Source organism: Dasypus novemcinctus, chromosome 3 (assembly GCF_030445035.2).
Source record: "Dasypus novemcinctus isolate mDasNov1 chromosome 3, mDasNov1.1.hap2, whole genome shotgun sequence".
NCBI classification, from domain to species: Eukaryota; Metazoa; Chordata; class Mammalia; order Cingulata; family Dasypodidae; genus Dasypus; species Dasypus novemcinctus.
This window is the reverse complement of record NC_080675.1, coordinates 85271404-85848119: the sequence shown is the minus strand read 5'-3', so window position 1 is coordinate 85848119 and position 576716 is coordinate 85271404. Positions and strand designations below refer to the sequence as shown.

Here is a 576716-nt window from a genome sequence, read left to right as displayed (position 1 = left end):
TGGTAAAGAGATTATAGTCTCAGATCAGTTAACAGCCATTAGAAATTACTAACCAGGGGAACGATAGGGCATTTTAAAAATACCTCATCAGGATTCTATGTTGATTCGGGTTGTGGGGTAAGAGTGAGAGTGGGAAATTAGGAAAACAGTTTAGCAATCCCAATGAAGATGATGGGTTCAATAAAGGTGGTAGCAGCAAAGATGGTGAAAGGTGGACAGATTCACAATATATTGGAAATTGTGCTAAAACAATTTCTGGTGGATTAAATTGAGGGGCTCAGGAATCAAATACAAATATTAGGTTTTTCACTTGAGCAAATAGATCATGAAACAAGGAAGACAGGAGGAAAAACAAGTTGGAAGTTATCTAGAAATATACTTCAGACATGGTAAGATGGAGATGCCTTTTAACCACGCTAGTTGAGATGTGGAAAGTGTTTAGAAAATGCAGGTCTGGAGTTCACAGATAAAGAAGCCCAACAAAAGCTTGTCATTTAAAAGTCATCAATGGGGAAGTAGGTGTGGCTCAAGCAATTGAGCTCTTGCCTCCTAAAGAAGACGAGCAAGGCAACAGGCTGGCATGGTGAGCTGATGCAACAAGATGATACAACAAGAGGCACAAGGAGGAAAACATAATGAGGGCCACAGCAAAGCAGGGAGCAGTGGCTTAGGTGATTGGGCAATTCCGTACCACATGGGAGGTCCCTGGTTCAGTTCCTGGTGCCTCCTGAAAGGATGATGAGCACACAGTGAACAGGCAGCAAGTACAAACAATGAGGGGGTAGGGAGAAATAAATAAATTAAATCTTTTTCTTTTGAAAGTCATCAGTGTATAGATGATACTCTGTGTGTGGGGCCTTGGAGTAGTTTATTCATCCATTTATTTTAAAAAAATATTTACTGAGCATCTAATATGAACCAGGTACTATCGTAGGTTTTAGGAATATAATATTGGAAAAAAAATCAGAAAAAAATCTGGACCTAATGGAGCGAGATCTACAGAAGGAAAGAAGAGGATTCATGAGCAATCTTTGGGATCATCCCATCTTTGACCCATTTATATAGTATGTCCAAGTCCATTTCTCTGCATTTCAACTGACTTCCTTAATGGACAATTAAGTTTGCTAAAATAGAAAGGAGTATCTTAAACAGAGCTCTCTAGAGAAACAGAACTGACAAGATATGGGTCTATGAAATTGTGAAATAGTAAGAAATTTATTATAGGAATTGGCTAACATGACCCTGGGGATTGGCAGGTCCAAATTCCATAGGGCAGGCATGGTTGAAAACACCAATGAAGGTGACATTGAATTCTCCAGGACAAGTGGGCTGACTGCAGTTGAGATAGAAAGTTTTCTTTCCGATTAATGACTTTCTCAGTTCTCACTTTAAGGCCTCCAACTAATTGGCTGAGGAGATTACTCTCATTGCTGAAGCTAATCTCCTTTGTCGACTGTAGATGGACTCAGTCATAGATGCAATCACCTGAATAATGATTTAAATCCATCTACAATATAACCTTGAGGTAACAATCAGACCAGTCCATGCTTGACCAAACAACTGGACATCATAACCTAGCAAAGTTGTCACTAAAATTTAACCATCACAGAACACCCCTTCTCAACTTGACACCCATATAAATCTCATTAAAACACACATACTCAAAAGTAGAGACAATAACATAGCATACTTTCACCTAACATAATTCAACTACCATGTGTATAAACTGAAACACACAAACACTGTCCTTGGAAGTAGATGCAAGTCCTTAGGTGGCTTTAAAAGCTGTAAATTTAAAACTATGACCTAAAGTTAAGGTAATTTATGTTGTTTGAAAAGGAGGTACAAGAGAAAAGAAAACGAAGATATTTACTTTATAGATATATCAAATACATTCATAATAAAACAAAGAAAAAATAAAAATAACCATTACAGTACCCACTTCTGCAACTTGTCGCATGGACATAGCTTTTATTTATCACTATCTTCTTTTGCTACCAGTTCCATTTTCCCTTCACCCTAAGCAAGAACCACAGCTGGTAATGGTTCAAAGCTTGGTAAGGCAAAGCAACTATCCATATCTGAAAGTTCTGTGCCATTAGTAGTCCTGCCTAGGTTGGGTTGTAGTTTTCCAGTGACTTTAATCACAAGGAGGAGGAGTATTAAGAGACATCCTAAAGGATCTCGAGTATTCCAGACATACACATTGTGTAGTAACAGTTCTGATTTCCCTTATACTATCAGGATCACTCACCCAAGCCTGCATGGTATCTTCCTTCTTTGCCTGTGGATTCAGAGGCATGAAGAGACAAAACTGGCCAGGTTGCAGTCTTAACTTCCAGTTCAAAGGACACTTTTGTTGTATCTCCTTTTGGAAACACTACTCCCTTTGGAACTAGGCCCTCTAGACTATCAGATCTTAAATCGATGAGGGCAGGAATAAATTTTTTTTTCAGTGGGATCATTAAGGGTAGTAGTGATTGATGACACTTACATTTCCACCCCTCGATTCCTGGGCCTGTGAATCCTTGCTGTAAGAGCAACTGTATTGTAGACTGGCTGCTAATTTAAAGCATATACAGCCTCCTGGATAACTTTGCCCCAGCACACTGCAGAGTATTGCTGCCCAATTGGTGTTGTCATTGAGTCTTCAAAAGCCATTCCACAGTTCTCTCAATCCAGCTGTTTTGGGATGATGGTGAACATGGTAAGACCATTAATTCCATAAATACGGGCCCATTGGCACAATTCATTTGCTGTGAATCAAGGTTCCTTGATCAGAAGCAATGTTGTGTAGAATATCTACCCTGATGGTAGATAAGGCATTCTGTAAGTGAATGACTGGTAGTTTTAGAAGAAGCTTCCTGCAAGGAAGGAAAATATGCATTGTTCCAGGATGAACAAAACACTATTTTTCATGATGGAGGTGGTCCAATGTGACCAACCTGCTGCCAAGTACCAGGCTGATCACTTCAGGGAATGGTGTGCTATTGGGTACTGAAAATAAATCTCTAACACTGGCAGATTGGTCACTCAGCAGTGTTTGTAGCCAGGTGAGCCTTGGCAAGTGGAAATTCATGTTGTGGAACCCATGCATGATTTTAGTTCTCACCAACAGGGCCACTTTTTCATTGGCCCATTGGACAATGAAGGGGGCGGCTATGGAAAAAGGCTAGTTAATATCTACAAAATGTGTCATCTTATTCACTTGGTTATTAAAATCACCTTTTGGTGACCATTCATATGGGACACAAAAAAATATTAATGGTTTTCATTCATTCAAAAATACCAATCCAAATACCTCTCTTCCAGACCTCTTTGTCACCAATTTTGCAGTTGTGATCCTTTCAAGTCCCTACCATCAGGTAAACCTTTGGCCACAACCCTTAAGCAATATGCTAAAGCACCTCTGGCCATTTCTCCTTTCAAGCAAAATGAATAACCAGGTGCACTGATCAAAGTTCTGTTTCCTGGGAGAATTTACCTTCATATCTCTGAAAGGGGCTGTAGTGATGTAGCACCCACTTCTGTTTTTTTGTTTCTTCGTTTTTTGAATTTTATATTATGTTTTTTTTGTCTTTATTTATTTTTTTAATGTTACATTCAAGAAATATGAGGTGCCCATATACCCCCACCTCCCTCACCCCACTCCTCCCTCCATAACAACAACCTCCTTTTGGATGATACCTGTATATCATGAAGCACCATCTATAAACCAGGCTTGAGTTTTGTCTTCCTTAGTCAACAAATTGTAGGGAATTCCCCAAGAGTCTATAGCTGTGGGCTGGCAAAGAGAAGGTAATATGGCAGGAGTGGGAGCCATGGGCGTTTTAGCCACTTGTCCTGTAACTTACTTCTTCCTTAAGGGCCTGTTTGAGCCTGATCTCATGTTTACCATTTCTATTTGATGATGGAATGCTGTTGTACACGCCAAACTTTATGGTTCAGACAACACCTAGTTCATGATGGGCAACTCAGTTCCCAAGGGAATAGTGGCCCTTGGTTAATTCTTTGGTCTCAACTAAGGACCAGGAGCAGGAAAAAGCTATTTCTCAAATAGAGAGAAGTTACTGTAAGGATAGCAAGGCATTGTTCCAAAATCTTAAGGATCTGTGCTCTGATCCCCTACAGGCACTTGCCAGCAGCCCCAAACAACATCCCTATTTGCCATTGAAACATTTATCTGCTGGAACAGTTGGCCAAAGTGGCATAGCAGCTTGCACGACAACCTGAACCTCTTGCTGAACCTCCTTGATTTCCAGTCCCCATTCAAAACTAGCAGCATTTCAGGTCACTCAGTAAATGGGTTAGAGAGTTATAACCAAATGTAGAGCCTGTTGCTTCAAAATTTCAAAGAGGCCAATAAGGCATAGTGCTTCATTTTTAGTTGTAAAAGAGGCCAGATGTAACAGCTTATCCTTCAGTTTAGAAGGGGTTTCTCAACATACCCCACATGACTGGATACATAGATATTTCACTGAGGTTGATAACCCAAACATTTTTACTGGATTTATCTCCCACCGTCTGACACTCAAATGCTTTACCAATAAATCTAGAGTAGCTGCTACTTCTTGTCCACTAGGTCCAGTCAGCATAATGTTATCAATATAATGGACCACTATGGTGTTGTTTGGAAGGAAAAGGTGATGAAGCTCCCTCTGGACAATATTATGACATAGGGCTGGAGAGGTGATATACACTTGAGGTAGGAGAGTGAAGGGGTATTGTTGACCTTGCCAGCTGAAGCAACCTATTTCTAGTGGTTTTATTAACAGGTATTGTAGCAATTTGATATTGTTTATGAATTCCAAAAATAGAGATTGGATTGTTTTTGTAAACTGGTCTTTTTCTCTGGGTGTATTAGAGTGTATTGAATTCAGAGGTTTCACTTTTATTGATTAAATAATGATTAAAACTTTATTTAAAGGGGTCAGGGCTCACAGAGAAAATGGCATGGCACGAGAGTTAGCTGGAGTTTTAATGCTGAAGCTCCAGGAAGTAAATACACAGAGAAGCAGATATATGAGGAAAGAGAGAAGGCTCCATTGGACACAGCAGAGGCCCTGGGAAGAGAGACAAGCCATTCACCTAAGAGTTTACAGCTGATCCTGTGGAGAGAGCAGAGCAGCTGAGCCCAGAGAGAGATAAGCCCCAGGAAAGAGATGAGACTTATCCCAGTCTATAGCTGATATTGGAAGAAGCTGAGACCACTGCAGCTTAAGAGGAAGAGGAAGCCTGAAACCTTGCAGATATCACCAGTCATCTTGCTCTAACATGTGGCAACAGACTTTAGTAAGGAAGTAGCTTTGAGTTGAACTCTTTAGGGCCTTGTAACTATAAGTTTCTACCCCAACTAAATACCCTTTTTAAAAACCAACCAATTTCTGGTATTTTGCCTGGTATTTTACCTTTGACTGACTAATACAGTTATTAAGATCTGGCATTTGCCTGATCAATCGCTGATACCAGTGACAAAGGATGTGTTGATTTGCTCAAGTAATGATTACACATCTGGAACAACAGCTGAAATAGGAGTCACCGCCTTGTTAAGAATATGGTAATTCACTGTCATATTCCATGATCCGTCTGTTTTCTGCAGGGCAAATAGGAGGTTGAATCAGGATGTTGTAGGAATCATCACCCTGCACCTCCAAGTCCTTAATTGGCACTAATCTCTGCATCCCTCCAGAAATGCAGTATTGCTTTTGGTTTACTATTTTGATAGACAGAGGCAGTTCTAGTGGTTTCCACTTGGCTTTCCTAACATAATAGCCCTTACTCCACAAATCAGAGAACCAAAGTGGGGATCCTGACAGTTGCTTAATTGTCTATTTTAATTAGGCTCTCCTGAAGCTGGGAAATAATCACAGAATGATTTCAGGAGCCCACTGGAATCATTGGACCCATTGTGAGATAAACCTGAGCTAAAACTGCATTCACCACCAGACCTTCATAAGCCACTACTCTGGCTGGTGGACCACAATGATGTTTTGGGTCTCTTGGAGTTGATAGCAGTTCAGAATCGGTGTCCAGTAATCCCACAAATATCTACTAATGGCCTTTCTCCTGATGCACAATTATCCTTGTAAAAGGTCATTTATCCCTTTGGGGAAGACTGGGAAGAAAAATAGTTTTTGATAGTGTAGCAGGGTCCTTCCACAAAGGGGCCTGGCCTTCCCTTCATGCAAGGATTTCTGGGTCTGTAAGCTGTCTCAGATCTGGGAACTGATATGAAGGACCATTGCTCTGTTTTTGCTCTTCTTTTTTTGTCCACTTGACCTAGAACTCTTCTGATTATAGAAATTAAGTAACATTTAGTAGACTGCCCATCTATTTCGCTTCTAGATATCCCTTGATCAATTAGTTAACACCATAGATCTCTACAAGTCAGACTATTTAATTACTTCTCAGTAATGCCTACCTTGTTTTTGCAATTAAGTACTGACCCATGGCTCCTGCCAATCCAGCATCTAATCATCCCCATTGTATTTAAGAATCCAAATTCAGTTGCAGACATTCCCACAGTAATATCTGGCAAAGAGAAAAGACCAAAGAGCTTTTCAGGAATGATGGAACTTCTCTCATAAATTTATTACTCATGGTCCTGGTGAAATGTCTATCTTCTGGACATTCCTTGGATGGGTGAGCATGTCTTACTTAATAAATCCACTTTAACATTCCAAGCTCTTTAAGCAATATACAAAGGTAATTCTAGCATTTTGACTTCAGGTAATATTGGTCAGCTGTTGACCCTTTCTCCATCCAATCACCCAAATAAGTGGTTACAGCACTTTCTAACCCCCCAAATTAAAATATTGAATTCAGAATCTCTGCTTAATGGGCCCATATCCACAAATTCAGCCTGATCCAACTTTATGTTCCCTCCATCTTTATCTCACAACTTAATACACATTTCCACACATATTTCCCTGCTTTCTGTCTCTATTGTCTGGAAAAATCATGCAGTTCCTTTGGAGTATAATTCACTTCATGGGTCTTACTTTGTACCTCACTGTCTATGGCCTATTGGGATGTCAATCTTGTTTTAAGTTTAGAAACAAAGTCAGGTATTGGGGCGGGCCATGAGATGAATTAACAGTGTCTTGAAAGACAACTGTCTCAAGGCATTCCGTTAGAGTTTCATCTGTTGAAACAGGAGTAATCTCCTCAGATGTAAGTGTGAGAGCTGTTTTTTTAGGGGAGGAAAATTATAGGTTTATCAGGTGAAGTAGAGTCAATCTCTTCAGAGGAGGTGGAATGGTTGACTCCTCAGGTTTATCTGCAAAGATGGCACAGGAGGATCTAGGGTTTCAATGTCCCCATTGTCATCATGATCAGCTCACATATCCCCATTCCAATTTTCAGGATCCCATTCCTTCACAATTAAAACCCTCACTCTAACCACAGACACCCTGCAAGGTTGAGCATTCAATTTGCAGTGAAATTCATCCACAAACACATTGAATTTCTGTGTTTGGTTCCCAGAATTTCAAGTCTGTAGTTACAAGAAATAAGCGTTTCTTTCAGAGCACACTTAGAAATTTTTGTGTCCTTCATGTGGCACTTGATGTGGGAATTTTAAGCCCTTAACACATCTTTTGAATGACTTTGTACAGCATATTTAGGAACAACTAGTCAACATCTTCATACTGTTCAACATCTCAAAACTCTGCTAAGATATCAAATATAATGTTACCCAGTGATAGTATTCAATGATGATATTTTGCATACCTTCATTGTCAATTCACACCATGGACTATCAGTCCCTCTTGATCAATGGAAATAAAATCTGTTTCTTAAAACCATTTCTGATTCCAAAATCTGTTCTACTCAGGGTTCTCCAGAGAACAGAACTGTCAAGAGGGGTGTGTGTGTGTAAATATTAAGAGATTGTAATAGGAATTGGCTCATGTGACCATCAGGACTGGCGTGTCTGAATTCCATAGGACAGGTCACAATTTGGAAACTATGATGAAGGTGACATCAAGTTCCTTAGGAAAAGTGGGACTGGCTAAAGTAGGAATTGAAATTATTCTTTATGACTCCTGAAATCCTCTTATTTCACTTTTAGGCCTTCAACTGATTGGATAAGGAGACTTTTTCCATTGCTGAAGGCAATCTCCTATGTTGATTTTCCATGTAATAATCTGTAAATGCAATCAACTTGGTAATGATTTAAATCCATCTACAAATTGACCTAGTGCTTACTTGACCAAACAACTAGCTGCCATAACCTAGCCAAGTTGCCATATGAACTAAACCATCACGGGGGACAAGAGCATACCTGTTACTATTGAATAATGCCTCAAGGTCTCCTGGCTAATGTTACTGCCTGGATTGTATGAAGAAGGCTGCCTTGTAATCGTGATGGTGTTGGGAGAGATACAGTGTTGGCTAGTGATACAGTGCAACTAACACCCTACTTCCTGCAACCCACCTTCATCTCCTGGGCCCTCTTTCCCTAGTCTCCAAACCCCTGGATTCTCATGCTATCCTCTAGCTGTCCAAAGCCCTATATCATTTCATGGAAGTTTAAAGTCCACCAATAAAATATCCTATTCCCTAAATTCTTCCCTTACTTTAGATCTCATCACTGAAAGTTCCACACTTATATAGTCGATCTCAATATTTAAAGATTCTACATAAGTAAAATAATTTACACTTTGATGCCAAGAACTGAAAGGCTTAACTGTCTTCAGGAGTACTGATTCCTTAAAAGAAGAAAGAATGGCTGCACAAGAATCTTTAATTAGGAAAACTAAAAGGGAGAGATTTTTGAGCAGGAAGTTCTTTTAGCACATCTTTTATAACTATACATTTCCAACAGTATCTCGTTATGAGTAAAAAGTAGATGGAGCACATGTTCCTCTGTTGAGAAGATTATAGATCCAGAGTGTAATAAAGATGCCACAATAATTTATTCTATAAAAGAAGAACATATATTTTCCTCATTCTATACCAAAGTGAATTATATTCTTCCATATTATATTAATATGGAAAATCAAAAGAACCCTGGGACTGAGACAATGCTTAATACTATCATTTGTATATACAGTCCATATTTTCTTCTAACTCAGAATATTTTCTTTGGGGATTTCTGTGAAAATAAGTTCTGAAATAACTTGGTGACATTTTATTCTAGCATCATTTAACATCAAAGAAGAAAAAGATTTCCAGAAACAGAAAATAGAATAGATTCTTCAAACAAGAAAAGAGTGAATTACATATTAGATTACCAAGTGTTGATATCAGTGAATTTAAAAGCAAATATTAGATTCTTAATCCTCAAAACTAAAACAAAATAGAAAGAACTTACTACCCTTTGTTAATTGTAAAATAAACAGTTATCCAGGTGAGAGGGCATCTCCTCTTACTTTAGAGAATCTCAAATTATTAAACAACACTCATAACAACTAGACAGCCATAACTAGACAACCATAGCCGATACTAAAAAAAATGTTAGCTATTTTCAGGTTAACAAAGAAAAAGTTGTTTTACAAAAACACACATTAGTAAATGGAAGTTTTAAAAGAAAAAATTTGGAGACTTTATGAAACAAGTCTCCAGCAATCTTTTGAGTTTGCTGGGATAGCAACCAAAAAAAAAAAATGAGTGAAAAAGTAAGAAGTGGCAACAGTGAAATCCCTCCTATTATTTTGGAGTGTGCTGATCAATAAAATATGATAGACTAAAAATAGTTAACTAAACTCATATCTACAAGGTATTCTACATCCCCTAGCAATTTTGTGATGAATTTAACTCTTACAATGAACTTCTAATTCTCTTTCCATAATAATTCTTTAAAATAAAAGCATGGATAAAACAAAATTTTTAAAGGAACATTAGTATAGTCATTTCTGGAAATTCATATACTTAAATCTGCTCTAATATCTGGTGTTTCAGACTGAAGGCATTTCCTTCTTCCTCTCTTGCCTGAAATATGGTGGGAAAGAAAGATTTTAGTTTTGTTTATTTTTCTTGTAAATCTCATTATAGTATATTTAACAGTATACACAATATAGAGTTTAAAAACACAAAACTCTGATGTTTAAAAAAACTAAGAAATATATACATTCTGTAAGTAGCTCCTGATGTGATATTGGTGAAATACCTATCCATTCAGACTTTCAGCACTGCCAGGCTAATTGTTGTAAAGCTGCAAAACTCTATACTTAATGCAAGCATTGAAGACCACCCAGAGGTTCCTGCAGATGGGAGTGCAGCTGCTCACCCTCTTAGTAGGCTGAACTTCTAAGAGCACAAACACCTGAGTGCCAATATCTAGGTTGATTTCCATTCTTTTTACCTTTTTCGTCTGAAAGAATTCTAAATGAATGGCAATATTCCTTAAAGTGTTTTTCCCAATAGTTCATTGCTCACATTCAGCCACCCTATTCTCAGAGCAGTACAGAGCCATATGGGCTGAGGGAGCCAAGCCAAATCATTTCGGTTCGGCTAAAATTTGGTGGCCCCCAGGCTGATATATTAAGTGAAAAGAAGAACTCTACAATGCTCTAAGTGCTTGAAGGGCAGCAAAGCAAAGTAAGGTCTAGTATCTTGACATATGATGATTCTGACATGTTTGGATCATTGTTGATCCTATGAAGCTATACAAACTTTTAATGGCTGCAGACAGGGCTCATTTCAACAATTTACAATTTTTTTAAAAAAGCATAATTATAATATTTCCTTTGAGCTTTAGGAGTAATCTTTTCCCCATTTAAGATATGAGGAGCTCAAATTCAGGGACAGTATTCCCTATGTAGTAATGAGGATTTTCTTCCTAAGGTTTCATTAACCACTCTGAGCATAATCCCTGAAAGGGGCACAATGTTTAGTAGAATAGCTACAGAGTATGAGGAGGTATGAAGGTGATATAATAATTTACCTCTGCCCTTTAAAGGCAATTGGTAATACACCAGCAAGTCTTTCTTTCCACTAGCTGCTTTTACATATGGCCCAGAACATGCTTCCAGCACCAGTGTCTTTGAGAGAGGTGTGAAAAAGACTTCTGAGTCCAGGAGAGTGGGCTGTTCGAATCTTCCTTGAGACAAAAGGAAGAATTGGTTCCAGTGCCTTTTTCAATCCTAACAGCTTTCAGATGACACATTGGGAGTCATTTATACAGACTTACCCAAAGCTTTCCTCGCCAAGCCTTCCCACAGTCTACATGAGCCAATGCAGATCGTTTTATTTAAAAAGGTTATGTGTTATGCAAAACCCACACAACTAAGCTGTCTTGGATTTTTTTTCTGCCCCTAGTTGGAATTCTGTGGGGTTTCCTCGGTATTTTCCATCTTTAACTACAGAATAACTGATTTATTGTCACCCATAAAGCAATGTTCATTTTTGTAACCCACCTTCCAAAGGAAGTCTTCCTCAGCTTATCACTAAATCTTACTGTTTAGCAGTTACCACCCTTGCCAGAAGACAAGCAAACTCTATAAATTCAAATGTCAACACTCCCAGGAGTCTATTTTTCTACTGACAAGCAATCAGACCAATATACTGTGCAATGTATTCCCCGAAGTGTTACCTTTTTATTAATAGGAAAAACTTGGGGTTATCTTTGAATCACTCCCCTGACCTATGTATGGGTCAACTGTATTCAACCCAGCTATAGGTGGCTGCCTCAGCAGTGTGTTATCCTGGTAGTTTATCTTGGCATCCAGAAAGCCAACATATATTTTTAAAGATAAGTACACCACTCAATATGCCCTAACACCAAAATGCACAAGAAATTTCTGCAGCAATATGGTGGATAGGGGGAACTTATATCTAGACCAAATGTACCATCCCAGTGGAAAACCTTTGGAGGGTTCTATTGCCTCCTACATACAAATTAGAAAATGAAGTTTTATTCCTACTATTTGTTAATATAGCTACTGTTTTAATTTTGCAGAATGCCTTTCACTCTTTCATGGTTAAAAAGGGCTTATGTTCTATTATTTTTGGTCTTCTTCAAACTAGCTATTAGGTAAATATTTTTTGAAGAAATTGACATGTACAGTATTTTAGAAATGAGAGATATTTCCCTATCATGTACAGCCCTGATCTATTTCATGAACAGATTTCAGTGAAATAGTAAGAAGGGGACTCATAGACAAAGCTTTCACTGATAGGCATTTGATTACTCATCATCTTTAGCTTTAAGAGTTTCTCTGACCCATAATATCATTTTTATTCTTCCTTGATCAAGCCTATATATTTTATTGAAATAAATTCTTTAGCTCAAATAATCCCAGGTTTGATTACTGTTAGGAAATTTCAGGTTCAGCTGGTCATTAATTTGTAATCTTATGCTTCATATATTCAAATCTAGTTAAAATATAAGAACAGATGGCAAAACTAAGTCTTCATAAATATAAAGATTTTAAAACCATTAAAGAGAATGATATATATTTATAATTTTCTTTTATAAATTAAGAGTATAAATTTATATTTTAAATAGCGTAATTTAAATTTTATAGTAATATAAATTAAAATTTATTAGTAAATTAAAATAATATTAATTTATACATATATATTTCTATATGCATATTTGTCCTAGATTTTAAAAATACACTGCTATGAAAATATGTATACAAACTCAATTTCTAGATTTCATGTTTGAGTCTGTTGCTAAGGGCAATAAGCAATTTTTTCAAATCAATTTTTTATCATTTATTTGCTTGAAATGAATCCGACATGAAATTATACTTTAATAGTGGATTGCCAATGCAATTATAAGTTATTTTTCCCTAACCATATCTATTTTCGGTAGATGATTAGGGCCCCATGGGATCCAGAGACTACTCTGATCGAGAGCTGTTTGTTTTCTGCCTGCTGCAATTACATATTACACATACATCAATGATGAGTAGCCTCATGTGTTGAGATAAATATGTTATTATAAGTTCAAATGCTTAGATACTTTTTCGATGTTTATTTGAGCTGAGCAAAACATAGTGGTTTGAGTTCACAGGGGGCTTATGTAAACCTTTTGGGGGAGAATTTCAGCTCACAGGGGTTTGTAAGCAGATGGCATATGCAAGTAATCACACTTCTCTTTAGTGGGAGGAATGACATTCTCAGGGTAACAAAGTAAGAGGGAGGTGCCATGACAAGTCTGCTATCAGAGTCTCCACTGCGACTTTCCCAACAAGGCAGAAACATTACGTGTAAGTTTGAAGGATAATATGGAGTCAGAGCACAATGAAGCGCTTCTCTCAACACCTCTAGACTGGCTCGCCCCTCCCTGCTCCCTCTGGGAGAATCGAAACTAAGTTGAACCATCACATTGTTAAGAACTGAGGTGAGAGTTGCAGAAAATTGATGAGATTATGCAAAACCCTGATCTATCAACCACTCATCTTCACAGTGTCATCAGAAGAGCAACAGCCAAGAAACAATTGCAAAATGGAAATCAAAGAACCACATTTATATTAATTGTATCACCACTCAGTCCTACAATGTAGGGAAATCTGGAAAACTGGGCTGGAATACATATAAGAGCAGTCCCCTACCTCTGACCAGTACCATCCAAACCCCCATCTAAATCTTAGCAGGAATTTTCTGTCCAAAGTTGGAAGAACTCAAAGCAGTGACCAGTAACCTAATGTGAAGACAAAGAGGGAGATAGGAAAGCCCTAAACCTGTTTGGTGAATGCACAAACTTTGGATGAAGGGAAACAGGGAAGGGGCAAGAGAAAGGAAAAAAAGGAGACAGAAAAGAGAAGGAAAAAGGAGAGAAGGCAGGAAGGGGAAAGAAAGAGAAAGGAGGGAAGAAGAGAAAGAAAAGAGATAGGAAAGGGTCCATGTTTCTTAACCCTCAGTGGCCCTGCTCACTAGCAAACGTGTCCCTACCAAAGACCTACAGTCTGACAGAGAAAATAGCAATGTTTCCTCGCAGAGAGGGGAAATCATGGGAAAAAAATGGCCACATGGTTGGTCAGAGGAGACATTTTAATCCTCTTCCTCTATGAAATGTTGTGTTTGAAAATAACCAGAGATACCTAACCAGAGTTCAGGTTATCCAATCTAAAATGTGATACAACTAAAGATAGTTGTTTTCAGGAAAGAGCCTGGCACTCAAATGTGCCCTAGAAAGGGCCTGTGACTTTACCACTAGAAAACAGACCAAAGATGACTTTGTCATTCTGGTTAAACTAGAAATAAACTTACCTTAAAGGGCAGAGGAGACAATTGACAAGACTTCACATTCTTACCTTGCATGTTGGGTCACTATAAATGTTTATTTCAAAGGATATGCTTTTCAATCCGGATCAATATGGTCCTACCCAGAGTTAAACAGCAAACAGGTTACAAAGAAATAACCAAGCCACTGTGGATATTCGTAGAATTTTTTAGCTTAACCAGGCTCACTTCATATACAATGAAGCATCCCAAAGTATTAGCTAAATATAAAAAGATCTTTAAAAGTCCTTATGCTGTATCCTTTTTTCTAACTACCATTATTCCAAAATGTGAATATAAACCAATTCTAGTCTTTTACATCCAATTCTTACAAAGAAAGCAGCAGGTAAAACAAACGACAATGCTCCTCATAGTTTAAGTTCCATCACTTCCCTGGTTTCACTTTACCCAATTGATAATAAATCTTTTAAGTATGTATAACTTTGTTGATAAATAAAGGAAATAGGCTAAATCCTGAAAATTTGGGAGGGATCACCATTATACAACAGGCTGTTATTTTAGAAGTAGATAAATAAAAGGGTAATACAGATGCCAGTCATTTATGTCAACTACTTGCAATTTATGCCTAATAACCATTGTGCTTAATAATGTGTACATATCTTCAAATACAAAGGTTGTATATAATTAGAACACAAAACACCAGGCAGACATACATGCATTCATAGCACGTTGTCCATATAGCATGACCATATTAAGCTTAAGAAAGAAAGAACTTTGGCCTATGTTCACATGAGAGCATGAAATAAGTTTAGATAGATCCAATGATTTTGTAATGGAATAATCAATAAGACCTGGTAATCCGGAAAATGGGTAAGTAGAAAGAGATATCAAAGATGAGCTGAAGATTTTAAAATCACTTAGTGTTCAAATTTTATTCCATTAATAAAAAATAAAACAGTTGTTTATTCTTAATGACCAAAAACAGAAACAAGACATTCACAAGGAACAGTTTTTAACAGGAACAGATCACCTGGCGTCTGCAAAGTGAGGTTCACAAGAATCTAAGGGGATATTAAGGAACTCTTGGTTCATGATACCAAATGACAAGGGGGCAGCTAGAGAAGGACTCTTGATCAGGTGGTTCAGTGAGAGAAGATGTGACAACTTGAAGATAGATGTGCAACATTTAAACATCCCTTGGCAATTACAGAAATGCTTGGGGGAAGAAAACCAATAAAAGACTGGGATTCGTACAGTAAATTAGTGTGGGTTTTTGGACATTAGACTAATGTGCATATTCCATATTTATTTTTTCTATTACAAAAAACAGCACTTGGAACAGAAAAGAGGCTTAAGAGAAAAACTAATGAAATACAATAAAGCTTAGATTAATAATAATAAATAATAATAAAGTATAGATTTAGTTAATAGCAATGTGCCATACTATTGTAAAATATTAACAGAGGAATATGGCTGCAGGGTATACAGGAACTCTTTGTAGTATCTTTGCAAATTTCCTGTAAATCTAAAATGAAACATTTACTTAAAAACGAAAAAAGCACTCACTAATATATAAAAATTTCAAAATTTTGGCCTTAATAAATGATAGGTATTATTATTATATGCAATATACAAAAATTTAAGAGTTTAAGAAAGATGTTGATTTGATAAAAAAAAGTTTTAGGGAAGCAGCGGTGGCTCAATCAGTTGGGCTCCTACCAGATGGGAGGCCCTGGGTTCACGACCTGGGGCCTCCTTGTGAAGGCAGGCTTGCCTGCCAGCACCATGGAGTGCTGTCCAGTCTGCCAGCACCATGGAGAGCCGACTCAACAAGGTGACCCAACAAAGAGGGAGACAAGTAAAGACACAGAAGAGCGCACAGTGAATGGACACAGAGAGCAGACAACAAGCAAGCCACAAGGGAGGTGGGGAATAAATAAATAAATACAGACACAGAAGAATGCACAGCGAATGGACACAGAGAGCATCCAGCAAGAAAAAAGCCACAAAGGGAGGGGGATAAAAAAATGAACAAGGAATTAAAAAAAAAGAAAGAAAGTTTTAGAAATATTCATTTATTGACCATTTCATGGCTGATTTGGATAAAGACTAAGTTCTGTAGATTCTAGGAGACCATTTAAAAAACTTTACATCTCTCTGTCCATTGGCTTCCACATGTGTAAATGCTGAAGCTAATTGTATCTCTCCATAACGTTTTTGTGAGGAGTGAATGAGTTATTAAATATAAAGTTCTTAGAACAATACTTGTCATAAATAAAGAGTTCAAGAAGTATTACTTATTATTATCACTATTTTATCATTACATTATTATACTGAGCTTTGATGAAGAAGAAAATAAGGACACTATGAACAAAATGGGAAAACAGGAAATAAAAGCAATTTTGCAAGAGAAGTATCTAGTAGAGATTTTGCAGCATGAGATAAATAACTTTTCTGTAGAAGTGATTATTTAAATCATGAACTAGGTGAGAGCTCTGATACTGTAGAGAAAAAAAAGAAAGCCAATATCACGCTGTAGCAGTTTCATATGGTTATGAATTCCAAAAATATATGTTGGATTATGTTTGTGATCTGGTCTTTACCTAGGCATGATTGAGTTATGATTGGTGCTTTGAACAGGCCATGTCACCCCTTGGTGGGTGGAGACTCACAGATAAAAGGCATGGCAAAGACAGAGTTGAATGCTGGAGATTTGATGTTGGAGTTTGAGCCTGAAGTCTTAAGCTGGCACCCTGGGAAGTAAGCACACAGAGGAAAGAGATGCAAGCCCCAGGAAGAAAGGAACCTTGAACCCAGAGAGAAGCAAGACCTTGGAAGGGAGGAACCCAGGAAGCCTGAACCCTCGCAGATGTAGGCAGCCATCTTGTTCTCACATGTGAACTTTGGTGAGGGAAGTAACTTATGCTTTATGGCCTGGTATCTGTAAGCTCATACCCCAAATAAATACCCTTTATGAAAACCAAACAATTTCTGGTATTTTGCATCAGCACCCCCTTGGCTGACTAATACACGTGCCTTGAAAAATAACTCCAGTTTAAGGGTAGGAAAAGAAAGAAAAATTGAAGAAGGAAAAGATAAGAGATAGAAAGGAAGAAATGATCAGACTATCATAATCTCAGAAGGTGAAAGAATAAACATTAATAAAAAGGAAAGGGGAACAGCCATGTTGAATCCCTTAGAGAGATCAAATAAAATGAAGTCTAAAAAGCAAGAAGAGTCACTAGTGACTGGAAACAATTCAAAACAGTATAATGAAAAGTCAAAGAAGAAAATATTTTTCTTCATTATGCATATTATTTTTTATGTCTTCCACTCTTGGTATGTAAGCCCAAGGCAGGGACTTTTATTTCTAATTTGTTTATCGATGCATGCCAGTGCCTGACATAGTAGGTATTCGATTAATATACACTGAATCAATAAATAAAATAATTATTGAAGTAAACATGTTTAATATAATCTGCATGGTTATAACAGAATTGCTACATGACTACAAAAATGTGTGTTGCCAAAATTACTGTACAATATAAATTTGACTGCAAAAAAAATGCAACTAGGACTACATAACTGCAGACTGATAAAAGCAAAGTTTTTGTCCCCCCCCCACCTGCCCCCCCCCCCAAGGAAAAAAGAACTAACAACCACTTCCAAGTAAACCCAGAATTAATTACACATAGCCTTTGGCTAAAGGACTGGTTATCTTTTCTAGCACTTTCAAGACAATAATTATCCTACATATTCTTCTCACCTTTGCTACACACTGTTTTGTGATTTGTTTATGATAATAAAATAAAGCAGCCATGCTGCCCTTGCAAGAGTTATTGCCCTTTTCTTTTCCACTAAGATTGTTTTATAAGCAATACAATTTTGTTTACCCATTATAGTCCTAATTAAGTAATTTTGTACTATGAAAAAATCATACTGTAGAGTAAACTTCCATAAAAATTTGGAAGTAATTTTTTCATTATTTTAATTGAGAATCTTGAGGCAGTGGGAAATAAATGTGTATAAAGTCACATATTGTTTGAAGGTTATTATCAAAATTCTTCACGAAGATAATGAAACACAGGGTCAATTTTTAAAATATAGAAATAGCATGTAAAACTTCCAAACCACTAGGGAGAGAAAAGAAAAAAGGAGCAAAATGAGCATGATCTTTTCATAAAAGTTAAGAATTATGTAAACAGAAACAACAAAAAAGAATGCAAAATTGAGACCATAGAAATAAAAGGGTCAACTCAGACCAGCAGAATATCTCAGCCACATGTAGGATCATCTGTTAAAAACTGCTTTTTGACCTTGAATAAAAGGTGGAAATGGCAAAGTCAAATGAGTTTATATGGCTAAGAGTCTTCAAAAAAGAGTCAGGAGGTCATCAGAGGGGTCACCTTATGCCCTCCTCAGAAGGACCCCAGAAACGCCAAAGTGGATACAACCACAGGTACTGATTCTCCTGAGGGCTACAGAGACCCACAAGGATATGGTCTTGGCAGATAGCTCTGGAGCTCAATACCATGTCATTGGACCCTACTTTGGAATTTGTGTCCCTGAGAGTGATGGAGTTGGACTCAGATGTGACCTTTCTACACAGGCCTCTTCTGTCACTTTTAATGAACCTTTGGTTGGTGCTTGCATTGGTTTATACTCAGGAGACTTGAATCTCTGAACTGTCCATGTGCCAGCTGGGCACTGAGCCTCAGCAGACTTGCAACTCCTACTCTCTTGTTCGTTGGACTAACGCAGGTCAGCTAACAGGGAGGTGAAGATGATCAATCACCACACCAGGAAACTGAGAGTGCCTACAACTGCTAGCAGGAGAATTGCATCCATCATCCATGTGGAATCTAAGTCCCCTCTCAATATAAATGTGGAGTGGACATCACCACCCCAGGGCCCACAGAATGGAGGAATAAAATATGGATTAGAGTGGACTTACTGATACTCTACTATAAAACTTTTGTGACTAATAATAGAAGAAATTGTATCATTGATGGGGGAAAAGTGGCCACAGTACTTGCTGATGGCAGGGAGTGGGAAGAAGATATGTGAGGACAGGGCATTTTTGGGACTTTGGAGTTGTCCTAAATGACATTGCAAGGTCAGATGCTGATCATTATATATCCTGCCATAAATCACTGAATATATCGGGGGAGAGTGTGAACTACAGCGTAAACTATTATCCACGTGGGGCAGCAGTGCTCCAAAATGTGTTCGCTGAGTGCGATGAGTGTGCCACAATGATGGGGGAGGTTGTTGGTGTGGGAGGAGTGGGGTGGGGGGAGGGGGTTATATGGAACCTCATGTTTTTTTATAATGTAACCTTTTTCGTGATGTCTCTTCAAAAAAAATACAATTTACAAAAAAGAATGCAAAATTGAGACCATAGAAATAAGACATATCTAAGTTCATATAAATATGAATGGATTAAAAACCCCTTTTATAAAACCAAATGTTCCTATTGATAAAAGGAAATGGAAAGTCCATAAATGCTGTTTTCTGAGACATTTAAATTAAGATTACACAGAATAATTGAAAGTAAAGAGAAAGATAAAAATGTATCAGGCAAATAAAAATAAAAAGAAAGCTTGAAATTTAATGTATCAGTAAGTGTCCTGGCAGAATATTTAGTACATTCAAATTGGGTAATTTGAAGAGAGTTTACTAAAGAAATTATTCATAAAGAGTGTGCAGAGTATAGGGAAACCTGCACTAGTTATAGCAAGACATTGTTATCACCCCTTGGTCTTAGAGGACAAGGGAAGGGCTGTTATTGGAGCTCAGAAACTTAAAAGAAAAATCCAACTGAGCTGTAACCTTTGGTAAAAATCTATAGCCATATGGCAACCACACAAAGAAAGAGCATTCTTCTCCCTTAATGGTATAACCTATTATGCTCCCATTAGCCTATCAAACTAGAAACCAGAGAGAAAGGGCATTTATAAATCAGCACTCAGAGGCAGAGCAGGGTGAGGAAAAGTGGAGAGTAGATCTGGGGGACAAACTTAAAATTTCCAATAAAAATGATAATAAAAGAGAACGTAGAGGACAACCAACAAGATGGGAGCATAGGAAGGAGCTCCTAGAGTCAGTGTGCTATAGGGCAGTTAGTAATCACCCAGAACTATCTAAAGCATCTGTTTGGAGACTTCAGGACACCAGAAGAGCATCCTGTAACATCACTGAAAGAATGAAAGGAGAAGATGGCCCATATGCAGAGAAGATTTGTGAGTAGAGCACTCTACGCCATGGAGGCCAGTGCCCATCTTCTACTGGTGGCGCAAGTCACCTCAGGAACTATTCTGTGGCTGGAATTGGAAGCTCCAATACCCAAAAATAGGGGAGGAATAGATGGTTGGGCACCAACTTCAGCTACTGATTGTAAATTTGGCAGGCTAAAGTATAATCCTAAGAACAGCTAAAGTGTGAAACTGTCCAAGTGAGAAAGAGGTCACTAGCCACATTTTAACTCTTGCCCCCAGTATGAGAAGAAGCAGAGTGGACTAAAAATCATAGTGCTGGTAGGGACTGACTTCTTTCCATCCAGATCAGATTGCAACTGTAGCTAGACCCCAGCTCCACCTCTGACAGAGAGGAAGCTGAGGGGACCTGCACCAGCCTCTCTAGGAAAATATAGGCCATGCTGTGGATGTTTGTGATCATCCTACTCTGGTGGCCAAAGCTGCCTCAGGAGTTATTTTGTGGCTGGAGCTGGAAGCTCCGTTTCACAAAAACAGGGGCGGAAGAGATGTTTGGCCACTGACTTCAGTTACTGATTAGTAAGTTTGACTCTCTAAAGTATAACCCTAAAATCAGCTGAAGTTTGAGACTGTCCAAGTCAGAAAGAGGCCAGTAGCTGCCATTATGACTCCGCTCCTTCATGAGGGGAAGCTGGGAAGACTGAAAATCACAGTGAAGACAGGGACTGGCTTTTTAAATTCAGATTGGACTGCAGGCCTAGCCTAGGCTTCAGCCCCACCTCTGACAAGGAGGGAGCTGGCAGGACCTGCACCAGCCTCTCTGGGGAACTGCAGGTACATTCGACTGGCACAGACTGAATAGTTGAATGTCTACCAGTGCAAACACAGTCATTTTGGACCTGCATGGCATAGATTATTGCCTATACCTGCAGCACCATCCCTGTCCCAGGTAGAGGAAAAAGTGGCAAGAAGCTTCATCAGTCTGTCTGGTCAACTACAGTCTAGACCTGCACAATTTGGATTATTAAACATGGCTGTGGCTCTGTCCTACCCCTGACAAAGCAGAAAGGTGGCAGAAGGTTCAACAGTCCCTGGGGCAATGTGGGCAGCTTGAGCCTCCACAACTTATAGCACCAATTACATCCTTTACTCCTACTACACAACCAGCTAGGGAGAAAGGGCAAGAAGGCCCTAAACTAAAGAGGGAAACTGCACCCAGAACAAATACATCTAGTAAGTCAGATGCCAAGATGCCAACAAAAAATTACAGTCAATACTAAGAAACAGGAAGATATTACCTAGTTAAAGGAACAAGTTAAGTCTCCATATGACATAAAGGAGGAGAGACAACTAATCAGAGATGTTCAAACAAATCTCCTTCATAAATTCAATGAAATGGCTAAAGATATTAAGGATATTAAGAACACATTAGTGGGAAACGGACTTTGGCCCAGTTGTTAGGGCGTCCGTCTACCACATGGGAGGTCCGCGGTTCAAACCCTGGGCCTCCTTGACCCATGTGGAGCTGGCCATGTGCAGTGCTGATGCGCGCAAGGAGTGCCGTGCCATGCAAGGGTGTCCCCCGCGTGGGGGAGCCCCACGCGCAAGGAGTGCACCCATGAGGAGAGCCGCCCAGCGTGAAAAGAAAGTGCAGCCTGCCCAGGAATGGCGCCGCCCACACTTCCCATGCCGCTGACGACAACAGAAGTGGACAAAGAAACAAGACACAGCAAATAGACACCAAGAACAGACAACCAGGGGAGGGGGGGAAATTAAATAAATAAATAAATCTTTAAAAAAAAAAAAAAAAGGACACATTAGATGAGCACAAAGAAATTGAAAGTATATAAAGAAAAAGAGCAGATCTTACAGGAATGAAAGATGCAGAAAATGAAATTATAAAAACACTGGAATCATTAAACAGCAGATTTGAGGAGGCAGAAGAAAGGATTGGTGAACTTGAAGAAATGGTCTCCAAAAGTGAACATACAAAAGAACAGATGAAGAAAAGAATGAAAAAAATTGAACAAGATCTCAGAGAACTAAATAGCAAGAGAAGTGCAAACATATGTGTCATGGGTGTCCCAAAAGGAGAAGAGAGGGGGAAAGGGGCAGAAAGAATATCTGAAGAAATAATGATAGAAAATTTCCCAACCCTATTGAAGGATATAGATTTCCATGTCCAACATACTCCCATCCAAATAAATCCAAATAGACCAATTCCGAGACACATACTAATCAGAATGTCAAATGCCAAAGACAAAGAGAGAATTCTGAGGGCAGCAAGAGAAAAGCAATGCACAACATATAAGGGATACCCAATAAGATTAAGTGCTGATTTCTCATCAGAAACCATAGAGGCAAGAAGACAGTGGTAAGATATTAATATAGTTAAGATATTGCAAGAAAAAACTTTCAGCCAAGAATCTTATATCTAGTATGATTGTCTTTCAAAAATGAGGGCGAGTTTGGAATATTCATAGATAAACAGAAAATGTGAGACTTTGTAACCAAGAGACCAGCTTTGCAGGAAATATTAAAGGATGTGCTACAATCTGAAAAGAAAAGACAGAAGAGAGAGGCTTGAAAGAGAGTCTAGAAATGAAGATTATAACAGTTAAAATAACTAAAAGTCTCAAAAGAGTGGTGAAAATAAAATATGACACATAAAACTCAAAGGTCAAAATGAGTAAACTAAGAATTCCATTTACAGTAATAACATTGAACGTTATTGGATTAAACTCCCCAATCAAAAGAAATAGACTGGAAGAATGGATAAGAAAATATGAGCCACCTATATGCTGTCTGCCAGAGACTCACCTTAGACCCAAGGATACCAATAAATTGAAAGAGAAAGGCTGGAAAAAATATTCCATGTGTGCAATAACTGAAAAAAAAAATAGGAGTAGCTATGCTTTTATCAGAAGAAATGGACTTTAAATGGCACTAGTAATGTGCAATCTGAGGAAGAATTAAAAAAAAAACAAATTCCATTTACAACTTTGACTAAAAGAATCAAATATTTAGGAATAAACTTGTATTCAGAAAGCTACAATGCATTGTTAAGAGAAATTTTAAAAGACCTAAATAATTGGAAGAACATTCCATTCATGGATTGGAAGACTAAATAGCATTAAGATGTCAATTCTACCCAAATACATATACAGATTCAATGAAATCCTGATAAAAAACTCCACCACCATTTTTTAAATAAATAGAAAGCATGATTACCAAATTTATTTGGAAGGGTAAGGGGCCAGGAATAGGCAGAACATCTTAAAAACGAAAAGTGAAGTTGACTCTCACTTCCAGACTTTTAATCATATTACCTAGCTACATTGGTAGAAACAGCCTGGTACTGGCATAAAGACAGACACATAGGCCAATGGAACTCAACTGATGGATCAGGAACATCTATGGTCAATTTTTGACAAACCTGTCAAACAGCCCCAGCTCTGGCAGAACAGTCCATTCAACAAATGGTGCCAAGACAACTGGATAGCAATAGCTAAAAGAAAGAAAGAGGGCCCCTATCTCACATCATATACAAAAATTATCTCAAAATGGATCAAAAATCTAAATATAAAAGCAAGAACCATAAAGCTTCTAGAAGAAAATGTAGGGAAACATCTTCAAGACCTACTGGTAGGTGGTGCATTCTTAAAGGAGCAAAGTTGGATTGAGATGGACTACTGATGTTTAATCTATGTAGAAGTTTTAATTAACTTTACTGTAAAAGTGTGGAAATGTATAGAATTTATGTTAACACATTATAGTGAGTAACAGCTGGTTTATAAATGAGAATGTGGCTGGAAAGTGTAGTCTAGGGATGTAAATATCAATTGAAAGACAGCTAGAGAATAATCTAGGGACTGAATAACACAGTAAACCCAGAGGTGGATGAGAATTGTAGTTGATGGTACAGATGTAAGAGTATCCTTCTGTGAGCAAGAGGAGATGTGCATCACTATTGCAGGATGGTGGGAATGTGGAGAAGCATGGGAAAAATACAACTGGAGCAATCTATAACTGTGGTTAATAGCATTACTATAATATTCATGCATCTATGCCAAAGATGTACTGTGTTGATAATGGGGGAGTATGGAAAAAGTGTGCCAAATGCATGCTATGGACCATGGTTAGTGGTAACAGTCTGATGATATTATCTTATAATCTGTAACAAATGTTCCACCATGGTGTTGTGTGTTAATAGAGAGGTGTTGTATGGGAATTCTGCAAATGTGCACGATTGTTTCGTAAATTCACAACTTCTGTAATAAAAATACATTTAAAAAATAGTAATAGAATGGGTTAGGGGGAAACTACACCAAATGTAAGGTATGGACTATAGTTAGTAGTAAGCTTTTGATGATATTTTTTCATAATTTGTAGCAACTGTCTCACAAAAATGCAAGTGTTGGTGGTGAGTTGATGTATGGGACCCCAGTATGATGTTATGCATGTCTGCTTTATAATTTCACTCCTTTTACTATACACTTATTATTTATGTATGTTCATATATAAATGATATAAAAATAATAATTATAATAGGGTGGGTTAGGGGAAAATACACAAAATGTAAGACACTTTGGTTAGTAATACTATTTTGAGGATTCTCTTTCATCATTAATTAAAAATGTTTTACAACAATGCAAAGTATTGGAGGTAGGGTGAGGTATAAAAACCCTGTATGATGTTATATATGTTTGTTTCATAAGTTCACAACCATTATTATACACTTACTGTTTATGTATGTTTATGTATGTGTGATATTTTAATAATTTTTTTAATTGAAGAAAAAAAAGAGAAAGAATTCAAGTCAAAGTCATTAAATGAATAAAAGGTGTGAGAGGGATAATTTATAAATTTAAAAATTTCAAATACATATACCCAAGACCTTTTGTACATCAATAAATGCATCACTGAAATGTATAAAGCAAAAAACATCAGGAATATAAGAATGATATGATGAAACTCTGATTGTGGAAAGACATAATTTAGATTTTGACATAACCAGAAATGAATGAACAATTGATAAATGCACCTAGCAAATGCATACCAAGAGCTCTTTGTACCTGAGTAACATTTTTCCCCAAAGACTCAGGAAAACAGTAATCATCTGTAAGACATAAAATAAGCTGCAAAAATATACACGAGCTAGAACATTCTCATATCACAATTCAATAATAACTAGAATTTACTAAGCACTAATTTTTCATTTTCATTTAATTCACATACTGCTATAAAGAAAATATTGATATGATTCTCATTTCAGAAAAAAGGAAACTCTAAAAATAAAAGAAAAATGCTGTAGAGATAGTGAGGAAAATCAAGTATTAGTCATACATATTCTTACAGCATAATAAAGTGATAAAGATGGTGAGAAAAAAGAATCTAGCTCCATAAATGTTGTATGCATATATACATATATTTCATAATTTATATGTGAATTATATATTCAGATTATATATGCATATTTACAGAAAGACAAAACAGAAAAGAGACAATTATCTAATACCATCCGCCCCCCCTTAGGTGGCTTCCTATCTGTTTGCTCGTTGCTTTTGCTCAATGATTTTTTTTGACTTGTTGCTTGTGTTCGTTAGCTGCTCATTGTTTTTTGCTCGTTGTCTGTTTGTTTGCTTTTTTAGGAAGCACCTCCATATGGGAAGCAGGTGCTTAACTGCTTGAGCCACATCTGCTCCCTGCTCATTTGTTTTTGCTCCTTGTCTGCTGGTTGTTTTTGTTCATTGTCTGCTCGTTGTTTGTTTGTCTTCTTTAGGAGGTACTGGGAACTGAACCTGAGACCTCCTATGTGGGAGGCATGCACTCACCTGCTTGAGCTTCATCCACTCCCAATCATTTCATTTTAAAAGGGAATTTCCCTCAGTTAAACATTTACAAATTGAAATAGCTTTTTGGGTATGAGGCAAAATGAAAGGAGAAAGATACCTAAACCCATCTTCTAAAAATTTTCTGTTTCAAAGGTTGTTACCCCTGTTAACCACAAGTCTGAAGTTGCAAAAACCTAATGATAACCACAAAGGATTTTTTAATACTGTATTTTATTTACTTATTTTTAATACTGTATTTTAATTTTATTTATTTTTTAATGTTACATTAAAAAAATATACCCTCCATCCCCCTCACCCCACTCCTCCTATAAAAACATCCTCCTCCATCATCGTGGGACATTCATTGCACTTGGTGAATATATCTCTGAGCACTGCTGCACCACATGGTCAATGGTTCACATTATAGTTTACACTCTCCCCTAGTCCACCCAGTGGGCCATGGGAGGACATACAATGTACAGTAATTGTGCCTGCAGTACCACCCAGGACAACTCCAAGTCCTGAAATCGCCCCCACATCACATCTCTTCTTCCCACTCCCTACCCTCAGCAGCTACGTGGCCTTTCTCCACATCAATGCTACATTTACTTCCATTATTAATCACAATAGTTCCAGAATAGAATATCAGTAAGTCCACTCTAATCTATACTCTATCCCTCCATTCTGTGGACCCTGGATGGTTATGTCCACGCCACTCTATATCGAGAGGATGTTTTGATTCCACTTGGATGATGGATGCAATTCTCCTGCTTGCAGTTGTAGGCACTCTTGGCTCCCTGGTGTGGTGGTTGACCTTCTTCACCTCCCTGTTAGCTGGCAGGGGTAAGTCCAGTAAACCAGAGGGTAGGAGTTGCAAGTCTGTTGAGACTCAGGGCCTGGCTGTCACATGGACAGTCCAGAGATTCAGGTCCCCTGAGTATACACTAAACCCCAGCGCCAACCACAGGTCTGGTAAAAGTGACAGGAGAGGCTTGAGAACAAAGATCACATTCAGGAACACAAACTCCAAAGTAGGGCCAACTGACATGGCACTGAACTCCAAAGGATTTTAACTTTTAAACACAATGAAAATGGTCTCAAATGGAAATAAAAGTTAAGTTTCCTTCTATCCAATATCTGGGGTACTTTCTCTCCTGGGCAAACTCACCAATGCTTTGGATCATGGCTTTCTTGAGTTTTCCAGATAATGAAATTTTTTTCTTTGTTAGAAAAGTTATGGGTCAAAACAATCATTCATAAAATGTAGAATTCCTGCATACCACTCTATTACTAACACTTGCATTAGTGTGGTGCATTTGTTACAATTGATGAAAGTACATCTTGAAAATTATACTATTAACTATAGTCCATGGTTTAACTTAGGGTTTACTGTGTAGTATACTTCCATGGATTGTTCAAAATTTTTTATTCTGTTATCATATATACAATCTAACATTTCCCCTTTTAATCATATCAGGTATATATATTTGGGGGCTGTTAATTACATTCATAAGATTGTGCTACCATCACCACCCTCCATTTCCAAAACACTCTTCCATCATTCTGAATAGAAACCCAGTATATTTTAAGCCTTAAGTTCCTACTCCTTATCCCCACCCTGACCTCTTGTAACTTATATTCTAGATTCTAACTCTGTAGCTTTGGTTATTTTAATTGTTTCAACAATATTTGTCCTTCTGTGTCTGGCTTAGTTCACTCATCACGATGTCTTCCACGTTCATCCATTTTGTTACTTACATCAGGATTTCATTCCTTTTTATAGCTAAACAATATCCCATTACATGTATATAACACATTTTATTTGACCATGCATTGTTTGATGGACATTTGAGTTGTTTACATTTTTTGGCAAGTGAATAATGCTGCTGTGAACATCTGTTTGGATACTATTTTTAAATGTCATGTTTGGAAACAAATTACAGAACAATTTATGTTGAAAAAAGTTGTGTGTGTATTTGTGTATGTGTACATAGAAAGAAAAAATCTGAATCTGGAAGCAATCATACAAACTGTTAAAGAATAGTTACCTGAGGGACATATGCCAAAATTTATGAAGCCCTAAATTATGGAGTTGAAGAAAACTTCCAGGCTCATCTAGAACAATAGGCAAAGACCTCATCCATGGTCAGCCATCAGCCATCATAATTATGCTCATGTGAACAGAAGCCCAAGTGTACAAACACCTGCATTCAAGTCAAGGCAATCTATCTGAGGCAGTTTCATTGCAGAGATAAATTAAGTGGGAAATACCATTTAAAGTATCACTACACTGTCCAGCCATATTTCTTAGCTGAATTATTAGTGTCAATGCACAAAAAATGCCTCTGCAAAAATTTTGAAAATTTTGTTGCAACATTTTTGCCCTGTTCATACATGTGTGGCTCAGTCAGCAGTTCCAGTTGTTCAAATTCCCTGTGGTTCCCGAAGACACACAGCCCACTGAGTTGAGAGAGTTGTTATTTCTGAGTTCCTAAAGTTCACATAGCTGCCTAGAAAGTAATAGAGGTAAACAGACAAATTTTATTCACTTTGAATCTATTAATAAAAACAAAATTGGCTAGCTTCATAGGCTTCTTTTAAATTTTTACAGTTTTGCTATCTACGTAGCAATGTTGAAATGTAGTCTCACTCAGTAGACCTTAAATCCCTTGAGGATAGGGATCAAATTTTATTCATTCCTGTATCTCAATACTTAATATTTAACCTATGTCTGAAATAGGGAGATTGAACATCAATATTTTATAGGTGGATGGAAGGGTAAGTGGGTGGATGGGTGGTTGGGTGAGTCACATTCCCTTACAACTTTCAGCTTTATTTCATAAAAGAGAAATTTGTATATAGGATTTTTGCAGAAATGGTTAATATTTGGGCTTTGCTAAACTTTAGTCATTGTGCTGACTTTATTGCCTTGATGTAAGCTATATTAAGAAATAGTTTTTATTCTTTCTCCCAAAATTTTAATGCAAGTGATTAACAAGCAACCTCATTTATCAAAAATATGGTATTTTTCCACATTTCTGGCCTACTGTTTTTATTGGCTGTTGCAATTCGCCCTTTTCCTATTCATCAAAAAGATTTCTTCTCTATCTTTTCTATCAGGGGCCGTCAAATAACATTAGGATTTTATTTCAAAATGGGTTCTAAAATAGATTTTTTAAAAACTCCAGTAAGAACTGGAGCTAGCCTCAATATGTCTCTATTTGACCAATTTAAGACTGACAATCTCCATAAAGTGATAGAGAAAATTCTTCTCAAAAATCTGTCACTCTCAAGAAGCCATTACCCAAAACCTAAAATCATTTTTACTTTATTTCTGTATCATCAGCCCAGCTGCAGGTTAATCATCCTATGACAGCTGTTGCTCACTGAATTAAACCAAAATGACATTAGTGAGCAAAATTGAGCAAGCAACCCATATATACCCCAGAACTGAACAGATTATTTTCATTGTGTTCTCAAGCTCAGCAAAAAAGGAGAGATGATGGAGAAGTTGTTACATTAAAATTTTCACATAACAATTTCCACTTCTGGCTGTTTTCCTATTTTCTTTTGGTCAAATGGTTTTAAATTGCCATTAAAAATCAGTGAAGGAATAATAAGAATGAAAATCTGAATCTAAACTCAAATCTGTGAAATCAGGCTCACTGTCCACTGAATACGCCCTATACCTGTTACATTTTGCCACTGGAATGGGATAAGCATTGTAACTAAATGGATTATGCTGCATTTTACTAGAAACAAATTACTCAATACTACAATTTATGAGTTAAGATTTCCCGTAAGAAAATAGTGCAGGAAAAAAAGGATTATTTCATATCTTTGAAGGGTGTTTTATCACACTGTGCAATTGCATGCAATTTAACACCTAAACTGCTTAAAGTGCAAATGATATCAACTAGTCCACCCTAAGGGCCTGGTAATAGTCCTGCCGTTTATGCTGCTAGAGCTAGTTTTGTCAGCACTTCCATTATAGGCCTGGTCTTTCAGGATTTTTTTTCCCCACTCAACCATGAAAATTTGCTGTAGTTTCAACTTGGCATAGGGCGTTTTAGCTTAAGAGCTCCTATTTTTTCTCCCAGCTATTTTGTTCTAAAAGAAGTCAGCTGGCCATCTCTCTGGCTTATCAAGTAAAAAAAGAAAAAGAAGAATTTATGCTATAAATTAAAGAAAATAAGTTTCAAATTAATAATTAACTCACCAAGAGTGTTATTTAATCTCATTAGTGCTAATGTGGTGATGCTCCTACAGTCCCTTCTCCACAAAACCTCCTAATATAATTGGGGAATTATAGTCATACCTTTCCAAATAATTCCTGACTTGGAAAGTTTTCTTTGGTGCATATACACATGAACTACAGTGAAGAAATAAGAATAATAACTCTCAAAAGTTTATTATGGATAGGAGTAAAATGCATTATAATTACATCTAATTAGTTGTTTTCTTGGACCATAAAAACACAAAGAGAAGGAAGCACTTACAGAATTAGGCCATTGAAACCAGAGTGATCCAATGTAGACATTCCAATTTCTTTGAACTCTCTCATCCCCCCTATAAATTAAAACCATTCTTTCTGTTACCTTTCTGGAAAAATCCTTCCTACTCCTCACAAGAAATATTTTTTTCCTCCACAGTATCTAGTTTTCCTAAAGAAAAAAAATCAAAAATATAAATGGAGCTCTTTTTGGTTTTCTTGCAAACTAAATCCTACCTACAATTGCAGCTCAACTCTCCAGTTGCAGATGAACTGTCCTTCCTCTGAGGTGATGCTATCACCTCCATTAGAGTTATATATCTTCTCTCCTCATCTCTCCTCTGGGACTTTATTCCTTTGTTTATTCTTTTGCCTCTTTGTACTCCCAAACCTCTTTCTTTTCTGTTTTCGTCCCTGTAAACTCATAAAACAAACCATTTTGAAAAATAAATTATCCTTCAATTATGCAATCTTAAGGAAAATGTTTGCATTTCTTTCAAATGCTATACACATGTTTATACAGTTAATTGATCTGGAATTTTAATGTGTGTATGTACTGAAGTAGGGATCTAGGTTAATTTTCTACCAAATTGTTGCTGATTCTTCCCCAATCCTTTATTGAATAAGCCTTAATTTCCAGATTGACTTGACAGCTTGCTGACCTATTTACTCAGATCAATTCATATGCCTTTCAGCAAAGTTTTTGAGTTGTGTATTTCTATATACATATGCACACACAGCACATATATATGTATGTGCATGCATCTTACATCTTCATTACAAAATGTATTCCTATTTATTTTATATATTTGATGCTAGTGTGATCGGAATTTTTGCTTCCATTTTATTTTCCAGCTAATCATGACTTGTATGAAAAACAGCTTTCAGTTTTGTATATTTATTCTGTACTCCTCAACCTTACAGAACTTGTGTTAGTAGTCTCACTTGTTCTAAGTAAGTGCTCATTTCTTTCATAGCAACTGCAAAAATTAATATATTTTCTTCTCTTGACAGCCTTTCCACTTTTTGTGGCTTACTCTTATTGTGTTAGGGGGAATCTCCAGGAATGTTAAATAATGATAACAGTAGAAAGAATCCTATCTTGATACAGACTTGAGAAGGAATGTATTTAGTATGTCATTATTTAGTATGAATTCTGATATTTGATGTTTCTGATGAATGTTTTATAACAATTAGTTATATCTGTTATTCTTATTTTGCCCTTAAGGGATTTATCAGGAATGGATGAATTTTGTCAAGTGCTTTTTTGGTATCAATTTATATAATCATATGACTTTTTGTCATTAGATTAATAATAATAATACCTAATGCTTGTACAGTTATCACTATGTGCCAGGGATTATTAAGCGTTTCATATATATGAACTCATTAAGTAAGGCCTATCATTATCCCCAATTTAAAATGAGGAAGCTGATACATATAAAGCTGGTACAGACACAGCAGCATAATAAGGATTCACACCCAGCAGTCTAGGACCAGAGCATATACTCTGAGTGACAAAAGACTGCCTCTATCATGGTGATCTACTTTCTGGAATTTAGCAATTCTTGAATTCCTACAATAAAATGCCCTTGATCATTATGTATTTGTTTTAGAGTTTGGTAGATAAAAGTTAATGTCATTCTATCCTTCACCTAGTTTAAGTTTTATCTTTATACAGCTAGGCAAAGATTTGATTGTATTTGTTAAAAAATATAAAGTTAAATCACTAGAAAAATAGATTCCATAGATCTTCCAAATTTCTCCAGTAAAAGGAGGGGATTCAAAGAAACATCTCTATCAGTTTAGCAAAAGCAAGAAATAGGACAAAGAAAACAAGAATGTGGTAGTAACATAATAGTAGAGAAATATAAAGTAGTAGCAAAATCAAAAGGATAAAAAAGATGGTAGAATTTTAAAAAATCAATTATCAAGGTTAAATCTCTATTTTCAAAAACAAAGATTTTTTAATTAAGTTGAGGACAAAGCAAAATCAAGTTTTTATTCTGTATTTAAGAAAAAAAACATGGCTGGTTCACAAATAAAAAGGATGGCAAGTTATATTACTTATGCACCTTTATATTCACACTCTCAGTCTCATTTAGTCTGTTCCCACTGAAACTAAGGTAAAGATTTTTCCCTTTTTGGCTTTGATTACTAAAATGGCTTCATAAGTGGTCTCCACACATCTAAATTGACTATCCTCAATTAATCCCTCTACACTGTAACTTGAGTAAACTTTCTAATATAAATTCTGACTCAATCTCTCTCTTGCCCAAAGCTTCTTTTCCTTTATCCATTCCAAATTCCAATTCTCTAAATGAGTGTACAATATCACATCTTTGAGTTTTATTGCTCAGTTATAAATTCAATGAAGCAGAGATTGTGTCTGTTTTGTTCACAATGATATGCCTGAGCCTAACACAGTGCCTGTAACCTAATACGCTTTCAATAAATATTTGTTTAGTGAACAAATGAATGAACAAAGAAAAAAGGGATTTATAATAAATAAATTCAAATCCCTTTATTTAGGGTCCTATCCCCATCAGCTGCGGTCACCCCTCGGGCTGAAGTGTGGTTTGCTGGCCTGGCAGGGGAGCGGCCGCGGTAGGCCTAATTCCGCTGCCCCCATAATAGGGTGGTTGGTCGGGCCCACCGCCACCCCTGAAGGAAGCTCGGCATGGGCGCAGAGTGCCCTCGGGCCTCCCCTTCTCAGCAGCCATGCTTCCGCGGCCACCCCTCCTCCCAGATGGCGCCACCCGATGCCTTGTGGGGCGGCACCCTTCTTCTTCCTTCTCCCTGCGCAGGCGCAGGGCAGAAAATTCCAGTCTGCCCTTTTCCCCTCCCCCGACAGCAGCAACAGCCAGGTGTGGGCGGAAAAATCCAGCCCGCCCTTTTCCCCTCCCCCGACAGCAGCAACAGCCAGGTGTGGGCGGAAAAATACAGCCCGCCCTTTTCCCTTCCCCCAACAGCAGCAACAGCCAGGCGTGGGCGGGAAACTCAAGTCTGCCCTCCACCTCAGCAACAGCAGCCACCAATCCCTAAACCCTGCCCCTTCCCCCAGCAACAGCGACAGCCAATCCCTAACCACCACCCCTCCCCCGTCCAGTACCGCCCACTGACCTTTTGCCGGCAACCAGTCAGAACAGGGCGTGGCTTCGACCAATCAGCCTTCCCCAGCCCCTATAAAACTGTTGCCTCTCCCTCAGTAAAGTGGACTTGCGTGTTTACCTTGTCTCCGCGGTAGTTCTTCTGCCGTGCGCCCTCCAGTCCTGAGAGCCCCCGACAAGGGCCTGGCCTCCCTTGTCCCCAGTTCGTCGCCGGCTTCTCCGGGCGACCCCTTCGTCGCCGGCTTCTCCGGGCGACCCCTTCGTCGCCGGCTTCGCCGGGCGACCCCGTCAGCCGAACCGCACAACCCCTTGTGAGACCGATCCCTCGTCTGCTGCCGGACCGACCCCTCGTCCCAAGTGGGACTGACCCCTCGTCCCAAGCGGGACCGACCCCTCGTCCAGAGCTGGACCGACCCCTCGTCCGCAGCCAGACCCCACCTCTACCGACTGAGCAAGCCGCCGCAATCAGCCTGACCAATTCCTGCTCATTTTTCAAGATTTCTCTGAGAAGCCTTCCCCAACCTCTGAAGGAAAGCTGATTTTACCCTCCCTTGTCCATGTGCTACCTTTGTGTATAGCATTTATATCTATTATGGTACTCATCCTAATTATTTGTTTGCCTGCCTACCTTCTTTAATATACAAAGAGCTCCTTGAGAATAGGAAACCATCATATCATTTCTAAATCCTCAGTACTTCTATTCTTGCTCAATAACTATCTGAGGAATGAATAGATGACGGGTAAAAATCATTTGCATAACAGCCATATATTTTTACTAGAGAAATATAGGTTTACAGGAAAATCATGCAGAAAATAGAGTTCCCATATACACACTCTATAATTAACACCTTGCATTAGTGATGATATATCTGTTATAATTGATGAAAGACCACTTTTAAAAGTTATTAAAGATCAGTTAATCTTAAATGCATTACCTTGATTCAAAATAGTGTTTCTGTATTAATTCTGTATAATCATAAGAGTATATTATTATAATGCATGTAGTATGAGAAAAGACTGAACAAATAAGATGTTTGTATTGAACAAGGAATTGCTTGGTCTGGGCAAACTTATTAACAACTAGAAGCACTCTTGCTTAAAAGTTAGTAACCTATATTGCTCTACCTTATAGTTCATGATGTAATGAATCAAGTATTTATTTATTTTTAAAGGCTGTCATATAAATTGAGCTTACTTTTATTCAGGAACTCAAACTGTGAATGGAGTTGACAGAGATTTTATTCCATTTAGAAAGAATAGCTACCATAATTGAAACAAAGATGAAAGAGAAATGAGATAACAATGGGAATTATTTTTGGAGTACCTCTTAATATAAAAATATCTGTGCATTGTTCTAGGAAAGGGAGATAAGCAGTTAACCAAATAGACAAAAGTCCTGCCCTCGTGGGTCTTATATACTAGTTGAGAACACATTAAATAGATAATTGAAAGGGGTAAAATGTGCTTCAATAATCAATTGAAAAGAAATTATGGGCGGCGGACTTGGCCCAGTGGTTAGGGCGTCCGTCTACCACATGGGAGGTCCGCGGTTCAAATCCTGGGCCTCCCTGACCCGTGTGGAGCTGGCCCATGTGCAGTGCTGATGCGCGCAAGGAGTGCCCTGCCACGCAGGGGTGTCCCCCGCGTAGGGAAGCCCCACGCGCAAGGAGTGTGCCCCATAAGGAGAGCCGCCCAGTTGGTGTTGGGGTTTAAGATATATTTAGGGGATTTGAATCTCTGGACTGACAATGTGATAGCCAGGCCCTGAGCGTCAACAGACTCCAGCTCCTACAATCTGATTTATTGGACTCACCTCACTCAGCTAAGATGGAGTTGAAGAAGGACAACCACCACACCATGGAGCCTAGAGTGCCTACAACTGAAAGCAGGAGGATTGCATCCAGTATCCATGTGGAATCTGAGCCTCCTCCTGACATAGAGGTGCAACGGACACAACCAATCCAAGGCCCACAGAGAAAAGGTGGCATTGGAGTGGGAAAAGTGGACATGGTGGCTGATGGATATGGGGAATGGCAGGAAGAGATGAGATGTGGAGGCACCTTTGGGACTTGGAGTTGCCCTGGATGGTGCTTCAGGAGCAATCACCGGACATTGTAAATCCTCCCAGGGCCCACTGGATGGAATGTGGGAGAGTATGGGCCATGATGTGGACCATTGACCACGAGGTGCAGAGATGCCCAGAGATGTACTTGCCGGGCACAATGGATGTGTCATGAGGGAAGTGAGTGTTGCTGGGGGGGGAGTGATGGGGTGGGGGTGATGGGGTTGAATGGGACCTCATATATATATATATATTTTTTAATGTAACATTTTTACAAAATCAATTAAAAATAAAAATAAAAGAAAAGAAAAAAGAAAAAAAAAAAAAGAAAGCGCAGTCTGCCCAGGAATGGTGTTGCACACATGGATAGCTGACACAGCAAGATGACGCAACAAAAAGAAACACAGATTCCCGTGCCACTGACAACAGAAGTGACAAAGAAGCCACAGCAAACAGACCCAGAGAACAGACAACCGGGGTAGGGGGGAAGGGGAGAGAAATAAATAAATAAATAAATCTTTAAAAAAAAAAAGAAGAGAAATTATCAAATGCTTTTTATGTCTGAGATTTTCTACAATAAAAAAATAGGATAAGTTAAAGTTCCTGTTCACAAGGAACTCATGGTATAATAAATAATGTACACATAGATAGAAAATGAAAATAAAATACAAAAATACCCACAGGTTTCAAAAGTAAGACAGAGGAGGAAGACAGAGTATCAGTAATGCACCATCATTTATAGCTAAATATACTGGCTTCTGGCCTAAATCAGCTATAAATGTTCAATTTGAAATGGACCATTTAGAAAAATACTGAAGAAATTAAAATCATTAACATAAATGAGGTTGAAGGATAGATAACATAGATAACATGACAGGAAAACAATTGTAAAGGACTCTATTGACAATGATAAAAAAAACAGGATCCAATTGGTGTGGACAGTTAAACACAGAGTTGGTATGGATTTGGAATAAAAATTATTAAAATCAACAATATTTTCAAATTACAGAAAATAAATTTTATACCAAGCAATTCATATGTAAGGCATCAATACACAAAAATAGATCAAATTGAGACTATTATATCAAAAATATGAGTGTGGTATATGAAGCAATTCCTGTATTTGTAATGGGAAAATGCCATATCCTATTTGAATGCCAAATTTCTCATTTAAGAAGCTTATGGCAAAATATGATATAACAGCATTTTTGTAAAGGACTCCATGCACACTGGAAGAAATGCTGGGTGGACCTAAAAATGACTTCCTTTTATCATGTGGCCCATGATTTGTGTTCAGTTCTTTCCCTGCCCTTATCCTCTATTCAACATTTTACCTAATTATCCCAACCCTTCTCTTCTTTAGTCACTCAACTCAGTGACAACTGTTCCTCTTGTCTTTTGATAAGAAGTCACAGTTCAGCTTTCCGGGGCTCTGGAAATGAGTTAAAATCCCAGATGACTCACTCACAGAGACAACTAAGATCAGCCTATCCATCTTCACACACTCCTTCCCTGAACTGATTCAGCTATAGGAGAGATTGGTACACAGGGGTAGTGAGGGCAGGGGGAAAGTTTCTCAGCCTCAGTTTCTTTACCTGTAAAATGAGTCTCAGATGATAATCCTGATATTAGTTGACATCTGATCTGGTAGAGGAATGCTTTGTACCAGCTGTGCTAGTCCTATGCTAGATACCTGGAAAATTGACAGTTCTTCCCTTTGCATAATTCTTCTGCCAAGGCCTCCTAACAGTCTCAAGAGAGAGGGCCTTGTTTTAAAAGAAATTGACCATGAGAATTAGGATAATGAATGAAGCCTTCAGTCTCTCACCTCAGGGCCCATTGGTGATTCCACAAGGAAGGAGAACCTGACAGATGGAAACCTAAGCCCTATGTATACACTCTTTTCTAATTCAATAATTTTGCATTTTTCAGGCTAAGGAGTTATAAGCTGGAGTCAAAAGGCTGACCAGTGCCTTTGTATGATAATCTATTGCTTTCAATCATGAGATAGTTTAATATTGTAATTTACCTTGATTAATTGTGAGGTATGCCTCAAGTAACTTGTTGCTAATAATAAACTACCAAAGTTTGCAAATAATCACCTTTTAAAATAAATTATAGCAGACTATATTTTATAGCAGATCCAATCTATAATGTCACATTTACTGACTTAAATTTCCATCTTTTCTGGAATGAGAAAGATGAAATTATAGCAAGAACATGCAGAAAATTAAGCATGGGTTCTGCATAAACATCATCCCTTGTATCTGTTATAGGGAAGATAGAGTTGAGAACTAGTGCATTAAATGATTGATTCAATCCACAACCATTTATATGGGAATGTCTGTATGCTGAAGGGATAGAGTGGACTTAAGTGAAAGAGGGCCCTAGGATAGGAAAAAAAATGCTTTTATTATCTTACCTGCAAGAAGCAGCCTTGGAGGGAGGCCCAGGTATTTCTCTGTTCTATATATTAATTCATCGCTCAGCTCTTCTCAGCCAAATCGTCAGGTGCTGAGTCTCTCTCTGGCCATATTCCTTTTTCCTGGGTGGCAATGATGAGTCTTTTTCCTTGGTTTTCCATAGGACAGCACTTGTGGCAATAGAAGAAAAGAGAGTGCTGCCTTCTCCCCTAGGGCTGCCAACTCAGCCCCTTACCAGATTGTTAAGGCTGGGCTCCACATAAGGAGTGGGGTGTTTCTCAACCACAGCTACACATGAATACCACCTAGTGGGTTTTTTCAAAAATCCATGTCTGGGAGATCCTGACTCCATTAATTTATTCCCTATTAATCCTATGGTTCTCAAATTTAGCGTGTTTCAGAATCACCAGGATGACTTGTTAAAACACTAATTGGTAAGGCCCATCTCCAGAGTTTCTGATTCAGTAGTCTGGGGTGTGGCCTGAGAATTTGCCTTTACAAATGATGCTGATGCTGCTTTTCTAGAGCTTTTGAGGACCACCGTATTAAACAATACCACAAAAAGTACCAGATGATCAAAATTACCTTAAAAATCGTTAATAGTATGGCTTGCCAGAGTAGTCCCATGAACTTTTTGATTCAGAGCATTTGGCAAAGGATCAGGAAATATTTATTTTTATAATATCTTCAATGATTCTTTTCACCAGGCAAGTCTGGGAATCCAATGCCATAGTCTTCTGGCAGAAAATGCAGAAGGACAAAGGGGATGGTGTTACAGTTGTTTGCATGGTGCTGCTTTGTGCCAAGTTGCCATGTGTTACCCATCAGTTCCCAGGTGACAAGAGTCAGGAAAGACCTTGTTCCTCCACACTTTGCTCTCTCTGGCCTCTTCCTTGCCACGGCTTTCATTCACACCTGGGTCATCTCTATCTTGACCCAGTCGTGCCTGACCCTCTTGACTTCTCCAGCACCATTTCTCTTCTTCATTTTCCCAATATGTTTTCCTAATGATGGTTTTCCTTTTTTTTTTTTAATCACCACAACCACCATTTCCTCAACATATATTCTACTTAGATGAAAGATATATGGCTTCTATCCTTATTACTTCAGAAATTAAACTTGAGAAAAATTTTACTTATAGTTGAATATGTACCCTTGTAACGGGTACTCTTCTAAAACATTGACAGTGTTAAATTATTTGTATTTTCATGTTGCTTAAATATGCATAAACAGAAATTTAATTTAAACTCCTTATACTTTTAGCAATTATGACAATGAATCCATATAATTATAAATTAAGTGAAAATTGGAAAATTAATAAATTGCAAGTTAATGTAAATTTATACACTTGATAATGCATTTCTGAAATATTTAGTTCGTTTACTGACAACATAATGCAGCCTAATTTATGCTTCTATATATAATCATTTTCTCGATTTTGATACCAATAGTACTTAAGCCTAGTCATATAAGTAGTTGTAGCCATGCCCCAGTTTTAGAAAATATGGGAATAATATCAAGTCTTTAAATTCTAATTCAGGATAAAAAGACCTCATACTTAACCTAAACTCTCTGAGGGAGCAATCTTCAAATGTCAGTTTTAATTAGATGTCCTTTGAAAACTCTCTAAATCTGTCTTCTTCACTTAAAGATAAATATAGTAATGTTATATTGTTGAAATCTATGTTAAATGCATATGTAATCCAATTAGCCCTACAAGAGGAAATAGAAAAGTTCTTCATTTGGTAATACTCTTAGTGATTGATGCGAGCAAAGACAGAATCTGTACCATACAGCTCACAAAATGAATATGGTACATCCTGTTATTGCCCTGGTTCTTAGAATTTAGGGTGCCTGTGTGATGAATTGCCATGTTGTACTGTAACTCCCTCCAACATTTCTTACTAGCAACTATGAAACCACCACCAGTACAGCATGCCCTGAAGGAGATGACATTTGGCCCTCACATCCTAAAAAAATGATTAAAGTGCCATATGAGCATTGATCACATAGCAAGTGAGTATTCAATAACAGGGGTTATGCTTATACTATTTTCCAAGATTTTTTACTAAAACAAAAATTTTAATTTTTTTCGTGGTCAATGCATAGACCCCAAGGCTATGTATGTACCCTAGAACTACACAGAAGGCAGATTAAGAAAACTACTTTAGAATAATGGTTCTCATTAGAGTGGAGAAAAGAGTTGTTTGACCCACTAGGGCTGCAGAACAGAATAACTTGAAACTTTTTCAAACTACCCATGTTCCACCATGACATTCTGATAAAAAATATTGCTTTTGAAAATTTCCTACTGAGGCAATGTATTGTTGTATCTTTTGTTACAAGGGAAAAAGAAATTTAACAATCTTTATATTCAGAAATCACCAAAGATAGCCTTAATAGCAAAATAAGATTTCTTCCCTCTTGTTATCTGTCTCTGAGAATCAGGTGATGTTTACTGTCTATTTCTTGAAACTATTTTTCCCTATGATTCTTGAAAACTTATTTTATTACCTCAACTACTACCTACTTGACTGGTCTAATCTTTCATTTTCATGATTCCACTTCATCTACCTGATCCTTCGCTGTATGTGCCCTGCAAAGTTACCTTTCTTTTCTAGTTTTCATTTTTAAAAATCTTTTACACTTCCATGGAATACTCAGGAAATTGCTTTTCATCTTTCAAATTTTGGGGCAAAGCAGGAAAGATGACTGAGGATTAAGTAAATGACTAACACAAATATGAATTTAAATAATCCTACTTCTCAACAGTATAGCATGATTTTAAAAATGAGTCAATATTTGTCCTTTTGTGTCTCCTATTTTACTCAATGTAATATTCTCTAGGTTCATCTATGTTGTCATGTGCATCCCAATTTCATTTCTTCTAAAAGCTGGATAGTATTCCATGATATGTCTATATCACATTTTGTTTATCCATTCATCAGTTGATGGACACTTGGGCTGGTTCCATATTTTAACAATTGGGAATAATGCTGCTGTGAACATGGGTATGCAAATGTCAGTTCGTAACAGGACAAATATAAGAAAGTTCTCTCAAGAACAATAACAAATATAAAATACTAATATAGGATGTTAATAATTAATGGGTTGGGAGAAAAATGCATCAAATGTAAGATATGGCCTATAGTTAGTAGTAATATTTTGATGATGCTCTTTCATAGTTTGTAACAAATATTTCACAACAGTACATGGTGTTGGTTGTGGGATAATGTGTGGTAGCCTTGTATGATGATATACATGTTTGTTTTATAAATTCACAAGTTTTACTATCCACTTATTGTTTACAGATGGTAATGTATGAATGATATACTTCAATACAATTAAAAAAAAAATTGGTTAAGTCTTTCAAATGGCAGCCAAACATTGGAAAACAAATTAAATGTAATCATAAATTTCAGTCCACATCTACCTTAGCAGAGTGAAAAATAACATTTAGGGCAAATAGCTTAAAACAATCCTTTATAGAATGCAGGACCTGAGTAACTTAATTTAATAATTAAAATAGTTTAAAGAAATATTTTAAAAAAACAACCACAGTTGGGCAGAGAAAAGTATCTGGGAAAGGATTTCTAGTTTCAAAATATGTTCCTAATGAATAGAATTTAATATTTTGATCATAGCTTACAACTTCCCCAAATGATGGGATAAACAAGAAGGTTGTTTCCCAAGACCTTCTGATGTGATCAAGAGGTCTTTATATGGAATATGGATGGAAGAGAGAAAATATAAAAACAAAAACATAACGTTTCAGTTTTCTTAAAGGAACTTAGAAAAATATAGACCAGCTACATTTATATGGAGGAATTTAAGAAAGTGCCTTCACTTAGTTTCATAAGAGGCAACACGAGAAAGGGTCCTTGATACCTATATATGAATTTCATTTTGTGTTCTAATCTTGGATTTTACACAAACTGACTTCTCTGGATTTAGTTTCCTTATTAACAAAACGGAAGTGTTTAGGTTAGATCAGTTATAAGTATAAATCAGATCAGGCTGCAGTGATAATTTAATGCCTTAACACCAAATGTTTTTACCTGGCTCATGTCACATGTCTAATACGGTCTGCAAGGGTTCTGCTCAATATAGTCATGCAGTGACCAGATGATGGACATTTGCTATGTTGGAACACCACCATCTCAGTAGGAGGCTTGTAGCATCCCCATGGCAGAAGAAGCTATTGATGAAGGCAGCTCATAGCTTTTAATTACTGCAGCCAGAGAATGACAGATATCACTCCTACCATAGCCTATTGATCAGAGCTATTCCAATGGCCCAAACTAATTACAAGAGTGGTTAAGAAATGGAAAAAAGTACCTAGAATATTTTGTGATCACTTCTATATGCCATAATCTCAGATTTCTCAACAAGGGTCCCAATGCCTCTGGGTCTCTAATGATGAAGGCTGGCATTTACTGACTATTTTATATTTGTCAGGCAATTTGCATATGCCAAATTTACTATCCACAATAATCCACTTAAAGTAGGTAATAGCCCAATTTTATATACAAAAAACAGGTTTAGAAGACTATTTTCCTAAAAAGAATTGAAACCAGTGCTGCTAAATTCCAATAACTTCGCCCTTTCCTCCATGTCTCAGGGTCTTCATGAGTATAGTGTAATGAAAACAGCTTTCCAGAACTTGTGCTTTGGCTAAATTTAGGATTGCAGGTCATCTAAAATGTCACTTTTCTTTACTCTTGAGTGAAATGATATCAAACCATATCAAACCATCTTGAGTGAAATGATATCTAATGCTTATTAAAAACTCTGATAGCTCATTAGAGGTCTTTGATGGATATTAAAAAAAGAATTATTTCTTAATATACAAAATAATACAAACTATTGGGTTAACTGGGTAACCTAATGATACTGGGTGTTAATGGGATAGACTAGATGGTCATAAAGAGATTTACAGCTCTTGAATTTCCAGACTGTATAATATATATTATTGCTCCCATATTTGCAACTTCTTTTTTCTGCCATTTGGATATATAGATATCACATTAGCTCTCCTGATGTTTTGTTTACATGGCACTGACTCTGCAGTTATTGGGAAACCCCAGGTGATTGAATGAAATTTTCCCTTTGCATTTGAAGGTTTAACACTGATTAACACAAGTCATTAATTGAATTAATAATCACTGAAAATTTTCTCTTGCCCCACCACTTCTAAATTTATCCTCACTTAAAGAGATGCTTTCATTTATTCATTCAGCCATATGAGTAAATTCAATTCTTTCATTCAATGAATACCTACTATGTGTCCACAACTGGGGTTACAAAGATAAGCCAGAGGCCTCCACCTTAAACAGCTCAAGAGCCTAGGAGTAAAAATATTTTAATATTTGTTTCTGTTTCCCCTGAGCTGGGGTCCAACCTCTTTCTTTCTATCAACTTACTTTGTCTAATTTCCTAATAAAACTAAGCTTTTCATCATTTTATTAAGGCATTTGTGATGTATTATCTAAATGGCACCTGTTTTCAAAATACTTAGGAATACTTAGGAATATTAATTAGCTTGTTTTTCAGCACAAAAGATAAAATCATGTTTAAAAAATGCAATTACCTTTTATCAGTTGTAGTAATAAGAATTATTTTACATATTTGTCTTGCGTTAGTATACAAACAAATGTTAGAAACAAAAAATGAGTGAATTTTTTTATTGTTGCAATATTTTTAGGTTCTCCATATTTTGAAAAAAGAAGACTTATTGACATCTAAAATTTATATGTACATAAACTACTTCTCATTTGGAAATAAAGAACAGCCAATTCTCCAGTTTTCTACAACAGAATTAATATAAAAAATTTTTTTAGAAAATTTGTTTTCTCCCTTTCAATTTTTATTAATTAAATATCCTTAGTTTGCTTGTGAGAGTTGGAAATGCTTTTCAGTGTTTTCAAATATAGAAACAATATGTACTGAGCTAATCCATAAATGCCCTCTGGTGACAGTCTCAAAAAATGCAACTGCCTTTTCCATTATTTGCTTGATTTTATTTTTCTAAAATTATTTAGTATATACAGACTGTAACAACTCTGATAAGGAAAAACATCAGTTTATATTTTGTCTAATCAAATTAATTTATCTCTCTTTTTAATAACCTATGTGGTGCTTTGAGATTTAGGCAGAAAAAATTATGACAATACTATTCCATGGGCAGCATAATTATTGGAAAGCCCTAGAGTAGATTCCTCTTCCACCATCACCTAGCACCACTTGGTGTTCTTTGTGAGAGAATTCTAGAACTTGTGAAAAGATTTTTTTCAAGCTTTCCTTAAGAAATTCCAAGGGTCACAGAACAGCATTTCCCAATGTGTTAAAGATAATAAATATATTGAATTAACCTATACCATTCTTTCATAAATTGTTGGTAATATCTTGACCAGTTGTCATCTCATTTATATTCTATGGTCGTCTTTACAGTTCCTAGAAGCAAATGATATCCTTTGAATTTTTAAATGAAACAATTAAATATTAGAGCAATTAAGTGACTTGCCCAGAGTTAGACATGAGTGCATCTCTGTAAGACATCTGGCCCTTCCAGTGGGCTTAAAATTTACCTGGATTCAGATGGCAGCAAATGTTTTTCATGGGGTAAATGAAGTGTATTTCTTAAAATTTATTTCTTAAACCTTGTTTTAGGCCATGAATACCTAACTTTACTCTAGTTTTAAATCACAAAAAGAAGATTGAAATGTATTTTCTTTCCACAATTCCCTCTAGAAAAGCTTTCAATAAAGAAATAAATCATGAACTTTCTTCTCCAGGAGATAGTATGATATAGAACTTTGAAATTAGGCAGACATGTGTTTGGACAAGTTTATTTTTTTAAAATATCAGTTTCCTTTTCTGAAAAACTGGGGATAATAATAACCTGCCTCATAGGATTTTAGTGATATATATATATGAATGTATAAAGTTCCTTGCCTTTACTAGAGGTATACAATGATAGTCGTAATTATTAGAAAAAGTTTAAATTTGTGAGGTGGATACAAAAGAAAGCACAGTTTATGTTTATTCTATGACTATGGTGGCCACATATCAATACTACTTCCTTATCCTTCAAATTAAAAAATAATGTAATTATATGTGACATGCTTAATGTTCATAGCAGATGAGAATAATAAGCAAATTAAAAATAATGTATACCCGATAAAAGCATGTCTATTAACTCATTTATTTGAAATAAATTCTCTTGATATTAAAACCTGCCAATAAGTAACAAGGACCAACACATTTTTCCTGAGGCTGATATAATTTGAATTTATGATATCTTACCATCATCGACTGGGAGTGAGAGGATTGTAGGGAATGAAAAACAGTGATTTGTGATGGAACTCAGAAACACCTTGGACAAAGGAAGGTTAAAGTAGAAGCAAGGAAAAGGGACTTGCCATTCTTAACTGTAGGAGAGAAACCTTGGGAACAATGAAACACTGAATCTGCCACCATTTTTTGAAAAGGAGTGTGATTTTCTATTTGGGGAGCTCTTATAAATACTCATGTCCTTTAATTAAACAAATATGAATGGATTTCAAATCAGAGTACAGGACTTCATGTGAGAAAGTGATTGCCAGTTATGATATTTGCTAAAGTCCCCCATCCTAAGAGTTGGCTTGATGCTGGCCTTCCCCACAGCTCCCATACTCAATCTATTAACTTACGTATAAATTTTACTTTCTAAGTAAATTTTAAATCTTCCTAACCCTCTCCACCTTTACCATCACCATCTTAGTTGAAGACACTAACATCTTTCATTTGGTTTACAATAATAGCTTCCAAGTTTGTATACCTGAACCCACTGTTTCCCCCCCACCACCCATTACCTTTCCCTCCCCACCCCAAACATACCCTCTGAATTCTCTCTCCAAACCAAAACCAAGGCAATCTGTTAAAAACACAAATGTGATGAAATAATGCACCAATTTGGATCTTTCAACACCTTCCAATCATTCACAAGATAGTTCCCAATTCTAACATCGTCCAATTTCCTGTCTAACCACTCTCCCCAGAAAATTCTTGGCCACATTGGCCTTTGTGCAGTCCCCCAAATACACTGAATTCCTGCCTGTTTTAGGAACTTCCCATGCATTTTTTCCTCTACCACCTTATGCCCAACTATTGCCTACTTATCTTCTGATCCCTGCTCAGGTATCACTTCCACAGAGATCTTGCTATTCCCAGAACAGGTTTAGCTACTCTGTTATAATCTAGCATACTCCTTTTTTACTTCTTCCAAAGCCTTACCACAGTTTATATATAAGTGTTTCTTTGATAATGAGTTGGTAAGTACTGGCTATTGGTTTCACTAGACTGTAAGCTCCATGAGGCTATTTGCTTCACCACTACAATTCCAGGACTTTTAACAACACTTGGCACAGTTTATACTCAGCAATTATTTGTTGAATAAATTAATTGCTTGTTGTTCCTCTCTACTGAAGAAAAAACCTGTTTTTAATTTTACTTCTGGACAAATATGTGCACAGACAATGTTTTCATTCTGTCCTTCTCTTCTATCCTACCAATTCCAAACTGACCAGCTATGCTTGCTGTACAACTGAACTGTCTTAATCCAACGGTGCCACCTGTTGGCACTTCTCTGCGTCATATACTTCTCTCCATTCCCTTACCTCTTTTGAGGGGAATTAGGCCCCTGCTGCACACTTCCCATACCCATGCTTCTCCCCAATTTTATGTGCGTAATTAAACTTACCTTTATTCAATCTCTTCCTCACATATGCACACATATCCTCCCAAACTTCCTTTCTTTTTCTATTTCAATTTTTATTCAGTCATTCAGAAGAATTTCCTCCTGTTTTCCCTTTGCCCTCTTCCTCCTTCCATCCTCCTTCTTCCTCCTTTTATTCCTCTCAGCTTCTTCCTCTTCCTTTGTCTCCTTCACTATATTATTATTTCTCTAGAAAAATAGATTCTAAATCCAGAAAGCTACTTAACGCATTTGAGGTAATAGTATTTGTAAAACTGAACTTGCTTATACCTTTGACTTACAAAAATTAAGTGGTATATATTTGTCTCATTACCATCCTGATAAAGCCTAACTTGTAGAATTTTGATTGTAATACTATGTCATACATCTGTCTTCGTGATACACTTTCATAAATAACTTTAATAAATCTACATGAATGAATTACCCTGTAATTAGTTGTTGACTAATTGTACATATATGGTATTAAATTCAGTGAAAAGAATTCATTTCAGACTTATTAACAGGAAAATTAAATAGACAAATGAATAGTAAAAGGAAAAAGTCTTTTATAATTTTCAATGTAGATTATTTACTTCCTCATTCCAACCATACTCTACTCAATTTTTATAACTTAACTATCTAGAAATTATCTAAACCAGGAAAATATGTTGAATTCCCAGACATATTTAAATTTTAATCTTAAATGAATTATATAATCTTTCTGGATTCACCTCTAAAATGCAGTGAGTCAGATGGTAAATTGAGTGGAAATAGCCTTATGTAATCTGGATATTTTACAAGTATAATTGGTGAGCATTGATGATACAAAGGAATATGTATTAAGGAATTTTTAAATGTCAAAATTAATTTTATTAAAATGATTTGGTATGAGTACTTGGATACTCAAGCATGAGATATTATGTCATTCAGTATTTTTTGGAACTGCTAATACAATAATACAAAAATATTTTATAGGCAGTCAGTTCAATAAAGTGATTATGGCCAAAGTTTTTCTATATTTAATACATGGAAACTAAGAAGGGGATTTATACTTTGTCTAAGTTTATCCTATGGAGTTAATTATCAAATAATTTTTATAAATGTAATAAATCTTTTAACAAAAGAGGCAGAATCTCCTCTTGTGCTTAAAGACAAACTCACCTACCACAGAATTTCAATCCAAGTGGTCAAATGTTGAGGAAGCTCTACCTCAGTGCTACAGGGAATACAGATTTCAGGAAGAAAAAAATCTTCAACTTCCTGAGGCATGAGTGAACCAAGTGAGAAAATTGAAGTCTAATTCAAAAAGAAGGAAATGAAGAGGGAGAGTTGGTGGTTTTATGATTATTAATTTTGTACAAGTCAGAAACCCACCTTTCAATATCTTATGATTAACTCTTTAACGAGGCCATCAGTCCAGCCGTTCCTTATATGCCAAATTTGAAATGATTCTTGATTGAGTTGAGTAGTATCATCTTAATCCTTTAAAAATTTTTCCAATATGAGTGCTACAGCATAAAGAGTGTGAAAAATGTCCATAAAATATCACTGAGAATACTTAAACAAGTTTTCTAGAGTATGAGAGGTATTTATAGAAAATTTGCATTACCTTTTATTGACTAACAAATGAGAAAATGTCATCATCGTAAAAGTTCTGAAAATAAGATTTACACATTAACAATGGGGTGACCCAGTTCTGTGATGAGTTTGTGAAAATATTCTTTGGCTTTATCAAAATCAGGTGCAGTTGATAGAGATAAAGCTTTTGATAGAAATCTTTTCTTTATATGCGTAAGTATGTTTTCTATAGAATAATCCAAATATGATATTGCATACTTTACTTTTTTGCCCTCCACAAGAGTCTCTCTTCTTATGAAATATAAGATTATTTCTCTATCTTGGAGGGAAAAGCAAAACAAACCAACAAAAGCAAAATCTTTAGGGATTGGCTAGAACATAAGATCCCATACACAAAACAATATTCTAGGACTAGATCCTTTAAAATATCTTAATCACTGGAGCAGTTACGAATAAGAGTCAACAATTGCTTATGAATTAATTGATAAGAAAACATCAAATAACACTATAGTTAACTTTTAAAATATCATAACAGGTATATTATTTTGTGTCTTCTTCAATTAATTAGGGGATATTATTAATGTACTGGATAATAAAGAAGAAAAACTGAAGACAGATATCTGAATTTTTCTAGAAAATAACAAAACCAACATATTATCATTACACTGACATAATTGTCTTTATTATCATCATATATGTAAACCATTTTTTCTTTACTTGGATTATTTCAAGTTTATTATTTACATCTTATTACATATTTTATAGTAGGTAAATTAGAGCAATAAAAATTATATCTCTGGCTAAAATATCTTTTGAGGTCACTAACATGATTTAAATAATAAAACCTATTGAAATTGACATTCTTATTTTACAATCATTTTAATATAACTTTATGATGTTATAACTTTAAAATGTATGATGTGTTCAATTTTCACACTTTATGCAAAATATTGTATAAATGTGCTGCTATATTTAATTCAGAAATAATGAATATTCAGACCTTTACTCAAAATGAGTCATCTCCTGAGCAAATTGAGATTTTACCACATAGCTAATTTGAATTCACTTGACTCTTGACCAACTTTTTTGCTGAATTATATTTCCCTAAATAGTGGTTAAGATAAATATTAAAGAGGTATAAATGTGAAGGTCAAGTATCTTGGTCCCTCTCCCAATATTGGCTTTTTAAAAACTCTGTTCAAATCTTAAAATTCAAAAGGATTTGAGAGGTTATTAAATTATTCTCCCTTTCTCCTGCCCCCAACTCAGCAAATGCACATTGAATTAAACAGGACTGAAACATTACTCAATAAAAGATGAATTCTAAATGCTAAGCCAAAAATTGACTATCTACTGTTGAATTTTAAATGCTTGTTTTTTCAGCACTCTATATTCAAAATGTTCCAATAATATTATGTGTACCATAAATTTAGTAAGCATATGACTACAGGGTTGGTATAATTCAGGTATACTTGCCTATTTATGTTCATTCATTTGTTCAATAGATATTTACAGGCATTTATTGTTTGGTTTTAAATATATTTTAATGTTAGTTTTATTTTTTATAGATTCAATATATGCTACTTTAAACTTCTTACAATTAACATTTCTAAAAATAACTCCTTTACTTGATATATATTGACTGTACTTCATCTATATTGCAGTGATTACAATAAATATTGCTTATATATTAAGGATTGTATAAATTTTATAGTAGTATATATAAGCAGTTATGAAGCAACAGGATAATTCAATATTACCAGAGTTAATTTCCTTAGTCTCAAATATATTAACAAATAAATATAAATGTGTCTTTGAGCACCATTGGTCTTAACGAGGTTCATTCTCTTTTACTTATATACCTGTATGAAAATAAACACAACAATTGCTGCTAACAGAAGAATGATGGTTAACCTACGGTGTGTGTGTATATATATGTATATATTTATATATAGGTAAACATAATAAAATCATTTTTCCTCTGAATTTTAATTTTTATCTTTTTTTCATGGCCATGTAAGTCCAACAATAGTTTTCTTTACTCTTAAGATTAAGTATGGATTTTGGAAGTCATCATGAGAAAATAAGAGAATTCACGAGTGTGATATCAGACCTAAAATATATAGTTTTATTATCATGAGAAAATAATAACATAATAAGTAATTTAAAAAATCACATACATATCTATACATATGTATAGATGTATGTGTACATATACACATGCATTATATATGCGTGTATATTCTACAGTTTTGCTGACAGAGAAAGAGATCAACAAGATCTTTGTCTACATTGAAGGCTTTATTGTGGGGGTGCCTACAAAATTGTCAAAATCAAAAGAATGTGAATTATGAGCTGTTACCACAAGATAATTTTTTAATGTAGCCAAATTCATAGTAATATATATTATATTATTTATAGTATGTCTATTCAATGAATCTCATTATAAAGGTAACCATAATTTAGTGTACTTAAAACATAAATGTGGTGCCATTTAACTGCTGACAAACCAGTTTTATTGATAGAAATAGCTTGAGTTGAAAGAAGGCTCTTGAAAAGTTTACACTTTTATTTTTTCAAGTACCACAAACTAATAAGCAAAAACATATGAATTAGATAAAATACTTCATTAAGTTACTTTTATTGGGTGAGTCAATGTGATATGATTACATTTAAGAGACATTTAATTCCCTATCATATAAAATCACATTGATGTTTGGTTATATTTTTCTCTTCTGGTGATGTAGCCATTCAAAGTACTTTACTCATATCAAAGCAGAGATATTATGAAGTTAAAACTAAAGTCATTTTCATCAAAGCTAATCATAAATTTTATTTTCTTAAGTGTTTCCCAGAGTAATTGCATTGCAGGTCTGTAAAGGAGATGCTTAAAAGTACTCTCAGGTCTTGAGTTCTAATTTGAAAGAAGCCCATCAAACTTTGGATCATTGCTGTGACGATATTAGGAGAGCAAAAACAAAAAGCACCCACATTTGGTTGAGGAAGCTTTGGAGGAACCCATTGAACAGTGATATTTTAGGAAGGTATTTCTTAATGTTGAAGTATAATTCGCCATTCATTACTTAGATGGCCATTTCTATAATGGTTTGCACCCACTTGTATAACTTAAGTAAATGTATAAATGCTTGCTTTGAAATGACACAAAAAGTTGAATCACCACATAAACTGGCAAATGATAGTTGCTCTCTCTCCTGTACCCAGGTCCCTTTTTATTGGTTAAAGAAGGTAGGTGAACATCACAGATGCCAAATGTTTGTTGTTAAGAACGTGTGTTTACAGGTGTGGAATACCCTAAGGATGGGTAGAAATGATCTCCTGCTGCAGGTGCAGGCTTTAATAAACAGGAACTTGTCTTTCCTCTAATCACTTCTCTCCTTTATCATGCTTATGGATTATCTCAATTCACATTAAGTATCACTTGTGCATAAAGCATATACTGTGTACTATATTTATTTAGATACACATGTGACTAGCTCTTCTGTGAATAAAACCCAAAGTGCATTCACATGAGAAAAAGGAGTAGTTTAATTTAAATATTTTAGGGGTGCTAGAATACTAATAAACATCTGGAAGAACAGATAAAACTAGATAAATGTTTAGCCTTGTTATGAGTAACACACTAGCATACGATTAGGTTTATAATGGTTGTAATTTAACAAAACTGTTGTATGAAATATTTTGTTTAGCATTCATTAAAAACTGTTAATGCACTTGTGTTTTTCATGGACTAAATTTTTTGCAGCAGACGCACATTATTAGTATAATACAAATATGCTAAAAAGCAAACAGTTTGGTGTTAAAATGCTTTAAGTAAGATTGTGAAAAGAAATTTTACACCAATCTTTATCTTTTTTTCCTTTTTACAGGGAAAATTTTACCACAAATTCCATATTTTAATGATATTATACCAACTCTATTTTTTAAACTCATTTTGTCACTGTTTTGTAACAGAAACACTGTAAATATTATAGATGTGGTAAACTATTATACTTGTTTTCTTATAAATGAAATGATCTGTGCCAACACTGACAAAATGAATTAATGTGTTACTAAGGCAACAGCCACATTACATGCTTTCTCTTTCACAGTAGGCAGCAGAGCATATGGTTTTCTCTTAATGGAACGCTAGCTTCTCATTAACATACCAGTAGCAGTGTCAGAACTTACAAACCAGCATAACAGGGAGATGGAAAAACTTATAAATTAGACCCTTTCAGTACTATTGAGAAGGAAATGACTGATGTTCAAAGGTACAATATTTAGCTAATACTGTGCCCTTTTCTGCACCTTCTTTGCACAAAAAAAAAACTTTTTTCTTATAATAAATATAAATATAAATATTGAATTGCAAGTAATTTTTACCCTGCTTCTAAGAGTGATTGGCACCCTGATTTTGGTAACTCTTCTTAAAAATACTATTTCAGTGCCTTTTTGCTCACAGTATGATTTAAAGAGCTGTATTCTCGCCACATATTTCAGTACAGTGAAGCAGTATTTTCTATTCAAAGCTAAATTTCATATCTTCCTTAAAGAGGAAGTCCATCAGATAAATAAAAAATGAGGGTGAAAAGGAAACCACTTATTTTCTGGAGGCTAAAGATGACCATTCCAATAGCAGACATAGAGCCACCAAGAGGTTATGCTTGAAAGTGAAGCAAGAGAATTATTTTATTTAGTTCCCATTTCACTATGCATGGTTGAAACCATATTTAGCTGTGTCATAATAATTATGGTAATTTGAATTTTTCATCCAATCCTTTTCTTTATTTCATGTTCCTTCTCACTGAGAGTTCAGCTGTATTTGTAGAAAGAATACAACAATGTCATATCATAAGAGACACATTTAAAAATTTTACCCATCCATATCATAGATTGTGAAATTATATTTACATATGGATAAGCATAACATACCATATGATCTCACATTCCAGTAATCCCATGAACTGAAGTAGGTTTAATATTTATACTTTAGAATTTTCATAACTTTAACCTTTAATTAGATGGTTGAGTGTTATAAAATGGAAATATAAAGTCCTAGGAAAGTGGCCTATTTCTTCAAGTTTGCTGTAGAGTAATTGTCAAAAAGAAAGCAGATGTACAAATCCGCTGATAACCAAAAATCTGGATGGGGAGCAAAGATGATTCTTTCCAAAGACTTTCATACCAGAAGGACTCTCTAGTTCCATTCACTGAATGTCAAGTTTTACTCCTAGGAGTCTAATATTTTGCTAAGCTCTTTCTGCTTAGTAACTGGAGATGTATTCCTTAGATCTGCAGAACATGATGAATGACAAGAATATCTATTAAAAGAATAAGTTAGGAATATATAAATGATACAAATGCTATTTGAATCTTAACTATAAAATATGAACAATTATTCAAGTAAGTAATCAGTTAATATATGTAGCTTTTAAAAACTTTTTAGAGTTCAAAATTTTACTGAATTTTGATGATTACTAAAACTTTAGTATATTTGTGACTTTGTATATTTTCTACAAATGCCCAAAGATATGGGGCATAGAATCAATAGTATAATTACCTGTATGAAAAGGTATCTGAGGAACTTTGTTTCCAGAGGAGCCTCAACTTTATGTCATAGAAGGTGAACTGCAGTGCGAAGAGAAAGATACTAATTCCAATCACAGAATTTAAGATACCCTATTGTTGAAAGACCCTTTCTCTTTCCCATTCACCACAAGAAGTGACACTATGTTTATTTCATAACCATCTTTTCCATCTACCTCGAAATTTGCCATCATCCCCAACATGATGGCAAATGCTTTGTAAGCTGTTAATTACTATTGATTCAGGCACAATGTTCCTAATGCAAACTATTAATTTAAGGGTGTTTCATACTTTCTGAGTAGCAGCCAGATAACCATGTTGCACATTTAATTTGATTGTCAGTGGATCCAGAGTTTTCCACTGCATAAGTAAACTGTTCCTTTTTAAAAATCTTTCCATTGTATCAGAATCCAAGAGAACTACACCAAGTAGCTGGCTGCTTGGCATATCCTTCTCCTACATATATATACTTTCTCTGTAACCCTAACAGAGGCGTGTAAAAAGTCACTACCTCTCCGTGTGTTTTCCAACACCACGGAATCAGGAACGTCTCTGCATACAGGTGTTAAAAGAAGCTTCCACCTCACGTCTAGCATTAAAACTTCAACTGATGATTGTTATTCAGCTGAAGACAGTATCAGTGTAAAGTGTCACCGATCTGGTCACTCTCTCTGGGAGGCTGCCAGGGCTTCTGCCCTGGCCTCATGGCACCTGTGAAGGAAGCCAATTAAGATCACAAGATAGTGGTTGGTAATAATAAACTTCTAATGATGTTCCTGACTGAAAAGAGGTAATTAAAATGTGTATATGGGTGACCCCAGCTTCTGTCAGCTCAGTGTAGCTGTTATGCTGACAAGATCTATGTTTTGTTTTAGGAAATGGAGTTAGTATTGTCTAACAATAGAATAAGCTATGTATTATAATAATAAAGAAATGCCTTGGAAATGAGTACTAGTTTTAATTTTGTTGCAGTCTTCATAGAGTTCAGTTGGCTGCTGTCTTTGATTGGTCAACATTTTGTTGCTTTGGTTACCAATTCTGTAACTTCTCCCTCCACTTCATTCCATGCTCCCCTGTCCCCATAATACACTCCCACTCCCAAACCCCAACATGAGTTTTTTGGTTGTTGCATTTCACTAAGGCCAGGTCTTATCTTCTTCAGGTGCTTCTTGAAGTCAAAAACTGTGTTTTGAAAAGAAAGACAATTAATTACATAGCAAAGGAAGCCGGTCTTCTTATCACTAGATCTGGTCATGGACATAAGCGCTTCACACTTTTTCCACTCCCTAACCCTGCAGCCCAAAGCTTTCCTGTACACCTGCTCAGCTTGGCTCATCAATTTTCTGTGAGCCAGTTAAATTCCTTTAAGCCAGTCCACGAAGAGGTGGCGATAGCTCTCTGAGAAAAAGAAGAAAGAGAAAGAGAAACAGAATGCTGCTCCAGGCCCTTATCTTGATCACACTGTTTGTTTTCGCATTGATGTCTGTAATGAAACAAAGAGGATTTAATCGTGTTAAACAAAAGCCTGTTGGTACCCAGAGGAAACTCATTTAACTCTACTCCAAGTCTTAGAGTTTCAGGTTTCTTGTCTTCCTCTTTGCAGATCTACTAGGCTGAGTTTCTTACCTGGGGCTTAAAATTGTGAGGTGCGAAACTCTTCTTTTGTTTTGACAGGTGCTCTCTGCTAAACATCAGCCTAGCCTTGATGGTGATAATACACAGAAAGGAGAGAAGAAAAAACACAAAACTTCAGAGATGCTAATGACTGTAGTTACCCAACTTCTGCCTTTAATGCAATTTATTAGCATCCCTTTTTGGAGTTCTTTAGGGCAAAGTGGGAAAACAAATTGGGTTGACAGAAAGTAAGTGTGAAAAGAGTTCCTTAGGAGAAGACACAGGAACCATACCCATTTTGGAATTCCAAGGAGAAAGACAGGTGAAGAATACAGATCTAAAACCAATCCTTCTTAATCCAGTAGTTGGTTGGCAGGCCCAGCAGCTTGAAGTCTTATCTGGCCCAAGAATAGATTCATAGGTGGTCCCCATTGTCTTGACGTTTGGCAAGGAGTCCTCAGACTCAGCTCTCGGTTTGACTTGCTAGGCCCATAATTAAGAGGGAGGTGGAGCTCTGAACGGATAGCACCTCATTCTCATGCTAAGGAAATGGTCTCTGTGTAGACAGAAACTTTGAGACTCCTTTCATGGATATGAAACCACACTAGTTTGTTCCTTTGCTAAGCACTGCCTTGGGATTCTATAGGAACCTTTCATTTCAAGCACTAGCTTATTTTCACCAATCTCTACCTGAGGCCGCATGCCTCTCTCTGCCTCCCACCTTCTCCTGAAACATTTTTTCCTTGACATCACTCTCCTGAGGAGTGGGAACTTTCCCTTTGCCAGACACTGATGGATCTGCTGTGCTGACCAGACACTCTTGGGTAAGGGCAGTGGAACTGCATCTCCAAATAGTGAAAGAATATGGGAGTTTTGCATATTTCCCTAATGAAAGACATTACACTGTTCCAAAATGAAGGAATGGAAAAGCACCCTCTCATTTTGCCTTATAATACCCTTGTCTTTCTCCATCTTCATTTAGACATTGGGAATGAGAGTAGGGTATGGACTTCTCTCAGAAAATTCAGTACCTACAAAACATTCCCAGAAAATTATTAAGGAGGTAGAATGTATTAGAGGTTAAAAGTGGACCCAGGACACCTGAATGATTATTGGGAAAGCTGAAATTGTTTGTGCTGTAGATCCTCAACTTTAAAATGGGTAGGCAATGCACCAAGGTCATAGGATTGTCATAAGCATTTAATTAATTAATGTCAAACCCTTAGAAGAAGCCTTAAGTCATCATTTGTACTCAATAACTGCTAATCATTACTGTATGCAAACTGGATGGTCTTTTCAAGGCAGGATGCTAATTCACTGAGCTTTTCTCCCATCATGAATTTCATCTTCCAAGCATTAGCTTCACTTCTTCACCACAGCCTTGGTGGAAGCTGGCTTCTTTCTTCATGCAAGGGATTCTCCCTCCAGTAACCATCCTGTCTTCTCAGCAAGAGAAATCACCTTGGTTTCTCCCCACACACTCCTTTCCTCAAAATAAATAATTGAGCTTCCCAGTCTTTTTCTCCTCCCCTAAGTTTTAAAGGGGATGGAATTCTATGTTTCATTTCAGTCTTTTCCTTAAATAAGAACTATAAGGCAGAGAACATAATGAGAAGGCTATGGCTCTTTTTTCAGATTCCCGCTTTGCTTTAGTCCTTGGCTAAACCTTCTGGCACCCTAGCTGGAATCCAACCCTACACAACACTCCACGCCTTTCTTCTTCCTTTGCAGCCAGCAAGTAAGGAAAGTGGATTGCTCTGGAAGGTAGGCCTTTGAGACTGCCTCATACCTGGTCTTTCCATCTTAAAGAGAAGGTTGGTCTTGGATCCTTGGTTTTTACACCAAAGTTGGATTTTTAAATTACTTTTTCTGGCAAAGTTTAGTTTAAACTGGTATCTTTATAGAAGATAACAAGTATTTGTCAGGAGAAAGAGGCAGGTAAGAAAGCTGATTTTTTTTTAAAAAGGCTAATAAAAGATAACATTATCTCTAGTCAGAGACAAGAAAATGAAAAGCAAACTACAAATATGGTTGATTCTTTAAATCAAATACCTGGAATTAATCAAAAGGATAATAAAAAGAAGAAGAAAAAAAGAGTAGCAATCCTGACTCCTTCCAAACAGGGAATATGCTCATCCCTTGAACAATTCAAAACTGAAAAGCTTTGAAATAGTAATGGATATTGTGGCAAGTAGTTTCAGTTTAATAAGTAAGCTCTTCTCAATGAAACTGTAAAACAAAACAAAACAAAACAAAAAAACAAAACCTGACAACAAGAACAACAACAAAAAACAACTCTGGTGTCATCTCTGACAGTTGAAGCAACCAGAAAAATACTTATTTCTGAAAATTTCTTTGGGGGTGTTTGTGTGTCTGTGCTGGAAAATATATGGATAATTCCATTTTATTCTTTTCATTGTAATAGTATTACTTTTTATAATCAGATTTTTATGAAGATTTATAAGTAGTTTTCTTATAATACAGCAATGACTCAGGTTAGCTAAGTAGTCACGAAATAAAGAATAATAATGAAAAATTTTTTTTGCTCTTTCTTTCCCAAATAAGAATTTTCTGATCTGAAAAAAGAAAGACTTGCTTTGGTTTTCTTTTTCCTACTCTTCATATCCAGAGCTTGCCTAGCATGTACATTTGCGGAGGTCTGTTAAAACGTTCACCTATGGCACACAAATTATTTTGTTAGGCTGCCATCTGCTGGTGTCAAACAACAAGGATTTATTTTTCTTATAGATTAATGGTGCACTTCTATTAAAACTGCAGTAAAGACTTAGGAGTTATTTGGTTCAAATAACTTTTTCTCTTTTCTCATTTAGAATTGTTATAGAGCCTATTTTCAAATGGCTGTGTGAACCATTATTCTTAAACACTTCTATAAGTAATATAAAATGTAACTTTATTCTAACATAGGAAAATGAAGACATCAGGTATTGTTTTGATTTACTGGTTCCTGACCTACTTGGATTTAAGTTTCCTTTCCTAGTTTTTATTGCTCCCCTGTCTTTTTAAAAAGTTATATTAATGGTCCTCCTACCCACAAAGGCAATTCAGTTGCTATGTTTGTGACTGTATCCATTTTGGCACATAAAGTTTCAACTTATCACCCACTAAACCTGTGCTCTATGTCATAGTATAGGGTGCGTGCACAATCTGTTATCTCTCTATAAAGAAGCTTATCGGCATAGTCCTTATAATTTATGTTCAATATCTATGCTGTACCCAGGTTTTCCCCCAACTCATCCTGTACAAGAAAGAAGTGAGGAAAATCACACACACACCTTTTTAAATCTTTACCACTTACTAGCTGTGTGTCCTTGAGCAAGTTGCTTAACTTCCCTGTGCTTCTTCATCCTCAGTCATAAATTGCAGAAAATAATCATAACTACTTCAAAGGATTATAGTGAGTGTTAAATGAAATCATACGTACGATGTTCTTAGAGCAGTGCCTGTAACATAGTAAACACGCAAAAATTGTTAGCTGTTTTGGCATAGTTCTTATTTAAGCTTGTCAAAGTTATCAGTTAATATCAACTAGAGAATCAATTAGTGCTTTACGATAACTCTTGGAATCCTTAACTTCTCCCTGATTGAAACATTTGCTAAACCCTTTCCATATTTACATTTTGGGGAGGAGGGATATAAAATTATTATCCTTTTTTTCCCCCTTTCTTAGTGCTTGACTGGCTTGAAATCTCAGCTCCCTAGAAGCCTGTGTAAGTCCCTTCATGGTCTGACTTCTACTTACTTCTCCATCCACATTTTTCAATACTCTCATTTTCAAACTCCCGTCCCAGTCATAATGGACTTTTTTTCAGTTGTCTGGGTGAACCAGGCTTTACTCTCCAGAGCTTTCCGCATGCTACCGTCCACTCTACCTAGAGTAGCTTTTTCCTTCCTGCCTGCCTCCCTGGGTCACCTAACACTTTCTAACCTTGCAACTTAAGACACGGACCAAATCATGTCTTCATGGACCCCCACAGCACCCAGCATTCCAGCTACTGGACCCTGTATCCTTACATTTTGATAGTATGGAGGTTTGGAGGCTCTAGTTTATTCATGATTAAGCTCCGAGTATCTACAGCAGTGCCAGGCCCTCAGTGAGTGCTCGTTAAATACTTATTAAATAAGGGGCTGTACAAACGGGGTGCTTATGTTGGGGGAACTGAAAGAGAGACTTTTTCCTATTAAGTTAAATTCTTTCTTAAGAAGTAAACAAATAAATTCTGCCCCCTTATTTCAACTATGGCACAGCCAATATTGCTCTCACCCAATATCTTTTCATTCATATATTTGTAGCAACGAATACATGCAACAAAAATGGGTGTGCTTGAAATTTTTTGCATGCATTTAGGAGGCTATTTTCAATTTCTGTGTTGGTAAATCAAAATATAATCTTTATCTTCTTAATGATAATTCTCATGAAAATTTATATGTATTACAATTCCTTCAACAAATACGTGTTGTAAGCCTGCTATGGGCCAGGCACTCTTCTTGGCAATGAACAAAGCAAACAGAAATTCTTGACTTCATGAGCTTACTTAGCTCCAAGCTTTTGCTTAAGTTTCTCTGTATCTGTCTGAGAATAGAGCAATTAAAGTGCAGCATCCTGGGGCTTTTAACAAGGTGGGCAGTTACCGTGTCTACCAATAGAGGCAAAGGAAAGGAGACTCTACTCAAAATCTCTGGTTGGTGGTTGTATAAAGAAGACTGCTTGATTATATCTTCTTCAAGGGGATTCAGCCTTCTTCAAGGGGATTCAGCCAGCATGCAATGTCTCTTCAGAGAGGGAACGTAGGAAACCAGCACTGAGACCTCTCATTCCTTCCTTCTCCCTTCTCCTGCTGTTTCCTTTCATTGGCTGAAACCAATTGACAGATCAGGGCAGGAAGCCCAGGATCAGCACAAGCTCAGCCTCCTGGGGTGGAGTGGAGGGTCCAAGAGTGGCCGAGTGGATCTGAAGGGCGAATGGAAAATATCCAGCACCAATCCTGATCAAAAACTTTTTAATTATTTGTTTGTGTTTTCGTCTCTGGACCTTTTCTAAACACAGAATAAGAGGCAGCTTTTGTGCTGCATGGTGGGTGCTGCCCTTCGGAAAGTAGGGCTTATTTTTTACAAACGCATGCATTTTTCAGCAAATATTAATGTTAAGTAATTGTGAAGGCTTTTTTTTTTTGTATTAAAATGGGAGATTTAGAGCATCTAGTAGAAAAAACTTTTTCTGACTGTTCCTCTGAGGCTCATGTCAGAACTTTAAAAAAAAAAAAGATTTGAAATTCCTTGACTATAATAGAAGGACTAGTGACAATGCCAATAATTTTTATTCCTTCTGTGCTTCTCCTGCAGCTGTGGCAGAAGCAGTCATAGCTTTGTGTAGTAGCTCATGGTCTGAGTAGACGGCTATACAGGAAGGTTACATGCAAATATAAAGAAGGTTACTGAGGTCCCACGGTATCTTTGAGGAGACTAAGATTCCTTTTTCCCCATGGAAGTTCAAACTAAGTGTGTCTGAAACCCAAAGGCACAAAAAGCAAAGACATTGCATTAACCTTTGTATCATACCACCCATTTTTCTGTCATTTGTTATATCATTTCCTTTGAAAATACATTAGAATTTTTCTTGGCAAGGCCACTACACCTAAGATTTATACTTTCATAGGAATGGCTATTTTCAGTCATTTATTATTCAGATGGTCTACTTCTTATGAGGTAATAAGTTGTTTCAGAACCACTTATTAGGTTCCTTCTTCCTGAAACCTACTAGTCCCCAGTTGAAATATTATTTAATTAATCTAATGGCTTGGTACTTAGCCCTGACAACGTGCTCCATATTGTGGAGCTACCAACTGTATGTGTTCCTTCTTTATGGGAGTTAAAATAGAACTGAGAACAGTAAGAATATCTTATAAATATGATAGCTAACAGCATTGTCTTGTTCATTTTTTAATTGAATTCTCACAATAGTCTTTATAGAAAGGCCCTGTCTTCTTTGGAAAATAAGAAAACCAAGAACTTTAATAAGTCCCCCAAACAAATGAACTTATTAATTTAGAATCTATGATATGCCCCCATTGTCTGACAAATAAACAATGCTCATTAGAAGCTGTGAGTTCTAGTCCAGGGAGCCAGCAATGCATGGCTTTCTGTGATCCTCAGCTCCCTCTTCTGAGTAGTGGGGGTTTAAATTGAGTTCCCTTTTAAAGATACTCTTCTTTGGAATGCTATAGGCCTTTTATTTCTCAGAGTTTTGATATATCATACCTTTGCTTTTTAACTTTCTAGATTACAGTCTACTTGAGGGCCGAGCCTTCATTATCTGGCATAGTGCCTACAAAAGCAGAGTAAACAGTGTACTACTGTGTAGAGCCAAGTACTGTGCAGAGCTGTTTAAGTGTAACCAGGTTTCTACAATTATTTCAAAATATTTTGGAAATCTACTTTTAGCATACTAAGATACTATGTTTTCAGATGTTAACAATGTACAAAGATGCCGTGGAATATTTTGAATGTTGAGAAAACTCAGTCAGGGTTAGAAACTCCATTTGATTAGATTTCTAGAAAGAAGATTCAAATAGATTTATCCCAACTGGACAGAAGAACATGTTTACTTTAATATTTTAACTAGAATTTCATCAAGAAATCAGACACTTGGTTCATCTTTAACTAGTATGCTTTTTAAAGGTGACCCTGTGCAAGTGAATCTGGTCTGTCCACAAACAGAATCACATGGCAGAAAATGTAAGACTCTTAATGGAGTCTTTTATAAGTGTAATTAATGAGTAATAAATCTAGCAATATAATGACAACAGAGACCACATGGCATATTGGCACCAATTGTAGAAATGACCAAATCCAGGCAGCACACAAACTTGATGGTTTTATTCAAAGGCAGATTTATTAAGCCATCTCTAGTCCAAAGAAGAATCCTCCAGTTTCTTCCACTCTGTGAAACCCCCTCCTGTACTCCAACTTTCCCAGGTTGGGAATGACATCACATTATTACTCTTGTATAAACACACAACATTGTTTCTCTGAACGTGATTCTCTTTTAAAACAAAATAAAAGAGTAAATACACACTTTGGTGCTACCTTGACTGTATCAAGACAAACCAGGGAGATTCAACACCTATTTTATCCTTATACCTTCGACAGAGGGCACACTACCTTTGTTACACATAGTTTGATATTGTTTATGAATTCCAAAAAAAGATATCGGATTATGTGTGTGAACTGGTCTGTTCCTCTGGGCATGTTAGATTGTACTGGATTCAGAGGTTTCACTTGATTGAGTTGTGATGAGGGCTTTGATTGGGCCATGTCAGTGCAATGTTGATGAGCGGGGACTCACAGAGAAACTAAACAGCAGAGGAGTTAATTGGAATTTTCATGATAGAGCCTTGGGAAGTAAATGCAGAGAGAAGCAGATATGTGAAGAAAGAAAGAAGGCTTCATTAAATATGGCACAGGCCCTGGGAAGAGAAAAGAGCTGTTCACCTGAGAGTTTACAGCTGGCCTTGTGGAGAGCAGAGCAGCTGATCCCAGAAAGAAATGAGACCAGGTAGAGAGATGAGACTTATCCCAGACTACAGCCTGGTAGTACAGCTCGTTGTCTGCTCATTGTTTTCTCATTGTCTGCTTGTTGTTTTTTGCTCAGTGTCTACTTGTTGTTTGCTTGTCTTCTTTAGGAGTCTCCAGAAACTGAATCCAGGCCCTCCTGTGTGGGAGGCAGATGCTCAACTGTTTTAGCCATATATGTTCTCTATACTGTGATTTTGTTCTTTCCTGGGGCTTGAAAATGTTTATCATTGGTTTATTCCAGTCTTCTTCTAAAACGTGGCTTCAATTATGATACTATTGAAGTAAAGCAATAGTATCCTTTGAAAATGTTTTAGCCTTAATTCCAGACCCTTCTACACAAGTAGAATTAAGGATTCTCCTAGCATTTGGAGTGAGTGGTTCATTCTAGCAAGGCAAGAACTTGGCATCTGGAACTGAAAAGTCCTTCAAGTTCTACTTTTATAGACCATGATAAATTGAATGTTTTTCATTAGCAAAGTAATCAACATGTCAGATTAAACAGACACTGTTCTTCCAGCACTTCTGAGATTATCTATCACCCAGGGATTGTAAAATCCCTGTAAATCACTTATTCCAGAGAAATAATAAATTATTTTAAATGAGTATATTTTTATAAGCTTTAAAATTTTTAAGACCTCCCTCAAGCTCCTGAGAAAAGTCCTGCCTCATGAAATGTTCAGAGACCAATAATTATGAGTATTATCAGACCAAATGTTCCTCTCTCAAAGGCTCCCCATTTTAGCCAAGAACCCTTTAATGTCAAGTAACAAGAGAGACCCAATCAAGGTAACTCAAAATAAAAAATAAAAAGTATTCATGGTAGGGTATAATAGAAAATACAATAAAATTAGCAAAGACTGTCAAGAATCAAGGACAGAAGTTGTTATAGAGATGAGCCTCATGGGAGAACAAAGTCGATCTGAAGTTACTCTCTCCTTTTCTTTGCAAGCACATGGGATTCTCATCTCATTTGAGTATCTTTATCTCATTCTATCCTGGCTTTTCTGTTTCCCTCTGAGCATATGCATCAGACCTTGTACTAGAGATGATAGTGAAAAGGTGAGTAGGATATAGTTACTGCCTTTGAGCTTAGAGAGAGCTGAGGGGCACAGGCAGCTGAACACACTAGGACAACACAGCACCAGAGGTGTTGTGGTGCAGAATATGCAGGAGGGAGGGGAGACTAAAATGCAGGAATGTGCAGCTTTATCTAGGGATGTATGTTTTGGTAAGTTCCACAGAGGAGATGATCAAGTCTTAAAGATAAACTGGTACTATACGAGAGAAATTATAGAAGTGGCAAAATCCAGATCTTGGATGTCCCTATATGACATCCTCAGAAAAACTGAGGGGACTCCACGATTCCATTTGTATTTTAGAAAGGTCATTCCAGAAGAAGTGTGGGAAATGAGTTGGAGCCAGGCCAGCAGATAGGTTGGGAATCCCATGAGTTAGAGAACAGTAGTTTAGTGAGAGACAAGAAGGACCCAAACCCAGGCACTAACAAGAGGGAAAAAGGAGAAGATGAACAAAAAGAGTAGGAAGTAGGCTGAGCCTATTGCCTTTGATAACTGAAACCACAGAATTCTGGATAAGTTTAGAAGGTTGATCTGCCCCAGTCACAATCATCTGGTGATAGCACCTCATGCCTGGAAAGGGTGAGTGCTCTTCTTTGTCTTCCTAGATCCATATGAGCATCTATTCTACCTTGTACCATCATCATTTATGATTTTCAGTAGTATGATAAAGTTGTTCCCACACTTCATTAACAGTGCATCCTGCTTTTCTAATTCTCTCTGAGCATTTTACAGCTCCTTGTAGTTGTAGATTCTCTCAGTTCCTTGGTGTGGTATAGCTCCCCTCTCTCTTTCTCTGGCCACTCCATGAACGGGGTAGTCTTGAATTCTAGATTCCAATCTTCTAATATTCAGTCGTTTGCTGCCCATAATTTGGAAAGACTGTGAGAAAGCATTGTATGGGGAATCTGTAAATCCAGGATTGAGGGCCAGTTCTGCTGACATGTAGCTATGCTATATCAAGGAAACCTCACTTTCCCTCAGTTTTCATATTTTAAAAAAGTCTTGGATTAGATAATTTTAGAAGCCTTTATATTTTTAAAAGTGCTAAGACTCTAAGTCAAGAATTACCATGTGCATGGAATAGGGACCTGAATATGTTTATTGAGAAACTGTTTGGGGAAGTAGAATTTTGGAACCCAAAAGACCTGAAATCCAAGCCTGGCTCTTCTACTGTCTATCTTTTTTCTTCTTCTGATGTACCTTGAACTCTGGACCTCACATGTGGGAAGCCAGTGCTCAACCACTGAGCCACATCAGCTCCCTTGAGTTGTTTTCTCCCATTAGTTTTCTTCCTGTTTTTTTTCTTTTTCTTTTTTTTAAGAAGATGCTGGGGACGGAACCCAGGACCTCCTATATGGGAAGCAGAGGCTCAATTGCTTGAGCCACATCCTCATTCTACAGTCTATCTTTACTTCACTTCTCTGTGCTTCAGTTTCTTCATTTGTAAAATGAGGCTAACATCTATATTGCAGTTTCTTGTGAAGATTACATGAGGTAGGTCACAGAATATCTTCCAGCTCAGTATGTGGTATGTAAGAGACAGATAATCAATGGACCCTATTGCTATTATAACTTTGAATTAAATTCAGTAAAGAATATTTAAATAAATTCTGATGAGCATATTCATTCGTAATTCTGACGAGGCTACCAAAAGTGTGTTTTATCAGCTCTGAGTCTGTCACTCAGGGCTCAATTATTTTATAAATGATTAACTGCCACAACAATTTAGCAATTCTCCTTACTGTCTTGATAGCAGTAATAGAAGGTCTTGTTTGTTTAGACTTTAAATTTCCATAGTCTTGCTCAATATGCAATGAAACAACCACCTTAACATAAACTTAAATAATGTTTAAGGTAATAAAATTCAATCTTATGTCTCCTAAGGCCTTTTGGATATTAATTCACAGGAGTTTTGATTTAGGGTTTCTAAATGGCCACATATTTCTGTAGCATTGTAAGAGGTGATGCTATTTTCTGTAATTTTCTAAAATGAAGTGTTTGTTTTGTATTATTTATAATAGCCATCTGATGTGAAGTGAGACCAGAGAAAGAAAAATAAACTTAGGTACACTGTAATTTGTTTTGAATAGGAACATAGGATTTATTGAACACCTCAATTTGACTCGCTGCATATACAAATATCATTAGGAAACAATGAAAAATCAAACACACTGCTTTGTTGGGTAGCAATAGGGCAGCAGCATGGATAGTCAGGGAAGTATAATCCAACTCAAATGGCTTCTTCCTTCATTACCAAACTCTTCTGCTGAGTTCTTCAAAGGAGAGATTCTCACTCACTGAGTTAGGACACACAGTGGACAGTCTCAGGTAAGTTTTATCACAAATTATCTGTTGCCAATAATTACTGTGTGTGGAAATGATGCACTTTGTAAAAGAAGTTGGATCTATAATGTGAGTCTTATTCCCAATCTCCATGCTTTTCTTGGAAGAGAAACGGGCAATCTCCAAAGGAGAAGGAAACAGCACACAATGATATTTCTTCCATTGCTAGAATCACAATAATTCTACAGAAGAATACTAATAAGTCCACTCTAATCCATATTTTATTCCTCCATCCTGAGGATCCTGGATGGTGATGACCATTCCACATTTAAATTGAGAGAGGGCTTAGATCCCACATGGCTGATGGATGTGATTCTCCATGCTTTTCTTGGAAGAGATATGGGTGATCTCCAAAGGAGAAGGAAACAGCATTATTTAAAATTTATGTACAGATTTACATTAATATGAATGTGTGTGTGCATGCGAGTTGTAAAAAAAAATTGAAAGGACGTTCAAAATTTGAAAAGACAGTGGAATTGTGCTTAAAATGTACTTTTTTCTTTTTGTGCATCTGCACTTTCTAATTTTCCAACAATAAAAAAATATTCTTCTAGTGATAGAGGTTATTAGTGTTTGTCATATATCCATTTGCTCTTCTACATTTCCCAGCCCCCCCTACATCTCGATATAATCATGTGGCTTTCTCTCACTAATAGAACACTAGTCAAAATGATGTGTCACTTCCTGTTCTAGGCAACAAAGAGTAGATGTTATTTCTACTGTGTGCTCCCTTCCAGATGTGCTGTTAGAAACCCAGGATCTCTGGGTTCCTGCTTTGACAAGAGCCACACAGGAGCACCACCAGATTTGCATCAGCTGTGGCATGAGCAAAAAATAAACTTTCGTTGTGTGGTTAGCCACCTAGATATAAAGGATTTATTTCTTATTGCAGCAGGTCTAATACATTTATAATCCTGACTAATACATTTGCATGGTTTTTAATGTTTTCCTATGTTCACAAGGCCACTTGAGACAAACATTATTATTAACATATATATTTTTAAAAAATATTTGTTTATTTATTCCCTTCCTCCCCACTGCTGACTTTGCTGTGTCCATTCGCTGTGTGATCTTCTGTATTTCTCTTCACGTTTTCTAGTTTTTTTTTTTCTTCTCTAGGATTCATCAGGATTTGATCCTGGGGACTCTGATCTGGAGAGAGGTTCCCTGTCATCTGTACCACCTCAGTTCCTGGTTTCTGCTGTGCTTCATCTTGACTCCCCTTCGTCTCTCTTTTTGTTGCATCATCATCTTGCTGTGTAATTCACTTGCCCGGGCATAGGCTCACTGTGCAGGAATACGTTCTCTTTTTCTTTTTCTTGTTTTTTACAGGAAGCTCCAGGGATCAAATCTGGATCCTCTGATAGGGTAGGTGGAAGCCCTATCACTTGAGCCACATCTGCTTCCCTCATTATTTTATGCGTGGAAACTGGAACTTGGAAAGATTTATTAGCCTGCCTAGATAAGGAGTAGTCAAGCTGGAATTTAAACTTAGCTTTCATTTAAAAGCATATGTTATTTAAATAAACTATTTATTCTGTCATATATAATATGGTTTGCATGTGAATGGAGCTACTAGTTTAGCATCATATCTCCCCAGAATATGAACAAAAGTGATTCCTTTTATCCATTTTTATCCTTATGTATTTCAATGTATCCCTGCTATGACTATCATAGGAAAACCTCTTCATCCCGTGAGTTAAATAAATCTTCCTCCATAATCTTAGTTAAAGTTTTGAGAAGATACTATAACTTGTTTCCAAAATATAGTAGAAGACCCTCTATTCACTCAGAAATTTCTTTCCTCATGAGGTATTCCATTAAACTGATGTCAACTTGGAACAAATATGTGATAGAATCTGGTGTGTCTTGGGTACGTAATGATTCTGGAGATACTCAATCCTTTGCTAGGGACAGCTAACAAAAATAATATTTGCAAACCCATTATTTAGAATATGGATCTACCATCACCAGCATCATGTGAATTTGGGTTGGTGTTCTTGGAATAGAGAGAGATGACAATCGCCTCTAAGTTGTTTATCTCTTAGAGTCAACGTTATGTGTTTCCAAGAGTTGTGTACATGAGTCCCTACTACTGGTAAGCAAGTCCCTTTAGTTGAATGAGAGTAACTCTGCAGTCTTTCAACACTATCATGAAAGCTAAAAAGTAATCAAAAGGGTATCAAATTTTTAATTTAAAAATTAAGGAAATTTTGCCTGGCTCTTCAATTTGTTAAATTTTAATAACATCTACAGTATTGTGAGAACAAAATTCAGCTTAGGAGTGACTAGGCCTATGAACAATAGTTCAAAACCTAGTTTATTGCTTCAGGCTGCAGGGAATTAGTGACTTGGAATGGCAAAAATCTCTGTTCATGACTAAGAAAGAACAATAAAAGCAGGATGATGATATCTGTCTTTTAAGGCAAATGCTAGAATGTGTTGTAGATTTATAAATAGAGAGAAATCAAATCTCAAGTGAAAAGCAATTAGAAGATGAAACAAAAATATAATAAAACTTGCAGTTATTATCGTCCTACAAATAAACAAAACCCGTAAAAAATGTATATGAATTACATTAGATATCTGGCAGTGGCTACTGCACCTCTACAGATATCTTAAAAATTCATTTCTCCAGTACATTTGTTTCTTATAGACTGAATTAAAAAATGGAGACACTAGAGTTTAGCCAAAGCCCTCATGGATGCTTTGGTTTGAGTGTCACAGGAAGTTGTTATATATATATATATATATATATATATATATATATATATATATATATTTATATATATTTATTTATTTATTTATTTATTTTTCTGTTTATATATATATGAGTTTTCATTTCCTCTTTAAAATCTGTAGCAGAATGCAAAAACAATTACGCCAACATTTTCAAGATTAATAACCTTTTCTTATTTTTAATTAATATTTATTCTCTGTCAAAACAATTACTTTAGCAACATGTGTGGGAAAAATTTAAGAAAGATCTAGAAAAGGTTATCAAACAGACATATCAGTTCATAATAAATTTATCAGACTGTTATTCATCTTGGACATGGTCATTTTTTTGTCAAGATTATTCACGTTTATTCTAATATATTTTTGCTAGTAATATGAATTAAATATGTAAGAACATCTAGCTATTTTAACAGGAAAATCTTCGACAGACAGGATAGATGGAGTCATGCAAATTACTACCATGACCACAAGGTGGCAAAGTATACAAATCTACATCCTTTAGATGGGCTCTTCCAGAAGAAAATGTTTTTTTGTCTTTCAGTATGGGGGATGGGGTTGGGGAGGGTTTCTTTTATGATTACCAGTCTCTTAGCTAGAGAATAGCAAAATTATACTGATTTTTCAAAATTTGTTAATTACTCCAAATTCCTAGGTTCTTGAGATGAGTATATGTATCATGTTACTATTCTAATTTATGGTAAGTTTTTCTGGTTTAGAGCAGAATTGAATTTCTTATATCTTAAATGTATATTTTAAAGGCAAAATTATTGGGTCCCTCTTTCACAACATTTTAAATGCATTTGATGTGTATACATGAGTCAGTCGGAAAGTGGGTGTTATTGCTACACAAATTCAGAGCCATGATGTGATTATATGGTTAGTGCTAGTTATCACAAAATTACAGTTATTTATATTTCAAAAATTTTTGGTTTAGAGAAGCTAGATTATAAGACTTCTTAATATTGTTGTTCTCCAAAAATCCCTATGCACTGCCTTCTCTTTTCCTTGTAAGATACTTTTTAAAAGTTTGACCAGTTTTTTAGCGGCCTAATGTATACCAATGATGCTCAAATCTACATCTGAACCTCTTCTCTCCTGAGTCCTGGACCAGGAAATCTAAATTATATATCTGAATGTGCCATCTACGAATTATATTTAATACATTTAAAATTGAACTTATTATCTTCCTCCCCAAACTCCTATTCCTTTCATCTGATTTCTCTGTCTTAGAGAATGGTAATACAATGGACTGTGACATTCAAGTCAGAAACCTGGAACTGCTTAATATCTATTCTTTTCTTTCTCTGTACTCTTTATCATCTGAATTCTGCTCATTTCTTTGGTCTCCACCTCTGCCATTCTACCAAGCACTTCTCCCAAACTTAGAATATTCTCTCACCCTTCTGTGCCTTTGCCCATACGATTAATTGTTACCTAGCTGGTACTGCTGGGGTATAAACTGATATTAGTTTTCTAGAAAGCCATTCGGCAAAATGTATGAAGCAATCCAGAAAAGCCATCAGAGTTGGTTTGTACAAGTATTATTTATAATAGCAAAAAAAAACCCATAAAGACAAGTTTTTTAAAAAGCAATAAATACTAAAATTATGATAAAGCTCTAAAAATATGGAACACATATTTCAATATTTTCAAATAATTTTATAGTTTACAAAATGTAATAGAATATTAAGTAAAAAGATACAGCTAGAATAAAAGTATAAAATGTTACCTGTTTCCTCTCTCCTAAAGAAGAAACTCAGTTTAACTTTTCCCTCTAGATTCAACTCAATAGAATCCATTTACTCAGCATCATTAACATCACAACACTTAGTGTATCATATTATAATTGTCTTCTATTTTATTTAATTTCTTTTTCATACTATCACTGTTTCTAAATAGATAGTCTATGGGCCACTTTATCAGACTCACTTGGGATGGGATTTGTGTGTGTGTATGTATGTGTTAAGAAATTAAAATTCCAGACCTATTGAATCTAACCTCGATCTAGAGAATCTGACTCTGGCGGTGAAACACAGGAAACTGCATTTTAACCAGCTCTCCATTGTCAAGTTTGAGACCCACCTTTACTCTAAGTTGAGTTTATCCTCATTCTGCTCCCCTTCACTCACTCTTCACTGATTCCAAACTTTGACTCCATCACAAAATGACAGATCACCACATGAAAAACCTCTTGTAGCATTTCAGCTACACCTCAAAGTTAATTTCTCAGTTCTCATCTTCGTGCAGTTAACTTGGTGCATTAGTGAGAAAAGTCTTTGGATTTACATAGACGAAAGGCTATGGTTCTCAAAGGTGCAATTTCACCCCTCAGAGGACATTTGGTAATGCCTGGAGACATTTTTGATTGTCACAACTAGGTGGAAAAGTACTCCTGGCATTTAGTGGGTAGATGCCAGAGATACTGCTAAACATCTGACCATGGACATGACAGCCTCCACAGCAAATATTAAGATAAGAAATTTTGCTATGCCTCTGTCTAGCTTCATTAAGTGATCTTTATACCCACTGATACAGTATAGCTCCTTCACAGATTGTTGGGATTAGTTAACCCATGTGACGTAACTGACACACTAATGAGTACAGTGTGGTTTCTCCTGCCCCACCCTCCTTACCCCACTTCTCTAAATTCTATCCCTTCTTACTGCACCCCATACCATGCCTACACATCTCCTAAGTGACTATACCTTCTTTCTAGAATGATCACTCTAGAATGCACTTTAAGGGCCAGTCAAATGAAGCAGCCATGAAACAAGAACAGGGTTGAAACTTGGATATAAGATCCACTTACGTTGTGGGAACAGGAATGAGGAGAAAGTATCCTGCTAGGACAAGGCCACTGGAATGAAGCAGAAGAGGGCCTGCCTTGATCTCATCAGGACTACAGGAGTGACCATGTCAGGAGGATTGACACTGCATGGTTCCCTCGTGGCCATGAGGCAGGTGTCTAGAGCAAGTCTCACTTCAGAGAACACATAAAAGACATTTATAGAGATTCCATGAATGGGCTGAAAAGACTCTGGAGCCAGACCACTTGGATCATATCTTGGTTTGGCCACTGAACAGTGGCAAGTTCTTTTAATCTCTTTGCTATTCAGATTTTTCATGTATAAAATGGGGATGATAATAATAGAGCTTTTAGGAGGATTACATGCATTAATGCAAATAAAGCACTAACAGTAACTGGCACATAGTAAATATTCAATAAAAGGTGACTAATGTTATTGTTGGCTGGAAGACAGGACTGAGGTTCTGGTGATTTGGCTGGTGGCTAGTAAACCACCTACAACCTATGTGGTGATAGTTTTATTGATCACTGTTCCTTAGATTAATGTCCCATGCTGATGTTGTCTCAGGAAAATAATGAGGCAAATTACTATGCTAAGTTAGAAATCAGGCACCTTTGGTCTCAATAGGACACACCCTAGAGAAATTGTTTATAATTCAACAGAACAAATTTGTTTCATTTCAGTAATTGAACTGTTAAAGTACAACAATATCCTTAGAGAAAGGTCTTAAAAAGATTAGTCTCAAACTGAATGTTCTAGACAAAGCAAGATTTAATGTTCCAGCTTTAGTTCTTTAAATAGAAACTACCACACATTTTTCCCAAATGAATATTAATGAATATAATTAAAGGCATTTTATGATAGTCTACTGATTTACTCTGAGGGTGGCTGACAATTCTTTAGACCAAAACCTAACTTATATAAGTAGGTATGAAAAACCTTTTCTTCTAGTGTTAATTAACTTCTGATATAAAAGCTAATTAATTTGAGTTTGATTAGACAGTTAATAATTACAAATATTCTGATATAACTGTAATATTAAAGGTCAAGATTTAAGACTTTATATCCTTTACCTTCCACCCTCCCCCACCCTTAGCATATATCAAATTGTAGACTTCTTCTAGAACATGAAATCATATTAATCTATAAGAAATAAGTGAATTTAGGTAAGTTTTAATTCTTCAACTATGCACTTCCTCATTCAATTTTTAAATTTGCAAAATTGTATTTCATTCATTCAAATCTGACTAATTTGTGATCATTCAAAAGGGCTCAAGTCAAATGAATTTTGCATTATTGATGGTGAAAATAATTGCTAACCATATCAGCAATCATAAAAAAATAATATAAAGCATAACCATTAGGGAAAAAAAGAACTCATTTTCAAATCTACAAGGCACCATTCTCATTTCACTGGTATAATTCATTTAAAAGATTGTTAGCTTTGCTAAAATTATTCTATATACTAAAATATAATCAGATTTGTAAATATTTTTATTAATTCATACTTCTCCTAATCCCACCCAATTAGCAAGATTTTACCAGAATGTTTAATTTTTTCCTAATTCAGTTTTCTGAGCTGTAATGGGTTGAATTGTGGTTCCAGAAATGAAATGCCCATATGCTAATCCTTTGAACCTGTGACTGTGATCTTACTTGGAAAAAGTTTCTGCAGATACAGTTAAGGATCTAAATATAAGCTCATCCTGACTTAGAGTGGTCCCTAAATGCAATGACACTTATCCTAAGAAGTAGCAGGTAAGAGCTACAGAGGAGAAGGCTGTGTGAAGTCTGAGGCAGAGGCTGGAGTGATGCAGGTAAAAGACGAGGCATACCTGGAGCCATGAAAAGCTGGAAGAAGCAAAGAAGCATTCTTCTCTAGAGCCTCTGCAGGGAGTGGGCCCCACTGATACTTTGTTTCAGAGTTCTGGACTCTAGAACTGTGAGAGAAAACTTTCTGTTGTTTTACTGTCACAGTAAACAAAGCCTGAAACAAACGTGCTCCTGCCGGCTTTGGGGACACTCAGACAGGCAGAGTGTCCCAGGCAGAGCACACAACCTCAGCAAATCAACATCTCCTTGGCGGGCCCTATTTGGGAATATATGAACAGTTGTCTCCCCAATATAACATAGTTAACACTCATTTCTAATTACTCTGATGATGATTCTTCTACTCCTTTGATTCGAACCTATAATTTTCAATATACCTGTTAAATATATCTCTGAGAGTCTTAACGGTTCAGACTGTTCATATGCTGGTTGAGCCCTGAAACCAGGCAGGGCTGCAGCCAACTCCTACTCTCCAGTTCCTTGGGCTTGCCCTGGACAACTAACAAAATAATGATGAATGGATAAGTCTCTTCCCCAGAACAGGGAGTATCTACAGTGGCAAGCAAAACAGTTCCTACCATCTGCCCCACATTATCTAAGTCCCCTTGCAGCCTGAAGCAGTCAGAGCAGACATCATCCCAAATCCCTCAAGATTGAGGAAAAAACAAACATGAGGGAGTGTACTAACTGAGCAAAGCAGACTGATTGTCATTGTAGTTATTGTCTTGAGGGAAGTAACTTGTAACTTTGATATAAAGATAGTGGTTGCCAGGGATTCAGAAGGGAGGGGGAGGGATGACTAGGTGGAATACGGCGTTTTTGGGGCAGTGAAACTGTTCTGTATGATACTGTAAGAACAGATACCTGACATGATACATTTGCCAAAGTCTATAAAACTTTACAGCAAGAAGTGTAAACCATAATGAAAACTATAGACTTTTAGTAGCAATGCTTCAACACTGATTCATCAATTGTAACAAATGTACCACACTAATGTAAGATGTTATTAATAGGGGAAGCTGTGTGTGTGTGTGTGGGGGGGGGGTTATATGGGGATTACCTACACTTGCAGTGAAATTTTGCTGTAAATAAAAAACTTCTATAAAAATAAAGTTTGTTATACAAAATGTTAAAAATTTTTCTGTTGTTTTAAGTTACCAAACCTGAGGTAATTTGTTAAGGTAGCAGCCTAGGAAAACAATACATGAGCCATCTTTAAAAATGCGTTGAATAGAAGTAGTTCGGTTAAATTTCTTTGGAAGTTTGTTTTTTTCTTAAAGAACTGTTATAGATTTTACTCCTTTGGAAAGAATGTTTACAGTATAATGTTAACTGAATTGATTACAACATGTAAATTCAAAATGTTCATTTCCTGTTCATATATGGTGTTTATAGATGCTTAGATGATTGAATGTGGAGCAATATTTGATGTTTGTTTTCTAAGAGTGGTTTTTATCAGGATTTGGCTCTCTCTGTTTCAATGACGGTTGCATTTCTGAAATGGTTTTTGGAGAAATCAAGTTATATGGGGCCACTTCATCCTTTAATTGCACAATTGACTGCTGTAGCCAACACTAGCTGTTAGGACAGTGAAGGATTCTTCCTTGATAGGTCATTTTGGTTTGGAGGATAAAAGAATATACCAGAAAGATGCCTGGCTCCACTTCAGTCTTACCTCCCCTCCACATCATAGGACATGAGTTTTCAGGTGATGAGGGTGGGGGAGGGGAAAAGATAGGGTGGGAGAGAGCAGAAAGTCGCTGCCTAGAGAAAACAACAGGAATTGAGGTGTGAACTGCTAGATTGAAAGAGGAATGAAGCATGTTATGGAGCTAATAGGAACTTCCCATGATTGAACAGGCTAAAAGACTTTCAAAGATAACAAGGATTTCTAGTATTTCATTTCATTTTGTCTACTGTGATGTAACCCCATACCATTATCCCTGAACAGATAATACAGTCAACATTTATTGGATACTTACTGTGTACTAGACCCTTCACATGCATAATTTTCATTTTATCCTTGAAATGGGTCTATAAGGCAGGAATTACTATGAAGTCCAATTTTCAGTAAAGGCGGACAACACCCAGCTGCCTCATGGGACTAAATATCCAGGGGGAATTAAGGGCTATGTTCCACATTTTGGTAAATGTAGACTTGAGAAAAGACAAGAAAGACCCAAAGTTTTTTTGTTTGTTTGTTTTTGCACGCAGGAAGAGATGTTAGAGTAGGAGAAATAGCAGGCTTCTCTCGAAATTTCAGGAAATCTTGGGAGAAACACCATGTTTCCTACCTCATAAAAGGAAATCTATTCAAATTTTTATAGGCTAGAATGGCTCAAATAGACTGAAAGACTTGAATATATTCAGGCAACTGACAGTGGAGACTATAAACTGACGTGAATGGACAATATATAGAACTTGGTATATAACTAATGACTTAATTTTTCTTTTCTGTATTTTGTGACTATATCATGATAGTATTTTGGCTAGAACAAATCAGGACACTTACATGTTCCATTTTTCCAATTCTGCAAATACGTTTCTTTTTTCAATATTGAGATTCAAATCAATTAGGGCAAAAAATGAGAGTCTTGAATAAACTATTAGTTTCATTTAGGTAGGGATTTCTGATTAAATGTTGTAAAACTTCATCACAAAGAACATAATCTAATACTGTAGACAGTTCCTTTCTGTAAGAACACATTTAGAATCTGTTGCAAAGCAATATCTTAAAGTAAGATCTAACTCTGGATGCTTATGGAACTTCCAGAGTAGTTGATTGATTGTCAGGGTTAGCCAGACAACAATATTTATTTAACATGTGGTAACATTAGTAGAAATTAGCTGAGCTGATCAAATTAGAGGAATAAGAGCTGTTTGCCACTGACTGGGTTGAGCAGGAAGGCAAGTAGTAAACATGAGCTAGGATGCACTTGCCTCCACATCCTCTTTTCTATCATCATTCACTTTTATCTTGTGAGGGCTGAGAGTAGCATGTAATGGTGTTCTAAAAGGACCACCTGAAAAAACTGAAAAATCACAAGCTGGGGCTTTGCCTGGCTACAGTGGTGTTCTCCTGCCACCGCCGGGTTAGGGCTCTTTGTTATAGGACTCTTTTTAGGATCGTACCATTCAAGGCAAGAATCTGAAAGAAAAGAAAAAAGTATAAATACCAACTTTCAGGCAGTTTCAAAATTAGCTTTCTTGATCTTTCTCCAGGTCTTTGTCTCTTACAAGCAAACCAACCTTAGTATAACTCTAAACATACATTTTAAAATTGCTAAGACTCATTGAAAGAAGGAAAATATGCCAGGCATCCCATGTTCTCTTTGCCATTGCTTTTTGTTTGTTTGTTTGTTTTAATTAGAAGGTGAATTCTGTGGTTTAGTGCAGTGCTTCCCAAACTGGTTGTTTACAAATAGCTTTTTTTCCCCCAATTCATAATACATTTTAACATTTGTAAAGGTAGTAAAACAGAATTATTAGAAGGCTAAAATAAAAATAAGAGCAATAAAATACAAGCCCAGTTATTATTATTATTATTACTTTCAACAACATAAAATTACTCTATCAAACTGACATAAAAATTCCAAAATACTCTCAATTTCTTATTGCGTTGTGACTTTGGAACAATTCATAAATCAGCACCAGTCCACAGATTTCACTTTATGTTGCACTAGTTTAGTGCCTTTATAGTGTGCTAATCTTATGGATAAAAGAATGCTACTGATTTTTTAAATTAAAAAAAAATATTTTATTGCAGCAGGAGCTGATTCATACAGAAATCTCCTATACTCCACATTCCTTTCACTTAATTTTTGAGTTTAAAAATCTTGGGGGATGGGAAGTGGTTGTGGCTCGACCCATAGAGCATCTACCTACTATATGGAGGGTCCAGGGTTTGATGCCCAGGGCCTCCTGACCTGTGTGGTAAGCTGGCCAATGCGCAGTGCTGCTGCATGCAAGTAGTGCCATGCCACGCAGGGGTGTCCCCCACATAGGGTAGCCCCACATGCAAGGAGTGCACCCCGCAAGAAGAGTTGCTGCACGTGAAAAAAGCACAGCCCGCCCAGGAGTGGTGCCACACACACAGAGAGCTGATGCAGCAAGATGACGCAACAAAAGGAGACACAGTTTCCCGGTCCTGCATGACAAGAATGCAAGTGGACACAGAAGGAACACACAGCAAATGGACACAAAAAGCAGGCAACAGGAGGGGAAGGGGAGAGAAATAAATAAAATAAATCTTAAAAAAAAAAACCTTGGGGGAAAAGGAGAACTGTGGAAATAAATCCAGGTGACATATGCATATTTTTAAAGGATCGCTTAGGCTTTAATGTTTTAATTCGCAGAATCTTTTATCAGCCCTCTCAGGAGTAGTAATGTCACTTGTTTGCCAACTAAGCTTTGTTCTATTCTTAGGGCAAAAAACCTTAAACTTGTAGTTATAATAATTACACTCAGAGTTCTCCCATAGATGCATAATCCTATGTAAACTGAAACAAAACAAAAAAGCAAATAGAAATAGAGAACTGACTCTGGACCAGACCACCTGGATTCAAATTGTAAGACCACTAATTTTTAATTGTATAACTTTTGGCAAGTTAGTTAATATCTCTTTGCCTCAGTTCCCTTATCTGTAAAGAGAAAATATATAAAATATAACCTGGGGTTATAGCAAGGGCTAAATGAGATGCTTGAGTTTTTAGCACTGTAGTTACTTAATAAATCTTACATACTCTTTTTGTTTGGACATTTGTTTTAGGCTCTGGACTAAAACACACTCTCAAGATTGGTTTGATGACTAGCAGTCAAGAAATCTGAACATTGGTTTCTGGTTCTAATCAAGATGGAGTAAACACATTCCATTCTGTCGCTTCTACCAAATGCAACTAAAAACCCTAGACATAATGCATAGAGCAGCTGTCTGAAGACTCAGAAAAGTAAACGGTAGCAGGCAAATTGGGGATAGAAAGAGAACTTGAAGTATCACTACATCAGCAGTGTTCCACATTTTTCATCTCTTGTATCTCCTGGCATGGATTCAAAGGCACCCTGAAAGCTGGGACTGTGCACTCACTGTAAACAGAGAAGCCTTCTATTTCTGGACTGAGGAGCAGGAAAGAGGGTCTCTATGTGTCAGAGAGAGTGGGGCGAAATCCCCTGTTTGTTTTCTTTCTTGAACTCTCTGACCCCAGTCCTCAGGCAATCCTGAAACAATAGTGACAGCAATGGCAGTTACTGTCAGGCAGGCACCTAAAAACTCTAGAGAAGGAAACCCTTATTTTCATGACCAGAGGGACTGGGGCACAAAGAGTGTAGGGGGAGTGCCCTATTCTTTATTTCTCTTTATATATCCACTTGCCACATGGCTTTGGGGACAGATACAATCATAGGAAATATGAGGCAGAGTGGAGAAAATAGTCATGGATTTCTAGCCAGAGGACCAGAAAAGGAGTCTGCTCAGAGACAAATAGTGTCAGGGAGCACGCAGAGAGAAATGGTTCAAGAAGATAATCTCAGAGAGCTGTTTATAAGCTCTTGGGCTCAATCACAAGTTACCAGACTAGATATGATTCTAACCAGCATATCAAAGACCTTGAGAACTAAAATATAGAGCAGATGACTTTCCAGGTCCCAGACTACCACTGCATGGTGCACACACAAGCATTACAAAGGCTTTAAAAATTGAATGGGCTTTGGAACCAGAGGCCATAGAAGGTGAGCTGGAATTGTAAGGATCTGTGGCCTGAATCTAATAGAGCTGATTACTGCTAAATTCAACAAAGAAACCAAATTTTCAATATTCTCCATGGAATTTAAACAAGAGCCAGAGCCATAAACATAATATTCAAAATATCCAGGATAAAATCCCAAATTACTCAATATACAATGAAGCAGGGAATTCTCAATATCACACAAGTGAAATGACAATCAATAATTGCCAATCATAACATGGCATTATCAGATAAAAACTTTATAACATTCATTATAACTATATTCCAAGAAGTTACAGCAGATACTCTTGAAACAATGGAAAGGGAGAAATTCTAAGAAATAGAGGATATAAAAACAACTAAATGTATATTTTAGAGCAGAAAATTACAACAATAAAAAATCAAAACTCACTGAGTGGACTCAAGAGCAGAATTGAGATGCCAGTGGAAAAAAGTCAGAATATTTGAACATAGACTAATAGAAATGATCCAATCTGAAAAAAAAGAGGAAAAAAAAGGAACAGTTTCAGGAGTATATGGGACAATACCAAAAGATTTAGTGTTTATGCCATCAGTGTCCCAGTAGGATAATAAAGTATAGTTCAGAAAAAAAAGTTGAAAAAATAGTGATTGGAAACTTTGCAAATTTAACTAAAGACATGAATTTAGAGATTTATGAATTTCAGTGAACTCCAAATAGGATAAATGCAAAGACTCTATGCTAGAAACATCATAGTGAAACTGTTCAACACGAAAGACATCCAAAAAGTTTTAAAGTAGCCAGAGAAAAATGAAACTACATAAATGGAACAAATGTTTAAATGGTTGTAGATTCCTCATGAGACAGGCCAGGAAGCAATGGGACAACATTTTTAAAGTGCTGAAAGAAAAGAACTGTCAAAACAGAATTCTATCTCCAGTAAAAATATCTTTCAAGAATAGAGATAAAGTAAGGATATTCTTAGATATAGTAACACTAGAGAATTTATTGCCAGTGGAGATATTTTGAAAGAAATGTTAAAAGAAGTTTTTCAGATTGAAGAACAATGATATGGGATACTAGAGGGAAACTTGGAATGTCAGCAATGAAGAAAAATGAGAAGAATAGTAAATATAATAAAATAATTTAATGAATAAATCAATAAATAAAATAAAATAATGAAATTCTTTAAAATCAAAACAGTATGGTACAGGCATAAGAACAGACATATAGACCAACTGAATAGAATTGAGAGCTCCGAAAAGTCAGTTGGCTACCTTCACATTTGTGGGCAACTGATTTTGAACAAGGTTGCAAAGACCACTCAATTGGAAAAGAATTGACCCTTCAACAAATTGCGCTCGGGAAACTCAATCTTCATTTGTACCTACCTCACACCATTTACAAAAATGTACTCAAAATGGGTCAAATACCTAAAGATATGAGGTAAAACTATCAAACTCCTAGAAAGAAATATAGGAAAGCATCAACAGGACCTTGATTAGGCAATGGTTTCTTAGATTTTTACACCCCAAACCGCAAGCAAAAAAAGAAAACATAGATAAGTGGGATCTCATCAACATTAAAAAAGTTTGTTCCTCAAAGGGCTTTATCATGAAAATAAAATGAGCCTGTACAATGGAAGAAAATATTTGGAAAGCACATATCCAATTAACAACAAATTTTTGCCAATTAAAAAACGGACAAAAGACTGAATAGACATTTCTCTGAAGAAGATAAACAAATGGCCAAAAAGCACATGAAAAGATGTTGAATATCATAAGCCATCAGATACCATTTCATACCTATTAGAATGGCTACTATTGAAAAAACAAAGAAAGAAGTGTTGGAGAGGATGTGGAGAAATAGGAACACTCATTCATTGCTAGTGGCAATGTAAAATGGTGTAGCTGCTGTGAAAGATAGGTGGTTCCTCAGAAAGCTAAGTATAGAACTACCATGTGACCCAGCAATCCCACTGCTAGGTATATATACTCAAAAGAAATGAAAGCAGGGACTCAAACAGATGTTTGTATCCAATATTCATAGCAGCATTATTCACAATTGCCAAAAGATGGAAGCAACCCAAGTGTCCATTAAATCATGAATGGATAAATAAAATGTGGTACATATATACAATGGGATATTATTTAACCATAGAAAAGAATGAAATCCTGATACATGCAATAAAATGGAATATCCTGGAAGACTTAATGTTGAGTGAAATAAGCCAGAGACAAAAGGACAAATATTGTAGGAGCTCACTGATGTGAAACAATTAGAATAGCAAACTCATAGAGTTGGAATCTAGAATATAGGTTACCAGGTGACAGGGTGGGGTTAGGAAATGGGGTTAAGGCTTAAAATATACAGGGTTCCTATTTGGAATTATGGAAATATTTTGGTAATGGATTATGGTGATGGTAGCACAACATTGTGAATGCAGTTAACAACACTGAAATATATATCTGAATATGATTAAAAGGGGAAATGTCAGATTGTATATATGGTAATGGAATTAAAGTAATAAAGAAATCAGTGGAACTATACTACACAATTAACTGTAAATTAATCCATGGACTTTAATTTCACTAAAGAAAATATGCCAATGGAAAATGAACACATGAAGTTACTCAACATCATTAGCTACTAGGGAAATGCAAGATGAAAACCACAATGAGATATCACTACACTCCTATTAGAATCTGACTGTAGTTAAAAGGGAGAAATGCTATGTTGTATATATAGTAACAATAAAATTTTATAAAACAATCCATGGAACTATACCACATGAACAGTGAACCCTACTTCAAACCACTGACTACAGTTAATAGTACAATAATAAAAATGTGCTTTCATCAATTTTAACAAATATTCTACACCAATGCAAGGTCTTAATAATAGGGTGATAAATGGGAATCTTGCATTTCATGCATGATTGTTCTGTTAACCCACAACCTTTCTAATAAGGAATAGTAAAAAAAGAATTGTTCAATTTTTCAAAGTGATACACCAAGAGCTGATGAAAATATAGAGCAACTTGAACTCTCATACATTGCAGGTAGGAATTAAAAATGGTACAGTCACTCTGGAAAACAGTTTGGCAGATTCTTATAAAGTTAGCATATACTCATCATATGACTCAGCAATCCCATTCATTGGTATTTAACGCTGGGTAAGTTACAGCCACACTCAGGCCGTATTCCAGCCCTTGCCTACTTTCCCTATCCTTTTCCCCTCTTACTTGATTTTGCGAAGGTCTTCAGTATGTTTCCATTTCGTAAGTAACCACAAACATCTTGGGGACACATTTGATGTCAATTGTGAAAAAACCTGCTACCCCAAAATGGAATGCCCTAACCACACTTTGAACCTGAAACTTTGAACAGGCAGTTCCAGCTGCTTCCCAGGGAAGACATTCCACACACAGTTTGCTTGATGCAGGCTTTTTGCCCTCAGTAGTAAGGTCTCCCTCCCCCTGAGGGAGCCTCCTCCTCCTGAGGTGTTTAAAACCCACCACTCAGGCAGCACTCAGATGGGGACCAGCCACAATGGGACCTCTTCCCCTGCTCTTTTGGACTCTTTGTGCTGTGAAAATAATAAAAGTGGTCATTTGCTGAAAATCTCTGTTCTACCTGAGCCTGTTTACCCGAGTTATACTGTGTAGTGACTTACTCCACATTAACCTAGAGAAATGAAAACTCGTTTTCACATAGAAGCCTATATACAGATAGTTATAACAGCTCTTTTCATAATCATCCAAAATTAGAAACAATCCAATGTCCTTTAGTAGGTGAATGGATAAACAAACTGGATACATTCATATAACAGAATACTACTGAGAGATAAAAAGGAATGGACTATTCAGTCACACAACATGGACCTCAAAAGCATTTTGCTGAAAGAAGCCTCAAAAGGTTATATACTCTATGACTCCATTTAAATGAAATTCTGGAAAAGTCAAAATAGCAGGGATAGAGAACAGCAGGATTTGTCAGGAGTAAATATGGGAGAAAGTTAGACTACAAAAGACTAGAATTTGGAGGGATAGGATTGTTTTGCATCCTGAAGGCAGTGATGCTTATGCTAATCTATATGTGTTATGATGTATCCCAAAATCCAATTTTAATGCACATAAACCTGAAAATATAATAAAGGAATCTGAACACTATTACTTCATTTGTTGATAATTCAGTGTGCAACATTGGAAACAAACTGCAGCCATTTAATGCATCAATTTCCCTGGCTTATACAGCTAGGAAATTATTTTTATTGCTGTACTCAGAGGATTAATGAGATCATGTTTGTGAAATGTTTTGAGCTCCTTAAAAGGAAGTTGCTATGCAAATATAAAGTGTTGTTATCATTACTCAGGCACTATTTTTTTTTTCTTTTGCTTATTTGATGAAGTTTATGATCATCTTCATTTTTCACATTATTTTTAATGAATTGTAACAATAAAATGTGGTAGCCAAGATAAAAAATGAAAAAAATGAAGCACATGTGTTAATGAGGCTAAAACTTTGCAATTAGAATTTGAAACATCAGTCTGTCTAAAGATAATTGGCTCTAATGATTATTTCTCTGCATACATAAGATACAATTTTATGAAGCCCAAGTGTGCCTTATTCTGTACAATTTTGCCTACTGAACATACTTCAAGTTGCTATCTCTTCTAAGATGTTCTTAGCTTATCTGGGTGTGTCAAAAGAGGACATCAAATAGGAAGAAATTTATATCTGATAGTGAAAGAGTGCTCTGTCTTCAGAAGGAAGCAATGAGACCATAGTTAGTTTCATTTAGACTCTGCTTTTGTTAACCGTTTTTTTTTGGTCTTTTATTCCCTTTCAGGAAAATAGACCTGACTTAACAATAATATTTGATTTCCTGAACCCCAAACAAAAATTTCATAATCATTCTCTTGTCCCTTGGTTAAGTGCAAAATAAAGAATTCCACAAATCCCCTGGTTAAAAATTTTCATAACTTTCTACTATAAGGGGACAAAGTGTTAACACCTCTTCCTGGCTTTTGAAGCCTTTGATAATCTAGCTCTACTTAACCTGCATAATGATATTTCCTAGGTTTATCTTCATATTAACCCTCTACTTCATCAGCCCCTTCTTCTCTACATATGTCAGGTTCATTTTCTGCATCTTTACTAAAGTGATTCCTTCTGCTCCTCTGCCCCAATCAAGGCATGAGAATTCCTTTTAAAAATTCCCTTGTTATAGATTTTACATGAAGCCTGTATCAGGACAGACTATGGTATTTACCACCAACAATCCTATTCTTTGTGGAAACTAGTGTATTCTAATAATCAACCAATACTAAGCAACTATCTATCTTCATGTTTAGAGGCAAAATTATGAGGAGAAAATAAAAGTAATCCATTTGAATCTCCTTGACAACTGAGATCACCAAATATCCAAAGTTCAAGTAATGTTCAAGCCCAGTTGTCAGACCAAGCCAGGTCCAATATTTTAAAAGAAAAGATGCAGTGATTTTTAGACATATTAAAAAAAATAGCATAAGAAATGAAATCTCGCCTATTTCCTAGAGAAAACAGATCTTAATTTAAGATTTTACCATTTCACTCAAAGTACAGAAAAATCTGCAGCAAATGTTGCAGAGTATTTTGGTAACCCAGATTCATACCAAGAATTCATGTGTTTTCAATAGGTCCTGGACATAATCCACGACACAAAAGAGGTCCAGGAAAGGACATGATTGTTCCTTTTTCAAAATAGCATTTGCCCCAGAGAATTACAAAATATGAAGAAAGCTGACAAAAAGTGTGCATCATTGACTTCTTATTGATATTCAAATTAAACAGTGATTTTATTATTTGGCTTTCATAAAATCTATGAGTTGGAAGATAAGCTAAAACTCATCTTGTCTGGCTTCTTGTGTTGTTATAAAAATGAGAAAATGAACCTGAAAGAGGTGAAAATTATTTTTCTCAGCCCTGATATTCATATCTGTTGCCTAGGAATCCATGGCATCCATGGAATTTTCATTGAAATAACACTTTAATAATTCTTGGAACCCACAGCTTTTGTAACACTAAGGAATTCAAATTCATCTTGTAGAAAACTGGGAGTGGAGCCTTTGAAGATTTTAGTTGAATACAATGATGAAAGCAATTTTGGGGAAGCTAAGTCTGGCAGTGGTATAGTAGGTTGGTGGGAGGAGAGCATGGAGGCAAATATTCTACTTAGAAAAAGTTTACTTAGAAAAGATTGAGAGCTAGAGAAGTTGAGAGCTAGAAAAGTTTACAGTGCAGCTTAGTTGAGAGCTAGAAAAAGTTTACAGTGCAGCTTAGCTAGAGCTAGAAAAGAAGCATACAACAAATTGAGAGGTCTTTATTATGTTGAATTTGAAGTCATGGTGAGAACTTTAGATTCAAATATTCCAAAAATTCATGGAAGCATGAAGCTGAATGTAGAGTATTTGGAGTAGCCAACATGGATTTGGGATTGTTGTGGTGATATGAATGAAGATAAGTTTCACAAGGTAAAAACATGGTAGCTAAAGGAAAAAATAATGTAAGAGGTTTAGCATAGAAAGAAAAGATAGAATGGGAAGAATTTGCTAGAATGGGAAGCAAGATCCAAGTTTATTTGTTATATTTTTGTAGTGTTTTGTTAAGCTTGTTTCAAATGAAAGGGTAATTGTGGGTGAACACCAAACAGAGTACAGAGCAAGGATAATGGACGGTGGCAAGAAAGGAGGCAAGAAAGGATGAGTAGAAATATCAGGTAGAAAGGTTACTTACCCTTGGAAGTGAAAAAGAAAAATTCTTTCACTGAAACTGCAGGAAAAGTTCAGAGCAGAGAGAATGAGAAACAACTCAGCAACTCAAATGAGAGGAACAAGGGAGGAAAACAGCTCAAAGTTTTGAAGAAATAATGCAGTATACTTACCCCTGGAACCAAATGTTTACATGTAGAAAACCAACTTGGTAGTCTTTCCTGGAGCAGCCAAGCTTAACTTCAAGCATTTGAGAATTTACGTTGGCTACATCCACACACACTTGCGCAATACATTGCCATGTCAATAGGAAATATTTGTACCAACTTGGATATAGGGAATCATGTTCGGAAGCTCAAGAGCCTGAAAGAGGGAAGCATGGATTAAATGAGATTTTCAAATTAGGTGTTTAAGTTTCATAAGCGAATTAAAATTTAAGTGCCTCGTAGTTTAGTAGTGTGTCATGAGAAATCTGAAGAAATGAGAAAACTTGAAACTCTGAATATTTTATCTTAATTGATCCTTCTGTCCTTTTACTTATAATAGATTAAACTCATTTTAAGGGCATTTATTTAATGTCCTAAGGAAAGTCTTAAGGTGAATTTAATCATATTAATCTCTGGAGACCTCCAGAAGGCAAAGTGAGCAGCTCATCAAAACCTTTTCTCAAAAAGCAATGACAAAACTGACAAAATTGTCTAAAACAACCATTTCAGATCTCTAGAAATTGACCAAAAGCATACAACAAATTGAGAGGTCTTTATTATTATTTATTATTATTTTTAAAAAAATAAGCTTCAGTAACAACAGTGGAAGTTTCAGCCTTTTAGCCTGCTTCCATCCTCCCTCTCCCCTCAGGTCTCTGGCCCGGTAGTTTGACTGGGGTCGGGCAAGCTAGGAGGACTAGAAATCTCATTGCTGGAGGGAGTCATTCGATCCAGAGTGGAGCATGGAAAAGCCCATTCCCAGGGCTGTTACCAAAAATAATAATCTTGGAGTCACACAATCATGGTAGGCCAATATTGCAGCTATCCTGAAGTTGCAATACTTGTTGGGTGCAAGAGATAAGCAGATCAGTCAGAAATTTAACAGGCAAATACAAGGAACACTTCCACATATTCCTGGTGGCTGAAAGTCTCCATGTATGTACATGGCTGCATGCACATTCAAAAAAGACTGGAGAGAGCGTTAGCTACTAGTCTTCCCTGGCTGAATGTGATGCCTCACATGCACAGAACACAAAAGCTGGAGAAATTTATTAACTACTTGAGCCCAAGCCACACACAGATCTATTAGCAAAGGGTGGAAGGACCTTATTGGCTCAAGGTGCTTAAGTAAAATATCTGAGCTATAATCGTCTGCCATTAAATCATGCCATCCTAGAGGTGAACCCTAGGAAGCCAAACTTAAAAACAAAATAAAAATGAATTGAAAACAACAAAACAAAAAAACCCACAAATGAGCAGAGACATCAGCAGCTGCGTGCTGTGGAAGGGACAGTCTTTACATTTTAATAAACAAATAAACAGTAACAATAACTGCTGGGGAGATCATAATCCAAGTGTGCTACAATTTATTACTTAAAATGCTCAGTTTTCCACCAAAAATTATAAGACCTGAGGGAAAAAACCTCAGGAAAGTATGACCCACATAAAGGGGGAAAAAAGCAGCTAATAGAAGCTATCTCTGGGTGAAGAAGGAAGGGCCCAGATTCTGGATTTGGCAGTCAAAGAATTCAAAGCAACTATTATAAATATATTCAAAGAACTCAAGGAAATCATGGTAACAATGTTACATCAAGTTGAAAAAACAGGCATTAAAAATAACTATATTAAAAAAGAACCAAGTGAAAACTCTGTAGTTAAAAAAATAGAAAAGACAAAAAATTCATTAGGCTGGCAGAAGAAAAAAGCAAAGAACTGAAAGATAGGTCAATAGAGATTATCCAATATAAAGAAAAGAAGAATAAGAATGAAGAGAACCAAACAGAATCTCAGAGACATGTGGGAATCACCAAGCATACCAACTACTCCAGAACCCTCCCTAAACTCCAGCCTCATATCTACCTTGAGGAAATCTTGATCTTGGCATCCTACAGGAATTTTAAATTCAACATGTTAAGAAATGAGCTCACTTAGGCTCTAGCTTCTCTTGAATAATACTTCCACCAATCATCTAAGCTGTAAACCTAGGACCCATTCTAGATTCCACTTTCCTTTAAATTCCAAATTGATTCCATCTAGAAGCATCTCTTATATGTCCCTATTCACCTAATTGCCTACTTACTACAGCTGTAGTTCAGGACTTCATCATCTAGTATGTGTCATTATAATGGATTAGTTGTTCTTTTGTTATTTGAAAAAAATTTTTTTTCTAAAGAAGTTTTAGATTACAGAAATGTAGAGCAGGGTGCACCTGGGGCAGGCTTCTAGGGAGTGTGCATTTTGTCATAGAGTATTTTTATCAGTGGATGGAGACCCACATAATGAGTGTGAAGGACTTGGACTCCCTTCCTGGGGAGACCTGCTGTGTTCTCAAACAGAGGACGGGAGCCTCTCAAGAGCGTGGGGAAAAGGGGGAAGAGGGAGAGCATGTTGAGTAAATGGGAGACCCCTATATTCTGTATGTGACTTTATTGTGACCTAAAACACCTTGGAAGATAAGACACTGGGGGAATAAATGGAAGAAAATGTCACTGTACACAGACATCAGATCTTACAGTGATGAAAGGCAAAATATCAAAAATATTACTTTTAATATTTTTCTTTATTTGTAAGATCTCAATTACTTTATTTTTAGTTTTTAAAATATTTTCCACATTTTATTTCTTATGTTTAAAACTATCATTATTATTTCATTTTCTTATTGTTTTTGGCTATTTTATTGGCTTCATTCTTTTTAAACGTATTTTTTATTTTTTAAAAAGTTACTTAGATTACACAAAATGTTATACAAAAGAAATATAAGGGATTCCCATATGCCCCACTACCCATACCTCCCACCTTCCCCACATTAACAACCTCTTTCATTAGTGTGGTCATTCATTGCAGTTGATGAACACATTTGGAGCAATGAGACTAAGTATGGATTATAGTTTATATGGTAGTTTACACTCTCTCCCACTCAATTCTGTAGATTAGGGTAGGATATATAATGGCCTGTATCTGTCATTGCAATATCATTCAGGACAATTCCAAGTCCCGAAAATGTCCCTATATTACACCTCTTTTTCCCTCTCCCTGCCTTCAGCACCTCCAGTGCCCACTGTCGCCACATCAGTGATATTTCTTCCATTACTAGAATACCAATAGATCTATAGTAGAATACCAGTAAGTCCACTCTAGACCATATTCTATTCCCCAATCTCTAAGCTGAGTTTGGATTAGAGAGAGGACACATTTGAGCCTCAATTCCATATAGCTGATGGATGAGACTCTCTTGCTTGCAGTTGTAGACTCTCTCAGTTCCTTGGTATGGTGGCTGTCCATTCTCATCTCCTTGTTAGATGTCCTGGGTGAGTCCAATGAACTGGAGAGTAGGTGTTGCAATTCCACTGAGGCTCAGGGCCTAGCTGGCACATGGACAGCCCAGAGATTCAGTCAAGTCTCTTGGACCTACACCTACCAACTCCAGCACCAACTATAGGTTCAAAAAGAAGGGACAGAAGAGGCACGTGGAGAGAAGTCACGTCTGAGTCCAACTCTGTCACACTCGGGAAAACAAACTCTGAAGTAGGGCCCACTGGTGAGGCACCAAACTCCAGAGTTATCTGCAATGACTGTAGGACCTGGGTGTCTTCAGAGCCCTCAGGAGCCCCACTATTTGGGGTAGTACCTATTTTGGCAGTCTATGAGATCCTACCGAGATGTGCATAAGCATTACCTCTGGGATGACCTCTGGCTCACTTTGAAGTCTCTTAGCCATATAAATTTCTTTGTCTTTACCTTTTACCTCTTTTATTCAAGGTCTTTTCCCAGTTGCATTGCTCATTGGTGTTTGGTAACAATCCTTCAGTGCAGGGAGGCTCATCCCCAGGAATCATGTCCCACACTGTGGGGAAGGTAATACATTTATATGCTGAATTTGGCTTAGAAAGAGTTGGCTTCATTTTTGAAGAAGTTTTGGATCACATAAGGGTTACAACTATGGCAGGAGATCATTGGTGTGGGGTGTAAGTGATAGGGATACATGGGAGGAAGTTCATCTAGGCATACATTTAAGGCATATAAATGTGTTCAAGAGTTCATGGGGCATTGTCACAGTGGATGGAGATTTACACAAAACCCAAAAGAGTCATGAATTCTCATCCTGGGAGCTCTGCCACATTCTCTAATGGAATAGTAACAACCTCTGAAGTACAGGGGCAATGACTAGTGAAGGAGAATGGTCCTTTGATGGACCCTTGATATTGGTGACTATGCTTATGAGCCTTTGCTCTTGAAATTGAAACCTAGCCTAGTATTGTAGGGTGCCTAAGAGTTACCTACTGGCAGCCTCCTTGTTACTCAAATGTGTCCTCTCTCTAAGCCAAACTCAGCAAATAAACACAATAAATTTCCCCCAGTATGGGACATGACTCCCAGCGATGAGCCTCACTGGCACTGAGGGATTGCTACCAAGTACCAACAAGCAATGTAACTGGGAAAAAAAAAAAGACCTTGACCAAAAGGTGGAAAAGGTGAAAACAAATGAGTTTCTATGGCTAAGAGACTCAAAGTGAGTCAGGAGGTCATTTCAGAGGAAACACTTATGCACATCTCAGCAGGATCTCATTGACAGCCAAGTAGATACCATCCCAAATAACAGGGTTCCCGAGGGCTCTGGAGACATTCAGACACTATATCCAGGTAAAAGAGCTGAGGAGTTTGATCCATTGCCAGTGGGCCCCACTTTATGCTCCCCAGTATGACTGAGTTGGATTCAATTGTGGTTTCTCTACACATGGCTCCTCTGTCCTTCTATTTGAACTTACAATTAGTACTAAAGTTGGTAGGTGTATGTCCAAGAGACTTAAATCTTTGGGTTGTTCGTGTGCCAGCTGGGCCCTGAATCTCAATGGAGTTGCCACACCTACTCTCCAGTTCATTGGACTCACCTAGGACAACTAACGAGGAGGAGATGATGGATAACCAACATAGCAAATAACTGAGATTGTCTTCAAGTACAAGCAAGAGTCCCATCTATTGGCCAAATGGGATCAAGCCACTCTTAATTAAAGGTGAATGGCATCACCATCCCAGAATCCTCAGGAATGGGGAATGAATTACAGACTAAATTTTATAGTGTAAACTATAATCCATGCTTAGTGGCAATGCTCCAAACTGTGTTTATCAATTGCAATAAATGTATTAGACTTAATAAAAGATGTTGCTAATGTGGGAAAATATGGGAGGTGTAGTAAGTGGAGCATATGGGAATCCCCTATATATTCTCTGTAACATCTATGTAATCTAAGTATTTTTTAAAATAAAAAAATGAGAAGAAAAATAATGATATTCAAATAGTCAATAAATTTATAAAAGAATGCTCAACTTCATGAGTCATCAGGGAATAAAATTCAAAACCACAATAAAATATCACACACTTGCCCAAAGGGCTAAAATTTTAAAAAGACTAATAAAGTCAAGTGTTGATGAGACCGTGGAGAAACTTTATCATATATTGCTGGTGCAAGTGAAATTGATGCAACTACTATACAAAAGTTTGATATTTTCTGTAATAAGTAATATATTACACAGTATTTTGATGTAAGAAAAAAATATATAGGGGATTCCCATATGCCCCACTGCCTCCTCCTCTCACATTTTCCCCATTAATAACATCCTTAATTAATGTGGTACATTTGTTATAATTGATGAAAAGATACTGAAGCATTGCTACTAAGCATGGTCTATAATGTACATTAAGATTTACTGTTTTAGCTCTTCTTGACCTCCATCTCTCTGTTTTTAATCTAGCTGCTGCACTACTGGCAGAGTGAAATTGTTGATGTCGCTTGCCCTTGCTTAAAAAGCTTGAATGGTTCCCTGTAACTTACACAGAAGGAAGCCCCAAACACCTTAGAATAATACACATGGGCCTCTTGACCTAGCACTTTACTCATTGTCACCTGAAATACTTTTCCTATTTTCATGCTCCTGCAATAAAAACTTTTGTGAATGTAACAGTGATCTTCATGTCATTTAGGTTGTCCTCTCCTATTTTTTGTTTTGTATACACCTACTGTTTTTCAAGCTCTGCTCAAACATCACCTGTTGTCTCCCTCTCTCCTTTACTGAATTATTTGTTCTACGTCATCGCTAACCCCATAGCTTTATATATGACATAATAAGGTACCAACAATTTATTATGTTTATTTGGGCCTATTTAATAGACATTAAGCTCTTTGGGGGCAGGGAACATGTCTTATTCACATTTTAAAATATCTTAGAGTCTAGCAGAGCACTGGGTAGAACAGAAGTTCAATAAATTTTTGCTACAAGAATAACTGACTACTATGTGATTTTATAATGCAGAGTTATCAAGGAACCTATGCATCTTTTATAACATTTGGATATTACCATAGCTTTTCATTGAACAGTTCTTTTAGGATCCCTGAAAAAGGGAGAAAAGATATTGAGTATATTTTATATTGTTAGCTGATGAAAGGTAGGAATATATATATAAACAATTATAATTTAAATTATGAACCTTTTTAATTTATATTATGTACATATTAAGAAGGGAGGAATTTAAATGCTTTCACATCTCTCACCCCTTCTTGCAATTGCTTACTTACCCTCATATCATAGAAAAGGTGCCTGTTATATTTCTAGGACAGGCAAGAGTCACTGTCCCACTGGCAAGATGAATATATTCTACCTTGCCAATCTGATGTAATGTGCTAAGAGTTCTATGAACTGGGTCTGTGAGCTTGTGCATGCATATTTATTTGGGTACAGACACATGTTTAAACACATGTTTAAAATCCAATAAAAATATAAAAGTGACAAAATACTGGAAATACCAACTATTCTCCCCTATTCTTCCAAGTGGAAATATAGTCCGTGGTCTTAACATGTCCACTTGCTTCTTACATTTAAAAAGTAATACATAAAATTCATAGAAAGAATTTATTTCACTAGTCTCTTTAATATAGTCAAGTATTTCACAACACTTACAAAATTCATCCATGCATTTATTCCTATTTATTCTCAATATCTACCCTATCATTCATCTGGATATAAAGGAAAATGTGTCATATTACCCACTTCTTACATCCAAAGTAGGTAAGTCCAATTTTTGTGTTCTCTTTTTCTGGGGAAGTTCAGTGGCTTTCTCTTAAGGGATTATTTTCCATGGTTTATATGCCTTCTGTATTTTACCTCAGAATTTTCTTGTTTAGATAATATGTAATGAAACTAGGCTTATTATTCTAAAAAAAGGCTTAGCATCCAGTGACTAAATCAGGAAGTTACTGTGAGATTGCTATTTGCAATATTCTTACATTAAGTTTTCAGGTATCCTGTTTGGCTTTTGGTCATTTTCCCTTTGAAAGCCTTCTTTTCTTTTGCAATCTAGATGACATGGAAGGCACTTTGAAACATACTAAACTTTGAAACAGACTTTTTCAGCTTCAGAGTTGATATGGTCAAATTCTAGATCATGAGGTTTTTTCCTGCTTCATGAGTAGAAATTTCCTAATTGGCCTAAAAACAAAAGTGTGGACTTCAAATGAAAACAATTCAGAGTCAGATGGACGCATATTTTGACAAGAATATTTATTTGTTATTATTGAAAAATATACAAAGGAAAAAGGTTGCTTAGCTGCTGATTTTCCATAGTACAGCAGCTATCATAAGAAAAGGGGAACCATTAAACACGGCAGTTTACACTTGTAAGGCATTTAGATTTAAGAGCAGGAGGCTCTCCATTCCTACATGCATTTACTTGAGTTTCAGTATACTGAGGCACACCAGGAAGGCAAAGAATTTGAAACTATATGGTCAAACTCTTTCATGCATTTGTGTCCTAGGATTGGATATCCATTCTCCCCCCGATCAATAGCTTTTTCTACGTGAGATCTGGAGTTGTTCATAGAACACTGGTGAAAATATACTCTTCAAGAGTTGTTTATAATGACAATATGAATGGGACACACAGAATAGAATTATTTCATGGACAGGTTCTCTCTTTTACCCAAATGAGGCTCTAGTAAGAAAAACACTGATTTGCAAAGGCACAGTGGAGACAGGTTTAATGCATTAAATATAACATGAATCATTCACAATAACAAGTTTGGTGTTTCAGGGAACTTTTGTTAATACAACACAGTTGGTCACACGAAATACAAATGCTTCTGTTGATTTGTCTTGGCAATTCAGATACATCAACAGTGCTAACAGTTTAACAGCTTTGTTCTCATCTGACAGAAAATAATGGCAGTTCTGCAAGGCAAATGTTAAACCTGACCGTATGTATTTATTAATTCCACAGTGTTTTGACAGATTATAGGGGATGGAACTCAGAGGATGCTGACACGCTCACTGAGGGCTTTCATTTCTGTTTCTTCAGTCTCAGGACTGTCACTGTGGCTAGCACTCAGATTGATCAGGTGTGTGGGGTACTGCAGCCCCTGCTCGCCTGCATACTGCTCCCACCTCGAGTCATCGCTTTCGTGGGTGATATAGCGTTCCCCGATTTTGCATTCCAGCTCCCGTAAATCTAGCCAGGTCTGATAATCCTGTGGAAGAAATTTCAAAGTATTACCTCAGAGATCATTAAAACTCACCATGCTGTTTTGCATGCTTCTCACAATCTATGAGTTACCCTTTATTCTTCCATTCTAACAGTGACACATCTTTCATCAGCTCACTCTGTAGTGACAGTACTAGCACCAAAGCCATCCTATGTACCTAACCTTTGCAAATACATGTAAACATATGATACCATGGATCCAAGTGTAGGCAATTAATGCTTGGAGGCATTCAATTAGGAATGTTGGTATTCCTTTGAACTTTAATACCTAAAATTACCCTTCAGTATTTCAAGGTAACATAGGTATCATTTAACTCAACTTTAATTTGCATGTGAAAGTAGCAAATATTTAAGAGAATACAAAGACATGCATATTCTTCATATTTGTCATGTGTTTGTCCCATGACTAAAAGCCTAGGATTTAAAAATATAGCTTGCAAATGAGTACAACTGCATGACCAGATGGGCATCTTTTTGGACATTTATCAGGATTACACATACAGATGCTTTGAAATCTGGTCCTCTGAGTTCTTTTTTGACCCTTGTTTTTTGGTTTTATTTGTGTGTGGTTTTTTTCCTCTCCTGTCAAATATTCCTGATAGAGAAATTTAGGAAACTAATCTGTTATTACATCTTAAGAAGTTGCATGCATTTCGGCAAACACGTTGATATCAGTATCATTTACATTTAAAAAATATGATGAAGATTTTACATATAACACCCAAATCTTATAAATATCTAGAATCTCATCCAACAGAGAGAATACCCAATAATTGATTTTTACCTGTAGCCAAGGGTGACTCAAGGTCTTATCCACGCTGTAGCGCTTTCTCATTTTTACTTGCAACAAATTATTGATAAGATCAATGGCTGAAAAAAAATTTTATTATTGGTGAAAATAAATGACAAATCTGGAACATACACATAATTCATTTACAGTTTATGTCAAATTTGCCATTACACACATTTAACTGCAGCACAGTTGTAACAGGCACTAGAACCTGAAGAAAATTCCCCTTGAGAATTCTAAAACTGTGGACTTTACTGTTGGATCCTAAAAAGTGAAGTTAGGAATAACTGTGGAGGAAGGAGTGTTCAAATCTTTTGTAAGCATAACATGCATTTCTCTTGGTCTAGTTTTGAAACACTTTTGTTTAGGAATTTTGTTTAAATATACACCACTTTGCATGCCTGCACTTATAGCAAGATAAACTTATATTTGAGAGAAAGCATTTAATAATTGTATTATAAAATGTGTTAAAAGTTGAATGTACATAACAGACTTCATAATTTTAAATTAATTGAAAGATATCTGAACGCTATATTTCCAAGGGAAAAATAAAGCTTGACATGGACCATATCTCTTGATGAACCATTGGTCTAATAGGCAAAAACTGTTGTTTATTAAAATATTACTGTGCTTTTGCTTTTTAAAAATAACCAATGAGTTAGCATTATATCAGTCTCCATTGTTTTCCCAGGGGAAAAAGGCAAGAATTGTCTAATGAGAATTATTAGAGGAGGTCAGAAGCACAGTCCATTGAGCCCAGCAAGTGCCTGTGATGGAGATCCTAGTAGAGTAATTTGGGACGAGTGATGCTTTTAGTCATCTAGAAGATGGGCTCCCGCTGGACTTTGTCTCTATCATAGCATGTGTAAAACTGTATATTTAAAGTTGATCTCCCGTACTAAACTGGGCATCCCTTGAAGGTAGAGACCGTATCTTAATTGTTATGGATTTGCTGTGCCTGCTGGCATATGACCAACATTCGTGAAATATTTGCTAAATGAACAGATGCCTCATGGTCATCTATCCAGGATGTGAACAAAGTTATGTTTACCCGGCTAAGACTCTACCTTAATCAGAGTGCAAAATCTTAGTAAATCTTGTGTGTCCTTATGCAGCAGCCCTATTCACCTGAGGTTTAGGTTCCCTTCTCTGTACTCCGGCCCCTTACAGCTCTCCCACTAATATTACACACAACACTGCATGTGCAAGTGATCTGAGGGCTCAGAGTCATGTTCTAGCTCATTTGCAAAGCCCTGTCCAATGCTGCCCATGGTCACAGGGCCATGCCTGCCTGGCAAAGACTGTGGGTCTTTCCAAGATGATCTAAATGGCTCTCAGGTTTGTTGCTGGTTTCTTTTGTCAATCCAATAATCAATATTCTCATTTGTGGTTTATTATTTATTAAATGTACCACCTTAAACTTTCCAATCAGTCTTGTAATAAGTTCCTCTACTTCTTTCTTTTGTCTTAGCATTTTCTTCCTAAAAAAGAGCTTATCAAAATCTACCCACATAGTGGAAACAGCCACATCTTACCAGAGAGTACATTTCCCCTCTTAAACTATTTGGGTCATTATGTTTTCTGAGAGGTGGATCTTTCTAACCAAAATGTTAATCAAATAGATAACAAATAAAACAATGAGAATTAACCCCCCAGCTTCCCTAGCCACCATGTCCTAAATACAAGGTGGCTGTTCTAAACGCCATTTATTCTGTCTATGCAAACCTGTATGGACCTGAAAATACAGGCTGTCAAATGATACAAATGCCCCCCAGCGTGGGACATGACACCCGGGGATGAGCCTCCCTGGCAACGAGGGACCACTATCAACTACCAACTGATGATGCAACTGGAAAATGACCTTATACGGAAGGTTCAATGCGGATCAGCAGAATATCCATGTCTACATAAAATACCATGACTTTAAAATGCTGTTTGACCTAAAGTAAGGGGGAAATGGAAAGGAGAAATGAGTTTATATGGCTACGAGTTTCTAAAAAAGAGTCTGGAGGCTGGCAGAGGGTTTGCCCTCATGCACAACTGAGCAGAGTCAGAGAGACAGATAAAGCAGATACAACCCCCAGATATTGGTTCCTTTGAGGGCTAAAGAGACCCATGGGAGTTATGGTCATGGCCGATGGGGTTAACTACCAGGGCAGATGGCCCCTCTTTGGAAATGGTGTTTATGTGTGATGAATCTGGACTCAGATGGGATCTCCCTTCATAAGACTTTCATGCTAATGTGCTGGAGGTGCAGTTAATGTTGGGGTTTAAGATATATTTAGGGGATTTGAATCTCTGGACTGACAATGTGATAGCCAGATCCTGAGCCTCAACAGACTCCAGCACCTACAATCTGATTTATTGGACTTACCACACTCAGCTAAGATGGAGGTGAAGAAGGACAACCACCACACCATGGAGCCTAGAGTGATTACAACTGAAAATGGGAGGATTGCATCCAGCATCCAGGTGGAATCTGAGCCTCCTCTTGACATAAAGGTGCAATGGACACAACCAATCCAGTGTCCACATAGAAGAGGTGGCATTGGATTGGGAAAAGTGGACATAATGGACAAAGGGTATGGGGAAAGGCAGGAAGAGATGAGAGGTGGAGGCGTCTTCGGGACATGGAGCTGCCCTGGATGGTGCTTCAGAGGTAATCACCGGACATTGTAAATCCTCACAGGGCCTACATGATGGAATAGAGGAGAGTATGGGCCATGATGTGAACCAATGTATATGAGGTGCAGAGGTGCCCAAAGATGTACTTACCAAATCCAATGGATGTGTCATGATGATGGGAACGAGTGTTGTTGGGGGGGGGGGAGAGGGGGGGTGGGGGGGTGGGGTTGAATGGGACCTCACATATATATTTTTAATGTAATATTATTACAAAGTCAATAAAAAATAAAAAAATTAAAAAAAAAAAAAAAAATGATACAAATGTGACCTGGCACAAAGGCAGCCTCATTCAATCAGAATCCTTCCTGTTATCAGATAAAGAGAAGTGATTTCCAAAGTCTATGGGTAATCTAGAACTCTGTCTCTCTGATACTAGTATTCCAGGTATTTGTTTGCACTTAAGAGCTATGGAACCAAACACCTAAGAATTTTTTGTTTGTTTGTTTGTTTGAAGAGGTACTGGGGATTGAACCTGGGACCTTGTTCATGGGAGGCAGGTGCTCAACCACTGAGCTATATTCACTCCCCTAAGAATTTTTTGGCTGGAGAAATGAAATGGAACAGTACATGTTTAAATGTCTTCTATGGCTATATATATATATATATATATATATATATATATATACACTCTTGCCTTAGTTGAAATACCTGAGTATTTAGTACAATTTCAAATTCTAAGCATGTGTTCTCAGAGAGCCTTTGAAAGCACAGTTCTCCCAGTGAACTGCGTATTGGGCATGTGCTTTAAAACATCCATTCACATGATTTACTCACTGGTGAGTAAAGTGCACTTTCCATTCTTGCTGCTGTGAAGTCACACAGCAAAAATGGTGGACAAGGTGTGAAGGAGAGCTTATGTGCTACTGTAAGCGTGCCGCAGTATTACACTTCCCCAGACACTGCAGGGAATAAATACAGGTTATTAATTCACTCATTCTGCTTTGAATTCTATAATTAGGAAGGCAGGAGTACAGAAGCTCAACAAAAGGTTTGGTTTGTCCCCAAATGGACCCCAACGGTGAACCACACTGCCTAATGGGGAAGAAAATACTGCCAGAGGAGAAACTAGAAGTGTCTGAAGGGAATGGAATATGTGAAGATGAAAAAACTGTGCAGTAAAGGAAACATACAATGAAAGCCTGACGGTACCTATGGTATCTGAGTGACCTGAAGAGCCTCATTAAGGCCCTGACAAGTATCTCCAGGAGAAAACAGTTTAGAATACACAGAGATGATTCTTTGTATGTGTGTGTGTAAATTAAAAATATATGTGTGCATATGTACTTTTGTGAGTTTAGATTACACACACACACATACAATTAACTGTGATGAGCACATCCTTAAGAAAATCTGACCATAACAAAGAAGGGATCCATGAGCTCATATGACTACAATGGACCCAGGAATGGGACAAGAATCTCAGGCTGACAATAAAGTATACAGTTACAGAAATGGGAGACAGTTCAGAGCAAAATTCAGAGCATTCTGAAGACTTGATTTCAACCATCAAGTAATATTCCACAGCTGTTCTGGTTCTCAGAAATAGAGCCTTTGCAGCAGAACCAAGAAATAATTAATGTATAAATGCTGGGAACCTGAGATCACTGAGAAAAAAGGTTCATCTTTAGTGTTTGAGGGCACTATTTTGCTTGTCACTGCTTTTGGAACTCTAAACACATCGTTTTTACTGATCAAATCTGTTTCTTCGATCCAGCATTAACAGTACTATCCAATGTACCTTTCATTAAATCCTTTACCTCTTTTTTTTTAAGATTCTTTTTTTCTTTTACAATGTTCTTTTTTATGGCCAGGTCTAAATGGTTACAATACCCACGTGGTAAGAGTTCTTCGAGTATATGTATCAATCATTCATTTATCTGTTCATTTACCAACTCTTTCCTAAGTCATTGCTATTGGAAATAACAACTTTGGGGGGGAGGGGGGAGTTCATTATCAAGCCCAGGCCCTGAAAAGTTCCCAATTTAGTGGCAAAGACAAAACACTCACACGTACATACATATGTATGCATGTGCATGTGCACACACAGATATATTATGCAAAATGCACTGTTTTGAAATATTTCATTTAAAATTAATATCCTATTCAAAATAAAAACATTTTCTTTAGCACTTCTGAAATATAATTAGCCAGGATCCTAGTGTTATCTCTAGTGGTGGGAAATAGTTATTTCATATGTCAATCATGTTGCATGATACTAGTGACAGGAATTATTTTCTCCTATATTGAGCCCAAAGTTGTCTTTTTATGATTTACCCTCAATAATTCTAGTTATGTTCTTGATGCAATAGAGAACCTAACCTATTTTATATGACAGTTCTTTCAACTCTGTGAAGACAATGATAATAACTTTCCCTTAGGCAGTCCTTCAGTTGTCCTCCAGGCTCTTCTGTACAGAGCTTTATTTTAATGCTCAGTCAATTTTTTAAATGTTCCTGTCAAAATGCAATGTTCACTATTGGCCAGAATTTTTCTCATAATTAATTGCCAGTTTTATTTATGCACATGCAGATACTGTTTGTATATCCTAAGATTGGAGGTGTTTCTTTCCTCTTAAAAGTTTTTATATTTATATTCTTATTGTGCCATCACAACAACTCTATGAGAGTAGTTATCATTTTAAAATCCATTCTACGTAAAAGGAAAAACAGAAGCTTCAAAAGGTTATGGACCTTGGTCAAAATCAGACAGCTCCTCGCTAAAAGAGCTGAGGCCGAAACCTAGGGGCAGCAGCTCCAAAGCCTGCACTCTTACAATCTATGGCATGTAATGGCTGCATTATACCACTAACTCATTATTACAATAACAATGCCAAGAATTAACTAAAATCATGTTTTCTTACAGGCTATACATAAAGTTATTCTTAGCTTTGTTTCTACCACTCTTTTATATACTTAGATGCGGGGTTTTACATACGATATACATGTTACACAATGTACATATACATAATGTAAAGCCCTGCATCTAAGTATATATTATGCATATATATGTTATATATACACTATATATGTGTGTATATATAAAATATTTGTGATTTTAGCCAAACACTTGGTATTCAGATCCTATTCTAAATATGATGTGATTGCCTATCACAGTGGCTAATCCTCCTAGCTTTATGCCCCCTCCAAACATAGTAAGTTTGAATGCTATGTATTTATTTGACTTAGTCAGAACATGGTTTTTAGGACAGGCTTAATCACAGGGCTTGATGACTCTATCAGAGATCACCCTCTCAACTGCCATGCCTAGTACTTAGTCTTTGAGTGGGGCTGGTAAACCAGCAATGCTTCCTCCTCAAAGTACTCCCATCCTGCCCATATTTTATCACCTTTTCCATTGGCTGTAAGGATTGAAGCCCCCTTTCAATAAGAAGTGGAGTGGACATCACCATCCAGAATCCTCAGGACCTGGGGAATGAACTATGGACTGGAGTAGACTTACTGGTATAATAGACTTATTGTGATTCTAGCAATGGAAGAAATTACAACACTGATGTGGAAGCAGTGGCCACTGGAGGCTCTGAGGGCAGGGAGAGGAAAAAAACAGGTGTAATACGGGGGCTCTTTCAGGACTTGGGAATCATTCTGAATGACACTGCAACAACAGATATAGGCCATTTTATATCTTTCCATAACATGCAGAATTGTGTGGGAGAGAGTGTAAACTACAATGTGAACTATGGTCCATGCTCAGTGGCAATGCCCAAGGATGCGTTTATCAATTGCAATGAAAATGCCACACTAATGAAGAATGTTGTTTATGTGGGAGGGTGTGGGAGGTGTGGGGAGAGGGGCATGTGGGAATCCCTATATTTTCTGTGTAAAATTTGTGCTATCTAAGTATCTTTAAAAAAATTATTTATAAAAAAAAAGTTTAAAAAAGTGATATAAAAAACAACGAAGGCTACTGTGGGGGATTTTGTCAAATGTTTTGCTATAGTCAAGACACACACCAGTCCTTGGCATTACCTGTTCTACCAATCTTACAATCCTATTTAAAAAGAAAATGTGGTTATTTGGAATATTTCATTTTGAGTAAACTAATATTGACTAAAATTGAGTTTCAGTCATTTCCTTCTAAAGACCAGAATTTTTTTTTAAGTGTTTGCTAACTACTTATCCCATCATTCTTCATTTTGGAATTTTGACAAGGACCTACACTCAGCTTCCTGTTGATTGATTTCAGGAGCCATCCTTTCACCTTATAGGAATTCAGACAACTCCAGCCTGTCTCAAGTACCCTGGTATCTTTCTCTCTCTCTCATTTTCTATGATAAGTTACGCACAGTGGTGCTAAGAGCACATCTCTTAGCTTATTCAATATTCAATACATCCAATTTGAACATTTATGTCATTTTATGGCTGCCACTGAGTTCCCGCTTCTGATACATCCATGCCCAACCCTTTGATGCTATCTCACAGCATTCTGCCAGCAAAGACCACTGGGAAGGCGGAAGACAGTAGCAAAGGGGGCAGATGAGACTAATAAAACTGGGGCAGCCAAGCAGTCCCAGAAAAGAAACTAAGATCAGATAACAAGTTTAAACCATGTCTACATCTGGTTCCACATCTCAAAACTTGGAATTCTGATCTAGAGGTAATGTGGTAGGGCATGACTTTGGAAGTATGGAGGAGTGGGACACAATAGGAAAGACAGATGTAAAACCAGGCCACTCTGTGAATGCCTCTCAAAGACAAAGCAAGGCAAAAAGGGACCATGGTCTGGCTGGAAAACAAGCAGGCAAGAAGGGGACTGTGAGAGAATGAAAGTGAGGTGAATGGTGGCATACCGGTGAAGCAGCTGGTCAGGACGCTAGTACCCATTGTGGGAAGGGATGCAGGAGTGCAGAAACTCCAAGTAATCTGGAGCTCCATGAAGATCTGGAACTCATGATCTAGATTTCATAGGTATCTGGAGCTCTGGGAGGCATCTGAAGCCCCATGAGAAAGGGATATTTGAAGAGGTAAAGAATGCCTCATATCCCCTAACATAGACAGAGCAAAAAAAAAAAAAAGATTCTATCCAAATACCTGGACTTCATGGAGTGAAGATTATTGCAACATAGCTCTGGTATTTCAGCAACATAGCTTTGGTATTTCAACAATTTTGGGCAATGAGCACATATCGATATGGTTTTTTAAACAACTGGAGATAGGCTATGGTCAAAGCAGTGCAGGAAATGCAAATTTTCTACTCTCTCAGGTTATATGTTTTGTCCACATCCCCTCCTTTATTCCCTCCTTGAAGAAACTAGGCGCAAGATAGGCATTTGCTAATTCCACTTTCTCTTTGCAGTAAACGTGAAAACAACTTTTCCAAAGAAAAGTATGATTATTTTCCTACAACCTGCCCATTTATACAGGAATTTAGCTTTTCTAATATTCCAAGAGTTTTGTTCTCTTGTTCATCCTTAAGCTCAACTCCTCCTTCCATCCTGTAAATAAATAGTCTTAAAGAAGAGCTCTCTGAGCACTTCAGACAGCCACATCATGACAATGTTGGACATATTTCCTTTTTCCTTCTTATTGACTATTCTTAAACAATTGTAAGGTTCGATTTTTAAATTTTAAAGAATCTTTTATCTCTCATGAGCAAAGAGTTTTGTGCTTTCTAAAACACCACCAGACATGGGTTTTAACTAAAGGTTTCTATAATTAAAAAAAAAGAGAAAAGAAAATCTAATTTTTGAAGTCTAGTTCTCTTTTCTTTTTTCACTATAATAAAATTGTAGCTAACACAGTTAAATTTTCTCCTTCTTGTACAGCAATTTCTGTTGTTGCTCCATCAATCAAGAGACTAAAATGTCAAGAAAGTGGAGAGAACATTTTATCAAACATTTTCTTTTAGTAGAATGGGACTTCCAGCAGATGTTATGATAGCTGGAGCTCTGTGTAGCCTGTTTGTCAGGGGCAAAAGTATGCCTGAAGAAAGGAAAAATTTTTAAGTGATATATGCAGGTGCTAAATATATTGTAGTAATATGACAAGAAACATGCTACAAGTTAATTGTTATGGATTCCATTTTCTTTTAGTATCAGAATAAAGAAGTGTCTGGGACATCATGGAAACTGTACTGCAGTCATTCTTCATTTCCAGGCAAATACCAAGGGTATGGACAGAATGGGGGTCCAGAGTATGTAAAGAGTACATTTGCATGTGCCATTGCTGTGGCTTAACTGAAAGGCATCCAAAGCTTGGAAAGAATCTTACACAAAGAATGGGAATGGACATAATTGGATACTTAATAGGTCCTTCAGGTTCTGTGACTCAGTTGTCTTCCATTTCCCATCTTTGATTATTTCCTTTCAGTATTTCAGTACATTTCTGTCTCCCCCACTCCCACACTAAATTATAGCCCCCTTATAATCACACAGTTTGTGGTTCATTCATTTATGCACATAAGTTTCATAAATCCTTAAAATAAAATACATCATTCAATGCATTAGAATAGCTCGCTAAATAGAATTTGGTATATTGAAAACATTAATTAGAAATTTAAGTGGCCATTTTCTCAGCTCCAAGTTTTAATAGCCATATTGTATGCATATGACTTGTACATTTTCGCTAAAAATATTTCTGGGTGGTAGGCCATCATGACTCTACAAAATATAAAAAATCATAAGATCGGTGCCTTCTATTAGAAAATCAGAGTGATGCTGGGAATGATTTGCCATACAGATCAAGCTAATTTTACAAGTTTATTTTACAGAAGGGAAATTATCTGTGAAGCCTCAGCACCAGCCTCTTTTGACCAGGCACAGTATCGTTTATTTCTCTTTTTTTTAAATCCTGTCCTCTCCCCACTCTCAAATCCTCTAGGTACATATCTTCAGATTACAAACCAGATGAGAACCACCATTCTGGTGATGCAGCAGACCCCAGTCCATTTCTGGGTTCCTTGCCCTCAAGGGAGTTTGCTCCTTATTTTCCTTTGGATTCTGCCTCACAGCCTGCCACAGTGTAGCACTCAGCACTTCTCCCTTTGGCTTGATTCATGCTGATGGTAAGTTGTGTGTTTATTTTAAAAATCGTTTACAACCCTTCACATTCCAGCTCTCAACCCAGCATGTTGTTGCCCAGCAACACTAATCTGGATGCTCCTCTCGGAGCCTGGGACCAGAGGCTGCAGGCAGCAAACAAGGCCACTGGAAATCATCTCCCACGTTCCTGAGTCAATTACCAGGCTCCAGTGAAGTGCAAAATCTTTACAGACCCAAGTCAGTGTCTTTCCATTTCTAGTCCTTTCCACCTTATAAAGTTGTCCTATCAATGGTTACCTCTTTTTTATATATATTCAATTTTCTTTTCCCCTGATGTCTAGTAACATCTTTGAAAATCATGAATTATTTAAACATAACCATACAATAGCCTACAATCTGATATCCCATTGATTCAAAACTTAAAGTGGAAATCAAAATATTTGTCATTCTCATCATGTTCAGTGGGATTTTTTTTTTTTTTTCCATTTCACTCCATAATAAAATCCTTTGAAAGGCGGCTTTTTTGGTTTTTTGGTTGGTTGGCTGGTTGGTTGTTTTAAAAATATTGATACTCATATGGAAAGCCCAAGTGAACATGTTTAGGGGAGGTACCTCCAAGTATCAGTATTTTTATAAGTGCCCCAGGTTTTCCTAATCTGTACAGCCAGGGTTGAGAAGCCCTGTGCTAGGCAGGGCTTCTCAGACTTTGAATTGCAAATGAATCACCCAGGAATCTTAAACTCAAGTCTCCGATTCTGTCTGAGGTGAAGCCTAATGTTTTGTATTTGTAATGGCTCCCTGGTGATATACCAAGACTGCTGGTCCTCAGATCACATTTTGAGTAGTGAAGGGCGAGAGGAAGTGAGAACACGGAGGACTGGTAATAACTGGTTTAATATTGCCCAAATGGCCCCTGAATAGCTGCATATAAACAAAGAGAAAATATCTAAACGTAGAGAAAGGTATCTATCTTCAGCCCCTGCTTGTTCAGTATTCTATAATGAAAACAGACGTGGGTTTCATAATAACTTCTGCTCAGAAAATACTGAGAAAAAGAGCAAACAAGTTGGATTACAAATGAGTTCTAAAATAATTATAGGCTGGGGCGCAAGTCTATGCGGGTAAGATACTTTTTTTTTTAAGTACTGGGCCCAGGGATTGAACATAGGACCTCACATGCAGGAAGCTGGTGCTCGACTACTAAGCCACTTCAGCTCCCCGGAGCTGGGTTTTTCATTTGTTTGTTTGTTGTTTGTTTTTGTTTTCAGGAGGTACCAAGGATCAAAACTAGGATCCCCTACCCCTGAAATAAAAAATGTCTAAATACAGAATTGGAAAATTTGGCTTATCAACATGTATGAGAAAAAGCTGAGGGTTTTAAAACTCAATCTGAGCTTTTATGCCATGCTAAAAGAATTGTGTTACTTACAATGAGGGCAGGGTGGCTTCCTTTATTCTTAACCAGAGTGTTTGAACCGTTCTGAGTTTTGGTTTAAAAGGAGCATAGACACAGGAGAGTGTTTGGATTGCAGTGAATAGGAGGGTAAAAGAAAAGTTGATTGCCCTGGAGACATGATGGCTGCTTTCAAACCTGAGATGAGCCTTTATTTGGAAAAGAAATTAGACTTGTTCAACCAGTGAGAATAAACACAGAGACATTTTTCTCAGTATGTTAGGATGAAATGAAAAAGGAATGGATTTCCTCATGAGCTTGTATGTTTTCCATCATCGGAGCAATTCAAGAATATTCTGGATAACTGCTTAGTGGCTTGGAACTGTGGAGGGAATTCAAGCACCACATAGGAGTTAGATGAGCTATTTAACACGTGCATTTTGAAATAATTTGTGTTACTATTGTGGAACCAAGGAAACTTACAAAATATTAATTTTTTTGTTCCTCTAACATCTCTACATCTATTCAGATGTCATATTTCAACTCAACCATGATATACACTTGGAAGTGAAATTTAAATTTTATAATTGGGATATGTAGGATATATCTCCATTTGGGAGGGCAAATAAACAGCCAGTGTTTGAGCATTTGTATGACAGTGTTCTTACTAAAACTCCTTCTGAGAAGTTTCTCTCTAAAAGTGATCATTCGTTATAGAAAATCCCATTAGCTATATTTTAGTTGTTCTCAAAAAATGATCCCTTTACTAGTGGGGTATTTTTTTAGATATTATCTCATCTGGATGTTGAAATACCTATATACACACATTTAAAAACTCTCTTTACTAGTACATATTTTTAAAAAATCCTTGAATGTTTTCAAATTCCTTATTATTGAATAACATGCATGCTTTTAAAAACAAGACACAATTAACTCCAGAATTTCAAGTAGAAATTGTCTAAAAGACTAAACTCCAGTGGAAGTTCTAATCCACATAATTCATTTTAGTTCCTCAATCTTGACTGAATTTCCTGGCACCTAGGCAGCATTGCTAAGTAGATCACTGGCTAGTCCCCTTGCATACCCTCCGTGCTGTTATGTCTGACAGTGGTGTTAATATGTTGACAAATCAATCTATTCATTAATATTCAGCAGGCATGCTGGCTCTGCAAGCCTCATAAACTGCTACAAACACAGTTTAATGATTAAAATGACAATTGTTTATCTTTTGTTTCTCAAACCATTGGATTCCTGGGTCTCATCTACCCGAGGCTTATTTTCAATGGGGTTATTTTTTGTTTTGAACAATATGTAGTGAAAGAGGGACCTACAGCTGGTTCCTTTTCATGGAAAAGTGCTACTTCCAAGTTAAGTGGTTAGTGTTCTGGAACACTGTTGGATTTTGAAAACATACCATGTGGTAATGGCGATGGGCTTTCATTTAGCTTTGCTTTGTGTCTATACTGGCTGCGTTTTTCATCTCCAGTTTTGGGAGGTGGGAGGAGAACATGACTGTGACCAATTTTCTTTGAATTTAGCAAGTTGTTTATTTTTTAAAATAAATTTAGATGCTTTGGTAACGTCAGTGGTATATCCTATCCATTCTACGTTTTGTGATAGCAAATATATCACACTGTACTTAAATGTCGTCAGGGGACTGAGACCAACTGGAAGGATAAATTATAGCATGCTTATTAGAGGAAAGAAGAGGCAGAAATAATGCCATTGAGGCCTCAGAGTACCAAGTGGAAGAAACCTAAGTCACTGGTGCACTGTCATGATCTGATAATTAATATTTCCTTAAAAACAAGCTTAAGGATTAATGCAAGGGCATTTCCTTGTATGTTTCTTTTTATATGTCAAGGTTTTCTGTTTAATCTTAATTTGTGATGATACCAAGTAACCATGTGACTGAAGCTGAGCAGTAACAACACAGCAGGTGACTTGGGCCTAGATGCATCTACAGATTTCACCTGTGAACACAGAAATTGATCTTCTGTCTGCAGGGGTTGAGGGCTTGTTGTGAGACAATTTCTGCAACTGCCTCTGTGTTGATTGCTGCCTGCTTGCCTCCCTAATGCCATATAAGGGAATACCAAACTCAGAAGGAAAAAAATAGTCATTTCTCTGGTGATCTTCATGGTCCATTACCAAACTTCCCTAAATTTACCATACTTCTTTAATTGACACATCAATTCAATTTGATGATGGATGTGTACTGTTACTCTAACAAATGCTTTCCCAGTGCTGCAGGTTTGTCATCATTCCCTTAGTAAAATAACTTGCACTGAGGCAAATTATAGTTCACTTCAACTATACAGTCCACGTCACTTGGTTACTTGTGTCACTTTTCTTCTTACTCTAAAAATAAACTTGGTGGAAAACAAAAAGCTGTATAATAAAGTCATAGATAGAAAAGAAACATTTAAGAAGTGTTATGATTTTGAGCAGTTGAAGGAATGTAGGAAAAGAGGTTTTGTTTGACTTTCACACTTGAAAATTCTCTTTTGTGAGGTACCAGCTTAGAGATTTAAGATTGTATCTTCTCAATCTGTTCAGTCACACTGCAATGACCGCAGTTATAGAAAAGGAAATGTAATCCTATAGCTCCCCAGTCAATAATATTTATATACAAAATATTATACATATTGTTAGGTTAAATTTTTAGACAATTTTAGACCATGTGTGGGAGAATTAAAATTATCTAAAAATTGTGCTCCATTTATTCCTGGTTCTTTCACTTCATGTATTTTTATCCATTTTATTATTTTTTATGAAGATATATTATGGTAGAAAATGTACTTCAATCAGTAAGAAGAATTCAAAATGAAAAATAATAAAACCTCTCACCTCATTACTAGGCCCACTTTACAAAGATTACTTCTTTTAATTATTTTTTTTTCAATTCTGATAGCTTCATACTTCTAAATAATAAACCAGTATCCTTTATTTTTTTAAAGCTTTTTTTATTAAGATTTCTTTATTTCTTTATTTCTCCCCCCCTCCCCTGTTGTTTGTTCTCTGTGTCTATTTGCTGCATGTTCTTCTTTGTCTGCTTCTGTTGTTGTCAGTGGCACAGGAATCTGTGTTTCTTTTTGTTGTGTCATCTTGTTCTGTCAGCTCTCTGTGTGGGCGGCACCATTCCTGGTTAGGCTGCACTTTCTTTCACACTGGGCGGCTCTCCTTACGGGGCGCACTCCTTGCGTGTGGGCTCCCCTACGCGGGGGACACCCCTGCGTGGCAGGGCACTCCTTGTGCGCATCAGCACTGTGCATGGGCCAGCTCCTCACGGGTTAAGGAGGCCTGGAGTTTGAACCGTGGACCTCCCATGTGGTAGACCGACGCCCTAACCACTGGGCCAAGTCCGCTTCCGCTAGTACCCTTTATGCTTGATTCATTCACTTTATATCAGTGCTACTCAAAGTGTGGTCTGCAGATCATTGCCAATCCATGAATTGTTTCCTATTGGTCTATGATGGAATAAGTATAGAATGTGGGGGTAAATTTAGAAACATTTATAACTATTTGACATTTTTTTGACATTTTTAATGTATTTTACAAAGTATTGATCCATACGCTTGGAAATTAAAAAACAAAACAAACTTGACCTTTACCACAGACAGTTTGAGAAGAAACCCTTTAAAAAGTAATCATTGATTCCCTGCCACCAAGGAGGAGGATTTCATTTCAGTTTTCTCTCCTTCATTGTTTCTGTCCTCTCATAATTAATTTAGTTGTATTAAATTATTGCACTGGATACCTTTGTACTTTGAACAGTTAATGGAACACTGTAGGGGACATATATTGTTAGCAAATATATGTAACAATGGTTTAGAAGTGTTAGCTCTTATGATTAAATCATACCCTTAAACATATCCATTCACATAGGCAGAATCCTAGCGTGTACTCTGTGGTAGTCAGGGCTTTTACATCTCTCTTTACCTCTTCTCTGTTCTCTTTCTTTCTGGGGTGTCAGGAGTTTCAACATTTGCATTTTTGTGCAAAATTACAAGTAAGTCATCCATGTTTGGCCTAAAAGTTGTCTAAAATATAAAGTTAATAGACAAGATGTGGAATAACTTATATATAAAAGTATTAAATAAGAGAATGTTTTAATTCTGACACACCTGTGCATGCTATAAAGATCTTTTAATGTTTTTTTTTTCAGCCTAGGAAAAATAAAATGAACAAGATGTTTGAAAGATATTGGGGACATATGTGCCTCAATTTCCACACAGTTGCTAAAATTACAGAATCAATTATTGGTTACCTGCCAGAGCACCTGCTTAGTTTAGTGTTATGCTGTCCTCCTCCCAAACCAAGGCAAATCCATGGCTCACCCAAACCCACCTCTATAGATTCCTTGAATTCCTTTATGTCATTCATTTTTTTTACAACTCTGTGATGGAGGCAGGAATCATAACTCTGTCTTACAAATGAGGAATCAAAGCAAAGCTTCAGGAAGCTAAGTGGCAGCCAATGAGAATGGCAGATAAGAGGAGATACGAAACTGTTGACTGCTGCCTTTATTCTTGACTTCAGAATCAGAGGCCCCTAGAGTTTTATTTCTCTTTACCTGGACTCTTCATGGTTCTGTGGTTTAAATTACCTTGAGACTGACATAATGACATAATCTCAGCTGACATAATGACATAACTCAGAACTAACTTTTATATATATTCAAACATGCTGTTCACACACCAGCAGACAGAAAACTCATTTGCCATTGGAGCCTTGGTTAGCCAACAATATAACTCCTTTGTCTTGAAGGCAAGGCTGAGTTAGATAACAGTACTGAAGAGAGAGGTCAGGTAAGTTCTAAACTGATATGTGAATCATTCAGAAAAGTGAGAGTTCTTAACTTCCACCCTAGCAGGCCTCCATATCACTTAGTTTGAATAGCAGGAAATTTCCAGTGCTTTGACATATCTATAATCAAGGAAATGCATACATCCTTATCAAATGTAAATGCCTTTTTGCACTATCATCCTGTATAATTCTCTCTTTCCAATTACCATATCTCTTACTTTTCATTTTTTAGTGACTGGCCTAAGTTTCTTCTCCTCTAAATATGCTATTCTGACTGGTCAAGTCCACAGCGATTTCTCCTCTTCTGACCATGGAGACCCCAATTGTATACCTTGCTAACAATTAGAAGAAATAAATTACATTGCTTTTCAGAATTCATATAACCTATCTCCCCAACTAACTCAAGTTCCTTGAAGAATATTTTATGTTTCGTGTACTTTTGTATTACCTATGGTACATATACAATAGAGTTGTCCAACAAGTGTTTCTTGATCCACTGGCATCTATGCCTCTAATCTCTATTACCAGTGATAATTAAAATGTTCATAGTTTACAGTTTATTTATTTCTGGTATCTACATAGCAAGGCCAGAAAATTTCCATAATACTCTCTGATACCAGCCAGTGGATATTATTTCTTTCTCAACTCCAAGAAAATTTTAAAAATGTGGAGGTAAATTTCCCTATGTCCCCCACTTGGATGACAGAAAAATGTGTAGTTGGCTTCCAAGATATTCCATATTTGCAATCTGGTAAGAACATCAAGTTATGTTATTGGATTTCTAGATTAGAGGTTCAATGCATAAAAGTTAACTATATTTAGAGGTAATGTTTCCTAACAAAGGTATTGGCCACAAGGTTATAATGATATTAAAATTCCCTCTCTTCTGCCTCTAAGAAAAGAAAAATTATTACACTTGACTTTTTGCCCTTGTTTGAATTATCCTAAGTAATTATTCCTCTGGTATACATGATAATTCTTTTGTAGGTCAAGGATTCATTTAAGATATATCCATCCATCTATGATTTACAGCTAATTAGAGGATATTCAAGGTTGTTGCTAATGGTAACTCTAAGCCCCAATAATGGATAGTTTTTGCCATTTAGTATCAACAGTAGTAAGAACTTAATTTTCCTTAGGAAGCTTATACAGGCTCTTTTCCTATTTCTAGGCCACCACATGCAAGAAAAGGTGGCAAATAAGAGATGTTTATCTATGAATGTGTTAGTCTTTTTAAGTGGGGACAATCTGAACAAACTTAGAATTAAACATTGCCTGTAAACTAGAAGAGAAGGAGCACAGTGTAGTGATTAATGAATGTAGGCTCAAACCATTTGGGTATAAATTCTGGGACTGTTGCTTATTTAGCTTTGTGATTTTGACCATTGATGCTACCTCTTTTGCCTTAGTTTTATCATTTGAAATGTAGGCATAATAGTAAAATCTATCTAATGGCATTGTTGTGAGCATTAAATAAGCTTATTCAAGCAAAGCATGCTCATTTTACTGGTCAAGGAGTTCCTTTATGAAGCACTGACTAGGTCATTTTCTCTGCTCTGACTGCCCCACCATTTTTAAAAAATGCTCTCTTTTTCTTTTCAGAGCTTGGAAGATGTATTAAAAAGAATGCAACTACAAATAATGCAACACTGCTAAGATGAACTATCCTAAAGAAATCATCAGAGATACAAATAAAAATTACACATAAGAATGTTCTAATATTGTTGTATTATCATTACAACAATGTATAAATATTTACAGGTTCTAAGGAACTATACCAAAATATTATTAGTTAACTGTTTCCTTTTTTTTATTATTATTATTAAAGATTTATTTCTCTCCCCTTTCCCCCCTCACCCTCTGTTGTCTGCTCTCTGTGTCCATTCGCTGTGTGTTCTTCTGTGACTGCTTTTATCCTTATTAGCGGCACCGGGAATCTGTGTTTCTTTTTGTTGCATCATCTTGTTGTGTCAGCTCTCCGTGTGTGCGGTGCCATTCTTGGGCAGGCTGCACTTTCTTTTGCACTGGGTGGCTTTCCTTATGGGGTGCACTCCTTGTGCATGGGGCTCCCCTACGAGGGGGATACCCCTGCGTGGCACGGCACTCCTTGTGCACATCAGCACTGCGCATGCGCCAGCTCCACACGGGTGAAGGAGGCCCAGGGTTTGAACCGCGGACCTCCCATGTGGTAGGTGGACGCCCTATCCACTGGGCCAAGTCCACTTCCCAGTTAACTGTTTCTTTCAGGTTCTTTCATCTTCCATTTCCTCTGTATTATATGTGCATTTCACCAAAAGACATTTTCTCCATTTCTTCAACTTCTTAACCCACCTCAATCAAGCTGAGCCCCTATTCCACTGGGCACTTTACATTAAGATTTATTAGATTAATGATTTATAATTGAATTAGTAATAGAACACCTAAGGATTAAACCATTATAATTTTTGAATGGACAAAGTTACCTTCATGAGAGATTTCCTTCCAGGGATTTGGTGGATACATGAAAGCTGCATTCTGGATTTGGTCATGTATGTCTTCATCTTCATTAAATGGAAATGTGCCACTTAGGCTTACGTAGATGATGACCCCAACGGACCACATATCTAGAGAGCGATTATAGCCCTTGTTCCTTAGTACTTCAGGAGCAAGATAGGCTGGGGTGCCCACCACTGACCTCCGGAAAGACTTTTCTCCAATGATCCGGGCAAAACCGAAATCACAAAGTTTCACCTGTTGATAATAAGTTTGCAGAAATGGTAAGTTCATCAATTTTGTACTTATGTGTGTCTTAGCCAACTCCACCACAGACAGCTATACTACTTTTACAGAAAGTAGTAAGGATTTGTCATGGTAGAAGAGCTATTTTCCATGTTATGTACTTAAAGACAGTTGTTTATGTACTGATACAAAGAATAAGATTGTTACTCATAGAAAGATCATTTAGACATGTGACAATAGGTATACTGAGAAATGGGTATTATTGCTTTATAAAGAAGGGAAACGTTAAGCAAATCACTGAAGTAGAAGACTTAAAGGCTTATTATAATTAAAGGCTGAAGGGTAAGCACAGGGACACATTGTGCTATCCACAATAATCCTCAGAAATAACTCTGCATTGGCACCTACACAGGAGCCGAAGGAACTAGGCATGCAGGAGAGCCATCCTGGTCACGGCATTTCAGGATACATGGTTTCCCTCGGGAGAGATTCTGTTATATTCCAGCCTCTGAGTTGAGGAAAGGAAGAACATTTTTCCCATATTCCTGAGAGCAAAGCTGAAGTTTAATATTTTGCCCAGTATGAGAAGAATGGTAACAGATCTGGCACTTGTAAGTTTTTTCACTCTCAGGCCAATGCTTTAAATGCTGGCCTATGGCTCCTAGTTCTTTAGGATCTGTGCAAAACAGAAGCTGAAAAGCAGAAGGAGAAGGTATTGCTGTGTATTATTATATATTATATATTAACACAGGCTGACCTGAGGAGCCAGAATGACAAAGTAGCAGTCCCAAAAATGCAGTGAGGAAATGAATGAAAACAAAACAGGCAAAATATGAAACAAATAGAGATTTCGAGAAAAAAGAAAGGTGAGAGAATGCTGCATGAGAGCAAGGGATGCTGTCAGCTGACTTTTTGCTCAGGGATGTTTTTATACTTGCCTGAGGGAAGGGATCGGCTGATGCTAGCAACACGTTTTCTGGTTTGAGGTCACAGTGAACAATATTTTTAAAGTGAAGATGTCGCAAAGCAACAAGGATCTATAAAGAAGAAAACCAAAATAATTTTAATTCAGTCTAGTGGTTTGTTTCAAAGTGTTTTCTATCAGGACATAAAGTAAAAGGGCAAGTGAAAACCCACAATGAACAGCCAAAGCTTCTTTACACTCAAAACATTGTTTCTAAGAAAAGTTCAGTGGAAAAAGTAGCATATTATGATATTCATAACACAACCAAGACAGGTGTAGATAAAATAATATGATAATAGCTAACAGGGATACCCATTCTTAAATATTTTCAAAGAACCAGGACTTTACCACTGTCCATTTTAGCATTCCACGGATAGCGTTCGTGCATACATATTGCAAATTTGTTATGTTGGACCTAGATAACACAGATATAAACCAGGTAATACAGTAAGGCACTGAAAGCTTTTCTAGTGCAGTTTAAACTTGGAAGTAGGTACTAAACAACAAGGCTAGAAAACTGTAGTTAAACAGTGGTAACATTTGATATTAAATATTAAATCTTTTTTCCTGTCTCTAATTGATTTCTTACCTGAGTAATTAAAAACTTCGTTATGTGCTCTGGCAATCTGCCCTTTTCACTTGACAAGATCATCTCCAGCATGTCTCCATGGAGTTTTTCCATAACAACAAACACTCTTTCAGGCGTCTCAAACATACACTCCAAATTTACAACACCAGGGTGATGAAGGTTCTATTAAAGATAAATAAAGCACTTGAAGAAAATGATTTTTTTGATACTGTTTGGCAAGCTCACTGATTATACAAAACTGTTCAAGTTAAAGCTTTGGAGAAACCCACACTTAAGATTTTTTTAACACCTCTAAATTCCACATGTGCTGCCTTATATTTTTGAAATTCTAATGTCTCCAAAAAATACATCTTTACTTTCTATGCATAATGAAATTATCTTTCCCATGCTAAAAATCCAAGTTCTAGCACAGTGAATTGTTAATTAGATTTTAATTAGAATACCATATTGAGAAATCTGCAATTTCTTAGAATCATCTCCAATATTAAGCATGCTGTCCTAAATAGGCAGACAAGGCCATATCTACAAAATGGTAAACATTTACTATAGAAAAAAATAAATGTAGTGCTTCCTACAGCACTGATGAAGCAACTTAATCAAAACCTTGGCCCAGAAGAGCCCTCCTATTGGAAGCTAGAGGACTTTGTTAATGAAATTCTTTTACTTAGGGATAATGAACACCAGAAAAATAATGAAAAAATAATTATTGAGTTGCTGCTTTGTCCAGGACCCCATGCTAGGTGATACTCCTGCATGGCTCTACATGGTTCTCAAGAACCCAATAAATAATTCTGCAATACATGACTAGTGACTGGTAGGCTGCAATTAGCTTGACATGTTCATTGTCAATATGTCAAATAAAATTACTCAACCTTAGACTGTCCCTTGACTAATGCTTAAGACTTTCTCTGGGTCATCAACAAATCCTTTGATCATTTTATCTTTATTTTTTCCTGTGCACACCATAAAAATTTCCTAATAATTCAGAAACTATTCTATTTATATTTCTATGATAAGCTGAAAGAAAAATCATCATAAACACTACCAAAACAAAAAACAGGGACTAACTTAAATGTGCTAATAACTGAGCAGAGAAAAAAATTAAATGTTTTATTTTAGGAAAAAAAAATCCAGTGAGGAATAATATTGTATATAAAATGAAAATTTCACAAATTACTTAAAATTTGAAGTGGTTTACTATCCAAAAAGCTCACAGATGGATACTGGGTGGTAAGCAGCAGAAGGGGTAGTGGGTGAATAGACAGTGTTGCAGTTGTCCTATGTGCCACCCATTGCGAAGGAGAGCCTGGCAACGACTGAATACTGTGCCAGGCTACAGCAAGCAGTAGCTCCTATGACAATAACTTGCCTCTCAGCATCCTCTTACTTTGACTATTATGGAAGCTCCAGATTGTTAAGTGGGAACCTCTAATATTATTGCACATATCTGTTTTATATTCACCATGTAATACCAGTGATGACATTGCTCGTACAGTTGGATGTGAGAACATATCTCCTGCTAACCTAACCCTGTGCCCAAGGCTTTCTCAATTTTTGTTCTTTTATCCCCTTCCTGATAAAGAAGACATACCAATTGGGTAGACGACTAACCTCTGGGTGTCCAAGGGTCACGGCTGTTCTCTTTTGAATCAATGATTATAGCAGGCACTTCAAGGATGACATTAGAGTGTCCTGCCTATATTATGATTTTCGTGGGACTAGTCTACTATGAGATGCGTACCTTCCTCTTTAAGTATCTTCTTAACTGATTCTTTTTTCTACTTAATCTAACTTTGAGTACTCAAGCAGTGTCCTTGGAAGTTTGACTTCTTTAAATGGCCAAGGCTTCACTGTCTGGGTGGGGAGTAGGAACAATGAATAAGAGAGGAGCAGACCAACAGAGGTAGAGGGCAAGGCCAGGGGCTCTCCTGTTGTGGGCAGAGGAGAAACCAGAGGGTGAAGGAGGAACTAGAGGTTAAGGGAGAATGACCTCTGGGGTACAGGGAGGACAGGCATGGTGCTGGAGCTGTTCAGCCTGCTGTTTCTGCTGACCTCGTCTTAGGTGTTGAAGCTTGTGGGGGCAGGATGGTGGAAGGCGAGGGGAGTGAGCAGACTTCATGACCAGTAATGAAACTGGCTTTGGAACATGACAACTAGGAGGCTCTTCTACCAAATTATCCCAGATACATGTGGAGTATCAACTCTCATGTCTCTGGCTGAGTTCCTTTAAGCACATGAGTTCTTAAAGTTACTGCAATCTTTCACTCAATATATCCCTCTTTCCTTTCCCTACTCTAAAACATCATTGGAGGATTTCCTATTCAGAAGGTAGGAATTTAATATATGTTATCTAAGTGACATATGGGAAGGATTCAAGAGAGCATTCACTGCAACTATTTTGCACCATGCTAACGGAAGCTCTGAAGGACTCAAGAAATGTTGTTCAGTAACATCATCATAATAAGGATAAGGGAAAATGTTTGCTATCTTATCACAAAGGTATGTAGATCTTTCGAAGTAAATTCAATGACAGCATCAGACTAAGGTCAGATATACACAACTGGGAAAAATACTTTAGGATAGTTTAAACCCATATATCCATTGCACCCCTTGCACTTTTATGCAAACCTTTATGCTTTATAGGCTTGCTAAAGAAAACATTGGGTGGCATCTGAAATATCTTTCTGATAGCAAAAAGATTTTATTTTTTCTGCATAGCTGATAGGTTGACTTTTAAAAGTTTATTATGGATGGTTAAGATAAGACCATTATAGGTGCTTACTCATGAACTATATTTTTTTAAATTAAACCAAACAGTGAAAATTGTTCTTATATTTGATAGTAAGAAAAGAAAGCAAACCAGGATATAAATATTCGAACTCTCTATATTATATTTATGAAAAATCTTCCTTTGGTCCAGAGAATGTAATATTTGAAGATTTAAAATAGAAAAAAAATTTAAGCTATTTTTTTCTGTTGTCATGTATTATTCATATCAACCTTTTTAATATCTTAAGAACAACTCTAAGATAAAATTCAATCAAACTGGTCCAAGTGACTTGTTCACTTTCATTTTTTTATATAAAATAGGATATAATTTCCCAAACTTTTCCTCCTAATGTCCAAAGTAACTGAATTAATTTAAAAATGGTGCAAAGACTTCAAAATCAACTAGGGCATAGTAGTGTGCAGAAAACATTTTGCGAACTTTTCAGGCCTGTCTCAGGAATTCAGAAAATAAATTTCATGGCAGAGCAAGCCAAATCAGTGTACAGAAATCTTTGGCCATCTGCTTGTTGCATTTAAGTAATTTAATTTTCAGGAAATGAAACATTTGGTCAAGTACAGGAAATAATAGTGTCCATTCACACATAACAGATTGATGACATATCCATGGGGTGAATATAAGTAATTTTTTCAGAGTCTGGGAGAAAATATCATTTGGAGATATAGACAAAATTTTTCATGATCCATGTTTCCTAGAGAATTTGTATGTACTCAATGGAAAATAGTCACAAAAAGCAAAGGCCCTACAATATGGAGAAACACATAAATAACAATAAAGATTTAACTAACTTTAATTTTTACTTTATATATACATTCTAGTTATATTGTGTTTTTGGGGGATTCATGTTAAACAATATTTCATTTGTACTTCCTTTCTTTAATTCTAATCACTGTTGCTTTTATGGAAATCTAAAGTTGAAAAATTATTTCATATATTTATCTGTGATATGTTAAAGTTGTCATATTTTTCCTTCTTTTAATCCACTTTTAAGATCATTATACTCATCATATGAAAGATGGGAAAGAGAAGAATTAGGCTCAACATAGCTTTTTAACCACACAGCCATATTATGTGTTAACCACACAGCCATATTATGGCTACACTTGACTCCCTTTCTACCAAACCACTAAAATGCTCTGACTCATATCAAGACAGGAAAACATTAAACTTAAAAGTAATAAGCCCAGGATCTAAGATCCAAGTGTCATGAAGGGCAGTGAGGGTGGTTTTGAAAATCCTTCTATGATTATTGTACTCAGGACGAAAAATAAAGAATGAAAATGGGATGTGCAGAGTTACAGTAAGGATCACTCTACCCCACCATTGTGCTTAGAAACGGCCTTTCAGTGCACTGCTCTTTCTCTGTTTTTGATGTAGCCTGACCAGGTATGACTATGAGGAAAGCCTCAAGGCCTGGAGTATACAGTTGGGAACACGGACTTGGGAAACATACTGCCTGAGTCTGAATTCCAGCTCTGCCACTCTTGGCTTTGGGCAAGTTACTAAACTCTTTTAGGTGCCTCAGTTTCTCCATGTGGAAAATGGGATGATGATAATATGTCTATCTTGTCCCATATCTAGGACCTAATTATTATTTAATATATACAAAATACTTGGAATAATGCCTGGTTCATAGTAAGTGTGTTATTATTTTTATTGTCTTTGAGCAGATTTTCTATAATTTGAAAAAGATCTGGGCCAAATTTTCCTCTTTAGTCTGATGATTTTATAGAAAACACCATAAAATGAAACTTCTGCTTGCCTTTTACTTAACAGAGGCTACACGAGGTAAGTATGAACTGTCATATACTTGCACCTTCTACTCTGTCATCCCTCACTCTTCCCTTGCTGTGTTTTCAGACCTCAGTGATGGCAGAGATGCTTCTGCTCTTAGGTCAGTCAGTCAAGGACTGCATGTTAGACCACATCAAAGCTCTCCTGGTGAGAATGCAGAGTATTTAGTTATTGCATGTGACCATGTTCCCAAATCATGTACAGGTGGCAAAAAGTCTACAATTTAAATATGCTCACACTTCAGTTATTATTATTATTTTTAGGAGGCAACATATCTCGGTAAATTTCATTTGCAAAGTCTTAGAAATACATGTTGATATTAAATAAGACTAAATAAATCTAACATAAATTGTCAGAAGGAGAGACACACACAACATTATTTTAACAAGAGTAGTTATAACAACCCATCTTCCTGTGGATGGGTATCACTGACTAACATTCATATCTATGGGTCACAATCAAATTTAACCCATCAGACTTTAGGAACTCAGACATGCTCAGACATTCCTGGTGAGAGGTGTTTGCTCAAACCAACCATCAGAAATAGAATGTAATTAAATGTTTGTTATGGCACTAAATCAACACAGGTCAATTTGTTCAAATATTTGTGTAAGAAATAAGTTGAAGTATCCCTATCAACTGCTGATGACAATAAATATATCTTGCCCTGAGAGCAAGAAATGGAGTCAACTTTTAGGCAGCTAGCTTATAATGGAAAATTTAATATTACTACTTTTTGTCCCTCCTAAATTAGCTCTGAATCAACACAGTACTTTCCTGTACATCCTATTAAGTGAAATTGACTCACGGGGAAAACAAAAGGATCAATTCAATATTCTCTCAGCAAAAACTAACTTGAAGTCCAAAGCATAGTTACAGTATTCAGGAATATCCATAAACCTATCCAAACACCTTCTACTTATTCTTCACGTTCTTGATTCTGGGAGTGCTTCAATCTAGCTTTGGATTCCAGGGTTGTTGCAAATACATGATAAACATAATCAGTTCTCTTTTTTCCCTATAAAGAAGGGAGGGGAATATGCAGAAAACAGCATATACAAAAACCCTTTCATCATCTGTCATGTTTCCAGCCTTTCTTGACTTTTCACCAGGTAGAAAAATAGCATCAGGAATTCCTGTTAAGATCAGAAGTACAAATGGGAAATTTTAAAAATGAAATCAAGAAGTTCTTAGCCCATCTTCTGGGTCTCATACCCTGAGATTTCAATGGTGTCAATATATGATTAAAGTTGAATTTGATATTGTATTTCTTGGGGGAGGAGCAGCTGATTTTTAGAGAACTTTGGAAAGACCCTCACACAGCAAGGATCTTGTATGTATCTCAGTACCCACCTATCCCTACCTCCCATACAAGGCCTGAATTTCAAGTTGAATTTAGATGAAAGGATGTAATATTTGAGAACAAACAACAAAGACTACAAACAGAGAATTAATGACTGAAGGAGACCTTTAAAAAAAATCAGTTAGTAAACATTCCACCCATTAAGTATGATCCCTTCCTTCCATGCCATTACTGGGTTTGTGTTTTTTGGAAAGGCAAGAATAAAAAATACAGCTTATCATAATAAATACATTAGAGTGTGTAGATCAAGGTATGTTTATTGTATAACAAAAAAAAATTGAAAAAGTTCAGATATTTCATCTGCAAAGTCATAGAAATACATATTAATATTAAACTAGAACAAAATAAAGCTAACATATATCGTTAGAAGGACACACACAACATTATTTTAAGAGTAGTTATAAAAACCCAAAATTCCTTTTCCTAAGTGTACTCCCCATCCCCTTGTTCTGTTTGTTTCCTCATTTTTTGCATATTAAATGATATAAATTGCCAAATATTTTTTTTCTATTTGGCATCAAATACATATAAATGGAGAAATATCCAGAAAACTTTATTTCCTATAACTCTACCTTGTTGAAAACTTGAACCCGTAATCTAGTCTTGGTTCTAGACTTAAAGTGTAATTTTTAGCTTATCATGGCACTGTAGCCCAGCTTATCAGTTTAGATGTCAGCACTCCAGAAAACATAACATTCTATTGTAATGTTAAATGACCTGGTTAGATAATCCTTTTTATGCATTATATACTAGATAATGGGAACTGGAGTGAGTATATAAGTTCTACTGGACAAGGTCAGAATACTGAATACTATGTGCAAAAATGTCACATGGTAAGTTTTTTTCATCTGTAAAGGGTTCTGTGGTCAAATGTGTTTGTTTAATGGCATGTTCTTAAAGTTAAACAGGTTCTTAATTACGGCGGAATTTCTCAGAATCTTTGATAAGTAAAAGACTGTTTATTTCACTTCCAAGATGTGGATAACCTGGATATAGTACCCATTTCCCAAACTGTCTTATAATGAAATGCACGTTTTTTTATCCCTCATTTTCATAAAACACTTTATTATATCATTAACTTAGTCCCCCATTCCTGTGTAGCTGGCATGCAAGGCAGCACAATTTTAACCCATAATTAAGGAAATTGAAGTTGGAAAAGGTTTACCAAAAAATGGAAAAGTTTTGACTTAAAACCTGGCCTGTCACTATGACTAACTTCTAACTTAACACAATATTTATTTGACAATTTTTCTAAGTTAATTTACTTTTTCTTATAACAGATCCTTGGTTTATTATCTTATATACATACACACACACGCGCATAATCTATGGGTTTTTGTTTTTGAAACATTCAGAAGACAGATTACTTTTGAGCAACAAAACATGAAAATTTTTCAAGCAATAAAATACAAAGATGTGAAGAAATGAACATATTAGATGAAACAATAAAGTATCCTTCAGTACACACTAAAAGAGAAAATCCCCCAAATTTGCACAGTTTTCTCTAGAGAAAGAATTTGTTTCTTCAGGATTAAAAAGAATGCTTTCCATTCCTTTTTTAAAAACAAGTTTGCAAACATTTTCCTTGTCCCACCCACACTTAGCACTGTTAGTCCCATTTTCTATCATGATTATCTCTTCTCCACCTACTCCTGATGATCTTTATAGACAAAGAGAACAAAGCCATTAATCTAGAAGATATATTTTCTTAACCTTATTCCAAGAAGACAAATTACTATGTGTTTTGGACAAAAAGGGTTGAAGATAAGGAAGATTTTATCATTTTATTGGCCTGCCAGGCAATTCTATACCTCCTGTTTCTTTACCGGTGGCTGCATAATTTGTTCAACAACTATTTCCTGGGTGCCTACCAGTTGCCAGGCATTATGTTAGGTATGTTCAGCCCCATGCAAAGTTTTGAGTCAACCATGTTATTTGTTATGATGCTAAAATTATGTTTCTTGAGTTTCCCTATTTAGGGGATTCAACATCAAGATATCTGGTCTTCTAAACTGGTTCCTGCGAGCTAGACTTAAAACATATTGGTGGCAGTACTAATACGATCTAATACGTATGGAACCTTTACTTCATTCCAACCATTGCCAAGAGGAATCGTTTCTTATAACATCCCGATAAAGATTTTAGATAGAAGGTGAGGCTTGGAGAGCTAAGCAAGTTGCCCAAGCTCACAGAATTCTTAAATAACAAGTCTGAGACTGGAACGCAGGCAGGCTAGCTCCAGAACCAGGACCCAGAATCTTTGCTATACCTTGCCTTTGACTCAAATCTATTTAGAACGTGGGTCCTGCCTTTTAACCAGCAAGCTTCAGAGGACATGCTACTTCTGCCTACCACCCTTGGTCTCATGACCTATCTCAGCATGTTTTCTGGACCTCTGAGCTCTGCCTGTCATCAATCTTCCCACCACAGTGTCTCCTCTACTTAACTATGACATGCACTTGGATGATATGCCTTGAAAACTGGAATATCATATTTTCCTGACTGGTTGGACTCTATTTCTAAATGCACACACAACAACAATGTTGTTCTGTGTTACTAAATCTCTTCCCAATCTTGAAGTTTCACTACCTTATAAATTTGCACTATGACCTGTTCTCTGATTTCCTTTGAGCCCAATGTCCATTTTCCCCTCCTAGGGCTCAGCTTTTGCAACTAAATTATTTTTTAATGTCTGTCATTTTTTTTTAAACAAATCAATTTTACTGATTGATATTAATAAAGCATAGAACTCATCAAAAGTGTTCAATCAATGGAACTTAGTATTATCACAGTCATGCATTCATCGCTTCCATCATTATTAGAGCACTTTCATTATTTCAATAATAATATTAATAATAAACTAAATATACAAGCAAACAAATAAGAAATTCTTCATCTCTCAGTCTTTCTGTGTTTACCCTGCCATACATAGTTGCTATTTCTGGCTATTCTTGCACATTTATTTATTTATTTATTAAGCAGTTTTACTGAGATACATACCATACAATCTATCTAAAGTGTATAATCACAATATTGTGCATTCATCACCACAAAAAATTTTAGAGCAATTTCATTACTTCAAAAAGAAAAACGTCACTGCTTTGAGCAGCCCTTTCCCAGCCCTACATAACCACTAATTTAATTTCATTTTTATAAATTGATTTATATTTACATTTTATATAAATTGAATCATACAATATATAGTACTTTGTGTCTGATTTCTTTCACTTAGAATGATTTTTTTTCTGTCTGATATCAACATCTTGTAGCATTAACATGCATTTGTTCAGCTTCAAAGAAAAATGGTCTTATATATGTAATTTTATGTATTTACTATGCTATATAGTTCCATGTTACTTTTTCTTAGCTTTCCTTTTAATAATATACATTTCCCTTTACATCACTTTCATATCCACATAACAGTACTGTTGTTACCAACATTATGTTGGGCTTTCACCTTTTTATATTCATTTCCAAAGATTAAGACACATACTTTTTAACAATTCTGCACAAGTTAACCCTCACTTTCCATTCTCTAACCTCACTCTATTTTCTGACAATCCATATTCAAGTTATTAACTTCATGAGTTTACACAATATATTTAGTTCACAGTAGCACAATCATACAGTATTTGTCATTTTGTGCCTGGTTTGCTTCACTCAACATAATGTCCTTCTGGTTCATATGCTGTTATATGCTTTATGACTTCATTTTTTCTTCAAGCTGCATAATATTCTATTGTGTGAATACACCACAGTTTGTTTATCCATTCATAAGTTGATGGACACCTGGGTTGTTTCCAGCTTTCGGCAGTTGTAAATAACATCACTATGAACATTGATGTGCACATGTCTATTCATGTCACTGCTCTCCGTTCTTCTGGGTATATAGCCAGTAGTGGTATTGGGTCACGGGGCAAGTCTAAATTCAACTTCTTTAGGGCCTGCCAAACAGTTCTTCAAAGTGGCTGTACCATTCTACATTCCATCAACAGTGAATAAGTATTCCTATCTCTCCACATCCTATCCAACACTTGCAGTTTCCTGTCTTTTTAATAGTGGCCATTCTGATAGTGTGAGATGATAGCTCATTGTAGCTTTGATTTGCATTTCCCTAATTGCTAGTGATGTTGAACACATTTCATGTGTTCTTTTGCCACTTGCAGTTCTTCTTTGGAGAAATGTCTATCCAAGTCTTTTGCCCATTTTTAATCTGGTCGTTTTCTTTTTATTGTTGAGTTGTGCCATCTCTTTTTATAGATCATGGCTATTAAGTTAATTATAGGACATGTGATTTCCAAATATTTTCTCCTGTTGAGTGAGCTGCATTATTATATACCTTTTGACAAAGCCCTGTGGGGTGCAAAAGTATGTAATTTTTGAGGAGGTGCCATTTATGAATTTTTTTCTTTTGTTGCTTTTGCTTTGAGTGTAAGGTCCAAGAAACCACCACCTGCCACAAAGTCTTTAAGATGTTTCCCAACATTTTCTTCTAGTTGTACTATGGTCTTGGCTTTTATATTTAGGTCTTTGATCCATTTTCCTTTGATTCTTTTATTTATTTATTTATTTATTTATCTATTTATTATTTATTTATTTCTCTCCCCTTCCATTGGGCCAAGTATGCTTCCCTGCATCGATTCTTTATAGGGAGTGAGATAAGGGTCTTCTTTCATTCTTTTGGTTATGGATATCCAGTTCTCCCAGCACCATTTGTTGAAGAGACTGTTTTGTCCCATTAACATAGTCTCAGTAGGTTTGTCAAAAACCAGTTGTCCATAAAGGTGAGGGTTTTTTCTGGACTCATTTCTATTCCACAGATTGATTGGTCTATTTTTGTGCCAATATCATGCTGTTTTGACCACTGTAGCTTTGTAACATGTGTCAAGGTCAGGCAGTGAAATTCCTCCTATGTTGCTCTTCTTTTTTAGAATGCTTTTGGCTATTTGGGTGCATGTTCCCTTCCAAATGAATTTGGTAATTGCTTTTCTATTTCTGTAAAGCAGGATGTTAGATTTTTAATTGGTCTTGTATTGAATCTATGTATCAGGATTGACATCTTCACAGTATTTAGCCTTTCAATCCATGAACAAAGGAATGTCTTTCCATTTCATTAGATCTTCACTGATTTCTTTTAGCATTTTTTTGTAATTTTCTGCATACGGATCCTGCATTTCCTTGGTTAAATTGATTCCTAGGTATTTGAGTATTTTTGTTGCTATTGTAAAAGGAAGATTTTCCCTGATTTCCTTCTCTGATTGTTCAATACTAGTGTATAGAAATACTACTGACTTTTGCGTGTTGATCTGATATCCTGCCACTTTGTTAAGCTCATTCATTAGCTCGAGTAGCATTTTTGTAGACATTTCAGAATTTTCTAAATGTAAGATCAGGCCTCTGCAAATAGTGACAGTTTTACTCTTTTCCTATTTGGATGCCTTTTATTTTATTTTATTTTATTTTATTTTATTTTTCTCGTCTAATTGCTCTAGCTAGAACTTCTAGTACAATGTTGAGTAACAGTGGTGACATTGGCATGCTTGTCTTGTTCCCAGTCTTAGAGGGAAAGTATTCAACATTTCCCCATTGAGTACAATATTGGCTGTGGGTTTTTCATATATGACTTTTATCATATTGAGGAATTTTCCTTCTATTCCTATGTTTTGAATTGTTTTTATCAAGGAAGTATACTGGATTTTGTCAAATGCCTTTTCTGCATTGATTGAGATTATCATGTTTGCTTATTTTTCTCTTCAGTTTGTTAATGTGGTCCATTACACTAATTTATTTTCTTATGTTGAACCACCCTTGATACCAGGAATAAATCCCACTTGGCCATGAAATATAAGTCTTTTGATATGCTGTTAGATTCTATCTGCAGGTGTTTTGTTTAGAATTTTTGCATCTATTTTCATTGGAGAGATTGGTCGGTAATTTTCTTTTCTTGTATTGTCTTTATCTGGCTTTGGTCTTAGGGTGATAATGGTTTCCCTCCTTAAATTTTTTGGAAGAGTTTAAACAGGACTGGTGTTTATTCTTTTCAAAGTGCTTGGCAGAATTTACCTGTGAAGCCATCTGGTCCAGGACTTTTCTGTGTTGGAAGATTTTTGATGACTGATTCAATCTCTTTAAATGTGACTGGCTTGTTAAGTTCTTGTATTTCTTGTCGCATCAGCATAGTTTGTGCATTTCTAGGAATCTGTTCATTTCGTCCATGTTGTCTAGTTTGTTGGCATACAGTGTAATTATCCTCTTATGATCATGGGGTCAGTTATAACTTTTTTCCTTTCAATTCTGATTCTATTTACTTACATCTTCTCTTTTTTTCTTTGTTAGTCTAGGTAAATTTTTGTCAATTTTATTGATCTTCTCAAAGAACTAGCTTTTGGATTTTTAAATTTTCTCTCTCTTTTTTTGGTTCTCAATTTTATTTATTTCTGCTCTAATCATAATTATTTCTTTCCTTCTGCTTGGTTTGGGAAGGGTTTGCTGTTCTTTTTCTAATTTCCCAGTTGTTCAGTTAGATCTTTGATTTTGGTTCTTTCTTCTTTTTTAATATAAGTGTTTAGGGCTATAAATTTCCCTCTCAAGACTGGCTTGATGTCTTCCGTAAGTTTGGATAAGTTGTATTCTTGTTTTCATTAGTCTCACTATATTTACTAATTTCATTTGCAATTTCTTCTTTGATGCACTGGTTATTTAGGAGTGTGTTGTGCTGCCTTCACACATTTGAAAATTTACCTCTTTCCTGTCTATTATTGATTTCTAGTTTCATTCCATTATGATCTGAGAAGGTGCTCTGTGTAATTTCAGTCTTTTTATATTTATTGAGACCTGCTTTGTGACCTAACATGTGGTCTATCCTGGAGAAAGATCCATGGGCACTTGAGAAGAATGTATAATCTGCTGAGTTTGGGTGTAACATTCTGTATATGTCTGTGAGGTCTAGCTCATTTATCATATTGTTCAAGTTCTCTTTTCCTTTTTGATCTTATGTCTAGTTGTTTTATCTAATGACGTGTATGTTGAAGTCTCCAACAATGATTGTAGAGATGTCTATTTCTCACTTCATTTTGCCAGTTTGCCTCATGTATTTTGGGGCACCCTGGTAGGTGCATAGATATGATTATTATTTCTTCCCTTTTACTAATATATAAATGGGTTCTGTATCTCTTGTAACTTTTTTTGCATTTAAAGTCTGTTTTGTCCAATATTAGTATAGCTACTCTTACTCTTTTTTGGTTATTATTTGCATAGAGTATCTTTTTTCCAACTTTTTGCTTTCAGCTGGATCTAAGGTAAGTCTCTTGTAGGCAGCATATGGATAGCTCTTTTTTTTAATCCATTCTGTCAGCCTAAATCTTTTGATTGGAGACTTTAATCTAGTCACATTCAATGATATTACTGTAAATGTATTCTTGGCTTCCATCATATTATTCTTTGGTTTTCATATGTCATATCTTATTTTCATCTGTCTTTTTGCTCTTTTAGTTATCCTTTCTACTATTATTTCATCTATACTCTCCTCCAAGCCTCTCTTGTCTTTTTCTTTCAGGCACTAAGGCTTCCTTTAATACTTCCTGCAAAGGTGGATTCCTTTTTAAAAACTTTTAGTTTCTATATATTATTTTAAACTCCCCTTGATATTTGAAGGACAATTTTGCTTGACAATGAATTCTTGGCTGGTGTTTTTTTCTCTTTCAGTATTCTAATTGTATCATAATACTGTCTTCTCACCTCTATGGTTTCTGACAAGAAATCAGCATGAAGTCTTACTGGGCACCCCTTGTATATTATAGTTTGTTTCTCCTTTGCTCCTCTCAGAATTTTCTCTTTATCTTTGATGATTGACATTCTGAGTAGTACGTGTCTTGGAGTAGGTCTATGCGCATTTATTCTGATTAGGGTATGCTGTGCTTATTGGACATGTAAGTTCATTTCTTTTGTGAGAGCCTGGAAATTTTCATCTATTATTTCCTCAAATGCTCTTTCTGCCCCTTTTCCCTTCTCTTCTCCTTCTGGAGCTCCCATGACACTCATGTTGCTGTATTTCGTGTTATCATTCAACTCCCTGAGCCACTGCTCAATTTTTTTCACCCTTTTCTCTCTTTGCTCTTTTCTCCCTTCAATTTCAGCTGTTTTGTCTTCTGTATCATTTACCTTTCTCCTATCATTTCAAGTCTGCTGTTGTAAGACTCAAATATGGTTTTGATCTCACCTATCATGTTTTTCATTCCCATGAACCCTTTCACTTTTTACTCAGGTTTTCAAATTCTTTGTGTTCACTCAGTGTTTTCTTGATGTCCTTTCTCTTCAGCCATATTGTCTTTTAACTCATCAATTTGATATTGGAAATTTGTGTACATCTCATTGATTAGTTTTCTCAAATCCTGCATCTCTTTTGGGAATTTATTCCTTTTCTTGGGCCATTTTTTCCATTTTCTTAGTATGGCTTGTCATTTTTTGCTGATGTCTAGCCATCTGATTAGGGTGTTAAGTTTACTCATATGCTCTATTCTCTCTCTTTTGTAGGGTTTTAGTGGCTGGAGGCTGTGTGTTACTGCTGTTCTTTATTTCTTGGTTCAATCTGTTCTGGGTCTTTAGGGTTGCCCCTGTTAGTTGCTCAAATCTGGGCCCTGTACCCAGTAACAGGTTGCAGATCCCCTTCCTAGGGCCTTGTCATGAGAGGCTGTAAAGGCCAGAAAAGCATCTCTTATTTAACTTTTAATATCCTCATGTGCATTTCCTTGATCTGCAAGTAGGTGGTGATTTTTGGCACCCCTCTCAGTTCAATGCCCTATCAGAGTGTGTTTGCTGCAACATGGATGGATCAATGTGACAGAACTTCCTCTCTGAAGACCAAGAATTTCATAATTCAAACTTTCTCAGAGGCAGTTCTCCAACCTTTGCTGGCAGCCACCTTCCTTTTCCCAAGTAGGAAATAATTCCACTCCCCTCTGCATCCTCTGAGATTCAGGGCTCAACCAGCATCCTAATAGCTAGATGATTTAAGTCTATGGGACATATATTTAATGGGTATAGTGCTAATTATAGTAATGGGCAGAAGAATCATGTGTGGGAAAATTATAAATGAGTTTAACTCTGACACATTGGGGAAATAGGTTATCATTTATTACAGAAAGGGTGCCAATTTCCTGGGGTTTTCTGCCCTGCCTATAGTGTCTAGATGTCTCTAGACTCCTCAGGAGCATCCCAGCTTGAGGCACTATTTACCATGCCAGTCAGTGAGATCCTCCTGAGACGTGCATAAGCATAACCTATGGAATGACTTCCTTACTCACTTTGAAATCTTAGCCATAAAAACTCATTTGTATTTAATATTTCTTCCTTTTTTGTCTAGGTCTTTTTCTAAATGCATTGTTTGTTGGTGCTTGATAATAATCCCTTGGTGCCAGGAATCATGTCCCAGTCCAGGTTGTGGGACAGATGAGTTTATATGCTGAGTTTGGCTTAGAGAAAGGCCACATCTGAGCAACAAGGAGGCTTTCAGGAGGTAACAATATTTTACACAATGTATATTACTAGGTTAAGTTTCAGTTTCACAAGAACAAGCTTCATAAGTACAACCATCAATATCAAGGGCATCAGATAAACTTTCACAAGTAACTGTAATGCAAATATCATGTCAGGAGAATTTTTTATAATATTTTAGGACTTTTAGTCAGGAAATTTGAAAAATATAGACTTGTTTCTATTGTAGAAAATTATGTTAGGGGTACTAATAAAAAATTTCCAGTATAAAAACATGAAACAATGGGGTAGAATTCTGTTACAAAACTGGAATATAAAATTCAATTAAAAGAAAACCCAAATGTTGTGAAATGTACAATTATTCAAGAAGAATCTATTCATGTATTTTTTAAATGGTTGGAAGAGGTTACCAGATGTCTGTGGTTTTCAGACCCCAATAGATACATATAAAAGAGTGATATAACAGTTTTATTTTCAAATATCAATATTTTAATGCATTATAAAATTATCCCCTATATCTTTTAAAACTCTTTAAGCTTTTGATAAAATGACTATAGATGCAGTTTGAAAGCACACTAGCAGGTACAAAGTTTTCCAGAATTCTTTATGAGGGAAGTAAGGAATGAATGATTGAAGATCAGTCTCTTAAACTGATCTAGAGTTTTCTACTCATTTTTCAAAAAATATGTATTTTGTTGGAGGTGGTTCCTCAGCCTAGAAGGCCCTTCCATTATTTCTGTGGTTATCAAAATCCTTTGAATCCTTCAAGTTCTCAGCCATGCTTTAATTCTCTTTGAAGTTCTCCTTAGTTGCAAGTCCCTCGCCTCAATCAGAATCCATGGCTTCTTTCATGTTTCCATAGATAATGTGTCTTGTAGCTAATTGTATCTGACTGCCAAAATAGATTATAAACATCTTGAAGGGTATCATTTACTTTTATATGATCCAGAGGCCCAGTAAATGGCTTTGAATAAAGGAAGAAGTTGTTTTAGTTTGCCAAAGGGCTGTCAATGTAAAGTATAAGAAATGTGTTGGCTTTTATAAAGGATATTTATTTGGGGTAAAAGCTTACAGTTTCAAGGTCATGAAAAGTCCAACTTGAGGCACCAAAAGAGGTGCTTTCTCACCAAAGTAGGCTGCCACATGTTGAAGAAGTATGGTGGGTGATCTCTACCTGGTCTCTGCTTTCCCTTCCGAGCTTCCTCTCCCAAGCTCAGTTGCTCTGCTTACTTCCCAATTTCAGCTGCAAGCTGGCATAGGACTTGTCTCTTTCAGGTCCTCCTATATCAATCTCTGCTGTTTCGCTCTTTTCCCAAGTTCAGCTCTAAGCCATTAGGCATATAGCAGGGCTAGTCTCCTCTTGACCTGCTCTGTGGGCACAGTCTCTTGGGGGCTTCATGCTTCAGTAGTCCTCTCTCTCACATTGTAGAATCAAAAATATGCAGGCTTCCTGTTTTTTCCTGTCTGTCCATATGAGTTCATTTATATTAGACCCAGCAAGCGGGCAAGGACTCAACCTGAGTTGTGCCTCACTGAAGCAGTACAGTCAAAAGCCCTAAAGAAATCTTTTGCATAATCTAATCAAAGACTATCACACATAAAGGAATAGATTAGTTTACAAACATAATCTTTCTCTTTTTGGGATTCATAGAATAATCTCAAACTGCAACAGAAGTATTCAACAATACTGCTGAATTTTTAATATTTTTATTTATTAAAGCAAAAGGATCTTGCCTAATAAATTGGAAGAATGACCGCTAAACGGTCACAGTTATGTAAAGTATCTTGTGGAGAAAGACACTAAGATGAAGCATTTGGTTCTAAGTTGGCTGATTTGGGTTAAGAATAGCAGAGCAATGTTCTAAGGACAGAAATATGAAAATGAAGTGCCAGGGAAAAGTCAGAGCTCAAGAGATAAATTAAGGAATGGTCTATGAAGAGACAATAGATGACTCTCAAAATGGGTGACTTCATTCTGGGAATAAGTACCAAATTTGTATAAATCATTTAGATGAATGAAAGAGAAAGAAGTTCAGTAAGATAGTTGAAGAAACTAGCAGAGAAGAAGTAGGATCTGGAAAGTACAGAGGTAAAGTGAGGAGAGGGATAAAAAAAGAAGCCAATGATCAATGCATTTGAAGCTGGAGGTTATTCAGGTGGGATAAGAACAAAAAAAAACAGCCAGTGGGTGGTAGTTGAGCAAAGTTAGAAAACAAGGGTACTGCAAAAAGTGCATTATACATTTCCTTAAGAAAGACAGGGGATGCAGAAACCTAAGAGGAAAGAGAATAGAATATATGAATAAAAAATGGAAAAGGAGGCTTTAAACTAACCAGTCTTCAATCTTACAGGAAATCTAATAGCCTCCACCCCTGATTACATTAAAGGCTCAAGGCCATTGGTCCCTCTCCTTCTGCTCTGCTTGTCTATTCCCCACCCCCTACCCTTGCTGGTTGAGTCACCTGAGCAGACTGTACTTCCAGATGAGCCCTTATGGCACCCCTCTCTCTTTGGGACCTACAACAAAGTTCTAGCCATGAATGAGTTTTTTTACAAAAGTTATCTGAGGAGTGACATCAATATGGCAATGTAAGACAAACCCTGAAAAACCCTCCCCAGAGATTCAGCAAATTAAAGGACAAATCCCATTTGCTTATAACTCTGAAAGAATGTAGAAACTAGAGAAGGATTCCACAAGTACTGAATCAAAGAAAAATAAAAATATCAGGTAGGAACCTTTAGCCTCAGATCTACTGGTCTACTCCCTGTACCTTACTCGGCCCAGTGCTGGGGGAAAGCTGATCACACACCGTGGCCTGGATCCCACCCATCTCCCACTGGAACAGACTATAGAGCCCACAGCAGTGTGTTAGAATTTTATCCATATTTAGACACAACTACCCAAGTCCACAGAGATAGAAGGCAGAACACAAGCCTCTGAGGATTGCTTTATACCAAAGGACCCCAGGAAGAAAAAGGGGGAGAAAGAGAGAGAGATGGAGGGAGAGGGAGAGAGAGGGTGAGTTAAGAGGGGAGTGGGGGGGGGGAGGGAGAGAGAGAAAAAGAGAGAGAGAGAGAGAGAGAGAGAGAGAGACTACAGTAAAATCACAGCTGGAAAGTGTTGTGCTCACAGCAGTTTCTGTTGATTGGACCACTTAAATGCAAAACAGACTTTTCTAGAGTGATCCACTTTTCCAGATTTACCCAATCTGGCTCCCTGTGGCAGGATACCCTAATGGGGAAGAAACTGGAGGCAGAGAGGCCTCACAGAAAACAAAGAAAAGCTCAGGCTTTACAGGTGAATTCTACCAATCATTCCAAGAAGAATTAATACCAATCCTGATCAAACTCTTCCAAAAAATTGAAAAGGACGGAATGCTACCTAACTCATTCTATGAGGTCAACATCACCCCAAAATCAAAGCCAGATAAAGACACTACAAAAAAAGAAAATTACAGAATAATTTCTCTTATAAATATAGATGAAAAATCCCTCAACAAAATACTTGAAAATCTAATATAATAGCACATTAAAAAAATTATACACTATGATGAAGTGGGTTTTATCCCAGGTTTGCAGGGGTAGTTTAACATAAGAAAATAAATTAATATAATACACCATATTAGCAAAATGAAGGGAAAAAGACATGATCATGTTCATTTATACAGAAAATGCATTTGACAAAATCCAGCATCCTTCCTTAGTAAAAATACTTAGAAAAAAATAGGAATAGAATGAAACCTCCTCAACACGATAAGGACATGATAAAATCCACAGCTAACATCATATTCAATAGTGAAAGACTGAAAGCTTTCCGTCTAAAATCTGGAATAAGACAAGGATACTTACTGTTAATAAACAAGGTACTGGAAGTTTTAGCTGGAGCAATTCATTATGAAAAAGAAATAAAAGGCATTCAAATTGGAAAGGAAGAAATAAAAATTTCACTATTTGCAGATGACATGATCCTATATATAAAAAGTTCTGAACAATCTACAACAAAGCTACTAAAGCTAAAAAACAATGAAGCAAAGTTGGAGTGTATAAGATCAACATGCAAAAACTAACAGCATTTCTATATATTAGTAATGAGCAATCTAAGAAGGAAATCAAGAAAAAATTCCATTTACAATAACAACTAAAAGAATAAAAAATCTAGGGATACAGAAAAAGTCGAAGTAGATGAAACCCTAGGTACTGGTTCTCCTGAAGGCTATGGAGATCCACAGGGTATATAGTCATGGCAGATGGATTTGGAGCTCTGTGCCATGTCAGAGGCCCTACTTTGGAATTTGTGCTCCTTAGTGTGATGGAGTTGGACTCAGATGTGACCTTTCTACACATGCCTCTTCTGTCACTTTTACTGAACCTGTGGTTGGTGCTAGGGATGATCCATACTCAGGAGACTCGAATCTCTGGACTGCCCATGTGCCAGCTGGGCCCTGAGCCTCAGCAGAGTGGTGACTCCTACTCTCTGGTTCATTGGACTTATGCAGATCAGCTAACAGGGAGGTGAAGATGGTCAACCACCACAACAGGGAATCAAGAATGCCTACAACTGCAAGAAGAGGAATTGCATCCATCGTTCATGTGGAATCTAAGCTTCCTCTTGATCTAGAGGTGGAGAGGACATCACCATCCCAGGGTCCACAGAATGGAGGAATAAAATATGGACTAGAATAGACTGATATTCTACTATAAAACTATTGTGACTAGTAATAGAAGAAATTTTAACATCAAGGTGGAGAAAGTAGCCACAGTAGTTGTTGAGGGCAGGGAGAGGGTAGAAGAGATGTGATATGGGGGCATTCTTGGGATTTTGAGTTGTCCTTAATGATAGTGCAAGGTCAGATGCTGGACTTTTTATATCCTGCCATAATCCATTGAATGTACTGGGGGAGAGTGCAAACTACAGGATAAACTATTATCTGTGTAGTGCAGCAGAGCCCCAAAATGTGTTCACTGAGTGCGATGGGTATGCCACAGTGATGAGGGGGGTTGTTGGTGTGTGAAGAGTGGGGGTGGGGGGTGGGAGGTATACAGGAACCTCTTATATTTTTTAATGTAACATTTTTTGTGTGTGATGTATATATCTTCAAAAAAATACAATTTACAAAAATGATGTGGTGGGGGTAGGGAGTGGGTTATATGGGAACCTCTTATGTTTTTTGTTTTTTTATGTATTTTAATGTAACATTCCTTGTGATCTATTAACTTTAATAAAAAAAATCTAGGGATAAATTTATTCAAAGATGTAAAGGACTTTTTACAAAGAAAACATTGGTAAATCGGAGAAGACCTAAATAAATGGAAAGACATTCTGTGTTAATGGATTTGAAGACTAAATATTGTTAAGATGTGAATTCTCCCAAAATGCTGTACAGACTTAATGCAACCCCAATCAAAATTCCAACATCCTTCTTTACAGAAATGTAAAAGCCAATTATCAAATTTATATGAAAAGTAAGGGGCCTGAAATAGCCATAAGCATCTTGAAAAAGAAGAAGGAAGTTGGAAGACTAACACTTGACTTTAAAGCATACAAAACATTGCTAAATCGCAGAAGACCTAAATAAATGGAAAGACATTCTGTGTTCATGGATTTGAAGACTAAATATTGTTAAGATGTGAATTCTCCCAAAATCCTGTACAGACTTAATGCAACCCCAATCAAAATTCCAACATCCTTCTTTACAGAAATGTAAAAGCCAATTATCAAATTTATATGAAAGGTAAGGGGCATGAAATAGCCATGAGCATCTTGAAAAAGAAGGAAGTTGGAAGACTAACACTTGACTTTAAAGCATATTACAAAGCTACAGTGGTCAAAAGAGAATGATATTCACACAAGGACAGACATATTGACCAATGAAATTGAACTGAGAGTTCAGAAACAGAACCTCACATCCATGGCCAACTGATATTTGGCAAGGCTTCCAAGTTCACTCAATTGGGAAAAAATAATTTCTTCAACAAATGGTAATGGGAGAGTTGGATATCCAACTGCAAAAGAATGAAAGAGGACCCCCATCTCATACCATATGTAAAATTTAACTCAAAAGGGACCAAAGTCCTAAATGTAAGAACCAGGCTATAAAACTCCTAAATGGAAAGGTAGGGAAGCATCTTCAGGATCTTGCATTAGGCAATGGTTTCTTGGACTTTACACCCAGGGCACAAGCAATGAAAGAAAAAAAGAGATAAATGGGACCTCCTCAAAATGAAAAACTTTTGTGCATCAAAAGACTGGTCACAAAAGTAGAATGACAACCAATGGAATATTGAATTCCCATTCTGGGGAGCCCTGCTACATTTTCTCATAGAGTGGCAAGAATCCCTAGCCTATGTAGGCAGAAAACACTGTGATATCCTCTGCTTTACATTGTGGTCTAAAAGCACAAAAACTCCATCTTTAGAAATTCTGCATTCTTGAAAAGTCAAATGAAAATTGTTCAATAAAACTATGAATTAGAACATTATGAACAGTTTGTAAAATAAGGAAGAATTATGGCAGTTATATAAAAATGGGCATTTACTGATGGTCTAAATCATCTAGAATAGAGAGTTATATTGCCCACATTTAGCAAACAGTTGTTTAATTTTCCTTTAGTCTGCAGAAGCAGAGTTAATGGTGAAAAAGATTACATATACCACATAATAACTTTTACTAATACATTCTGGTTTTAAAAATGGAATATTATTAATGAGTGTATTTAAAGGCCATGCTCAATCTCAAAAGAAAGGCTTACAGTGAAAGATGAAGAGGACTTTACTAAATATCAAGATGATCCTATTCTCAGACTTACCTTACACATTTACCTGATATGTTGACAGTTATATATGTGATTCATATAATTATCCCAGCATAAAGGAGGAATGTTGATCAAGGCAAGGTCACTTATAATCTAAAACAAAATGTTCTCAGCATGTCAACTATGGGCACATGCTGAAACACTTCCAATTTCATGAGTATATCACAACCTACAATTAAATATATAGTAAAGAAAAATTGCTGCCTATTCCCAGGAAGGATACTACCTGGGTAACAGTTTGATGTTTGGCCTCTTTTTTTCAGTTACTTTAAAGTGTTCTTAAATACCTTTGTCTCAGATGTTTGGGTAAATTTTCTTTGTTTTGCAGAGATTAAGGAGGTGATCTTATCACACCAAATGAGAACTGAGGAAGTACCTGTAGAATTGCAACCTCATTCCGAAGCTGGCTTTCTTGTTTTGTTGGGAATCTTAATTTGTCAATGATTTTAATAGCTACATCTCTTCCCGTTTTACGATGTTTTCCTTTAAAATAAAAAAGGGAAACATTAGCACAATGTTATTAAATATCATCTATGTTAGAGAAAACCAAAATTGACAAAGACATTTATTGAAATTATAAAGATGTTTCACTGAATAAATTAACATTTCTGAAGAGCACTGGCTTACATCCATAAGGGTTTCATTTCTTAGTTCCATTATTCTAAGTCAAATATGTGGTTTAAAATTAGCCACAATTTAGAACACAAAATAATTGGGGCATTGAAAGCTATATGTATCAACATCCTGATGTTTTCTCATAAATAATTTATTTTTTAGAAACAAATAATTCCTGTATTAAGTTACTTAATACAGGAAATGATTGCCACCATCAAAAATGTACTCCTTAAGAAAGTATAATTTATTAATGTGTGTTATAGTTGAAAAGCTGAAGTATTGACTCTATCACTTACTAGCTGTGTGAATTTGAGCAAATCACTTATACTGAGATTTAATTTCTTCAAGTTATTGTAAGGAACAGATGAAATAAGATGTGTAATGTACATAAACGAAGTACCCAGATAACTATGATAGGCCCTTTATATGTGTTTCCTCCACTACCACATTGTCTTGCTATTGTTTCTCTACTTTCTCACCTCACTCTTTGCTCTTTGACTCACTGCAATATCTATTCCAAGTCAGCCATTTTACTGCAGTTGCTCTCATCAAGATTACATCTTCTTTTGTTTCTACTCTTCGGTCAATATAGTACTTGACTGCTCTTCTGTTCTCATCCCATGTGTGCTTAGTTTGACCTTTTCAGTTTTCCTTGGTGTGGCAGTTTGAGGTTACTTATGAATTCCAAAAAGAGAGATGATGTTTGCAAACACATCTATTCCTCTCGGTTTGATACCTTTTGATTGTATTAGATTCAGTTGAGATGTCTTTGATCAAATTATGTTAAGATTAGGGCTTTGATTTGATCACATCATTAGGGTGACTCAGAGTTGAGTTCCCACCCTGTTGGTGGGCTATATAAATGAACACTTAATCAAGAACACAGAAACAGATAAACAAGAAAAATATAGAAAGCTCCAAAGACACAGAAGAGGATCCTGTGGCCCCAGAAAGAGAGTTGAGCCACTTGCCTGATAGTTTACTGCTGACCTTGTGAAGAGACCAGAGTAGCTGAGCTCCAAAAGAAAATGAGCCCTGGGAAGAGAGGTGAACCCTATGCAAGCTACAGCTGAGATTGGAAGAAGTTAGATTCATGGAGTGTTAACAGGGAAGAGGAAGGCTGAACCCTTGCAGACCTTGCCCACCATCTTGCCTCAACATGAGGCAACATGAGAAAGTACCTCTTATGGTACCTTGAGTTGGACTCTTTACAACCTATAACTGTAAGCTTTTGCCCCAAATAAATACCCTTTATAAAAGTGAATGGATTTCTGGTACTTTGTATCAGCTCTCCTTTGGCTGACTAATACACTTGGGGAGGCTTCCTCCTATGTCTGCTCTTCCAGTGTTTGATGTTCCCAATTATCTGATGACTTCCTGGTCTCTCTAATCTCCTTTCTCACCATGGCCCCAACCCAATCCCCCACACTACATACAGTTGGTATATTTGCCATGCTCTATCCATCATGATTTTTATTTTTTGTATGCAATTATTACACTGTATAGCAAGAATGTGTCTAGGTCTTGGTCTCCCCTCTTATGCTGTTATACACTAGTAAATAGCACAATGGTTGCTAACTCATTAGTAAGTTTTCCATCAAAGATAATGATCATTAATTGTGATTATAAAGAATTCATTTTAAATTGTATAAAAGTGTGGGGCACTAGAATGATTCTATATTGCCCCAAAGTCATTTCAGCCTCTATCAGTTGTTTAAAAAAAAATCAGTTATATTTTAAAATGTGTTCTTTGTTTCCAACAAAAGTAGAATGCAAAAAAAAGAACATGAGAGTTTTATAACAATCAAGATTATTTTGCAAAATATAAAATAACTTAATTAGCTCTTAAATAAAAACACAATAACACATGATGGCAAGTAAAATTGGGTTTGGTAATGTGATTGATTATTTCAGAGTACTCCTATTTCATAAAAAAGATCATTTGTTAGTGAATATATTAAGGAACTGAAAGCAATGACAGATATCACTTATAGGGCAGGTAAACATTAATACTAAATGTTTTTTAAAGACTTGAAAAATGTGACTGATTGGGCTAGAATTTGAAACAACACAATTTAAAATAATAAATTCACCAAAGATCTTGACTTTAAGAAAACGAAATATTTAGTATTTCACTTCAAATTAAAACAAATTCCAACTTTAATGGAACAAAAATATTATTCAAATTATTAGAAAATAAATGAAAATTTTCCTTAATCACATGTATAAGTTCTATAGGGTTCTGATCAAATGTTTGAAAGAAAATGGAACTCATATGGTCATGAATTACAAGTTGTTTGCTTTCTCAGTATTTTGTATAAATGAACCAAAATGCTCCAGGACTATGCATAGAGATTGTCACAAGGAAGTAAAAGAAATTTTTCAGGAGTAGAAATTTTCTTTTTCAAAATGGAAATCGTAACCATTATGAAAGGAATTTTCAAAAAGGCAAAACACACAAAGAGATGTATGCAAATAGATCTTGACCTTGATATTTTTCTTGGAAATGTTACTTTTTGAAGTACAAATAGTTAAAAATTTAAAGCAAATGAAATTATTTAGTGAGAATTGACCTACCTCCATAAACAATTCCAAACTGCCCAGAACCGAGGACTTCATCTGGAAAGATCTGATATACTGTGCTGATGTCCTATGGATTCCAGTCCCATGAAAAACAAACATGAAGTGGAACAAAATATTAGTCTTCATAAATTATGATTTTATTTTATAAAATATATTTTTAATATTATTAAATATTTTAAGTATACAAAATAATTTAATATTAAATACTAGAAGAAATCTGCAATATGATTATAATATTCAAAGCATACTTATTAAATAATGCTATATTATAATGTGAAAACTTCTGACCCTAAGTGGCAGAGATTTTCTAATGTGCCATCAAATGTATCTCAACGGAGAAAAATGAAACTTAAAGCTCTACAATGACATCATTTACTATAAATATTCAAAAAGGGATTTGCTTATTAAGACGGCTATTTATAAATCTCAGGTTAAATAATCATGATTACTATTCTCATGTCTACGTTATTCTGAATTTCAACCACTTTACACTTTATGGCTAGAATGGTTATCCTGCTTTCCTTAATCAGTGACCCACATGCATATGAACTTAAACTGAAACAAGAGGTGGTGGTTAACCATGACTGAGCTGGAAACACTGCAAAAGGGTGAAAGTCCATTATGAATTCTTGTCCGCAATGTAGCTAAACTTTCATTTTCGTCATTTCTGGAGGTAACAAGTTCTAAACATCTATTCTTTTCTCTTTGAAATGAAAATTGCTGAATAAAGCAGTACGTTTTCATCTATGTTTTGCAGTCTGTGATCTGATGGCCATGTTCACAAAAATGTAACACATTACGTTTTGATTTTATACATTCCTATTCTATCCTATCCTGTTTTTTTGCCTATCTTCCATTCTTATATTCTTTGTCCTTTCAAAAAAAAAATGTCAAAAATCCTTCTACATTCAATCCTACCCTCACATATCCTTATCCACTTCTGTCTTTTCCTCTGCCTTTGACCTCCCCTCCTGGAGAAGCAACTACAAGGTGTCTCCAATCATTGATACCTTCAGAGTGTTCATGCAGTGAGTTCAATGTTATATGAAGACTATAAAATGGATCACATACCCATCCAATATGCTAGTTCAAGCTACTCCCTCTGATAAGTAATAGAGTCCTCTTTGGGCTTTCTCAAATAACTCAATGGCTGGACCCAGAATTTTCAGTAGACAGTAGTGGTCAAACATGTAAATGACTCCAAATAGCTATATGGAATTTCCCCCAAAGCCTACCAGGTAACGTCTATGTCCCATGGTCTTCTTAGGTGAAGCAAGATTTGCAAGAACATGCAGCTGTTTAGAAACCTTTGTGACTGACAACATGGAAATTCATCTAACCCTCACCATAAAGTTTACCTAATTCTCTTGAAATATTCTTTGGTTTAATGTTGACTTTATATTTATCTAGAACACATTGTAAAACTATACCAGCAATGAATACAGTTCTATGGAGTTTACACTTGAGAAAATAAACTTCGGTCAGTGGTAAGTAAGGCTGTAAACCGCTTTCTGTTGGTCACAGGTATTGTAGGCAAAATAGAATGAAAGGTCTGGGTCACAGAGATGTGATAGGAAAGGCCTGAATACTTTTTTGCTACTTGCTATAATGACAAAGTTTAACAAATGAAAACATGTGACAGAGTGTGTGAAAGTTTGAGATTATTTATGAATTCCAAGAAGAGAGATTATGTTCATAAACTGGTCTGTTCATCTGGGCATGATACTCTTTGACTGTATTAGATTCAGCTGAGATGTCTTTAAATTATGTTAAGATTTAACCACATCAGGGTGTAATATGGGTTGAGTTCCCGCCCCTTGGTAGGCTATGTAAATGGACACTCATTCAAGAAGATACACCGAAGACAGCACAGGAGGAAAGAGAGCACCGTTGACACAGAAAAGGAGAGATCTTGGTCATTTTGGTCCTGCCATGTGACAGTCTCAAGTAGCTAAAGGCCTGGGGAGAGCTGAGCCATTTGCCTGATAGTCTGCAGCTGAAGAGTCCAGAGCCCTGAGCAGCTGAGAAGGCCCAGAAAGAAATAAGCCCTCCAGCCGACAGCTGAGATTGGAAGAAGCTGAGCTCATGGAGCCTTAAGAAAAAGGGGAAGGCTGTACCCTAGCAAAGATCAGCAACCATCTTGCTCCAAAACATAGCAAGCAACTTTGGTGAGAAAATGCCTCTTATCGTGCCCTGAGCTGGACTCTTTAGTGTCTTGTAACTGTAAGCTTTTACCGCAAATAAATACCCTTTACAAAAGTCAACAGATTTCTGGTACTGTGCATCAGCACCCCTTTTGCTGACTAATACAGAATGTAAAATATTTCACAATATATCTGACTTCTAATTCTCAAAAACTGAGTGCAAAGGATGGAAATATATACAGGTGGCCAGGGGGTTATAATATGGACCCATAAAATCTGAATTATTAAGTTATCTTAGGGTGGTCTTGATATGTACATGTGACTGTAAGGTCATGCACAACTCCTTATATGACATTACTCTTAGATACCTAAGAAATGAGAACAGCTTCATGTTTGAACTACTTATGCTAATCAATGAATTTATTTTATTTTATTCAGTTTTGTTTAACACCAACCATACAATTCCAGATCAACCTGGGAAAACATGAGAAAAATCAGTGCTACATTGTAATTATCTATCTGAGAGGATTAATAGGTATTTGGTTCTGGGCTATAGTACAGTTTATGGAAGAGTCACTAAAAGAATCCATATAATGTAATGTGTCTAAAATCTTATGGAAGAAAATATCCAAATGGATCCTAAAAATGCAGAAATATTAAAATTTTAGATAAATATTTTATGATACTCTTATTTTCAAATAAAAGTAACATTATCCTAAGTTTATATTAAGTACATACTCACCACATTTTCTTGAATCTGGCAATTTGATACCGAAATACTCAGAGAAATTTCTCCTAGAAGAAACATACATACACACAGGAAGTCAGTGAGAGAGGTAATAGCAAAATAAGTCAACACATACCTACCAATCATGCCACTGAACCATTTTAAAATAAATCATAGCAACTGGGTTTTTTCTAAGTCAAATCTCTATTACAATATTACTTTCCTTTTAAAATTACAGATTCATTATATTCTTGGTTTTGAAAATATTTTATCAATTTAATATAATGTTAGACTGGGTTTCCAGCACTGACTCTGCCACTTCTTAGCTCTGATACGCAGGCAATTTAATCTCTCTAGGTTTTGGTTTCTTCACCTGGAAAATAGGCTAATCATTTAGGTCTACTTGTTGAGGTTGTTTTGGGATTAAAATAAAGAACTCATGCTTAGCACCAATGTAGACACAGTCTATTAATATCTGTGTCTACGTGGAGATAAATACATAAACACACAGTGAAGACCAACAAATAAAACACTAACGTAAAGAACAGAAGTTAATTCACTGACTTCATTATTTTGATAATTCTGAAATTTAGAATCTTACTTTTTTTTTTAACTGTCTAAAATTTATATTTTTCCTTCATTCTAAAGACTTGGTCCTGATTGCATTTCAGCAAAATCTATGCCATACTACTAATGAACAGATTTTCCCTAGGATAAATTTATCAAGAGTTACCGAGTACTCTGCACAGAGTACCGCATTAGGTGGTATGGGGGAAATATATTAATTCAGATTTGCAAATTAAAAGACTCTGATATTCCAGGTCAGGCTCAAGCTGGCTACATTAATTCTTTATGATTCAGAGAAATTATGATTGATATCTCAAGGATTCTGCTTTGGCACTAATTATACACAGATTTTACATGAATTTGTTAAAATTCTTAATATGAAATAAAGATAATAAAATAGAGTAATGTAAGGAGTGAAATTTCCTAGTATGTCCTAGTATGCTTGACAAGCAGCTTTTATTTAAAGAAGCTATTTCCCAAGTAAACGAAATCATTCCCAAGAAGGCTTTCTTCATTCTGTTCCCTGGAAAGACAGGACATAGATAGACTGTATCAGGGATAGGTAGACAAGTGTCATGCTATAGGTGAAAATGGGCAGACTCACTGTGCGAGTTCGTTCCTGAGCCCACAGACGGCCCCTTGGGGATGACGGGCATGAGGGCATGCTGGATCGCCATCTCCCACATTCTGGCCACGTCTGCACCAACTCCACTGGTGATGACACTATTATTTGGTGGTGGGCTGGAAGGATTGACCACATTTTCTCCCACGTAATACACTACATTTGCTGTAGTGATTTCAAAACAATGAGGATTGGCCCCATTAGGAGTCAAAGCTGAAGTTTTTGCTGGTTCCAGAGATAAAATTTCTGATAAAGGAATTTCCTATGGAAGAAAGAGTGTGCTAAATGCAGTTTATTAAAAACTTGTCAACCTTCAAAAAAAATTCATGCCAGGAACAGGCAAGAAATGACATTATGAATAACCACCATTTATTCAGAATGGCTTTATAAAACATATTACTACTCAGCAAAATAAAATAAACTTGACTATGTAAACTTACCATGTCATTTTTCTGGAAAAAAAACAAGTGATTTTCCCCTATATTCCCAAGACAAGAATAAATACGTTTAATAATAATGATTTTGAATTTCATAAAATCCAAGAATGGTAATGTAAATGGTAATTTTTCTGTGAGGTAGAATAACAGCACTTTTAAAGGCATTTGAGTATGCATGGCTATTTTTAATGATTCTTTAAGACACTGAAAATGAATCCTACAATTTAATTCTAAACATGTAACTATAATATAGCTAAGTGAATAGTCTTAGTGACAAATACAAGAGCAATTGCTTTACAAAGCAGTTGTTTTTTAAACTACTTGAAAAATTTTAAAAATGCCAATTGTCCTTCAGGAAGTATAGAGTTACTAAGAATTAACAACTTTTAAAATAAAAATTTTAATGAAAAATATTGAGGTTTCTTTCTTCTTTTAGATCTGTGTAAGTGGCTATAGATAATCAGATCAACTATCCCCAATTCTGCATTGCATTTGAAGGAAGAAAGGTTTACTGTTTTTGCTATGAATTATTTCAAATCCATTTTATTAAGTAACACATTATGCCACATCTATATTTAGTGTAGAAGGACACAACAAAAATTGCTGTCCATTTCTTCTCTAAAGGAAAATGCTCTGTATGGAAATTATCATGGAGAAATCATAAAATGCTTCTTAACCCCCACTGATGTGCTGCAAGGCCAAAGATGCAAGAAAATATGTAGAAACTGTCAGGAATTTACTGTTTGTTAATTTTTTGTGATTTCAAAATTTCTAGGTAAATCACACATTCCTGCTGAAAGTCTCAATTAAGCTCCCTCTCCCCATCCCATGAAGCCAGAAGTACTCCCCAGAAAAACATGAAATTTATAAGTGAATCACAAGGTTACAATCTGACAACCCAGAAATTTTTAAATTAAAGAAAAGAAAAAAATTATCTCTTGGAGCAAACACAGTAACAGTCATTACTGTTACTATGTATTCTGTGTTTTGTTTTTTTAAAGATACTTAGGTTACATAAATGACACATAGAAAATATAGGCGATTCCCATATGCCCCAATCCCTACCCCCTCACACTTCCCACATTAACAACATCCTTCATTAGTGTGGTACATTTATTACAATTGATGAACACATATTGGAGCACTGCCACTAATTGTACATTAAATTATAGTTTAAACTTTCCCCCACACAATTTTGTAAGTTATGATCAGATATATAATGGCTTGTATCTATCATTGCAATGTCATTCAGGACAACTCCAATGTCCCGAAAATGCCCCCATATTAAGTCTACTTTTCCACTTTCCTTCCTCTCAGAACCTCTGGTGGCCACTGCCTCCACATCAATGATACAAGTTTTTCCATTGCTAGAATAGCTATAAGTCTATAGTAGAATAACAGTAAGTCTACTGTAGTTCATCATTCATTTCCCAATCCTGAGGATCCTGGGATGTTGGTACCCACTCCGCCTCTGAGAGGGGGCTTAGATCCCGTGGGGCAGATGCATGGGACTATCTTGCTTGCAGTTGTAGACTCTCTGTTCCTTGGGATAGTCGTTGTCCATCATCATTTCCTGTTAGTTGTCCTGGGTGAATCCAATGAACTGGAGAGTAGGTATTGCAACCCTATTGAGATTCTGGGCCCAACTGGCACATGGAAAGCCCAAAGATTTAAACATCTTGGACATAAACCTATCAACTCTAGTGCTAACTACAGGTTCAAATATAAGGGGCAGAATGTGTACGGAAAACACAACTGAGCTCAACTCTCACACTGGGGAGCATAAATTCCAAAGTAGGGCCCACTGACAGGGCGCCAAACTCCTGAGCTGTTAGCCCTGCCTATAATGTCTGGATGTCTCCAGAACCCTCAGGAGCCCTGCTACTTGAGGCAGTATTTACTGTGGCAGTCAATAAGGTCCTGCTGAGATGTGCATAAGCGTAAACACATCTTAATGACCTCCTGACTCACTTTGAAGCTCTTAACCACATAAACTCATTTGTCTTTACCCTTTCCCCCTTTTGGTCAAGGTCTTTTTCCTATTCTTTGTTTCTGATACTCTACATTCTCACGAGAAAGCAAAACGGAGCATAAGATCCCAATCAAGAAAAAAGCCACCCTTACCTTGTAGTACCTGCTTCCTGTGTCATTTTGAAAGAGGGTAATGCATTTGCTATCCAATCTCCAATAGTGCCGTTTCCGCTGAAAGAGAATATTCAGGATCTTTTAAAACCTTAAAAAATATCCAAGACTAATATAATCGAAATGTTTTCCCAATGGAGGCATAGCATTTGATGGTGGGAAAAGCACAGGCTTTGAATCAAGCAGACCCATACTCAATTTCAGACTCTGGAAGTTGACTACTTAGCAAACATTCTGAGATAACTTTCCACATTACACCACAGAGTTATGAGTAATAAAGGAGATGATGTGGTAGCACCTAGTGCAGTTCCTGGCATTGAGTAAATGCACGGTAAAGAGGCGACACCATTTTAAAATTCATTTGAGTACCAGCTGAAGCTGGATTTGTAGTTTGTAATAAAATAAAAAGGTTTAACCAGAAATGTAGTGTCTACATATGCTCATTGTTTTAGAACCTAAGAAATGCCATGCTGACCTAGCCAGGTTTTCTGTCTTCCATTAGAGATAGAAGAATTTTTAATGTTACAACAGAGCCTGGGAATAATATGATTGATTGTAGAGTAAATTCCATGGCATCAACTAGGAAAGTCAGGGGAATATATCCAACAATTCTACCTTCTTGTAATCTCACTACAGATCTATCATTTTGATTTTGTGATTAGGTCCTTGTTCACTCTAAGTATGATTTTACATGATTTTTAAAGTGTGTGTGTGTTTTTCATCTTTTTAGACCCAAAGGTAAAATTATTATTGGTCCCTTCCACAATCACTCTTAGACCAGTTAAACAGATTAAATATACTTTAGGCACTTTGCACCATATCTGGGAAGCATTAAGTGGTGTTCAACTGAGTCCTACAATAAGACAAGTAACTCTCCAGCAGAGGTTGAGAATACAAATAGAGCAATTACGTCATAGGTGTCCAAAGAAATGATGGGGATATTATAAAAAGGAAGGGATGAGGGAAACGCTACCAGTGACTCAGAAATGATTAATTTAACTCTGAAACATGGATCACATTTTTTCTCTCACACAAATACACATTAGGAAAATCCGAAATATTGAGCAGACTCAGTAAATTGAAAAAATTAAAATGTATATGTGATCCTTTACCCAATAAAGTATAGAGTTCCTACAGTCCTCAACGGGTCAATTTATAAGTGAAATGATTTGTGGAATATATAATATTTACGTTGTTGCTTGCCTCCCTATAACGTAGTGTTTCATTTAAAATCCTGAATTGCAGAAGAGCATTGTGAAGCTGTAGCTTTCTTGACTGCAATAAACTGATAGGCAGGCACTCAAGTTCTTTGGAGATCATCTCAAGTAATAGATGTAAATGATTCTGTTTCCACAAAATTGCTTTCTGTATTTTTGTTCTAACTCAGTTGCTTGCTCAACTTCAGCTGAAACCCAGACACTTGTTACATGCTCCATCTGACTGGATCTCACGCTGTACTCAGGTATGCTCCAGGAAACCCAGATACCCCACAGTTCTCATGGAGCATTAGCAACACTGTCATTAAAGACAAGAGAAACTTGCTCACTGCGGATCTTACCAGCGTATCCTTGCTGGTGTAGTGGACCATCCAGCCTTCCTTCATCACAGTGCTGCTTTTCCTCTTGGTGTGTTTCACAGACTGCACAATTCTCATGAGTGGGATATTGTTGCTTGTTGATGGACTTGAAAAGTCAAAATATTTTAGAAGAGAAATGTTTTCTATACAGATCTTCTTTTCATGCATAAACCTTATTTGAGCTATTTCAAAGTGAAAGCCAAAAAATTCATATCCTATTTTTAGTGAAATGCATTGTTGGAGCATGAAGGTTCAGGACCCTGGTTACTCTGGAGTGATGGGCACTTGAAATGTACATTTCGGAAATCTGAGGCAGGAGAATAAGCACCTTACTTTGTGGTTGAACTATATGATGTTCAGTTTTCAGCTACATAACAGGTAGATTATTATTATGGTGTACTGAGGTCTTTGCACTCAGAATCACACATGAATGCTTATTTGCTTACTCATTACAGGAAAAATATTAATCATGTTCATATTATATAATCCAATGAGAATTTTAGTCTCTTTATATAGTTTCATAAAAACCAGAGTCTGTTGTTTAAACTGTCATTTAAATAACAATTGCTCATGGAATTATGCTGATCTTAAATCCTTTTTTCTTTCTCTTTCTTCTCTCTCTTTTCACACTCACCCCACAAAACCCTTAGTGATAACAAAATGCACATCTTCTAAAGACAGTTGGGGCATAAGACTAGTATTTTCCAGCATATTTAAAATGTTTATTATGCCAGGAAAAGGCATAATTTATTGTTAATGAATATGCCACTTGTAAAATGGACGTAAAGTTTCAATCTGCTTTATAATATAAATCAAAGGTTGGCAACCTTTTCCATAAATGGCTAGTGAATAAATACTTTAGGCTTTGTAGAGTACTTAACTCTGTCATTGTGGGGGAAAAGCAGCCACAGACAATATGAATGAGTGTGGCTACATTCCAAACACAACTTTATTACAAAACAGGTGGCAGGCTTGATTTGGCCTAGTGGCCACAGTTTGCCAACCCATGATATAAAAAATGGGAATCATCTAGTAATCAAAATGTATAAATAATTAAATCACAAATGTAAAATCACACATATTTCTGAAATGAAATCAAGAACAGTGAGGTGCAGACATAATGTGGTATTGCTAGGGGCCACCTATAAAATAGTACCTGCGATCTTTGTATTTTCATACAATGAACTTTGTATAAATATTAACTTAGCAGTAAACTTGTGGTTGACAAATATGAGTGTGCCTCATGTGTAAAAGCAAATGGGTCAATGCATGAGGCAAAGCTAGGAAAGGACGCAAACTATACTTTTCCATGGGAATCTAGACCTCTTAACACTAGTCTCTCTGACGGTGTACAACTCATTCATAAATAAACTGAACAGATACTTTGAATTTCTGTTATAATGGTAGAATGTCAAAGAGCTTTAGAAAGCTAATCGGATGTGGTGTTCCACTGTTTGCTTGAGGTCTGGCAGGGTCACCCTCACCTGATGGTTCTGTTGGAGTCCTCATGGTCCTGGTCTGGGTCCTGCATCTCTCCACTGTCATTCAGACATTCTGCCATCGCCATCTCAGCATCTTGGACCATTGCCTCTTCCATGTCATCGATGAGCCCACTGTTCCTTTCACTGTCATTGTCATCACTCCCTTCTTCCATGACCACATCAGACTCTGCCCCAGGGCTAAGCAATTCTAGAAAATTATTTTGCAGCCATGAAGATAAGCCTGGACTCCTAGAGCCAGGGCTTAAAATTAATTTAGGCAATGTGAGCAAATCCATTAGAAGCCCTAAAAAGTCACATGGAGAACAAATCTTTCCTTTCACTTTATTATTTGATTTTAGTTCAGAAGTTTCTGAATTTATGAGAGGATGAATATACAATTTTACAGGAAGATACGTGTTTTCTGTGCCCCTAAGCATAAGAACATGAAAAAGCATGGAAAGCTTTGGAAGGAAGTCAAGGGTAGGATAGGAGTAAAATGCAATTAGGCAAATTGATATCAGGTACATATGAGTAGGAAATGGGTCTGATTTTAGTAGCATACCTCTGGGGGGAAAATACATACATGAGAAGATGAGGGAAACCTTCTCATTAAAAAAAATAGATTCAGGGTCACTTATTCTTGCTATTGGAGTATTTTTTTTTAATTACAGATTTCAATATATTAAATTGGTCACATACCAGTAAGTTTTGAAGACCTAAGATATTCGATATTTGAAGTATATTGAACCCTGCCATTATACCTTTGATGCTAATGCAAGAAATCATGTACTAATGTAAAGTAATTTATTTTAAAGTTAGCCAATGAATCAATTAGTAACACTACACTGCTAAGCTTGGAAAATTCATATTTTACCAGATTTTTCTGACGGTATGTGAAAATGCAATTTCAAAGTAATCAACAATATCAAAAATTACACATTTCCACATGCTTATGGTTATCAAGTACACATTCACATACCCTGGCCCGAACAAAGTCAATATCATGTATTACAGAGGTGGGAAGAGTGCCAAGCTTTCAATTTCGTCAACTAATTCATTAATCTCCAAGACAGATACTAGTAAAGGAATGCTCTCCTGGAGTGCTCTCCCTTCTTCCAGGTACATATTTATGTTAGAGAGGAAAGTTGTAGAACAAAGACAATCACTTAATCTTCAGCTTTTTTAGCAACGAAATTGTTCACTGGTTCCTCTGTTTTTCTATAGTCATTATTCTTCCCAAATAAATAAAAAACCTGATACCAGATTGAAGTCAAAATCAGTCCACTATCTATGGAAAAAGTTAGACTGGTATACTGAAATCAAATACTTTGGGAGAGAACCATTATGAATATAATGTGAGAGAATATGTGAAGCTTTTTTTTTAAGGTTACAACAGTTTTCTTAGGAATCCTTCAAAGTTAACTTACACAGTAAGAGTTTTTATATAGGATATATATATTTTTTTAATTACCTGAATTAGAGTTGTTTTTATTGTTAAAGATGAAGATAAATAATCACAGATGATGGTGTCCAGTTGTTTGGTTATTAAGTAAGCACTGACCTGATTGTAACTGTGAAGGAATTTTGTAGATGGATTTACATCATTATTCAGTGACAGCATCTATGGCTGACAAAAGCCATGTCTAAAAGTGAGAACTGAGGATTTCAGATGTTAGAAAAATTTCTATGTCTTCTTGAGCCAGCCAGCTTCTGCTGGGGAATAAAACTTCACCTTTATCAGAGTGTCCAGCTTGTGTCCTGCTCTATAGAATTCAGACTAACCAATCACGATGGTCTTATGAGCCAATTCCTATAATAAATCTCTTAAAAAATATATATAATTTCCCCTGTCAGTTCTGTTTCTCTGGAGCAAGTGGAGGAAGGAAGGGGATGACTATTTCCTCACAGGCCAGTCTCTGTGATTCTTCCCTTAGCAAACGGAAGAAAACTCAACTTCTGTCTCAATGTGTAGATTGAGAAGTTTGGTGGAAAAGAGACTGAGAGCAAGAACTTGTGGACAGGACAACCAGGTCCATATTTCCAAAACAAATGAGGATAGGAGTATAAAATAAGAGAAATGGGAAAGAAATCTTGGATGTCCAAGCTTTCAGAACTAGCTATTCACAGTGTCAAGAAAGCCTCTTTGGTTTTTATCAGAACTAAAGTGAGTTGGACTGAGTACTTTTCTAAAGTAAAGCAGAACAAACTCAGGTCATAATTTACCTTGGGCTGGGTCACAAAATCCAAACATAAAAAAATGAAAAACCCACTAGGTCATAATTTTTACACTTTCTAACAGGGAAGAAGAATGGGCATGGCTTTTACATACCTCCATTAATGGTCACTTCACCCAGGCAGTTGTTTGGTACTTTTGGTGCACAGCGTTTATGACAGTTGAATCTGCAATCTAATCACAATGATTTCAAAACAAAGCAAAACAAAAAACAAAAACAAGAACTCATCAGAGGGAGAAGTTATGAAAAAAACAATAGTAACTTCTAGTAGATGACTGACTAAATAAAAGGATCAAAGTTTGGCTGGTAAACATTTGATGACAAGATCATTCTCTCTTACCTTTGCACTGCAGGCCCTGCCTGAAAAGCCCCTTGAGAAGCTTCTTGCAGTACTGGCACACTGTGGGCCGGGTGTAGGAGTGGATGACAAATGTGTGCGGCACTTTAACTTTAGACATCAAAATCTTATCGAGCTGAATTGGTCGTCCAATGTATGACTGAGAATTTGATCTTTTCTCTCGGCCAATAAATGACTCCGATGGTGACTTTTGCTATATGTTTGAAAAACAGTAAAGTATGATATGGATGTTAGAGTTTACTTGATCAACATTTTTAATTACTTTTTTATAAATTCCCCCCATCCCTGAGTTGACTCCCTTGTCCGTTTGCTCCTTGTTTTTAAGCTCATTGTTTGCCCTCATTTTCTGCCCATTGTTTTTACTCCTTGTCGGTTCATTGTCTGCTCCTTGTTTATTTTTTCTTTAGGAGGCATGAGAACTGAACCCGACACCTCCCATGGGGGAGGAGAGCGCTCAACTGCTTGAGCTACATCCACTCTCTAAATACTTGTTAAAATCTCATTTTGTTTTACTATTTTTATTAGTGGTTTGATTCTTAAATTTATGAGGAAAATAAACTAAAACTATCTTTCTATTAATCAATGTAATTAATTTCCCCTTATTTCTCATTTGAGTTATCTCAACTTGATAGTCTGATAAGAAAAGAATTTGAAACAAGAATATTTGCATTTGATTTCAAGTTTTTCAAAGATTTTTTAATTTAAAAATTAAAAATGGAATTTTGTGAAAAAAAAATAAATTTAATTAGTTTTAATACAAAAATATAAAGATAAAAGCAAACAAAAATGGTCCTTAATCCCACTACAGATATTACCTCACTGATAATTTCCAAAACATTACAAGTGCTTGGTTAGAAAATGCAGGTGGTTCAGAAAGACAGAAAATGAAAACTAAATCCTCCCTGTTTGTCCCACATAGTACTTCATCTGAAAAGTCCCTACAGTTAACTTCCTTTTAATTTTCTCAAGGAAAAAATAAATATGATTTAAAATCATTCTTCAAACTCATAACAGGAAAAGGTTAAAATTATACTACCATTTTCATATTTGAAAAGTTTAGCAACTGAGGATTATACAAGGCACACAAATACTGTTTTATTTGTATTTTTGGGGTTTTTTAAGGCAAATGATGCATGTTTTTTATTATAATTCAGTCCTGCCTGGGAGTGATCTCCATGGCTCTTGGGCTCACCCTCCTGGCTACTGAGCTGGCCTTCTGTCTCAGTTTGCCAAAGGGCTGCTGATGTAAAGTACCAGAAATGGGCTGGCTTTTTTTCCCTTTGTTCAAAGGTTATTATCAATAGTAGTTGGTATAAATGACACAGCTGTGCATTCATTACTTCAATCATTATTAGAGTGTTTTCTTTTTTTTTTCTTTTTTAAGCAAAGGCATATGGACTTTATTCATACATTTCTTCATGAGGTCATGAAAAGTATAGGAAGTTGACTTGACATATTTTTCTGTGGGCGTGGGGGTCTTACAAGAGTAGGGGCCAGCCATTACAGAGGAGAGAAGACAATTTGAAACCTGAATCCACTAGAAGGTGAGCCTTCCAAAGACAGGGATCCTGACTGTTTTATTCACTACTGTATATCTCATATCCAATAGATTGCCTGATAAATATGGGAACTTGGAAAAAATTGTATTTTTAATAAAACTGCTACATGTGGCACATCAACAAAATCAGCTTTTATCCTGTCAATCTACCCCTATTGCCAGAAACAACAGTTAACGTTAGAATGGTGACTTTTTCAATGCATTTATAAGCATTCAAACAAATATACAAGATCATAGATTCTTTTTCTTTATTTTATAAAATTGGGACCATTCTATATGTGCTGTACCTTGCTTTTATCCCTTAACAGACATTTTGGAGATGGTTCTGCTTTAATATATGTAGATCTAACTCATTCTTTTTAATTGCCCTATAGACATTTCTACTGAAAATATATATTAAATTGTAATTAATTATTTCCCATTAGTTGATATCGTGGTGTTTACAATTTTTGGCTATAACAAAACTATACTGTTTTTACTGCTCTTGCACACATTTCTTAGTACATGTGCCAGCATTATTTTTTATTTTTGTCTTTATTTTTTAATGTTACATTAAAAAAATATGAGGTCCCCATATACCCCCACCCCCCTCATCCCACTCCTTCCCTCAAAACAACCACCTCCTCCATCATCATGAGATATTCATTGCATTTGGTGAATACATCTCTGAGTACCGCTGTACCTCGTGGTCAATGGTCCACACCATAGCTCACACTCCCCCACAGTCCACCCAGTGGGCCATGGGAAGACATACAATGTCCAGTAACTGTCCCTGCAGCACCACCCAGGACAACTCCAACTCCCGAAAATGCCCCCACATCACATCTCTTCCTTCCACTCCCTACCCCCAGCAGCCACCATGGCCACTTTCTCCACACCAATGCCACATTTTCTTCGATTACTAATCACAATAGTTCATGAATAGAATATCAGTAAGTCCACTCTCATCCATACTCTATTCCTCCATCCTGTGGATCTTAGAATGGTTGTGTCCACTCCACATCTATATCAAGAGGGGGCTTAGGTTCCACATGGATGCTGGATGCAATTCTCCTGCTTTCACTTGTAGGCACTCTTGGCTCCCTGGTGTGACAGTTGACCTTCTTCACCTCCATGTTAGCTGAGTGGGGTAAGTCCAATAAACCAGAGTGTCGGAGTTGCAAGTCTGTTGGGGCTCAGGGCCTGGCTATCATATGGTCAGTCCAGAGATTCAGGTCCCCTGGGTATACATTAAACCCCAGCACCAACTACAGTTCCAGTAAAAGTAACAGGAGAGGCTTGTGGGCAAAGAGTACATCTGAGTCCAGCTCCATCACACAGAAATACAAACTCCAAAGTGGGGCCAGCTGACATGGCACTGAACTCCATCTGCCATGACCATAGAACCTGTGGGTCTCTGTGGCCCTCAGAAGAACAAATACCTGGTGTTGTATCTACTTTATCTGTCTTTGGGACTCTGCTCAGGTATGCATAAGGGCAACCCCTGTGATAACCTCCCGGCTCTTTTTGGAGACTCATAGCCATATAAACTCATTTGTTCTTTCCATTTCCCCCTTTTATTCAGGTCAAAAAGCATTTTTAACTCCTGGTATTATATGTGGACTGAGATATTCTGCTGGTCCGAGTTGACTCTTTTATTCAAGGTCATTTTCTAGTTACATCATCAGTTGGTACTTGGTAGTAATCCCTCGGTGCCAGGGAGGCTCATCCCCGGGAGTCATGTCCTACACTGGGAAGAAGGTAACACATTTACATGCTGAGTTTGGCTTCGAGACTGGCCACATTTGAGCAACACGGAGGCTCTCAGGAGGTAACTCTTAGGCACCCTGCAGCTCTAGGCCTTGTTCTTATTTCAGGTGCACAGGCTTATAAGCATAGTCATTAGTATCCAGGGCTCATTGTTGGATCTTCCTTCCTTTTTGGTCTTTGCTGTTGCACTTGGGGGGTTGTTGCTGTTCCTTTAGGGACTGTGATAGAGCTCCCCTGGCTAGGAACTCAGCACTCCCTCAGTTGTTGTTTTTGTTTGTAACCACTATGAAAATATCGAAACTTTTTTATGTGCCCTAGATATATGCCCTGGAGAACTCCCTGCCAACCATGTGTCCCCTGTCAATAACATCCCACCCCTATTCCTCCCCTGCCATTTTTGAACCTGTCTGTGATCCAAAACTTCTTCAAAAATGAAGCCCAATATATTGCCAGGGTCCATTAATAGTAAAATGGAATATAGTGATGAGTTTAAAGGTTAGATATAGAATACATATTCATTTAGAAAAATTAAGGTAAAAATAAATAGGGATATCAAAAAATTAAAAAATGCAAAAGCTTTGTTTTTGATGTTTTGCCTTCATCACTGCAATAAGTGTTGCCCTGTTTGCAAATTGGCAATGTAACTTCTTCTGTCTTTTCCTCAGTATCTACATCATTTCTTTTTCTTTTTTTTCACCCTAATTATTAAGCTTATCTTCTCAAAAGTTTTAGATCACAGTAATTCATATATACAATATACAGTACTCCCACATATCCAACATAAACCCCTTTTCCCTTCCACAGCAATAATCTTTTTACATGTTCATACTATATTTACTGAAACTGATGTACAGATATTGAGACAATAGCTTTCAAACAAGGTAACATTTGGGTTTACATGGTGGTTTATATTTTAGACTATGCAATTTTCTAAATTTTTAGTTATCTTATGTCTTACCTTATGATTTACATTTTAGCCTATCAGCCCCTATACATTTTTGGTGTAATTTAACATGTCTTATATCCATCCTTTTGTAATCTTGTGGGACACTTCTATTGCCCACACAGTTACATCGATTCCATCTATTCAATACCTCTTTGCCCCTCCCCTTAGGGCCCACAGTGACAGTCAATCTTCATTGCTTGAAGGGCCATGTTCAGAGATACTTGCAACAGTGTTGAGGGCTTGACATGCTCAACTGCCCTAATGCACTGGGAGCCACCATTTCTCTCGAGAGATACAATTCCCTCTATTTGAGAAGATCAGTCCTCCCCAGGATGTGGGTATACCTTCACTCTCATTTTATGGGTCTCTATCCAATGATATATCCCACAATGGCAAAATGAGCACTCACACACTCCCTAGGAGCCTCTCCTGCATTGGATTATCCCCTTTAAACATCTTAAACAGGTAACCTTCCTTATTATATTTTTGAAACAGTTTTCTCAGCATTATACTCTCAACCAAATACCTGACAATCTCCTATGTTCATATGTTCCCCCACCCTCCCCCCAATTTCTTGGGCAATATTACCCATCCTCCCATCCCTAGCTCCCCTCAAGCCTGCAAAGCCCCACCCAAAGTAACCCTATTCTCCCATTTTATCCCTTCCTTGTACAAATACTTACCTCCAGCTTATCACAGATTTCTCCCATGTAGGTGTCAGCTTACATCCTTCCTCTACCCCACAATTTCCTTTAGGCCTATCATCCAGTCTCTAGCTCTCTGAGGCAGCTAGGTTTACTTATTTTATATCATTGAGGTCATGGAGTATTTGTCCTTCAATGCCTGGGTTGCTTCACTCAACATAAGGTTCTCAAGATTCATCCATGTTATCACGTGTGTTTGTAGTGTATTCGTTCCTAAAGTTGAGTAGTATTCCATTGTATGTATATACCACATTTTATTTTTCCATTCATCTGTTGATGGGCATTTGGGTTGATTCCAACTTTTGGCAACAGTGAACAATGCTGCTATAAACATTGGTGTGCATATATCGGTTTGTTTTCTTGTTTTCAGTTCTACTGGGTATATACCCAGCAGTGGAATTGCTGGGTCATATGGCAAATCTATAGCTGGTTTTTGAGAAACTGCCAAACTGTCCTCCAGAATGGCTAGATCCTTCTGCATTCCCACCTTAGAGCATTTTCGTTATTTCAATGATAACAAACAAAAACAGACAAATAAACAAGAAAATCCTTCAACTCTCAGTCTCTCTATGCTTCCCTTGTTGTACATAGCTGCTATTTCTGGTTATTCCTGCACATTTATTTATTTATTTAAGCAGTATTATTGACATACATTCCCATACCAAACAATCTATCTAAAGTGTATAATCAATGGCTTTAGTAGAATCACAATGTTGTGCATTCATCACCACAAAAAATTTTAGAACAATTTCACTACTCCAAAAAGAAAAACTCCAAATCCCTTAACAGTCCATCCCCAGCCCTCCATAACCACTAATCTAATTTCATCTTTATAAATTGATTTATATTTATATTTTATATAAATGGAATCATACAATATGTAGTACTTCGTGTCTGGCTTCTTTCACTTGGCATGGTTTTTTTTTTAGTCTGCCATGAACATCTCGTATTAACGTACATTTGTTCAGCTCCAAAGAAAAACGGTCTTATATATGCAATATTACCCATGTTTGTATTTCACAGGTGGTTTTATTATGTTATACAGTTCCATGTTACATTTCTTAGCTTTCTTTTTAATAGTACACATGACCTTACTTTCCCTTTAAACCACTTTCATACACACATAACAACACTGCCAGTTGCAAACATGATATTGGGCTTTCACTATTTCTATTCATTTCCAAAGATTAACATACATCCTTTTTAACAGTTCTGCACAAGTTAACACTCAGCTCTCCCTTCTCTAATCTTATTTTATTTTCAGGTGAGTCATATTCAAGTTATTAACACCATGAGATTACACAATATATTTAGCTCACAGTAGCACAATCATACAGTAAAAAATACTGGTATTTTGGTTGTAATTACATTTCCATACACTCTTGCCTCTCACTTCAGAATTAAATTACTACAATAAATAGATTTTAAAAATAAATGAATTAAAATTAACTGTGTTTTCAATATTTTTGGACAATTTCATGCTATCCCTTGATACCTTAGACATATACTTGGGAATCATCAAAATAAAAGATGAATCAAATAGCTTTTTAATAGTTATTATTAGTCTCATTAAATTTCTACCCTGCAGTAGTCACTGCTAGATGCCTTACAAGATAGGTCTTGTTTTCCACATTTTATACTTGAGGCATCTAAGCTCATAAAGTTTAAATAAATTCCTTTAGGTCCAATGGGTCATAAATGGTGGCGCCAAAGCTTGAGCCTACATTTGTTTGCCTCCGGAGCCCCTGCTCTTGGTACTGAAACATTTTGTCTTTATATAATTTATTAACAAAAACTAACTGACAAACAAAAGCCAAACAAACATTAAGATGAATAAGCACCTACATTTACTTACATAGTAAATATAATCAACTGCTTTTTCTAATCTCACCAATACGTACTGACACCTTATCTAGTTAATTTCTGATTTGGGCCAATACTCAACAAGATGAGGAATAAATCAGATTCACATACAATTTCTACACATCTCATTTCTTATCTGCAAGGAAAGATTATGTCATTTATTACCAAATGGGGAAATTTTTAAAAATATATTTTTATTAGAGATTGGGAACTTACAAAACGTGTGGAATTCCCATACAACAACCCTCCACCAACACACTACATTGTTGTGGAACATTTTTTGCAGATTATGCGACAATATCATCAGACTACTACCATTAATTATGATCCATAGTGTACATTTGGTATATTATTTCCATACCACCCTATTATTAACAGAACATTTTTGGCATTGATGCAAGAATATTATAGTATTGTTGTTAACTATAGTCCATAGGTTACATTAATTGTATTTTCCCATGCTTCTCTACATTCTTACCACCTTGCAATAGTGATATACCTTTGTCCTAGTTCATAGAAGGACATTCTTTTATTTGAACTATTAGCCACAATTCTCATCCATGTCTGGGCTCACTATGTTATTCAGTCCCTAGATTATTCTTTAGCTTTCTTTCAAATCTCCAAATGGGGAAATTTTGATTTGCAGATTCACTAGCTATAGTAAAAAGAAATTTGAAGTGAGGTTCCACATAGGGATAATATATCTCCAGTTAAATTTACAGTGCCATAAAAGAAAACTATAAAAGATTATTCTGGAAAGGTTCAACTCTTGCAGAGAAGCCCAGGTTGCTTATAAAAAGCTAAACATTTGCCAAATCAAATTCATGAATATGTTGAATAAATTCTTTTAGTGGGATTCAGGAATAATTAAACCCAAGGGTTAGGTCCCTGTTCCAACTAAGAGGTCAGTTTTAAGCATAGATTAAAATGAAACTAATATTTTTCCCTAGTTGGAAAGTTTCAACACCCACAATAAAAGTCCTGATGTGACAGACTTAAAATGTTCTCAGATTTGGAAATTCCTATGAAAAGCTGGCCAGATCTCTCTTCAATTATTTCACATATCATAATTTATGATACCCAATTCTAGGTTGTTTTAACAGAACCAGTTTGGCATATGACCACTTAGTATACTGTAGAGGACTGAATTATGCACCCCAACAATGATATTTTCCTAATCTTAATCCATGTCCCTGTAAACCCATTTATAAATAGTATCTTTTGAAGAATGTCTTACCAATTAAGGAGTGGACTCATTTGTGAATAGAATCTTCTAAGATCCTATTTAGATATGGCCAAACTGAGTCAGGGTGAGCTTTAATCCACATGACCAGATGACTTACTGGAGCGGAAATTCAGAAGCAGCCAGAGGAGCCAGGAGTCAGTGGAAATCGGAGGAGCAGACACAAGGAGAGAGATTGCTGTGTGACTGTGTGACAGAAGGCAGAGAACCCCAAAGCGTGAGGCAGGCCAGCACTAGAACACTGCAGACTTCAGGGAGAAAACATGGCCCTGACGACACCTTGATTTGGGACTTCTGGCCTCTAAAATCGCGAGCCAATAAATTCTTGTTGTTTAAGCCTACCCACTGTTGGTTATTTGTCATAGCAGATTGGTAAATAAGACATATAACAAAGGGCAGATTCACTTAGGAAGCAAGAGGAAATCTGATGAACTGAATATTTTCTTCTCATCCAACAGGGTAACGCTGCAAACACTGCCATAAACTTTAACAACTAAGAGCTAGACTTATTCTTGGGAAGCCATTTCATTTATTATCCTCAGGGCAGGGATACATAAGGAATTCTTAAACATTACATGAGTTTAGGGGGAAAAAAGTTGAACATCACACTGTGGCTCACTAACTCCCTAATTTATAATGTTAGAAATTAAGCCTTAAAAGCGTTAATAAAGAGTAAGAGTGCCCTCCTATCATTCATAAGGTTTTAAAAATTAAAACCAGCTAGTAATAAGACCAGAAATACGTATTATCTTTTTTAATAGTCCCAAAGAATTATTCTGAATGTGGTCTATATTTCTAAAATGAAAATTAAAGTTTTAAAATCTTGAGAGGCAGAGCATATTCATGTTGACTTCTCAGGTGGAAACAGATTCATTGCTGAAAAGGAGGGTGAATTGTTTAATTTTACTAGATAAACACTGTGGGGGAAGGGAGAATGAAGAAGCTTTTTGAACTTTTATTTGCAGGGTATTTTCCACATCTCTGGGAGTGTACACACAGATATTTGCATGTGTTTTTCCCTGTCATGAGGCAAATCTAAGTTGCTAAAACAAAAAAAAAAAGACTGAGTCATTATCTGATGATTTTGTTAAGTGCTTCTGGGGTATTTATAATGCTTCAGTCAAAATGTGATACAGGGAAGTGGCTGTGGCTCAATCAGTTGGGCTCCCATCTACCATACGAAAGGCCCTCAGTTCGCGTCCCCGGGCCTCCTTGTGAAAGCAGGCTCGCCCGCATGCCGCAGAAAGCTGCTGGCCTGCAAGCGCTGTGGAGAGCCCACTCAGCAAGGTGACACAACAAAAAGGGAAACAAGTAAAAACACAGAAGAGCACACAATGAATGGACAGATAGCAAGCAAGTTGCAAGCAGGCGGGCGGGGGCGGGGATTTATACCAAAATAAACACAGACACAGAAGAATGCACAGCAAATGGACACAGAGAGCAGACAGCAAACAAGCTGCAAGGGGGGAGGGAATAAAAAATTAAAAAAGTAATAATACAAAGGCTCCACTGATATATAACAGATTCTTAAAACAAAACGAAACATAAAGCCCACTGCACTGTAATACATATTTATCAATGTTTATATAAATGCTTAAGATCACAATTTCTGTAATCTCATCCATCATTCCACCAAAAATATTTCTAATGATTCAAATGCAAACCAAAGCCTGTAGGGATTTTCAGACTCAGTGACACATTTGTTCATTAATAATTAATTTTCAGTTACTATTTTCAATTATTACATGATACCTTAACTGAAGGTATTTCATCATAAAGCATAATTAAAGGGTATTTCTTGCTTGTTTGATGTATCAAGCTACAGGGTGGGCAAAATTTGGAAATGGAAAAAGTTACAGGAAATAGATGTTGGATGTTAAGAAAACCTCAATATGAAGCTAATGTAATGATTCAAAAGTGTAATGCTGACTGAAAAAAACAGGCTTTCCTGCATATAACACATTATTATACAAAATAGAGAGATAAAATACTTTTTCATTAACTTACCTCATTTCATTTTTTATTATTTGTATATTTGTAAACTGTACTTTAAAGTTTTAAATAAGACCTTTCTTTAAAATTAACTCTACTAAGGAGAAAAATCTTTACCCATTAATACCAGTGAAGGGTTTACCAGTTTTACCAGAAGATGTCAAAGTTAATCCCAACTGTTGCCTGCTATTACATTTTAGCACCCTGTATTTAATGCCACTGGGCAATCTGCACAATGGTTGTGTTACTCTGGAATAGGGAGGATAGTTGAAGTGTTTTGCAAAGGGAACAGCTACATTTTGTTCCATTCTGCTTCATTATTATATTCAGAGCAAAACTGGCTCAAAACTCACAGAAAAGATTTTATATTCCCTTCTCTATAATTATGGTAAGCAAGTACTTATTAAAATTTACATATTTATATTAATCATTGTTCCTATGAATTGTCCTTTTCCTTGGTGCAGAAGTTTGGATCAAAATACAGGTGCAGAACTTTTGTGAGAACTGACATAACTGTAAAATATAGCATTTGAATAGATATATATAAATGATTTGATTTGGAAAATCATGGATGATGAAAAATATAAACGTCTCTTCTGTTCTCAGTGTAAGAAAGTATAATATCATGTATGGGAGAGAATATGAGAACTAAACAGAGGGGAAAACCAAATATCAAAGTCAGTAGGGTATTTTAGAGGTTGAAAAAGGTCTGGTTTTGTTAAGCATCTGCAGCATGCTTATACTAATAGTGTTTCATCTGAAATTACTGTCAGAGTTAGAACTGTATGTACTGAACACTTATTTATGAAGACAATGCATCCTGCTTTTCTAAAGATCCAATTTGTTTTATAACTTGGTATGCTAAATTGATGACTCAAAAAGTTTCGAACTTTCCCAAGACATGACTGCTTAGATTACATTATGGAAACTCAACTGCTAGCATGTCTTTTAAACATTTAACAGACTCTGAAACAATTTCCCTACAATGTATATTCTCCTTAGCAGTTTAAAATTCAAAACTAGAAACAAAAGGAAAAAGTTGCCTTAACTTGTGGTTTGTGTATTGCCACTTTTTTTTTTTTAAGATTTATTTTTCATTTATTTCTCTCCCTCCCTCTCCTTCCCCCCGAGTTGTCTGCTCTCTTTGTTCATTTGCTGTGTGTCCTTCTGTGACCGCTTACATCCTTATCAGCAGCACCGGGAATCTGTGTTTCTTTTTGTTGTGTCATCTTGTTGTGTCAGCTCTCCATTTGGGCGGCGCCATTCCTGGGCAAGTTGCACTTTCTTTCGCGCTGGGCAGCTCTCCTTACGGGTCGCACTCCTTGCACGTGGGGCTCCCCTATGCGGGGGACACACCTGCGTGGCCTGGCACTCCTTGCGCGCATCAGCACTGCACGTGGGCCAACTCCACACGGGTCAAGGAGGCCCGGGGTGTGAACCAAGGACCTCCCATGTGGTAGGCGGATGCCCTATCCACTGGGCCAAGCCCACTTCCCACATAAGTTTTCTTGAGACATAAAAGTTACTTTACAAAAAACATGATTGAAATGAAAACTTCATTAAAATATTTATGTTTCTAAACTAAAATTCATTCTGCAACCCTATATTGGGGCTGAATTTTGGGAGACTTGGACTCCCCCAGAAGAGAAACAGAATCTCTTTATGGCTCTATCTCACTCATTAGACAATAAGTTCCTAAAAGGAGGACAGTATCTTAATCATATTGTCCTTATGTTAATGGAAAGAAGTGACTGGTACATGACAAAAAACAAGCATTGACTGAACTCAACAGCAAGCATGTTTTCAAGATGTAAATGCATGGGAATAATGGATGAGACATTTCAATAAATACTGAAAATACAAACTTTAATATGCCTTTCCTTTTTTGAATGTTATACAGGAATGCTATTTCAAGAAAGTACAATTGGTAAGGAATGATTTTGCTGCAATGGCTCTCGCCTGCTTGCTCCTTACCCCGACTTGGCATATCTAACTTGAATACGAAATCGATACAGAACGAGAAGGGTAGCAAGCCAAATGCTTCTAGGCTTTTAACATAAATGGGCGACCTTCAGTGTTGGGGAGGCAGTAGGGGATGGTAGAGACTGTAGTAGTAAATTAGAAAAAAACAGGCTCATTGTAAAAGGGGTGGCTGCTGCTCATATAGTACTAATAGCTGCCATGTGAGTATGCAAGCTCAGTGTTGCCAGTCATTTTAGTTTCTCAAGAGAACTAGGAAATCCAGGTATTTTATGAAATAATTGAATTTCTAAGTGCTGACAATTCCAAACAAGTTAAAATATTGTGGCAGTCAACTTCTCTGGGGAGTCCAAGGGGAGCCTGAGAAATCTGGACTAGATAATGAGCGCAAACACTTTTATAACCTTTATTTTATTTGAAAACATTTTATAGCACTATATATGCATTAATCTACTAGTATTATGAACCCCATTTCACTGATATAGAAACTGAATCACGGAGAGGATAAATCCTTTGTGGCTGAACTATGAACTCAGATTTTCTTGACCCAGATGGTAATACTGATTCTCATCTCCTTACTCTCTCCCAGTTCTCACATTCCATAATATTATGCTAATATGGAAGGAAGATAGAAAGTATTTTCTTCCTCTCATTTAAGAGGGAAGAGTTCATTGTAGATGATGAGAACAATCAAATTATAGTATGTTTTACTACTTAGAACTGCATCTGAGCATGGGTATTTAATAGAACACAATGGCCATCTGAATAAATAGCTTCTATTGTATATTGGCCACTTACTTTCCTATGCAGGTGTTGGTATACTTAAAATACACTAGCACAAACACACTAGCACAAATGTGTTATACTTAAAATACACTAGCACAAATGAGATGCAACCAAACATTAATCCTTTAGTCCAGAATTTTTAAAGATCTAGCATTATGGACTATCATTCAAAGAAATGTTGTAGAATAAAACTGATTATGAAAGTCTTATCCTATTGCCATCAGTATGGATCTATCTACTTCAGTAAGTGTTTCTTGGGGCAAATCCTACCTGCAGGCCATATAAAGACCAATAAACAATGTCTCTGTGCTGGGGAGTTTACTTAAAATTGTGGACACAATGAACCTGTTCCTATCAACCTTTCTATTTACCATTCCCCTTTCTGCACAGGTAGTCCTCCTTATTCTTCACATCTCAGTTCATATGTCATCTTTTTCAAGAGGCTTCTCTGACCATCTAATTCATTGCCCACTGCCCCCCATCCAAATCCCTCTATCATACCATCCTGTCCCCTCCGGAACCATTACTGTAGTGTGCAATTGTCTTATTTACCTTCTTGTTTATTGGTTTTTATTGCTTCCCTTCAATAGAATGTTTCATTAGAAAAGGATCTTGACTATTTTGTTCACCATTATATACTAACTCCTAGGATACTGCCATGCATGGAATAAGCTAAATGCCCATATACATGGGGTTTGAATAAAAGATAAACCAGATCCATGGTGGAGGTGAGGGGTTATTCATAAAAATGGTTCCCTGAAGAAGGGGCATTTGATGCCTAGAAGTACGTTGATTACACTGAATACCATTAGTAGAGAAAATGTTGGTTTAGGACAACCTAGCCTTTCCAATCGTCAGACAGCCTATAGATTTCTGTTTTACCCCACATGGAAATTATTACCTAATCCCATGGATAGTTTTGGCCAGTAAAACATCACTGTGAATGTTCAGTCTGAGATGGACTTCTTTCTGAAGCAAAGAGAAACAATCATCCCTGTTCAATAACACTTAGATGAACATATTACCTCTCACAAGGGGAGGTGGGGATTTTCCAGCATGAAGCAGTTCTTTGGCAAGAGACAACTCTGAAGACCCCTGGAAAATGGAGTTCACATGGGAACTTGTGTTTCCATACCCTGTAATTCACTGAGTAGAGGGTATGGTATTTGGTGAGTTTCAAATTGCTCAGTGCTATTCTGTTATAATTCAGATTCTACATTCCTTGAACTACCTGCCAAGCATACCAGATAAATGAGTTTGGCTCCTCAGTTGGATACCCTAAATATATAGCATAAATAAAAGCTAATCAACTCCTTTTCATAGAAGTGAAAAAGATTGCTACAGGGCAGGGAAAAAAGTGTGCCCCCTGCTTAGGGGTGACGGATGCTGTGTTTTATGAGGAGAATCCATTTCTTAATGTTTGCAGCAATTTGTAAAGGCTTTCAAAGTAATAACATACAATCTCTTATTAAAAATACAAGGTGATCGAGATTTTGTGCATGCTAAAGTAGTCTTGGAAGCTACATTAACTCTTTTATATTGTTTTGCTTTTTAAAAATGAACAGAAATAAAGGGTAAAGGAACCTTACTATTTTTTTAAGTGATCCACCCTTTGCAGAGAAATCACCAGAATTTTTGCAAATTACATGCCATGTATTTTCAAAATGTCAGTTACCAACTTTCTACAAATCAGGATTCCTTGAGGAAAGGGCAGACATAATACAAGTCAAGATTATCTCTCTTTTTAGTTGAGCATTTCCACAGACAAAGCAAATTATTTGCAAGTCAATAACTTTTGTTTTGAGGCTTCAAGTACTGGACTAGATCATGTGGAAAAAATCAAGGACAGTGATTTTAGAGACATACATTCCCATAATATTTTACCTTGCCTGAATAGACAGGGGTCAGGCCTAGATTTATGAGCTCACTGGATAGCTAAATGAAATAATCTGGAAAGAGGTTTTCCCACTTATTATTGCCTTCGAGCCACTAAGGAGAAGCTGGAAAAGTATGCCGCAAATATAGTCCAAGGCTACAAAGGTCAGACCTTCTCCCTTCAAAAACGGTCCATGAACATAACTGGAAAGGATTTACAGTGTTTCATATAATTTTGGCCTTTAACAACTGTGGTGGTTTGAAGCAGTAGGTACTCCAGGAAAATATATTCCTAAATTTAATCCATTCCTATGGGTGTGAAACCACTGTAAGTCAGATCTTTTGATGGGGATACTTTAGTTAAGGTGTGGCCCACATCTTTCAGGATGGAACTTAACCCTATCACTGCAGTCCCTCATGAATGGAATGAATACAGAAAAAGAGAAAGCCATGGAAGCAAGAAGCTGAAATCAACAGAAACCTGAAATTAATGGAAGTGAAGGAAGACACCAGCAGATGTCACCATGTGCCTTGCCATGTGACAGAGGAGCCCAGGATCGCAGGTAGTTGGTCTTCAGGAAGAAAGCATCGCCTTGACAATACCTTGATTGGACATTTTCATAGCCTGAAACTCTAAGTGAATAAATTCTCATTGTTTAAGCTAAACCATGTCATGGTATCTACTTTCAGCAGCCTAGAAACTAAAATAACAGTCAATCAAATTCACATAAAAGAAGACTGAGAGAATATAAAGGATGCTTTCCCTTAACCTTCCAAAAATCAAAAATAAATAAAATAAAACCTTTGAGTTTTAAAAATATAGGAAATGGCTATCTCAATGATATTATATCTCTTGGTAATATTTTCAGTACATGGCTACAGATAAATAGAGACCACCAAAAACTGAGTTCTTTTGAGAAAGGGGTGTCTTTGTTCTTAACTTCTGGACATTGTTTCACCTTGAATTTCATTATATTTGCTAGCAAAATGGCAGTGATTTATCCCTTCCTGAGAAGGGAGGAAGGAATTAATTTGAACGTATTGAACCAAATCTTAGAAAACTATGTCTAATGGATCAAGTAAATTAATGTACCTAAACATTTCATAAAACACAGCTAAATATTTTAGAAGCTGAATTACTTCTAGATTTCCTGGAAGTCTAATTTATGGTATCATTTCCCAACTTCCAGTCTCCTCTCTTGCCTTCATTATTATTTCTTCTACACAAGATTTTGTTTCTTTTTTAAATATAGGCACATTCATAAGCTCTCAAACTGAACATGAGTAAACCTTTTTCTTGGTCAACAGATAGGAACACAGTAGTTATGAGTGGTCAGGAATTAGAGAGAGACTTAAATCTGGTCAGGCCCAGCATTACGCCAACCAACACAAAAGACCGCTAAGTATAATAAACACCTGGTTTTGGTATCAGCATATGACTCTCCCCCTGAACAATATTTTGTTTCTTATAGCTTAGCTTGTGGGGCGTGATATGGAGACTGTGGCGCCTTGCCTGAGGAGAAGGCAGGCCCTTCAGAGTCTTCATTAAAATCCAGATAGTGTCTGTGGGTCAAGCAGTTGAGCACCCACCTCCCACATGGGAGGTCCAGGGTTTGGTTCCCTGTGCCTACTTAAAAAACAAAAACAAACAACAAGCAAAACAAACGATAAAACCAACTCAGGGAAGCCAATGTGGCTTGGTGGTTGAGTGTTGGCTTCCCACATATGAGGTTCCAGGGCTCAATCCCCAGCCCCAGGTACCACAAAAGAAACAAACAAACAAACAAACAAACAAATTTTAAAAATCCGGTTTATGCAGTAAGTGCAAAAAGTGGTATATAATGGCCCCTGTTCCTCCACTGGGGTTCATGAAGAACTCTTTTGCTGTGTTCATATTATACATCAAATTATACATCTGCAAGTTTTTGTTCAGAGCATGAGTTACTAATTAACATACAATAAGCCAGAGACATCCACTGAAATCAGGTAAGAGTTGATTAATAGTGCTTTGAAAGCAGGCCTGACAATCTTACTAATTTTACTGAAGGGCTTTGTCTCCTCAAAGCTACCACTGCACATACTTTTCTGATTCTTTGGAGGCAGCTAAGTGCTGGGTAGAATATGCTTGGATATCTTTACTCATTGAAAGTATACACTGACCAGGTTTGAATTTAGAGAGCTAGTTTATACAAGCATCAAAAGAAATCATGCAATATCTGGCAAATGTAGTACATGAGTCTCATGGTGCATATTTAAATGGAAAAATGACTTTTTAATTCAGATGAATCACCAGGATTCCTGGAACTCCAAAACACAAAAGTAACAAAGTCTCTGGTTCTAGATAGACTTTTGCTACATTGGAAAATATTCATTTGGCCAGAAATATCATCATAGTTTCATTCGGGATTCGAATGGGGCTTTTTAAAAATGATTTACTCATTTGAAAAGAATCTCCTTTGAATATTATAAAGTGCATTAGGGTCATATCCAATTACAGACAGTTAATGCAATACTGGTATGTGTTCTCTTGTCTTCAAATTATTATTTTTTAAATGAGTGAAAACAATGAAAGAATTAATCATTTTGGGGGCGATTTTTAAGGAAAATATGTAACCAAGAGTTCCTTATAATACAATGCTTGTATTAATTAAATGTGAGTCAGGAAATCTTATTGAAAATAATAGTTCATGGCAAAAAAAAATGAGCAAACACATGGAAAATTTTTGGAATGAATGGTTTATTTCCTAATAATTTCTGTACGGCAGTCTGAATGTTAAGAATAACAAAAATACTAGCCTAGAAGCATTTAATTTCAACAGAAATAAATTTTCAGTAGAGTCCATTAATTTCTAAGCTATAATAATAGACATCTCCTTAAAGATGTTTAAAAACATCTTAAAATAACTTTGGTAAAGGGATTTAATTTTTAAAATTTTATGCAGCCTTTCAAAATTACTTTTTAAAAGAAGTGTCATCAATCATATCCCATGGTCATAAAGAGCACACAATGTCTTAAATTCTAAGTCATTTTCTACCTTGATTCATTTCCTTGTAACTCAAGAAAAGAGCATTCTTCTCACTATTTTGACAAGAATATTACACTTAATCTGCCAACATCGGTTTAGTTTTCAACAGTCTCTATATAGTAAAAGGGTGAGTTAAAATTTCTTTGCCATTTTAAAATATCAGTATGTGAAAATACATCAAAACATATAAAACTGAAAATATATTTCCTTCACAGATTAATAAAGAGGGTTAATGCCATGATATATAAAGACCCTATAGAAAAACAGACAAAAATATATAAACAGACAATTCATAGCAGGTAAAACATAAATGGCTAATAAGTATATGAAAAGTTGTTGATCTTTTCAATAGATAAATACATGGTTAGGTAGAGAAATTTATTTTTACCTATCAAATTAGCAAAAAACAGAAAATTTTAAAACGCTGAAAAGTCCTATTGTTGAAAAGGGTATGAAACACTGTCGTTGGAGTTATGTAAATTTTTACAACTTTTTAAGGAACTATTTGGCAGTGTCAACATGAAAAAAAAAATGCCTCTTTTCTTTAGTCCTTTTGTATTCTAAGAATATACCCTACCAACTTGTTCAACAAATGCTAATTAAGAATCTTCTAATACTTTTACAAACATGCAAAAAATATATATGAGGAAGCTCTTATTCCAGCATTGTTTTAAGAAAAAAAGGTAACAAACCAATCTAAGAGAGACTAAACAAATGAATATATATCACTGCAAAGGAATACTATATTTTTTTGTTTTCCTATTGTCTGTCAGCGCAAGCTCAAATAGGGCAGGAAATTGATCTATTCTTGTACATGTTTGCACTCTAGGACTATGAACCTGAAAGTGTAAATTGACAAGGACATGCTGACAGTGAAGCAATAACCAGGTTTCTAGAACCATTCTGCTACTTACACAATTGCCACTAAAATATTTCTCTTAAGAAAATTTGGTCAACTTTTATGCATCATTTATCTTCCCAGCCATTTATAAAGAGAAAAGCCAGTTACCTTTTTAGCAAACTAGATATATACAAAGTTCATGAAAAACAGCTTGTTCTGCTAATGCATCTTATATCTACCAAGAGCTATACTGTGAAGGCCTGGCTGTCTTTCATTTATGCAGCTTCCCAAGAAAATCAGACTTCTTTTCAGTGCCCCTTTATGCAATCTATTCCCGAAAGCAGGATGGGAGAAGGAAATGAAAAATGCTTCCTGTTCTTCTCTGGCTTCATTCCCAAAGCATAATTTGATGGGAAATATACTAATTCACATATAAAATTATGTCAAGACCACCTAATTAAATTATGAAACTTAAATTTACAAGAATATAATAAATTACATTTGCCTACTTTTCACCCTGGACGTTTCCCTTTTAGAACATGAAAATTCTTTCCAACAATAGGAATTTAATATTATTGAAATAGATTTCGTCATTTTAATATCTTAAGAATCAGAAATCTGGCCTGTCAGTTTTATTTAACCCAGAACACGTATTTTCATTAATGTCCTTTGGTAAAGCAACTTTAACAATAACACCTTAGAATGGACACTAATCTTAGTATTTGAAATTTATATTTTCACTAAGGAAAATAATATGTCAACTCTCAGTAGGCCAGAGATACAAATATAAGCAAAATTGATCATTAATAAGTCAACTGGTCAAAACAAATCATCCTAAGAACACTGTTGTATGTTCTCCTTTCTTTCACGCTTTATCCAAATGTGCCTTTTCCTCATTCAGGCTGTTAATTGCTTAGGAAAGCTAAAAGGCCAATAGTTGCTCTTATTTTTGGGGGTGGGGTGGGGGGGTGAAGCTGAATTGAAATGTTTGTGAAGGAAATTTGTGACTTTTCCATACCTAATTTATTTTTGGATAGTGAGCTTGTGATTTCCACCTGCACATCATCTTTACTTTACAATTAAGTAGATTGCAATAAAAATTATAAATAAAAGCTCCGTTCTTGAAAAAGAAATGAAATTCAGAAGCAAAACAAAGAGTTACGTTCATCCACAGGCAGCCCTAGTTTTGCACTGTTCCATGCCATCTGAAACCCATGCAATTTGGTGTCCTCATTTTGCATGGTTTTGTGGTACATGGGATCAGGACATGGTTCCAATATGCATGGATTCTAGTTACTATGGTACCCTGCAAAGTAAGGGCTTTCTGTATTTGGTTTTATTTTCAGTTTACTCAGTTTCATAGATGACACCAATGCTATGCAATCAAGTAATCTGAGGGTAAAATTTGATCCAACCAGTCTAAATCAATTACTCTAATGCCTGCATTGTTTTTGTTTCATTGGAGTCTGTGAAAATTACCCAATAACAACAAGCAACAAACAACAAAACCAAAATACTTGTGGGTTTTCCATTGCTTAAGGGGTTGAATTCTGAGTTACACTGAGGCCTGATTAATCTCAAAATCAATGCAGATAACTGTCTAATGTCAATCTAATATAATAACATTGGTTTGAAAAATACGGTGAAACACATTCCTAGTACCAGATACAGTTAGTACCTACCTCAAAGCCAGGACTCACAGGAGACTGAAATATGAAGTTGTAAGAGCAAAAGCAGGCAAAGATGCAGAATAAAGGGGGAAAGAGACAGGAAAACAGTGTTACTGGAGGAAAGCAATGCATATTACTCAATAATGTGTCATATAGATGTTTTCTCAAGAAAAAAGCAAAATGTTATACTAATCAGTCTTTGTGGCCACAGAAACATGAGTGGGAAACCACTTTTAAAATGTAAGTGGAACTCTAGATACTAAGTCAAGATTGCAAATATGCAGTTTCCAGTGTGAGCAAGAAAAGGTATAAAATTCAACTAACTCTATATCTTTTATGGTCTCAGTGATGAAAAATGGCTCTTTCACCTTGTTGAAAATGAATTATAGTCAGAATGAAGCATTTTTGATCTTTAAATGGGAGATTATATTTTCTTCACCATAATTCATCCTCTCAATAGGAAGAGAAAGAAAAAAGTCACAAAGTAATCTAGTATCATATAGTTGTTATCTGTTTGCAGGCAAGAATAAGCTGATAATCAGTATCAGGCAGTGGTTTAAAAAACTGAGAAGTCCACTTGTGTGTTAGAGTTTTAACAAGAGAAATATGCCTACAGTGCATTCTTTGCTCATTTTAGAGTACTTGTTGCATACCATTGTTTTCTGTCTGATTCAGTTCAAGGCTGAAATATATTTTTAAAGTAGAAAGGTTATTCTGATTTTTTTTTCAGGGGAAGAGTCAATGAAAACTAAGAAAAACCACGGTTAAGTAAACAATACACTTCTGGTAATTTATATTGAGTATGTTCTTTCCTCTCTTTTTTCCTTAAACTTTTGTGTGCTACTCCATTTGAAATCTAGAAACCAAATCAAAATTAAAATATAGTTGACTCACTGTCGTAACAAAAATGTACCACTATATTTTGAAATCAGTGAATTTTAGTGTTGAGTAATCTATTGCACATTGAAGAGAATCCTGTTTTCTGTTCTTTGCACCTCCCATATCCTAATTTGCAACCTGAAGCTAATCAGTTTGTCAGAGACATTTGGAAGTGGTGTAGATTTAGATTGACGTCTTACCAAGATTACCTCTTACCCAGTAATATATGCACTTAAACATTTTGAATTGACAGGAAGCATGTGTAAAACTCAGGGGCAAGAACTGTTCATTAGAATAGATCCAAACATTACTTTTCAGGAAAAATTTAATCCTGCTTGCAGGCAATCTTATGGGACATTTTCATGCAGCGCTGGCAAAGCTTTCTCTTTTGTGGACTAAATAAATGAGGTTTCTCAATTTCCAAAATAAGATGCTATCCTTGCCATCTACATATATATGATATTGGAGGAAGCTGATAGCTTTTCCTCCAAATAGCAGCTCTGAATATCTTTACTCTGGGCTTTCACCAGAATTCACAACTAAGCTGAGTGCTGTCCAACTTATGATATTTGAAGATGGATTCTGCAACACATGCTCATTCATTTATTCCTCTAAGCCACCATTTTCCAAAGTGTTTTTTTTTTCCCTATAAGATATACATTGGTTTTATGAGAAAAAGGGTTTCCATATTTGAGACAATGTAGAAATAATGATTTTATTACTACAAGATTTCTCAGGCTCTTACTATGCTTAATGATTATTATGATCTCTAATTCTTGGAGGGACAAGAATTTTTCAATCTTAGTTGATCATGAAAATATATTTTGGAGTCTATTTTGTGGGAACATTTTGAAGAAAATGGGTATGTTTCTGAACTGTATTCTATTCCATTAGTTTGATTTTATAGCTTAATTAATATAACTTTTTAGAGATATCTTCAATATTTTTGTTCCTTTATACTCCAAGAGGAATTTAACCTAAATGTTTTACTTATCTTTTATTTTTACTCTTTAATTAATTCTTACAATAGCCAAATGATGATGAGTCCTTGTAATAGCCATTTGAGAAAGGAGAGGTGAAAACGGGAAATTTTAAGCCTTCAACCATCAGCCTATTTCAGAATAATGCTTTTTATTTTAAATAATTCCCATAATTGCCACAATTTTTTATTCTGAGTGTTCTGAAAATCAAAATTTAACTTCCTTAAAGATACTTAAATCATATCAGAAATTATGTATTTTAGAGTTAATGGAAATATTTTTCTTGCAGAATTTGTCAATCACGTCACTATGAGAATATATCTTCATATATCCCAGTAGCACAAAGCAAAAATGACTTTCACATTTTCCTAAGAACAAATTTCAAGTTTTCTCCTGAAATAAATAATCAGTAGTGGATCAAATTACTCTAATAATCCTCAGAGAAGAATATCTTTTATCTATGACTTCCAAATTTTGACAATCTATATTTTGCAACAATAACATACTGTTGTGTGCTTTGTGGCCCTATGACCATGACGAAGCCTCACATATATTGCAATTTCACAAAACTCAGAAATAAAGACAAACTTCAAAGCCATTGGATATTAGAAGAAGCACTGGCCAATCTACAGCACAGGCCCTGAAGAAACAGTCATTAACACTCTGGCTGTACCTTTCCTCCCAGCTCACTTCTTGACTGTCACTGTTATCACAGCTTCCCAGAGATGGCTCATGTAAATGGGAAAACGCATAAACAGGAGACCATACCAGAAGAGGCTCATCAGGGACACTGGTTGAGAGCTCAGCAGACACTGTGCGGATGGTGCTGAGCCCAGTGAGGGAAACATTCGAGAGTCTTCTGCGCCTCACACCACTGCAATTGTTGGGGATTTTAAATGCACATCTTTTATGGTAATTCAGACCACATCCTGGAAATAGAAAATAAAAGTGTCTTTCATTAACCACAAATTAAATTTTGTGTTTTAAACTATGAATTTTAAAAAAATTACTACTTTCAAATTCATGAGGCCATTGGGAAATTAAAATTTTCTTCTGAGCTTACTGATTTTATTTTTCCAATTTGTAAATAAGCTGTGTTTCAAATCCTGATTTTATTGGATGAGCTCAGCAAACACCCTAGATACCCAGTTAACATAAACTTTCTTTGCTTTGAGAGAGTTAACAACAAAACTCCAAACAGATTATCTGAGCCATTTTTAGCTGTCACAAGTTCCAATGTAAATGAACATGCAAAGGCCATTTTCATCACATTGCAGTACAACATTTGGACTATGTTGATTTGAATCCTGGCTCCACAATGTGTAGACTACAGGGCCTTAGAAACATAACTTCACTTCAGCTTCTTTGCCTGTGAAATTGGGATAAAATAACCACACTGTAGAATTATTAAGAAAATATGTAAAATAGCTCACATTTTGGTTCCCACATTGTAGGTGGTCAATAATTGGAAGCATATTTTAGGTTTCAATATTTCTACTATTCTTGGTTCCTACATGTAGCTTGAGTCCGCTATCAAGAATTTTGACTTGTGTCACATACAAGGTCAGACAAATTTTCATAAAACTACATTTATGATCTAGAGTTTTCTCCAGACCACTCATTCCTGACCTCCCTTTTTTTAAACAAATCAATTTTATTGATACATATTAATAGAGCATGAATCCACCTAAAGTGTACAATCAATAGTATTTATTGTAAGCACATATTTGTGCATTCATCAATCATTCTTAGAGCACTTTCATTATTCCAATAATAATATAAGCAAACAAATAAAATTCATTTCCTCTAAATCTTTCTATGCTTCTCCTGTTGTACATAGCTGCTATTCTTTTCCTTCTCAATAGTATATTTGAATTTATATTTTAAAAAAACACTCTTATATAAACAACATCACCCATATTTGGGTTTATATGAGGTTTTACTATCTTATATAGTCACATTACAGTTTTTAGCTTTCTTTCTAGTAATAAAATGACATTAGACTTTCACTTTCAACCACTGTCATACCCATATAATAGCTCTGCTAATTGCAAACACCATGATATGCTTTCACCATTTCTATTCATTTCCAAAGATTTACAAACAACCTTATTTTTTACCAGTTCTGCCAATTAATTCTCAGCTTTGCATTCTCTACCCTCCGTCTATTTTCTGGTTACCTATATTCTATTCATTAATTCCATGAGTTTACACATTATATTTAGTTTATAATAGTGCAATCATACAGTATTTGTCCTTTTGTGTCTGGCTTGTTTCACTCAACATTATGTTCTCCAGGTTTATCCATATTGTCATACGCTTCAGGACTTCATTTCTTCTTACTGCTGCATAATATTCCATTGTGTATATACACCACAATTTGTTCATCCATTCATCAGTTGATGAACACCTGGGTTGTTTCTAACTTTTGGCAATTGTGAATAATGCCACTACGATGTGCAGATGTCTATTTGTGCCTCTGCTCTCAGTTCTTCTGGGTATATACCTAGTAATGGTATTGCTGGGTCACATGGCAAGTCTCTACTCAACTTCCTTAGGAACTGCCGAACAGTCCTCGACAGTGGCTGCACCATTCTACATTCCCATCAACAATGAATAAGTGTTCCTATCTCTCCACATCCTCTTCAACATTTACAGTTTTCCGACTTTTATTAGCGGCCAGTCTATAATAGGTGTGAAATATCTCATTGTAGTTTTGATTTGCACTTCCTAAATCACTAGTGATGCTGAACATTTTTTCATGTGTTTCTTCACCATTTGTATTTCTTCTTTGGATAGTTGTCCTTTTAAGTCTTTAGCTCATTTTTTAATTGGATAATTTGTCTTTTTATTCTTGAGTGCATGATCTCTTTATATATCATGGATATTAAACCCTTATCGGATATGTAATTGCCAAATATTTTTTCCCATTGAGTCAGCTGCCTTTCACCCTTCAACAAAGTCCTTTGAAGTGCAAAAGTGTTTAATTTTGAGGAGGTCCCATTTGTCTATTTTTTCTTGTGTTGCTTGTGCTTTGGGTGTAAGGCTTAAGAAACTACCTCTTACCACAAGATCCTGAAGACATTTTCCTACATTTTCTTCTAGGAATTTTATGGTTGTCATTTTTGTATTTAGGTCCTTGATGCAATTTGAGTTAATTTTTGTATAAGGTATGAGATAGGGGTCTTCTTTCTTTCTTTTGCATATGGATATCCATTTCTCCCAGCACCATTTGTTGAATAGACTTTTCTGGCCCAGTTTGGAGAGCTTCCAGCCTTGTCAAAAAGCACTTGACTATAAACATGAGAATCAATTTCTGAGTTCTTGATTCGATTCCATTGGTCAATGTGTCTGTCTTTGTGCCACTACCATGCTGTTTTTACCACTGTAGCTAAGTAATAAGCTTTAAAGTTCAGAAGTGAGAGTCCTTGAAGTTTGTTCTTTTTTAAGATCTTTTTGGTTCTTGGAGCCCCTTACTCTTCCTCATATATTTGATAATTAGTTTTTTTTATATCTGCAAAAAAGGCTGTTGGGATTTTTATTGGGATTGTGTTGAATCTGTAAATCAGTTTAGGCAGGACTGGCATCTTAATGATAGTCAGTCTTCCAATCCATGAACATGAAAAGTCTTTCCATTTATTTACGTCTTCTTCAGTTACTTTTAGCAATGTTTTGTAGTTTTCTGAATACAGGTCTTTTACGTCCTTGGTTAAGTTTATTCCTAAATATTTGATTGTTTTAGTTGCTATTATAAACGGAACTTTTAAAAAATTTCCTCTTCAGATTGAACATCAGTAGTGTATAGAAATGCTATTGACTTTTGCATATTAATCTTGTATCCTACCACTTCGCTGAACTCGTCTATTAGTTCTAGTAACTTCGTTGTGGCTTTTCAGGAGAGTCTAGACATAGAATCATAGCATCAGCAAATAGTGAAAGTTTCCCTTTTTCCTTTTCTATTTCAGTGCCTTTTATTTCTTTATCTAGCCTAATTGCTCTAACTAGAACTTCTAGTACAATATTGAATAGCAATAGTGACAGTGGGCATCCTTGTCTTGTTACTGATCTCACTGAGAAAGCTTTCAGTGTTTCACCATGGAGTACAATGTAGCTGTAGGTTTTTCATGCATGCACTTCACCATATTTAGAAAGCTTCTTTCTATTTCTATCTTTTGGAGTGATTTTATCAAGAAAAGGTGCTATATTTTATAAAATGCCTTTTCTGCATCAATCAAGAGGTTTATTCTCTAATTTATTAATGTAGTTTATTTTGAGGAGGGAAGAAACTCAAAAGTTGTGATTGGCTAATTTATACGTCATAGTATAAATGGTTTGCTACATTGCCTAAGAGCTCAAAGAACTCTATGCCCGCCAAGCCAAAGAATACAGGGTATGATTTGGTAATTATTCTCAGGATTATATTATGGTGCTCTATCAACTTGAATTGTGTAGTTCAAATTCTTTCCAGAGGAGATAATAAAACTATGGTATTGATGGAGAAACATGAATAAAGCTCCTGTCTGCCACTCAAAAGCTGTGTGACCATGGATAGTTCGATTAACCTCCTGAATGCCTACTGTTCTAAATTTTGGCATACTTTTAGTATAAATTTTTTTTTCCAATCTGGTGCCAAAATATTCAACACTAGAGGGAAACATGGAAAGATGCGAGTACTGGGTTTCTCATATAAGAGCATGTATATTGAGTACAGCAAATTTAAAGAACTAAAGAGAACAGAACCTACGCATCCAACAAATTCTTAGAAAACATGTCTGAGGGAAAGAAGGCACTATTGTAGACAGCAAAACAAAATCAGATAACTCAAGCATGGCTTTGACTTAGTTGGGGAAGAATACAACTTACCTTCACATTTAAGGCCTTGACGCACCAGCCCCCACAGCATTTCTCCACAGTGATCACAGAAAGCTGGAGCTCTGTACGAATGAACGAAGAGAGCATGGGGACGAATCTGGAAGTCCTCAAAGGTGGCAGAAGCTGTAAAAATAGTAATATTGAAAAGTAAGTTGAATGGATATCCTGATCTGTAGATAATCCGTATGCAAGCAGGGCCTATTTTAGTCATTAGACTCAAACTTTCCAAGCAAAGTTTTATAAGTGGTGGCATATCAACTCCCTCTTTATTCTCCTTTTCCCATAGGTAAAATGGGAAATAAAACTTTGAAAATAGCTGAACTGCTGAAAGAATGTGTGGATGAAGCAATCAGTCAACACACTTCAATATATTACTTTAAAATATTTTGCTTTTTCTCTCCCTTAAATGAACCTGAATAGTTTTCAAAAATATTAATGAAAAGAAAAAATTGATGAATTTAATTTTAATAGAGACCTAAAAATAGTATACTTGAATTATGACCATGAAGAGGTACATTAGAAGGGCAGGGTCCAATTGGAAGACAGATTCGGATTTTGAGGTGATGTCTGATAAATTCTTCATCAACATGCTAAATGGAGAGATTTTACACACAAGTTGGTGAATTCTAGTTCATTCTTTGGAATATACACTTAAAAGCAAATCATAACTATGCTGGAGGGTACTAAAAAGTACCTCCCTTGTTGCTTACACTATATGGCATTCATGTAGAGTACTAAGATCATTATGATTTTTATTATACTTTCCCCATGATATTTCACTAAATTATAAAAGTAGTTCAAGGTATTTTTTTCAAATAAAAAAACAGAAATGTCTAGAGAATTGAAAGTCAATGACTGCCCCTTTCCTGAAAATTCTTATGGATAGGGAGGGATGGATCTTTGGACCTATTCACACCCATAAAGCTGAAGGTGAGGCTGTACAGTGTTGAACAGAGAGCACTGACCTGGGAGTCAGAAAGTTGGGTGGAGCTTTGCTATTTATGTAACTGAGTGAAATCACATTTAATTATGATGAGCAGCAGTTTCTCATACATAAAAAAGGGAAGGTTTGACTGGTGATCAATTCTCCAGTGCCTTTAAAATTTAAGCATTCACTAATGATTCACAGATCCATGTGCACTGAGTTTCAATGGAAATTCTTATGAAAGTGTAGCCTTAAATATATCCTTCTATTCTGTCTCTTTCCCATTCTATTTATCTTTTCTTTTTTTTGTAAGATTTATTTATTTCTCTCCTCTTCCTTTCCTCTCCCCCTCCCCCATCTGCTCTGTGTCCATTCACTGTGTGTCTTCTGTGTGTGCTTGTATTCTTGTCAGCAGCACCAGGAATCTGTATCTCTTATTGTTGTGTCATCTTGCTGTGTCAGCTCTCTGTGTGTGCGGCACCACTCCTGGGCAGGCTGTGCTTTTTTTTTTTGGGTGTGGCGGCTCTCCTTGAGGGGTGCACTCCTTGTGTAGGGGGCTCCCCTACACAGGGGACACCCCTGTGTGGCATGGCACTCCTTGCGCTCATCAGCACTGCACATGGGTCAGCCTACCACATGGGTCAGGATGCCCTGGATTTGAACATGAACTTCCTATATGGTAGGCAGACATTCTATCAGTTGAGCCAAATCCGCTTCCCCTATTTATCTTCTTGTCTTACTTTCTTCAACATTCACTAATATTAGAATAGACCCATGTGCACCCAATTTCACAGGTTTTATTCAAAGGAAATTCTAGTGAAAATGTAGCTTTAAATATATATTTCTATTCTGTCTCTTTCCCATTTTTTTTTATCTTCTTGTCTTTCTTACTTCTACAAATATTCATTAAGCATCTTCAGTGTTGCCAGTGGCACAATGCCAAGTGTGATGGTCAATATTATGTGTCCACTTGGCTAGGTTATGTGTCCAGTTTGGTCAAACATTGGCCTAATTATCACATGGAAGTACTTAGTAGATGGAATTAATATCTACAATAAGTTGACTTCAAATAAAAGAGATTACCTTTCCTAATGTGGATGGGCTTCATCCAATTAGTTGGAAATCTTAAAAGCCAGAACTCAGAGCTCCAGGGAGTACAAAGAATTCTGCCTCAATACTATACCCTCCAATTCTTCCATAGTTTCCAGTCTAAGCAATTCATACTCATGGCTTCAACATCACTCTTAATGGGATTTCCAGTCTCCAGCCTGTCTATGGAATTCAGACTTGCCAGCTTTCACAAGTGCACAAGCCAGTTCCACAAATAAATATTTTAATATACATACACATATAAATAAATGTTTACACACACACACACACACACATATATATATATATATATATATCCTATTGATTCTGTTTCTCTGGAGTACCCTGACTGATACATCATGGAATAAAGATGTAAAGATGAGTAAGACACGTTCCTGCCCTCAAGGAGCCCACTGACTAGCAGAACAGACAGATGAAAATAAACAAAACGTCCCACAATAACTACAAAATAACTACTCTGATAGTTTAATGTGTCAACCTGGCTAGGCTATAGTACCCAATTATTTCATCATATATTAATGTTGGTGTTGTTATGGAGATATATGATAACATATACAAGCAGTTGACTTTTCAGTAAAGGAGATTACCTTGATAATGTTCATGACTTCATCCAATCAGTTGAAAGACCGGAAAAGCAAAAACTGAGATTCCCCAGGGAAGAAATTCTGGCACAATATTGTAGTGTTAAATCCTGACTGAATTTCCAATCTGCCAGCCTATCCTACAGATTTCAGCTTTGCTAGTCTCTACAACTACATGAACCAATTACTTGAAATAAATCATATATTAATTTCTGGAGAATCCTGCCTGATAAAACTAAGGCTCAAAGATATTAATATTATGCATTTGACCTAAGTTATATACATGGTAAAGGACAGAAATAGGACTATTACCCATAGGTGTTTTGGTACCAAATCCAGTGTCCTTTTCACTACATTAGCATACTTCTTTTATTCCCATGGTACAGGGCACACCTGTCTGCATTTTTCCTGGGGGGTGCCTTAAGCAGGCTATTGGTTATCAGCTCACTCTTTGAATTAAGTGCTTACCTTGTAACCAAAGTATGCAAGAAAGGTGTGACAGAATGAATGCTGAAAACATAAGTAATGCATCTCTGCTAGACAGGTGTCCAAAATTATAAAGAAGGCTCTGAGGTCAACACACATCTCAGGGCAAGTGATAATAAATAGAGCATGCAGGACAGTGAATCACTTCTAACAGAAAGAATACTATTGATGGTTTAAAGCACATATAACCAGATGATAACAGGAGATGAAGGATTTTTAAGGGGATGGTTTTTCCTTGAACCTTGAATAAAAGTACTTTATTCCAAATTAATATGATTTACTTTTGAAAATCACCTATTGACTTATTAAAGTTATGATTTTCACTTTACTAAAAAGTGTAGAGAGGTAATGAAAATAATAACAAGAATAAGAAAGATTAATTGAGCTCTTACTCTACACTGGACACTATGCTAAGAGATTTAAGTGTGGCAAGGAGCTGGCAAAAGAACTACAGTCAACTAACAATTTATTAGCACTTCCTAGATGGAGTTTTGACTAGTGTTAACATTCCATATAAAAGGATTTCAATTAAAATAAGTCTGGGAAATTGCATTTTATGGTCCCTTCTCCTAGAGTCACAATATTATGGTCAATGCTTCTTCCAAGTAAACCAATAAAAAGGGTGGTTTGGGGACAAACTGTCTATGGTGGTGGTTTGGTCAAAATGTGTCCAGTTTTGGGACTGCTCAATCCCCTAATCTGGTCTCTAATACTCATGTACAAGTTTCTTTTAAAAGACAGAAAAATAAAGAAAATACTTAATGTCAACCATTAAGTACTAGCTTCTTGTCAAGAAATAAAAATAAAAAGGCACCCTCAGGACCATACAACTATGACAATACTATGACAGCAATTAGATGAATAATTACTGTAGTTTGCAAAATAAGGCACACTAGAACTTGACAATACAAACACCAAGCTGCATTCAGACATTTAAAAAATTAATCAGGAAGAATATAAATAATTAAACTCAAGATTTTCAATGACCACATCCCCCCTCCCAAGTTACAGCAGGTTAGGTTGTTTTTTTCATTTTTTTGAAGGAGATTAACATTCATAAGCAGTTACACCCTTGACTTATGTTTAAATGCCATATTTTAAAGTTCAATTTTAATATTCTCCTGTTAATTTTAGAATAATTAAATACATTTTTAAAATAAAACCTACCAAGTGTGGTTAGGTTTTACATCTATTTAAAATCAAAGCACAACATCTATTCATTATGAATTTACCTGTTCTGCACCCTGGGGGAAATCAGCATTAGTTGAGAGTATGCATGCAGTCTCGCCTAATCACAAAATTGCACTTCAGAGATAATCACTTAGCACAGGAAAACAAAGTGAATGCTGTAATTCCATTCCATTTAAATTTTGGAATCAAAATGGACAGATAAGAATGGGAATATTAAAGTGTCTAGAGATTCCAAGAGAGGAACAATGTGCTATCTGTCACTCTGTCATAATCAATCAGCCGACCTAACTTAAAACCATATGACAGGGCTACAAACTAAACACAATGGGCCCCTTATCCTCTCTTTGATTTGCTCTATTCACAGTCTATTGTTATGCGTGAAGGAGAGAAGAAAATGACATGCTTTCCTTAGTCACTGAGCTTTTGAAACAGGTAATTGAGCCCAAACCCTGAGATAATCAGTAGTTCTTTTAAAGTTCATTATAAATTGTTGCACAAAATGGAGTAAACTGTTTGGTTGGCAGTACAGAATAAAGCTTCTGAAGCAAAATAAATAATTTCTGGAGGTCAAAACTATTTGCATAATAAAATAAAATAATGGCAGATTTTCCAAGTATTATAGTACTCTTTTCACTGGTAATTTTGGCAATATGGGGAGTAGGTTACTAATTCTTTCTGGCTATGGCATGCAGGGATGATATGTTAAGAAATGCTTAACATGTTGCAAGCATCATATCATCAGTTTTTCACAAGAAATTCATTATTCCCGTTTTACAGATAAGAAAATTGAGACTCAGAAATTAATTCTCTATACTCTGGCAATCCTGACACTAGAAGCATGCAAACTCTCTCAAACACTGTGACTCAAATTACCATAGTTCTTTGACCATTATAATACTGTGGATTATAAACTGCATCTTTATATTATATATCTCAATGAAAGGCAAATAACCCTGCAGAAAGGCTAAAACGAGGAAAAAGCTGAAGCTTTTAAGAAGCTAAAACAGAATTAAAGGCATTAAAGCTGTGTTTCATGTAGAGGCAGAGATAGGTATGAACCACTGGGAAAAAAGAGCTTAATGCTAATAGACAAAATTTTAAAAGTTAAATGATTCAATTACACTTTTGTTTCTATCTTTCTTAGAAAAGTGGATCACCTTCAAACGAAAAACAAACAGGAAGAGAAAAAATACTTGAGAAGGAACTGAAGTCTAGGATGGATGGACAAAGATTACCAAAGGGTTTTAAATTAGTTACTTTCAGTAGGCCCAAATGAAGCACATATGAAGCCTCAAAATTTTACTTTTAATCTTACAAAAACATTGACCTCAGTATTTTAACATATTCTTGTTGGTTTTAGTGAAATTATTTTAAAATCCTTTTGCAAGAATATAAAACATTCTGGTAAGAAAAGCTTAAAAAGAAAAGTAATGAAGAACATTAATCCTACTTGATATTCAATTATTCTATAAAACTATGATTATAAGCATGGTGGTTATGAAAGGAAAAAAAGGGGCCCACTAGAATAGAAGGGATAACCCAGAAATGCACCATATAAAGAAATTAAAATATGATAAAAGGTATATCATAAATCAATATGGAAAGGAAATATTATTTAACAAGTAACTAACAATTAGAAACAGCTATTTAGAGGAAAATGCAATTTAGTAGCTTTTTTCCTATCTTATTCTAAAATAATACCTAATGAATAAAAAGGTAAATAAACATACCAAACCAGAGAAAAACTAGAAGGAAACAGAAACAAATGCTTATCAAATTTCTGAAGGGAAGATGACTTTAGAAAGTAAGTAGAGTTCATGAAGCTTCAAAGTGATAGAATAAATCAAAATGGAAAAGATCTATTAGCATTATCACATAGCAGGCACTACTGGTTGGTAGGCCACAGAGCCATATTTAGCATAGTTGCAATAGATGTATTTACAATAATTATATATTCTAGCTCAGGGAAAACTAATGTTTAATGCTTACAGGTAGATAGAATATAATTACTAACACTCTCACTGAATGTTAGATACCAGGCATGCAGGTGGCAAGTCTTATGTTCTATTATGATAATTAGGAAAGCTAGCATGTATTCATTTCTTCTCAGACAGAGAGAAATCTATTTTATTTTTTATATATACCAGAAGCAGGTGACAGGAAAGGAGTTTTTGATGGCAGAGCTAAAATCCTGCTCAAGAAGCAACGTCGGGGGAAACGGACTTGTCCCAGTGGTTAGGGCGTCCGTCTACCACATGGAGGTCCGCGGTTGAAACCCCGGGCCTCCTTGACCGTGTGGAGCTGGCCCATGCGCAGTGCTGATGCACGCAAGAAGTGCCGTGCCATGCAGGGGTGTCCCCCGCGTAGGGGAGCCCCACGCGCAAGGAGTGCGCCCCGTAAGGAGAGCCGTTCAGCGCGAAAGAAAGTGCAGCCTGCCCAGGAATGGCGCCACCCACACTTCCTGTGCCGCTGACGACAACAGAAGGGGACAAAGAAACAAGATGCAGCAAATAGACACAAAGGACAGACAACGGGGGGGGGGGGGGGGGGGGGGGGGGGGGATGAATTAAATAAATAAATCTATAAATCTTTAAAAAAAAAAAAAGAAGCAACGTGGGATCCTCTCATGAACCCACTGAGTAACAGTTAACATGTGAGGGAACTTTTGTTTCCCTCCCAGGCAAGAGAGTTCTTTGGTTGCTTTAGAATACCTGCTTTAGAAGTAGCACTGCTACCTGGCAGGAAGAAACTGATAGATGAACTAGCTACAAAATGGAACACTGTGCCACTAAAGCAGGAGAGCTATAAAATGCAGTTATTGAATGCCTTCCATCTCCATACTGATAAGTCAGTCAAGAGCACATCTCTCAACACACTTTTTGTTCTAGCCATTACTACTCCATGTATCTCTGTCCTTCTTATAAAGCCTTTCCTTCTGTTTCGCATGCAGCTACTCCTCAGATAGCTAACTCCAACCCATCCCACAACTCAGCTCATTGTCTTCTGCTTCTAGGAAGCCTTCCCTAATATACCGCAACTGATTTAAACGGTGTTTTTCTCTTTTCCCATGATCTCCTGGGCACATTTCTATCATAAAATACTTCACTCTATACTGCCACGTCTATCATTTTTCCATTCACACCTCAGCTAGTACACTGCTGGAGGACAGACATCACACCTTCCTTTGAGTTTATATATATATATATATATATATATATATATATATGTAATGGATCAATTAATGTTATGGTTGAGTAAGCAAAGTAATACCTTTAAAACTCATACTGCTTGCCTGCAGTTCTAAGGTTCTATATTTAAGTCCTAATAATCTATAAATATACTATGTCAAGTTCAAAAGCAAAGTCCATCAGAATCATACCCTAGAAAATGTTTCAAAGAGTGCCTAGTGGACTCTCCAATGTTCCCCTACAGGATCTTTGTGCAACTACCAAAAACTCATAAGGCCAACTTACCCAAAGCTCCAGAAAACAGCTAAAGAGTTGCAGTACCTGGGTGAGTGATGAATCATGAAATACAGCTCTTCCTCAGTTGAGTGTGGAGTCCGCATGTGCTCCCATTATGGGTTCTTGGCCCTACTGCACAGGAAGCAGAGTAACCGCTATGTGCATACTGACCACCTGTAAATTTATTGTGTTGCAGCCTGAAAGACTAAATCAGGGAACTCTTCCCTGGCTTGCCCTGCAGGCACAAGCAGCTTGCAGAAAGCTAAAGTAGTAAGAAATAACGAAGACAAAGCAGCCTGGGTCAAAGGATTATCCACTTTAAGTCAGAGGGCTGGGAGTGGGGTGGGGGAGGTCCATGGCATATAGGGGCATTCAATTTCCTGTAAATGGGAAAATTCCTAACACCACAAGCTAGCAAAAGCCCAGGACTAGATGCCTCAGACTGATTTTCTGGATAGGAGGGTAAAATCTGAAGAAGGGCACCTGCCAATTTCAAAGTTGTTTATTGTTTGTTTGCTTGTTTTGTTTTGGGTTTTTTTTTTTTTCTGCAGTGATTTGTTTGTTTTTGTTAGCTCCTGGCACTTGAGGAAATCTCTGTTATGTCAGTGGCTGGTTACTATCTTAAGGAACAGATACCTCAGTGACTAAATTCCAAAAATAATATTATAAATGTTATATGCACAATGTGCAAGAAAATAATACAGAGAAACAGGAAGTGGTAGGTTATCCAAAGGAACAAGATAAAATCCCGAAAACATCAATGACAAAGACCAGATATTGGACATACAAATTCTTTAAAAGAATGATCCTTAAAAAAAAATGATCCTCACTCTGCTCAAAGGATACACAGAGCAAGTATTAAAGGATATCAGGAATCTAATGAATGAACAATATGAAAATCTCAACAAAGAGATTTAAATTTTAATAAAGAAACCGGACAGAAAAACTGGAGTTGAAGAACACAATAACTGAAATGAAAAATTCCCTAGAGGGTTTCAATTGAGGATTAAAGCTGGCAGAATAAAGAATCAGTGAACTCAAATGAAGACAACTGAAATGACTCAGGCTGAGGAGCAGAAAGAAAATAATAATAATTTAAAAACAAACAGAGACTAAGGGACCCATGGAACACCATCAAGGGTGCCAATATAATACATTATGGGAGTTCCAGTAAAAGAGATGGAAGAAGGGATAGAGGGAATAATCAATAATGACAGAACACTTCCCACATTCAACAAATGACATAAATATGCATATTCAAGAAGCCAAATGAACCGCAGGCAGGATAAACACAAAGAGAACTATAATAGTAAAACTACCAATGCCAAGTTCAAGGAAAAGTTCTGAAAGGTGCAAGACAAAAGACAAAAGTAATGTGTTATGTACATGGGAACCCCAGTTATATTAAGTGCCAACTTCTCATCATAAATCATGGAGGCAAGAAGCCAGTGGGACAAAATACTTAAAATGCTGAAAGCAAACAATTTCTAACCAAGAATTTTATATATGGCAATACCACTTTAAAAAATGAGGGACAGATTAAAACACTCCCAGATAAACAAAGGCTGAGGGAGATTTTTACTGCTAGACCTGCCCTACAAACAAAGATAAAGGGAGCCTTTCAGACAGTAGATCAAGGTGGCATAAGGAAATAAAAAACTTCTGGTACAGGCAACTACATGGGTAATTATAAATGTGAGTACTACTGTATTGTATTTTTTGGTATATAATTCCATTTTTTACTCCTTACAGCTTCAAAAATGTGACTGTATAAAAATATTTACCGAAAGAAATGAAAAGGGACTCAAAATGGTATGCAACCAAAAAGTGTAAATAAATAGGACAGTAGACATTAATGGAAGAACTAAGGGACAAAAAAGGTAAAAGACTTACAAAGACCAAATTGCAAAATGGCAGAAAAAAGTCCTGCCTTATCAGTAGCTACTTCAAATGCAAATGGATATTTTCCAGTCAAAAGGCAGAGAAAGGCAGAGAATGGCAGAACTGAATAGACATTTATCCAAAGAAGGTATACAAATAGCCAAAAAGCACAGGAGAAGATACTCAGTACCATTAGCCTTTAGGGAAATGTAAATCAAAATCACAGTTAAGATACCAAAAAGAAAAAGATTATGTTTGCAAAGTAATCTATTCCTCTGGGTATGATACCCTTTGATTGAATTAAATCCAGCTGGGGTGTCTTTGATATGAAATAATAAGTGTGGAGATGATGTGGAGAAATATGTACAATCATTCACTGTTGGTAGGGATGTAAAATGGTGCAGCTGCTATGGAAAACAGTTTGGAGTTTTCTCCGAAAGTTAAGTAAAGAATCCATATGACCTAGTCATTCTGCTTTGTGGCAGTTTGAGATTATATCATGACCCCCCAAAACAGAAAGATTATGTTTGTAAATTAATCTATTCCTCTAGGTGTAATACCCTTTGATTGCATTAAATTCAGTGGAAGTATATCTGATTAATTACTTGTTATGATAAGGGCTGTTGTTTGACTACATCAGTGCATGTCACTTAGGTCCAGTCCCCACCCCCTTGCTGAGACTGATAAAAATGGGACACTCACTGAGACACACAAGAGAGAGTGCTCTGTCATGTTTTGATCCTGCCATATGACAGAAAGAAGGCTCGAGTGGCTGGGATCCTAGGGAGAGATGAGCCAGTCACCTGATAGTTTGCAGCTGACCTGGGAAAGAGAACAGAACAGCTGAGAGTGATAATAGAAGGTCTGGAAAGAAACGAGCCCTATGCCAGGAGTGAGAGGACTGCAGGACGATGAGCATGAAGCCTCAAGAGGCTGGGCTCACAGAGCTCTGGAAAAGAGGAAGCTCGAAGGGAAAGTAGAGACCAGGCAGAGATCACCCAACAACTGATTTTGATAAGAAAGTAACCTTGAATTGGACCTTTTATGGCCTTGTAACTATAAGCTTTTATCCAAAATAAATACCTTCTAAATAAGCTATTTCTGGTACTTTGCATCAGAAGCCCTTTGGCAGACAAATACAAAATTCTAGGTTAATTGAAAGCAGGGATGCTAACACATATCTGCACACTGATGTTTACAGTAGCATTATTAACAGTTGCCAAAAGATGGAAACAACACAAGTGTCCATCAACAAATGAATGGATAAACAAAATGTCATATATACATATAATGGAATACCATACAGCTATAAAAAAGAATGAAGTTCTGATACATGTGGCAGCATGGATGAATCGTGCAGACTTCATGTTGAATGAAACAAGCCAGACACAAAAGGACACATAGTGTATGCTCTCACTAATATGAAAATAATTAGAATAAACAAAGTCATAGAGTCAGAAATTAGAATACGGGTTACCAGTTTTTGGAGGGAAGGGTAGGAAATGGGAAATTCATGCCTAATTTGTCCAATTTTGGTAATGGATGATAGTGATGGTAGCACAATATTGTGAATGTAAGTAACATCACTGAATTATATATTTGTGGCTAAAAGGGGAAATTTTAGGTTATATATATGTTACTAGAACAAACATTTTAAAATGACTGTATAAACATTTTACATAGGACTGTACAACAGAAAACAGTGAATCCTAACATAAACGACAGACTATATATAGTACACAATTATAATATGCCTTCATTAATTGTAACAAAGGTATCACACTATTTTAGTTTCTCAGCTGCTAAAACAAATGCCATACAATGCGTTTGCTTAAGAGCAGGAATTCCTGGTTTCGGAGGCTGGAAAGCTTGTTTCCTCCCGGGATCGGTAACTTTGGATAGCTGGCAATCTTTGGGGCTCTTTGGATCATCCATCACACGGCAACGCACATGGTAGCATCTACTTCTTTTTCTTCCAGGTTCCACTGAATTCCAGCTTCTCCCTTCTCCCATAGCTTCTCTTCTGTGGCCAATTTCCTTTGCTCCTAGGACTTCAGTCATATTGGATTAAAGACCATTCTCATTCAGTTTGGGCACACCTTAACTGATAACATTTTCAAAGGTTCTATTTATAAATGGGTTCAAACCCACAGGACCAGGGGCTGGGCCCTGAACATGCCTTTTGTGAGGAACGTGACTCAATCCCCAACACATACTCAACATACACTAATTCCAAGTGTTAATAATAGGGAAAATTGCATGTGCATATATATATATACATGGAAACTCTATCTTCTACATTTTTCAGTTAACCTACAACTTCTCTAATTAATACATATATATATATAATCTAAAAATGCTTTCCAGAGATGTCTTTTCTAATACCTTATTACATTAAAGACAGTCCTATATATGTGGTGATGAAAAGCATGGATGTGCTGTCGGCACTTACACCTGGGTCATGGCAAATGTGTGGCCTTGGGCAAGTTTCTTCACTTGAACCTCAATGTCCTTCTCTGTGTAACTGGCTTAGAGAAATTCACCTCACTGGGTTTTGGGGAGGGCATAGAGTGTTTAACAACAGTTCTGAGCATAAAAGATTAAAGAATAAGGCTTTGAAGTCAGAAAGACCTGGATTTGAATCCTGGTTATTAATAAAATTTATAATCATTATTGTTGCCATCATGATGGATACTAAGGGAGGGAAATACTGCTTTTAAGTCTATTACCAATAAGCAACACTTAGAAACTAAATGCTTTAAAACTATTATTTGTTCCCTCCACTACCTCAAAAAGAATATGTTTCTGATCTGAAGGAAATTGCTTTTTCTATTCACTGTTCTGGTTAACACTAATTAAATGGAGTTAAGTCCATAGAGCAGTGTCTAGTTTCTTCTCTAAAACGAATCAATTAACAGCTGGGAATTGCAGTGGGGAAAGGAGGGTCACCATATCCTGATGTGACTGAATGACAAATGCCACAGCTGGAAAGAGATTAGAGAGCATCTCAGGTCAAGAAAGAACATAAATGGTTGGCCCCATGTGTCCAACATAGAGGAAAAAGAAAATTAAGTAAAAATGTCATGAAGTCAAATTCTACTAATGAGTGCAGGCTCTGCAGGCATCCTGAGTAGACAGGAAGGAAAGGTCAAATCTGTTTCTTAGAAAGCTCTATCATGTACAGAAGACTTTGTACCTTTAAGAGGATAATGACCTAATTTACATGAGGATCACCACTATACAAATTGCCCTTTAGACTACTTACGGAAGACTGGTGGACAAAGGCTAGGTATTATATTATACTGAAATATTTTGACAGGCAGCAGGGATTTTCAGAAACAAATAGCATCACCCTTATCAAATACATTTGCACATAGAGACACCAGGCTGAGGTCCTATATGCTTTGCTTCAAGTTTCTTTAAGTCTCATTGTACTTTTCACAAAACAAATGCCCACTTTTGATTCAAGAACAAGACCCTGGAAAGCTTTGAAATCTCCTGGATGTTCCCACTACAGAAGAAGCAACAGGACAATGCAGGGCACCTGCTGTGTGCAGGAATCGTTCTGGTGGAAGTGCATGGGTACTGCAAGAAGGGTACTTGCTCCTGAGTGACCACAGTTCTTCATAAAGAACGAAGCTGACTGATTAAGATGATCCACTCTGGTTCATCAAAATAAAAGAGTTTTATTAATTGAAAATCTGAGTTTACGCTTTTTAGCCAGGTTTAGTGAAGTCTAATTTATATAAACAGAAAGTCACCTTTTGTGCTCAGAGTTTCAACACACATACAATCATGTAATCAACATCACAATTGAGATACAGAGCACGTTCATCAAACCCTTGAAAATTCTAGACAAAACACCTTACCCCCACCCTTTCCCTGGCAATCATTCATCTACTTCTCATCCTTTTTTCCAAAATGCCATATAAAGTTAGCATTTTGGGTTTAGCTTCTTGTAGCATAAAGCATTTGAGATTCCTCCATGTTGCTGTATGCATTGATGCTTCATTCATTTTTATGGCTGAGTATTAGTCCATTTTATGACTATACCACAGTTTATTGATGTAGTAAATAGCTGAACATTTTAGGGCATTAGGCCCATGAGTAATGCTGGGGGGTAAGGGTGTTGAGGGGATCTAGAGCAGAAATTCCCAGAGCACCAGGCTCCAAAGGTGAGGTAAAGCTGAAGAGAACTGTTTGTGATTTGTACTGCTCTTTCATAGCATGGGAAATTGACTGATGAAAACAATTTCCCTTTTATAGTACTGAGCAGAATATAACTTTTAGATTCAAGCAACATGGCTTCATTGCTGTTTCCACCTATTACTTGTTAGGATCTCTCTGTACTTTATTTTTCTCATCTTTGAAATGGGTATAATTACACTTAATTCAAAAAATATTTATAAGAATTATTTAAATGAGGAAACATTTAAAAACCATAGTATAGCACCTGGCATATTTTAGATATATTTTTTCAAATATGCATTTATAGATTTATAATAATCTAATATTTTTGTACCATGTATGAAAATTAACTCCAAATAGATCATATACCTAAACATAAAACTAAAACTATAAAAGGTCTAGAGAAAAACTTGGGAGAAAATCTTTATAAAATAGGACTAAGCAAAGATTTCTTTTAGATACATCATGAAAAGTATGATTCATTTTAAAAAGGGATAAATGAAACTTCATCAAAATGAAACATTTTTGGTCTTTCAAAGGCAAGGGCGTAAGTCACAATCTGGGAGAAAATATTTGCAAAACACATTTCTAATAAAGAACTTGCATCCAGAATATATATGGAACTTTCAACACTCAATATTTTAAAAATGAACAACTCAATTTAAAAAATGTGCAAAATATGCGGCAAGAGAGTTGAGCAAAGGAGATATATGGACGGTAAGTAAGTTCAGGAACCCTTGCTCATTGCAGGTACACTGGATGATCAGTTGGCTTTGGCAACCTAGTTTGGGATTTGTTTTTTGTTTTTGTTTTTTGGTAATGAAATTTATTTTTTAGAGCCGTTTTAGATTTACATTTACAGAAAAATTATACCAAAAGTATAGGATTTTCCCATATAATTCCCACGCTGACACACACATGTAGTTCCCCCTATTAACATCTTACATTAGTGTGGTACATTTGTTACAATTGATGAATCAATATTGAAGCACTGCTACTAACCAAGGTCTATAGTGTACATTATGGTTTACAATTTGGGCTATACGGTTTTATAGGCTTTGACAAATATATGTCATATGCACTCATTGCAGTATCATACAGAACAATTTCACTGCCCTAAAAATGCCCTGTGTTCCACCTATTTCATCCCTCCCTCTCCCTTCTGAACCCTTGGCAGACACTATCTTTATATCAATGTTACAAGTTACTCCATTAACACATGACAATAATTACAATAACAATAAATCTACTTTGGTCTATGCTTACACTCCTCCCTCGGAACTAATCACTGTTTATAATATTTTCAATTAAAAAACCTCATTTTGCATTTTAAGTATTTGACTTCCAAATTACTGCCTTTGGAAACCCTCATATTCTGGGGCTATCTTAGCTGTATTTATTTTAGGATCTTCTGTAATATACCATCTTTGCAACTGAAATCACAAACTTTGGTACTACTTAAGGGAATATTCTGGAAAACCAAAGTTATAGTTAAACAATTTTTAGAAAACTTCTGAAGTAATTACAGATTATGGTTTTTAAATCTAAAATAAGGCTATTCTGAGCAGTGTTTAATTCATTTTATAAAACAGCATTTTTAAATTATCAAAATGGTTTGTATGTGTATATTAAGTGAATTATTTTCAAACTTTGTTTATATATTCCTTTAGTATATATTTTATTCTCACATAGTACCATTCTAGCCATACCCAATTTCACCATATATTCTTATTTCACTCCTCTCTTTTAAAATCACAATGTCAGTTATTTTTAAAGGCAATATTGAGCCAGCTTTATCATCACATAATTTTTGAAAGAATTATACATTGATTCTAGGAAAATAACATAGAAAGTATGGGGCAGGGGAAGCAGATGTGGCTCAAGCAATTGGACTCCTGCCTACCACTTGGGAGGTCCTGGGTTTGGTTCCCAGTGCCTCCTGGAGAAGATGAGGAAGACAATGAACTGGTATGAAGGGCAGGCACAGTGAGCTGATGCAATAGGATGATGCAACAAGGAGACACAGAGAGGAAAGACAATGAGAGACACAACAAAGCAGGGAGCTGAGGTGACTAAAGCAATTGAGTGCCTCTTTCCCACATGGGAGCTCCCAGATTCAGTTCCCAGGGTCCCCTAAAGAGAAGACGAGCAGAAACAGAGAGCACACAGTGAATGGACACAGAGCACAGACAGCAAGCACAAAATAATGGGGAGTGGACGTGGCTCAAGAGGATGAGCACCTTCCTACCACATGGGAGTTCCTGGGTTTGGTCATCAGTGCCTCCTAAAAACAGAAACAAACAACAAGCAAACAAATGAAAAAACCAACTCAAACTAACTCAGAGGAGTTGATATGGCTCAGTGGTTGAGCAGTGGCTTCCCACATACCAGGTCCCATGTTCAATCCCTGGCCCTGTAAATCTCAAAAAAAAAAAAAAAGTATTGGGAAATTTTTAAAAGAAGACAGATGCAAATTTCTATCTAAATTTGAAGTTTTGTTTTATTTACATTTACTTATTTATTTTTGAGATAAGTGATTCTCAAACTTCTCAAACAGTGGTAATATTTTCCCAGTGGAATAAAAAGCCAGCATTTGGGGGTAGATGGAATAGTTTTCAAATTGCATATGCACCCATTGAGTCAGATATTGAGTTTTCTACACTTATTTACTAAACCCAAGTTTCATTTTTATTTTAAATCTTAATATTATTACACTTATTAAAAATAAGTTCGCATTTATTTTGCACTTACTTTTAGTCAGGTACTGCATGCAGTGCAATATATTATTTATTTCATTTAATCTAAAACACAAAATGAGGCTATATTATCCCCAATTGCTAGGTGAAGAAATTAAGGCTTTGAATGTGGACAAATTAGGACACAAATTATTATAATAATAGAGAAGTTCTGGAAAATAGCATAGATCAATTTGAACCAGACTTCTGTATGGATTTTCCAAGTAATCATATCAACTGCAAAAAAATAATCATATTGCCTTTTGCTTTCTGATACTTCTACTTCATTTCTTTTTTTCAACTTTTTATCTTGAAATATTTTCAAACTTATAGGACAGTTTCAAAAATAATATAAAACCCATACAGACATCTCCAATATATATCCCCACCTCACATAGCCAAATCAACCAATTTTAATATTTTACCACACCTAATTGCCACATTCTATCTATTTGGTCATCTATCTCTCTATCAATCCTTCTGTCTATCTATCTGTTCTTCTTTTGTGGTAGTCTTGCATTCATTAAGAATATCCTGAACAGTGTTATGTTGAATTCTAGTTAAGATAACTCTTTTGTTGTTAACCTTGATTGGAGTGTGTCCAGTATATTCTATTAATAGTTAAATACACAGCTGCTGACTTGAGGTGCTATTTTCTGGCGTGACAGATTATAAAATTGATTTAATTAGAATTTAACTTTTTAGTCGTGGAGTAACTTATTTGGTTATTTTGTATTATTTTCTTTTGTATTCTTGTGTTCTCACTATTTTTCCCAAAACTTTATTCAGGGTTTTTGTAACCAGGAAGCAAACATAATATATCATTAATTGCAAATGGACTCTGGAATCAGATATTCCTGGGTTTTATACCCAACTATACCACAGAGTAATTCCATAATTCCAGGCAAATTACTTAACTTCTCCACACCGTGGTAAAGTGCTTATCAAGTTGCCTACTGAACAGAAATTGTTCCAAAACATTAGCCATTCTATTATTGGACATGGTCTGCAGTTTTCTTTTCTTTCTTTTGGTGTCTTTTTCAGGTTTCAGTATTAGAATTCTGCTATACTTAGGTAATTTATTGGGGAAGATTTTCAATTGTTATGTGATCTAAAAGAGTCTAAATATTATGGATGTTTTTCTGTTTGTGTTTGACAGAAATTTCACCTAAAATTGATTGGACAAAATGCTCTTTTTTTTATTTTTGTTGAGTTGAGGGCTGGGGAATAAGCACATCTTACATAACTTTTACTTTATATCAAAGACTGTGTGAGTATTTAAAACCTCCTGTATTCCCACATGAATTAATCAGTAAAATAATTAGCAAATTATATAAATAGATAAATATACAAGTACTGTGTGACTGTCAGAGGGTGAAGCATACTTTCTAATAAATTCGTATCCTCCAAACCATAAAAATGGATGAACCTTTCTATTAAAATATATTTCAATACCTAACTGATTTTAATTGTATCTCTGATGAAAATAATGGATTTTAACATAAATATGCAAATTTAAACTAATAAACTGAATATTTGTGCCACAACATAATTAGCATATGTCTCGTATGATAATCCTAATTTAAAATCAGATATTTAAAATAATAAGCATTAAAATAAACATTAAAAAGAAAAGACAATTTGTATATTAAATTCTAGCTTTGCATAAACTGAAAGTTGCAGCCACCATTAAAAGTTATCTGTTAATCAGAAGGCCACATGGCAGGACAGAATACAACCATTTCCCGCGATTCTTTTTAGTAAATTTTCTAGATGATGAAAAAGAAAAGCAGTACAAAACTCAGAAATCAAGCCACGTACAACATATATCAAAAAAGCTGATGAAAATGAACCTAAAAATGGAAATTTAGGATGGGGGAAAATTTGATTTAATGATAAGCAGAGGATAGAGTAAACATGTACCATATGGTAATTTTTGCCTATCTTCTTGAAGTGTACTATAAACATAACATTAGCCCAAGGGATTCTGAGCAAAACATTCAAAAGGTGATTTTGCCTGTAGGATTACAACATTTGGTAGAGCTTTGAAGTTGTTTTGGAAAGTCATTGTTCTCAGCGCACAAAGATTGTATCTGACCTTCAAAACTTTTTGGCTCACTCCACATTTATAGTAACATTCTCAGGTTTATTCCACCACCAACAAAGTAGCAGGAGATTCAAGGTCAACCCTCTAGGATTTTATATTATCACTGAGAATACATGATAAATATACTAAGAATGAAAAACAACAATAACAGGTAAAATAGAGTAAAAGACAGTATATAACCAAACAACAGAATGTAGAATACAGGTCACAACTATCACACAAATTTGGAGATGCAAGGAGAAAGAAAAGTTTTGGATAAGTAGAAGGTAGGGTTTACAGAGAGGTTTACAACAAAAGGTAAAGTAAAGTATAAATCTTGGATTGTAGAAGAAATAGAATTTCTCAGACAGGAACACAGTGAGAATAAAGTTCATAAAAGGAAACAAATTTGGGAAGTTAGGGGTACTGAAGGAATTAGCATGATTTCAAGGAAAGGTTAGTATGGCAGACCTGCAGGAATGAGAAAGTTGGGTAGTTCATTTGGGATTCACTGGTGGCCAACTTTGACATTTCAAGTTGAAGAAATAGAATGCAATAGGACATAGTGTGGACTCAGTTTAAAAGAAGTATAATTTATTTTAGCAAAAAGTATCACACATGCAAAACAGCACATATAACATATATGTAAATTAAAGAATAATAGTTAATAGCCATTGTACTCTCTGTCCAACACAAGAGAAAGACATTATTGCTACATATGAAGCTGCCTTGTGAACCCTGCCCTGGCTAGTTAGATTGCGCAAAGAAGTAGCAGTGGTTTGGTGAAATTACTCAGGAGGTATTTAGGAGCATATAGCGGGAGACATGAAAAAAAACAGAGACAACTTCAAAGGCAATAAGCATCCTGAGGGCCTTAATCTCAGAAAGCAGCAGGGGAATACAGAAGAAAGGAAAAAGCCACACTACATTGTTAAGAAAGAATAGGAAGGCAGATATGACTCAATCTTGTTTGTTTTGCTTGTTTGTTTTTGGAGTTGATTTGGTTTGGCTTGTTTTTGCACAGATGAAACAAAATATTGGTGTCACTAACAGAAATAGGCAAGAGAGGAAAGTTTACAGTGAAACTCCATGTTTTAGACCCATAGTTGAGATAATGAGACATTTAAGTGCAAAAAACTGAGGTCAGAGAAGAAAATGCATAATGGAGCCAAGTAAAGGGCAGGGGCTCAAAAAGCAAGTTGCAAAAAATGCCTGTCAAAGAATTTGAGACTACATAAGCCTTTTGAGAAGTAACAAGTAGAGCAGAATTAATATTTGAGGCTGGGGGGCTAAGAAAAGAACTAAATGGAAGGACTGATAAGAAGTGGGAGGACAGGGTAGAGGAGAACCAGGAAGACTCTGCGTCACAAATGAGGAAAAAGGAATGCCTTTTGAGAAGAGTGAATTGTGTAGCCTGAGAAAACAACCCCATGTATTCTTAACATCAGGTCTATGGAAGATATCTGTGAAAGGAAGTAAAGGAACAGAGTACAGCCTGCTGAAATCTAAGAAAAAAAAGGTGAGAGAGAGCAAGAAAGAGGAAAGTAATTACATAGGCACATTCGTCACATAGAATGCCAAAGGACTTTCATATATTTAAACTTCTCTTAAACACAGCAATCAGGATTTTAGGGTAACAGAACTCCACGGAAGTGATGAATTTAGGCTTTAGAACAATGGTAACATTTCTAGGGTTGTAGCCACCAAATGATCATTGTGGCTGAGACAACCTATAAACTAGTCTTCTGGCACCTACAATAAGCCCAAAGCAGTTGGGCATCCCTGACCCTCCCTGGGTCTCCCTTCCACAAACTATGTCTAGAGTAGAAATTCTTGACCATGGCTGTGTATTAGGATCAACCTGAAGCTTTAAACCAATGGAAGGTACTTGGAACAGACCTCTAGATTTTCTGCTTTAATAATAAACTTAAATAGACCCATGCAGTGGTATATGGTAATCAAATTGTTGAACGCCAAAGATAAAGAGAGAATTCTGGAAGCTGCAAGAGAGAAGTCATGTGTCACATACAGGAGCCTCAATAAGATGAAGTACCACCTGTTCTGTCTACCTCACCTAGGTGTAAGTAAAGTACTTTGAAAACCAAAAAATAAATAAATAAATAAGATGAAGTACCAATTTTTCTATCAGAAACCATGGATCCAACAAGATAGTGGGAGGTCATATTTAGAGTACCTAAAGCAAAAAATTGTCAACCAAGAATTCTGTATCTGGCAAAACTGTCTTTCAAAAATGAGGGAGTTATCAATGGATAGTCCAACCCAAGCCCCCACCCTACTCCCCTCGAGTCCAATCCCATCTCTGTACCACTGTCAAAGCAGTGGCCTCCAGAAGTTCTGAGGTGAGGGAGAGGGAAGAACATGTGCAACACGGGGGCATTTTTGGGACACTGAAATTGTCCTGCCTGACATTGTAATGGCAGGACATTGTAAAGACCATTATCCATTTTATGTAGTAGCATACTTCTGGGGTATTCCTGTCAAAAATTCAAAAATCACAAGAAACATCAGGCAAGAGCAAATTAAGGGTGAAATGAAGCAACTAGCCTGTACTCTTTAAAAATGTCAAGGATATTAGAAAGGAAAGACTAAGGAATTCTCCCAGATTACAGAGTCTAAAAAGAAATGGTAATTAAATGCAACATGGGATCCTGGATTGGAACCTGGACCCTAAAAGGACTTCACTGGAACAAACGGCAAAATTTGAATGGGATTTATGGATTAGATGGTAATACTGGATCAGTGTCACATCTAGATTTTGATGGCTATACTGTGGTAATGAGAAGCATGTCCTTGTGTGTAGGAAATAAGCACTGAAATGTGTAGGAAATAATGGGACATTACCTACAACTCTTCTCAAATGGTCTAAGAAAATAACAATTAGGGAACTGGAGCGAAGGGAAATAAGACAGCTCTGTGTGCTATGTGTACTATTTCTGCTTTCTTATAACCTATAACTTTGAAATTATTTCAAAACAAGGGATATAATAATCTTCAGAAAATGAGATTAACTGAATCGTCTCTGTTGGCACAATGTAATCATTGTGGCCCTTAAACACAGAAGAGGGAAGCAGGAAAAGCCAAAATCAGAGTGATACAATGTGAGAAAGATCTCTCTGGCCATTGCTAGCTTTGGGGCTGGAAGAGGGGCGTAAGCCAAGGAATGCAGGCAGCATCCAGAAGCGAATTCTCCCCTAGAGCCTCTAGACAGGAACACAGCCCTGCCAGCATCTTGATTTTAGCCCAGTGGGACCCCTTTGGACTTCTGACCTCCTGAATTACAGGATAATAACTTAGACTTGTTTTAAGCCATTATGTTTATAGTGATTTGTTAACAGAAATAGAAAACTAGTACAGGGGAAGTGCTATTCTATATATATGTGCACTTAATTCTATGCCATTGTTTTAGGCCAAATTTCCTTTTGCAAATAATGTACCACTTTTTCTTATTTGCTGCCTCCTTTCATCTTTTCCTGCTTTGAAAATGGGGAGGCCACAACCAAACTGGCACAGAAACAAAACCAGGCCTTATTGGGAAATGTAATCTACTAAAAATGGGCTGAAATGCTCCAGCAGGAGTTTCTGGTACATATGTGGCTTTTCTATTTTGGGAAAGAAGAAAAAGGATTCTGAAACTTAAATTTGCCCATAGAGGAAGAACTGGTTGACCTAATGTAAGTGATATGAACCTTGAGAAAAAGTAGCCTTCCCATCATAGTTTTGATACCCAAATCTAAATTACTATTATGGAAATCAGGGTACAATGTATTCAGAAAACAATGCTTTATACCCAAGGCCTGAAACCGAAAGGAAAGAGTTCAAAGTTTAGAGGTCTCTATTGTCCTAATTGAAAATGATTACATTGAGAAGGAGGATGATATCCAACCTTATCCAGGGCCTCAGTCCCAGCAGTGCCATATATTTTCAAAGAATTCTCCAGGTAATTCTGGAGTACTTTTCCCATGGCAGACCACTGATTTGAAAAATTACCAGATGTCTGTGATGGCTTTAAAATTGTGCTCCCAACCCCTCTTTTAGGCTTGTCTGCATTTTCTGACTTTAACACCTAAAAAAATTCCCATTAAGAACTTGAAAGATAAGGTTACTAAATTACTGTTACTAGGCTTGAGGAATTAAGAAAATTGTTAAGGTACTCAGAGGTTGGAAAATGGCAAACATGGTAATTTTCAAAACAAAGAAAGTTGATTCGGCAAATTACAAGGTACTATAATGCCAAATCTTGGTAGATTCCAAAATAAATTATTAAATGAATTGCTTGTGAACTCTTAAAGCAACAATCACCAGGAGTTATGGAGTCACTCAAATCAAGGTTGTTCTATATTTTTAATAGGATTCTAGACTAGTCAGTCTGGACTACAGTGGAATAGCAATTCTTTTTTTTTTTAAGGAGGTACCTGGGATTGAACCTAGGACCTTGTACATAGGAAGCAAGCACTCAACCACTGAGCTACACCTGCTCCTTGAGAACAGCAATTCTTCAAATGTGTTTGTTTAAAATTTATTTCCAAAAGATATTAATAGGGTCTATGGTCAAATAAAAAAGCAGATTTATTTACAGGACTTCTCAGAGCCTTTACTTTGTATATATGCAGAATGATTAAAGAAGGAACACAGATATATGATACAGAATTTGTCCATGTCCTCCTTTTTCTCTTCTGACTGGCTTTTTAAACTTCCTTATAAATACCAATAGAAGACAGTTAAGAATTTTGGCATGTTTGTGAACTGTATTTCAAGAAGAGATGATTTTGAAACTGATTTGAGGTGGGTTGTTCATTTTTTACATATGATTTTATTAATGGTTGAGTGTATGATTTAGAAAATAAGTGATGAAAGTCTTGGGAATGAAATTTTATGTGAAACATTTTTCTTTAAACATTATAATAAAAATAACTTGTTATGAAAATAGATTAATAATCTAATTCTTTTATACACACAAAAAAATGGGGAGCTCAATGCATTTTAAAAAATATCCAAGCCTTAATTAGATACTGCCTTAATTTTTCCTACAGTAAAACTTTAAGTTCTATTGTGTTACTTTAAAGTCTGCTTTCTGACCTTCATATCTTTTCATGAAAATGGGACTATGCAGTGATTTACAAAGCTCAAGATGGAAAAGAAAATGATAGAAAGTAGACACTAGTATCCTGGAAAGTTTACTCTGCTTCTGAGTAATCACAAGTTAATTTTATTTATATGTGTCCACAACAGAACTGAATAATGTTGTCACACTGGGTGAAGAAACAGGGGAATAAGCTGTCCATGTCACTTCTGAAGAATGTCTGCATGGGACCAACCCAGCCCTTCCTCATGTTATCAGTTAATGTGCATTTGAAAACTCATCATGAAGGGTGTTATTCATTACATTCTGACCAATATGAACCAGGCAGAGATTTCTATTATACTGAAATTATTAGAAGGGCACTTAGAAATGTTAAGTAATTATACACTTGGATACCTTTAAATAAAATAAGAAAAAATATATCATCTGAGAAATGCTTCCCTTTTGCCACAATTGCATTATCCTGTGTGTAATAACCAACACCTGCCCTCAAGGATCATAGTTTGATTCTGCACTTTTGACTCAAATATGCAACATGGCACAATTTGTATTCAAGAATTCACATACTTAATGATGGAATGCTTTTAAGAAGGATCAGTGCAAGCCAATAACACTAAGAGTATGCTGAGAAAATGAGCAGTTAAGCTTTCAAAATTACTGAGTGTGGATGTAATTCACAATTATATTACCAACGACATTTTCTGTAGCAAATGCTACACTGAACCTAAAGATAATGAACAAATGGAAAGTGAGAAGTAGCAAAATGGTCATGGATGATTACACATAATTTGCTATCCACTGAATTATAAAGTATGTGTGTGTGAGTATTCATGTAATTAAGGACTTAGGTATGTAATTTGACTTATAGTTCTCTATTCTCTTATTGGAAATGTGACTGTCTTTTACCTCAGAATATTAACAGTGTTTGGTGGTTTATTTAGCATCAGTGAGGTGAGGATACTGAATTATGTACACAGGAGGAGAGAAGATACAAATTGGAAAATGTTCCTTTAATATTCATCTAAAAGAAGGCTTTTTCCAGATCCTCCCCATTCCTGAAAGGATAAATTGGGTTAAGGGTCTTATTAAAATAACTACTTCTCTTTGTAACTTTCAAATATTTGAAAAATTAGCTTGAACCCTTCATATAACTAGTACAACTAATCCTGAAATAACACTTTTATCAATATTGTTCCCTTATTTGAAACTGAATGGCTTTGTGTTTCCCACTGTATTATTCATTCAAGAAACATTTGATGAACAGCAATTACATGGAAAACAAAATTCTAGGAAGCAGGTGGGAAAGGAGGTGGAGTGGGTATGCTAAGAGAAAAAAAGTAAGATATGATTTGGGTATGCATGGAGCTTATGGTCTAGTAGAAGACATAAAATGCTTTTAAATCCATTAATGGGTAGACTGTGACAAATACTGTAAGAAAGGGTTGGGGCAAGGAGAACTTCATGTAGTACTTGGGATTTCAGCTGGGTCTTGAAGGGTAAGAATGTGAAACTTAAAAGGCAAAGGTAGAAGAAAGTAGGCATTCTAGGCAGAAAGAAATGTCCAGAATCAGAAAAGTAAAGGGCAGTTCAAGGAATGACGCATATTCAGTTTCTCTGGATGATGGAATACCCCAAAAGGGGAAGTGCATAAATGTGCCAGCTGGAAGGTGAGCCAGGACTTGTGTACAGAAGCTTGGCTGCCTCCTGAAGGCAACCATGCTTATCAGATAGTGAATGGGGAGGCATTCGAGCAGGGGTTCTTAATCTTTTTTGTTCTATGGATCCATTTTCCAGCCCAATGAAATGAATACTACTGTACTTTATTTATTGTATACAATCATAAGTGAAGGAAATACTACATTTCAGTTAGAGGTCAGAGAAAATAAAGATAATAAGTTGATTTTTAAAAATTCAAGCTCACGGAACCCCTGGTCCAAGGACCTCTGGTTAAGAACCCCTGCATTAGAGATTCTGAGAAGAGCTGGTGCCAGATCATGGCCAGGTTTTTGAAAGATTAACAGGGTTCATTATGCAGGATTGACTACAGAAAGGCCAGGATATAATTAGGAGGAGTTATGGGGTGAAAGTGAGTTGCAGCAATGGAAACAAAAGGGAAAATAAAAGTGAGCTATAGGCTTGACTACTACTGATAAAAATGAAAAGTGACTGAGAAGAGACTCAAAGTTGACACTGAGCCCTTACAATTGACTAGAAACCAGTTGGTACCATTAATGAAGAGAATGAAGACAAATTGCCAGCAAGAGGTGTGAGTTGTGCAGGTGGATTGATGAGTTCTGTTCTGAATAGGCTGTGCTGGAGGATCAGTGGGCGATCCACGTGAAAATGTCCAGCAGAGAGTAATGAAATGTGATTTAGCACAGAGATTAGGGGAAAGACTGCATTTGGAGAAGTTATCCACGGGCAGTTCCTTAAGACACTGGAAAGAAAAGATCAACAAGAGGAAGAGTAAATAAGCCAAGTGGAAATCTTTTGAGGGATGGAGAGTTGCAGAAAGAGAGGAGTTAACAGTGAGAAGCAGAGATGATATCCAAGCAGAAGGGAGAGTGAGGGCTATGATGTGGACCATTGACCATGAGGTGCAGCGGTGCTTAGAGATGTATTCATGAAATGCAATGAATGTCTCAAGATAATGGAGGAGATTGTTGCTATGGGGGGAGGAGTGTGGTGAGGGGGTGGGGGGTATATAGGGACCTCATATTTTTTTAATGTAACATTAAAAAATAAATAAAGATACAAAAAAATAAAAACAATACCAAATACTGAAAAGATAACTATCAAGTAGAATATGGGCTATGAAATTATAATAACCAACAGTTTTATCTTATCGGACACTATGTTAAACACTTTATATGCCCATCTCATTTAATCCTCACCCTGAAGCTAGTGAAGTGGATTCTATTATCATCACCAATTAAAAGATGATAAAACGAAGGCTTCTGGAATTTAAGTAAGTCCAAGGACACAATGCTAGTTAGTACGAGGCAGAGCAGTGATGTTCATTCAGGGCTATCTGACCCCAATAACCATGTTCTCACAATTAACAAATCCCTTGTGTCCACTTATCCCTTTGCCTTGGGGATTCCTTAACTGAAATGGCCCTCATGCTTTTCAACATGAGCCCTCAGAGCCCAGTTCAAGAACCATCATTTCCAGACAGTCTCCCTTGACTCTCTTTTGAACATTCACAGCATTTAGTCTTCAAGACATAGGTGACCATTTAGTTTTATATAATGTCTTTTATAATGCACCAAAGATTTATCACATTTTATTTTATTTTTTCTGTACCCTGCACAGCAACTTGCTGTGAATGAGTGGCATGGTCTAGGCAGTGAGGAAATGTTTATTAGTTAGCCCATGTCTCCAGACTAGAAAAGAAATCAGAATTGAACAAGGGGATAAGTAGGCAGAAATGTTCCCAATTATATATTTACCAAGACAATTCTAAAAGAACAGGGGGTCATTCTTCAGCCTGCTAAAATGCAAGCCCTGCATGGAGGATGCTTAGAAGGAAAGACACTGCTCACTGGGTGGGGCTAGAGCCGGCTATTCTGCATTGAAAGTTATGAAAATATACTTGGCTTTTCATGCAATTATCACATCCCTAAGACAGCAAATTATGACACACAATCTTTCCAGCGGACTATCAGTTTAAATTTATTTTTTTGTCTTTATTTATTTTTTTAATGTTACATTCAAAAAATATGAGGTCCCCATATACCCCCTACCCCTCTCACCCCACTCCTCCCCCCATAACAACAACCTCCTCCATCATCATGAGACATGCATTGCATTTGGTGAATACATCTCTGAGCACCACTGCACCTCATGGTCAATGGTCCACATCATAGCCCACACTCTCCCACAGTCCACCCAGTGGGCCATGGGAGGACATACAATGTCCAGTAACTGTCCCTGCAGCACCACCCAGGACAACTCCAAGTCCCGAAAACACCCCCACATCACATCTTCGGCCTTCAATTCTTTCATTCCTGAATTCTGAAACAAGTTATTTTCCCCTTTACAGGACGTATTATACAAAAAATAGTCTTCAAACAAACTTTACATTTCTGGGCAAAAAAAAAATTGTCCTTCTTTGGAGCAAGGTTTAGACAAACTCCAAAATATACGTCCCTCTGACTCTCTGGCTGACATCCATCCGGGAGCATAAAAGACCAACATGATTTTCTGCCATTTCCCACTCAAACTGCAAAAGAGCAGACCCCTCAGCAGAAACTTGATTGCCCTAGCGATTAGGGACACTTATTTGTATACAAACTTCTAATTTGATGACTGTAAGAATGTAGGGCTTTCTCCTGCTTCAAGTGCTTGTTTTCAGCTTGTTTAAATATGCTACACAATCTTCTTACAAATGTATTTGAGAAAGCAAATGCCAAACTAAATGCATTTAAAAGCACTGTTCCTATCATCTTCTGCAGTGGAAGTTTTCTCTAATAGAAGTGATATGATAGTACACCCAAACATGGAAAAGTTTCATTTCAGGGATAAAAGACCAGAGTAATGAAGCTCTTTATATCTGGTCTTTCTTCACATACTTCAAGTTTATATTATTTAATCTTTCTGTAAATTATCATTGTCTTCTCTTTCTGAAATATTACGTTGAATATAATATTCTTATACAAACATATTTCATCTGACCTCTAAGACAAAAAAGTAAAGTGCTCCTTTAATTCATGGGAAAATTAAGCTGATGCAGAGAATTCTGTTAAGGCAAGGGAGCTTTTTACTCAATTTTCACTTCACCTTGTTCAAGACACTTTTAGTGAACTGAAAAAAAATATGTATGGTGTAAATTCCTTATCCTTTGATATACATTGTGACATATTTTCCAGTAAAAGTGATAAACCATTGGAGGAAAATAGTTTCCTTTGTGGATCATTAGTATTTTAGAAAGATGAACAATGATAACTCAGAGAATGGGCACAAGATATATTTTATCTTCATCATAATGTCTGCATGTGTTAACAGTCTTTTTTATGTGGTACTGGACCAGCTAACTATAATTCAAGTTCAGATGTTGATGCTTAAGGAAAAAAAACACTTCTATTTTGGACTGTATAGCTCTCATCAGCATTTAGTTTTAGAAATAGAAAATTTTTAACTGAGAATTTCTAACAGTAAGATTCTCATTTTGATGATGACAGCTGATTTGTGGAAAATGTTTATTTCTACTTTAAAGCCTGCAAAGATACACATAAGATAACCTCCTATAGTAACAGTATTATAAGAGGAGAAAACACTTGATGCAGTTTTGGATTTGGTTTGCACAACTCTTACAAAGCTCTCCCAGGGCTTCCTCCTTTAATAGTTTTTGTAAAATGGGATACAGGGCTCTTGTCCCATGATAGCTTAAAACCTTGGCCCTTCATCCTTCTCATTTTAATTTGAATCCTTTTGGGTTCTTCCTTGTTTGAAATGAGAGTTTGTTCCACAATTGAGCTGGTGATGCACTTGCCCGATGTGTCTGACTTTGACTAGTTGGACTCCCAAGCACCAGGATTCTCATACGAGGTCTCTGGGTGGGGCATTTAAGGCAATGACTAAAGGAAACAGGATCATCTGGGAAAGGGGTGGGGAGCTTGGTGCTGTCGCTCTACATTCTGGCATGTTACTCACTTAACCTTGTTAGCCAACTGTGACACTAGGTTTCTTCAACCTTCTTCCCCACACTCAGGGTGCTGCTGTTTGTACCCAGTTCTAATGACCCAACCATTTTCCTATTGTCTGTCCTGGTAGCTCTATCTAAATAACCCCCTTTAGGTTTGGTACCCCATCTTGCTTTTGCCAGTTTTCCTCCCAGAGGTTCAACCCAAACACTCTGCACCAGGGCCCCTGCTATTGGCTGATAGATGTTCTAAACCTCTAAAGAAAGCCTGTTTGTGGATTTTTGGTCCAGGACTCTGCCTGTATTTCATATAACTAGAGCAGCCAATTCACAGCCGTGTGACTAACCTTAATCAAATTAATAAACTTCTCTGTGCCTCATTTTTTCCTTCTGTAAAATGTGAACAATAATCACAATACTTACCAAATAGAATTGTTTTGATGATTACTAGTAATGAAATTAAGATAGTACTTGGCACTCAAGTACTTAAGGAAATCTATTATCATCATTCTCATTCTATCTGAGGTTGGACAGTACTGGTGCTGAACATTGCAAAGAACTTATTACAACCTGTTAACAAAATCCTTTGCATAATCCAGTTTTGTTGTCAGAGCCTCCTTCTGCCTAGTTTCTAAAGGTTGGTTGGTCTTTCATTTCCCCCGGCCTGCCCTTAACCTCTCCCTCCCCAGCCCAGGTTCTCTGGCTGTCAACCTGAGTTCTCATGTGGCAAACGTCATGATAGTAGTTCAGCTATCAATACTCTGTATGTATTTCTTGAGGCTTGGTCTCATCAACAACATATTTCTTTTTATAATATGGACTTAATTTTTAAAAAAATTATCAGAACAGAAAACTTCTTGCTGGTTCTTAAAAAGCATGTTTTAGTCACTTTTGATGATACTATCAAGAGAAATAACAGGCTTGAAATTATTTGACCAGCTGTATTAAAGCCCAGTGGAAAGCAGAGATCTTCAGATTTTTGTTGAGGAGGTGAAACTAGTTGAAATTAGGAAAGAAAGGTGAAAGTTGATTAATTAATTAAATATGTACTTACCTCTTCAAAACAGCTCTCCAGGTAGGTACCAACAGAAGCTCAGAAAGTTTCACTAATTTTCTCAAGGTCAACAGGGAGCCCCTGCTTGCCTAAGACTCTGGCATAGATTGTTTCAGGGACAGTCAAGGCTCTGCCAGGAGGAAAAGGGTCTGTAATGGTGTAGAGTCCTTGCTTGGGGTGGAGAAGCTGTCTTTAGTTACATACTACTTAGTGCTCCATAAATATCTATATGCTAGAATTTTCCTGGTTAAATATGGATTCACATTTTATTTGTCTTCTTATCATCTCCACTGATGCATAGTAACTGCCTAAGGGTCTAATGTTAGAAACAACCAATGCTGGCACAATTTACCCATGGCTAGTGCTTAATATCTTCCACTGGAACTAGTGGAGGAACACATAAATGTGCATTTGTGTATCAGTTCAATGTCTTTAAAACCATTCCATAACCATGATCTGATTTCATTTGCCCAATACCTATTTTAGTTTTTTTTTTTTTTTTTCTTTCTGCTGTACCATAGAATTAGTGGCTTGAAACAATATACACCTATCATCTTACAGTTCTGGAAGTCAGAGGTCCAAAATGGATCTCACTGGACTAAAATCAAGGTATCAGCAGACTATGCTCCTCTCTAGAGACTCTAGGAGAGAATCTGTTCTCTTGCCATTCCTGCCCATACAGGCTGCCTGCATACCTTGACTCTTGGCCCATTCCCCTATCTTCAAAGCCAGCAACATCAGCACATCTCCTTCTCATGCTGCCACGTCTCTTGCTGCCACTTCTTCTCTCTTTTGATTCCCTCTTTCACTTTTAAAGACCTTTCTTCTTCCAGTGGGCCAACCCAAATAACCTAGGATCATCTCCCTATTTTAAAGTCAACTAATTAGCAATTCTATTTCCATCTGCAACCTCAATTCCCTGTGCCATGTAAACTAACATATTCACAGGTTCTGGGGCTTATACATAGACATCTTTGGGGATTTCTTATTCTGCCTATCAGACAACCTTATGAGCTAAATGGGGGAAGACGTTTCTCATGATATGGATTAGGAAAATGGAAATGAGGTCAATTAATTCATTTGCCCAAGGCATAGTTTTGGTAGTGGCAAAGCTAGGAGTAAAACCTAGTTATACTGATGTCCAGTTTGCTGGACAGGTACTCCCACCACAAAATCATTTTTCCCTAGACATTTATACAGGCCCCTTCTCTTTATACTTCCTAGATGGAATCATTCCCTCCTGTGGTTTAATTACCCTCTCTAACCTTAAACTCAAGTCTATCCATAGCTGCAATACTTGTCATGAGCTTTAGAATCTGTATTACCAGCTGCCTATTCCAGAGATCATATGTTCAGTTAATAGGAAACTCCAAGGTAGTATATTAAAAAACAAACTCATCCACTTCCCTCAAAACCTATCCTTCCTAATGTTCTTAATTCTGTCAAATTGCCCACACTCAAAACATGGATGCTACCCTTCTTTCCTCTTTTCTTTCCCCAAAACTCTGATAACTGACTCCACCCACACCTCTCATAATCTTTCTACTTTTCTCCAATATTGTTGTCACTGAAACTATCATGCTTTCCTTGGATTTGTTTCAGCCTCTCTTTATTGTGCTAATCTTGCCTCCTTTTCCAAACTATTCTCAACACTGCAGCAAGAGTTAAACCATTGCTCATATGAATAATGGTATGGCCTTCCATAATCCTCAAATCTGCTTATCTGTTTAACCTAACTTGCCTAACCGTGGACTCCGCACTCCAGCTTCAATGAAAATGTCTTTATTTTGTGATGCGTGCATCAATTTCATGCTTCTGGCCTTTGTGTACCTGATTCCCTCAGAATATTCTCTGTTCCAGCCTCTCCTCTGACTAAATCCTATACATCCTTCGCCTTTTAACTTAACTTCACTTGACTTCTCTTTTCCTTCAATCTGGAGAGATACATTCCCCATGGATTTGTTTTACTGAATTAAAACTGTTTGTGACTTGTTTGCCCTCCCTTTGGCTCTAAGTTCCATAAAAGCAGCTGCATGGTTCTCTTGATCACATTTCATTCTCATGCTTAGCACAGAATAGATATTCAATATACCTTTGTGGAGTAAATCAATGGCATGTTTAATTGCTTTAGGGCCCAACTCTTCTCACCATAATTCTTTTGGAGTCTTCGACAAATCTAGTCTTCCTTATTCTTCCCAGTCCCTAAATTCCACAGCCAATCATGCAGGCCATGAGGCCAGTTTCTACCGCTGATAGGTATTCTGACTTGTCAATGATTAATACAAGTTTTGGGAGCTGATAAAAGGAGGTTCATCCCTCCCCACTCTCGACCTTAGTGAAGAAGCAGTCTTCCTCCAGAGCTTTTGAGGACATGCACATAAAATTATCGGTAGGTAATATGCCAGAACAAGTAGCATATCAAACTTTCATGGAGGCATATAAATGCAAAATTTTAAATGTGAAACTTAACACCACACAGTGAAACTTTGTGTACAACTTGAATCTTCCTATGATGGTATTGTTTGCTTGAGAGCATTACTTCACATAAGTTAACCTCTTTAAAATAATTTGGGTGAGCTATTTTTGGAAAGTAAAATCTCTTCAAATGGAATTCAAAACAGCCCCATTCATTTTTAAAATTCTGCTCAAATGAAAATATAGAGAGTTCCAGTAACCTTTAGTCAAAGTGTACCTCTTGGATGATTTAATATCTGCCTTTAAATCTCTCTGGTTCACAGTTAAATACAAAATTAAATGTCCCTAGAGCTTCAGATTGCCTTAGCACTTGATCTTATTTGTATTTTGAGGGTAAGAGCACACTGTGACTTCTGTACTGGAATGTTATCTAAGAGAACCTCATGGAATGACTATTCCTGAGGGTGCCTTAGGGAAAGGACTGCTTTTATTTAGAGGGTGAGGACAAACAATGGCAAAATGTGGTGGCCACTGGAAAAGGAACTTAAACATATTTGGTAAGGGGGCAATACGAATATTTTACTTCTGTAATTGAAGTTTCCTTTAAATGTAAGTTACATAATCAATTCCTTTAAATTATGCTTTCAAAGAGAGGTTTTTAAATAAGGATAACAGGGGCCTGATGTAACAGTTATTCATTATCCTTACCTTCCATCAATTCAGATTACTTGGAATGCTACTCCATAAACTTAGTTCATCCATCTTCCCCTTTGTCCTTTTAAGAAATAACAGTCAGTATGTCCTTATAAGGAATCTGATAAATAGAAGAGTTTTAAGACTTTGGAAGGTATTTGAGATTTAAGTTTGCCAAATAACTGCAGTGGTTTTCTCTGCGTTGGCTAATATTGATTCATTTCACAGCAAAATTCTGTCTGACAACAGATATCCTCATTTATAAAGGTGCAATAGAGGTCACATGCAATAAAGAAGTTATCCTATGTGGCCTGTCATTTCTTAAATTATTATTCAGTAATACATTACATGATGTATTTTGAAATCTTCTGTAATTTGGTAATGAATTTTTGCATTTCTTCAATGTAAATGAGAAACATCTGTTATTTACTTAGAGACAATGTCTGGAAAGCATCTGGGCTAAACAAGCAGTGCAGTTCTGGTGCCCTTACTAATTGGTTAGATGCTAGAACTCATGCTGTCTGTCAATGCTCTGAAATTCAGAAAACACCTCTTCTGAGTCAGAAATTCAGAGCTTCGAGTCCTTTGTGTTCTACAGCCCATTAGGATTGGATTTGGGTGGCCAAGGGTTGTTGGTGACCCAGTTAAACCCGATATTCTAATGCTGCAAATTTGAGTCAAATCAATCCATTTGTTTCTCCAGAAATGTAGCAAATATGAAGTTCATAAATTGTTACTAATATCAATACCAGTGAACCCAGAAGTCCATGGACAAAATAGCAGTGAAAGCTGCAACAAAGCTGCTATGCCGATTGTTCGAAACTTTGACCTACTTTTTAATCTTTCGTAAATAAGGTAGAAGTATTGATGCAATCACTACTGAATTTCAAGCAATAATTCAAGTCTTACACAGATTGGAACTGCTACATGAAGTCTGACAGGAACAAAAATTAACATCATGGTTCAAAAACCTTAATATTGTTACAATGAAGTCAAGTAAGTTTCAAATTCATATTGTCTTTTGAGAAGGAATCACTGTTTAGAGTGCAAAGACTTTAGAGGTCACCAATCCAGCCTCCCACCCTCTAAGCTATCACTCACAGATGGTGACCCAGATGGCTTCCTGCAAGGGGCAATTTATTTGCTCAGAACACAGCCTACATTGTGGACAGTTCCTTCAGTAATATTTTCCTTGTGCAGAGTCAAAATCTGGCTCCCATTGGTCTTACTTGTTCCCCCTTGTGTTATAAAGGATAAATCTCATCTTTATTCCACTTAAATAATCTTCCAAATATTTAAAAATATTCATCAATCCTCACAGCAAACCCTACTCTCTATCACATGAAGCTCCACCTTTGTCAGGAGTAGATTCTCTAGATCCTTCAACAGTTCTTATAGTTCTGTTAGCAGGATTTCACCATCCTAGCAACCTTCTCTAGAAAACTATACTTTATTGACATTCTTTTAAAAAGTATCTTGCCCAGAACTGAAAATAATGCAGGTTCTGACTATGCAAATTACAATAGGATTGTCATTCCTTCCATTCTATGCTAACCAAAGGTCCCTTTATTTTCTAGGTGTGCACATCACCCCATTAGTTCATGTAGAATATCCATCACCTAAACCCTCTATTTATTTCTCATGCCTATCAGCTAAAGAAAATGTTCCCAATTATGAAATAGAACAGACCTTGTTTAATAGCAGCTCCTATGTTAAGGAAAGCAAAATTTCTGAGGTCTATTTCTCAACATTCTGACATGAAATGGGAGGAAGAGGTTGCATTCTTTGAGGCAACAAATATTCATTGGCATTGAAAATAATGGAATGAACAAAACTGATAAAAAGTTCCACCCCTGTAAAGACTGCATTCTAGAGGAGGACGGATAATAAACAAGATGTACTAATACATTACATAGCCTGTTAGGTAGTGATGTTATGACAGTGAAAATACAAAGCATCAGGGAGGATAGAAAGAGAAAATACAAAGCAAGAAAAGGGGTTGGGAAATATCAGAGACTTTGAGGCAGGAGAGTTTTGGATAGAGTGGCTAGGGGAGGACTCACTGAGAAGATGCTATTCAAGTAAAAGTAAAGAAAACAAAGGTGTGAACTGGGCAGATACCTGGGGCAGGGGGAAGAACAAGTGCATAGTCTCAGGTGAGAGTGGAATTGACATGTTCAAGGAATAGCAAAGAGGCCAATGAAAATGTAGCATAATGGAGGTTGGCAATGGGTGGGGGTGGTAGTGGAAATTAGATCAGAGGTGAAAAGAGAGCAGATTATGTGGGGCCTTATGTCTCAGTCCTATTAAGACTGCTAACAGAAATGATCCTGAGTGAGGGAGATGGAAAGCTATTGGACTATTGAGCAAAAGAGTGATATCATTTGACTTAGAATTTGATCATGTCATGTAGTTACTACATTGTGAGCAGGTTCTATGGGGGCAGGGCCAGAAGCAGGTGAGATATGATGGTAGCCTGGACCAGAGTGAAAAGAGTAGAAGAAGGGAAGAGCGATCTGCTTTCATATATGTTGAAGGTGGACCAGACATGATTTGATAACAGAACAGATTCAGGATATGAAAGAGAAAGCAAAGATAAATTCAAGGTTTTTAGTCTGAGCAATGGAAAGGATGGAAGCATCATTTACTGGGATGGGAAGACTCTGGGAGCAGCAAGTCTGGAGAAAACTGTCAGGAGTTCAGTTTTGGACAAGATGCCTCTGAAATGTTTATTAGACTTTCCAAGGGGAGATGTTGAGTAGGCAGCTGGATACTAGAGTCAAGTTCAGACCAGAACTAGTTTCTCTTCAAACCAGGAAGAGTTGAGAGTGACTCTTTAGGGAAACATCAGCAAAGTGGAGGTATGCCAGGCAAAGGAAACTGGAACATGTTTCCCAATTTTTTAAAAGGGAAAATATATTTGAAAATGATAAACCAATAAACTTAAAGTCTAAATTTTTTATTGGATTTTTAGACAGTTTGAGAATGCTTAGGGAAGAAAACTGCCGATTAGTTGATCAATTTGAGCTGGATGAAGTCACTTTGTCCTACAGTGAATCTATAAGTGGTCTCTTGATAAATACAGAAAGATAAGGGGAAGCATCTTGTTTCAGTAAGCATATGTCAAATGTATCAGGCTAGCCCAATAAGTTACAACACAAAACAAAACTATACAAAAAAATAACAGGAGCTAAATGTCATGCATTTAGACTGCTAATTAATGGATTAACTACCATCACTAGGAAAGCATTTATTGATACTCCAGAGAGTCATGTATTCGGGCCTATATATTTGCTTATGTCCAAGCTCCCCACCACCACCAAACAGTATCTTGGATGAAGACGACATGAGAGGTTTTGGTTAAAATGTGAAGTATACAGAAAACTAGGAAAGAGCTACTTTTAAGATGTGAGAATCAAGTTTCATAAATTTTGAAATAAATTTTGGATTACAGGCTAAAAATAACTCCTGTGAGTCACAACTTCTACCAAGTTCACACTTTTAAATGCCTATAAGGTCTGCTAATAGGTATGAGGTCTCTTTCTGGAAATTAGAAAATGTTCTTAAAATAGATTGTGTTTTAATGTAATATTATTACAAAGTCAATAAAAAATAAATTAAAAAAAAAAAAACTTACAAAATCCAATGGATGTGTCATGATGATGGGAACGAGTGTTGTTGGGGGGGGGGGAGGGGAGGGGGATGGGGTTGAATGGGACCTCACATATATATTTTTAATGTAATATTATTACAAAGTCAATAAAAAATAAATTAAAAAAAAATAGATTGTGGTTCTGGCCCTGTAAATATACTAAAATCCAATTTTAAAATTTAAATGAGTGAATTTTAAATTAAAAAAAGATGTTTTTAAAATATCTATAAGATCTAGCAGAAAATAAACAAAAATGAATGAAGTGAATCACTTTATATTATTTCATGGCATTTTGCTTGAAATATTCAGACCACTCAATTTTTTTTGTTTTCTGTCATTGACTAGAGACATAGTTTCAGCTAAATGTTTCTGAATGATGAGAGAAATAAAGAACAAGTGCAAAGATAAGTGGTAACTCATATGAAGCCTCAATGTGAGGGAGGCAACTACAGATGATTGTGGTGAGCAACCCGAGAGAGGTCACCTATTCCAGGTGGTAGCTGGCCATGGGAGGCTGAGCCAACGTACCAGTTCCTCTGGATTTTCAAGAAAACCCTGGAGACCAAATTTTTATGAAAAATTTATATATTTTTAAAAGTTTTCTCTAATTTTCTAGGAAAAAAACCTCATCTTGTTGACCCTACAAAACCCAGTTAAAGTTTATATTTGGTCCCTGTAATACTAATTTAAGCCTACTTTTTGACAAATAGTCAAAGAAAAAAAAATCATGTCACCATATTTAAATCTATACCTACTCTGACCGTTTAATTTCAAATCTTTATAACAGGTGTTAATACATATAATTTTGAAAACTCTTCTTAGAAACTGCTCCAAGGCAGACATACATTTCTACCTAACTGGCAAATAGTATCAACACAAGTATCAGCTTTTCTATTACATACATGAATATATCTAAACAAGACTAAACATTTAACAAAAAGTTAGAATTTCATCCAAATTAGCTGTTTTCTAATATCAGGATGATCTGAATTATGCACGCCGATTTGTCTTTATTAACATTTTAAATTTTAAGAAGCTGTTTGAGGACAACAACTGATAAAGAGTATGCTGTGCCAATGCAAACAAGTATTTTATTAAAATCTATTTGCAAAATAACTTTTAGGAAAAGACAAGCCTATTTTAATATAAAAATTTGTTACATGAATTGGACTAAAGAAATTTTAGGTAATCACACAAGTTCTTTTCTGTCTCTTTTGACATGATTGTGCTTGAATTTCTTCAGCAATTTCAGCAAATGTATTTTTAACTTTAACAAACAGTAAGCGTTAATGTATTCCTGTTTGACATAACAAAATTGTATAACTCCCACAGCTTTCTACTTTTTTGATATTATATAAGAACCCTGTAATTTTATATGCCAAAGAAGACAGAGCACCTGAGAATAAATGCCTCTTCAAATTTGTAGAGCACTGTCTGAAGATGCACTATGCTTTCCTAAAAAACATAGGGTCAAAATTCACAAGAAAACAAGAAATGTCCAAATAAACTTTACTGAAATGTGTTTTTCTGATTGCCCCTTACATTTCAAATTTTTCTATAAACTGTCACATGGGATCTGTCAAAACGTAGATATTCACAGCACTAAACTTGTTTCCCCACATCAAAGATTTGGATATTTGAAACTAAGATTTGGAGGAACTAAAAAATGACATTTGAAACATAAACAAATGTTTCTAATTACTATTATCTGGATAATGAGATATGATATTAAATTTTAAATTACTAAAATTAAGGGAAATAGGCATGACTCTAGGATTTCATTTTTCAATGATGAGAGCAAAGTAACAAGCATAGTAGTGTTATTTATAAAGAAAGGATTTTACAGTTCGGGGATTCCATAAAACAAGCTTTATCAAATTCTGTCAATCTTAATAGGCTATGAAGGAACTATTAAAAATACTTAACTAAGGAAAACTTTATGTTGTAGGTGGCTTGGCCTTATTCTGAATCAATTCCCATCTTCTAGGTTGCTACTTATTGTTGTTTTTTTCCTTTATTTTTAAAGGCACTTTAAATTACATAAATGTTATATCAAAAATATAGGGAATTTCCATATATCCCACTCCCTCCCCCTCCCACACTTTCCTCCATTAACAACATTTTTCATTAGTGTGGTTCATTTGTAATCTCAAGAATAAATGCCTCTTCAAATTTGTAGAGCACTATCTGAAGATGCATTATGCTTTTCTAAAGAAAGATGAGGTCAAAATTCATGAGCAACACTGCTGAAATTCACGGCTCAACCAGTATTTGAATAGCCAGAAGATTTAAGTCTCTGAGACAAATATTTAATGGGTATAGTGCTAATTATAGGCCACTTATCTTTAAAAACCATAGGAAATTCAAATCTTCCTCAGGACTTGTCTAGCTTCCTAATAATGAAATATTTCTTATTCTTTAAATTGGGTGAGTATATTCCCTCTTCATTCTAAGCCTTCACAAACATCCAGTAAAGACATGTGATAATACCAGGGTCTCCCAGACACAGGTCCACCCAATAGGTGACTGGAATGATTGTTGGTTTGTTCTTCTTGACAGTAGACTTAAATATTATCCATTGGCCTTTAAACTAATGGCAAAATCAATGGCAACCAGGATTCTATTTATACATAAATCCAAAATCACAAGTTTCAGCCTGCATTGCCCTCATGGAGTGGAAGAAATTGTGTCTGGGACAAAGTGAGGAGGACCTTTTTTTTGAAAGCTAAAGTGCAAGTATAGATTCATGTGGCCCAGTGCAGCATTTGACAAAGTATATGCCATAGAACACTATTTCCTCAATTTTCTCAACTAATTTAATGTCATGAATATTTCCATGTCAAAACTATAGATCTCCTTCACTCTTAAAAAAAAAACTATTATATAATATTTCATGACAATATTAAAATTAATTTGGGCATTGATGGTCACTTAGATGGTTTCAAATTTCATGCTAATATCCTAGTAAAAGTATTTCCACATGTGGAGTACTTCTAAAGAATGGATTGCTAGAAGTAGAAATGCTTGGTCAAAGGCTTTGATTTTAAAAATTTTAATAGGTACTACCAAGTTGCCCCTCAAAAGAACTTTACCAATTTGTTTTCCAACCAACAGTATATGAGGTTGCACATTTCCCTGTAGCCTTGTCAGTTTTGAATATTGCTTGGGTCTTAAAAACTATATTTTTTAAATTTGCAATTCTAAAACTACAGAACAGGGTGACTATATTTTCAAATATTTATTAGTTTTTCATTTGTCTTTATATATTTTAGTTCTTCCCTTGTGACCTGCCTGTTCAGATCTTTGCATATTTTTCCTTTGCTTATTTAATTTATTCTTACAGATTCAACAGTATCACATATATATTAACTTTAATTCTTTTTCTTTTATGGCAAAGGTTTTCTCAAATCCATCACCTACTAAGAGTATATAATTTATATTTTTTATATGTTTTACTGCTCTGAAGTTTAAATGTTTTAGTAACTTTGACTATATCAAGTTATTTCCCTGTGGTTTTAGAGTTTTATGTGATACTTTGGAAGGTTTTTCAGTAAAATTTATGGACTTGAATCTTAGCTCTTTAATCTAGAATTAATTTTCTAAATGGACATCCAATTGTTCCAATGTCAACTGTATAATCCATTTTTCCACTAATTCAAAATGAAACTACATTTTTATATACAAATATGTTTCTTTCTTGACTCTACATTTTTCTACTGATCTATCTCTAAGGAAAAACCACATTGTTTTAATTATATAGCTGTATAATATGTTTTGCTCTCTGAAAGAGTAAGAAGCCCTGTATCATTGCTTTGGAACATTTTCTTTTTATTCAAATTTTACTATAAAATTTTAAATTCTATAGAAAAATAGCACAATGAACTCCCATATACCCAATACCAGGTTCAAAAATTATTAGTTTTTTGATATTTACCACATTTGCTTTGCCTGTCCCTTTTTTACTATATTTTTTCTTTTTTTTTTTCATTTCTAATGCTTAAATACAATTTCTTTTTATTATCTTAACGTCATTAGCTAAGACCTACTGAACAATATTTAATAGTGGTAACATTCAAGAAGTCTTCCTTGCCTTATTTTTGACTTTTATAACAATAATTCTATTCCAACTTCATGGCTAGATGCTTAGTACAGGTTCCCTAGACATATGATTTATCAAGTTAATGATACTTACCTTTATATCTGGCTTCCTACAGCTTTATCTCAGGAATAGATACAAAGCTTTCATCACCTACTGAGAAGAGTATATCATTTTTCTCTTTTAATCTATTAATCTGGAAAATTACACTAAGAAATTTTCAGAAAGTGTACCATCTTTCACATTTGGGTTAATCTTATTTATTAGATATTTAAAGGTATTGGTAAAAGTCATGCATAGTACTCTTTTTAATCTTAAGTAATTCCCTTATTATACTTTCTTGAGAATTATTTTACAATTCGACTTATAGGCTCTTGAGTAGAATAATTGATTATTTTGAAACATCCTTATATTCTGATAAATACATATCATGATTTTTTTCTCCGTAGTATTTAAGTGCTCTCATTGTCATTCACTTCTAAATAGCCTATAAATTCATTGTTTCTTTCCTTTAACCGGAATTTTTAAAAATATATTTTAAAAATTTTCTAGTTGACAGATTTTTATTCTTGTGGTTTGTCCTTTAGAATTTTATTTAATTTTATTGCATTGCAGTTAAGGAACACAGCCTGGGCAGTTTCTATTTTGAGGAATTTTTTAAGATTTTCTTTGCAATGTGGTCAATTCTATGATTTTTCCATAGCTTTTGGATCATCCTTTGTCTGTTTTCACTTCTGTTATCTTGACCACATTTACTGATCCTCAGTCCATAAAGCTTCCCCAGTTAAATCCAGAAATCTTCTATCGTTTTCCTTGCAAGACTGTGATAACACCCATGACTAAGTGTATCAGATTATGGACTGAAGGTATATTCCCTTTTAACTCATTGCTATTCATCCTTCATGAACTCTACTTTCACTCTGTTAAGCCCCACACTATACCAGGCATGGCAATTATATTCTCAGGCTGCTATTTGGGTATTCAGAGCATGCATGATGCTATAAGTGAATCTCATACTCTGTTGGGTTTTGGGGTTGTTTCTAGTGTTGTTAACTTAATTGATTATATATATTACTTCTGATATTATAAGTTTTGCCAGAAAATGAAACATGTAGTATTACTTGAGCTTCTTAGTTAGGCAGAGAAAGAGATAACAAATGTGAAAGTATTTTAAAGACTACTTTATTATCAATAGAAAATGAGAAATTAATAAGATGTAGTAGAGGTTAGAAAGGGAAGATATAGGAGTACATTAGAGAAGATGATATGGTTTATATTTCATATTTTTCTCATCTTAGAGCCTATGTACTCAAATAAATATATGTCAATGGATGAACTTTTTGTATGTAATGATTGGCTAGTCAAACAAAGATAAATGAGACACTGGGGAATAAACATCTATAGGGATATTTCACAGCAAAGGTATGGGCTCAAGACCCACCCTCAAATTCTTCTTTGTGAATCAAGATTTGAATACCTTTGGTCATGGCTCTTCAGCCAAAACATATAGTCTCTCCTCTACCCCAAAATACATACAAAATTTTCTTGCCCACATCACAGTGGGCAAGAAAATACTTTCATGGAGTACTGGGTTCTAACAGTATCAAAATGCTTAGGAAAATATGGCTCTTATATTTTAATATTCCTTATGATGGGTGTGAATAGGACCACAATAAAAATGAACAACAGAATATAGCCCCAAAACTTTTTGGTAAAGGACTGAGAGTGAAAGGTGAGAATGAACAGGAGTGTCTAAGTGAAGAGAAAATCACCTCGCTTTCTACAGTTGAGAGAGATCAAGGGAAAATATAAAAAGATGACCCATGGAACAAATATGAAACACATAATTATGGCATAACTACAGAGATAACCCACCACCAGAAATATGTTAAAGATTATTCAACTCCATAGCATGGTCTCTCACCTTTGTACCATTATCCAGAGATTGTATTCTTCATACTTGGACAAATAGCATTTGGCCTTTAGTTCAATTAAACTCTTCATATCTCTTGCCAAAGCAAAACTCTAATCTATAGCAAATGACTATCCTACATCGAATGAGAGAGAATTTCTTTTGTGATTGGAGAACTATACTCTATGGAAGCCATCAAAGAGCCTTCAAAGACAGCAAAGATCACATAAGATGCATCTGACTCCTAAGCCCTCACCACTACACTTAACAGTTTCCCCAACTTCCCAGTGCTTTTTAAATCCAAATCTCAAGAGCATTCACATGGGAGACTGTTTCCCCTTGGTAGTAACAGGTTTTGTTTTCTTTTGCTTGTCTTCAGTGAGACCTCAAACTTCCACTAAGTTCAATGACCTTATATACATGCAAATTTACTCCGATATTTTAAATGGGTTCATTTTGTCTTCATGTTTTGAATAGATGGTATAGGGTCAAACTTTTAATATGTTGTAAAATATGAGAGACTTACCAAGATGAATTTTATATATTACTTGTATACATACACACACACACACATGATTCAGTCCATGCAATTTTTGCCTTCTCACAACTAAAGAAGTAGTACTGTTAGATCAATAATGTACTGCATAAACATGTATAAGTTAAGGAACAGAGATAACTTTGAAATGGCAAAAACAATAGCTTGTTCTGCTGCAACAGGATCAAAAGCATATTGCACTTGGGGCATTGAAAAGTGTATATCACCAAATTCTTTGAATTTCATTGGCATGTTATCCTTGAAAGAGGATAATATAAATAATGTTCCTTCCTTAAGGAGGTCTCAAGAATAAAGTTTACTGCCATATTGTTAACACTCTAATCCTTATATTTGATAGATCTTAAGCAATTGTAAATTAGGGTTATGTACTGTGGTGGCTTAGAGTTATGTACCCAAGGAAAACATGTTATTAATCTTAATCCATTCCTGTGGGTGTGAATCCAATGTGAATAATACCTTTTGATGCAATTACTTCAGTAAAGGTGTAAGGCATAACCCAAATGAATTAGGATGGATTTACTCTTATTACAGAGGCCTTAGAGAGAGAGCGATAGAGAGAGAAGCCATGAGGAGCAGCCAGAAGCTAGATATCAACCGCACCCAGAAGAGAAAGGAAAAGACTCAGCCATGTGTGGTGCCATGTGATGGAAAAGCCAAGGAATCTCAAAGACTGCTGGTCAACCAATAGAAATCTGCCTTGGGAAGGAGCAACATTTTAGCCTCTGGGTCCAGGAGCCAATAAATTCCTGTTGTTAAGCCAACCCATTTTATGGTATTTGTTTTAGCAGCAGCAACCTAAAACAAATATGAAAGATCTCCAAGTTATATTTAATACAAAATCCTTCCTCTACCAAACTTTTATTCTCTAGAAAGGCCAAATTCTCCCCATTTGTTTTATTTTTATTGAGATATAATTAATATATTATACAGTTCACCCATTTAATGGGTTTTTTTCATACAATCATAAGATTGTGAACCCTAACCACTATCTAATACCAAACATTCTCATCACCTTAAAAAACCAAACAAACAATAAAAAACCTCATATTCACTAGCACTCACTCACCTCTTCACCCACATTCATCCCTACCCCTGCCCACAGCAAACACAAATCTGCTTTCTGTCTCTGAAGATTTGCTGAATCTGGATATTTCACATAAGGGACTCACATACTAAGTTACCTTTTGTGTCTGGCTTCTTTCAAAGAGCATAATATTTTCAAGGTTCATTCATGATGTAGCCTGTCTCCGTACTTCATTACTTTTTTGACTAATATTCCATTTTATGGAAATACCACATTTTATCTATTCATTCATCAGTGATGGACATCTGGGTTGTTTCTATTATTTGGCTACCTTTGTATAGAAAATTTGAGTGAATGAACATGTTTTAAATTCCCTTGGGTGCAAACATAGGTATTGGATTGCTGGGTCATACGGTAACATTTTGATTAAGGTTTTGAGAAACTGGCAAGCTGTTTTCCAAAGTGGCTGTACCAACAAAGCATGAGGGTTCCAATTTCTCCATATCCTTGCCAAACTTGTTATTGTCTATTTGATTGCAGCTATCCTAGTGGGTCTAAAGTCATATCCCATTGTGGTTTTGATTTGTATTTCCCTAATGATTACTGAAGTTAAGCATCTTTTTGAGAGTTAACTTGTCATTTCTGTATCTTTTTTGGAGAAATACCTGTAATATTCAAATCCTTTGCTCATCTTTTCATTTTGTTTCTTCATTTATTTTAAGCCTTTTAAAATACCGTGGGAATTCAATTCATATGTTCTTTATTCTTGTTCACTAAGGAAGGTTTTTCAGAAATTCTATGGTTAGATGACATTAAAGTTACGAGTTTAAAAAAAAACAACTATACAAACATTATCAATATTCCTCTTTGGATTGACAAGCTATAATAATAAGGTTCCAAAGTGATTATTATCCATATCTAATTTAAATTCAAATCTGACTTAAGTAACCATGATGAAAATCAGTATAAAGGTTTAATACATTTAATAATAATTATTTAGTGAACATTTATTGTCAGATGGTATGCAAAGCACTGGAAAGATGATAAACATTAATTCATGTAAGTGCTTCAAAGAACTATATCATTTAATACTTACAAAAATTCTGATATTATTACTACATTTACAAATCATATAACCATGGCCCCTTCTCTTACAAAGTATGGTCTACTTTAAGATTATAGTTCTAATCTATTTTAAGATCATAGTTTTTAATCACAAATATGATTAAATGTGATTAAAAACAGTGTGTGATAAAGTTAATGATGGGAGTTCCTGGTGGCAAGGGCCCTGACCCAGACTTAGTGGTTCATGTAAAACTTCTGGAGGCCGATGTACTTGCTGAGTCATGAAAGATGAAAAGAAGTTATCCAGGCAAATCGAAAGGGGACAGGAATGCACACCAACAGTACAGATTGAAGGATCAGCAGGTATAAAGGTTTAAAGGGACACTGGAAGCAAGTCAGGCCATTATAACATGCTGGGGAAAAAAGGTTTCATATGCTCATAAACTAGAGTCGGGCAGGAGTAGGGAGTTGAACAAGAGAGATGGTTGGAGAGGTAAAAAAGAGTCAAATCATAAACAGTCTAAGTGTGTTATCCTCATGCCTTTGAAGGACTTTCAATAGAGGAATGACACAATCTAATTTATGCTTTGGAAGGATTACTAGGGTATAACTCACAGAAGCATGGAAGAGAGGAACAAGACAAGAGAAAAGAAAATCAGTTAGGAAGCTGTCGCAGTGATACCGTTGGGAGAATATGGTAACTCAAACTAGAACGTAATAACAGGTATGCAGCTATTAAGAAGTGATTCATTAGACTCAGCCATTCAAATAAAATGCATTGTGCTTGCTAGTGTCAGACACTGTTTTAGCACAGGGAATATACCAATATAGAAGAAAAATAATGCACCTGCCCTTCTAGAACTTGAATTCTAATGGGAAAGAACAATAAATGATAATTTATGGCCCATATTTATGGGTCCAGCATCATCCATATTGCCTACCAGTTTCTGGCATACAGCCAAACAACAATAAACAAGGCTTACCTCCAAATTGTTATCATATCCTCCATTTCTGGCAATTTTGTGACTTCTGAGTCACAACTCCATGCTTGTATATGAATCTCATTATCTGACCACTTCATTATATTAGTAACTTTTTCTGGACTTCTAAATATAGCCTGTCTCTATCATTTCCTGAATGTTGATGTACGTTCCTGGACTTGTTACCTATTAATAATCTTAAGATGATCCAAGGGATCTTTCAAGTGGATCTATTACTGACCCTGTGATGACCTTTTGAAAATACCTGGCTTTAACACTTCAATATTCATTAACTGCCCACCTCTTCTGACTGCAGCTCCAATTGACCATCAAAGATAAATTTTCAACCTCCCATTTGGGGTTTGCTTCTTGTTTTAGAAGCAGATTTGGTTTAAAGGTGTATTAGTATGTGAATTATTTTATCCATGGATTAATACACCGTGGTACTCTCATCAAACAGTCGAGACAACAGTAGGAGGGACAGTGTAATGGGATAACACTACCCTTCAGGCAAACAGGTAACAATGAAAGTATCTTCTAGAAAAGAGGAGAGTTTAGGAAAATGAATATTTAAAAGGTAACAAAAAGAAGTAGGGGAGTGGATGTGGCTCGAGTGGCAGAGTGCCAGTGACTCACATAGGAGGTCCCAGGTTCATTTCCTGGTGCCTCCTAAAAATAACAACCACAAACAACAACAACAACAACAAGCAAACATATAAAAAAAACAACTCAGGGGACCTGATGTTGCTCAGTGGTTGAATGCCAGCATCCTGGGTTTAATTCTCAGCCCCAGTACCTCAAAGAAAAAAAAAAAAGGAGGGATGATTATTTTGCATGTCTTCAGTGGACAAAATGAGTGACAGAGAAAATGTGGTCACTATCAGGATTTGAAGTCTGAGTGTCTTTGTTTTTGTAAAAATCAGAACATTTAAAAATTAATTAAAAGAATGATAAGGTGGCCATGATGCAAAATAAGAGGTTTGTCTAAATTTTTCTTTTACCTATTATCAGTCTGAATAAGGGAAAGAGACCAAGCATTCTTATATGTTATAACATTTATTTTTTTAAAAAACTGTAGCTCTTTAAAGATAAAACTACAATCTCTCCTAGAGGATAGTCATCAACTTTTATATTTATTGCAAGTCGTGTTTTTATGCAAATTATTACCTTTTTCTGCAATCAATGGGCTGAGTTTCTTTAATTTGTACTATAATGCATGAAAATTCTTTTAAAAGTATATTTCCTTTGTTTATGGTACATTCAAATCTGAGTAGAAGAGGTTCCTATACATACTAATTAGCACCCGCTTCAGAAGCAGATTAGTTTCTGGAGTGAAGGAGTTTCATAACGAGTTAGCTTATTCACTACAGAGTATGCTTTATTATTGTAAGTAATGAGTAAGTAATAAGGAAGATGTGCAATTTACTTCCCTAAATAAAAGGAGAAAAACATAAAACAAATATTTTACAATTTTTGCTGCCTAAGGATCATACCTACTTAACCATCCACAAGAAGGATTTCAATGTATAAGTTTTAAAATCTCATCTAAAACAACAACAGAAAGTGCAAGGAGAGGATTATTACAAATTTTAAGACAGTGAAGAGGAAGTGAGTCAGAAGAAGGCACACAAAGGGTTTGCAGTGTGCAGTGTTACAGTATTTTGCCCTAATTCTTCAGTGGGATGATTGTCTATGATGGTGTTTATATGTGTTTACAATTATTCTTAAAACTACGTGTATGTTATTCTTAAAGCTAAACATGTATGTATGGATATATATTCTTTTATATATGTTTAATAAGAAAAGCTAAACTCAAAAATATTACTATGACAATCAGCACTAACACTAATGTTATCAAATTTAGTAAAACAAAACAAAACACCTAAAATTGGGTTTTGAATAGGTAAGTGAAGAAGTGACTCATCTTCCTTACAGAAGAATTCCCTTTAGTTATATGTAGATACTCTCCCTACCCCACCCCTACTTCCCCTACTTGAGAGTGGGCATGACTTAGTGACTCGCTTCAAGGAACAGAGTAGGGAAAGGGAAAAAAAGAAACTTAGCAGTGGAGAGACCTGGAGAACTCCACCTTAGTCTAGTGGTAAAGGTGAATGGCATGAGAGATGTCATGTGGCTACCAAGGAAGCCCTGATAGAAGGGATGAGAAGGGTATTTCACCTCCATGGTATTCTTTCAAAACACCCATACCCCCAGTTTAATCATGAGAAAAATATCAGACAAATTCAAATTGGGGGACATTCTACAGGGCACCTGGCTAGTACTCCTTAAGATTGTCAAGGTCATCAAAAACAAGGAAATTCTAAGAAACTGTCACAGACAATAGGAAACTGGGGAATTACGTCAACCAAATGCAATATGGTTTCCTAGACTGGATCATGGAATAAAAGAGGACATTAATGGAAAAACTGGTAAGTTCAAATAATGTACCGATGCTGATTTCTTAGTTTTGACAAGTGTACCATGGCAATATAAGATGATGACATTAAGAAATACCAGCTCTCTGTACTACTATTGCAACATTTCTGTAAACCTAAAACTATTCCAATATAAAACGTTTATTTTTAAAAAATAAGATTTTGACTACTGACTCCCTTCTTAGGGTGGTATCATCTATGAAGGCCAATTTGATTTTCACAGATAAAAGTGTTTGCACTTGTCTTGCTCATTCTGTATGTGAAGTACTCCAGGAGATCAAAAATAGATTTCAGGCACTAGACCTGGCAAACCAATACCTCTGCTCAGCACTAAATATTTGTAAAGCATAAAACCAGCAAGAATAGAGATTTAAACATGAGATAATCCCTAGATTTCTGTTGACCTTGAAGGGCAAGATGAATCTATTTGGCTCAATATATAAACATTACATATTTTTTCCTAGGTGGAAAAGGTAGTATCTTAAGGCTATGAGAATTAAGCAAACATTTTTCATTAAGATATTGTAATCATTGTTTTATAAAATGCCATGAAGTCTAATGTCTTCTAAGAGTGTAAAACAGGCAGGGCTTTGACAATTATGGTAAAGGAAAAAAATAAAATTTTAACTTTGTAAATTGAAAATTACAAAGACATAACAAAGACACTGCATTGACCGGTTACTAACACAGTAATAAAACTAGATGAAACAAAATACTATAGAATGAAAGAGGTAAATAAGATAGTGGAATGATGGATTTTTTTCCCCCTTCATCAGTAGTTAGAAACCATTACAAGCAAAATGAAACTAGTGCTTAGTCTTGTAATTTTGGAAATTTCCCAATTATTTCAACTCCTTAAAAACAGAGTTAATATATGTGTTTTTGTTTTTTTTCAAATTGAGATCCATTTATGAAGGCTTAAATTGCCAAGCAAAGAATATCAGTCAGAAACAAGTACTTGCTGAGTGACTACCATATGTCTGGCACTGAGCTAACTGCTATTTGGAATTTTAAGTGTAACATACAGTCTTTCAACTTTACTATCATTAATCTCATTGTAGATGTAAGTTAAATGTATGAGAAGTAAATCCATTTTAGCAAGTGTATGTCATACTTGATCATTACTTTTCATGCCCTAATTTCTGTCAGGTCAATTTCTGTCAGGTCAATTCTCACAAATATAAATCATTTTTTAAATGTGTGAAATTCATTTGGTAAAAGATGTTATATGGGAGCAACACTAACACACAGCCAATGAATTCCACCTAAACCAGAGATTCTTAACCTTTTCTATTCCATGAACCCCTTTGCCAGTCAGGCATAAACCACAGACCCCTTACTAAGTCCACACTATACTGTGTATTATTTATAAATATATCATACCTGCACCAATGCGTCCTCATAAGAATGTTTATCTGAATTTCATTTCAAGCTTACAGACTCCTTGTTAAGAACACCTACCCGAAATCTTTAAACTCGTATGAATAATGAAGTGCAAAGTATAGAGAAAACCAATTTCAAATGATCACCTTGAATTTCAGAATGGGCATGTTTAGTCACTATAAAGAAATGTGCCTTTAGATGAGTAGAGTGGGCAGAGTGCGCCATATCAGAACTTTACTTTGTATGTTGTCTATCACTCCTAAACAATCCAATTGTGGAAAACACAGTGAAACAAGGGATGCTTTTTTCCTAGAATCACAGGATTATTATGGGAGGGAAAACGACCTTTTTCTTATCTTTTTTTTTCTCTTTTAATAGAAGACAAAATACTTAGTCTCATTGAGAATTCCCTGCACAGCTCTGCATCATCATGTTCTCATGAATAACAAAACATAATGATCAACACCTCAAAGAAACTTCTGGGTAACATAAAAATAGAATAAAATGAGACCCAGGGTTAGCCAGAAATTTTTCATTTTCTGGAAACTGAAAAGCTGAAATTGCTTCAGAAAAAAAGGAATTCAGATTTTGATCCCAATCACCAATCTTGTATTAAATATATAAGAAGTAAAGGAGATATTATACATATTTATGTGTTGACTTAACTTTGATCCTGAAGTACACACTGGTAACAGATTATAGATGTCTCAAATGTACTTAGAAAAGTGGGGGGTACAAATACATCTGCTGTATTTTTGCTGTAGTTTAGCTCTTTTCAAATACATCTTTCTATTTTATTTCTCCATACTGGTATAATGAATAGTGCTACTGCTGTTTAAGACTTAAAACAGCTGCATCTCTAATTTTGGCAGATTATGAGAGATTTTTATATGGATTGCATGTTAAAAGCAAATAAAGGACATAACGACCAGCAGAAAGAGACTGCTGGGCAGATGGTGGCATGAGTTACTGAACTGAAGTGTTATGTCCCACCAATCACGGAACATCAAAACAGGAATATTTGGCAATTGTTCAAGTACAGCCCAACCTTTCACGTCAAATAAAACTAAGTCATGTCCATGAAGACATGGAATAGCCATTCGGTAACCTATCTCCAGTTGGCTTTAGTTAACATAGGTAGCCTTCAAATAATTTATTCCACTGATTTGATGGTATATGCAATTCTGCCTTTCCTTTCTTTCTCTAGGCTCTCTTGTTACTCATTTACATATATGGCTGGATAAGAAAACAAAGTGTATGTTCTCATTTTCCCCTTTACTAAGGTGATTATCAGTGTAGAGAAAGAGGTGAGAAAGTCATTCCAAAATGCCCTCATAGTAAAAAGGGGAATCCACCCATATAAGATCATGAAATAATCTTGATCAATATGGATCTGGATTGATTAATATGGATAAATATTTAAAAACTGCATTCAGAATGTTACTATGTAAATTTCCAAAACTTTGTATATTTATTTTTTACATCTGTATAGAGGCAAGTCAAGAGAAAACCTATATAAAAGATACTACTATTGACCATATCATTTTAAATAATATTGTTTGTTTCTGTGACTCATCTATTTGGGTTCCTCTAATGTATCAAATCTTCACGTTTCAGAGTGGGATTTTTATAGATAAACCCCCACTAATTCACAGTTAAATCTAGTTAAAAATGTGGATTAATTAGACACCTACATGTATTTTTTAAGCCAATTCACATTAAAATGTAGCATTCTTAATACACAATATCCTTTCAGTTCCTGACCTCCACACTACAAAGCAAATATAAGGAACTTTTGGTCACACAGCTACTAGAGAATAGAGAAGAAAAGTCCCCTTTGTGTGGTTTTCATTGCTGCTGTGTTCTTTCCCTGTTTATCTGGATGACAGAATTCTGTCCTCAATTAGAGAAGTAAGAGATGAAAAGAGAAGGAAAGGAGAAACTATGGTTTCTGGCTGGATATCCAGTTGCCAGATGGTGAAGAACTAGGCCTTCGGCTAAATCTGTGTGAAGAAAGAGGCTTCATATGTCCTTCCCTGAAAACCACGGTATGTACACTGACAGAGATCTATGGAGAATTAGACTCTACTTCTGGAGCATATGACTCAATTTTTCCTATATGTCTTGCCAGCTGACCCTGAGGCACAGACAGCTGTTCTGGTAGATGGATAAAGCCTCAGAGTTCCAGGGTGGGGGCGAGAGCGGGGAGGTGCAGCAGGAAAGGTCAGCCAGCACCTTAGGATAGCAGTCCTTATTCCTTTGACTCTGAAATGTAAGGACAGAAATTGAGGACAGTTTCAGGGTCACTACTGATGAGCACACATGCATTTATGGACAGGCGAGCCTCCAGGTGAAGAGGAGACAATGGATAAGTTGATGAAGCGAAGTGAAATTAGTACTGGGGGCTAATAAAAAGGAGTGATTACTAAATACATTTTAGAAATATAGGAAGGTTATTTGATGAGAAAAGAACAATGTTGGGGAAATTGATTGACAGACGGAATGAACTGAGTAGAGTAGCAATTTGGTTTACTTGGTCATGCTGATGAGCACAATCCAGGACCGTAGTGATTTACAATCTAAGAACTATAGGGGCTAGACAGGAAAAGTCATTGGCATTCTATGAGTTAGCTCTCATTTTACATGAGAAATGTTATGGAAGAAACTGCAGTTTTGAAAGAGTAACTGACTTTCTAAAAAGTTTCAATAATTAGTTTTTGACAAGATTGGGACATAGCAAGAGTCCAGATTTTAAAAAGGTTTAGTTAGATGACTGTAAAAATGGTATTAGTAATAGATGAGGCCCAGGAGATCCAGGGGTAAGCAGTGAAACTCAATTTCCGAAGAACAGCAGCATCTGAGTTATTCATTTATTTGTGGGTTTATTTATTTCATAAAATCAAGTGTCCATTCATTCATTCATCCATTCATTCACATAACAAAGAGGCACTGACAGCATGTGGTATGGCAGGTCATAAGGATTCATACATAAAAGGAGATGGTTCCAATTTCATGAAATGTGTATTCCAAAGGGGAGGAGGTAGGATGAGAGGGTTGGAGACTTCACATTTACCAGCAACTTGCGTAATGCTGTACAGTTTTTCTCATGAAATCTACAGCCCAGTCCCTAGGAGATATTATTATTACATGTTACAGGTGATGGATCATGACTCAAGGAAGTGAGGTGACTTGAGCAATGTTATAATAAGAAATAAATAGCAGAACTTAGAATCAGACCAAAGCCTTTGACTGGAAGTCCACTGTTCATCAAATTGAAGTTATATGGACATATGCCACAAAAAATATTATGCATACCTGTGAGTTAATATATGTAAAGCACTTAGAACAGGACCTAACACATCATAAATTTATATATATATATATATATATATATATATATATATATAATGTACACCCTTTTATCATGATCATGATCATTTCTGAAAGTTCAGCATGGAAGAGAGTCATATTTATGTAAAATTAAACTGTTAGAGATAAATAATGGAGCAGAATACAAAGTGTACACACAATTTTCATAGCCAACAGAAGCCTTCGAAGAACTTTTCATTTTAGAGTTCCCCTCATGCCATATCCAGCCTGGGCAGAATCAGTTCACTCTACCTTCACGTTAGGGGTGCTTGGGTAAAAATAGAGAAGTTGTATGCTGTTGTGACATATCTTTCTGGAGAATCTATTCCACAAAGAGACAAAGAACCAAGACAACAATCAATGTGAGGAAGGAGCGCTCCAAGCTTCCATACCCCATTCAGGTGACCAGTGGGAAAATGTGGCATATCTGTGCACACATTCCAACCTGCCCATTCTTCAACATTCTCTTTTTCAAAATGGCATAGTGTCGGACAAAGAACTAAAACCAGGTTTACTGGAAAGATAGGATAAAAAGAGAATTAATACTAACCACAATAAAAAGGAAATGCTGAAGCCACACTTAACATAAACCATACTTAGGAGAAAAGAGAAATGACCTGTAATCTTACATTTAAAATTTCCACTGTTGCGAAACCACCCACACAAATAAAGGCAACTGAAGTTGGGCGGGCAGGAATTGGCATCACTCAGCCTGGGACATTTAGAAGTCCAAGAACAATTGCAAGGAAATATAAAGTAAGTATAAAAGGCCAAGTCTTTTATAACATTAATTACCCAAGCAGTATTAGGTCTAGGGAGGTGCTTTTCATGATTAATACTACTTTCTTAAAAACAAAAAACAAAACTTATCTATGTAATAGTACATGCTTGGTAAAATAATAATGTAGTGATTTAATATATCAGTCTAGGGCAGGAGTTAACCTTTTTTTGTTCCACAGACCCCCTTGCCAGGCAGGTGAAAACCACAGACTCCTAAGTCCACATTATTATTTAATAAATATATCACGCCTGCTCCAACATGTCCCTACAAGAATAATATTTCTCTGAATTTCAATTCATGCTCATGGACCCCTTGTCAAGAATCCCTGGTCTAAGGGCTTTTCTAGTCTACTTATATTTCTGGGGGGGATAAAACACTGGCAAGCAATGTGTTATTAATATATCTGAAAGAAATGGATATGATTGGTACAATTCTTTTTAGAACAATAATTTGTTTTAAAGAGGTAGTTCTACTTTCTATAGAAGAATGTTGTTTCTTGCTAGAATGTTCTTATCATGAATTTTTTTTCTGGCCTATGTCTTAAGTAGTGTGATGGTTAGGCTAATGCATCAACTTGGCCATGTAATGGTGTCCAGTTCTTAGTAACAGACAAACACTGTCATAAGGATCTGTTAAACGCAAGGCACTATTGCAGTTTTGCTCAGAGTTGTGAAATTATATAGTAGAAGCCTGGTTAAGGAAAGGCATAGTTACTTTAACATTTTATATATTATATTGTAACCCTATATATAAAAGCCTCCAGAGTTTTCTTAAAATGCTCACAGGTTGCATGACTATGCTTATTAAATATTATATATTCTTTCTGAGGAAGCAGAGGATAATGGTTCTGTGATAAAATTCTTGTCAATGGATACTGTGGCTCATTGGTGTTTTGATTTTACTATGCCATCAGTGTTTCCCTGAAATAACAATTATAAGAATTCTTTAAACATGTCCTCATGAATTTCTGTTTGCTGGTTCAAGTTCAAAGGGCTAAACTGAAGTTGAAGTGGTGTGAACTGAACACTCAAAATCAAGCTCTGGTACTACTCCATACTGCTCTGGAACGTAAGCAAGTTAAAATGTGGATTCCACAGCTTTTATGATTGATATCTGCCTTCTTATATGCCAATAGTGCTTGTGAGAGAAACAAAATTACTTATGCAAACGAATTCAAAAGATTGAGATAAAATATATAAAAATATTTCTCTTATATGATAGAATATAACTTCTATTTTATATGGCTCTAAATGTTCTCTTCAGTGAGAGAAATGTGATCTATTTGTAGAGAGATTGGATACCCCCTCTCAGACCATTGGCCCTTTGGGATGGCCTGGAGCAGAATCCAGCATGGACTGTGCTGCACCAACACACCAGATGCTCAGAGGGGAAAGAAAATATTCTGTGATAAAATGTGGTTGGGAAGTTATTCTGGAGAGCTATGCTTCACGTTAGCATGCACAGACGTTCTGAAGAGTCCAGAGAATTCCTTTAATGTTGTTAACTCAATATTTCTCAAAGTTGTCAGATTTTGTCGTATGTTTAACAATCATAATCATCAGGAGGAAAGGTAATTTAGAGAGTTAGGAGGGACGTAATCATAATAGCTAACATTTATTGAATAGTCACTAGGTGTAGAATCTCTCCAAAGTGTTTAACATGCATCAATGTATTTTTTAAATATAAATAACAATGACTATCCCCTCCCCCGGGAGATGGCTCTCTCATCTGTTTGCCTCGTGTTTGTGTTTGTTGTTGTTTGCTTTGTTTTGTTTTGTTTTTTTGCTCATTGTCTGCTTTGTTTTCTCTTTAGGAGGCACTGGGAACAGAACCCAGGACCTTCCAAGTGGGAGGTGGGCGCTCAACTGCTTGAGCCACATGCGCTCCCTGTTTTTTTTTTCTTTTTCTTTTTTGTTTTTTTGCTCATTGTCTGCTCATTGTTTCTCACTGTTTGATTGTTTTCTTTAGAAAGCACCAGAATCTGGACCCGGGACCTTCTGTGTGGGAAGTGGGCACTCAACTGCTTGAACCACATCCATTCCCCATAATGTATTTTAATTTTTGTAATAACTTTACAAGTTAAGTCCTAGTGTTGTCCCCATTTTACAGATGAGTAAACTGGGGTACAGAATAACAAAATGTTATAGCAAGTATATAAGTAGCAAGGAATGGAGAAAGGATATGAACCAGATGGTCTCACTTGGGAAATTATACTCAATCACTATTCATACCACTTTCCTTAAAGACTGAAGAAAACAGAATCCATGCAACATTAGCACTATATGACACCTTTATCCAACATAAGCTCTTTGCTTCAGTAAAAAACAGACAGACAAACAAAAAACCCTGAAGCCCAGAAGTTATGCGACTTGTAAGAAGTCACAAAGGAGACTAATGGTACTACGTGGCCAAGAAATCAGTTCTCAGCCACGCAGGGCACAACTGAACCATTTGGCAAGTACATTGGACAAAGTATGAAGCAAGACTTGGGATGGTAAAACAGATACTTAATCACGCTTAGATGACAGTAGCCCTCCTCAGATTTCTCTTCATTTTATCGTTCTCCTTCATCAACTACACCCATAATCCAAAATTATGTGTCTTTAATTTTACCTCCAAAGTATTTCTTGACTTCCTTTCTCAGTTTTGGCTGTTCTGTAACTGCCTGAGTATAAATCCACATCACCTCTGCCTGGGCAATAACACCAGTTTTTTAGTGAACAAATCACCATACATAGAAACAGCTTTTTGCAAAAGGTATGAAATAATAGAGCATAATCTACGATAAGAACATAACGGATAAAAGTATGCAAGAAAAACATGGATTTTTACCATAAATCAAAGACAAAGGAGAGAGTCAACATCTTGCTCTCACATTTTGAAATTGTGAATTTACCTGAGAAAATTTTATAGTCTTTATCTCTTCTTCATTTATCACGGCACACCTGAGTGCCAATGATTATTAGAGATAAAGCCCAAAATAAACACGTAAACAGTACATGTTCCATCTTGTGAATGCTGTCCTGTTATCCATTTGCTTTCTAATGGCTAAATTACCAAGCTTCCATACAGACCCATCACAAAGAAGACTTCAGATAAACTCCATAAACTTTGTTTTACAGTTCACTACCATACACTTAAACTTGTTTTTGGCTTTGGTAAGAGAGATTTCCATTTGCAATGTTTCCCTACTCCTTAACAACAATCACAATGCTGTTCCTTTGCTTAACAGATGAAGATGCGCTGTCATTAGTGGGGGTGGGGTGGGGGTGGTGGGGAACTTCCACACAGCTCTTTTTTTTTTCTTCTCCATAACACACTCATCCACCTGTGAGCAATCCTTTCCTGGCTTACTGGGCCCAAAAGTACTAGGTATCACAAGCCATGTTTTTCAGAAAGAAAGGTAAGGAAAAGAAAAACAGTAAACTCTTGAGGACCACCTTGATTTAACTCTCAAAGCAGCTAAGAGACAATGAAAGGCCTCAATAGAAAATGACATCAGCAAGAGAAAATTTTTGATGTTGTCTGAAGAGAGGAGAGTATTTAACCTTCTTCAAAATTATTTTTCCAGATATTCTCACATTTTAATACAGTCTTATGTCAGTAAATATCTAGAACTGGCACTGAAGTACGAGAGGACGATTTCACTCAACTCTTTACTAAGAGAGTAGGAAGGTAAAAGGCAAGTCGGCCCAGACTGAAGGGAATGACGTGTCACCTTCAGGAGAGCCAGACTGCAAGTAAAGCTAGAAGACGGGGAAGAAGGAAGGAATATCAGGCATTTGATCACAACAGACTCAAGGCCTAAATGGGTATGGGGAAAGAGGTAAGAAGAAAGAGAAAGAAACAACCGAAAGATGGAGGGGTGGGCAGGATTAAGAGAAAAATTTGTTTAACATTAATTGAGCAAATCACAATGCTAAACATTAGTGTGGGACAGGAGTTAGGAGAATACTGTTGCCAACAATGTCTTGAGATCTAAATGTACTTGAATAGTTTAAGGGTTGAATAACACTGGAGAAATGGGGCTATGTGGGGTGAGGAAAGGGTTAAAAGGTTCCAGCTTCAAAATAATTAGATGGTTACAGCATGGCTTCTTTTAAATAACAACTAGGCAGTTGATGAGAGTTAGGGAGCCATGCCTGAGCCTAGTGGTGGGAAAGCAGGTAAGAAAGGAGGCTGGCCTTAAATACTTCCCAGCATTTCTGGCTAGGGAGACAGAAGATATAAATCAGAGAGGGCAGATGGCAAAAGAAGTGGCACCCAAGCACAATGAGAATCTTGATTTGAAAAGATAGGAGGGAAAGCAGAATGGTGTTCCTTGTATGGAAATGGAAATCTAGAGGGGTGCATCAGGTGAACTATGTGGGAAGAGCAGGCTTAGCTCACTGACGCTAGGATATCATGCAAATATGCAGCCCCTTTTGCCCCCACCCACACACAGGTTGCATTCAATTTCTCTGGTACTACTATAAAGCACTGGATAACAAAATTAAAATGGAAAGAAAAAATAAATTAAATTTAGAAATGCAATTTTAAAATTTCTCATATATTTCTGGACAACACCACAGGGAAAAAACACATTACATTATTTGCAAAGAAGCCTGTCTATGAGTTTAATATGAATTATGGTGAGAGCAGATCCAGTGTTTGATTTCCATGAATAATTTATTTCAGACAGCCCCTAGTGTTCAGAAACAGGAAACTTAGAAAACAGCTCATGTAGGCACTAGTTTTGAGAGGTCAGGTTCAGAAAGCAAATGTCAAAGGAGCCAAAGAAAAGTGAAAAAGGGAAAACCCAGTCAAAGCAAGTGACTTTTTCAAAAATATTAATAAAATCCATTAAAGCTTTTGCCTTTTGGATTTTTATTAGTAATTGGAAATCCTATATACAACAGGAAAATGATTTTTTTTTACCTAACAATAAAGTTTTTCTAAGGGATACATTTACACAATGAAAGTGTGGTAGCCCCATGAACCCACATAATGGTAGGTATTCAGTATAGACAAAGTGAATGGGATCGAATCAAAGCAAAGTAGATAAAATAAAGACAAACTGGATCATAATCAGTGCATCCAAGTTCTGAACAAGTTGAAGAGCTTAAGGGAAAAAAGTCTAGAATCACTAAATAAAACTAATAGAGGTCCTTTGAAAGGTGATTTTTCTCACCAGAATTTAGCCAAAGTAATAGCAAGAAAAGCAGGCCAGAATGGATAAAGGACACATGCAACCTGGATTTCTCAATAGTGACACTATTTTACCAAAAACAAACAAAAATCTGTATACCTCCACATTTTAATAACCATCATAGTATGGATTCCTCCTGCAACTAATCTCCAGCACTCTTTTTTCTCTTTTGAATTTAAATAGGTGCATATTCTCTGCACTGATAGGCACAGTCCTATTACTAACTTCTAAATACTCAATAGGAAACCTAAAACCTGGCAAAAGGAAAACCAGCCATTTCTCAGGGATGGAGTTTGCTTAGCCATGTTTCAGCTTTCAGTGTGATGGTGTCACATGACCTGTTCTGACCTGCTCTAATTCCTGAGCTCTGGCTTCCTCCTTGATCTTGGCTTACCTCATAGCTATTGGACTTTTGATTCTAAAAAGCCAAAGGCTTCCTAGCCCTGCTTTTATTTCTTGGCTGCCAGACATTCAGCACGTTCAGAGCCTTGCCATTTGTCTGAGTTTCAATGTTGAGCTTTTTGTTTGCTTTTGCTGCTGTCCAAATGATTCAAGGTAGTGATGAGGTTGTTTTGTTAGGGGGAGGGAGGAGGTTGGGAGAAGTGATTGGGACAATACTGAATGTGTATCAGTCAATTTCAAGGGAACTCTTTTGCTTTCCTTCCAAACTAATTTTGAAAGTTCTTAGAGACAAGCTTAAAACTCTCCTATCAGGGCAAAGTTTAATAAAGTATGCTTTTTATGTTGCTTTAAAAACATATGTGCAAGAATTCTTTAAATAGCAGTCATGTATCTATGGATAGAGAAAAAAAGTATACTACCTGACAAGACAACTTCAATAAGATCACCTTCCTGGATATCACTAGCCGTTTTCACCAGCTGAAGGATGTTTTCAGAGGTAGGGTCATGGCGAAAAAGCAGGATCTTATCATACATTCCATAGAAACCACATTCGGGAAACTGCAAATACAAACACGACAATAGTTAAATGTCAAAATCCTCCTAAATTTAAAACAAAAAATAAATAAATAGATGCCAGGGCACAAATTTGAGCTAACCGGCAAAGTTTAAATCTAGAACTTTTAATCTAGACTATTAAAAACAAAAGTGAATACCAGACTTGAAATTGACTTGACCCCAAATCAGGAAGGAAGAAATCACATTTCACAAGAGCAATCATCACCAAATGGTGTCCTAATTAAAGAATAAGACAGGAGAGTGGGATAAGAGTCAAAGAAGTTCTTGGCAGTAAGGTATTAAGAAATATAATAGATGGGAAGTGTGCATTTTCACAAGATCTATAGCATTCCTCAACCTATACCATACACATCAGAATCTTTTTACTGCAGTTCCATTACACATACCAATTACAATTTGTCAATAAGTTCAGTATTTTGGGGCATATTTGAAAATAAGAGGTGACTCGAATGTATATAGTTAAATCACCATCACCACAGATAAGATGTAAAACAAATATAAAAGTTTCATCACCCAAAAATATTTGTCCACGCTCATTTGTAGTCAATCTCTCCACAGACCCTCAGTCCCTGGCAACCACTTACGTGTCTTCTGTCCTTATAATTTTGCTTTTTCAAGAATGCCACATGGTACAGAATTCTGAGTCTGGCTATTTTCACTTGACATAATGAATCTGAGATTTACCCATGTCGTTTCACATATCATTAGTTTGTTCATGTTGATTTTTGTGTATCTTTCCATTGTATTGTATTGTATTGTATTGATACACCACAGTGTATGTATCCATTCCTCAGTTGAGGGGTATTTGAGTTAGTTCCAGTTTGGGGCTATGCGCTATTACACATAAAGCTATTATAAGTGTTCATATGTAAAAAGTTCTTGTGGTGAACATTAAGTTTTTCTTTTTCTGTGGTATATGGAAGGTATCTGGTTAACTTGACAAGAAACTGCCAACTGTTTTCAAACTGGCTGTACCATTCTGCCTTCCCAGCAGCAATGTATGAGAATTCCAGTTGTCTGCATTCTTGACAGCACTTGGTAATGCCAGTATTTTTTATTTTAGACATTCTAATAGGTTTGTAATGGTATCTCATAGTTTTAATTTCTAGTTCCCTAATGGATAGTGGTGTTCAGCTTCTTTTTATATGCTTATTTACCATTTATGTGTGTATACACATGTGTACAAATTAACATATACATATACACACATACACATATGTAGGTAAAGTACCTGATTTGTTTCTTATTGTTGAGTTTTGAGAGTTTACATATTCTTGATATAAGTTGCTTGTCATGTATGTGATATGCAAATATTTTCTCCTTCTGGCTTGTTTTTTAATTATCTTAACATTGTTTTCTGAAGAGCAGAAGTTATTAGTTTAGAATTTATCAGTTACTTCTTTATTGGTCATGCTTTTGATTTAGTAGCTAATAAAACTCTACATAACACAAAGTAACACAGATTTTCTCCTATGCTTTCGTCTTAGTTTGCCCTAATGCTATCACAAATGGTTTGGATTTACAACAGGAATTTATTGGCTCAGTTGTAATGCTAGAAATCCAAAATCTCTGTATCAGCAAGATTTGCTTTTCTCCAAAGCCTGTAGCATTCTGGTGCTGTCTTGCTGCAATCTTTTGGGTTCCTGGGCTTGCATTTCCACCTCATCTCACAAGGTGATGTCCAGCCATTTCTCTTCCAGGTTTTCTGGCGATTTTCATCTTCTGGCACTTCATAAGGTTTCCAGGAATCCAGAATAAGACCCACCTTCATACAGTTGGACCACACCTTAACCAAAAAGAAAATCTTCAAGTGGTCCTCTTTACAATGGGCTCACATCCACAACAGGCATGTAGATTAAGATCAGTTACTGAATCTGTGGTTGGTGCTGGGGTTGGCGTATACCCAGGAGACTTCAACCTCTGGACAGGCCATGTGCCAGCTGGGCCCTGTATCTCAGCAGAGTTGCAGCTCCTACCCTTCGGTTTGTTGGACTTGCACAGGTTGGCTAACAGGGAGGTGAAGGTGGTCAACCACCACACCAGGGAACTGAGAGTGCCTACAACTCTAAACAAGAGAATCACATCCATCAACCATGTGGGATCTAAGCCCCCTCTTGATATACAGGTGAAGCAGACATCACCAACCCAGGGTCCACAGGATGGAGGAATAAAATATGGATTAGAGTGAATTTACTGGTATCCTACTATAGAACTATTGTGACTAGTAACGGAAGAAACTGTCGCATTGATCTGGAGAAAGTGGCCACGGTAGTTGCTGAGGGCAGGGAAAGGGAGGTAGGGATGAAATGGGGGCATTTTCAGGACTTGGAGTTGTCCTAAATGATATTGGAGGGACAGACGCTGGACATTAAATATCCTACCATAACTCACTGAATGTATTGGGGGAGAACGTAAACTTCGATGTAAACTATAATCCATGTGGTGCAGCAGTGCTGTAAAATGTTTTCACCAAATGCAATGAATGTGCCACAATGATGAAAGAGGCTGTTGATGTGGGAGGAGTGGGGGTGGGGGATGGGTTTTTTTTTTTTAATGTAACATTTTTTTGTGATTTATGTATCTTTAAAAAAAAGACAATTTAATAAAATTTTTTTTTAAAAAGAGCATGTCTAAATTGGGGTACATAATTCAATTTACTACAGCTTTCTTCTACAAATTTTATTTTGCAGAGGTTTACATTTGTGTCTATGATCACTTTGAGGTAATTTTTTATCAGATGAAAAATACGGATTGTGAGTCATTCCTTTGCATATTGATATCCAATTATATCAGCACCATTTGTTGTAAAGACTATCCTTTCTCCATTGAGCGGACTTGCAACTCTGTCAAAAATCAGGTGACGATATATGGATATATGTGTGGGTCTACTGCTGGATATTCTTTCTGTTCCATTGATCTATACATGTAACATTTCTCCAGTACCACAGTGTCTTGACAATTGTAGCTTTATAGTAAGTCTGGCAATCTATTAATGTGAGACCACAAAACTTTTTTCTTCTTTTTCAAATGTTTTGGCTTTTCAAGTTCCTTTGCTTTCCATTTTGAGATTGAAAGTAGAATTGCAATAAATCTATAGATCAGTTTTCCAGAAATTTAATAGTATTGAGTCTTCAAATCCACACACATGGTGTATTTCTCCATTTATTTAGGTCTAGTTTTATTTCTTTTATCAATGTTTTCTACTTTCCAGCATAGAGATTTTGTAAATATTTTGTAATATATATATCTAAATATTTCATGGTTTTGGTACTAATATAAGTGGCATTTTTAATTCCAATTTCAAATTTTTCATAGAAATGATTGATCATGTATCATAGAAATGATTGATCATATATCCTACAACCTTCCTCAATTTACTCAATAATTCTAGTTTAAGTAGCTTTTCTTTAGGTTGAGATTTTGTACAGAGATAATCATTTTAACCATCAATAGAGACACTTGTATTTCTTCCTTTCTACTATGTATGGCTTTTACTTCTTGTTTTACTACACTGCTTCCAGTACAATGTTAAATAAGAGTGCTGAGAATGAATATTGTCACCTTGTTTCCAATCTTAGGAAGATGTCATCTGTGTTTTACAGTATGATATTAGAAGCAGGTGTTCTGGGTTTTTTTTAATTGTTTGTGTGTGTGTGTGTGATTTTTTTGTTTTGGTTTGGTTTTTGGTTGTTTTTTTGTAGTTATCCTTTATCACATTGAAGAAGTTCTCTTCTATTCCTGTAAAGTTTTATATCATGGATGGATACTGAATTTTGTCAAGGGCTTTTTTCTGCATCTATCAAGTGATTATCTTTTTTCCTTTTTTAGGTCTGTCCATATGGTGAACTACATTGACTGAGTTTCAAATGATAAAGTAGTTTTCATTAACGTTGCTAAACTTTACCTGTTTGGCATGTATTTTCATTTTTATATGTTGTTAGATATAATTTGCTAGTATTTTCTTGAAAATTTGCGCAAAAGGCTATAATTTTGTCTTCAACTCCTTGGAATGTCTTTGCATTTGATATTAGAGTAATGTTGACTTCATAACATGAGTTGGGAAAGATTTCCTCACTTTCTATATTCTGAAAGAGTTTTTGTAGAACGGGTATTATTTCCTGCTTTAAGACTTGGTAACATTCTCCAGTAAAGCCATTTAGTCCTGAGCTTTTTTGGGGAAGGTGTATAACTACATATTCAGTTTCCTTAATAGATATAGTACTATTTAGGTTTCCATTACTTCTTGAGTGGGCTTTGGCAATTTGTGTCTTTCAAGGAATCTATTTGTTCCATTCATGTTCAAATTTGTGGGCATAAAGTTGTTCATATTATTCCTTTATGATTCTTTTAATGTCTATAGGATCTGTAACAATGTCTCCTTATTAGTTCCTGATAGCTGTAATTTGCATCTTCTCTCTGTTGATTGGTCATCTCATGAGAAATTTATTAAATTTATTGATTTTTTTCAATGAGCTAGCTTCTACTTTCATGGATTGTTTTTATTATTTTTCCATTCTCAATTTCATGATTTCTTCTTATTTTGTTCTGAATTTCTAGCTTAATTCTGTTAAGGTCTGAGGATGTATTTTGTTTAAATTCAACACTTTTAAATTTGTTTAAATTTATGGCCCAGGATGTCTCTTGAAAAATGTTTCATGTGTATTTGATAAGAATGTATATTCTACTGTTGTTGGTGGAGGGTTCTATAAATATCTATTAGATCATGTTGGTTGATAGTGTTTGTCAGATCTTCTCTATAATAATGATTTTCTAGTTGTTCTATAAGTTATTGAGGAAGAGTAATGAGATCTTCAAATATCCTGTGAATTTTTTTTCCTTTCAGTTCTACTAATTGTTCTTCAAGTATTTTGAGGCTTTGCTTTCAAGTGCATATGTCATATGGATTGTTATGTTTTCTTGGAGAATTCACCCTATTCTCATTATGTGATGCCCTGGTAATATATGTGTAATTACACTGGTCATATTTCCTATCCTGAGTGACAAAATAAGATAGCTGCTTTAATCATTTTTTTATTAATGTTTGCATGGTTTTCTTTTATCATTCCTCAATATCACTGTGTATTTATTCTAGGGATAATTAAGCCCTACTACTAAGGTATGACTCTTCTACCAGCTCAATGGAATAACCCAGGTTTTCAGTAAAATCTTTCCTATATCTTTTATAGGAACTCTAATGTCTCTCAGTCCCATTTGAGCTTTGGGGAATATTTGTCACTATCCAAAAGCTGCAATTTATCCTATTTTAGAGATTTCATCCTATACACCCACAGATTGGTATTCAATCCAATATTCAAATGGGCCCCCAGGCAGATTTCTGGAGTTATTTTGATGTATAGGTCCCTCATTTCCAGAACCCCTACCATCAAATTCCCATTGGCCTGGCCTCATCGATCTCTCATCTCTGTCTCCTCAATGCAGTCAGACCATTAGGTTCTTCTTGGATTCTTTCTCCCTGCAGTGCAGTTTTGATCCTCCTTCGAGGCAGAATATTCAGGTAAGTTTACTATTCCCTTGTTTGTTTCCTTTCATTCAGTCCAGTGCTGCTTATTGTCCAATGTCTAAGAAGACGTGTTTTATAACTTTTGTATTGGTTTCTATTTGTTTACAGCAGGAGGGCATGTCCCATACCAGTCACTCCTTGTGTGTGGAAGCTGAAGTCTCATGTGCTTTTTAAATATAGAATCTACTCTACCCTTTGACTACTATAGTTCTATGTAAGCTACATTTACAAGAGAGGTCAGTTAAAGGGAATAAAAAGAAGAGGCTTTTTAAAGTCCTTATATAGTCCTCTCAAATTTTTACTCCCTCCTCTTAATTCTCTTTTCCCCTTAAGTTTGCCTTCCCTTTCTAACTTATCCAAATGTTTTATAGAGTCCCTTTATTATATTTTTCATATCCATTACATTTCCTTCAAAATTACAGCATAATCTTTCTCAAATGTTGTTAGTATTAAGGTCAAAGAAAGTGCTAACACATAATCAATGTGAATTATCAGCAAGTATTAATGAAGTAATTAGTCATTTATGCTCAAATATAGCCTATAAAGAGACCATTAGAAATAAACTTCTCTTACACTCCAAGTAAACTAGGGTGGGCTCTAGAATATCAAGTGCTCTTGTATACTATTCCTCTACTCCTTCACAAGATATGCTTTCTCTGAATTTATTGTTCTCTGTTGCTGCTCATGGAGTCTTGAAACAATTCCAAATAACATCTACATTATGTTATATTGATTTGAGAAACTCAGCAATTTGACTCCTCAATCTACTAATATATTACTTTAGAGTAAAGCAATATTTGTCAACATGGAGAAAATATATAAATTCCATTTAGATGGGGAAAATTATATTGTATGGAGTGGAGGTGCCAATAAGTGACTTGATAGGGTAGCATAAAAGGATTAGCCTCCCAACTTCACCACAAAATCTCAGCAGCCCTTCAGGGCCATTCTTACAGAGATAATCCACATTGTTAAATCTCATGCCCTAAGTCTAAACAAACAGCATTGAACCTGACTGACCCTTGGACTCTTCCTGTATGGAAGTGAAGAAGCTACCACAGTCTGGATGGACCCAAAGAATATGTCCACAGACTCTTGTTTGAAAAACTTGGACCTAAAATAATCTAAAATCAAATTCTTTTAATTGTACTTCCTCCTTATAAAAGAAAAATATTATTATTATCTCCATAAGTGGTGAAAGTGCATTTTAAAAATAATAATGAAATAAAAATACAAATTTATCATATCAAAAATTATCATATAGTTTTCAGATACCAGTCTAAGCTGCACTGAGTTAAACTTTAACGTTAAAGGAAGTTCCTGACTAGAATACTAATGCTCTTCAAAGTATATAGAACATTAACTAAATCACAGATCCTCTTACCATATCCTTTTAAAAACCATGGGTAGCTGATTCTGATTCAAGAGAAGAGAGAGAAAATTCAAAGGGTTCAGTGCTTGGGCTAGGGTAAGGAAGAAAATAATAGCTGTAGAAGAAGAGAGATAAAATTGTAAATTGTTTCCCCAAAGAAAGGTTAAACTGTATAGTCTCCTAATTAATGCTTTGCCAGTGTGCTTATGTGGTAGTTTATGAACTGTCAGTACATCACAATTTTGATATGGCATGTCCTTATCTACATGTCTCTTGTTTTCTTCAAGAACATCTGTATATTCCATTTCTCTATGAACCTTTATCACTGATATTTCAACATCATATTCTGTGTTTTGCTTCTATATAAAACCCCGTGTATAATGTTATCAATGATTTGGTGTTTATTTAAGGGCTTTGAATACCTCATATCCTACTTACATTTGTTTCCAAGGGTTATATTAGTTTCCAAGGTGCCTGAGAAAATCTTTTGAAAAACAAGAATAGATAGAATCATACAATATATGCCACACATAATAAGCTATTATTTAAAAGACTAAATTTTAAAAGTGAAGAGTGTTATCAATGCTCATTAAGGTTGTTATCTTCCCTATATATAAATTACTAAATCATGGGCATCCCCTCTCTTGTGTTCCTTTTTACTGTTTAGTAAACACAGCACTTCTCTCTTGATTAAGGAGCCATTTAGAAACAGGTTGAAGAGCCCTGTAAAGCGGGGCATAGGAGTGAAAGTGGAGGCCAGACTCTCAGGACAGTTGTCATGGTAGCAGAAACTGCAGGTTCAGTTTTTTATTTCCAGATTCTATTCCTTATTATTGGAAAGAACAAATATATGCATATTTGCCTTTGGCTGTTAAGAAAAAAAAAAATCATGTCTTTTATGTAACATAAAGTTCTGCTTGAATAGAACTATGTACAATAAGACTTTCAAAAATTATATTTAAAAATGATGTCTGGAAGGTGAAAAGTGTAAGGGAACAATGTGTGACAACTGAGAAGAGAACATATTGGGGGAAAACACTCATGGAACAACATTCCCTAATTTGGTCATAATCATCTGTTTTTATGTGAAGGTGTGTGAGCTTTGAAATCTGAAAACCCTCATTAAACTAAACAGGCTTTCAGAAAGGCTCAGAGGCTTGTAAACTCAGCTGGAGCTTATTACAAGATCAGTTATGTGTTTCTCAGAGGCTTTGTGGTTGTGAGCGCAAACATCTGAGATAAGTGATTTCAAGCTCTCTCCAAGTTTGGGTCTAACAAAACTGGCCACTGTGAAAATATGGCCAAAATTCCCAGCACTGGTCCTAAGCTCTTTAATTCTACCCTATGCTGGAAACCTCTGTGCTGCTGTGTGTATCATTTGGCATTTTTGACCACAGAGCACAATTTACTGTTACATTTCACTATAAATTTGTAGCTGGCCAGACATTGTGCTCCGGAGTAGAATAAATACATGTTTTAATGAGTAGCTGAAATGTGACCTGGCCAACGTGAAATTTAAGGAACAAAGGGTGCTTTTCCATAGTTGAAGCCAATCACAAAGGGTGAGGAAAAAGCAATACCAGAAACAAATTAATCCGTGACTCAGTCAAGTGGGGGAAAAAGAGGAGAGACATGGCCTGCTTAGGAAATGGAAATTCACCACGAAGGATTCAGTGAAAGTCCTGAAATTAGATTATTCTGATCAATAACAGAATACATCAGGCAGCTGAATATTGCAATTTTCTCATTCAAGATGATCCCCACATCATTTGCTAAGAATTCTTGCTGTCTACAACAAGTTATGCCCTGACTGGCCAACCTAATGAATAAAGAAATTAAAAAGGTAATAACACTTTCTAATTTAGCCAAAATATTCCCTAAGTATAGTTTCAAGAGTATAGAGACTATATGGAATTTTTAAATGGTATGATCAACCATTGTAAATAGAGTGCCTAAAAAGTTGGGTGAAATGTCTCTGCAACTCCTTTGGTGAAAATAAATTACATCTTAATGGTTTTAGCATCCAACTCTAAAGAGAAAGAAAATCCAGGCAGTTCAAGATCATTCTGAAAGCAGTAGATCCTTAGAGAAATTAGATCCTCAGCAGGGATATTATGTGAGAGAACTACACAAAGAGTAAGACAGCAATCTCAAACTTGCATTATTAACTTTCGTCTAGAAAACTAACCATCACCTGAATCCTCCCATTTTAACAACCTCACAATTAAAAGGAAAAACACAGACTATGAAAATTTAAGTATATTGGTGACAAAAAAAACTTAGAAAATAATTATTCATTGATTATCATGCATAACAGTACAGGTTTGAAAAAAATTTATGAGATGGTCCATGCCCAGCAACATCATGAACACTGGATTTTCACATAGAACTACAAATTATAAACTATAAATGGAAAAAGAAAAGAAAAAGTGAATGTTCTATATTATTGCACCTGTATTTCTGAAATTTGTTTAAATTTGGGCATAGGTTCTTTTTTTGGTAATTTCAAATCCTCAAATGAAGGTATATGAAAAGAATTCCACAATAAGACCACACGGCTATGTGAGTAGATCCTAAATGCAAATCTTAAAAAGCAGAAACCAGAAAAAATAAACTCACTTTTCTTTTTCCTTCCTTCCTCCCTCCCTTTCTGCCTCCCTTTCCCACTGGACATCTGCCCCCCCCGAACCTGGCAAAAAATAATGACATTTTGTCATACAATAACTACAGACACTATCAAAGGTAAGGCTTTGCTATCTCTCCTAGTAACAAGTTTTATTATAGATTCTTGATCAGTTATTGATTTCTCAGTCCAAAAGATCTGATTCATGAGATAAAGTTGAACAGCTATTTTCATAAAATACTTTAAAAAATCCTTTGAAAAAATGATGAATATCAAATGATAATTATGGTATTGAAGTAGGAGCATTCTCACACATTCCCAAATTCATGAAAAACAACAAAGCTGTCCACTGTAGGGCCAGTAACACATGCATTCTCTGTTTTACTTTGCTGTCATCTAGGTCATATGCAAGCCATCCAAACGGAGATAACCCTGGAAAACCAACACATACATTGCTTGGCTCCCTCTACAGCTTTTTCTCTCGGAAAAGCACCTGCAATCATATGACTCCCTGCTTCACATACCCACTGCTTCCTTTGAAAAGGGATGCCTCATACCGGTGTCTATCAATGTCAGAAACGTCAAGGTCAAAAGCAGAAACTCAAAAGTCACTTTGTAATTCCTTCTCCCTCCACCGCACTGCCCAAACATTCCCTTTCTCACTCAAGATAGACTTTAATTTATTCCACTCTTGCTTTCCTAAAGATATATCTAGCATCTGACCCATGGCCTGTTCTGCTTAGATTTATTTACTTAGCCACCCTCCTTTCCACTAATGTCAAAATTCCATTGTTTAAAAACCATTTTCATTCACAATTTTAATTTGGGGCCACAGTCTCACCCTCTATTTGTATAAGAGCAAAGAAAAGCAAAAGGTAAAAAATATCTGAGAAAACAAGGAACGTATTTCATCAAAAAGAGGCCTGTTTGGCACCTCCTGAAATTAAAGTTTAGACTGAATCTGAAATGACAAATTTTTATACTATGATTTATAGAAAAATGGATATTACCTGAACTTATTTAAAACCTTCTGGGAATAAATTTAAACTGTACATTCTTCTTCCTTGGGCATATAAATAAATTGATGGTTTTTATCAGATATTGCCTTAAGAAGTCTGTTTAATAAATTATATGCAACAGATGTGATTCAATGTGATGTTTAATTGGTGGCAGAAACATTTCTTCTATTTTAATTTGAATAATATGTCATTTATTAAAAAGACAAAGCAGTAAGAAGTGACTTAATACGTCATTAACTTTAATACAGCAACATCTGTGTATAGATAGCCTATGGTTACTTTAAATCATTAATTTGTTGTACATAATTTCTAAGTTTTAAAATAAATGTTCACGCCAACCAATTAAATGTGGTAATAATTAATGAGAGCCTCACCATTATTGTATTAAAAAAATCATCCTGCAAAATACCTTGACAGATTACTAGTCAGTGACTGCTATTAGAAGTCTTAGTTTAGATACTCAGAAATAATTTTACAGAACAGTAATTAGGTATACGGATTTTCAGCTTGAAAATGAAAGAAAAAAAGGCCAACTTCACACTCTTTGTCTCATTCTGAATAAAACTGTCATTATAGCATACCATAGATTTTTAATATTTCATAACAAGTCTACATATTAGTTCATTAAATGCATTCAATGCATTAAAGATAATGGATATATGCATTGGCTAAAATGAAGACATGATGCCAACCAAAAAAGTTTTATCAAAAACTAAGAATAATTAATTTGTAGAAGAAATACATTCAGAGATTATTTATTTTCTCCCAAGGTTTATAGATGAGTAAATTAATGTCCAGATACGTTAAGGATAATATCCATGGTCATAGTGCTAGAGAGTGCAGAAAATGGAGTGGTCTCTGAATGTCTCGGTATTTCCTCTCAGTTCTACTTTCTTAGAAAGGAAAAGCAGGAAGAGTGACCCAAAGTCCAGCAAACAGAAATTCAGAACTCCAAGCTCTGAGCACTTTTCTTTGCCAAAAAGTGCTGTCCTCTCAGCTTACAGATTTTTATTTTTGAACAAAACCAAGGTAAATGGCTTATTGTTCCTTTTTTCCTCTTTCCCTCTCTCCTGATCATGCTATCCTTTTAATTCATACTATATTCTTCTCCATATTCAGTTTCCCATTTCAATGTAGACACTCCACTTTCTTATTCCTATAACTATACACTGCTTACATGAGTTTAATATTTATTCTCCTAGGTCATACACAGTTCTTCTGCTAACATTTACTACCAATATTACTGTCAAACTTTACCTTTTCTTACTTTTGTTTTTCCTGGCCCTAATCTTTTTCCTTCAAGGTAACTTAGACAACAAAAAAGGTAACAGAATAGGAAAACCAAATTGTCAAAGAGAAAACAACACAAACACAAAAACAGCACCTAAATAAACCCCGAACCTAGAGGGAGAATCTAATCAACTGCACGAACCCAATAAGATAAAATGATGACTGGACAGCAACAAAAAAGTACAAACCAAACCAATAATCGGGAAGACAGGGCCCAGTCCAATGAACAAATTAAAAACCAGGAAGAAAAGCAGAATATTGAACAACTAAAATGCTCTCTAATCAAATATCATGGATCAACTTAATGAAGTAAAGGAAGAGATTAAGGATATTAAGAAAATATTTGGAGAGCATACTGAAGAAGTTGTAAACATATGTAAAAAGATAACGGATATGATGGTGATCAATGGTGCCATTCAAGAAATCAAAAATACTCTCTAAGCAAATAACAGCAGATTTGAAGAAGCAGAGGAAAGAATTAGTAATGTGGATGACAGTACACCTGAAATCAAACAGAACGTAGAATTGATAGATAAAAGGACAGAAAAAATCCAGCAGGGACTTAGGGTTTTGAATGACAACACAAAACACAAAAACATACACATTATAGGCATCCCAGAAGGAGAAGAGAAGGGAAAGGGGACAGAAAGGGTGTTGGAGGAAACCTATTGAAGGAGATGTATGTACCCAAACAGTATAAATCCCAACAGGCCTACCACAAGACATATACTTGTCAAATTATCCAATGCTCAAGATAAAGAGAAAATACTGAAGGCAGCAAGAGAAAAGAGAACCATCACATACAAGGGAAGCTCAATAAGATTCATCTGAAACCATGGAGGCAAGAAGGCAGTGGTATGACATAGTCAAGGTACTAAAAGAAAAAAAATTTCAGCCAAGAATAGTCTATTCAGCAAACTGGCATTCAAAAATGATGAAGAGTTCAAAATATTCACAGATAAACAGAAACTAAGAGAGTATGCCAAGAAGAACCCTGCCCTTCAAGAAACACTAAAGGGAGTTCTGCAGGATGAAAGAAAAAAAACAGGAGAGAGAGTTTGAGGAGAGTGTAAGAACAACCAAAAGGACAAAAAGAGAAACTAAAACAACACGACACACAAATCCAAAGAAAATACGGCTAATGTAAGTAATTCCTTGAGAGTAATAACACTGAATGTTAATGGATTAAACTCACCTGTCAAGAGACATAGATTGGCAAAATGGATAAGGAAATATGACTCATCTATATGCGGTCTACAAGAAACCCACTTTAGACCCAGGGATTCAAGGAGTTTGAAAGTGAATGACTGGTAAACAATCTTACAAGCAAATAATAACCAAAAAAGGGCAGGAGTAGCTATGCTAACATCAGACAAAATAGACTTTAAATGCAGAACTATTGTGAGAGACAAAGATGGAGACTATGTATTAGTAAAAGGGGTAATTTTTCAAGAAGAAAGAACAATCATAAACCTTTATGCACCAAATCAGGGCACCTCAAAATATGTGAGGCAAACACTGGAAAAACTAAGTGGAGGAATAGATGCCTCTACAAGTATAGTGGGAGACATTAATACACCATTATCACCATTAGACAGATATCTCAACAGAGAATCAATAAAGAAACAAAGACTTTGAATAATGTATTAGAGGATCTGGACCTAATAGACATATATAGAACATTATACCCAAATACAGCAGGATATACATTCTTCTCAAGTGCACATGGAACATTCTCCAAAGTAGACCACATGCTAGGCCACAGAGAAAGACTCAGTGAATTCAGAAAGATTGAAATCATATAAAATAATTTCTCTGACCACGGTGCAATGAAATCTGGAAATCTGAAAGGGCCAGAGACCCAGATTAGGCATCAAGATATGGAAGTTAAGCACACACTCTGAGACAGACAGTGGGTCAAGGAGGAAATCTCAAAAGAAAACAGTAACTACCTTGAAACTAATGAAAGTAACCACACAACATATCAAAACTTATGGAAAACCATCTCACACCTTATACAAAAATCAACTCAAGATGGAACAAAAGCAAAAGGGAAATTCATAGCCATAAATTCATACATCAAAAAAGAAAAGCAAAAATTGAAGACCTAACTGCACACTTGGAGAGATTAGTAAAAAAAAAAAAAAAACCAGCAAAATAATGACGAAGGAAGAAGAAATAACAAAAATCAGAGCTGAATAAAATGAAATAGAAAATAAGAAAGCACAAGAAAAAACACAAAAAAGAGCTGATTCTTTGAGAAGAGCAATAAAATTAACAAACCCTTAGCCAGACTAACAAAGAAAAAAAAGAGAGAATATGCAAATACACAAAATAAAAAACAAGAAAGGGGATATCACCACTGACCCCAGAGCAATAAAGACTATCCTAAGAGGATACTTTGAAAAACTATATGCCAACAAGAAGGACAATTTAGAGGAAATGGACAAATTCCTAGAAACACAAAAAACAGCCTACATTGACAAAAGAAGAAATTAATGATCTCAACAAATGAATCACAAGAGATAGAAACATTCATTAAAAACCTCCCAAATAAGAAGAGCCCTGGGCCAGAAAGATTCACAGGTGAATTCTACCAAACATTCTGGAAAGAACTAACACCAATTTTGTTTAAACTCTTCCAAAAAATTGAAATAGAAGGAATATTTCCTAACTCATTCTATGATGCCTACATTACCCTAATATCCAAGCCAAACAAAAATACCACACGAAAGGAAAATTACAGACCAATCTCTCTAATGAGGCTAAAGGCTAAAATCCTCAACAAAATACTTGCTAGTCATATTCAAAAACACATCAAACAAATTATATACCGTAATCAAGTGGGTTTCAACCCTGGTATGCAAAGATGGTTCAACATAATAAAATCAATCAATGTAATACACCACATAAACAGGTCAAAAGAAAAAAATCACACGATCATATTTATAGATGCAGAAAAAGCATTTGAAAAAATTCAGCACCCTTTCCTGATAAAAACACTGCAAAAGATAGGAATAGAAGGAAACTTTCTGAACATGATCAAGGGTATATATGAAAAACCCACAGCTAACATCATTTACAATGGTGATATCTTAAAATCTTCCCTCTAAGATCAGGAATGAGACAAGGATGCCCACCATCTACTGCTCCTACTTAAGATTGTGTTAGAAGTACTTGCTTGAGCACTGAAGCAAGAAACAGATATAAAAGGCATCCAAATTGGAAAAGAAGTCAAAATTTCACTATTTGTAGACTACATGATCCTATACATAGAAAACCCTGAGAAATTTACAACAAAGCTTCTAGAACTTATAAATGAGTTCAGTAAACTCACAGGTTAAAAGACCAATGAGAAAAAATCAGTAGCATTTCTGTACACCAATAATGAGGAATCCAAGGAGGAAATAAAGTAAAAAATACCATTTGCAATAGTAAATTAAAAATCAAATACCTAGGAATAAATTTAACTAAAGATGTAAAAGACTTATACACAGAAAACTACACAACACTGTGAAAGGAATCAAAGAAGACTTAAAGAAATGGAAGAATATTCCTTGTTCATGGAGAGGAAGACTAAATATCATTAAGATGTCTATAATACCAAAACTGATCAACAGATTTAATGCAATTCCAATAAAAAAGCAACACAGCATTTTTTACTGAACTGGAAAAACTAACTATGAAATTTATTTGGAAGGGAAAGAGGCTCTGAATAGCCAAAGACATATTAAAAAAAGAAAAATGAAATCAGAGGAATCTCACTACATGACTTTAAAATATTCTTCAAAGCTACAGTGGTCAAAACGGCATGGTATTGGCACAAGGATAGACACACTGACTAATGGAACCAAACAGAGTTCTGATATAGATACTTGCACATAGAGTCATCTGATATTCTACAAAGCCACAAAGCCCATTCAACTGGGAGAGAATGGCCTCTTCGACAAATGGGGCTTGAAGAACTGTATATCCATATGCAAAGGAATAAGAGAGGATTACCATCTCACACCTTATACAAAAATCAACTCAAGATGGAACAAAGATCTAAATATAAGAGCCAAGACCTAAAGACCTTGGAAGACAATGCCGGAAAGCATCTACAGGACTTTTAATAGGAAATGGCTTCATGAACTTCACACCCAAAGCACTAGCAGCAAAAGAAAAAATAGATAAATGATACCCCCTCAAAATTAAAGCCTTTTGCACCTCAAAGGAATTTATCAAGAAAGTGAAAAGACAGCCTACCTAATGGGAGAAAATATTTGGTACCCATATATCTGACAGGAGCCTAATATCCAACATATATAAAGAAATTTTATATCTCAAAAATAAAAAGACAACCCACTGAAAAAATGGGCAAGAGATTTGAACAGATGCTTTTCCAAAGAAGAAATACAAATGGCTAAAAAGCATATGAAAAGATGCTTAACATCATTAGCTATTAGGGAAATGCAAATCAAAACTACAATGAGATACTATCTTACCCATTAGACTGGCAGCTATTAAAAAAATCAGAGAACTACAAGTGTTAGAGAGGATGTGGATTAATGGGAACACTCATCCACTGCTGGTAGAAATGTAGAAGGATCCAGCCATTCTGGAAGACAGTTTGGCAGTTCCTTAAAAAACAAGCTAGAGATTTGCCATATGACCCAGCAATTCCACTGCGGGGTACAGACCCAGAAGAACTGAAAACAAGGACACAAACTGATATATACACACCAAAGTTCATAGTGGCATTATTCACTATTGCCAAAAGTTGGGATCAACCCAAATGCCCATCAACAGATGAATGGATAAACAAATCATGGTATATACATACAACAGAATTCTACTCACCTGTAAGAAGGAATACAATACAAACACACGGATAACATGAATGAATCTTGAGAACCTTACCCTGAATGAAGCAAGCCAGGTATTGAAGGACAAATACTAGATGACCTCTCTGATATGAATTAAGCAAATCAAGCTGTCTCAGAGAGCTAGAGACTGGAAGATAGGCTTACAAAAAATGGGGGGGAGGAGGAGAGGAAGGTTGTGAATCAACACCCACACAGGCAAATTCTATGATAAAGTGGAGGTAATTAGTTGTGCAGTGAAGGGATAAGACTAAAGTATAGGGATACTATTTGGTTAGGCTTTGCAGGCTTGAAGGGGGGCTAGGGTTGGGAGGATGGGACATATGGTCCATGGAATAGGGGGGAGGGTTTGGGGGAAGTGGGTGAACATGGGAGATTGTCAGGTGCATGATTGAAACTATAATGTTGAAAAAACTCTTTAGAAAATATAATAAGGAAGGGTTACTTCTTTAAGGTATTTGAAGAGGAGCATGTGGCACAGAGTGAACCTGGGGCAAGCTTCTAAGTAGTGTGTGAATGCTTAACTTGTCATATTGCGTTATATCAGTGAGTGGAGACAGACAGAATGAGTGGGAAAGTGTTGTGCCCCCATCCTGGGGTGGACTGATGTTCTCAAACAGAGGAGAGGGTGTCTCTCAAGAGCATGCATGTCTCCCAGTGGGGGAGGACAGACTAGAGTGTAAAGGCCTCAGCATTGTTGTAATTATCTATGAATCTTGTCCTTCAAGCAGTGAAGATTGTTACTATGGGCCCTGAGGAGGGGGGAGAGTAATAGAGCAGATGGAAGAAGGAGTAAATGGGGGACAATGGAATATTTCCACAAGATTGTGCAATAATGCATATAAGCCATGTTAAATTTCACCAAAATTTATGAAAGTGTATACTCTAAAATGCAAACCATAATGTAAACCATAATGTAACCAAACATTTAGAAAAGTATACAGTCTAAAATCTAAACCATAACATAAGCCATAATGGAACCATGGTTAGTAGCTTTGTTTCAATATCTGTACATCAGCTGTAGCAAATATAACATCCACATGTAAAAAGATCATTACTGGGGAATTTGGAAAAGGGTTTGATGTTGGGTATATGGGAGTCTCCTATATTGTATATGTGACTTTACTTTGATATAAAACTTTTTAGAAGACAAAATTTAAAAATTTTTTAAAGAAAAGGATGTAGACAGTGAGGAAGGAAAGGAAGAGATTGCTTTGCCACTGTACATGCAAGGAACACCTATTACTGTGAAGAAAGGAAAAATGTCAAAACAAAGTTTTATGATATCCTTCATTTGCTAATACCCCAAATTATTTTTTATTTTAGTTTTTCTAAATTATTATGTGTTCTATTTCTAATCTTTAAGCCTGTCATTATTATTTCATTTTCCTACTAATTGAATTTGGCAATATATTAGACTTCATTTTTAAAGAAGTTTTGGATCACAGAGGGGTTCAACTATTGCAGGGGAGGAGCATTGGTGTGGGGTGTCATTGGTGGGGGATGCATGGATGGGAAGGAGTTCTCCAGGGCATGCACATAGGGTATATAGATATGTTCAGATGTTTGTTGGGTATTGTCACAGTGGGTAGAGTTACACACGACAACTGAGGGAGTGCTGAGTTCCCATCCTGGGGAACTCTGTCATATTCCCCAATGGAACAGCAACAATCCCCCAAGTGCAATGACAAAGACCAGTGAAGAAGGTTGGGTTAATGATGGGCCCTTGATACTGATGACTATGCTTATAAGCCTGTGTGCTTGAAATTTCAACTAGGCCTAGAGCTGCAGGGTGCCAAGGTGTTACCTCCTAAGAGCCTCCATGTTGCTCAAAAGTGGCCACTCTCTAAGCCAAACTCAGCATGTAAATGCATTACCTTCCCCCCAGCATGGGACATGATTCCTGGGGATGAGCCTCCCTGGTGCCAAGGGATCGCTACCAAGTACCAGCTGGTGATGCAACTAGGAAAAGACCTTGAATAAAAGAGGGGAATGGTAAAGACAAATGAGTTAATATGGCTAAAAGACTTCAAAATGAGTCAGGAGGTCATCAGAGGGGTCAAGTTTATGCATGTCTCAGCAGGATTCCAGAGACAGCCAAAGTAGGTACAACCCCAGGTACTGGTGCTCCTGAGGGCTACTGAGCCACAGGTTCTATGGTCATGACAGATGGCTCTGGAGTTCATTGCCTTGCCAGTGGGCCCTACTTTGAAATTTGTGCTCTTGAATGTGATGGAGTTGGACTCAGATGTGACTTCTCTACACGTGCCTTTTCTGTCACTTTTACTGAAATTTGTGATTGGCCCTGGGGTTGGTTTATGCTCAGGAGACTTGTATCTCTGGACTATCCATGTGCCACCTGGGCCCTGAACTTCAGCAGAGTTGTAATACCTACTCTCCAGTTTCTTCGACTTACCCAGATCAGCTGACAGGGAGGTGAAAATGGTCAACCACACAAGGGAACCCAGAGTATCTACAACAGCAAGCAGGAGAATTGCATCCATTAGCTATATGGGATCTAAGCCCCCTCTCAATTTAGAGGTGGAGTGGACATCACCATCCCAGGGTCCACAGGATGGAGGAATATAATATGGATTGGAGGGGACTTGCTGGTATTCTACTATAGAACTGTTGTGATTCTAGCAATGGAAGAAACTGTATCATTGATGTGGAGATAGTGGCCACAGGTGTTACTGAGGGCAGGGAGAGGGAGGAAGAGATGTGAAATGGGGCATTTTCAGGACTTGGAATTGTCCTGAATGATATTGCAGGGAGAGATGCAAGACATTGTATATTCTGCCATAACTCACTGGATGGACTAAGGGAGAGTGTGAACTACAATGTAAACTATGGTCTATGTGGTATGGCAGTGCTCCAGGGTGTATTCACCAAATGCAATGAATGTGCCTTACTGATGAAAGGGAATACTGATGTGGGGTGGGGTGGGGAGTGGGGTATATGGGAACGTCTCATGTTTTTTAAGGTAAACTTTTGTGTGATCTATTGAGCTTTAAAAAAAAGAAAAGAAAAAAACCCAGTAAAATAACTTTTTGGATGGGGGTGAGGGGATAGTAGGATTTGAGCATTCCTAGTAGAGCGAACACTTGTGCTAAGTCTCCTTTGGTTAAGTATAGAGAAAAAATGTTGTTGGCTCTCACCATGCCTTCACACTGCTTGAAAATCCCAAATGAGTTCAATGTCTAAGTCAGGATCTGCTATGTAGCTCTAACACTTCATGAGATGTCCAAACTACTCATTCATTTAAGAATTCCCTGGAGTTAGACCTAGACCTGAGTCCAAGAACTATATTAACATTTCCCCTAAGGAATACACTTCTGTCATGAGAAGTTCTATGACAATAAGGTTTGAATTAATCTGGAAAACGTGCATATGCTATCTTCTCCTTGAAGATTCACCATGCACATTATCATAATTAATGTTTATAAAGAAACTTGTCTCCAAACCATATGTGACACACACACATAGTATACGCATGTACACATATACATGCATACACACACATATATATACACATATATTTACTGATAGATTGCTTACCTCCTATGTTTATTGTAGAGACTATAAGAACTAACGTATGCTAGGGCAAGAAACACAGTAAATGCCTTTTAAGTGTTTGTTGTTGTTATTATAGGTAACTCTGATTTTGAGGAGGATTTCTAGGTCACTCTATTCTTGATCAAAAACTCCAAATGAGTAATCAGGCATACTCAGTGCTCTTTATTTCTTGCTTGGTTCTTGTAGCTTCGATAAAACTCACATGATTCCTAATTGGCTGCACCCAGAGCTTGAAAACCAAGGCTTACATAACTTACAGTTTTGTGAGCTTACTAATACATATATTCATTATACACAGGACAGCTTATTTTTCTCCCATTTTAACCTATTTTTTGGTGAGGAAGAATTTAATAATTGCCCATTTTCTTTTAACAACTCTATTCCCTATATTTATTAATAGTATGACATTTTTGCATTAATAGCATCTACAGTGCTGGAACCAACCAAGGGTCATAGATTTGGAGGTTGGCATTGATACAGTAGAATTCCAGTGTTCTGATTGTGCTGCTAATTATCATTTGGTTCCATGGATAACAATCTCACTTCCTGAAAGCCAAATCCCCAAGGAACTGTTGTATTTTTCCCATCTTGGAACTGATAAGCAGGCAGTGCATCTAATTTAAACGGTCAAAATGAAAATAATTTCTCTTATTTACTCCCCAAGATAAGGAAGAATTTCTTTTTCCCTTATAAAATGCTATATACCTCCTGAAAAGAATGCCATAGTTGTGGGAGAGTTGGGAGAGAGCCAAAAAAAATAAAACCACCTGCCACTCCACCAGAAGTAACATTTAATATATTGGCCTCTTAGTTCACTTCCAAGTGGCCAGATGTCCTCAGCAGAGCCGACAGAGAATAATAGGCTTCAGCCCCACCTACAAAGACCTTTCTGGGCATGTATTAAAAGGACATCTGCAAAGGCTCTTATGGATACCTGTGATGACTTGGGACCTTGATCTAGGTAACTAGGTCATAAGGAAATGTATTATATTACCACCCTCATTGGCCATTGATTAATGGGTGCCTCTCTTAAAGGTAGATATAGATAACACCTGACAAAGACTAAATCTGAAGCATGTTGTGAGAGCAAGTGCACATGTTCCCATGACAGTTTGAAATACAGATGAGACACTGGGAAGTGGATTTGGCTCAACTGATAAGAGCATCTGCCTACCACATAGGAGGTCCAGGGTTCAAACCCAGGGCCTCCCGACCCATGTGGTAAGCTGGCCCATGCGAAGTGCCGATGCATGCAAGGAGTGCTGTGCCACACAGGGATGTCCCCCGTGTAGGGGAGCCCCATGCGCAAGGAGTACAACCCATAAGGAAGAGCTACCCCATGCAAAAAAAAGCACAGCCTGCCCAGGAGTGGAGCCATACACATGGAGAGCTGATGCAGCAAGATGATGCAAAAAAAAGAGACGCAGATTCCCAGTGCCACTGACAAGAATGCAAGTGGACATATAAGAACACACAGCATATGGACACAGAAAGCAGACAACTGGGGTGGGGGAAAAGGTGAGAGAAATAAATTTAAATCAATCAATCAATCAATCTTTTAAAAAAAAGATGAGACACTTAAGAAAAAAATCTATAGGTGTTTGCACTCTTTGATATAAAGGTGAAACCCTATACTGTGGCTTTGCATAAAATAGCTTAATTTTTTTTCATTTTTCATACATCCAAAGGTGGTTAATATATATAATGCAATCTACATTAATAGGAGATAACATCAATTTTTAAGAAGGAAAAAAAGTGGTAATTGGCTGGCCAATAGCCATATTAATATCTTGTGATATAAGGTATCCCAGTACAAGTTTGTATTTCATTTTTTTTTAGGTGCCTGGGGACATGGTAGTGAACAATATAGAAAGCCCAAAATTGAAGAGTTTTGTAGAGCTGCCAGCAGGCAATCACAAGTGCACTCACTTGTTGACATTCTTCATCTCGGTCCTCTGTATTTCTATGATCCAATTTGCTTATAATCACAACCTAGTAAAGATAGAAGAAGTCACTGTGGTAAATGTAAGTGGAACATTTTGAGAGAAATTTTTATATGCCTTTAGATGAGGGCAAAAGAAAAACCTCTTGAGAGAAAGATGGTTTACACTGAGGTGTCTGAGAAATCTGGGCCATCTGAACAGCCTGGTAACTGAAAGTTCCCCCAAATCTCCATTTTATCTCAGAGCAACTGTGAGTTTATAAAATGCTGGTTATGTGACTGTGTCATTTCATTTAGATCTGGTCATTGCATTAATTCACATAGCTTTTCACTGGAAGGGAAAGGGGCAGATAAAATTTAGAACTGAAAGATCTGTCTTAAGCATGTCTTAAAACCAGTTATATGGTTAGCCATACTAATGATATCAGTACTGAAAATCAGCTGTAATTTGAACACAGAGAACCAAGAAGATGAGAACCAAGAGAAATTTAGATGTCTCACTCTAAATTCATTTAAAAAAAACATAAAATTCATAAGTTGAGTATGGAACACGTTAAGAATCAGAACATTGTGCCTCACAAAACTTCAAACACAACAATCAAAATTAAGATTGCCAACAAATCACTCAAGACATATGTATTAGTTTCCTGGCTGGTAAAATAAATACCACAAAAAAGGGTTGGCTTAAATAACAGGAATTTATTGGCTTATAGTTTTAAGGCTAGGGGAAGTCCAAAATTGAGGTATTAGTAAGGTAATGCTTTCCCACTGTAGATTTTGTCATTCTGGAGTTGGCTACCAGCAATCCTTGGTCCTTGGCTTTTCTGTCACATGCCAAGGCACATGGTAGTGTTTTCTTTCTCTTCCAGGTTCTGTTGACTTCCAGTTTGTTTTCATTTCTGAGGCCATTTCATTTCATTTCGAACATGAAATGGATCTGGTTAAACAATGGGAATTTATTCACTCACAGTTTTGAGGCTGGGAATTTGTCTAAATCAAGGGATCATCAAGGCATGCATTATTCCCAAAGACCGGCTACTGGCAAGCCTTGGCTCCTATGCTACATGGAGACAACTGCTGGTCTCTCCCTTCTCTCCTGAGTTGTGTTGATTTCAGCTTCTGCTTCTATAGCTTTTTAGCTCAGTCTGCATTTCATCATTATCGTTAAAAACTTCCATTAATAGGATTAAGAGCCATCCTAGGCCATGCCTTTGCTGAGGTAACCTCATCAAAAGGCCCTATTTCAATGGGTTCACACCCACAGGAATGGATTAAATTTACGAACATGTTTTCCTGGAGTACATACAGCTTCAAACCACCACACAGCTTCTGGCTTCTCCCTGTGGTTTCTCTTTTCCTGTTCAATTTCCTTTGCTTATAATGACCATCATTCAGTTTGGGCATACCATAATACCTTCAAAGATCCTATTTAAAATTAGGTTCACAACCACAGGATCAGGGATTGGGACCGGAACATACCTTTTGTGGGGGACATGTGTCAATTCCCAACAAGGTATTACACTCCAAATCCTGCCCCATTTTTCTACTCCCATGTATAGAAATACTCCTCCATAAGAAGTTATCTGTGCTCATTGTATATACCTTCATTTGAATCACCTCCAGGCAGGTTATCTGCCCAACCTCTACTTTCAAGCCCCTCTCATAAACTGCCGATGACCCTTACATTGCCAAATACTGTAAGTAATCTCAGTCCTTAAAGATATCTCAGCAGCATTTTCTGGACTTGATCACACCCTCTGTTTAACAAAACACTTTCTTCCCTTGATTCCAGAATAGCACATTCTCTTGATTGTCTTCCTACTTGACTAGCTGTATCTTCTCAGTCACTTCTAGTAAATCTCCCTCTTCTTACCAACTTCAAGATAAATGCTGGCACACTCCTCCAGGCCCATGATTTTAAATACAATATATACTCAGATAACACAAATTATTATTTCTATCATTGAACTTCCCCCTGAAACGCAGACTCACTTATCTAACTGATGCTCAACATCTCAGGCTTAAATATATTTACACGGTATTTCATACTTATCATGTTCACAAGAGAACTCTTAATTACCAGTCTCTAACTGCTCCTCCTCAGTGCTTCCCATCTAAAGAAATGGCACCAACATCTGTTGTTTAGGCCAAAAACCTTGGTATCATCTTTGAGTTTTCTTTTTCTCTCTCACTCAATATCTATTCCATCAGCAAATCCTGTTGGCTCTCCATTAAAATATACTTCAAATCCAAAATTTGCCACCATCTCCACTGCTATATCTCTAGTCCAAGCAGCCATCTCTCACCCAAATTGCAATAAATGCACAAGCCACATGCTTCCCCTCTTATCACCACACTCTTACTCTCCACACAGGAACTGGAGCATGTTTTAAAAACCTGGGTCAGATCAAATGGCTTCTCTCCACACTGAGAATCATCCCTAAGTCATAACCGCAGGCTTCAAGGCTCTCGCTCTCATTTTTACCACTATTCCTTCACCCTGGCTTCATTACTGTTTTTCAGATAAGTCATACATACTTCTGACTCAGGGACTGCTTGCTCAGAATACTCTTTTCTTGATACTCACAAGGCTAAGTCTTTCATTTTTGCTCATGTCGACTCCTCAGAGAGGCCTTCTCTGATCATCCTAAGTGAAAGAACAGCTCTTCCAGCTCACATCTTGTAACTGGTGCCGTTTTCTTCAGAGCAATCATCATTATCTGAAGTTATATGTGCTATCTTAATTTAAAAAAAAAATATTCCTTGTCTGTCTCCCAGCTCCATTAGAAGCAAGGGCTCCATTAGAGCAGGGGTTTTTTTTTTCTTTCTTGTTCTCTAATGCACACCAAGAACCTAGAATATAGACCAGTGCTTGGCACATAGTAGGTGCTTAGCAAACATTGTTGAATGCATGAATAAATGAGTCACAAAAATGCAAGCTCTTTTACCTCAAAAAAGTATTAGAGAAATTAGCTATTATTTCAGATTTCTTTAACATTACCAACCCAAGCAGTATTGAAAACAAATTCATGCTTTCTCAAAGGAGGCATTAGAAACTCTCTATCTGAAGACATTTTCAGAAAATTGTATCTAGCTATCTCTTGGTTTCAAAAGATGATCTCTCTTCATATTCCAATTCATGATTTTGTGGAAAGGAATTCCATAATTAAAACATTTCAATTACCTGTATTTACTGGGATAGGCTGTTCCCCTTTGACTCTTAAAATAAATGCAGTCTTTATTTTTAGAAATCAGGATTTCCTTTCCTTGTAGAGGTTACAGCCCAGATACATTTGAACAGTCAAATGTTTATGGTGACTCTGGCAGACTGCTCACACTAGAGAAGCTCATTTCCCCAATACAGATCCTCCAGATCTCTGAGGTCTAATTTTCATTTTCTGTGCCACTGTGGGAATTTCCACTACTGCCTTATCAGAGTATCCTGACCTTCTAGAAAACTTCTAGAAAACTTTAGTCAAACCCTTAACATGTTTATTCACACAATCAGTAGCATAAACATTAACTTTTCATCTCCAAAAGCCTACTGAAACCACAGTAATGAAGTACAAAGGGAATTTAACCAATATCAGCACTGAATATGGGAGTGAAGAGAACTATACATGGACTAAATTTTTGCCAAATATCAAGAAGAAAGAAATTTGATGGTGTAGGAACTGACATAGGTCCCTACCTCTTATGTTACTTGAAGACTCTGTCTACTATTTCCCTCACTCTAAGTCTCCAGAAAAAAAAATGGCATCTCATCTGAATTGTTCACTGTTGCATCTCCAGGACCTAAAATGTGCCAGGTACATGATAAGTGTACAATATATATTTGTCTACCACTTGAATGAGTAACCAGTAGTAGGAAATTAGGTATATTAAGATGACTTATTTGAAGATGGTACTACAACACCACCTTTAACATCTGATGCTATCATATATTAAATTCTCTATAAATATGCTCTGAATAAATAAACAAATGAATGGTGGAAAATGAAATCCTTAATGTGGGAAATTCTAATGGTGTTCCATTAAGTGAAAAAACTACAAAATAATGTACACAATTGAGTTGTAATTTTGTTAAAAATATATGCATTCATAAAACAAAGACTTAAAGAAAAACTAAAAGGATGAACTGTGGATAAAAGGAATGGGATTATAAAAGATTTGTTGTCTTCTATGTTTTTCTGTATTTTCAAACTTTCTGTTACATGTATGTATTTCCTTTTAATCAAGGAAAGGGAAAGCTATTGTACAATTGAAAGTCTTACTCCATTGTTTTCTTAGAAGTACTATGCTATCACCTCTCCTATTTTCTCTAGCCAACCCACTCATACAATGTGGTATGCAAGACTATAGTCTCATTCTTCAAACAGGAAAGTAGGGAAAAAAGAGAAAAAGAGAAAAAGGAAGGGTTGGCAAGTTAGAGACTCTATAAGTAATCATTATACTATTACATTTTAGTTATTAAGAAATAGAAATGGTATGTGATCGGTGACTAAAAGATACCACTAAACCCTTATGTAATCACAACTACTTTTTGTCTCTATGCATTTGCCTATTCCAGACATTTCATGTAAATGCGCCTTGCTTCTTTTACTAGGAATAATGTTTTCAAGGTTTACCCCCGATATAGCATGTAACAATACTTCATTATTTTTTTAGATAGAAAAATATTCCATTACATAGGTATTACAAATTTTGTTTATCCTTTCATGTTGATAGGCATTTGGATTGTTTCTGCTTTTTAGCTATTACAAATAATGCTGCTATGAACATTCAAGTACAACATATGTATGGATGCATGTTTCATTCTCTTGAGATATATTCTCTAGAAGTGGTTTTTTGCCATTTATATATATATATTCTTTGGAGAAATGTCTATTCAAATCATTTGCTCATTATTTAATTGGCTTATTTGTAATCTGAGTGCCTTCCCACTCTAATTCTGAGATTTGTCATATGACTTCCTTTGACCAATTAGACATAAGCATACATGATGCAAGCAGAAACTTGAAAAGCTCAATTGGATTGGGGCTTGCCTTCTCTTGCTGCTCTTGAAACCCACTACTGCCATGGGAATGAGCCCAGGTCATCTACTGGCTGATGGGAGACACCTGGCCCAGGCAGGTATCTCAGTTGTTAGTAATCCAAAGTCATATGTGTGTGTATTGGGCCACCACACCACTAGCAGACACAGCTGACTAGCAGTTGACAGCAAATGCCTGAGGGGGTTAGCTGAGACTAACACCCAGCTGGGCTCAGCCCAAATTTCCAACACACAGAATTATACCCTAAATTAATAATTGTTTTAAGTCATTAAATATAGGGGTGGTTTTATTTTGCAGCAAAAGCTAACTGATACAGTTTTCTAAATGAAAAAGTGCCCTTTCTTACACTACTTTTTCAGCTCTTCCTTAGATCTATGAACTCCCCCTGCCCAAAGCATTCCAAAAGTCAGCCAAAGTCGATTTCTGTTGCTTGCTAATTTTTAAACTTATTGGAAGGAGTCATCACTTAAAAATGGTGTCAAATCCATGAGGTATTAACTATAATCAAATGGTAACTAGAAAAATCGTTAAGATCAACATTTCTGCAAAATATATTTCATAAAAATATGTCTGTCAAATGAGAAATTTGAAGGAAAAAAATGTAGGAATTCCATAATGGCTTGAAGTTGAGAAATGCTGTATATCTGCCTCATATTAGCACATTAAAGGTTCTGAGAAAAGTCATCTCAAAGAGAACTGGTTTTCTTTTAAACCCAAAATTTCCTAAACTTATTTAAACAAGGAACTGTTTACATTTTTTAAACATCCTATAGAATTATCATTCTACAGAATATATTTTAGAGAATGATGGCTGAGATAGGTTCTAATAATAACATCTATTAAACATTTACTTTGTACCAGTTCCTCCTTTAATGGTTCTATACACATTATTTCATTTAGTCGTCACAGGAACTCTATGAAGTATGGCATATTATTATCCACATTTTGAGAAGAGTGCAATGGTCACAGAGACACTGAGTACTTGATCAAGATCCCACAGCAAGTAAGTAGTAGAGCCAGGATTTAACTGGGCAAAGTTAGATACAAGATCTATACTCTAGACCACCTTTGCTTACTGCCTAATGTAAAATTAAATCCTTCATTTAGCCCATCAAAGAGAAATCCCTCAGCGTTAATAAGTGCCTAATAAAGAACAATACTTAATCTAATTCAATTATTTTTTACAACAGTTATATAAGTTAATTCTACCCTATTTTAAGCCCCATGTGGAGAAGAGTTAGCTACATCTATCTTGTTTACCCTTGTAACCCACTGATACAATGCACAGTAGATAGTTGTCTCTCAAGTATTTGCTGAATTAATATCAATAAATTAATTACTTTCCTAGGAATTGACATAATCTGCTTTTCTGTTTTTTCATTTCTCTCCAGCCTTAATTCACGGCACTCTTGTACCCTCTCACTCAAGTTGTTCTTGCCACACTGGTTTTCTCTCAGTTTCTCAAACATGCCAATATCTGTTATTACAAGAACCTTTTCCATGGGCTATCCCTCCTGCCAGAAAAGTTCTTTCTTCACTTTTAATGTGATGGCTTCTTCTAATTCTTCATATCTCTATTTAAAATAACCTCAGAAAGGCTATTTTAGACAGTATGACCTAATTAACTTCCGTCTGTGATTATCATTCACAGTATACTAATGTGTCTCAAAATACCTTTAGCTTGTTGGTATTACTCACAATTCCTAAAAGACAGAAACAACCCATGTGCCCATCAATCGATGAATGGATAAACAAAATGTGATATATATATATATATATGTCTGTATACACACACACATGATGGAATACTACTGAGCTATAAAAAGAAATGAACTTGGAATGCATATGAAAACCTGGACGAATCTTGAGGATATTATATTGAGTGCAATAAGCCAGACACAAAAGGACAAATATTGTATGGTCTCACTAATACGAACTAAGTAAGATGAGTAAACCATGGAGGTAAATTATAGAGTATAGGTTACTAGAAGATAGAATGTTCATTGAGAAGGGGGAGCTGATTCTGAATGCATATAGAATATTTAATAAGAGGAGTTGTACAAGTGGGGAAATGGTTAGAGTTGATGGTATGAGTATGATGTATGAGTATAATCAACACTGCTGATTTATAAATGTGATTGTGGCTAAAGGAGTAGTCTAGGGAAGGTAACGTCAATTAAAAGACAGCTAGAGGATAATTTAGGGATTGCATAACAGTGATTTCAGAGGTAGATGAGGATTTCGGTTGACAGTGCAAATACAAGAAGATTCCTCTATTACAAGGTGTTAAAATATGAAGACATGGGAAAAAATATAACATATAGACTATAGATAACAGTATTATTTTAACATTTAATATTTTTACAGTGATGGCAAAGCAAGTACTGTGGTCAATAATGGGGGGGGAGTAATGAAAACATTCTGAAATAGGCTGAGTTGATAACAGCACAACTCTGTGATGAAACTGAGAGCTACTGTGCATACACTTTGGATGGACTGTACAAAGTAGGGGACTGTATAATAGATTGAACCTCATGGTGAATGATGAGCTATGGTTAACAATACCAAATGAGAACATTCTTTCATGATCTATAACAAAACTTACAAGTGAATAAACTAATTAAAAATCAGATAATAATGCTCAAATCTCATCACTCTCAAAATCTTACTATACTTTAGCACTATCTATGCTCTAGAAGATTTTTTACATCAATCACATCTCATCGTAAAAAAAAATACATAATGATGTTCTGTTGCATGTATCTTCCACTGTATTCAGTGATGTTAGGCAGGTAGTTTGGAAACACCCATGGATGAAATATTTACACCATGGTAACTGGCAACAGCCACAAATCAGAGCATGATTTATTATTTTCCTTCTCATCTAGTCTTAAGAAACTGATGGTGAAAATATTAATAATGGTAATTAAAATGTGTTGTTTGTTTTCATTGCATTGTAAACAGAACACACCAAACAAAGTCTAAGGAAATTGTTTCCAGCACACAAAACTATTACTCAGTTCAGCAAAGAATTCATTCATGTCATTGAGAACATGTGAAAATCTACGTATAACTTGTTTCATTTTTGTCTTGTTAATCTCAACAAAAATATCACATAACAGTCCTGTCAGAATCATATTCATTCACCATTTGCAACCATAAGTTATTTATAGACATGAGTTAGAAAAATAGCCGAAGTTATTCTGTCGGACATAATTTGCTATATGGAATTTACAATAAAGTATACTGTATATTTTATCATTATTGATATGTTGCACACACTTTATATCATGAAAATTTACATTAATTTTTTTTAGAGTTGGTTGTTAAACATTTACCAGCATACCACTCAGTCTAATATAATGTATCACCCTCCCTCCTAAGGACCAGAATATGGAGTCAGAGATTTTTCCATTTCTCCATCTTGAAAAATTGAAACAAATGAATTTCTTCTGAAAGAATGCTCAGCACTATAGGAAAAAGATAGTATAATCATTGAAAGTTGGTTGTAACTTACTTATATAACCTTCAAAGAAACCTGGAGTAATGGTAAAGGGTGGTATTGGGAGATGGATTTCCAAATACATGCACTTTTTATTTGCATTTCTTCCCATGAGTGAAGAGTCAACTATTTTCATTGTATCATGCTCTTTTTAATATTTGTACCTATTAGAAATAGGAATCAAGCAACACTTTCATATCTAAGCCTTCTTTTTGAGGCTCCATAAGGGCATCACTGACTTATGATAAGGTCAAAGAACAAAGTGTAATATTAGTTGAAAACAGTGATTAACACTAATTTTTCTGTTTCTGTGGAATCATCAAACAACCTAAAGTACTAAATATAAATATATACATGTAGAAGGAATATATTTAGAAATGAACTTTTGTGATTTCCTGTTTTTTTACATAACCTTTATTTTGTATTGCCAAAATATGTGCATGAAAATAAGATCAAGGAACCTAGTCGTTTAGTCACTCCTACCATTTTCCTCCCAAAGTCATATTAGGAATAGAGTGTGGGAGGTGTACAAGATAGATCTGCAGGCTGAGGAAACCAACTCTTGGTAGAAAGAAATAGCGACAGAGGCTGTGTGGCTGTTTGCAACAGGAAAAAAATGTAGCAAGAGAATAATGAGACAATAAATTTTTAAAAAGAGAGTGAAAGGGGGGAAAAAAACCTATGGAAGAAGTAGCTCAATATGGTGGAAAAAATATGTGAAAAGACAGAGCCAAGGGTTGTGAAAGAGATATATAAAATAACCAGGAAGAGGGGAAAAAAAATAGAACCCACACTGAAATTTTTGGGGAGAGAGAACTTCTACATATAACATGATTAAAATTTCTGGCTTACTATGCTGTGATGAGCATTTCAGAACCACTTTCTGCAAATGATTGTCAAACCTTCTCCTTAATTTTAAGTAGCCAGCCATTTTCTCCACTTCTGGGGTTCAGATGCTTGGGTGGCCCTCCATTTCCTAACTATAAAAGAAGTCAACACTTTTGCCTGAGGCAGGCTTTTACATAATATTCTTACATGTTCTCTTTGACTACTTTTGTTGTTCTGACTACTTGATCCTTCCTGAGACAGTAGGCATTTCCCATTTTTGGCCAAGCAGAATCTAACCTCCCTTCTTTTGGAAATGGTATGCCTGCTTCCTGCTTCCCTTAACATTGTTATTTTTTTCTCTTTTATCCCTATGGCTCATTTCCCTATCCTCCCTATTCACAAGCAAGTCGTCATAATGTATTTGGTACATATCTTTTTTTTTTGAATGTGTGCTTGCAAAATGTACATTCTTATTTTGGATACATGGGTTTTGATTTAGATAGACGTTAAGCAAAATATGGCTTTGTTCCTCTCCTGACGGCTCACAGCTCTGTTGATAATCTAGTGCACACTTAATCCATTGTTTCTATCTGCTGCATAATACTCCTTGGTATCTACTATATTCTACCTATCCACTTTTCCTGTGATGTATATCCAGATGTCTACCCACTCACCAACCCAAAAACAATGCTGCAATTGATATTCTGATATATACCTCCTCATGTACCTGTGTGAGACTTTTTTTAAGGATATACATCCCAAAGTATTGTCACAATATTTGCACATTTTAATTTTCCTAAATAATGTCACATGGCTCTCTAGGGTAGTGTACCAGCTACACTTTTACCAGCAGTACATGAGGATTCGTAAATCCACAAATACTTGCCAATATTTGGCATTACCCAACTTTCTAAATGTCTGCGGTTTAATAGGACAATATGCCATAATTGCTTTAGTTGCGTATTTCTAATGACAAAATAATTTGAGATTCATGTACATTAGGGATCGTTCCTCTATAACTGGCTGTTCATATTCTTTGCCTTTTATTCTGTTGATGTTGCTGTCTTTCTCTTGTTGATTTTTATATATTGAGCCTTTGTTGGATTTTAACTATTATAAGTATCTTCACCCATTTAGTCCCATAATTATTAATGGGATTAATAATTATTAATTATTAATGTTATCTATGGGAGCAGAAATCCCTTACATGGTGTCATCAAATTCATCAATTTTTCATTTTATGATTGTGCTTTCAAATTTTTGTTTAAGGGAAGCAGACATGGCTCAACTGATAAGCGTCCGTCTACCATAAGGACGGCCCAGGTTTCGATCCCCAGGGCCTCCTGATCCGTGTGGAGCTGGCCCACACGCAGTGCTGATGCGCTCAAGGAGTGCCGTGCCACGCAGGGGCGCCCCCGTGCACGGGAGCCCCACGCAGAAGGAATGCGCCCCGCAAGGAAAGCCGCCCCGCCTGAAAAAAGCACAGCCCACCCAAGGGTGGCACCGCACACACGGAGAGCTGACGCAGCAAGATGACGCAACAAAAAGAGCAACAAAAAGAGATGCAGTTTCCCAGGGCCGCCTAATAATGCAAGCAGACGCAGGAGAATACACGCGAATGAACACAGGGCAGACAATGGGGGGGAAGGGGAGATAAATAAATAAATCTTTTAAAAAAATGTTTTTTGTTTAAGATGGCCCTCTTCACCCCCTCCATTAAAAAGATATTCTTCTAAATTTTCTTCTATTCAATTTCTAATTTTAACTTTCATGTTTAGATCTTTAATCTACATGGAGCACACCCTTGCATATGGTATTAAATAGCCATTCAGATTTATTTTTCTCCATATGGTAAGCCAATTTTCACAACATCACCTACTAATCAATCCATTTGTTCAACATTGATTTGTGCTGCCACTCCTTATCACATATAAAATTCTCCCATAACATTAGTTATTTCTAAGCCCTTCATTCTATCTCGTCTGTCACTTATACCAATACAATACTTTTTCACCTTTTTAAAAAACTTACTATGAATTGGTATTATGTCTTAATATTTGATGGACAAATCCCTATGTTATCCTCTTCAGCTATTCTTGGATTTTTATTCTTCCATTAAAATTTTGGCTAGAAATTTTTCTCAGAAGATCCAAATGAATTGGAGATCAAGGATAATTAGGGAGATTTGATATGATTTCTATATTAAATTACATCATCCCAAGATCATCAACTCTCTTCTTATACACATTGCCTATGTTGCTTTCTATTAGAGTTTTAACATTTTCCATAGAAATCTTGTATAAACTTGGCGAAGTCATTTTCTAGATAATTTATACCCTGTCTTGCTTTTATTTTCCATTATAATTTCTAGTTGATTATTGCTGGTATAGAGAAATATCACTGACTTATGAAAGTTGGTCTTATATTCAGGGCCTTGCTTAAATCTCCTAACAGTTCTTGTCAATTCTCTCTCACTGTCTTTGTGTGTGTGTGTGTGTGTGTGTGTGTGTGTGTGTGTGTGTAAGATAGAGCGTCACTGCATTTGCAAATATGAGAGCTTTAGCACTTTCATTCCAATCTTTCCATTTCATTTTTTGTAAAGTGTAGTCTTGGATCTATTACCTTTATCTTATTTCAGATCTTATAAATATATGATAAATTTCTCCATAAATAAAATTATTGTTGTAGGGATTTTTTGGTATATAATAATTACCAAATTAAGAAAGTATTCTTCTAGCCCTTTCTTTTAAGATATATTTTTTCATAAACAGGTATGGAAACTTAATGTTTTTTGGCATCAATTAAGATAATTTTTTTACTCCTTTGATCTAACAATGTGATGAATCATTCTGACAAATTATATTAAATATGAAAACAAACATGTATTCCTGGGATAAGTCCTACTTGGTCATGATGCATTATTTATAATATGCCATAGGATCTGCTTAATCTATTACTTTGGATTGTGATATCTCCATTCATATGTAAAACAGGCCTGCCCATAATGATCTTTTCTCTACTATCCTCATTTGGCTTTAGAATAAAGATTAAACTTGCCTCATTAAATAAGCTGAACAGCTTTGATTCCTTTTTTAATTTTCTGGAACAACTTTGAATAATAGGAATTGGTATTCCTTAAAAACTTGGTACAATTGTCCTGCAAAGTCATCTGGGCCAGGGTTGTGTTTTTTATAGTTAATTGATTTATTCAAGTCCTTTATCACATTTTGTCATTTCATAACTTTTTTAGAAAAGTATTTATTTTATCTTAGTTTCCAAATTAGACATTGTACTTCAGAGAAGTGAATCTACCCCTAAGTCTAGAGGCAGGGCTTATATTTTAAGCTGACTAAGAAGCATCATCCTGCTTTTTGTCATAGGAATTGGCTCAGGGATTGGGGTATACCTAAATTGATCCAGATAGAATGAAACCCAGAACTTTTTTATATGAAGAGATGAAAAGTGATGCTCTTCTTTGCCTGGTTTAGTAGCTTAGGAATATGAGGCTTGGAGTCATAAAAGAGAGACTGGACTCTAGCAATTCACTGTGAAGAATGAAGCCAAATATTGAATCAGCAAAGCCAAGAGACATGCCCTGGTGACACTGTTTGAGTTTTAAATAAAGTCAAATCTGCCCCTGGTCATTTCGGTTTTATGTACCAATAGATTCCTTCAAAGATGTTTCTACTGGCTTCTGTCATTTGTAGTCACAGGAATCCTGAAAATTTGGTCCTTACACCTTGGCCTTCTTAGTTCCCTATTTATCACTGACCTCCTGCCTCCTAGAGTGATACCTTGTTTTGGGTTAAGGGAAACTGTTAACTCTGTGGCCCTTACCCTGATACTCAGGATCCCCATTTTCTGCTTGCTCTCAAGGATGCTGAAACAGAGTCCTCCTAGGCAGTTGCTATAATCATGTTTTCAGATCTTGGCTATCTTTGGATGCTGTGAACAACTAGCTTTCTCTTCAGCTCTCCACTCAATCAGCCAGGTTCCACATTTTCCAGGTCCCAGAGCAATAGCTTTACAGATAAAACAGAGATTTACCTATCATCACACACATTGATCACTTAAAGTTGATAATTATTCCTCAGTTGTGACATTACTCTGATGAGAAAGAAATAGGAAATATATATAATGTTTATATATAGTCATACTATATCTATAATGTTTATACATATTCATGTTTCCTCTAGTAAGTTCTGGCACTCTAAATACCCCATTGAGTTTCCAGAACATATGATATCATTTCAAAGACATATGACAGAGAAACAATGTTTAGATTTCCAAAAGTGACACCAACTGAATTTTAACTTGAACAAACTGTTGTACCAAGCTATGTTTAAAAACTTTAGATTTAGAAACAATGACACATGCTGCCAAAGTCTGTTTGAAGTGCTCTTTCTCTGTGCTATGTATAAAGACTTTCTATGTTTTTAAATAAAAATTTACTCAGTGACAAAGGTATATTCAAGATTTTGAGGATATTTGAAGGAGTTTTAAATGTACATATGGTTGTCATTTCTTACCAAGGAAACTTTCAGGAATAAAAGCAACATTGGATTAAAAAAATAAGGAAAAAATAAAAGACAGCCCTTTGGAACAGAATCTTAAAGAAAGCAAAGCACAACTTCCACCAAAATGTCCAATATCTGACCCTGATCTTTATAACACTTGATGGAAACAGGACCAGAGTGGATAACAGGTATTTATCTGATTTTAGGAGCTATGGCACTGGGCCCTCCTATGCCTCACTGCAGGCTGGGGTCTTTACCATATAATTACAGTTGAGGTCCTGTGGACTAAGTGAGGTGAATCCATATGGAGGAAAGACCATAGTGGTAACCCCAGAACTGAGGGAAGTAGCATTTCAGAAATTATATGAAAGGATCAGGATATCTCATAAGGGATTGCCCTTTGCCAGTGATAATAGTTCACAAATTTTATGAAAAAGGCAGCATGGCTAGGGACCTATTGCCATGTCTCTTTTAACTTTAATGTTCTCTGGTAGAATAGCCCATTTGTCTTTGTCATCCCATATGCCATACAAACCCCAAGTTTTTAATCTCTGATTTAATTTATCCATATATTGAAAGATTAAAAGCCATTTAATTGTGGCCCCAAGATTTTCAACTATGTTTAAAAAAAAACATAATTATAAGATAGGGGCTAAACAACTTGACTATATATCATTCTTAATAAAGACTAGCAGTGTCCACATGTCATATTGCTAGTAAACTGGAACAGCACTACCCCCTCAAGTCCATTAGTTGTTTCAGCATCTGTAGGTCTAGCACGGTGCCTGGGCATATAGCCTAAACCCTAAAGCTTTTGGGATGAAAGACATTTCCTGCTTTCAAGAAGCTCACAGTCTGGAGAGGTATGCAGTATGAAGAGCAATAAAGCTAAAAGGAGAATGCTAAGCAAGCACCAATGAAGGTTCATAGCCCTCCTGAAACCTTCGTGGAGAAAGTGTCCTCCAACCTTGGTTTTGAAACATGAAGTGTAGTTGGGCAAAGGTAGAGGAGACACGTGCAAATGTATGGCATTGCATGAAAATAACTAATTGTTGAGTATGGCTAGAACAAATCATATATATTTTTAAATGGCCGGAGAAATAGGCAGAGAATAGTCTTTCATTGACATACCAAGGGCTTTTCATCATGGACATGGAAAGCGTCACTGATTTTTAAATAAAAACATGGCATTGTCATAAATTACATTTCCCAAAGGTCAGCAGCATGAAGACTGGTTCCATGGGCATGAGAGTGGAGACCAGGCTGAACAGCAACAATCCATCTTACTGAGGACCTTCCTGATGGTAGAGTGAGCGGGGACAAAGAGAAAGATGGCAGATTTGATGTGGAGTATGTACAAGTGAAATGGCAGACACAGGACAACTTTCATGTTGGGGATCTAAGCCACCAGTTGGTTCACTTTACTATTTTCTGAAATTGAGAATACAAGAGGAAAAGTAGGGGGCAAGATGAGGAATGGTTCTTAGGAGCTATGTAATGCCTGGATGCAAGATTTTGTTTCCTGGGTGTGCCTCTCCTTTCTAACAGCACTGCTGGGAAGCTAGTAATTTTCTGTCAAAATTATAGTTTCCTAAGGGGTAAATAAAAATCTCTTCTCACCAAGATAAAAGGATAGAAAAGAGAAAGAGAAAAATTGAAGATACTTCAATGACTGTCATGTGCATTGTGGAAGAAAAAGAAGTGATAACCAGAGAAATGGAGAGAGAATAATTAGCAGCAGCAAGAGCCAGTCAAACCTTAGCAGCTGTACAGACTTGACCACAAGAAGGCTACAGGAGGGTTTTCAAAACTCTGTGACACAGCAAACCACGGGAGTCAAAACGTCCAGAGATGGCAGGCAGTTCAGTGGGAGGTCACAGACCAAGGCACCTCCTGCTAGTAAATGACTGTATTCTCCCTGAGTGAACTGAATCGAGACAGAAACAAGCAAGGAATATTTTCCACCTATTTTATCAGTTACAGACATTTGGCAAAAATATAACTAGGGAAGTTTAAGTGAAATATCAGGACATTTTTACATCACATTTTTAAAAAGTCAGCTCCTCGACTGGGCTTTAAAGCAGAAGGAGAAAGATCCACAAGGTGTTGTGCTTAGTCCATACTACTTTTCTTTTTTTACCAGTATTTTAAAATTGGTAGGTTTATATAAATTCTGATTTTTCTTCAAAAATGAGATCTGGCCACATGAGGTCCACCTTCCCTCAATGCATACAAAGTTGGAACTAAGGGACACCTCCTTCCTCAAGATGGAAAGCATGCTAACTTTGGAGCCTAAAGTTATCACTCATGAAGAAAAGAATCCTCCTGATACATCAGATATTTTCCACACTGCAATTATACTCATATTATAAAAAGCATATTCACTTGCAGTAGAAATAAAATTTTAAATACAGGAGTTCCTATTCTTAAGTACTCTCAACTTTCATTTATAAGAGTATAGCCACACTGCAAAGCAATAGTGTCGCAGCATTTTACAAATGTGTTCATTACTCATATGTGGTCATTTTGGTCTCAATCCTCACACTGTTCCTTAGTTAAAGGAGTCTGGTATAATTGTGCTTGTTTTGAGGTATTCCACGATTACAGTTAACCCATGACATTGAGATTAGGTGCAAAACTAAGTGGTGAAAATGCTAGGAAGAAAAGGCATAGGATTTGGAAGAAAACAAAAATAGAGGAAGAAATCAATAAAGAAAGTGATTGGGACTATTGCAAGTACATGCTGAATTCTTCTAAAAGGACAGGCACATGAGAAGTATAGGGCTCATGCAATGGACCCTAATTAATTTAAAACTGCAATCTTTCTCTTAGTAGGAAAGTAAGATCTATCATTACGCTGGTTACATCAATAAAATGTGCTTTTGCACTGTCATATTTGAGTTAACTTTAATCATTATCAAAACACTAATTCAAAATGTAAGTGTTCCAGAAGTCACTACGGACTGGGTAAGCAACTGCATTACTAGCCCTCACATTCTGGCAGTAGTTAGAGTTGGTACAACTTAGTGATAAGTCAGAGTCATTTTAGCACAAAAAGGAGGGCTTCTATTAAAATGTATAAACTTGTAGCTTGGTGCAAGAAATGTGAAAGCCCACCAACCCTGTGGAAAATATGAGAACCACCAGTACAAAGGCAGAAATTCTCATGCAAGTGAAAATCTGATGCATGTGGCAAAATCTACCAGTGAAAAATCTTAAAGAGCACTCATACAGCAGATTCTATCCATATATTTTCTTTATGATTCAGAAACAGCATATTTGTCTTTGAGACAACTTTTTTCACATTCAGAGGTTTAAGACCAAAAGATAAAATAGATTTGGTCGACCACACCCTTTACTATAATTACATGCAAAAGCTTTAGAAATACATACCTCCCAAATGTCATTAAATAAGAGGCCTTTATACCCAGTTAATGGGGAGGAACCATTGTTTACTACTTTCGTATGATGCTGTTTTCAATAGTGCTCTTATTTTTCCTTTTAAAAGGCAGCATTCCATTCAGCCAACATAAAATTCTTTCTTTACTCATATTAAAGAAATTGTTCTGCATTCTAGTTTGCATAGTCACTGAGTTACGTCAGTGAGAGACTATACACAGACCATACCTGCTTTGCTCCAGTCGTTCATCAGAACAACCTCTAGAATTCAAATTTATTTTAGGTGACACTTAGGCCCACTATCTGCAATTCCCTCACCATCTTAAACATGTTAGTTAAAATGCATACTGATAGGGAAACGGACTTTGGCCCAGTGGTTAGGGCGTCCGTCTACCACATGGGAGGTCCCCGGTTCAAGCCCCAGGCCTCCTTGACCCGTGTGGAGCTGGCCCATGCGCAGTGCTGATGCACGCAAGGAGTGCCGTGCCACACAGGGGTGTCCCCCGCGTAGGGGAGCCCCATGCGCAAGGAGTGCACCCATAAGGAGAGCCGCCCAGTGCGAAGGGGGGAGCAGCCTGCCCAGGAATGGCGCCGCCCACACTTCCCATGCCGCTGACGACAACAGAAGTGGACAAAGAAACAAGATGCAGCAAAAAGACACAGAAAACAGACAACCGGGGGAGGGGAGGGGAATTAAATAAATAAATCTTTAAAAAAAAAAATGCATACCAATAAATTATTTGCAGATTACCACCTATTTGCTCCAGTCTACCAGGCCTAACAACACAAAGTCAATCCACTCTGTTCTTCAGGCTTTCTAGAACCTTCATAACGCATATATTTTTCTTGATAATAGACAACTATTGTCTGTTTATGTTTTGATAGCTTGTAATTATATAGTTAGATATTAAACATTGCTCATAACCAAAACTTCTCTAGAATGGGTGGTTCTAAGCATATCTTTATTATCTAGATTACATAATGTTTTATCTTTAATTATCATTTCACCAATTGTTTTAAGCCACAAGTATCAAAGTCTCTCTAACATATAGAACACATATTTCCTTGCCTTCTTAAGCATATTATGTTAAACATAATTTATATTTTGAAGTCACCATAATGAACATCAGTAATTACTGGAAGCAACACAGTGGAATATCAAAGGCACTAGCATTGTGAAGTCCTAGGCTCAGGACACAAATTTATATCAAGTTACTTAGGACTGTGTGAATCTTGGATCGCTTATCTGCAAAATGGAAATAAGAACATATTTCTCTTATGGTTGTTGCAATGACTGAGTTAGATAATTAACAGCACTCAAAAAGTGTAAGTCTGTGCCATTCCTCTACAAACTAGAGTGCTCTCAGCATATGCTGAAATGATGAGACTTCTACCTCTACTTTATTTTTTTTCTATATTTTGTTTAAATTAAAGTTAATAGTCATAAAGTACATTACATTAAAAAAAAAAAGGTTTCCATATAACCCACTCCCCAACCTCATCATTTTTGTAAACTGTATTTTTTGAAGATATATACATCACACGAAAAAAATGTTACATTAAAAAATATAAGAGGTTCCCATATACTCCCCCTCTACTTTAAATGGCTCCAGGCTACTATACATTTAGACTTCTCATGCTTAATTTTATGATTATTTTCTATTCTGTGCTATAAACTGAACTATAACTGGTATAATCATATTAGTCAGTGGTCTAACAAGTAAAAAGGGAATACAAGATATAATGAATAACAGGAGTCTTCTTTTTAAAACAGAGATGAGTTCTCATCCTTCCCGCTCAATCAAGAGAAGTGGGTTTCCCTAAACAAAGAGTTTCTTGAAGTGAGGTGATGGAAGAAGAGGGGCTACAAACTGATGTAGGACAATTTGGCCAGTCAAAATGATCTGGCTTTTTTGGTCAACATTGGTAGCCTTGGACAATCAGGAAAAAAAAAAAACCATATAACAATGAAAACAAGTCCTAGACTGAACTATGGCATAAGCTAAACATTTGTTAAACTATACTTGAAGCTTTATGGACTTTTCTCGTTGCACGTTATATTTCATAATGAAAATAATATAAAAAGAAGGAAGAAGATGAGGAGAAAGGATGAGAAGGAGAAGCAACACTGAGTTAAACTCCAAGTTCCTTGAAACCAGTGACTGTATCTTTTCCTCTATGTGTACAATGTCAGAGCAGTTCTTAGAATACAGTGTCTTTTTAGTATGTGCTGGAATGACTATCCAAGAAGAATGGGGAATAATATTAGGATATCATAAAATGACACTTTCTCATAGAAATTTTAGCTTTGATATACTTCCATACAGCAATCTTATAGGTATGATAATGACCTCAACTGTGGCTTTGTTTTCATGGGCATTACCCATGAAATTCAACAACGGTGAACAGTGTTACTGTGTTGACAATATGATACATCGATTATCAACATAACCTCCAGATATAATATAGGAAGAGGCAATATGTGACTTTTCTCTCCTCAACCTTAGCAGGAATGAAAGTTCTACAAATACATAAATAAACTAAGGTTACAGGTACAATAGAACAGAATTTGTGGTTGATATTTATATAGTGATATTTGAACAGTTCTTAGTGACTTCAGTATATATTACATATAATCCCACTATTATGTTTTGTAAGCACCTTAAAAATGTGACTGCCACAACATAATCCAATTAAATGGCTTCTGCCAGATTTTAAGATATTTTAAGGGCCAGAGGATGGGACCCTTTCAAATACTGAACTCAAGTTCAGAGTTTAAAAAGATTCTAAATATTGGGGTAGGTGGTATTGGAAAAGAAAACAAGAACTCTTATTATAACATTTGTTCAACACACTGCACATTATCTGGGGCACTCTGCTATCACTCAGTGTACTAGATTTACATATTGACTAATCAATCCCTGACTGTCTTGAGGGAGAATTTCTACTCAAGGTTTTTTCCCATCTCCCAATTCAATCACATTTTACTTAAAACACACTCCTCAAAAAGAAATGTTTGTTTTAATCACCTGTAGTTAATCTTGGACTATTCCTAATTATAGTCTCTGACCGTCTCTCCCAAATCCTGATTTTCATGCTACCACACTCTCCTGAATCTTCTTTTCTTCCTGGACAATAGAAAACGTGTCCAAGTTTTCTTCTCCATCTGATATATCTGGCCAGTTTCTGGAGGTCTTGTTTAATCCACCAACAGAACTTCAGCTCTGAAAGGGTCTCTCACAACCCATGGAGCAATCCCACCTAATTCTCCTCTGATGAGAGCTTACCCAGCTTGAAAACCTCCAACAGCGGTGAGCTCAGCCTCCAGCAAAGCAGACCCATAATCCATGCTGTTCAAACTGCAAGGAAGTTCTTTCTAATATTAACTCTCCTTGAAAATAGTACTACTTGGCCCTTGTACATTTTGGAGTCATGCAAAGCACATTTAACCCCTCAAACTCATAAGATCTACCATACATATCTGTAGAGTGGCCTTACTTTCTTATTCCTAAGTTAAATATATCAATTTCCTTAACTGTTCTTCAAAGGATAGGGTTGGTTTCAGGGTTCACTACCGTCCTGATGTGTCTTCTTTGACTGCACCCCACTTTGCCAATATTCCTTTCAACATAAAGTACTCAAACTGAACAGGGTACACTCTGAGTTTCTATTCATACAGCCTGAACTGAAGCCCTATTTTGGTAGCAGTGTTACACTGTTACCTGAAAATCTAAAAAACTCCTCAGAATACCTCTCTAATATACAATCATATTTGAAAAAGTGATTATTTTCAATAATGCGAATGTTTGGTTTTATATTTGTATGTAATAAATGCCATTCTTTTAATTTCAGACCATCTTTTAAATTGCTTGAAATATCTGTCCTTATTCAATCAACCAAGTGGGAAATCAGTTAATATTTGTTGAGCAGCTATTATGTTTTATAACACAGCAAAGTGGTTACTATTATATATATATATATATATATATATATATATATATAATATATATATATATATATTTTTTTTTACGCTCTTCCCCAAGATGGCTCCCTCTGTCTGTTCATTGTCTGCTCATTTTCTTTAGGATGCACCAGGAACCAAACCTGGGACCTCCCATGTGGGAGGTGAGTGCCCAACCACTTAAGCCACTTCTGCTCCCTGCTGAATGTGTTGTGTGCTGGTTGTGGCATCCGCTGGTTGTGACATCTGCTCACTGTGGCATCTGTTGATTTTCTTTAGGAGGCACCGGAAACCAAACCTGGGACTTCCCATGTGGGAGGCTGGTGCCCAACTGCTTGAACCACATCTGCTCCCCTAGTTATTATTTTTAAAATAAGGAAAAGGTCCAAAGACTTAAAAGTAACTTTCCCTGGAATCGGCATTCTTAACCAGTCTATGTGACTCCAAAGTCTGTGCTCCAGCTCCCTGAGCTTTCTTAACCATCTCTCTACTTTAGACATAAACGGAACTGACAAGCAGGCCTTCTAGTCTTTACCCAAGTCAGTGACAAATTTCTGAATGGTGTCAAGCCCAAGGATGGAACCCTGCAGCATATCACTAGAAATCTCCCATTGGGAGAAACTGACCCATTAAAGAACAGTCATTGGAAGGGTTAATTTCACAACAAAGAGCTAAGGTAGCCATTTTCATCAAGCCCATATTTTTTCATCTTCACCGTAAGAATATCATGAAAAAATTTGTAAAAGCACCTGGCTGAAATCCAGACTTATCACATATATGGAGTTCCCTGCATCCCCAATCAAGTAACCATCTAAAAAGTTCTGGCAAGTTAGTATAATGCTCTTTGTTCTTGGATTCTGGAAGCCAAGCCATCTCCCATTAACCAATGCTACCTTCTCTAAGTGATCATCCAGTTTCATAAAATGTTTTGAAATTGTGCTAGGGTTTGAGAGTAAATCACACATCAGTAATTTATATATTCTTCCATTTTCCCCCTTTTGGAAAATTACCTATGATCTCTTAGAATCTCATCAATTTTGAATATGTAAAGATGACTAATGAGCCTTCAAAATTCCCTGAACAGTAAATCTGGGTTCACGACTACATCACTGCCTAAGGGTTCACTCTCTATTTCTACATCTCTCAAGGATTCAAATTCTGTTAACCTGGCTTGTCCTACTCCTAGAAATTAAGTTCTTTCTCTTTGCTTAAAAATGATCAAAGTAAAACAAATATTTAGTACCGCTGCTATCTAGTTGGCATCTAGAAACACCAGGTAATAGGCCTCAAATATTAGCCTAGCTCTTCCTCAGTCATCTCGCACTAATTTTAAATGCCTTCCCTTTGGCAGGATGTTGTGTATTTTGGATTATTCCATGTTGTGGACACTCTGAAACCAGTTTGAAAAGATTTTTCCCGTCTACTCTAATCATTCTTGGTTACACACATCTCAGGCCCAACAGGATGTGTGCATTGTCTTCCATCTGAGAGCCCAAGTCACTTGAACCTGGAACAAATGTTAACAGGAGGGAAACTAACAACATGACTGTGATCTGTGCAAATACCAGGAAAGGACAGAAGTGACACAGAAGAGAGACCTGAAAAAAGTGAGAAATTGCACGGGAGCGCCACATGCTGCCAACAGGAGAAAACCAAACACCATCAGCCCAGGCTCCCAGGGGCACACCCAGAAGCTCTATAAACAGATACTATCTCTCCCCTTTTGTAAGATAATATATTTATGGTTCTCAGGAATTCACCCCAAAATTTCTTAAATAAAAGCCCACACCGATATCCTCTCCTATGTGGAAAAAAACAGTGATTTACCATTTCAAACCCTCTGACTACTTGTATATTTAGGAAAATAGCAAACACAAAAACTATATATCAATAGCACATACATAAACATAAATGTATAGGAGAATAGTGGTATGAACTATTATATAAGGAAGTGTATTCATAATGATATATCTGAATATAAATAAATATTTAACTAAAATACATTATTAAATATATACCATGTATTATATACTGTTATATACAACTCATTCTATTATAAATTATGTATCATATGTTATAACTTACATATTGTGTATTTTATATGATTCATGCATGTGAGTACATATTTTTCCTTCTATTCTGATCCTAAATGTTTCTCATACCTCTTTATTCTGACATTTAACAACTGCTCATACATTGTTTGTTTAGTTTAGTTTTTTTAAGGCACAAGGGATTGAACCCTGGACCTCATACGTAGGAAACCAGTGTCCAACCACTGAGCCACACTGGATCCCCTGAGTTGGTTTTTTTCATTTGTTTGCATGTTGTTTGTTATTTTTGCTTTTAGGAGGCACCGGGGACTGAACCTGGGATCTCCCATGTGGGAAGCAGGCATTCAATTCCTTGAGTCACATCCACTCCTTGCTTATATGTTTTTTGTTGCAAAGCTCTGCTGAGGTAAAAGATACTTGAATGTATAGAGTAGATCAACAAATATACAGTCTACAAATATGTAGGATTTAATTTCTCAGAAATCTTAGCTTCTTTCACCTTTTTTTTTCCATTCATCATTATTATTCCCTGTGCATCTACCCCCACGATTTTAAGCTTTCACACATTCCTTAGGAAGAACAACTGAACAAGAATTTTCCTCATACTACCATTAACAGTAATACTGTAAAAAAAAAAAAAAAAAAAAAAACAGTAATACTGTAATATCAATGCCAAGGATCAAAAATGGGAGGGACATAAAGGAGTATGGGATTTTTCCTTTTGGAGTAATGAAAATGTTGTGAAATGGACTTACTCATGACAGCACAACTCTTTGATAAAACTAAGAACCATTGAGTGTACACTTAGGATAGACTGTACAAGGCAGGGGACCTTATAACACAGTGATCCCCGTGGTGACTGATCAACTGTGGTTAACAGTACAAATATAATGTTCTCTCATGAATTATAACAAATATACAATACTAAAACATGGTGTTGGTAACACGAGGGTTTGTGAGAAAAATACACCAACTATAAGCTATGGACTATGGATAGCAGTAATGTTATGATGATACTCTTTTCATCATTTATAACAAATGTGCCACAATCATTAAGGTATTTGTGGTGGGCAACGTATGGGAATCATGTATGGTACATATGACTGTTTTGTTAACTCACAACTTCTCAAATAAAAACAAATTTAAAATATTTAAATAAAAACCTATGAATATCAATTTGAAAGTCCTCTTGCCAGTTAAGGAAGTACAAAGTTGGGTTCTTTAAAAAAAAAAAAAAAAGAACCTTCTACATAAGATTTTACTATAGAAATATCTTAGTGACTAAGTTTTTATCTTCATTTTATGGTGTATCATTGTTTTGGCTTACATTGTTTTGGTATTTTAATAATTTCAATTTCTTGGCATATACTAACAGTATTTTTAATAGTTAAAAATCCCTTATAAAATCTAAAGTTTTTGGACTACTTAAAATATTTTTAAAATAAGGACCGGTGACCAATTAAGAACCTTTTACATGAATCCTTCTGCTAGCCATCATTTTAGATAATCTTTTATAAAAACTTAGGTAAAAAGAAACAGAGCAAAGACAAATCAGGAGCATTATATTACATAGTTCTATACATCTGTTTCTATGAGACAAATTACACTCAGGTCTACTTTTTCTGATGAGCTGTTTATGCTCATCAGAGTTGTTTGTGCTATTTGATGTTTCCTGTTGAAAATATAAATAAATATATAAGGCTATGAAATTTAACCACTTTAGGTATATAATTTCTAGAAAGGAAGAGAACAACTTACTCCACATTTCCATTAGTTTTCTACTGTTGCTTTATAATCAATGTTTCCTATTTTAGAAAGCTAAATTGATAAGGAGCTTGAAGCTTAAAGATATGCCCACACAACCTAGAAATAATTCCAAAATGTCTAATTCTGATATTGTAGTTAATAAACACCAAATGTTATGTGTGAGACACTACAGACCCTAATTTCCAAGACCTCATACTCCAAAGTAGACAAAAATTAACACACATTCATGGAAAACAAATAGAACAATCAAGAATTCAGTTTTTTGGACCATAAATATTAAATCAGAGAAAAAAATCAGTTGAGCGGAAGTATATGGGGAAGTCTTCACAGAAGAGATGATCTATGGATGGAGCCTTGAATAAATGGGATGTGAATTAGCTCCTGGGATAACCCACTGCAAGATCAAATACGTTTTCCCTTTGGATTGGAAGTGGGATTAGGCATGAACATGGAAAGGGAATGGTAATAAGTGTCAATGAGATGCGCCTGACCAGAAAAGACTGGTCGCCTTGGAAGGGTGGGATGGAATGAGAATATCCTGGGCCTAAACTAAAGTACTAGGGTAAAGTTGGGATTTAAATACTTATATAAAAGAGTATTTCATAACTTTTTCCTTTCTTTATTATTAAACCATAACTTCAAAAAGTGTGTACATCCATTGATCTTGTAGTAGTTGTAACAAAGTAAGAAGGAAAAGTAGAAAAGGAGACAAAGGAGTAAGAAAAGGAAGAGAATGAAGAGAGGAAAGAGAGAATGGAGAAGGAGGAGGAGGAAATTGGTGCTGCCATTACATGAATGTTTTACTTATAACAATAACAACACTTGCAGGGTCTTTACTCTGTGCCAGGCACACTTCTCAGCATTTTGCATGCATGAGTTATATACCATTACTGTCACCATTTTACAGCTGGGAAAACTGAGACACAGTGAAGTTAAGTAACTTGCCAGAATGACAGAGTTAATAAGTGGTAGAGAAAAGATTTGAAACACAGACAGTCTACATTATTCTGCATTTGCGTATGCCATTTAACTAAATCTTCACATTAACTGTACATTTTTAAGCTGTTATCACCATTTAAAGATGAGGAAACTGTAATTATCTTGGTCAAAGCCATACAATCTAAAATGAAGAAAACAAGGATTTCAGCTCATGTTTGTCTGATCCAAAGCATCACAACTTTTAGGTATATAGTAAGTAGTGTTATGGAAAGATGACTGAAAGATAAATCATGGAAGAAGTTTGGGAACAAAGACCAGAGATACAATATGTACCCAATGTTGTTGTGTAGTCACACCTAACTAAATGGGAAACTAGCTGTGGCAGAGGTCATTTTGAAACATGAAACATGATGGTGACAGTTTGGATAGAAGGGTCTGTATCACCAATGGTTCCTAGTTGTAAGCAACAAAAAAAAAATCTGATTAGTTTGTGAAGAAAAGGAATTTACTGAAAGCGATTTGAGTCACTTATAGAATGCTTAGAAGATGGGAGCACCAGGCTTGGAAGTTCTGCTGCCATAACCAATACTTTAAATTACAAGACCCCTGGACAGACATTCCAGTTTGTACCCCCAACACTTCTAAGACAAGGCTCTTGGCTAGACGTTGCCATCAGTTCCACAGGCACTGCTTCTTCTGGAAACTGAGTGGAAACGCAGCCATCAACTGCCAGAAAAGCCAGGAATGCCCCTGCTGCACAAGTTCAGTCTCTCAGGTCTGTTGTCTCTGGGAAGGCTGGGAATACATTTTCTGTTTGGGTAATGGCTGAGAGCTCTACCTCAAAAGTAGGTTAGGAATTATAGGAAGGTCCAAATGAATGAGAAATGTCCCCACTTCAGGTTAAAGTATAAACATTTAAGTTCACTTTGTACTCCGTATATTCAGAGATGTTATCTCAGAGGAACACTTCTGTACAATACCTATCGAACACACTTTCACTAAAGTTACTTGAAAAGGAAACAAGAACAGTTAACATATTCTTTGTAAAGAACTTTTAAAAGTAAATAAGTATACCATTGGTCAATATTTGAATATGCAATGAGGTACATGCTGCTGCCACTTCTAGGAAAGGGTGGTTTTATATTCTTCCCCTTTGATTAAACTATTTTTTATTTTGTCTTGTCAGTAATATCCATTTGGGTTGCGCACCAATAAAAAATGTCTATGACAAATCCTTATTCTCTCATAATTTCCTGAATATGTAAAAAACACTTGTATTTTAAGACAGTATATCATGGTGCTCCATCAAGTTTGGGAATGAAATTCTATTTGTTTTGAGAATGTTCTAAATAAAGGAGAAGAGATATTATCAGCAATACTTTAAAGTACCAGTGAACATTTCTGAATACTATTGATGCTTCTCTGTGTTTTAATTAAGTGTTCTGTTTTTAAGAGTCCTTGCACTAATATGTTCTGATCTGATTCAAAAATACTTTTGGAGCAACTTATTTTATCTTGAAGACTATTTTACTTTAATGATTTCTCCTGAGTACTGAGCATTAATAGCAGAGGCAACAAAATTTCCTTGAACAAAGCACAAAACATAGTTTTATACAAGGTAAGGGAAAAGAATCATAACTATGAAACTTTTCTTTGGACAATTTTGATATTTAAATTATATTGTGTTGTATTTGATTTTGGAACTCTCCATCATTTATTTAATAGTAAGGATACATGCTATTTAGAGGCACAATCTAACTATGTTTTGTTTAAAGATGTACATCATAAAAGTTGTATTTTATTAATGATATATACATGGCTGAGTGAGTAATTTATGACAAAAGATGCATGTTATACATACTGTCTAAATATCATTTAGTTTTCCTTATGCCAGCAGTAATGTAACAAAAGATTCATAATTTATTCACTAACGAACCAATTCTACGCTATAAATAATACTATGTCTTTACTTTTTGATAAAAAGCGATGATGTCCATCATTGATGAAGGTGTTCATCAATTGACTGAGCCCAAGATTTTGAATCTGATTTAACCTAACTATAATTCCAGATTCCCAATCTCTATGCTTATTCTCCATCTCATTGCTCATTTTTCTGTATAGTGTTCTTCACTTGTTTAAAACTGAAATTATTTCTAAACTAATCACTATACAGAATTTGGAAATGCTCTATCACAGGTCTTTTTCGCCCACACCATAAAGCTATTTAATAGATAAAACTCTGTTATGATGAAATTTTATTCATTCAGTGACTCACAAATAGTATTAAGCTTTGACTATATACAAGGCCCGGGGAACAAGACATATTCAGTCCTACTAACTAGATGGAGATGGATATTAATCAACAAATTGTGCAATTATTATATGATTGAAATGGTCACAAATGTTATAGAGGTGTTCAGGATTCTATGAACTCATATAAAATGAAGATCTGACTTAATTCTGAGAAGGATTAGAGAAAAGGCTTTAGAAAAGACTTCTTCGATGGTTATTGTTTTAAAAGCATGAAGCCTGGGGCCCAACACACTCAGTGAAATAATAATGCTAATGGTAGTGCTGGTGATTCCTACACAGGGTTAGGATCATTCGGTTCAAGATCTAAACCAGGTATCTTTAGAATATATTATTAATAGAATCAGATGCCCCAGGGGCAATTAAATGTTGTCTACTGTTTCAGAAAAACAAAAGAGGGCTTTAGACTCTGTGCTGTCTCTGCCATTGCCATCTATTTCATCCTGGAATCTAGGCATCAGAGGCTTAAGAGTGTGTACCTCACAGGGAGATTTCTGACTCCCTTACTCCAATTACCTTATTGGAGTTCCAAATGAGAGTTGTCTTTATACTTTTGGGGGGACAGAAGGTTAACAGACATCTCTAGGCCTGCTTAGGCCTCTCTTGCTCAAATGTGCAGGAAACCATTGGGAGACTTGGCATCACTGACTTGGTCAGTTCTGCCCTTCTGCAACTCTTTGTGTTCCTCAGTTATGCGCCTCTTCAGCCTGGGCCATGTCAGTAAGCCACTTGGAAAATCCATGACCTGTGACTTTTTTCATTCACGTGTGCAGATGATCAGGGGCCTAAAATAGGGTGAGGATGGCTTCAAGTAATTTACACACAAAAATAAATACGAACTGGTATATGCACCAATTCTTAAACAGACACTACAATTTTCTCACCTAAAAAGAAACTATTGTTTAGGCATTCCCTTCCTTGTAACTGAGGTAAAACTCAGACTCTGGTTTTCTTCCACTGCATCATTTTATCATTTCAAGAACATACATTGAGAGATGCTCAATTCCTAAGTAATACAGTAGGTGCTTTCATATGTGTTATTTAATTCTTTTTTTAAATAGCTTAACTAAGGTACAATGACATAATAAACTGCGCATACTGAAGTACACAATTTCATTCAATTGGCATGAGTACATCCATAAATCACCACCACAATTGACATAATAAAAATGTTTCAGCTTCACCCCAAAGGAACAGTAGCATAACTAATTCTTCATGCCCTTTGTAGTCCTTTCTTTAGCAATTTCTCACTCCCAAATTCCAGGCAACCACCACTGTGCTTTCCCTCACAATAGATTAGATTACAATCTCTAGGATTGTCTGTAAGTGGAATAATACATTATCTACTCTCCTCTGTGTAGCTTCTTTCAGTTTAATTATTTTGAGATTTAGCCATCTTCTTGCTCATGTAAATACTTCATTCCTTCTTACTGCCAAATAGTAGTAGTTCACTGTATGGATATAACAATTTTTTTATTGATTCATCTGTTGATAGACATGTGGGCTATTTCTATATTTGGACTATTACAAAGCTATGTATTTGTATATAAATGTTTTCATTTCCCTGGGGTAAATACCCAGGAGTTGAATGGCTGGACCACATGGTGGATAATTGTTTAACTAATTAAGAAAAAGCCAAACTGTTTCCATTGCAGTTGGACATTTTTACATCCCCACAAGTAATATATGAGGATTCAAGTTCCTTCACATCCTCACCAACATTGGGTTTGCTAAGTCATTTTAATTTTATCCATTTTAAAGTTGTACTTCGTTTAATTCTTGCTCTCTGAAGAAGATATAAACCTCCTATTATACCCAAGAAAAGTGAAGATCTGTCTTCATATTTATCCAAATGAAATAAATTACAAAACATCTCATGAAATTATAGAAAATTGTGTCCTAATGTAAAAATATGAAACTTTTAAATGTCTGAAACTTTTAAATGTCAAAATTCTTGTGTCATTTAAAACTATAATTGAACTACCTTTCTACAGGTTTATATCACAATAAAATTAAGAAACAACTAAGGTTTAATATCAAGCATATAACTAGAACATGAAATAGCATTAAAATGAAGTAACTTTTATAAAAGAAAATGGTCCAAGTTTTGTACTCTAATCCTGTAGAATCAAGCAATGAGATACGTTCTTAGAATAGCTACCCAGTGTTAGTAAAACTATGAGAGTTCCACAAATCAATTTACCTCAACTGTTATTACGAAAGATTCCTTAGTAAAGAATTTTATTCAATATTCAATACTTAAAGTTCCAAGACCAAGATTAGACATAAATTGAGATTGTGGAATTTCAACAAGGGTGCTGAAATTTAGTGACCATTATAGTGAACAAAAACGGGGAGGAAATAATTTTGCCATCTTAGTGACAGCAGCAGCCAGGTAAAGTGCTAAAATGTCAAAAGTGCCACAGTGTGGCATTGCTGAAGAACTGAGGTAAAAAAGAAAGGGTTATTGTCTATACAGAAACTTGCTACCAATTCACAAATATCCAGAAACTATAATTATTGAGAAGAAAGCAAAAATGTGATAGGAACCAGACAGGAAAAGTAATTCAAATTCACTTAGCAAGGTTTTAGTAAAATAACCAATGTTAAAATGCTGCCATTTACTTTAAAAAGCCAAATATTCCCCTAATGTTCACTGGGTTTCAAGTGATCTGATTAAAAAATGCATTCAAAAACATACAAAGAAATGTAATGGATATATAGAGACAGCTATGAATCAGACTCTTCTTTAAAGCCTTCGTTCAAACTTATATCATGAAGAAAATGACAATCTGCAGATTAGTGGTGGCAAACTAGGAGAAAGTTCTATGACTAAAATAAAAGTAAAATATGCATAAATATACAAGGGTAACAAAAGACTATTTTTGCTTCTAGGAGCACTGTAATTTTATTTAAATGCCAGGTATTTCTGCAGAACAGAGAATAGAATTGCACTTAAAAATACAACCAATTCTATACGTCATATATGGTAGTCATCTTTGAAATGTTGGCCGGAAAAAAATGTCCACAGGAAAAACAAAAGCAGCACATCATTTTAAAATTATCCACACTACTGTAACCAAAGGAACATTTTACCTGTTCACAATTTTTCTGCTTTAGGTAAATCTGAGATATGTTCTCTTTAAAGAAAACAAAAGTCAATATCAAGGATCAATTTGCTTTAAGTTACCTGAAATACCTAAATCTCATATTCCAAAAAGGAATATCACAGCTATGACTTCAACATGTATTCTGTGGGAAGTTGGGAGGTAAAAACATAATTTGGACTGCAAATATAATTATGTTGGGAGTTCCAGGAAGATGGTGTTGGGGTAGGCAGTCAGGGCTCAACTATCTCACAAAAAACTACTTTGGGAATCAGCAGACCAAGACAGTGCTACACAACACCCAGGAGTGTGGGGGACAGAGACGAAGAATCTGAAACAAAAAATGTTAATTACAAAACCCTCTGTGGCAGCCTGGAAGGGCTCCCCTACCCACCCCGAGGATATTAAGCAGGAGTAAAACCCCTGGCTCACTTCAGACAACTGAGAGGGCAAGAGACATCTTCCTCCCTGTCAGCTGTTACAAGGGAAAAGGGAGGGGAGTCGGGGGAGCTTCTCTTCTGTGAATTCAGCCACTAGAGCCCACTTTAAATCTGGCTTTGGCCAGATCAAAGCACAGAAAAGTGGGCACTGAAAGAAACACCAACATGTAAAGGTGCGCCAATGAATGCAATCTGCCTACTGGTCTGGAAATTGCACAAAGAAAACCTGTCTTTAGGTTTCTCTTAACCTAAAATCCAGGGAGAAAATGTACATCTCATTAGTGAGTCCTGGGTCCAAATTTGAAAGCTTAAGCTGGGCAATTTTAGAGACAAAAGAGAGAAAGGATATTAAGACACTGGGTGAGCTTACAGAACAATTTAAAAGCCTACGATGAAAAGTAACAGACCTTTAGGAAATGGAAGACATGATGGATGAGATTAAAAATGCATTAGCAGTATATAAGAGCACATTTCAATTGCTTAAAGACAGAATTAGTAACTTCAAAGACAGAACATCTGAACTGGAAATGACAGGAGAAAAGAAAGAGAAGAAAATAGAAAAAACTGGAACAGATTCTCAAGAAACTGAATGACAATGTGAAACACACAAATTTACAAATTATCAGTGTCCCAGAAGAAGAAGAGAATGCAAAAGAGACAGAAAGCATATTTGAGGAAATAATGACTGAAAACTTCTGAAGTCTTATGAAAAACATAAATATCAATATTCAAGAAGAACAACACACCCAAAACAGATTAAATCTGAATAGACCTACCCCTAGACACCTACTATTCAGAATGACAAATTTCAGAGATAAAGAGAACATTCTGAAAGCAGCAAGAGAAAATCAAAGCATCACATACACGGGAACCTCGATAAGATTAAGTACCAAGCTCTCATCAAAAACAACGGAGGAGAGAAGAAAGTGGTATGATGTATTTAAAGTACTGAAAGAGAAAAACTGCCAACCAAGAATTCTGTATCCAGAAAAGCTGTCCTTCAGAAATGAGGGTGAGTTCACAGTCTTCACAGACAAACAAAAACTGATAGAATATGTTACAAAAAGACCAGAATTACAAGATACTAAAGGAAGTGCAGCAGTCTGAAAGGAAAAAACAAGGGTAAGAGACTTAGAGAAGAGTATAGAAATGAGGATTATGAAGAAGAGTGAATTAAAGGGTAAAAACACAGACAATAGATATAACAACTGAAGGGACAAAATGGGCGAAGTAATGCTTTACAGTAATAACATTGAATAATAATAAATTGAAATCGCAAAACAAAAGACATAGACTAATAGAACAGATAAAAAAATATGAGCTTTCTATATGTTGTCTGCAAAAGACTCAACTCAGATATATGGACACAACCAGGTTAAAAGTGAAAGGCTGGAAAAAGATATTCCATGCAAATAATAATCAAAAAAGAGCTAGAGTAGTGATATTAATATTGGACAAAACAGATTTTAAATGCAAAACTGTTACAGGGGAATAAAGAAGGTTATTATATATTAATAAAAGGGGAAATTCAGCAAGAAGAAATAACTGTACTAAATATTTATGCACCTTACCTGAGTGCCCATATATACATGAGGCACATACTGGCAAAACTGAAGGGAGAATAGACATCTCTACAATAATAGTTGGAGACTTCACTATGCCACTCTCAGATTGGATAGAACACCTAGACAAAGGATAAAGAAACAGAGAGCTGGAATAAAATGATAAATGAACTAGACCTAAGAGGCATCTTTAGAGCATTATACCCAAAAACGGCAGGATATAAATTCTTTTAAGCACTCATGGATTCTACTCCAGAAAAGACCATATGTTGAGTCACAAGATAAGTTAAAATAAACTTAAAAAGACTGAAATTATACAAAACACTTTCTCTGATAATAACAAAATGAAGCTGGAAATCAATCATAAATGGAAAAAGGGAAAATTTATAATTATGTGGAGATTAAACAACACACCCTTAATCAGTGGGTCAAAGAAGAAATTGCCAGAGAATTCACCAAGTATCTTGAGACAAATCAAAATGAAAAAACATATCAAAACTTATGAGGCACCACAAAGGCAGTGCTGAGAGGGAAATTCATAGCCCTCTGCTTACATTAAAAAAAGAAGAAAAAGCTAAAATTGAAGATCTAACTGCATACCTGGAAGAACTAGAAAAAGAACTGCAAACTAATCAAAACCAAGCTGAAGGAAATAGTAAAGAACAGAGCAGAAATAGTAAACAACAGAGCAGAAATAAATGAAATTGAGACCAAAATTAAAAAATCAATGGATATAATCAACACATTCAGAAGTTGGTTCTTTGAGAAGATCAACAAAATCGACAAACCCTTATACAGACTGGCAAAGAAAAAAGAAAGAAGATGCAAATAAATAAAACCAGAAATAAGAGGGGAATATCATCTCTGACCCAGCAGAAATAAGAGTGATCATAAGAGGATACTATAAACAAATGTAGTCCAAAAAATTGACAATGTAGACAAGAAGGACAAATTCTTAGAAACACACACATCACCTACACTGATCCTAGAAGAAAAGACCTCAACAAACCAATCACATGTGAAGAGATTGAAGCAGTCATCAAAAACCTTCCAAAGATGAAAAGCCCAGGACCAGATGCCTTAAGAGTTGAATTCCACCATCATTCATAAACAATCTCATGCTAACGCTGCTCAAGCTGTTCCAAAAATTGAACAAGAAAGAATGCTACTAAACTCATTCTATGAAGCTAACATCACACAAATACCACACAAGATAAAGATACAATGAAAAAAATTTACAGACCAATATCACTAACGAAGGGCTTTTAACAAGGGGTCCATGAGCATGAAGTTAAATTAAAAACAAAACATTATTCTTGTGGAGACACGTTGGTGCGAGTGTGATATATTTACTAAATAATACACAGTATAGCGTGGGCTTTGTAAAGGGTCTGTGGTTTTCACCTGACTGGCAAAGGGGTCTGTGAAACAAAAAATGTTAAGAACCCCTCCTGTAATGAATATAGATGCAAAAATCCTCAACAAAATACTTGAAAACCAAATTTGAAAGTGCACTAAAAGAATTATATACCACAATCAAGTGGGTTTTATCCCAGGTATGAAAGACTGGTTCAAGAAAATCAATTAGAGTAAGAAACCACGTTGATAAATTGAAGAAGATAAATCACATGATCCTCTCAATTGATGCAAAAAAGGCATTTGACAAAATACAGCACCCTTTCTTAATAAAAAATACTACAAAAGATAGGACTAAAAGGAAATTTTCTCAAAATGGTGAAGTACATTTATGAAAAGCCTACAGCTAACATTGTATTCAACAGTGAAATACTGAAAGCTTTCCTGTTAAGATCAGGAACAAGACAAGGAAGCCCTAGTAAAAGGACTTGGCCCAGTGGTTAGGGCATCCGTCTACCACATGGGAGGTCCGTGGTTCAAACCCCGGCCCTCCTTGACCGGTGTGGAGCTGGCCCATGCGCAGTGCTGATGCGCGCAAGGAGTGCCGTGCGGCACAGGGGTGTCCCCCACATAGGGGAGCCCCACGCACAGGGAGTGCCCCCCGTGGGGAGAGCCGCCCAGTGCGAAAGAGGGTGCAGCCTGCCCAGGAATGGCGCCGCCCACACTTCCTATGCCACTGACGACAACAGAAGCGGACAAAGAAACAAGAGGCAGCAAATAGACACTGAGAAGAGACAATGGGGGGGGGGGAGGGAATTAAATACATAAATTAAAAAACCTTTAAAAAAAAAAGAAGACAAGGATGCCTACTGTCAACAGTGCTATTCCATAAATTAGTCTAGATAAAGAAATAAAAGGCAACAAAATATGAAAAGAAAAAGTAAAACTTGCACTTTTCACTGATGATGTGATCCTATATCTAGAATCTCCTGAAAAATCCACAACAAAGTTACTAGAATAGATGAGTTCAGCAAGGTGATGGGATACAAGTTTAATATACAAAACACAAAAGCGGTTCTATACACTACTGATGTAGAATCTGAGGAGGTTATCAAGTAAAAAAATTCCATTTACAATAGAGACTAGAAGAATCAAATATTGAGGAATAAACTTAACCAAGGACATAAAGGACCTGTAAAAGAAACCAAAGACAATGTAAATAAATGGAAGGAAATTCATTTTCATGGATTGGGAAACTAAATATCATTAAGATGCCATTATACCCAAATTGATTTACAGATTCAGTGAAATCCCAATAACAATATTAACAACTTTTTTGCATAGAAGGAAGGGTAAGGGGCCCTGAATAGCCAAAAATGGCTTGAAATAGGAGAATGAAGTGGGAGGACTCTCACTTCCTGACTTTAAAGTATATTACTTTGCGACAGTGGTAAAAACAGCATGGTACTGGCACAATGACAAACAGATTACCCAATGGGGCCATATCAAGAACTCAGAAATAAACTCTCACATCTACAATCAAGTCATTTTTTACAATGCTGTAAGGCTGTGCCAACTGTGCCAGAATAGCTTATTCAACAAATGCTGCCAGGAGAACTGGATAATCATATCCAAAATAAAGAAAGAGGACCCCTATCTCACATCTTATACAAATATTAACTAAAAAGTTTTGAGTTTTAGTGACAACCATAAAATTCCTAAAGGAAACTGTAGGAAAACATCTTCAAGATCTTGTGGTAGGTGGTAGTTTCTTAAACCTTACACCCAAAGCATGAACAACAAAAGAAAAAATGATAAATGGGACCTCCTCAAAATATTTGCCCATCACATATACAACAAGGGTTTAATATCCATAATATATGAAGATATCATGCAACTCAACAATAAAAAGACAAACTACCTGGTTATAAAATGGGTAAAAGACTTAAAAAGACAATTGCTCAAAGAAGAAATATAAATGGTGAAGAAACACATGAAAAAAATGTTCAACATCAGTACCAATTAGGGAAATGCAAAACAAAACTACAATGAGATACCATTTCACATCTAATAGACTAGCTGCTATTAAAAAGTCAGAAAACTATAAATGTCAGAGAGGATGTGGAAATGTAGGAAAGCATATTCACTGCTGGTGGAAATGTAGAATGGTACAGCCACTGTGTAGGCACTTCCAAAAGAAGTTGAATATAGACTTGCCATGTGACTTGGCAATACCATTACTAGGTATATACCCAGAAAAACTGAAAGCAGTGACACAAATAGACAGCTGCACCCCAATGTTCACAGAGGTGAACACTGTCATTCACAATTGCCAAAAGTTGGCAATACCCCAGGTGTCCATCAACTGATATATGGATTAAAATATTGTGGTGTAAATACACAATGGAATATTATGCAGCAATAAGAAGAAATGAAGTCATGAAGCTTATGACTACACATATGAATCTGGAGGACATTATGTTGAGTGACACAAGTCAGACATAATAGGACAAATACTGTATGACTGAGCTATTCTGAACAAAATATATTATGTAAAATCATACAGTTAATAAATAGAATGTAGTTCACTAGAAAACAGAATGAGGGTAGAAAATGGAAAGCTGAGGGTTAATCTATGCAGAATTGGTAAAAAGCTTGCTTGTAAGTCTTTGAAAATGAATAGAAATGATGAAAACACATAATGTTTGTAACTGGGGGAGCTATTTTATTGGTATGACAGTACTTGAAAGGATAAGTCTAGGGTCATGTATATTCCTAGAAAGAAAGCTTAAAAGTATAACATGGAACTGTATAACATAGTGAAGCTTCATGTAATATATGAATAAGGGTAATATTGCATATATAAGACTGTTTTTACAAAATATAAATATATATACACCAGAGAGAAGAAAACGGATAGCGTCTATACATGGCAGGAGAAGCATAGAAAGATTGATAAGTGATGAGTTTTGTTTGGTAGGTTTTCTTTATTATTATTATTATTATTATTAGAAAAACAAAAATGATCTAAAAATGATTGGAGTGATAAATGCACAGCTATGTGATTATACTGAGTACCATTGATTGTACACTTTGGATGGATTCATGCTTTATTAATATGTGCCAATAAAATTCATTTGTTAAAAAGAACTACAAAACGGGAAGCAGACGTGGCTCAACTGATAGAGTGTCCATCTACCATATAGAGGGTCCAGGGTTTGATCCCCAGGGCCTTCTGACCCATGTGGTAAGCTAGCCCATTTGCAGTGCTGCCATGTGCTCCCCTACGTGGGGGCTCCCCCGCATGGTGTAGGGGAGCCCCACACACAATGAGTGCACCCCGCGAAGGAAAGCCGCTCCACATGAAAAAGCACAGCCTACCCAGGAGTGGCACCGTACACACGGAAAGCTGACGCAGCAAGATGACGTAACATAAAGAGACACAGTTTCCCAGTGCTGCCAGATAATGCAAGCAGATACAGAACAACACACAGCGAATGGACACAGAGAGCAGACAATGGGGGGAAAGGGAGAGGAATAAATAAAATAAGTCTTTAAGAAAAGAACTACAATGACTGCTAGATTGCATGTATACAAAATAGAACTAGAAATAAATTTACAGAGCCAGAAAGAAGAGATTAGCAATTAAAAAAAAATCATGTTCATGAACAGTGAATATTTCTGACTCAAACAGGAAGTAACAAACTTGGCTTTCCTTTTTTTAAAAAAAATTTCTTAGGCTTAATAGAAACAAACTGGTTTGCAGAATTCTTCTATGCAATTCTATTTAAGCAGTGAATTTTATAACATCTCCAGCTGTTGTCTACCCATAGAAAATTGTGTAGAATTTGATTAGATGTATTTTTTAACTATATGTAACTATTTTTATTTTATGTCTAGGTGTATTTTACATTGATAGTAGAACTAAAGATAAAGAATGAAACAGGCAAGCTAGGAGAATACCTTCCCTTATGACAGCAATTCACATGTTGTGTTCTTAATTTGATTCCAACACAAGTGATTTTTTTTTAAATGGGCATTTTAAATCAAGCTTATTAGCACTTTGCAAATTTCTGCTGTGCACTGAGATTAAGGTTGTTTTTTTGCCATATTATGTAAAATATAAACATATAATTTAGGTTTTTATCTCACTTGTAATTCAAGGTTAGCATGCTGATTCTATAAAAGCAAGCTCAAGTTTTAATTTAGTTTATACAAAACAAGGACCATCCAGTCCAACTGAAAAACTAAAAAACAGGGGAGATGCAAAATGTGGAACAACTAATCAAGGATGTCCAAAAAAATATCATGAATCAATTTACTGAAGTGAAGAAAGAGATAAAGGATATTAAGAAGACACTGGGGTAACATACTGAAGAAATCGTAAACATACAGAAAAAGATAACAGATCTGATGGTAATCAGTGGCGAAATGCAACAAAACAAAAATATGCTGGAAGCACATAACAGAAGATTTGAACAGGGAGAGGAAAGAATAAGGGATGTTGAGGATAGTACATCTGAAATCAGACAGATAGTAAAAAAGGGAAAAAATTCAGCAGGGACTCAGGGAATTGACTGACAATATGAAACACAAACATATGCATTATAGGCATCCTAGAGAGAGAAGAGAATAGAAAGGGGCAGAAGGAGTATTGGAGGAAATAATGGCTGAAAATTTCCCAACTCTTTAAAGGGACATGGACATACATGTCCAGGAAGCACAGTGCACTCCAAACAATATAAATCCTAACAGGCTTATACCATGACATATAATTATCCAATTGTCAAATGTTGAAGACAAAGAGAGAATACTGAAAGCAGCAAGATAAAAGAGATCCAACACATACAAGGGAAGCTTGATTAGATTAAGTGTTGATTTCTCATTTGAAACCATGGAGGCAAGAAAGCAGCGGTATGACAGAGTTAAAGTGCTAAAAGAAAAACAACTGCCAGCCAAGAATTCTGTATCCAGCAAAGCTCACATTCAAAATTGAGGTAGAGTTCAAAATATCCAGATGAACAAAAATTAAGAGAGTTTGTCAATAAGAAACCTGCCCTTCAATAAATACTAAAGGGAATTCTGCAGGTTGAAAGGAAAAAACAAAAGAGAGAGGGTTGGGGGAAAGTGTAGAAAGGAAGATTATTAGTAAATATAACAAATGATAAAAAGAGAAATAAAAAGAAAATATGAACCTACAGAAAATATGGTTAATGTAAGTACTGACTTGATAATAATAACACTGAATGTTAATGGATTAAACTCTCCAATCAAAAGGCACAGATTGGCAGAATGGATAAGGAAATATGACCCATCTATAGGCTGTCTACAAGAAACTCACCTTAGACGCAGGGAGCAAGGGGTTGCAAGTAAATGGTTGGAAAATGATTTACATGCAAACAATAAACCAAAAAGAGCAGAAGTACCTATATTAATATCAGACAAAATAGACTTGAAATGCAAAATTATTGTAAGAGACAAGAATGACAGTATATATTATTAATAAATGAGTAGTCTATCAAGAAGAAAGAATAATCATACACATTTATGAACCTAACCAGAGTACCCCAAAAGTCATGAGGCAAACATTCAAACAACTAAGTAGAAAAATAGATGACTCTGCAATTATAGTGGGGGAATTTAACACACCACTAACACCATTAGACAGAACATCTTCAAAGAGGGTCAATAAACAGAGACCTTGAATAATAAGTTAGATGGTCTAGACCTCATATACATATACAGAACATTACGCCTAAATGCAGAAAAATAAACATTCTTCTCAAACACACATGAATCATTCTTTAGGATAGGTCACAGAACAACTCTCAATGAATTCAGAAAACTTAAAATTATATAAGACAATTTTTCTGATCACAATTGAGTAAAGCTGATATCAATAATGTGCAGAGAACCAGAATATGTACAAAAATATGGAAGTAAAGCAAAACACTCTTAGACAATCAGTGGATCAAGGAGGAAATTGAAAAAGAAATCAGTACCTACCTTGAAATGAATGAAAATGACAACACAATATATCAAAACCTATGGGATTCAGCAGAAGCAGTGCTGAGAGGGAAATTTATAGCCATAAATGCCTATAATAAAATAGAAGAGCTTAAATGAGAGCCCTAACTGCACACCTGGAAGAACAAGAAAAAGAACAAACTAATCCCAAAGCAATCAGAAAGAAAAAATACTAAAAATTTGAGCAGAGCTAAATGAAATTGAGAACTAAAAACAGTAGAAAAAATTAACAAAATCAAAAGCTAATTCTCTGAGAAGGTCAACAAAATTGACAAACCCATAGCTAGACCAACAAAGAAAAAAAGAGAGAAGTTGCAAATACATAAAATAAAAAATGAAAGGAGGAGATATCACCACCATTCCCATAGAAATAAAAAGTATCATAAAAGGATACTTTGAAAAATTGTATGCCAGCAAGATGGGTAACTTAGATGAAATGGACAAATTTCTAGACACACAGAAGCAGCCTACATTGATGAAAGAAAAAACTGATGAACTCAACAGACCAATCACAAGTAATGAGATTGAATTAGTCATCAAAAACCTCCCAAATAAGAATTGCCAGGACCAAATGGCTTCACAGATGAATTCTACCAATCATTCCTGAAAGAACTAACACCAATCCTGCTTAAACTCTTCCAAAAAATAGAAATGGAGGGAATATTGCCTAACTCATTCTATGATGCCAACATTACCCTAATGCCAAAGCCACATAAAGATGCCACAAGAAAGGAAAACTACAGACCAATCTCGCTAATGAAGATATATGCTAAAATTCTAAACAAAATACTTGCTAATCATATTCAACAGTACATCAAAAGAATTATACACCATGGCCAAGTGGGTTTCATCCCTGCAAGGATGTTTCAACCTAAGAAAAATCGATCAATATAACACACCACTTTAACAGAGAAAGAAAAAAATCTCATGATCATCTATATTGATGAAGAAAAAGCATTTTGACAAAATATTGTACCATTTCTTGATAAAAGAAATAAAAAAGAAAATACTTCAAAAGATAGGAATAGAAGGAAACTTCCTCAACATGATAAAGGGTGTACGTGAAAAATCCACAGCTAACATAGTCAATGATGAAACACTAAAAGCCCTTCCCTTTAAGATCTGGAACAAGGCACAAATGCTCACTGTCACCGCTCAACATCATGTTAGAGGACTTGCTCGAGCACCAAGGCAAAAAAAAGATATAGATGGCATCCAGATTGTAAAGGGAGAAGTAAAAGTTTTGCTATTTGTAGATGACATGATCCGATATATAGAACACCCTAAGAAATCTACACCAAAACTTCTAGAGCTCATAAACAAGTTCAGTAAAGTGGCATAATATAAGATCAAAACTTAGTAGGATTTCTTTACACCAATAATGAGCAATCTGAGGAAATCAAGAAAAAATTCCATTTACTATAGCAACTAAAAGAATCCAATAACTAAGGATAAACTTAACTAAAGATGAAAGGACTTGTACACAGAAAACTACACAACTTTGTTAAAGGAACTCAAAGAAGACCTAAACAAATGGAAACATTCCATGTGCATGGATCGAAAGACTGAACATCATTAAGATGTCTTTCCTACCCAAATTGATCTACAAATTTAACTCAATCCCAATAAAAATTACAGCATATTTTACTGAATTAGAAAAGCTAATTATGGAATTTATTTGAAAGAGCAAGGGGCCCTGAATAGCCAAGGACATATTGAAAAAGAAAAACAAAATCAAAGGAATCAAACTACCTGCCTTTAAAACATACTACAAAGCAACAGTGGTCAAAACTGCATGGTATTGGCACAAGGATAGACATCGTGACAAATGGGACCGAACTGAGATTTCTGATCTAGATCAAAGACCTAAATATAAGAGCTAAGACCGTAAAGCTCTTAGAAGATAATGTAGGTAAAAAATCTATGACATCTTGTAATAGGAAAAGGTCATAAACTTTATATCCAAAGCACAAGTAAAAATAAAGATAAGATAAATGGGACCTCCTCAAAATTAAAACCTATTACACCTCAAGGGAGTTTGTCAAAAAAGTGAAAAGGCAGAAAATATCTGGTAACCATTTATCTGATAAAGGGCCTAATATCCGGCCTATATAAAGAAACCCTACATTTCAAAAATAAAAAGACAACCCATTTTAAAAATGGGCAAGAAATTTAAATAGACACTTTTCCAAAGAAATACAAATGGCTAAAAAGCACATGAAAAGATGTTCAGCATCACTAGCTATTAGGGAAATGCAGATCAAAACTACAATGAGATACCATCTTACTCCCATAAGACTGACAGTTATTAAAAAAACAGAGGACCACAAGCGGTAGAGAGGATGTGAAGGAACAGGAACCCTCATCCACTGCTGATGAGAATCCATAATAGTGCGGTCATTGTGGAGGACAGTTTGGTGGTTCCTCAGGAAGCTAACTATAGAACTGCCATATGATCCAGTAATCCCAATTTTGGGCATATATCCCGAAGAATTGAAAGCAGGGACACAAACAGATATATACAGAGCAATGTTCGTATTACTAATCTCAAAAGCTGGAAGCAACCCAAGTGTCCATCAACAGAAAAATGGATAAGAAAATTGTAACAAATATACTATACACATGTTAAATATTATTAATAGGGGAGAGTGGGAGGGGGTAGGGAGTTGGGTATATGGGAATCCACTATACTTTCTATGTAACTTTTCTGTAACTAAAGCTTCTTTGAAGGTAAAGCAAAAAAATAAGACACTGGGGGAACATACGGATGAAAGTGTCACAGTACATAAAAGGTCTTACGGTAATGAAAGATAAAATGAAAAAAATTTATTTCATCTTTTAAATTTTTTATTTTTGTATTTTGTTTTTTTATTATTGTATTTTGGTTTTTTCGGCTTTGTTTTGGGGGAGGTTTCAAATCACAGAAAGGTCACAATTGGGGCAGGGGAGGATGGCTGGTGTAGAGTGTCAGTGATGGGGTGATAAGTGGGAAGGGATGCATCTGGTGTATGCCTCTAAGGCATATGAATATATTCAAGTGGTCATGGAGCATTGTCTCAGTGGGTGGAGACCTACACAATAACCGACTGAATATTGAATTTCCATCCTTGGAAGACTTGCTACATTCTCTAATAGCAGTGAGAATCTCCCAAGTACATGGCCAGCGCCTAGCAAAGGAGGAAAGACCACTATGCCAGGCCCTTGATATTGATGCTTGTACTTATGATCCGTGTTCTTGTGAATTGAAACTTAGCCTAGTACTTTTTATTGCCCAAGAGTAACCTCATGAAAGCCTCCTTGTTACTCAAATGTGGACTCTCTCTAAGCCAAACTGAGCATATAAACGTACTCCTTTCCCCCCGCTGTGGGACCTGACTCCTGGGAATGAGACTCCCTGGCACCATGGGATTATTACCAAGTATCAACTAACAATGCATTTGTAAAAAGACTTTGACCAAAAGGGGAAAATATTAAATACAAATGAATTCTTATGGCTAAGAGATTTCATAGTGAGTCAGGAGGTCATTCCGGAGGTCATGCTAATACAGTCTCAGCAGGATCTCATTGACTGCCACTGTAAACAGTGCCTCAAACAGCAGGGCTCTTAAGGGCTCCAGAGACATCTAGACATATAAGCAGGGCAGATAATCTCAGGAATGTGGCACCCTGTCAGTGGGCCTTACTTTGGAATATATGCTGTCCAAGGTAACAGAGTTAGACTCATTTATAATTTCCCTACACATGGCTCTTTTGTCTCTTTTATTTGAATCCATAATTAACAGTATACTAATTAAATATATGTTCCAGAGACTTAAATCTTCAGTCTGTTTATATGCCAGTTGAGCAGTAAATCTGAGCGTAGTTGAAACGTCTCCTCTCCAGTTCATTGGCTCACCAAGGACAACTAACAAAAGGATGATGATGGACAACACCAAACTCAAAAACAGAGTATCCACAACTGCAAGCAAAACAGTTCCTTCCATCTGCCCCATAAGATCTAAGCCCCCTCTCAATCAGAAACAGAGTGGGCATTACCATTTCAAAATCCTCAAGATTAATGAATGAACAAACCTAAGGGGGAAATGCAACTATGGACTAAAGTAGACATTATTATTATAGCAATGGGCGAACTTGTATTATTGATATAAAGACAGTGACCACCAGAGGTGCTGAGGGGATGGAAAGAGATGAAGAGGTGTAACGGGGTATTTTGGGGGGGACATTGGAATTGTTCTGCCTGACATTGCAATGACAGATAAACACCATTACACATTTTGTCTATTGTGCACTGCAAAGTGTAAACTATAATATAAGCCAAAGACCATAGTTAATAGCAGTTCTTCAATACGTGTTCATCAACTGTAACAAAAGTACCACACTAATGAAAGATATTGTTAATGAAGATAGTGTGGGAGGGGGATGGGTGGGGTATATGTGAATCCCCTATATTGTTTATGTAACATTTATGAAATATAAACTTCTTTAAAAATTAAAATTAAAACTAGTGCCATGATTTATAATATACACTTTAGTATATACTAGAGTTTATATCCATACATAAAATTATTGTATATATTTCTAAAGTATGAAGTATGCAAGTTATTATAGCTAGAAATTTTAATTTTTGAGAAAGAAAACAAGGACAAATGGAAATATAAGGTATTACTTTTAATATGTAACATCTATAGTTCTTAGGTATTTTTGTCTATTTCTTTCAGTCCCCTTCCAAACACATTTAGATATTCATAATTATGGTGTAGATATAAAATGTATAATGATTCACACATTTATTTAAAATGGAGTTATTCAATATATACTGTACCTTCATAATGGAAATAAAAAATTTAGGTAATGGATTTTCATCTCACTTTTTGATATTATGAAATACATACATACTTATATATACTTGTAAATCAGTCTCTCTGTCTCTCTCTTCTCCCCTCCCTCTGCTCTCAAGTGCATGTATACACGTCTGTGTGTGTGTCTCTGTCTCTCTTTTACTTTGGAGTTATTTCCTTGAGGAAAAATCTCAAATGTAGTAGCACATTGTAGAACCATAGGTATGATTATGGTTGTGACCCTCCCAATATACTGAGAATTTGCTCTTCATAAATACTCTTCCAATTTGTAATACTAACAGCAATGTATGAGTTCACATATGTTCCTACAAACATGATTCTTAGTCATTTAATAATTTAGTAGATGGACAGTAGTACACATGCTTTGTTTTAATATACATTTCTGTAATGTTAGTAAATGGAATTTTTCCCTTCAACTTTGATATCTTTGTTTTCATTTATAAGAAAATTTAGTTTCATCATTCTAATATCTGACCAAGGAAAACTGAATATCACTCTTATATATTTTCATTAATAACCTAAATAACATCAATGCCAATTTTCTAGTCACCAAATATATCCATAATATCAAACCAATTTTCTATTAAATTTGTTGCTATTCTAAATATAAAATTTTATTTAATAGAATTTTATTATAAAATCTATATACAGAAGACAGAAAATGTCACCCCTAAACAAGTTTGCTTTCAACTACTTTTGTGGCTTTATTTTGTACTTTTAGTTTTTATGCCCCACCCACAAGATGGCTCCTTATTTTGTCTACTACTCATTGTCTGCTTGTCTTCTTTAGGAGGCACCAAGAATTAAACCCAAGAAATGGAAAGGAGAAATGAGTTTATATGGCTACGAGTTTCTAAAAAAGAGTCTGGAGGCTGGCAGAAGGATTGCCCTCATGCACAACTGAGCAGAGTCAGAGAGACAGATAAAGCAGATACAACCCCCAGATATTGGTTCCTATGAAGGCTAAAGAGACCCATGAGAGTTATGGCCATGGCCGATGGGGTTAACTACCAGGACAGATGGCCCCTCTTTGGAAATGGTGTTTATGTGTGATGAATCTGGACTCAGATGGGATCTCCCTTTATAAGACTTTCATGCTAATGTGCTGGAGGTGCAGTTAACGTTGGGATTTAAGATATATTTAGGGGATTTGAATCTCTGGACTGACAATGTGATAGCCAGGTCCTGAGCCTCAACAGACTCCAGCACCTACAATCTGATTTATTGGACTTACCACACTCAGCTAAGATGGAGTTGAAGAAGGACAATCACCACACCATGGAGCCTAGAGTGATTACAACTGAAAATGGGAGGATTGCATCCAGCATCCATGTGGAATTTGAGCCTCCTCTTGACATAGAGGTGCAATGGACACAACCAATCCAATGTCCACATAGAAGAGGTGGTATTGGATTGAGAAAAGTGGACATGGTGGACGATGGGTATGGGGAAAGGCAGGAAGAGATGAGAGGTGGAGGTGTCTTTGGGACATGGAGCTGCCCTGGATGGTGCTTCAGAGGCAATCACCGGACATTGTAAATCCTCACAGGGCCCACTGGATGGAATGGAGGAGAGTATGGGCCATGATGTGGACCATTGACTATGAGGTGCGGAGGTGCCCAAAGATGTACTTACCAAATCCAATGGATGTGTCATGATGATGGGAATGAGTGTTGTTGGGGGGGGAGAGGGGAGGTGGGGTAGCGGGGGTGAATGGGACCTCACATATATATTTTTTTGATGTAATATTATTACAAAGTCAATAAAAAAAAAAAAAAGGTTAGAAACAGGGAAATATATATGGGGAGGAAAACTAATTTAAAAAAAAGCTTTTCTTTGAGCATACAAAAAAAAAAAAAAGAATTAAACCCAGGACTTTCCAAGTGGGAGGAGGGAGCTCAATCACTTGAGCCACATCCACTCCCTTTCTCTATTTTTATATATTTTAATATAATTATTTTTATTTATATGAATATGTTTAATCTATTTATATATGAAAATATGTCATTTTTGTCAATCAAATGAAATATAGGGAAAGCTTACCAATTTCTGTGTTAACTCATTTTTGCAACAACATGCTTTAAATAATTCATGCCCCATTACCTTACCACCTAATTTTCACATAACAAATGCTAATAAATGTTTCTACAATCTCTAATTTAACTTTGACTTTTCTCCAACATAAGTTGTCCTAGTATAACTCAGAAAATGGATAAGTATTTTGGTGGCTCTAAGGTTGAAAAGATTGGCCTCAAATTGCTTTCAAGCCACAGATTTTTTTCCCACTATGACATTATAGCAAAATTGGCCAACTAAGCAATCATGATTAATACAATAATTTTAATTATCCCCAAAGTCTAAACATTGTAACAATAGGTTTGTATTTTCAGTCTTAAAAAAGTCCAAACTTTGTCATGGACTATATATTTAGGTTATAAAATTGAACTTGCCTGAAATAGTTGAATTAACCGCTTATCTATAGGTAGGTAAATAGGACAAAGTTGACAAAGAAGGCAGACAAAACAAACAAACATAATTTACTGCAATCATTTTAAATGTCTTAGATGGTCATACTAGTTTATGTATTTCTTCTTTAATTATAAGTGCTATACTCTTCTTTCATCCATTGATATATAAATAACGGTGATATGCATATTTGTAACACTTTTATAAACAAGTAAATGATTTCTTTTGCTAAATGATATCTTCCAATGGAATTACATGATGTATTATGTTGGCATGAATTAGTTTGTTAGGTAAATAACCTTAAACATGAAATAGCAATCAACAAGTATGAATAAAATCATTTGAATATGTTTGATGTGCTTTCCTGAATTGAGTGATTCTCCTCTATCTTAGGCTAAATTCTCCAACTCCTGATTATGGAAATCAGTATGGATGTTTAATTATAACAATATAAAAAGTTTAAAAGTCATTTATTTATCATCTGCTAGACTTTTTCTTTCTCTTCGTGGAAGATGCAAAAACTGGTCCATTAATTTTTTTTTACACAGAACTTCTAAAATAGAAAAAAAAATGAGTGTTTGGGAGAGAGTTCTAGGTTAGTGACATAAATCTGGTGATATGTAATGTCATGAGCCTGAATAAGATCCCCAATGACAAGTGTAAATAAAGAAGGGGACTAAGTACCGAACCCAGGGGCCCTCCAACATGAGGAGATCTGGAAGAGGAGGAGGAACAGGTGAGTCACGAGCTTCAGGGGGGACATACTGTCTCTAATGCTCTGGGGTCCACCAGGAAAGATGAAGCCCAAGCATTGACCAATGGACATAGCAACTTGGAAGTCACTGCTGGACCTGACCAGCATTCTGATGGAGTGGTGGGGACGAATGTCCTATGAAAGTATATTTAAGAGATAAATAAAGGAGAAAAGGAGATCACAGGTATAGACAACTCTTGAGTTTCTTTGCAAAGGGAAACAAGAAATGGCACAGAAGCTAGAGGGGAAATAGAGGTCAAGAAGCAAGGGGTTTGTTTTGTTTTTTAAGAAATTAAAATGTATAGTAATTAATTCTTTATGAAGTTTTCAGACAACATATTCTCTTAATCCAACTTAAAAGCTCTTACGAAGAAAGCCATTGAGAAATGAAGGCCTGGGCTAACTGGAAGGAAATATTTTTGCCTAGAAACCTTTTGACCTTCAATAGAGAAAGCCCTATTTTCAAAATGATAAAAATTTACAGGGATTCTAACTACACATTAAAAGCAACAACCAAGGGAAGCAGATGTGGCTCAAACGACTGGGCTCCTGTCTACCATATACCAGGAGGTTCCTGGGGCCTCCTGGTAAAGGCAAGCTGGCCCACGCAGAGTGCTGGCTCATGTGGCGAGCTGCATAGTGCTGGCCCGTGCAGTAGTGCTGGCCTGTGCAGGAATCTGGTCCAAGCAGAGAGATGGTGCAGCAAGATGGTACAACAGAAAGAGACACAGAGGAGAGACAACAAGAAATGCAGCAGACCAGGGAGCTGAAGTGGCACAAGAGATCAAGCACCTCTCTCCCAGTCTGGAAGGTCCCAGGATTGGTTCCCAGCTGCCTAAAGAGAAGACAAGTAGATATAGAAGAATGCATAGTGAATGGACACAGAGAGCAGACAATGGGAGGCAGGGATAAATGAATAAATCCTTTTTAAAAATTAACTGATTAATTAAATAAAAGCAACAACCAAGTGCTCTTTTCCCTTTCCTAAATAATACCAGGGTACTAGAAAATCCCTGTGGGACTCTATTTCTGGAACAGGGGAAAATGCAAAGCTGTATCAGATGGTCCTTTAGGGAGGCTATTAGTAAGCCTCGTAAATAAATTATGTATCAATGATAGACTGAAATTTATTTTGCTATTGTTTGATTTTAATGCAGTAAGTTTACTCCAGTAAGATAGAGTTGTAGGAATGTTATTGTCACTATTTCAATTTGATGTATAAAATGTGCTCTGGGAGGAATAGTTTAAAAGTGTGAAGCATCAGGTTTGCACTTCTAGAGGCTGTGAAATAGAAATATGATCCAATCCTGCTCTAGGCACACCTTTACATCAACTTGGCAATAAGTGACAAGGTTTACAGAACACCCCAGAATGTCTATAAGAAGGTCACTTTGGGGGAGTGGATGTAGCTGAGTGGTTGAGTGCCTGCTTCTCATGTACAAGGCCCCAGTTCAATCCCTGGTACCTCCTCAAAATAATAATAATTTCTTTCTCATGGGGAGTGGGTGTTGCTCAGTGGTTGGGCAATTGCTAGGTCCTGGGTTTAATCCCCAGAACCTCCTCTGAATGAACATACGAATGAATGAATGAATGAACGGGGTTCACTTGCATTGAACATAATGGCTAATTAATTCCAGTAGTGCCCCTGGGGTCAGTTGTACACTCTCATCCTCTCCCCCAGAATTTTAAGAAGTCGCCAGACACTTTCACTGCTGCAGAGACACAGTCATTCACCTTACTTTTCCAGTTTTTCCTTCCCAACCTACCCAGGAACTATGACCTGGTCATGGTGACAATAAAACTGAAGCAATTGCAACTGTACTACCATTTAAGTTGTATTTCCTTGCCGTTTACTTTGTATTTCATTTTTGACGAAGTACAGGTGACTGGGCTAGATGCAAAACCCCTCACCCAAAGCAAACCCTGAAAAAGACATTTGAATAGGTACAACTGCTACTATAGAAATAAATGTCACCGAAATCTCATCACATAGTAATACGTCAGGAATTCCAGAAACCATAGTGCAGATGTATGTACATTTAATTATAACAGATTGTCCTTAGAACATTTCTGTTTTTGTGAAACTATCAACAGAAATTTTAACAATCAAAATGGACAAATACCAGCTTTCCTCTTTTGCAAACTTTTATGTCTTTGAAGACACGTCTGAAATGAAAATTTGCCTCTATAATTTTTTTCCTTGAGAATTGCACTTTTATGACAGCAATATGCAGTTCCACGCAGTTCCACCCACTTCCCACTGTTTTTCAGACTGTGTAGCAGAAGTGCCACCAAATACACATACATATTCATAAGCTGTCTCAAGCATTAATTCCACACATGGCAATGTATACTTACATCTGTGGTTGGAGCGCCTAATTTGCAAAAGCAAATATAATGTGTCTAAAAATCTTGATGAGTGAGTCTTTTGAAAAATTCAAGCCCAGAACATTAGGGATCGACATATACATAATTCCAAGAAGCAAAGGCTAATGCTTATAGACTACCTGATAAAATTCTCTCCAAGTCAGAGTGCCGCTGTTATATGAATATGATTATTGTTCATGCTAATTTCTCTAAAATTTACTTCTATCTATTTCAGGTTATAAATATTCATAATCAAAGTACTTTGGCAAGTGTCCCTTTTCATTAGTCTAAACAAAATTGTACTTGCTGTAATATAAATTTATTTTCTTCCAATCTAATTTATGAAATGGCCAAGAAAAATATTTGTAATATCTTCTCAAAATAAAGAAATAACAATGTAACCTTTTTTAAGAGTACAATAGCCTATTGGTTGAAACTTTGACAATGAAAAAGTCAAATCATCTTCCACATTATTTATTCTTTTTCTTTTCTTTTTTTTGTTTTTTAGGTCTTTTTTGGGCAGGATGGGTTAATAATATCATTAGTAGGTAATCCAATCTACTCCCTCTGCCCTTGAGTTTTAATTTTCTTTGAAAAGCTATCAATGAACACTTTTACTCCTCTTTCTTGGGTGGGGGAATCCCTGTGATTTGGCAGCTACTCAAGCCAAGAAAACCCTAGTTTGCTAATTCAGAAGTTTTAAGCAAAGACATGTGCACATAATAAGCACTCAATAAATATTTCTTTAAGGAAGAATGAATGGATTGTCTCAACCAAAAAGTACATAAAGTACTTTGCAAGAATCAATGTTGCCACTTAAAATTTATAGATCAATTTTGAAATGACAAAAATCATTAAAAGCTGACCAGTTAAGAAAGTGATTCTTTTTTACATAGCTAAACACATGATATTTTAATGAGTTTACTACATAAATCTTGGTGAAAGTAAACAAATTGCTTCTTCACCAATATTTTGGAAAAAGATGACAAATTACTTTGCTTAAAACTTTGAGCTTTCAGGAAGTAGATGTGGCTCAAGCAACCGAGCTCCCACCTACCACACGAGAGGTCCGTGGCTCAGTTCCCAGTATCTCCTAAAGACGACAATGAGATGGTGTGATGAGCAGGTGTGGCAAGCTGAAACAAGTTGACGCAACAAGAAACACAAGAAGACAACATAATAACATAATGAGAGACACAACAAAGCACGGAGCAGAGGTTCCCGGTACTTCCTAATGAAAACAAGCAAGACAGCAAGCTGATGCAGGGAAAGGCAAGCTGAGGCAACAAGAGACCCAAGAAGAAAAAACATAATGAGAGATACAACAAAGCAGGGAACGGAGGTGGCTCAAGCAATTAGGTGCCTCCCTCCCACATCAGAGGTCCTGGGTTCAATTGTTGGTGCCTCCCACGGAAACAAGGAAGACAACAGACAGCAAGAGCAAACAACGAGGGGGTGGGGAGAAATAAGTAAAATAAACCTTTAAAAAAAAAAAAAAACTTTGATCTTTCAAAAATCACGTCACTGGTTCAAAACTGATACCTGAAATTGTTTAAGGTTTTCCAAGGAAAGCATATTGCCATGGCTGGAGTAGCGTTTATTTATAACACTCATATTTTCATAAAAGTCTGCAGTAGCAAGGATTAAATACATTTTTTTAAGAAATCTAGCAAATGAAGATAAACTGTTTAGAAGCCCAACAACTTAGTTCTTTGGCAGTACGATCTGTTTTACAGAGTGGTTTTGGGGAAGGCTATGAAATCATAAATATGTTTATTTTCCAGAAAGATTAAAAGGAGAGATAGCACTGAGGGTAAAGCAGAGCAGTCACATTTGTTTAAATACTTTATTTCTAGAATTTGTCCATTTTAATTCAATAAATATCTATTCTAGAACAAACAAACAAATAACTTCTATGGATTGGCCATGATGACTTTGATTCTAACAATGAAATTACTTTTTCACCGAGACCCAAATCCCTAAACTCACTGCTCTTTTTCCTTTTCCAGCTCTTCTTATTTGGTAAATCATATTTTTAGGTAAATACTTGGCTTGTCCTACTTTATCAACAGGTAAAATTTTGAACATTATAAACTCTATATATAGGCACATGCTAACTTTAAATGAGGGGAAAACATTTGTGTTTGTTTTGTTGTTGCTATTATTGGATTTCTTTAAAAAGAAAATCTTTAGCAATTTTATAAACCTGCCTCTGTATAACTATTTCATGAATATTTTCAGATTGTTTCAGTCCTCTATTTTTTCAAACAGTCACTTAGGGAAACAATCAAATCCTTCACTCCTTTTCTTCCCACTCCGCACTCCATTCCTTTGTGCCTGTTAAGACAATTGTTACCACATCCTTCCTATTTTTTAAGAAAGATCACTATATTCTATATATCTATTTGACACTTTTAAACACTGTTTTGAGAATTTACAATAATGCAATGAACTGAACACTAACATGCAATATTTTATCTATTCAATTATTAGTAGCCCAAATCATAAAGTTACTTACAATGAGCAGCAGTATGGAATGGGGGGCGGAGGGGGAAAGGATAGAACAAATCAAGACAACAGTCCTGGGCTTAAATCCCAGCTCTTTCACTAACTGTGTGGCTTTAAGAAGGTCACTTTTCATCTCTGAACCTCAGTGTGTTTATCAAAAAAAGGCAGGTATTACCTTTTCCCTTTCGATGTTGTTGGATGGATTTGATAAAGAATTGGGGCAATCAATGAGTGCTAGTAGCTATGTTAATAAGGTCTATGTCTTTTATAAATGTATCCCCACACCTTAACATATTCCTGGTACATATTAGCTGTTTCATAAATATGTACAGCAGGAAGAAGGAAGGGAGGGAGGGAGAGAAGAATAAATGAATGAATGAATGACAAAGTTCATTTTTGGAAAGAACTTATAAAGCCATTGTATGTGAGACTACTGGAAACACAAAAGAGAGTGAAAAATAGCCCCTGCCCTTCAAGCAATTTAGGTCTGCCTAGTAAATAAGGCCACTTTGAAAATAACCATAGTACAAACATATTAAGAAAGAAACACAGAAATGAATGTCTCTAATGCATAAAGTAATCTAATAATCCTGATATTAATTCAGACAAATGTCACATTCTGAGACTTTTAAAGTGTCAAAGCAGACACATGATGAATGAGGTCAGCCATTCAAAGATTTAATCACCATAGATGGATTTAAATATGGTTTTGTAGATCTGGATTACTTCACAAGTTAATTGATAAGGATAGGGTGTTGCTAAAATTAAAACAAGGTTACAAAGGAACATCTTTAGAATGAAACAATTGGAATGGAAAATGTTGTAAAGGAGAAGTGTAATTCAGTCAGTTGAGGTAATCAATAAGAGACTGATACCTGAAGAACCCATCAGGGTTTATATCAGATTATCCAAGGAAGATACTTTAGTAGGTGATTCTATTGGAGATTGAAGTTTTACCACAACCTAGATGGAATATTTTACAAGACCAACCAATTCCTTATGCTTTGATTCTGAGCCAACTTAGCAACTTTCCAGTTACTGATCTGCATTGCAGACTTTTTACTGTGAGGAGAAAATACCCTAGAAAACCATATGACTCACTGTGAGTTGGTAAATAAGCATTCTAGTTCATATAAATATTTTTGTGAGTTTCATTAACAGGGGTTTTGTCTTCTAGGAACAATTGAAGCCCTGACAAGACTGAAAAAGTATACTTTCAAGAGTTTAAAATTTGAAGAACAAAAACTGCACCTCACTGAGCTAGGCATGAGTTTGACCAGCCGGACAGACCATTCACGAGCCTCCTGTAGGTTCCCCTCCCCAGCGTTGGTCTTTGCATCTTATCTGTAATGCTGAAAGCTCAAAGGAATAGGAAGCTTCAAGGAAAAGATGGAGACAAGAAGTATTTCAATGGGCAGAAATTGTGAGAACATGTCATCTGGACAGAAAAGCATAGCAAAGATTCAAGGAAAGGAAAATACAATATATGTATTAGAATAAATAGTCCATTCTGATGATATACAAGATCTTTTTCTTTCATTTTTATAACCATAGGTAGGAAAGGTTATAAATGTAAATTGTGACCACTCTGGAGCATTTTAAGTTGACCAGATTTTGAAGATGTATGTTTTTTACTGGGCAAAAGGAAACTGCCAATTTTTTTTTTTTTTTTTGAGCCCGTGAACAGGAAAATTACAACTCTGCATTAAGATAACTAACCTGTTAAAAACAAAGTGGATAAATTTGAGAAAAGAGTGACAGGTCCACAAAGTTCATTGCAACAATCTAAGCAGGAGGGAACAATAACCCAAGCTGGGAAGATAAGCTGTAATAAAAACAGATGTAAATGTTAGACCCTAAGGAAAGGACAATCTTTGGGATTCACTGAGAATCTGGGTGGATGTGAAAAGTGAGGGAACTGGAAAGATCAGTGCATACTCCAAGGTTTGGCTCTCAAACAACTGTGAAAATGACAGTTGAAACAGAGAAGCCCAGGAAAAAAGCTGACATAATATAGCTGGAAAGATAAAGAGTTTGGATTTAGATCATTTAAATAGGGCCTTAACAGTGAGTGTATCCAGGTACAGTTGTTAAATAATGATATTCAGAGATGCAAATCATTAATGCATAATGTCCAAAAAATAGCCTATGATTAAGTGAAAAACTAAAGAGCAATGTAAACAAATATACAAATATTAAGATGAGGAAAGGAATAATTAAAAATGCTAATTACTACTGGAAGTTTACATGAAAAAGTAAGAGTTTTGAGTGGTATTTTCAAAAACTGTAATATAGATAAAAATGGAATGAAAATAAGAGGACTGCCTTTTCAGAGTAACATAACATGGAAGAAACCTGACATAAAATATTTTTTAAGCTATTGGACTTTTATTCCCCACTTATAGAGTGGGGAATTTTCTGAGTGAAGATAGATATAGCATTTGTTCACAATAAGGATGTAGATATCTTATTTTTTAAACGACTGAAACTCAATTTATCCAAAGAGCCTTTTCTTTCATTTTTATAATCATGGTGTGAAAATACATTAATTTAAGAATGTATTTAATGAAATTTTACTCTTAAACAATTTGTTAATATTGTTAATAAATATACTTCTTCCTCTATTTTCTGTCTGCTAAAAATACTTGCAAGTTATCAATGGAGAACTTCATCATATTATGGGGAAAGTGACTTGCAAGTATTTAAGAATTAATATATTAAGATGAATGAGTAATTAAGCTTTTTTAAAGATTTTACAATTTAAGTACTCTATAAAATAATATTTTAAATATTTAAAGGTAATTTGCTTATGACTCAGAGGGCTCACAGAGGTGGAAACTGACAGGTAGACAAATAATTACAGTAAGGTTAGTGTAATTAATTACAGAGGTGCAGACACAAGGTGAACATCCCACGCAGCCAGATAAAGTTCCACAGAGGTGATGACATCAAGCTGCATCTTGCCATTATGGCCACGAGGGAAGGAAGCAAAGTAAAGATGTAGTGGTGTGGTCCAGGTAAAGGGAACAATAAGGTCAAAAGCCCAGAAGTCTGAGAAAGTATCAAGTGTACATGGAAATGCCAAATATTTCTCCACACCAGAAACATGCAGAGAACACACACCAAATGGTCAGAAACAAAAGAAGAAAAGTAGAGAGGAGCAAGATAATGAAACACCCTGATGTCAGGATGGGTTCATACTCTGTCCAGAAGGTGATGAGGAGGCACTGGAGGATTTTAAGCAAGGAACCAACACAATGTTACATTTTTTAAAAGATAACTTTTGTGAGGCAAAGTATGGAAGACAGCATCAGACTTAAGAGTTCTGCTGTCTCACTTTGGGTAGAGGCAGTAAATGTTTTGGAAATGCAAGTATTTTCTATTGTTTTAGTAATAATCATACTTGCAATTATAAAGGATGCAAACAGCTGCAGGACCTGAATGAGTTACTTACTATTAAGTATTTTATAGTCAAATACTTAGTATTTAGTAAGTTAAACTCCAATCTACATTCTTCACAAACACAGAGAGCTGAAGACTTTCCAAACATCCAACCACCCATAAAGACAAACATATTCAAAAGGCAAGGAAACACTTTAATAGCATTGTACGAGATTTACAAGAGTAAACTGTTCAAAAGGCAAAGCTCTCCAGTTAATAAATACATCGCTTTTGGTCCTTTGTTGACAGCTGATATGGATACCAAACAAAACAAGTCTGCTCCTCCTGAAGACTGTCTACCCCGGAAACTTGCCCAATCTCTCCCCTTTCTGGGATTTTGTTTCAACAAAGCAATATTTATAGAAAACAAGGACACTAAACTCCCAGCAAATAATTCACAAGTACTATAAGAAGCCCAAATGTGCTTCTTTGTGCACCTTCCCCAGAGACAATCCCAAATTAAGAAACAGCATTCTAGGTTTTAAAAGAGAGTTACCACAGCAACAAAGTGAACAGTTATAAAGCAATGAACTTAATCAATGCAAGTCATTGTTGGAAAGATTATCCCTTGAGACAAATCTCTCACAGCCTAGATTATTGCTATTTATCTCAAGTGTTTTCTAAAATAGTAAGAATGACTGACCGAGGGCTTTAGATCAATGAGATGGTTTTTTCCTTTTCAATGAGCTAAAGCTCTCAGTCAACCTAAACTGCACTTTTAATCATGAGTTAATCAATAACAATTACACCCAAGAGAATATCAGCATAGGTTTTCTAGGAAATCTCATAGGGCTTAAAGTGCTACACTTGTAGAGGTAGTCAATACTACACGTTGTAAAATAGAATTCAGGTTGGTTTTTTCCTATTTCCCTAGAGCAGAATTATGGTACTCTAGACCCAGAAACATTAGCATGGTTCTTCTCAAACTGTAATAGGACTAAGAATCACCTAGGGATCTTGTTAAAATGTACTCTAGACCCAGAAACATTAGAATGGTCCTTCTCAAACTGTAATAGGACTAAGAATCACCTAGGGATCTTGTTAAAATGTAGATTCTGATTCAGGTGGCTGGGGTATGGCCTAGACTCTGCATTTCTACAGGCTCCCAGGAGATGTTCATTCCCCTGTGGTCAGGAGACCACACATGAAGTAGCTAAGTATCAGAATACATTATTGATCAGCAGGAGAAAGGGCAAACCTCATGGACAATGGCTGGGGGAGGCTTACAAAGGAGGGATCTGGCCTTGAGAGAGATTTTCCTTTCTACATCTTTCACCTCAAATTGCCCGCCTTGAAAAATTACTGAGAAAAATGGCAATATTAAACCCACCTCAAAGAGAAAGATTAAGAGTAGCATTTTCCAAGTGTGTATCAAGTAACCCTAGCTATCTGGGAGACTAATAGATGTTGCCAGAAAAAATAGGACTCTAACAGGAAGTGCAATGGTCACAAACCTGAATTAAAGTTAAGTAATAACATACGGCTAACCTTGGTAACTAGGTAGCAGTCATCTACATACTTAAAATACACATCTAAATACTTGATGTGGATTAACTCGTTTAATCTTTACAGCAGCTCTATGAGGTAGGATCTATATGACCATTCCCATTTTACAGATGCGGGAAAGGAAGCCTGGAGAGGGTACGGAGCTCGCCCAAGGTCACAGGCTGCTAAGCAGCGAAGACAGGAATCCACCGAGGCAGGCTGGTCCCAAGCACACACGCACTTTGCCCTACTGACGGGAAGTATGAATTAGGACAAGACACTATAGGTACTTGCATGTTGCAAATGATGGGAAATATGCAATGGCAAGGAGAGAGGAACACTTAAAAGTTGGGGCAAGACAAAACGAGAACAAGCTGAAGAAGGGAAAATTAGAAAATGAAAAGTATGTTTGGGAAAGAAAGTACGGCGGTCATACAGGCGTTATCACTAGGGCAGTGATGTGCTGAACGAAGACCAATGTGCTGGGCAAATAAACACTGAGAAGAAAGCAAGTCAGGTTGCAGATCTCACCACCACAGGACAGAAACAGTTTATTTCCACCAAATACATTAAAAAAAGAATTCATAGACAACAGAGTCATGATTATTCTTACACTAATTACCCAATTTACAGATTATCTGGGCCCCTTGCTGGGTCTCTTTCTTCTTTCCACAGGATTGTTTGGACATTTTGCTTCTAATTAGCAGCAACTTTGTGAGAAAGAGTAGGGAGGAGAGATGATGATTAAATCAGTTTATTTTGCTCTTATCAGGGGATCTGGCAGTAGGTTTGGAAGAGGGAGGTTAGGATGTGAAACTGGTGATGAAAATGCATTTTTATTAATCCTAGATTTCAATGAACCCTCTTTGCCTGGTTTTCATGATGCTGGAGAAGGAGGCGGAGTGGGTCCAGTCTGAATTATGCAGCCTGAATTAGAAAACAACCAGTACATCAAGGGGAGTATACTTCAGAGCAGGCAGAACTATAAACAAAGTAGTTGTTTGGTTGGATGAATTCTGGGAAACGGTTCAGATTGTTCAGACAAGCACTAAAACAATAACTGACCTCAAAAACTTCTGAAGTTCTCTGATCTGTAATGCAGTATATATGCACAGATGTTCATAGAAAACTATTATGCTAGTTTAACAAAAAGATAAATATTAACTGGTGATAAAACAATGCCTGTAATTCTTGAAATGATCAGATGTGTAAATGTATTTATGAGTACCAAAATGAAGCAACTTTTTTCAGATGAAAAAGATTGCAATGTCATAAAAGCTGCATTTATTCTTCACCATTACCTCCATCGCCACAAGTAGCACTATTGCCTGATACTTACTCAGCACCTCTTATTTATATGGTTCTAAGGTGAAGCAATCTCATTTGTTATGCAAGTATTTCAACCTACACTCACAAACTTCTCAAATATTTTCAATGTTATCCAAATGTTTTCCACAGGCATGTTTCTTTTTCCAAAAATCCTTCGTTGTTCCAAGACACAAATCATATCCCTTTGAATTCCATATGAAAACATTTTAAGTCTATTTGCAATTTTATCTCCATAGACATGTATATACTTGCAAAGCAATTTCAGTGGTATTTAAAAATATACTTCAATAGATCTTATTGTGTTGATATTAGCATGGCACTTAAGAAAATGCTTTCAGGTGACAAGCACCTGCCCTGGCTTTGACTCAGACCCCAAAACCTAGACTCAGACACCAAAATGGGAGAAGAGCAACAAACTACATATTTAAGCACCTATGAGTTTTGGCAGCTCATTTGGAACTGGTTATTGCCAGCTGGGCATTTTGCCATTTCCTTGAGGCAAAATTAAAGTGGAAGATGCAAGGGTTTTATTGTAATTTTCCACCACATATTTATATCATTATGGGTTTTGTGCTGCTCTAGTCCCCACACAGTCTCACTGAATATCTTCTTATTATGTTACTGAGATTTGAAGCAAATACAGGCTGATGCAGTGAAAACAAGTGGGCACTGTGTATAGTAAATGATTGCTGAAGACAAAACTATGCCTATCAGGACTGGCTACATAATTTGTAGGGCCCAGAGCAAAATGAAAATTCAGGGACCCTTGTTCAAAAAGGAGGGAAAAAGTCCTGTTAAAGGTGCTAAAAAAAACAAGCTTTATCTTCTTCCCAGTTTCTCTCAATCTGCCACAGTGCTTTTTATTTGCCATTTAATATCATCCTCCTGGAAGTGCTCAGGGATGTACTCCCAGTTGTAAGTGGATACATGAGTGCAGACCTTCGCAGGTGCCTGCAGCCACCCCTCATGGGCCCCCCAGTGTATAGACATAGCACTTGGGTGGCAGCTAGACCAAGGCCCTGTGCCCCTGCCAGCAGCAGGGAAGTCGAGTCAGGCATCAAACTTCACACAGACCTGCTGCACAACCCATGGACAGATGGCTGAATCCCAGGAATACCACATCCCTCCCCACATGGACATGTTCAGGACCTGCACCTGGGATGGATGAGAGGCTCAGCCCCACAGAGTCATGCATTTGAATGCACCCTGCCACTGACAGCCCAGGATGGGCAAGGCTGAACAACGTCCGCCTTGCCCTCAGATGCTGCCAGGTTCTCACGCCAGGCCTCGACCCTCCCCATGCTGTCACCAAGCCCTTGCCAGGGGTGGAAAGGGGAAGGATGATGCAGGTTGGGAATAAGCAGGAGGAAGAAGCAGAGAACAGCAGAGAAGCCCATCATGGGACTGTTAGACCCCAAGTGAGACAGCCTTCAAGTGCCGGAAACATGCTCCATTATCCCATGAGTCTTCACTTACAAAACACAAACTCAAAGAGAAAAATATCTGTACTTCAAGAAAGCAACCTCAGAGCATTAAACCCAAAGCAATCACTCTGGGCACAGACCCAAGAAACCAGTCCTGTTGCATACAAAAATTGAGGGTCTGGTTTTTACTTTGGGGACACATACTAAAATTGAAGCAATACAGGGAAGATTAACATGATCCCTTCAAAAGGAAAACATGAAAATTCATTAAATGTCCCGTATTTTTATTTTCCAACTAAATACACACACAAATTGAGTGCACATAAAACTGGGGAAATATTAGTAAAACCAGGGAAATCAGAGTAGGGTCGGTAGATTTTACCAATGTTAATATCCTAGTTATAATACTGTACTATAGTTTTGAAAAGGTTTCCATTGGAAGCAACTGAGAAAAGTGTTCAAGGGGCCTCTCTGTATTATTTTTTACAACTGTCTAAAGTAGTTACCTAAAATTTTTAAAAATCTGAAGCCTACCAAAGGGACAAAGAATAAGGCACAAAGGCAATCATTACCAAAGCTACCTATATATATACCTAGATATATTATATTCAGCACATTCAATTGACTATAATTTTGACTGTGATATGATGTAAAAGAGGAATTCTCAAAATAATCAGCCCTAATACACAATCTGCAACAGCATGTTAACCACCAAATATATTGTCAGGAGGAATGTGTTTAGCTATACTTCTTCTTGAATTCCTCTTATCTATTTAAGATTTTTAAAAAAACACATATTCTTTATGCTATAAAAGTACTCTGGAAACTTAAGTTCTTTTTGCAAAGGCATGCCTTTATTCACAAAAGGGGAAGACATATGTGTAATTGCACAAAATCAACTTTAAAATGTTAAGAACCTATAGCCAGAAACTTGATCTCTGTATCCATTTATCTATTTGGTGTTAGTTCTGTCTTAATTAATTTTTGCATACAAAAGAAAAACATCTTGCCTGTCAAATGCTGAAACACCAAAAGTGTAATAGAGAAAATCTGAATTCTTCAGGCTGAGGTCCCAGGTGAGAGTCAGGTGAGAATTCTACGCTGCTCTTTAGGACTCCGTATGTGAACACATGTCCAAAGCCCATCAGCCTTGGTGCAGTCTCAGGGAACAGGGATGGGGCCAAATCTGTAGGGCCTCAGAGACAGAGACTGTCTAAAGGGCAGCTAATTCTACTTTGTATTAAATGACATAATGAAAGAAACCTGCTTAACACCACAGAGCCCAGCTCATTTGAAACACACATTGATGTTAGCAATTAATAAGAACAGCAGCAGTCTGTTCTCCCCACTCTGGCCTCTCAAATGCTTAGGCCCAACTATCAACATAGATTACAAAATTACTATATTGACCATTTCTTGCTCTCTCTGACAAAATTCATGGCCAAGATAATCCCACCTTCGGTTCTAGCCAGAACTTTGCAAAGACCTGAAGAACTGTTTAAAGAAAGAAGTTTGAGATTCATATTAATTTTCCTACTGCTAACTCTGTACCTTTGGGTAAAACATTGGCTGCTTAGTAAAATGGAATTTGAATTTCAAAGATGAATGAATATTCATTCACTCTGGGTAATTACATGCTAAGACATTCAATAAATATTTGTTGAATGAAAGACTGAATTAATGAATGAATGAATATGTACAGACTTCTCTCCAACCTGGCTTTTTTCTCTTGCTAAAGTCCCTTTCAGCTTCATTTTTAGAGTTAAACTATCAAAGTAGAAGGGGAGGAATCACAAATAAAACAGCACTTTGCTCAAGACATCACTTGACTGTATCCTGCTGCTTCACTCCATAATTCATTTTCAGCACCAGTCAGATGAGGCTATGCCAGCAACACTATGTCAGGGTTTGCCAGGTGTGGCAAATCACTGTGCCTTCACCTAGCTAAGCTTTGGGCCTGAAGGCGTTACAAAAAGCACGTATGAACCTCCTAAGGCTGGAGAGTATCAATGGCTGACCACCGATGTCAGTGGTACCCTAGTGTTGTTCTGAAAGTCTCAAGTTCCAACAGACTCCAAGGTTCATGACCTTGCCACTCTACTAAGGAATTGGGCCTCTCCTTGTCCCATCTTGGGTCCTTTGAGCTCTGAACAGCTTACCTCCATTCTCTAACCACAGTCTGCACACCTGACTTCCATGCACTTTCTCAAAGGTATTCAAAACCCTTTCCACTCACCCCAGGCTAGGTTCCCAGGCTGGCTGCATGCCCTGTCTCAGTGATTCCCTGCAGCCTTCGTTGCTGGCACTAGCACAAATGCAGCTTTGTATTTCCTTACCACAAAAACCTTGGCTCTATTACATTTTTCTTTGATTCCCTAGCACTCTAAACTAAGTTAATTATATCTCATGAAATTTAATTAACTATATTCAAAAATTTTAATGACTAAGCATAAAACAGGTAACAGCCAACCTGAATTCTGTCGCTATTCAAACAGTGTAAACGATGGCTTAATATTTAAATGAATACCAATCTACAAGAAGATGAGAAAATGCAGTTTAACATTCATGAAAAATGCAAAGTGTTTTGTGTTGATTCTTAAACTATTTTTCTAAATGTCATTAATATCAATTTCAGTTCTAACTTCCCAGGGTAATTCAAGCTCTGAGAGATTTATCAGTAACTTTAAAATTGAAAAGCTACTTAAAATAAAGAGTGCATGTAAATGACCTTTTTTTTAAAGATTTATTTTATTTATTTATATCCTCTTACCCCCTCCCTTCCCCCTCCCCCCCCCCGCCCCCCATTGTCTGCTCTCTGTGTCCATTCGCTGTGTGTTCTGCGTCCACTTGCATTGTCAGGCATCACCAGGGAAACTGCATCTCTTTTTTGTTGTGTCATCTTGCTGCATCAGCTCTCCATGTGTGCAGCACCACTCCTGGATGGGCTGTGCTTTTTTTCATGCAGGGCGGCTCTCCTTATGGGGTGCAAACCTTGCGTGTGGGACTTCTCTACGCAAGGCACCCCTGCGTGACATGGCATTCCTTGCACATGGCAGCACTGCATGTGGGCCAGTTTACCACACCAGTCAGGAGGTCCTGGGTATCCAACCCTGGACCCTCCATATGGTAGGTGGACGCTCTATCAGTTGAACCATGTCCACTTCCCACAAATGACCTTTAAATCATTGATTAAAAATTATTCCAGTTGACTACACACTACTATAATAGTAAATAATCATGATATGGCAAAACTAAACTAGAGATATCTAAATTAAATAAGTTAATTCAAACATATGGAACTTAGCTATTTGTTTTTAATCCGCTACTACATCAGTTAACATGAATACCACAGAGTTTTATGATTTACATATGTCCAACATATTCTCAACCCTCCACGGAAGAAATTCAGTTTCAAAATGTCCCTACAGGGAATATGTTGAAAGAAAGATGTTAAATATGACAATAGGAGGAAAAATCTAGTACAAAACCCATGCCTTTAGCATGAACTCAGGTCTGAATATGAAAAGAGAAAACAGAAAATAGAACGATACTTATGGATCACTATCTAATCATTGATCCAAACAGTACCTAATTAAAGGGCCTGAAACAATTTACAGAACAACACAATGGAACATTCGCTAAGGATCCAGCCTAAAGCATCATGCAATGTCTACTCTGTCTGGATATTGGGACATGGGTCCTGTCTTAGGGTTCTTCCCAGTGGACAATTAAGAATGCATATACTTTAAAAGTCTTTAGCTGGACTCACATAGTCCACTAAGAACTTCTGATTGTGCTTCTCATACAGGACAACTCTAGGTCCCATTTTTATTTTCAGGTAAATTGCAGAAATTATAATACTCTTATGTCTACCAGTATTACATGGTTTTTGTTTTCTCTATAATAACATTCATTTTTGTATTGACTTAATTTTTTTTCTACCCTCAGTGCAGATGTGAGCAAAGAGAACATTTTAACAAAAGGAACATAGCCATTTTAACAAAAGGATTAACAAAGTTGTTAATCAAAACTTCCCTTACAAGCTCTTAAATCAGCACAGAAAGAAAACCAGGTTTCCCAAGTAACCCCCACTGCCTAATAAAAGAATTAACAGAAATATGGGGTATGGAGTTGTTATTTTCTTTTAGTAAGAAATATGTTTTATTATTTAAATTTATAGTTATGGAATTTATTATAACCTAATCAATGGAACAATAGTTACTCCTGAATGTAACGGTTCAATAAACTGAGAAGTTATCTGTGCTTTATAAATTCTCATCATTCACCATTCAACATATGAACTTCTTTTAGCAGTCTACTGTTTTTGAAAGTTAGTTGATTTCTTTTTCTCTTAAATATATCCTCAGTCAAATCATTAATACTCTTCAGAAGTTTACATTTATTCTGACTTTGATTTCTGTGAACATGTTTGTTTTACGGCTTCTTTAGCTCTGCTGAGTTTTATATTTCAATGGTTGGTAAAAACTGTCATGAAGAATACTGTGTCCTCAATATATAAATAATGTATTCCATGTAGATCTATTTTTACCAAAATTGGTCTCCACAAATTGAAATACCCCAAATTCCTGGAAGTCTAAGAGATTATTTTCTCTGTTCTGCCTTAATTAAACTATAGATACAAACTACCAAAGACCTATTTATTTTTTATTTAACAAACACGTAGCATTTACTATATTCTTGGTGCTATTTTAAGTATTTTTACAAATTGTGACTCAATATATCCTCATAATAACTTCAAGGATAAGTACCACTATGCAATCCCCATTTTACAGATGGGGAGAGAGAGGAAAAGAGAAATGGAGTAATTTGCCCGAGACCACTCAGCTAGTAAAGAGCTGGGCCAGCATTAGAACCAGGGAGTAAGACTACAGATTCATGTTCTTTGCAGCGACCTTATCCTGCCTCTCCCACCCACTGCTTCCTTCATATGTCTCATAAACCCCACCTAAAATCCAAGAAAGAAAGAAGAAAAAAACATTGTAATTGCAGAGAAAATATAGCTTTGTATAGCTTTGTAGGTTTTTTCCCTTCTCAGTTAAAGGCAACATAACTTTTTTTTTCAATGAAAATCGTCTTCCAAACACAAATGACAAAAACAGCGGGAAAGAAAATGCTATTTTCAAGTTTCTAGGAGGTTATCATAAACAATGAGGAGAGAAAAACAAATTAAAGTTTAAAAAAAAATGGCATTTGACAGTATCCCTTTTACCTCACAGCCTATGACAATTTGACTGTACTGTGTTCAGTGGCTGTGCTGAGCACCCTATGGTGTGAAAATGAAAGATGACCATGCTTGGAAAGAAAAGAGAAGCATATTGTAAGCAAGTGTAAATGCACAGTAAGGTCTGAATATTGTGGAAATAAGCCCAGGCTGCTTCTCAATTCATGAGTTTAGCTGAGATGGCAGAACAGATGACAAACAACAACAAACAGAAACACCATACCACACAATTCTCTCCAGTAGTGGGGATAAATATCCATAGCAGTTTATTTAATTTGATGCTAATTTACTTTCTTGTTTAACCATTCTAAATATTTGTTATCTATTAAATATTCATGTATTGTGTTTTAATACCTTCAGGGTTTTATTCTCCAAGAAATTAATTTATAAGTACCTGTAGACAAAATAGCACACTTTCTTCAAAACAAAAACAAAAGATTTTATTAAAGACTTCATATCAATTAATCCATCAAAATATGGGTCTGAAAGAGTATTCAATTATCTTGGAATTTAAAACTTCAAACAGTGAAAAGAATATTTCATTTGGAAATATAAAACAACACAAAACTATCACCTCTTCTCCAATACAACTAATTTTAGGTGGTTCTGATAGCAATGAGAACACAGTAATAGGCATTTCATTTCCTCCTATTCATTTTTTAAAAAATGGTTTCTTCAATCTGCTTCTTTGGATATTAAATATTTTTGAAGGATCTACTTTATTTCTGTGTTAACTTCCATAAACAATATCTGCTTAATCAAAGAAAATGAAGTAATAAATGTTTTAACGCAGTCATTATTTGTATTACATATGGTAATAATCTATTAGTTCTTCAAATCCAACTATTTGTTAAGGAAAAGAAATGATTAAGCAAACTCTACTGATATGCCAAATCTCAAAATAAACAAATCCTTTTTTAAAAAAAGTAGGGTGTATTCTTCAAAAAGTCAATGTCATAAAATAAAAGAAAGGCTGTGGAAATGTTCCAGATTAAAGGTGATTAAAAAGACTTGGAATATGAAGGGGAGATTAAAGTTTTTTATCAATGATAAATCTGTTCAGGTTGATAATTGTTCTCAGTTATATAAGAGAATACTTATTCTTAGGAAGTACACTTTGAAGTGGTCTAGGGTGATATAATATCCTCAAATGGCTCAGAGAAGTAAAAAAGTATGAGTAAGAAGGAAGTGAGCAAATGATAAAGTGAATGGGATAAAAATGGTTAAGTCAATCTCAATCTGGGTAAAGGCTGGAAGGATATACTTTGTATTATTTTTAATTTTTGGAAAGTTTTCTGTATTTTTGAAACTATTTTCAAGTAAAATGTTAAATTTTTTTAAAAAACACTATTGAACTGACCCAGGAGGAATTAAATTCCATGGATTGAAGCTCACTCAGACACGGGGACAAAGAGTCTCTGAAACCTGCCTTAAAATGTCAGTATTATGTGGTAGGCTATGACAGTTATTCAAATTGAAAGACCTTGGTCCACACTGAGTGCCAGTTATTTCTCACACTAAGGTCTCTCCAGAAAGGTACTACTGGATTAAACTCCAGTTCCTCAGCCACCTAAACTCACAACTTCCACAGGCAGGAGCTGGTACACTTCCACCCTAAACACAATGGTTGCAAGATCACAGGACACCCAGATCAGCCCTGGAAAGAAGGCACATCTAGCCCACCAATCCAGAGGCAACACCTTCTGGCTTCAACTCTAGTGGGCTGATTCAATGCACATCTACCATGTGCAGACACTGAGCTAGATGCTTGGGAGAGAGTGATAAAAAAAAGTTTTGGCATTAATCTTAAGGAAATCGCAGGCATGTAATTCTATAACTACAATAAAATCTAAGAATGCTATTGTAATAAAGGTGTATATCAAATTTTCTGAGAGGGCTTAGGTAAACAAGTGAGATTTTGTACATTCAGTTTTTCATTAATATTTACTCTTTGTCAAGTAAAGGGACCTTTAACAGGAGTAAGTACTCTCCCAGCTGACAGGAAAAGAAGTGAGAAGGGAATTCCATGTAAAAGCAACTAATAGCACAAGACAAAAACATGCAACCATAAAGTGTCAGGTTTTTTCAGAGGATAGTAAGGGGATCAGTATGGCTGGAAGCATAGCATCTCCTAAGGGTGTAGACAATGGCGGAGGTTAAACCAATTAGAGGTAGATCCTCAACGGCTTTCTATAACATGCTAAAGGTTACATCATAATTCTGTGGAGGGAATGGTAGCGGTTTTTTTCTTTAATCAGTGAAAATTAAGGGATGAAATGTTTGTCTTGGAAAGATGATTCTAGTGGAATATAAAGCATAAATCATAAAAAAAAAAAGATGGGAGTCAGAAAGAGTTATTCACTTGTAATTGCAATTGTCTTCAGACATGATCAGAGCTTTAACTGAGACAAAACCAACAAAGATCGAGACATAGAAGGTGACAAAATGGGTAGAGCCCAGCAACCAACTATATGCCTAAGGGGTGAGATAAGGGAAGACTGGGGTGGGGAGGTTATGATGATGCAGCTCTCCAGCTTGAACTTTGGGATAATTAACATGTTTGGGGACAGGGAGAAAAGATAAGGTCAACTTTGAATAAACTGAGTTTGAAATTCCAGGAGTCTTTAGAGATGTCCAATGTAGAATTTAGGAACATAGGAAGCACACAGCACTGAAATTCAGGAGAAAAGTTAGGGTAAATACAAACATGCTAGAGTCACATTGGTGATGATTAGACACAGGATAGATCCCTTAGCGTGTCTTCTCTAAGGGACGTAATAGTCTCTCAGGGAGAAGAGAGCTAGGGCTAGATATCTAAAGAATATCTAAAAGGGAAAGAAAGAGAATGAGAAGTCAGAGTCATGCGGTGACCCACCATACGGGGCACCTTGAATACAGGGTAGGCACACAGGAACCACCGTTCAACCATCATTCCACTCGCATTCACGGCACCTTACTGAATTCAGATGCTTTGCTAGATCGTGATTATTATACTTGCCCCAGTTTCCTGCTCTAAATGAATAACATAATGACTTTTAAGTTTGGATAGAGATAAAATTCAAGTTAAGTCCTCATTCTATTCACTCCTTATACACTGAACTACAAAATAAAACAAAGGACTTTATTTGACTATGAAGCACAATAATGGAATCACTAGAATCTTTAGAGCCACTTAAGGATAATAAAGCAACACAAAAGAAAGAAAGATTCACAAACTACTTGTTGAACTCATTCGCCCTGCTTTTAAAAAGTATTGCTTGGCAAAATACGATAATAAAAAATGTTAAAACAGTGCAAATGTTCTGACTGCACCACAGCAAAGCCAGGCAATTCAGGGTTAAACATTAGCATCCTCCACAAGGAGTGCCAGACGCACAGGTGAGAACATGTGCATGTGTACTCACGCTCACACACACAAACCCCTCAGAGACAGACATCATAGTTAGAGCAATCTTTTAAATACTTTGCATTCATCACCTACAGTGACCACCAGTCTGGTGCAATCATCCATCCTCTCTCAGAAATCGTGATACCTGTAATCAGTACTTCAGCATAGCAACCAGGTTTTACAACTAACTCCACGAACCTAATTTGTTCTACATTTACCTTTTTGTCTTTTTAAATACCATGATTAACAAGGTGCCCAGATCTTCAATGTTCTTCGCCTCCCAAGTCACTACAGAAAGCAATCTGTTTTCCTTGTACAATCATTTGAATAAATAATACCCATCATCTGACTGCAAGTATTCATTATACATGAGCTATAGAAAATGATCAGCCATAGTTCAAGTTTAGTAGCTTTAAACAAATGATGTATGCATGATTTATACAGAATCTCCAAATGGTTTCTTTTTTGCCAGAAATTATCTGAGTTTCATCCTATGTGCATTGCACAAATTTCTTTTTCGTTTTGTGAATATTGTGTCTATATTCACTTTATGACTTTCTGACTCAGTAAATAAGGGCTCAGATACAAAATGGTGTTGCTGTTTGTCTAGCACGAAATAGAGCAATAATTATTTTAGTGTTTCAATCTGGACAGTAAAGAAGATGACCTTCTAATGAACCTCCTGTAAGAGAAACAGTACTGTTTATAAATAAAATCTCATGATGAGAGAGGCTTAGCTTCCAAAGGAAGAAGCAATCACTATGTTTGCAGGAAGTTAATGTTCTGACCTTCACTTTAGGCACATAATATCTAGATTTTCATCAACATTTTAAAAAATGTTGCTCTAAGTACAGAATCCTGGGTTTTGTTCATTCATATCTGAAAACTAGTCTGTTGAGGGAATAAGCACAATGATCCAGGATGAAAAGAGACATTCTTTTACTGATTCTTGCTACTAAGAAAATATTCTCATAGTTCTTTGTTCACTCCTAGGACATTCTTAAAGGGACATAAGACTAAAGAAGAGATTGATGTTCCTATGAAGAATCAAGATATTTAAAAAGCAAAAGCTCTCCAAGGAAGTTTTAAAGTTATGCCAAAAGCAAATTATAAAAGGGACAAACTTAATATTGGAAACAGCACAAGCAGATTTAAAATTCACACTTTGAATTCAAACAAACCGGAATTCTAATGCTCGTAGGCTGGGTGACCACAGACAAACTGCTTGACCTCTGGGAATCCAGATGGAAATAAACGAAAATACTATGTTAATAAATAAGCCCAGAACTTGGTACCACATAGGTACCCACTAAATATCACCTTCCTTCTTGGCTTTCTATTTCAGTATTGTAAATAACAACAACATTGGGGAATTCCATAATTTTCCATTATGTATGTGAGTGTGTTTGCATCTCAATTACAGGCATACCTCAGAGATACTGTGTATTTGCTTCCAAACCACCGTAATAAAGGGCCCTAGGACTTTCAGAATAGTACATGAGCTCTGGCTTCAAACTGAAGTTATCAGTAACATTCACCCCTAACAAAAGAGTCAGGCAGAACCTCTGAAGCTTTGATGAGGCATTGACTTCTCTCTAACTATGAAAGTCCTAGATGGCATCTTCTTCCAAGAGAAGGCTGTTTGTCTTCATTGAAAATCACAGTTTAGTGTAGCCGCCTTCATCAATTATCTTAATTACATCTTCTGGGTAACTTGCTGCAGGTACTATATCAGCACATGCAGCTTCACCTTACATTTTGATGTTATGGAGATAGCTTCTTTCCTTAAGCCTCATGAATCAACCTCTGCTAGCTTCAACTTTTCTTCTGCAGCTTCCTCACCTCTCTCAGCCTTCACAGAATTGAAGAATTTGGGTCTAGGCTTTGTCTTAAGGGAATGTTGTGGCTGGTTTCATCTTCTATCCAGACCACTAAAACTTTCACCATATCAGCCATAAATCGGTTTCACTTTCTTATCATTCATGTGGTCACTGGAGTGGCACTTCTAATTTCCTCCAAGAACGTTTCCTTTGCTAACGTTTTGGAGCAAAAGACCTAGCTCTCAACCTATTTTGGCTTTCGACATGCATCCCCCCTAAGCTTAATCATTTCTAGCCTTCAATTTAAAGTGAGAAATATGTGACACTTCCTTTCACTTGAACACTTAGAGGCCGTCGTGGGGTATTAAACAGCCTAATTTCAATAATGTGTCTCAGGGAAGAGGAAGACCTGAGGAGAGGGAGATAGGTGGAGGAATGGCCGGTAGGTGGAGCAGTCAGAACATACACAACATTCATTAATTAAGTTCGCCATCTTAGATGAGTGTGGTATGTGTGCCCCAAAACCAATTACAGTGGTAATATCAAAGATCACAGATCACCATAACAGGTATAATAATGAAAAAGTTTAAAATATTGCGAGAATTACCAAAATGTGATACAAAATGAGCACAAGCTGTTGGATAAATGGTGCTGACAGACTTGCTCAACCCAGGGTTGCCACAAACCTCCAATTTATAAGAAATGCAATACCTATGAAGTGCAGTAAAGCAAAGCACTATATAAGGAGGTGTGCCTGTACTTGCCAGTCTGTAAACAAGGAATATCACAAAATTCTCCATTTTGATATATGCTAAGTAACTTCACAGTAAGTGAATTCACATGCTGTTATTTCTAATATGAGATATTTCCATGGTTTATGTACTCATTGAATAATGCAAAATAAAAATATTATTCAAATGCCTATATATTAAAGTAGAAGCTTGGTTAATAAATATAAACAAGGCTCATAATTTTAAATCCCCTGGATTCTAACCCCTTTGGACTGATTTTTCCAAATGACAAAAATCACTGAATGAATATCATATCAGATAAGTAAACTCTAACGGGATAGTGCTTCCATTACATTACCCAACGGCTGACATAAAAAGGAAGAAGGTCAAATCTGCTTTTATAAAGCTGCTAAGAAACAGAAGCATTAGGATGAGACAATTATAAGTTGATAGAAAAGTTCTTTGTCTTTGACTCCCAGTTTTAAAGGTTCCAAAATATCATATTCACATTAATAAATATTTTTACTCCTAATGATGAATAGCCACCTGCTGAAGTAGAAGAAACAGGAGCCCACTCCTAAATGGAAACAGCAAGTCTGTGTGTATTTTCCATTGTGTATTTTGGCTCTCCAAATGTTCAATTTGAGAACTCTGAGGTTAAGCCTTAGAAATTCCCCCCACTTCACCACAAACTGACACATTCTTCAGATACACACTGCACACATTCAGTATAATCAGACTACACACAATTGGAATGCAGTGCTTGAGGCCCTTGTGCTTTTTATCAGTATATGTGAATTTTAAGTGAGTTATCAGTTATAGTGAGGGTGGAACAATACTGTACTTACAAAGTTCTTAAATGGAAATAATAAAATCCAAATGCTCTAACATTTTTTTATTTATTTCAGAGAAACAGCCTCTGTCACACTTGCTACCTTCTGCCAAAGTCTACAAGGATCAAACTTAGTGGCAGCAGACTAAGCTAAATAATGTTTTGCCCAAGTTTCCAAAACAAGTTTTCACAATTTTCCATTTATGAAAATTAAAGGTAAGAACTATATAATTTTGAAAAACCACATGCTTTAACTTTTTTTTTTTTAAATTAACTCTTCCATTCCCTCCAAAACCCTAAACACCTTTGAGGTACCAGGGGGCCAAGGATTGAACCCCACACAGTGTATGTGGGAAGCCGGCACTCACCACTAAACCACATTACACTCTTGAGTTTTTTTTTCATTTGTTTGCCTGTTGTTTGTTGGGGTTTTTGTTTTGTTTTGTTTTTTCATTTTTAGGAGGCACTAGGAACTGAACCTGGGACTTCCCATGTAGGAAGCAGGGGCTCAACCCTTGAGCCATATCTGCTTCACCTAATGACTATTTTTAAAGTAACATCAACAAGAGACCCCCTTTTCTTCTCAGCTATCTGAAATACATCAATTGGAAATCAATTCAGAGTCAATATGAATTTCCATTCAGGGCCTCATACCAATATCCAGGCACAACGCAGGCCTTTCTAACTATAGCCTATGAGTCAGCTGATCCGTCAGAAATATTACCTGAAAAGCTAACTACCTGCTGACATCAACAAAATATACTCATATACAGGAAATTTATTCACTTTACTGATGAAATCAATCATCATACAATCAATCATACAATCTTTAACTGGTTGCCAATCTAAAACAGTACGTAACTTGAAGATAGATAGTTAAGCAGTCAGTCATACGAAATCCCTAGGTAGAAGATGTTTCTTATTCATATATATTATTTTAATTAGAGGGGCTTGTGGCTGCAAATGCTCAAGCATTGGTCAGTAATGATGGCAGTATTATAATTTAGTCCAACAGTATACTTACCCAACCCATGATCCATTAGTCAGCATATCAGTATATACTGAAAGGGCAGAGAATGAATCATATTGGCAAGGGATCCTTTCATATTAATGCTGTATTCTACAGAAGAATGGAAATATTCATGCTTTAAAACTTCATTTAATATGAGAATTTTTCTAAGAGAGATAGTTTTGGTTCTAAAATCTAGCAGGCCATCACTTTTTCTTAGTGAGGAATTCAAAGATATGCATTCTTTCTTAGGTTTTTTGAGGGCCATTTTCTCAGGTTACATGTTCCAGAAAATGTGATAGGTGCTTGCTGCTGAAATAATGATAAAAACCTAGTAGAGTCCAAAGGTGAAAATCATGTGTAAAAAGAATTTTCTTTATAACTTCATAAGTACTATAATAAGGTATGCACAGAAAGAGGTTATGTATGGCAGATGAGGTTTGAAAAAGTAAGACTTGAATTGACACTTGGCAGACAATATAAAGTAGTAATTGATCAGACAGAAGTTTGTGTATGTTTGTGTGTGCATGTATGCATTTATATGTGTATATGCATTTGTTGGAGGTCATTGCCATGAGGCAAAAAAAGTTCACTCTAGTAAAAGTAGCATAAATTTTAATGGGTGGAAGGGTAAGAAGTAAATATTGCCAGGTTATAAAAGACTGTTTATAACAAGTTTATACCCAAGGTATGGTCTAATCCCCAAAGGGACTGTCATTAAGAGACTTTAAAGAGGATAGTGGCATGGTTTGAATTCCATTTTAGTTATATAAGTAGACTAGGATTTTAAGAACTGAACAGTTTCTCAAATGTAACTTTCCAATATTTTGTCAACATACTAGTGTTTAAAAGATAATGTTTTCTTACCAAATTGTGGTAAGCTAAATCATGAGATGAATTTTTGTGTCATTCGTTTCCTTTTCCTGATCCATGAAATTAGATGAGCCATTGCTTTCCAATGCTTTATGGATTTTTATGTTTCCCTGCCAAAGCACAAATTAACACCTGTGCCTGGGTTTTATTCTCTAAAACCAAGGCTTCTTAAGAATATTATTCTTATCCTGGAGATAGAAAGCCATGAGCCATCAAACATATATTGAGACCTAGTATAACACAAACAAAAGTTCGCATGGTCTTCACAATACAGTATGGTAAATATTGTCTTCCATAAAAGCAGCAAATGGGGAACATGGGAGTTATAGGGATACAGCTGGAATGAAACAGAGTCATATGTACTCAAGACTCTGGCTCTAGGGACCATGGTCTTTCACTGATTCTTTCACAGGGCCACGCCTCCTTACAGCTAGCCTTTTTACCCTCTTCACCTTGCCCTTATTATTAGTCAGCCAAAGAGGAGCTGATGCAAAATTCCAGAAATTGGTTGGTTTTTATAAAGGGTATTTATTTGGGGTAGAAGCTTACAGTTACCAGGTCATAAAGTGCAAGTTACTTCCCTCACCAAAGTCTACTGCCACGTGTTGGAGCAAGATGGCGGCCAACATCTGCCAGGGTTCAGGCTTCTGATGTCTTCCAGGGTTCAGGCTTCCTGGGTTCCTCTCTTCCTGGGCTCAATTCTCTGCAGACTCAGCACCTCTGTTTTCTCCATAAGGTCAGCTGTAGACCGTGAGCCTCTCTAGGCTTTGCCTCTCTCCACAAGGCCAGCTTAGACTATCAGGCAACCAGCTCTCTCTCTCTCCCCAGGGCTTGATTCTCTCCAGCCTCAGCTGCTCCGCTCCTCTGTGTACTTACTTCCTGGGCTCCAGCTCAAAACTCCAACCAACTCTTCTGCCATGTCATTTTCTCTATGAGTCCCCACCCACCAAGGAACAGGAACTCAACATCCTACTGATGTGGCCCAATCAAAGCCCTAATCATAATTTAATCACACCCAGAGGAAAAGACCAGTTTACAAACATAATCCAATATTTCTTTTTGGAATTTGTCAATAATATCAAACTGCTACACCCTTAGAACCATGCTCCACAAATCCAGGGAGGTCAAGGCTCCTCCCTAAACCCACTGAAACAAAATCTGCAGTTTAGAAGATTCCATGGTGGTTCATTTTCACATTAAAGTTTGACAAGGCTATCTTAAATTACAGATGTAACATAAAAAAAATTTCCACAGTGGTGTACTGCTCTGGTTGTCCCATTCCAAAGTGGAATATTAAAATACTAAAGAGTAGAACAATAGGATTACTTTGGAAGAAAACTAGATTTGTCATTAAAAATAGCTCACACTTACAATCTAAGTAGATATGCTATCATTTGTTTGCCACTTCCCTAATTACTCACAGAGCTCCTCTTCCCACAACACCTCATTCTATCTTGGTATCCTTCTTCCCACACTATCTCCCTTTCTCATTTCTTCTCCACTGCCTTTTTCTTTGCCTCCTTTTGTTCTCCCCTTTTCTTCCCATTCTATTTTGCTATACATGTTTTCCTCCATTTATTCTCCTCTCCATCTTTTTCTCACACCCCAATTTCATCCCTGGAATTTTCTTACCTATTCATAATGGTGAATCATATCCATATGTACTATGCTCCCTGACTAAAACATGCTTTATTGGTCACTACATATTTTGAAATCAAAAAAAGATCCTCTATCCATGAATTTGCACACACATAAAGAAATCTGAAAGGTAAAAGAATAATACTGATCCCAAATGTTTAACACACTAACTCACATATATAAATAAGCTCCATCACATAAGCCTTAAAGATAATTGGAGGTAGGACCAAACATATTCTGAATTAGGTATAAACACCTTGGAACCATCAAATCCTTAGGGGCTTAAAACAGTCCCTGGTGTTTTGACACTCCTCCTTTGAGAGGTGGGATCTATCCTATTACCTAGAATCTGGGCAGATCTGTTAGTGCTTCAACAGATGGAGTGCAGTGGGAATGACAGGATGTAACTTTCTAGACTAGTCCTTAAAAGAACATGTATCTTCACCCCACTCTCTTGAAATACTCCCTCTTGGAAAGCTAGCTTCCTCTTGAGAAGCCCCTTTCCAAACTGCCTCTGAATTACAAGCTTGTGCCACAGGGAAACACACATTCAGGCATGTCAGCTGACAGCCCCAGCTGAGTCCAGTCTTCAATAAGCCTTGCCCAAAAAGCAGGTATGTGAGTGAAAAAGTCTCTAGAAGATGAGTCCACCTATTCGAATCTTCCCAGCTAAAACCCCAGCTATCAAGGAAAAGAGACAAAAAACTCCCTGTACCCTATCTTACTTCCTGACCTACAGAATCCATACACATAATAAAATAAAATGGTTGTTGTTTTATGTCATTAAGTTTTGGCATTTTCTTACATATCAATAGATAACTATGGGAAGCGGGCTTGGCCCAATGGATAGGGCATCCGCCTACCACATGGGAGGTCTGCGGTTCAAACCCTGGGCCTCCTTGACCCACGTGGAGATGGCCCATGCGCAGCGCCTATGCACGCAAGGAGTGCCGTGCCACAAAGGGGTGTCCCCTGCGTAGGGGAGCCCCACGCGCAAGGAGTGCACCCCATAAGGAGAGCTGCCCAGCATGAAAGAAAATGCAGCCTGCCCAGGAATGGCGCTGCACACACGGAGAGCTGACATAAGATGATGCAACAAAAAAACACACAGATTCCCAGGGTTGCTGATAAGGATAGAAGCGGTCACAGAAGGACACAGCGAATGGACACAGAGAGCAGACAACGGGTGTTGGGGGGAGTGGGCGGGAAAGTGGGAGAAATAAATAAATAAATAAATAAATCTTAAAAAAAAAAAAGAAAACTAGAATACAGTCCATGCATAAAAGAAATAAGATGCCCTACAAAATCCTTCAGGTATTTCAGGACCAGAGCTTCCTTAAATAGGTTACAAAATCAACTGCCTTACACAATCTTCATAGGAAGAGTTTCACACACACACACACACAAAAAAAAAAAACCTTCTTTTTCACTTTTGGTATGTTGTGCTTTTAAAATCATATAAAATTTCTAATTTAGCAGGGAAAGTGTTTCTTTACATGTTTGTCTCCAGCTACTCTTGATATAACAAGAGACCTTATTTTAAGGAATCACCCTTAGGCATCAAGCCCATCATAACACGCTATTTCTCCACTAACACAGAAAACTCATATTTAAGAAAAATAGAACCTTGTTCAAATTCAGACAATTTCCCCACTTAAATCCTAGCATTATGCATACTTTGAACCAGATGTTGTTTCCAGTCACATGCTTTTCTTTTTACTTCACTAAGTTCATATTTACTGTTAAAATATTTCCTTTGAACTTGCTTTTGCATGTCAGTGAAAATAAACATAAGACAAAAAATGAAAGACAACTGATTCACTTATTTCCTCTAGGCTGACAGATTTCACAGAAAGTGCTTTTGTAATAAAAAAATATTAATGAAGTAGCAATGTTTTATGCAGACATTTGCTCCTCTGTCTACTTCATTTATAAATACATTTTAATGAGGTAATGGAGACTACACAGCTCTGCAAGTGTTCCTTTTTCTAACATTTGTTCTGAATTCAAAGATTAGAAACGGCTAATCTGCTCCATTTGGGGGGCTGGTTTATGAATACAGCATTTAAAGCACATTGTTCGAGCATCTGGAAAGCTAACATCTCATAAATAGCCCATCCTCCCAAACATATGATTAGACAATAAGGGTAATCTGAAATTTGTTTAAAATCAGTAGCCATAAAGTAGATACAGTGTACTGCAAATTGTCCCTCCCTCCTTCTCTACCCACTACGCCAGAGCGTGTATTGAAACATGTCTTAATGGGCCTTCGCTTGCCAAGAAGACGTTCAGAATGGAGTTTGCCTTTGTACAATTAAACTATGCACATTGTCATATCTTCTCTCTTAAGAAATCTATATTTAACTGAAATAGGTCTAAGAATTAAGTCAGGTCTACCCTGAAGGTACTCCAAGTCTCTACCCCTGTGTTAGATGACTAAATTCTGTTTTCTCAATAGAAATGTTTTTTGTCTTTCTCAAATGCATACATGGGGCATGCGCACATATCAGCAGATTTAATAAAGCATACATTTCAAGTACACAAAGTCTACTTTACAATAAATACATAGAAGAAAATCACATATAATGCTAATGTGTTATTTTCCTTATTTCATAGTTCAAACATTTTTCTTTTCTAGATTAAAAGTTAGAGTTTAACCTTCAGTTTAGAGAAAGTATGACTAGCTCATTTTATGTTAGGCACTAACCCCTGGGAATCATAAATATACCCAGCTTATTGCAGTATCCTGAAGAAACTTGTTATAAAAGACTTTAAAGAAGAAAATACTCCTTAAAACTAAAGTACCCCATAATTTAACACAAGTTATCTAAATTTAGATTTTAAAGACATTAGCTTTAGTAGCTGACATTTATTGAGTGCTAATATCTGCCAGGAACAGAGCTAAATGCTCAACATGGATTATTTCATTTATTCCTCAATACAACCCTATTACATAGGTTCTATTACTCCCCCCACCCCCATTTTACAGACAACAAAACTGAAGCAAAATGTGTCCATCTAACATGCCTAATATAAGACAGCTACATCACTCCTAGAATTTTCAAAATTAGATGAAACGTTAAAGATGGCCTAATAAAATAATCTTTTTCATACATATGGAAAACTGAGGCCTGAATAGTTTAAGACCACAATTAAATTAGTTGCAAAGCCAGCTCTAAACCCAGTTATTTTTATAAATTGCCAAGAAGTTATTCAAATGGCCTTTATTTTTCTGTGTGGGTCTATAATTATAGTTTCTTGTTCTCCCTCAGAATCCTATTTGTATCCATCCCTTCTCAAATTTGGTGTATATTCTTCCAGCTCATGCTTTAATCTTTCAGTGGTTATTTAGTAATCATATACTATAGGTATCCACAACCTATAATAAGTATATTGCCTTGTCATTCAAAATTATGCTTTGTGGGAGGTCTGTCCATGTCAATAAATGTATGTATATCTTGCTTATTATTTTTAAATTCCAATTGTGTCCATCCTATGAATATAGCAAATCATTATTTAAGTTGTTTTCATTTTTCACCATAATAAACAATACTACAGTGAACATATTTGTACATACCCCCTTGGACTTATTTATAGGAGTATCTGGAAATGTATATGTGCATTTCTAGCTTCACTAGATATGGCCAAATGGTTTGTCAAACTGGTTGTACCAATTCACACTTTTTCCTACTATATAGTTACCTTCATCTCCTACCCCAACTCTTCTGTAATGCATAATGTCAAACATACGAAATTTTGTTGATGGATTTCAAATGGCATTCTCATTCTTATTTTATGCATTTCCCTAGTTACTAGTGCAGTAAAATGACTTAGATTCCATCTTCTTCAAATTTGTCACGTACTCCTTTGTCCATTGGCTTGTTTGTATTGTCTTAATGATGTATCAGATTTCTTTATATTTTTCCGTTATATATTTTATCTTTTCTCAGGCTGACTTGCCTTTTAGCATTGGTCATAGTATCCTTTATTATTCAGGGCCTTTAATTTTGAGATAGTAAAATTTATCTATCTTTTTCTCTTCTTTAGTATAATAAAATCAAATTGTTATAAGCCTACATACATTTTCATTCAATTTTTAAATATGACATCCTTATTTATAACTTCCTCAGAGAAAATTAAGGAAGCAAGAATTGAAGTAATTCTTTGTACTTGGCAAAATCCCCCCCCTCAAAGTGACTTCTTAAATTCTTGGATATTATGAATGAAAGTTAGAATTTATCATTTCATTATGTATCCTTTTGTTTTAAGTAGGAATATTAAAATAATTACAATTTTTATCAAGAAAATAGCATGTTCCAGCTTAACAAGGCTACAAGAAACTTTTATACAATTATACATATTAGCAATTGGTACATTTGTGGTATTTTATTTTATGCCGTTTGTACCTGGATATCACACTTTGCAAACACATCCTTCTTTCTTTGAGTTCAGTTTTTTTTTACTACTTGGGTAACCTAAGTCTTTAAGCTTTCAGAGAATTTGATAATACAAACTATATGTACAAATGAAAAATATTGTGTAAGAAAGAAGACTAAGGGAACAAAATATCTTTTTTCTTATAATTTATTATCTAGAAAACATTTCATTAAAAATATATCATAAGTATAGGCAATGCACACCAATGTTCATAGCAGCATCATTCACAATTGTCAAAAGATGGAAGGAAACCAAGTGTCCACCAACAGAAGAATGGATAATGAAAATGTCAGGTATACATATAGTGGAAAGAATGAAGTATTGATATAAGTGACAACATGGGTGGACCTCAAGGACCTTATGTTGCGTGAAATAAGCCAGACACAAAAGGACAAATATTTTATGATCTCACTGACATGACCTAATTATAATAAGCAAACTCTTGGAGGTAGAATCTAGAAGATAGGTTACCAGGACATAGAATGGGGGTAGAGAAGGGGTGCTGATGCTTATTAGTCTATGCAGACTTTATGATTAGGTTGATTGTAATGGTTTGGAAATGGACAGAAATGATGATAGCACAATATTTTGTGAGTGTAATTAGCAGTGCTGAAGTATGTGTGTGAACTTGGTTGAAAGGGGAAGTTTTGGGTCATACACATTACTAGAAGGAACGTTAAAGGATAAATCATGGGATTGTATAACGCAATGAACCCTGTGGCAGATGAGGATTTTGATTAATAATAAATACACACAAATGTTATAACAAAAGTCCATCACTAACACAAGCTCTTAATAATAGGGAATATGCACCTAAAGCAAAATATGGACTATTGTTAAGAGTAATATTTTAACATTCTTTGCATCAAGTGTAACAAAGGTACCATACCAATGTTAGGTGTCAAAAACTAGAGTGGTGGTGGTATGGAAATCTTGCATTTTTTATTCTTAGGAAAATGTTATATGATACCAAACAACCAAATTTCCTTGCCAGTTAAATTGTTTTACTCTGAGGCTTCTCTGAAAGTACATGCAGCCAGGTGCAAATCAAAGCTTCATCTTCAGGAGAAAAAAAAAAGAAGAAATTTACAAGCAAGGCAGGTATATAAATTATGTTCTACCTGTCAATTAACATAACTCTGGTGTTTCGGTTTTCTAAAGACTGCCAATGCAATACACCAGAAATGTGTTGTAATGGAAATTTATTAGGTTAAAAGCTTAAAGTTCTAAAGCTGTGAATGTGTCCAATCAGGGGATGCTCTTCTCCCTGAAGGTTGGCTGCCTGAGATCCTGGACTCTTGCCACTTGATAGGGCACAGTGGCAGTTCTGTCAGTCCCTGCCTTCTCCTTTAGGCTTACTTTCTCCCCATGTTCAGCTGTGAGCAATCAGGCACATGGCAGGTCTTAATGGCAGCATCTGCTGGTCTTTCCCATATCCTCTGTGCCTCGCTGCTAGTTCTGCTTCAGGTTGCTCCATTGGTGGCTTTTCTCTCTCCCAGGTTTGTTAACTTCAACTGCTACTTTTTTCTATATCTGCAGCTTTTTTTTTTAATTAATTAATTTATTTTTAATTCCTCCCCCCTCCCCCAGTTGTCTGTTCTCTGTGTCTATTTGCTGCATCTTGTTTCTTTGTCCGCTTCTGTTGTCATCATTGGCACGGGAAGTGTCGGTGGCGCCATTCCTGGGCAGGCTACACTTTCTTTCACGCTGGGCAGCTCTCCTTACAGGTGCACTCCTTGGGCGTGGGGCTCCCCTACGCAGGGGGCACAGCACTCCTTGAGCGCATCAGCACTGCACATGGGCCTGCTCCACACGGGTCAAGGAGGCCCGGGGTTTGAACCGCGGACCTCCCATGTGGTAGACGGACGCCCTAACCACTGGGCCAAGTCCGTTTCCCTATATCTGCAGCTTTTTAATCCTCCATTTATAAAGGACTCCAGTAGAGGATTAAAACCTACCTGGCTTACGTAACCTAATCAAAGGCCCTTAACTAAAGCAGGTCTAATCAAAGGTGATCTAATCAAAAGGTCCAGGATCTAATTAAATGGTCTCATCTACAATGAGTTTACAGGTACAATAATTGGTTCTTTTTAAGAACAGGATTTTCTGGGGTCCACAAAAGACTCAAACCAGCACATCTGGTAAGAGGATAAAGGTGGGACATGGTCAGGTATCTCAATAGACAGGACCTTTTGAACATCTTGAGCATTATATGGCTATATACTTCCATGGGATATATAAATATGTCCTTGTTGCCATAAGTATGTTTTCTGGATAGAGGCTCTCACAGTAGCTAAAAAAAATACTAAACTTCCCTCTTGGGTAAGCCCTGCTACTTTCTCAAGTAAGATGGCCAAAAGCTCTGGAATATATGAGACTTGCCTAAGAAAACAAAGCAGGCTAATAAGCCAAGCCCTTGATCTAATGCTTCCTATAAGAATGAATCTAAGCCTAATTATAATTAATACCTAAGAGTTACCTTGTGAAAACCTCCTTGTTACTCAAATCAATCTTTCCCTACCACATGTCCTGACATGGGACATGACTCCCAGGGATAAACCTCCCTGGCACTGAAGGATTATTACCAAGTGTTAATCAGCAATGCATTTTGAGAAAGACTTTAATCAAAAGGGTGAAATATTAAATAAAATACAGGTTTTATGGCTAAGAGATTTCAAAGTGAGTCAGGAGATCATTATGGAGGTTACACTTATGCAGGTCTCAGCCAGACTTCACAAACTGCCATACTAAACAAAGCCTCAAATAAAAGTGTTCCTGAGGGTCCTAGAGAAGTCCAGACACCATAGGCAAGCCACATAGCCACATGAAATCAATATCCCTTCAGCAGGCTCTATTGGGGAATATATGAAAAGCTATTTACCCAATATAACATAGTTATATTCATTTATAAATCCCCTAATCTGATTCTTCTACTCCTTTTATTTCAATTTATCTGTTAAGTATATTTCTAGGAGATGTAAAACCTTTTGACTGTTCCTATGCTGGTTGAGCCCTGAAACCCAGCAGATTCGCAGCCAACTCGTACTCTCCAGTTCTTCAGGCCTGAATAACAAAAAGATGATGATGGAACAGCCCCATCCCAAAAGCAAGGAGTATCTTCAGCTGAAAGCAAAACAATTCCATTCCTCTGCTCCAAAGTATCTACATCACTTCCCAATCTGAGGCACTCAGAGCGGACATCATCCTAAATTCCTCAAGTTGAGGATGGAACAAAAATAAAGGGGGAGTGTAACTGCAGACTAAAGCAGATTTGTTGTTATTGTAGTTGTTATCTTGTGCAGAGTAACTTGTAACATTGATGTGAAAAAATATTTTTTTAACAAGAAAAGAAAAAAAGGCATACCAAGTATAGATGATAACCTAAAAGGTGGTATCTAGATGAATTCTTGCCCTAGACCAGGATTATTCTTTTAGAAATCAAGAGGATTTCAGGCAAGTTACACAATCTCATTTTTCTTCTATGTAAAATAATAACATTATACAAAACGATTTCCAAACTTCTTCTCCTTTAAAATAAATCTGTTAAAATACACATTCACACACAGGTGCGCATGCTCACCAATTTATTTTTGAGGGCCAAAACAGTATTTACAATATCTACAAAACAAAAATTTCATTTTAACATTCAGCTGCCCAAAATGGCATGGACAACTTCCTTTGTTTAATATATCTAGTGAAATAAAAACAATTAAGAACCAAAGGCAGTATGCCTCAGAGGACAGAGTCTGATGATGCCAGATGCTTACTATTGCTTCCAGATCAGAGAGTATTGAACAGTTTTCTTTCCAACCAAGTAGGACATATTTCAGTATAAGAATATGTATAAATAGGATTCCACTTTAAAATATACATTTTCCAAGTTATCACCAAAAGAACTTCACGTTGGTTCACTTATCTTTCTAAACATCAAAATTGCTATTTGTTGAATTCTATTGATTTCAATTTCAATTCTTTTTGTTCCTCTATTTTCTATCCATCAGACCCATTACTGACTAGAAAGTAGTGAGTTTAAAAAACTCCCAAGAAAGTAGCTATTCAAACCTCTCAAGGCAAAATACAGAGCAAGGGAAGGAAGGCCGCTCTCTTCCTAAAGAGCATGTCTTTCTCAGTCTTCCGCTGACGGAGATCCTCTTTATAGATTTCCTACCCCAATAGACCTATTCTTCCTTAAAAAGTAATAGTAGGGATTATAATATTAAATTTTATGTCTTCATAAAAATTTACTTTGTCTTAAACTACATGAATATTTTTAAGCAGGGTTTCTCAGAAAAAAAAAATTGTTAATGAGTTTTCTCAAAGAGGCTTTCCTTGAATCAGAAGCTGTCAGCTGTTCATTGTTCTGGTAGGGGAACTCATTAATTCAAGTTGTAATTTGGGCAAAAATATAGCTGTACCATTTATCTAGTTTGTTTATGTTGACACACTATTGTCTAACTCCCATTTTTTCTTCTTTTGTTTGCAAGAGAGGCCTGTTTTTTTAACTGATTTTCTCTTCTAGAATGATTTCATCTAGTGTTTTTCATATAGTACAAACATCACTGATATTGCAATATAATGTCCCATTTCCTTTGCCATAGTCTCTATACATAGCTAAATTTTGAGGTTAGTTAGCCCTAAATCTTAGAGAAAGACAAATTAACAAAAGTATACTCTTAATTATTTAATGCTTGATTTTCCAGTTTATAATTTATAGATGATTTACTTTTCTCCCACTGCTTTTTTTCTATTTCACTGAATACTGGTGGCACTCTTGTAACAGATTATTTAAATGTCATAACAATAACAAATTACTAACATTTGTAGAGCAATTATTTTATGTTAGGCACTGTCCTAAGCATTTTATGAGGATTATCTCATTTAATGCTCATGCAGCCTATGAGGTAAATATTATTATCCCGAATGCAGAAAGAAGGAAACTGACTCATACATGTTGAGTAATTAGCCAAAGGTGTCGGAGCTAAGATTCACACTCAGGCAGTAGATCCCGGAGTCAAAGCTTTTACAACGCTTTTAAACACTACAAATTACTACCCTCTATTGCATAATGCTACACTGAGACATTGGGAGCTAGTTTTTGTGTGTTTTTTTGAAGAACTAACTTATCCTTCCCCATTTGTAAGTTTACAATCTGATGAGAATTTAAAATTAATATACAAAGAAATACAAACAAATGTAGGAACACCAACAAACGAGTAAATTGAATTTAAAATGTGCCATGCACTCAAACTGTAAATGCTATTCCAGTACATTGAAAATAAAATAAATCCATTTTAGAGAAACAGTGGAGCAGTTAAGCAAATGAGATGCTCAAAACTCTTCATTGCTTTTACTTAGCAACTTGGTTACGCTGATAGACACTAATAATATTTTCCATTTCATTTTCTATTTCCAGCATTTACTGGCTTGAATAATTGAAAACTGGATGACAAGTTCAGCTTTTCCCTTTTTACTGGGTGAAAGATTTTAAAATTACATAGTAGACTTTACCTCAACAGACAGAGCAACGTATATTTAAATAAATCAGTTGTTACTTTAGCCAAACTTTGATTAAATATTGCTGCTTCTGGTTCAGACACCTATCGCCAGACCAGACTCTGAAAGTTTGTCACCTCTGGCTTTGGATTTGAACAAGTATTTAGAAATCCAGGTACAACCAACAATATTACATTCTTCCTGTGGTCCAGGAGTTCCTCTCATATTTTATACCATCATAAAACCCAATATAATGTGCTAAAAAGAAAAACATATAATAAAATCATTAAAAATGTGTGAAGTAACTACCATGGAAGATGAGAAGAAAGGGACACTCCCCAGATGAGAGAATCAAGACAGGATTCATGGAGAAAATAGCAATTATGCCAGGTTTTTACCAGAGTATGGAGAAATTGGAACAGATTAGGGAAAAGAAGGCATTTCAAACAAAAAAAGAAAATGTACATCTAGCCAGCTGGAAAATAAGAATGTTTACAAAGTATATTGGAGCAGATTTGGAGGGGCTGAGGCTGTATTATCAGGCTGGTGTTTTGGTACTCTATTTGGAAACCCAGTGGAGCCAGAAGATTTTGATTCATTAAGACTGAAATCAGAGCGGTGAATTCGGAAATTTCATATATTTAGGTTGGTGCAAAAGTAATCACAGTTTTGCATTGTTGAAATTTGCTGTTTGACATTTGCATACATTCTTAAATAAATGTGGTTATGTTATGCCTCTTTTTAATATGCATTTCTCACTTTATGCTTATTTGCTAATGACTCATTACTTGCTGTTTATTTTATATTTATTTTATACTATGGAAATTATGTTAGACAAAAAGCAAATCGGAGCCATTTTCTTATTTGAGTTCAAAATGGGTCATAAATCACACGGAGACAACTTGCAACATCAACAACACATTAGGCCCAGGAACTGATAATGAATGTACATACAATGCAGTGGTGGTTCCAGAAGTTTTGCAAAGAAGACGAGAGCCTTGAAGAAGAGGAGCATAGTGCCTGGCCATAGGAAGTTGACAGTGACCAACTAAGAGCAATCATCAAAGCTGAACCTCTTAATCTGCTCGAGGAGTTCCCAAAGAACTCAATATCAACCATTCTACAGTCTTTTGGCATTTGAAGCAAATTGGAAAGGTGAGAAAGCGCGATAGGTGGGTGCTTCATGAGCTGACAGAAAATCAAAAAATTGTCATTTTGAAGTACCATCTTTTCTTATTCTACACAACAACAAGCCATTTCTTGATCAGATTGTGACATGTGACAAAAAGTGGATTTTATACAACTGATAACGACAATGGTTGGACCGAGAAGCAGCTCCAAAACACTTCCCAAAACCAACTTGCACCAAACAAAGGTCATGGTCACTGTTTAGGGGTCTGCTGCTGGTCTGATTCATTACAGCTTTCTGAATCCCAGCGAAGCCATTACATCTGAGAAGTATGCTCAGCAAATCCATGAGATGCATGGAAAACTGCAACACCTGCAGCCGGCATTGGTCAACAGAAAGGGCCCAATTCTTCTCCACAGCAACACCCTACAACACGTCACACAACCAATGCTTCAAAAGTTGGATGAATTGGGCTACGAAGTTTTGCCTCATCTGCTATATTCACCTGACCTCTCGCCAACCAACAAGCACTTCTTCAAACATCTCTACAGCTTTTTGCAGGGAAAATGCTTCCACAACCAGTAGGATGCAGTAAATGCTTTCCAAGAGTTTGTCAAATCCCAAAGCATGGATTTTTACACTACAGGAATAAGCAAACTTATTTCTCATTGGCAAAAGTGTGTTGATTGTAATGGTTCCTATTTAAGAAAGATGTGTCTGAGCCTAGTTATAATGATTTAAAATTCATGGTCTAAAACCACAATTCCTTTTGCACCAACCTATAAATGAGAAAAGGATGGACCCGTGGAATTTATTAAAAGGTTAGGGGCTGAAAAAGTGGTCCCTGGAATTGAGGAAGTATTATTTTGTGATGTAGGCATAGAGCTCATTAAGAATGATGGCAGGTGATGGAAAAAGAAAAGAGAGAGAGAGTTGTAAGCTATGTAAGCACTGCGGGTGCTAAATACTGTTTTAAGAATTCACCAGACTATACTAATAAAGATGAGTACCAGCAGTCAGTGTACTAGGCTACTGGAATTGCAGAGAGGGAATGCTGAGAAATCTCTTTACTAAGTCTGGATCCAGCCCTGGGGAGCAAAGATTTACAGACAACTCTTCCTCACTCTCTGTCACAAACAGAGAGAAAAGAATAGACATGCCATCAGGGAGACCCAGATTTTGTCATCAGAGGAGCAAGCAGGAAATATGAAGCCTTTGCAATGGTTAGCAATAGAATATCTACTCACTCGGGAGCTGGACAGGTTTAGGATTAAGTTTAGTAGGTATGAAATTAGAGGAAGAAATGGCAGGCCATACGATTCCTCCAACGTATTCCTAAAAGTCTTAATAAAACCACAACTAGAGACCTATCACAGGGGTGGTTAACTTAACTTCTGAATTTAAGTGTAGTTTAAAGTGATTCCATCTAGTTCCTTACACAGTAAAAGATATTTATATTCATGGGTGGAAATACTTTAAATGGCCCTAAAAGTAAAGAAGATCAGGTACCTCCACACCATAACTCCAAACTCCATTAAACATACTAACTGTAAAAGACGTAAACAAAAGGCAATTAAGTATCCCTTTTTCTTAAAATAACTAGTGTTATTTTTTGGTAAGAATTCAAAATTGAATTTCCAAACATAAAATATAAGCAAAAAAATCTCTAATATTAGGTACCCTGCTTTTCTGAAGCCTGAAGTGCATGCTTAGTCTGCCTTTAAGTAAACTGCAATTTGGTTCAAAATACATAAACCATTCAATCAACTGTTTTCTCATAAAAATTAGCCTTTAGCATAGGGGCTCTTAACTAGAGGTCTGTGGGCTTGAATTAAAATTTAAAAAAACATTATTTTTATGGGGACGTGTTGGTGTGGGTATTATATATTTATTAAATAATATACAGTATAGTGTGGACTTAGTAAATGGTTTGTGGTTTTCACCTGACTGGCAAAGAAGTCCATGGAACAAAAAAGATTAAGAACCCCTACATTAGCACTAAGGATGTTTACCCAGCTTTTTATGTGTATTTAGAGAAGCTTAATATTTAACATAATAAAAGTAAGAGAGGCAATCAAATTCATTTGTATACAACACCCCTGACTAAAACCCTACTTTCAAGCGATTCTCAAAGTGTGAGTGCTAGATTAGCAGCATTAGAATCACTTGAGAAATTGTTGGAAATGAAAATCCTAAGGCTCCACCCAACACCTACCTAATCAGAGTGGAAACTGGGGCCCAGCAATCTTTATTTTAAGTCCTCCAAGTAATGCTGGTGCATGATAAAGTGTGAAAAACATAAGCCTGATCTACTAATAGCTGAGAAAAATAAATTAAAAACTCATCTATTCTCTTTGTGGATTTGTCAGTTTCCCCTTCTAATTACATTCATTTTGCTTTAGAAATTTAGAGACGGTGTCATTAACAACATCTAAATTGTTAAATTGTCCTAATGACTTGATCCTTTAAAATTATTTAGAAACTTTGTTTCTAATAATTTTTGCCTTAACTTCAGTTTTCTTTGATAGAAATACAGCTATATCAGCTTTATTTTGTTATATCTTTTTTCCCTCTATTTACTTTTGATCGTTTTGTGTTTTTTTTTCATGCCTCATAGGAGTAGAATATTGCTGAATTTTGTGTTGTTTTTCAATCCAATATGATGAGCTATCTTTAAATTGTTACATTTACTTTATATTTAATGTAATTGTCGGTATATGGTTAGTGCTTTCTATTTTTCCCTCTTTTGTCTTCTGCTGGACTAGAGTTGTTTTATATTCCCTGTTGCTCTCTCTAATGGGTTGGAAGTATATATTCTGTGTTTCTTATAGCATTGTCTCTAACATTTTACCATGCTAACTTAACTTCACAAGGTCTAATACTAGCAATTTATACACCCTCAGTACAATATATACAGAGGTTTGTCTGCTTGTTTTTCTCAAAAATAATATAAATTTCCATGATTTCTAGTATTTTCCTATTCATTGATGAGTGGTCTGCTTAAATTTCTTTGAGAATATCAGTAATAAAGGTTTTATATTTTGCTTCTTGTATGCTTGATGTTGGACATTCACTCTATTGAGACTGGTACATTTCCTTCATAGTGTCAGCTTTCCTCTATATTTGAGATTCTTGTCAAATGTTCTTCTCAATTCAAAACCATTATTTTCAACTCCATTATTTCATTATTTTCCAGGCGAATGATGGTTTGTCTGGAGCTTGTTTCTGAAGATTTGGGAAGAATGACAGAACATGCTGAGGGGCAGAGCATGACAGTAGCAGCTGATATTTAGTTGTCAGTGTGGAGATTTGCATGTTTCAAGAGTCACTAGCTACATGAGGCATTGTTCTGCCTCTCCAACACTAGTCCAGAAATGCCCTGCTTTTGCCAGTTGTATAATACTTCTTTTGATTATTACCCAGCACAAGTGATAGGCAGGAGGTAAAGAAGGGGACTACAAGCATTTTAGAACTCTCTGAATCCAATTCCCCCATTGTAACAAGCCCCTCCTAGTTTGGACTGGGATTTCTCCACATACCCAATGCTATCTGCTTTCATTATTTGAGGGATTTCTCAATATTTCTGGTCTATTGATGCCAATTTCTTATTTTCAAAGACATATTTTTTTTTTCTTTTTAAAAGAACTTTTCAATTATTTCTATAATTTGAGGTGAGTACAAAAAAAGGGGGTCTTTTTTTTCAGTCTACAAACTTTATCTTTTTGCATATTACAGAGGTAGTAGATATTATACAATCAACCACAAGATGATCAGTGAATAAAACACCCTTAGTGAAAAAAGGTCTTATGAAATTAATAAAATATTCTGATTTTTTCTGAATCAATGATATATAATTATAAAATTAAAATGATTTTATATTCAAAAATTTAACATCTATTAGTAAAATTAAGTTTAAATCACTTACTATAATAAGGCATCTCAATTCCTTAATTTAGTAGAATGATTTCAAAAGAAATTTTGCTTTATAGTAAAATAATAAATACATTATTTTCTTTAACACATCTCAACTTGCCCCATATTAATTGAGTTATCCAACAGCATAATAATTATGGATAAATATGGGTTAGATAGCAGCATCTACTAGCGGTATGGAGGATTATATACTCTGAAGGGACCTCCACTGAAACATAACTATATCCGTAATGAACTACACCAAATATAATTTTTTATTTTTTATAAACCTTATTTCAACTTTAAAAGATAAAATAGAAAAAAGGCCATAGTAAGCATCACCTTAAAAAATCTTGTCCAGACATGTTTATCCTATTCAATCCCAAAACAAATTCAATTGTTTCTCCAGTCTTCCAAAAAATGAACAAATGAGCACATATTGGTCAAAAGACAGGACCAAAGTCTCCTTGTTAATGAAAAAAATGGAATAAAAAATAGCTTGATTATATTAACATCATAAAATTAAATCCCATTTTTTTTTACTTTTAGAGTTTATATAGTATTTTCTTTCCCTTTGCTACAAAAATATTAAAATATTACTGGAAGCTATTGTCTATAAGTTATATTAGTTGTATTTTCCCATGTATCATCTTATTCTTAACACTTTGTAAAAGGGCAACATTCTTGTATTTGTGTTATTAATCAGTCCTTATCTTCTACCATAATCAGTATATTATACAGTCCCTAGCTTATCCTTCAGCTTTCTTTCAATTAACATTAACTTTCCTAGACTATCCCTTTGAGCCACAATCACATTTACAGATCAGTAGTGTTATACTAATTACAAAGTGTTACCATCAATTCTATTATTTCCACATGTTTACAATCAACCTTATTAAACATTTTACATATATTCAGCATCAGCTCTCCCTGCTCAACCTAAATTCTGTCTCCTACTAAACTATACTCTATAGTTTAAGTCATAAAGTCAGACCATACAATATTCAACCTTGTGTCTGGCTTATTTCACTCAGCAAAATATCCTCAAGGTTCTTCCATGTTGTCACAAGCATCCCAAGTTCATTTCTTCTTACAGTTGAATAGTAATTCTGCTGTTTGTATACACCATTTAGTTTATCCATTCATTACCTGACAGGCACTTAGGTTGTCCATCTTTACAAATTGTGGATACAAATGGATACCGCTATGAACATCGGTGTGCAAATTCTATCTTTAGCTACGGGAGGAATGGCCAAACTCTCTTCCACAGGGGCACCATTTTACACTCCCACCAACAGTGAGGGAGTGTTCCCATTTCTTTACTTGTAGGTTTCTGCTTTTTAAATAATGGACACTCTGTACGGTGTGAGGTGATATCTCATTGCAGTTTTGATCTGCAGTTCCCTAATAGCTTGGGTTGTTGAGCATCTTTTCATGTGCTTTTTTAGCCATTTGTATTTCCTCTCTGGAGAAATGTTTATACAAGTCTTTTGTCAATTTTTTTAACAAATCAATTTTATTGATACATATTAATAGAGCATAAATCCATCCAAAGTGTACAAAGTATTTGGTTAATCACATAGTTCTGTATTCATCATGTCAATCATTTTAGAGCATTTTCATTATTATGATAATAATAATGAAACCTTATCACCTTTCAATCTCTCTGTGCTTCTCCTGCAGTACATAGCTGCTATTTTGTTTCTATCTCTCCAGCTTATTTGTATTTGAATTTTGTAAAAAGTCTTATATGCAATATCACCCATATTCATATTTTACCTGAGGTTTCACTATGTTCAAAAAAGGGTGCTGTGTTTGTCAAATGCCTTTTCTGCAGCGAGAGGATCATGTGATATTTCTTCTTCACTTTATCAATAAGGTTTATTGTTTTATTGATTTTCTTGTGTTGAACCACTCTTGCATACCCAGGATAAAACCCATTTGATCGTGGTGTATAATTCTTTTAATGTGCTTTTGGATTCAGTTTGCAAGTATTTTATAAAGGATTTTTGCATTAGGGGTAATTTTCTTTTTTCGTTGTATCATTATCTGCTTTGGTATTAGAGTGATGCTGGCTTCATAGAATGAATTTGGTAACATCCTTTCCTGTTAAGTTTTTGAAAGAGCTTGTATTTCCTCTTTGGAGAGAAGTCTATTCAAGCCTTTTGCCCATTGTTTAATTGCATTCTTTGTATATATTTTTTAAGTTTTATTTTTTATTTCTCTTCCCTTCCCACCCCCCCCGCCCCCACCCTGCCCAGTTGTCTGTTCTCTGTGCCCATTCGCTGTGTGTCCTTCTGTGTCCGCTTCTATTCTTGTCAGTGGCAACAGGAATCTGTGTCTCTTTTTGTTGGCGTCATCTTGCTGCGTCAGCTCTCCATGTGTGTGGCGCCATTCTTGGGCAGGCTGAACTTTTTTTTTGAGCTGGGCCACTCTCCTTACGGGGGGCATTCCTTGAGCGTGGGGCTCCCCTACGTGGGGGACACCCCTGCATGGCACGGCACTCCTTGCGAGCATCAGCACTGCACAGGGGCCAGCTCCACACGGGTCAGGAGGCCCTGGGTTTAAACTGTGGACCTCCCATGTGGTAGGCAGACGCTCTAAATGTTGAGCCAAGTCCACTAACCGCATTGCTTGTATTTTTATCATTGGGTTGTGTGATCTCTTCATATAATATGGAAATCAGACCCTTACAGGATATGTGTTTTCGAAAAATGTTCTCCCATTGAATAGGCCGTATTTTCACCTTCTTAAAAAATCATAAGAAGCACAAAAGTGTTTAATTTTGAGGAGGTCCCATTTATCTTTTTTTTATTGCTCGTGATTTCAGCATAAGTTTTAACATAAATTTTGAGTGCAGCACTTGGCTGTCTAGAAAATAAAGTAAATCTCCAAGATTGTCAGGAGGTGTCAGTTGAAAAGTAAGCAAATGAATATCAATGCTTTGACTCTGAATCACAGGTTTGGCCTCTCAAGGAGGTGAGTGAGCAGAAACTGAGACTGCCCGTTAGGCTACGGACCTTCAAAGGAAGCTACAATGGCCCAGGCTAGTAATGGCACCTGGTTTCTGGAAGAGGCAAATGAAGATCTTCTCTAGATGAAAGTATCCCCAAATGTAGCCCTTAGGGTTCACAAAGACTATGTTCATCAAAAATATAGCTCACATATGAAGGTCAACCACCACACCAAGCAGCCAAGAGTGCCGACAACTGCAAGCAGGAGAATTGCATCCAGCATCCATGTGGAATCTAAGCCCTCTCTCGATATAGAGGTGGAGTGCACATAACCATCTCAGGGGCCACAAGATTGAGGAATAGAGTATGGATTAGAGTGGACTTACTGATATTCTATTCTTGAACTATTGTGATTAGTACTAGAAGAAAATGTAGCATTAATGGGGAGAAAGTGGCCATGGTAGCTGCTGAGGGTAGGGAGAAGGAAGAAGAGATATGATGTGGGGGCATTTTCAGGATTTGAAGTTGTCCTGGGTGGTACTGCAGGGACAGTTGTTGGACATTGTAGGTCCTGCCATGGCCCACTGGATGGACTGGGTGAGAGTGTAAACTACAATGTAAACCACTATCCATGTGGTGCAGCAGTGCTCCAAAATGTATTCACCAAATGCAATGAATGTGTCACGATGATGAAAGAGGTTGTTGATGTGGGAGGAGTGGGGTGAGGGGGGTGGGGGCTATATGGGGACCTCATAGTTTTTGAATGTAACATTAAAAAATCAATTTTGAAAAATTTATATAGCTCACAATATCAAACACAGAGTAAGCAAGTCATTTTCAGTGTATGAACAGAAACCACAAACAAAAGACTTAGACTCCCCAAGAAATCAGATATTAAGATTATCAGCTATTGAATATATAATGATAATAAAGATAGTATCAGAAAGGAACAGAAACAAGAGATACCAAAAACAAGTAGGCAGATTTTGCAAATAACCAAAAGTATGAGTTTTGAAATTGAAAATTCAATGGATGATTTAAAAGAGAAAACTACAGGCATCTAAAGTTCAGAGATTAAAAAAGAGACCCAGAACAAAAACACAGATAAACAAGATATGGAAAACAGGAAAGAGAGAAACATGCAATACAGACTGAGAAGAATAAACAGATGCAATCAAAGTCACAGAAAAAAGCATGTAGAGAGAATAGAGAGAAGCCAATATCTAATGAGAGAGCTCTGATGGAACACAAAAATCGACAGGTACATGAAGCACTACATATACTTAACAGTCACATTAAAAAAATACAGCTAGACACATTGTGCTGCAATTTCAGAACACCAAAACCTAAGTACCTACAGGAAAAAAAAGAAATCTTTCACAAGGGAAGAGTCTGACTTACAGCAGAATTTCCTCGTCAATGGTGAAAGAGAAAAGACACTAGAATAATACCCCAAGAATATTCATAATTAAATACCCTTCTCCATAATTAGAATTTCATACTAAGAAAATTCTCTCTCAAAAACAAGGTTCCTTATAATATATATTTAAACAATTAAAACTGTGATATTTTCCTCCATCAGTGCTTCACCAAAGGAACTGATGAAAATGCATTCAGGAAAAAAGAAAATAATCCCAGAAGGAAAGTCTCAGATACAAAAAGGAATAGTAAGAAAAGAAATGGGTTAATAGGTAGGAAAACATAAACAAACACATTTACTGTCACTCTATTGCTGACCAAAGCAATTTCTCTGCACTGATAGTGCAGTAAAAATTTTTTAATAGAAGTGGGGATATAGAATTAGTCCTTTAAGACATTAGAATATGTTACAGAACACCTATTAAAAAGATGTGTCACTGATATAAACATTAACAAGATAGAAAAGTCAAAGAGATAAGTGCATTTATATGAATATTACTTACAGGAAACGGACTTGGCCCAGTGGTTAGGGCATCCGTCTACCACATGGGAGGTCCGCGGTTCAAACCCCAGGCCTCCTTGACCCATGTGGAGCTGGCCCACGCGCAGTGCTAATGCACGCAAGGAGTGCCGCACCATGCAGGGGTGTCCCCTGCGTAGGGGAGCCCCACGCGCAAGGAGTGCACCGGTAAGGAGAGCTGCCCAGCAAGAAAGAAAGTGCAGCCTGCCCAGGACTGGCACCGCCCACACTTTCCTGCCACTGAGACAACAGAAGCGGATAAAGAAACAAGACGCAGCAAATAGACACAGAGAACAGACAACTGGGGGAGGGGGGAAATAAATATTTAAAAAAAAAGAATATTACTTGCAATAATTTTTCAATACCTAAGAACTGGGCTAGAAATTTTTATACACTGATTTTCACATAAATACTATGAGTTTGATAGCATTACTGCCATTTTATAGAATGAAAAAAATAATTTGATCAAGGTCCTTTGACAAGTAGTACAAAGAGACAACATTCTAGGTTTGCCTAATTCAAGCACTCATTCCTCAGTATCTCCAGACTATCATTTTTATATCACATTATATACATTAATTTAGAACTGACTCTAATTTAGATTTTTCTTGCATTCTCCTTGGGTCTTTTTTGCCTGTTCTTTCAAACAATGACTCTGACTATACGGTGACAGTGCAGATAGCAGCACTATCTGATGGTCTGAGTTCCTTCCTGTAAGAAGGACTTTTCAGAGATGATTCAGGTACACATTCCTCATGATGACATAGATATTGAATGGCATCATATTTAATTTCTTTAGCAAGCCATCTCTGGTATCATTAAACAAATACAACATTAGGTATTTGTCATAATTTTTTGTCCTTTTTGTTTTCTATCAGTATTTCCATTCTTTTTCTTATCAAAGTATAAGGTGGACTCCCTTGTCTCTAAGAAAAATAGTAAGGGTATTAAGAGTATTAATAGTATTGTTAATAGTATTTGTTAACAATATTAACAAAACTCACATACCCCCTTTGCTGCCCCCCAGAAAAACAACTAAAATCTTGTGCTGAGATCAATATAAACCCCAAAGCCCAGTATGAAAAACATTGGAAGAATATTTTAATTGGCTTAGATAGCATGGTGTCAGAATGTGAATGAATAAAATTAATAAAAAAGGAGGATGTGGATTTAATTTTTTTGTTTGTTAATTCAAGCTGGACATATAAATCATTGCAAAAACATAATATAATATTAATTGTATCTCTTAATTATTTATCTCTTCCTACCGAGGGAGAAGACGTTGACAGAGGGCAGGATACAGAACCTAGAAAGTGTCCTCTTGAGCCTGGAAAAGTTATAGATGCTTTTCACAGAGCCTCTAAAACTGAAAATAGAAAGTTGCAGATTGCTTCAAGCCTCTTCAAACAATATTAGTCACTCTAAATGTAAAACGTACTAATATTACCATCATTCATCAACTGTTAATAGTGAACTTGTTATGTTATGTAAGCAAAAAGGAATAAACCTTCCTGCCTTCATTGGAGCATCTATTCTGTTGGTGAGTGACAGCCAATGAACAACAACTAAAAAAACAGATAAATCATATAGTATGTCAGAAGGTGATACATGCTACAGAGAAAGCAGATAAGGGGGATTAAGTGAGGTAAGGGTGAGATTAAGGGTGAAGGTGTTTAGAACACAGATACAGCTGTCAGGCTAGGCCTCATTGAAAAGGTGCTTTTGAGCAAAGCCCTGAAAGCAACAGACTATTTATTAAGCATCAACCTTGGTCCAGTACTGTACTAAACAATACATAGCATCATATTTATCCTCAAGTTACTAATACATAGCGGGAAAGATTTAGTATATGTAGCTTAGAGAAGCCACAGAGCCACTGCATGAAGGGATAACTGAGTGAAACAAATATTCAATGTGTAACCAAACACAACAATACCAGACCTTCCTAAGGGGCAAGTGAAAGAAGCTTGGAAGAAAATTCATAAATACAGTAGCAATGCCAAGTGCTATATAAGACCAAGTTCAAGGACATATAGGAAAAAGAAGTCACAGCAAAACCAGGGCAACTTTCTCAAAGGGAAAACCTTCTTGAAAAAGCGAAAGTGAGTTGTATGTGCTGCAGTCAAACAGGATTTTTAACACAACATATATTTCAGTAATTTAATTGTGAATAAAAATATTCCTAAGATGAATAAAAAAGACTGCTACATAGCAACACAAAATAATTTTCCAAATATAGGGGAGCAATTAAATTACAGTATATGCACATGTGAAGTGCATATAGAAATGTTTAAAAATAATTGTATGATGTGAGAATTTGAAAACATAATATTGAGCCAAAAATATGTAAATACAGAAACGTGCACTAAAAACACTTTAACCTCAATCCTGTGTTTGTTTGCTCTGTGTGTGTGTGACACAAGTAGACACAGGAAAAGACTGGAAGAAGGAAAGCAGTTATTATCCCTGTGTAGCAAGATGACAGATGATTATCTGCAAATAACAGTAGTTTAAAGAAGAAAGAAGTCTATTTTTCTTCCACATTAAAAATAAAAGTCCAGAGGTGGCACCCAGAACTGGCATGAAATCTCCATAGAGTTATTAAGGACCTAAACTCCTGGTTCACCACTGTGCCATCCCTTAAAGTACAATATGGCTGTGGAATGTTAGTCATCATTCTGTGCAACAAGATGGAGGAAAAAGAGAAGAAGAAAGGCACCTTCTAATTAATAAGATGACTTCCAATAAGAACCACAGGACACTCAGGGCCAGAATATAGCCATAGTTAGCATGGCAAAGAAATGTAGTCTTTAGATAGGAGACAGCATACCAATCTAACCTAATTGGTGGTAATGGTGCTACCACTGTTTTTTCCTTATTAATGAAGAAAAGGAGATCAGATTAGAAAAGCAGCTAGTAGTCTCTGCATCAAGACTTTTCCGTCTTGTCCAAATTTTCAGCAAGGCATGGCAATTATTTATAATTGTGAAAATTTAACATTTTTTGTTTAAGATACTCAAATTTGTCTAGCAACACCAAAACGTAAGTGGTCTGTAAAAAAAAAAAAAACTAAGCTATATTTAGACATTAACTGTTTGTCAAAAGGTTTAAAAACTATATTATATTATTATAGATACAAAATCCATGCATGTTTAATGTATTTCCTACCTAAATGCATATCTACCAAAATACTTATTCCAAGAAGAGTATGTTATGAATCATACTTTTTTAAAAGCTACAAATTATATTTTTTCCACTGAGGTTCAATATTTGAAAAATATTTAGATAAACTGATCACATGAATGCAGAATTCTAAAAACATGAGTAGACGGAAGATAGCATAGGATTTTGAAAATATGTCACATTTTATGCAACAGCATATTGTGCAACATTGATAAAGCTAACAGAGTTGGATAAATCAAAACCACCAATCACATAGCATATGTGTACGAAGACATTTTATAATACAATGGTAATAATGGCTAAGGATCTATTGATGGAATCTTAGACTCTATAGAATCATGAGACATAGTAACCTGCAAAAACCTCTATCCTATTGGGGGGAAAAAAATCTTTCAAACAATAAACTATGCAATTGTTATTAGTTTATACTGGATAAGGCCAAAAATGTATTGGTTACCCTACCAACTATAGGCTCAACTGCTTGCTTAACATTTACAGTCTAGAATACAATGTTGAAGAATCTATTTAATAATAGCTCAGGAGGTTACACTATCGTAATAAGCACATACTCCAGGCAGAGGGTTCAGGGAGGACAAAAGTCCTAGGGCTTCATGCTTGATGTACAATGAGGAGGACTAGAAGGAGCAAGGAGAGAAGTCATAGGAGATGAATCACAGAGGCAGCCAGAGGCTGGAGCAAATAGGGTCCAGTGTAGTGGACAGCAAGTGATCAAGTATTTTAAGAAGGAGGGAGACATATATATATCAAATTCTACTGACTACTTGAGTAAGACTGAGTCTACATCACTTAACCAGGCAATATTGATGACCCTGAAAACAGTGATTAAGATTTTTGAGGGTTACAACCATTAGAAACAAATTTGACATAGCTTAAACAAAACCTGGCTATTTATTAGAGAGACACAAAGTTCTCTCTTGTAGCCAGGGCAGAAATACAGTTGGACCTCATGATGGAGAAAGCAGCCATCCCACAGCTCCCAAACTTAAATGTGTTATATGGCTCCTGCTGCAGAGACAGCAACTGAAGTGTCAATTTCCAAACTCCTAGGAAAGATCACCTAATTGGCCCAACTTGGATCTGGTGTCCACCCATTCATTTCTGTGACTCCTGGAGTTCAGAGGGGCCCTGTCTAACATCACCAGCTTCTTCAAGGACCTGCCTAAGACCAAATGTTCCAGGCAAATCCTAACTGCCACCAAAAGCTCCCTTCATCCTGACCTTAGGAAACATACAGACTATAAAAATATGAAAGGAATTACATTGTGAAAGAGCTCTGCCAAGGACATTACATAATTTCAGTAATCACAATCACCAGGTCAGGTATGGATAAGTAAACCAAGATCTAGAAAGGTTAAATAACTTATTATATAGCAGAGTCTCATTATTTTCCTCTTTTATGCAAACTCACCTAAGCTAATATTGCCATGCACAACCACAAAGTTTCTTTTTACAAGTAATTATAAGTAGGTTTCTTTTCCCATCCTCATCAGCAGATATGAAAGTAAGTCTTATAGTAAATTGTGACCCACATAAAAATATTATCAGACACACAAACACATAAACAGTCCTTTAAGTCTGTTTATTTATTTTTTTTTAAAGATTTATTTATTTATTTAATTTCCCCCCTCCCCTGGTTGTCTGTTCTTGGTGTCTACCCGCTGCGCCTTGTTTCTTTGTCCGCTTCTGTTGTCGTCAGCGGCACGGGAAGTGTGGGCGGCGCCATTACCAGGCAGGCTGCTCTCTCCCTTCACGCTGGGCGGCTTTCCTCACGGGCACACTCCTTGCGCGTGGGGCTCCCCCACGCGGGGGACACCCCTGCGTGGCACGGCACTCCCTGCACGCATCAGCGCTGCGCATGGCCAGCTCCACACGGGTCAAGGAGGCCCGGGGCTTGAACCGCGGACCTCCCATATGGTAGACGGACGCCCCAACCACTGGGCCAAAGTCCGCTTCCCAAGTCTGTTTATAAGCTAAGTGAAGTCACAGATTTTTATGCTTTAGCGGTTCTGATAATGAGCTCTGTGCAACAATTTAGAGAGATAATTCAGCTATACTTAAACAGGCATCAAGCAATCACAATACTCTGAATTATTAGTTGGGCTGGCTTAGTATTCATGCTTTCTCTGCTATTCCTGAAGACCTCACTAGATTCCTATACCTATTCAATCTATGGATCTTAAATACTACATTTAAAAAAAACAAAAACTCCTTCCAGTTTAAGATAATACTAATTAAGTCTTGACTTTCACCAGTGAAAACCCACTTCTGACATACATTGGCTAACTAGAAAACCTCTGGTTCTGACTGGCAAGAAGAATAAAAGTACGTACCTCTAGAATTTCACCATTTGATAAATGCTTAGCTCTCAGAGATGTGTATTTTTGCTTAGAATAATGACCACCCAGAAATATAGCTTAAACTGACACCAACCTAGCAGAACACTCTCATGATAAAGTATTTTAAAGCAAATTATGGAAATGGACTTCAAAATCCATACTCTTTCTACCACATCTCAATACAATTTGAGGCTTACAGATGCATTCTATGATTTGCTGTTGTACCCTTGAGCATTTTATAATATATTCCTTAACCATTACTCCTTATTGTCTTTAGTCCCAAAATACACATCTATATGCCCTATTTTATTTCTATTTTAGAGTACAGAATGTGAGAAATGAAAGACAACCTTACAGATCCTCTTGAATAATCACTTTCATGTACAAACTAGGAAACTAAGGCCCACAAAATAAAGGAATTTATTAAACAGGTTACATTTCTAGTCAGAAGAGATGGGACCACACCTAGGCCACACAGATTTCTGCACAGTGGTTCTTTTCACTAAATTGCATTGCCTACCCTGGTGATGAAATTCCAGACACAAAAGTACACCCGTGTAAAGATTATCTTTGAAAACAGAGGAAGGAGCTTAAGCTTTACGTAAATCCATCATAACGGACACGTTCTATACCTTCAGCGTTGGGCTTTACTAAAAGCAACATTCATATCTGGATGAAGGATGACCCCGAAAAAAAAGCACTCCATTCAACAGTTCACACAACACAGGGAATAAAGGAAGTTGAGAGTGGCCAATGAGAAAATACTGGAAAAGCAAAAGTAGCTGCCAGCCTATACAGGCAAAGGCAAATTTTGCCAAGTCTTCTAGGTGTTCTTCACTTGCGACAAGCAAATTATTTTATATTCCAAATACAGAACCTGGGCACCACTTCCCATTCCCCAACCCCCTTAAAAAAACAAAAAAGAAAAAAAGGAAGACAAAACATTAACACAGCCAATTGTTGAAATACCTGAATAACTGGTGGTACAACTACAATCAAAGATCTGTCAGGTGTCCTGGGCAGAAGAACAAAGACACTAAAGCCACAGATTTCTCATTAGGTATTTTCATAGGGGATAAAAGTAAACAATCAATGAAAACGTGCCCCCGTGGAGTAAGAAATACATGCAGCTAAATGGTGCAAATACTAGGTAAAGCTTTCTCTAAAATCTGTGACAGGAGGCCTTATTCATAGTGAGCATGAGAAGGACTAACAGGGCTGTCAAGCCCCAGGAGGCACGCTGAAGATCAGTATCTGAGGCAGGAACAGACCCTGAAACACATCTCTGAACTTGGTGAGCTGACAAGGTAAAAATCACTCAGAAAGAACTTCAGCTGCCAGCCTTCTTTTCCTTAGCTAAGTCCATCTACCTCAGCAGACAGAAAACAAGAAGCCAGGAGCCACTTGCTGATCCTGAGTAATATCAACCTCACTTATTCCTCAGATGATGATGATGAAAAGAGGCTTCAGGATGAAATAAACTGAGTTTGAATCCTAAACTCTACACTTACTAGCTGTGTACCCTCGGGCAGATGACTTAACCAATCAATGCCCTGCTTTCTTTATCTCTGAAATGGTCTTATTACACACCCCACAGGACTGTGGTAAAGACTGAATGAAATTATGCAGGCAGGTGAAATATTTAGAGAATAGAGTCATTAATATTATTTTTGTTGTCTTCACTGTTACTGGCTCTCCACAAACACATAGTGGCAGGTCAGAAGATTATCTCAGTAGACCTAACTCTATCCAGACTCTCCTTGCTTGTAAGTCCACCTTACAAAGGGCAGAAAATAAAAAATGCCTTCCTTCCCTGCTCTGTTTCTCTTAAGCCTGCTGCCATGGAGCAATCAGAGAAGGAAACCTCAGGTTTGATAATCTGTGGATTCACAGGTGGAAGAGAAAAGATGAAAAGTAAGGCTGCACACCTTACCTGGGCAGTAGACTGAAAGGAAATGTTGGCTTTCTCCACCTGGTGGTCTCCTGCCCTTAGGAGTTCTGTATGCTCTGAGGATTTTCACTTAGCTTTGTTATGTTGCTTGCAACCCCGGTAATTAGTGATTCCAGTACCCTCTTTTAAAAATGCAAATTTGTTCTGGTTAGGGTTATGTTCACATTATACATCATTCATACACTTATGAGAAGTAGTTCAATCAAACTGCTCTCCTCAGATGGTAATTAGGAGGAGAACCAAACAAAAAGAGAATGCTACGATGCCTCAGAACAGATGCCTCAGAACATTTCCAAGAGAGCAGGATGGGTGGGGCTTAAAAGGGCAGTGTGGGGAAACAAAGAAAGACTAGGGTGTTGAAAATCTGATACAAGAATGTGAAACCAAAACTAGCTTATTTAAAAATCTGCCCACAAGATGGCTTCCAAGTGTCCAGAAAAGAGGAAGTCTCTTCTTTTACCTCCTATGCCTTGGTTTCTTCCTTCTCTGCTTTCAACATTAAAAACGTCTTCTGTATTCAAATATGGCACAATATCATTTTTCTCTAATTGGTTATTATCCTTTTAATTACAAAAAGGCCTAGACTATTAAGCCGATGGCAAAGGCAGGACAACTCTATCTTCTTAGACCAGTGGAGTCATTGTTTATACCAATTGTTAAAAAAAAGAGTAAATCATTTCCCCACTTGGATAGATGACTACAGTTAAGTGTTTGATAATTCTCAAAATAAATTAGAACAGCAATAGTCAAAGACTAGCTGTTTTGTAAACCACATTCAAAAGCCTGACAGTAATGCCTCCTTTATATTCAGTCTCCCAGCTTCATCAAGTAAATAAATGGGTAAAATAAAATAAGCTCCCTTTTATAACTCTGATCGCATTATAGAATTCAAAGAAGGGAATTTAGTGACTAAATAATTATAAATAATCATAAATTTACATGACTTGGCAGTACATATTTAAGGTCAGAAGGAGACTTATAGTTCTTCAGTTGGAGACAATGCTCAATAAATAAAAGTACTTAAAAAATTAATTAACTGTAACATGCTTAGCGCATGACATTTCTTTAAAACAAGGCATAGTTACAATATTTCCATATATAATCTGAATGAATAAATTCATCTTTGTACTGAACCACAAGTATGAAAGGGTTCTTGTGGCTTTCAAGAACAATTTCTATACAACTCAGTATTACTCAAAACAACTTTTCATTCCAAGAGATTTAAGGGTGAGAAGAGAAGGGCAAGTAGTAGTTTGGGAAAACAAAAATTTCTCTTGGAATACACATGAATAAATACACCACATCTCAACCTCCAAAACAAACTGTATTTATTTCTGCTGTGAATGCTATACCTGAAAAAGCAATAATATATTACAAAACAAGCACCTTGGTTTTAAACATCTCTCTCTCTCTCTTTCAGTCTCACACACACACACAAACACACAGACATAAAGACACGCACATTGCATAAAAGGCTTTAGAGAAAAGGATGTTTTATTTTAGAAAATATCTAGGTACACCTTTCTGGAAGAATAAAATCCAACTAAATTGCATAGGAAGTGAATCGCTCACGACAGGACATAAAGATACTCTTCATAGCATAAAGCAAGATTGGTGATCTACCTCCTAATAGCGAAAACTGCAAGAGGGCAAAGTAAACCAGTTTACTCAGACTGGCTGCAACCAATTCATGAAGCAATACATTGAGATATCATGGTAGTTCAAACTTGATCTCATTCAGCTCAAGTATCACAGAGAGATACTTTCATAGCTATAACTCTAGAAATCAAGGTGATCACATTTTATCTATCGCTTATTACTATATTTCTAAGGTTTTCATGATTGTAAATGCCTTTTACATTTAAGCATCACACTTTAACTGTGTTTATTTGCAATTTAGACAGTGTTTTTATCAACTTTTGAAGTAGTGTTTTTATTTTGTTTCTATAGATAAGGAAACTGAGGCTTAAATAATTTAAATGACACTCCTAAGGTACTTGATAGGTAGAACTTGAACTCAAATTTAGGCTGCTTGATTTGAGGGATAATGGACTTTCCACTACAACAACTTTCCAGCTTTTCCCAGATCTTAATCTCACCTAATTGTGTATTAATTCTGTAACTGGACAGGTTACATTTTCCACACTGACTAAAAGAATGGGTGAGACTCTAATTTTCAAGTCTATGTAGAAGATGACTTCCTTCTATTATTTACTTTTGAATATTTTTTATTAAAAATTATTCCATACTATACTAAGCCAAAATAAATTCATCAGGCAGAACAAACTATAAATGACAAAAGCCAGTATAAATAAACTAACTGGCTTATAATTCAAGTACAACTTTCACAGAGTAATAGCTGTGAGGAAAAAATGGAAAGGGAGAAAAAGGGGCTTGCAGATTGGTGCCGCTTCTTATTAATAAGGTTTGTTTTAGACTTGATTATCTCTAATAAGAGATCCCTTAACTTGCAAACTGTATCTTGATACACTTTTCCTAGAAGTTTTTATACCATATATAATCCTACCTTAACTATTCCCAAGCATTTTCTTTTTTTGGCAGCTTCTTTGACTTTCACAAAGACAAACATTTTAGTAGTCTAAATTATGCTGCCATTCTTAACTGAGTATTTCTTACTGAATGGCTATAGCATAGGTTCAAGGATTTCCTCTTTACTGACCTCGTAAGTAGAGAAAACACACATATTAAGTATATTTGGCAGAAAAGACTCAGTTTAGGAGTCAAAAAAATCAAAGATCTTATTTTATTTCATACTATGGACATTTAGGTAGATCCCTTTAGCCACTCTTCAATATCATTCTTTTTATTTTATCACTAAAGTAGGTATAAGCTCCTACTTAAATATTCTTACATATACTAAGGTAAAAACAAGATAGCAAATGTAAATGTACTTTAAAAATAATGGAATTAAACAAGAGAGGTTTTTAAGTGTTTCATTAATAAGAAGAAAATATACTACTCCACTGATGCTGAAAACAAGATGACTTGTTTCCAGCAATACTGACTCTTTTTCATTGAAGAAATAAAACTTGTATTCTTTTGTCCTCACATGATAATGAACAAACTATTTATTTTTCAATCATCTAATGGTCTACCATTCCATATTTTTTTGTTTGTTCTATTTTTAAGGCATTGAGCCCCTCTACATGCCACGCTCCATGGGATTGGGTAGAAAAACCAGTAAGGAAAAGTTTAATGGGGAGACACAGACTGTCAATAAGAAAAGAATACAATTACTACTGCAATAGTTACCATGAAGGAAAAGATATCTGGTGCTATATGAAAGTATAAAAGACTAGCTAACCTACTATACAAGGATGGGAAAGGCCCCCATGAGAAAATAATATTTAACCATACAAATACTTTGCTCCCCCCCAATGTTTGCTCCAAAGTGGAGGAACCATGGTTTCTATTCAGTAGTGTTGCTACATGCCCCTTTCCTCTACTCCTCCAATCTTAACTTTATATTATTGAAATAACATTATTTTTCCTTGAAATCATTCATTCATAAGGCATGTTTTTGCTTTCTCTCCAAATCTCTCACTTGCCTCCCCTAAAACAAAGAAACAAACAAACAAAAATTTTAGACTTCAGGATCCAATCTACTTTTTAGAATTAAAAAAAAAAAAAGTATTAAATGTTGATGGCTAAGTGCGCCCTGAGAATATTCCATCTGCTCTGGTCACAAGGTGATTTATTACAAATGAAAAAAAAAAGAAGAAACATAAATTAATATCTGGTGGAAAGTCAAGCAAAAACATGGCAAAGGATATGTGACAACAATTTTCTTGCCCTTTGTTTCCAAAAGTCAAGCCTTCTTGAAACATTCTGCAATCTTACTATTTCTCATGCTTGGATAATGTTGACTATACCTGGAGAATTGTGTCCTCAAATGCAGATAGAGTTTTTCAAAGAAAAAAATTTAAATGCATTAAAGCATATAGAATTTTTCAAAGAATATAAGGCAAATTAATATGATCTCAAAACCAATAAAGAATAACAGTAATTCTAGCTACTTCTGAGAAACAATGGGGATATAATTTTTAAGCTTAGAAGGTAAGACTGAAATTAAATGGTATGACACCATTTTGCAATAAAAAGCTTTAATTTTAAAACATAGATGTACTGTATCAGATTGGTGCCACTTCTTACAAATAAGAGACTCTATCTCTAAAGCAAGAAGTTAAAGAATTTTTTTTATTTTATTTTAAGAAACAAATCACATTAATTGGGATATTTTTGTCACTACTGTGCAATGACATAAAATAAATTCAACCAGTAAAATATTAATATTACTGCCAATACAGTTTTGTCAGAAGACATCCTTACAACTCTACAGAAAAATCAAAGAAAATATTACATATGGAAAGTTTCATCCAATATCCAAACAAGAGAGCCTACATTTAAAGAATCTTTAGAGTTTCCTGAATTATGGAATCTCAACATTTCTGCCAATTAATTTAATTCTCTGTTTGTAAAATTAAACACTGACCTTAAGGACAAAATATTGAACTATTCTAAGTATGTTCAAAGCACACCTTAGTGACAGCTCAATGGTATAAGTTCAATATCTATTCTTGCCCATGGACTTTCAGGAACTGAAAGCATGAAGGAAAGAAAGAAGCAGGACATGTGTAGCTGTTAATTTTATTATTTTTTAATTTTATTTTTTATGATCAGTGACTCTTGATGAGCAGTTTCTTTTTCTCCTAAGACTGCCACTCCTCTTTACTCAAGTGTGTTGTATTGCAAAGTCTCATAACTGACATTCAAAATATCCCCACCACAAAGACAAGCCAAAGGGTGATGTGAGTGCGTAAGAAAGTTGAGGGACAGTTTGGTACCTAAATGAATCATTTTGAAGATGACTTTAAGAAGTAATTTAGGAAAAATCCCACGAGCCTGGGATTTAGGGAGAAAGGGCAAGGAAATAAAGGAACTAAGGAAGAATAAAATTAGTGCATCTGAATAAACATAGCACAGATCTGATATGGATTTATCTCTTTAAGTTCTCACAAAGTTTGCTGTAGGGTGCTCTTGAATTGTCTCTAAGTTTGATAATTTAGCCACAAACTCAAAACAGTTTCATCAGCTTTTTCTTCAAGTAATTGCATCTTCATCAACAATGATAGCAGTCTCTTTAGATCCTCAAGGATTTTCTGTATTTTTCTGAGACACAAGACACATGCAAAAAACATCAAACTAAAAAAATACAAAGACTAAATATCATTAAGATTCAATTCTACTCAAATTGACAGGCATTAATGCAATCCCAATAAAAATTGCACCAGCAATTCTTAAACAAATGGGAAACACAATTAACAAATTTATTTGGCAGGGTTAGGGGCCCAAACAGCCAGGAACATCTTAAAAAGGAAAAGTGAAGTTGTAGGACTCTCATTTCTAGACTTTAAATCATATTAACTAGGTACAATGGTAAAAACAGCATGGTATTGGCATAAAAACAGACACACAGACCAATGGAACTGAACTGATGACTCAGAAACAGACCCTCACATGTATGGTCAAGTGATTTTTGACAAGTCTGTTAAACCCACCCAGCTGGGTAAGAACAGTCTATTCAACAAATGATGCTGGGAGAACTGGATATCCATAGTCAAAAGAAAGAAAGATGACCTCTATCTCAAACCTTATACAAAAATTAACTCAAAATGAATTAAAGACCTAAATAAAAAAGCAAAATCTATAAAGCTCCCAGAAGAAAATGTAGGAAAACATCTCAAGACCTGGTGATAGTGGTGATAGTGGTGCATTCTTAAACCTTATACTGAAAGCATGAGCAATGAAAGAAAACATAGATAAATGGGACCTCCTCAAAACACTTTCATGATTCAAAGGAGTTCGACAAGAAGGTGAAAAGGCAGCCCGTTCAATGGGAGAAAATATTTGGAAACCACAAAGCTGATTAGCATTTGATTTCCATTCTCTATAAAGACACCAAACAACTCAACAATAAAAGAGCAAACAATCCAATTTTAAAATGGGCAAAAGATTTAAATAGTCATTTCTCCAAAGAGGAAATACAAATGACAAAAAAGCACATGAAAAAATGTTCCACATCACTAGCTATAATGGAAATGCAAATCAAAACAACAATGAGAGATAACTAGCAAGATGGCGGCAGAGTAAGGAGCTCCTAGATTCAGCTCCTGTTACAGGGCAGTTAGTAAACACCCAGAGCTATCTGGACCTACTGAAGCACCTGTTTGGGGGCTCCAGGAGACCAGAAGAACATCCTGCAACATCTTTGAAGTGATGGAAAGAGGAGACTGCCCATCTGCAGAGAAGACTCGTAAGTAGAGCACTCCATGCTGGAGGCCAGTGCCCATCCTCCACTGGAGACACAAGCCACCACAGGAACTGTTCTGCATTTGGAATTGAAAGCTCCACTTCCCAAAAATGGGGGAGGAAGAGATGGTTGGGCATCAACTTCACCTACTGATGAATAAATTCAGCGGACTAAAAGTATAATCCTGAGAACAGCTAAAGTTTGAGCCTGTCCAAGTCAGAAAGAGGTCAGTAGCTGCCATCTTAACTTTGCACCTGGCATGAGGGGAAGAGGGGTGGACTGAAAATTACAGTGCTGGTGGGATAGGCTTTTTTCCATCCAGATCAGATTGCAGGTCTAGCCTAAACTCCAGCCCCATCTCTGGAAAGGAGGAAGCTGGGGGTACCTATGCCAGCTTCTCTGGGAAATTACCGGCAAAGCCGTAGAGGCCAGTGATTGTCCTACTTTGGCAGTGCAAGCTGCCCCAGGAGCTATTCTGTGGCTTAAATTGGAAGCTCCATTTACCAAAAAGAAGGGAGGAGGAGATGGTTGGCCACTGATTTTGGCTATTGATTAGTAGACTCAGCTGGCTAAGGTATAACCCTAGGAACAGTTATAGGGTATGAAACTGTCCAAGTCATAAAAAGGCCAGTGGCCATCATTTTGACTCTGCCCACAGGACCAAAAATTACACTGATGGCAGGAACCGGATTCTTTCCCCCAGATCAGCCTGCAGCCCTAGGCTTCAGCCCCACCTCTGGCAGGGAGGACACTGGTGGACCCTGTACAAGCCTAACCAGGTAACTGCAGGTACCTTGGCTGCAGTACCACAGACTGAATAATTGGAAGTCTACCAGGACCCGCACTGCATAGAATGCTGCCCACACCTGCAGCTTCATCCCTGCCCCAGGCAGGGGAGAAAGGGGTGTGCAGCCTTATTAGTCTCTCTGAGCAACTAGAGTCTAAGCCTGCACAACTTGGATTATTCCACACAGCTGTGACTCTGTCCTACCCCTGGCAAAGAAGAAAGTTGGGAGATGCTTCATCAGTCCCTGGGTCAATGAAGACAGTTTGAGCCTCCGCAGCTTACAGGACCAACTACATGCTTGGCTCCTACTGCACAACCAGCAAAGGAGAAAGGATAAGAAGCCCTAAAGTAGAGAGAAAAACTGCAGCCAAATAAATACTCTAGGAAGACAGATGAAAAGACACCAAGAAAAAATTACAATCCACACAAGAAACAGGAAGCTATGGCCCAGTTAAAGGAACAAGATAAGCCTCCAGATGACATAAAGGAGTTGAGACAACTAATCATAGATGTTCCAACAAATCTCCTTAATAAATTCAATGAGATGGCTAAAGAGATTAAGGATATTAAGAAGACATTAGATGAGTAGAAAGAAGAATTTGAAAGCATACACAGAAAAACAGCAGATCTCATGGGAATGAAAGATACAATAAAGAAATTTAAAAAACATTGGAATCATATAATAGCAGATTTGAGGAGGCAGAAGAAAGCATTGCTGAGCTTAAAGAAATGGCCTCTAAAAGTGAACATGCAAAAGAAAAGATGAAGAAGAAAAAAATGAACAAGGTCTCAGGGAACCTAAAGACAGCAAAAGATGTGCAAACAAACGTGCAATGGGTGTCCCAGAAGAAGAAAAGGCAAAAGGGGCAGAAGGAATATTTGAAGAAATAATGGTAGAAAATTTCCCAACCCTATTGAAGGACACAGATATCCATGTCCAAGAAGCACAACATACTCCCAATGGAAAAATTCCAAACAGACCAACTCTGAGATACATACTAATCAGAATAGCAAATGCCAAAGACAAAGAGAGAATTCTGAGAACAGCAAGACAAAAGCAATGTATAACATATAAGGGATACCCAATAAGATTAAGTGCTGATTTCTCACCAGAAACCATGGAGGCAAGAAGACATGTGATATATCTAAGACACTACAAGAGAAAAACTTCCAGCCAAGAATATTATATCCTGTAAGACTGTCTTTCAAAAATGAGGGCAAGACTAGAATATTCACAGATAAACAAAACTGAGAGAATTTCTAACCAAGAGACCAGATTTTCAGGAAATGCTAAAGGGTTTGCTAGAGCCTGAAAAGAAAAGACAAGTGAGAAATGCTTAGAAGAGAGTCTAGAAATGAAGATTATATAAATAAAAGTAACCAAAATTGTCAAAAGAGGGGGACAATAAAATATGACAGATAAAACTCAAATAGGAATAAACTTAACTAATGATGTAAAGCACTTGTTTCAAAAAACTGCAACTCAATGTTAAAAGAAATCAGTGCTAAAAGAAATCCATGCTCATGGATTGGAAGACTAAATATCATAAAGATGTCAATTCTACTCAAATTGACATACAGATTCAATGCAATCCCGATAAAAATTCCACCAGCACTTTTCTTAAAAAACGGAAAACATGATTATCAAATTTATTTGAAAGGGTAAGGGGTCCTGAATAGCCAGAAACATCTTAAAAAGGTAAAGCAAACTCTCATCTCCAGTCTTTAAATTATATTACCTAGCTATAATGGTAAAAACAGCATGGTACTGGCATATAGACAGAAATAGACCAATGGAACCAAATTTATGGTTCAGAAATAGACCTTCACATGTATGGTCATGTGATTTTTTACTAGCCTGTCAAACCCCCACAGCTCATCAGAATAGTCCATTCAACAAATGGTGCTGAAAGAACTGGCTATCCATAGCCAAAAAAAGGAAAAAATCACCCCTATCTCACACCTTATCCAAAAATTAACTCAAAATGGATCAAAAACCTAAATATAAAAACAAGAACCATAAAGCTTCTAGGAGAAAAATTGTAGGAAAATATCTTCAAGCCCTGGTGGTAGGTAGTGGATTCTTGAAGGAGATAAGAGCAGGATTGAGATGAATGACTGATGTTTAATGTATGGGACATTTTAATTCGATTTAATGTAAAAGTGTGGAAATGTATATAGTTGATAGTAACAAATAGTGAGTAACAGCTAGTTTATAAATGGGGATGTGGCTGATAATGGTAGTCTAGGGATGTAAATGCCAATTGAAAGAATGCCTAGAGAATAATCTAGGAACTGAACAGCACAGTAAACCAAGAGGTGGATGAGAATTGTGGTTGATAGGACAGATCCAAGAGTGTCTTTTGTGAGCAAATGTACATCATTACTGCAGGGTGGTGGGAATGTAGAGAAGCATGGAAAAATACAACTGTAATGACCTATGGACTGTGGTTAGCAGTAACAATTTAATATGCTTACATCTATGCCAAAGATGTACTCTGTTGATAATGGGGCAGTATGGAGAATGTGTGCTAAATGTACACTATAGATGTGGTAACAATCAGATGATATCATTTTATCTGTAATAATTGTTCTGCTACAGTGTGGTGAGTTGATAGATGGCTGTTGTTTGAGAATTCTGCACATGTGCATGACTGTTTTATAAGTTTATAACTTCTGTCATGAAAAATATATTTTAAAAATAATGATAGGGTGGGTTGGGGAAAAACACACCAAGTGTAAGATAAGGACTATAATTAGTAAGATTTTGACAATATTCTTTCATAATCTGTAACAAATGTCTCACGACAATGCAAGGTGTTGGTGGAGGGTTGATGTATGGGACCCCTGTTTAATGTTATGCATATTTGTTTTGTAAGTCTATAACTTTTACATACACTTATTGTTTAAGCATGTTAATATATAAATGAAATAAAGATAATAATAATAATAATAGGGTGGGTTGGAGGAAAACACTTTGGTTAGTAGTAATATTTTGACAATGCTCTTTAATCATTAGTTTAAAATACTTAACAATGCAAGGTATTGGTGGTAGGTGAGTTATGAGAGTCCTATGTGATGCTATGTATGTTTGTTTTGTAAGTACACAACTATTACTATACACTTATTGCTTATGTATGTTCATGTGTGAGTGATATACTTTACTAAATTTTAAAAAATGACAATGAGATATCATCTCACACCACAAAGAATGATCATTATTTAAAAAAACAGACAATAAGTGCTGGAGAAGATGTGGAGAAATAGGAAACCTCCTACACTGTTGGTGGGAATGTAAAATGGTGCAGCTTCTGTCGATACAGTTTGGTGGTTCTTCAAGAAGCTAAATATAGAACTGCCATATGATCCAGCAATTCCTCTACTAGGAATATATTCAGAAGAACTGAAACTGTGACAGAAACAGACTTCTGCATACAAATGTTCAGAGCAGCATTGTTCACAATTGCCAAAGGATGGAAACAACTCAACTGTCCATCATCCAATGATGGATAAACAAAATATGGTATATACACATGATGGAATACTATGCTGCAGTAAGAAGAAGTTAGGACACATATGATAACATGGATGAATCTTGAAGACATTTTGCTAAGCGAAGTAAGTCTGACACAAAAGGACAAATATTTCATGGTCTCATCAATATGAAGCAAATGTAAAGAATAAATGTATGGAGTTAAAATCTAGAGTATAGGTTATTAGGAGATAAGAGGGCTGAGAAGAACTACTGATGCTTAATGTATGTAGACCTTTTAATTAACTTGACTGTAAAGTGTGGAAACGGATAGAGTTGACCGTAACACATTATAGTGAGTAGCAGCTGGTTTATAAATGGGATCATGGCTGAAAGGGTAGTCTAGGGATGTAAATATCAATAGAAAGAAACCTAGAGAATAATCTAGAGACTAAATAAAACAGTGGACCCAGAGATGGATGAGAACTGTGGTTGATGGTACAGATGCAAGAGTGTCCTTTGTGAGCCAGAGTGTATATATGTCACTATTATAGGGTGGAGGGAATTTGGAGAAGCCTGGGAAAAATACAATTGGTGTGATATATGGACTGTGATTAACATGAATACTGTAATATTCTTACATCAATTGGGTTTATGGAAAAAGTGTGCCAAATGTATGCTATGGACCATGGTTGGTGATAATAGTATAATGATATTCTCTCATAATCTGTAACAAATATTCCACCACAGTGTGGTATGTTAATGAAGGAGTGTTGTCTGGGAATTCTACACATGTGCATGGTTGTTTTGTAAGTTACAACCTCTGTAATAAAAATATATTTTATAAAATAGGGTGGGTTGAGGGAAAAATACACCAAATGACAATGCTCTTGCGTAGTTTGTAACAAATGTTCCACAACAATGCAAGATGTTGGTGGTGGGGTGATGTATGAGACCCCTGTATGATATTATGTATGTTTATTTTGTAAGTTCACAACTTTTACTATGCACTTATTGTTTATATATGTTCATGTATGAATGATATACTTCAACAAAATAAAAAATTCACAAAATTGCTAACAAGGTGTACTTGTGATACTACCAATCAGCCAGGAAATATTTTTTGGGCATATGAAAATAATATACAAATGCAAGAGATGCAAAAGCCAAAGATTGTATGCTCAACTGCATAATGAAGATAATGTAACCAACACAGGGTGGATGGCTGTGCTTATCTAATCTTCTTTGTAATATAACTAGCACCCATAATAAAGGGGAAAAAAAACGTTAAATAAGTGCTTGTTGAAAGAATAAATTAGTAAATTTTTTTAAAGCTGCAAATGAAATAAAAATGTTGTAGTACATGTGCCTTGCCATTTGCCATGTCTCTGGGCTAATTTCTGGTAATGGCAGAAAATTCCAGCCTCCACTTACCAGGCTAGTCTTCAGTTTAGCCACACAACAAGGGTTCTGCATCCTATATTTTATTAAACAGAAATCTCCCTTAACTTTGTACATCTGGGATACAATAATATATTGGGGATAATTATAGGTTGTAAACAAAATATTTTTAAATCATCAAAGAGCATTTTGTGTTCAATATCGCTGAATAATTAAATTTTAAATTAAATCTGTAACTTTGCATTAACCAAACTGTACAATGAACATAAAATACTGTTATTCAACCATGTCGAATAATGATTTTATTATACATTAATAATATAAAAGGTTCACATGGCAAGGTAAAGTGATGGACAGAAAACTAGGCATGAAATTTAGAAAGTACACTGACTATATTTGACAAAAAAGAGTAGAAAAGAATTAGCCATGATACCTCAACTATGCCATTCAGAGGTCTGTCATATATGAATGCATCAATTTTTTACTGAAATAAATTAATAACAGAAAACTCGATCATTTTTCACTCAAACTAGCCAAATTGATAGGTTCTTAATCAGCTATATATTAGCACCATAAAACACTTCATGCTATGTGACTGGTTTTTACTTGGCAGCAATACATGAGCTTATAGAATTGACAGGATTTAGACAGGCAAAGAAGAATAGAGAGTATGGTCTAAACAGGATGTAAGGAGAAGAATGTGGCAGAGATAGGACATTACTAAAGGACTGCATAAGGAATGGAGTTAGAAATAGTTAAGAAAAATACTGATGGGCTTTGTGTTTTGGATTTTGTTTTATAGATAACAGGGCACTTGAGGGCAGGATTTGAGACTTACACACCCAGTGCCTAACTATTCCAGCAACCAGCACTTCACCTCCACCTGACATTGGCCTCCTACACCCACACAGCTCTCCCCCAAAAGTTATCCCCCCCAGAATTGCTCCACACTGATTTGCTAAAAGTCAATCCGACCACAACTTTTAGCTATCCTGGTCTCTCGAACCTTCAATTCAAAAATGCTGGCTCTTTAATCTGATTAAAAACTTCACAATCTCATGATCCTGCCATTTTGGCACAGTCTATAAGCTCCTTCCTGATATCCTTCTCTAGAGGGGCAGACAGACAATAACAAAGAACAAAAATAAAATATACTTAGAATTGTGAATGTGCTGTAAGAAAAAGAGAGTGTAACAAAAGAGAATTACAGGGAAAGCCTATTGAGTTCCTGTGGTCAGAGATGGCCTCTCCGAGGAGTGACGTTTAAGATAAGACATGAAGGATGAGATGGAGCCAGTGTGGGATGATTAGGGTGTAGCAATTCCAGTGAGAGGGAAGAGCATCTGCAAAGACTAGTAGCTGAGAAAGATCCTGGGTTTATCTAGACTCATAAAGGTAGTCAGTGTAGCTGGAACACAGTGGACAAGGGACAATGTAGAAGTATATGAGGTTGGAAAGGGTGGCAGAGGCCAAGTTACATAAGGCTCTCTGAGCCATGACAAGGAGTTTGGAATTTATGCAAACTCTAACAGGAATTCATTACAATTTTTAAGCAAGAGGGTCACATGGTCTAATTTGTGTTTTTAAAAGATGGCCACAACCATTGCATTGAAAAGAGGTGCACAAAGCAGAGTAGCACAGCAGTATCTGTAAGAAGGGTCCTGAAATACTGCCTGGCATAAACCTGTCACACTGTACATGTCCCAAAAGAGATGACAGAATTAACGAACCTGGAAGTGGCAGCCACAGATTAGTTTTAGAAAGGTTTGTCTAGCAATAGGTTTTAGCCTATCAAGAATCTATATCAAGGGGACATTAGTCATAGATCCTGAATATTAACACCCCTATAAAACGTTCTACAGTTGATGGTGCTTTCTGAAAATTTAGGGTCAAGCTTTATATGCTTTCCCAAATATTCCAAAAAAGCACAAAGGAGTAGGATCTTCTTTATGCAAAAAGGATTAAATTCTTCCGTGTAAACTGTTCCTTGGGTTCAATAACAGACTTTTGTTTGTTTATCTTCTGTCTGGCTGGGAGTGTGTGTGTGTGTGTGTGTGTAATGTATGTGTTCAGAGATGCTGAAGACTGATGGTCAATCAAGAAAAACTCAGGCTGAAGTTGTTAAGAGCTGGGAAGTGAGCCAGTTTGCAATCACTATAGGAACTGCTTGAGCTGAGTTCCTTGTTTCCACTGTGGTAATGAGCATTCCTCAAAGGACACCACTTTGCATAGTTTAGTCCTCTCTGATGCAAAAGATGTCACTTCTGAAATCAGTCTGAATTGTTTTTAAAATGAGTGTCAATAAAATTAAGCTCAACCTATTCACTGATTAAAAGAACAATAAAAATAAATATTAGCCCTTATGCTGTAAAGGAGTCTATCAGAAATATAAAGAGGCCTGAAAGAAAACTAAAGACTTAGCTCAGAAACATATTTTCACAGCATTCTCTTCATTTGATTTTCAAGGAATCATGTAAGAGTTAAGGGGTCAAATTTCCTCAATATGCTACCTTAATAGAAAATTTTTTCCTCAGAAGTAAAGAGTTGGAGAAAGAATTTTCATGGAGTAAAGCATATTTTTAAAGGCAAGCAAGCCACAAGAAGAGGGAATAGGGGAATAAATAAAATATAAAAAAATTTTAAAAATAAATAAAAAGTGGATAGATCACAGCTTATAAGCTTGCATTTTCTTGATTTGCAAAGGTCTTCATGAAATAATGAAATTCTAGGTATAGAATTCTAGGTATAGGTAACCAGAACTTGTAACCTCAAGAAAACTCAATAAAAGTATAAATATGTTCAAATCAATTGGCAAACATTAGTTAGAAGTCTGCTATGTGCTGTACTATGCTAAGGTCTATAAGGGAGAAAAACTGAATTTTAATACATTTTAACAATTTATTTTATATTTCTATTGTGCCCGGGACTGAAATAATCTCATTTAACATAAAATAGATAAGATACCATCCTAGCAAAACAAAACATTTGCAATATAATTCCTGGGCAACACATGCCATTGAACTGGCATTACAAGGAATGAAGAAAAATGGGTCAAATGGACAATACATAGATGTGTGCTAAGAGTTTTTAGGAGAGATCACTCAGGCTTTACTGGTGGGAGCTGTTTTCACAAAGGAGGCAGGCATCAACTTGGGCTTGAACAATGGATGGAGAGAAAGGAAGAGGAGAAGTACATGATAAAGGCAGTGGGGCAGGATTTAACAAGGCCAGTTTGGCTCTGATTACATCTAAGAGAATAAGCATGAAGGAAGTAGAAATAAAATTGGAGAGGTGAGCTGGGCTAGAACATGAAATGCCCCAAAAGCCAGCCTCAGGTGTTTGGGCATCTGAAAATGATCCACTAAAGGGGTTCTTAAACAAGGGAATATCAAAATTAAAAGATATTTTGAGATGACTCGTCTACTTAAAGTGTACTGAATAGCCTGAAAGGGAGAGATTCTGGAACTAGGAACACCCAATAGGCTATTGTGACAATAACCAGAGACATTCAGGATTAAGGAGTTCAATACAGTAAAGCAAATTGTTTTTGAGTTCTTACTTGATTTTTTTTAAAAAAGGAAAAAGACACACAAAAAAGAATGGGGTAAAAACATTTTAGATGTGACAGCTAAATGAATATAGTAAAAACTGTCTAAATATCAATAGTCATTCCAAAGTTTGAGAGCAGCCTGAAACCTACAAACTACAGAGGCTCGGTTTAAATCCCAGGTCTGTCATTTATTTGATGAGATTTAAAGCACAGTGACTTCAGTCTAAGATGGGAGGGGGAGATCTGTTTTAAGGATGGCTGGGAGAATTAAATGAAATATGTAAATATTTTCATAGGATCGGCTCAGTTCTTTCCCACTGAGCTTTGAGTTGGCTAGGGCAAGGGTAGGGGGAGACAGGGGTCTGGTAGACGGATAGCAACGGAAACAATTTTGGACAATCAGGACTGAAGAATGAAAATGATTTTGATTTTAAAGAGATTGAAGCTGAGAAAAACGTGAGTCACAAAAAGGAGACTCTCCAGTAGAGAACTGGAAAAGAGCAACTGGAGAGCTAGAGCAGCAGGATTAGGGTATGTTCCTGAAATTTTTGATATGAAGGCTAAAGAGTGAATATTTCCTGAAGATGAGAAGAAACATTTGGAAAGTGAGAGGTTAGTAAATTTGGTGGCAGGAGGATTAAAATCAAGAGAGAGAGATGGGGGTAAGAAAGAAGAGAGAAGAATAGGGGAAGGAGCAGGAAGAGAGAGGGAGAGAAAGATAGACAGACACTGATTCAATAAACCAAAGATAGTCCACAAAACAAAATACCAAAGAGAGGGTCAGAGAGTCATGGAACTTAAGAATCACTCCTGAAATCATAGCTATAATAAAAGATAAATAACTGCTATGCAGAAAGATATAAATAACAAAAGTCAATAAGTAATGAGGAAATAAAGCAGATGATACAGCTTAGAAATTAAGTAGTAAAAGGAAGAAGAGATAAAATAATTATATGCAGCAGTGTGATTTATCTTAGTGATGTTTAAGGAAGATTTCACGATTTTTAGACTCCATCATTACAGCAGACATCTGTAAAATCCATTTTCCCCTTCCAAAAGAGACCCAGATTTCCATTTAGGAATCTATCATCTCTATGCCCCCAGGGAAAGCTGACCTCTTACCCAGCTTTAGGAGTTGGTCCTAAGAAGTTATCCCCATCTTCTTAGCACTAGGCTTAGTTTGGATAACTCAAAACCCATCCCAGCAGTCAAAAGTAATTGCTAAGAGCATGAACTCTGAAAATGCTTCCAGGAGGCATGCCTGGCTCAAAATTTATCATCTCTAAATTAATCTCACTCTATTAATCTAAAAGTCTCATTGTCTATAAAATGGGGTGACAATTTCATCTACTCCCACAGGATGGGTACTTGTGAGGACTAAATAAAATAGTCTATGGTAAGAATGTGTGGAGTAGCTGACACTCAGGGAGCATTCAATTAAGATAAACTATTATTGCCATTATTGTTAAAATACTGATGATGATGATGATGATGATGATGAAGATGGAATTAAATATTGGCATGTCCATGTGAGAGAAAACTATATGTTCTCTAAAATAAATAATATATAGGAGAATACTTAGTGACATACAAATAGATTGATGATATGTTACGTAAAAACTGTTATCTCTGCATGGTAAAATTATGAGTGATTTAAGTTTTCTTTTTCACCATATTTTTCTATAATAAACTTGTAAAAGGTTAATTTTAAGATAATTTTGTATTAGAAAATTATTTTCATGTAAAGAACAGAAATTTATTAGAATAAATTCACTGGGGATATGGAATTTAGTAAGATTATTCATGATCTTTTTCTAGATAGAGGCGGGCATAAGGTAAAGGATTCACATACAATATGCTTCTTATAACAGTTAGTGGAATTAAAATGGGCTTTAGGTGAATAACTTGTTCCAAAGCATATGTAAATTATCAATGACTTTATTTTTTTTTCCTTTACTGTCCTGATATTTATTCCCAGCTCCGCCCCAAAGTGACAGCATGAAAACTCGTCTGTCTCTGTTTTAATTTCAATCTTTTAAAAATAACATTGACTTCCAGTAGAGTCCATTTGAGAGAGTACATGGTCTTATAGGCTCCTCCTTTTCTTTGGCCAATGCTATTTCTTTTCTTCTAATGGTGTTTTCACAAGGAGGCTCTTCCTCTCAAAATGCAAAGTTCACCTTCATTGCTCACATCCTTATAAGCTCATTTGTAGTGATCCTCCTTGAAAATGCTTGACTTAGGTCACTACAATCATCAATTCTGAGCTCTTTTCCTTCTTGTTATTACCAAGGTGGGGCAAAAATAGAGGCAATCAAGTAAAACCCTTGGTTCGGATTTCCTCCATATTTCATGAAATCCCCGAAACAAATGCCCAGATTATATTTCACAGTAAGATGAGCAAAAGCGCACCTCTTCAGCTGTAGCCCCTTTTCTTGTGCATTTATGGGTGCCAAAATCAGAACCTACAGTTCGGGAGCTGCACCACAGTTGCAGCTTGTTTTGAGTTTTTGTTTGCAAACTGTCAGTAAGATCAGAATAAATTGCATGATATGCAGTCCAATATGTATATTCTTGAGCACATCTCAATGTATCCACCAAAAAATATTCATAGCTGCAGGTGTACAAAAAAGGCAGAATTATGGCTTGATTTGCCTTGATAAGCATGGCAATTTTCTGTACACTTTTCATAAAGTGCTAATCAATTTCAGCTCAAAATAGATTGAAACACCCAACAGATTGCTGCCATAGTCCACAAATGTTTGTCATTTGTGGGCTGTGGCAATAGTATGAATTCTGAGGAGGAAAACTGCAACTGAACTATACCTTGTAAAAATTCCTTTCATTTGCTATTTAATAATTGCTGAGGAAATGGAAAGAATTATTTTGAAATCACATACGCTTGAAATTTCCATCTTTTTTCTTGTTACAATATCCAAGAGTATTGTTTGTCGCAGCATAATGCCATCATATATACATTGTAAGTATGGTTAAAGACGGATTATATTTAGAATTCAGTATAATAATGGCATTTAGGAAACAGATATCATGCCAATATTGTTTAAGATTGCTCTAAAATATAACTACAGGCTTTAGCTCTATCACATACAATTTGGAATTGAATCATCAAAGTCATTATCAATAAATCACTATCTTTATCAATATCTTTAACAATTAAATATGGTGTAACTTTTTAGAAATGCTGTATAACCTTTGTCAATATTCTAGTCTTCAATTAAGGTTATTTCACAAACACTTAAAGGTACTGATATTCATACTAACACACCTTCGCAAGTAGCAGTTCTTCTGCCATATGAATCACTCATCTGCCCAGGATGCTTTGCCAAACACAAGTGTCACAGCTTTGTAAAGGACTATCATACTCCTACCAAGGGAGCTTCTGCACAAACCTGAACACTTACTTTCTCTTTTGTAAGTGTGAGAAACAAAAAGTAAGGACATTTAGATCTGGGGTGTGGTATGCTCTTCATGGAAAGTAGGAAATTAAATGAGACTAGATAGCATTTCAAATTTTCACACTTCCCTCTTCAAAACTACAAAAGTGATAATATAATTTTTTAGAATAAAATCCACACAATTTGACTTTAGAAAAAAGATTAAAAAGTTGTGATTTGAACAAGTTTTGTGATCATCATCTGCCAAAATTTTATTGCAAAAATCAGAGACAATATAGTGTAGTAGAGTCAAAAAGCCTGAGTTCTTTCTTATTTTGACTTTGCACTTTAATATGTGACCTTAAACAAGTTACATGCCCTCATTACATCTGTTTCCTTTTCTATAAAATGGTGATTATGAGAATAACTAACTCAGGTTACACTAAGAATTAAATGAAATAATACACGCAAAGTTCTCAGCAAAACCAGTTCTAGTCAATTCTCAATAAATGTTAGCTGCTTGAATTATCATCACCACCACCATCATCATCATTTGAAAGAGATGTTTTAGACCCACAGCCTGATATGATGATAAGTGCTCTCATCCTTCTTTATATGAATCATCTGCCAAATGCTTGTTTCTAGTGCTCTTGTGTCATCTTTATTAACCTATTTTCCAAAAGAAATGATGACATGTTTGGAAATCAGGTCAATGTTGCAGGAGATGATAAACCAGTTGGCTCAAAGTTACCATCTACTAATTCTGTTAAAATAATGATGAAAAGTGTGTATGTATAAAATATGATGCACTCTTAGTGCATGTTCTTGACTCTCCTAGATAAAATGAATATTATTTGTCATCTTTTACTTATTCCAGACCTAATATAGCATAGGCTGTATTCATTGACAAAGAATTTCCATGATCTTATTCTCCTCACCCATTATGTCTCTGGAATTTATAGCTAGTCACCTCTTCTCAGTCTTTAATTTTTCTACAGCTACTCAGGGAAAAGTTTATATGTTTTGACCTGGACAAATTGAATTTGATGTTGTATCAAGAAGGGAATTTCATTTTATTTATCTGATTAAAAAACAAAGAACACATAATTCAGGAGAAAGGCACTAACATCTTTAAAATACAACTACAAACATACATTCCAATTCTTCTTAAATAATTGCCACAGTCAAGAGGAAAACAGCTGACTACTCTGAATCAAAAGCCATTTACAACCTCCACACCAAATACCCCGTTAGAATACTTCTATTTGGCAGCTGCGATGGAATAAATTGATGCGCAAAAGCCATCAAAACAGAAACATATTCAAGTGAAAATTCAACAGATTAAAATACACATATGTATTTAGAAGTAGTTGTTTTCCTAAGATCAGAGTCATTTGCCAGTTTCCCCTTGACACTCTATTACATTTTATGTATTCGTGTTTTTCTTCAAAATGCCAAAACATCAGCACAAACAACTTCATGACATAAACTATCACCTCATTCATTTTTCCAAAGACAATTTAAATAGAAGCCATAAATGTAAACTGCAATATTGCTTTACAAGTAAATTTGATGTTGCTTACTCTACTTTCTTTTTATAATTGCAGGCACTTCCTCAAAAACAAACTTTTGAAACTTTAGCTAGATAAGTCAAAATTAAATTTTATTAGATTATAAAATCAGAAAAACACAGTATTCATTGTCATATTGGATATTTTGCAGAGAGCAAAGCAAGATGCACAAAATGAGAAATAACACACACAGGAGAAATAAACACACAGGAGAAGAGCAAAGAGGAATAGACACGGGGCTCCGTAGACATGGCAGAAGCCTCAGGAAGAAAGAGAGCCTGATAGTCTACAGCTGACCTTGTGAAGAGACCAGAGCAGCTGAGCCCAGACAGAAATGAGCCCCAGGAGAGAGACGAGGCTTATTCTAGATGAGGCTGATACTAGAAGAAGCTGGAACCATGGAGCCTTAAGAGGAAGAAGGAAGCTGAACCCTCACCAACGTCACCCCCATCTTGCTTCAATAAGTGGCAAATGACTTTGGGTGAGGAAGTATGCACTCTCAGTATCTTGAGTTGGACTCTTTAGGGCCTTGAAACTGTAAGCTTCTACTCCAAATAGAAATACCCTTTATAAAAGCCAACAGAGTTCTAAGACTTTATTTATATCAGCACCCCTTTGGCTTGACTAATACAATTTCATATTTTTATAATATGTAAATCCTGTATATTTTTATAATATATAGATCATTTTAGTACAGTAGCATATATCTAATTTTAAATAAATATACATATATTGGAATGTGTGATGAAATTTGTTTTCACCAAGTGGTACATGTGTTCAAAAAGTTTGAAGACATCACAGAATAAGAAACTTTATTTCAGTCAGAACAAATTCATGTTACATGTTAGGACTTATTTGCTACAGTTCTAACATTTTTCTCAAAGACGACTACTGTATAAATTAATACGTATTTCCATTGTAAAAGCCATATGTCTCTTGAATAATCAGAATGTTCTATAATCACACGTTTCAGCTTCAGGTTTTAGCTAGTGTTCATGGAGAAGAAAAATTAAAAACCAATGTTTTGATATATATATTCATTCCTGGTAAAGCTTTTATCTTGTGAGGTACAGAGCACATATGTTTAACCATAGGCAACTTTCTGAACTTTCATAAGGCTTAGATTTTACATCTATAAAATGGAGGTGGTAATACCTCCTTCCTCACAGATAGATAAATTGGGGGAAAAGTCCATAAAAGCCCAAATGAAAGAAAAGATGGTCAGTATTAAAGTCCAAGAGTTATATATAAAAATTGCTTATCGAATGTTATCAATAGAAAAGGAGCAAGTTAAATTATGTCTGTGACATAACAGATAAATCAATATTGTATATGCATATGGATATAACCTACTAGTGTATATTAAAAATATAAAAACAGTTGTTTTATTAGGATGGTAAAATTGTGCATATTTTTCCCTCTTCTTGTTTCTGTTATTGTTTCTATAATATTGTTTGTATCATGCATTTCGAAAGAAAAATTATAAAACTGCCTTGACAAAAGAATTATAATAGTTATGATCAAGTTAAATGTTCTTTCCAAACTGTGACACATTTAGAAATAAGCAATTTATCTACTCACCATGGGCAAATAACATTTTATATTCAGTTAATTTCATTATGCACTGTTATTTAAACACACTGATGTCCATTTCAATAACATTATAAGGCCTGAAATGTCATAAAGGGAGGTATTTTTAAAAAGTTTTGGTTTTGTTTTGTTACATATATACAAAAATGGTAAGTTACTGATATAATAAGCTATTTTTATTTAAAATTCAGGTTTCCTTAGTTAACTCTTGCTCTCCCTTTCCATAAACACTATTTCAAACCTTCCCCATGCTCCTTAAACATTCAGATTTGTCCTTCTCAACTCTATCTTACAGCAATAACAGCAGTCAAATTATCAGTCCTTTTGTGTGTATGCCGGTTCCTTGAGCCACAATTCCTAAAGGACAATCCGAAGAAAGCCAGGTGACACCAGTACAAATAGTGGGTTGTGTTACAGGACAGAAACACTGTGCTTAGGGAACACAAATCTTTCATAATGGGCAGCTCTTACTCTAGGGGGAGGCGCTATTTCTGTCTTCCAAGGCTGTTCACTATTCCTTGAAACATCCCTGAAATAAAGGCCTGGAACAAAGGCAGTCAGTGCCTTTGTTTTACAAAACAAACAGAAATACAAGAAACATGGACGATTATTTCCCTATACATGATCATTTCTGAAGAGGCAAGCCAGAAGATGGAACACAAGTAGTGCTCACTAGGGGTTAGTAAAGGGAGGGTTGGATTAAAAGGGGGCAGCATTAGGAAATTTCTCATAGTGATGGAACAGTTCTGAATCCTGAATGCGATGGTTCATAACAAATCCATGCAAAAATTAAAATTCTTGAACTGTACGCCAAAAGAGTTAACTTTACTTTAATTGTTAAATTTAAAAGTAAACCAAAAAAATGCATAAAAATTAAGTCTCCTTAATGTCAGATTCCTCTGCAGTTTAATACTTTCTACTTTCTTATTCTCCTCTTTATAGCCAAAATTCTTGAAACAGTCATCTTGGACTTCCAATTTAAGCCAGTAACCTACTTCAGCCTGACTCATGCCCCACAGCTCTCCTGAAATGCCTTCCACCCACGACATCACCCAACACCTTCCTGCCAAACCTTTCTCTGATTGTCCACAGCTTAGGACACCCCTACTACTGGCTAAGTCCAAAACCACTCCATTCCCTCTGACCTACTCCTGTTAAATTTTGCTTTTTTTTGTTTGGTTCGGTTTTATTTCCTAGTTTGTCATTGGTTTTGTCTGGTTAGGTTTGACTGTATTCAACTTCTGTTCATTCCTTAAATATTTTCCTCCCTCAGGTCCCATTTTGTGAGCTTTTCTTCTTTTCATTCATTGGACTCTTACTAGGTTTGTCCATTCACTTCAATTAAAATGTATGTGTTTTCCCAAAATCTTACTCTTTTAAAGAAGAGCTTTATTTACACACCATACAATCCATTCAGTGTATAATCAATGGCTTTCAGTACAATTACAGAGTTATATATCCATCACCACAATCAATTTGAGAACATTCTCACTGCTCCAAAAATAAAAATCTCATCCTTCTTATACTCCCCTCTTAGAGACACTTAGCATTAGTATGGTACCTTTGTTAAAAACGATGAAAGAATATTACCATCTTATTGTTAATTATAATCCAGAGTTTGCATGAGTTGTTTTTTATGGGTTTTTTTCCCATATACCACCTCATTACCAAACCCTGTAACAGTGATGTACATTTGTTCTAGTTCATGGAAAAACACTCTTATTTTTGCACCATTAATCAGTCATCCTCCAAAACAACCTTCCCTATGTTATACCATCTCACTTTTTGTCCTCAAGCCTTCCTATGGTGACATATAAGACCTCAAAACTTCCCTCTCAACCACACTCACCCCCATAATTCACCACAGTTAATTACACTTACGATAATGTACTCATCACCTCTATCAACCCCCAAATGTTCGCAATAAACGGTTATAAAAAATTCTGCACAAATGAAACATTAGCTCCCCTCTCCACCCCCCACCCCACCTCTAGGTAACCTACGCTTTGATTTTAACTCCAAGAGACTGTCCCCGCACACACCTTTTTCTCTTCTTTAGTGAACTGCTCCATCATCCAGTCAGTAGTCCAAGTAAAAGCCTCAGTGTAATCCCTTACTCTTCCCTGTCCCTCTACCTAACTCCCCTACACACAAACACACACACACACACACACACACACGGCAAGCCATGTTATTTCCAGGTTTTTAATATCTCTGGAATTCAATAGCCTAGATCCCCATAGCCAGCATCATTTCTTGCCTCCAACTGTACTGCTGCATTACTAAAGCCCAAAGAATGGTCCTAGGTAGCGATTCTATGGAAATTATTATATCTAAAAATGAATACCCTCCAGTTCAAAGTTATTCTAAAAATTATATTTTCTCTCCAGTTTCTTTAAGAACAGAATATAAATAAATGGCATAACCATTACAAGTAACTAAATGAATACAGAAAAGTATTTTACCATGTGTATGTTTATTACTTTTTCCAAAATACATTATTTATAGATGAAATTTTATCTTGGTGACTCACACTTTCACTAACAGACATATGTTTAAAACAATTCAAACATCATGTCTGTTCTAAAAATGAATATTCATTCACTTTAATGATAAAGTAGCTCTTTTTTGGCTGTATTTAGAAGTAACTTACTTTGGGAAAAGACCAGTTTATTATTTCTGGGTTATATTTGATTGACATATCATAAAATACTTTATCTGATGCATGACTACATAAATGATCACTTGCCCTTTGGAGATGCACCTGAGACTTGCCACCTAAATTTCACAATCCAGAGACCCCAAGACTTGAAAAAAGACAGGAAAAAATGAATAAATATTGAGGACACAATTAACAATTATGGAACTTCTACAATCTGTCCTTACTCACTGTTCTCAGATGCATCATTGTCAGCATCTGACCCCATTAGGTGGCTGATAAGAAGATTTTGAAGGCCAGCAGATTTTATTTTTAACCTCCCCATATGGTTGACCTTCTAGTTTCAATGTGAGCATCATCTGCAGAGATGATCATTAAATGGCATCTCCTACCCTAAAATGTTTTGAGTAATTTGGTCAACTTAAAAGTGATGCTCAGTTAAAGAACAATATGTGCAGTGTGAGATCCTTTTCACTTAAAAGTTTGTAAATAAATACATTTGAAAGAGTCTACAAGGTTACACAATCAAAAATGTCAAGAGTGATTTACTGACATTGGGATTATAAGTGTTTTTTCTATTTCAATCTGTCTGGAATATCCTGTTATATAATGAATAAAATTTAAAAATAAGTTTGGCTTATATAATTTTAATCAGTTAAGTTGTTCATAAATGAAACATATATGAAAAATAAAACCTCAAATATAAAACAGGACTAAAACATAGTAAGGAAATTTAGTAACACTTTAAAAAAACCATACAAATGTATATTACTGTAGTAGATTTCAGTCTAATATTAGCAACACAAATGATCACTTTATATATATAATGAATTATGTTATGACATTTTTCAAAATTAAAAGGGGAGATAAATTATTTTATCTGCAATCTATAATCCAACTGTATACCCTCACTAACCTTATAGGCAAAAGCAATAAAGATGGTTTTCCATTTATGAAACCTCTTGCATATAAAGGGAATATAAAATAAAAATCCATTCATCCATTCATTCAAGAAACGTTTAATAAGCATCCATATGCCCCAGAGACAGATACAAAAATATATATTTTTTAAATGTGAAGAGAAAAGCAGTCTCAAGACATCAAGGGCTTCAGTCAGATGAAAAAGACAGATGTTAGCATATTATAGAGTCTATAAGCAGATCACTCAGAGTGGAGGGGAAGGAGGCTGAGGGCGGCAGAGTGGATCAAACAGAGAATTCTTCCTGGAAGAGTAAAGAAAGAGATCCCAGGAAGAAGACAAGCTAAATCCTGAGAATGAGAAATAATTCACCTAGTGTTTCTAGGCAGAGGGAACAATAAGAGCTAAGATATAAGGGTCAGTAAAAACTGTTAAATAGATTGATCTTTGTAGGTTCTATTCCTCAGCCCTAAGAAAACAAAAGACATGTCTTTATTTAATTCCATGAGATGAGTTTTCAATGAGCATTGGCCCAACAAGAACACTATTCAAAAAGACAAAACAGAATGATTGCTTTGACCCTTACTTTCTCTTGTTTATCCCAAGGACATCAAATTGTTTGTACTAAGCTAGCTCTTTATTCACCTTCCTTTATAAATTCCCAAACCACAGCATACATCAATTATAGGACCAAAGGTCAATTTTGAGTATTTATCCAAGGCAGTTTGTAGAAATAATTATAACTAAAAAATGCCCCAGGTCCTAACAAAATTTGAAATAACATCATCATTTAGCAGGGGGAGAGGAGAATTCCCCAATGAGGAGGGGAACTTAAATCAAAATACATTGTTTTTACTGGTACAATGGTTGGAATGTGTTTATAGACTGTGAGCTATGACAAAATATTCTCATTTGCGTGCACAAATCCCCTTCAGGCAACAGTACAGTGTGCCTAGGAGGAATTTTAGAATAAGGAATTAAACAAGGAGAAAGTGAGGAAAAGACTTGCTCTCCACTCTAATACATTCTTGCATAAAGAAAAGCTTACTATAAGATCTATCTGCTGGCAAACACTGTTATTCGTTAATACTCTACAGAAATCAATGGAATTTTAGGGTGTACCTGGTATGTTTTACAATTCAAACTGATTCTGCGCCCAGGCATTCTTTTAATGCTTAGCAGTAGCTGCCAAAATTGAAAAGTTATGAATCTGGAACGTAAAGGATTTCTGTTATCTCTAAATGTAGATATATCCAGTTCCAGGTAGAACATGAAATGTTTCAAGATGAAAGTCGGTTTTAAATACTTTCTTCTCTTCCTCCTCCTCTCATTCACTCCCTCTCCCCGCTCAACCCCCCAAACAAAAGAAATAAAGTCACAGTTCCACTAAATGGGTGTCAATTTCTCTTATGACATAAGAATCTAGAAAACCTGTCAATGTATAAAAATGAACAAGTTTATTTTCAAAAATCATATTCTGGAGAGAATTCTTGGAATCATACTCAACCTTGCAGTGATAAAAACTTACTCTGTGCCGAGCACCATCTGCTGACACCCTTCCAGCCAATTCTCTTAATATGATAAACCATACAAGCCAAGAAATGTAAGGTAGTCAGGGTGGATGTAACACACCCACTGCAAATGCTATGCTTGATGAGATAGTCTTCAAAGAATCTACAGCTATTTTTCAACAGAGCAAAAGCTGGACTGAACAATTACTTTTATTAGTTTTTCCCTGTCAGCTGCATTTAATTTATCACAATATTAATCATTCAGATCAGTATGGCAGGTAAAGAAAAATAATGAATTACAGTTGTTTTTCCTCATTTGATGGTAGGTGCTGTCATTTTAACATGAATGATTGACATTCGACATCAAACAGTTTTCTGGAAAGGAACTTGTGCACCTCTTAATGGCACATCTGGTAGCTGCAGATGGCGTGGATTAGCATAATTTTTCCAGCAATGATGCGCCAAAAGCATAATGCAAAATAAGATCTATGCCTGATGTCAATTGTTTGATTTTTGCCAATGTTAATATAAAATCCTCAAGAGATGGTTCTAATGCTTACTATCAGCTCAAACTACAGGGAAAAAAAACCTGTAGGGAACAAACCTGACTTCCATGAGGGTAGTTGTGAATTAACTTTTATGGCAACCTGCGGCCATTACTGCCCTTTCTTCCTCTTGCACAAAGAGGGTCGGTTCAAGTCTCCTAAATGAGGTGAGACAGGAACATGGGGAGTCAGCATCACATGTGCCCTCTTCAATGCATGAAGATTTGGTGTGTATTATAGCTCTCTATTTGCATGTATTCAATATGTCTTTATTACTGATGCAGTAAGAGAAATATTTCTTTCAAAAAGCTCAAAACAAATTATCTGTTGTGTGGGTGGAAGAAACTATGGAAAGCCTAAGTGCCTAAACTATAGCCCTAGTTTCTGTAACAGATATAAAGATATATGTGGCATAAAGGCTTTCCTCAAAGAATTTAAAATCAAGAAGAGATCAAGTTATTAATATACACTGTAATATGTCATAAATGACATGAATCCCATTCTGTAAAAAAATCGAGGCAATGTATAAATGCCACATGAGCAGAAAAAGCTAATAATGCAAGAAGGCCTAAGGAAAGACACCTAACTTTTACATGGGATAGATGAAGCAATCATGTAAAGACATACCAGATGCTGCAAACCTAGACTACAGAACGCATTTTAGTAAGCAAACATGTTCAGGAGAAGGAAAAAGTTCAGAAGTAAATGGCAGAAGTCAAGGTTAACAAGACAGAAAAACCACAAGTGGCATTTGAGGAAGTCAATGTCATCCACATGGACCAAGAAGGTTGACCCAGTTGAGCAATGGGAAATAAAATTCCCCATAGTTGGAATTGTCCTGAATGACACTGCAATGATGGATACATTATACATTTTATCAAAACCTATAAAATTGTGTGGAGCACAGTGTAAAACTAAAATGTGAACTATAAACAAACCATGGTTAGTAGAAATGCTTCAACATGTTTTCATCAATTGTAACAAATGTTCCACACTAATGAAAGAGGTTGTTAATGTGTGAAAGTGGGGGAGGGCAACGGGTAGGGTATATGGGACTCGTCTTTTCAATTTCAAGATACTTTTATTTTTTAAACAGGTCACAACACTAAGCTTTTGGCCCATTCTACCATCATACAAGCTACAAATGCTTCCTCAGCAGGAATCCCCTATATTTTTGATGTAATATTTAAGTAAAATATAACCTCCTTAAAAATAAAAATAAAAGAATAAAAAAATTCTACAGAGCAATGAAATAGAAGAAAGTAAAGAAACAATGGAAAGAACAGCATACACCAAACAAATCAGAAATTCAGTTCCTAGTAATGCATAATTTATTATTACAACACTAAGGTATTTATAGTTAACTTAGTTCCAAATTCCCAGGATTTATTTATATGCTTGACCTTGTTTCTAAAATGACTAAAATGAGTGGAGGAAAAAAATTATACAATATGAAACTTTGAATAAGCTTAAAATAACCTGGCAAGTAAAGCTGAGCAAAGTGAGCCCTTCATTATACAAGCAGCGGTAGTCACCTAAATCTTTAAGAATACTTATCTTCTATCCCTTGGGTTGTTATGTTTATAATGTGTGCAAACACTCCACAAGTGTTCCATGCGTGGTTCTCCTCAAAGTATTAAAATTTGCAGCATCCTTTCTCTAGTCCTTAAATCCTTGATAATATTGCCCATTTTAATTTTAATGTAGTTTAAAAGCATGAATACGACTAGCCTAATAAACCTAAAATGATCGTTTTAAAGGCAATGACATTTCTGATCTAAATTAGAAAGAAGACTACAATTTTTATTGAGATTTGTAATTGTAATGATCTCTATCAATGCTTCATTAGATAAAATATTAACCCTATTAGAATTAGGGGGGAAAGTTATCATTTACATAGAAAGAATCTATATGAAACAATAGCCATCACCACTACCTTAATAACGAAGCACTAAGAGTATTTCCCCATTCATGAACTACTGTTAATCACATTTTAAGCTTTTTTTCTGAAGGGTTGATCAATGCCATAAGCATGAAAAAGAAATAAAAAGGGTTATATTTTAAAAAGGAAATGATGGTATCATTTGCAAAATAATTGAACATCTAAATAGATAAAAACTGTAAAACTAATGTATACATGGCTATTCTCTTCCTTGCAAAAAAAAAAAAAAAGATAATATAATTCTTTCCGAATACCCACTAATTATTAGGTATGTGACCATAAAAATTAATTTCACTTCAATTTCCTCATCTAAAAATACAGGCAAAGTGCCTAATATGTATTATGTTATTTTCCTCATTTTAAGAATGTTTAGGCAATTATTCTATCAAATGCCATTCTGTTCTCCTGAGATAAAGCAAAGAGCTGTTAGTGTCTGGAATACTCAGCTATTTCAAGCTCTTTTTCTCTCTGTTGAGAGTGTTTATTAATTCTTCCAAACTATAATTTTTTAAATCCCTGGAAAGTGAGAATCCCATAAAATAAGGAATCTCTCTAGATTCAAATTTTGCCCATTATTTACTAATTATTGTTGAGCAAGTGAGCAAAGCCCTTACCCTCAATTTCTTCATTTCTAAGGCAGAGAAGCTATGAGGAATAAAAAATGAAGCACAATAGTTAACATAATAGATGTCATCAAAAAAATAAATAAATACATGTATAGAGAGACATAGAGAAATGAATAGCTAGATGAAACTCCTGACTCAGTGTAGAAAATGGAGATGTATTAGGCAATTACCATAGAAAATTCATATGTACTTTAAAGATTACATAGGACTGAAATAAGTCCCTTAACTTGCCTCTTTTCCCCCAATAAAAGGGTTAAAGACAAAATATTTCAAGTCTCTTCTAAGGAAAGGAAATCTTCCAATACAAATAACTCTTCCAAAAGAAGAAATTCTTCTTGGCTATTTGTGTTGCCAAATAGCAAATGAATGGATAAAGTGTAAACATCACCATCAATTATCCAAAGAAACATGATTGTCATTTGACATTGCACAGTCTGATGAATAAACAATGATGTGTAATTTTTTATTAAAGGTTGGTCCATTGTTGTGAAATTTAATGCTTGCCATGACTTTGAAAAGTGTGTCTATCACCAAGGTCACAGTCAGAAAGATTAAATACAAATGAGATCCTGTGGTCAGTTTTATCAGCATTTCACACAAGGTATATCTGAGATTGAATATTAACAAAGAATCCCTAACAAAAAATTCACCAAATATTTAACAAATGCCTGCTATATACCAGGTACTGTTCTAAACATTAGGTGTTTATCATGGAAGAAATGCAACCAGGCACATCTCCCATCACAAGGCACATACATGGAGAACCAATGTCAGCAGAACACTAGGAAAGCAACTACGTACTAAGCTGCAAATATGAAATGAGTGGTCAGAAGAGCTCCTTTAAAGGAGTGCAATTATCCTGGTGTGGTAGAGGTACAGGCAGCTCAGAAAACCAAGGGATGGAAACAACAGCTTCATTAGAGTAATAATCAGAAACAGAGTGACTTTTTCTATAGAAAGCAAAGTCGCCATGGATGGTGACAGCCTCTGTTCAATTGAGCAGTACAAACAAGCGAGCAAGCAAAAACAGGTGAAATAATCGGTTAGATTCCAGTACTCCCTTTTCTATCTGTTTCCCTCTTTCTCTTTGCTGCCCCATTTACTCACACTCCCACACACACTCCTATGCCCACATGCACTATTATACTATTATAGTTAACTCATTGCCTTAGTGCTAATAGCATTGATTTCACTTTGGCATAAATAAGGATTACTTAGTTTCACCAAACACGTTTCCTCTTAATATGTCAGATTGTTACATGAGACATCTTTCAGAGATCACACATTCTCTAGATGTTTTTTTCTACACACAGCTCTTCGGCACCTGATTTTCTTTCTTGTCAACATCCATATCTATACACAACTTTCATTTAAATACTTTCATTTAAAAACAACTTATATTAGAATATAACCAAGACTTAATTATATAAAAGACAGAATCCCAATGTACTGAGTGTGACATCTTGATGGGTACACAGTGGATACTAAAAAATAATTGTTAATTGAGTATTCTTTTTTCATCTGACACAAGTTTTCCAAGCAACTTAGTCAAACTATTGAGGAAGTTTCTCTTTGTATGAAGCACAATCTACTATGCCCTTTCCCACTAAGTGTGGAATCCTTTCAGGTCTACCAATACAAACACACACACACACACACAAACAACAACAACAAAAACATGGCAAAAGATTGTTAGGCATCATGTCTTTCAGGAGTTTGTTTTGCATTTTCCATGCTGACATATCTCACAATAAAAGTCTTAATGCAAATTTCCTCCCTCTGCAATGCCAAGAATGACTTTAAGGCTATAAGATCTACTGCATATATATCCCAATACCCTATCATTTATTAACTCATGGAAAAGCTAGAGACCCAAGGCTGAATAATCTTTTCAGGCATGCACTGGCATCAGTGTGCTAAAACACAGGTCCTTTAGAAGTAGATCCAATAGACTGAGATCACATCAAATGTTATTATAAGTGCCTAGTTGGTACTCTAAAACCAATTATTATTTGAACTGATAATAACAAATATGAAGGGCCACTCATTGAAAGGGAGGTCACTAAAATTCTAGGTAACTTCATTCATTGCTTACAAGTTAGAGTCTGTCAACATTTCCATCAAACCCATCTATTTCTAGAATTATAGCCATGGAACTTATTCTGGAATAGAAGCACTATTAAAAATGTCCAACAAAGACTATTTCTTCATAAAGTTAAAAATAAATGCTACTCAGTTCTATGAATTTCAAATACTTAATTAGCCAAAATACCATTACACTTTACTTCCTGAGCACTATATTTCAATAACTTATCTGTTAACTTGCATTTGAAATGGCTTGACGGACCCTCCAGGGTCCAATTCAAACTTTTTAAATATATCAATGAGATAAATGTGAGTTACAATACTCTGAGAGTAGTAGATTTTCATTTTCTATTAAAAATGACAGAAAAATAAGTAAAGTATCATCATACCAACATTTAAAAGATCAGACTTCAAAATACTTAATGCAGATAACAGAGTAGTTTATTTCTGGCAAAACCAAAATTTTAAGGCTATACTTTAATAAGGGTGTTAATGAACAATATTATCCTTTCTAAAATAATTAGAATTTTTATTGCTAAAATAACAAGAATTATTTATAATGTGGTTTATTTTCATTTCAATTTTTCAAATCTTAATAGTGTCATTCTTGTCTTCACCCACATATCTGTTGCCAAAGTTTTCTCTCCTTCATTTCCACTTAAATATAATTTTGTCCTTAATTAAAGTTACAAAAATAATAGTTATTCTAGTCACAAAGGTTATCAGCAGCATGTGTAATGAAAGAAACAATATAAGCACTTTCAACTTCAAACTTGAAAGATAGAAACTAAAAGATGAAAGCATCTTTAAATAAGAAATGCCTTGTTGACATTTTTGTCTTTAGCATGTGGTCCTTAGGGTTCCGCATACTATTAATGGGTTCATGAGAGTTCTAGATGCTCCTAGGTATAACTACACTAACACATGAAATTTCCTTGGTAATTACTGAAAACTACCTGTGAAACTATCTTCACTTTCTAAGTGCATTCATCAGAAAGCTAATGAGTGCTATGCAGATGCTATGTACTGGTTCTGAGGCAGAGATTTAAGATATAAAAACCTTCATACCTTTCACCTCATGGAATCTTTAAATCTATCAGAGAAGAGAAATATATGGAAACAGTTACATGAATATATGAAACATCATGCCACCTGCCACAAAGTAAAATTAAAAGGGAAATGGAAGTTTATAACCAGGGAAGGTTTCAGTGCAGAAGCAATGCTAAAGCTGACATTCAGGATAAGCAAGGGTGAGTCAAAAATGAAGGGGGCTGGGAAGCAGATGCAGCTCAATCGATTGGGTTCCCATCTACCATGGGAGGCCCTGGGTTCACTTTCCAGGGCCTCCTTGTGAAGGCAAGCTGGCCCACACCCGCAGAAAGCTGATACAGCAAGATGACGCAGCAAAGGGAGACAAGAAGACACAGAAAAACATACAGTGAATGGACACAGAGAGCAGACAGCAAGCAAGTGACAAGAGAGGGGGGATAAATAAATAAAAATAAATCTTAAAAAAAATGAAGGGGGCTGAAGGTGGAAAGAAAATGGTTCAGTGAGGAGGAATGATAACTACAAACCCACAGAGGAAGGAGGGATTTTGGAAGTTTAAGGAACTGAAAGGCAACCATCAGAGTCAAGGACGGGGAATAAAGTAAAGTCAGTCTCCTGGGTGGATGAGCCAGGTCACCGGGGTCTTTCCTGCAGACTATCATCCATTTCATGAATTGTAGACTTCATCCTAGGTGCAAACATTGGTAGATCATCCTCAATGGGAAGCCAGAAGTCAAAGGAGTTCACGTGATACAGTCTATAGTCTCCTGGGATACTAGGGTAGAGAAAGGCAGAGAAGAGATAAGGGCATATGAAGCATACTTAAAGAGAAAGTAACAGCAAGGTTGGTTTTACACAGTAAATAAACAGAATTGAGATATAATTTGACACACAATGGACAAGACTTGGTGATTAGATGGGGGAATGTGGGCCCATGTGGTGAGATGGCCCACACACAGTGCTGCCACACACAAGGAGTGCCATGCCACACAGGGGTTTCCCCAAGAAGGGGAGCCCAACGTGCAAGGAGTGTGCCCTGCAAGGAGAGCCGCCCAGTGCAAAAAGCACAGCCCACCCAGGAGTAGTGCTGCACACATGGAGAGCTGATGCAGCAAGATGATGCAACAAAAAAAAAAGAGATATAGATTCCTGGTGCTGCCAAAAATGCAAGCAGATACAGAAGAACACACAGTAAATGGACAAAAGAGAGCAAACAACTGGGGTTGGGGAGGAAGGGAAGAGAAATAAATAAAAATAAATCTTTAAAAAAAGAATGACTTCTCAAATTCTGAAATAAGCCCAGGCAATCCTGAAACATCCTTGGATGGTGTGTTATAGGTACTATCAAAGGAAGCACAAAAGCCATCTTTATTGACCTTAAAACTTGATCGGTCTTTAATAAAAGCGTTGGAAATTTAAGATGCCCCATTCATTGCTAGACATATGATTTTAAAACATGGACACTCAAATTATAGTATATATTTACCTTCTAGGCCTCAGTGAACAACTCTGGTAACTTTAAGAAGTGGATACCCTCTAGTTCAACACGATATTTGGAAGAATAAACATACCTTCTTCTATATTGTGCTTCATGGATTTCTCCCACCACCTCCACTGCTCTGTACTCATCCAAACCACTATTATTTCTCACTTGAAATGCTGTTTCCACTCTTTCTCCCTACAATCAGTCTCTACAAAGCAGACAATAGATCCTTTTAAAACTTACCTCAGGTCACACCACTCCTCTTCTAAAACGCTGGCAATAGCTCCCACCCCATTCAGAGTGAAAACCAGAGTCCTTAAATAGCACACAGGACCCGCGCCTTCTGACTCTCACCTCTCTCAGCTCATTTCCTCACTCACTCCACACCAGCCTCAGTGGCCTCACTGCTGTTCCTCAAACGTCTTAGGACTTTCACCCTGGCTGTTCTCCCTTCCTAGAATGCTCTTCCCCTAGATGTCCACATGGCTACTCCTTTACCTGGTTCAATTTGAGAAGGCCTACCCTGACCACACGATTTAAACATGCAACCTGTCCCACCCACAGCACTCCCCTGTCACCACAACGCACACACACCTGAATTTTCTTGTAAGAGACTTAAAAGAAAACAAAACAAACAAACTTTTACATCTAGCAGAGATGGGCTGGAAGGGGCCGTGGATACAAAGTATGAGAGAAAATGACAATTATATTAATGATGAAGTAAGTGCATGTTTCCTAAATATTTTTAGTTTAACATGTGAAAACTGCTTTATTATAGTTATGATTATAAAATTTTGTAAATAAAATTTCCACATTTATAAAAAATGATAAAAATGAAACCTCCATAATTCCATCAATCATCAAAACCATTTACAATTTTATATGATCAGTATATATCTTCCTAGGTTTCTACATATTTATTTTATGTACATTTTAATTGGCTCCATTTTATACATGTTTTATAAATGTTTTCATTTCACCACATATCACAGTCTTCTTTCATGCCTATAAAACTATATTTCTACACCCATGTTTTAAGTCTGCATAATTTTCATTATGTAGAAAGAACATAATTCACTTAACTAATTCCTTATTGTAAGATATTATATCATTTGCAATTTGTTTCCTTTCATAAACAACCGTGCAATGGATATTTCTGAGCAGATGATTGTGTAAATGTGGGATTTCCATTTTTTTTAATCCAAGAAATGGAACTGCTCTACCAAGGTATAGGCATATATCTGTCTTTTAATACATATTCCAAGATTATTCTCTAGAAGATGATACCAAGTTTATATTCACATCAACATCAGATGAGAATAACCATTTCTCCACATCGGGTATCAACTGTTTTCATCTTTGCCAATTTGATAGTTGAAAACAAGTCTCTTAAAAATGTTTTATGTGCATTTGTATCAGAAAATTTCACACGTACATTGGTCCTATATTCTTTTTCATAATGGCCTTTTGCTGTCTCCCAGATCCACAGAATTAGAATCACTGGGAGTGGGTCCTAAGAATATGCATATTTAACACACTACCCAGGAAAACACTCAGATCTGAGAATTGCTAGCACATATATTAAATGTTCACAGTACTGAACAGCTTACAAAATATTTTGGCTTGCATTGTCTCAATCAGTCTACCCAATCAGCAGTGTTGAGTTTTATGCTTTAAAGCTCAGAGAGGCAAGTTATAAAACTTGCCCAAATCTCACAGTTAACAAATGAAAGAACTGTTTTCATAATACTACAGACCAGAGGTAATATGTACTCCAGTTTCAGAAATCTGGAAATGTAAGCAACTATGCATCTTAAATTGGAGAGCATATGGTAGTAAACAACGTGACTCAGGCAACTTAACTTAAGGAAACAAAGAGGGTATGGGTTGGGGAGAGAGACATGGTTCAAAACACCCATTAGCTTTATGCTGATGGAACCTTACAAACAGTGGTAATGTTTCCAATTCATTTTGAAAAGAGAAGCATTTTCCAGGACCAGACAACACTTAAAGAATCCTGTACATTGTAGCACAATCTCTGGTGTGAAACTGATCCAGTAAAAGGACAAGAATTTGAGAGCAAAGAGACCTGTGTCATTTACTAACTATATAGCTGTATTACTCAAATTCTTTGAGTCACAGTTCCTAATCTGCAAAATGAGAACAATTGCAACCTCACAGCGTTTTTATAAAATTTAAAAAGAGAAAAGGTAAAGTGCTGGGTACCTGGCATTTTCCTAATTATCTAGTTTTTTCTGAAGGCATCATTAAGAATCATTTCTTAATTCTGCATTTCTAAAAGAGTAACTCAGCAGAAACTGCTTCCATATGAACTCAAGGTCTATGAAATGTTTAAGTGTTCTGTGCTCAACAGCCATACAAAGCTGTCAAGCAAAATAGGATCCCACCAAGAAATTTACTAAGCTTTTCAAGAAAAGCTGGCTTATAGGTTGTGAAGTTTATTCTAAGAAAAAAAGAACTGGAAATACTACCACACATCAAGTTTGATTTGTAGAGTATTTCATACAAAAATAGAAAACTGAAAATGTTTACTTTCCTTTCCTGAAGAGATGATTTCAAATGATTAAGTAATGGAAACATATTGATCACATAGGCTGTATTCACTAAAGGCAGCCATACAACAGTTAAAAATCTGGGTGGGGAGGAATTAAGGTTTGTAAAATAGTTTGATAAATTCCTTTCTTCACTCAGTAATTTTTAATACAAAATAAATTCTGAAACAGTAGTCATCATATTTTGTGCTTCTTTCTCAAAAATAATCTTGCAATACTGACTACGGAGCTACCTGTGTTTCTTGAATTGTAAATGAAAATATGATGTATTTTATCTATTATAAATTAATTCTCTACATTTAAAACACTAGAAATTAAAAATCGTTTATCCTAAAACTACAAATGGTTTAATTCCACAAATTTAAAAATAAAGTTTTTTTATTCTTTGCCTTCCCAAAGTCAGTATTATATCCAAATTTACAATTCTTGAATTTGCAGTTCCACATTTTCATGTCTTTTTCCACATTAAAACAGAAGTCTTGGACTATGCATATAAGATGTATGAATATCGTTAAATATAATAATCTAAGCTTGAAATAGCAAAAACCAGCTAGGGTCCTCTTCTTTTTTAAAAGGCTAGAAATAACTTCACTACTTTTTAGTTAATGTGACTAAAGAAGTTCTTTTTCTGGTCCGTGAGCTCCTCAGGGAGAGGCACAGTCTTCCTCTTTGCACAACTATGATGTATGTGTGCCTGGAGCAATGCAAATGCATTACAAAATGCTGACTGAATAAAGGAATCCCACGTTATTCGAATACTTATACTTCTGAGCAATGAAGTAGAATAAATAACATTTCATCACTTCACTTGGCTATTGGACTTCTCAACTTCAGACAAAGCACATCATCAGTTCAGTTCATCTGTACCTTTTTGACTTCTAACATAACTAGATCAATAATTATGACCAAAATAGAGGCTACTGTTATTGTTATTAATGCTAGTTCTGTGTTAAACTGAGCTGGCTAACAATTTAACTGAATTAGCTCCAGTCCAGTCCAAACAATTACATCAGTTGTGTCCATAGATACAAAATGAGTCATTACTTGTGATTGAGCACAGACATTTTTTAATATTTCTTTATATAAACAAAAAAAAGTAAGATATTTTTTAAAAACCCAATCAACAGCACAGTGTCTTATCTGGATACTATTTTAGAGTTCAGAAGGCAGGGAATTTCTTTGTGGGCTGGAAAATTTTAGTACTCATCCAGAAGGCTGATTTACAATATCTTGATCACTAGAGTGTTGTGAAGTTCAATTGATTAATATTTATGAAATGCTCGAAGTGCAAATTCTCATACTTATGATGTAAATATGAAAATATTTATATCAAAGTTAGCACTTGTTGTTTTCAATTCAATACACAATTCACTTAAGAATCAATATACACATACCCCAGAACATGGCTTACATAAAATAAATACATTATTTTCATTACCATGAATTTGGATATATTTGTAAATAAAATTGAGACATTTCTTCAGGAGAGTTATTATTATGTGAATAATTTACCAATTTTCAAACCTTGCCAAAAAATTTAGAATCAATTTCCTTTGAAAGAAGAACACGAGGATTCATACAACACACCTTTACACATGGAAAAGTTTGGTCATATACAAGAAAAATGTCCCCTTTAGGATTTTGTTCATAAAGACCTGAAACTATAACCCCTATGTTATGAATAAGCCTGTCATCATAGCAAGCATGGATTTACTGCTTAGCCCATGCAAAGCACTGTGTAAGTGTTCTAGAGACATTATCTTATTAATCTGTACAACAAACCTATAAGATAATTACTATGTGGCACAGAATCTTATCAACCCCAATTTACAGTTAAGGCAAGTGAGAGCTTCAGTAAATTGCCCAAGGTTATTCAGAGAACAAGTGGCAGAAACAGAATTCAAACCCATTCATGCTTTCCATTGTAATGAGAGCCAGTGTTGTTAAAAACCCATGACTTTGGTAAGAAAAAAGAAAAACCTTTACATTAACGCCATTGTAAAGCAAGTTAAAAGGTAAAGCATGAAAATTCCATTACTTCTATGAGTCTTTAAGCTCAAATTTATCCTATAATCAACTTATTTTTTCATCTGATCAATAGTAGTATGAAAATGTCAAACCTCATCACTCAGGAACACTACCTTTTAATTTTGAAGTTGCTGGGCAGTTCTACATCCCCTCCCTCCAAAAAAAAAAACCATTTTTCTTTTGTTCCTCACAACAAACTCTGGCAGAAGGATCAGTAGGTATTGTTATAGCTATTAAAGATAGAAAACTCAAGATTCAGAAGTTAGGTAATAATGAGGATTCCAATTCCAGTGCTTAGAAGACGGTTTGGGATAGAGTACATTCTCAGTGTACACCTGTATGGACCACAAGCTGGGTCAGTATTGTCTTTCTATATGTCATGCTCTAACTCTTTTCATGGGGCCCACAGCATGATTCAGAGCAAGATAATTGGGAGTGGTGATTTACTAATTTTCATGTTGAAAAACTATGACACACTATACATTATGTTTATTGGAAGAAATGAGTAATACTTTTATCAATAATATGGGTCATCAAAAAGGTACAATGCCCTCTAAAAGTAAGGCCACTAGTGTAATTTAAAGCATTAAAGGGGCAGTTTTGCTTAATAGGTATTTTGGAGGATGGGTCAGTACTTTTTTTAGTACTATATTGGCTCCCAAAGGAGGGACTGAAAATCTCTCTCCCATATGATTACTCCAAGGTTTCGATGTGATACTGTTCTGAAAGTGCCCAGTACAAAACCCTACTCAATAAATGTCTGTTTGGTCATTTCAATTAAATTAAACCTAACTAATTTAAACTGACAAAACAAAACCTGTACCAGTATATCCCTTTAATTCTCACATGACTCGTGCTTTGAAACCAAAATTTCTACATTAGTGGTTTATTATTTAGATTCGGTTTTTAAAAGTATGCGTTATCTTTTCCTAATTAATCTTTTAACCATGAATATTATAGGAAATTCAGAAAAGGGCAAAGAAAACAATTAAATCATCTGCCTTACCTCAAACCCGATGTAACTACTATTATGATTTCTGTTAATTTGGTTATATTTTGTCTTAACTTAAAAAGGAAAGAGAAATACAAGTGTGAGAATAAAGGAGAAGTAGGAAAAAATTTTAAATCCATGCTATAAAGTCGTATACACCTATTCCTTGGACCCCAACTTTGGCCTTAACATTTAGGGTAGTCAAATCCTGGACTTTCATAGGATGATATTGTCTAAAAAACCTAGAAATGGGTTAATGGAGTATAAGTAATTCTGCATTTGACAAATATGATGCCTTTTGACCCACAGCTCTTCAATATAATTTAATCCAGGAATTAATTTTAAAATATCTGAAAGAATGGATGGACTATATGTCTTTTAAGCCATTCATCTTGAAGGTCGTCTCTCTCATAAAAGACACAGCTAAGTAGCAAGCATCAGTGTAATGCCTACGGTGTCGGTTTTCTTACTTGCCAGTTGACCAGAGAACCACATGTCCTAACAGACAATATAATTAGAGGAAGGTTCTTTTTTTCTTTAAATGTAAGGAGCATTAAAAAGCTGAGCACCTGAATACAAGGCATTCCCTTCAGAGAGAGTACTGACTGCAAGGCCAGTGTTTTATCCAAAAACCCACTCTGAAGTCTCTGCATACCTTGAATTTTTTTTAAAAAATCTTAATATTTAACTTCAAAATAATCTAGGGAGGAAAAGATAGGGGAATGATATTTGGGAAATAAGAAATTATTAGTGGAACAAGATTAGCTATATTTTAATAATTATTGAAAGTAGGTGATGCGTGAACAGGGTCCATAATTTAAAAAGGAAGACAAAATTGAATAAAGTCTCTAAAGAAAGCCTAATTTTGTACAGCACTATTCTTATTGTATTCTTCAAGAGAAACTATATGTGAGAGGGATACCAAGAAACTTAAAATGTATGTGCATATGCATTTTTAAATTTTGTAAAAGGAAAGCTAATAGTGTAATTTAAAGCATCAAAGGGGGAATTTTGTTTAGTAGGTAATTTGGAGGATGGATCACTACTTTTTTAGTTCTATATTGGTCACAAATGAGACACTGAAAATATCTCTCCTATATGAGATATAGATATATATAGCTATAATGATTGCTTTTTAAAACCAATTATGAGCTTGGAGTATCTACCAGCATAATAAGTTTGGACTGAGAAAAGTCAATGGATAACCCATCTTTATGGAAATAATTAATGGAGTCAGTCTCCTGTCTGGGCTCTTCATAACACCAAATAATAAATGTTATTCCACTAAGAAATAATTCTGTTTTTCTCTTTTTTATAGAAGGTAGCAGGCATCCAGCACATTCAAAAGTATTATCAAATGATTAGGAAACAAGTTAAAAGGAAGAAGGACCATTGTTTTCAGATTTCTCAGTCTACTTGGAAATGTTTAAAAAGTTCTATACATAGTATAATGGTTAAGCATCTAAACTTTGGTGCCCAAATGCCTAAATTTAAATCACAACTCTACCACTTAACTACTTATGTGATCCTGAGCAAGTAGTTTGCTTTCCTGTGCCCTGATTTCCTCACTTTAAAATGAGGGTGAAAGTAAATACATACCTATTGGGTTCTTTTGTAAATTAAATGAGTTAAGTCATTGTAGGACACCTAAAGAGTGTCTGATATAGGAACAGCTTGATAAATGTTAGTGTTATTAAACATCATCATCATCATCATAATAAGAGTAATAATTGCTATTATTTTAACTGATCTATCAGCAACTGATTCCTACTTTGGTTTATGCCAATGGTCCACTTACATAGGAGATTCTGATGGCACTTAAATAATCAGGGCTATCTGCTGAACTCAAAAAGCTTAGCTTTACAATCACTTTTTGTTAATGCATTCAAAGGCCAAGGAGAGATTAATAAAACCTAAAAGCAATTTAATATTATTATCAGTTAAATGAGGTGGTACAAGAACAGCATCTAAACCCTGGCTGATTCCACTATTGCCTAGAACTCTCAGATTTAAGATTTTTCAATTGGAAATTAGATGAAAGGCCAATAAATCAATATTTTGGGGGAACTCCTGGTTACTTTTTCTGAAGATAGGTTGATTGTATTCTGAGTCTGCCAGAAGCAAGTTGTCACTTCTTAAAGTTGATTTTTATGTACACAGTCACACTGATTACTGGGCTGTAGCATGGGCCATCTCAGGGTAAAAGGGCACATCTTTAGGGAAGTCAAGTAGAACTTTTGGAGGGAAAAGGTGAGAAGTACACACAATGCCATTCAGAGTATTCTAACTAGCCCAATTCCTAAAATTTGTTCAAGTTTCCTTCCAGGGACTCCAGTCTTCCATGTTCCTGCACCCCCAAGGACTTTTGGGGGATGATGGTCAACAATCAGAAAATAAAGAGGAAAAAACGTTTGTGCATCAATAGCCTTACTCTTAAAATGTCCACACTTGATGACTTTAAATAACCATTTTCCAGTGGTGGAAACCCAAGGGGGGATAACCCCTGTTCTCCTTGTAATAAAGAGTTTAGAAACAGGATACTTTTAAAACAGTACTAGACACATGGCTGCAAAATCACTACTATGCCACCTCCCATGAATGAGGAAAACGGGTTTGAACACCCCCTGGTTCCCCAACATGGGCTAGGAGAAGCCCTCCCCAGGGTTGAGTGTAGCAGCTGCTCTCACTTCTGATTTATAGCAAGCAACTATTTGCCCAAAATACAGTGGTTATGTATTTGGGAGACCACACATTGCTCATCCAAGAACTGGATGCTATGTGAACAAGCAGGAGGCTTCCAAAAAATCAAATATATCTGCCTGGCAGGGCTTATGACTCTAGAGAAAAATTAACTCAAGAGAATCAATGAGATATTTAAGAAGGTCCCAAAATGGCATAATATGCCTTGCAGAAATAAATTATTAAGAAAAAATAAAGATAAAAACAGCAGGACAGAAAATTTTAAACATGAGATGTAAATCTGAGTTATCAAGAGCTAAGATTAATAAGAGGATAAAATGAAAAGAATCAGAAAAAGATTAAGGTTAAATCCCAGAAAATAAGAAACACACATATAGATATAGATATAGATATATAATTAACAACTGTCGGCTAGTATACAATAAATAAGTGTTGAAAATAAAAGAAGCAAATTTTAAATAATTTAAAAAGCTGAGATCCAACTTAATAATACCATTGACACTATTTTAAAAGCTGAAATACAATTTAGTAAGAAATAGAAACCATAGTAATTAAGATGTAAAAAGTAAAAAGTTAAAGTAACTAAAGTTAAGAATTAGCAGGAAGCAAAGAAAAAAAAATTTTCAAACTGTGATCCTAATGTCAAAACAGCTAAAGTAGTGACTATTAACTATTGTAGTAGTTTGATATTGTTTATGAATTCCAAAAATAGATATCGGATTATGTTTGTGAACTGGTCTGTTCCTCTGGGCATATTAGATTGTATCAGATTCAGAGGTTTCACTTTTACTTGATTAAATTATGATAAAAGCTTTGATTGGGCCACATCAGTAGGATGCTGCGTCCCTGCCCACCGCACAGAGAAAACAACACAGCAGAGAAGTTGGTTGTTGTTTTTGACGCTGGAGCCTGGGGAAGTAAACACACAGAAGAAAAGACAGAAACAGAGACATTACCATAGACATGGCAGAGGCCCTGGGAAGAGAGAGAGCCTGATAGTCTACAGCTGGCCTTGTTGGAGAGAACAGAGAAGCTGAGCCTGGAGAGGAGAGAGTGCCTGAAGAGAGGACACTTATCTCAGCCTACAGCTGATACTGGAAGAAGCTGGGACCACGGAGCCTTAAAAGAAGAGGAAGCCTGAACTCGTGCAGAAGTCATCTTGTTCCAACACATGGCAACAGACTTTGGTGAGGGAAGTAACTTAAGCTTTATGATCTGGTAACTGTAAGCTTCTATACCAAATGAATACCCTTTATAAATGCCAAGAGATTTCCGGTATTTTGCATCAGCACCTCTTTCACTGACTAATACAACTATAAAAGAAGTTCTTTGCTGGAGCCTCTCCTCAGAATGTTCCCTGTCAGCCCATCTGAGTTACTTCACTTCACAGGCAAGTGGAACAAAAAAAAGGCAAAGAAATTTCTGGCTAACTCTGAGTCTGTGTTATTTTCTGATAAGGTGTCCCACCCCCCCCCAAAAAGCATTATTCTTTCCTCTACATTACTGTCTCTCCCACCACTGACTGTATTTTTGCATCAGTGTTTTATTATTTGCAAAATTAGGTTCTTAAAACCTACAAGTAAATTAGGCTGAGAATTGACAAGTAAAACCTTGAAGTATCTTTCATAATGTTTCAGCTAGGTTTCCACTAACAACTACAAAAGCCTCCTTCTGCGCCAAAAACTTAATTCAATTCAGCAAATATTTATTCAGGCGCTACCATAAAATGTTTTCAGGAAGGAAGGCATTTACCAACTCTAAATCCTTGGCCCAGTTAGCTGAGAAGAATACCAATTCCTTGGAAGACTCAGATCCCAGGGTTTTTGTCTGTTTCCTCAAATAACAGTCCAACATTCTCCCTAGGTACTTCTTATTCCCCAAATCATTTTTAATTCACTTTTTTAAAAGTGCAATTATTTTGATACAATTATGTGCCAAAGGTGGAAATGAGCACTTCCTAGAAAGCAAATAGCCCAGATTATAACAAAAGTATTAATTTGTATATTCTTTGATCACACAATTCTGTTGTTGGGAAATATAACCAGAAAATAAGGGGACAAATCACTCATTCATTCAATCACTTAGTGCCAGGCACTATTCCAGATATCTGGGGTATAACAGTAAAAGACCAGGCAAAAATTCCTGCTTTCATGACGTTTACACTCTTATGTGATTTATTCATTCATATTTCATTTACCCAACGAAGATGTTCCTTCATGTGTAAGGCAAATTTTCCTCAATTAAAATATATTTTAAATTACCAAACATAGCTCTACAATATTTAATATGCAATGCAGCTGTTTCTTTTGCAAAAGGCCTTTTGGGGAAAGAGGAACATGTCAACGATGGTCCTCATATTTATATTTTCAAAAGCCTTAGGTTTTTGTATTTCAGGTTTCTAAAGAACACTGTAGTAAAGAACAGAATAGAGGTGAACAAACTAGAAGAGAAATTTTACTTTTAAGAAATTAATCTAAAGGATGTAGACACTGGGAAGAAATGGAAGAAATTGCCTTGCCACTGTACATACAGGGTGACACCTACAGCAGTGATGAAAGCCAAAATGTCAAAAACAAAACTTTTTCATTTTTTCATTTTTTGATACCCCAATTTATTTTTCCTTTATTTAATTTTTCTAAATTACTATGTATTCTATATCTAACCTTTAAACCCATCACTATATTCCATTTTACTATTAATGGAATCTGGCAATATTTTGGGCTTCCTTTTTGAAGAAGTTTGGGACTACAGAGAGGTTCAACTACGGAGGGGGAGGAGCACTTGTGTGGGATGTTATTGCTAGGGAACACATAGTTGGGAGGGAGTTCTCCAGGGCATGTATACAGGGTACATAGAAAGGTTTGGATATTTTCATAGTGGTTTCAGTTGGAAATGACAGCTGAGAGAGTGCTGAGTTCCTGGCCAGGGGAGCGCTATTACATTCCCCAAAGGAACAGCAACCATCCCCCAAGTGCAATGGCAAAGACCAACAAAGATGGATGGTCCAATGATGAGCCCTTGATTCAGATAGCTCCGATTATTAGTCTGTGTGCCTGAAATATGAACTAGGCCTAGAGCTGCGGGGTGCCTAAGAGTTACCTCCTGAGAGCCTCCATGTTGCTCAAATGTGGCATCTCTCTAAGCCAAACTCAGCATGTAGATGCATTGCCTCCCCCGATTGTGGGACATGACTCTGGGAGATAAGCCTCCCTGGTGCTGAGGGATTACTACCAAGTGCCAGCTGATGATGTAACTAGACAAAGACGTCAAACACAAGGGTCAACTCAGACCAGCAGAATATCTCAGCCTACATGTAATACCAGGTGTTAAAAACTGCTTTTTGACTCTTTGGATAAAAGGGGAAAATGTAAAGGACAAGTGAGTTTTTATGGCTATGAATCTCCAAAAAAGAGTCAGGAGGTCATCAGAGGGGTTGCGCTTACACATGCCTCAGCAGAGTACCAGAGACAGCCAAGGTAGATGGAAACCCAGGTGTTGGTTCTCCTGAGGGCTGCAGAGACCCACAGGTTTTGTGATCATTGCAGATGGCTCTGAAGTTCAGGGCCATGTCAGTTGGCCCTACTTTGGAGTTTGTGTTCCTGAGTGTGATGGAGTTGGACTCATTATGCCCTTTCCATACATGCCTCTTCTGTTACTTTTCCTGGACCTGTGGTTGGCGTTTGGATTGCTGTATACTCAGGAGACCTGAATCACCAGACTGTCCATGTGATGGCCAGGCCCTGGGCCTCAGCAGACTTGCAAGTCCTACCCTCTGGATTGTTGGACTTACCCTGGCCAGCTGACAGGGAGGTGAAGAGAGTCAACCATCACACCAGGGAGCCAAGAGAGCCTACAGCTGCAAGCAGGAGAATTGCATTCATCATCCATGTGGAATCTAAGCCCCCTCTTGATGTAAAGGGGGACTGGACATAACCATCCCAGGGTCCACAGGATGGAGGAATAGACTATGGATTAGAGTGGACTTACTGGTGTTCTTCTGGGGAACTACTGTGATTAGTAAGGGAAGAAATTGTAGTAGTGATGTGGAGAGGATGGCCACGATGGCTGCTGATGGTAGGGAAACAGAAGAGGAGATATGGTGTGGGGGCATTTTCAGGATTTGGAGTTGTCCTGGGTGGTGTTGCAGGGATGGATGCTGGACACTGTGTGTCCTACCATGGCCCACCGGGTGGACTGGGGGAGAGCATGGACTACAATGTGGACCACTGTCCATGTGGTGCAGCGGTGCTCCAGAATGTATTCACCAGGTGCAGTGAATGTGCCGTGATGATGGAAGAGGTTGTTGATGTGGGAGGGGAGGGGGGGTATATGGGACCTCATATTTTTTAATGTAACATTAAAAGAAAATAAAGAAGAAAAAATTAATTAATTAATCTCTGGAATTATCTTAAATATTTATAGGAATGTGTGTTGCTGAAGTTGCTTTATAAAAGATCTAAGTGAATTGTGATATGCAGAGAAAATATCAGGCCAATTTTATCAAAGAATAGCAGGAAAATAAAAAGTATTAAACTCTTGAGGACTTCCTAGATATATTTCATATATAGTCTACCTAATAATAGATTTGCATTGGCTATTGAATATAAGTTTGTTCTGCATCTTGCTGCTTACTTCACTTGATTTTACTTTTTAAAGAAAAACAAAAAATCGAAAACTCTATGCATTCTTACTATTCAAACTGAGGAAAGCACAGAATTGTTATCATTCTGAAATAAGTACTATAATCTAAATACTAATTTCAGCAATATTAGCAGATAGTATCAAAAGAAGTAAAAATATAGCTATTTATTTATGTAGACAGAATGTACCAAAATATATTTATAGGGATGTTCATTTGAAAAAAAAAAATTGAAAGGGACCTAAATAACCAAGAATAGGAGACAGGTTAATATTATGATAAATCCACATACCAATTCTATTCAGACATGCTGTCATAACTCTGATTTACAGGGGACGATGTCCCGTAGAAAGAATGATCTTACCAGTTGTAACTAAACGGTCAGACAAAGGCATGAGAGACTGCCAACATTTAATCGCATATTTAACATCTGTAAGAATTATGTGGTTCTCAGAGAAATAAAAAAATATGAAAACTGCAGTATTCCATTAAGTTCAAAGGTCTTTAGTATAGATGAAAAAGGGATTCACCTATCTTAAGAGGTAAAGAAATTCTAAATCCAATCAAACAATCAGTATAGGTAGGAATTAGAGCCTTTTGGGCACACAATGTAAAATATAAACTGAATCCAGGGATGTGGGATGTATGATTACTTCCTTGCTTGAAGTGATGGAATCACTTGAAGTGATGGAATGACAGCAAGAGGATTCTGTGGATCTGATCTACAGTACTGACAAGATATACCTTTTTGTCCCAGCGAAAAGCAGAAAAGACCATTGCAAAATTTACATGAGAAGGGAACTCTACAAACACTGTAGGATCACATAATTGTTTCATGGGTGAATAAAGTACCTTTCAAACATGGGGATATTTGAATTAAAGTGTAAGATAATCAAAGCCATAACATTAATATTTTATGCATATTATGTACATATAATTAAGTAGTTGATATTGGCTTTTATGTAGGGTTTTTGAAAATTTAGGAAATTTAACTTTCCCTATTTATAAGTTTAATTTATTAATGTATAAACATTACTTAAGAAATGTTAAGCTTTATCAAGCAGATGACTGCAACACTTAAAGGAAATCAAATATATTAAATTTAGAAATGCAATTTAAAATACTTGAAGGCATCTAAATAATTAGGTAAGTAAAGGGCACCAATATTTCAATTCTTCAAAGGCTCTTAAATACGACAGTTAAAATCTGCAAACTTATTACTATATATAGACATATATTTGTAACTTGTACCAGAAAAATTAAGAACACTCAAACCTATAAGTTTAATAACGTGAATATTAAACTAAAACTAAAGTAAATATATGAAGTCTTTTCTTCACACAAAAATCACCTTATGTTCTATGAAAATTTTATATTTAAACTTTGACATATAGTACCAAATAAAAAGAGCAAATAAAACCATATCCAAGGTAGGTGTGACGAATATATTTACTTACAGAAAAAAAAAATCTGAGAAGATTTTCAACAAAATCTTAACGGTAGCATCTGAGTAGCATGTTTACTTTTGGGGCTTATCTGTATTTCTCACCTTTTCTGCAGTGTATGTGGCATATTAGTTTCTCATTGCTGCTGTAACAAATTATCACAAATTTTAGTGGCTTAAAACAGTGTAAAATTATTCTCTCACTGTTTTGGGAATCAGAAGACCAAAATCAATTTCACCAGACTAAAGTATGGGCAGAGCTACCTCCTTCTCGAGACTGTGAGGGCAGAATCCATTTCCTTGACTAACTCAGCTTCTAGGGATTGTCTGTCTTCCTTAGTTTTTTACTCCTCTGTAGCCTCGTGAAAAACACCTTGCATCTGTCTTCATACAATCCTACTACTCTGACTTTTGCCCCTCAGGTTCCTAGGCTCACGACCTACTTCTACCATCTTCAAAGTCAGCAACAGCAGATCTGAGTCCCTCTCATGTTCACATGAACGTGCCTCTCATGCCTCTTTCCAGTCTCATCTCTCTGATTTAGGAGGGAAGATTCTTGGTTTTAAAGACCTCAAGTGATTGGATCAAGTCCACCCAGAACAATCTCTTCATCTTAAAATCCTTAATTTAACCACAGCTGCAAAATCCCCTTTGCCATCTAAAGTAACATTCCCAGGTTCCAGGGATTAGAAACTGGAAGCTTTGAAGGTCATTATTCAGCCTACGACATCATTAACTTTGTAACTTTCAAAAGAAAAGAAAATGATATATTTACTTGAATTACAGAAATCATAATTTTCCATGTGGGGAAAATTCTAAACAGAAATAATTATATAGAAGGAAGTTCCTGGGAGCAGATATGGCTCAAATGGTTGAACGCCTGCTTGCCACATAAGAGGCACCAGGTTTGGTTCCTGGTGCCTCCTAAAAACAAAAACAAACAAGCAAACAAATGAAAAAACCAACTTAGTGGAGCCAATGTGGCTCAGTGGTTGGGCACCAGCTTCCCACTTATGAGGTCCAGGGTTCAATCCCCAGCCTGGTACCTCAAGAAAAAAAATAATAAAGTTTCATTTTAAGTGGCTTTAGACCCATTGACTTGTATTACTTTTCAGTAGCCAAAACAATTAAGGGTGTGCTTTCTGAACCTGAAATTCTTAATATTACATCAATGGTATATTCATCAACAGAAACCGAGTAAAGAGTAATAGGTGTAACAGATATTTGCTTCAACCAGACTATGCATTTGAACATCTTATGAAACTATGAGCCACAGCCTACACATTGTTATTTTGGTAAAACACAATTTCCAAAATTGTATCTCTTTTACTTGCCTACGTTTAAAAAGAAAAAAAAACACGCTTTCTAAATCAACAAGGGCATTTGTGTGCAGCTTGTTTTCTCCCCTTTTTATTTGCTAACCATGTTATTATTTATTACAGGCTCATGTTATATTTTCTCCAGGGAGAGAATACAATAAAGTGTAACTTGAAACTATGATAAATAACATTAGTTCTCTGCATCTAAGTGAGTGTGTTTTACTTCTGTGATGGTTGCCAAGTGCTGAAGCTTCAAGACAGGCCTTTCTGTACACTTATTTGGATTAATAAAAGCAGGATGAACATGAATATTCAGAGCAGAGACTCTGGAGTCAGGCTAGTTAAATTTGAATCCCAGCTCTGTCACTTATCATCTATGTGACTTTGGGCAAGTTATTAAACTTTTGTGCCTGTTTCCTCAATCTTTAAAATGAATATAAAGTTATACCTACCTCATAGAATTATTGTGAGAAATAAATGAAACCATTCATGCAAAATGCTTAGTTATATTCCCCCCAAGTTATTACATGATTTCATTTGTCATGTCTTATACTAATTAATTGGCAAAATGTTAACGAGATCAACATTAACATCTCATTAACATTCTGAGATGTTAGATGATCTTTCTTAAAGAAATGGTGAGTTTCTGTGATTCCCATAGAATAAAGAATAAAGTGGTCAAGAGCCACACCATGAAATTAGTGAGGTATGTTTAATCAATATCTACCCTGGAATGATGGCAGAATAAGTAAAGTTTTGTTGTCTGACACAAACATTTTTATATCTATTATATTAGATCAATTTATATTGGTTGGTTGGAAAAGAAAGTGAAAATTTCTCTAGAAACTTCCATGTTCAATGGAACATCCAATAAATTTGTTTATGAAATCAATTCCAAATGTTGGTTGGTTGTCTTTTCATCTTTAAATTATACAGAAGCTTTGCTATTTCTGTTTTTAGCTTAAGATTTCATTTAGAGAAGCTACTCAAAATGGCATGGTTACCACATATAATCTAATTACTCTTTTGATGAAATAAATTCTAAGTTTTTCTGTGAGCTATAAATCTTACAAAGATTGTTGGCCAAAAGGTAATTAAAAAGTCTAGCCTAAGAAAGGTTTTTCTTATTGTTTATGTTTAACCTAAAACTCCATCCATTTTATTTACAGAGAGCATTTATTTTTAAATAAAGCCTGGACAACAGGCATAAACTGGGACTATCCTAGACAATTTCAACATATGATCACCCTAAGAACATATGATCACCCTAAAACATCTTAACTCCTCTCTCTTATTCCATCTTCACTATATGTTTGCCTTTGATCGCTATTATCTTCAAAGAATTAAATAAAACAAAGATCATGAAAACTAATATATTTATTTAAATACTGTAAAGGTCTTTCTCCCAGGTGACAACAGCTCATTCTATATTAGTAGATGAAGTTATCATCTGTCACAGAGAAGTACATCACGTCATCCTGTCCAGGGACTACTTGGAAACTAATCAATTATTTCTAAGCATCGCCATATGGGTAAAGTAGAGTTAACCATTAGTCATCCACATTACTACTCCTGGAGCAAAATTTCCTGCCTACCGAATGTCCTACTAGTTCTACATGGGTTATCTCAAGATAAGACTTGTAAGGTACCATCTAGAAAGTACCATCTAGAAGTAGACATCCAGAAAACTCTAGTACAGCTAGACCGGTCCACTGTCTTTTTCTAGCCAAGAGACCACCAGTTAGTCAAGTCAAAAGAGATTTCCTTCATCATCTCATCCACTGTAATAAAGCTACAAAAGATCTAAATATTTTATCAAAGATATACAATGTTTCAGACACCTTTTCTAGTACATTAGGAATTAAAAACTTATTTACTATATACTCTCTAGTAGTCCTTCAGGGTAGGGACCCTGCCACCTAACATGGAGGCTAGAAATAAAAATAAGGAAATAAAGTCTGCGTTAATTAATAATTTCTAGAATCAAATTGGGCTGTAGATATACTTTTGGTCAAAAAATGTGGTCATACACATTCTTCTAAAGCAAGAGCAAAATTAGCCTACAGGGCAATTACTGACTGCCCTGCACACAAGCAACGCAGGGGAATGCAAAGCAATTCACAGTTTGGATTGGCTATTGCTACTATGATTGACCATCTGCAATGAATGGGAGGAAATTTGCCTTAGGGTGAGTTTGCTCATAATTTAGCACAGAGAAATAAACAAATAAACATTTTAAAAAGAGAAACCAATATTTGCAAAGTAAGAAACTTAGCAAACAGTCCATCCAAATGCAACCTCTTCTCAAATGAAAGCAACCACTGAAAGGCACCTTTCTCAAGGACCATTAGTGATTTATTTTCTCCAAATCTGTTCAGAATCAGCTTAATATTCAAGAAGAAATGATTAATTTATATATACTGGTCACTAAGATTCCTTTCACCCACAGTCTTATCACTTCTTCCAAAATACTTCTGTGCCTACATCTCACTGGGAGGAAATGTTGTGAACCAACCTAGGAAAATCTAATCACATACAGTAATTAAGCTCTTTGGACAAATAATTTAAAGGTGGGTAATGACAGCCTACCCCACAAACCTTGTTACCAGGGTATAATGAAAGCAAATAGCAAGCCAAATTCTGCTACACAGGTATTTATAACACAAACATATCTTAACAATTAGGCACACTACAGTTCATATGACAAATCCACATGGTCCACATGATACAATCCTGACAAAATTTCTAAGGGGGGATTCTGTTCCTCATGGAGATGACAACAGCAATTAGAAATCTTTCCAAGCACCACCTTCATACACATACAAGCTTCTTATTCACGGAAGGGAGGGGAGGGTCTCTATAGATAGATGATCTCTTTTAGCAATCACATAACTTTAACATCACTATTTCCCCCAAAGAAAGTCCATTTCTTATATTCATCATGTTATGTTAATTATCAATGCCTGGAGGATGATCTAGCCACCAATAAAAGCTGGGAGATGGGCTAGTGTTGAATAAGGGAAGCCTTGTAGCATTAGCCTTAGTTGCCACAGGGCTACTGATGCAAAGTACCAAAAATGGGTTGGCTTTCATAACAGGGATTTTATTTAGGGTAAGAGTTTAACAGTACCAAGTCTGTGAAATGTCCAATCAAAGCACAATTAGAAACGCTATCTCACCAAAGTCAACTACTGGTGATGTTGGTGTCCTGCCACATGGCAAAGATGGAGCGGCCTCTCTGTCCAGCTGCTCCACTTTCTATCCAAGTTCAGCTGTGGGCTATCAGGCATATAATTCATCTCTTCAGCCTTGAACTGCTCTGAGGGCCCAGCCTCTTGGGCTTCATGCTTAAGATTGGCTGCTAGTGATCCTCAAGTCTTCTGTCACATGGCAGGGTCAAAAATGGCAGCTTCCGTTTTCTATGTCTCTCTGTGTCTCCCTTTATATAAAGCTCCAGAAAGAGGGGAGAGACCCAACCTGTGTCATGCATCACTGATGTAGTCCAATCAAAAGGACCCCAAAACCACAGGAATGGATTAGTTCTAGAACATAATCTGGAAGCAGATGTGATTCAGGCAGTTGGGTGCCTGCCTCCCACACGGGAGGTCCCGGGTTTGATTCCCGGTGCCTCCTAAAGAAGAAAATCAGATGAGCAGACATCAAGCAAAAACAACAAGCAGACAAAGAGTAAAAAACAAACAAGCAAGCAGACAACAAGGAAAAAATAAGAACATAATCTTTTTGGTATTCATAAAAATCTTCAAACTGTCACAGACTACAAAGTAACTAAAATTCTAGCTGACCATTACTGGGATGTGAATTCCAGATAAGGGAAACTTTCCAAAGCAAAGAATAATTTAAGCTAACCCATGCATAATATCACATTAAACTTAAGTATTTTTAAGTAAATTTCAGCCAGGGTAATAGGAAGTTTCACATATCTCCCACAAATTGATAATCCCAAACACTCTGTTAGAAACGTGGCCATCACAGCCCTCCCTGTACTTAGATTGTCCATAATGAAGTGAATAAAATATTGGTGGCCCTGCTGCTAACTTAAGAGCTATGTGATTTGGAGTAAATGATTTAACCTCTCTGACCCTTCATTTCATCATTCTTAAAATGGAGATCAGATTACTAATGCAAAGGGCTGCTGTGAGAACCAGGGATGACAAATGAGAAGAAACCAAGATAATGACTTCCATTTCCAGAGAAGACCCTGGAACCTTGTCAACCTTATATCATGCTAGAAAAGGTTTCAATTTTTTGGTATATCCAACATTGACAGTTTAAAAATATCAATTAGCACTTTAACCTAATAGACTAATCTTTATTAATGATTAATGGAAAATATTTCCTTTTTAAGAAAATTTGATATTTATATCAACATAAATTTGACTGAATAAATTTTGAGCAAAAAAAATTCTTACTTAAGTATCAACTTAATTTACAAAAAAAATACAAAAAGCAAGCTCGTTTAATGATATGTACATTTCATATTTGAACAACTTACCATTTATTTGCTGTGCAAATTTATTTGTCTGTGGCATATCTTTCCATATCAGACCTGCATTATATTCAGATTCGTTTTATTCTATCTATTATTTCTGAGGTAAACTTTGTATACCAAAGTAAGCTTCAACGGTCGCAATGCATAACATTTCACACATATGCCTCAGTCCCTCCAACAACTGATTCCAAATAAATAATAAAACAAAATAAAACAAAACACGGCAGGAACCTTATGTGGGCAGATGAGAAAAAGTGTGTGTTAACTGAAGAGTATTATTAAAGCAAATCTACCCACCCATAGTTATTTTTAAAAGACAGAATCAACAGATTTTTTTAAGGGAAGAAATAACATATTGCCTGACACATACTGAACTCTCAATAATTTTAAGTGGTTTGTATACCTGTCTTATTTCTTCTTTTGTGAATTATTTACTAGTACCCTTTTGAAACATTCTATCCCCATTTTACGGAAGGAGAACTGGAGACCTGGATAGAAGGTTAAGTAATGACGAGAAAGAAGCAAAGCCAAGGATGAAGGCCAGGGAGGCCTCCTGCCAGAAGCCCACGCTCTTGAGGCTTTTACACGGACTGGCCCTGCTGGTGGACCATGAGGACAGCAATTTAAGTGATAATTCTTTGCTATATTTTTTAAAGAGTGACACAGAAAAATTAAGCAAGAGGATGATTGAAGTTACTGAAAGCGAGATCACAAGGCTGAAAAAATTACTGTCAAATAACTAGATGGGTTAGAATCTTGGAGGATCTCCTCATGACTGTGAAGTCAAAAGGGGAACTCAATGTGAAAAAGGTATTTCCAACAATCTAAGCTAAAAGAAGAACTTACAACAGTACACAAAACCACTTACTTAGATCCCAGTGAAGCCAAAAGCATATACCATATGGGCAGTTTGACTAAGAAGCTCCTAAATGTCTTTTCTGTTGGTGGTAACCATTAAGACAGAATGCTCAGTCTCACAGGGACTGCCACACTTGCTGGAAATGAGATGCAGTAACCTCCTAATCTAAGGTTCTATTTTTGTGGACATTTCAATTTACTATTATTGTGTTCTTTACTTCTATTTTTGAACTGGCCCTCCAGTCCTATCCCTCCTGATCTCCCTGACTCCATAGACATCATGCAAAATAATGACAATATTTGCTCAAAAACATATATATGTAGCATTCCTAAGCAGAATAATATAGTAACAAACAAAAATAAAAAGGTCCACAATGATGGTTATATTTACATCACTGCAAATAAACAATCTCTTCACCCTCTTCACATAAATTGAGTAATTCCTCAAGCTGAGAAACTCAGCTAATTGTACAAACAATGGATTAGGGGAAAAAATCAAATTAAACCTTCAGATAAGTTTGTATACTGAGGCAAGCTTCACATCTCAGGGTATAGCACTTCACACGTATGACACAGTATCTCCAATGATCTGAACCAAGGAAGGGTACATATAAGCTTTTTTCCTCTTTATCAAAAAAAGTTGGACAAAATTGTTTCCTCTGTTAACAAGACAGTATACTAGTCTACAGAGTTTAGATTATCAACAATACCATTTATTATGCATTTTCATACTTTTAACCCATAGCTTCATTTTCACAGTCACATTTTCTTTCATATTTTTATGATATATAGGTGGAAATTGCTGACAAGTAAGGAGAGAAGCATTCAGAAATTCTTAAAATTGTTCCTAAATACAAGCAATAAATTCAACAAATTCCTCATCAATTAGTGGCTAAGTCTTTTCAGACGCTAAAGAACCCATGAAGGGTACATAAAGTTTTTCTTTTACATCATAATAAGCTAGACAAAAGTCCTGCATGCCTGCATATTTAAAAATCTAATTTTTGTATTTGCCAAAATTGCTTAACTCCTGTATCAGGTGTCCAGCTTTAGCCACATAAAATCATTTTGTAACTTTGGAAGAGACTTCTATACAGGAAACTAAATTTGGACAGGCATACTTGTGTCTCAATATGTGGTGTTTTTATACCAATTCCAACCTTTATAACTATGTAAATTATTAAATTATATGATATTCCATAATAGCCAGGGTGGCCATATAAGTAAAGGCACTGTATATTTAATTATCTGTTTTCTGTCTGAGACCAGAAAGACAGAATAAGAAACAGCATAATGTGGGTTTCTCTGCTGCCAAGTGATTTCAAGTGGTGCTGTCATTATTGGTTTTTAGTGGTACAAATACATTTGATTGACAGTAACAGAGAAATTCTTGGGGAAATTTTCACATATTCTTGTAGATGAGAAAGAATTCTATATATACGTGAGCAAAATAGTCATTTTCTCTATATTTAAATTCTATCAATATAAAGAGACTATTTTAGTTTTTTTTCTCATTGTTTTCTTTGTGTTCAAACATATGCCAAGATTAGGAAAGATTTAAGAAAATGAAACCTCATTTTCAAAACCTCTCTAGAACAATAATGGAGAAATTAACAGGGGAGCACTATCTTTAAAAATATCACCAATTTTTACCTCTAATTTCACATTTGGGTGAAGAGGTCAGAAGTCAGATTAGTTATTCCAACACATACAAACAAGCAAACAAATATAAAAACAAAACAAAGCAAAAACAAAATATGCTCATGATATTAACAACTCCTATGGGATGGAATTTTACCCAATTCTAATTCAGTCTGTTTCTAGCCCTGCCATCTTGTCAACAAATCCTGGTTCCTTGGTAAATCTTGTGAGCTAGTGAATGGTTTATGCAGATTCTAGGCTAATTTAATACACACATCCATACACACACACACGCACACAGGTTTCATACAATTACATTATTATCCATTATACTATTTCTCTTTAAAAGACAGATGAATAATTACTGACTGTAGTTGTCTCATGGAGTCCCATGAGAGGTAAGTGGTAGTTAGTGAAAAAGACTGAAAAAGTCTTGTTATTGGCTTACAAACTGCTAAGGCAACTATTTCCCAGTAAATTAGCCTTCTCCTCCCAATTTAACCCTTCAGTATGTGCACGACCATGTTATATTAGCTATTCATCAGACAAAACAATTGAGTAATTATTCTCTATAAACTCCATGACAGCAAACTATGATGCACATAAGTCATTTCAAGTGCCTTTCTCCTCGTAACAAAGGCTGATTTGCCAAGGAACTTTTGATGTCAAAGTCTTGAGGACTAAAGTTGAGAATAATTATGTTGCCAAATGTACATTATCCATATGATTTTTATTTTTTATCAAATTAATATCATTTGAACTACACTTGCTACTTGCAAATGAAAAGGAATTAAATCAACTTTCTGTCAAAAATAATAAAATGCAATGGCAATATAATTAGTAAGTGTGCTTTTCATTCCATTGGAATCAACTTAGTTCTTAAGGAACTAAGAAAGGTTGAGATTTATGAGGCTGTTTCAAAACATAACTATTTCTAAGATTTGCCCTGTTTTAGAAGGCAGAGAAAAATAACGTTGCCTATGTTTGACAAGGCATGTTGTTTTTTAATAATACATTGTAATTATATACTGAAATAAGAATAATGAAGTACATATTTCTTTTGTTAACAATACAGTATGTTAGTCTACACAGCCTTAGAGATTATAAATAATACCATTTACTATTCATGTATTTACCAGGCAGTATGCTCAATCATTTATGATATAATCATGTATCTTAAATCCTCAAAGTAATCTTAGGTAAGTCACAGTCATAGACTTTACAAAATTTTTTGTACTGTCTAGTGAGGTCATTATCAGTCATTCATGCTTATATTGGTGAAGACTTCATACTATCACCTCACCAAAAGAAAAAATGTGTAATAATAATAGCTGTATCTAATTATTAGATATGAGTCTGATGGTACCAAGCAACAGAATCATAAAACATGGTTTTATGGAGTGAGTTTTTGAATTTTGTTAATAATTTTCAAGTCCCCCCATACACATGCTATAGTTTTCTCAGAAAATTCTTTCAAATTTATTTCAATCCTAAATCTAAAGGCCCAAAGCAAAGTCATATATTTGTCAAAATAGTCATCCACGTCTTCCCAGCCCGAAGACTAAGATATAATGCCTTAAACTCATAGGCTCCAATGATATTTTCCTTGTGAAGAGTATTAAATGGTATACACCTATGAATTTGTACAGTTCTGTGTATTAATATAAAGATATAACACTAAGTTTCTCTTTTGGATTGTGAGATACATTTTTAGTCTATAGTACAGAATATAAAACAAGGAGATACACAGACAAATAATAAGACTTTTAAAGCTTCATTTCAAAAACTACATTGACACTTAGATAGCACAGGTCATCTATATGTTTATATCACATATATTACATATACATATATATTATATAACTCAAATATAATCTTTTATATGATTAAACTTAGATAATTAAATTTTAAATTATGCAGTATTAAAATTACATTACTTAAGAATAACTTAATGGAATGATTAATTCTATACTTCATCATTAAATCAGAAATCAGGAGGCAGACAATATGGCCAAATATAAAATTACAATAAAAAATATACATCAAAAACCAAAAGGCCATCATTAGCTGAAAAGGATTTTATTGTCCCACATGCATTGGGCTGGTGAAACAACAAACTACTTCTAGCTTTCTCAATCTGCGTAGAAGTAGCTAAAATTAACAATAAAGGGAAAAATAGCACCACAAAGGCTAAGAAAACAATGCACAATTAAGAAAATGAAAGAATTACAAGCCAAACAATGCAGTTCTTAAACCAACTTTTGTTACTCCTTTATTAAGCTATCTTCTGCTTAAAACCTCACTAGATTTTTTTGGCCAGAAAATAATAGTACTAAGTCATTTAGTGGGAAACTATATGCATTATAAATGATATTAATCAATTTAAGTAAACTCCAGAAAAAAAGTTGCCACTCTAATAAAATAGCCCAAATGAATAGATCCAAATGAATAGATAATCTTATTAACTACATCACACATCCCTAAATACTACTTGAGGGGGGAAAAAAAGGGTGAGTGTGTAGATGATATACTACGAAACCAAATTAATTCTTCCTTTGGAATGTGGTTCTTTGCTTCAAAACAATTCCTTTTCAGTCTATATATTCAAGGTTCCTTTGATAATAAAAAGTAACATTGTTCCAAAGTGAAGTCAAGTACTGCCATTATTGCTTTGTACCCTCCTGTACACTAACTGAATATGTGTCTTTATATAAACTGGCCTTCAAGGTTACATGCTTGCAAAATAAAGATATGAGCAAAATAAAACCTCCAGTCAATATATACAAAAAAAAGGAATTAATAACACTTTATATAGTTATACGTTGTTATAGACATAAAAAGCAAGCCTAGATTTTTCACCTAAACTAAAAGATGAAAAAAGTAACTCCATAGTTATATAATTCAGTACATATTTATCTTAAAATAAGAGTATTTGCTGAAATGTCATCAAAATTTTTCCAGTACAATCATGTGTGCCACTTTTCAAACCTACATAGTTAAAGAAAAACTACACCCTAAATTCTAAATAATAGTAATAATAATTTTAAGATGAGCCACTCAGGGTCAGGATCTCTTGTTCAGCCTGTACACCTCAGGTGCTTGTCCCGCAACAAATGTCCCTTGGATGTTGCTGAAATAAACTGAATTGTCAGCTAACACTTAGGGAGATTCAAGCCAGTGTAATCTATGTTCGTATTTAGGGAACTCTTAAATAAATGGGATGTGAAACCTCTTTGCACAATTTAAAACAATGAATGTGGAGGGTTCAAGAAAATCAGGAGAACCTTCCCTTATAAGTTCAAGATGCCTCCAGCCCAAAGAGTAAAGTGTAAATGATTTCAAACTCTCAGCTCCCTCCTGAAACAATCCCTCCCTCCATCATTCTCTCCTCTCCTCCCTCTCTTCATCAGGCTCTCCCTCTGTTTCTCTTTCTTGCTCCTGTCATCCTTCCTCATAGTTGAGTCTTCAGAAGGTATTTCAAGAGAACCAGAAATAAAGGACAAGAAGCTCCTGCTTCCTTAACTCTACACTGGCCCTCTTTTGCCATTTCCACTGCAGCAAAGCAAAGAGAGTCCTATCACCCTTTGATGGATGATTAGCCTTCTTAATCTTGTTTCTGCCTGCGTAATAATGTCTCCAGAGATAGATCACTGGTTGATATGGATGGATGGATGGATGGATGGATGGATGGATGGATGGATGGATGGATAAAATGAAAACTTTCTCTGTCTAGACCCACATTATATTTATCCATGTGTAAAGTAAGTCCTCATTACTTTACCACAAATGTTATTTTTTTAAAAAAGTCAAAGTGAGGTCTTTACCTTGGCTATCTGTAACAGTCAAGGCTGTTCTAACTTTTTTTAGATGCAGAAGAAACTACTAGAATAAATGCAAAGGGAGGAGGTTCCCCTTACAAAGCAGTTGCCAGGACTGATGATTTTTCCTTTTCCCTTATTTCTCCAGGTCTGTTCCCCAGACCCTTGCCTCAGGTCTACACTAGCTTAGGACTGAACTCAGTTTTCTTTCTGTCTTAAGACTTTCGACATTTTAAAACACCCTCCACATAGCACCATCTTTCAGAGGTCTGTGGTATAGTAGCTCTACATAGAAGATTACTGAGGCCCCTAGTAATTTGAATCCCTTTTAATTTCAAAGCCTTTTCATAACTTTACCTGCCCTAAATAACCTAGACACTTCCCTCAGACCTCTGCCCTCCACAGGCGCTTGTTGCCCCTCTCCCTCTGCACTCACGCCATCTCCTCCATGTAACTTCCTCCTGGTGTGGCTACTAAAACAAGTGGAATCCATGTCCATTCAAAATCCTAATCCCAAACCTCTTGGATCATAAATTTTTCTCCCATCCTCAACTTCACCAAGATGTGTGTGTTGCGTATATTTTAATGCTAGCCGAAAACAAAATCTGTCTGTATTAACTCCACCCAGCTCAAGAGTCCCTGCCTCACTTGCTTTAGAATTTAGGCAAGTAAAGTTCTACCCAATTGCAATAGTTTTGTGAGAAATTTTCTTAGGCATTATTTATATGCTTGTCCAGTAATGTTCTTTAATTAATGCTCTGCATCCTAATGGAGACTGCAATCTCCATTAAGGTAAAGCTGTCAGCACCCACCCAGGAAGGTGCTCCTACTCACCCCCAAAAGGTATTCCACAATATTAATGAGGAGGATGAGCATATGACTTGTACCAACATTTAACAAAATTTCCATTTTCGTGGAAGTTGCAAACAATGGAGAGTTACCTGTAATATAAAACATCACTGCTTTCAATGAATAAAAATTTCTGGCACTCCGTGTTACCTTAGTCCGCCCTCCAGAACTTTCACAACTTCCTAGATTAATGATTTTTCCCTGGGGCTCTTTCCTAATATCCGGGTGCTCAGTACAATTCACAACCCCCAAGGTGTAGCAAACTTTGTCCCAAAGTTTGTTTGTTTGTTCCAAAATAGTTTAAAGAAAGCAATTCGTGATTATTAAAGTGACCATGATAAGCCCAGTACTAGCCAGTCGGCCAGGGCTGAAATTCAGCACCTTCAGAGACCTCTGTCCCCGCCCCAAATCCTGGCTGTTTATACAGAGAAGGCTGGCGCCTTGGCCCCCTCGCCCTTACACTCTTTTCTCCCCCTCCCATGCAACATCCCTCTAATCTAGATGGCTACTGAGACCATCTGGGATTCAGAATTGCGCCGTAAACACTTGGTGCGTGGACTGGGTCTCTTGCTGAGGGGCCCTGGCCCAGGATAATGGCCCTTTTACCCACCTGCCTTTGGTGGCCGCTGTCCAAAATCCACAGCCTCAAACTTCAAGAGCACAGCCAGCCTCGGGGTACTCTTAGGCTTCACCCCCACCACTTTAAGTGCCTGCGCTCCCACTAGTGTTCCGCTAATCGGTGGCCCCCGGGGTTCAAAAGCAGGAAGGCTGCAACTTTCAGGTTTTACCGAGGGAGAATCTGTTCACATCAAGATGGGATTAGAAAACCACAAGGAGGAGGTATTTGTGGACTAGTCCGTTGTTTTCACAGCTGGGCCAGTCAATCACTCTTTCTTAAAAGCTTATCTGAGAAGTGAGAAATTTCTCATCTCCAGATCCTTCCAGGAACTCCTCAGCATCAGTCGGAGCGGGGAGAGGGGGCTGAAGGGAAAGAGAGTAGTGCTGAAACGGTCCTGAGCGAGTCCCGGGGGAGAGTGGTGCAGGATGGAGGATTCCGGGGCCAGGAATGCACTCGCTAGTCCAGGGTTCAGAGGGACAAAAAAAGAAAGAATGAAAGAAAGAAAGAGCCAGGAAGTCTAACGGGTAGGGAGGGAGGAGCGCGAGGAGAAAGGGCAAGATACCTGGAAATGTCAGGAGAGGGATGGAAATGGGTGAGGAGGACGCAGACTGAAGGGAAATCCGGAAATATAAGAGGGGGCGAGAGGAGAGCTGGGCGGCAGGGACGGCAGTGCGCGAGTCCAGCCCCGGCCGGTGCCAGACCCCTTCAGAGCGCCGGCGAGGCTGGCTCGCGGCCGAGCCCCCGGCCCCGGAGAGCTGGCGCAGCGCCCCCTGCGCGGCGGGGAGGCGCCGGGCTCCGAGACGCGCGGCGCCTTACCTTCTGGTCGACGATGGAGCAAGCCATCTCGCGGACTTGCGCCAGGCTGTACTCCCCGGACGAGTCCTGCAGCAGCAGCACCGGCTCGCGGCTCAGGCCGATCTGCAGATGAAACGAGATGCCCCCGGCCGGGGCCGCAGCGGGAGCCAGGAACGGCGCGGGCCCCGGCCCGGACCCCGGGACCAGCGCGGCGGCGGCCGCCACCGCCGCCGCCGCCGCGGGCAGCAGCGGGCTGGGCGGCCGCAAGCCCGGAGGGGCGCTCATGGCTCGGCCCGGGCGCGCCGCGAGCCGCGGCAGCCGAGGGCGGCGGGCGGCGCGGCGGCGAAAAGTTTTTGCCGCGGACGAGCCCGGAGCTCCTCTCTCCCAGCGCCGAGGCGGAAAATAAAAACTTTCCGGAAAAGTCCCCGCGCGGGGGGAGGGCGAGGGGTCGAGGATCGGGGAGGGGTGAGGGAGGAGGGGAAATGGCCGAGGCGGGAGGATCCCGTCGACGCGGGAAGTGCCGCCGCCGCCGCGCGCTCGGAGCGACCCGGCGGCGAGTCCGCGCGCCAGGACACCGGGGGCCGGGCGCCCAGCGCCGGGCGGGGCGGGGAAGGGGGCGCGAGGGGCGGGGAAGGGGAGCCCGGGGGCGGGCACTGTGGAGCCACCACCCGGCGGTCGCCGGAGCCGCAGGAGCCTTGACCGTGCGGCCGCCAGTGGCCGCAGGGTTCCCGGTCACCGCCCCCTCCGCTCGCGCTTCCCGGGGCCTGCGCCTACCCGAGCCGGGACCGGACGGAGCGGCAGGGCTCGGGCTGTCTCTGTGGGCGCCGATCGTCAGTTCCAACCCGGACTCCAGTCTGCGCGGGTCTGGCTTGGCTGCCCCGACTGCGAGATTGGCACGGGGGGCGCAAGTCTTCCCACCAGCTTCACGGAGCTGCGAACTTTCCTGTCCCCAAGGTCCCCTTGCCCGGTTCCAAATGCCCCGGACTACACGCTTCTTCAAGTAAGGTGGCCTTTGATGGGCCTCAAATCCTGAGGTTCCCCGTGGGTCTTACCTTCGGAGCGTACAGGGAACATGGAATTAGCGGGTCATCGCAAACCCATTCGCTGTGTCCCCACTCCCGCTAGAAGCCCTCGAGTTTGTTGTCAAAGAGATTAGGAAGGCAATCCACGAAAAGGTCGTTAAGCCTGCTTCTGCCTCTTTTCTCTCTCTGACACACTTTTATACCCGGCCTCACCCACTCCACCCCAGCTTCCAAGACACCAGACATACACAAGAAGCTAATTCAGGAGACAGTCTCATTGGAAAGAAAAGGTATTGTCTGCCGAAAGGCAAGAGAAGGATCTGATGCGGCCTCTCTTTTTTACCTTATGCTCTGTGCCTGGCGCTTCTAGTTCTGGAGCTTCACAGACTGCTTTCTTTCCTCCTTTATCACTCTAAAGCCTGCTTTGGGAGTTATTCTCCCCCCAGCACCACCATCACTAGTACCACCGCCAAGGTTGGGCACCGTCTAAGCTTCAGTTACTCTCTCTTGACTGTTTTTTAATTTTTTGTTGTTGCTATTTTGGCGGGGATTGTGAGAGGAGTGCCCTGGAGGTTGCATCCCAGTCCTTGAAAAAGAGTTCTAATCCTCTGTCTCCCCTCATGGCAGGCTTCACAGTGTGCAGTGTTCAACTTCACAGGGACCCAGCCTTAAAAGGGCCCTGCCTGGTTCAGTGCTCTGTGGCAATACTCTGCTGCCATTATCTTGGAATTCTTAATTTTTGAACAATAGGCCCTGCATTTTCATTTTGCACTGGGCAGGGCAAATTTTGTAGCCAGTCCTGCCTCCCTCTGCTTCCCTAGCCCTTGCCCTTTCCCTTCAGTGGCACAAATCCTCCCCACCCCTCAGGCAAAGCATTATGTATTCTTTTGTAGTGAGTATATTTTACTTCATTTTGTTCTATTTTATTTTTTGCTTGACTTCTGGTTCTGGCCCAGGACATTGCAAGGTAGTTTCCTTCTCATGTTTTGTAGATACCATACTATATATAATGAGAAATTCTCTGTGCTAGTCACTGTACTGGCACCAAGTGTGCAGCTGTGTATGTGACATAAAGTATCCCTGCCCTAACAGAATGCATGGGAAAGAATGAGTAAAATAACAAGATTATCTCTGGTAGTCGTAATCGCAGTGAATAAAATAGCAGTGGCAAAAAGTGACCAGGGTGGGGCACTCCTTTGGACTGGGGGATGAGAAAATGTTTCACTGAGGAGTTTATATTTGAACTGTATTGGAAAACTTTAAATCAGGGAGTGATAGGATTCAATTAGCATTGTTTTTAAAAGCTGATTTTCTGGCAGCCGTGTAGAGAACAGATAAGAAAAGGTGAAAGCAGAGACACCAGTAGACTCTTACTTCTTTCCAAGCTAGAGATGTTTGTGGCTTGGACTAATCGGTCGTGGTGGAGATGCTGAGAAACAGAAAGACACAGGCTCTGTTTGAAGGCAGCACTTAAGCTCTTGCTTATGAATCAGAGGTTTGCAGGGGATGAGAGAACAGAGGTATCATGAAAGGCTCCTTGAGTTCCAAACCAATTGACCTAATGGTGCTAATAACCGAAAAAGAGAAGGCAGGGAGGGAGAAGGTCTGGGGAGAAGTATAATTTCTACTTTGGCCATGTGGCATTTGAGATGCCACTAGACATTCAAGTAGAAATAACCACTACAAAACTGGATATATGTGTCCAGAGTCCAGGAAAGAGAGAAGGCCAAAAATATACTCCAACAGCGTGGAGAAGACATTTCAAAGTGAGATTGGCTGAGCTCACCTGAGGAAGAGGGACTAAGGCATTCATGGCTCTGAGACTTACTGGAACTAGATTTCCTATTCAAGAAGAAAATAAAAGGGTGTGGGTAATGCCTCTTTATACTCTGATTTACTCAACAGTATGAATGATATTCCAGTAGGGTGTTGGAAATGAGAGGAAGCAGGGAAAGGGCAGGAAATTCTAAAGAAGTTCTAAGAATCAAAATTTACTATTAAGAAGCTGACAAGTTACTTAATGCAAAATAGTGAATGAAGAGAAACATGAAGGAAAATAAAAACCCTTAAAACTATTCAAGTACCCAGTTACAAGCAGAAAATCCCAACAGTCTTGTAATTTCTGAGATCTGACAACTTGCCAACTGCTATCCACAACTGCTGAATGACAAGGGAATGAACAATGGATAGCACCAGAAAGAAACCTCATGTATGTCGCTGGTGACTTTGAAATTCACATGAAAGATTTGGGAGAATATCAATGGTTTTAGTCTCCCCGGGAAGTTTTAACTTTGGAAAAGACAAAGTGATTTAGAATACCAATAGCTGCTTATATAGGTAACATTTATGAAGTGGCATTTCATTTCCTGAAACATTGCTAACAGTACTAGAACAGGGTTCTAGCAATAGCTGGAAAGACCAACTTTGGCAGAAGTTTCAATGCCTTAATCAAGACTCCATGTAAAACTGATTTGGGTATGCAAAGACATGCAAGATACTTTGATTTCCAAATACGGAGGCCAGTGCTATGAGATGTTCTTCAAAATAATTTTGGGAGTCACTGCTTAAGCTTTACTTTTCTTGTATAGCTTATAAATTAAATTAGCATTAAATTCTCAGTATAAATTAGCATTAAAAGGCACTAAAAAGCCTGGTGAATAAAGTTTTATTTCAATTAACCCACTAATTTATAACTATTTTTTACCTCAGATCACTGCTCCTTTTTTGCATATATGATGTATTTTTATAAATTGCATTGCTAATGTTCCACAGAACACACTTTGGGAAATAGATTGCTATCCAACAAATGTAAAACAATTTAGATTAAACATTGAACATAAAGAAAATTTCCCATATAATTAACAGTAGGGAGTAGATGTGGTTCAAGCAATTCAGCACCTGCTTCCCACATAGGAGGTCCCTGATTTGGTTCCTGGTGCCTCCTAAAAAAAAACTAAAAAACAAGCAACAATAACAAAGAAACACATGCACTTCTATTACCGATAGGACTGTTATCCCCTAATCCAACTTTTTTATAGTTTAAGAAACTGAGGATCAGAGAAATTATACATGAATATGGAAATAAGAAATCAGAAGAAAGTAGATGTTTGTACTATTAAGGACTGGAAGTTGTAAACACTAGGGAAAATATCCTATGTTTAGACAAATAGATGATAGGTAGATAGATGTTAAATATGTATAAGAAGTATTTTTATTGTTGTTTATTTGTTTAAAACTGTTTATATATGATAGTCTGTCAGATCAGGTTAATAACCATACAGTAATGTCCCCTCTACCCCCTCCAAAAAAAAAAAAACTGGCACAAAAGATCTAATGGAGATATCAATCATAAGTCATATGCCAAAAATCTTCTGAAACTTGAACATGTGATAAATTCTTACCTTATTTTGCTGATAATTTCATGAGATATAAAAGGTAAAAAGTGAACTTGTGATTTAATTTTCACCAAGGAGGAAACATAATTTGTTCTTTAAGGAAGCCAATTTCAAAAATTCAAAGAAAAGACAGGTTTGATCCCTAGAGTCAAAGACCCCAAAAAGGGACAGGAGGCCCTCAAAGGCAAGCTTTCAGCTATAAAATCACAAATGATCCAGATGAGGAATAAACTCAAAAAAACAGAAAAGAAAAAACAGTGTGACCATGCTTGAACTTCTAGATGAGTACAGATGTGAGGGGGGAAAAAAGGACAGAAATAGGCATCAAGTATATGAGCAAGAGTAAATAAAAACAAAGGTTATTTTAAGCAGAAAAAAATCAATTGGCTTTTATAGGTCTTTTATGTATATAAACAGTGCTCTTGAGACAGGACATGTTACAGAACAGGTTTTATAAACTGCTTTCAGTAAAGGACTCAGGGTTCTCTCTAGGTCCTAATGGGTAAGGCTCCAGACACCCTGCCTCACCTTCAACCAAGCAGCTTTACTTCCATCTGATGACATATTGGGGTCCCATTAATTTGTTTCAAAATAAAAGTTCTTATTGCTAACAAGAAATCTAAAAACTTCTGGTGTAGTGGGATGAGGATAAACTTTGGAAAAAGGCTGATCAAAGTTTGATGCTGCAACTGCCACTTTTAGTGTTGTGGTTAAGAGTCAAGGCTCTGAAGACAGGTTGTCTGGATTCACACACTGAAACTTCCACTAATTGTGTACTGGGGCCTCGGTCACCCCGTTTGTAAAATGGAAAATTGCATACATGCATATAAAAGCACATAACAGCACCAACCACACATTAAGCACCCCCAAAATAATAGCTATAATAAATCATGTTAGTCTAAACATCATTTCTGCCAGCCACCCCTTACTGTAATGTTAAGAACAACAGAGAAATCAAGCCTAACCCCAGATTTGCTGGTTTCTCTTGCAAAGGAAAAAGATGCCAGAAGATGGTTTAACAGGAAATCAAAGATCAAAATAGGTAAGAAGATGAACAGAAACTACCCAAATACATGATGTGTATCCAATAATTCTTTCCCAAAAGATTGTACTGATAGATGTATTTCCATTATCTTTAAGTGTTCTTGGAAAACAACAAAGATTCTAGACAACTGGAGAGAAACATATGTCCCAGTTTTCAAAAATATTCCAAAAATTACACACAAGTGAATTTAACATGAGTAATCCATAAAACTCTAGAACAATTAGTAAACACATGGTTTGTGAAGAATTGTGTATTAAATGGTAGTCCCTAAAAGCAAGTATGTATTGACCAGAAAAAAATATTGTTACATGTCTTTCTTTTCTAACTTCATATTAGAGAGAACATTATAGACATTTGGTTTGTCTGAATTTCAACCAAGACTGAACTCTTCTTTTGATATCCTGAGGGCCAGGCTAAAAAGATATCTACTGGATAAGAGTAAATTATGGAAAGTTGCAACAGCTTTTATGCAAAGCGTTATGACTCCTGAAGTCCTACCTAGAACAAAACAAGGATGAACTTAAACATGTAAATAACTATCTAGAAACTAAACATGTAAATAACTATCTATTAATGGGCTGAAGTCAACCAGGAAGAAAAGCTGTGATGTTTGCCCCTGTTGCTTCTCTATTCCAACATTGCAATCACAGTTTTAGATTTGGAGCATAGAAGGCAGATGTAACTATCAATGAATGTCCCAGATGGGAGAGGAATTACTGGGAAATTTTCTTAAAATCAATTTCAAAAGATCTTAAAATGAAAAAAACAATTAGGAATAAGATAGATGTGAAACAGTACTAAATTCAATATTCTGATATTTGATCGCTTAGTATATACTAAGAGAAACTTTCAAACCATACTTGTAGAGAATATCCTTATACCCATGACTTAAGTACAGATCTGATTATTCCTTAAGGTAAATTCCCAAAGCTGAAACTTCCAGGACAAAGGATACGTATATTTTTCAGCATTTTGACAAATTGGTCGCTAAAAAATATATTCTACCTTTTTGTACGAATGCTAATTTTCAAAGTTTCCCCACCAAAATTAATTTATTAATAGGCAACACCTGGATTATTTATTCTAATTTCTATTTATGTGATTACTTTTATGTGCTTATTGATCACTTGCCTATCTTCTTTTTTGAATAGTGTTAAGTCATTGTGCCTTTTTCCTTCTTTTTTTTTCCAAATTCTACTCAATTTATTCATTTTTTAAAAAATATTACATTCAAAAAATATGAGGTCCCCATTCACCCCCACCGCCCCCACCCCACCACTCCCCCACCCCACCACTCCCCCCACAGTAACACTCTCCCCCATCATCATGACACATCTATTGCATCTGGTGAGTACATCTCTGGGCATCGCTGCACCCCTGGCCTGTGGTCCACACCATAACCCACACTCTCCCACGTTCCATCCAGTGGGCCATGGGAGGACATACAATGTCCAGCAATTGTCCCTGGAGCATCACCCGGGACAACTCCAAGTCCCGAAAATGCCTCCACATCTCATCTCTTCCTCCCATTCCCCGCACCCAGCAACCACCATGGCCACTTTTTCCACACCAATGCTACATTTTCTCGATTATTAACCACAATAGTTCATGAATAGGATATCATTAAGTCCACTCTAATCCTTACTGTATTCCTCCTTCCTGTGGACCTTGGCTTGGTTGTGTCCATTCCACATCTATGTCAAGAGGGGGCTTAGATTCCACATGGATACTGGGTGCAATCCTCCTGCTTTCAGTTGTAGGCACTCTAAGCTCCATGGTGTGGTGGTTGACCTTCTTCAACTCCATGTTAGCTGAGTGGGGTAAGTCCAATAAATCAGAGTGTAGGAGCTGAAGTCTGTTGAGGCTCAAGGCCTGGCTATCATATTGTCAGTCCAGAGAGTCAAATCTCCTAGATATATCTTAAACCCCAGCACCAACTACAATTCCAGTAAAGTAGCTTGAAAGGCTTGTGAAAAGAGATCCCATCTGAGTCCAGCTCCATCATGCAGAAACACCAGCTCCAAAGAAGGGCCAACTGACATGGCAGTGAACTCCATCTGCCATGACCATAGAACCTGTGGGTCTCTTTAGCCCTCAAAAGGACCAATACCTGGGGTTGTATCTACTTTATCTGTCTCTGAGACTCTGCTCAGGTGTGCATAAGGGCAATCCTTCTGACAACCTCCAGACTCTTTTTTAGAGACTCATAGCCATATGAACTCATTTGTCCTTTCCATTTCCCCCTTACTTTAGGTCAAACAGCATTTTAAACTCCTGTTATTATATGTAGACAGGTATATTCTGCTGGTCCACGTTGAACCTTTAATTCAAGGTCATTTTCTAGTTACGTCATCAGCTGGTACTTGGTAGTGATCCCTTGGTGCCAGGGAGGCTCACCCCCAGGTGTCATGTCCCATGCTGGGGGGAAGGCATTGCATTTACATGCTGAGTTTGGCTTCAAGACTGGCCACATTTGAGTAACACGGAGGCTGTCAGGAGGGAACTCTTAGGCACAGTGCTGCTCTAGGCCTTGTCCTTATTTCAGGCATATAGGCTCACAAGCATAGTCATTAGTATCAGGGGCTCACTGTTGGACCCTCATTCCTTCCTGGTCCTTACCATTGCACCTGGGGGACTGCCGCTGCTCCCCTAGGGACCACGACAGAGCCCCCCTCCCGCCCCGGCCAGGAACCCAGTACCCCCCCCCCCGCAGCTGTTGTTTTTAATAGTTTCCACTATGAGTATATCCAAACATTTCCATGCACCCTGGACACATGCCCTGTATAACCCCCTGTCAACCATATATCACCTGTCAATAACATCCCATACCAGTATTCCTCCGTTACCATTGTTGAACCACTCTGTGATCCAAAACTTCCTGAAAAGTGAAGCCCAATATAATGTCAGGTTCCCTTACTAGTAAAATGGAATATAGCGATGAGTTTAAAGGTTAGATATAGAATACATATTGATTTGGAAAAATTCTACATCCTATCTTTTTCTTTTCTTTTTTCCTAATTATGGAGCTTCTCTTCACACGAGCCTTAGATCACAGTAATTCGTATATACAATATGCAGTCCTTCTTCTTAATGAATAGCATATTGTTATTTATAAAGGATGTTTTCCTTTCATTATATATAAAAGAAAATGCTATTTGTCATTTATGTTTTAATTTTTATGGAGTTATATCTTCAAACTTTTATAACTGTCTTCTTCTGCTGTCAATTATATTGCTTAGAATGGTATTCCCTAATCTGAGATCAGATAAATATCCCATCTTCTTTTCCATTATTATTATAATGATTTTTACATTTAAGAACATTAATCAACATGGAAATTAGTTTTATATATGTATTGATTTCTAGATCTATTTTCTTTTCCAAAAAGTCAGTTATCTCTGTCATTAGAAGATATTTTATTTGCTTTCATATCCTCAATAGTTGGAAGAAAAAAATCCAGCTTACAGTGTTTAGTTTGAGTTTTTCAAAACAGTCTTTAAGCTATATTTCTCTAATTTTTAAAATCACTGATGAACTTTTAAATTTTTAGTCCGAAATGTTGAAGCTTTGACTATTTGTGTTTTATATACCTGGAGAATATCTACATTTACATTTGTAATATTATACCATGTTTTTTGTTAGACTTGATTCCCTAAACTTCATTCCTTCCCACATGGTAAAAACTTTAATTCTGCTCTTCTAATAAGAACTGGAGGCGGTGGACTTGGCCCAGTGGTTGGGGCGTCCATCTACCACATGGGAGGTCTGCGGTTCAAACCCCAGGCCTCCTTGACCCGTGTGGAGCTGGCCCATGTGCAATGCTGATGCACGCAAGGAGTGCCCTGCCATGCAGGGGTGTCCCCCGCGTAGGGTAGCCCCACACGCAAGGAGTGTGCCCCATAAGGAGAGCCGCCCAGCGCGAAAGAAAGTGTAGCCTGCCCAGGAATGGTGCCGCACACACGGAGAGCTGACACAACAAGATGACGCAACCAAAAGAAACACAGATACCCATGCCGCTGACAATAACAGAAGTGGACAAAGACGACGCAGCAAATAGACACAGAGAACAGACAAGTGGGGTAGGGGGGAAGGGGAGAGAAATCAATCAATCAATCAATCAATCTTAGGAAAAAAAAAAAACTGGAATTGTCTGGCTCCAAGGTATCACAAAAGGCGATCAGAACCCCTGTAGGATACAAAATGAAATTACCACCTTCACATTTTTCCCTTCATCTTCAGTATATTCAGAAGGTTACTGGTAAGATTTGCCAGTTCTGTGCACTTTCCTTAAGTCATCCCAATGTTCAAATTCAGAAGCCATTAACAACAGCGGATTTATTTTTTATAAATATTTAATTCTTCTAAACCTATTGTCAAGATCCATTGGTCCAGGGATACAAACATTTCATCCATTCTTACTAGGTCAGTATGATAGTCAAATCTATTCCAAAATAATTATCAAATACAACCCATCAGTTGACAATATTCCTTAACCTAATTTATTCTCTTTAGTGCATGTCATTTTGTGTAACTTTACATCTTTTATTCAGTCCTTTTTAAAAATAAGAACAGAATTTTGAAAAATTAATAAGAATGAAGGATGTACAATTAATCCAAAGTACTTTTTGGGTTCCTTCATGGAAAAAAAATATATATTTTTGAGCTGAAATTTCTTGCTCGTGGTTTCTGGTGCTTGATCTGAAATGTGAATTTTTTAACAGAAAGAATCTGGTAGATTTCTTTTTTAGTGACATAACCAGGAAAAGAGTTTTTAATGGTTTTAAGAAAAAATTTTGCTTTTCTTGACTTCAAAAAATTTTAAATGGCATTATTTCTAAAACTCATTTCTTACTATAAAATGTGCATTACACTAGGATGAAAGGCAGCATAATTAAAATGAGGTCATTTTAATGAAACCATATTTTACCTAGTCCTCATGCTTCATTTTTTTATTAATTCTTATTGTTCAATTTATAATCTTTAAAAAATATATTGTTGCAACCATAATTTAACATTTTAAAATTTAATTATTTTTACACATTTTGTCTCATATACATTCAAGGTAGAACTCTGTTGCATACAGCTCTAAGTATAATATTTACTTCTTGAATGAAATATTAATTTCATATTTATTTTAAGTATGCAAAGTCTTTTGAATTTACATAATATTACACATGCATTTTTATAATTTTATTTTGTTTTGCTTAATCAGATATCCAGAGCATTTATGGAAACTGTAGCTCTCATAAACAGAATGAAGAAAAAATTTAAATTTTAGATTTGTTTCAGAATGTGTTTTAAAAAGAAATACTCCTTTTATTATTTTAGATGAAAGAAGAATATTCTAGAGTACCTTAACTTTCACTTTGCTGGCTTGGTTGATTGTCAGAGTTGACAAGTATAGATAACCGGATTTCAGTGCTTTTGGTTTGTCCATGCAATAGCAGTTCTATCAGTTCCTAGCACATTTTTGTCTTCCCTTTATTTTATTTCAAAATATGTTCATTTTGAGCAGACCTTAAAATTGAACTTTAAAAACCTCACTTATTGAAATAAAAATATTTTTCCTCCAAACATTTTTGTAGGGAAGAAAACAATTTAACTCACCAATGTGGAAGATTCATTTTAAACTGTATTTCCTTTACCAAATATGTTTTCTTTGTTATTACATAGAACTTTAAACATGTCACAATTAAATAATAAATGCTTTTAATTTATACTGTGTTACCTACGTTCTTTTCAGAGTATAATAAAGCCATTTTAATGAATAGAAATTTTTTTCAAAATGAATAAGTAGAACAAATATCTGGACTAATATGCATGACTATTGGTCTAACATTTAGCTCTAAGCTTCCCCACAGCCAAAACAAAAGAAGGAAAGCAATGTAATTTCTAATTCTTATTGTCTGAATTTAAACAGAGCTCTTAGATGAATGTTTAGGTACCTGTAGAACACAAGACAAGAGAAACATTTGCTCTAGACTCTGAACTCCCTGAGGGGCAAGCATTGTGTTATTCACCTTTGTATCCCTTAACACCAGAATGTTTGTAAATGGTCATTTATATGCTTTTTTGAACAAACTGTTTATCTGCAGTTTGGAGACTAAATTATTACAGATAATTCTATTTTTGTAATCTAATATAATTCAGGATGCCTTACTTGACATAGTTAGATCCCCTGTCCTGACATAGTTCTTTCTTAGGATTATTACTTTAGTCTTTATTGTTCTAACACCTATCACAAAGTATTGTTTTTATTTGCATCCTATACCTGTGGAAACTCCTTTGTATCTAGCATAGAATAAGCGCTGAAACTTGGTAATAGTTCAATATTGTTTTCTGAATGAGTCAAAGACTTGAGCTCAAAACCTCCAAAATATGGACAATGTACTTATGGAGTAACATACATTGTTCTTTTTCTGATTTTAAAAGTGAAACATGTTATTTTGCAAAATTTGCAAAAAACAAAAGTCTAAATATTATAAAAAATAAAAACCATCTATAATCTCCCAACTCAGAGATAATATTATCCCTCTTTTTAAAAATTTTATTTGGAAGTATGTATGTGAAATCACATTAAAAATATTGTTTGGTAAACCGATTTTTGAACTTAATATTTCAAAACATTGTCCCCAAAGAATGAAATGTTCTTCAGAGACATCATTTGGAATGACCGCAGAGTATTCTGAATTATGGTCTAAGTGAACCCTGATGGTAGATCATTTTGTTTATTTTTATGTTTTTAAAATTTTATTTATTTCTACATCTGTTTATTGAAATAATAGCACTCTTAATTGGTCAGAAATATATTCATAAATTCATGAAATAAAGATTTCAAAACTCAGTAGCAGGAAAAGAGCATAATTTAAGAATTATGTATTATAGGAGAGATTGGCTTCGCTAGTAAGGATTGTATCTAGAGGTTTTTAAAATAAAGTCATTCAAATATTTTCATTCAAATAAAATTTCAAATATGAGATATTATAAAGATCTCATGATGGTGAAATGTACTAAACTGATTTGAAATCTAAAATATCATTTTTTAATTAGCAAAACATTTAGTAGATTTTTAAATTGAAAATTCAAATCAAATTTGACACCTCAAGAGAATGTTAGTTCTGCTGTCAGAAATCAAAACAGGAATGTATGCTATATTTGGAAAGTAATTGATAAAGTATATATTTTTTACTGTATTTTTATGACAGAAATTAATTAATTTGATGAAATATCACTATCAAGTGAAATTGTACAGTATTTGCTTTGCTATTTTGCAATTTCCTTCCAAGCATACTTTTTTCCTGGACCTTTGTTTGTTGGTTAGAAATGTTAGTGCCAATCTCATATTCTTAATGCTGAAGTATAGTACTCTATAAAACAATAAGCTTATGGTTTAAAAATGAATAGAATAAAGGATGTTGAAAAATTGATTTTTTAAAACTTCATAAAATTATGTTAAAATACAATGTTGTATTTTAACAAACCAATGCCAGTTTTCAAATTTATAAAGTCACAGATTACTGAGGAATGATAGAACTGATGAAATAATCTAATTTTCAGTTAAAAATAATTAAGCAACACAATTCTGTTTGGCCTATAAAATTTGCGTGGTTTAGGGAAGCGGCTGTGGCTCAATCAATTGGGCTTCCGTCTACCATATGGGAGGCTCTGGGTTCACGTCCCCAGGGCCTCCTTGTGAAGGCAGGTGTGCTTGCACGCAGCTGAGAGCCACTGGCCTGCAAGTGCCGTGGGGTGCCGCCTGACCCACAAGTGCCAGAGAGAGATGACTCAGCAAGGTGACACAACAAGGAAAGGGAGACAAGTAAATAAAACAGAAGAATGTGCAGCGAATGCACACAAAGAACAAACAGCAAGCAAGCCAAGGGATGTGGGTAATAAAAAAATTTTGCTTCGTTCAGCCCCAAGTTATGTCAGTATGATCTCTCTAACCTGCCCATATCCTTAGGTACTATGGTTATTATAAAATAGCCCTTCTGCACCTAATTTCAAAAAAATTAACTTGCACAATGTACTTTTAAATGCTAGAATGATGAATGTGGCATAAAATTAGAGTAGAAGGAATGTAATTTATATATTCATGCATATAAGATCTATGATCTTGAACACTAGTCTTTCTTTTCTGACTTTCAATAATCTCTCTTTCTTCTTTTTAACCATTTAGTTCCATCAGAAAGAGAAGGGACCATAATACTAAAAAGTATTTAGTGTTAAGGAAAATACTAAATTATTTCATAAGATAGTATAATCTGAATTTAACAACTCACAGAAAATTAGAATAGAACCTTTTTAATCAAATCAACTTTGCTGTTTTTATATAATTACATATATGAGCTCAGTCTTGATTGAATAATAAAAATTGGGTAAAAGTTATCCTTCAGGGAATGAGTATTTCTCAGGATTTAAAGAATGCTTTTAATTAAACAAATAATAGAAATGATTTTCATGCAGCATTTTATATCTTTTATACGAGATACTAGCTGGGGTTACTTATAAATTTTACAAATAGAAGTAGTCCTAGAAAGCAGCTTGTCCAATTATTTCATTTTAAAGGTGAAAAAAGATTGACTATCACAAATTGCAGGATGAGTTAGTGGCAGAGCCAGGCACAGAAGTAGCTGGCACTCCTTTTATTACAACAGTGGCCTGCAAACTGCATTTGGCAAAATAACTTGAGCATGTACCTCCTCTATATGAGCTTATATACTTATCTGTAATATAATATGCATTCAACGATATCATTGTCACATGATTGTTGTAAATCTCTATATATAATTTATTAAAGGGTATTTACAGGACTTCTGGTTCTGGATAAGATGGAGTAAATGCACGTCTTCCTATACCTCCTGCTAAAAACCCTGGGTATTTTATATTAAACAAACTTAAGAGTCTGAAAGGTGGCAAGTAAGCAAACCAGCTTGGGACCTTGAGACTCAAGGAATAATATGGCAATAAATTCTCTAGGTTTTCTTTTAGCCTTACCTATTCTGGATTAGGAGAAGCCTGTGACATAAAAACATCAACAGATGAAAACAAAAATGCCACAAGAAAAGCCCATTTTCTCTAACCAAAGAACCAGGAAAAGGGCAGCCTAGCAAGGCAGGAAACTTTGAGATGATAATTGGCCTACTTCAGCATGATACCATGGGAAAAATTGCAATCCCTCTCCACAGCACATGCATCATCAAAGGCTGAGAGGGTAGCCTGGACTTTAGTCCTCACCCTGCTATAACAAGGCATCATCCTACCCACACCCAATACCCTACTGCCTCACTGCTGGAGTATTATCAGAAAAGACCAAGAAGAGAGCCTAGACTTTCAATTCTGCCAAATGTCAATGATCCCCTCTCACTAGGGATCACAAAATGATCCTAGACTTTCACCCCCATCCAGCAGTAATGAGGCATACCTTCACTACCTACTGGAGTAGTGCCTGCAGAGGCTTAGGGGGAGACTGAAATTTCACACCTACTAGAAGGAATGAGACATGCCTCTCCCTCCAGGGTATAAGTGGAGACTGAGTGGGAAATTGGAGTTCTGCTTCTACCTAGCACTAAAAAGGTGGTGCCTCCCTTCCCCTTCTGGCATAGTGTCAGAGGAGTCATGCTAAAACAGAAGTTTTGAATAGGATCTACAGTATTGTAATACAATATCCAAAATGTCTAAGATACCATAGACTATTACTGTCAAAAGAAGAACCAGGAAATCTTAAATTTAGTGAGAAAAGACAATCAACATACAACATCAATGTTATGACTGTGTTGGAATTATTTGACTTTAACTCATTATAAAAATGCTTCAATAAACAATTACAAGAATACTTAAACAAATGGGAAAAAAATAGAAGGACTCTAAAAATAGGAAGCTTTAGCAACAAGAAGGAGGAGGAAGAGGAGAAGGAGAAGAAATAATAATAATAATAATAAAGGGGGAATGAAAATTTTACAACTGAAAAAGAGGCGATTGAAGTGAAAAACTCTCCACATGGTCTCAACAGAAGAATGGAGAGGACAGAGGAAAATAATCAGCATGTCTGACGATAGACCAATAGAAAGTACCCAGTCTAAAAATAAGAGGGAAGATAAAATGATAGAAAATGAACAGAGCCTCAAAAAATGGTGGGATCATACGGAGGTCTAATCTTCATGCCATTGAAGTCCCAAAAATTGAGAAGGAAGATGCTGAAGCATAAAAGGTATTCAAAAGTAAGGGATGAAAAACCCAAAAGTTGTCAAAAGACATAAACCTACAAATTAAAAACTTGAATAAACCCCTAACTGGATCAACCCAAACAGTCCCATACCAAGACATACTACTAAATATTAAATACAGAGAAAATATCTTGGAAGCAGCCATAAAGAAATGACACCCTACCTATAGGGGGAAAATAATTCAAATGACAAAAAGTATGGATGCCAAAAGAAAGTGGCACATCAGTGTTCAAGTGTTGAAGAAAAGATCAACCAGAATTATATATCCAGTATAAACATCATTTAGGAATATGATAAAACAAAGAGACTTTGTCACCAAGAGGCCTTCCCTAAAAGAATGGCTAAAGGAAATCTTTGAAACAGAAAGGAAATGATAAAAGAAAGAACACTAGAACATGAAGAAGGAAGAATGAACCATGGAGAAATAAAATTTGAAATACAATGGGCTTTCCTTCTTCTCCTGAGTTTTCTAAATTAAGCCTGATGGTTAAGCAAAAATTATAACATTGTGTGATGTAACTCTCAATCTATTTAGAGGAATAGTTAAGACAATTATATTACAAATGGGAGAGGGTAAACGTCCTTAAAGGAAGGTAAGATTTCTACACTTTACTTACATTAGTAAAATATTGACAAAATATTAGTAAAATAAAAAAATTACTTACATTAGTAAAATATTGAGGATACTATTATCAGTTATGAACTTATAATGTAAAATCTAAAGAAACAATAAAAATTCTATAAAAATATATCCACTCAAAACACTACATATAAATAAAAATGGAACTGTAAAAAATGTTCACATAATCAACATGAAGGACAGTAAAACAAAGAATAAATGGTAAATGAAAATAAAATGACAGAAAACAAAAAGATGAGGGAGGCCACAGTAGAACTGCCACTGGCAAATGGTGCACTCAGTCCAGTTTCTGGAGCCTGGATCACCTAAGAGCAAAGCAGATAATCTGGAGTGGCTCACCTTACTGGATTGACCACGTATGGCTCCCTGGGACAGGATACCCAAACAGGGAAGAAACCAGAGGCAGAAAAGCCTCAGGAAGAAAAATAAGTGGGGGTGGGATGGGTTTAAAATGCTACAAGAAAGGAAAACTCCAGAACTGAAAAGGAAAAGGAAAACAGGGCACTGAGTAAGGGAGAGAATTTAAACAAATCATGAGAGCAGGGGAAAAAATTCTGGACAAAAACAAATAGAACAAATCAAGTTTCCTGGAGAAGGAACAGAGAAAAGAAAGCTTTCTCCTGGAAGTGAAGTGAAGCAATTACACAAAAAGTACAATCTTAAACATTGTACTGCATATCCGGGGCAAGAAATCAGATGAAGAAGAGTTGAGAAAATACTATCAGTTAAACACAGGCTTTTCTAAAGGTGTAGAATAAGATGGAACTAGCATCAAAAAAGAGCCTTAACACAAAGCCAATCGACAATAAACCCTAGACAAGAGGGAGAAAATGACCTTCAGAATTATCTTAAGATAATCAGATGCCTAGATGTCAGCAAAAAATTACAAGCCATAATAAGAAGCAGGAAGATATGGCTTCATATCTGGAAACATATTAAACATATGGCTTCATCAAGGAAACATATTAAAACTTCAGAGGAAACATAGATGTTGGAAAAATTAATCAAAGAAGTTCAAACAAATTTCCTAAATAAATTCAAGGAGATGAATGAAAATATGCCTAAAGAGACAAGGGATATTAATGTCAGCATTGACATTAAAATATGTCAGCATTAAGAAGAATTTGAAAGTATAAAAAGAAACATAACAGAAATTATGAGGATGAAAAGCACAATAGTAGAGACGAAAAATAACTAGAGGCATAGAACAGCAGATTTAAACATGAAGAAGAGAGAATTAGCCTGCTAGAAGACAGGACAATCAAAATTACGAGTCCAAAGAACAGATAGAGAAAAGAATAGAAAAAAAAATTGAGCAGTGTTTCAAGTATCTGAGTGACAGCATGAAGTGCACCAACACACGTCATGGTGTCCCAGAAGGAGAAGAGAAGTATTTGAGTAAATGATGACCCCAAATTCCTCAACTTTTATAAAAGACATATATGTCCAAGAAGAACAACATACTCAAAACAGAATAAATCCTAATAGACCTACTCTGAGACACATACTAATCAGAATATCAAATGCCAGAGGTAAGGGGGAAATTGTGAAAGCAGCCAGAGAAAAGTGATTTGTCACATACAAAGGACTCACGATAAGACTAAGTGCCAATTTCATCAGAAACCATGAAGGTGAGAAGGCAATGGTATGATATATTTAAGACACTGTAAGAGAAAAACTGCCATCCAAGAATTTCTTTATCCAGAAAAACTGTCCTTTAAAAATGAGGGAGAAAAAGAGCCATAGATAAACAGAAACAGAGAGTTCCTCAACAACAGGGCTGCCCTACAAGAATTACCAAAGGGAGTTCCACAGGTTAGAAGGAAAAGACAGGAGACAGTGTAAAGAAATGAAGATTATCCATATGGGTAACTAAAAGAGTACATGCAAGACCCAATAGTACTGTATGTTCCAAATATACTGTACTCTTTAATTCCTGTAAGAGTCAGAATAAAAATGAAAAAGAACATGGCATATTTCCTAATGAAGGACATCGAAAGTGTAAAGTGGTAAAGTGGGACAAAAACAACATAAAGAGGAGAAACAGAGGGGTCTGGCAACAGAGAATGGGTAGACTTTTGAAGCTAAGTTAGTACCTTTTCAAATCACTGGGTTATAGAGGTAAGTTGTATAATATAAGCTACAGTGTAACCACAAAGAAAGTGTTTAAAAATACACAGAAACAGAGATTAGAAAAGGAACACTCAGATACATCACAAAAGATCCAGTATATAGAAAAAGAGGTTGAAATAAAGAAAAAGAGACAAAAAATATATATATGACTTAAAAATCAAGGACAAAAGAGCTGAGGTACATAAGGCCTTTATAGTAATAACATTGAAATGTTAATGGATTAAATGCCCCAAACAAAAGAAATAGACTATCAGAAGGAATAAAACACATGATCCAACTATTTGTTGTTTATAAGAGATTCACCTTAGGCCCAAGACATAAATTAGTGTAGCAGTTTGATATGGTTATGAATTCCAAAAATAGATGTTGGATTATGTGTTTGTAATTTGATCTGTACCTGGGCCTGACTGAGTTATGATTAGGGCTTTAATTGGACCACGTCATTAGGGCATTGAGTCCCTGCCCCTTGGTGGATGGGGATTCACAGATAAAAGGCATGGCAAAGGACAGAGTTGTGAGTTTTCTGATGTTGGAGTTTTGATGTTGGAGTTTGATGCTGAAGTCTTAAGCTGGAGCCCCGGGGGAAGAGACAGAGCTGTTCTCCTGATAGTCTACAGCTGACCTTGTGGAGAGAAGCAAAGCCTAGAAAGCCTCATGGTCTATAGCTGACCTTGTGGAGGAAACAGAGGAGCTGAGCCCAGAGGAACCCAGAAAGCCTGAGCCCTCACAGACATCAACGGCCATCTTGCTCCAACATGTGGAAATAGACTTTGGTGAGGGAAGTAACTTATGCTTTATGGCCTGGTGTCTATAAGCTCTTACCCCAAATAAATACCCTTTATAAAAACCAACCATTTTCTGGTATTTTGCATCAGCACCCCTTTGGCTGACTAATACAATTAGTTAAAAGTAAAAAGTCTGAAAACAATATTCCATGTAAATGGTAACCAAAAAATTGTTGGAGTAGCTATGCTAATGTCAGAAAAAATAGACTTTAAGTCATAAGCTGTTCTAAGAGACAAAAGAAGGACAGTATATATTAATGAAAGGCTGAATCCACAAAGAAGAAATAACAGTCATAAATATGTATGCACCTAAACACATTTCCCCAAGATACCTGAGACAAACACTGGCAATACTAAAGAGAGAAATAGACACTGATATACTAACAGTTGGAGACTTCAATATACTACTCTCATCAGTAAGTAGACCATTTAGACTGAAGATCAATAAGGAAATAGAAAACCTTAATAAAATGATGATGAATTAGATCTAAAAGATATATACAGAACATTTTCCCTCTAAAAAGAAGGATATACATTCTTTTCAAGTGCACATGGATCCTTCTTTAAGATAGACCACTTGTTGGGTCACAAAAGAAGTCTCACTAAATTTAAAATGATTGAAATTATAAAAAGTATCTTCCCTGGCCATATGGAATAAAGTAAGAAATCAATAACAGGCAGAGAACTGGAAAATGCAAAAATATATGGAATAAAATAACAGTCTTAAACAGTCAGTGGGTTAAAGAAAAATTTGCAAGGAAAAGCAGGGAATATCTTGAGAGGAATGAAAATGAGAACACAATGTGTCAAAACTTATGGGATGCAGTGAAGGCAGTGCTAGAGGGAAATTTATAGCCCTAAACACATTAAAAAGAAGAAAGAGGGGAGTGGATATAGTTCAGTGGTTGAGGGTCTGCTTCCCATGTATGAAGTCCTGGGTTCATTCCCTGGTAGCTCCTTTAAGAAAAAAGGAAGAAAAGAAGAAATTAAGAAGAAAGACTAAAATCAAAGACCTAACTGTCCACCTGGATGAAATAGAAAAGGAATAACAAACTAATACCAAAGCATGCAGAAGGAAAGAAATAACAAAGATTAGAGCAGAAATAAACAAAATTGACAATAAAAATACAATTAACAATATCAAAAGTTGATTATTTGAAAAGTTCAATAAAATTGACAAACTCTTAGCTAAACTGTCAAAGAAAAAAGAAAGAAGATGCAACTAGCAACTAAAGGTAATCAGAAATGTGAGGGGAAACATTACTACTGACCCTGCTAAAGTAAAAAGGATCAAAAAAGGTTACTATGAACAACTCAATTTCAAGAAATTGAAAACAGCAACAGATCAATTATAAGCAAAGAAATTGAGTCTATCATCAAAAACCTCCCAAAAAAGAAAAGCCCAAAACAAGATGTCTTCACAGGTAAATTCTACCAATCATTCCAAGAATTAATGCCAAGCCTGTCCAAACTTTTCCAAAAAAATTAAAAAGAAAGGAACAGTACCTAATTCATTCTATGAGCCCAACATCAAACTATACCAAAGCCAGAGAAAGATACTACAAGAGAAGAAAATTACAGATCAGTTTTTCATATGGCTGTAGATGTAAAAATCCTCAATAAAATACTTGCAAATCAAATCCAATAGCACATTAAAAGAATTATACACCATTATCAAGTGGGTTTTAGCTCATGTATGCAAGGGTAGCTCAACATAAGAAAATCAATTAATGTAATACACCACATTAACAAAACAAAGAGAAAAAAAGCACATGATCACCTCAATTGAAGGAGAAAAGGCATTCACAAAACCCAGCCTCCTTTCTTGATAAAAAACACTTTGAAAAATAGGAATATAAGGAAACATCCTCAAAATGATAAAGGACATATATGAAAAAACCTACAGCTAACATGATACTCAATGGTAGAAGATTGAAATCTTTTCTTCTAAGATCTGGAACAAGATGAGGCTGCCCGCTGTCACACTGTCATTCAACATTGTACTGGAAGTTCTAGCCAGAGCAGTTAGGCAAGAAAAAGAAATAAAAGGCATCCAAATTGGAAAAGAAGAAATAAAACTTTCACATTTGCAGATGACATAATTCTATATATAGAAAGCCCCACAAAAATCTACAACAAAACTATCAGAATTAATAAATGAATTCAGCAAAGTGACAAGATACAAGATCAACATCCAAAATTCAGTAATCTTTCTATAAACTATTAATAAGCAATCTGAGTAAGAAATCAAGAAAAAATTGCATTTACAATAGCAACTGAAGGTAAACAGGAATAAATTTCACAAAGGATGTAAAGGTCTTGTACTGAAAAACCTATAAAACTCTGCTAAAAGAAATCAAAGAAGACCTTAATAAATGGAAGTGCATTTCATATTCATGGATTAGAAGACTAAATATGTTATAATGTCAATTCTACCCAAAATTATTTACAGATTCAACACAATCTCAACCAAATTTCCAAAGGCCTACTTTGCAGAAAAGGAAAAGTCAATTATCAAATATATTTGGAAGGGTAAGGAGTCCTGAATAGTCAAAAATACCTAAAAAAAGAAGAACAAAGTTGAAGAACTCACACTTTCCAACTTCAAAGCATATTACAAAGTTGCAATGGTCAAAGCAGCATGGTCTAGGGAAGCAGATGTGGCTCAAATGATTGGGTTCCTATCTACCATCCATATAGGAGACCCAGGGTTCAATTCCCAGAGCCTCCTGGTAAAAAGTATGCAGAAGAAATTAACAGAGCCATCAACCAACAATATCGATTTGGTATTTATAAAACACTCATACAATGAGAGCAGAGTATATATTGTTTTCAAATAGCCATGGTACATTTACCAAATAGAACATATTCTTAAACTTAAAATAATTGAAATCACACATAATGTGTTTTCTAAGACAATAGAATCAAGCTAGAAATAAATTTATAGAATAGAAAAGTCTCCAAACACTTGGAAACTAAATATACTTCTATTCCATGGGTCAATAAAATGGAACAAACTATTGAAACATGGAACAAATTGGATGGATATTAGGGGTATTGCATTGTACGAAAAAAGCTAATAATAAAAGGCCACATACAGTATGAATCCATTTCCATAATATCTTCAAAATGGCAAAAATTGAGAATAGATTAGGAGTTACCAGGTATTAGAGATGGTACAAGGAGAAGGGCATATATGAATACAAAGGGATAGCTCCAGGAAGATATCTATGGTGATGGGATAGTTCTGTGTTTTGATTATGGTGGTTGTTATAGGATTCGATAGTGTGAAAGAAGCTACACACAAACTTTATTCCAATGTCAGGTTCACAGTTTTGATATTGTTTTGAAGTTACATGGGACATTTCTCTACTATTTTTTTGAATTTTTTGTGAATCTATATTTAGAAACAGAAAGTTTTAAATACAAAATTTTTTACAAATAAATTGAAATAGAATTTTAATTTACTTTTACCATTCAATTATTGTTTTCATCATTCCCTTTTGTGTGAATATCCACTTAAAATTTGAATCTTACATGTATTGAATCTTACATGTATTTTGTGTGTCTACTTAGGTCTCTAATAAATGCTAAAAATATTGACAGCAATGTCTAGAGTACCTCATCGTATTAGTTGCTGGCACAGTTGATTGAAATGGCAGAGATTAAGTTAAGTTTCAAAAATTTCTTCTTGCATGCTGGAGGGGTAGAGAGATAAGGAAAGGGTTCCTTTGTAGTAGAAAATCAGAGTAAAAAAATCTCTAGAAGTATATCTGTATGAGACTAGCCAAAAAAAAAAAAAAAAAGAAAGAATGAATGAATGAACAACTATCTAATGTTCTTGATAGATTTTCCCCATTTCATCTCATCCTGATAGAACAAATCAGTCTTATGAAAGTGAAATAAGAGTTGATATCTTTAAGAGTTTCTTCTACTAAGACTACTAGGCAGATGGCAGACCAGAAAGACATAAGACTCTCTTCTCTCCCAGAAAAACAGCTAAAAGAAAGGAAGAAACAGCTTGAAAAAAATCTTTTAGAGTTTAGGGCACCAAGAGAAGACTGGACACTGCCCAGAAGAGAAAGGGACAAAGGAAAAGAATCTTGATGACAAAACTGCAAGTTAAAGGTCACAGCTGCTACTGATAGCAACTTCCCACACTATAGACACTTCTGAATTATCAGGCCTTGGGACCAGCAGCTATAGATAAAGGAAGGTCCAGGGATCCTCCTTCCCAGGAAAGGGGATAGAGTCAGCCTAAGACTGACTTAGCTTTTGACACACAAATTTGGTCTGCTCTGTCACACGAGCCCTTCCAGGCCAGGTGGAGCTGCACTATTGTTTGCCTTAGGAGCCAGCAGAGGACTAAAGAGATCTGACTCTCTCAATCTCCTTCTCTACTGACCTGGACTGGTTATTGATGATGCCAGGGATGCGGAATTATTTCCTACCCAGGTAAAGGGAGGGGGCTGTCAGCAAAGGTTATAAAACTACCTTTGAGACAGTTTGAAATACAAGGCTTTTAACCTCCAGATAGGAACCTCTATCACATTGATCCAGTCTATGTTGCAGCAAGCACACTCAGACCAGGCATTGAACTGAGAGGGCTGCCAATGAGCACCATTTGCTGGCAGACCAAAGAAGTGCATGTGAGGAAATTTAAGTAAATAAGTAAGAGAGGCTTTTTGGTGCCTTTATGGTCTCCCTCCCCAAAGCCCTAGAAAACAGGTCTGCAAACCATTACTGGGTCCAAGGCCCAGTTTTGAGCAATTATCAGGGAAAATCCTAAAGACACAGAACAGTTTGAACCAAGATGTAAAGAACGGCAGTAACACACAGTATTTTCTCTGTGTGTTACAAAAGAGAAAGAATTTGAGCAAGTGAGTAAACTCATCTTCCTAATCAGATGCCTAGACATCAGCAAAAAAATCACAAGCCATACTAAGAAAGTGGGAGAAATGACTCAAGAAAAGGAATATATCAAAGCCCCAGAAGAGATGCAGGATTTGAGACAACTAGTCAACAAGATGCACATGAGTTTCCAAAATCAAATGAGTTGAAAGACAATATGGCTAAAGAGATAAAGGACATCAAGAAAACATTGAGTAAGCACAAAGAAAAGTTGGAAAACCTGCATAAAAAATAGCAGAGCTCATGGGAATGAGAGAAATGATAGGTGAAATCAGAACACATTAGAGACATACAATAGTAGACTCAAAATGCTAGAAGAAAGAAAAAGTGATATAGTAGATGGAACAGCTGAAATTGAAGAGAGAAAAGCATGGTAAAAAATGAGCAAGAGCTCAGGAGGTTGAATGATAACATGAAACACAACAACATGTGTCATGGGAATTCTGAAAAAGAGAGGGGAAAGAGGGTAGAAAGAGTCATAAATATCAGAAATATCTATGCACCTAACCGGAGTGCTCCAAATTACATGAGGCAGACTCTGGTGAAACTGAAGGGAGAAATACACATCTCTACAATAATAGTTCGTGACTTCAACACACCACTCATATCATTAGATAGAACTAGACAGAAGATCAACAAGGAAACAAAAAACTTGAAAAATATGACTAATGAGTTAAACCTAACAGATATATACAGAACACTGCACCCAAACTCAGTGGGTTGTACATTCTTCTCAAGTGCTCATGGATCTTTCTCAGGATAGACCACATGTTAGGTCACAATGTAAATCTCAAAATACAAAGATTGAAATTATACAAAGCACCGTCTCAGATCATAATGGAATGAAACTGGAAATCAATAATAGACAAGCAAGAGATAAATTTGCAAATGTATGGAAACTGAACAACACACTCCTTAATAATCAGTGGGTCAAAGAAGAAATAGCAAGCAAAATTAGTAAATATATTGAGATAAATGAAAAATGAGAAAACAACTTACTAAGGCTTATGGTATACAGTGAAGGCAGCCCTGAGAGGGAAATTTATAGCCTTAGATGCCTATATTAAAAAAAAAGAAGAAAAAGCTGAAATCAAAGATCTAATTGAACAACTGAAGAAATTAGAAAATAAACAGCAAATCATTCCCAAAGCAAGCAGAAGGAAAGAAAGAGCGATTATAGCAGAAATAAATGAAATTGAGAACAACACGAACAAAACTGATAGAAAAATCAACAAAACTAAAAGCTGGGTCTTTGAGAATATCAATAAAATTGACAAACCCCTAGCTAGACTAACAAAGAAAAAGGAGAGATGATGCAAATAAACAAAATCAGAAATGGAAGAGGTGAAGTTTTGACTGACCCCAACGAAATAAAAAGGATCATAAGAGGAGATTATGAAAAACTGTTTGCCAACGAATTAGACAACCTAGATGAAATTGACAAATTCCTAGAAATGCACAAACAACCTGTACTGAGGCTACAAGAAATACAAGAATTTAACAAACCAATCTCATTTAAAGAAATTGAATTAGTCATCAAAAATCCCCCAACAAAGTCCAGAACCAGATAGCTCCACAGGTCAATTATATGAAGCATATCGAGAATTAACACCAATCTGGTTTAAACTCTTCCAAAACATTGAAGAGGAGGGAAAATTACTTGACACATTTTATGAAGTCAACATCATTCTAATACCAAAGGCAGATAAAGACCCAATAAGAAAAGAAAATTACAGACCAATCTCTCTAATGAATGTAGATGCAAAAATTCTAAACAACATACCTGCAAATAGACTCCAACAGTATATCAAAAGACTTATATATCATGACCAGGTGGGATTTATCCTGGTATGCAAGGATGGTCCAACATAAGAAAATCAATTAACATTAATACACCACATTAACAAATTTAAGGGGGAAAAAAACACATGATCATCTCAATGGATGCAGAAAAGTCATTTGATGATATCCAGCATAATTTCTTGATGAAAATACTTCAAAAGAGGATGGAAGGAAAATTCCTCAGTATAAGAGGCATATATGAAAAACCTACAGGCAACATCATACTCAATGGGGAAAGGTAGAAAACTTTCCCCCTAAGATTGGGAATAAGACAAGGATGTCCACTGTCACCATTGTTATTCAACATTGCATTAGAAGTTCTAGCTAGAGCAATTAGACAAGAAAAAAAAAAAGGCACCCAATAGGAAAATAAGAAGTAAAATTCTCACTATTCATGGATGACATGATCCTATATTGAGAAAATTCTGAAATGTCTATGACAAAGCTATTAAGCTAATAAATGAGTTCAGCAAAGTGGCAGGATAAAAGATCAACACCCAAAAATCTGTAATGTTTCTGTACACTAATAATACTAAGGAAGAAATCAGGGGGAAAATTCCATTTACAATAGCAACAAAAAGACTTGAATACCTAGCAATCAATTTAACTGAAGACGTACAGGACCTATATGCAGAAAACTACAAAACAATGTTAAAAGAAATCAACAAAGACCTAAACAAAGGAAAGACATTCCATGTTCATGGATTGGAAGACTAAATATTGTGAAGATGTCAATCCCACCCAAACTGATTTATAGATTAATGCAATACCAGTAAAAATTCCAAGAGCCTACCTTACAGAGATAGAAAAAAACAATTACCAAGTTCATTTGTAAGGGAAAGTGTACCTAAAGAGCCAAAAGCTTTCTAAAAAATAAGAGTAACATGGTAGAAATTTCACTGCCTGACCTTGAAACATATTTCAAAGCTACAGTAGTCAAAACAGCATGGTATTGGTATAAAGATAGACACATTGATCAGGAGAATAGAATTGAGAGTCCAGAAATAAACTGCCACCTACACTGCCAACTGTTGTTGTTATTGTTTTTAAAGTATGTAACTACTTTTAGCCATTATTTCCAACACAATGAGAAATTATGACTGTATCATTTCTGCTATATGCTTCCATATGAAATGTGAAATTTTCTGATATTGTGTTTCAGATATATAGGGATTATTTTTTCTTCAAAGTCTTACATTTTATAAAATTATAATTATACCTACCCCAATTTTTTTCTTTATTAGAAAAGTTTTGAGTTTATAAAACAATCAATGCATAAAATACAGGATTCCCATAAACCTATTATACCTTCTGTCCTAACCTACACAATGGGAGAAAAATTTGGAAACCACATATCCAATAAAAGTTTACTATATAGAATATATTTTAAAAATCTTTCAACTTAACAACAAAAAGACAAAAGAAAAACCACCAAAAAACAAAAAACAAATGAAAAATTGGCCAAAGATTTGAATAGACATCTACCCAAAGAAGATACACAAAATGGTCAAAAGAACATGAAAAGAAAATCATCATCATTAGCCTTCAGGTAAATGCAAATCAAAACTACATTGAGATACCATTTCACACTCTCTATAATGGCTGCTATTAAGAAAATGAGAAAGTGCAAGTGTTGGAGATGTAGAGAAGTAGAATGCTCATTCTACTTGGAAAATTGTGCAGCAATGTGGAAGAGAGTTAAGTATAGAAATGTCATATAACACAGTAATTCTAGTACTAGGTATAAACCCAAAAGAATTGAAAGTATATACTCAAAAAATATTTGCTCAGTGATGTTCATAATGGCATTATTCACAATTGTCAAAAGAAAGAAGCAACCCAAGTGTCCATCAACAGGTGAATGGGGAAAAAAAAGTTCTATATAAATACAGCAGAATATTATTCAGCTGTAAAAAGGAATGAAGTCCAGATACATGGATCAAGCTGGAAGAAATCATGTTTAGTGAATTGAGTCCAACACAAAGGACAAATATTGTATGATCCCACTGATATGAATAATTAGAATAAGCAAAGTTATAGAGACAGAATCTAGAATATAGGTTACCAGGGAATGTGTTGAGGATAGAGAAAGGGAAGGTAAGGCTAAAAATGTACAGGGTTCCTTTTTGGAATAATGGAAATGTTTTGGTAATGGAAGGTGGTAATGGTAGCACAACATTATGAATGTAATTAACAGCACTTAAATATATATTTGAATTAAAGGGGAAATGTTAGATTGTATACATGGTAACAGAATAAAAATTTTTTAAAAGTCCATGAGAATGCACTATACAAACAGGAAACCCTAAGTTAAATCATGGACTATTGTTAATAATACAATTATAAAAACGTGCTTTCATCACTTGTAATAAAAGTTGCACACCAATGCAAAGTGTTAATAATAGGATAGAAGGTATATTAGGATTATGGGAATCCTGTATTTTTATGCATGATTGTTTTATAAGCCAAATGTTTTTTTTTAACAAACCTACCAAAGCACTGTTAACAGTACAAAACAGACTTGCCAACAAACGGTGCTGGGAGAACTGATAACCATAACCAAAGGAATGAAAGAAGAACCCCTCTCACTTCCTATACAAGAATCAACTCAAAATTGATCAAAGATCTAAAATTAAAAGTCAGTGGGAAACGGACTTTGGCCCAGTGGTTAGGGCATCCGTCTATCATATGGGAGGTCCGCGGTTCAAACCCCGGGCCTCGAGTCGTGTGGAGCTGGCCATGTGCAGCGCTGATGCACGCAAGGAGTGCCGTGCCACGCAAGGGTGACCCCGCGTGGGGGAGCCCCACTCGCAAGGAGTGCGCCCGTGAGGAAAGCCGCCCAGCGTGAAAAGAAAGAGCAGCCTGCCCAGGAATGGCGCCGCCCACACTTCCCGTGCTGCTGACGACAACAGAAGCGGACAAAGAAACAAGACGCAGCAAAAAGACACCAAGAACAGACAACCAGGGGAGGGGGGGAAATTAAATAAATAAATAAATCTTTAAAAAATTAAATTAAATTAAATTAAATTAAAAGTCAGGAGCATAGAACTACTAGGGAAAAGGTAGGGAAACATCTTAAAAACTTTGCGGTAGGTGGTAGTTTCTTGGACCTTATACCCAAACATGAGAAACAAAGAAAAAATAGACAAATGGGACCTCCTCAAAAGTAAAGACTTCTGCATCTCAAAGAACTTTGTCAAAAGTTGGAAAATTAGCCAATTCAATGGGAGAAAATATTTGGAAATCACGTATCTGATAAAGGTTTAATATCTATCATAGGGGATGATACAATTCAACAATAAGACAAACTACCCAACTAAAAAGTGGGCAAAAGACTTGAATAGACATTTGTCCAAAGAAGAAGTACAAATGCCAAAAAAAAAAAAAAATATTTAACATCACTAGTGATTAGGGAAATGTAAATCAAAATAGAATGAGATATCTTTTCACATCTATTAGAATGGACACAATGGAAAAAACAGATCTACAAGTGTTGGAGAGGATGTGGAGAGATAGGAACACTTATTCACTGTTGGTAGGAATGGAGAATGGTACAATCACTATGGAGGAATGGTTGGCAGTTCCATAGAAGTTGAATATAGACTTGCCATGTTACCTGGCAATACCACTACTAGGTATACACCCAGAAGAATTGAGAGCAGAGACACAAACAGACATCTGCACACCAATGTTTATAGCAATTCATGATTGCCAAAGATGGAAAAAATTTAGGTGTCCATCAACTGATGAATGGATAAACAATTGTGAATAAATGTGTTGTGAAGTATATGACAACAAGGATGAACCTGGAGGACATTATGTTGAATGAAGCAAGGCAAACACAAAAGGACAAATAATGTATGATTGCACTACTATGAACTAAATGTGTTGTGTAATCTCATAGAGTTAATAAATTGAATATGGGTCACCAAAAAATAGAATGAGGTTAGAGATGGAAAGCTGAGGGTTAACTTGTGCAGAATTGGTAAAAATGATGTGTGTTCATCTTTGTAAGCGAGTAGAGAAGGTGAAAGCCCAACATAATGTCTATAACTAGCAGTACTATTATGTGGGTATGAAGGAGGATTAAAGGGAAAGTCTTAGATTGTGTATATTACTAAAATGAAAGCTAAAAATTGTAATGTGGATCTGTATAACATAGTAAAACTGCATGTGAAATATGAATATGGTAAAATTGCTTATATAAGACTTTTTCTTTGAAATTGAACAAATGTATGTTAATACTACAAGATGTTAATATCAGATAAAAGGCATTATACAAAGTGAAAGAAATCAGACACAAAGTAGTACATATTGTATGATTTCATTTATATAAAATGTAAGTATAAATCAATTTATAAAGATGAAGTTAGATTGGTGGTTATGTAGGCCTTGTGAAGGACTACTAAGGGGTGTGGAGTTTTTCTTTTTGAGGTAATGATATTGATTTAAAATTTCTTGTGGTGGTGATGATTGCACAATATTTTGATTATATTAAAACCATTGATTATATACTTTGAGTAGATCATATAATATATGAATTTATCTCTTAATATTAATATCTGTTTAATAAATAAATAATTGTGCAAGAATAGCCAGAAATAGCAGCTGTGTATAGCAGAGGAAACAGAGAGATTGAGGGGTGAAAATTTTTCTTTTTTCTTTGTTTGCCTTTATTATTATTATTATTATTATTATTAGTAGTAGTAGTAGTAGTAGTAGTAGTAATAGTAGTAGTAGTAATATCTCAGGTTGGTAGGAGCCAAGTGGCAGGACTTAATCACCAAAGACAAAGTGGGTATAGCTACTGTAATGGACAGCATAGTCAAAGCTGTAATTAGAATAGTCTAACCACAGACACGTATGACATCGGCTAGTTGATAATGTGGTGCCTAGAAGTAAAATAGATGGGCAGTCTACTAAATTCTTACTTAATCTGTAAAAGGTCAAGTGAACAAAAGTCTAACTTGAATCACAAGAACAGAGTCATGGCCCCTCAATCAATTCCCAGACTTGAGACAGTTTACAGATCCAGAACCCTTTGAATTAAGGGAAGACTGGGTCCCACTGGGGAAGGTCCCTGTTACAATGCCAAAAATTTATAGCATTAATCTTCTTCCCAGCTTTCCCAAAGGGACCTATGGCCTATTACCAGGGTAATTGTGCATTGGGGAAAAGGAAATGATCAAACATTTTGGGGGTTCTAAACACTGGTCTTGAACTGATGTTATTTCCAGAAAACCCAAAACGTAACTGTGGTTCACCAGCCAGAGTAGGGGCTTATGAAAGTCAGGTGACCAATAGAGTTTTAGCTCATATCCATCTCACATGTGTCCAATGGAACCCTGAACCCAATCTGTGGTTATTTCTGAGTGCTGGAATGTATAATTGGAATAGATACACTCAGCAACTAGTAGAATTGTTACATTTGTTCCCCAACTTGTAGAATGAGGGCAATTATGGTAAGAAAAGCCAAGTGGAAGCCACTAGAACTACCTCAACCTAGAAAAATAGTAAATCAAAAGCAATACCACAAGCCTCTCCTGTTACTTTTACCGGAACTGTAGTTGGTGCTGGGTTTAATATATACCCAGGGGACCTGAATCTCGGGACTGCCCATCTGACAGCCAGGCCCTGAGCGTCAAAAGACTTCAGCTCCTACACTTTGGTTTATTGGACTTACTCCACTCAGTTAACATGGAGTTGAAGAAGGTCAACCACCACACCATGGAGCCAAGAATGCCTACAACTGAAAGCAGGAGGATCGCATCCAGCATCCATGTGGAATCTAAGCCCCCTCTTGTTACAAATGTGGAGTGGACACAACCATTCCAAGGTCCACAGGATGGAGGAATAGAGTATGGATTAGAGTGGACTTACTGATAATCTATTCACGAACTATTGTGATTAGTAATCGAAGAAAATGTGGCATTGGTATGGAGAAAGTGGCCATGGTGGCTGCTGGGGGTAGGGAATGGGAGGAAGTGAGGAGATGTGGAGGCATTTTCGGGACTTGGAGTTGTCCTAGGTGATGCTGTAGGGACAGTTACCGGACATTGTATGTCCTCCCATGGCCCACTGGGTGGAACGTGGTAGAGTGTGGACTATGATGTGGACCATTGACCATGAGGTGCAGCAGTGCTCTGAGATGTTTTCACCAAATGCAATGAATGTCTCATGATGATGGAGGAGATTGTTGTTATGAGGGGAGGAGTGGGGTGAGGCAGGTTGGGGGTATATGGGGACCTCATATTTTTTAATGTAATATTAAAAAAATAAATAAAGACAAAAAAAAAAAAGCGCAATACCATACTCCTAGAGGTATTACGAAGATTAGTGCCACCATCAAGTACTTGAAGAGTGCAGTGGTGGTGATCACACTCCCATTCAATTCTCTTATTTGGCCTGTGCAGAAAGCAGATGGCCCTTGGAGGATGAGAGTGGATTATCATAAACTTAATCAGGTTTAAGTTAATTTATTTGCACCTACTGTTCAAGATGTGGTATCATTGCTTGAGCAAATCAACTCATCTTCTCATACCTGGTATGTGGCTATTGAGCTAAAAAATGCTTTTCCCAGATACCTATTAGAAAAGATCACTAGAAACAGATTGCTGACAAGGACTTCAACACATCTTCACCCTTCTACCTCAGGTGTTTATCAACTCTTCAGCCCTTTGCAATAATCTAGTCTTCAGGGACCTTGATCACATTTCTCTTCCATAAGACACCACACTGGTCCATTATATTGGTGATAGTATGTTGATGGGACCTAGTGAGCAAGAAGTAACAACTTCTCTAGACTTAGTGTAAGGTATTTACATGTCAGAGAGTGGAGATAAAGTCAAAGAAAAGTGAGGGTTGTTCCATATCAGTGAAATTTCTGGGCATCCAGTTGTGTGGGGCATGTCAAGATACTCCTTCTAGGGTAAACAATAAGCTCTTGCAGCTGGACCCTCTTTCAACCACAAAAGAAGCACAACAACTAGTTGGCCTGTTTGGATTTTAGCAGCAATATATTTCTCTTTGGGTTTGTTACTCCTGGCCATTTACTGAATGACCTGAAAAGTAGGTAGTTTGGAGTAGGGACTGGGAAACGGATGTTACTCAACCAATTGGGCTCCCATCTACCCTATAGGAGGTCCAGAGTTTGATGCCCAGGGCCTCCTGGTGAGGGCAAGCTGGCCCATGCAGTGAGCTGGCCCACATGGAGTGCTGGCCCATGCAGGAATGCAGCCCCATGCAGGAAAGCCACCCTGTGTGGGAATGCCTCCTCACACGGGAAAGCCACCCCGTGCTGGAGTGCCAGCCAATGCTGAGAGCTGATGCAGCAAGATGGTGCAACAAGAGACACAGAGGAGAGAAAATAAGATGTAGCAGAACAGGGGAGCCAAGATGGCACAAGAGAGTAATAGTCTCTCTCCCACTCTGGAAGATCCCAGGATTGGTTCCTGGAGCCGCCTAATGAGAATACAAGCAGACATGGAAGAACTCACAGTGAATGGACATGGAGAGCAGAGAACAGGGCAAACAGGAGGAATTGGGAGGGAGGAGAGAAATAAATAAAATAAATCTTTATAAAAAAAAAGATAATCAATGACAGTGGGGTCTGAGGAGGTATGTGGATAGCATTTTCTGAATGGTAGAAAAACATTAAGATATTTGTATCCCATATGAATGATCACCAGACAGTACCCTCAGCAGAGGAGGATTTTAGTCATCAAGTGGATGGGATGACCTATTCTGTGGTACCAGTTGACCTCTTTCCTCATCAATTCCTGTCAATGTCCCATGGGCTTATGAACAAAGTGATCATGGTGATTGAGATGGAGATTAAGCATGAGCTCAGCAACACGGACTTCCACTTACCAAGGCTGACTTGGCTACAGCTGCTGCTGAATGCCTAATCTATCAGCAGCAGTGACCAAACTCTATCCCCAATAAAAATCATTCTTCCCTGAAGTGATCAACCTGTTACCCGTGGCAAGTTGATTACATTTGACCACTTCCATCATGAAAGGGGAAGTGATTTGTTCTTATTGGAACAGATCATGCTTGAGCTACAGATCTGCCTTCCCTGCACACAAGAACCACCATCTGTGGACTTACAGAATGCCTTATCCACCATCATGACTTGCCACACAGCATTGCTTTTTTGCTCAAGGAACCCACTCTACAGAAAATGAAGAATCAAAATTGGCACTTGCTCATGGAATTCATTGGTCTTACTATGTTCCCCATTATCCTGAAGCAGCTGGATTGATAAAACAGTGGAATAGCCTTTTGAAGACTCAATTACATCATAAACTGAGTGGCAATACCTTTGCTATTGGAGCTGTGGCAATGTTCTCCAGGAGGCTTTATAGTCTCTAGATCAGTATCCACTCTGTAGTGCCGTTTCTCTCATAGCCAGGATTCATGGGTCCAGGAATCAAAGGGTAGAAATGGGAGTGGCACTGCTCACTATTACACCTAGTGATCCACTAGAAAATTTCCCTTCCTGGCTCCCACAACCTTATGCTTTACTGATCTACAGTCTAAGTTCCATAAGGAGGAGTGTTCCACCAGAAGATACAATGATGATTCCATTGAACTGGAAGGTAAGACTGTCATCTGGCCATTACTAGGCAAACAAGGGAATTATTGGCTGGGGTGACTGATCCTAATTACCAATCTCCTATTACACATTGGAGGTAAAGAAGAGTTTGCCTGGATTACAGGATATCTCAAGGGTAATTTCCTACTACCATGCCTTGTGATTAAAGTCAATGGAAAACCACAACAGCCCAATCCAGGCAGGACTGCTAATGCCACAGAAACTTCAGGAATGATTACCTCACTAGGCAAAGAACCAAGACCAGCTGAAGTGCTTGCTGAGAATAAAGGGAATATAGAAGGGGTGGTGGAAGAAGGTAGTTATAAATATGAGCTACAGCCACATGACCAGTTGCAGAAATGAGGATTATTATGGTTATGAGTATTTCTTCTGTGTTTTGTTATGTATGTTTGTGTGTGTGTGTACATATATACATACATACATATATATATATATCACAAATCTTCAATTACTTCCCTATCTTATCCTCTACCATATAACATAAGTTGTACTGACTTTATGTCATAGCCTTTAAGTTACAGTATATCAAGTTTAAGGGTGAATATTGCCCAGTGACTTTCATCCTTTTCTGGAGAAAGGATTTAGTGCATTTCCAGTTTATGAAAGACAGTTGAATTATGTTAGGTGAAAGTATAACTGTTATTCTTTATATTTAGAGATTAAGTATGGTTTAAGGAGATGTGTATGGGTGCAAAATTGACAAGGAAGGGGTTGTGATGATTAAATTCATGTGTCAATTTGGCTAGGTTATGGTGTCCACTTGTTTTATCGAATAAGTCCTGGCTTGACTGTTACTGTCAGGTTATTTTTTGGATTCAAATTATTAGCCAATTGATTGCATTTATGGATGATTACATCTACAATAAACAAGGAGGATTGCCTTCAGAAATGAGAGAAGTTTCATCCAATCAGTTGAAGGTCTTAAAGGGAGAACTGATGATTTAAGCAATCAGAAAGAAGGAATTCTATCTCTACTTCAGCCAGCCAGCCAGCCAGGATCTCTGGGGGAATTCAGAGAAACCTTCACCAAAGTTCTCAACTTTGTGGCCTGCATTATGGAATTCAGATTTCCCAATCCTCATGGCCATATGAAGCAATGTGTCTAATAAATTTCATAATATTAGCATATATATCCTATTTATTTTGTTTCTCTGGAGAACGATGAGTAATAAAATGTTATTGTGCAAAGCAAGTGACAAGGTCAGCCCAGATTCAAGGGAGTAAAGAACTGTTCTCCATCTTTTGGTGAAAAAGATAGCAACATCACTTGCAAAAGTGCATGCGTACTAGGATGGAGGAAATTTGTCACTATATTTTGCAACCTAGCACAATTATCAAACGAGTTACCACACTGAGTAACTGGAGCTTAATCCTACTGAAGAGATTGGCTATAATGTGCTTCTTAGAGTAACTCCCCATGGGGATGCAGGAACAGGGGTATCTTTTATCAAATCCCATCATTCATTCATTGAGGACTGATCTTAGGGAGACGTTAATTCTCAAACAGGGTCAGAGGAATGGCCTCTGGTGAAGGGAAGGCCCTTAGATAAAGAGATACAGGTGCTACCTTATGGAAGTTGTATGGTAAACACTGAAGTGGTAAAAGTCAATGGAATAGCAAGAGCTGACTGCATTTACTTCAGTAGGATTTTTGTTTTACATCTGGATGATGGTACTATTCATTGAGATAACAATCAAAAGAAAATAAGAATTGGAAGGTAAGGATGAGAATTTGATTGTTGAGTCTGATATGCGTTTAATACATCTTATTGGATATACAGGTCTGAAGCTCAGAGAAGTCCTCATGAGAGATACAAATCTGGGAGTGCTCATTATATACATGGTAATAAAGGATTGGCCATGTATAAGATAACTTAGGGAGAAAGAACAGAAGAAGAAGGAGGTCTAGTACTAAGTCTTAAAGAAATTAATTTTTAAATTAAATCTTAAGGTTTCTTATGGGTTGTTAAATACTAATTATTATGCTCTGATGAATAGAAAGACTGTTATTATGCTAATTTCAGGTTTCTTTGTTTATGGAGATTAAGTGTGTCTGTATTTATAAGCTAGACTGGACATACAAATTTTCTAAACATATCTAAGTCTCTACAAACATAATCAAATGAGCCATGCTTAAAAAGTACACAATATTCTATTTATATCTTAATGAAGGACTGTACATCTTCCATTGATAACTCACTTAAACAGATAAAAAATAATGATGATAAATTTGGTGATTTAATTTTCACTAAGAAGTTTATATTTCCATCAAATATAAACCCTTAATAGTGAGAATGATATACCTGAATTTCAATAATATTTATAAAATCTATACATGTTTATGATATTGTTTATGATATTATGTCTTAAAGCTAGATGTTCTTTGTATAATTCTGATTATGGTTATCTTGCTGCAAGTAATTTACTATTTATTTAAGAACAATTTCTGTATTAAATTATATGAGTGAAAAAGAATGTAGTTACTGAAATATTTTCATAGTGAATTTTTGGAAATATTTTATACACATATTATACACTTGTCATTTTGACTGCACAACCTTTGAATACCCATTAGCATTTGAATATTTCCCACAGGATGAATCCTGCTTTCTCAAGATAAAGTTTTAAAATTTCATTTCCCATCTTCCCTTGTACCCAGGATTACAGCAGGGACCAGTTTCCAAGATTCATTTGCTCCCACATTAGTTATTAATTTGAAAGTGAGTCAAGTGAGGAAAAAGACAGTGTCAGAGGTAGCTTCTCTCTTGGGAATGTTTTCAAAGCAGTTCAGAAATTAGCAATAGCAACACCTCTTTCATTAAGCCATTTTTACGGTATGACTGTGAGTATTCTGGTGAGCTTAGACTGTGTCTTTCTCTTGCTCCCCCAATGAATATAGAAGATATCTAATATTTTTAATAAAAATATTTTCTGCTCAAACTAGATAGAATGAATCCTGTTTGCAACTCTAGTTCTTAACAATAGAATAATTTGTACCATAAGTTCAATGTGCTCTCAAGGAAGTGGGATTCATCTGGCATTCATCATCTGGCAGGATGGGTTTGAAAGTCTTGAGGATCCAGTTAGTCTTAGAGAAAAGAGAACTGGTACCCATGACATACTATGATGAAATAGTTGCTTATTTTATCATCTTATCTTATTCATTTTGTAAAAATAAAGTGACTATTGAAGACAAGTGCGTTGTTGCTTCTCAAAACGATATAATGGGCATGAAGAAAGTAAGAGCTGTAGGGTTAGCCAGCTTCTAAATTTGTTAAAGATCGGAAAGAAAGGGAATGACAAGCTTAGTTTTAAATTCTTAGCTCAAGATAGTCAAAAACCTAGGGTGATAAAATGATTACACTAAAATTAGCTCTCATCTCTGCAGAGCTGAGGAAACTGAAAATTAAATCCACAGTTTAATCCTGTGGTTTCTGAATTACGTCAGTTGAATTCAAATAGTACCATGTCTCTTATTGAAAGGTAAAGCATTTAAATGGAATTATAATTGGGACAAATGGGGAAAATCCTGAAAATTTAGAGTACTTTGAATACTCCAACCCACTAAATATTACTTATTAGACAAAATAGCTTTTTCTCCAGTGTTTGATGAAGCTGTCCCTGCCTCAAACACAGTAAGCATCTTGTCTGAGGAAATTATCTTGCAAGGTGATGTAATCTTCCTCATAACCTATTCCTTACCCTCTTAAAAGTCTTAGACCCATAACTAGTGTCAGAGTACAGCATGCTCCAAGAAGTCACTGCAAAGTCAAATCCAGGAATAAAAGCCTTACAATATTGCAAAAATATTGCAATATTTTGCCAAGTTACATTGGCAAAAACATGCAGGAATATATTTGGGAATGGATTTGAGCAACCAGAGCAAATGGAATATAATTATATATTGTGGTAAAGTTTTAGGTATGGATACAGAAAAATGAAAATATGGAATAAAAAACAGACAAAAGCATATTTGAAAAATATGTGGTGTCTCCCCTCTGCAGGCTGAAAACAAAGATAGAAGATGCTGCCATTAAAATGAGCCTCATTAGCACCACTTAACCCATGTAGGGATAATCAGAGCAGTTTGATATACACCACTTTACCTTGCTGATTGATTATGGGGTACCTGCATCTGAAAGTTGTGCACCCACTAAGGTCCCACTTGTTTGTTTGTAAATAATCAAACAACAACTCAGCTTGGAAAGGAAATTCTAGGATTAAGCTTCTGTGTCATGACTCTCTTAGTCAATTCAGAGCACAGTTTCTTGAATAAAGAGGAGGCTAGAAATTCTTGAGGAGGAACCCTATGATAACATTGTCCTACATTGTGTTCCTTCAAAATCAGATGCTGACATAAGGATTCATATGCATGTGATATATTTTAAAATTACTCCCAAGAGAAATAAATAAGGGTGTGGTAGAAGCTGGACAGGGAAGAGGAAGGAATCAAACTAGGGTACCATTTCAGGTAAAATCCCACCTAGTCTCAGCATGATCCTGTAGGGATCTCTTGAGCATAAATTGCACTTCAGAGTTTGTCCCAACTCAGGACAAGGTGGCAAGGGAGCTGAACTTCATATTCTTAAATCTACAGGCACTGGTTAAGGACCAGTACCCACAGGTACTTTGGTTCTCTACACGTGCAGGCACAGTGGCTCCATTAATCCAAAGAGAGTTTACAGATGAAAAGTTACAGCTGTAGGATGTTAGATTCAACCACACACTACTGGAAGAGGGACACACAGAAATGGCAAGAGAGATCCAATTAGATATGGGTGGGACACTGGCAATGCCCATGACAAGTCTCCTATAATCACTCTAAATATTATTCTTAGCCTTCCTCCAATGCACCTGCAACACAAATTATAACTGTAAATGGGGAATTTTGTGGTCAGGGTATGTGACTTAATGCTAGCCCTTGGAGCCCAAAATACCATGGTGTTCCATGGGGGGTGGGGGTGGGGATGGAGGGATCATGTGTTAAGCAGTCTTGATTTGAATTCCTCTCATGATGGGGCCAGTAGGCTGTGAATATATCCTGGGGGTAGTATCTCAATTCCTGAATTTATCGTTAGAATAGATATGCTTACAACTGGCAGAATTCTCACCTTAGCTACTTGACCTGTGAAGTGAGGTGTTTTAAGTTAGAAACAGCCAAGTGAAAGCCTTAAGAGATCTTACTCCATAGGAAAGTAGTAAAAACAAAAGCAATGGTGTGTTCTGAGAGGAAATGCAGAGTATAGTGCCTCCATCGAAGACTTAAAATATTCAGAAATGATTAGTTCTATCACAGTCACATATAAATCTCTTCTAGCCTGTGTGGATCTTAGAGAATTAAGTGATTCATTGTATGGCAAATCCATTTATGGTTGTTGTTCCATATTTTGTGTCTTTACTGCGGCAACTTATTGCTCTTTAAATTTACCTTAACCATGCCAACTAAGGTGGCCATGGATGTTATGTGAAATACCAATTCATTAATTCAGGCATATATAGTAGCAATCACACATTAAATGGAAATGATAGATACTTCAGAGAGGGTTGCAGTCCTTATAGGCACTGATAAATTTCATGTACACATGGTGCCTACACCTGCTGCAATCCTCTTTGCACTTAACCTACACTTATGGCCTAATGGGGAATTCTCTTTGGCCAATTAACTGAGGATGGTAAAAATTGTGCCAGTATAATTTGGCTTACCAGTAAGTTTTGGCACCAAGGCCAGAGTGTACTCTGTTGTTACCTAAGAATACCAGAAGGACAATTAGAGAAGGAAAATCTTCCAAATGGACAAAATTTCTTGTGGTCAGCTTTCCCTGAAAGGAGAAATGGTCTGAGTTACGATCTCCACTGATTCATAGACAGTGGTTAGATGCTTGGACAGATTTTCAGGGACTTAAAAGGAACAAGATTAGAGGATAATGGCAAGGAAATTTGGGGAATGAGTATGCAGATGGACCTCTCTGAAAAGCCCAGATTGTGAAAAAAATTTGCACCTCATGGGAATACTTATTAAAAGGACCTCTTATTAAAAGGCCCTCCACTGAGAAAGAGGTTTTCAATCATCAAGCTGATCTTCTTTTGGAAGATGTCAGTCAGTCATTTTCCCCAGAACAAAGTGGTCATGCTGGAATTTATAAAGGTGATGCATGGCTTCAAAAATGTGGTTTCCTCTTACCAAGGTAGAACTACCTAAAGCTACTTCTGTGTAAGCAACTTCCCAAAACAATCAACAGTGAGCTCCTGGTAAATTAACATAATAGGGTGGGGACAGCAGCCAACTAGCTACATAGACTCATTTTATTGTTGAGGAAGCAGTGATTTATTCTCACTACAATAATTGTTACACTGATTTACCTTCCCTGCTTACCATGTATATTAGAGTTCTCTAGGGAAACAGAAACAATGGGAGATATCTGAAAATACTATGAAATTTTCTGTGGAGATATACAAGTCCAATTTCTGTAGGGCAGGTTGCAAGCCAGGAACTCCAATAAAGGTGCTTGATGATATCCCCAGGAGAAACTGTCTGTCTGAAGTAGAGATGGGAATTCTCTTTTCTGACTGCTGAAATCACTTCTCCTTTTAAAGCCTTTGACTGGTTAAAGGAGATGGTCTTTCATTGCTGAAGTCAATCTCATCAGTTGATTGTAGATGTAATGAGCAGCCATAGACTCAGTCAACTCACTGATTATTTAAATCCACGAAATGTCCTCACAGTACAATTTGGCCAGTGCTTGCTGGTTCAAACAACTGGGAAAATTGACATATGAGCCAAACCATCTACCATGTTTCTGCCAGCAACACTATTTGTGAACTCACTAAATGCCTTGTTCACTATTGCTGTATCTTACATTTAGATTTTAGGGACCTGCACTAGATTACTTCTCACAAAGGAACCCATTTATGGGGGCCACTACTGTTAGCCTGTACCTCCTTATCAAAATCTACAGGGCTTATAATATCGGTGACTAGTCTACTGAAGATTGATTGATAGTTTCAGTTGAGACTCAACATCTTGCTAGGTTGCAGTATGTCCTCTAGGAAGGTATATGCAACCAACAAATGTTGTATTTCCCCATAGTCTGAATACAAGATTGATGTGGAATTAGTACCTTTCAGTATTGTACCTAACCATGTACTTAGGAAAGATTTGCTTCCTTTCTGCAGCAGTGGATTTTGCTATTTCAAGGTCTTAGACTGAAAAGTTAAATGATTCTAAAGGGCACTCAAAAATGGTTCCATTAAATTTGAAGTGGATATGAGCAATTTTGGAATTTCATGTGAATGAAACATAAAAGATATACCATATTGGCTGTGAATAATTGAGCTTTGCAATCGAGGGGAAAGCTTATTCCTTTTTATAGGAAAAAAAAAAAAGGGAAACTATATCTGGATCTAAAGGAATCTTCTGCAAGAGGTCTTTAAGAGTCTTTTTGGGGGGTAAAAGTTAACAGAAGACTATAGTTATCACATACAAGCAAGTGAAAAAAGGCTTCAGCTCCATTAAAAATAAAACTTTGGATGACTCTGCAAGGTCAAGAATCTTAACCAACCAAAATGTTGGCTGAGGGGACAAAGAACATGGAATGTGTACTAGAAGCACAAAGTTGTAAATACCAACTACAGCCTTATGACCAGTTGCAAAAACGGAGGATACCTGTAGACACCCATATTTACTTTCTTGATAATCATGTACATGTTTATATAACTAATTTTCCATGCTCCACCTTTCACACTATTGTTGTATTTTGATCCATAGGTTAGACAATATCAAGATGGAATTGTGAATTGATCACAACTGACTGAAGAGAATTGGGGAATTCCCTTTAGGAAAAAAACAAAAACCTTTCAAGTATAATTTATAATTACAAGATATTGGAGCGTATTGTTGTTATTGTAAGTTTAAGTATGGTAGAAGAATGTATATGTTTGTCAACTAAAGTATGGGCAAAGACAGACATCTCACATTTATGTCTCCCTATCAAATGAATTTGGACACCCACTTTGCGTTCTGATATTTTGCCATACCTTCTCTAGGTTTATTTCATTAAAAAGAATGCTACTCTTTGGGGCATGGAAGTTGTTCTGAGTAATCTTACAATGATAGATACAGGCCATTATACATTTTGTCAGAACCTATAAAAGTATACAATACAAAAGGTAAATAAACCATAATGTAAACCACTGCCATGGTTAGTAGCAATGCTTTGATATTTGTTCATCAGTTGTTACAAATGTACGATATTCAGTTGGATGTGTGGGGGGGGGAAGGGAATGGGATGTATGGGAATCCCCTGTATTTTCTATGTGACTTTTCTGTAACCTAATGTTTCTCAGAAAATAAAGTGGAAAAAAAAAGGCATTGGTGGAACATACAGAAGAAACTGCCAATATAAATGAGAGATAAGAGTTCATATAGATCGTTCTCGTTCGCTCCGCGCCGCCACCTCGCGCCGTATAGGACACAGCCTTCGCCTCGCGCCCGCCGCGGTCGTCTCCTCGCTGCTGCCCTTTCTGCTCAGCGCCCCTTCCGCTAGCCGCTGCCAAGATGAACAGTCAGCTCAACGGCTTCCATGAGGCGTTCATTGAGGAGGGCACATTCCTCTTCACCTCAGAGTCTGTGGGGGAAGGCCACCCAGATAAGATTTGTGACCAGATCAGTGATGCTGTGCTTGATGCCCACCTTCAGCAGGACCCTGATGCCAAAGTAGCTTGTGAAACTGTTGCTAAAACTGGAATGATCCTTCTTGCTGGGGAAATTACATCCAGAGCTGCTGTTGACTACCAGAAAGTGGTTCGTGAAACCATTAAACACATTGGCTATGATGATTCTTCCAAAGGGTTTGACTACAAGACCTGTAATGTGCTGGTGGCCTTGGAACAACAATCACCAGATATTGCTCAAGGCATTCATCTTGATCGGAATGAGGAAGACATTGGTGCAGGAGACCAGGGTTTGATGTTTGGTTAAGCCACTGATGAAACTGAAGAGTGTATGCCTTTAACCATTGTCTTAGCACACAAGCTCAATGCCAAACTGGCTGAACTACGCCGCAATGGCACTTTGCCTTGGCTACGCCCAGATTCTAAAACTCAAGTGACAGTGCAGTACATGCAGGATTGAGGTGCTGTGCTTCCCATCAGAGTCCACACAATTCTGATATCGGTTCAGCATGATGAAGATGTTTGTCTTGATGAGATGAGGGATGCCCTAAAGGAGAAAGTCATCAAAGCTGTTGTACCTGCAAAATGCCTTGATGAGGATACAATCTACCACCTTCAGCCAAGTGGCAGATTTGTTATTGGTGGGCCTCAGAGTGATGCTGGTTTGACTGGCCGGAAGATCATTGTGGACACTTATGGTGGTTGGGGAACTCACGGAGGAGGTGCCTTTTCAGGAAAGGATTATACCAAGGTGGACCGTTCTGCTGCTTATGCTGCTCGTTGGGTGGCAAAATCCCTTGTTAAAGGAGGTTTATGCAGAAGGGTTCTTGTTCAGGTCTCTTATGCTATTGGAGTTTCTCATCCATTGTCTATCTCCATTTTCCATTATGGCACCTCTCAGAAGAGTGAGAGAGAGCTATTAGAGATCGTGAAGAAGAATTTTGACCTCCGCCCTGGGGTCATTGTCAGGGATCTGGATCTGAAGAAGCCAATTTATCAGAGGACTGCAGCCTATGGCCACTTTGGTAGGGACAGCTTCCCATGGGAAGTGCCCAAAAAGCTTAAATATTGAAAGTGTTAGCCTTTTTTCCCCAGACTTGTTGGCGTAGGCTACAGAGAAGCTTTCAAGCTCTGAGGGAAACGGCCCTTCTTCCTAAATTTTCCTGTCCTCTTTCAGCTCCTGATCGGTTGCAGTCACTCTAGTCAATGACATAAATTGTAGCTTTTGTGGGGGACTGTAAGTTGGGCTTGCTAATTCTGTCCCTGGTGTTTTGTTCACCATTTATAATGAATTTAGTGAGCATAGGTGATCCATGTAACTGCCTCAACAAACAACACTGTAGTAAATAATGCTTTGAAATTGAACCTTTGTGCCCTGTCACCCAACCCTCTAAAATCCTAATTGCATTGACTTTCCCACCAAATGCTGAAAATGTCCTTGTAATGTGCACGTAAAGTACTTGTAGTTCCATGATAGCCTCTGTGTGGCAATGCCACGGCCCTGTCAGCATGAATTTGTAATGTTTTGAGCTCTATTATGAATGTGAAGCCTTCCCTTAACTTCCCTGTAACTTGATCCACTTCTAATTATGTAGCTCTTTGTCAGGGAGTGTTCCCTATCCAATCAGTCTTGCATGTAACGCAAGTTCCAATTGGAGCTCTAGCCTGACGTTAAAAAAGAAAAGGGCAGTTACTATTAAACCATCTCCCTGGTGCTTATGCTCTTAATTGTCAACTCTTCAATAGCACCAAATCTAAATCTCCCCACTTTTCAGAGGATGTACGTAATAAGGTTTTTATTTAGTAAACCAATCCTATGCATGGTTTCAGCACTAGCCAAACCTCACCAATTCCTAGCTCTAGACAAACAGGCACTTGGCTTCCTTGTGGCGTCATACAGAGAAGTCATAGGGCAGTACCTGAGGGTCTGTAGGTTGCACACTTTGGTACCAGATAACTTTTTTTTTTCTTTATAAGAAAGACTGAGTACTCCACACTGCACAATAACTCCTCCCAGGGTTTTAACTTTGTTTTATTTTCAAAACCAGGTCCAATGAGCTTTCTGAAGAGCTGGTGTAGCTACAGAGAAACCAGCTTCCTTCAGAGAGCAGTACCTTTGGCGGGGAGGAGGAAATCCCTTCATACTTGAACATTTTCTAATTGCTTATTTATTGTATTCTGGGGTATGGCATAAGTACAGAGAAGCCATCACCTCAGATGGCAGCTTTTAAAAGTTTTTTTTTTTTTCCCTCAACACCATGATTCCTTTAACATGTTTCCAGCATTCCCAGGTAGGCCAAGGTGTCCTACAGAAAAACCTTGGGTTAGACCTACAGGGGGTCTGGCTGGTGTTAACAGAAGGGAGGGCAGAGCTGGTGCAGTTGGCCATGGAGAAAGCTGACTTGGGCTGGTGTGGTACAGAGAAGCCAGCTTGTTTACATGCTTATTCCATGACTGCTTGCCCTAAGCAGAAAGTGCCTTTCAGGATCTATTTTTGGAGGTTTATTACATATGTCTGGTTCTTAATTCCAACAGTTTGAAGATCTAAATAATAAAATGCTAGGTTCTACCTTAAAAAAAAAAAAAAAGAGTTCATATAGAGATGAAAGGCACAATGCAAAATTTTTAAAAATTTTATGTTTTTGTTTAATTTGTAAAATTATTGTTATTTTTTGTTGTCTTTGTTTTTGGGGAGGTTTTGAGAAGCAGAGGGGTTGCAGCTGTGGTAGGGGAGGGTCACTGATCTGGGGTGTCAGTGGCGGGGGGATGTGTGTGTATGGGTGCACGTGGGGCATCCCTGTATGGGGTGTGTGTTCATGTGGTCATGGGGTGTTCTCTCGGTGGGTGGAGACCCACAGAATAACCAACAAAATACAAAATTCCCATACTCCTGAATCCTGCTATATTCTCTCATAGAGTGGTGAGAAACTCTGGAGTGTATGGATAGTGCCTAGCAAAGGAGAGTGGACCAGTGTGTCAGCCCCTTGATATTGAAGCTTGTACTTATGAACCTTCTTGTGAAATCAAGTCTTGGCTTCATATTGTATATTGCCTAAGAGTTACCTTCCAAGGGCCTCCTTGTTGTTCAAATGTAGCCTCTCTCTAAGCCAAACTCAGCATATTAATTCACTACCTTCCCTCCCAGTGTGGGACATGATTCCCAGGGATGAGCCTCCCTGACACGGAGGGATTACTACCAAGTGCCAACTAAGAATACATTTGGAGAAAGTCCTAGACTAAAAGGGGGAAATATTAAATGCAAATGAGTTTTTATGGCTAAGAGATTTCAAAGTGAGTTGGGAGGTCATTCCAGAGGTTATATCTCAGGAGCATCTCACTGTCTGCCACAGTAAACAATGGCTCGAGTAGGGGTGCTCCTGGGGGCTCTGGAGACAACTAGATATTACAGGTAGGGTAGACAATCTCAGGAAATTGGCACCCAATCAGTGGGCCTTACCTTGGAATATATGATAAGACATCTTCCACAATGGATCAGAGTTAGACTCATTTATAATTTTCTTACACATGGTTCTTCTATCCCATTTATTTGAACATGTAATTAGCATTATACCTATTAAATATAGGTCCCACATACTTAAATCTTCTGGTGGTTTATTGCCAGGTGAGTTGTAGCCAATAGCTACTCTCCAGTTCATCAGACGCACCCAGGACAATTAACAAAAGGATGATGATGGAAAATGCCCAACCCAAGAAGCAGAGTATCTTCAACTGCAAGCAAGACAGTTCCATCCATCTGCCCCATTGGATCTAACCCCCTTCTCAGTCAGAAGTAGAGTTCGGGATCTAGATAGAGGAACAAACAAACATAAGGGGAGAATGCAACTGTGGACTAGAGTAAACTTACTGTAGTAATGGAAGAACATTTAATAATGATATAAAGACAATAGTCACCAAAGCTTCTGAAGGTAGGGAGAAAGAACAATTGGTGTATCATGGGGTATTTTTGAGACGTTGGAATTGTTCTGCATGATATTGTAATGATGGATACCAGCCATTATACATTCTGTCAAAACATGAAATTTTGCTGTGCAAAGTGTAAAATATAGTGTAAACTGTAAACCATGGTTAGTAGCAACGCTTCAATATGTGTTCATCAATTGTAACAAATTCCCACACTAAGAAAGATGTTAATAGGGGAAAGTGTGGGAGGGGGAGAGGGTGAAGTATATGGAAATCCCCATATTTTTGATGTAACATTTATGTAATCTAAAGCTCCTCTTGAAATAAAAAGTAAAAATTATTTTTAAAAAAGAATGCTTCATGTCTTAGTGGGTCTAATAGCTAGTGTGTAGTCATGTGTCTATGGTTTTATCAATCAAAAACACTCAAGCTAGATGATGATTCAGAAGGACTGTGTGTGGAAAGCCTCTGAATTTTTGTGACTTTTTTTCCTCTTCTACAGTTAATGGTATTGTTCTAGTAATGCTGATGACAGATTTTTCACCTGGACAGTTCTCTGGTTTGTTCCTGTTCATCGTTTCTGGAAGCTAATGTGGTTTGTCTACCTCTCCCTCCTTTATTTCATCTCTTTTCTGCTTAAATTAGCCAGAGTGGATTCTCTTGTTTGCAATTAAGAACTTTAATCATTCCCTAATTAACAGATACATTTGAAGATAGTTTTCAGAAACGTGGTATCAGAAGGGAGAAATCAAGAACTTTTGAAAAAATCTCCTTTCTTTGATCCTCTCTCTAACATTTTCTAAAACATTTTCTCTAATTGCTAATGTTACATAAGAGGACAGTAATGTGATATTAGATGTGTCCACACTTTCTGTCTCTGAGTTTTCTGGGAAGAAAAATAGCAATAGCAAAAACTACTCTCTGTCTTTCTTGGCCACTGCTTCTATTTGTAAATAAATATTAGAATGTAACTTGAAGGCATGGTTAGCACAATCATCATCTCCCTTAATTATTAGGTATGAGGAACAGAGGAAACAAAATTATTGCAGAAACTGGAAGCAAATTGGATTTTATAAATAAAACTTAGGAAAGCTTTTGGAAAAGTAAGCTTAGGGTGATCATGGAATCAGATCACAAGGTCATACAAATAAAGTAAAAGAACAGACAAAACCTCTAGAGAATAAAGAAATTTGACTGGCCTAATGTGGCAGATTAAAGAAGGCCATAGATTTCTTTGACAATCCTCTCATTGCTTTTACCAGTTGAGTATGATGGGAATGATGCAATGCCAGATAAGGACCTAGCCTTGAAAAGGATTTTTCGTTTCCATTTTTCTACCTCTTGAGTCACCATGTGAGAAGACTGACCAAGACTGAAGCCACCATGTGGAAAGGAAGCCCAAGATAGCTGCATGAAGAGGTTATGGGGTGAGCAGTGGGGAAAAAGAGAGAAAGAGACAGAGAGAGAGAAGAGAAGAGAATGCTGGGCCATCCCTAAACATTAGCCTCTAGGCATTAGACTCATCAGAGATGAGACCCTAGACATTGTAGAAGAGAGGCAAATACTTCTGAGCCTGTCCAAAATTTTCACCCACAGAATCATGACATAAAATAATAATTGGTTTTTAAAGTCACCAATTTTGGGGATAATTTGTTATGCAGTAAGAGATAACCAGAACACCATATTATATTTATTTAATTTATTAATTTATATATGATGAATACTATTCATTATACCAATTCCTGTTCTTAAAGTACATTGGAATAAGTTTCTCTTATTTTATTTATTTATTTTTGCTTTTAAAGACACTTTAGATTCCATAAATGTTACATCAAAAACATAGGGATTCCATATATCCCACCCCCTCCCCCTACCACAATTTTCTCCATTAACAGCATCTTTCATTAGTATGGTACATTTGTTACAATTGATGAACACATACTGAAGTATAGCTACTAACCGTGACCTATAGTTTACATTATAATTTACAATTTGCACCACACATTTTATAGGTTTTGACAAAATGTATAATGTCCTGTATTTGTCATTGCAATATCATTCAGAACAATTCCAATAATCCCAAAATGCCCCATGTTATACCTAATGTTCCCTCTCCCTCCCCTCAGAACCTCTGGTAACCACTTTCTTTATATCAATGTTACAAGATCTTCCATTGCTAGAATAATACTAATAGACTAATACTAACACTAAATAGACTTAATAATAAGTCTACTTTTGTCCTTAGTTGCATTCCTCCCTATGTTTGCTCATGCCTCAGTCTTGAGGATTTTAGGATGATGATGCCCACTCTGCTTCTGATAGAGAGGGGGCTTAGATCCCATGGGGCAGATAGATGAAACTGTCTTCCTTGCAGTTGTACATACTCTGTTTTGGGAGATGGGTATTGTCCATCATGATCATTTTTTTAGTTGTCCTGGGTGAGTCCAATGAACTGGAGAGTAGGTGTTACAACACTGCTGAGATCTGGGGCCCAAAAGTTTCTCTGGAATTGGAATTGGAATTGGGTTGGAGTATCCCATTTTATGAAGAAAAAAATATTTTAAAAGCCTCAGAAGTTGATTGTTGGCAATTTATAATGTAAAAAGATGAATAAAGAAAGAAATTAGGAGTTTGGAAAGCAAAAGTTAGGAGAAGAGTAAATCAAAGGGTACTTTAGTAATTTTCTGACATACTTTCCCTAGGTAGTTGAATAAGGAGGGGTGCTAGTGACAGTAGAGGAATGTGGCAAGAGTAGCCCTTAGTACAAGGGACACAGCTGAGCACTGGGCAGATGGTAGAATGAATGGTGAGGTTCATAACCAGAGGAGTTAAAGCAAACAAGGAAACCAACAGCAATAAGATGAGGAGTTACCTGTAAAAGCTAAGCCTAAAAATAAGCACTGTGATATTTTTTAACCTAATAAAAATCTTGCTATGAATGAAAATACAAACACAGGCAAAAAATTCCAGGTATATTTGGGAATTTATTTATTTTTATTTAAATGACCACAACAAACTGATAAAGATGTAAATAACCTCATGTCATTTCAAGTGAGGTTCTGATACATATGAGTGCAGTTGGCAACGATTTTAGCATTTAATGAAGCATGAAAAGTTTTCAGTTTTCAGAGCTTTTTTGAATTTTATAAATGTAGACAAACCATTGTTAATCTGTAATGAACTGGTTGTGGCTGAAGACATAAAATGTCTTTAAGAAAATATACTTTCACTTGGGGGAAAAGCTAAGATATGTACTTAAGATCTACATTAAAAAACATGTTTGAAAATTTTGAAGATAAACTATGGATTATTTTAATGACTGATAATCCAAAACTATTTCTATCAAAAAAGCATTAGTATTATATATATAACAGAATTACTTCCAGCCTCCAGTCAATTTTGAAGTATTATTGAATACAACAAAAACCTTAAGATAATACAATTTAGACCACACTCAATGGTTTACTAAAATGGAATTTCAACACTAATTTTTTGTCCACTTTTATTTTGTAACAGCTTTATTAAGATATAGGTCATGTACCATCCAATTCACTCATTTAAACTGTACAACGCAATGATTTTCAATATATTAACAGATGTGTGCAACTATCACCACAGAACAATTTAGAACATTTTCATCACTTCAAAAACTAATCCCAGGAGTTTGGAGACAGCATTGTGGGTAGATGGCAGTGTAGGAAACTCTAGAAATCAGTCCCTCTACCACAATAACTTATATATTTTTAACAAATCAATTTTATTAATACATATTAATAAAGCATCAATCTATCCAAAGTGTATAATCAATGGTATTCAGGGTAATCACACATTTGTGCATTCATCACTTCATTCATTCTTAGAGCACTTTCATTACTCCAATAATAAGAACCAACAACAAAAAATGAAAACTCATCATCTCTCAATTTCTCTATCTGTACATAACTGCTATTCATTTTCCTTCTCTCTAGTATATTTATATTTATATTTTGTAAAAACAGTCATATATGTAATATACCCATATTTGTGTTTTACATGAGGTTTTACCCTCTTATAAAAGTCCCATGTTGCAATTTTTGGCTTTCCTTCCAGTAATAAACATGACCTTACACTTTCCCTCTCAACCCCACTGTCATACCTATATAATAGCTCTGCTAGTTAAAAACACCATAATATGCTTTCACAATATCTATTCATTTCCAAAGATTTGCCAAAAAACTTTTTACCAATTCTACCTAGATTAAACCTCAGCTTTTCATTCTCTAACCTCATTATATTTTCTGGTGACCCATATTCAAGTTATAACTCCATGAGATTACACAATATATTAAGTTCATAGTAGCACAACCATACAGTATTTGTCCTTTTGTGTTTGGCTTTGGTTCACTCAACATAATGTCCTCCAAGTTTATCCATATTGTCATATGCTTCATGATTTCATTTCTTCTTACTGCTGCATAATATTCCACTGTGTATATATACCACAATTTGTTTATCCATTCATCAGTTGATGGATACCTGAGCTGTTTCCAACTTCTGGCACTTGTGAATAAGGCTGCTATTAAAATCAGTGTGCAGATGTCTGTTTGCATCTGTCTCAGTTCTTCTGGGTATATACCTAGTAATGGTATTGCTGGGTCACGTGGCAAGTCCATATTCAACTTCCTTAGGAACTACCAAACAATCCAAACAATACAGTGTCTGTACCATTCTACATTCCCACCAAGAGTGAATAAGTATTCCTATCTCTTCACATCCTCTCCAACATTTAGTTTTCTGATTTAATTTTTTAAGATTTATTTTTCTATTTATTTCTCCCCCCCCCCCCGCCCAGTTGTCTGTTCTCTGTGTCCATTTGCTGTGTGTTCTTCTGTGTCTACTTCTATCCTTATCAGCGGCCCTGGAAATCTGTGTTTCTTTTTGTTGTGTCATCTTGTGTAAGCTCTCCACGTGTATGTGTGTGCAGTGCAATTCTTGGGCAGGCTGCACTTTCTTTCGTGCTGGGTGGCTCTCCTTATGGGGTGCACTCCTTGTGCATGGGGCTCCCCTACACGGGGGACACCCCTGCATGGCACAGCACTCCTTGTGCGCATCAGCAGTGCGCGTGGGCCAGCTCCACATGGGTCAGGGAGGCCCAGGGTTCAAACCGCGGATCTCCTATGTGGTAGACAGATGCCCTATCCATTGGGCCAAGTCCGCTTCCCGTTTTTCGATTTTTCAATAGCTGCCAGTCTAATGGATGTGAAATGATATCTCATTGCAGTTTTGATTTGCATCCCTAATCATGAGTGATGTTGAACATTTTTTCAGGTGTCTCTTTTTTGGACATTTGTCTTTTAAAAATTTTGGCCCAGTTTTTCATCAGGTAGTCTATTATTATTGTCTATTATTATTGAGATGTATGGTCTCTTTCATATCATGGATATTAAACTCTTATTGGATATGTGATTGCCAAATATTTTCTCCCATTGAGTCAACTGCCTTTTCACCCTTTGGACAAAGTCCTTTGAGTGGCAAACGTATTTAATTTTGAGGAAGTCCCATTTATCTATTTTTCTCTTTTATTGCTTGTGCTCTGGGTGTAAGGTGTAAGAAATTACCATCTATTATAAGATCTTTAAGATGTTTTTCTACATTTTCTTCTAGGAGTTTTGTGATTATCATGCTTATAATGGAATAATCCATTTTGAGTTAATTTTTGTATAAAGTTTGAGATAAGGGTCTTCTTTCTTTCTTTTGGATATAGAAATCCAGTTCTCCCAGCACCAATTATTAAAACAGACTGTTCTAACCCAGCTGAGAGGGCTTTACACTGTTGTCAAAAATGACTTAACTGTAGATGTGTTAATTTCTAAGTTCTGGATTCAGTTCCATGGGTCAATGTGTCTGTCTTTAAGCCCGTACCATGCTATTTTTACCACTATATTTAAGTAATATGCTTTAAAGTCCAAAAGTGAGAGTCCTCTAACTTTGTTCTTCTTTTTTAAGATCTTCTTGGTTATTAGGGGCCCCTTACTCTTCCAAATAAATTTAATAAATTGTTTTCCACTTCTGCAAAAAAGGCTGATGGGATTTTTATTGGGATTGTGTTGAATCTGTATATCAGTTTGAGTAGATGTGACATTTTAATGATATTTAGTCTTTCAATCCATGAACACAAATGTCCTTCCATTTATTTTTCTTTGTTTCTTTCAGCAATGTTGTAGTTTTCAGAATACAGGTTCTTTATGTCCTTGGTTAAGTTTATTACTAAATATTTGGTTGTTTTGGCTTCTATTATAATTGGATTTTCTGATTTCTTCCACAGATTGCATATCAGTATAGAAATGCTATTAATTTTTGTGTACTAACCTTCAATCTGCCACTTTGCTGAATTCATCTATTTGTTCTAGCAGCTTTGCTATGGATTTTTTAGGAGATTCTAGATATGGGATCACATCATCAGTGAATAGTGAATGTTTCACCTTTCCCTTTCCTATTTGGGTACCTTTTATTTCTTTATCAAGCTTAATTGCCTTAGCTAGAACCTCTAGCACAATATTGAATAAGCATGGTGACAGTGGGCTTCCTTGTCTTCTTTCTGATCTCAATAGGAAAACGTTCAGTCTTTGACCATTGAATACAATGCTGGCTGTAGGTTTTTCATATATGCACCTTACCATGCTGAGAAAGCTTCCTTCTAGTCCTAACTTTTGGAGTGTTTATCAGAAAAGGGTGCTGTATTTAGTCAAATGCCTTTTCTACATCAATCAAGAGGATTGTGTGGTTTTTCTTCCTCAATTTATCAATGTGGTTTATTACACTAATTGCTTCCCTTATGTTTAACTGCCCTTGCATACCTGGGATAAAAGCCAATTGATTGTGTTGTATAATTCTTTTAATGTGCTTTTGGATTCAGTTTTCAAGTATTTTGTTGAGGCTTTTTACATCTATATTCATTAGAGATATTGGTCTGTAATTTTCTTTCTTTTTTTTTTTTTTGTAGTGTTTTTATCTGGTTTTGTTATTATGGTGATGTTGGTTTCTTAGAATGAGTCTGGTAGCATTCTTTCCTGCTAAATTTTTTTGAACGAGCTTGAGCAAGATTGTATTAGACTGTATTTGAAAGATTGGTAACATTCGCCTGTGAAGTCATCTGGTCTCTGGCTTTTCATCTTTGTGAGGTTTTTTTTATGACTTTCAATCTCTTCACTTAAAATTGGTTTGTCGAAATCTTCTATTTCTTCTAGGTGTTTTGTGTGTTCTAGGAATTTGTCTATCTCATCTGCATTGTCTAGTTTTTTTGCATAAAATTGTTCATAGTATCCTCTTATGACCTCTCTTATTTCTGCAGTGTCAGTGTTAATGTCTCCCCTCTTATTTCTAATATTATTTATTTGCATCTTCTCTCTTTTTTCCTTTGTCAGTCTAGCTAAGGGTTTGTCAATTTTGTTTATCTTCTCAAAGAACCAACTTTTGGTTTTGCTGATTTTTTCTATTGTTTTTTTTTGTTCTTGAATTCACTTATTTTGTTGTTGTTGTTGTTTTGCTTTCAATTTCATTTATTTTTGTTCTGATCTTTACTCTTTTTTTCCTTTAGCCTGTTTTGGGGTTAGTTTGCTGATGTTTTCTAGTTCCTTTTCAATTTTAGCTCTTTCTTCTTTTTTAATGAAAGCATTGGCTGCCATAAATTTCCTGCTCAGGACTGCCTTTGCAATGTCCCATAGGTTTTGATTTGATATGTTGTGTTCTCATTTTCATTCCTCTCAAGATATTTGCTGAATTATCTAGCAATTTCTTCTTTGACCCGCAGGTATTTTGAGATTGTTATTGTGAGGATAAAAATTGCAATAAAATCTTATATTAGTTTATATGATTTAGACTTAAAAGCGTTTCAACATGGTAAAATCGAATGATAATTCTAACTGATTTAAAATTGTTGATACCTCACAGGGGCATTTATTAAGTACTATGCTATTGTTCTTAATCCTATAGTAGAACTGTGAGGAATACAAAGTAAATTTAAGTTTTGGGTCCTTGTTCTTAACAAAAAGAAATAATTTGATTATGTTACAAGGACATTTCATACACAAATGCTAAATGAACAAAATCAAGAACGAATGCTCCCAATCTTATGGGCAGAGATGGTATCATCTTCCCTTTGAGATAAAGAGGCAAACTTGTTTATGCTATACAACATAGTATTACAAAAATCAGTTTCTTCTTTTTTTAAACTTGAAATCCAACTCTGACTTTATTTATTTTTTTAGAAGGTACCAGGGATGAACCCAGGACCTCAAATATGGTAAGCAGGCACTCAGTCACTTGAGCTACATCACCCCCTCAGTTTCCTTTTTATCTGATCAGGCTTTTGCCCACTCCACATCTGCCTCTAGGGAAGTCTTGAAAGGTAGCTCAGGAATAAACCAAGGTTAGATTTTGGAGATTGTTGTCTATGGAGATGTTAAAAAGAGAATATTGAGTAAAAGGGATTCTGTGAATTACAGTTTCCTTTAGAAATATTTTTCTGACCATAATGGCCTCTGGCATGGTAGAGAGGAGTCATAAACATTATGATCATCTTTTAATCTTGCTAAAAAAAAATCATGCTTTCCCAGCAGTGTTTAAGGTTGTAAAATAAACTCTATGACAAACATTATATTTCATTTATTCTTTCTATAAATGAAAGACCACACAAAAACTGCCATAGCAAGTTCAGTGCTTTCTCCTGTGAAGCTCTTAACCAGAAATCTTACCTTATCTCTTGACAAGCTTTTGGAGGACAAGTTTTCATTTATGAGTTTTTAATTCACAAAGATCCCCTAATTATAATTTGCTACACTTCAACTTTAGCTTTGTTTCCACTTTAAAAAGTTTACCAAACACTATAACAAAGTCTTTGAGCACACAGAATCCTGTAGCTCTTTTAGAGTGTACTACCTTGAATAAAGTTAAATAAAAGAAAGTACATGATTTTCTGGAATCTGCCCACCTTCAAATTGTCACAGGATCTTTGAACCTATATCCGTAAGTGATTCTGGCACACAGATTTTCTTTTCTGTTCCTTTTTGCCCTTTGTTTAGACTCTCAGTTTATATAACAGGGAAGTTATCTATTATTTAAAACCATCTTGGTACAGATATTTTTTTACAGGGGGTAGTACTTTGACAACTTTTTTTGTTTTCAATACTTGTATGGTTATAGATAGGTCCATTCAAGTTTCCTAATTCTTTTTGATTCAATTTTAGAAACTGCTGTTTCAGGATTATATTCATTTTTTAAAATGATTTTTGAGTTAATTAGAATAAAATTATATATAGAATTATATTTTAAAATTTTCCATTGCTTCTGTTATCACATCTTCATTTTCATTTCTAATTTTCTGTCAAGAAATTTATTCTTTTTTGTTCTTGATACTTCTAGAATTTTTTTTCAAAGTTGACTATGCTTAAACTTTAAAATATTAATTTTTAGGTTTATTACTATGGTCTGAAAATTTGAAATTTATTGTGTGTTTTACATCTTAATATGAGATTAAGTTTGCAAGTGTTTCATAGTTTCTGAAAAATGGGTGTTTTCTATTTACAGGACATAAAATAGCATATTTATAATTTCTTAAATCAAACTGCCTAATTATATTATCCACATCTTCCTTATACTTTATTCATGTTTGCCTTCTCAATTTGCTGAAGTTTATAGAGACTTATTTTTATAAATCTTCTGCATCTCTATCAATGAATCCTTATGTTCCTAAAACATTTTCCTTTTTATATTTTTAATCCTTTTTGTATCCTAAAGGTCCATAACTAATATCCTCATGTGGTGGCATATATTTTCAATTCTTTTTATGGTATAAATTCTACTCAGTCTACAAAAATTACTTTTGATAAGTGTGTACTGCTTAATATATTTTTGTAACATACAAACAAAGAACACTAGCATCTCAGTTTACATAACAGGGCAGTTATGGGTTACTTGAAACCATCTTGGCCCAGAGGTCAAAATATATGGATTGTATATTTCCAGAGGCAGCTCTAGAAAGGAAGATACAATTGCGTTTTATTTTATTGTTTTAGCCCATCTGAAAATTTTTTCTTAATTTGGAGAGATAACCTTATCTTTATAAGTTTAAAGCATTATTTATTTTTAGTCCTGATGTATTTGCATATCTCTTTGGGCATCTTGACTTTTCCAAACTTTTCCTTTCATGCTCCCCATACATATTAATGAAATGTAACCTATGTATTTTTTTAAATTCATTTTTTAAAAATATTACATTTAAAAAATATGAGGTCCCCGTTCACCCCCACCACCCCCACCCCACCACTCCCCCCACAGCAACACTCTCCCCCATCATCATGACACATCCATTGCATTTGGTGAGTACATTTCTGGGCATCACTGCACCTCATGGTCAATGGTCCACATCATAGACCATACTCTCCCAAGTTCCATCCAGTGGGCCATGGGAGGATCTACAGTGTCCGGTAATTGTTCCTGCAGCACCACCCGGGACAACTCCAAGTCCCAAAAACGCCTCCACATCTCATCTCTTCCTCCCATTCCCCGCACCCAGCAGCCACCATGGCCACTTTTTCCACACCAATGCCACATTTTCTCGATTACTAACCACAATAGTTCATGAATAGAATATCAGTAAGTCCACTCTAATCCTTACTGTATTCCTCCTTCCTGTGGACCTTGGCTTGGTTGTGTCCATTCCACATCTATGTCAAGAGGGGGCTTAGATTCCACATGGATGCTGGATGCAATCCTCCTGCTTTCAGTTGTAGGCACTGTTGGCTCCATGGTGTGGTGGTTGATGTTTTTCAACTCCATGTTAGCTGACTGGGGTAAGTCCAATAAACCAGAGTGTAGGAGCTGAAGCTATGTATTTTTGACCCAGATAATTGTATTAAACAAATATTATATTAAATAGCTTCTTTTGCAAAATTTATTTTTAACATTAGTTTTATAATAAGGTTTTTAATAATTTAGACTTAATTCTGTTTTTCCCTTGTTTCATTACTTGTCATTTTCAGTTCTTACAAATTTCTTATTCTTGAACCTTTAATTTTGCTTCAGTTCTCAGCTGAACGTAGTACATTTTTTTACTAAAAATACATAATTGAATAGTTCAGATTTCTTGGTTATCTCCGAATGCCATTGTTCTGCCTTGGCTGGGTTAAATTAAATTTTAAGCTCTCTTTGAGTTTTAAGCTCTTTGGATCAGAAGGCCTGCATATTGGGATATCCCCCTTACTTTGGGGGATACAGGCTCTTTCATGAGTTCTAGAGATGCCATAATGGAAAGACTAGGTTGCCCTTCTCCTAATTGATCCATCTGGAGTCCCAAGTTCAATTACCATCCTATATGAGCTTTCAAAGGCCTTTATACTGTAACTCCCTATAATACCTTAAGGCATCTTATTGGTATGACCTTTGTGAAGCAGTTTTTGGCTTGAGTGCTAGAGCTAGAAGCAGAATCCAGATTATAAGGGGACTAAGAGAATAAAGCTGAGAAATTGGATTCAACCCATATGGACTACCCTTTCAAGAAGCTAGTGGTGAAGGGAATGAGATAGGAGCAGTAGTAAATACAAGAGATGATTAAGGGAAGATATTTTCAAAATGGAGATCTGCACATGACTGATAGAAGAGGGAAAGGAACTGGTGGAGCAGAATAGGTTGAAAATGCCAAAGAGAGTGAGAATAACAGGTGGGCAATTTCTCAGAAAGCACTAAACAGAATAAAGTCAGTATATGATTCCCAAATGTGTGCTCTGAGATACTCACAGTGAGCATTTTCCACAAAAGTCCAGTTGTTGTTGTTGTTTTAAATCTTTGGTGTCAGCTAGAAAACCCCAACCTTCAGAATTTCTAAATTTAATGTGGTTCCAAATTTTTTAGTCCTTCTTTCCCAAAGGGATAAAAATGTCTAAGGTTTTTTGATGGGAACAAATAATGTCATGTTAATTTTGTTTGTCTGCTGAATCTTGGTGTATTTTGACAATTTTACTCTTATTTCTAAATCTAATTATTATAGGTGGGACATGTACTATGACCCCACTATAGTCTCATGCCAGTCAAAAAATGAGGAAAAGAGGAGTGTAAAAGGAAAGAGAATGGAGGGACTGTGCCCGTTATGAACATGATTATGAATTGGGTCAATATTTGTGCCTGGGATCCCCTGTCAGTACTTTAACACCTCCTTCCTCTTCTGCATACTCTCTATATCAGAAGTGTGGATGTTTGGATGGTCCTTTGGCTGTCAGGTCTTCTCGACTTCTCCCAGTTTCTATTATGTTCCATAACATAGTCTCTGGAAAATATGTTCTTGATCATCTAGTGCTCCAGATGCTTCTTAGTGGCCCATTCATTATCCAGTACAGTGGAAGTTCCTATAAGCCACAATTCTGCTGCCAGAATAGTCTATTTGGGCGCTATAGAAAAGGGGGCACTTCAGTGGACACACTCCATTCAGAGTCTCCATTGTGATGTGTTCACCCTATCACCCCACTGAAGAAAACCAGTTCTTTTGGTGCTAAAAAATCAACAGAAGGACAATGAATTAGAGCATAACCATTTACCACATTTTCCCCACCCCTTCCCGAGCTACCTGATCTTTTTTCTTCACCAGAAAGGAAGAAAGGAAATCCTTTGGATTATCCATTATTAACTATGGCCACAAGAGACTTGATTCCAGTGTTGATCTTGGCATATTCTATTCCACATAGTTTAGCCCCTGGTTTTGAAGATAATTAAAGAGAATTTCCATTATATTGACAGAAACTAAAAAGGTGTTGTTTTTATTCAAAGCTGTAGAGTTAAGAAAACAAAAGAGTTCAAAGGAACAATGATGATCAGTAGAACACTGCCCCCCTTTAACATGCCTGTTTATTTCAGACCATGTTATGAAAGCATTTTTGGTCTGTATATTTTAGGTCACTTTCTTTAGCTGTTGGTGTATATGCATATGTTTATAGAAACTGATACAACTCTTCTATAATGAACATAATAGTATAATGAAAAGAATATTAATCAAATGTGTATAGGCTTAGCACCTGTTGTGTATACATGTCAATATAGAAAATGAAAATTCATAGACCAATGAGCTCAATATTAATCACAATCAAACCAGGGCCAAGTTTCATATGCATTACTCCCCAAATGTAAGATCAAATGGCTTATTCCATACTGCCACATTTTCAAATTTGCATATGCTAATTATTTTAAGCATTATGCACATTTTAATAATTTATTAGAAAGTTAAGTTAAAAAGAATTTCTATTTCAACAGTTATTTTATGTAAATGTTAATAGTTTTATTGTGTTTGAAAAAGACGATGGAATTGAAGCCATATAGTCTTAGTGGGAATCATTCTTAATCACTTTCAAAAACAAAAATAATAGTACAGAATTTTAAATTTAAATGGGAATAAATTAATTAGAAGCAAGCTTTCTGACTAGATCAAATGGACAATTCCATATTTAAATTTAAGAGGCTATCTGACACAAGGCAATAACAAGGCAACCCCTCTCAAAACTGGTTTATATTACTGATACAAAGTTAAAGGAAGATGGAAGTAATCATATATTTACTTTAATCAAGAATTGACAAGTTCAGAGGAAAGGGGCAAGATGGCGGCTGAGTGAACATCCCTGTTAGAGTCTTCTGCAGGGAATCGGCTGGGCGGCGTTGGAGATTCTTTGGGACCGGATTGTTTCGGGATTTTTGCTGGTCCGGAGGTGTCTGGACATCGATTTGGAGGGAAGGTAACAGAGAGGATTCGTCTGTGAAATATACACGGAGATCCCAGCTACCTGCAGAGGATTCCCTTCTTGGGTAGGCGGAGACGAGGCATCTAGCCCCGCTCGGTGGGGCTGAGCCAGGCCGGGCCGGGCCGCGGTAGCGCTTGGAGCCGGGCGGGGCCGGTGCAGGCCCCGGCTGCGGGCCGCGGTAGCGCTTGGAGCCGGGCGGGGCCGGGTCAGGCCGCGGCGGGTACGGAGCCGGGCAGGGCCGGTCCAGGCCGCGGTGGCGGGAGGTGGATGCCGGAGCCGGCTGGGCCGCTGTAGCGAGCGGAGCTGGGCGGAGCCAGGCCAGGCCAAGGCGGCATGAGGAGCCGGGCAGAGCCGGTCCAAGCCTCCGCGGCGGGCGGAGCCGGGCCTGCGGAGGGGTTTCTGTTTTGTTTTGGTTTTTTTTGTTTGTTTGTTTGTTTGTTTGTTTGTTTTTAATTTTACTTAAATTTTTTTTTTTTTTTTTTTTTTTTTTTTTTGAGCATCTGCAGTACTGGGGAGTTCGTGGGCCCTGGGCGGCCTATTGGGGGTTTGTGGGAAGGGAGGTGCTTGCAGACCCATTTGGGCAGACAGACGGGGGGGTTTTAGGGCAAAGCGGGGGGAAGTTGTTGTTTTAGATAGTGTTGCAATTGTGACACGTGTGTACCTGTATCTCTCTTCTCCCTATCCGTTCCCCACCGTTTGCCCATCCTCTTTTTCTTTCTTCCTTTCTTCTTGCCTTTCTTTTTTCTCTATTATAATTAGTTTGTTTTTTTTTTTGTTTGTTTGTTTTTTTTTCGGTTTTCTCTTTCCCTCTTGTCCCTCATCTTCCACTTATTTTTACTTTAATTCAAGTATACAATAGGTGCTACAGGGAACACCTCACATTTGCTGGGTTTTCCCATCCTCCACTGCCTCATTTCTGTGTGAACTGATTTAGGCTACCTACACTATCCCCCTTCCCCTGCATCTTGATATCCACTATCATCTACTGTCTCTCCTATATTCCACCCCCCACCTCCCGTTCTTTGATCCACAAAGTGTCTAACTCTTAATTTCTAATACCTTTGTTCTGTTTTCTGTCTATTATCCACTCTTGAAACTATTACCTTTCTTTTCTTTTTCCCTCTCTCATGAAAACAATAGCTGTGTAGTTCATACCATATTCCTCCCAAATTCAGTCATCAACTTCATAAAAGGTACTCTACCTACAGCTATAACTCTATACAATCTACATGAATCTAACCTCCATCCTTCCAGATCTCATATTCCTGCTTTATTAACATACATCACCAATACAACTTTACACTTTTCCCTTGCTTACACAATTGCCTTTCCCCAACACTAATACTTTCCTCTAAAGTGAACTTAACCAACAACAAGTAACTAGAATAAGAAGAAAAAAGTGACAAAGAGAAGATATAACACCTGTGCAAAAATAACAACTAATTAACCTCCAAGAGCAGACAAAGAAGCTAAGGAACTGATTAAATTCGTCAAAATAAAGAGATGACAAGAAAGCAACAAAAATCTACGAACCAAACCAATAATCAGGAAAACATGGCTGAATCCAATCAACAAACCAATAATCACGAAGGGGAGCAAAACTTGGCACAAGCAATGAAAGATCTCAGAACATTTATCACCGACAAATTTGATGCAGTAATGAAAGAGGTTAACAACATGAAGACATCACTTGGAGGGGAAATTGCAGACATACGCAAAAACATAACAGATATGATGGGAATGAACACCACAGTTCAAGAAATCAAAAATACACTTGCAGCAAATATCAGCAGACTAGAAGAGACAGAGCAGAGAATTAGTGATGTGGAAGACAGTACATCAGAAATCAAACAGATAGTAGAAGGGGTCAATAAGAAGATAGAAAAAATCCAATTAGGATTTAGGGACCTGAATGACAATGCAAAATGCTCAAACATACGTATTATAGGCATTCCAGAAGGTGAAGAGAAGGGAAAGGGGTCAGAAAGAGTGTTGCAGGAAATAATGACTGAAAACTTCCCAAATCTACTGAAAGAGACAGATGTACATATCCAAGAAGCACAGCGCACTCCACAAGTCATAAACCCCAACAGGCCCACCCCAAGACATATACTTGTCAAATTATCCAATGCTCAAGACAAAGAGAAGATCCTAAAAGCAGCAAGAGAAAAGAAAACCATCACATACAAGGGAAGCTCAATTAGATTAAGTGCTGATTTCTCTTCTGAAACCATGGAGGCAAGAAGACAGTGGTATGATATAGTCAAGGTACTAAAGGAAAAAAATTTCCAACCAAGAATACTCTATCCAGCTAAACTAGCATTCAAACATGATGGAGAGTTCAAAATATTCACAGACAAACAGAAACTGAAAGAGTATACCAACAAGAAACCTCCCCTTCAAGAAATTCTAAAGGGAGTTCTGCAGGAAGAAAGGAAAAAACAGGAAAGGCAAAGTTGGAGGAGAGTATAAGACCAACAACAACAACAAAAAAGACAAAAAAAAATATACAAACAAAATATGACAAACACAAATCCAATCAAAATATGGCTAACACAAATAATTCCTTGATAGTAATAACACTGAATGTCAATGGATTAAACTCACCTATCAAAAGATTCAGACTGGGACACTGGATAAGGAAATATGACCCATCCATATGCTGTCTACAAGAGACACATCTTAGACCCAGAGACGCATGGAGATTGAAAGTGAAAGGCTGGAAAACAATCATACAAGCTAACAATAACCAAAAAAAGGCAGGAGTAGCTATATTAATATCAGACAAAATAGACTTTAAATGTGAAACAATTGTGAGAGACAAAGAAGGATACTACATTTTAGTCAAAGGGAAAATCTGTCAAGAAGATCGAACAATCATAAATATCTATGCCCCTAACAAGGGTGCCTCTAAATACGTCAGGCAAACGCTGGAAAAACTAAGTGAAAGAATAGATACATCTACAATTATAGTGGGGGATTTTAATACACCACTATCAATTCTGGACAGAACATCTCAAAAGAGAATCACCAAAGACACAAAACATCTGAATAGTATATTAGAGGAGCTCGATCTAATAGACATATATAGATCGCTACACCCAAACACAGCAGGATATACATTTTTCTCAAGCGCACATGGATCATTCTCCAAGATAGATCATATGCTAGGCCACAAAGAAAGGCTGAACGAATTCAGAAAGATTGAAATCATACAAAACATTATCTCTGACCACAGTGGAGTCAAGCTGGAGATTTGCAAGGGAAAGAAGCCCAGATTTCACACCACGATTTGGAAATTAAACAACACACTCTTAGAAAAACAGTGGGTCAAAGAGGAAATCTCAAAAGAAATCAATGACTACCTTGAAACAAATGATAATGATAACACAACATACCAAAATTTATGGGATGCAGCAAAAGCAGTACTGAGAGGGAAGTTTATAGCCATAAATTCATATATCAAAAAAGAAGAAAGAGCAAAAATTGAAGAACTAACTGCACATTTGAAGGAATTAGAAAAACAACAACAAAGTAACCCAACAGGAAGAAGAAGGAAGGAAATAACAAAGATAAGAGCAGAACTAAATGAAATAGAAAATAAGAAAGCACTTGAACAGATAAACAAGACCAAGAGCTGGTTTTTTGAGAAGATTAACAAAATTGACAAACCTTTAGCAACACTAACAAAGAAAAAAAGAGAGAAGATGCAAATACACAAAATAAGAAATGAGAAAGGCGATATCACCACTGACCCCACAGAAATAAAGACTATCATAAGAGGATATTTTGAAAAACTATATTCCAACAAAAATGACAATCTAGAGGAAATGGACAAATTCCTAGAAACACATAAACAGCCCATATTGACAAAAGAAGAAATTGATGATCTTAACAAACCAATCACAAGCAGAGAGATAGAATCAGTTATTAAAAATCTCCCAACTAAGAAGAGCCCAGGGCCAGATGGCTTCACAGGTGAATTCTATAAAACATTCCGGAAAGAACTGACACCAATCCTGCTGAAACTATTCCAAACCATCGAAACAGAAAGAACATTACCCAACTCCTTCTATGATGCCAACATTACCCTAGTACCAAAGCCAAACAAAGACATCACAAGAAAGGAAAATTACAGACCAATTTCTCTAATGAACCTAGACGCAAAAATACTTAACAAAATACTTGCTAATCGTATTCAACAACACATTAAACGAATTATACACCACGACCAAGTGGGATTCATCCCAGGTATGCAAGGATGGTTCAACATAAGAAAATCAATCAACGTAATACACCATATAAACAGATTGAAGGAAAAAAATCACATGATTATATCTATTGATGCAGAAAAAGCATTTGACAAAATACAGCACCCTTTCTTGATAAAAACACTCCAAATGATTGGAATACAAGGAAATTTTTTGAACATGATAAAGAGTATATATGAAAAACCTAAAGCCAATATTGTTTACAATGGAGAAATCCTAGACTCCTTCCCTCTAAACTCAGGAACAAGACAAGGATGCCCACTGTCGCCGCTCCTATTTAACATTGTCTTAGAAGTACTTGCTCGAGCACTGAGGCAAGAACCAGAAATAAAAGGCATTCAAATTGGAAAGGAAGAAGTCAAAATTTCATTATTTGCAGATGACATGATCCTATACATAGAAAACCCTGAGAGATCTACAACGAAGATTCTAGAACTCATAAATGAGTTTAGTAAAGTCGCAGGTTATAAGATCAATGCGCAAAAATCAGTAGCATTTCTGTACACCAATAATGAGCAAGATCAGGAGGAAATCAAGAAACAAATACCATTCACAATAGTAAATAAAAAAATCAAATACTTAGGAATAAATTTAACTAAAGAGATAAAGAACTTATACACTGAGAACTATACAAGATTGTTCAAGGAAATCAAAGAAGACCTAAATAAATGGAAGACTATTCCTTGTTCATGGATAGGAAGACTGAACATTATTAAGATGTCTATCCTACCAAAATTGATCTACACATTCAATGCAATCCCAATAAAAATCAATGCAGCCTTCTTTAAGGAACTAGAAAAACTAACTATGAAATTTATTTGGAAAGGAAAGAGACCCCGAATAGCCAAAGACATACTGAAAAAGAAAAACGAAATTGGAGGAATTACACTACCTGACTTCAAAACATACTATAAAGCTACGGTGGTGAAAACAGCATGGTATTGGCATAAGGAGAGACATATAGACCAATGGAATCGAATTGAAAGCTCTGATATAGAACCTCACATATACAACCACATAATATTCGATAAAGCCACCAAACCCTCTCAACTGGGAGAGAGTGGCCTATTCAACAAATGGTGTCTGGAGAACTGGATAGCCATATGTAGAAGAATGAAAGAGGATTACCATCTCACACCTTATACAAAGATTAACTCAAGATGGATCAAAGACCTAAATATAAAAGCCAAGACCATAAAAACCTTAGAAAGCAGTGTAGGGAAACATCTACAGGACCTTGTAATAGGTAATGGATTTATGAATATCTCACCAAAAGCACGAGCAGCAAAAGAACTAATAGATAAATGGGACTTCCTCAAAATTAAAGCCTTCTGCACCTCAAAGGAGTTTGTCAAGAAAGTAAAAAGGGAGCCCACACAGTGGGAGAAAATATTTGGCAATCAGATATCTGATAAGAAACTTATAACTTGCATATATAAAGAACTCCTACATCTTGAAAATAAAAAGATAAACAATCCATTTAAAAAATGGGAAAAAGACTTAAACAGACACTTCTCCGAAGAAGAAATACAAATGGCAAGAAAGCACATGAAAAAATGTTCCAAATCTCTAGCTATCAGGGAAATGCAAATCAAAACCACAATGAGATACCATCTTACACCCATAAGATTGGCAGCTATGAAAAAAACAGAAGAATACAAGTGCTGGAGAGGATGTGAAGGAAGGGGAACACTCATCCACTGCTGGTGGGAATGCAGAAGGATCCAACCATTCTGGAGAACAGTATGGCGGTTTCTCAAAAAACTAGCCATAGATTTGCCATATGACCCAGCAATACCACTGCTGGGAATATACCCAGCAGAACTGAAAACAAGAACACAAACCAATATATGTACACCAATGTTCATAGCAGCATTGTTCACTATTGCCAAAAGTTGGAATCAACCCAAATGCCCATCAACAGACGAGTGGATCAATAAAATGTGGTATATACACACAATGGAATACTACTCGGCTGTAAGAACAAACACACTACAAACACATGTGATAACATGGATGAATCTTGAGAACCTTATGTTGAGTGAAGCAACCCAGACATTGAAGGACAAATACTACATGACCTCAATGATATGAAATAAACAAGCTGCCCTAGATAGCAAGAGACTGAACGATAGGCTTGCAGGAAATCGGAGGGTGGAGGAAGGATATGAGCCGATGTCTGCAGGGGTGGAATTTAAGACGAGATGGTGGTAAGTATGAACACAAAGAAGAGATAAAAGGGGGGCAAGGGGTTGCCTTTGCTTGGGGCTTTGCGGGTTTGAGGGTGGCTGGGGAGGGACGGGTGGGTAACGTTGCCCAAAAGTGGGGGGAGGGAGGGGTAGCATACGAACCAGGAGAGGGTCAGGTGTTGGTGGAGAGTAAAATGCCGAGAAAATCATATCAAAATATAATAAAGAGGGTTACCTGTTTAGAATGCTCGGAGGGGAGGGTCTGATGCAGGACGGGCTCCTGGGGAATGTCTAAATGCTCATTCTGCCAGAGTGGGTGACACCATGGGGTAGAAACCCAAGTAGTGAGAGTGGGGGTGGACCCACATCCTGGGGAGGACTAATGCCATCCAATAGAGGAAACTGTATCCCTCGAGAGAAAGGGTGGCTCCCAGGGCATTGGGGCAGTTGAGCAGGTTAGGCCCTGAACGCTGTTCCATCTATCTCTGGAAGTGGCTCCTCAGGAAACGGAGGTTGGCTATCACTGAAGGCACTAAGGTGGAAGGGAAAATGGACGTTAAATGTGTGGAACCAAAGTAAATGGGGGGTAAGAGAGGAGTTTCTTGAGAGTACACAAGGATGGATATAAAACATGTAATATTACACCATAACATATAGGAGATGACAGACTGATAATGTAAACCATAATGTAAAACATAGGATAACTAAAAATGTAAAGAACTGTGTATCCTAAAGTATGCACCATAATGTAAATACAGATGTCACCTTGTTAGAAAGCTAATGTCTCAGACTCTGTACATCACTTTAAGTAAATATGATATGAATAGGGCGTAAGAGTATCACTGTGGAAGGGAAAAGGTTTTCTGGTGGATGTGTGGGAGTGCTGTATATTATATATATACATTGCTGTGGTCTAGGACTCCTGTGAAGAAAAGCTGAATAATTAGGGGGGGGGGGGGGAAAAAAAAGAAAAAAGAAAAAAATAGGATGTGGAATTTTTTCAAGTCAACATTCTTTATCTAAGTTCTTTATCTAACTTTATCCAAGTTCTTTATCTATCCTTTAAACTCATCGCTATATGCCATTCCCTAGTAAGGGACCATGACATTATATTGGGCTTCAAATTTCGGGGAGTTCTGGATCACAGAGTGTTTCAACAATGGCAATGGAGGGATACTGGTATGGGATACCAATGACAGATGATATATGACTGACAGGGAGCTGTACAGAACATATGTCCAGGGTGCATGGTAATGTTTGGATATACTCATAGTGGCAACAATTAAAAACCACAGTAGGGGGGGTACTGGGTTCCCGGCCAGTGGTGCTCTGTCGTGGTCCCTAGGGGAGCAGCGACAGTCTCCCAGGTACAGTGGTGGGGACCGGGAGGGAGTGAGGGTTCAACAGTGAGCCCCTGATACTAATGACTATGCTTGTGAGCTGATAAACCCAAAATAATAACAAGGCCTAGAGCAACTTTGTGCCTGGGAATTTCCTTCTGTCAGCCTTCATGTTACTCAAATGTGGCCAGTCTCGAAGCCAAACTCAGCATGTAAATGCAATGCCTTCCCCCCAGCGTGGGACATGACACCCGGGGATGAGCCTCCCTGGCAACGAGGGACCACTATCAACTACCAACTGATGATGCAACTGGAAAATGACCTTATACGGAAGGTTCAATGCGGGTCAGCAGAATATCCATGTCTACATAAAATACCATGACTTTAAAATGCTGTTTGACCTAAAGTAAGGGGGAAATGGAAAGGAGAAATGAGTTTATATGGCTACGAGTTTCTAAAAAAGAGTCTGGAGGCTGGCAGAAGGATTGCCCTCATGCACAACTGAGCAGAGTCAGAGAGACAGATAAAGCAGATACAACCCCCAGATATTGGTTCCTTTGAGGGCTAAAGAGACCCATGGGAGTTATGGTCATGGCCGATGGGGTTAACTACCAGGGCAGATGGCCCCTCTTTGGAAATGGTGTTTATGTGTGATGAATCTGGACTCAGATGGGATCTCCCTTCATAAGACTTTCATGCTAATGTGCTGGAGGTGCAGTTAATGTTGGGGTTTAAGATATATTTAGGGGATTTGAATCTCTGGACTGACAATGTGATAGCCAGATCCTGAGCCTCAACAGACTCCAGCACCTACAATCTGATTTATTGGACTTACCACACTCAGCTAAGATGGAGGTGAAGAAGGACAACCACCACACCATGGAGCCTAGAGTGATTACAACTGAAAATGGGAGGATTGCATCCAGCATCCAGGTGGAATCTGAGCCTCCTCTTGACATAAAGGTGCAATGGACACAACCAATCCAGTGTCCACATAGAAGAGGTGGCATTGGATTGGGAAAAGTGGACATAATGGACAAAGGGTATGGGGAAAGGCAGGAAGAGATGAGAGGTGGAGGCATCTTCGGGACATGGAGCTGCCCTGGATGGTGCTTCAGAGGTAATCACCGGACATTGTAAATCCTCACAGGGCCTACATGATGGAATAGAGGAGAGTATGGGCCATGATGTGAACCAATGTATATGAGGTGCAGAGGTGCCCAAAGATGTACTTACCAAATCCAATGGATGTGTCATGATGATGGGAACGAGTGTTGTTGGGGGGGGGGGGGGAGAGGGGGGGTGGGGGGGGTGGGGTTGAATGGGACCTCACATATATATTTTTAATGTAATATTATTACAAAGTCAATAAAAAAAAAATTAAAAAAAAAAAAGAATTGACAGATAAGAGGAAGGCAAGAAGATGGTGTCAGTTTAAGTGGGCATTCACCACCTCTCTCTCAGAAAACTGTTTGAGTGGGGGCAAGATCCTGCCCAAGTGAACTGTTTTGGGAACCCACAGAGCAGGAGGCTTTAGGGCATCACTCTGGAAGAAGCTGGACAAAGAGATAAATTGCTCAAGGTAAAACCAGGAGTTTCTTGCCCCAGTGGCTGGAAACAGCAGATGACTAAGCTCCACCCTCAAGGGAAAAAGTTGCTGTGAATCCTGATTTCCACTGGCCACCCCGGGGAGGGAGCATTCTCTGAGAGTGGAAGGGTTCTGGTAAAGGGTAGAGAGGGGTTTCCTTTCTGTGGGTTTGATTGCCTGGACCACCTTTGAACTTTGGGGACCATACCAGGCAGCTCAAGGTGGCACCAGGAAGAGGAGACAGGAAAATTTGCAAAGCAGCCTGATTTATCTAACCACCCTGGGATAGAGAAACTTTTCCTGAGAGAGAGAGTGGAATCAAGCAATTGAGTTATTCTGTGCTGAAAACTCAAAATTTCAACTCTCCTAAAGGGGGCTGGCAATATGAAGTGCTTAATAAGTTCCAAGAGCCTATTTAGGGTCCCCTAAAGGGGGCTGGCAATATGAAGTGCTTAATAAGTTCCAAGAGCCTATTTAGGGTCCCCTAGGAGAGGTTTGAGAGTCATTTTTCTGTGGTGAATTTGGTCACCACAGAATTGAATTTGAATTTCAGAAGGGAACTCAACCTGACCAGGAGAGGTGAGGGGGCATCTGCTCACACAGGCTATTGCATCCTGCTGCCCTGGGAGAGAAAGCAGTAAGAATAGAAAGGGGTCAGGGACAGACAAGCTCCTAATCAGCAGGAATTCACCCAACTGCAGAGTCAAACCTGCCCAAGGGAAAGTCACTGGATAGATTTCTGCAGAGCCAACTGACCCAATGAGAAAGTGTAGCTCAGTGGAGGACTTTTCACCTTAAATATATGAGGTTCCTAGTTTGATTACCACCTCCTCTTAAGAGTAGTGACGCATTGGGATATCAAACATCCAGCTAATACTTTAGGACAGGGAAACATAGACTTTATTTTTGTATTAACCTTTCTTGGGTCTCTTATTTTTCCTAAAAAAAAAGGTTACTTTTGAAAACTTTAACTTAGTTTACTCATGAAAATTTGCTTCAAAACCTGCAGATAGCAGGCTGCAGGGTAATTGATTAATGAACACCAGCAGCCTGAGAAGCTCCTCGGGGGCCTAAGAGGGAAGGAAGGCTGTTTTTCCTTAGTTTTCATTTGGCTGCTTGCTTTTGTGTTTGTTTGTTTGTTTTTCTTTCCTCTACCCCCCCCCACCCCCCCCACCTCCTGCCTTTTTAAAATTAGGTGCTGCTAGCTTGTTTCTTTTTTGCTGTTTCTTTTTCCTTGGTTTCCCCTTTTCTGTGTATAATGATTTTGTCTACCAATGCTATCTATTTTCATCTTTCTATTTACTGCTTTCTGTTGTTGTTCTTATATTCCACCTTTCTTTGTTTAGTCCTCAGTTTTTCTGGTTTTTATTTCTATCTCATCTATTCTGTTTTCTTTCTTTTATTAACTACTTTTCTTTTCCCCTTTCTTTTCTCTTTCCATCTCTCATCATCATTCTAGCCTTTTAATTCATTCTACATATTTTTCTCTATTTGGTTTCTCATTTCATAGTTGGTACTACACTTTTTCATTTCTATTACTCAACATTGCTTACATGAGTTAAATGTTCATTTTCCTAGGTCTTATATGGTTCCTCTTCTAACTTTTACTATTATTATTACTATCCTTTTTCTTTTCTTACCTCTTTCATTTTCACTGTCTCCAAATTTTTTTCTTTCAAGGGAAAATAGACAACAGCAAGGAAATAGAATAAGAGGAACAAAGTTTCAAAGGAAAACTTAACACAAACAGAAAAACAGCAACTGAATAAAACCCTAGAGCAGGGAGAGAGAAGCTAATAACTGAATAAACTCATCAAGATAAAAAGACAACCAGACAGCAACAAAAAATTACAAATCATACTAACAAACAGGAAGACATTGTCCAGTCCAATGAACAAACTAAAAACCAGGAAAAGATGCTGTATGTGGATCAACTAATCAAAGCTGCCAAAAAAAATATCATGGAAGAACTTAATGAAGTGAAGGAAGCAATTAAGGATATTAAGAAGTCACTGGGAGAATATACTGAGGAAATTATAAACATACATAAAAAGATAACAGATATGATGGTGATGAATGGCACAATCCAAGAGATCAAAATTTCACTGGAAGCACATAACAGCAGATTTGAACAGGCAGAGGAAAGAATTAGCAATGTGGAAGACAGTACATTTGAAGTCAAACAGAGAGTGGAACAGATAGATAAAAAGAGAAAAAATCCAGCAGAGACTTAGGAATTTGAACAACACAAAACACACAAACATATGCATACAGGCATCCCAGTGGGAGAAGAGAAAGGAAAGGGGACAGAAGGAATGTTGGAGGAAAAATGGATGAAAACTTCCCCACCCTATTGAGGGAGATGGATGTACATGTCCAGTAAGTTCAGTGCACCCCAAACAGTATAAAATCCAACAGTTCTCCTCCAAGACATATACTTGTCAAACTGTCCAATGCTCAAGACAAAGAGAAAATACTGAAAGCATCAAGAGAAAAGAGAACCATCACATACAAGAAAAGCTCAATAAGATTATGTGCTGATGTCTCATCTGAAACCAAGGCAAGAAGACAGTGGTATGACATAGTTAAGGTAATAAAAGAAAAAAACATTCAGCCAAGAATTCTCTATCCAGCAAAGCTGGCATTAAAAAATGATGGAGAGTTCAAAGTAGTTACAGATAAAAAGAAATTAAGAGTATGCCAACAAGAAACTTGCCCTTCAAGAAATACTAAAGGGAGTTCTTCAGGTTGAAAGGGAAAAACAGGAGAGAGAAAGTTGAAGGAGAATGTAAGAACTACTAAAAAGACAAAAAGAGAAATGAAAACAACATATAACATGCATAAACCCAAAGAAAATATGGCTAATATAAGTAATTCCTTGAGAGTAATAACACTGAATGTTAATGAATTAACTTAGCAATCAAGAGACACAGATTGGCAGACTGGATAAGGAAATATGACTAATCTATATGCTGTCTACAAGAAACCCACCTTGGACCCAGGGATTCAAGGAGGCTACAAGTGAATGGCTGGAAAATAATCTTACAAGCAAACAATAACCAAAAAAAGGTGGGAGTACCTATATTAATATTGGACAAAATAGACTTTAAATGCAAAACTATTGTACGAGACAAAGACAGACATTATATATTAGTAAAAGGAGTAATCTTTCAAGAAGAAAGAACAATCATAAAGATTTATGCACCAAACCAGCGCACTTCAAAATACATTAGACAAACACTGGAAAAGCTAAGTGGAGAAATAGATGCCTCTACAATTATACTCGGACTTTAATAGACCATTATCACTATTAGACAGAACATCTCAACAGAGAATCAATAAAGAAACAAAGACTTTGACTAAAACATTAGAGAAACTGGACCTGACAGACATATACAGAAAACTACATCGAAATGCAGAGAGATATACATTCTTCTCTCACACACATGGATCATTCTCCAAGATAGATCATATGGAAGCCCACAGAAAAATTCTCAATGAATTCAGAAAGATTGAAATTATACAAGGTAATTTCTCTGCCTACAATGGAATGAAGCTGAAAATCAGTAAGAGCCAGAGAACCAGATTAGGCAAAAAGATAAGAAGTTAAAAAACACACTCTTAGACAAACCATAGGCCAAGGAGGAAATCTCAGAACAAATCAGTAACCACCTTGAATTGAAAGAAAATGACAACACAACATATCAAAACCTATGGGATGTAGCAAAAGCTGTACTGAGAGGAAAATTCATAGCCATAAATGCATATATCAAAAAAGAAGAAAGAATTAAAATTGAGGACTTATACAATATATGGTACTTCCACATATTCAACATCCAACATTTTGTCCCTTCTCCAGCAATGATCTTTTTACATGTTCATATTATATTTGCTGCAACTGATGTACAGATATTGAAAGAATAGCTTTCAAACATTGTTTCTTTGGATTTACATTATGGTTTATATTTTAGACTTTACAATTTTCTAAATTTTTATATATCTTATGTTTTACATTATGGTTTACATTTTAGCCTATAGACTTTTATACATTTTTGGTGTAATTTAACATGTCCTATATCCATCATTGCATGACCCTGTGGTACACTTCCACTGACCCACAGTTACACTGATTGTATCTATTCAACACCTCCTTCCCCCTCCCCTCAGGGCCCACCATGACAATCAATCTTCATTACTTGAAGGACCATATTCAGAGATACTTGCAACAGTGTTGAGGGCTTGACATACTCGATTGCCCTAACCCATTGGGAGCCACCAATTCTCTCAAAAGATACACTTCCCTCTGTTTGAGAGCATCAGTCCTCTCCAGGATGTGGGTATACCTTCACTCTCATTGTATGGGTCTCCACCCAATGATATAACCCACTATGACAAAATGAGCACTCACACACTTGCTAGAAGCTTGCTCTGTGTCAGATGCCCCCCTCCCCCTAAGCATCTTAAAGAGGTAACCTTCCTTATTATATTTTCTAAAGAATTTTTGTACATTATAATCTCAAACACATACCTGACAATATCTTATGTTCAAATGTACCCCCACACTCTCCCCAATTTCTTGGGCCATCTGACCCATCCTCCCCTTCCTAGTCCCCCTCTAGCCCCAAAAGCCCCACCCAAAGGTATCCCTATGCCCCCATTTTATCCCTTTCCTGTACCAATACTTACCTCCAGCTTGACATAGATTTCACCCATGTAGGTGTCAGCTCGCAACCTTCCTCTACCCCCCAACTTCCTTTAAGTTTATCATCCAGTCTCTAGCTCTCTGAGACAGCTTTGTTTACTTATTTCATATCAGAGAAGTCACGTAGTATTTGTCCTTCAATGCCTGGGTTGCTTCACTCAAGATAAGGTTCTCAAGATTCATCCATGTTATCACATGTGTTTGTACTGTATGTCTTCTTATAGCTGAGTAGTATTCCACTGTATGTATATACCACATTTTATTTATCCATTCACCTGTTGACAGACATTTGGGTTGATTCTAACTTTTGGCAATAGTGAATAGTGCTGCTGTGAACATTAGTGTGCATTTATCAATTTGTGTCCTTGTTTGCAGTTCTTCTGGGTATATACTGAGCAGTGGAATTGCTGGGTCATATAGCAAACATATAGCTATTTTTTTTGAGAAACCCCAAAACTGTCCTCCAGAATGGCTGGATCCTTCTGCATTCCCATCATCAGTGGATGAGTGTTCCCATTCCTCCACATCCTCTCCAGCACTTGTAGTCTTCTCATTTTTTGAGAACTGCCAGTCTTATGGGAGTAAGATGGTAGCTCATTGTTGTTTTGATTTGCATTTCCCTAATAGCTAGTGATCTAAAACTTATGTGAAGATGAACTTAATAATTAGAAAAAAAAAAAGGATGTAGACATTGAGGAAGAAATGGAAGAAATTGCCTTGCCACTGTACATACAGGGCAACACCTATAGCAGTGATGAAAGGCAAAATGTCAAAAACAAAGCTTTACATTTTTTCATTTTTTGATACCCCAACTTATTTCTCCTTTTATTCAATTGTTCTAAATTACTGTGTATTCTATAGCTAACCTTTAAATCCATCACCATGTTCCATTTTACTATTAATGGAACCTGGCAATATATTGGACTTCCTTTTTGAAGAAGTTTTGGACTACAGAGAGGTTCAACTATGGTGGGGGAGGAGCACTTGTGTGGGCTGTTATTGGTGGGGGGCACATGGTTGGGAGGGAGTTCTCCAGGGCATGTACACAGGGTACATAGAAAGGTTTGGATATTTTCATAGTGGTTTCAGTTGGAAATGATAGTTGAGAGAGTGCTGAGTTCCTGGCCAGGGGAGCTCTATCACATTCCCCAAAGGAACAGCAACAATCCTCCAAGTGCAATGGCAAAGACCAACGAAGATGGATGATCCAACAATGAGCCCTAGATACTGATGGCTCCGATTATGAGCCTCTGTGCCTGAAATATGAACTAGGCCTAGAGCCGTAGGGTGCCTAAGAGTTACCTCCTGGGAGCCTCCATGTTGCTCAAATGTGGCCACTCTCTAAGCCAAACTCAGCATGTAGATGCATTGCCTCCCCCGATTGTGGGACATGACTCCCAGGGATGAGCCACCCTGGCGCTGAGGGAGTATACCAAGCACCAGCTGATGATGTAACTAGAAAAAGAGCTTATATAAAGGGGTCAACTCAGATCAGCAGAATAGCTCAGCCTTCACGTAATATCAGGTTTTAAAAACTGCTTTTTGACTCTTTGGATAAAAGAAGAAAATGGAAAAGACAAGTGAGTTTATATGGCTATCAGTCTCCAAAAAAGAGTTGGGAGGTCATCAGAGGGGTTGCGCTTACACACACCTCAGCAGGGTACCAGAGGCAGCTAAGGTATCTGGAAACCCAGGTGTTGGTTCTCCTGAGGGCTGCAGAGACTCACAGGTTCTGTGGTCATTGCAGATGGCTCTGGAGTTCAGGGCCATGTCAGTTGGCCCTACTTTGGAGTTTGTGTTCCTGAGTGTGATGGAGTTGGACTCATTATGACCTTTCCATACATGCCTCTTCTGTTACTTTTCCAGGACCTGTGGTTGTCATTTGGGTTGGTATATACTCAGGAGACCTGAATCACCTGACTGCTCATGTGATGGCCAGGCCCTGGGCCTCAGCAGACTTGCAAGTCCTACCCTCTGGTTTGTTGGACTTACCCTGGCCAGCTGACAGGGAGGTGAAGAGGGTCAACCATCACACCAGGGAGCCAAGAGAGCCTACAGTTGCAAGCAGAAGAATTGCATTCATCATCCATGTGGAATCTAAGCCCCCTCTTGATGTAGAGGGGGACTGGACATAACCATCCCAGGGTCCACAGGATGGAGGAATAGAATATGGATTAGAGTGGACTTACTGGTGTTCTGCTGGGGAACTATTGTGATTAGTAAGGGAAGAAGTTGTAGTAGTGATGTGGAGAGGGTGGCCATGGTGACTGCTGATGGTAGGGAGACAGAAGAAGAGATATGGTTTGGGGCATTTTCAGGATTTGGAGTTGTCCTGGGTGGTATTGCAGGGATGGATGTTGTGTGTCCTCAGACTGGGGGAGAGTGTGGATCACAATGTGGACCATTGCCCAGGTGGTATAGCAGTGCTCCAGAATGTATTTGCCAGGTGCAGTGGATGTGCCATGGTGATGGAAGTGTTTGTTGTTGTGGGAGGGGTGGGGTGGGTGGGGTGTGTGGTATATGGGGACCTCATATTTTTTAATATAACATTAAAAGAAAATAAAGAAGAAAAAAATAATAAAATCGAGGAACTAACTACACACCTGGAGGAATTAGAAAAAGAACAACAAACTAACCAAATGGAGTAGAAAGAAGGAAATAACAAATATTAGGGCAGAATTAAATGAAATAGAAAAAAAAAGAAAGAATAGAACAAATAAACAAAACAAATAGGTGGTTCTTTGAGATCAATAAATTTGACAAACTGTTAGCTAAATTAACAAAGAAAAAAAGAGTGAAGCTGTAAATACACAAAATAAGAAATGAGGAAGGATATATCACCACAGGCCCCACAGAAACAAAGGGTGTCATAAGAGGATACTTTGAAATATTGTATGCTAACAAGAAGGATAATTTAGAGGAAATGGACAAATTCCTAGAAACACATAAGCAGCCTACATTGACAAAAGAAGAAATTGATGAACTCAAAGACCAATCACAAGTAAAGATATTGAATTTGTCATCAAAAACATCCCAACTAAGAAGAGCCCAAGACCAGACTTCACAGATGAATTCTACTAAACTTCTGGGAAGACATAATACCAATCCTGCTTAAACTCTTCCAAAAAATATAACTGGAAGGAACACTGCCTGACTCATTCTATGGTGCCAACATTACCTAATACAAAAGCTGAACAAAAAAACAAGAAAGGAAAATTACAGACCAATCTCTCTAATCACCTAGATGCTAAAATCCTCAACAAAATACTTGCTAATCATATTCAATAACACATTGAATGAATTATATACCATGACCAAGTGAGTTTCATCCTGGGTATGCAAGGATGGTTCAACATAAGAAAATCTATCAGTGTAATACACCACATAAACATATCAAAGGGGAAAAAACCCATTATCATCTCTATAGACACAGAAAAAGCATTTGACAAAATACAGCACCCTTTCCTAATAAAAAAAAATATTGCAAAAGAAGGAATAGGAGGAAACTTTCTGAACATAATGAGGGATATATATGAAAATCCCACAGATAACATCATATACAATGGTGAAATCCTAAAATCTTCCCTCTAAGATCAGGAACATCACAAGTTTGCTCACTCTCACTATTCCTGTTTAACATTGTATTAGAAGTACTTGTTCATGCACTGAGGCAAGAAAAAGATATAAAAGTCATCCAAATTGTAAAGGAAGAAGTAAAAATTTCACTATTTTCAGATGACATGATCCTATAAATAGAAAGCCCTGAGAAATATAAGAGAAAGCTTCTAGAACTTATAAATGAGTTCAGTAAAATCATGGGTTATAAGATAAATGCACAAAAAACAGTAGCATTTCTTTACACCAATAATGAGCAATCTTAGGAGGAAATCAAGAAAAAATACCATTTACAATAGCAACTAAAAGAATCAAATACCTAGGAATAAATTGAACTAAAGATATAAATGACTTATGCACATAAAACTATACAACACTGTTAAAGGAAATCAAAGAAGCCTTAAAAAAATGCAAGAATATTCCCAGTTCATGGATAGGAAGACTAAACATCACTAAGATGTCTATCCTACCCCCAAAAATCTACAGATTTAATGCAACCCCAATAAAAATCAATACAGCATTTTTTATTGAATTAGGAAAACTATGAAATTTATTTGGAATGGCAAGAGGCCCAGAATAGCCAAAGACATATTATGAAAAAGAGAAATGAAATTGGAAGAATCACACGACTTGACTTTAAAACATACTACAAAGCTACAGTGGTCAAAACTGCATGGCATTGGCACAAGGATAGACAAACCAACAAATGTAATCAAATTGAGAGTTCTGATATAGATTCTTGCATATTCAGTCATTTGATATTCAACAAGGCCACCAAGCCCCTCAACTGGCTGGGGGGAGCAGACTCTTCCACAAATGGTGCTTAGAGAACTGGATATCCATAATCAAAAGAATGAAAGAGGAACACCATTTCACACCTTATACAAAAATCAACTCAAGATGGATCAAAGATTAATATAACAGCCAAGACCAAAAAAACTTTTAAGATAACATAGGGAAACATCTACAGGACCCTGCAATAGGAAATGGTTTCCTGCACTTCACACCCAAAGCATGAGCAGTGAAAGAAAAAATAGATAAATGGTATCTCCTCAAAAGTAAAAACTTTTGTACCTTAAAAGAGGTTATCAAGAAAGTAAAAAGGGAGCCTACTGAATGGGAGAAAATATTTGGCACTATATATCTGATATGAGCCTAATATCCAGCATATATTAAGAAATCCTACACCTCAAAAATTAAAAGACAAACAACCCATTTTAAAAATAGGCAAGTGACTTGAAATGACAATTCTCCAAGGAAGAAATACAAATGGCTAAAAAGCACATGAAAAGATGCTCTATATCACTAGCTATTAGGGAAATGAACATCAAAACTACAGTGAGATACCATCTTACACCCATTAATCTGATGGCTATTTAAAAATCAGAGAACTACAAGTGTTGGAGAGGGTGCAGAGGAATGGGAACCCTAATCCACTGCTGGTGAGAAGGTAGAATGGTCCAGCCATTGTGGAGGACAGTTTGGCAGTTCCTCAAAGAACTACCTGTGGAATTGACAGATGATCCAGCAATTCTACTGCTGCCTATATACCCAGAAGAATTGAAAGCAAGGACACGAACAGATATATGCACACCAATGTTCATATTTGTGGCATTATTCACTATTGCCAAAAGTTTGAATCAACTCAAATGCCCATCAACAGATGAATGAGTAAATACAATATGGCACATACATACAATGGAATATTATTCAACTATAAGAAGAAATACAGTGCTAATATATGGGATAATATGGATGAATCTTGAGGACCTTATGTTAAGTGAAGCAAGCCAGGCATTGAAGGACAAATAATACATGACCTCATTGATATGAATCAAGCATATCAAGGCAAATTCAGAAAGCTATTGTCTGGAAGATAGGTTTATAGGAAATAGAAAGGGAGAAGAAGGTTGTGAGCCAATGCTGATATGAACGAAATCTGTGATGAGGGTTAAGTGTGTGATTGGGCAGTGAAGGGACATGACAGGAGTGTAGTGATAATATTGGGTTGGATGGTGCAGGTTTGACAGGGGATAGAGTGGATAGGGTGGGTTGGATGGTCCATGAAAGTGTGGGGAGGGTTGTGGGAGGGACCAGGTGAACACTGGATTGGTGGAATGTGGTTGGAAGTACAAAGCTGGGAATGCTCTTATGGTAATATGACAATGAAGGGTTACTGGTTTAGGGCATTGGATGGGGAGGCATTTGGGAACAGGGAACACCTGGGGCAGGCTTCTAGGGAGAGTGCAAGTGATCATTTTGTAATAATGTGTTGTATCAGTGGGTGGACACCCACATAATTAGCAGGAAGGGGTTGGACTCCCATCTTGGGGAGGACTGATAAGTTCTCAAACAGAAGGACCAGAGTCTCTTGAGAGCGTGGCATTTCCTAATAGGGGAGGACAAAACGGTGTGTCAAGACCTCAGTGTTTTTGCAAGTAACTGTGAATCTTGTTCATCCAAGGAGTGATTGCCATGGTTGCCATGGGCCCAGAGGAAAGGGGGAGGGAGGAATAGAATAGATGGAACAGTGTGTACTTAGTGGTCAACAAAGTGTTCTACATGCTCTTGCAATGACTGACATGGCCATGTTTAATATCATCAAAATCTATAAAAGTGTACTGTCTAAAATGTAAACCATAATGTAAATCATTCACCATGGTTAGTAGCTATGTTTCACTATTTGTACTTATCAATAGTAACAAATGTACCATGCACATATAAAAAAAGTATTGATAAGGGAAGGAGAAAGGGGAGAGGATGTTGAGTATATGGGAGTCCCCTGTATTCTGTGACTACTGTACCTAAAACTTCTTTGAAAACAAAATAAAAAAAAAAGTAAGGCACTGGGTAATAAATGGAAGAAAATATAACTGTGCATACAGATATTACAGTGATGGAAGGCAAAATGTCAAAAAATATTTTAAAATACTTTTAATAACCTAATTTTCAAATTTTATTTTATTTTTAAATTTATATATTTTATTTCTAATATTTAAACTTATTATTATTTCATTTTCCTATTAATTGTATTTGGCTATTTTATTGGCTTCATTTTTGAAGAAGCTTTGGGTCATAGGCTTGCAACAGGGGTAGGGAAGGATCATTGTTGTGGGGTGTCAGTGATGCGGAATACATGGGAGGAAGTTCAGCTGGACATACATATAAGGTATATAAATGTGTTCAAATGTTCATGGGCATTGTTATAGTGGGTGGAGATTCACCCAATAACCGGAAGAACATTGAATTACCATCCTGGAGAGCTCTGTCATGTTCTGTAAAGATCAACAACAATCCCCCAAGTAAAGGGGCAATAATTAGTAAAGGAAGATGTCCACTGATGGGCCCTTGATATTGACAACTATGCTTATGAGCCTTTGCTTTTGAAATTGAAAGTTAGCCTAGTGCTATAGGGTGCATAAGAATTATCTACTGGGAGCCTCCTGCTACTCAAATATGGCCTCTCTCTAAGCCAAATGCAGCACATAAATGCATTACCTTACCCCCCAGTGTGGGACATGACTCCTAGGGATGAACCTTTCTGGCTCTGAAGGATTACTACCAAGCACCAACTAGCAATGCAATGGGAAAAAGACCTTACATAAAAGGGGGAAAAGGTAAAAACAAATGAATTTATATGGCTAAGAGACTTCAAAGTGAGTAGGGAGGTCACCCCAGACGTAATGCTTATGCACATCTCGGTAGGATCTCAGAGACTACTAAAGTAGATACTACCCCAAATATTGGGACTCCTGAGGGCTCTGGAGACACAGAGGTCCTATGATCAGGGCAGATAGCTCTGGAGTTTGGTGCCTTGCCAGTGGGCCCTACTTTGGAGTTTGTGCTACCAAAAGTGACAGAGTTGGACTCTGTTATGACTTCCCTATGTATGGCTTATCTGTCCCTTCTATTTTTTTTTTAAAGTTTTATTTTTTATTTTATTTATACTTCCCCCCATTGCAGTTTGCTTGCTGTCTGCTCTCTGTGTCCATTCACCACGCATTCTTCTGCTTGTCTGCTTGTCTCCCTTTGTTGCATCATCTTGCTGTGTCAGCTCTCCATGGGTGCATGCCATCAGCTCTCCACAGGCATGGGCCAGCTTGTGTTCACAAGGAGGCCCAGCAACATGAACTCAGGGCCTCCCATATGGTAGATGGGAGCCCAATTGATTGAGCCACAGTTACTTCCCTGTCCCTTCTATTTGAACCTATAGTTGGTGTAGCAGTTGGTAGGTATAAATCCAAGAGACTTAAATCTTAGGGCTGTCCATGTGCCAGTTGGGCCCTGAGCCTCAGTGGAGCTGCAACATCTACTCTCCAGTTCATTAGACTCACCCAGGACAACTAACAAGGTGAGGATAGACAACTACCACACCACAGAAATGAGAGAGCCTACAACTGCAAGCAAGAGAGCCCCATCCATTGGCTATATGGGATTGAAGCCCCCTCTCAATTAGAGAGGAGTGGACATCATCATCCCAGAATCCTCAGGATTGGAGAATGAACTCTGGACTAGGGTAGACTTAGTGGTATTCTACTATAGATGTATTGTGATTCTAGTAATGGAAGAAATTACAACATTGATGTGGAGGCAGTGGTCACTGAAGGCTCTGAGGAAAGAACAGGTATAATATGGGGGCATTTTTGGGACTTGGGAATAGTCCTGAATGACATTGCCATGACAGATATAGGCCATTGTATATCTTCCCATAATATGCAGAATTGTGTGGACGAGAATGTAAACTACAATGTAAACTGTAATCCCATCTCTGTGGCAATGCCCCAAAATGCGTTTATCAATTACAATGAATATATCATACTAATGAAGGCTATTGTTTATGTGGGAAAATGTGGGAGGTATGGGAGTGGGGAAAATGGGAATCCCTATATATTTATGTAATATTTATGTAATCTAAGTATCTTTAAAAAAATAAGAAAATAAATTAAAAAAAAGAATTGAGAGATAAAAGTATTCATTAAAAAGTATGCAAAATTAAGTTTATATTTTTCAAGAGAAGACAATTAACAACTTAAAATTTTTAACTATGACTAGGACACAATGATGCAAAAAAATTATCTACTATACTATTTTGTCAAAAACTTCAACAACCAAAATTAAATTCCCTACTTAATCTTTAGTTTGTAGTACCCTTGGTTACCCAAAAATATACTTTGCAAACGAAATAAGAGGGGAACAGACTACAATAGAGTCAGCTTAAAATGATCATCCATTTATCATAAAAAACTTAGACTAGAAAATCATAGAATTTAGACTAGAAAAATCATTAGAAAAATAAACAAAGACAAAGACAATGAACAAAATAAAAGCATGAATCGGGTTCAATTTTTAGGCAACTAAAACAGATTAAACACAGCATGTTTATTTTTGTAAGTATTTTCATAGTTCAAACAATCTAAATTTAAAGGGATCACAGGACCTACTTACAAAATAAAAATGCAGATTCCAAGTAACGGCTAATTTGCAGAAACCTAAATGAGGAATTTGAAGTGGAAGAGGTGGTGGGGTAATGCATGGGAGCACTGTATGATGATATGCATGTTTGTTTTGTAAGTTCACAACTTATACTATACACTTACTGTTTATGGATGTTCATGTATGAATGATAAACTTGAATAAATTTTTTTTTTTAATTAAAAAAGAAATTATGGGGTCAATATATTATGGTTTAAGTAGAGGAAACTGGATTGAAATTTGCTGCTGGATTACAAAACAAATTGTATACAGGTAAGTTTTTCCCCTTTTCCCCTAGTTTATAATATTTTTAATTTTAACAAAAAGAAGATCAAGGGAAACATTTTGTAATGCTAGCTAACATCACCACATATCTTGAACTGGACTGACCAAAGTGACAATAATTGCATAATGCCCCCAACTCCTCTCAAACTGTTAATATCCTGTTAAAGAATGAATGAACTGAGCTCATCTATCAGTATATTTTGAGGATAACTCTATTGAAGTGAGTAAGAATGAATTTTAAAGAGACAGAGTTGCTAGCAGATGTCATAGCACACTCTGACATCAACACTCTGATGCTAAGGGGAAGAACAAAAACACTCTGGGGTGTTTAGTGGCAATGTAAAACTGGATGTTACAAAGAAAGGATTGGTGCTTCCTATTTACTATTAATATTTGTTTATTGGATAATTGGATTTGTTGGTCAGTCTGTTTATGAAAATAGCAGAGAGGCCAGGAAAACATCTCTGCCTAAATTATTCTGAGTGACTTGCCTGTAATCAGAAGAATGGGCACAAGTCCTACTTCTGAGGTCTGTGTAACCCTCATCAAGCCAGCATATTTCACTGAGATTCAGGTTCCTTGTTTGTTAAAGAAACCAAGCAACTGGATTACTTTTAAATTTGCTTAATAAAGGCTTTCCAATGTATATAAATGTAGAGTCAGAGAATGGGTTTTGGAAGGCTAAGAGGGACATTTGGAGTACCTTCAAGATCCAGATCAATTGAGAAGTTTGTATTTTGCAACTTGCTAAATTATTCTAATATTTACAGCAAGTCAAATAAATAAATGTTTTAAAAATGACAACTCAGAAGAGAGTTGTAATGTTGTCTAAAATGTCTTCTAAAAGAGACCTGAATTTTTACCTACTGTGTAAACTGTATGTGAAATGAGTAGACCAATCTGTCAAAATCAGAATCTATATACTATGAAATACCACTTTAAGGAAATTGGGGTGGGGGGCAAGAATGATACTGGGCAAATTTTTAAAGTGGGCATAATCTGTCTTTTGAGCACCAGTACTTTTACTTCAATTTTCCCTACCTGCATTCCTTTCTGCAGGGATGAAGTGAGGTACAGGGATGAGCTGAGAAACTGTAGCAGGGAGGGTTCCACCCCTGGAAAGTCCTCTCTGTTCATGGGCTCATTCAACAAGCATTAGAATGGCTGGAATTAAAAACTGACCATAAGTCATCTTATTCATCTATTTACTGAAAGCTTTCTCCATAGAAAATGTCCTCTAGTGGGCAGGTTCATGGAATACGAACAACTTCTCCTCGTATATCCCTTCTAAGAAAGTCATCCCCATGTCCCTCCCCATTCCTCCTTATTATTCTCCCAATCTTCATCTTTCCATGTTCCTGATTTACTAATAAATGTGTTAGTCATGCTCTTGAATCAATGTAGATCTGAACCTCAGGACTTCCATGCCAAGCAGACTAGATGTTCTGTTCTTGTAACCAGGGTTAAGAAGAAAGAACACAGCTTTGCTCAGTATCCTTCTTTTGGAGAATTTTCCTTAGCAGCCATTTATCAGAGCCATGTCTGAGTGGGGCTGTAAGATAGTGATCTACTTACTGGCACGTGTCAGCACACAGTGCTGAGCCATGAATGCAAGTTAAGAAAGAAGTCACAAAGCAATAGAAACAGATACTATGGAATTCTCTGGCACCTGCTTATTCAACAGATACTTCCATATCTCCTAGAGCTGGTTCATACATACAATTTTTTAAAATATTGAAATGTAGTTGCACAAATACAATTTTATGACTCAATGGATCATAACGTGGGCAGTTCATATTGCATAGTGGCTTGATGTCCCATGTTCAGTTCTTCAGTCTCTGCCAAAACAAGCAAGGAGCTAATTTTCAAAAGGAAAAAGAGTAAATGGTGGGAAGCGGATTTAGCTCAACTGATAGAGCATCTGCCTACCACATGGGAGGTACACAACGGATAGAGCATCTGCCTACCACATGGAAGGTCCAGAGTTCAAACCCAGAGCCTCCTGATCCATGTGGTGAGCTGGCCCATGTGCAGTGCTGATGCACACAAGGAGTGCCGTGCCATACAGGGGTGTCCCCCACATAGGGGAGCTCCATATTCAGGGAGTGTGCCCTGTAAGGAGAGCCACCCTGCGCTAAAGAAGTGCAGCCTGCCCAGGAGTGGCACTGCACACATGGAGAGCTAACGCAGCAAGATGATGCAACAAAAGAGACAGATTCCCAGTGCCACTCACAAGAATGCAACTGACACAGATGGACACAGAGAGCAGACAACCAGGGGTGGGGGTGGGGAGAGAAATTAAATAGATAGATAGATCTTTTTAAAAAAGAATAAATGGCAAAAGAAGGAGATGACTTTACTCCAAAATGCTAGTGGCTTTCATATCATGCCAGATTCTGCCACAGTCTTCAAATATAGATTGGTCTGCTGGACCCTAAGGCTGAAGTGGCAAGGCCTTTTACACTGTAGCCTGCACCTACTGCAGAACATATTCATATTCTTGGTACCACTCAAACATGCCTTATGGGGAAATAAATTGGAGGAGTAAATAAATTGGGGCAGTATACCCAATGTGGTATATGTGACCGCTGATATCCAAAGAAGCCCACCAAATTATCCTCTTTCTTTGTGTTGGGCAGTATAATGTGCCTCCCATTTTAGAAAGCATATCATAACAAGTTCCATTTCATATGGATTCTAGAAATTTTAATTATGTGGAAGGCCCCAAAATTTTGTGGGTTTTATCTCCATCCTCTGGCATAGACATGCTTTAGTAAGGACATAGAATGTATGCTAATTCCTGCTCACAAGATCAAATTGGCCTAAGAGATCTGATAAGGCTGACATTTAATTGGCACGAAAATGCAACTCTTACAGTCAGGTCATGGATTGGTCCTCAGCCATATTTGCTCTGCACCTGTAAGAGATAAAGGATTACTTTGGAGAAATTATAAGGCTTTCTAAATTTCCATTTATGCATTACATTTAGTATCAAGGCTTTCAATTTGTCCTTTTCTCTTTGCACCTCCTCTAGAACTGTCCTCAATAACCAACTCAAGTCACAATCTTGTAATCACCATAGTCCCCAAAGTGACAAAGTGTCATAGCTACTTGATCTCCAATATTTTGCTTTCCTCCTGTACTCTATTCCATGCCTCCATAGGTGATAATTTTAATGCCAAGCTACTACATGCCATGGATTACTCTTTTTCTTCTTCCCTCTGGCAAGGAGGTTATTGATAGTCTCCTCAAAGGTGTTAACAACTCAAATAATTCCATTTTCTGCCATGACCATATAACCTATGGGTCTCTGTAGCCCTCAGAAGAACCAATACCTGGGGTTGTATCTACTTTAGCTGTCTCTGGGACTCTGCTGAGGTGTGCATAAGGGTGACTCCTCTGATGACCTCTCAGTTTTTTTTTTTGGAGACTCTTAGCCATATAAACTCATTTGTCCCTTCTATTTCTCCCCTTTATTCAAGGTCAAAAGGCATTTTTAACTCCTGATATTACATGTAGGCTGAGATATTCTGCTGGTCTGAGTTGACCCTTTTATTTAAGGTCATTCTCCAGCCACATCATCAGCTGGTACTTGCTAGTAATCCCTTGGTGCCAGGGAGGCTCATCCCCAGGAGTCATGTCCCACTCTGGTGGGAAGGCAATGCATTTACATACTGAGTTTGGCTTTGAGACTGACCACATTTGAGCAACATGGAGGCTCCTAGGAGTTAACTCTTAGGCACCCTGCAGCATTAGACCTAGTTCTTACTTCAGGCACACAGGCTCACAATCATAGTCATTAGCATCAAGAGCTCATAGTTGGACCATCCTTCCTTATTGGTCTTAGCCATTGCACTCGGGGGATTGTTGCTCTTCCATTAGGGAATGCAACAGAGCTACCCCATCCAGGAACCCAGCACTCCCTTAGCTGTTGTTCCCAACTGTAACCACTATGAAAATATCCAAACATTTTTATGCACCCTGCACATATGCCCTGGAGAACTCCCTCCCAACCATGCGCTCTCCACCAGATGGTGGCAGATGGACTTCAGTGCCATGTCAGCTGACCCTACTTTGGAGTTTGTGGTCCTGAGTGTGATGGAGTTAGACTCAGATGTGATCTTTGTTCAAAAGCCTCTCCTCTCACTTTTACCAGAACTGTGGTTGGTGCTGGGGTTTAGTGTATACTCAGGGGACCTGAATCTCTGGACTGTCCATGTGATAGCTAGGCCCTGAGCCTCAACAGACTTGCAAATCCTACCCTCTGGTTTATTGGACTTACCCCAGCCAGCTAACAGGGAGGTGAATGTCAACCACCACACCAGTGAGCCAAGAGTGCCTACAACTGAAAGCAGGAGAATTGCATCCATCATCCAAGTGGAATCTAAGCACCCTCTCAATACAGAGGTGGAATGGACATAACCATCCCAGGGTCCACAGAATGAAGGAATAGAGTATGCATTAGAGTGGACTTACCAATACTCTATTCTGGAACTATTGTGATTAGTAATGAAAGTAAATGTAGCATTGAGATGGTGAAAGAGGCCATGGTAGGTGCTGAGGGTGGGGAGTGAGAAGAAGAGATGTGATGTGGGGGCATTTTCAGGACTTGGAGTTGTCCTGGGTGGTACTGCAGGGACAGTTCTGGATATTGTATGTCTTCCCATGGCCCACTGGGTGGACTGGGGGAGAGTGTAATGTGGACCATTGACCATATGGAGCAGCAGTGCTTAAAGATATATTCACCAAGTGCAATGAATGTCCCATGATGTTGGAGAGATTGTTGTTATGGGAGGAGTGGGGTGAGGGGGATGGGAGGCTGAATGGGGACCTCATATTTTTTTGAATGTAACATTAAAAAAAAAAAAGACAAAGAAATTTTAAAAACAAACAAACAAAAAAACCCTAATAATTCCATTTTGAAGATTTCCTTCTTGTGGCCATTCCTGATGACAATTACTATGTTTAGGGTTCCAGAAGGAAACAGATGTTGTACTCAAAATGGAGGATTACAGAGAATTAATGAACTATTCACAAATTTGTGGGAAAGGTTAAGGAAACCGATAAGGGATAGTCGTGTCCCTTGGTGTATTTGCCAGCCAAAGAGGTGCTGATGCAAAGTACTAGAAATCTATTGGCTTTTATAGAGAGTACATATTTGGGGTAAAAGCTTACAGTTACAAGGCCCTAAAGAGTCCAACTCAGGGTTAATTATTTACCAAACTCTGTTGCCACGAGCTGAAGCAAGATGGCGGGTGATGTCTGTGAGATTTCCTTCCTCTTCCCTCTTAAGGCTCTGTGGGTCCAGCTTCTTCCAATGTCAGCTATAAGCTGGCATAAGGCTCATCTCTTTTCCTGGGGCTCATTTCTTTCCAGGCTCTGGTCTCTTGACAAGATCAGCTATAAACTATCAGGCAAATGACTCATCACTCTTGCCAGGACCCCTTCCATGTCTATGGAGCTGTCTCTCTCCCCCCTCTGTGTATCTTCTCTGTGTGTCTACTCCTGTCTTCTTGATTAATCATCCATTTATATAGCCCACCAAGGGGGCATGGACTCAGCCCTGCATGCCCTAATGACTAATAAGCCAAAGTCCTAATCTTGATTTAATCAAGCAAATGTAAAGTCTATGAATTTAAATCAGTCAAAGGGTATCATGCCCAGAGGAACAGACCAGTTTACAAACCTGATCAATATCTCTTTTTTGGAATTAATAAATAATATCAAACAGCTACACTTGGGTTAGTGACAGTAGGGAGTTGATACGGCTCCTAGACCTGAAGGGTCAAGAGGAGAGAATAGTTAACTGAGGGTACAGAGAGCAATAGTTTCAGGATAGGGCTTCTTGACAAGGAGTTTGGCTTTCAGAAGAGGAATACAGAAAGCAAGAATGGAGCTAGAGGAGTACATACCCTAATTGTTTTTCTTTTACCTCTCATCTCCTTCTGCTATCTGGCATTGACTGAAATCCACTGGAAGCCAGAAAGTGAGAGTCTTAGTCAATAATATTGCACAGGTCATTCCCGGTGTCAGAGAGCAGAGTTGTAAAGAATGGAGATATTCCGGCAATATTTGCTCCATGAATTTACCATGCTCTTTTAAAATTTTATATATTTATGCCATTCCCTTACCCAGGAAATTCTCTTCCTTTTTGGTCTGATAAATTACTTATCCATCAAATTTCAATTAGCTATTACCTGCCTTACTAAGGCATCCCTTTTCCTACGTTTTGACTGCTTTTGTAAATACCTATATTATAGCAATTACATAATGAAATATATAATTATTCCTTTACATATTTATGTGTCTACTAGACTAGTAAGATCCTTGAGGGAAAAGTTGGTGCTCTTTTACCTTTCAGTGTTCAACACTTACCATAATACTTGGCAATATATTTTGGTTGATTAAATTTAAAAATAAAACCAAATACATGAATGAATAAATTGATGAACGAGTCAATGGAACTATATTTCTAGGATGCATTGAACTTAGTTAATTTTCTTTGCCCATATATATAATTCAATATCATTAGTAAGTAATAATTTTAGTTTATTTACTTATTCAACAAATTTTTGTTATTTTATTTTTTATTTTTAAAGAAGCTCTAGATTACATAAATGTTACATTGAAAATATAGGAGATTTCCATATACCTCTCCCCTCCCTTCCCACTTTTCCCCATTAACAACATCTTTCATTAGTATGGTACATCTGTTGCAATTGATGAGCACATATTGAACTATTGCCACTAACCATGGTCTATAGTTTACATTATAGTTTACACTTTGCACCTCACAATTCTACAGGTTTTGACAAAATTTATAATGGCCTGTATCCATCATTGCAATGTCATGCAGAACAATTCCAATGTCCCCAAAATGCCCCATGTTACACGTATTCTTCCTTCTCCCTCCCCTCAGAACCTCTGGTGACCAGTCCCTTTATATGAATGTTACAAGATGTTCCATTACTAGAATAATAATAAGTCTACTTTAGTCCATATTTGCAACCCCCCCCTCCCTTATGTTTGTTCACTTCTCATCTTGAGGATTTTGGGATAGTGATGCTCTGCTTCTGATTGAGAGGGAGCTTAGATCCCATGGGGCAGATGGGTGGAACTCTTTTGCTTGTGGTTGTAGATACTCTGTTTTTTTGGGATGGTGGCTATCCATCATCATTCTTTTGTTAACTGTCCTGGGAGAGTCTGATGAATTGGAGGTTAGGTGTTGGCTGCAACTGCTGAAATTCAGGGCTCAACCAGAATATGAACAGGTGGAAGATTTGTCTCTGGGGCACATATTTAATGGGTGTAGTGCTAATTATAGGTTCAAATAAAAAGGAACATAAGAGCCATGTATAGGAAAATTATAAATGAGTCCAACTCTAATTCATTGGGGAATAGGTTATCATATATTCCAATGTAAGGCCCACTGACTGTGTGCTGAATTCCTGAGACTGTCTACCCTGCCTATAGTCATTGAACAACTATTTAAGGAGAACCAACTTTGTGCTGGGCATCTTCCAGTTCTGGGGAAACAGCTGTGAACAAGAAAATCCATGACATCAAAGAGTATATTCTAGAAATGTCAGATAATGATATCAAGCAAAAGCAAATAAACCTGAGCTGATATGGTTTTCTAAGGCATCTTACAGAATTACTACACATGTATGCTTTTAGATACAAAGTTTTCCAGGCATCCTTCTAGTCACACACCTCCCCAAGCATAAATATTATTCTGACTTTTAAAACTATAGAATAGTTTTGCATGTTTTTAAACTTTATGTAAGAGGAATCATAGAGAATACACTTCATTTGTGTCTAGCTTCTTTTGTGTAATATCATGTTTAGGAGATTCACAAATGTTGATGCCTGTAGCTGTAGTTCATTCCTTCTCATTGATGTATAGTATTCCACTGTATGAATAAACCCACAATTTATTGTCTGTTTATGAATGCTTGTGTTGTTTTCTATTGGGGGTATAATGAATAGTACTACAATGAACATTCTTTTATTTATTTATTTTCATTTATTTCTCTCCCCTTCCCCCTACCCCAGTTGTCTGCTATCTGTGTCCAGTCACTGTGTGTTCTTCTGTGTCCACTTGTATTCTTGTCAGCACCGCTGGGAATCCATGTCTTTTTGTTGTGTCATCTTGGTCTCCATGTGTGCGGCGCCATTCCTGGGCAGGTTGCACATTTTTCGCATGGGGCAGCTCTCCTTACAGGGCACACTCCTTGCGTGTGGAGCTCCCCTACGTGGAGACACCCCTGTATGGCACGGCACTCCTTGCGCACATCAGCACTGCACGTGGGCCAGCTCACTACACAGGTCAGGAGGCCTTGCGTACCTCCTGTGTGGTAGGCGGATGCTCTATCCATTGGGCCAAATCCACTTCCCTGAATACTCTTTTACATGTCTATTGTTACAAAGTCATATACATTTTTCTAGAAGATATACTTAGGTGAATACATTCTAATTTTGACTAATTTCAATTGATCTCTCTAGCTGATAACCATAGGCATTTAAGGAAACACATTTCTCTCCCAACCTTATTTCCTATTTGTTAGTGATACATACATGCTTTATCTTGGATTTTGAAGTCATTGTTTTCCAATGTTGTCTCTGAATTATACTTGAGAAAGAGTAGAGTAAGGGTTACTATAAAGTGACAGTAATCAAGGAAGTGCGGTAATTGGCAAAAGAATAGATAAATAGATCAAAGAAACAGAATAGAGTCCAGAAACAGACCTATAGAAATATAGTTAGCTGCTGTTTGATAGAGAGAAAAGACAATTCAATGGAAAAAGGCCCGTCCTTTTAAGAAATGATGCTGGAACAACTGGACATACTTATGGAAAAAGATGACTGTAGACACAGACCTTGTATCTTTCACAAAAATTAACTCAAAATAGATCATAGACTTACATATAAAATAGAAAACTATAAAACCCCTACAAGGTAACAGGATAAAATCTAGTTTTGCAGTTTAATGATGAATTTTATCACACAAAAAGCATGCTCTACCAAAGAAAAAGTTGATAAATTGGACTTCACTAAAATTAAAAACTTCTGCTTTATGAAAGACACTGTTAAGGATATGAAAAAGTAAGCTACAGATTGGGAGAAAATATTTGCAATATATGTATGTGACAAAGGACTTGTATCCAAACTATACAAAGAGCTCTTAAAATTCAACAATAAAAAAACAAACAACCAGTTTCAAAATGGGCAAAAGATCTGAACAGATACCTCACCAAAGAAGATATACAAACAGCAAATACACCAATGAAAATATGATTACAATAATATATCTTTAGGCAATTGCAAATTAATATAACAATAAGATACCACATACCTATTAAAATGGCTAAAAACCAAAACACTGACATGACCAAATGCTGGCAAGGATGTGGAGCAACAGACACTCTCATATATTGCTGGTGAGCATGCAAAATGGTATAGCCACTTTGGAAGACAGTTAGGCAGTTTCTTACAAAGCTAAACATAGTCACACTATACAATCCAATAATCATGTTTCTAGGTATTTACCAACAAATGATTTGAAAACTTATGCCCACATAAAAACCTGCACATGAATGTTTATAGCAGCTTTATTTATAGTTGCCAAAATCTGGAAACTACCAATATGTCCTCCAATAGGTGAACACTTAAACAAATTGGTACACCCATACAATGGAATATTATTCAGCAATAAAAAGAAATGAAATATCAAGCCACAAAAAGACATGGAGGTAACATAAATGAAATTGCTAAGTGGAAGAAGTCATCTGAAAAGGCTACAAATTATACGATTCCAAATATATGGCATTCTGGAACAGGCAAAGATATAAAGATAGTAAAGCAAATAATGGCTTCCAGGGTTTGGGGGGAAGGGAAGAAGAGAGGGATGAAAAGGGCATTTTTAGGGCAGTGGAACTATTCTCTATGATATTATAATGGTGGATGCATGAGATAATGCATTTATCAACACCCATAGAATTATACAACACAGAGTAGACCCAAATGCAAACAATGAACTTCAGTTAATAATAATGTGTCATATTGATTCATCAGTTGTAACAAATATGGCACAGTAATGTAAGATGTTAATAATAGAGGTAAATGTGTAAAGGAAAAGGGGTTACAGGAAATTTCTGTACTTTCTGCCCAATTTTTCTGTAAACTTAAAACTGCTCTAAAAAATAAATCTGTTAATTTTTTTTAAAAAAGAAGTGGGATTCTTCTAAGTATACTTATTCGAATTTTGGCACCTGAAAGAAAATCTTTCCTTTAGGGGACTGGTTGATTTAATGAATGATACTTAGTTGTGACATAAAAGTTGACTTGGATTAGTAAACTGTTAATTTCTTTCTTGTAGAGAGTAGAGATATTTTCTCTGTCTATATCTATAACCCATTTATTAAATCCTTAATATCTAAAATGTGTTTTCTATCAATATCCAAAATGGAAACATTAAGGATAATTGTGAAGGCAATCTATGAATCTTCCAGAAGAATTTAATTCTAAGTCCATATAAAAATCATCTCTGATTTATCTACTCAGAATTGTAAAAAATGCACGTTTTCCTTATGATATTATCTGTACCAACAAGAGTTCTCCACTATTGTTTCTGAGATTCTCTTGAACTTGCAAGCTTTGATGCTGGCACTATCTTGATCTTCCAAGAAAATGTCAAAGTAGGCTTTTTAAACAATTTCTAGGATTTACATGCCTTGATCAAGTGGAAATCAAAATTTTTCTTGACTGAAATAGCAGGGAGTTGCCATTATCCAGGAATATCAACAAGAATAATTAAGATGCCTATGCATATACCAGCAACTAAAGCTCTATTACAGCTGTTGCCTGGTCAAAACAATTGTAAGCCATCATCACTTGTGACACATATACTGATTTCAGATACATTAAAATGAGAAAAATTGTATACTCTAGAATTGATTAAATATGGAAACAATGACATTGAGTAAGATAGGCAACACAGGGATGCCAAAGACTCAAGTTAAATTAAAGTTAATTGTCATTTCACTAGATATACAAATGTCATGCATAACTCTCAGAAACGTATAAAGAAGATTTTGAACATATGCTTCCTTAAACTATGTGCGATGATACTTCAGTAAGATTTCTAGGTGAATGTGTTAGCTAATAAAGTGTACGTTTGACTGAAATGTATACTCTGGGTCTCTTTACAGTATTAGATCTAATGAAAAGGATAGACCTCAAAGGTGCATTCACTTGGTTATACTTGACTCAGAAGGTTTCACTTTTAAAACCAGTTAAGCCAGATTATATTTGTCAGTCTACACTAAGAAAAAATAAAAAAAATAAAAAAAAAACCTTTAAAAAACCGGAGGTTATTTAGGCTGGTTTCTATTATTGCCATTTAATGAATTCTAAGTGACAGTTTAACCAGGGTTAGAGGAAAACCAGGAAGTGAAGAGGACATTTGCACTGTTATCTATCTTACTTTTTAGTTAGGTTAGCCAAATTTTACATTAATAGTTTTGCTTTAAACTTGTGTATTTCTAGTATTTGTTTTTCCTTAGGAACAATAATAGCAGAGAATGACATAGCTATTTCAAACTCCAAGTTGACACTTTATTAACAGAGTAAAGTATATTTTTGTTAGCCAATTCAATTAAACAATAGTGAATTTATATGATGATGGGCAGTGGATGTCATGTCCAGATTGTAGAGTTGATACATTAAGTTTAAAGACCAACACTACAATCTACTCACTGTGTGGATTTGGAAAATTATTTAACCTCTTTGAGCCTCCATGTTCTTATTTGCAAAATGAATATGACAATAATTTTGTTAAGATTAAATATGATAAATAATACAAAATTACTCATACACAGTAAGTCTCAGTAAATAGTATTATGATGTACATTATTACCATTGAGCATATCTGATAGCATACTTTCAGCAATTAGATGAGAACTTTTTACTTTGGACATGGAATCTTCACTTTTGAGGTCCTCAGGGGCAGTGGAAAACCAGCCTAGACAAGGTTTATGCTTTTGCTATTAGATAGAACAAACTGCCATTTTATAAGTCGAAAAATGGTCAAATCTTGGTGATGACAATGTGTGAGCATGAAGAAGAATTTGAAAGTATAAAAAGAAAGGTAACAGAAATAAAGGGAATGAAAGGCACATAGTGGAGATTAAAAAATACACTGTTATTCAGTCCCTGAATTAGTCTCTAGCTTTCTTTCAACTGACATTTACTTCCCTAGACCATCCTTTTCAGTCACAATCCCATTTACAAGCCAGCTGCTTTAGTTCTACTCACCATAATGTTATCAACTCTATCCATTTTGACACTTTCACAGTCAAGTTAATTAAACCTTCTGCATACATTAAGCTTCGGTGCACCTTCTCAGCCCTCCTCTTATCTCCTAATAACCTGTATACTAGATTTTTAATTCCATGCATTTATTCTTCATATTTAGTTTATATTAGTGAGATCATGCAATATTTGTCCTTGTGTGTCTGGCTTGTTTCACTTAGCATAATGTCCTCAAGGTTCATCCCTGTTATCATATGTGTCCCAATTTCATTTCATCTTACAGCAGTATAGTATTCCCTCCTATGTATATATCACATTTGTTTATTCACTCATTGGTTGATGAGCACATGGGTTGTTTCCATCTTTTGGCAATTGTGAATAACACTGCTATGAACTTTGCCATGCAAATATCTGGTCACATCATACAGTTTTCAGTACGTCTAGATACATAGAGAACTGCTGTATCGTATGGCAGTTGTATATTTAGCTTCCTGAAGAACTACCAAACTGTCTTCCACAGAGACTGCGCCATTTTACATTCCCACCAACAGTGAAGGAGTGTTCCTATTTCTCCACATCCTCTCCAGCACTTAATGGTTTCTGGTTTTTGTTTTGTTTTGTTTTAATAATGGCCATTCTATGTGGTGTGAGATGATATCTCATTGAAGTTTTGATTTGCATATCCCTAATAGCTAGTGATAGTGAACATTTTTTTCGTGTGCTTTTTATTTATATTTTCTCTTTGGAAAAATGTCTATCTAAGTCTTTTGCCCATTTTTTAATTGGATTGCTTGTTTTTTTATCGTTTAGCTGTATTATCTCTATGTAGAATGAAAATCAAACCCTTATCAGATATGTGGTTTCCAAATATCTTTTCCCATTGAGTGGGCTGCCTTTTTACCTTCTTGGTGAAATCCGTTGAATCACAAGTGTTTAATTTTGAGGAGGTCCCATTTACCCATGTTTTCTTTTATTGCCTGAGCTTTCAGTATAAGGTTTACGAATCTACCACCTACCACCAGGTCTTGAAGATGTTCCCCTATATTTTATTCTAGGAGCTTTATGATTGTAGAGTTTATAGTTAGGTCTTTGATCCATTTTGAGTTAATTTTTGTATAAGGTGTGAGATAGGGGTTCTCTTTCTTTCTTTTGACATGGATATCCAGTTTTCCTACCAGCAATTGTTGAATAGACTGTTCTGTCCCAGCTGGGAGAGTTTGACAGCCTTGTCAAAATCACTTGACCATAGATATTAGGGTCAGTTTCTGGACCACAAATATGTTTCCATTGGTTAATGCATCTATCTTTATGCTGGTACCAAGTTGTTTTTACGAATGAAGCTGGGTGATACGATTTAAAGTCTGGAAGTGAGAGTCCTCCAACTTCACTCTTTTTTTTTAAGATGTTTCTGGATATTCGCAGCCCCTTACCCTTCCAAATATATTTGATAGTTGTGTTGTTTCCATTTCTTTAAAAAATGCTGGTGGAATATTTTTCAGGATTGCACTGAATCTTTATATCAATTTTGGTAGAACTGATATAATTTGATATTTAGTCTTCCATCCCATGAGTATGGAATGTTCTTCCATTTATTTAGGTCTTTTTAAAAAAAATTTTCTTTTAGCAATACATTGTCGTTTTCTGACTATAAGTGCTTTATGTCCTTGGTTAACTTTATTCCTAAATATTTGATTCTTTTAATCACTATTGTAAATGGAATTTTTAAAGTGACTTTCTCCTCAGATTTTGCATTACTAGTGTATAGAAACACTATTGATTTTTGTATATTAATCTTGTATCCTGCCACTCTGCTGAAATAGTTTAGTAGCTCTAGCAGCTTTATAGTAGATTTTTTGGGAACTTTCTACATATAGGATCATATCATCTGCAAATTGCAAAACTTTGGATGCCTTTTATTCCTATTCCTTGCCTGATTACTCTAGTAGAACCTCTAACACTATATTGAACAACAGAGGTGACAGTGGGCATCCTTGTCTTGTTCCTGATATCAAAGGAAAAGCTTTCAGTCTTTCACTATTGAATACAATGTTAGTTGTGGGTTTTTCATATATGCCCTTTGTCATGCTGAGAAAGTTTCCTTCAATTCCTATCTTTTGTAGTATTTTATCAAGAAATCATGCTGTATTTCGTCAAATGCCTTTTCTGCATTAACTAAGATGATCACTTGATTTTTTTCTTTGACTTATTATGTGGTATATTACACTGATTAATTATTTTGTGTTGAACCACTCTTCCATGCCTGGTACAAAACCCACTTGATCATGATGAATAATTATTTTAATGTGTTGTTGGATTGGATTACCAATTTTGTTGAGGACTTTCATATCTTTATTCACTAGGGAAATGGTTCTGTAAATTCCTTTTTTCCAATAATATATTTATCTGACTTTCGTATTAGGGTGAAATTGGCTTCATAGAATAAATTTGATAGCATTCCTTTCTGTTCAATTTTTTGGAAGAGTTTGAGTAAGATTGGTATTAAATCTTCTTTCAAGGCTTGGTAGAATTCATTTGTGAAATCATCAGTCCTGGGCTTTTCATTTTGAAGGTTGTTTATGACTGTTTAAATCTCCTTTCTTGTGATTGGTTTGCTGAGGTCTTCTATTTCTTTTAGGGTCATGTACATTGTACATTCCTAGGAATTTTTCCATTCATATGCATTGTCTAGTTGGGATACATTTGTTCATAGTATCCTCTTATGGTCAATTTTATTTCTGTGGGGTCAGTAGTCATATCCCTGTTTTCCTTTTTTATTTATTTGTATTTTCTCTCTTTTTTTGTCAGTCTAGCTAAGGGTTTGTCATTTTTGTTATCTTCCCAAAGAATCAACTTTTGGTTTTGTTTTAATTCTATTTTTCTCTTGTTCTCAATTTCATTTATTTCTGCTCTGCTCTTAGTTATTTCATTTCTTCTGCTTGCTTTGGGAATAGTTTCCTATTCTTTTTCTAGTTCTTCTAGCTGTGTATTTAGGTCATTGATTTTAGTGCTTTCTTCTTTTTTAATGTAATCATTGAGTGCTATAAGTTTCCCTCTCAGCATTGCCTTAGCTGCATTCCATAAGTACTGATATGTTGTGTGTGTGTGTGTGTGTGTGCGTGTGTGTGTGTGTTTTAAGGTACTGGAAATCAGAGATTGAGCCCAGGACCTCCTATGTGGGAAGCTGTTGTTCAACCACTGAACCATATCAGCTGTCCAGAGTTGTTTTTTTCATTTGTTTTGCTTGTTCTTTTTTTGGTTTTGTTTTTCTTAGGAAGCACCCAAAACTGAACCCAGGACCTTCCATGTGGGAGGTAGGGACTCAACTGCTTGAGAAATGTCCACTCCCTGTTGTGTTATTGTTTTAACTCATCTTGAGATATCTATTGATTTCTCTCACCATTACTTCTTTAACCCACTGGTAATTTAAAATTGTGTTGTTTAGGTGCCATAGGTTTGTGAAATTTCCCTTTTTTTATGACTGTTGTAAATTTCCATCTTTCTTCCATTATGATAAGAGAAAGTGCTTTGTATAATTTCAGTCTAATTGAATTTATTGAGATCTGCTTTGTGACCCAATATATGGTCTATCATGGAGAAAGGCCCATTCGCACTTAAGAAGCATGTATATCCTGCTGTTTTGGGGTGCAATGTTCTGTATATGGCTGTTAGGTTAGTCCATTTATCATATTATTCAAGTCCTCTGTTTCTTTATTTAACCTCTGTTCAGATGTTCTATCCAATGCTGAGAATGGTGTATTGCTATCTCTAACTACTATTGTAGAGAAATTTATTTCTTCCTTCAGTTTTTCCAGTGTTTGCTTCAGGTAATTTGAGGCATATGCATTTATGATTGCTATTTCCTCCTGACAAATTGTGCCTTTTATTAGTATACAACGTCTTTCTTTGTCTCTGATAAGAATTTTGCTTTTAAAATCTAATTCATCCAATGTAAGTATGTAAGTATAGCTACTCCAGCTTTTTTTTTTTTTTTTTTGGTTACTGCATGCAGGGAATATCTTTTTTCAGCCTTTCACTTTCAATCTTATAGTACCCTTGGGTCTAAGATGAGTCTCCTGTAGACAGCATAAAAATAACTCATACTTCCTTATTCATTCTTCCAGTCTGTGTCTTTTGATTGGGGAGTTTAATCCACTAAAATCAATGTTATTACCGTAAAGGCAGATTTTATGTCACCCATTTTGACCATTGGGTTTTATCTGTCAAAATTTATTTTCAGCATTCTTTTTACACTTCTAGTTACTTTTACGGATATAATCTTCATTTCTAGACACTCTTCCAAGCCTCTCTCACCTTCTTTTCTTTTCAGGCAGTAGCATTCCCTATTGCATTTCCTGCAAAGCCAGTCTCTTGGTTACAAACCCTCTCAGTTTCTGTTAATCTGTGAATATTCTAAACTTGCCTTCATTTCTGAAAGGTAATCTTGCTGGGTATAAGATTCTTGGCTGGCTGTTTCTCTCTTGCAGTGTTTTAAATATATCATACTGCCTTCTTTTTTATTTATTTTTTTAAAGACTTATTTTTTATTTATTTCTCTCCCCTCCCCTCCAGTTGTCTTATCTCTGTGTCCATTCACTGTGTGTTCTTCTGTGACTGCTTCTATCCTTATCAGTGGTACCAGGAATTTGTGGGGTTTTTTTGTTGCATCATCTTGTTGTGTCAGCTCTCCGTGTATGCAGTGCCATTCTTGGGCAGGCTGCACTTTCTCTCGCACTGGGTGGCTCTCTTTATGGGGCGTACTCTTTGCGCGTAGGGCTCCCCTACATGGGGGACACCCCTGCGTGGCATGGCACTCCTTGCTCACATCAGCACTGCGCATGGGCCAGCTTCACACGGGTCAAGGAGGCCCAGGGTTTGAACCGCAGACCTCCCATGTGGTAGGCGGATGCCCTATCCATTGGGCCAAGTCCGCTTCCCTCATACTGCCGTTTTGCTTCCATGGTTTCTGATGAGAAATCAGCACTTAATCTTATTGGGCAATGCTTGGAAGTGATGAACAGCTTTTCTCTTGCTGCTCTCACATTTCTTTCTTTATATTTGGCATTGGATGTTCTGATTAGTATGTGTCTTGGAGTAGGTCTATTCAGAATTATTTAGATGGGTTATGTTGTACTTGGGCACAGATATCTATGCCCTTCAATAGACTTGGGAGATTTTCTACCATTATTTCCTCAACTATTCCTTCTGCCTCTTTTCCCTTCTGTTCTCCTTAACACTCAAGATACTTATATTTGTGGGTCTCTTAATGCCATTTAGTTCCCTGAGACCTTGTTCAATTTTTTCCATTCTTTTCCTTATTTATTCTTTTCTATGTTTCCTTTCAGAGGCTCTGTCTTTGAGCTCAATGATCCTTTCTTCTGCCTCCTCACATCTGCTGTTATATGCCTCCAGTATATTTTAAATTTATATATTTATTAATTTTTTAAAGAAATTTTAAATTACATAAATGTTATAGAAAAAATATAAGAGATTCTCATATGTCCCACTCCTCTCCCCATACTTTCCCACACTAACAGCATCATTCATTAGTGTGGTACATTTGTTACAATTGTTGAACACATACTGAAGCATTACCACTAACCATGGATTATAATTTACATTTTAGTGTACACTCAATTTCATTTATAGTGCCTCTCATTCCTATATGTTCTGCTATTTTTCTACGTATGCTTTCAAATTTGTCTTTTGGATCCCCCAGTCGTCTTCTTAATGTTCTTAATCTGTTTAGCCATCTCATTGAATTTATTAAGGAGATTTGTTTGAATATCTATGATTAGCTGTCACAATTTCTTTATGTCATCTGGAGGCTCATTTTTTTCCTTTGACTGGTCCCTATCTTCCTGTTTCTTGGTATGATTGCAACTTTTTCTTGGTGTCTTTGCACCTTGTTTACTAGATGTTATTTATTCTAGGTTCTAGGTTATTTATTCAGATTCTGTCTTAGGTTTAGGGCTTTCTTGTCCTTTATGCCTTGCCATTTGTGTAGTAGAAGCCAAGGATATGTTACAATAAGCTCTAGAGACTGATGTCTCCTGCATTCTCCCAGGAACCAGTGAAGCTTCTCTCACATTGTCCTCTGTCAAGGGTAAGGGTGGACCACAGCTGTGTGTAGAATCCAAGCCATGTAGGATAAGACCATCTGTAGTTGCATAGAGAGACTGACAAAACTTCATTCCCCTTCCTCCCCTGACTGGTGCAGGGATGGAGCTGCAGGTAAGGGCAGCAAACTAAGCCATACGGGTCAAAATTGACTAGAGTTATCCAGTAGACTGACATAGAGCCAGACCCCTTTCCAAGGATGGGGATGGACCCTCTGGAGTGCCCAAAAATCTAACTGTGTAGGCCAAAAGCACCTGCAGTTTCCCAGAGAGGCAGAGAAAACACAGATCCCTCCTATCCTATTAAAGAGTAGAGGGGAACCATAGGCACCCAACAGTTGAGAGCATGCAGATTGAGAATGACTGCAGTTGCTGAGGAAACACCAGCCCACTCCTTTCCTATTGAGGGTGCGGATGAAGCCACAGGTGTCCAACTCTTCAGCCTGTGTTGGTCATGGTTCAAAAGCACCTGCAGTTGCCCAGAGAGGCTGGGGAGACAACACCTCCCTCCTGTCCTATTGTGGGTGGGGTTGGAGCCACAGGCACTCAACAAACCAGTCCCTGTGGGCCTGCAGTTGTCCAGTGAGGCTGAGGAAACACCAGCCCCACCTATCCTATTGGGGGAGCAGGGATGGTATCAAAGGCACTCAACAAACCAGTCCATATAGGCCCAAAGCACTAACAGTTTTGCAGAGAGGCCCCAGAAACACAACTCCCCTTCTAACCTATTGCGGGGTAGGGATGGAGCCCCAGATGTTCAAATATTCAATCTGTTCCAGCCAAGAGTGCCTGCAGTTTCCCAGAGATGCTGGTGCAGGTCCTGCCTTTCTTCCTCTCAGAGGTGGCTCTGGAGCATAGACTACAGCTCAGTCTGATCTGGGTGGAAAGAAACTGGCCCCTACCATCACTGTAATTTTCAATTAGCCTTACTTCCCCTCACGCTGGGGCTAGAGTCAAAATGTTGGCTACTGGCCTCTTTCTGACATGACAGGTTCAAACTTCAGCTGTTCTTAGGATTATACTTTAGCCAGTCGAGTTTACTAATCAGCAGTTGAAATTAGTGCCTGGCTGTCTCTTCCTCCGCCATTTTTGGGAAATGGAATTTCCAACTCCAGCCACAGAATAGCTCTCAAGGTGGCTTGCACCACCTCGGTAGGATGGGCATCAGCATCCAAGACGTGGAGTGCTCTAGTCATTAATCTTCACTGCAGGTGGGTAGTCTTCTCCTTCCATTCTTTCAAGGATGTTGAAGATGTTCTTCTGGTCCCCTGGGTCCCCCAAAAATGTGCCTTAGGTACTCTGGGTGATCACTAATTTCCCTTTAAGACAAGCTGACTCTTTGACCTCCTTATTCTGTTGTCATCTTGCCTCCCCCCACCCCAGGAATGAAGTCTTGATGCATGTGATAACATGGATGACTTGAGGGCATTACACTGAGTGAAATAAACCAGACACAAAAGGGCAAATATTGTATGATCTCACTGATAGGAACTAATTATAATAAACAAACTCAAAGAGTCAGAACCTAGAATGTAATTTACCAGGTGATATAGATTGTTGCTGGAAAATGGGGAGTTGATGCTTAATTTTTACAGAATTTCTATTTAGGTTGACTGTAAAGGCTTAGAAATGGGCGGTGGTGATTGTAGTACATTATTGTGAGTGTAATTTACAGTGCTGACCTATGTAGGTGAATGGGGTTGAAAGAGGAACTTTTGGGCCATGTATGTTACTAGAATGAAAGTTAGAAGGTAAAATGTGGGACTGTTTAACACAGTGAGTCCAGTTTGGACAATGGACTGGGGTTAATATCAAACGTATAAATATTTTCATTCATGAATTATAACAACTGTATGATATTGATACTAGGTGCAAATAATAGTGTAGTATATGGAAAAAATACACCTACAGTAAATTATGGACTATAGTTAATAGGACTAGTTCAATATTCTTTCATCGATTATAACAAAGGTACCACACTAATGCAAAGTGTCAACAATAGGGGGTATATGGGAATGCAGTATTTTTCACATAACTTCTGTAAATTTACAAATTTCCTAATTAAATAGCAATAATAATAATTTAAAAACATCATGACAAGTGAAATAAACCAGACAAAAAGTACTACATATTTTATGATTTGATTAAAAAAATGTAAATATAAATAAACTTATAGAGACAGGAATAAATTAGTTGTTATGTACAGCTGGGCAAGGATAGAAAGATTGAGAGGTTACTGCTAATGGATACGGCATTTTTCTTTTTGGAGTATAGAATATATTCTAAAATTGATTGTGGTGATGAATGCACAACTCTAGCCAAGGATGGTATATTTTGTATGGATTGTAATGTTATAGGAATATATCTCAATAAAACTGCTTAAAATATGAGTGTGGGCATTCTTGGCTCCCTGGTATGGTGGTTAACCTTCTTCACTTCCCTGTTAGCTGGCCGGGGTAAGTCCAATAAACCAGAGGGTAGGAGTTGCAAGTCTGCTGAGGTTCAGGGCCTGGCTGTCACATGGGCACTCCAGAGATTCAGATCTCCTGAGTATACACCAACCCCAGCACCAACCACAGGCCCAGTAAAAGTAACAGAAAAGGGATGTGTAGAAAGGTCATATCTGAGTCCAACTCCATCACACTCAGGAACACAAACTCCAAAGTAGGGCCAACTGAAATGGAACTGAACTCCAGAGCCATCAGCGATGACCATAAAATCTGTGGGTCTCTGTGGCCCTCAGAGAACCAGTATCTGGGGTTGTATCTACTTTGACTGTCTCTGGGACCCTGCTGAGGTGTGCATAAGCACAACCCCTCTGATGAATTCCCGACTCTTTTTTGGAGACTCATAGCCATATAAATTCATTTGTCCTTTCCATTCCCCCCTTAATCACATCCATCATCCATGTAGAATCTAAGCCACCTCTTGATATAGAGGGGGAGCAGACATAACCATCCCAGGGCCCACAGGATGGAGTAATAGAGTATGGATTAGAGTGGACTTACTGATATTGTACTATGGAACTATTATGATTAGTAATGGAAGAAACTGTACCACTGCTGTGGAGAAAGTGGCCATGGTATCTGCTGAGGGTAGGGAGAGGAAGAAAAGATATAATGTGGGGGTATTTTCAGGACTTGGAGTTGTCCTGGGTGGTAATGCAGGGACAGATGCTGGACATTGCATGTCCTGCCATGGCCCACTGAGTGGAATGGGGGAGAGTGTAAACTACAAAGTAAACCATTATCCATGTGTTGCAGCAGTGCTCCAAAATGTATTTACCAAATGAAATGAATGTCCCAAGATGAGGAAAGAGGTTGTTGATGTGGGAGGAGTGGGGTGAGGAGGGTGGGTGGTATATGGGGACCTCATATTTTTTGAATGTAACATTTTTTAAAAAATAGAACAAAAAGAAAAAAATGTTTCAGGAAGGAAGTGGTAAAGCCTGTGAAGAGTGACTAGAAATATGAATCAATTTGTAAAATTAGGTGTAGAATAGAATTAGATATGTTTTATGATATTTGTACTTATTTTTTGAATAATATGTTAACTTCTGGAAAAGAAAAGTACCTTTTTCCCTTCTTTCAATAAAACCTGTCTATCTTGTTCTACAGCAGTCAAAGTCTCAGAAAGAAATATTTTCTCCAGAATGTTTTGTTCCAGAAAACAGGGTCATTTAAACATTTGATAACCTGAAGAACTCTCAAAAACATTTGTAGCCTATACACAGATGAAAGGACTTCTAACCTTTTAATATTTTCCACCATTTCAGCTGTGAAAAAAATACTTGACTAGTTGTTTTTGTTTGCTTGTTGTTTTTATGTGTGTGTTTGTTTGTTTTTTTTAAATATGGGTGTTACTTAAACAGTGTTTTGGAGTGAACCTGGATCTTTTCCTTTTGGTTCATGATCCCTCCACCCTGCTGCTGACTACATACAAACAAGTAGTTTAACATTTCTCAAAAGGTGTTTGGCAGTACCTTTATACTACAATCTACAATAAAAAAGCATTGCATGGCTAAATGAGTTTGGGATCCATATAATATTCCCTCTGTCAGGATTTCATATTATTAAATGCTCCAAGAGGCAATGCAGTGGAGAAACTTATTTAACTCTATTTAATATGATGTCTTCCAAATGTCTTTAACCATGAAACATTTCTTAAAAAAGACATTGTCTGTCTCCACACAGTTTGTTCCTGTGCTGACAGGGCAGAAGAGAAAAGGCAATACCAATATCCATTTAATGGATTACCATGGTTAGTGGCTATTGCTTCTACTCTAGTATATTCTTATCATCTTGATGCAGAACAGGTGTTGGCTCCAATAAGCTGCTCTATTGAGGGACTCACTCCCAAGTAGCTCCTGACTATGGTGGGCTGTGTGAGATTCAGCTATATATTCTTGCTGGCACCTGGCAGCTCCATATTGTAATTCTCTGAAGCACATGTTTTCTCCTATGCTGTGACAGTCCCTAATCTCATCTATCTACTGAGGCCAACTTTTGAGATTCAGTCTTCCATGGAAAGTGGGAACTTGGAGAAGGGGAACTCCTCACCCATTTCACCTGGTTATGCTGAATTTCACCTTTCAAGGGCAAGACCTCCAGAAAAATAAAATTATTAAGCACTGCTGACAGAAATTAAAGAAGACCTAAATAAATGAAGAGATGGACCATGTTCATGGATTGGATTGAAACTTTATTTATAGATTAAATATAGCTGCAATCCATGTGACAACACATTTGAGTGTGTGTGAGTTAAATTTATACAGAAATGTAAAGGACTAAGGAAAGCAAGACCGTCTTTAAGAAAGAAAATAAAGTGGGAGGACTTTGTGGAACTGGAAGAAGGATAGACTAATAAACCAGTGGAAAAGAATAGACGATCCAGAAAGAGACCCACACATATAATGACAAAGAAAACTGTGCAAAGCAGTGGAAATAAGTTGCTCTTTTCAATAAATTGTACTAAATGCATTAGACATTCATTCAGAAAAAATGAAATAGTCTCTACCTTAAACCATAAAAAAAGATCAAGGGATTGCAAATTAAATACGCAAGGTTAATAAAATTTCCTGAGGGTAATAAAAGAGCATACTTTCCTGATAGAGAAAAACCCTTAGATAGGGCACAAAAGGCACTTACTATAAAGAAAATAATTAACAAACTAGACTATGTTAAAATTAAGAACTTCTGTTCTACCAAATATACAATTAAGAGAGGAATATGGTAAGCCACAGGGGAAAAATATTTGCAATCTATGTAAATGATAAAGAGCTTTATCCAAAATATAAGAGGAACTCCTACAAATCAGTAAGCAAATTAAAAAATGGGTGTATTAGTCAGCCAAAGGGGTGCTGATGCAAAGCACCAAAAATCTGTTGGCTTTTATAAAGTGTATTTATTTTGGGTAAAGGCTTACTCTTCCAAGGCCCTAAAGAATTCACCTCAAGGCTGCTTTCTCACCAAAGTTTGTTGTCACTTGTTGAAGCAAGATGGTGGGCAATCTCTGCCTGGTCTCTCATTCCTTCTTAAGGCTCCATGAGCCCAGCTTCTTCTGATCTCAACTGTAGCTGGCATAGGCCTCATCTCTCTTCCTGGGGCTTTGGCTGTTTGAGTCTTCTCCTTTCAGTCACATGGCAGGACTTAAATTACCAAGTTCTCTCCTCTTCCATGTCTATGGAGCTGTCTCTTTTCCTATGTGTTCTTTTTTTAAAAAAATTTTTCATCTTATTAGATGTTCATTAATTTACATTTAAGTGGCCACCTGTAGCCAGTGACCTTATCAGACCATCTCGGGCTAGAGGAACCTTCATGGAGGAGGCCCTCAGTGAAGAGGGGGAGGATGCAGGCTGGCAGAAGGGGAAGAAGGAACAGCACGGGCAAAGGCACAGAGGCAGGAAGAGTGTGGGCTGGGTGATGGAAACACGGTGGCCTGTGGCCAGTGTTGGCTGTAACTGTAGGCAGAAGTCTTCCGTGTAGACACCGAGGCTTTTGAACTGTAGGTGGGAGAATGTCAGGATCAGAACTGACGCCCCGATTTTGGGGCCTTTTGTCTGGACAAGGTCTCCCTAGTCTTGGGGTTGGTGGGAAACATGTGTGTGGCAGGGAATATACACTGACTTCCCAGTATGCTGCTTTGCAGAGGGCTATAGAGGGGCTGTGGCTTTTTATCTGATATTTGGGTCAAGGACTCAGATGGTAAACACCTGGTGTGATAGCTAGGTCATCTCCACAGATCTTGCCAGCAATGGGTTTAGCACCAAGCCTGCCACAGAATGCCATACCTGGAGTTCAAACTAGTGAGGCAGGAGTGGCTGCCCCCCTGGACTTCAGTGAGTGTCAGTTTATATAAACCCACCAAGGTGGCGGGGACTCAACCCTGACTCACACCCTACTGATGTGGTAGAATCAAAGTTCTAATCTTAACAGGCAATTTAATCAAGGCAGGTCAACTCAATCTAATGCATTCAAAAGGGTATCACATCCAGAGGAACAGACCAATTTACAAATATAATCTCTTTTTGGGGGGGATTCATGAATAATTGCAAACTGCCACAAAGGGCAAGAGATTTGAATAGAAGTTTTATCAAAAAGACACTCAGATAAAAATATGAGAAGGTGCGTAAACCTTAGTCTTCACTAAAATATATCTTAAAATCACAACAAGATAAATTCTACTTGGTTATAGTATATATTTTACATTATATATTGCTAAATTCTATTAGCCACTATTTTGTTAAGGATTTTCATATCTATATTTATGAGGGATATAGATTTATAGTATTCTTTGTTCTATTTCTGTCTGGTTTGATATAATGGCAATACTAGTTTCATAAAACTAATTGGGGGAAGTGGCTGTGGCTCAATCAGTTGGGCTCTCACCTACCATATGGAAGGCCCTGGGTTTGCATCTCTGGGCCTCCTTGTGAAGGCAGGCTTTTCCACACACTGTGGAGTGCCGCCCAACACACAAGTGCCACAGACTGCCACCTGGCCCACAAGTGCAGCGGAGAGCCAACTCAACAAGGTGGTGCAACAAAAAGGGAGTCAAGCAAAAACACAGAAGAATGCACAGTGAATGGACACAGAAAGCAAACAGCAAGCAAGCCATAATGGGGGGGGGGTAGGGGGGGATAAATAAATAAAAATAAAATACAGACACAGTAGAACACACAGCAAATGGACAGAGAAAGCAGACAGCAAGCAAAAATCTACAAAGGGGGAGGGGGATAAAAAAACTAATTGGGAATTATTTCTTCCACTTGTACTTTCTGGAAGAAATTTTGTAGAGTTGGCTTTAATTCTTCTTTAACAGTTTAGCTTTAAGATTAATTTTTTTTGGTAGCTTTTAAATTATGAATAAAATTCTTTAATACTTACAGGGCTATTTATATTATCTATTTCTTATTAAGTGAATAGTGGTAGCTTTTGTCTTTCCAGAAAGTGCTCCATTTCATCTAGATTGCCAAATCTATGTGTGTAGAGTTGCTCATAGTAATCCCTTATTATCATTGTGATGTCTGCAAGGTTTGTAGTGATACCCCATGGTTCATTTCTGATATTGGTAATTTGAACTTTTTCTCTTTTTTCTTTGCCAAATTTGCTTTTGGCTTGTTTATTTTATTGATCTTTCCAAAGAACCAACTCTTTGCTTCATTGATGTTCACTAAATTTTTTTCAATTTTATTGAAGTCTATCCTTGTCTATCTTATTTCCCTCTTTCTGATTATTTTGGTCTTTTTCTAGGCTGTTGAGGCAGAAACTCTAAAATTCTTTCAATTTTGATGCATATTTTAAAATTTTCATAATAAAATGTTAGGGGGGGACTCAAAGCAGGCATTAGGTCCTTTGTTATATTTTTCCTGACCTTCATTCCAATCTCTACAATTACATAGGCTATTGCCCCATCCCTTGAATTCCCAAAATGCCCAACACATATTTTTATTATTGTATTTAGGTATGTGATTGCATCTCTCTTGTTTTAAACCTTATGCTCCTTGAGGATATATGTTATGCAATTTAACTTTGTATCCTAGGCTCTCTGTATCCTCAACTTGATAAGGAAACTCTATAAAAAGCCTATAGTTGGTGGCGGACTTGGCCCTGTGGTTAGGACATCCATCTACCACATGGGAGGTCCGTGGATCAAACCCCGGGCCTCCTTGACACGTGTGCAGCTGGCCCATGCACAGCACTGATGTGTGCAAGGAGTGCCATGCCACGCAGGGGTGTCCTCACGTAGGGGAGTCCCATGCTCAAGGAGTGTGCCCTGTAAGGAGAGCCGCCCAGAGTGAAGGAAAGTGCAGCCTGCCCAGGAATGGCACTGCACACACGGAGAGCTGACAACAAGATGATGCAACCAAAAGAAACACAGATTCCTGTGCCGCTGACAACAACAGAAGCGGACAAAGAAGACGCAGCAAATAGGCACAGAGAACAGACAAACGGAGTGTGGGGGGGGGGGAAGGGGAGAGAAATAAATAAATAAATAAATCTTAAAAAAAAAAAGCCTGTAGTTAATGTTAGAATTAATGGTAAAAGACTGAATACCTACTTCCTCAGATTGGGAACAAGGCAAGAATGTCTGCTTTTATCACTCATTCAAATTAGTGCTGGAAGTTTAGCCAGTGAAATATGAGGAAAAGGAAATAAAATACATAGAGATGGGAAAGAAAGATAAAACTGGCCCTATTTACAGATGACAGGTCTATGCAGAAAATCCCAAGGAATCTACAAAAAAATTTCCTAGAACTAGTAAGTGAATTCAGCAAGGTCATGGGATTACAAAATAAACATACAAAAATCAATTGTATTTCTATATATTGACAATGAATAGCTGTACACCAAAATGAAAAATACAATACATGGTAGACTTAGCTAAGTATTTTCTCAAAGGACGTGTTCTTAACCTTAATCTTAGTTGTGTGGGCTGAATTATTTGTAAAAGGAAAATTTTGGAGGTGTTATTTATAGTTAAGGTGTGGCCATTGAAATGAGGGTGGGCTTTAACCTATATTACAGGGAGCCTTATAAAAAGAAATTGCAAGCCAGAGGTCAAAGAAAATTATAGGCAGAAGAATAGAGAGCAGCTAAAAGCTAGAAGCCAGTGGAAACCAGAAGAGCATACACAAGGAGAGAGAGGTTGCCATGTAACAGGAGGCAGAGATGAAAGCCAAGGAACCCCAAAGATTGTGGCAAGCCAGCATGAGAATGCTAGACTTTGGGGAGAAAATATCTACTGGCTGACCCCTTAATTTTGGACTTCTAGACTTCCACTGCAAACTAAAAATTACTGTTGTTAAGCCAACCCATTGCATGGTATTTATTATAGCAGACTGACAAATACATTTATACTCCCCCCCCCCCCCAGAAAAAAGAGAAATATTTAGATTTAGATACAAGTGTAACAAAACATGTAGAAGACTTGCATAATGAAAATTATAAAATGCTGACATTGTTTCAGTTTCCTAGGCTGCTTAAAGCAAATGCCATGAAATGGTTCATCCTAAACAATGGGAATTTATTTGCTCATGGTCAGAGTCTGGGAAAATGCCCCAACCAAAGCATTATCAAGTTTATGCTTTCTTCTCAAAGGCTGGCTGCTGGTAATCCTTGGCTACTCTGACACATGGCAAGGCACATGGAGGCATCTGCTTATCTCTCCTTTTCTGGATTTTGTTAATTTCAGCTTCTTACTTTCATGGCTTTCTTTATCTCTCTCGGTTTTCATTCTGTTTATTAAAAAGTCCAGTAATAGGATTAAAACCCATCCTGAATGAGGTGGGCCACACCCTAACTGAAGTAACTTCATCAAAATGTTCTGACAGTGGGTTTACATTCACAGAAATGCGTCAACTTTATGAACATCTTTTTCTGGGATACGTACTGTCCAAAACTACCACATTGATGAAATAAAGCAAAGGCAATCTAAGTAAATGGAGGGACATGCCATCTTCATGGATTGGAAGACTAAACATAGCAAAGATGTTAGTTCTTTCCAAACTGATATACAGGTTTAAGAAAATTGCTATTTTTAAAAAAAAACAAGATTTTCTGTATGTATAGACAAAATTACTCTAAAGTTTATATAGAAGTGTGAAGGAACTAGAATAGCTAAAACAATTTTGAAAAATAATAATAAGATGTGAGGAAACAGTTGTTTTAATATAAAGGTTTATCATAGAGCTATAGCAATCAAGACCAGTTTTGGCAGAAATAGACACATAAATCAATGGAATACAACAGAGCCCAGAAACAGATCCACACAAACAGGTTCAACTGATTTTTAAAAATTTTGGTAAAATACATATAAAAATTGCCATTTTAATCATTTTCAGGTGTACAATTCATTGACATAGTTACATTCACTATGCTGTTCAAATATTACATTTATTTCCAAAAATTTTTACCACCCCACACAAAAACTCTGTACCCATTAAGTAGGAACTTCCTCCCTCCCCCCAGGCCCTGGTAACCACTAATCTACTTTCAGTCTCTATAAACTTACATATCCTTAATATCCCATTTAAGTGGAATCATATAAAATTTGTCCTTTTGTGTATGGCTTATTTTAATTAATATAATGCTTTCAAGGTTAATCTATGATATAACACGCATCAGAACTTAATTTCTAATGACTGAATAATATTTCATTGTATGTACATATTATATATTGTTTGTCCATTCATATGTTGATGGACACAGTTTACTTCCATCTTTTGGCTGTTGTGAATAATGTTGCTATGTCATTGATGTACAAATTGTCTATTTCCCATTTATTAATATTTTGTAGTTTATACCTAAGAATGGAGTTGTCAGATCATGTGGTAATTTTGTATTTAACTATTTGAAGAACTGCTAAACTGTTTTCCATACTGACTTCCCAACATTACATTCCCACAAGCAAAGTACAAGGATTCCAATTTTTCTAACATTGCCATCACAATGAGATAAAATTTCAAACCTCCTAGGATATCTATAATTAAAAAAAAAAATGTTTTCTTCTATTCTTAGATTTCTAAGTGTTTTTTGCCCAGAAGGGGTCCTGGGTTTTGTCAAATGCCTTTGCTGTGTCAATTATGATAATGACATGATGTTTTTCCACTGTTCAATTAATGTGGTGTATTATATTAATTGATTTTCTTTATGTTCAACCATTCTTGAACCTCTAGGATAAAACCCATCTGGTCATGCATACGATCATGTTAATGTGCTGTTAGAGTTAGTTTGCTAGCATTTTGTTGAGGATTTTTGTATCTATATTCACAAGGGACATTGGCTGTAATTTTCTTTTCTTGTGATAGCTTTACCTGGCTTTAAGATTAGGGTGATGCTGACCTTAGAGAATAAGTGTTCTCTCTTCAACTTTTTTAAAGTGTTGGGAAGGATTAGTGTTCATTTTTTTTGGCATGTTGGGTAAAAATCACTAGTGAAGCCATGTGGTCCTGAATCTTTCTTTGTTGGTTTGTTTTGAACACTTATTCAGTTTGTTTCCTCATTATTGGTCTGTTAAGATTTTCTATATTTTTTTTTGCATCACTTTAGGTATTTTGTGTTTTTTCTAGAAATTTGTCAATTTCTTCTTGTTTATCTAACTTGTTGGCATACAATTGTTCATAGTATCGTCTTATAATTCTTTTTATATATATACTGTCAATAGTCCTCCCTTTCATTTCTGATATTTGTTTTTACATCCTCTCTCTTTTTATTTTCTTTCTTTTATAAATAAAGTTTTGCCAATTTTATTCACCTTTTCAAAAAACCGCCCTTGGTTTTGGTAATTCCATTGTTTTACTGTCTCTTTTTCATTTATCTCTCCTCTAATCTTTATTATTTCCTTCCTTCTGTTTATTTTGACATTATTTTGTTCTTTGTAGGTTCTTCAGGTATGAGGTTAGGTTACCTATTTGAGATCTTTCTTCATTTTAAATGTAAAAATTTAGCGCTATAAATTTCCCTTTGAGCACTACATTGCTGCAACCCAAAGTTTTAGTATGTTTTATGTTCATATTAATTTGTCTCAAGATATTTCCTAATTTCCTTTATATTTCTTCTTTGACTCATTGGTCAGTTAGAAGTGTATTGTTAAATTTCCTCACATTTGTGAATTTCCCAGATCTCCTTCTGTTATTGATTTCTTGCTTCATTCCATTAAGATCAGAGAAGATAACTTTCAATATTTTGAAATTTATTGAAACTTGTTTGTAACTGTGGAGGCTTGTACTTATGTTCCCCAGAAAAATGTGTTCTTAATCTTAATCCATTCCTTGTATGTGAGCACATTTTAAATAGGACTTCTTGATGAAATTATTAAGGTGTAGACCAGCTGAATTAGGATGGATCTTAATCATATTACTAGAAGGCTTTTAAAGAAAGACATGAATAGAAAAGCCATGATTAGTAGCCAGAAGCCTGAAGTTAATGAAACCTGGAATAGAAAGGAGAAAGAGAAAAGCTGCCATGTGCATTGCCATGTGATGGAAAAGCCAAGGAAATTCAAAGATTGCTATTCAGGCAGAAGTTACCCCAGGAGGAAGCAAATTTTCTAGGCTCTGATTTCCTGAGCTAATAAATTCCTTTTGTTAAGCCAGCTCATTTTATGATATTTGTTTTAGCAGCTGTGAAACTAGAACTGTGATCTAACATTTCGTCTATCCTAGTGAATGATCCATATACACTTGAGAAGAAAGTGTATTTTGCTATTGTTGATCTTCTATATGTCTGTTAGTTCTAGTTGGTTTATACTATTATTCAGGTCTTCTATTTCTTTTTTGTTCTTCTATCTAGATGTTCTATCAATTATTGGAAGTAGTGTATAGAAATATCCTATTATTAAGGTAGAAAGATATATTTCTCCCTTCAAAATTGTCAATGTTTACTTCATATATTTTGGGCTTTGCTTTCAAGTGTATGTATTGGTATAATTGTTACAGCTTCTTGATGAATTGACCTATCAATATACAGTGTCCTTCTTGTCCCTTGTAGTGTTTTTGATTTAAGGTCTATTTTGTCTGATAACAATATAGCCACAGCAGCTCTATTTTTGTTACTTTTTGCAAGGAATAGTTTTCGCATCCATTCATTTTTGACCCATTTGTGTCTCTCAATTTTTCCCTATTTTATTATCTTTTTTTTTAAAAAGATACATAGATCGCACAAAATGTTACATTAAAAAAATATGAGGTTCCTATATACCCGAATCCTCATCCCACCATTCCTCCCACATCAAAAACCTCTTTCATCAGTGTGGCACATTCATTGCACTTGATGAATACATTTTGAAGCACTGCTACACCACATGGATTATAGTTTACATTGTAGATTACAGTCTCTCCTAGTCCATTCAGTGAGTTATGGCAGGATGTATAATGTTGTGCATCTGTCCCTGCAGTATCATTCAGGACAACTCCAAGTCCTGAAAATGTCCCTGCATCACACCTCTTCTTCCCTCTTCCTGCCATCAGCAAATCCCATGGCCACTGTCTCCACATCAATGATATAATTTCTTCCATTGCTAGAGTCACAATTACTCTATACTAGAATACCAGTAAGTCTACTCTAATACTCTAATCCATATTTTATTCCTCCATCCTGAGGGTCCTGGCATGGCGATGCCCACTCTACCTCTAAATTGAGAGGGGGCTTAGATCCCACATGTCTAATATGAAATTCTGTTTGCAGTTGTAGGCTCTCTTGGGTTCCCTGGTGTGGTGGTTGACCTTCACACCAGGTTAACAGGTCATCCTGTTAGCTGACCTGGACAAGTTGAATGACAGAGAGTAGGTGTTACAACCCTGCTGAGGCCCAGGGCCCAGCAGGCACACGGACAGTCCAGAAATTCAAGTCTCCTGAACATACACCAATCCCAGCATCAACTACAGGTTCAGTAAAAGTAACAGAAAAGGCCTGTGTATAGAGGTCATATCTGAGCCCAACTCAACCACATTCAGGAGCACAAATTCTAAAGAAGGACCCACTAGCAAGGACTGAACTCCAGAGCCATTGACCATGACTGTGGGACCTGGGTGTCTCTGTAGCCTCAGGAGCACCAATACCTGGGGTTGTATCTACTTTGGTTGTCTCTGTGATCCTGCTGAGATATGCATAAGCACAACCACTATAATGACCTCCCAACTCATTTTAAAGTCTCTTAGTCATATAAACTCATTTGTCTTTACCATTTCCCCATTTTATTCAAGGTTTTTTTCTAGTTACATCACCAACTGGTGTAGTAGTCCCTTAGTGCCAGGGAGGCTTATCCCCAGGAGTCATGTCCCATGCTGGCAGGAAGGTAATGCATTTACATGCTGAGTTTGGCTTAGAGAGTGGCCACATTTGAGCAACATGGAGGCTTTTAGTAGGTAACACTTAGGCACCCTGCAGCTCTAGGCCTAGATGAAATTTCAAGCACATAGACTCATAAGCATAGTTATCAGTATCAAGGCCCATCATTGGGCCATCCTTCTTTTCTGGTCTTTGCCCTTGCACTTGGGGGATTATTGCTGTTCCATTAGTGAATGTGACAGAACTCCCCAGGATGGGAATTCAGTACTCCCTCAATTGTTGTGTGTAACTCTACCCACAATGACAATACCCAACTAATATCCAAACATATCTATATACCCTATATGCATGCCCTGGAGAATTCTCTCCCAACCCATGCGTCCCCCATCAATGACACCCCACACCAGTGCTCCTCCCCTGCTATAGTTGAAACCCTCTGTGATCTAAAACTTCTTCAAAAATGAAGCCTAAGATATTGTTAAATTCAATTAGTAGGAAAATGAAATAGTGATGATAGGTTTAAAGATTAGAAATAGAGTACATAATAATTTAGAAAAACTAAAGTAAAGTAAAAAATAAATTGGAGTGCTAAAAAAAGGTCAATATCTGTACATCAGTTATTGCAAATGTTACATCCACATGTAAAAAGATCATTGCTGAGGAAGGGGGAAAAGGGTTTGATGTTGGGTGTATGGGCATCCCCTATATTCTACATGTGACTTTCCTGTGACTTAAAACTTTTTTGAAGACATAATGTAAAAAAAGGATGTAGACACTGAGGAAGAAATTGTCTTGCCACCGTACCTACAGGGCAACACTATTACAGTGATGAAAGGCAAAATATAAAAAAAAATTTTATGATATTTTTCATTTTTTAAAACCTCAATTTATTCTTTTTATTTTTTATATATGTGTCTCTCAATTTAAGGTGAGTTTTTTGTTAAACTGCTCCTGTGTGGATAATGCTTTTTTAATCCATTTTGCAAATTTCTACCTCTTGTCTGAAGAGTTTAATCTATTTACATTTAAAGTAATTATTGATAAGTCAGGACTTATTTTGCCATTTTGCTATTTAGGTTTTGTTTAACTTTACATCTTTTCCCCATTTTTGTTTTACTAGAGATGTTCTGAGCTTACAAAACAATCATGCCTAAAGTGCAAAATTTCCATACACCATTCCTCCATCAAAACCTTACATTGTTGCGGAACATTTGTTCCACAAATTATGAAAGAATGTAATCAGACTTTTACCACGAAGTATGGTCCATAGCATACATTTGGTAGATTATGAAAGAACATGGTCAGACTTTTACCACTAACTATGGCCCATAGCATGCATTTGGTATATTTTTCCACTTATCCCCTATTATTAACACTATGCCTTAGTATTGTACATTTGTTGTAGTTGTACATTTAACCACATTTAACCACATTTAATCTTCTACCACATGGCTCACTGTGTTATATTGTCCCATACTTTGTACATGATTGTACACTCAGTGGTTCTCATTTTTATCACAGAGGTTTGCAGTCCTCGCCCAGTAAAACTTTGAACATTTTCTTAGTCCAAAAGAAAAAATCCCATACCCTCCTATTATTGACCCTTACCATTGATATAGTACCTTCTTTGACATTATGCAAGAATATTACAATATTGCTGTTAACTATAGCCCATAAATTACATTAACATTACATTACATTTTTTCCCATACATCCCTACATGTTTACCACCTTGTAATAGTGATGTACCTTTGTTCTAGTTCACAGAAGAACATTCTTGTATTTGTTTTCTTAACCACAATCCTTTTCCACCTCTGGGTTCACTATGTTATTCAATCCCTAAATTATTCTATAGCTTTATTTTAATTGACATTTACACCCCAAAACTACCCCCTTTCATCCACAATCCCATTTATAAACCAGCCTTATTATATTCACCATAATGTGTTATCATCAACTCTATCAATTTCCACACTTTTACAGTCAAATTAATTGAAAATTCTACCTACATTAAACATCAGTACTCCTTCTCAGCCCTTATCCTATCTTGTAGTAACTTATAGTCCAAGTTTTAACTCCATGTGTTTATTTATTTATAAATTCTTCATATTAGTGAGACTATACAATATTGTCCTTTTGTGTATGGCTTGTTTCACTTAGCATAATGTCCCCAAACTCATCCTTGTTATCATAGGTCCTCCAATTTAATTTCATCTTACAACATAGTATTCCATCCTATGTATATACCACATTTGTTTATTCATTTATTAGTTGGTGGACACTTGGGTTGTTTCCATCTTTTGGCAATTGCTAATAATGCTGCTATGAACATCTGTGTGCAAATGTTTTTTTGCATCACTGTTTTCCATTCTTCTGGAAATATGCCCAGAAGATTGCAGAATCATATGGCAGTTCTATATTTATTCTCCTGAGGAACTGCCAAACTGTCTTCCACAGAATCTGCACCATTTTACATTCCCACCAACAGTGAAGGAGTGTTTCTATTTCTCCACATCTTATCTAGCAAATATTGGCTTCTGTTTTTTTTTGTTTTTTGTTTTGTTTTTCAATAATGGCCATTCTATGTGGTGTGAGATAATATCTCATCACAGTTTTGATTTGCATTTTCCTAATAGCTAGTGATATTGACCATTTTTTCATATGCCTTTTCACCATTTATATTTCCTCCTGGGAGAAATGTCTATTTAAGCCTTTTGCCCTTTTCTTAATTGGATTGCTTGGTCTTTTATTGTTGAGTTGTATGATTTCATAGAAATCAAACCCATATTAGATATGTGATTGTCAAATAATTTCTTCCATTGAATGGGTTGCCTTTTCACATGTTTGCCAGTCCTTTGAAGCACAAAAGTGTTAAAGTTTTGGGAGGTCCCATTATCCTTTTTTTTTTTTTTTTTTTTTTATTTCTCATGCTTTCAGTGTAAGGTTTAGAAACCCCTACCTACCAACAGGTCTTAAAGATGTTTCCTTACATTTTCTTCTAGGAATTTTATGGTTCTCACTTATAAAAGCAAGACCCGTTTTGAGTTAATTTTTGTATAAGGTGTGAGGTGGGGGTCTTCTTTGTTTGTTCTGACTATGGATATCCAGTTCTCCCAATACCGTTTTTTGAATAAACTGATGTTGGAGTTTGATGCTGAATCCTTAAGTTGGAACCCTGGGAAGTAAGCTCACAGAGGAAACAAAAGCAAGCCCCAGGAAGGAAGAAACCCTGAACCCAGGAAAAAGAAGCCTGAGGAAGGAAGAAACCCGGGAAATCTGAACCCTCACAGATGTCAGCAGCCATCTTGCTCCAACACATGGAAATAGACTTTAGTAAGGGAAGTAACTTATGCTTTATGGCCTAATATCTGTAAGCTCCTATCCCAAATTAAATACCCTTTATAAAACCAACCAATTTCTGGTATTTTGCATCAGCACCCTTTTGGCTGACTAATACACCATCTCAATGGGAAAACTTTCAGTCTCTCACCATTAAGTACAATGCTAGCTGTGGGTTTTTCATATATGCCTTTTATCATGTGGAGAAAGTTTCCTTCCATTCCTATCTTTTGGAGTATTTTTATCAAGAAAGGATGCTGGGTTTTGTCAAATGTCTTTTCTGCAACTGTCAAGATGATCATGTGATTCATCTTCTTTGATTTATTTATGTGGTGTATTACATGGATTGATTTTTTTGTGTTGAACCACCCTTGCACACTTGGGATAAAACCCACTTGATCATGATGAATACTTTTAATATGTTGTTAGATTTGATTAGCAAGTATTTTTCTGAGGATTTTAGCATCTATATTCATTAGGAAAATGGGTCTGTAATTTTTGTTTTTCTTGTAATATCTTTATCCGACTTTGGTATTAGGGTGATATTGGTTTCATAGAATGAATTTGGTAATGGTCTTTCCTGTTCAATTTTTTGGAAGAGTTTGAGCAAGATTGGCATTAAATTTACTTTGAATGCTTGGTAGAATTCACCTGAGAAGGAATCTGTTTCTGGGCTTTTCATTTTGAGGAACTTTTAAAAATCTGTTTCAATCTCTTTGCTTGTGATTGGTTTGTTCAGGTTTTTTATTTCTTCTAGGATCAGTGTAGGTTGCTTGATTGTTCTGAGAAATTTTAACATTTCATCTATATTGTCTAATTTGTTGGCATACAGTTGTTGTTAGTATTCTCTTATAATCTCTTTTATTTCTGAGGGTCAGCAGTAATATCCCCATTTTCATTTCTGGTTTCCTTTATTTGCATCACCTCTCTTTTTTTCTTTGTCAGTCTAGCTAAGGGTTTGTAAAATTTTTTTTAATCTCAAAGAACCAATTTTGGTTTTGTTAATTCTATTTTTTTATTATTCTTAATTTATTTTATTTTGCTCTGGACTTTGTTGTTTCATTCCTTCTGTTTGCTTTGGGAAAAGTTTGCTGTTCTTTTTCTAGTTCCCCCCATCTGTGTAGTTAGGTCATTGATTTTCTCTATTTTTTCCATTTAAATATAGGTGTTCAGGGTTATAAGTTTCTCTCTCAGCACTATTTTTACTGCACCCCATAGATTCTGATACATTGTGTTCTTGTTTTCATTCTTCTCAAGGTATTTATTAATTTACTATGCAATTTCTTCTTTGACCCACTGATTATTTAATAGTGTGCTGTTTAATCTCCATATACTTGTGAATTTTTCCTTTTTCTGTCTATTGTTTGTTTCCAGATTTATTCCATTATGGTAAGAAAAAGTTAATTGTATAATTTCAAACTTTTTAAATTTATTGAGACTTGCTTTGTTACATAACACATGGTCTATCTTAGAGAAAGATCTATGAGCACTTGAGAAGAATGTATATCATTCTATTTGGGGGTACAGTGTTCTGTATGTGTTTATTAGATTTAGTTCATTTATCATTTATTCAAGCTTTCTGTTTCTTTATTGATCCTTTGCTGAGATGATCTATCTAATGATGAGAATGACATACTGAAGTCTCCAACTATTATTGTAGAGACATTTATTTCTTCTTTCAGTTTTGTCAGTGTTTGCTTCATGTAATCTGGGGCATATGCATTTATGATTGTTATTATTATTTCATCCTGGTGAATTGCCCATTTTATTAGTATATAATAATTATAATAATCCTTCCTTTTCTCTGATAACAATTTTGCTTTTAAAGTTCAATTCATCCATTATAAGAACCGCAATTCCATCTTTTTTTGTTGTTGTTGTTACTGCATGCAGGGAATATCTTTTTCCAGCCTTTCACTTTCAATTTTTAGTACCCTTGGGTCTAAAGTAAGTCTCTTGTAGAAAGCATAAAAATGATTCATACTTTCTAATTCATTCTGCCAGTCTGTGTCTTTTGATTGGGGAGTTTAATCCATTAACCTTCAATGTTATTACTGTAAAGGCAGATTTTTTTACTTCACCCATTTTGACCATTAAGTTTGGTCAAAATTTATTTTCAGCACTCTTTTTACACTTTTAGTTACTTTTACTCATATAATCTTTATTTCTAGACACTTTTCCAAACTTCTCTCACTTCTTGTCTTTTCAGGCTATAGCATTCCCTATGGTATTTCCTGCAAAGTCAGTCCCTTGGTTACAAACTTTCTCAGTTTTTGTTTATCTGAATATTCTAAACTCACCCTCATTTTTGAAAGACAGTCTTGCTGGGTATAAGATTTTGGCTGGCACTGTCTTAAATAAAACATATTTAAATAAAACGTACTACCTTCTTGCTTCCATGATTTCTGATGAGAAATCAGCACTTAATCTTATTGGACAATGCTTGGAAGTGATGAACAGCTTTTCTCTTGCTGCTCTCACATTTCTCTCTTTATATTTGGCACTGATGCTCTGATTAGTATGTGTCTTGGAGTAGGTCTATTCAGAATTATTTGGATGAGCTATGTTGTATTTGGACACAGATATCTATGTCTTTCAATAGAGTTGGGAGATTTTCTACCATTATTTCCTCAAATATTCCTTCTTCCCCCTTTCCCTTCTCCTTTCTGTGACACCCATGACACATAGTTTGCATGTCTATTGTCATCATTTACTTTCCTGAGACACAGTTCAATTTTTTCCATTATTTTCTTTTCTTTTGTATGTTTGCTTTCAGATGCTTTTTCTTAAAGCTCACCAATCCTTTCTTTTGCCTATTCAAATCTGCTGTTATATGTTTCCAGTGTATTTTTAATTTCATTTATTGTGACTTTCATTCCCATAATATCTGCTATATTTCTATGTATACCTTCAAATTCTTCTTTGGGCTCACCCAGTGTCTTCTTGATGACCTTAATCTCTTTAGCCATCTCATTGAATTTATTAAGCAGATTTGTTTGAACATCTAGGATTATTGTCTCAACATCTTTATTGCATCCGGAAGCTTAGTTTGTTCTTAGACTTGGCTATAGCATCCTGTTTCTTGGTATGAATTGTAAATTTTTGTTGGTGTCTCAGCCTCTGATTTACTAGATGTATTTATTCTGGACTCAGTTTCTCTCTTTAGTCTAGGGCTTTCTATCTAATTGCCTTTGTGCTGCAGGACCTCTTTGATACTTGGTTGAACTTCATTTGGAACTTTATAATGGCTAATATTTAGCCAATCTGAAATTTTTTCAGTTCTTTTTCATGTGTACCTTGCCTTTTCTCCCTTGCTGATTGCAGATTGAAGTCAAGAAAAGAATTGATACTGTAAGCATGGAGCTGAAGCTGCTCATGTTGTCTCAGGAACTGATGAAGCTTCTCTCACCTTTCTTCCCTGCCAAGGGCAGGGCTAGAGCCATAACCATGTGCAGTAATCCAAGCCATGCAGGTCTAGACTGTGTGTAGTTGTCGAGAGGTACTGATGAAGCTCCATCCCCCTTCCTCCCCTGCCTGGGGTGGGGATGTGGCTGCAGGTGTGGGGATCAAACTAAGCCATGTGAGTCACAACTGACAGCAGTTGCCCAGGTAGGCAGATGAAGCACCAGCCCCCCTCCTCCTCTACCAGCGGTGGGAATGGAGCCTCCACTATTCCAAGCAGGTCAAAATAATTACAGTTTCTCAGAGAGGGTGAGGGAGCATTGTCCCTCTTCCTGCTCTGTCGTGGGTGGAGATGGAGCCACTAATATTGTCCATTAATCTAGTTTGCACAGGGCAAAAGTGGCTGCAGTTGCCCTGAGAGGGTGAGGGAACACTATCCCTTCTTCTCTGTCAGGGGCAGGAATGGAGCCACAGGTGCGTTCAACAATCTAGTTCATGCAGGCTGAAAACAACTGCAGTTGCCTGGAGAGTCTGAGGGAGCACTGTCCCTTCAAGGGCAGGGATGGAACCATACGAGTGTCCAACACTCTAGTTTGAGTGGGTTGAAAATGCCTGCAGTTGCCTGGAATGGTTGAGAAACTTTGCCCCCCTCCTATCCTATTGGGCATAGAGATGTACCCACAGGTTTGCCCACCAATATAGTCTGCCTAGGCCAAAAATGACCACAGGTATCCAGAGAGGCTGAGGACACACTATTCCTCCTCCTGCCCTGTCAAAGACAGGGATGGAATCAGAGATGTGTTCAATAGCCTATCTATGCAGGCTGAAAGTAGGTCTAGTAGTCTGAAGAGGCTGAGGGAGCACTGTCCCTTCTGTGGGGATGGAGCCACAAGATTGCCCAACACTCTAGTCTGACATTGCCCAGAGAGCTTGAGGAAACATCACACCCTCCAACCCCTATTGGGAGCAGAGATGTATCTACAGGTTTGCCCACTAGTCTAGTCTGTGCAGTCTGAAAGTGACTGCAGTTGCCAGGAGAGAATGAGGGTGCACTATTCCTCCTTCTACCCTGTCAGGGTAGAATGAGGCAAGATATGTGTCTAATGATCTGGTTTGTGCAGCCAAAAGTGCCTGCAGTTCCCTTGAGAGGCTGGGGAAACCCTGTCCCCCTTCTATCTTATTGGGAGCAAGGGTGGAGCCACAGTTTTGTCCAAAAATCTAGCTCATGTGAGCCAAAAGCACCTGCAGTTGCCTGGAGAGGCTGAGGGAGTGCTCTCCCTTCAGGGGTGGGGGTAGAACCACAGGAGAGCCCAACACTCCAGTCACTGTGAGTTGAAAGCATTTGCAGTTGCCTGGAGAGGCTGGTACAGGACCCCCCAGCTTCCTCCCTACTGGAGGTGGGGCTGGAGCATAGGCTAGGGCTGCAATCTGACCTGGTGGAAAGAAGCCAGCCTCTATCTTCCTGTGATTTCCAATCAGTCCCATTTCCTCTCATGCAGGGACAGAGTTAAAATGGAGGCTACCAGCCTCTTACCAACTTAGACAGATTCAAACTTCAGCTATTCTTAGGATTGGACTTTAGTTAGCTGAATTTACTAATCATTAGCTGTAATCAGTGCCCAACCATCTCTTCTTTCCCCAAATTGGAAAATGGAGCTTCCACCTCCAGGGAATAACTTCTGAGGTGGCTTGCATGACCAGGGAGGGTTGGGTACTGGCCTCCATGGTGTGGACTACTCATGAATCTTCACTGCAGATAGGCAGTCTCCTCCTTCCTTTCTTCCAAAATATTGCAGGTTGCACTTCTGTTCTCCCTGGGTCCCCCAAACAAGTGATTTAGATAAATTTGGCTCATTACTAACTAACTTCTAGGACAAGCTGACTCTTAGAGCTCCTCACTCTGCCACCATCCTGCCCCTTAGTTTTATACATTTTTGACCCTCATGTCTTCAATTGCCACCTACTTTTATATTTAATTTATCATTTGTAGTGGACCACTTGGCACCCTTTCTCATTTTATTTTGTGTATATTTTTCTGATATTTTCTTTGTGGTTACCATGGAGGTTAAATTTAATATCTTAAATCTATAACAATCTCATTTAAATAACATATGCAAACTGCATTCTTATACTTCTCCCTATCCCCACATTTGAGTTGTTCTAGTAGCAAGTTACACTTTTATATATTGTGTGTTCAAATCACCATTTTGCCATTATTTTTTATGCCTTTCCATTTTAGATTTTGTAAGAATCTTGATTAAAAGTTTTCCCAAGTATTTTAATCTTTTTGATGCTATTGTAATGGAAGAGTTTACTTTCTTTTTGGGTTATTCCTATGTGATTTTGACAAAGGCACAAAAGCAATTCACTGGGAAAAGGAATGCTTTTTCAATCAATAGTGCTTGAGCAATTGGATATCCATCAGCAAAAAACATAAATCTCAACCTGTATGTCACACCTTATACAAAAATTCACTGAAAATTCATCATAGTCCTAAATATAAAATTTTAAACAATGAAACTTTTATCTAAAAAAAAATAGGATAAAACCCTGGGAATCTTAGGTGAGGCAAAGGATTCACAGATTTGAAAGCAAATGCAAAATTCATAAAAGGAAAGTTGATCAATTAAACTTCCTCAAAATTAGAATCTTTTGCTTTGCAAAATACCCTATTAAAGGATAAAAAACCAAGCTACAGACTGGAAGAAAATATTTGGAAAATATATATCCAACAAATGAGTAGTATCTAGGATAGATAAAGAATTCTCAAAACCTAACTGTAAAAATAGCAATCTAATTAGAAAATGGGCAAAGAGTTGAAGAATCATTTTATTTTGAAATTCAAATGGGACCCTGGTGACTTAACTCACCACAGAAAAAATTGACTCTCAGTTTCTTTGAGAGAGAGCACCCACACCTTGCTGGGAACCCCAAATATGCTTGTGGAAGCTTATTAAGCACTTTCTACTGTCCCCTTCCCTTAGATGGGTTGCACAGGACTAGTTAATTGCCTGACTCCACCTTCTCCCAGACCACCAGACCAATTTTCCCTATCCCAGGGAGGTTAGGTAAATCAGGCTGCCTCAGCAGATTCACCTCTCCCCTCTCCCTGGTTTCTCCTCAAGCCAGCTGGTAGTCTCCTCAAAGCTCAGAAAAGGGGGTCCAGACAATAGAACCCACACTCAGGGGTCCTTCTCCACCTTTCATCAGAACCCTCACACTCTCAGTTTGTCTCCTACAGCAGACTGACTGGCAAGGGTCAGGGAATACCCATGGCTTCCTGCCCTGAAGTAGGGGCTTAGCCATCTCACAGCTGCAGCCTCAACTCCAGAAACTCAGTTTTACCTTGAGCAATGACTCTTTTTGTCACACTCTCTCCAGATGGATGTCCAGAAGCTTCCTGCTTTGTGGGTTCCCAAAAGAGCTCACTTAGGCAGGACCAGTGAAGAAAGATTGTCCAACGATACTGATACTGATACTGATACTGATGACTATGCTTATGAATCTATGTGCTTGAAATTTCATCTAAGCCTAGGGCTGCAGTGTGCCTGTTACCTACTAAAAGCCTCCATGTTGCTCAAATATGGCCACTCTCTAAGCCAAACTCAGCAGGTAAATGCATTACCTTCCTTCCCCTCAGCATGGGACATAATTCCCAGGGATCAGCCTCCCTGGTGCCGAGAGATTAAAACCAAACATTGGCTGATGATGCAACTAGAAAAAGACCTTGAATAAAAGGGGGAAATGGTAAAAAATGAGTTTATATGGCTAAGAGACTTCAAAATGAATCAGGAGATCATCAGAGGGGTCTCAGCAGCAACTCAGAGATAGCCAAAGTAGACACAACCTCAGGTAGTAGGGCTCCTGAGGGTTATGGAGACACCCAGGTCCTATGGTCATGGCAGACAGCTCTGGAGTTCAGTCCCCGCTGGTGGGCCCTACTTTGGAATTTGTGCTCCTGAGTATCATGGAGTTGGACTTGATGTGACTTCTTTACACATGCCTCTTCTGTCACTTCAACGAACCTATGTTTGGTGCTGGGGTTGGTGTATGCCCAACAGACTTGAATCTCTGGACTGTCCATGTATCAGCTGGGCCCTGAGCCTCAGGAGTGTTGCAACACATACTCTTCTGTTTGCTGGACTTACCCAGGTCTGCTAAGAAGGAGGTAAGGATGGTCAACGACCATACCAAGGAACCAAGAGGGTCTACAGCTGCAAGCAGGAGAATCCCATCCATTGGTCATATGAGATCTAAGTCCCCTCTCAATTTAGAGGTGGAGTGGGCATTGCCATGCCAGGATCCTCAGGATGGAGTAATAAAATATGGATTAAAGTATTAGAAAAGACTTACTGGTGTTCTAGTATAGAATTATTGTGACTCTAGCAATGGAAGAAATTATATGACTGATGTGGAGACAGTGGACACAGGAGTTGCTGAAGTCAGGGAGAGGGAAAAAGAAGTGTGATGTTGGGGCATTTTTGGGACTTGGAGTTGTCCTGAATGATAATGCAGGGACAGATGCAGGACTTTATACATCCTGCCAAAATCTACTGAATGTACTGGAAGGGAGTGTAAACTACAACATGAACTATAATCCATGCTGTGTAGCAATGCTCCAAAATGTACTCATCAAATGCAATGAATGTACCACACTAATGAAAGAAGTTGATGTGGGAGGAGAGGGAGGTGTGTGGAATGGGGTATGTGGGAGCCTCTTATATTTTTTAATGTAACATTTTGTGTGATCTATGTATTTTTTTTAAAAAGATAATAAAAAAGAGTCATTTTCTGAAGAGAATATATACATGGCAAATAAGCAAATGAAAAGAAATCCCATTAAGGAAACACCAATCAAAACCACAAGGAGATATCACTATTACAATAGTGACAACATCAAATGCTGATAAGGAAGTGGAGAGAATAGATTACTCAGGGATTTCTGTAAAATGGTAGTCACTCTGTAAAACATTTTGTCAGTTTGTTTAAAAAGTAAACATGCAATTACCATATGATCCAAAACTGTTACTTCTGGGCATTTGCCCCAGAAAAATGAAAACTCATGTTCACACAAAAATTGTCAAATTTTTATAGCAGATTAATTTGTAATAGCAAAAAATTAGAAACATCCCAGATATCTTTCAGTGAGTGAATGATTAAGCAAACTTTATTACATCTGTACCATGAAATACTACTCAGCAATAAAAAAGAATGAACTATTAACAACACACAACAACCTGTATAAATCTCTAGAGAATTATGTTGAATTGGAAAAATAGCTAGCCCCAAAGATCACATAATGTACAATTACATGTATAAAACATTTTGGCAGACAAAATTATAGAAATAGAGAGCAGGTCAGTGGTTGTCAGGATCTAAGGAGAGTATAGGGATGGGAGGGGTTTGAGTGTGTCTATAAAAAGGCAACAGGAGGGATTCTTGTGGTGATGGAAATGTTCTATGTATTAATATTGTCTATGTCAATATCCTATTTTTGATATTGTACTTTCATTTTAAAGGATGTTACCATCTGGAAAACTGGGGAAATGGCACACAGCATCTCTCTTATTATTTCTTACAACTGCATGTGAATCTACGGTTGTCTCAAATAAAATTTAATTTAAAAACACAATATTAGACTACTACATCACAGTACAATGACTAAAATTTAAAAGGCTGGAAATACCAAATGCATCTAAGGATGTAAAGCAATAGAAACTCTTCTCACACTGCAGGTCGGATTGTAAAATTGGTATAACCATTTTGGGAAATTGTTTGGCTTTACATATTAAAGTACAACATGTGTATATCATATGACCAGCCATTTCATTCTTAGATTTACATCCAATAGAAATGCTAACAAATGTGTTCCAAAAGACAAGGCTTTTTCTTAATAGTTGCAAACTGGAAATATCCTAAATATTCATCAATAGCAATATGAATAGTTAAGTTATGGTATATCCATACAATGAAATATTATATTGTGGTGAAAATTAACAAATTATAGCTGCATTCAACAGCATTAATGAATCTTCCAATCAATGATGCCTGAAAGAAATCAAATATAGAACATAGCATAAAGTTTATGACTCCTTTTAAGCAAATTCAAAGATGGGTGAAATTAACTTATGGTGATAAGAATCTGGTTAGAGGTTACCAATGGGAAAGAGGAGAAGTTAGTGATTGGGAGGCAGCATGAGGGAGACTTCCAGGTTTCTCAACTGTGTATGTTCACTCTCATAATTCTTCAGACTCAACATTATGATTAGTGCCCTTTTCTATATATATAATACACAATTGAAAAGGCAAAAAAAAAAAAGAACCTTTAGGAGAAATTGGCAAATCTATTCTCTATGAAGTGGACTTTGACACCTCTACATCTACCAGATCAAGTATAGATCAGGTCTAAAATAAATGTTGAGAATAGAGAAGATTTCAACTATATAATTAATAAATGTATTAGTCAACCAAAGGGGTGCTGATGAATAGTACCAGAACTCTATTAGGTTTTATGAAGGGTTTTTATTTGGGGGCAGAAGCTTACACTTGCAAGGCCCTAAGAAGTCCAACTCAAGGTACCATAACAAGTACTTTCTCACCCCAAGTCACTCGGTCACGCTTGGAGCAAGATGGTGGGTGACATCTGCAAAGGCTCAGCCTTCCTTCTTCCTGTTAAGGCTTCATGGCCCCTCTTCCTTTCTCAGCTGTAGGTTAGCATAAGACTCATATCTCTGCCCAGGGTTCATTTCTCTCCGGGTTCTACTGCTCTGCTCTCTCTATAAGGCCAGCCATACACTATCAGGCAAATGGCTCATCTCTTTTCCTGGGACCTCTGCCATGCCTTATGGGGCCTCCTCTTTCCTTGTGTGTCTGCTTCTCTTTGTATTTATTTCCCAGGGCTCCACATTAAAACTCCAACTAACTCTTCTGCCACGTAGTTTTCTCTGTGAGTCCCAGTGCACCAAGGGGGCAGTGACTTAGCATCCTACTGATGGAACCCAATTAAAGCCCTAATCATAAGTTAATCAAGTTAAAGTCAAACCTCACCCCCCAAGAGTGTTGGGGTAATTGTCACAATTTACCCAATCTTTGGGTTACAGCCAAAGATTGTAACCCCCTTGTACAGTGAGGTGGAGAAAATATTCTCCCTAACCTTTCGCATACAGGTCCAACCCTCTCAGAGCAACACGTTGGCAACTTGGCCTTCCCTAATCCATGGGGGACAGGCCTACCCCCTTAGACCCTTGGGATAGTGAACTTAACCTCCCTAATCCTTGGGGAACATGCTCCACCCTCTCTGTACCCTAGGGTGGCAAAACTCTTCCTGAACATCAGGTGGGAACATCCACACTCTTCAATTTCTGGGGCAAACTCCCCCTTTCTGTACACATGAGTGGGGTTCCTCTCTTGACCCAAAAAAATGTCTTAGTTCCAGATCTCAGCTTCTATGGTTTTTCTCTTAAAGTTTTTACCCCTTCAATCTCTCCCTTCCATGTCCCTTTCATTCCAGGCTGACAGCGATTTTGTTCATACAGCTCTCTCAAAAAGTTAGTTGGTTTAGCATGCAGGAAATAGGGGTGGGTCCAAGCCATCAGACAGTCTTTCCTAGATAACTGCATTTTCAGTCCTGATTTATGAGTTCCAAGGTTAGTTAAGTGCTCAAATGGGGGTTTGATTTCTGAGGCTTGGAATTTTCAGAATCAGTTTCTGGTTTCTTTATGCCTAACAGTTCAGTCCTCAGCTTATCTCTCTCATCTAGCATTTTGCTATAAGCTACAAGGAGAAGTCAAGCTGTATTCTCTGAATTTACTTTGGAAAGTTCTTCAGCTAAATGCCCAGGGTTGCCAATTTCAAATTTTGCCTTCCAAAAAACATCCAAAGTTAGTATTGCTAATTTCTCTGCAACTTTAAAACACATACCACCTTTCCTCTTATTTCCAATAATAGTTTCATCCTTTACTTTCAAGGCCTAATAAAAAATCTCTTTCACATCCATATTCCTATCAACAGCCTCCTCAAAGCACTCTAGGCCTTTTCTATCAAACATCTCACAATTATTTCGTTCTAAGGCCTTATAAAAAATAACTTTAGGCTCCATGTTACTATCAACAGTCATTACAAAGCAGTCTAGGCCTTTTCATCAAGCATCTCACAATTCCTCCAAAAAATACCCTTACTCATTTATAAAACTATTCCAGTTTTTTGTGATTACAAAAGCATTACCCCATTCCTGGTACCAAATTCCATATTAGTCAGCCAAAGGGGTGATGCAAAATACCAGAAATCTGCTGGCTTTTATAAAGGTATTTATTTAGGGTAGAAGCTTACAGTAACAAAGCCTTCAAGCATAAGTTACTTCCCTCACCAAGTCTGTTGCTACATGTTAGAGCAAGATGGTGGGCAATGTCCATGAGGATTCAGCCTTCTATTTTCCTCTTAAGGCTCTGTGGTCTCAGATTCTTCTTTTCTCAGCTGTAGGTTAGCATAAGACTCGTCTCTCTACTCAGGGCTCATTTGTCTCCAGGTTCTGATGCTCTGCTCTCTCTAAAGTCCAGCTATAAACAATCAGATGAATGGCTCCTCTCTCTTCCTGTGGTCTCTGATGTATTTAATGGAGGCTTCTCTCTTTCCTCATTTATCTGCTTCTCTGTATTTATTTCCTGGGACTCCACATCAAAACTCCAACAAACTCCTCTGCCATGTAGTTTTCTCTGTGAGTTGCTGCCCGCTTGGGCCCAATCAAAGCCTTAATCATAAGTTAATCAAGTAAAAGTGAAACCTCTGAAGATAATACAATCTAATACACTTAGAGGAACATACCGGTTTACAAGCATAATCCAATATCTCTTTTTAGAATTCATAAACAATACCAAACTGCTACAACCACCTTACCCCAAAACTGGAGAGCACAATGTTTATAAAATTTAATGAGATACAACATCTTAACATTGTATCTATACCTTAAATTCTTTCCTCTTTCTGAGACATAGGCTTTGGTCCACAAAGATTAATCATGTTTTTTTCTCCAACCTTGTAACATACTCTCTGAATCAGTGAACTCAGAGATAACCATTTGAATTGTAAAACAGAAAATGGTAAGCCTAGAGAAAAACACAATTATACAATAATATAAAAATATTTATTAAGTGACTATTATATCAAGGACTCTATTAGTTTGCAGGGACACAAAGATATATGGTACAGATTCCTGCCTTTGAGAAATGCACAATCCTGTTGGAGAGATTGATATGCAAAACAATTATATCCACTAGTGTGCTAAAGCCAGCTGATATTGGCTCATGAGAAGCAATTGCTAAACATTTGAGAATTTTTGCCAGCCAGTTGTTAAATCATTGATAGCTTGATATGGGAATATTTACCCCATGGAGATTGACAAACATTATAAATAAGGGTTGTTTCGCTAGCCCTTCCCCCCAGCTTGTTTTCTAGCACACTATTGATTAAATCATAAAACAACCTGGGAAATGTTCTGCAATACAAAATGAACCATGTGTTGTGGGAACACAGAAAATGCGTCAACTAACCCTGGAGGAGAGATTTCCCAAATACCCCACGGTATGTATTCAATTTGACGTTTCTGCCAAAATGTGAATAGGCGTTTGTCATAATTAAAAAGGTTGCTATGGCATTCCAATCAAAGGGAATTGCATATGAAAGTCACTGACACATAAAATAGTCATGTGTGTTGGGAACTGGGATATGGCATACTCTAACAGAATGTTTGCTGCGTTCCCAGCTCAAATCCACAGATACTTTCACTAAGACATGAACAATATGTTATTGTATTAAGTAATATTAATTTAACAATAATAGTCCATGTGTTGTAAGTAAATCCAAGTGGGAAAACAATTTAATTTGTTGTAACGTTTGTAATTAAGAAATAAAATGTTGATATAAATGCTTTACCTTGAGGAAGAAATGTGTTTTCCTAATTCCCACAAAGGTGGTGTATGGAGAGGCAGAGGCTGGTCAGGGAGAGCAGGAGCGTAGTGTACCAGAGCACAATGATCAGGGATTGAAAGTGGAGCAGAAGTACTTTGACCTTCTATGCTATTTTCTTGAAAATTAGGATATAATGTTTTACATCAAATCATTCAATTATTTTCTAATTTCCTGGTAGCCTACCATAAGCCAACTAAATTTTATGGAAATTATATGAAACACATAATAGGTAATAACATATAACTGAATTAATTGAGGATGCAAAAGCTTATTGAAAAACACTCTAACCCATACAATTACAAGGACTCTGGAAAGAGTTCTAATGATTAGTAGATACTAAATTTCTAACAAACTAAGTCACACAAATGATGTGAACATTTTAAAAAATTTATAGTTGAACCACAATACTCTTTATTTTAATGGCAAGGAACCTAAGAAATGTATTGACTTATCCAAAATCACACAGCGTAATAGTAGAAATATAGCTAGATGTCTTTAAGGGTTGTTATCCTTGGGGTGATTCCTGCAGACTCAGATATTTTCCTCTTCACACTGGTAGAATGAGTCTCTCTGGGACAATGTTGGCTGCTGAGTAATATTGTAAAAAGATGAGTAGGCAGAGGGTGAGGGGAAACTTGACAATAGGTTGGAAGCCTAGAATGGTTGACTAAATGAAAAAGGCAAATTCCTCCAAACTACCTGAATATCATGTTCATACTTTTGAAGACTATTGAATATTTTGATGATCAGTAAAATCTTTACCAGGCGAGGACAGATGATGTGTTTGCAAACAATGATAATGGGGACAGACAGATGAGATGGCTTAAATGCCTAAAAAGCTACATCAATTTTGCTAAAGTTTTTCAATTTACTAAATTTTGTGCCCCAAATTTACCTTTAAAATCCATACAATTGAATTATTTTACTATTACCTAGCATATATGCATTTGTACTACAGTAAACAACCATTTATTTCAAATTTGGGGGGATATTTATTTTAATTCTTATACAATTCTTAGAAGTAATGGTTTTATGACTCTCTTTGCCACTTGTTTTTTCAAAGGATAAAATGCCTGATTAGTTCTTTTGGATAGCTATGAATGCTAAGCCCTTTTAGTTGATTAAGAAATTTTCTCATGTGGTAACATTCCCATCTGGGATTTTATATTTTCTCACTAACAGTTCTTAAAGACAAGAAGTATTTGGTTGTGCTTTCAAACCTTAAGGCATAAGGAGGATATTGAGAGTCACAGCAGGGAGGCAACTTATTGTAGGTGATTGAACAGAGATGAACTTGGCCCCCAGGTCTGGAATATGGTATCATTGTATAAACTGACCCTCAGAAAGAACTACACTAAAGCAATTTGATTCCAGATTGTCATATGAAGACTCTAGTGACAACAGTTTCTTGTGGGTCAGGAGAGAGAAATATTTAAAAACCACAATTAAGTCAAAATATTTTGACTGCTGATTCTTTATATCTAGATAGTCAAAGATTCAAAGCTAGGAATTCACAGGAAAGTAGATTCAAGAGTTTGGGAAAGTAAGTAAGGTGGACCTAAATTGGCCATGGTGAGTGGTACAATATGACCAAGCTTTCCCTTTTCCACCCTCATGGAGTTCCCTCACTTGTCTTTGTTAAGAACACAACTCAACCTTCACAAAAAGAGAACATAATGCATTATTTAATTTATACAAACTTCTAAAACAGGCAAAATAATCTTTGTGGAGAAATCATAACATTAGTTGCCTTTGGAGTGGGGATGTGGGTAGGACTGACAGAAGGGACATGAAGAATTTTCTGATAATGGTCTATATCTCATAGGGATTTAGTCATACAGGTCTGCATGCATTTGTCAACAAATGTTACAGTTGGTGTATTTTATTGTAATAAATTTTACATTAAAACACTGAACAAAGATCTTGAACTCTAGTTAATGATATGCATGTTAAAACATTTAGGAGAAGTGAATTTGATGCAAATTATTTTGAAATTCATAGAAATAATGGATTGATGACATGGACAGATAGATGGATGTAATTAAGCAAGTGTAATGAAATGTTAATGATAGAGTGTTTCAACTTTGCTAAATTTTTTTCAATTCTACTAAATGTTTGAAGTTTTTCATTATACAAAAGGCTCAACTCAGGCCTTAGTTTCTTTGATAACATCATTCCTGACCCTCTTCCCCTCTCTACTCCAGGATAAGCTGGGCTATATCCCACTCCTGCGAGCTCCTATAATGCTTTGCAAACCCTTTCATCATTGTATTTCAGTTGTCTAATTCCATCTGTCTCCTCCATTTAACTGTATGCTACTTGAAGCTAGGATTATGCATTTTACCTTTGTATTCCAAGCACTGATCTAATCATAAAGAGCTCAAAATATGCAGTATTTGAATAAATGTTTATCAGAATCATATTTTTCCCTGATCAAGTGGAATTGTGCTCTTGTAGTCAGAGGAAGAGAGGACTGGCCAGGGAAAAACCAAACAAAGACAGCATCGGCAATAGAAATTGTTGATAAATTAGAAATATAAGAAATATAGGCTGTGGCATAGCAAGTAAATATGGTTTGATGAACAAGGAGATAGAAGAAAGAAAATGCCGGGCAGACCTGTGTAGAAAGCAGTAGTGGGTGACAATTTCAAGCTATGGAAAGCACAGGACATTACTAAACTCAGTATTGTCTGTAATGAACAATGAGAAAATAGAAGCTGGTTTACAGAGTTGAAGAAGATGAGATGAGACTAGGCACAACCCTACTATAGCCTAGAAGGTGTTGTACAGGACAGTGAATGACTTTTTAAAATATTTTTCTTTAAGATTTTTCATTTGCCTACACTGATAACTAGAATTAGAGGTTGTATGATTTGTTTAATGATCCAGAAAGAGACCCAGTGTAACAGTCTTGTTAGTGCTTCACTGAAGCAGTAAGTAAGTGCCAATGTTAAGGTCTTTTTAGATTAGTCTATGAGCACTGAATACTGAAACAAAGTTGAGACTGTGTAGCAAAGTGAATGAAGAGTTGAATAATCAATCAACCAAACTCAGGGTAGTTTGGCCATTCCAGATAATTCACACACCCAAAACCTACATCTTATTCTTCTTCTAGAGCTTGTTTTTATAATTAGCTCAATGTTCCCAAATATTTCACCTTAAATCAATGTCCAGATAGTAAGAACCTACAGTTCTTTAACCCTAGAATTATTCATTCATCTATCACTTCAGTGGAACTACTAGACATTTGATACAAATGAAATGCTTCATATATATCATCTGTTACAATGGCACAGCTATAATTTTCCCACATCATTGGTCTTTATTTAATAATTCACCTTACTCAAATATTCAATAACTCAGCAATTTTATTTATATTTCCAAAACATTGCCAAAATTATGAGGTATACATATTAAGTGATATTTTAGTATCCAAAAAAATACTGATCCAAACAATATTGTGCCTGTTGCTTTAGGAAACTTTAAAGTTGATTTAATACCCTTTATCATTTGTTCTTAACACAGATTTAAATGATGATTGTATTTGTTAATTAATGAGAAACTCCATATCTTAGAATTTACCTATATTCTTGTTTCCTTTTCGCAGGGACTCCCTAATCTCTGTGTACCTTTGTGTGTATGTTAAGAGAGCGTCAGAAAGAACAGGGTTCATCTAATTCAAAGCCCTAATCAAAACAGAAATTAATCTTTAGCATTTTTTTGTGAACAGATTGTTTCTGCAACTTTTATATTTTGAGCACCAAATATGATATTCAGAGCTATTGGAATTGAAGCTCTGGCAGCAATGATTTCACTGTCAGTAGCTGACTGGATGGATCTACATTGAACTAATCAGGAATTTGAAACTGGGGAAAGTGGAGACTGTCTCAATTCCTTTAAGTGGCTAGGTCCTGTAATATGCAGGCTCAAAGATTCTAAGTAAACATGGTGTGCCTTCCATGTGGACCAGAGAAGCAGAAAATAGAGACAGCTAATATGTAGAGAGAAAAGAGAAGAATGAAGCAAATAAACAGCAGGCAGAGAAAGAGACAGGATCTGACTGGTGAAGTGGTAATGGACGGTTTTCCATGCTCTGTTTTTCTGTACCTTCCAAGGCTCTGCTGCACATCCACCCTCTGATTCTGTGAGATATTCCTTTATGCTTAAGCTAGCTGGCTTTGCTTTGTGTTGCTGGAAACCCAGAGAGTCCTAAAAGTAGACTAGTTCAAAATGGAACTTAATAATTGATTTAAGTTTTTGAAATAAAAACTGATTTGAGACTTACAATGTTATTGGGGAAACAAGATGTTCACTTTTAACAAAACTATACACATCAATGCAGCATATCCCATAATGAGCATTATATGATACAATCATGGGCAGTAGGGAATGTAGAAACCCATGTGGGTTCTAGCAATTAGGGAAGACTTGGAGAAATAATCCTTTGTGTTAAATTATGAATAATGAGTGCATTTGGCTAAATAAAATGTGACGTATGTTCTAGATTAAGAGACAAAGTATCCAAGAACAACAGTAGAATATGCAAGGAACTGATTAAAAATTAATTTGCTGTAAGAGATGACAATGAATTTGGAGGGTGAAGTCAATGATGAAGAAGCCTGAATTCCAGAATGAGGAATTATTTTGACACCCTATGACAAGGGAAAAGGAGAAGTTGTAGATCCTTTAGGCAGAGATATGATGTGATAAAACTTTCATTTATAAAATTGATTCAGGTTGTGGTATACTGTTTAGCTTGGAGACAAGTGGACTAATTTGGCATACATTTTATTTTGTAGGTTGATTAGGTGGAGTGAAAAATCTAGGACATTTTGAAGGAGAGACATAGTGACTTAGATCAATGCTTCTCAAATCTTATTATGCACACAAATCACCTGGAAATCTTGTTAAATGTTAATTCTTATTTAACAAGTACCTGTGCTACTAGTCTGGAACCACACTTTTGAAGAGTAAAGATTTAGAAAATGGGGATCTAATCCAGAGTGATGAAGAAACAAAAAGTCAAAGATTTACTCCAAGGTTTCTAATGTGCTGAGGAGACAGAAGAGGAAAAAAAGGGGGAAATGAACTGCCTAAACAATTATTGAGTGACTACCATTTGTATTAACCTGTGATCCAATCTTATGAAGCATATCCATTTAGTTGCTTAGCCCATACTTATTAACTGAGAACTCACTAAGGGACAGGCATTGTTTCACATATTATAGATTCAGTAAAGAATAAAATCATTAAAAACAAACAAACAAAAACAACTCTGCTTACATTCTAAGGGCTAGGACAGATAATGAACAAAATAACTAAGTAAAATGTATACTATTGAAGTTGGGAAAAACCAAGTAATAGTGAAAAGTCATAAAGCTACTTATATTGGCTGAGTCTCAGTCATACCATCCACATTAAACATCTTCTGCATAACACAAATATGACAAATTTATAAGGAAGTAATCAGTGAGTAAAAATATATGCTGAGGTTAAAACTACTTTTATTTTTTTCCTCTCTTCAATTTTTAAAAAATGTTACGTTAAAAATATATAAGAGGTTCCCATATACCCCCCAACCCCCAACCCCACTCCTCCCACATCAACAACCTCTTTCATCATTGTGGCACTTTCATTGCATTTGGTGAATACATTTTAGAGCTCTGCTGCACCACATGGATAATGGTTTGCATTGTAGTTTACACTCTCTCCCAGTCCACCCAGTGGGCCATAGCAGGACATACAATGTCCAGCATCTGTTCCTGCATTTCCACCCAGGACAACTCCAAGTCCTGAAAATGCCCCCACATCATATCTCTTCTTCCCTCTCCCTACCCTCAGTAGCTACTGTGGCCACTTTCTCCACATCAATGTTATATTTCTTCCATTACTAATCACAATAGTTCCATAGTAGAATATCAGTAAGTCCACTCTAATTCATACTCTATTCCTCCATCCTGTGGGTTCTGAGATGGTTATGTCCACTATTCCTCTATATCGAGAAGTGGCTTAGATTCCACATGGATGATGGATGCAATTCTCCTGCTTGCAGTTATAGGCACTCTTGGTTCCCTGGTGTGGAGGTTGACCTTCCTCACCTCCCTGTTAGCTAGCCGGGGTAAGACCAATGAACCAGAGGGTAGGAGTTGCAAGTCTGCTGAGGCTGAGGGTCTGGCTGTCACACGAACAGTCCAGAGATTCAGGTCCCCTGAGTATACACCAACTCCAGCACCAACCATAGGTCCAGTAAGAATGACAGAAGAGGTACATGTAGAAAGGTCACATCTGAGTCCAATTCCATCACACTCAGGAACATGAACTCCAAAATAGGGCCAACTGACATGGCACTGAACTACAGAGCCACCTGTCATGATCATAGAACCTGTGGATCCCTGTTGCCCTCAGGAGAACCAGTACCTCAGGTTGTATCTACTTTGGCTGTCTCTGGGATCCTGCTGAGGCGTACATAAGTGTGACTCCTCTGATGACCTCCTGACTCTTTTTTGGAGACTCATAGCCATATAAACTCATTTGTCTTTTCTATTTCTCCCTTTTATTCAAGGTCAAAAAGCAGTTTTTAACACCTGATCCTACATGTAGGCTCAGATATTCTGCTGGTCTGAGATGACCCTTTTATTCAAGGTCTTTTTCTAGTTACATCATCAGCTGGTGCTTGGTAGTAATCCCTTGGCACCAGGGAGGCTTGTCCCTGGTGGTCATGCCCCACAGTGGGGAGAAGGTTATGCATTTACATGCTGAGTTGGCTTAGAAAGTGGCCACATTGCTGAGGAGGGGACAAAGTGTTTGATGTTGGATATGTGGGAGTACTGTATATTGTATATGTGAATTACTGTGATCCAAAACTTTTGTGAAGACAAAATTAATAATTAGGAAAAAAAAAAGAAAAGAAAGGATGTAGACACTGAGGAAGAAATGAAAGAAATTGCCTTGCCACTGTACATACAGGGCAACACCTACTGTAGCAGTAATGAAAAACAAAATGTCAAAAACAAAGCTTTTTCATTTTTTCATTTTTTGATACCCCAAGCTATTTTCACTTTATTTTAGTTTTTCTAAATTAGTATGTATTCTATATCTAACCTTTAAATCCATCACTATATTCCATTTTACTACTAATGGAACTTGGCAATATATTACACTTCATTTTTGAAGAAGTTTTGGACCACAGAGAGGTTCAACTATGGCAGGGGATGAACACTGGTGTGGGTGTTATTGATGGGGCGCACATGGTTGGAGGGAGTTCTCCAGGGCATGTATACAGGGGACATAAAAATGTTTGGATATTTTCATAGTAGTTACAGTTAAAAAGTACAACTGAGGGAGTGCTGAGTTCCCGGTCAGGGGCTCTATCGCATTCCCCAATGGAACAGCAACAATCTCCCAAGAGCAATGGCAAAGACCAACAAAAGAAGGATGGTCCAAAAATGAGCGCTTGATACTGATGACTATGCTTATTAAGCCTGTGCACCTAAAATATGAACTAGGCCAAGAGCTGCAGGGTGCCTAAGAGTTATCTCCTGAGAGCCTCCATGTTGCTGAAATTTAAAACTACTTTTAAATCCTTTGAAAGTATTTTATTGAGGTAAGAAAAAAGGTTTATTCATATAAAAGCCCTGGCTACCTTCAATGTGTCACATCCGGACATATTTTTAATGAAAGTATGTTTATGAATGTGTAATGGACTATTTTGCAGCTTTCACAGTCATTCATCTCAGAACAAATATCTGTCATGCTAATAAATTAACTTATGGTCTGAGTGAATGGCAGGTAAAGTACTCCATTTCTCATCTACAAGGGGCCAGCCGCAGCATTCCTCTTTGTTTCTTATTATAGCTCACAGATTACAGAGGAATTTCTTTTGAAATACACTGTAGAAAGCCATTTATTTGTAAGGTGAAAGAAACACTATGAGATAAGTTATGGGAAGAATACAAAAAAATAGATTGAGAAATCTATCTTTGCTTATATTGTGTGTGTATGTATGTAGGTAGGTATATAGATAAGTATGTATGTATGTTTTGATGTAGGTATGTATATATCTATCTATCTAGTTATATCTATACCACCTATGAAACTGTAGAAAATGAATAAATAAAATGTAAGTGGAAGCCTATTAAATAATAATTGCTATAAAACAATGGTTCCTCATTCTCCAAAATTTATATTTAAAAATTGCTAAATGTATCTTTGTTTACTAAGCACTTTAATTAACATCTATAACATGGTGATTATATTATTCAACATTTAAATGCTTAATTTGCAATCTGGAATCACAGGCATTCCCTGATAAAGACATATTTTCATTTGTTGCATTTGTATTTTTAGTAGAAGACAAAAATAAGAAGATACTTATATGGTAATATGATACAAGATCCATAAACAAAAGTTTTACTCCCTCTTTTTTTTTAATTGCTCTGAGATTTAAAGCACAGTAATAAACTATTTTTATGTATTTGAATTGTTGTATTTTTTTTTCTTGTTATGAGAGGTTTGAAGTACTGTACCTGCCATCTACTGGAAGTATCTAGGAGGTACAATTCCCTAAAAGCAACTCAAGACCTTTGGAGAGTGAGTCTACAAAATGCTATCAGGGACATTTGAGGAAATTGTATCCAAGGGTTTCAGGTCCTTACTGCTGTTAAAGAAAAATTAAAGATAAGATGATCTCATTAATCACTGGTGACAGTACAGAATGAATTCACTTAAATTATGTAGACAAAATGGAAGGAGTGATTCACCTATGACATATTAGTTACTAAAAAACCACAAGCAAAGAGATCTACAAATGTCCTTCCCAGAATTCTTTTTAAAGGGAGTGCTCAGGCTACTAAGGGTTTCTAAGAGTGTGTAAATCATAACTCTTTCAAGTAACTCTTAGCGCTGAAGGCAGCCAAGATGCTGAGACCTTCATTAGCCACTTCCGTTTAATGTTTCTGGGTTTAACTGGATTCTGTGAGTAGGGCTAAGTATAAATACAGGAGAAGACAAGATAAGCAGAGATTGTAACTGAAATGTCAAATTACTACAGAGAAAGAAACACCATTGTTAGTTGCTTAATTACATGCTATGTGACTATATTTAATACTTTCAACTATGCTCTGGGTCAGAATAGTTAGCTTCAGCCCTTAATGTAACCTAGACACATGCATATCCATGTTCCTAGACTATTCCTAACCAAGCCATGTCAGCCCTTCCTAACCAAATCATGTCAGCCCATTTTTTAACCCTAAATAATTTTGATACAATGTATCTAATTACTTTCCCCTCCAACTTATGAGGAAAAATCAGAGACTGAGAGATACCATTTAATATAATTTTTAATGAATTATTTTAAAAATTTACAATCTTTAAAACTTAAAAATATAAAGCCTTCCAGTTTTTCATCACTTTGTACCTTGGGTGGCTACAAGAAATTCTTAGAGTAATAAGCTCTAGAATTACAGGATCATAGAGCCTGAATGCTTCATACAGATTAAAATTAACTATGGCATCAAGTGGTAGAAAATATTTTACTTAAGTTCATATGGCAATTTAGTGGTAGAGCTTAAACTATAATTCAGATTATTTAATTCCAGTCACTAATATTTCTACGACCTTGCACTGCCTTCAGTATAATTGTAAATATATATATTAAGCTTGAAATAGAAACAGGAATGCCCTTTAGCTATTGTCATGTGACAGGAGGGGAGGTAGGTGAGGAAGAATAAAGGTGTTTGCTGGGAGAGTCCTTGGCATTATACATTAAGTATATCTATTTTCATTTTTAAATTCAAAGAATGATAACAATCCTGATATCAAAGTTCAAGATTTAACTAGCTCTCTCCTTACATAAACATTCTAGAGAGAATACATTAAGACAAGAGATATCCAGGGTTAGGGAGATAGTTACGAAGACATGTAGCACCTAGCCATTTTTGAGGCTAAATGATGAAACAACAGGACTACCATATCTAGAAGTATCATAGCAATACTGACAGAGTACAAACCCTGAAAATCCTTTAATTACAAATACCTAGAAATATAGACTAAAAACATAACAAATATTGTTTAATACACACAGCTGAATTCACAAAAGTATGCAAAATCCCTGGGGGTTAAAAGAATGAGAAAATTAAAAATACCTTTATCAAACTGATGATGACACATAGGCAGATTCAATGGCAGGATATTATTCAGTCCTGTTATTAAAGAGAATTAGGATTTAATGAACATAATGGAACAACAAACAAGGTTTTTAACTTCTGAGTGGCAGATCTGAACTGGTTAACTCTCACCTCACCGACACAAAAAAACAGGATACATAAAGGGCTACACCTTCATGGAAAAGGTAGATAGGGAAAAATATAACTACCGGCAAAGGGAACTGAGAAGAGTCTTCTTGACTTGTGCTTGTACCTGGGTGGGAGAAAAGTCTATCCCCAAAACTTTTATCTACAGAAATACACACAGAATTAAACCTATGAGTTTCAGACAATAAAACTGAAACACAATAAAAAGTAAAAATAGTTTAACTGATTAATATAGAGGAAGGAATCAAAAGCCCAAGAAAGTAATACAATTCTATAAAATTCATATAATAGAATATTGTCTGGCAGTAAAGAAGATGAGGTAGATTTATAT

At 36.5% G+C, this 576716-nt stretch overlaps 1 protein-coding gene, 1 non-coding gene and 1 pseudogene across 3 annotated transcripts; 2 read left to right on the top strand and 1 right to left on the bottom strand.

Moving 5' to 3' along the window:
• Positions 1–94369: 94369 nt before the first annotated feature.
• Positions 94370–432796, bottom strand: PRKD1 (protein kinase D1). 2 transcript variants are annotated; one of them, XM_058293627.2, is made up of 19 exons: positions 432251–432796; positions 241823–241961; positions 180998–181129; positions 176903–177063; positions 174288–174311; positions 154025–154235; positions 153780–153857; positions 151454–151658; positions 149952–150075; positions 148376–148453; positions 145797–146076; positions 144641–144693; positions 141749–141821; positions 138933–139039; positions 116308–116469; positions 115693–115791; positions 114499–114766; positions 96147–96232; positions 94370–95348 (listed from the first exon to the last, which is right to left on the bottom strand). In XM_058293627.2, exons 1-19 carry the CDS (start codon positions 432512–432514, stop codon positions 95130–95132), a joined length of 2763 nt encoding a protein of 920 aa, XP_058149610.1. In that variant the 5' UTR covers positions 432515–432796; the 3' UTR covers positions 94370–95129. The 2 variants fall into 2 exon arrangements, with proteins under 2 accessions (XP_058149610.1, XP_058149611.1); XM_058293628.2 differs by lacking the exon at positions 174288–174311 and having other exon boundaries at positions 432251–432615.
• Positions 325822–325926, top strand: LOC111759050 (U6 spliceosomal RNA). The gene has a single exon (XR_002793145.1). It is a non-coding gene; the product is annotated as a U6 spliceosomal RNA (small nuclear RNA).
• A 42603-nt stretch (positions 432797–475399) lies between the features above and the next one.
• Positions 475400–477230, top strand: LOC101415091 (S-adenosylmethionine synthase pseudogene; annotated as a pseudogene).
• Positions 477231–576716: the final 99486 nt, after the last annotated feature.

Excerpts from the sequence above, each read along its gene's own strand:
- PRKD1 (XM_058293627.2), bottom strand. The coding sequence starts at position 432,514 with ATGAGCGCCCCTCCGGGCTTGCGGCCGCCCAGCCCGCTGCTGCCCGCG. Across the intron at positions 139,040-141,748 it reads GTTTGGAATTGTTTATGGAG|GAAAACATCGTAAAACGGGA; the intron begins GTAGGTCAATTC and ends TTTATTTTAAAG. Across the intron at positions 95,349-96,146 it reads TGAGTCACCCTTGGCTACAG|GATTATCAGACCTGGCTAGA; the intron begins GTAAAAATCAAT and ends TTTCTTCCACAG.